We start from the raw sequence: 479,677 nt of genomic DNA, 5'->3' as shown, positions 1-479,677 counted from the left end.
TCCCCTGCCAGTGTATACTATGGTGCCTCATATTAACCCTCAAGCTTGTAGAAGTAATAATTGGACCCCCCTATATTAAGAATTTGTACAGCGTATATCCATAAAGGACTCCATAACTTTTTTTTTAGCACCGTTACACAACCCTCCTCCCTTACAAAACTTTGTAAACTTAAAACTTTTTATATACAGTTGGATGAAAGGACCGCAGTCACGTTATGTCTTCTGGATCTAGCCAAATCATCCAGTTGGGTAAATGAAGTGTGGCGAGAAATGAGTTTGGCTCCTGATTTGTTGGATGTGTCTCCAGCATGACAATGGAGCAGAAGCGTAACGTGCATGATAGAAATTGATCATTAGAATGGGCCGTATGTGGTTAAAATTGCTTCAATAATACTATAAATAAGGTAAGTAGTACAGTAGTCACAGCACAAACAGTAGGGATATCAATATTTAATACACTTAACAGGGCCAGGAAGTTCTAAATGTTTTATATAATCCTGCCATGATTTGTAGTGACTTTGTTAGCTAGTTGTCCGAGATATACAAGCCAAAAATATCAGCAGGTAATCCCAGGGGTGGCACCAGATTGTCTAAAATTATGGGATTTTTGGTTCCAGAAAGAGCACCAAGCACTTTCATAGGTTATGGTTCTGGTACTGCAGCTCAACTTTATTAATATTTTTATTTATTAATATTATTAATATTTATTAATATCCGTGGAATATAAAACTCAGTGGCCTATTCACTTGTGAGCGATGTAATTAACTAAATTGGTTCCCCCTTTCTGGTTGGTCCACTGAATTTTTCCTGAGGAACAGGAAGCAGTGCTTTTACACTGCCTTACAAAGATTCTTTTCATATGACACACGGCATCATCTCATCTTGTGACTGGATTTATGCTGTTGGATCTGAAGAAATCCAGCACCCCCTGTCACAGCACAACATTTGCTCTGTTTTCAGGATGTGCACACAGTTGCACCTTTTAGTTCTCGGTGCACTTTGCATCATTGCACAATTGTGGCGAAACACAGTAATAAATGTGGCTCAGACTCCAACTAAGCACTACCATGACCCTTTAGTATCAGACAAAGTGCAAGCACAAAACACCCTTTTTCTGGTACAAACTTAGACAATAAACCGGCGCACACACAATAATATACAGTATCTGTGCCATTGTGTCTCCATGGTAACAGACTACAAATTAAGTAGGTGTAGTCTGATCCTACTGAGAAATGAACCAACTTACTAGCAAATAATGCAGCCTAATGCAGGGTATTTGTTGTAATAGAGGGCATAGATCCATAGTCCAGCTGACAGCATAAAATATTACAATTTTATTTCACATAACTAAAATAAAGCAAAACATCCAGAAAAGCATACCTACACATTTTCTACTCACTTCAGATGCCAAGAGTATTTTTAGTTACAGCAATAGTCAGTTAGTCCCTTTCATGACAAAGGACACACCTCAGCATGTGTAATGTGTAGGTGGCTTGTTGCCATGTTTTGCTGTAGTGCTCTGTAGTATAATCATGCATTACTTCTTCCTTCTGTCACCACATTCCTGATACATTAGACTTCTTAACAGAAATGCGGAAAGTGAGTAAAATTCCGGAATTCGACTATACAGAATATACAGAATTTGTACTATAAGCATGTAGGATTTTTTTTTAAATCAAGATGTACAGGCAGTCCCCTACTTAAGAACACCCGAGTTACAGATGACCCCAAGTTACAAACGGACCTCTGGATGTTGGTAATTTATTGTACTTTAGCCTTAGGCTACAATGATCAGCTGTAACAGATGTCACAGGTGTCTTTAGTTAAGATTTATTGTTTATCCTGGTTCTTATGACAATCCAACATTTTAAAATTCCAATTGTCACAGAGACCAAAATAAAATGTGGTTGGGGTTAAAATGATAAAATATACAGTTCCGATTTACATACAAATTCAACTTAAGAACAAAACTACAGAACCGATCTTGTATGTAACCCGGGGACTTCCTGTATTACTGTGAAATACAAACATTGGATCTTATTATATAAAGGGAATACAGTAAAAAAAGATTGGAAAAATATAACATTAATCAAACTGCAGTCCTCCTTTTAGAGATATGATTTTAGAGAATGAGAGGACTGCTCTGTGTGCTTTATAGGGTAGCCACACAATGTTTAGCCTGCATTACTCTATATAGCTATATGCATTTTAATTGGACTTACATTATACATGTATTGAAAATTGGCTTTAAAAGCTCGAGAAGCTTAGGAATTCGGTTTCTTTCATAGTACATATATATGCACTATATACAACCTTACTGGATTTCCCCTGCAGTACATATATCATCTGACTTAGTAGCTGCAACTATTTGGCTGTCATCATTTAACTTGTTAGCAGCCACTCTCCTTGCCCTGATAAGAGGGTCAGGGAAACAGAGCAGCCCAACCTGTCAAGTGATACTATCACCGTCTCATAGCAGAGGAGGATAGAAAGGGTGTTCCAGGATTATGCGAGATCATCGCAAAGGGGAGGGAGTGGTTTAATGGGAGAGGATTTATTGGTTACATTGGGAGATTGCTGCAAGAGCAGAGCATGCCAATAACGCTACAGGATATAGTGGCTGCTACAGGAGTGTGGAAGGAAAGTAACAGGCTATATACTAGGAGCCAAGGAGAGACATGAAAGAAGAGAAGAAATGTCACCACAGATGAAGTAAAGTGCAAGGCAAGCAAAGCAGGAGGATGAACTACTTGAATGGATACTGAGGAATCTATCATAAACCCAGGGAGTGAAGGCTTTGGAAAATAGGTTTGCACTGACACTAAGGGGTGAGTATTATACCTAATACATTGGAATTTAAGGCACCTCTTAGCTTTGCACCAGTCTTAGTAATGGCCATCACTCCTTTGGATTGAATGCAAATAAATGACACATTAGTTCACTTTAAACATTTAAGGACATTACTTAAATGATGTTTTATACATTGTCTCCTTCCAATATACATGAATACAGACATTAGCCAACACTTAAAGTTCACAGTCTTATTTTATAATGAAAGCACCATGCTCCTTTTAGCCCTAGTTTTACATATGTCTTTATAATGCCATATTAATAAAGATTATTATTATTATTAATGCTGATCCCTCTGTCTTTATAGATTGCAAGAATACGATCCAAGTTGATATATGTGAACAGTATTTGTGAGACGAGGTGGGATCATCCTCCTGACATACACTTGTGTGGAGCAGCTTGGTCCTGATGTGCCTGGGCTTCTACTGGGAAGCTGTTCGAGGTCCTGAACTACCTGCACTTATTTGGGACTCTAGCTGCTGTTTGGAACTGCCTGAACTTGTTTTTGGAGTCTATCCTCGCTGTCTCAGTTCCTGATTGTCCTGCACTTCTAATTTCCTATCATTGTCCAAGTTGTTGATCTTCCTGCACTTGTATTGGGACAGTATATGATGTGCTGATCTTCATGCACTTGTTTTGGGACAGTATCTGATGTACTGATCTTCCTGCGCTTGTATTTAGGACGCTGTCGGAGGTGCTGATCTTCCTATACTTGTTATATTGGAACGCTGGCCAAGGTGCTGCGCGCTTGCACCAGGACGTAGTCGCGGTGCGAAAGTAGTCGGCGTTGTCGGAATTGCATTAGGAGGTAGTCGGCGGCGCTGAATTGCCTGCCCTCGCATCGGGACGCTGTCCATGGTGCTGGACGCTATCCAGATAACGCAGGCGCACTGTCTCCAGAGCCTGCAGGTCCAGAGCCCTGTGTGCAGCCCTGCCACAGTCTCAGCACCAGCAGCCCGAGGAGCGTTACCATGAACTGCTACACCCATCCCAAACCTACTCACCCGGACTCGGTCACCTCCAGCACCAGAAGCAGCACCGTGTCCCAGCCCAGGAGCTTCCCAAGCGCAGAATGCCGGGGGGAAAACGCGGCTTGGTGGCACCTCAGAACACGTTTTTGGAGAACATTGTCAGGCGTTCAAGTGGTGAGTGCCCCTCTTCTCCATCACTGGCTGCTGTGAACTACAACTCCCAGCATGTGGTCAGGCCATGCTGGGAGTTAAAGTTGCACTATGGTTGGATGCCACCTGTGTGTGTGTGTGTGTGAACACTTTTCTAAGGCTGTTCCTGTACCTGGCACGCAACTAACTTTAATAAGTGGCAAGTTTAAAGTAATACTAACCCTAATATCTGACCTTTCTTCATTTGCTGTGCATTCTGTTTCTTTCTTCATTGTGTTTAGGAGATAAGTAATTATTCACAGGAAGTCATAGAAAACATCTGGCCCCATGATTACTACTTTCTTCTACATCCCAGAAGCCCCTATGGCTACATGTGTTTCTTATAGTAAGAGTTTACTGTTATCATGTGGAGGTCGGCAAGGTCCTTTAATCAGTGATATTACATGTCAGGCGCTGAAGTTTGGCCTGACATTGCAGAGGAGGCTATCTAAGGGTTAGAGGGCTAGAGCTGAGCCTGACTATCACCCTGCCTAGGATTATTATCTCAGCTGGAGGATTGGATTTGGGTCATTGTGTTACTTGTTCAGCGGTAAAAGAGTAATTGGGGTCAATAGATAAAAATGGCTTTTGTTTATATAATATTTATGATTATAATGAATTGTAACTTTGGTGGTGATTATAATCTTTATTGTATATACTAATATATGTAATAATATTATATAGACTTACTATATATATATATATATATATATATATATATATATATATAAAATATATATTAATACAATGTATACAATATACATTCAACTAAGGAATCAAGAAATCTGAGACATATCTACATATCTAGAAGTCTAGAAGTGTTGCAGTGCTCAGGTATATCTGGGCAACTAAAGAAATATTCACATGATAGTATCTATTCAAATATCTATAGATCTATCTAACTATCTATCTATCTCGAACTGTGCTGCTCTGGATTTTCTCTATCTATCTATCTATCTATCTATCTATCTATCTGTCTATCTATCTATCTATCTATCTATCTATCTATCTCATATCTATATTCTATCTATCTATGTATCTATCTATGTATCTATGTATCTATCTATCTATGTATCTATCTATCTATCTATCTATCTATCTGTCTGTCTATCTATCTATCTATCTATCTATCTATCTATCTATCTATCTCATATCTATATTCTATCTATCTATGTATCTATCTATGTATCTATCTATGTATCTATGTATCTATCTGTCTGTCTGTCTGTCTGTCTATCTATCTATCTATCTATCTATCTATCTATTTATATCATCTATCTATCTATTTATCTATCTGGCATATTTATTTACTTTATTATCTATGTATCCATCTATAATCTAATTCTTTTTATATAATCATCTAACTGTCGTCTATCTATCATGTAATCTATATATGCACTTTCTATCTTTCTCTTTATTTATCTAGTCATCTATATTTTAACCATCTATTTGTCTATTCATTCTTCTATCTTTTTATCTGTCTGTGAATTGACAGCTTGAAAAAGGATCCTGAATAGGGTCTCTAAAGTTGCACTTGGGCTAATAAAGCTCCCATCCGTCTGTTCACATTCAATTTGAAGTGCAGTCTCTTTTCTTTTTTAATTATCTATCTATCTATCTATCTATCTATCTATCTATCTATCTATCTGTCTATCCATCCATTGATGGATAGTATGAAATATTTAATACTTGTATTCATCAAAATCAATAATCTTTTACAAAGTGTATATGGTACAGTTCCTATTGTTTCTTTAGAGTAACACTATACACTAATATTGGTCAAAATTCCTGGCCTCCTTTACTACTAGTAATGAAATGACTCTACAGCTTTTTATAGAAGCTTTTGATGCTAATATAAATGGTGTATTGCAAAGGACAAGAATAAATGTGCATTATATAACTCTGATGGGGGTTCAATATCTTATAAAACAATGGTAAGGAGAATACACTGAAGAGAAGCCACTAAAATATATATAAATAAATAGAAAACATTTTCTATCATGTCACCATTTAAAGTGTTTATCTGAATCAGTTGTTCCAGGGTGAGTTTGTCATTTATCAGGAAACATCTTGATATCAGTTTTTAAGGGATTTTGGGTAACATTTAGAAATGGCTTTATTACAAATGCAGCTACCAAATTCTACATCTCTATCTTGTTTTAATGTTTTATCTATAGATGTATACAGTTATTTCATATTCCCTTTGGTGATATGAAAGGGAATACCAGAAGGCTCAGGCTCTCCTCCAGTGACATAGTTTACCTTACTTTTCTCACTTACCACCAGAGGTCATCCTATGTGTTTCTATAAACCGAAGGCTCTTAAGTCAAACCCTCCTAAAATGTTCAGCTCACCTTACCATGATATAAGACAGAAGTATAAAGGTTACACACAGTGAGCACAGTTTACATGAACAGCAGAAGTCCTTTCCAAGTGCAAAGTCCCTCTCTCTCTCTCTCTCTCTCTCTATATATATATATATATATATATATATATATATATATACACACACATATAAATATATTTTTTAACTTATATATACATATATGTAGAAAGACAGATTGAGATTTCATAAGCTAATACAAATTATAAAGCCTCATTCACCCACGGCAAATATTGCGTTTGCAGCGCTAGCTCCGTGACTCAATATCCTTACTTGTTAGTAGTCTCTGACTCTTTAGTTACGCCCTTGCATTATTGATTTGCCCTCCTTTTAGGCTGCAATTAGTCTTTCTTGTTGACAAATAGTATGTCACAACATGATCTACATGTGACGTCATGTCACAGGACTGGGACAGCCAATCATAGTTAATGGCAGATATGGTTGGTCCATGCTGACATCATCCCATGTAAAGATTTACATAAAGTTTAGTTGGAAGTATTACATGATATTATAAATATGAGTAGTTTTGTCTACACCATACTAAAACTGATAATTAATTTAAGTGCCTGGTACATGTGATAAGTCTATGATGGCAAGAGGTCCAACCACTGGAAACACTATCTATAAGTGAATTGCAGTACCCAACCCCCATGCTTCGTAGAATTCTGGGTTTAGAAATGTATAACTTTTTGGACTTATTTGTCCACACATTTCCTTTTAGTGGTAGTTGTTTCAAATCTTTTTGTAACCAGGGACAAAAATTTGGTGCCTGAACAGCCCTGACCGCTCCTACCAGAAAAAAATCTGTGTGTCATGCCACTTAACCCATAACTAACCCCAACCCCTTGTGTGCCCACTTGACAAAATACTACAACATACAGACCCCCACACTAGAAAATGACTTCTGATAGTATACTGTCCCCTTTCCTGTAGCCCCCTTCTGATAATGCTCCCTTACCTGCAACACCCCTTACAATGTTCCCTATTCCTGTAGCCCTCTTCTTATAATGCTCCATTTCCCTCAGCTGCTCACTTTTAATGCCCTCTTTCATGTAACACCCCTTATAATGCCCCCTTTCCTGCAACACCCCTTATAATGCCTCCTTTTCCTGCAACACCCCTTATAATGGCCCCTTTTCCTGCAACACCCCTTATAATGGCCCCTTTTCCTGTAATGCCCCTTATAATGCCCCCTTTCCCTCAGTATCCCATTTTAATGCCACCTTTATGAGACACCACCCACCCTACTTGACTGTTTGCTCTTCTCTGCCATGTGAGAGAGCAGCAGAATGGCAGGTGCAATGTAATGACATCACTGCGCTTGATGGCTTCATAGATACACATAGCCACAGCAGATAAGAGAAGAAGGTGGCTGCAGTGAAAATGGTAAAGGTAAGTATCTGATTTTTTACAGAGGTATAACAGTAGTCCTCAACTTTTTGGTTGTAGACCATGCCCAGGTGTTCCACAGCTCAGCAGTTAGGAAAGCCTTTATTAAAGGGGACATGTCACCAGATTTTAACACATTAAACTACCATGATTCTGTAGTTTACAGAACCACAAGCCTGCAAGATGAGATTCTTGTCTTTAGTATGACACCAAAAGCATGATGCCTCTCTGCTCATTTTCATGGGAATTTGGAGACAAAATAAAAGAGTGAGATTTCAGATAAAGGTGGGGATTCTAAAAAATACTTTTAATACCCAACAAGGGGGGTCTAGTAGTTTAATGGGTAAAAAACAGGTGATAGGTTTCCTTTAAGGCTGCATTCACACTACCTCAAGGGGGACGTATATAAGGCCGACGTATATATGGCCGATATACGTCCCCCATAGACGGCAATGGCATACGGCGCCGTGCTCCATGTATCCCTATGGAGAGGGACGGGGGTGAGTGGCGCTCCCCCTCCTCCTCTCCCCGTGCGCTGCCGTGTGCCCGCCGTGCTACGGTACAGTGGGCACCGGTCGTGTGAATCCAGCCTAAGGCCTCAGTATGGAACCATGTAATCTCTAGAATCCACAGATCTTATATTGAAACATCATACAGATAGGTCATACTCTATATGAAGAAAATTCCTTTAATGGCACAGAATTTAAATAAGATGCATATTAATTTTATATGTGCATGGCAGTTCTATAATATCTACTCCCATTCTCCTGGGGAATCTATGGAGTTTCTCGCACTACTGATTTTTTTTCCAAACAGTTGATGTATCTAATTGTTTGTATATTTGTATCATATTAACCTACTGCATAGTTATAATATCAGTGTGATAAAGTACAAGCAAGAAATTATAGACCACAATGAACATCAGAATGTACTGGTTTTGTAGAACATGGTCTCCAAGGACGATATGTAGAGAGGTTTGCATTTCTGGCAACCATGTGGCAGTTTAATAATAAAATATTTAGAAATTCCTGTTTACTTATTATACTGCCTCATTGAGAAGTCATTATTCCCATTTTATTATATTTCCATGTATAGAAAGAATAGGATTTATGTTCAGCTATATGTAAAGAGATAGGCCACTTATTATTTTTAGAAGAGTTTTCCTTAAAGGGAACATGTTACTAGCTTTTACGCCACTAACCTAAAAGCTGCCTCAGTTATGAGCTGCCTAAGTTTCCAAGGTTATCTGGGAAAGGAATATGCAAATATGTTTTCCATGATGGGATAAGGAAAACTTTGCCTTCATGCTACCTTGTGAGGGAGTCCCCTTTACACCAAGCATGATATATAGGAAGACTGGTGACATTATATTGGATAATAGACAAACCAATATGACTATTCCAAAAGGAACAGACTCCCAACTGTGATCCTTAGTGGAGCATGTGTGACCTTAAAGCCTCTACACCTGCATAAGTGGTCTTTAACATTAACATCTTCTTAAGCAGTCTAGTTTCTTCCCTGACAGCTGATGTTTAAAATTTACTTTTTACATTTCACTCTCTTACCACCCTATTAAATCTCACCTGTTTACCTATAAAAAAAAAAAGTTAGAGGGCTCAAGACAGCATAGTTTGAAGTGGACAATGAAGCGATGCCCTCTCCCTTTCTAGATTCTCAGGGCGAATAATCTCAGGCGGGTTAAAAAAGCGATTCTTGTTGGCTTATTTGCATATTACTTTGGATTTGTTTTCTTGGTAAGTGAGTGAATGAGGTAAGTGTGTTTCAGGATATAAGAGGGAATTCTAGAAAGGATATTTCATCCCTACCTGGACTGTTGAAATGTATATTATGTATCATACGACATTGACTGGGCATAATCCATGTTATGTAATTCCATGTTATATAGTACTCTACTCATTTACTGAAAAATGCTCATATGACCATACAAAACTAAAAGCTGTATTTTAGAGAGGCCGCCTTCTCAAAGAAGATACTATATGGCAAAAATACAAATCTGTGACAAGTGATTTTATTGGAGAGGCTTCACGGCACAGTTCTCAGAGTACACGGTATATGCATTAAAGTGACCCTAAATCCTATTGCAGATCCTTAATAGAGCGTTTAGTAATGTATAGATCCATATTCTCATATGGTTGTAGTGTAGGAAATCTGTTCCATTGATAAGAATCTTGAATTCAACATTCCGACCAAACTTATGCTTAGTATAAATCATATAAATCTTATATAAATCATATGAAATCATATATTAATCATATAAAATCATATACAATCCCATAATTCGTAATTAATAGATTGCTAACCGCATGTTAGGGCTACAGATTGTGTGGCATTTCCAGTAACTGAGATCCCGGATGGTTATTAGGTAGAAAGGCTCCAAAGACTATCGCAGCCCGTTTGTTCCAGAAGTTGTGGTGATCTTAGACTGTGATATGTGGCAAAATCAATTTGGATGGATTTTCACTTTAAGTAATAGGAGTAGGATAAACAAAAAGTCCAGTAATTGGCAAGAATTTTCTCTGCAAGTAAAATGTGTAGTTGTACAGGAACCCTATTTTTTACCATATAGCGAGCCCTTCTTTTCATCACACAACATACGGTATTCCAGTCCAGCACCATTGACTTGAGCCTGAAGAAAATGAAACATTAAAATCAACTCACTTATAGGAGTTTTTCAGGAAAACCTACAATTTGGATAATTTTCCTGTGAATTTTCTTTAAATTCTTACATTATAAATCTAATGAAAGCCAATAATTAGGAATTAATAGATTGCATGTTAGGGCTACGGATTGTAGTTCTTTTATTAGAGCTTAGCAACAACCTGGGGACATCTAGTAACCATGGTATCATCACTGACCATTCTCATACTGATGGTTATTTTTAACCTTAACAGCGGGGGGTCATTTATCAGATAAAATGGAACAGAAAAGTTACGTATCATAGATTACAAGAGTTTTGGAACAGCATGAAAAGAATATTTTTACATCTTCTGGACAAGAAAATGCATTGTTTGTGGTGGATTTTGTTTGGACTAGTGATATTTTGTGGTACACAGCAATTGGTGTTTTTGTACAGTACATGATATGGTATTGTAAATGTGTAATACAGAATTGTGATAAGTTTAGTGCAAGGTGACCCAAAATTTAATACAATTCACTTTAGTCAATTGTCAAATCATTGATTATGTCCAACTTTCTCAAACGTTTCTGTACAATGTAGACCAGGAATATAAATCATACAAATCATTTATAAGTGTTATAATAGTGTATGTGTAATGTGAAAGATTAAAGTTTATTTTATTTTGCTTTTTCTTGAAATTTGTAAATTAAAAAACAATGCAAAAGAAGGAGCATAAGGATCCTGGTGCAAGACCAAGTGTGAGACATAAAGTTGTAGGGTAGATGTAATAAGCCATAGAAGAAATGGTGCAGACAAGCCACCGAATAAAATAAAGAAACTAAACTGACAGAAAGGAGGGATAGAGATGGAGGAATAGGAGATAAGGTGGGATACTCCAGTGCCGAACAGCCTGCTGATGGTACCTAGAGGGAGAGGGGAGAGGTTGTACCGCTGGAGGAGTGGATACAATCTTATACAGACCATAGAAACCAAATAAAATGTTTTAAACATGAACTTAAAAATGCTAGCAATGTATAGAGCAGGAGGAACAGAGCAGACTGTACAGAAACTCTTACCAACATGCAACATGTTGTAGTGCAGGAGTAGCTGAGCAGATTGGACATGAAGTCCTGCCAGCAGACAGTATTTTATAGAGCAGATGTAGCTCAGCAGATTGTATATGGTGTCCTTTCTGCAGACAATATTTTGTAGAACAGGTGTAGCTCAGCAGATTGTACATACTGTCCTATTTGTAGGCAGCATGTTATAGAGCAAGAGAAGCTGAGCAGATTGCGCGTAGTGTCCGATGTGCAGACAGTATGTTATAGAGCATGAGTAGCTCATCCGAATGTACGTAGTGTCCTATTTGCAGACAGCATGTTTTAGAGCAAGAGGCACTGCACAGACTGTTGTGTACTTTTGACGGAAAAGATTCAATGTAACTTAATAATAATGAATTAATTCAATGATATCTCTGCTCTTTCTGTAGACACCTAATGGGATGTCCCTTACAATGAATGACAGTCTTCCCTCTTTGACTGTTCTTACTGATATAGCTGTCAAGCACTGACAGGATCGCCTCCATGACTATCGCAGTATTCAAACATATCTTTAAAGGACAAATTTACTTGCTTTATAGAAATGATCTACAAAGTAAATAAGGGATACACTTATTAGACCAATAATATACTGCTGTTCTTAAACAATGTTAACAATATTTTTTTGTATGAAATATATTTTTTATAGGTAATTTTAGGTAAACACTGAAAACTCAGCTGTGTTCTGACTACCCCACCCCAGTAATTATTTTCTATGGATTTTAATTGTGATTCTACACTAAGTTGATGACCAAGAGTAGCGCTGTTATTGCAGTAGTGCACTTATGTTTAATTCATCTTCGATAGTATTAAAATATTTTATTTCAGTTTTATACACATCCTAAGGCTACATTCACATGATGTATGCCCACCGTACAGTAGTACGGCGGGCATACATCGGCGCCGGGGAGAGGAACAGGGGATGAGCGCCGGTCACCCCCGCCCCTCTCCATAGGAATACACAGCGCACAGCGCCGTATTCCGGAGAAAGATAGGACATGTCCTATCTTTCTACGGGCTATGGAACGGTACGGTGCCGCATGAGTGCTGCACCGTACCGCTCCTGTGCGGCCCCGCGAGGCCATAGAAGTGTATGGGGGACGTATATACGGTGTATATACGTTGGCCGTATATACGTCTCCCATACATTTGTGTGAATGTAGCCTAAATCAAAAAAGTTTATAATTTTTACTGACTGCTTCAAGCAGGTTCTCCAGCTCCAGTTACATAATATGAGTAGTTCTTCTTGTCATTCTAAAGTGGAGATTTTTGTATTAGCAGATAATTGTTGAATATTAGTAAAGTCGGATTGACCTTGTTTAGGGATTTAGGCCACTGGGTCTAAAATCTGTGGTGATCTGTATTGAATTGTATTTTATGTTTCCCCGGTATAAAGCGGAAAACAAAAGTTGTAATTTGCAGTAAAATATCACAATATTTTTTTGGGGGGGGGAGGGAATCTCAGACCAATGTTAATACTTTTACACTCAGAAAAGGATATGCAAAAATGTAAAGATCAAATATCCACAAAGTGCTAAGAAGCAAATAATGTGTAGAAGAATATATCATGCATTTATTTTGTTTAGTTCAAGATGTATGTTTAAACATTTAACTTTGTGTGGTCCTATAATCAGGTTCTTCCTTATAATCAGTATGCACTTGTCTACATGTAATGTGAAGGAAAAACATAATACCCAGAATGTACCCAAGTACTTAGGTAGTTGCAGAATTTTCTCCTGAGGGATTCAGAGAGATGCAAGTGGACAATGTAAGCAGTTAAATATGAAAACTTCTATCTCACCCCAAGTGCTTTATTTACTTACGTGAATACTTCTCTTAAATGTCCTGCATGACTGTATTAATAATATTAATAATAATAATAATAGCTTCAGGGAAATCTACCATCAAAATCCAGCATGATAAACCAGGGGCACTTGCTCATAGATCCAAGCGCCATGACCGTGGGAATCTTATTATATTTGTTATCCATGGCCTCCTTTCTTTTAAAATCAACTTTTACAATTATGCTAATGAGTCCCTCTGTGATCTGGCTTTGCAGGCCGTTACACTGTCTCACCCTCCCCCTTGCTTCACCATCACTTGTGCAGTGAGTTTTTATGTCTGGATTGGTAAAGCTTTGTGGGTCCTAACACTATAGTTGAGTATAAAATAATACATTAAATTTGATTAACAGAAAACATATTTTAGACTTGTATTTAAATTCTAAGTCTTGACTATTTTCCCCAAAGCTGCTTGTTTTCTGCTGCTGTAATTCAGACCTATATGCGTGTTACATGTGTATCTGTTCAACCCCCCTCCCCCCCCCCCAAATAATTATAGTAACTTGTTTTCCCTGTATATTTCCTTAATGAAGGCAGGTAGGATATTGGCTTAATTACCATTGTAACTCTGCTGGGGCCATAGTGTCCTAGTTCTAATATAACCCAATGTAATGAGTAGAACGCTATAAACACTGTGCAATATTTAGAAAGGAAGGAAGCCAATAAAATGTTGGAGCACACTTACATTATACAATCTCTTGCAGATTTGGCAGGAAGGTTTTTTTGTACAGTAGGTATGATAATATAGTGTAAATTTATGACTCTGCATTAAAGTGATTTGCATCGTGTATGGCCGGAGTCTTGCACCAGTTATTGGTTCTTTTAATATAGAGAATTCAAATGATATTTAAAGAGATATTGCCACCTTATATCTAATATATAGCGCTAAGTTTATGTGTATGTATATATGTATATGTATGTGTGTAATTTTCGACCCGCACTTTCCAAAATACACTTATTACCCACCATATACAGGAGCTATTTCTGCTTCTGTGGCAGTTAGAAGCTGAGCCGTGATTGGTTGCTGTTCTGCCACAGGTCATTAAAAGGAGCTCTGAGCTTTGATTGGTTACTACAGGCAATGAGCATAAGACAGCTTATGTGTGAGGTAAGACGGATAGGGATACAGAGATGGGGGAGATCTATCAAAAATGTTTGAGGTAACACTGTTCCAGTTGCCCATGGAACCCAATCAAAGATCAGCTGTAATTTTATAAACAGCTGTGCAAAAATGAAACTTGAGCTCTGATTGGTTGTCATGGCCAAGTAAAGCAGTTTTGCTCTCAGACACTTCTGAAAAATCTCCCCAGACAAAGTGACAGTCAGTGAAAGAGACGGTCCGAGACAGTCACTCCAACAGACAATCAGAGACAGTCACTGAAAAAGACAGTCAGAGACCGAGAATGTCAGAGACATAAACGGTCAGAGACAGTCACTGAAAGAGTTGGTCAGATACAGTCACTGAAAGAGACGGTCTGAGACTGTCACTGAAAGAGATGGTCAAAGACAGTCAGAGAGACACAGAGATAGTCAGAGAGAGAGGCAGTAAGTGAGAGAGAGATAAATACATATAAAATATCTTTTGTTAGCCCATTCTATTTTGTTATAGCTAAGAGCAGCTATTTCTTATCCCGTGCAATGCATGGATCTACACCTGGTATTTATATACAAACAGAAAAGCAGATGTGTATCAAAATAGGCAATAGATTTTATCGTATAACATAAATTCAGACTACAAAAATATGACACCACTAGTGCAGATTTAAAAACAGTTTAAAGGTAAATGAACTACCATGATAGGACAATATGGAGTGGTTGCATACAATATGCAAACTATCTCTATAACTGTCAACCTCTCATTGAAAAAAAGCCCAATAACAAATGCCCAATACCATACTGTAAATACTATGCAAACACATATATGGGAAAAAGACCCTAGCAAATTGTACATGTATATATGAATACAACTTGGATATCTAAGTAGGCAAAGACAACCATATAAATATAGCTGTCAATATAAATATAGCTATAAGTACAAAAGCTGCTGAATGTGCAGTAAACATATAAAAAGCACAATATACATATACCTACAAATGCTTCCAAGTTAAAAAATAGGGACTGAAAGATAAACGAGAGGCTGGCTGGCAAAGTCCCCACGCGTTTCGCCACAAAGAAGTGGCTTCCTCAGGAGTAACTAGTGTATGAAATGGACACCTTCAATTCCTATTATCTGGAAATGTCAATGGTAAGCACAAGATGGAGACCACACGCCAGCTCGTGTCCAGGTGTGACTGCACATGAGTAGAGATGAGCGAGTATACTCGTCCGAGCTTGATGCTCGTTCGAGTATTAAGGTACTCGAAACGGCTCGTTGCTCGGACGAGTATTTCCCCTGCTCGAGATCGAGCATTTAATTAAAAAAACACAGTGAAGAACAATGAAGAATAGAATAAAAACAGTGAACACAGTGAACACAGGATCATTTAAGTGAAAAACACAGTAAAGAACACAGTGAAGAATAGATTACAGATGTTCGGCACATCTGCTTACTTGTCGGAAGATACGCGTGGAACGGTGCGCACAAAATAGTATGTGAAGAACAATATATATATGTGAAGAACACATTGAAGAACACGGTGAGCAGGACAGACACACCGGGGAGCAGCACAGAGACACCGGGGAGCGGCACAGAGACACCGGGGAGCGGCACGGAGACATCGGGCAGTGGCACGGAGACATCGGGCAGCGGCACGGAGTGGCACGGAGACATAGGGGCACGGAGACATAGGGGCACGGAGACATAGGGGCACGGAGACATAGGGGCACGGAGACATCGGGGCACGGAGACATCGGGGCACGGAGACATCGGGGCACGGAGACATCGGGGCACCATGAGCAGGTACATATATACGTGATGACAATATATATATATATCGCAGTGCAGTATGGACCGGACCATCCGGTGATAACCTATAGGGGGAACGCACCATGGCAACACCGTGACGGTGACATCGGGGCACGGAGACATAGGGGCACGGAGACATCGGGGCACGGAGACATCGGGGCACGGAGACATCGGGGCACGGAGACATCGGGGCACGGTGACATCGGGGCACGGAGACATCGGGGAACGGAGACATCGGGGAACGGAGACATCGGGGCATGGAGACATAGGGACACGGAGACATAGGGGCACGGAGACATCGGGGCACGGAGACATCGGGGAGACTTCAGTGGAAGAAGAGCAGCGGATCCCGGGACAGCGTATCTCCCGACAAGTAAGCAGATGTGCCGAACATCTGCAATCTATTCTTCACTGTGTTTTTCACTTAAATGATCCTGTGTTCACTGTTTTTATTCTATTCTTCACTGTTCTTCACATCTGCTAACTTGTCGGGAGATAATATACGCGCGGAACAGTGAAGAATAGATTGCAGATGTTTGCATACATCTGCTAACTTATCAGAAGACATTCTTTTTCAATTAATTAACACATTTTATTCCCGAACCATGGTCCCTTTGAAAAATGCTCGAGTCTCCCATTGACTTCAATGGGGCTCGTTATTCGAGACGAGCACTCGAGCATCTGGAAAAGTTCGTCTCGAATAACGAGCACTCGAGCATTTTAGTGCTCGCTCATCTCTACACATGAGCAAACCCACAGCATTTGCAGTGCCATGCAGGGCAACAGTCATGGAAACCTAACAAGCCGGATTTATATATAAAGTGAATACTGCTGGTGTGAATTATAAGAATAGACTATACCTTGCCCAAAGTGTACATCTAAAGTGTAAGTGCGATATTTTTAGAAACAATACATCTTTCTACAGGATCGATCTATCTATCTATCTGTCTATCTATCTATTACTTTATATATTTATGATTTACCAACAGAACAAGTTATTAATGTCTGATAGCTGTGAGACCACTAGTGTGGGCCAACACCTATCTCCAAACTCCGGTCCTGGCTGTTGGCTATATGCTTGGTTGAGTTCACAATTTCTTTAAAATGACAGGGAATCCCTAAACTTACACCAGGGATCTGCATTTATCAGACATTAATGGCATATTCATTAGAACTACCATAAATGTCTCAAGGGGGAATGTCCATGCAAAGGCTTAATCCTGTTGTCTAACCCCGACTCTAATCCTTACAATAGGTCATCATGGGCAAGACACTTGGTTTGGATGTATTTCAGCCCTAAGTAATTTATGAAATACCTTAACTTCAAGATCAATATGGTTTATCTTGATATATAATTGGCATGTCCTGTATATGTAATAATGCACTAGGTAGAGGACATTATTCCCATATTTATGGCTGAATAAGCCCGGCCTTTTAGGATAATGTTTTTTTTCAAAGGGAATCTCAGTGCCGATCTTTGTAATTTTATATTTATTAATAAAGCATTGTGATTTTTTTAAATAAAAATTTTTCTCAGTTTAAATTTGTGGTAGTATTTGTAGTTTGTAGATCGGTGTGTGGTTACAGACTACAAAATGCTGTGTGGTCTAATCTCCTTAACCTTCCCCTTTCCCTCTACATAATATATGATTTCATAGGTAGCAAATTATATCTGGGGCAATGATTTGGTGTACTTGTAGCTTATCCTTATAGTTTACCTGACCTCATAGCCTATAGTCATAGCTTATTTGAAATCATTGTCTATTTACATAGCTTACTTGACCTTGTAGCCTATCCTTGTAGCTTACTTAACCTTGCAGCCTATACTTGTAGCTTACTTAACCTTGTAGCCTATCCTTGTAGCTCAGTTGACCTGGCAGCCTATCCTTGTAACTTACTTGACCTTGTAGCCTTTTCTCATAGCTTACTTGACCTCATACCTATCCTCATAGCTTACTTGACCTTGTAGCCTATCCTTGTAGTTTCTTGACCATGTAGCCTATCCTTGTAGCTCACTTGTCCTCATAACTTATCATCAAACCTTGGGTAATGTGTTTCCCTTCAATACTGTACCAACTTTTTCTACCACCAAGAAATCCTCAGTTCAATTCCCTAATGAAGTACTACAATACACCTAGTAGCTGCAGTTGTAGACACATATTTAGTAATAGATGGATGGATGGGGGAGTATCTTAGTTCATATTATTTTTCTTTTTATATAATTAAGCATTTTGATAGGTCTTTTTATACCTTGTGTATGTCCACATCTTTTTCCTTGTGATACATGTTTAGGTTTCCCTGTCCTGGCAGGTGCGACTTTCAGGGTTCTTTTGAGACATTTTGTTGCAAGCCATGTGAGGGGGAGGGGGAGTTATGTACAGGACCAGACAACTACTGTAAATTTTGGACATGGCATTAGGCATTTGAGGCCACGGCCAATAATTTTAAGCACTCTAACCATACCCGAGGGAGATGGCGACATATGAGGTTGCAGTCACACATGGCACAACCTCATTGCAGAAATACATGTATTTTACATGTTACCATGTATTTTGCTGTTTTAAAAGCATTTTTCATTAGAAGCAGCTGCTTTTGCTTCCCGAATGAGGAAAAACGCTTTCTAACCAGCCAAATGCATGGACTTCTGAAATGAGCATAAAAACGCGACACAAACTACAATTACAGCTCTGTTGGCTCTAAGTCGAGTAGTAGGATTGCAATAAAAGGAGGAGAAATGGCAATGATGTGACATTACAAGTGATGGTCATTGTGACTTGGGATGCAGCTCTATATGTTCTAAATGTTCCTGAAACTAGAAGACTGAGATTTGAAGACAAAGGGGGTCATTTACTAAGGGCCCGATTCACGTTTTCCCGACGTGTTACCCGAATATTTCCGATTTGCGCGGATTTCCCCTGAATTGCCCTGGGATTTTGGCGCACACGATCAGATTGTGGCGCATCGTCGCTGGCATGCACGCAACAGAAATCGGGGTGCGTGGCCGAACGAAAACACAACGGATTCGGAAAAGCCGCATTTTAAAAAAATCTGCCGCGGAGCTTGCACTTACCTTCACGCAGCAGCGCCACCTGGTGGACAGCAGAGGAACTACCTTAATGAATCCCGGCCGGACCCGAATCCAGCGCAGAGAATGCGCCGCTGGATTGCGAATGGACCGGGTAAGTAAATCTGTCCCAATGACTCCACAATGTTGCTGCATATTAGCCTCTGGAGCCGCTGTGATCTTTTTTAATTTTCACTGATGTTATGCCTTCTTAGTAGTTCAGCATACAGTAGCTGAAATATTGCAGTTATCATTTTGCTATGTGTTCTAAGGCAGTGATGGCGAACCTTTTGGAGACCGGGTGCCCAAACTACAACCAAAATCCACTTATTTACCGTGAAGTGCCAGCATGGCATTTGAAGCAGTAACTTATTGCTACCTGTTCTTCCACATCTTTCAATCATATCGGCCCCCTGAGACCACCAATACAGTTGAAAGAAGGAGAGCAAATTCAGACTCTCATTGTAGCTTCTCTGCAGGGTCTCTGTAGAGGAAGATAGTTGGGTCCAGCAGGAGGACCTCCAAAGGTATTGCAGTTCTGTCAGCACCATCTCACTTTTCCTGCAGTTCCAAACAGACAATGAATTGTCGCTTTAAAATAGTGCTGAGAGCAGCATCTCTTCCTGGGACTGCAGAAAGTTTTTTGGTTGATTTGGCCCTATTTGGTGAACTCTGTCCTGGGCAATGGTCTGAGTGCCCACAGAAATCGCTCTGAGTGCCACCTCTGGCACCCGTGCCATAGGTTCGCCACCACTGTTCTAAGGGATCCATGAATTGCACTCAACATGACACGTATTGTCTGTACTGTAGTTCAAAGAAGCTGAAAAAGCCGGATAATGTCCTGAAAAGTTGACTTTCTTATTGTTACATAGAACCTGACAATGCAGTTATTCTGTCATGGACAAAGGACATTACATTATCCAGATATAAGACTAATGGAGAACAAAAGGCTGACTGGCCCCAATGACAGCTGCTAATTGCAGCTAAGTTATAGGCAGTATCACTTATTACCAGAGCGTGAAACCTTTTTATGTTCTCCGGTCATAGGTCTTTAGGATTTTGTCCTACGATGGAAGAACCTAGAGGTGGTGTATGTGAAACATACCAAGGTTTTGCTGTTGAGTGAAGAGTAAAATATTGGAAGTAATATGAGCAGTTTGCAGTTTTCGGGGCTGGTGACTCCTCGATTGTTTCACGTGACTCATTGACTGATTTTTCCAAACTTGACTATATATCATAGTATAACGTAAGCGATCATAGGGTGAAAATTATGAAAGCCAACTAACATGCTAATTTCTGGTGTCTTCTTATATTAAAGAGGGCATCCCTTCTGGCATCACACTGTGGATCCAACTACTTTTCCATACCCCACATAGCAAGCTTCAACTAGGACATATAAAATTTAAAGAAAATTAGCATTTTAGTGTCAGAGTTGTCTCACATATAATTTTCCAGAGCTTGGTCTTTAAGTTTGGTCTCCTGATGTGCATGGCTGCCGCTGCTCTCCTTGTTCCTCTACATACTTGAGCAAGGACAGCGTGACAGGTCTCCTTTTCCTGCTGTTCACTCTGTCTTTCTTCAGAAGACATTGTTTTTTGCACTGATGAAATGATGCTTTCAGGAAAACGGTGGAAAAATTGGAGAAAGCGTGCAGAGGACAACAGGGGAGCTACCAGACACGTTGAATACCAGGACACAGGTAGGAAACGTGTGCTGGCCTTTATATCAGATGTACCTCTCACACTGGACTAACCTCTCCAAAATGGTTATGGTAAAATAATGCACTAAGACAATGTACTGTAAATAGAGTCTTACTAAATGAGTAGATGTATTATCCTAACCTATGCTGTCATATGTATTCATCATATAGTTGGTGTGCAGTGCATAAGACTACATGAATGGTGTTTCCTCCAATGGTTTTCAAACTTCTCATTGCTGATGATGGCATGCTTCCTAGTTATTATTTTCTGTAATTTTTTTCCCCTCTTTTTATTCATAGCAGTCTTAGCTTTGCTGGCCAGCAATGGGGCACCTAGATGCTTCCATGCCAGTACCCATTACATATATCCATGAACTCATTTCTAGCCATAACCTCAAAACAGAGATACAGTGGAATAAACCAGAAGAACCTAGTAGGAATTTTGATAATCCTTATATAATAAGGGAAACAGTGTAGACTTTAGTTTTAATAATACCTGCATTATGTTTAAATATCGGGTACAGCATGTACATTTTTTTTGCATTTACTCCGCTCTCCCAGGAGCTTAATAGACCATTGTCCAAGGAAAAAAGAGCCTTTGAAGGGTTTTGCCCACCAAACAAGTTAGGTCCTAAAAGTTATTGATATAGATGAAAACACACTTAAAAATACACACCATATGTGTGATACGCTAATCCACTGCTATATTCAGTGTTAACTCATTTTAGCTGCCTAAAGGAATGACTAATGTAAACATGGACATCATTTCAAAAGTGCAGATAAATTTGCCATCACAGTGAAATACATTCCCAATAATAACTAAATGATGAAAGATATAAACCAATATCACCACAGTCCACGTAGCTGGAAGAGTTCTGTATATCAAATGAAATGCTTAATATATACCAATCAGATGTCATCCCAGCATCGGGTCCAGCCCAGAGCCCAGAATCCGCCCCAAACCACAGGCCAGCCCGGTGCATGTGCAGTGAACATCACTACACCATTACTTTTTTCTATACATAATTCTTCTTCAGAACTGTGCTGGCTTGTTTAGATGTTCTTTGCAAAGTCCAATCTAGCTTTTTTATACTTGAGGCTTATGAGTAGCATATACAGGGCAGTGAGCCCTCAGTATTTTCATGGCTTCTATTCTTTATGGTAGATTTGGATGTTTATACATTGTCTCCTGGAGAGTTGTGTTCACTAGATTGGCTTTTATGAAGGGGTTTATTTTCATCATGGAAATTTTTCAGCGTTTATCCACCACTTTTGCCTTCCATGGTAGTTCAGGTCTTTTTGCATTGATGAGTTCAGTGCTTTCTTTTTCAGGATTTACCAAACTGTAGAGTTTGCCACTTCTAATATTGAAGCAATTTGTTGGATGTATTTTTTTTCTATTTTCACATCTTAAGATTGACTTGTCTCACCTGCATGTAGACCTGTTTTGACCGCAGCTTTTCCTCACAGTATAATCTTCCAAATGCAAACACCACACCTCAAATCCACTCCAGGCCTTTTATCTGCTTAATTGAAAATGACATAATGAAGGAATAGCCCACACCTGCCCATGAAGCAGCCTTGGAGTCAATTGTCCAATTACTTTTGGTCTCTTTAAAAACATATTGCACATGTTAATGAGATTTAAACTCCAAAACCCTTTATACAATTTTAATATGGATACCCTCAAATACAAGCTGGAAGTCTGGACTTTATGCCTATGTCCATTATAACAAAATATGTGCTAAAACACACCAGCTTGGCTTATACACTAGTGCAGTGATGGCGAACCTTTTAGAGACCGAGTGCCCAAACTACAACCAAAACCCACTCAATTATCGCAAAGTGCCAACACAGAAATTTATACTCCCTGCTCGGTCACAACTTTCATTGATACCAGCCCCCTGAGGACACCAATAAAGCAGAAAATAGTCCCAGGTAGAGCTGTCACTTTAAAATATCTCTGTGCACAGCAAGTCCTGGGCTGTCTGGGACTTCAGGAAGATACCTGGAGTCATCTCTGGTGATGGCCTGGGTGCCCACAGAGAGGACTCAGAGTGCCACCTCTGGCACCCGTGCCATAGGTTCGCCACCACTGCACTAGTGTATAAAAAAATAAACTTCCACACTCACCTTCTGGTGCTACCGAATGCTTGCCGCGGCTTCTCTTCCATTCAGCTCTTCATCTGTAACAAAGAGGCTGAGACGCATCCATGCACTCTGCCGGTGCACACTATGATGCCGTGGTGTCGCTGCTGCTGATGTCATAGAGTCGGTGGGCAAATTGCATGGACGAGTCACTGTCCGCTTTGTTACAGATGAAGAGCTAAAGGAAGAGGAGCCGTGGGGAGCATAGGACAGCGCCGGGAGGGGAGTACAGTAGTTTATTTTTTAAACTTTTGTCAATAGGGGGCATTTCATTTCATAAGTGGAGGACTGGCTGCAGGGCATTTTATAAGTGGGGGGGGGGGGGAGCTCGCTGCAGGGCATTTCAGAGGTGGGGAGGCTGGAAGCAGGGCATTTAATTACTAGGGGCTGCGCTGTAGGGCATTTCATTACTGGGGGAGGCCTCTTGGCATCTCAATACTCATCAGGGAGGCTGTGACCAATGCGTTTGCCACCCTAGGCTTATATAAGTTTTCCCAGTAATTTGTCGCAAAATTAGGGGCCTCGACTTATACTTGAGTATATACGATAACTATAACTTGAATATGTTTCAGTAAACTGGTAATAAAAAAAATTGCATCAGTGTCCAAATATTTCTGGACCGACCTGCACCTTAAGCTTTCTTCCAAGCATAATCAACGTGTCTTTGGTAGACCCTGTACATGCAAGGAGTTGTCTACGAATTATTGAAAATATGTTTAAATGTCGTGATCTTAAGAAAATTAATTATAGGGTGTATATATTTTATTCTTTAGATACTTAGTTAATATTTTTTTTACTAAATAATGTGAAACCATGTTACAAATATCCATTGATCCCTTTACAAACATTTCCTGAAGCAGTGATGAGGCAAAAATAACTTTGCAGTTGTAAAACATTCGATTGCATAATTTAGTATTAGCCACTAGGAAAAACACATTCATTATAAAATAATTAGACACCTAAAATTAGATTTGGGCTTGAAAACGTAATATTTCTTACAGCAGGCTGCAAAGGGGAAGTTAGGATAATTTATCTGCCGTAAATGAGTTGGTCCTGACTTACTATTGATAGTCTACCCACAGGATAAGTTGTCAGTACCTGGAAAAGATAGCCTCCAGGCCTTGGCAGAACTTCTGTCGCAACCAGAACAAGGTACCAGGCCATGCCATGAAGCTCTCCAGGAGGTCCAATAGGGCTTCCACCACCTCCCATTCCTGCCACAAACCCCAAACCTCTCTCAAGTTTTGCTCCGAGACAAAAACACTATTTTAAGTTGACCTCTAATGTTTATTTCGAAGTTTGACAACTACATGACCTAAATACATGTAACATACTATTAACTCTGGTGGCAAAACAGCTGACACTTCACTTTACAATGTGTGCAAGTTGAGAAGAGCACTAGTCAGGAGCACTTAAGACCTGTTACATGAGTAGCTGCCTTTTAAAGTCTTTATTGCTCAGCTAACACCTTAAGTAAAAAAAACAAACAAACAAATAATAGCTCCCTCATTAATATTGTATAACAGTGTGGGCCAAGATGTGAGAACATCCAGAACTTGTATATGGAGAATAGTGCATTCCATTAGGCCTCTTTAGAACAAGGTTTTGATAAGCCTATTGTTCTCATGGCTTGACATTTATAATGCCTATGTTATTACCCATCTAATTTACATTGAACTGTCCTCCTTAGCATTCTGTATGTACTTAGAGATGTTGACTTCAAGTAGCAAGCCTTCTTTTTATGTTCTATTCTTTGCATGACGCTGCTCTGGCGATTACAACACCAAATCAACAATCTTATTCTTTCAGGGTTTTGAAACTTTGGAATTTCCTGGTGAGACCACAGTCATCTACTGTGTGTGAAGGGGTTTGATACATGAGAATTCTAAAATATAAAACTTGACAGTAATTGATTTCTGTTATGGCTTTAATGAGGATGTTGACATCTACTGAGACAATTTATTGTCATTTTGCATCATAAATGTGCACCTGCTTGTCACCGGTCTGGTTTAGCTACATTGTTACACAACAAGATGGTTATAAAGAGAGTTGCTTTTGCTGGGAATATGACAAAAATACACAGGTGTGAGATGCAAAACACAATTTTCAGTCTTTTTACACCAAACCCAAATTTTTCAATTTAATAGGTTCATAGTTCAGAAGCCTGGAAGAGCTAAATTGAGAATTAAATTATACCTTTGGGTTCAAGGTAAACATACACTGGTTACAGGCTTCAGGATCTAGTATACCGGCCAGGTCCCGTATTATGGGCTGTAGGACATGGCATAGACAGGGGAGGTGAAACAGAACTAAGGAGCATTATCCCAGCAAAGATAATAAATTAATAAAGGCACAGAGGGGGGCTATTATCATTCAAGGGAACCGGTCATCAGAAATAGGCCTAATAAACCACTACCATTATGTGGTTAAGCAGCTGAACAGCTTATAGATCATGTTTGTTTCATGGTCCGGTGCGGTGACATGATCCAGAAAATCAACTTTGAAGTGAGATGTTAATTGGTTGTATAAAGTCAGGGAGGAGGAGAGTTTAACACTGAAGTCAAGCTCTCCTTGCCTCTAAACACCTCAACCTATGTGATTGACATCATGTCATGTGATGCCATAATTTGAATAAGCTGAACCATGGTTCTAGCTGCTAGATTTATAAAGGCATATAAAGTGACAGTCCCCTTCAGACTCTCTCCTCATCTCAGGCAAAAAATTAGAGCTTTCAGGCAATTTTTGTCACTTTTGAACTATTTTTTTTATAAGCAAAGATGCAATATTTCAAATATGAGAATTCTAGAAAGGGCCATACCATGCCATGCCCTACCTTAGGCTAGTTTAGTGACATATAAGCTGGTAACAGGCTCCCTTTATGTAAAATTGCAGTACATTCATTATCTATAGGGATAATAGAAACATCTGAATACAGTAATGGTAACTTATTCGAGTGGTTGGGTGAGTCTCAGGGGTGGAGCCTGCAGCGACCATCACTTATACTGTAAATGATACTGAGGACCTGGACCTGTGGTTTGTTTGAACTAAATTAGGATCCTTTTGAAGGCGCAAAAGTTTCTCCCTTCTTTGTTATAAATGTAATTTCCTAAGTTTGAATGTTATTGTTGCTATTGATTTTTACAAGTTAAGCTTTTATGAAAATGGACTAAACGGGGAATGCCATGATCGTGACTATTGGGATTTTTAATGAACAGACTGTTTTTCTTTACTCACCTTTCATAAATGTCAGCTTGTCTGCTAGATTCCCATGTAACCATAATGTAAGTAGGGGGTGATGTCACGGGGAGACTCATGAATATGCATTTGCATTCCGATAATGGGTAAGGACAATGATACATATCATAGAGCTTTGCTGATACTAATAGGAGTTGCAAATCAATCTTTCTAATTGCACTGCAATGCACTTTCTGCTGATTTTAAATCTGTGTTGGGAACGGAGCCTACCTTCTATTTCTTGGCAGGATATTTCATTTTCAGACTGAGTCTGTGCTGCAGTTGGGGAGAAGTATTAAACTTCAAAAGGAAATAAATAATTAATTTCAGGGTTTTTATAGTTCATTTAATGGTGTGTGTTGCTGTGGGAACCTCCAATACAGATTTTGGCTTTTAGGGATTACTAACAAATCATGCCCTATGCAGAAATATTCTCAAATGACTCTCATTTTAACATGCCAGCAAAGACATACTTTATATCTGGCGTATTTAAATAAAATAAAATGCTTTTTTTCCCATTGAAACTAATGCCAGTGTTAATTGGGTCATAACTACCACTATAATAGCCATAGCTGCTACTATGGGGCCCAAGGAGCCAGGGGGCCTAGCAGTTCAGACCAAATGGCATACATAAGTAATGAGTAAAGGTGCAGCATTGCTATATGCAGAGATTGAACAACTTCTTCCCACAATAAACAACAGCTACCAGCAGTTTTTAGTGCATAAAGAAACAGCATTTTTTCTGCTAAAAAACTTATTTAAAAAAATATGTAAATGAGCGGGAGGAGCTAAGGCTGACGTTACCTGAACACCTCTCAGCTTCGCTGGATTTTAATGTATGCCACTTAGTTACAATGTTACTTCTACATTGCTATGACAAATCTTTCTACAGGATTGAAGACAACCTTTCTCTCCTCTCTTCTCCTGTTGTTACACAGCTGTGAGTGTTAACCCTTCCTGTTCTCTCCCTGGCTGTAGTATGCTTTGAGCACTATATTCAAACATCAACATTAAAGTGTGGGGGGTTAATCCTCCCATCTCAGACCTGTTTAAGCACACACATTATGCCTGATACCGTATATAATTAAAATCCAAATGTAGATGTATAAAAAGGCTGCAATTTCAGAGCAATTTATGGCCAGTCCTGACCAGGCATAGGTAAAAGTTTAGTAAAAGGATTGCAGAAGAATTTTTCGACTTTAGGCAGAAGAATTTTTCGTCTTTAATGCGACTTTAATGCGAAAAAAGGCTCAAGAAGCAACATGCCTGATGTATCAGCCTCTTATATTAAATGGATTTTCCCACAAAATGAAAAGAGCCAATGTAATTGGAGAAAGAGACAGGTTGCTCTGAGAAGACATATTCCTAAATTTCTTATATTCACTTGTACGTTTGATTTATGCAAAGTTTGTTGAAAAGTTACTGATCGTTTAACATCTAATCAAGAAGGACAGTTTAAAGTGTCTTTGCCTTTTTAACAACATCTTTGTTAGAAGATTCAAGCAACATAAATAAGTAAGAACATAACTCCTAAATTCTTGACCCATTTGTGGCCTTTTGCTGATGCTATATCTCCTTTCTTCTAGGCACTGTTTATATGCCATATTATCTTGTTTACTGCATTTTATTAGGCTGACAATATTGCATCATGTCTCAGATCAATAATACTAATACAAAAACAGTTCTGTGCCTACAGTGGCTCATTAGGCTTTTACCACAGTGCAGATTGCTACTAAAGTTGAATCACAAGGGAATCTAACTATAAGTTAACCACTAAAAAAACTTTAATATAGTTTAACGCTTGCTACCAAAGGCAATGGATGGATTTAGAAATCAGGGTCAGGAAAGGAAAAAGTGAATCTTTCTTATGTTGTATTTGGAGTGTTATAGTTTTTATTAGTTTTATGATTGCATTGATCATTGTATCTGTATCCTTTAAATAACACTTTTTACCAGTGTCCCTACAATTTTAAGGGACAGCAGACTGTAATTTCTGTTTGTACGCTGCATCTGAAAGCAAGTGAAAACAGTAAGAAGGGATAAGCAGACCTGAGTTTGTCTGAATCCGAACTTGAAATTGTGGTCCAATTCTGCCAGCCAAATCTAAAGAAGAATGCAGAAATTGTAGCTAGGGGTAGGTAAATAATAAGGGGTAGAGTTAGAATACTATATATATGTTCTATATTTCAGTACAGTATATTTAACTTGCATTTGCATTTGGATTATTTTAATATTCTTGTGAGCTGTCTTAATGTTAAAGGGATCCAAAGAACTTCCATTAAAAGATCATAGTACAGGTGAAAAAGTTCCCACGCATTTTGAGCAGTGTGCTCTTAGTTATGGCATCAAGGGGATAGTGAGCTTTAATACTACTTTCTATATGCACTCACTTTATTAGGTACACCTGTCCAACTGCTCGTTAACACTTAATTTCTAATCAGCCAATCACATGGCAGCAACTCAGTGCATTTAGGCATGTAGACATGGTCAAGACAATCTTCTGCAGTTCAAACCGAGCATCAGTATGGGGAAGAAAGGTGATTTGAGTGCCTTTGAACGTGGCATGGTTGTTGGTGCCAGAAGGGCTGGTCTGAGTATTTCAGAAACTGCTGATCTACTAGGATTTTCACGCACAACCATCTCTAGGGTTTACAGAGAATGGTCCGAAAAAGAAAAAACATCCAGTGAGCGGCAGTTCTGTGTGCGGAAATGCCTTGTTGATGCCAGAGGTCAGAGGAGAATGGGCAGACTGGTTCGAGCTAATAGAAAGGCAACAGTGACTCAAATCGCCACCCGTTACAACCAAGGTAGGCAGAAGAGCATCTCTGAACGCACAGTACGTCGAACTTTGAGGCAGATGGGCTACAGCAGCAGAAGACCACACCGGGTGCCACTCCTTTCAGCTAAGAACAGGAAACTGGGGCTACAATTTGCACATGCTCATCGAAATTGGACAGTAGAAGATTGGAAAAACGTTGCCTGGTCTGATGAGTCTCAATTTCTGCTGTGACATTTGGATGGTGGGGTCAGAATTTGGCGTCAACAACATGAAAGCATGGATCCATCCTGCCTTGTATCAACGGTTCACGCTGGTGGTGGTGGTGTCATGGTGTGGGGAATATTTTCTTGGCACTCTTTGGGCCCCTTGGTAGTATACAAATGATAAAGAGAACATGTAACAACATTTTTACAAATACAGCTAGTGACAGCTTCCTATAGAGCCCTTTTAACTGACTGACACCCTTCTTTTAGCTAGAAATTGTTTCTCTTACATCCCCAAAAATCAATGTAATGTTATATTACCTGGCTTTAGAGGGGCCTGTCCTCCTAGGCCAGACCTTCTTTTCTACTCCTCCCCATTTCCCATGCCTCTTCTCAGCATACAGCACTTAATGTCATGTGACCAGAGTGATGTCATCTAAGGTCTTTTACTTAGTTATGGACTTCTATTCCTTCCCATGCTCCCTGGAGGCATACTGTAATTTCATGGGATTAGCTACATACACAAGGTAGATGTTTCAAATATAAACAGGTAAAGGTATCTTAGATGACATCACCCAGGTGACATGACATGAAGTGCCCAATGATGTAACAGAGCGCTTACTCAATGTTTCACTCATGGCCATGGTCAAAGTCATGCCAATACACAGGGTGCATTGGTCTTATTGTCTTCAATGGCACATTGCTTTATTTTGTAGACGGTTCTTGGCCACAAGGTAGATTCCTCTGAAAATGTTTGAAATTGTTCAGGTTTCATTATCCCTTGCGAGTGTCTCTTATTCAACCAGAAAACCTGACAAAACACAAGACTCTCAATTTTTCTTCCCATAATACTACTTTCTATGACTCAGAGGTTTGGTACTTGAGGGCTCTTCTTCAAAATGATCAAGGCAGCTTGGAGTGTCCTTTATGTTATGAACTTCATTTGAATCAATTGAAGAAAAAGCACTTACTGAAAACTGTAGTAATTCTGTCTCAGCCTCACTGACATTTATGAAATCCAGATTACTAATGTCTTTGGCATAACTGGCTACTTCAGATATGATTATAATTCATAGTGTGCTACATAATACAACCAGAACTTGTTTTGTGTTTTCCTATGTTCTAAGCCAAAAGAAAATCAATTATCTTGAACCTGAAAGGTTCAGGACAGGTTAGACCGACTCAACAAAGGATACCTAAGGGAACCTGACATAATATTAGGCCCCAAAGACTTACTTACCTCCAGGGCCTAATACACTTGGGACAATTAACAATTCTTTCTGGTGGGACAAACAAACAAGGCAGCAACTCTAATAAAGAAACTGTATTGGGGAAAGGGGGGTATGAGCATTTTCATAAAGAAATTTAGGGTCTTTATTTTCATTTCTACCATATGTAGTATTTTTTATGGTTCTAATAAAATATTTTTTGATAAGGTAAATTTTTTGAAGTGCATTGCCGCATCGTGTTCCAACCTCTCAGTATATCACAATCGTGCGGACAGATTATTCTAGACCAGGCTCTGCCTGGGATAGAATTGTGCTGTAACCCACACCAGGAATTGGAACAGGCTATAGCTAATGTGCCCACTTTTGAGCCTGACAGAGTTCAGTCCACACCCCTTCCCACAAACTTAGTATGGAGGTGGCTTTAGGGGAGGTAAAGTTGCTATTTTCACTGCACCAGGAACTGAGGGGTATTTCCACGAAGTCAAGTTTCTTAAATGTACGCAGGATAACAAAATATTACATTCTCTAATTCACCATTATTAACAAAAATACAGCAATACACAGTACAGCATTTCCCCCCACAGAGTCCAAACTGTTTCTATCAGTCCAGGTGTACACAATTTTGGTTGCCCAGACATGACCCTGTATCTTCTGACTTCTGATTGTGGCACACGCAACCCATTTTGTGGAGCAGCTGCACTGACTTCCATGCCACATAGATTAGGGGGCGTACCATCGGACAGTCCGACAGATTCAGACAGAGGACTGTATATAACTTTTAATTGTGTCACACACCCTATGTTAAAAATGCACCACAAAAAAGATGGTGAACTCTGCCAGACCTGAGTGGAAGCGACACATTTATGATTTCCAGTGCATGATCTTAGTGAATCGCTCACCTAGCATTATAAACGGACAATGCATTTTCAGTGAACTCCAGTGACCCTGTAAGTAAATGTGCCCCACTGAGTTGCTGCCAGCAACAGTGTAAGGAGAACTACAAGCTACAGACAAAAAAGTTGTATATCTTGGGAGGCACAGCAGGTCTAGCAGTGTGCTGTGGAATAGTAGAGATGCAGGAGAGCTAACTGTGTCATTGTGTACAATATGCATCTCATGGATCTCATCATCTCTGATCTGTCTCATCTCTCTTTCTATGTGTCAGATACTAGTAAAATGTTCAGAAGGTAAATGAAACTGTATGTAAACCTGTAACCTGATAATCTAACCACATTGTCAGCACACAGAACTAGATGGATAATAATGTGTCTGCTTAAATCACCCACACCCTGGAACATTACACCAACTATCACTGAGTGATAAGATTTAAAAGAGAAATAAAACTGAGTAAAATTATGAAATAAAAGTTTACAATTGATCTTCATTGAGTTAACATCACTGGAGGGGTTGAGGTTTATACATTTTCTTTCTTGGACAAACCCCTTTAATTAATCCCCATCAGTGTGTATTTTTTTATCAAAAAGGAGCAGAAAGGAGGGCCCATTAACCAGTTTAATGAGAGTTAGGAGCACAGTGTTGTGGGGCAATACAGTGGCTCTGGCATGACACACTCCTAATAGTTGGCTCAGAAGGCTAGCATTGAAAAAAGGTCAAAGTTGACCGAAACGTGCGCACCTCATGACCTACCATATTGAATTATACTTTGAATAACCTTGCTATTAAGAAAGTGCACTTTACTCTACAGCCTCATTCAGATGAACATGTGCTTCCCTGGACTGTAGCCTGAGTGAGCATACAGCTGCATGCTGGAGAGAGGAGGAGTGAGCACCGGCACCGTAACATGGAGAAATATAGGACACGTCTTATATTTCTCTGTGCATGGTCATGGTGAGGTGAGACAACAAGTGCTCACCACTCTGTGACTGGGTGCCATAGGCATTAATCGGGATCATTATCTGCCTGCAAATGGTGCGGCCAGATATCGGTCCCTATTAGGTTCATCTGAATGAGGCCTTAGAGTAACTGCATTACACTAAGGCCTTGTGAATACAAACAAATGTTCACCAGATGTACAGGAGAGACAGGATGTGCGCTCTTCACACCTTCCCTCTCCTTAGAAAGACTAGCGGCTGGAGCCAAACTACGCCATAACATTCATGTACATTAGGCCTAAGAGTCCAAGTGCCTTCCTGCTTTGCAGGCACCACCACATGGAGTGCCCTCCATATCACTGTAGCACCAACATATTCCATAGTGCTTTACTGATTGTCATCAGTCACATACATTTCTGTCTCCATGGAGGTTCAGTAAGATGATTTCAGATTTGAATCCCGAATACTGAAAGATATTAGTTCACCTCCAGCCACCATATAGGTACATGCAGTGTCAGACTATGGCCTCTAGGAAGTAGGCCCTAGTAACTTTCAAATAGATATTTTGTTATGCTGGACCTCTGGAACCCAATACTTTGTTAAAGCACAGGCCCACCTGTGGATTCTCCGATACTCTGCCATGTATGCTTCTTTTATACAGACTTAATTAATAGAGGAATTAACTGAAAATAATAATATTATACTTTTTATATCAGTGTAATTTAATTTGTGTTGTTTTTTGCTGTTTCTTTTAGACTTATTTTTAGTGGTTGATTAAATCCCAAATTCTTGGTCTATCACATTTTTTTTTTCTGTTTGAAACCAAATTAAAATACGTCCTTTTATGTTCTCCTATTATTCCGTTTGATGGGAACATGCTTTGATTTGTTTTGTTTCATGTTTTATAATGCTTCAGATTTAGAATTAATCATGCAGGATTTTACATGGAACAAAGGTATTGCTTGAAAAAGCAAAGTGTGTCTGCAAGTTTATGTGTATGTGAGTGTTTGTGTCATGTTAATCTGACAACTATATATCACTCACGTAGAAATAGCGAAAGTTATTTTTCTCTCTTTAACTATGTATAAATTCTAGTTATTGCTACTGATCCCAAGTGTACATAATTATCTAAATTATAGCTGTCTAAAATTTATCTATCTATCTATCTATCTATCTCATATCTATCTATCTATCTATCTATCTATCTAACATTTTATATGTTGTTCTCCCTTTAGAATCAAGCTTCTTACTGGGAAATGCACAGATTGTGGACTGGCCTGTAGTTTATAGTAATGACGGTTTCTGTAAACTTTCTGGATATCACCGAGCTGACATCATGCAGAAGAGTAGTACTTGCAGGTTTGTGTCATTTATTTACGTCTTTATCCTTATAATTGTAAACTGACAATTGTAGACCTCTGTGGACTGCAGACCATAGCCTGTTTTATCTCATGAATTCATTAGATTTTGCCCATGCTTGAATCAATTCATCAAAAATTGAATGAGCCCCAAAGATAATTATATTGTTCCATTTTAAAATGTAAAATGTGATTTTCTGTCTCTTTCTTTTATTATTTAGTCTTATGTTCTTCCAGGGGTGCAACTTTAGAGGTTGCCTCCCTTTCATTCCTGAGGGGGGCCTATATCGTGCCTCTTCCCCATACAAATTGGATTTGACTAAAAATTCTACATTTTCATTTGGGGTTCTGATCCAGATTCTACATTTTGCTTTACTTGGCAGGAGCTGAGTGCAGAGCTCTTCCATAAGAAGTTGAGACATGTATCTGCTATATGAATGGCAGTAGCTGAGTGTACTGATTATATATATGGATAGCAGGGGATTTGTGTAGGGAGTGAAGGATCACCTATTGTATGTTTAGGTTCTTACCTGCACTTTCATGTCTTCTGACTCCAAAGTCTCCTCCTCTATCCACAGTCTTCAACCACTAGTCCCTCTCCTCCTACCAAAGCTTGCAGTTCCAGGTTCCCGCACCATTACTACACAGCTAGCAGGCATCTACATTTACTTAACCTACCTACTGGCACTTTCTGCAAATTTATATTTTTGTTCACAGTTTAGACCCTGGGCATCTACTGAGTTTGCAAACCTGGAATTGATTTTGCTTCTGATTCTGTGGTTCTTCAGCCCAGCAGTGATTGATTATGGTCAACACAGTGACCAAGTAAAGAAAGACTAGTGCAGGACCGCAGAACTTTGGGCAAGGTTTTTCCATGACAGGTTTTCTTTAAGCTAAATGAAAAAAAAAAAAAATCTTGAGTGTTTCAAGTATCTGTAATTTCCAAATGGTCTACAGTTGCCAGACGTTTTTTTGTTACATAAATATATAATAGCATAATGTAAATCTGGCAATGTATACTGGAAGGAGATGATGCTCGGGACACTGTAAATCAATAGGAGTTATTGTCCTTTAGTGCCAAATTGTCATCTGTTCCATTTGGTTAACAGCCCTTAAGACTGCGACAAGAGGGTTAAAGAGGTTAAAGTTGTTGTCTGGGTTCAGAATAGGAAGTGTTACTTTTGTTTAGTTCTCTTCATCTATCCCTGCAGTTTCTGTTACATGTAGGGGATAGAAACCAATTGCTGCTGGATCTTCTGGTAAATTTGATCTTCATGCTTGAAATTGCTTTTTATGTTTTCAGTGGAGAATTCCATCAAACACAATTATTTTAGGAGCCGGCACAGTGTTTTATCCTATTTTTCTCCCTATGTGTTTACTGTTCCACAACAAGGATAACTTGCTTATAAGCGAGTGCAGCAATCAATAAATGGCCCTTGAGGACTTTTTAATATGTGAACTGCGGTAAAACAACACTAAAGACCAAGTGGACTTTCTTCAGATTGTGCTGTTTAAGTTGAAAGTGAACAGTTTCCCTGAGTCAGATAATACATATACGGTAAGTCAGGATAATACAGCACCTATAGGATTTTATTGGTTATCCTCCAGGAAAAATACAGTGTTGGACTGGGTTGCCTGAGTTTCAAAAGTGAAATTGATTCTAAGGGGCACATGTATCATAGTTTCAGCTAGCCAAATTGTCTAATTGTAGCGACTTTTGCCATTTTAACTCTGTTCTTTTTCAAGCACCTCTTGTCTGCACCTTTGTGCAGTGTTCCTTATGTATTTTTGTTTTCCAGATGTTCTGTGCGACTTTTCACTTATGTATCACTTTTTTAAGACTTTTTTAAGACTTTTTAGGCACAAATCTGCACCTGGTCCAGGGCAGGTGCAAAGGAAGTTTTTTTTTATTGACCCGATTTTTATCATGTTAATTGGAATTATTTCACATGCTTTAAATGTTTCACATTATGCACAGTAACCTGTTTTGTCAGAATACTTAAATGTTTGCATTTTTTTTATTGGTTACTTCTAAGGGTGAGGTCACATACAGCGGTTTAATTGTGTTTTTAATGCATTTTGAAACTAATTAGAACAGCTGAGGAGAGGTGATTTGCCTTATTACATTACTGTTAACATTTGTGTTTACAAAACGCATTTTAAACACAGCGTTAATGCACGTGTTAACATTGCATTTACTATGCGTTTTGTAAATTCAAATGTTAAGGCAAATCACCTCTCCTCAGCTGTTGTAATTAGTTTCAAAATGCATTAAAAATGAAACATGTTAAATCCCAAATTAAAGGAAACCTACCACTTGAAGTGGCAGGTTTCAGGTGGAAATACCAAGCACCAGCTCAGGGTGAGCTGGTGCCGGAGCTTATTTTTGTTAGTGTTTTAAACCGCTGTATTGCGGTTTAAAACACTTATTAAACTTTATAGCCGGCGCGCGACCGTGCGCACGGCTACATAGGAAGTGAAGGAGAGCCGCGCGCATGGTAAGCGCCGAGCGCGTACCTCCCTGCGCCGGCTATAAAGTTTAAAAAGTGTTTTAAACCGCAATACAGCGGTTTAAAACACTAACAAAAATAAGCTTTGGCACCAGCTCACCCTGAGCTGGTGCTCTGTATTTTCTTCTGAAACCTGCCACTTCAAGTGGTAGGTTTCCTTTAACAGTAGTGTCCTCTCCTGTATATAACCCCCCCTCACATGGCTTGTGTCCACTCCTGCATATAACCCCCTTACGTGGCTTGTGTCCTCTCCTGTATATAACCCCCCCTCACATGGCTTGTGTCCTCTCCTGTATATAACCCCTCACATGACTTGTATCCTCTCCTGTATATAACCCCTCACGTGGCTTGTGTCCACTCCTGTATATAACCCCCTCACATGGCTTGTGTCCACTCCTGTATATAACCCCCTCACGTGGCTTGTGTACACTCCTGTATATAACCCCTCACGTGGCTTGTGTCCACTCCTGTATATAACCCCCTCACATGGCTTGTGTCCACTCCTGCATATAACCCCCTTACGTGGCTTCTGTCCATGTGGATTTGAGACATTTGCAACAAAAAGTCTCAAAAAGAAGCCAAAATTTGCGCCTGCAAGGATAGGAAAAACTGAACATGTATCACAAGTAAAAAGACCTGATCATACATAAGGTGCAAAAAAGAGCTGCCAAATGTCTCCAAAATTCACCTCAGAGAGACCAAACTATGATACATGTGCCCCTAAGTGTTTACCCTAAATATTACCTAATTTTGTAATTTTTTGGTGAAGAATCCCGCTCAGGTCCGCTCAGGTTCACCTTCTTCTTCCTGGTGCATGTTAGTGCATTCGATTGCAGCACAATTTAAAAGTTAAATCCCGCGCTCAGTTCGAATCAGTCGGATTGTCTGATGGCACGCCCCCTAATATGTGACACAATCCCAGTGCAGACACCTGTTAAGGCCTGAGTAGGCCCCGCAATCCCTGAAAACGGTGCACAGTCTGACGAAAGACCGACGAAAGGTGTTATTTGAACTGAACAGGAAAAGATGTAAAAAAAAGTGCTTAAGAATATGGCATAACTGTTTTCATTGGTAATTCTACCACATTTGGAATTTTTTTCCAACTTCCCTGTAAACTGAACACAAAAAAACATTTTGCCATTAGAAAGTAAAATTTAATAATAAGCTCTTTTAAATCTCAGTAAATGTAAAAATAAAAAAAAATATGACTGGTGGAAAGAGGGGAGTAAAAAGCGGAAAAGCAAAAATGGAAAAGGGCCTGCTAAGGAAAGTTTTAAAAACTGTGGAATTTTATAAAACTTTACCAAAATATGCATGGCATGAATCCATCACCCTTTCTCAGATTTGACTATAAATGTTGAGGGTCTAGGTACCCCTACAAGCTGTCAGCTCTTCCTCCCTGCAGGTCCCTACTCCTTCTTTTCCATGCTGCCTTCAGCTGACAAGCTGGGAGGGGGGGGGGGGGCACTGTTCAAACAACTGTATAAAGCCATATGGCAGTTTTGAAAGGGTTAAATACAACTGGGTCCATTCTGGTGAATGTCACTTGAACGTTATTCAAATACCAGCAATTTTTTTTTCAGGTGGTTTAAAATACTTGTCATATATCTTTACTATTTCTGTGCCGTCTGGTCTCCCAGATTAACACGATGGACATACATAGCAAAATTTACAGTGGGCTTCCTTCCAGGTGCTTATTTCCCATTTGATCTCTTATTATCGTAGAAAATGAGAAATGGAATGGCACTCACCGCGTCAGCTCCTTAGAATGGCGTTTTTTATTGAAGCATACTCACAAAAAACACTGGAATGTGATGGCACATAGAGGGAGGGGAGGACGCAGGGACTCAACACATGGCAGAAAAGGACAGCTGTTTCGCGCTCTCGGCGCTTCGTCTAGCTTGTCTGCGTCTGTTAGCAGACAAGCTAGACGAAGCGCCGAGAGCGCGAAACAGCTGTCCTTTTCTGCCATGTGTTGAGTCCCTGCGTCCTCCCCTCCCTCTATGTGCCATCACATTCCAGTGTTTTTTGTGAGTATGCTTCAATAAAAAACGCCATTCTAAGGAGCTGACGCGGTGAGTGCCATTCCATTTCTCATTTTCTACGATTTTGATGTACTTACGCTAGGAATCCAGAGCACCACAACGCTCCTATCAACACTCCGTACACCATGGTTTACATTGTCTCCACAATTTACCTCTGATGGACTTTTCAGCAACGTATGTGACATACTAAGTAGTGCCACCTGTTTCCACCTTCTTTTGACACAATGATCTCTTATTATATGACAGTTCATGCTATAATAAATGGGTGATGTTCCCATGGTTCGCTTACAAGCTGCATTAGACTAACTTTGCGTCGTTAATTCATTTAGCTTCCCCATGGCACCCTGGTAATCGCAAATATCATGAAAGCATTTTTTTCACAAAACAATACCACTTGAAATGGTGGCCTTTTTTGTCTATTACTTTCATCTAATATGTAAAGCTGAGTGTATGTGTGTGCATGTATGTATGTCTGTATGTATGTATGTCTGTATGTGTGTATGTATGTCTGGTAAAGGAATATGTACCATCACATTTAGAATCATCACATTTGCACATCCACTCTGTGTGACTCAGGGAACGTCATAGACTCGGTTTTGAGATGAAATTTTCATTCTGCGCTTTCCAAAATCAAATTATTAACCTCCATATACAGGAACCATTGCCTGATGCTGCTCTGGCAGCAAGAAGCTGAGCTGTGATTGGTTGCTGTTTTGCCACAGGTTATTACTATGAGATCAGAGCTTTGATTGGTCACTACGTGCAATGCGTAAAAGACGCTTATGTGTGAGGTAATATAGCTAGGGCTACAGAGATAGGAGGAGATTTATCAGAAATGTCTGAGGTAAAACTGTTCCAGTTGCCCATGGAAACCAAAGATCAGATGTAATTTTATAAACAGCTGCGGGAAAATGAACTTCGAGCTCTGATTGGTTGCTATGGGCAACTAGAACAGTACTGGTCTTAGATTCTTCTGATAAATCCCCCCCATAGACAAAGTTACAGTCTACGACAAATACAGAGACAGACTGAGACAGTCAGAGAGAGAGACAGTCAGAGAAAGTCAGGGACAACCAGAGACAGTGAGAAACAGAGACCGTGAGAGATAAAGGCGGTCATAGACACAGACAGTCTGAGACAAAGACAGTCAGAGAAACCCAGAGACAGACAGAAACAGAGACCGTCGGAGACAGACAGACACAATCAAAGACACTCAGAGACAGAAGTGGTCAGAGACAGACACAGTCATTGAAAGACATAGTCAGAGACCATCGGAGACAGAGACAGACAGAGAAAATCAGAGACGGTCAGAGACAGTCAGTGACAGAGACGGTCAGTGCCAGTGACAGTTGGAGACAGTGACAGATAGAAAGAGACAGTCAGAGACACTCAGAGACAGAAACGTTCATAGACAAAGAGAGAGATTGAAACAAATAAAATATATTTTTTTAACCTATTCTATTTTGTTATAGGTAGGAGTAGTTATTTACTATTCCGGGCAACACCAGAAGCTAGTAGTAACTCATATACAGCAGTTTCATTGCTATCCTCTTCAGTTTAGCCATTTGGAACAGCAGTCCCAAATACGGTTACGGTTGAAAGAAAAAATATGAGAAAAAGAGAAAATCTGAAGAATGCAGAAATAACTGAAAACTAATAATTCTTGGGTCACAGCCTCCAAATATATTAAATGTTATGTTTTTGTTTCCCTGAGATTATTGCTGCATTTACCTTATAATTATGTTCTGTGCTTCAGGAAACTGTTTGCATAGAAACAGTTCCATTTTATTTCATGATATTAGTTTTGTGTTTCTTTATGTACTTTATTCTGTTTGTGGATTTTTTATAATATTTGTAGTGACAAGAAAATTACAGGTGGGAAAAAGTCCAGCTCAGAAATTAAATTTGTACTGTGTTGCTTGGTGTTTTACATATTTGGAAGATAAATGAGTCTTCAGTAGTGGCAGTTTATGGAAGTACGGTAAACTATGGGCCGATTCCAAATTTCGACCCCCTCCTTTCAGACTGGCATTTTGCCTTTGTGGTCCAACATCACATCATCAAAAAACAACATCAAAAAATGAAATTTTGTTTAAAAATGAAGCCTTTTTTTCTGCTTGTAGGAATAACTTTACAACTGTTCCAACCAAACTGTTGACGGATAAAGCGAAGAGCCATGATTTTTTAATTAGGGCGTCACACACAGCAATGGGTAAATTAGCCACTTGCTTTTATTGTATTATAGTACATACTCTAACTCAAGATCAGCACAGGGAACATAATGTAATTCATATAGAGTGGCTGCACCATAGTGAAATAGTGAGTGCATCTTTGAAGTATGGTATAGATTGTTATTCATGATAAAAATAAGCTTAATTGTCTAACATATTTACAGGGAGTACAATGGCAGAATAGTGTGTTAAGGAGTTTGAATAGACACACTCTAACTCAAGATAAGCATAGGATAAATGATCTTATAAATTCATGTAAAGAAAGCGCTTTCACACCTCGTCCTAGCACGTGCAGCTGATCCAGAGTGCAACTTTGGCCGCTGATATCCACATAGAAAACCTTGTATTCCGAAACCAGAAAAATCTACAAAGGCACCTCCTATAGAATAACAGAAAAAACTTTATTTCACATCCATAAAATAGATAAGTCATGTAAGCTCTACAGTCTACACGTTTCGTAAAAGTTCCTTACTCATGGCTAAGATCAAAGTGCTAGACAAATAGCCTATAGCTAATTTACCTGGAACAATTACACCATATCCTATGTGCGAATATTATTAAATACATCGTAAATACAAAAATAAATACATGTATGTATATATATATATAGATTGCTACTAAATTTTGACTTTTCTAAATTTAGTAGTGATCTGTATCTATGCACTTATGTATTTGTTTTTGTATTTACAATTTACATGTAGGATATGATTGTTTCAGGTGAATTGCTAAATTGTGTTTTAAGCACTTTGAACTTAGCCAGGAATAATGAATTTTTCTGAGTTTTTTTTGCCTACAGCTTACCTATTTTATTTGTTTTATAGATGTTAAATAAAGTTAAATAAATATTTTCTATTATTCTATCAGAAGTGCCTTGGCATATTTTTCTGGTTTCCGGAATGCAAGGTTTTTTAAATGATCTTATGTATATCCAGTGACTGCACCAGCAGAATGCTCAGTTCAGCTCTAGAGTATAATATAGTGTCAGACTCCAGGGAAAGGGAACCAATGGACCACGGTGGACGATGACGTAAGCCAACACTTGGGACCAGGTCTAAGTGGCACCCAGTTTTCACCAGAGCCCGCCGCAAAGCGAGTTGGACTTGCTGCAGCGTGGTTCCACCAGGTCGTTCCACAGGTGCGACTTTGTCCGCAGTGGCAGCTAAGGCGAGGTACACCGACGTCAGGCAGGAGATCAGGACGGGGAGCACAGGATCAGAGCCGCACAGGATCAGATGTAGCAACAGGTCAAGGCAGGCATAGTCAGGAACGGAATCGAGGTCACAACGGGAAATCACAAAACGCAAAGGACATGGGAACAAAGCTTTTTATAAGGCTGTGAGGCACAAAGATCCGGCAGGGAACATTGGAAGGGGCTGGGTATTTAACAGGAAGGGTATTTATGGGCCAATTATGGGCACGCTGGCCCTTTAAATTTAACAGAGCTGGCATGTGCGTGCTCAGGGCTGCGGGAACGCATGCAAGGAGCCGCAGAAGACGCCGCTGGATACCGGCGAGGTAAGTCGAGCGGCGAGCGCAGCGGGACACACGGAGGTACACGGGTGCATCTGTGACCCGAGACAAGGGTCGCAGGGGCACCCGTGACATATAGACTGGGAATCATGATCAAAATAGTCTTAGTTGTATAATATATTTACAGTGAAGAATCGTGAGTGCTGCTCTAGAGTATGATATAGAATTGTGACTCATGCTCAGAATAGGCTTAGTTATCTAACATATTTATGGCAACTGCACCAACTGAATAGTGAGTGCAGCTCTGGAGTATGATATACACTCCAGAATAGGAGATGTTGTTGTATCTATATATACTTGAAGCTTGAATGAAGCACTTTAATATAATATAGGTAGTAACGTGTGTTAGTATAGGATACATATTCTCATGTATTCACACTGTAACAGAATAGTGAAAGCTCTGGAGTTTAGTTGTAATGTAATGAACACAATCCCTACCTCAGCGGATACAGAGCTTTGCTCTGGAGTTTTATTTCAGAATTATTTTAAAACCTGCATCAGCTAAACTGCTAAACTTAATTCACTTTACCATCAAAATCCATCATGATAAACCAGGGACACTTAGGCCCCTTCCACACTGGCGTTTTTCACGCGCGAGTTCTGCGCGTGCATTTGACGCGCAGAACTTGCATTGCACTCTGTCCCATTGTATTCAATGGGTCTTTCCTCATTAGCGTTGGTTTTCACGCGCGTGCTTGCGTTCGTTTTCACGCGCGTCAAAATCGCAGCATGCTCTACTTTTGCGTGTCACGCGCGTTTTTCCCGCCCCATACAAGTCTATGGAGATGCATCAAGAACGCATTGCACTCGCAATCATTGCAAGTGCAATGCGAGTGCAATGCGTTTTAAACGTAAGGGTTGCTAGGTGACCAGAATAACAGTATTTCCCCTGCTCGCGATCGAGCATTTAATTAAAAAAACACAATGAAGAACAGTGAAGAATAGAATAAAAACATTGAACACAGTGAACACAGTGACCACAGGATCATTTAAGAGAAAAACACAGTGCAGAACACAGTGCAGAATAGATTACAGATGTTCGGCACATCTGCTTACTTGTCGGGAGATACGCGCGGAACGGTGCGCCCAAAATAGCATGTGAAGAACAATATATATGTGTGAAGAACACATTGCAGATGTATTTAAACATCTGCAATGTGTTCTTCACACACATATATATTGTTCTTCACATGCTATTTTGGGCGCACCGTTCCGTGCGCATCTCCCGACAAGTAAGCAGATGTGCCGAACATCTGTAATCTATTCTGCACTGTGTTCTGCACTGTGTTTTTCTCTTAAATGATCCTGTGGTCACTGTGTTCACTGTGTTGAATGTTTTTATTCTATTCTTCACTGTTCTTCACATCTGCTAACTTGTCGGGTGATAATATACACGGGGAACAGTGCAGAATAGATTGCAGATGTTTGCAACTTATCAGAAGACATTCTTTTTCAATTAAATAACACATTTTAATCCCAAACCATGGTCCCTTTGAAAAATGCTCGAGTCTCCCATTGACTCGCGCGTGAAAAGCGCGCCGAAAACGCAAAAAAACGCTAACAACACGCGCGTGAAAAACGCAAAAACGCTAATTACTCCAAGAAAAAATGGAACAAAAACGCAGCCAAAAACGTCAGTTTTTCACGCATTGCACCCTGACGTGAAATGCAACGCTAGTGTGGAAGAGGCCTTACTCATAGATCAAGGCACCGTGGCTGTGGTTATCTTCCTATATTTGTTATCTCTGGCCTACTTTCTTCTAAAATCAACTTTTACAATTATGCTAATGTTATAGAAACCTTCTATGCTCTGGCTCCACAGGCTGTTGTAACACTGTGCAGCAGCATCTCCCATATCCTATATTTCTGAGTGGCCACCAGCTTTTGAGTTTCTGAACACTAAATTAGAAGCTTTCCACTCACAGTAAGCAGAGATACGAAAGATTATCTTAAGGGACATCTACCTTTGTAGATGTAAACCAAGCACACTGACATACTGGTGAGTGCCCCATGGGACAGGATCCACTTTTCTTAAAGCTTCTGATACCCTTGTTTCAAGAATAAAAGGCTTTGAAATTATGCAAATGTATCTGAGGGGCTCCTGGCTCTATTAAAACCTAAAGGGTCCTTACTCATTGTGGTAGATGAGCTTTAAAGCATAAAGGATGCAAAAAAGATGCATCTCCTTTCCACACTACAGTACAAGGCTTCTACTTTATTCACTTCAGGGCATTTGGATCATGATTTGCCTACACACTGTGTAGTGGATATACATGTGGCGCTGTAGCATAAAATCAATATCAATTATGCATAAAAGACATCCATGAAAAACACTAAACATCATGTCCTACAGCACAAATGTGATGCCCAATTAACTTGTAAGATTGTAAGAGTTTCCCCAGTACCCAGCGATCAGGGCACCGGCATAATAAGTATATGTAAACAAGACTGGCAAGGGATTCATTAGGCAAACACATCATACATACACAACAAGTGTAATGTGAGTTCAGCATGAACAAAGCACGAATAGTAATCTTTCACCTTAGCGGCTGTGCCTAGAAGCAGGTGTTTGACTGTACAAACAAGGCTTAAAGGGATGATCAAATATTATTATATTGTCATATAGTAACAGTGACAGATGAAAGCTGTGATCAGATGCCATAGACAGCTGCATGAGTCTCCCTCTTAGTGTTGGGAGGGATTTTTGTGAAGTTTCCATAGTTTTGGTGTTGTTTATATTGATACGCTATCAATAATTAAAAGCCTTTAAAGGGAACCTGTCTGGATGATTTGGGACACCAAATCATCCACTGGTCCTTATAGACCAGTGGTTTAGAGTCCAAAACTGCTCAATAGATGGAGTTATAGAAACATTTATATAAAGGACATACACTGGTCCAGGGCTCTTGATGCCTGCACAGTGATGCAGTAAAGCTGCTGTAGTTGGCACAGCCTAAGCACAACGAGGCCGGTTTGTACTGCTCAGGCTTCATTGTGTAAGTGCCGGTAAAACCAGATAAGAATCCAATGTGCCTTTTGAGACTCATCTCTAGGTAAGTATAAATGCTTGTTTTTTATAGTGGCCATGGAAAGCGCTCTATCAATGTGATTTGGGGCACTAAACCACCAGTCCATAAGGAGCTGTAAGTGGTTTATTGTCCCAAATCACACTGACAGGTTCTCTTTAACTTTTTATGGCTCATATTGTACCTTTGTGTGTCTTATGGTTTATTCAGACAGGTGTTTCTCACATCCATATGCTATCAGGGATTTCATGGATACTATCTATTGGCTTATTAAGACATCTTTTTTTTCCAAAGACCACATAAGAAAAAAAGAGCATGTGTTTTTTCTTTACATACTCTACATAGAATGCAAACCTCCATAGAAGACAATAGAAATAGGTAACACACCCCTGTGCTGTCAGTTTTTTCCCAACTGTTGATTGGGTGCAAGGTTTGTACTCTTCCTGAGTACTGCTTGCCAGGGGACGGCTCACGGTTTTAGTAGGCCCCTGGGCGATTGAGCCCCAGTTGGCAGTTAGCTCATGTGGCAGCATTAAAAATTCCACACAGTCTCCTCTTCCCTAAAATATTCTTTAGTTTATCATACCAAACACCACCTTCATGGTTATCTTATAAACAGCCCCCACATGGTTATTTTATATAAGCACCCCCCTCACATCCAGTAGATTCATTAGATACAGCCCTCCTTTAACCACCTGGGTTTCTTACGTACAATCTTATGTGGCCCCCCCATCAGCTCTGGGTCCCGGCACATGCCCAGCTGTGCCCAATGCTGGTGCCGGCCCTGCTGCTGGCCCTGCTGACAATGCTGGAGAGGATTTCTGCTGTGACTTCATGCTGTGAAGAAGAAGGAGCTGCTTCATTGAGTGAAACTTGTCGTGCACTTAAAGGGGTTATCCGGGTGTTATAAAATACTGAGGGCCGGGCTGGGGTGGGCTAGTTAAACATAATAAACATGTACTTACCTCATCCGGCGCTGCCGATATCCCGTGCTGTGGTCAGTCTCTTCTGTGCGCTCGTTTGTATACAGGGGCACACAGGGAGCTTCCGGCCGGCCGGAAGCTCCCATCCAACACCATCTCCCAGCACTTACAACGCTGAGAGATAGGGACGGATGGGAGGAGCCGGCCACATCGCGGACCGGAAGCTCCCTGTGCGCGGCTTCTGTGCCGCTGTAAACAAATAGGGGAACGGATCGAAGGGACCGCGGCGCGGGACATCGGCGGCACCGGAGGAGCTAAGTACATGTTTATTATGTTTAACTAGCCCACCCCAGCCCGGCCCTCAGTAATTTTCAACAGCCGGATAACCCCTTTAATCTTTGGCGAAGGCTTCACAATCCAAAATGCTGCCAAATCAATTAAAACTGATGATTTATAGCTTGAGCAACGTACAACTCTGATCATCTTATAGGTTTGCACTTGAGAGTTAATTGACTCCGGCAGTGAGCGGTCAAAAATTTCGAAATTCTTTATTTTTCAATCCAAGATCATAAAACACAATCCATCCTCGATAAAACTTATCTTATAGGTTTGGACTGCTAAGATTACATATATAGTACAGTTTTCCGTTTGTCTATCCTGGTTGTTATTATTCTTCGGTAAAAATATTCAATATTAACTTGCAATTTGCAAATTCCCAGTTTCTGTGTTACCTCAATGCATGCAACTCTTCTTTTTCTCAGCTTCATGTATGGGGAACTGACAGATAAGAAGACCATTGAGAAAATCAGGCAGACTTTTGAGAACTACGAGTCAAATTGCTTTGAAGTCCTTCTGTATAAGAAAAGCAGTATGTATATCAGCTCATTGTGTTTTCTACATAGCTAAACCCCATCACTTGTCTCAAAAAATCAGTTGTAAATATGTTATTGTGCCAATATTCATGACCGAAACACAACCACCTTTTGTGCCCAAAGATGCCAGTCTAACCTAAAAAAAATGCATGTTCAGATTATGTGAGGGTCTTTGGCCATATGCAGTTGCCAAAAATAAGCTTAAAGCAGCATTTCACAAACATTTACTAATATTGACCCTCCCCAAGGATGCAAGGGGACAATATTTTTTTTTCTTTATATGCCTTGATTTCTAATTGTAAATTGTGTTTGGATTTTCCATTTTGTGACAGGCTTTGAATTGTGGTTCAGGAGCTTCAAGTGATGTGGGAATGGAATGGTATATTTGGGGTTCAATGCAGTAATATAGTATTATACCCTATGGACATGACCCTATGATGGCTCCTTGTTGTACTGAGTTATCGTATGAGTTCTTGTACACGCAGTCTCCTACTTAAGGATATCCAACTTACAGACACTAGTCACCAGTGAAGCTCTCTGGATGACCTCTGGTGAAGCTCTCTGGATGCTTTACATTAGGCCTAGACTGCAATGATCAGCTATAATGTCTGTAATGAAGCTTAATTGATAATGCTTGTTCCCATGACAGCAAAAAAAAAATTCTAAATCCAATTGTCACTGGGACAAACATTATAATTATGAAATATACCAGTTTCGACTTACATACAAATTCAACTTAAAAACCAACCTAAAGAACCTAACTTGTACGTAACCCGGAGACTGCCTGTATACATTTTGGTGGCTCTCTTCAACCTTCCTACCGATCTGTAGAAATGTTTGTGTGCTGCCTAAAAGCTGGATGTTTGGAAATCCCCATAATGCTACTTTAGATGTATCCATAAGGCACTGATGGACTTTGTTTCCATTGATCTTAGCTAAAGTTTCGCTCATTAGAATCAATATTCAGGTCCACTTGGGAATCCAGAGTGCGGAGTGAGATGGAGCAGGTTATTGGGCTGTTAATTTTCACATCAATAGTTATTAAAGTATTACTGTTAATTGATTTCATGAGATTTTCTTGCTGTATGCCTTCAGGTTTTAGCTCCTATGATTACAATGGCGGATGTAAGCCATGTGTTCATCAAGATTACCTACAATCCATATAAACATATGTGACATTACTTAGCAGTGCATTCACATGGATTGCTATAATGTGGTTTATTAAGTCTCAGCTGCTGTTAGATCCGAGCTCCAATAAACAATGTACAGACCAGTAACACAAGGGTGTTCGGAAAAAAATTCTTCATGTAGAAAACCATCAGACTAATAGAGCACATTTAAGATCATCAACACAGAACCTTAAATTCTAAATCAGACATGTTTCTATAAAAAAAATATATATATTTTCCGGGATAGGACATAGAAGTATCTTACTGAACCCCAGATGTAAGACCCTAGAAATCACAAGGAAATGTGCCCTCACATGAATAGATCATAAGTCCACCAGCATGACCACCACTCAGTCATCTCCTATGGAACCACTTCATTATTCAGACCCATAGAAATGAATAAAGCAGTGTGGATGTATGTGCACTACTATTTCAATCACACAGAAGAGTTGGGTTACTCTGTTTTTTTGTGATGCTATGGGTCCCAGCAGTCAGACCATTGTTCTGTAAGGTCTATATACGTATATCGGTAGAATGGGAGCTGAATACATTGGGGCAGATTTACTTACCCAGTCCCTTCCCGTTTCCGCGTTGCGTTGTCCGACGAGGATTCGGGCTCACTAACATCATGAGTCCGAGTTCCTGCATGTGACGCTGCTGCGCCGAAGTCCGCCGGAGCTCACCTGCTTCTTCCTGGTGCATGTAAGTGCTGATCTTGAGACACAAATCCTTTTTTAAATTCCTCGGTTTGTCCAAATCCGTCAGGTTGTCTGGCGGCCACGCCCCTCGATTTCTGTCACATGCAAGACGGCACCAAAGTGCCAAATTCCGATCGTGTGCGCCAAAATCCTGTGGCAATTCAGCGCAAAACGGAAATCATCGGGAAACCCGACAAAAGTGCGGCATTCGGACCTTTAGTAAATGAGCCTCATTGATTCACACCATTATTACTATTCCGAGATTTAGTGAAATTTAGTAAAAGTAACATTTTTTTTAAGCAGAGAATAAGTTTCCTAGAAATAACAGCTGATCATGAGGAGAAACAGATGGCGTCGGGAAGGAATGTGTTGAGCATTTATAAGACACCTGGGGGAATTTATTATCGACTTTCAAAAGGAAAACTGGTAGAAAATTCCCCCCCTTGTGCCTTATTTATAATGTGCCAGCCCCACAAACATGGTGGTTTTCCGAAACTCACCGTTTTTTTGGCCGCAAAAGTGTGTCGCCGCTTGTGAATCTGACACCTTTCTGATGTTTCTATTTTTCTGTCTGGTTTGTGGCACAAAAAATAGCAACAAAAAGCTGGTCCAGGGAGTTCTATTTCACCTTCATGAATGGGGAGACTTTCATAATCCGCAACAAACTTAAATCACACTGAAAATTATTGCACACTTCAATTGCCATACCCTGTACCCAAAAGTATCAATGCCCTTCTGATGTCTTGGGCAGTTTCAGTCCTAAAAGGAGTCCTGTTGTTAAGAAAGCAAATGCATTTCTTGAGGACCTATTCTTATGAGATCCATCGGGTCCAACACCTGGCACTCCCAATAATTAGTTGCTGAAAGGTGATGAGTGCCTTCAACTTCACATGCCTGGTCACTTATCCTTCCTAAAGCTCATTAAAGAGAATGTGGCTGAGATGCAATACTAAGCACAGGCACTATAAAATGTATGGTGCTGTTCATAAAAAGGAGTAAATAGGCTTCACTTCTCGTCCTAAACCTCCAAATACGGGTGACAAGTGTTAGACCCCCCAAAATCTCCTTCAATAATGGTGCCAAATTCTTCTATGTATCTGGTTTGAAGTCCACTCAAAAACTAGCAAGGGTGGAAACTACTCTTTAAAGGCAACTAGGATGTCTACCCAATCCTCCAAAAGATCTATTTACTGCATTACAACGTGTAGCTATAGTATGCATAGAAATAAGACTCTCTAATGACATATTATATTATTTGCCTTTCTTATCGTTCTTGTGTCATCGACTCATATGGTTTCTAATTCCGTCTTTACAGGGATGCCGGTTTGGTTTTATATGCAGATTGCTCCAATAAGTAATGAACACGACAAGGTTGTTTTATTCCTTTGTACTTTCAAAGACATTACGTTATTCAAGCAGCCGATTGAAGATGAGTCTACACGAGGTAATTGTTCTGTTACTCATTAGTCTTGTGTGTCTCAAGCAGCATCTGTATACTGCATGTGCGGCTGTTCACTCGTACCAAATCACTGTGTTCATATTTCATGGCAACTTATTTACTGACACCTTGGTGAAAAAGCAACATATAACACTAAATACCAGTGCATACATACAGGGTACGGAGACATAAGAAATAGATTACTGCAATTCTGACTGTGATGTCCTGGGCTGATGGGCTAAATTTCACATACTTTAGCCCCTTATGGATATGATGCTCGATTGTCATATTCCAGATAATTCACATGAGGATATGCAGATATGCTAAAAATATGTCTTTTTGTAAAGAGTCGCCCTGAGCATGTAATATATGCTCTATACAGATAGACTATGGCCATCCAATATCTTGTTATAGTAAGCTTGATGTAAAAAGGGATTAGAACCCCCCAAGGATCCAAAGAATGACCCAATCCAATCAATTGTGCAGTTGTAAATTAGTAAGATATCATCCTATCTCTATGTAATCCCTCTGCAGCTCTAGTGGTATATTTTGGCCTCTGATGCTTCTGGAGTCACATTTATTATGGGTGTGACCACCGAGGAACTTCCTGGTCTCAGTGGTCACCACCGAGGAACTTTCTGCTCTCAGTGGTCACCAAGAAACTTCCTGGTCTCAGTGGTCACCACCGAGGAACTTCCTGCTTTCAGAGTTCACCGAGAAACGTCCTGGTCTCAGTGGTCACAAGTGGTTCATCAGATGTGACCGCTGAAGCCGATACCTCCCTAGATTTTTAGCTAATTTTACCTCATATATGGAGCACACCCTCTGCTCTACTGTTACACAAACATGAATCAAAAAACTGAGTTGCCTTAAACTTTTCTACTGCATATTAGAACCCCCCAAGGATCCAAAGAATGACCCAATCCAATCAATTGTGCAGTTGTAAATTAGTAAGATATCATCCTATCTCTATGTAATCCCTCTGCAGCTCTAGTGGTATATTTTGGCCTCTGATGCTTCTGGAGTCACATTTATTATGGGTGTGACCACCGAGGAACTTCCTGGTCTCAGTGGTCACCACCGAGGAACTTTCTGCTCTCAGTGGTCACCACCGAGGAACTTTCTGCTCTCAGTGGTCACCAAGAAACTTCCTGGTCTCAGTGGTCACCACCGAGGAACTTCCTGGTCTCAGTGGTCACCACCGAGAAACTTCCTGCTTTCAGTGTTCACCGAGAAACGTCCTGGTCTCAGTGGTCACAAGTGGTTCATCAGATGTGACCGCTGAAGCCGATACCTCCCTAGATTTTTAGCTAATTTTACCTCATATATGGATCACACCCTCTGCTCTACTGTTACACGAACATGAATCAAAAAACTGAGTTGCCTTAAACTTTTCTACTGCATTTGGTTTATCTTAAAGGCTTATGGTGTAGAGCTGTGTGCTGTAAGATCACAAAGATGGGCATTCATTATTGGCTTCGCCCCATTTTTTGTCGCCGTGGGCTTTTTTGTGCCTTGCGACATTTGCACTGGATTTATGATGTGTCAGCACCACAATTTAGCTTCTTTTCCAACACTCACAGTTTTTTTGTCACTTAATGTGGTTGCACCCCTTCAATCCAGACACTTTTCTTGCACTTCTAGTTTCCTGAATTTTTTTTGGTACATTAATTAGACTAAGAAAAAGCAAGTCTACACCCTTCATGAATGTGGTTTCACATTTCTGATACTCATTTGTTCTTCTTGCAGTGTGCCCAATACATTAAGGCCATGCACCACATTATATACAAAACATGTCTAAAATTGACCACCAAAAATAATGAATGCCCCTCAAAGTCTGCTGACATATAACATATATTGCAATATAGTAGGCAGTCCAGTTGTCATATAGCTCACATTGAACAGCAGGTGAGCACAGCAGTAACAGTGCATAGTTGGCATTGAAATTTGTGTTTGGGCAGCTGGCAGAGGACCAGAAAATGAACTAAGAAGTAAGACGCATAGCTGGCACAGGCCTAACAGCAATCTCATAAGCAGGCAAATAATGGAGAAGAGGTGCCAGTACAGATGTCAGGCAACAACATAGTCAGTCAAACAGAGCAGTAACAGGTATGCTAGAAGCTGAGCAAGGAATTTCATAAGAACATTGTATGGAAGATTAAAAGTAGTGGTGACGGTAGTTATATTATTGCATCTCTCGAGAATCAGGATAAATTCAGTTTTCCATTTGCCTTCTTCTTTATTGCAATAAATTACCAACTGATCAATCAAGTACCTAATGACTACAATGGTAGAAAGCAATTTTATCCAAAAAAAGTCTACCAAACAAAGACCATGCTTGTGAAAGCTTGGCTAGAAATACTAGCTAAATATAACTGGGGCACAATAAATAATTGATAACCTTACATAGCACTGGGCCAGGACTTAGTAATTGGTTTCTTATTTTTATTGTTCACCTGTTCATTTACAGTGGAAATTAATAAAAAAAAAAAGTCTTAGCACAGGCTTACAGCTCTAATAGAGGGACCTAGTTAAAATTTAATGTTATTCCGGATGCGAGAACTACTTGCGAGATAATAACACGTAATGATCTGGAATGCTGTAATCAATAGGAATACAAGAGTGAATATATTTTGTACATAAGAAGCCTGGTGAAAAAATTATTGCTTAGACTCACACTTTTAGTTACAGAAGGTCCCTAGGTTTCATAGGTTTGTTCTTAAGTTGAATATAATTACCAGTGCTGTGCTGACCACCACGATCATCAGGTCTAAAGCCCTGAAACTTCATCAAGAAGTGATTCTCACTAAGATTGTCGTAATATGTTGCTTCCCCGCTCAGGTCCGACAGAGTAAACCATCTTTCTAGTGGTGCATGTAAGTGCATTCTCTTGTGACACTATTTGAAAGTTAAATTCTGCGCTAGTCGGATCGTCCGATGGAATGCCCCCACAATGCCAGCGCAGACACATGTTAAATACCTGTCAAAGCCGTGTAAATCCCAAAAAAGAAGGAAAGTTAGATGAAAGTGCATTCCGCGACCATTAGTAAAAGGGCCCCATTGTCTCCTGAAGGTAATTGCCAATATGCAGATCAGGCCCTATAATCCCAAGAGGTGGGATTATGTGACCTGGAAAGGCAGAGGATTATTGGACAACCATGTAATGCATGGCTGGGCTGGAGCCACTAGAGTACTAACCTTTCTTGACTCAAACTCTATGCTCCTTAGGCTTATGGATAGCTGTCTTATGAGTCGCTCACTGGTTTCAATGTATGTCAGTCCTGATGTTCCCATGAAAAAACTTAGCTTCCCGCACCAGGTGCAGATAAAACATTGTTTCAATTCATCTTTATTGATCCATCTTCTTTAAGAAAACATTTACAAGTCTTGCATGGTTACCGGACAAGAGAGGAAAGACCTACGCGTTTTGAACGTGCAATACATTTTTATTCATGGCTAAAATTCCTTCCCACTGTTGCATGATAAGTTGGATATACTAAGAGGCTTTGGCCTGTGTGCCTGTATATTATATATTTCAGCTACATCCTGTGCCAGGACCCAGGGGTGGGCTATGATAAATTTGCGCTTCACCTCACTCCTCCATTCCCACATTTCCAAAACAAAGGGAGTCATTTACTAAGGGCCCGATTTGCGCTTTCCCGACGTGTTACCCGAATATTTCCGATTTGCGCCAATTTTCCCTGAATTGCCCCGGGATTTTGGCGCACGCGATCGGATTGTGGCGCATCGGCGCCGGCATACACGCGACGGAAATCGGGGGGCGTGGCCGGACGAAAACCTGACGGATTCGGAAAAACCGCCACATTTAAAAAAAAAAAAAGTGTCGCGAAAATTGCACTTACCTTCACTCAGCCTGGCTCGGTGTATTCCAGTGCGTTCGGATGCTCTTCAGCGCAGCAGCGCCACCTGGTGGACGTTGGAGGAACTACCTTTAAAAATCCACCGAAGAGAACGCGCCGCTGGATCGCGAATGGGCCGGGTAAGTAAATCTGCCCCATTGAGTGGAATTGGTGAAAGGGGGAAATTATGCACTTTCCTTGCCATACACTAGGAAATGTTTACTTTTTCACACCTTGTACACTAGAAAACATATAAGGCTTGATAAATCCCACACCGAGGGAAGATAAAAAAGCTCTTTTAGAAGCAGCGTCTTATTAACACTTATTTATAGGTTATGCCTGGTATTGCGGCTCAGCTCCATCTACTTGACTCACATAGAAATCCTTTGATTCTGCAAGTTGTTCAACTGTTTCTTCAAAGTTATTAGAGAATTGAGCATATAATAGCTATTGGAACTGACCATTGATAAATTTTGTGTTATTTTATAGCAAGTCATATGTAATGACGACCTATATAGCATCCTCGGAAACCCTATGTAAATACCATATTCTGAAAGCCATTCATTAGTTCATCTTGGAGTGTGGAAAATAAGTATATTGTGCTGACTTTTACATGAATTGTCAGCTTTGTGCTGAGCATGCATTGTGCCACTGTCTTGTAGATAAGCTTAGGGTTGATCTGATGAGGCACATGGCAAGAAGCTGTAGAATAAAACAATAGAGAGGGCACGAGACGGCTGGTGTATTTGTTCTCTTTTTACTCATTATATTTGCTCGACATCTCCTGGGTTTGAGTGGTTCATGCTAATGGTTTTTTTTACCGTGATGACATAGCAAAATGTAAAATCAGGTTCCCTAGTTAAGGCAGAAAACAAGATGTGTGCAAACACAAAGAGAAACTCAGTCACAAAAATTTGTTAACCTGTTAGTAACCACCCAAACATCACTCTCACAGTGGTTACAAGTGGGCTGTCGAGGCATACAACTTTTTCAGTTTTTTTCCCGACTCAAACTGTGTACCCGTATTTTTTGGGCTATAAGGCGCACCGAATTATAAGGCGCACCATCAATAAATAACAACAATCAAATTACCCTTACTCACAAATGAATGGAGAGAACAGCGCAAGGAGGATACAGGTTAAAAGATCCAAAAAAAACCTATGTTTTTGCACCATCAATAAATGCCTACTAAAGCGTCTAGGTTCATATATAAGACGCACCCTATTATAAGGCGCACCTGATTATAAGGATGAATGACCAGCAGGTGGCAGACCTGTGCACAGTTCAAGGCAGCTGTTCTCTGTATGTACGGGTTCATATGTAAGGCGCACTGGACTATAAAGCACATCTTTGATTTCTGAGAAAATCGAAGGATTTTTTGTCTTAAAAATACAGTACTCAGCTTTGGGACACCATCTCTTAACATCCAGGACCACAAGTACTTAATCCCTTAGATGCTGATGTAAATTTTGACCATGGCATATACAGGGGCACTCCCACTATTGGCACAAAACCACGATCAGTGGTCTTTATTAAATGGAAACCAAGTGTCATTAGTGAATGTGTGGAAGAGGAAGAAGTTAGTTTGGTATCCAGCACGTGCACTCAGAATGATTCCTTGCCCTCCCATTAACCAGATGGTTTTACAAGGTAGAATGAATGAATGTGTGTTTTTGAGTCCTCAATATGGTTGTTCTATTTGTCCTCAACGAACCTTAATGCTTTTCACTTCAGACAACTTATTCTAGACTCATCATTGGAATCCACATATGGTAGACAAATTTATTGTATAAGTGTGACTTCATAAAGTTGAAACTTTAGGCATAATTAGACTCCAGTGGTGCAAGAAATACTTAGGAACTGGTCGCAACTTTTTGACTCCACTCCAATCCACTCCAAACATTCAGACATCTTAACCCACTTCACAAAATTGGAATAAGATATCTTAATGATAAATCTCCCCATCTCCTCACAGTGGTGGAGACAGGGCCAATCTGGATCTTGGTCATGAACGACTGAGATGAGAATAACCCTCTAATACATGAACGGATGAGGTCTCCTAGAGAACTCGGTTGAAGAACACTACTTGTTTATAAGTAGTCAATATATAGTCTTAAAGGGGTTTTCCCATAAAGGAAAGTTAGGCCCTATCCTTATGCTAATGGAGCTGATAGAGATCATTAAGCACGGCGCTCGGCAATTTCCGTCAGCTCCATTGAGATTAATGAAGCAGAACCGTAATGTACGGTCGTCTGCTCCATTAATTTGATGGAGCGACGAGGGGTCTGACGTTTTTGCGATCTGTGGGGGTATCAGCACTGAGACCCCAATGATCAGCATGTTAGGCCCCATCCCGTAGATAGGGCCTAACTTTCCTTCATGGGAAAACCCCTTTAAACAGTAAAATAAAATCTTATAATGTAAACAAATCTCATAAAATGTAACATAGACATTAATCAGTGTTATATAGTGTTGACCTTTCACCTGGGATTGTGGAAATAATAAGTGGCTGCTTGCTCTAGTATCTTACCATCTCCATCGTGAAGAATGTTTGTTATCTGAGAACGATGTCCATGGTGCAAGGCTATGACTATAACTGTTTGTTCATTTTTGTGACTCTTTTATTTTTTTGACCATTTTAATAAACAGAAAAAAACAAAATGGGAATTCTTTTTTCACACAGCTAACCTTGGATCAACTCATCTAAAAAACAGACAAAGTAAGTCTTAGTAGTTGCTCTAGTGGATTGTAGTCAATTTTAGATGCTCCTAGTACATAGTACTTAGACATTATAATCCCTGAATGTGTGTTCTTATGACCTCACAACTCACAGAAATTTGTGATTATGAGAGTTATTGTAGCAATGAACTGGAATTATTAAGATTTTTTTTTCTAGTAGACCATTTGTCAACACTATTGGGCAGTAACTCTTGTTATTCACTACTACATATTAAGATGGATATTAATGGAATTGAAATTGTACATTGAATTGCCAATTTTTTTTTTTGCCTTGTTTTTTCACAGAAAGAACTGGCCACAATTTCGAAAAGAAAAAGTGGCACAAAAAGTTTAAAATGTATTTATTTGACGATTGTCTTAAATGATGTATATTTTGGACACTGTAGAGGAGGAAATTACATTTGATTATCACAGGGGATCCTACATATGACAGCTCTCTATTCGTCCAATGGAAATCCATGGTCAGCTGTGTGGTATCTGCATATGTCAATGCACTTTATATTAAAATATTTCTATATATATCAGAATAGGCCCATAAGTGTCACTGAGTGACATATTATGGATCTATAACACTAAACCATATAAGAGTCATGAATTTGAGACCTTAGCCACTAAGTATATACAGTTATGAAACTCTCTAGCAACCAATCACTGCACAGCTTTAATTTTTTCTTAACTGGGCTATGATTGGCTGCTATGGAAGTTTTGCTCCTTGAAATTTTCCTTTGTTATGTGTTTAAGAGGATTTGTTTGAATTGTATGTTTAGTGTAATAGATAATATAAAATAAATACACACCTCTAGGTCCAGCTCTCCAGTGGTTCTGGTCCTGTCATATTACCCATTTTTTTCCAAACATAAGACAGGGTTTTATATTATTTTATTGGTCTGATAAATTGATTAGAGCTTATTTTACAGGATGTCTTATTATTTTCAACAAACAATAATCCACATTTATTCTTGAACAACCCCCCCCCCCAAATACAGTATTTACTAAAATATAATTATCTCATCATCTTTTGGACCATGATGATAACTCTTCAAATCCTGAATTCCACTGAGAATTTCTTGTGACTCTATTGCCTTTAGAGTTATAAGCTCGCATTTGACATGTCTAGAAAAGGCACTTTCCTAATATGAGCACCTCTTGCCTATGTATCTGCCTGTACTGCATTGCATCTGTCAACTCACTCCTTCTCCATGCTGACTTCAGCTGACAGGTTACACACCTGTCCCTAAGAATGTCATTTTCAGCTGGTGACAGGTTCCAATAGACTTTGCTATGCTAATTTAAAAAAAGACATCATTCTGAATCATTTCAGTACTAAAAGTTTGTCTTATATTACCCAGCTCCCTGCCAGCAGTGTGTGGTGAGTCCCGGGGAGGGCAGCTGCAGCCTGTGTGTGCCTGTGTTGGTCTCCTATCCTCCACACTCATGTAACTCCCTCCCCACTTCCTGTCATGTGTGTTAAGCAGGCAGGTGGATGGTGTGGAGCAGAAGAAGAATGCCTAAAGAGACATAGACACAGGGTCCGATTGGGGTACCTGGGCCCCCCCCCCCCCCCAGTGAAATAGATTTTGGGGGCCCACCCACTACTACATAGAAATATTCTGGGATAAGAGAATTTCTAATCACTAGTGGGGGCAGTGAAATAAAGGATAAGCCAAGCCCTTTCTCCCTCCCTCTCTGCTAGTGCTCGGCTCTTGGTTTGTGTACAGGGGCTGCAAGGGTGACGTTAACTCAGGGCATTAATGTAAGGGATAGTATAAGATTTACCCCTGGTTTCCCAGGCTTTCTGCTGCTGGCTGGGCTGTGGTTAGGGATGTAAGTGTTCACACTGTACACCAACCTTCCAATAAGGAAAACCTTTACACAAAACATTAACCCCACTATTGTGTCCCCGCACCACATAGACAAGTCACACCTGGCTCTCTGACCCTATAGATATAACAGTACATAAGCTGAGAGCTGTCTCACACTAGGAGGTTAGTCAGTGAATATAATAGTGATCTGACACAGGAAGAAGTAGGGTCTAGTACCTCACAAGTGACATGTCTTCTCCTTCAGGGCCAGAATCTTCGCAGAATTTTCTGGCAGATTTGTTCAGCTCTGGGAAGCAAATACCCCTCACTTCGCCCCTAAAAATACCACAGTTACTTACAGTATAATCTCACCTGGATAACACTGTACTTCTAAAGAATCTACATAAGAAACCCCTCTTTGCCCCCAGCATATAAAAATTACATTGTTACCCCCAAATATATTACTATACTACAGTCCCTGAATAAATAATACAGTACCAATTAATAAATAATACTATACTAGTACATTTCCACCTCCCACCAGATTCTATTAAGGCCCCCATACACATTGCCACCCCCACCATATTCTATTAAGCCCCCCCCCCCCCATACACATTGCCACCGCATCCTTCATTTTCTAGTTAGGCCCCCCCATACACATTCCCCCCTCCATATTCTAGTTATGACCCCCATACACATCTGCAACACCCCTGCCGCTGCAAGACAGAGGGGTTGTTGTGAATACGTCCCACCTTGTAGCTTGCAGCCTGTGTAGGGTCTGATCAGCCCCACAGCATGCCACTACATAACACAGGGCAACACTGCAGCGGTAGAGTCTGCCTGGTATGGCAGGAGTTAATTGTTAAATGTGATGTAATATGTGTAAGCTAATCACATGTGTTATACCTTGTATCTGTAAGCTGGGATGCGATTGGAGGAGGAACCACCACCTGACCAGTGGGAGTAATAAAAGTTCTAGAGAGAAACCCTTGTCTAGTTAGACAGGAAGACAGACCAGAGCAGTCAGAGCTCTGTTCACTGCCTGAGCAGCTTTGAGGAGCTAGTTAGTGACAGAAAGGGGTATCATCCTACCTTTAAGGGTGATATCTGAAGCAACCCAGGACAAGCTGAAGCATCCTACTAGGACACAGCTATCTCCCAGCCTGCCATTGCATCCAGGCTGATGATCCATTCCTGTGATTCCCTCTCCAACTGCAGTCCCAGCATTCTACCATTTGTCAAGGCACGTTGCTACTGTTCCTGTCGGTTCCAATAAAGAACTGTAAGTTATTTTTGTTCAACGTCTGCCTCCGTCTGGTCCCTGCTACAACGGCTGTCACCATCACGGGCACCCTATTCACCACACCGCAATAGCAGCCTCTCCCTCATCCTTTCTTGCACACACCACCTGCTGGAGACCTGCCAGGCTGTAGGACAGCCCTCCGGTCCCCATACCAAGCACCGTGACACTAGTGTGCCTAGGCCGCAATCGCCAGCCACTCCGGTACTCCGGGCCCCGGCTGTCTCCAGGCCCCAAGAAAAGGCTAGGCCCGGTGGGGGATGTTGCACATCCCTCTCTTCATATTCAATTTAGGCCTCCATACACATCCCCCCCTTCATATTCTAGTTAGGCCCCCCATACACATTCCCTACCCCTTCATATTCTAGTTAGGCCCCCATACGCATTTCCCCCACCCCTTCATATTATATTTAAGCCCCCCATACACATTTCCCCTCTTCATATTTTAGTGAGGCCCCCCCATACACATCCCTCCCTTCAAATACTAGTTAGGCCCCCCATACACATTCCCCCCCCTTCATATTCTAGTTAGGCCCCACCATATAAATCCCCCCTTCATATTCTAGCTAGCCCCCCCATATAAATCCCCCCCCTCTTCATATTCTAGTTAGGCCCCCCATACACATTCCCTAGCCCTTCATATTCTAGTTAGGCCCCCATACGCATTTCCCCCACCCCTTCATATTATATTTAAGCCCCCATACACATTCCCCCCCCCCTTCATATTCTAGTGAGGCCCCCCCATACACATCCCTCCTTTCAAATACTAGTTAGGCCCCCCATACACATTCCCCCCCTTCATATTCTAGTTAGGCCCCACCATATACATCCCCCCTTCATATTCTAGCTAGCCGCCCCCCATATAAATCCCCCCCCCCCTCTTCATATTCTAGTGAGGCCCCCATACACATTTCCACTCCCCTTCATATTCTACTTAGACCCCCCCATACACATCTCCCCCACCTTCATATTCTAGCCTATACACATTTCCACCCCCCTTCATATTCTAGTTAAGCCCCCATACACATTCCCCAACTTCATATTCTAGTTGGGCCCCTCCATACAACCCCCCTTCATATTCTAGTTAGGCCCCCCCATAAACTCCCCCCCCCCCTTCATATTCTAGTTAGGGCCCTCCCCATACACATTACCCCCCCCCCCTCTTTTGTCAATAGGAAAAAAAAAGGGGAGAGATGCGCGATGACGTCATGATATGGCCACGCGATGATGTCATAAAATGGCCGCGCATCTAAGTAACAGTGCACCAGAAAGCACCTGGCTGCGTCACACTTTGGCTGCAGTGATAGTACTCGAGCAGCCTTTCCGGCCGCGTCAAGTACTATTTCAGGCACTGGCAGGGGCGTCCCATGGATCCGAAAGGAGGCCCCCGCCATAGTACCTGGTGTCGAGGCCCACCGGGGATGGAACACCCCCCCCCCCCAACCCCGCACCCGGCCAGACACTCACAGGCTGCATCTGCCTTCCCTGGGACTTACCACATACTGCTGGCAGGGAGCCAGCTAATGTGAATTAAATTGATATAAACTACTGAAATGATTAAGAATGCTGAAAAATCTATTTTTAAAATCTGCATAACATTCCTGTTAACAGTTTTGTTTAAAGAAGAAAATATCCCCTTCGATTTTGCATAATTATTGCGCATCTAGGTACAACAAATCTGGAGTCCGTTACAGTCAGTAGTTGGAGCTGTATGTGAAAATGACACCCCAACTCTGACAAGATTTTTGTGTGATATTAAAATAGAAATTCTCCTCTTTAAAATGACACCAGAACTGTGTTTCTTCTAGCTATGGCTAAGAATTATATAGCCCTTTTTTAACTAGGGCTTATTATCAGGGTACTAATATTTCAGTTCTGAAAAGGATGAAAAATCATGCTAGGATTATTATCACCCTAGGGTTATTATTACAACTTATTTTCAGTGTAGGTCTTATTTTTGGAGACACTGGGGCAGATTTACTTACCCGGTCCGTTCGCAATCCAGCCACGCGTTCTCTGCTCTGGATTCGGGTCCGGCCGGGATTCATCAAGGCAGTTCCTCCGACGTCCACCAGGTGGCGCTGCTGCGCTGAAGTTCCCTGAAATGCACTGAAGTTCACGATCCTATCCTGGATGAAGGTGAGTGCAAGCTCCGCGACACAATTTCCTTTTTTAAATGCGGCGGTTTTTCCGAATCCGTCGGGTTTTTGTTCGGCCACGCCCCCCGATTTCCGTCGCGTGCATGCCGGTGCCAATGCGCCACAATACGATCGCGTGCGCCAAAATCCCGGGGCAATTCAGGTACAATCGGCGCAAATCGGAAATATTCGGGTAACACATCGGGAAAACGCGAATCGGGCCCTTAGTAAATGACCCCCACTGGGTAGGAGTGATGACATGAGTGCATTGTGCATGCGCCAGCTAAGTAATTTGCTGGCCTCCATGGACATGCCTCTCATTGAAATTGACACATAACCAGGATACCAGGACCAGAATCATGTGCCTTTGTAGAGGTAAAAATTATTTTTTTTTTCTAACCTTAGGCTATAGCTTGGCCACTTGAAATGTAAAAACTTTTATGAATGTATTCCTGCGCTGGTTCTATATGCTGGATTATTTACTTGTTAGCTTTGGATGCTGCATTTTACTGCAGTTTTTTTTGGTGCTAAAAACAAAGAACCTTTGTTGTACAGATTTAATGCAACAATCGATAGTGTAAAATACATAAAATATATCAATACATATCTGTCCATATGTCAGATAACTGTAATGGAAAAAGATGGCTGCATAAATTACCTATAACTCACAATTGTGTAAACTAAACTGTTATAAAGTAGGAGGAGTTGAGTAGATTGTACATCTGTGTGACATATGTTATAGAACAGCAGAACTGAGAAGATTGTACATAGAATTCTATCTTTAGGCAGCATTTAACATAAGAGGAGGAGTTGAATAGATTGTACATCGTGTCCTATCTGCTGGCAGCATCATGTTATTAAACAAGGAGGTTAGCAGATTGTGTCCTGTCTGCAGGCATTATGCCATTGAGCCAGAGGCGTAGCTAGGGGTTCAGCACAGGAGGGGCAAAACCCATCTGAGTTGGCCCCAACTGAGCAATACCTATATTACTACCATACAGTGATAACTATATTTCCCAAACCTTATTATATATATAATATATAGTATTTAAAAATACTAAAATGAATACGCCCCTGTGTGCTGCCCCCATTTAACTAGTGCTTCTTTCCATTGCCCATATATACATTGTTGCCCCCCCAATTGTCCTCCTAATGTAAATAACTACCCCTTATATCATTGATGGAGAACCTTTTAGAGGTTTTGGTGTCCAAACTACAACCAAATTCCACTTTACCATTTTAACACAATTTTCGCAGTAACTGTTACAGCTTTTAATTGTATCGGCATCCTGAGGACACCAATGGAGTGAAAAGTAGGAATTTTAAAGTAGGAAGAGAAATTCTGATTATTGTAACTTCAATCCAGAATCCTCAATAACAACATCTACTTGATCCTCCAGCATTGCCAAATAGTCTAGTGTGTGTCGCTTAGCTTTGAAATGGTGCGTCCTGAGCTGTCTGGGGCTGCAGGTTGAGGCATTCAAGCCTGTCTGACGAAATGTATCCAGGGGTGATGGCATGGATGCCCACAGAGAGGGTTCTGAGTGCCACCTGTGCCATAGGAATGCCCCCACTGCCTTATATAGTGACCTCATATATATATTATAATATTATGTTGCCCACTTATAATGCCACACACAGTACTGTACTGCATATACTGTCTTCCTGTGTTCCTTATATAATGCTGTATAATTGTTGGTTTGTTTTCAGTCCAGATAAGAAACTCCCTTGTTCTCCTTTCTCCTTTTTGTGTTTTCTTTGTACTTTTGGTAGTAAATGGAATCCCTTCTGTTTCCATCAGCTCCCTGATGCTACGTTCACATGAATCGTTTGAACGGCGCTTTGCAATGCAATTTAGAGGCTTTGGGTCTTGTCCTAATACGTTCCAATGATAAACACAATGGCCAAGATTTATTAATAGAAGGGCAAACTGCAAAAGTGCCGTTTTCCCTCCTGTCCAGCGGGGATGCGCCTGATGATGAATTGGAATGATGATGATGTATTGGAAACAATTCACAGTGCTGACTGCGCCAAAATAAGTTCACCATTTTATTTTTGGTGCACTCATTTTGACGGGCCTGTGCCACAATTATGTTGGACTTCCGAACGGTACACACTGTGCACTGGAACGCCCCTTCTGTCGGCACATTTTGTGCCGTGGTTGAAGTAGTGCAGTCACAACACAAAACTGTTGCAGAAATCTAATAAAATAGATGCAAAATAGGGTTGCACATTCTCTTTAGCTGGCGCAGTAAGCTTTATAAATCTGGGCCGTTTGTTTTGCAAGACCCATCTGCGATTAGCCAAAGCCCCACAGCCTCTGAATTGTGCTTCAAAATGCAGTTTAGGCCGGTGACACGCTTGGTGTTCTCAATCCATACACACTGCATTTGGAAATGCAATGCAAAGACTGCAGATGCAATCAGGCGGTCTACCAACACTGCGTTTACATCACGTTTACTGACCGCAATGTAAACATAGTGTAAACTGATAATCTGATTTGCATTGCATTTTGGAACTCAATGTGAACCCAGCCATACACTTTTTCTGCATGAAAGCTTCCATTATATATCTGAATTAGATTGTCCTTTGGAGATAAGAATGTTCCCTTAATTCTACATAGGCTTAAAATGTGTAAAAACCCTCCGGCATATATATATATATTGCACTACAAATCATACATCACAGATGGATATGTAATGCAAATATAGTTTTGGTGTAATACATTCATTTAGTTAAAGGAAATATACCATCAAAATCAAGTATCATAAACCAGGGACACTTACTCCTAAATCCAGACATTATGGGAGACATTTATCATACGCTTGCGCTCGTGCCCCGCCGCAGCATATTCGCAGCGGGATACATCAAGAGGCTTCCGCTTCTTGATCAGAGATGAGCGAGCACTAAAATGCTCGGGTACTCGTTATTCGAGACAAACTTTTCCCGATGCTCGAGTGCTCGTCTCGAATAACGAACCCCATTGAAGTCAATGGGAGACTCGAGCATTTTTCAAGGGGACCAAGGCTCTGCACAGGGAAGCTTGGCCAAACACCTGGGAACCTCAGAAAAGGATGGAAACACCACGGAAATGGACAGGAAACAGCAGGGGCAGCATGCATGGATGCCTCTGAGGCTGCTTAATCGCACCATTATGCCAAAATTATGGGTAACAGCATGGCCATGACAGAGTGACAGAATGAAGCTAGATAGCATCTAAAACATCCAATAATTGACCCTGACACTATAGGGGACGGCATGCAGAGGCAGCGGCAGCAGGCTAGAGAGTGGCATGGCGACATACCCTAAATGGACTCAGGCTTCAAACCAATGGGTGGCAGAGAGGAACCAAAGGAGGTGAGCAAGAAGCGCTCAAATAATATCGGTACATGATAAAAGTTTGCCAGTATATTTTGTGGATTACACAGCAGGGTGGCGACAAAGTTAACATGGAAGCCATGAAAACAACCCAAAATTCTGCCTGACACAGCTCGTTTGATAAGGGGACCATGTTTGGAGGCAGTGAACTAGTAGTAGATTAAAGGTGCTGCAGTTAAAACTATGTTAGTTGGATCTTGGTATGGAGCTGGCGCTCCGCTGCCAGGCGAGCTTTCGCCAATCCAAGCCCCTGTCTCTAGGCTACTCCCCAAACACCACTTCTAAGAACCTTTTGTATAAGATCAAGTGTAGTAGCGTTCTTATAAGTTTAGGATATGCCGGGTGAGGGGAATGTAAACAGATGCGCAAGAAGCGCTGAAATAATATTGGTAAATGATAAAAGTTTGCCAGTATATTTTGTGGATAACACAGCAGGGTGGCGACAAAGTTAACAACTTTGATGTGGAATGCCCTGTAATAGCTCTTGGGCGGTGTGCCTTTTATCGCCTAGGCTCAGCAGTTTGAGCACCGCCTGCTGTCGCTTAGCGACGGCACTGCTGCTGTGCCTAGAGCTACCGACTGATGGCTCCATGCCCACGGATGGTAATTTGGAGGAGGAGGAGGTGGAGGAGGGGTGGGAGGAGGTATAGTAGGCCTTTGAGACCTGGACCGAGGTAGGCCCCGCAATTCTCTGCGTCGGCAGTATATGACCAGCCCCAGGGTCAGACTCGGTCCCAGCCTGCACCAAGTTAAGTGTAGTAGCGTTCTTATAAGTTTGGGATATGGCGGGTGAGGGGAATGTAAACAGATGCGCAAGAAGCGCATGATGCGCATGGAGCTGGCGCTCCACTGCCAGGCGAGCTTTCGCCAATCCAAGCCCCTGTCTCTAGGCTACTCCCCAAACAGCACTTCTAAGAACCTTTTGTATAAGATCAAGTGTAGTAGCGTTCTTATAAGTTTAGGATATGCCGGGTGAGGGGAATGTAAACAGATGCGCAAGAAGCGCTGAAATAATATTGGTAAATGATAAAAGTTTGCCAGTATATTTTGTGGATAACACAGCAGGGTGGCGACAAAGTTAACAACTTTGATGTGGAATCCATGAAAACAACCCAAATTTCTGCCTGACACACCTCGTTTGATAAAGGGACGATGTATGGAGGCAGCTATATGGACGACTTTTGGAGGTAGCAATGGAGACAACGTGTGGAGGCTGCTATGGAGACAATTTAATTTGGATAGTGCCTGTATGTGGCAGTCCCAAAAATTTTTCAAACCAGAGGAGCAGGTAGGTGGCCCTCCAGTAAAATGGAATAGATTGAGTGCCTGTATGTGGCAGTCCAAAAAAGTTTTCAAACCAGAGGAGCAGGTAGGTGGCCCTCCAGAAAAATGGAATAGATTGAGTGCATGTATGTGGCACTCCCAAAAATTGTTTAAAACAGAGGACCGGGTAGGTGGCCCTCCAGAAAAATGGAATAGATTGAGTGCCTGTATGTGGCACTCCCAAAAATTGTTTAAAACAGAGGACCGGGTAGGTGGCCCTCCAGAAAAATGGAATAGATTGAGTGCCTGTATGTGGCACTCACAAAAATTGTTTCAAACAGAGGACCGGGTAGGTGGCCCTCCAGAAAAATTAAATGCATAAAGTACTATAGCAAGAGCCAGTGGGCCCTGTCAAAAAATAGCCAGTTTCCTCTGCTTTACTGTACAAAGAGGAGGAGAAGGAGGAAAATGAGGAGGAGGAGGAGTGGATCAATTATTCAGGTTGAGCTTCCTTCACCTGGTGGAGATTGGAAATTCTGAGAAATCCAGCCTTTATTCATTTTAATAAGCGTCAGCCTGTCAGCGCTGTCAGTCGACAGGCGTGTACGCTTATCGGTGATGATGCCACCAGCTGCACTGAAAACCCGCTCGGACAAGACGCTAGCGGCAGGGCAGGCAAGAACCTCCAAGGCGTACAGCGCCAGTTCGTGCCACATGTCCAGCTTTGAAACCCAGTAGTTGTAGGGAGCTGTGTGATCATTTAGGACGATGGTATGGTCAGCTACGTACTCCCTCACCATCTTTCTGTAAAGATCAGCCCTACTCTGCCGAGACTGGGGACAGGTGACAGTGTCTTGCTGGGGTGACATAAAGCTGGCAAAAGCCTTGTAAAGCGTACCCTTGCCAGTGCTGGACAAGCTGCCTGCTCGCCTACTCTCCCTCGCTACTTGTCCCGCAGAACTACGCACTCTGCCGCTAGCGCTGTCAGAAGGGAAATACTGTTTCAGCTTGTGCACCAGGGCCTGCTGGTATTCATGCATTCTCACACTCCTTTCCTCTGCAGGGATGAGAGTGGAAAGATTTTGCTTGTACCGTGGGTCCAGGAGAGTGAACACCCAGTAATCGGTGCTGGAATAAATTCTTTGAACGCGAGGGTCACGGGATAGGCAGCCTAGCATGAAATCTGCCATATGCACCAGAGTACCAACGCGTAAGAATTCACTCCCCTCACTGGCCTGACTGTCCATTTCCTCCTCCTCCAACTCCTCCAACTCCTCTTCTTCTGCCCATACACGCTGAACAGTGAAGGACTCAACAATGGTCCCCTCTTGTGTCTCGCCAACATTCTCCTCCTCTTCCTCCTCATCCTCCTCCACCTCCACCTCCTCCGATATGCGCTGAGAAACAGACCTGAGGGTGCTTTGGCTATCAACAAGGGAATCTTCTTCCCCCGTCTCTTGTGACGAGCGCAAAGCTTCCGACTTCATGCTGACCAGAGAGTTTTTCAACAGGCCAAGCAGCGGGATGGTGAGGCTGATGATGGCGGCATCGCCACTGACCATCTGTGTTGACTCCTCAAAGTTACTCAGCACCTGACAGATATCAGACATCCACGTCCACTCCTCATTGTAGACTTGAGGAAGCTGACTGACCTGACTACCAGTTCTGGTGGAAGTTGACATCTGGCAGTCTACAATCGCTCTGCGCTGCTGGTAAACTCTGGATAACATGGTCAGTGTTGAATTCCACCTCGTGGGCACGTCACACAACAGTCGGTGAGCGGGCAGTTGGAGGCGGCGCTGCGCTGCCCTGAGAGTGGCAGCATCTGTGCTGGACTTCCTGAAATGCGCACAGATGCGGCGCACCTTCGTGAGCAAATCTGACAGATTGGGGTATGTCTTGAGGAAACGCTGAACTATCAGATTTAACACATGGGCCAGGCATGGCACATGTGTCAGTCTGCCGAGTTGCAGAGCCGCCACAAGGTTACGGCCGTTGTCACACACAACCATGCCTGGCTTCAGGTTCAGCGGTGCCAGCCACAGATCAGTCTGCGCCGTGATGCCCTGTAATAGCTCTTGGGCGGTGTGCCTTTTGTCGCCTAGGCTCAGCAGTTTGAGCGCCGCCTGCTGTCGCTTAGCGACGGCACTGCTGCTGTGCCTAGAGCTACCGACTGATGGCGCCGTGCCCACGGATGGTAGTTCGGAGGAGGAGGTGGAGGAGGGGTGGGAGGAGGAGGAGGCATAGTAGGCCTGAAACACCTGGACCGAGGTAGGCCCCGCAATCCTCGGCGTCGGCAGTATATGACCAGCCCCAGGGTCAGACTCGGTCCCAGCCTCCACCAAGTTAACCCAATGTGCCGTCAGCGATATATAGTGGCCCTGCCCGGCAGCACTCGTCCACGTGTCCGTGGTCAGGTGGACCTTGTCAGAAACGGCGTTGGTCAGGGCACGGGTGATGTTGTCTGACACGTGCTGGTGCAGGGCTGGGACGGCACATCGGGAAAAGTAGTGGCGGCTGGGGACCGAATACCGAGGGGCGGCCGCCGCCATGAGGTTGCGAAAGGCCTCGGTCTCTACTAGCCTATAGGGCAGCATCTCCAGGCTAAGCAATCTGGAGATGTGCACATTAAGGGCTTGGGCGTGCGGGTGGGTTGCACTGTATTTGCGTTTCCGTTCCAGCGTCTGGGGTATGGAGAGCTGAACGCTGGTGGATGCTGTGGAGGATCGTGGAGGCGACGATGGGGTTTTTGTGGCAGGGTCCTGTGCAGGGGGCTGACTATCAGCTGGCACAGGGGAAGGAGCAGTGGTGTGCACGGCCGGAGGTGAACGGGCTTGTTGCCACTGAGTGGGGTGTTTAGCATTCATATGCCTGCGCATACTGGTGGTAGTTAAGCTAGTAGTGGTGGAACCCCTGCTGAGCCTGGTTTGGCAAATGTTGCACACCACAGTCCGTCGGTCATCCGGTGTTTCCTTAAAGAACCTCCACACTTCTGAAGATCTAGCCCTCGCCGCAAGAGCCCTCACCACGGGAGCTTCACTAGTTGACACATTTGGCGCTGATGCACCAGCTCTGGCCCTGCCTCTCCGTCTGGCCCCACCACTGCCTCTTCCAACCTGTTCTGGTCGAGGACTCTCCTCCGTCTCAGAAGCACTGTGTTCACCCGGCCTCTCAACCCAGCTTGGGTCTGTCACCTCATCATCCTCCGATCCCTCAGTCTGCTCCCCCCTCGGACTTCCTGCCCTGACAACAACTTCCCCATTGTCTGACAACCGTGTCTCCTCATCGTCGGACACCTCTTTACACACTTCCACTACGTCAAGAAGGTCATCATCATCACCCACAGACTGTGACTGGTGGAAAACCTGGGCATTGGAAAATTGCTCAGCAGCAACCGGACAAGTGGTTTGTGACTGTGGGAATGGTCCAGAAAACAGTTCCTCAGAGTATGCCGGTTCAAATGCCAAATTTTCCTGGGAGGGGGCAGACTGGGGGGGAGGAGGCTGAGGTGCAGGAGCTGGAGGAGTGCCGATTTTGGTGACATGGGTGGACTGCGTGGAAGACTGACTGGTGGACAAATTGCTCGAAGCATTGTCAGCAATCCACGACATCACCTGTTCGCACTGTTCTGGCCTCAACAGTGCTCTACCACGAGTCCCAGTAACTTCAGACATGAACCTAGGGAGTGTAGCTCTGCGGCGTTGCCCTGCTCCCTCATAAGCAGGTGGTGTCTCACCCCGCCCAGGACCACGGCCTCTGACCCCTGCAGTAGTTGGACGCCCACGTCCCCGCCCTCGTCCTCTACCCCTAGCCCTCGGGTTAAACATTTTTAAAATGAGAGTTATAACTTTAATTTTTTTTTAACTTTTTTTTGTGTTTTTTTTTTTTTTGTGTTTTTGAGTTTTTAAAACCAAACAATGCTATCCTATTGCTATGGCTATTTTCTAGCCAAGTATCAAAGCACACTACTATGCCAGATGAGATGACACTGAGTTATTAAACAAAATAAACGTAAAATAAAAAAGGACAAATGGCAGACTGTGCCTAATTGAAATCCAACCCCTACTAAATTTTCCCACTTCGGTCTTTGCTATGGATATGTGCGTCACTAAGCGCAAAACACAGCGGTCGCAATTCTCACTACAAATTGCTCAGAATTGGCTAGTACATGCACTGCAGCAAGTACAGCCACCAGCAGATCAACCAGAAATCAAATATATAGAACGCTACTGTAGGCGTAAGTAAGCTGTTTGGATTCTCCTATGGCTATTTTCTAGCCAAGTATCAAAGCACACTACTATGCCAGATGAGATGACACTGAGTTAGTGCCTAATTGAAATCCAACCCCTACTAAATTTTCCCACTTCGGTCTTTGCTATGGATATGTGCGTCACTAAGCGCAAAACACAGCGGTCGCAAGTCTCACTACAAATTGCTCAGAATTGGCTAGTACATGCACTGCAGCAAGTACAGCCACCAGCAGATCAACCAGAAATCAAATATATAGAACGCTACTGTAGGCGTAAGTAAGCTGTTTGGATTCTCCTATGGCTATTTTCTAGCCAAGTATCAAAGCACACTACTATGCCAGATGAGATGACACTGAGTTAGTGCCTAATTGAAATCCAACCCCTACTAAATTTTCCCACTTCGGTCTTTGCTATGGATATGTGCGTCACTAAGCGCAAAACACAGCGGTCGCAAGTCTCACTACAAATTGCTCAGAATTGGCTAGTACATGCACTGCAGCAAGTACAGCCACCAGCAGATCAACCAGAAATCAAATATATAGAACGCTACTGTAGGCGTAAGTAAGCTGTTTGGATTCTCCTATGGCTATTTTCTAGCCAAGTATCAAAGCACACTACTATGCCAGATGAGATGACACTGAGTTAGTGCCTAATTGAAATCCAACCCCTACTAAATTTTCCCACTTCGGTCTTTGCTATGGATATGTGCGTCACTAAGCGCAAAACACAGCGGTCGCAAGTCTCACTACAAATTGCTCAGAATTGGCTAGTACATGCACTGCAGCAAGTACAGCCACCAGCAGATCAACCAGAAATCAAATATATAGAACGCTACTGTAGGCGTAAGTAAGCTGTTTGGATTCTCCTATGGCTATTTTCTAGCCAAGTATCAAAGCACACTACTATGCCAGATGAGATGACACTGAGTTAGTGCCTAATTGAAATCCAACCCCTACTAAATTTTCCCACTTCGGTCTTTGCTATGGATATGTGCGTCACTAAGCGCAAAACACAGCGGTCGCAAGTCTCACTACAAATTGCTCAGAATTGGCTAGTACATGCACTGCAGCAAGTACAGCCACCAGCAGATCAACCAGAAATCAAATATATAGAACGCTACTGTAGGCGTAAGTAAGCTGTTTGGATTCTCCTATGGCTATTTTCTAGCCAAGTATCAAAGCACACTACTATGCCAGATGAGATGACACTGAGTTATTAAACAAAATAAACGTAAAATAAAAAGTAAATGGCAGACTGTGCCTAATTGAAATCAAACCCCTAATAAATTTTCCCACTTTGGTGTTTGAGGTGGATATGTGTGCCACTAAGAGCTAAACACAATGGTAGCAAGTCCCCCTGCTAATTCCTCACAAAATGGTACTAGATGCAAATAAAAAAAAAAAAAGTAGAACGTTATTGTAGCCCTAAGAAGGGCTGTTGGGTTCTTGGAGAATCACTCCTGCCTAACAGTAAGCTAATAGAACACCCTAACGCTTTCCCTGACCAGCAGCAGCTCTCTCCCTAGCGGCATCCAGACACAGAATGATCCGAGCAGCGCGGGCAGCGGCTAGTCTATCCCAGGGTCACCTGATCTGGCCAGCCAACCACTGCTATCGACGTGTAAGGGTACCACGTCATGCTGGGTGGAGTGCAGAGTCTCCTGGCTTGTGATTGGCTCTGTTTCTGGCCGCCAAAAAGCAAAACGGCGGGAGCTGCCATTTTCTCGAGCGGGCGAAGTATTCGTCCGAGCAACGAGCAGTTTCGAGTATGCTAATGCTCGACCAAGCATCAAGCTCGGACGAGCATGTTCGCTCATCTCTATTCTTGATGCATCAAGGCCGGAGGCTGCACAGACCTGCCTGGCATAGAAATAAACGCAGCCGGCTTAAAAGTCGCCGGTGGCAGCTCGGCCCGCTGGTGTGAAGGTAGCGAAGAGGGCAAAATAGTCACAAGTGCTAGCAATAAGTGCCTGCGTGGCGCAGAGGTCCTGATAAATATGCCCTGTGACTGCCGTAATCTTCTTATATTTATTATCCAAGCCTCCTTCCTTTTAACAAAATCTTTTGAATTATGCTAATGAGCCTAAAGGCCATGGCATGCTACAGAAGCCCTCGGTGTCCTGGCTTTACAGGCTGTTTTTACACTATGCAGCAGCACTTCTCAGTCTCACCCTGCTCCCTACAGTTCCTATCATCTCCGCATCAGTGTACATACAGTGTGATAATTTCTTCAAAGTGTAACAGCCTGCTTATCTGCAGCACGGAGGGGTTCTGGTGACATACCCATAGCTTCTCAGACTCATTAGCATGATTGTTAAAGTTGATTTTAGAAGGAAGGAGGCCATGGTTAGCAAATATAAGAAGATTACCACAGTGCTGGATTTTTATGGTAGATTTTCTATAAATTTTGACCAAATATGTCCTTTGGGTAATCTCACTCAATGATTGGCATTCATCTGATTCAAGTAGACACCACTATCTTTCATTCAGTAGAAACACCCACTGGATATTTCTCACTAAACCACAGTGAGAAAAAAATGTATACATTGAACTGGTGATGATTTATAACAGAATGAGTCCCATTATTATGACCACTCCTCAGCGCTGACATAAGGGAACTGAGAGATGAATAAACGCATGTGTAGTGTGTAAACTTTGTAGGTATAATGCATAAGGTAAGATGTCAGCAATTCGTTAGCCATTCGTTAGCATCAGCCATTGCTTTCATGAGATAATGGGTGGGATAGCAAGTCACCATGTAACGCCTAATTGTCTAAAGGAGCCAGGGTCCTCCAGATGTGTGTCCAAAGCGACAACAGTATGAATAAGTGACGACTGATGACTTCACCCATGACAATGAAGGTTTCAATATGCATAGCAGAACCAACACTGGACCTGCAATGTCTAGCTGACTGGCAAAAGGGTCGCCATTACCAATGAGTCATATTATGAACCCCACTGAATAGATGGATGTTTCATATGTGAAACCTTCCATAATTAACAACTGGTAAACATTGCTGAACATATAGCAGCAGTGGGTATCATCTGGGAAATGTTTTTCGTATTATGTCTGGGTCAATTGATACTTGGAAGCAACATCTGAAAGATGCCCTCAGGGGAGCAATGATACCAAGCAAAATGGCAGTGTGCAACAGCCACCTATGCCAGTGGCATTTAAAGGGTAAGATCCTCGACCGGTGCCAAAGGCATTACCGAAGGGGAAGAGCATTTCAGGTTCAGTATCTGAACCCAAACCCAAACCTTAACAGGTCCAGAATATAACTTTGATAAGTTTAGTTGGAAGTAACTATTCTGAGAGAAGATGTTTTGTACAAAAACAACAAACAGAACCATTCATTTGATAATCAAAGATTTTTTTTTTATTTTTTCAGCAAAAAGGTGAAAAGAAATACCCTCAATAAAAACATTTCACTGATCTACAGTGAAAATCCATCTCTAAAAAGCTTTAGTTTAATTCTATGTGTAAACCCGCCCATACCCATGTGACTGTTTCTGGGTGGCCGTCACCAAGCAGTCCACTATGAGGGAGCTTTAATGTCTGTACAATATAATGTACATTCTATTCATTTCCATGGAGATTAGTGGTACTTATTAAATATGTAAGAAAATCTATGGAAGTTGTTTTACTGCTATATTTAACATCTACTACCCATTAATTCAGATCTATGCAGTATGTGCTGATGGCACCATGTACTGTGTGTACTGTACTTTTATCTGAATGTCATCTATTCCTATTGTAGTGCATCTTGTTCTTTTTAAATTTTGAAATATTCATGCCTATAGGAAGCATTTATAGAACATTAAATGGAACCAGATTTTACCCCATGAAACTGCCAGCCCCCTTTGGTAGGGTATGAAATGTCCTTTCTAGAATTCCCTCTTTTATGTGAAACCTAGAATTCCCTCTTTTATGTGAAATCTCAGCCTATCTAATATATAAAGCTAAGTGTATGTGTGTATATGTTTATATTCACTATAGGGATCTGTACCGTCGCATTTACATTCACCACATTTGTACAGCCGCTCTTTGTGACTCAGGAAATGTCATATACTCCGTTTTGAGCCGTAATTTTCACCCCGCACTTTCAAAAATCCACTTATTACCCACCATATACAGGAGCCATTGTCTGCTGCTGCTGTGACAGTTAGAAGCTGAGCCGTTATTGGTTGCTATTTTGCCACAGGTCATTAATATGAGCTCTGAGCTTTGATTGGTTACTATAGACAATGAGTATAAGGTAACTTATGTGTGAGGTAAGATGGATAGGGATAGAGACAGAGAGACAGGCAGGGAGAGTGAGTGACAGAGAGACAGGCAGGGAGAGCCAGGCAGCAGGTAGGGAGAGTGAGAGATAGGCAGGGAGAGTGAGTGAGAGAGAGATAGGCAGGCAGGGAGAGTGAGTGAGAAACAGACAAGGAGAGTGACTGAGAGACAGGCAGAAAGAGTGAGTTGGAGACAGAGAGACAGACAAGGAGAGTGAATGAGAGACAGGCAGAGTGATTGAGAGAGAGATAAGCAGGGAGAGTGAGAGACAGTCAGGCAGGGAGAGTGAGAGAAGACACGTAGAGTGACGGAGAGACAGGCAGGTAGAGTGAGTAAGCAACATAGAGAGAGAGGGTAGAAAGTGAGCGACAGAGAGGAAGACAGGCAGAGTGCGTGAGTGAGTGAGTGATAGAGAGATAGGTAGATAGTGAGTGACTGAGAAACAAATTGGGAGAGATAGATACACAGATGACAGAGAGATAGGCAGAGAGAGTGAGTGAGAGACAGGCAGGGAGGGTGACTGAGAGACAGAGAGATAGGCAGGGAGAGTAAGTGAGAGACAGTCAGGGAGAGTGAGAGACAGGTAGGGAGAGTGAGTGAGAGACAGAGAGACAGACAGGTAGAGTGACTGAGAGACAAGCAGGGAGAATGAGTAAGCGACAGAGAGACAGGGTGGAACGTGAGTGAGCGACAGAGAGGAAGGCAGGCAGAGTGTGTGCATGAGTGACACAGACTTGCAGGGAGTGCGAGTGCGAGACAGAGAGACAGGTAAGGAGAGTGAGTAACAGAGTGAGTGAGGGACAGAGAAACATGGAGAGTGAGAGACAGACACGTAGAGTGATTAAGAGACAGGGTAGAAAGTGAGCGACAGAGAGGAAGGCAGGCAGAGTGCATGAGTGACAGAGACAGGCGGGGAGTGCGAGTATGAGACAGAGAGAAAGCCAAGGAGAGTGAGTGAGTGAGTGACAGAGAGATAGGTAGGGAGAGTGAGTAAGTGACAGAGAGAAAGTTAGGGAGAGTGAGTGAGAGACAGAGACATAGGTAGGGAGCCTGAGAGACAGAGACAGACAGGGGGAGTGACTGGGAGATAGGCAGGGGAAGTGAGTGAGTGACAGAGAAACAGGGAGAGTGAGAGACAGGCATAGTGAGTGACTGAGAAACAGATTGGGAGAGATAGACACACAGATGACAGAGAGATAGGCAGAGAGAATGAATGAGAGACAGGCAGGGAGGGTGACTGAGAGACAGAGAGATAGGCAGGGAGAGTAAGTGAGAGACAGTCAGGGAGAGTGAGAGACAGGTAGGGAGAGTGAGTAGAGACAGAGAGACAGGGTGGAAAATGAGTGAGCGACAGAGAGGAAGGCAGGCAGAGTGTGTGCGTGAGTGACACAGACATGCAGGGAGTGCGAGTGCGAGACAGAGAGGCAGGTAAGGAGAGTGAGTAACAGTGAGTGAGGGACAGAGAAACAGGGAGAGTGAGTGAGTGAGATACAGACTGGGAGAGATAGATACACAGATATAGCTAATTAACAAATAAAAAAATCACCTTCAAAGTCATATTTAACTGAGATGAGTTTAGATGCTGTAGAGGGGGAGAGGAGGACCCCCTCCATCTTTGGTTCTCTAGTACCTTCACACAAACTGGTGTTAAATTAAAGATAAGAATCTCATCTTTCTGATTGCATCAGTCTAGTCATTCTGCACGCTACAGAACCAGAGATACAGACAAATAACAAAAAGCTGGAATAGTTTTTTTTATCTACTGCTCACATTTCCAATTATGTCTTTTCTGTAGCTCACAAAACCACAATCCTAATATTTCCAATACAACACATACTTGATTGGGTATTAATATCAAATAAGCTAAACTTATGACCACCATGGATCATTTTCACAGATCTCTCTAGAGATTTATTTAAGGTCCAGTCTATAACTTTCAGTGAAATGTCTAGAGTTGTTCATGTTTCCATGCTCATAATTATCAATTGAACTATGGTCCATTTAAGTAACAAAAAAATGAGTATGAACGTTATTGGGGAACCAGGTTTTACAGACGGAAAAATAGATTTGTACATTTTCTCAAAAGGATATAAAACTTATCCTCAATCGTGTAAAATAAAATGGGAAAACTATAGTATTTTGGATTAACAAACCAGAAGCAGGGGGAAGTATCTACTGGGATCAAAACCTTTTTGGGGCTTCAATTTATTGTGCATTCCAATTTAGTTGCCTAGGTCATGGAGAACACATGAAAATAGTGTTTCCTTGGTATTTTAACCCTGGTTTACAATTAGGCGTAGTGAGGCAGGGACACCTTGGTCCAACACATTAACTATAATTTTCTAAAGAAAACTGGCACAGGTTTAATGTGAATCCAATTTTGGATTCTTGCATATGAGATACCAAAGATTATTCAGAGTCTTGAACCTCTTACACCAGGTATATATCAAGGATGTCAAATTCAAGTTCAGAGTGAGAATCTTGTAGCTGGAAAATAAGACAGGAAACTGCAGGAACCATACCGGTAAGTAGGCATAGTCGAGGACTACGTAGGATAGCTCTATACCAGACCATGTGACTATTGGTAGATGATCTTCAGATGATGTAGCACTGACGATCAGATGTGATCACTAGAAAGAAATGCGGGGTAATAGACATCAACCATATTGCATCCAGTTTGCATCCAACCCTGAGGTCATATGTGGCTGGAGGTGGTATGTGGGGTGGGGGCTGCTAAACATTTTATTTTGTTAGATTTTTTTTACATTTACTAGTGTTGAAAAATACTTTCTAAAACACGTAAAAGCCCTTGAAATATGTATATTCACTCATTTCATTATCATTAACTTACCTAACAAATGGGAAACTCAGCTCTTCCGGCTACTTCTGTATTTTCTAATATTTTGCTCATCTGTTGCCAATTAATCATAGATATTCCAGATTTTATTTATTTTGTTATGGAAGATCATTAGTAAGACAAGCTGTTTTACTGGCAAGAGATCTCCGTCTGTCATGTAACAGACAAGTTGTTGAGCCACAACATTGTAATAAACTGCAGAAATCACCACTTGGTTACTTACATGGATCGCTTTATAGCTATTTAATGGGAATAAATGGAGGAGCTGATATCTATCTATTTTTCCTAGAGTTTCTCTTCTTTGACCTAAAATACAAGCAAAAAAGTGTAACCTTTGCAGAACTAAGCCTGTGTAAGCTTGAATCCCAAGCAGATGTTAGTTATAAATCCTATGAAGTATTTTGTAACACGGGTCATTCAAGGCATTTGATCTCAGTTAGAGATGAGCGAACACTAAAATGCTCGGGTACTCGTTATTCGAGACGAACTTTTCCCGATGCTCGAGTGCTCGTCTCGAATAACGAACCCCATTGAAGTCAATGGGAGACTCGAGCATTTTTCAAGGGGACCAAGGCTCTGCACAGGGAAGCTTGGCCAAACACCTGGGAACCTCAGAAAAGGATGGAAACACCACGGAAATGGACAGGAAACAGCAGGGGCAGCATGCATGGATGCCTCTGAGGCTGCATAATCGCACCATTATGCCAAAATTATGGGCAACAGCATGGCCATGACAGAGTGACAGAATGAAGCTAGATAGCATCTAAAACATGCAATAATTGACCCTGACACTATAGGGGACGGCATGCAGAGGCAGCGGCAGCAGGCTAGAGAGTGTCATGGCGACATACCCTAAATGGACTCAGGCTTCAAACCAATGGGTGGCAGAGAGGAACCAAAGGAGGTGAGCAAGAAGCGCTCAAATAATATCAGTACATGATAAAAGTTTGCCAGTATATTTTGTGGATTACACAGCAGGGTGGCGACAAAGTTAACATGGAAGCCATGAAAACAACCCAAAATTCTGCCTGACACAGCTTGTTTGATAAGGGGACCATGTATGGAGGCAGTGAACTAGTAGTAGATTAAAGGTGCTGCAGTTAAAACTATGTTAGTTGGATCTTGGCATGGAGCTGGCGCTCCGCTGCCAGGCGAGCTTTCGCCAATCCAAGCCCCTGTCTCTAGGCTACTCCCCAAACAGCACTTCTAAGAACCTTTTGTATAAGATCAAGTGTAGTAGCATTCTTATAAGTTTAGGATATGCCGGGTGAGGGGAATGTAAACAGATGCGCAAGAAGCGCTGAAATAATATCGGTAAATGATAAAAGTTTGCAAGTATATTTTGTGGATTACACAGCAGGGTGGCGACAAAGTTAACAAGTTTGATGTGGAATGCCCTGTAATAGCTCTTGGGCGGTGTGCCTTTTATCGCCTAGGCTCAGCAGTTTGAGCACCGCCTGCTGTCGCTTAGCGACGGCACTGCTGCTGTGCCTAGAGCTACCGACTGATGGCGCCATGCCCACGGATGGTAATTCGGAGGAGGAGGAGGTGGAGGAGGGTTGGGAGGAGGTATAGTAGGCCTTTGAGACCTGGACCGAGGTAGGCCCCGCAATTCTCTGCGACGGCAGTATATGACCAGCCCCAGGGTCAGACTCGGTCCCAGCCTGCACCAAGTTAAGTGTAGTAGCGTTCTTACAAGTTTGGGATATGGCGGGTGAGGGGAATGTAAACAGATGCGCAAGAAGCGCATGATGCGCATGGAGCTGGCGCTCCGCTGCCAGGCGAGCTTTCGCCAATCCAAGCCCCTGTCTCTAGGCTACTCCCCAAACAGCACTTCTAAGAACCTTTTGTATAAGATCAAGTGTAGTAGCGTTCTTATAAGTTTAGGATATGCCGGGTGAGGGGAATGTAAACAGATGCGCAAGAAGCGCTGAAATAATATTGGTAAATGATAAAAGTTTGCCAGTATATTTTGTGGATAACACAGCAGGGTGGCGACAAAGTTAACAACTTTGATGTGGAATCCATGAAAACAACCCAAATTTCTGCCTGACACACCTCGTTTGATAAAGGGACGATGTATGGAGGCAGCTATATGGACGACTTTTGGAGGTAGCAATGGAGACAACGTGTGGAGGCTGCTATGGAGACAATTTAATTTGGATAGTGCCTGTATGTGGCAGTCCCAAAAATTTTTCAAACCAGAGGAGCAGGTAGGTGGCCCTCCAGTAAAATGGAATAGATTGAGTGCCTGTATGTGGCAGTCCAAAAAAATTTTCAAACCAGAGGAGCAGGTAGGTGGCCCTCCAGAAAAATTGAATAGATTGAGTGCCTGTATGTGGCACTCCCAAAAATTGTTTAAAACAGAGGACCGGGTAGGTGGCCCTCCAGAAAAATTGAATAGATTGAGTGCCTGTATGTGGCACTCCCAAAAATTGTTTAAAACAGAGGACCGGGTAGGTGGCCCTCCAGAAAAATTGAATAGATTGAGTGCCTGTATGTGGCACTCCCAAAAATTGTTTAAAACAGAGGACCGGGTAGGTGGCCCTCCAGAAAAATTAAATGCATAAAGTACTATAGCTAGAGCCAGTGGGCCCTGTCAAAAAATAGCCAGTTTCCTCTGCTTTACTGTACAAAGAGGAGGAGAAGGAGGAAAATGAGGAGGAGGAGGAGTGGATCAATTATTCAGGTTGAGCTTCCTTCACCTGGTGGAGATTGGAAATTATGAGAAATCCAGGCTTTATTCATCTTAATAAGCGTCAGCCTGTCAGCGCTGTCAGTCGACAGGCGTGTACACTTATCGGTGATGATGCCACCAGCTGCACTGAAAACCCGCTCGGACAAGACGCTAGCGGCAGGGCAGGCAAGAACCTCCAAGGCGTACAGCGCCAGTTCGTGCCACATGTCCAGCTTTGAAACCCAGTAGTTGTAGGGAGCTGTGTGATCATTTAGGACGATGGTATGGTCAGCTACGTACTCCCTCACCATCTTTCTGTAAAGATCAGCCCTACTCTGCCGAGACTGGGGACAGGTGACAGTGTCTTGCTGGGGTGACATAAAGCTGGCAAAAGCCTTGTAAAGCGTACCCTTGCCAGTGCTGGACAAGCTGCCTGCTCGCCTACTCTCCCTCGCTACTTGTCCCGCAGAACTACGCACTCTGCCGCTAGCGCTGTCAGAAGGGAAATACTGTTTCAGCTTGTGCACCAGGGCCTGCTGGTATTCATGCATTCTCACACTCCTTTCCTCTGCAGGGATGACAGTGGAAAGATTTTGCTTGTACCGTGGGTCCAGGAGAGTGAACACCCAGTAATCGGTGCTGGAATAAATTCTTTGAACGCGAGGGTCACGGGATAGGCAGCCTAGCATGAAATCTGCCATATGCGCCAGAGTACCAACGCGTAAGAATTCACTCCCCTCACTGGCCTGACTGTCCATTTCCTCCTCCTCCAACTCCTCCAACTCCTCTTCTTCTGCCCATACACGCTGAACAGTGAAGGACTCAACAATGGTCCCCTCTTGTGTCTCGCCAACATTCTCCTCCTCCTCATCCTCCTCCACCTCCACCTCCTCCGATATGCGCTGAGAAACAGACCTGAGGGTGCTTTGGCTATCAACAAGGGAATCTTCTTCCCCCGTCTCTTGTGACGAGCGCAAAGCTTCCGACTTCATGCTGATCAGAGAGTTTTTCAACAGGCCAAGCAGCGGGATGGTGAGGCTGATGATGGCGGCATCGCCACTGACCATCTGTGTTGACTCCTCAAAGTTACTCAGCACCTGACAGATATCAGACATCCACGTCCACTCCTCATTGTAGACTTGAGGAAGCTGACTGACCTGACTACCAGTTCTGGTGGAAGTTGACATCTGGCAGTCTACAATCGCTCGGCGCTGCTGGTAAACTCTGGATAACATGGTCAGTGTTGAATTCCACCTCGTGGGCACGTCGCACAACAGTCGGTGAGCGGGCAGTTGGAGGCGGCGCTGCGCTGCCCAGAGAGTGGCAGCATCTGTGCTGGACTTCCTGAAATGCGCACAGATGCGGCGCACCTTCGTGAGCAAATCAGACAGATTAGGGTATGTCTTGAGGAAACGCTGAACTATCAGATTTAACACATGGGCCAGGCATGGCACATGTGTCAGTCTGCCGAGTTGCAGAGCCGCCACCAGGTTACGGCCGTTGTCACACACAACCATGCCTGGCTTCAGGTTCAGCGGTGCCAGCCACAGATCAGTCTGCGCCGTGATGCCCTGTAATAGCTCTTGGGCGGTGTGCCTTTTATCGCCTAGGCTCAGCAGTTTGAGCACCGCCTGCTGTCGCTTAGCGACGGCACTGCTGCTGTGCCTAGAGCTACCGACTGATGGCGCCGTGCCCACGGATGGTAGTTCGGAGGAGGAGGTGGAGGAGGGGTGGGAGGAGGAGGAGGCATAGTAGGCCTGAAACACCTGGACCGAGGTAGGCCCCGCAATCCTCGGCGTCGGCAGTATATGACCAGCCGCAGGGTCAGACTCGCTCCCAGCCTCCACCAAGTTAACCCAATGTGCCGTCAGCGATATATAGTGGCCCTGCCCGGCAGCACTCGTCCATGTGTCCGTGGTCAGGTGGACCTTGTCAGAAACGGCGTTGGTCAGGGCACGGATGATGTTGTCTGACACGTGCTGGTGCAGGGCTGGGACGGCACATCGGGAAAAGTAGTGGCGGCTGGGGACCGAATACCGAGGGGCGGCCGCCGCCATGAGGTTGCGAAAGGCCTCGGTCTCTACTAGCCTATAGGGCAGCATCTCCAGGCTAAGCAATCTGGAGATGTGCACATTAAGGGCTTGGGCGTGCGGGTGGGTTGCACTATATTTGCGTTTCCGCTCCAGCGTCTGGGGTATGGAGAGCTGAACGCTGGTGGATGCTGTGGAGGATCGTGGAGGCGACGATGGGGTTTTTGTGGCAGGGTCCTGGGCAGGGGGCTGACTATCAGCTGACACAGGGGAAGGAGCAGTGGTGTGCACGGCCGGAGGTGAACGGGCTTGTTGCCACTGAGTGGGGTGTTTAGCATTCATATCCCTGCGCATACTGGTGGTAGTTAAGCTAGTAGTGGTGGAACCCCTGCTGAGCCTGGTTTGGCAAATGTTGCACACCACAGTCCGTCGGTCATCCGGTGTTTCCTTAAAGAACCTCCAGACTTCTGAAGATCTAGCCCTCGCCGCAAGAGCCCTCGCCACGGGAGCTTCACTAGTTGACACATTTGGCGCTGATGCACCAGCTCTGGCCCTGCCTCTCCGTCTGGCCCCACCACTGCCTCTTCCAACCTGTTCTGGTAGAGGACTCTCCTCCGTCTCAGAAGCACTGTGTTCACCCGGCCTCTCAACCCAGCTTGGGTCTGTCACCTCATCATCCTCCGATCCCTCAGTCTGCTCCCCCCTCGGACTTCCTGCCCTGACAACAACTTCCCCACTGTCTGACAACCGTGTCTCCTCATCGTCGAACACCTCTTTACACACTTCCACTACGTCAAGAAGGTCATCATCACCCACAGACTGTGACTGGTGGAAAACCTGGGCATCGGAAAATTGCTCAGCAGCAACCGGACAAGTGGTTTGTGACTGTGGGAAGGGTCCAGAAAACAGTTCCTCAGAGTATGCCGGTTCAAATGCCAAATTTTCCTGGGAGGGGGCAGACTGGGGGGGAGGAGGCTGAGGTGCAGGAGCTGGAGGAGTGGCGATTTCGGTGACATGGGTGGACTGCGTGGAAGACTGACTGGTGGACAAATTGCTCGAAGCATTGTCAGCAATCCACGACATCACCTGTTCGCACTGTTCTGGCCTCAACAGTGCTCTACCACGAGTCCCAGTAACTTCAGACATGAACCTAGGGAGTGTAGCTCTGCGGCGTTCCCCTGCTCCCTCATAAGCAGGTGGTGTCTCACCCCGCCCAGGACCACGGCCTCTGACCCCTGCAGTAGTTGGACGCCCACGTCCCCGCCCTCGTCCTCTACCCCTAGCCCTCGGGTTAAACATTTTTAAAATGAGAGTTATAACTTTAATTTTTTTTTTACTTTTTTTTGTGTTTTTTGTTTTTTTTTGTGTTTTTGAGTTTTTAAAACCAAACAATGCTATCCTATTGCTATGGCTATTTTCTAGCCAAGTATGAAAGCACACTACTATGCCAGATGAGATGACACTGAGTTATTAAACAAAATAAACGTAAAATAAAAAAAGAAAAATGGCAGACTGTGCCTAATTGAAATCCAACCCCTACTAAATTTTCCCACTTCGGTCTTTGCAATGGATATGTGCGTCACTAAGCGCAAAACACAGCGGTCGCAAGTCTGACTACAAATTGCTCACAATTGGCTAGTAGATGCACTGCAGCAAGTACAGCCACCAGCAGATCAACCAGAAATGAAATATATATAACGCTACTGTAGGCGTAAGTAAGCCGTTTGGATTCTCCTATGGCTATTTTCTAGCCAAGTATGAAAGCACACTACTATGCCAGATGAGATGACACTGAGTTATTAAACAAAATAAACGTAAAATAAAAAAGGAAAAATGGCAGACTGTGCCTAATTGAAATCCAACCCCTACTAAATTTTCCCACTTCGGTCTTTGCAATGGATATGTGCGTCACTAAGCGCAAAACACAGCGGTCGCAAGTCTGACTACAAATTGCTCACAATTGGCTAGTAGATGCACTGCAGCAAGTACAGCCACCAGCAGATCAACCAGAAATGAAATATATATAACGCTACTGTAGGCGTAAGTAAGCCGTTTGGATTCTCCTATGGCTATTTTCTAGCCAAGTATGAAAGCACACTACTATGCCAGATGAGATGACGCTGAGTTATTAAACAAAATAAACGTAAAATAAAAAAGGAAAAATGGCAGACTGTGCCTAATTGAAATCCAACCCCTACTAAATTTTCCCACTTCGGTCTTTGCAATGGATATGTGCGTCACTAAGCGCAAAACACAGCGGTCGCAAGTCTGACTACAAATTGCTCACAATTGGCTAGTAGATGCACTGCAGCAAGTACAGCCACCAGCAGATCAACCAGAAATGAAATATATATAACGCTACTGTAGGCGTAAGTAAGCCGTTTGGATTCTCCTATGGCTATTTTCTAGCCAAGTATGAAAGCACACTACTATGCCAGATGAGATGACACTGAGTTATTAAACAAAATAAACGTAAAATAAAAAAGGAAAAATGGCAGACTGTGCCTAATTGAAATCCAACCCCTAATAAATTTTCCCACTTTGGTGTTTGAGGTGGATATGTGTGCCACTAAGAGCTAAACACAACGGTAGCAAGTCCCCCTGCTAATTCCTCACAAAATGGTACTAGATGCAAATTAAAAAAAAAAAAAGTAGAACGTTATTGTAGCCCTAAGAAGGGCTGTTGGGTTCTTGGAGAATCACTCCTGCCTAACAGTAAGCTAATAGAACACCCTAACGCTTTCCCTGACCAGCAGCAGCTCTCTCCCTAGCGGCATCCAGACACAGAATGATCCGAGCAGCGCGGGCAGCGGCTAGTCTATCCCAGGGTCACCTGATCTGGCCAGCCAACCACTGCTATCGACGTGTAAGGGTACCACGTCATGCTGGGTGGAGTGCAGAGTCTCCTGGCTTGTGATTGGCTCTGTTTCTGGCCGCCAAAAAGCAAAACAGCGGGAGCTGCCATTTTCTCGAGCGGGCGAAGTATTCGTCCGAGCAACGAGCAGTTTCGAGTACGCTAATGCTCGAACGAGCATCAAGCTCGGACGAGCATGTTCGCTCATCTCTAATCTCAGTACATGGGTAGAAATTATTTTACATTACAATGTTAAATAATTAATGATCACTATATAGTCAATTGTGATCATACTTAAAATTCTACAGCAAATTTCTGGATATATTTCCAGTGATAACAGACATAGGATTGCACAAAATGGGATAAAGGAAATCTTTATAGGTAGGTCAGTGATGATAAACCTTTTAGAAACCCTGTGCCCAAACTACAGCTAAAACCTACTTATTTATCGTAAAATGCCAACATTGCAATTCAAGAAGTAACTTATTGCTTCCTGCTTTGTCATAGTTTTCAATCGTATTGGTGTCCAGTGGACACCAATAAAGTGCAAAGTAGAAAGAGAAATATTGGGGCACATTTACTTACCCGGTCCTGTCGCGATCCAGCGGCGTGTTCTCTCGGTCAAGGATTCAGGTCTTCCGGCGATTCACTAAGGTAGTGCACCCAATGTCCACCAGGTGTCGCTGCTCCGCTGAAGTCCGCCGGAGTTTACCATCCTATCCTGGGTGCAGGTAAGCGCGTGTCAAGCGACACAGGTTTTTTTTTAAAATACTGCATTTTTTCCGAATCCGTCGGGTGGCACAATCCGATCACATGCGCCAAAAACACGGGGCAATTTGGCGCAGTAATCTTCGGGAAACCCGACGAAAAAGAGCTATTCTGGCCCTTAGTAAATAACCCCCACTGACCCCCCAGGTTCCCCAGAAAAGGAAGAAATGTGGGGCCCAGAGAAGGAGCCCCAATGCAAATGCTCGTTCTGTTGTTCCAGGCAGCCAAGGATGTGTTGCTTTAAAATATCACTGAGCACACCACATCTTAGGCTTCATCATATTGAAGAAGGGTTGAGTCCTGTCTTATGAACTGTGCTGGGGTGGCATGAGTGTCCTTGGAGAGGGCTCTGAGCGCCACCTCTGGCACAGGTGCCATAGGTTCGCCATCACTGGGATATATCATCAATATTTGAGCCTGGAAAAAACTATTTGCAGGAAATCTGGAAAACTGCTTTCCAAATCCATCCTGATAAACCAGGGACACTTACTCATAGATCCAGGCACTGTGACTGTGGTAATCTACTTATATTTATTTCCTTCTAAAATCAACTTTTAAAAGTATTTGAATGATCCAGAAGGGCTTGGGGGAAGTGTCATACAAAGTCCCAACGTGCTGTAGTTTCACTGGCTGTTACACTATCTCCACCTCCTCTCCTGCTCCTTCAGCACTTCCAACTCCCCGTGCCTGATGTAATCTCACAGCAGTAGAGGAATTTTCAGTCCACAGTGGAAGGGGGGGCATGCTCCTTGCACAGTGTATTAGCCTGTGATGCTAAGACACAGAGGGGCTCTGGTAATACCCCCAGGATGCTTCATTAGCATATTTTTTTATGTTGATTTTAGAAGGAAAGAGGTCATGGATAATACATATAAGAAGATTACAGTGGCTGTCATTGGTTTATCATTCTTGACTTTGATGGCAGATTTCTTTTATTTTGATTTTTCCAGGGAAAGTTTTGCTGATAAATTAATTGTAAATGAAGAATTTTTAAAAGAAAATGAAGAACATAAAAATAATTTCATCTCTCACAGCCGCACTTGCATGAAGGTTGTAAAATGACAATTATAAATTTATTAAGGATGTGAAAAGGATGCATTAAGTTGTCTAAAATATATTTGGGATTAGTACTATCTTAAAGTGTTGATTAAAATAGTGGTATAATATATGATCTCTTTGAAGACCTTCTTTAATGAGTGGCTACAAACAACTATCACATTGGAGAATTTTCTTAACTGGTCCTTACAGCTAAATGCAATATACGAGGGATTGCTATAGTATGATTTCATGTATTATTGACTCACAGCTGAAGCATCTGATAAGTCCTAACTTATTTAACATATTTGCAGAATTGGTATTTACCAATGCTCAAAGATATTCATAAATTACCATTACTATTTTTGTTTTCTTTAAAGGATGGACAAAATTTGCCCGTTTAACCCGTGCATTGACGAACAGTCGCAGTGTTTTGCAGCAGTTGACTCCTATGAACAAAGCCGAGGTGGTCCACAAACATTCCAGATTAGCCGAAGTAAGAGTTTATTTGTTTCTTCTCCTATGTTGCTTCTTTGCGTTTAATGGTCAAGTACATTAGTTATAATACTTACGGTGGGTACCGAAAGTATTCAGACCCCTTTACATTTTTCATTCTTTGTTTGATTGCAGCCAATTGGTAAGATCAAAAAAGTAATTTTCTTTGTTCATTAATGTACACTCTGCATCCCATGTCAATATTTTTTCTAATTTATTAAACAAGAAAAACTCAAATATCACATGGTCATAAGTATTCATCCCCTTTTGTTCAGTATTGGGTAGAACCAGCTTTTGAGGAAGAATACTATGGGGGATATTTATCATACGCTGGCGCTCGTGCATTTGCATTTGCGATTATTTCAGGGCCTCTGCGCCACTGGCGGTGCGCAGGGGTCCTGATAAATATGCCCCTATGAGTCTTCTTCAGAATGACAAAGCAAGTTTGTCACACCTGGATTTGGGGATCCGCTGGTTCTTCTTTGCAGATCCTTCTCTAGTTCCCTAAGGTCGGATGGTAAATGTTGGTAGAAGAAATTTTCAAGTCTCTCCAGAGATGCTCAATTGGGTTTAGGTCAGTGCTCTGGCTGGGCCAGTCGGGAATGGTCACAGATTCTGAAGCCACTGCTTTATTTTAGCTGTGTGCTTATGGTCATTATCTTGTTGCAAGGTCAACCTTCAGCCCAGGCTAACCCAGCCCAGTCTAACCTTGGCTAGATATGTACCTTGCCCCATTTATGTCTCTGAGCTCTTTGGGCAGTTCCTTAGACCTCTTGTGTTCTCATGTGCTCTGACATGTGCCTTTCCTAATTAAGTCCAATCAGTTTATTCAAACATAGCTGGGCTCCAATGAAGGAGTAGATCTCAAGGAAGATCAGAAAGAAATGGACAGCATGTGAGTTAAATGTAAGTGTCACAGCAAAGGGTCTAAATAATTATGACCATGTTATTATTGTTCAATAAATTAACGAGCAAAAAAAAATTGGCTGCAATGAAACAAAGAGTGAAAAATTTCAAAGGGTCTAAACACTTTCCGAGCCCATTGTAGGCTGTACTTTTTGTAGTGAAAACTGCATAGAAGCAGGTGATATGTATGAAATGGATTAGGTTCTTCATAATGAAGTAAGCCACTTAGCATATAAATCCTAGTATCTGGACATTAATGAGTTCTGTACCATACTTCGCATGACTGATCAGTAGCACTGGAATTGATAATGTCAACACCTTGTGAGGATGAGACCTCACTCATAGAAACCAAGATGGCAGAGGCAGGCATTGAGAAACATTGCCTTTAAATGTAGATTTAATCCAATTAAAGGGTTTTCAGGTTAAAAGTATTACTCATTATAAGAATATCTCATCAATATCATATTGCAGGAGATCCAACACCTAGCACTTGACTTCATGGGGTGTTGATTTTATCTTTTACTGTCACCATTTCTGTTCTTTCTCTCAAACCACCAATTGTTTTTGATGGATCTCTATATTTGCATTTTGAAGGCCACTGTAAGGCCAGGTACTTAAAGAGACACTTCACAAAGTTCACAGCTTAATTACTTATTAAGTAGAGAAACTGAAGCACTGAAGTAGGTCAGTGGCCAGACAGATTCAGCAGATCCTCTGTGAAGGAAGTACTGCTCCACAACGTGTTTCTCCCATTATTTCTATGATAAAATCTGAATTGTATACTATCAGAATTCCAGTGTTTTAATAAAAGTATTCTATTAGCTAAAACAAAAAATAATTAATGGAATGTAACAGGTTGCAGAAACCACAATTGTTTTGTACTCTAATGATATGTTATTAATTATTATTTGAGGATTTCCAAGGAGAAATACCACAATTCCATTAGATAAGGCATCATATATGATTCCTTTGCTTGGGAATTTCCTTTGCCTAGAAATCAAAGCACAAAGAACCATCTATTGAGTTACCTAAATTTCTCTCTGACTCTAATAAAGACTGTGGATCTCCATGCTTAGATATTCCATACCATAGAAATGGCAACCAAGAGTCCAACATTATCATGTAAACTAGACTATAATTTAAAGAAATGAAACTTTAGGTTTTCATAATTTTCACGAAACGCTTCAGTAGTCTGATGAACTTTGTATGGTAGACACTTTTTGTTAGGTTTGCTGATTTGATCATAGTCATTGATAGCGTCTAGGACAAGTGCAACCTCATTCTACACAGTGTTGTAATGCACATGATTTATTACAGTAACTAATATTAGAAGACTTTAATCTGCCTTGTTTTTATATTACCTATGAGCTGAAGGAGTGACACAATTTTTCAATATCTTTTGCAGTTAGAGAGCTACTGGTTAGCCAATAAAAAGTATCAACATCTGAGAACACTCATATGGTATTGGTTTAATCACTTATTAAGGCTATGTTCCCATCATTCTGAAGCCCTCTGATGTAAGGATATGATAGGCTGATTCCCAATGTATGTATCCCAATATATGCTGATGAAAGTGGCAGGAGGAGTGAACATCAGTAGCAACTGGAGACATCCCTGGGCATACATTCAGTGGAGGGTGGTGGATGGATGCAACACTGTACATCCGTCCCACATAGGCTGTTATAGCCTCCGCTGCATGAACATGGTTGTCAGAAGGAAGAAGCAGTATGGAAAGACATAGCTTGCTGTGTCTTTATATTCTGTATTTTCTGAAGGATGGAAACTCTACTTTGTGTACAGAGGCATTAAGGATGCCTTCATCATGCCACTATATATCTAGGAATAAGTTCAGTGTAGCTCTCCTAGCATATAAATTTTAAATATCACAAATACATGATGTAAATTTAGCCTGACATGTTACAAAGAAACTTTCAGCTATTTCTGAATCTTGCACATACATATTGGAGCACATTGCCACATTTTAAACTATAGCCCCTTATGAAAGCCACCACCCTTTACCACTTGTTGGTCAAGGATCTGGTGTAGAATAGGTAGACCAGTATGGCACATATACTAGAACATTTACCTTAATATTTCTGCCCCAGTGAGTCCTGCTCCTGAAATATCCGCTGATCAATTGTAATATCCCCCTTCAGCACCACCACAGGGGAAATAAGGTATTGCATGGTTCCCATTAAAATAGGCTGCCCAAAAATACACCGATTCTGTAGGTCTTCTAAGGTGGGTTATACTCTTTACGTGAGTCTATAATCCTCAGCCATGAAAACTAATCCTTAGTGTTACATTTTTCTATGTGTTCATTGGTTATTTCAGCCTAAATACAATTGCAGAACAATTAATGCATTTGATATTTTTTTCTATTTATTATGAGAGGTTTCTAGTCCAATTCACTTCAAACACGTTTTCCCGGTAGTACAAAGGTTCTTTATTGCACGCCTGTGCCTAATTACAATAACAATAATTTTTGATTGCCTTTCTAAAATTAGTGTCTTTGTGAGGTATAAAAGCTTTAGTTTACATGCTATGACTCGGAGAGACACCTCGGTTTTCTTTGCCGCTTTCAGAAATAGTTTTTTTTAAGGTTATTTTGTAGATTTAACCTTCGCTTTCCTGACAACAGTTTTGTAACAGTTTAAGGCACATCAGATAATTTAGCACTTTCTCCAAATTCTTTGTGTTTGGTAGATTGATATGACATCCTTTTCTTTGCACATCTGTAATTAATCCCCCCTGGGGTAAGGTTACGCTTCGAGCCTGCCTTGCGCATAGTGTGTAATAGGACATGGACTGTCCTGTACTGCATGATTCATGCACTGATGAGATCCTTAGATTGCCCCAATTAATAATTCACTGCGTGTTGTTAGCCTTTGGAACCTAATCAAAATGTAAGATAAAAGTAGCTCTTTTTACTTAAAGGCAAGGGTGTCTGTCATCCACTTAGACGTGTTCGCAGCTCCATCCATAAATGTTAATATGTAACCGAGCAACCCAAATCCATATATTTGTTGATTTTTCTTCTCTAGATAAACAGTCCCTAAAATAGAAAGTTGTTTGATGTTCTTACTGAAGCACAGCCATCCCTGGGGGTAGCTACACTGAGATTCCTGTAGGCGTCTGTAGTGGGGGGGGGGGGGGGTGACTGTCTCCTGAGACTCTATAGTGAGAGATAAAATTCCAGGTAATGGTTGACATTTATTAAACTAACCTGATATAATCTCAGCATCAATTTGTATGGACATCTTTTTGTGTTGTATACAGGAAGGACTTATGTTGAGTGCCTAATGGTTAGATAGATAAATATACAGTAAAACCAAGAATAAGGGTTACAACTAGAGATGAGCGAGTATACTCGTCCGAGTATACTGCTTGGTCGAGTATTAGCATCGGGAGACACGCGCGCACACCTGCAATGTGAAGAATAGAATTAAAACATTAAAAACAGTGAACACAGGACCATTTAAGTGCAGAACACATTGAAAGAACACTATTCTTCACATTCCAGATGTTCGTGCACATCTCCTAACTTAGCGGGAGACACGCGCGAACACCTGCAAAGTGAAGAATAGTGTTATTTCAATGTGTTCTTACAAGTAAAACATCTGCAAACATCTGGAATTTTTTTTTTGCACTGTTCTTTTACTGTTCAGTTTTATTAAAAAAATGCTCGGGTCTCCCGTTGACTTCAATGGGGCTCGTTATTCGAGACGAGCACTCGAGCATCTGGAAAAGTTCGTCTCGAATAACGAGCACCCGAGCATTTTAGTGCTTGCTCATCTCTAGTTACAACATATACACAAAGTTAGTAAAGAAAAAAATAGTAAAGAAATATATAAATGTAGATTTGTTAATAGATTAGTGACAAATATATATTACATAGATATAGACATTTTAGCTACATGGATGGATAGATAGGAAGATACGTGATATAGATAAATAATTGATTTAATAAATGATAGATAGATAGATAGATAGATAGATAGATAGATAGATAGATAGATAGATAAAAAAAATGAGGCTGCCTCCAAGAGTTAAAGGGGTATTCCCATTTCGGCAAATAAATGTTATTGTTTGTATCAAAAAAAAGTTATACAATTTTCCAATACACTTTCTGTATCAATTCTTTGCAGTTTTCTAGATCTCTGCTTGCTGTCATTCTATAGAAAACTTCTATGTTTACTTCTAGTGGACAGAAATCTGACCGTGGTCACACAGGTGCGTGGCTCGTTAGTATCAGAGATTAATCAGAGCTGTGTGGTATAACGGGCCGTGCACCTGTGTGACCATGGTCAGATTTCTGTGCACTAGAAGTAAACATAGAAGCTTCCTATAGAATGACAGCAAGCAGAGATCTAGAAAACGGTGAGGAATTGATACAGAAAGTATATTGGAAAATTGTATAACTTTTTATCATACAAGCAATAACATTAATTTGCCGAAAATGGAACACCCCTTTACTTTAAAAATTGGTGGGTACTTTATTTCAGACCCTATTCAGGATCCTTTTTCATTTTGATTGTTTTTAGATAGATAAATAGATTTCTGTGTTTCCCTAAAAGTAAGACCTATTACAATTTTTTGTTCAAGCTTAGAAATATATGGTCACCCCTTGAAAATTAGAACTAGGGACAGCCAATGCTGCAGCTCCCCACACACCATACATTAGTATTAGTAGATCATGTAGATACTGCAAGAGGTTGTGACATGAGCAAAGAATTTATGGGATAAAATCACTGACTGTTGTGTTCCTTATGCGCTACGTGCAGCAAAGTGCTATTGCTGAATGCAAGAGATTGGGGTTGATGATTCTGATAGAAATGTAGTCGCAAGAAATTCAGCATGAAATTCAGGGTTTGGAGAGTTACAAGGATGTTAGAGAATTTATTGACATTATTAAAATGTTGTTTTTTGTTCATAAATACCAGGATTGGTTAATGTACCATACATTGTTGTACTTGGAAATAGAGTCACAAGAAATTCTTGATGGAATTCAGATGGTGATGGCATGACCACAATATATTAATGCATGTTGATTTTTTTGTTCAACTATAAATGTAATGTGAATTCTTGATAGATATATATATATATATATATATATATATATATATATATATATATATAAAAGATTCATGATAGATAGAAAGACAGAGCTTAATTTTCCATTTACTGTTATTCTACCGATGTGCACACTGTTTGGGCTTATTTTAGACTTACATCAAAGAGCGGAAACATCAAGCATGACTGCCTGAACAATGTGTGGTTTTTATCACTCTGAATAATCCATATAAACAAATCTTTATTTGCAATAATGGAAAACTGGTTCACTGGCACATGATAAAACATCTAATCTTCAAGAATCTAGAACTGTGGCAGTATTGTATTTCCTTTTTATGAGAACAGTAATAAACTGTCTCATGTCCCGTATGATGTTTACCAAGTTGTATAGATAAGACAGGTTTGCTGAGCAGAATAGTGTTTGATACTTCAGATATCTATTGTACTGTTGGATACCTCTGGATAGGGACCCTTGATGTCCTTATCAGAGAAGTCTCTAGACAAATGACACTTATCTACTGTGCATAGTTTTTAAGGATCGAGTGTCTAATTGCTGGGGGTCCATCTGTTGGGTGTGCAAGTGCCACAAATTAATACAAAATAGTGAGCCACTACTCTATTTACTTCTATGGGACTGATATATTTTGCCTACTGATAAGGGTTCTTAGTGGAAAAATGTAACAAGGGTGTATGGAAATTAGACAGACTGCATCAATGTATAAATTCAGGATAAATAAGCTATATAAATGGCTAAGGTAGTGAACCTATAGAGTACAGCCATCAGGTCCAGTAGTCCTGAAAATCTGAATTATTCAGAAACAAACAGAAATGTTATTTTACAAATGCTTCATATGGTTTCTTATCTCATGCAGGTTCTCCAGCTTGGATCAGACATCCTCCCTCAATACAAACAAGAAGCACCAAAAACACCACCACACATTATACTGCACTATTGTGCTTTCAAGACCACCTGGGACTGGGTGATCCTAATACTTACCTTCTACACGGCAATCATGGTTCCTTACAACGTCTCCTTCAAGACAAAGCAGAACAACATTGCCTGGCTGGTGCTGGACAGTGTGGTGGATGTTATTTTCCTTGTTGATATAGTTTTGAACTTTCATACAACTTTTGTTGGACCTGGAGGAGAAGTTATTTCTGATCCCAAACTTATAAGAATGAACTACTTGAAAACATGGTTTGTCATTGACTTATTGTCATGCTTACCATATGATATCATCAATGCCTTTGAAAACGTGGATGAGGTAAGCTTATGGAAACAAAGTGTTTGTAGAAATCTATGTCATAGGAATTCCAAAAAATCTTTAAAACCACCTTCGGGCAGAGACAGAGGTGACCCAAAATTAGAAAGTATAGCTCCCCTCTTCAGCTACTGGTTCCAGCATTCCCGTTCTCTTCCAGTCTCGGCACTGATAGCTCGGCCACATGTACCAGGGGTCACAGGGCCCACTTTGTGTCAACCATGGAGTGAAGTTTGGAAGGTTGAATATCACCAGAATGATGAAACTGGCAGCCAGAGCAGGGTACATGCACTTTTTATCTTTTTTAGTCACCCCCACCAGTAACACTAGGGATTTTTTAGGATTCCTGGAAAACCCCTTTAAGGAAGCCTAAATGTGTTTCACACGTTAAAATAATGCAACCACACAGTGACTAAATACCCTTTTTGTAATCAAATACCATCAAGTGGCTTGGCATTCTGAGGTTAATCATGATCATGCACACAATAGTCATAAAGGAATGATCAGATCACCCCCAACTGACATATATGACTCAGACTTATAGTAGCAGTCAAGAACCGAGTGGCTAGGTGTTAAATTTGACCCTTTACAATATTCCACTAGGATTTTCTAGGGCATGTTATTTGCATTTACTGGAAAGAGTGTGTCTTCAATTATACCCATAGGAAATGGATGTAGCTGTGACAGTGGCAGCAGTGGGGATTAGGCAGAAAGCCAGGAACATTTGTTCCCTGCAATTCAAAAGTCACTGTCAAAGGTTTACATTGTACAGTACATAGTCACTCACTTTCGTATATACCTGTAACTAGAAAAAGTGCATGAAAATGTATAGGAAAAGCCTTGCTAAAAATAGTTGACTTAAAAAGGCTGATTGGCAGGGTGATTGCTCATGGCAGGGTGATTGCTCATGACAAGATAAAGATCACATGACCCTCAATTTGCATTTATGTTATGGACAGGAATGTGTGGCTGATGAGGTAAAAGACAGGAGGCTTCACTTTACATATCAATAAAGGGGTGCAGAACATTTAATAGATGTATCTTGATAATTTAACTTATATCCTGCTCCCCACCATTACACACACTAGTTTTCTGTCATCAAAATGTCTCATAATTGTATGTGCTGTTTTGAGCAAAATTTGCAACTTTTTGCCAACTCACAGCATTTTTCACGTCTGACAACTTTATGTTGGTCAAGTGATTTCAAAGTTGATGGACAGACTTTTCAGAAAACCACCAATCCACTCCAGTTCCTTATTGGCATGGGCAAAACCCAAATTTGTGACTTTTTACTAAAAAGTCCCATTTACACTCCAGACATTAATATCTCATGTGCCACATTTGTGAAACTTTAATAATACTTTATACTTATTGATGTTATTATTAATATATCGATAGTAAGGAGTTCGAGAGCTGGAATATCTATTATTTATTAATGTTATTTTCTAATGATACATTCCATTTACCGCCCCTGTGGCATATTATAACACAAATATAGATAGAAAACATAAAAATAAAATTACTTATTAATATAGTGCATTGGCAACCTCCAGGGGATATCCTATCAGATAATGCTTTGTCAAATCCGTCCATTACTATTTTTGCTGTGGACCTGGAGATTGTTATGACTTTATTGCTGATAGTGAGGGAATAAGTCACAGATAATATACTTGCTCAGTATTGGTCAGCCATTTCAGAATCCCTGCTGGAGATAAACACACATTAATTGGAAGCAATTTACAATGATAACACTCTGGAGTATAAGATGATATAGTCACAAAGTAAACACTTGGCATCTGTGCTGTAGGCCAGGGCTATCTTGCACACACATCTCCGGAGCTGTCACTTGATGACCCACTTCAGTCTGACACCGGCTAAGATAAAGGCTTTTATTGGTATCCGGGGAACTGACAAAATGCAGCTTGCCTTATTTTACATATCACAGTATAGGAATCACAAATATATTAAAATCTACTGTTTATACCAAGTATTTTACCTGCTATCCCTGCCAGGTTGCTATTGAAAACTTTAATAACATTAAAATTGTATTCCAGGAATATAAATGTCTGATACAAAAAACCATAATGCTAAAAATAAATGAATGTAACAAAACTCAATGTCATTAGTCACAAAATGGAGCTTAAATAGTTTGATTTTATGATTCACAAAATATATCTTAAGGCTGCATCCACACTGCCGTATGGAGGAACTATATACGTCCAACGTATATACAGTCTATATACGTCCCCCATAGATGCCAACGGGCGCTCAGCGCCACTACGGGAGTGGTACGGTGCCGCGAAAGTACCGTTCCGTACCCCATGAAAAATATAGGACATGTGCTATCCTTTCTCGGAATACGGTGCTTTGCGCCATGTTCCTCTATGGAGAGGGGCAGGGGTGAGCGCTCACCCCCTCCTCCTCCCTCTGGTTCTGCCGTGTTCCCACCGTGCTATGGTTTGGCGGGCACACGTTAATGTGAATGCAGCCTAAGATTGGTGCATGCCATCCCTTTTTCTTCATATTATCTTGAATTGCAACTATTTTGGATACCTATACAAAGGATTAGAGTACCACATACAACATTGTCGCAGTTGAATGCCATATTGGACCTTTCTGTAGAAGTGTAAAAATAAGGAAGAATTCGGAATAAATGATTACAGCTATTTCTTATGTCCTATCTACATTGTGCCCCAACCCATTTTAGGCCAGCTACAATATGGTCACTGATTGCAAAGCTCTACTTTAACCCCTTACAAGCTCTCTTCTAAGGCACCAACTCACTCAATGTTCTCCAGTGAATAGATCCACACTTCCATACTCAATGGGGCACATTTACTTAGTCTGTCCATGTCGCGATCCCCGATCCGGAATGTCTGACGATCATGCATTGTGCCGCGATTCACGTAGATTGTGCGCCCGAGATCCTGCATGTGTCGCTCCCCACTCAGGTCCGCCGGAGTTCACCATCTTCTTTCCGGTGCATGTAAGTGAATTGTCTTGCAGCGCAATTGTAAACTTAAATCCTGCGCTTAGTCCGAATCAGTCGGATCGTCTGACGGACCGCCCCCCCCCCCCCCCCGATTTCTGTCACATGAAAGCCGACGCAATTGCGACAAAATCCGAACGCGTGCGACACGATCCCCTTTTAAATGCAGCGCAAATCAGAAAGCGTCAGAATATCCTTTGTTTGTGCGGTCCGCAGACCATTAGTAAATGAGCCCCGATGTCTCAGCTCTGCGGGTCTTTATTTTTCCACTATTTCCAAAAAGAAACCTCATTCTGTCTCACCCCCCAAAAATCCTAGAAAAGTTGCTTTGGTGATATTGACTTAAGATTAACTTTTTCGGGGAGACATATGATATAAACCCCGTCCCTCTGACACAGATAGATCAAGAGACTAAGACCTCCCTATGTATCTGTTGTTTTTTTGCAAAAACCATGCAAATAAGCCCCAATCCAGTCTTCACACCTCTTCCACGCCCACTTGGTGTGGAGATGGCATACAAGCCCTGATAAATGTCCCTCTATGAGTAAGTTTCAGAACCATGGACAAGGCACACAAAGGCAGGATTATAATAGAAGATTCCACTTCTATAGAAATCCCCTCATTGTGGGATAATTATCACATGCCGGCGCGCAAGCGTATGATCGCCCCAGCGCTGCTTTTTTACAGCATGATACATCAAGAGACTGACGCCTCTCGATGTATTGGGAGGGGCGCAGCCGGCATCTTATCACATGTGAAAAGTTGCCAGCTGCAGCAAGTACGCAGGCGCGGAGACAGTAATGCCCCACCCCAGCCCACTGCCGAACCTACCCTCCCCTCGGCTGGCTGCAAACCCCCTTTCACACTGGCGTGAAGGTGGCGGATTGGGCTAAATAATCACAAGGGCTAGCAATAAGATAGCATTTGCAATTATTTACTTCTACACCACGAGGCCCTGAGAAAATATGCCCCATTATGTCCATTACTGACAATAAATTATGTCACAGATTATCTACATCTCCCATCTTCACATAGCATAGAAAAAAGTCCATAGACTTAGAATGTCGGCTCCAGTCTATTGCTGCCTATGGTAATGGAATGGCAGCCCCCTTATTCATGGTAAAAAAAAAAATCTACAATAGTTTTTTTTTTTAGAAAATAGTGATACATTCGCATGTTTTCACCACCTTGTGCACTGTTCTTGGTACTGAACCTATACTCATGAGCTTTATCTTATATCCATCTCACCAAACTTTCTTTACAAAGTTTTCTTCACAAACTGTAAGTTATTTATATTGTGGCCCTAAATATTTTTAAAAAAAATAAATGCACAATTCTAAAAAATAATGTTTGCTTCCCTCCAAAACAACTTGACCATTGTTAACTTATTACCTGCTAATTGTGGCCTATGTTTCCATGAAGGTTATAGAGAAAAAAACAAGTAGACCACAGGTGATAGTTATCTTTGTTCCAAGCCAATTACTTCCTACACAAACCTGCACTTTTTAATGATTTCAAATAAATGTGCCATGGAATGTGATGGTTGTAGTAAGAAATGTTTGCTGTAATTGTGGAAAATCTCATGCTGGGAATGCAGTGGGAATGTTTTTCTACTGGAATCCCACAGTGTAAATGTACTAAGCATCACAGCACTTATCAACAACACAGGTCTATGTACAGTTCTGAAATGTGGTCATTATTGGTTTTGGGCCGCCACAGTTTTTCCATATTTGTTTAAGTAACATAAAAAATATAATGAAAGAATAGCAAATTATAAAATAGGATAAAATCTACTGTTTTGTTTTACTATATGTTAGCTCATCTATGTCTCCAGTGGGATGTCTGGTTTGCTGGTTTCATTTAGTCAACTCCATTCCATATTTTCTATTAGGGGAGCATCATCATAGAGTCTATTTGGAACCATCCACCATGAGAAGAAAAGCACAATAAAAATCTTAATAAAAAAATCAAAAAACTAAAATTTAATGTATAATGTGTAGTGATGAGCGAGTATACTCGTCCGAGCTTGATGCTCGGACGAGTATTAGCATACTCGGACCGGCTCGTTGCTCGGACGAGTATTTGCCCTGCTCGATAACGAGCATTTAATTTAAAAAAAAAAAGTGAAGAACAGTAAAAAGATACAATTAAAACATTTAATTTAATTGTTTAATTGAAGAAAACAGTGAAAGAACACAGTGCAGAACAGATTGCAGATGTTCGGGAACATCTGCAATCTGTTCCGGAGACACGCGTGCAGAACGGTGTTCTCCGCAATAGTATTTGAAGAACAATATGTGTGAAGAATAGAGATGAGCGAACATGCTCGTCCGAGCTTGATGCTCGTTCGAGCATTAGCGTACTCGAAACTGCTCGTTGCTCGGACGAATACTTCGCCCGCTCGAGAAAATGGCAGCTCCCGCCGTTTTGCTTTTTGGCGGCCAGAAACAGAGCCAATCACAAGCCAGGAGACTCTGCACTCCACCCAGCATGACGTGGTACCCTTACACGTCGATAGCAGTGGTTGGCTGGCCAGATCAGGTGACCCTGGGATAGACTAGCCGCTGCCCGTGCTGCTCGGATCATTCTGTGTCTGGATGCCGCTAGGGAGAGAGCTGCTGCTGGTCAGGGAAAGCGTTAGGGTGTTCTATTAGCTTACTGTTAGGCAGGAGTGATTCTCCAAGAACCCAACAGCCCTTCTTAGGGCTACAATAACGTTCTACTTTTTTTTTTTTTATTTGCATCTAGTACCATTTTGTGAGGAATTAGCAGGGGGACTTGCTACCGTTGTGTTTAGCTCTTAGTGGCACACATATCCACCTCAAACACCAAAGTGGGAAAATTTAGTAGGGGTTGGATTTCAATTAGGCACAGTCTGCCATTTTTCCTTTTTTATTTTACGTTTATTTTGTTTAATAACTCAGTGTCATCTCATCTGGCATAGTAGTGTGCTTTCATACTTGGCTAGAAAATAGCCATAGGAGAATCCAAACGGCTTACGCCTACAGTAGCGTTATATATTTGATTTCTGGTTGATCTGCTGGTGGCTGTACTTGCTGCAGTGCATCTACTAGCCAATTGTGAGCAATTTGTAGTGAGACTTGCGACCGCTGTGTTTTGCGCTTAGTGACGCACATATCCATTGCAAAGACCGAAGTGGGAAAATTTAGTAGGGGTTGGATTTCAATTAGGCACAGTCTGCCATTTGTCCTTTTTTATTTTACGTTTATTTTGTTTAATAACTCAGCGTCATCTCATCTGGCATAGTAGTGTGCTTTCATACTTGGCTAGAAAATAGCCATAGGAGAATCCAAACGGCTTACGCCTACAGTAGCGTTATATATTTGATTTCTGGTTGATCTGCTGGTGGCTGTACTTGCTGCAGTGCATCTACTAGCCAATTGTGAGCAATTTGTAGTGAGACTTGCGACCGCTGTGTTTTGCGCTTAGTGACGCACATATCCATTGCAAAGACCGAAGTGGGAAAATTTAGTAGGGGTTGGATTTCAATTAGGCACAGTCTGCCATTTGTCCTTTTTTATTTTACGTTTATTTTGTTTAATAACTCAGTGTCATCTCATCTGGCATAGTAGTGTGCTTTCATACTTGGCTAGAAAATAGCCATAGCAATAGGATAGCATTGTTTGGTTTTAAAAACTCAAAAACACAAAAAAAAAAAAAAACTATAACTCTCATTTTAAAAATGTTTAACCCGAGGGCTAGGGGTAGAGGACGAGGGCGGGGACGTGGGCGTCCAACTACTGCAGGGGTCAGAGGCCGTGGTCCTGGCCGGGGTGAGACACCACCTGCTTATGAGGGAGCAGGGGAACGCCGCAGAGCTACACTCCCTAGGTTCATGTCTGAAGTTACTGGGACTCGTGGTAGAGCACTGTTGAGGCCAGAACAGTGCGAACAGGTGATGTCGTGGATTGCTGACAATGCTTCGAGCAATTTGTCCACCAGTCAGTCTTCCACGCAGTCCACCCATGTCACCGAAATCGCCACTCCTCCAGCTCCTGCACCTCAGCCTCCTCCCCCCCAGTCTGCCCCCTCCCAGGAAAATTTGGCATTTGAACCGGCATACTCTGAGGAACTGTTTTCTGGACCCTTCCCACAGTCACAAACCACTTGTCCGGTTGCTGCTGAGCAATTTTCCGATGCCCAGGTTTTCCACCAGTCACAGTCTGTGGGTGATGATGACCTTCTTGACGTAGTGGAAGTGTGTAAAGAGGTGTCCGACGATGAGGAGACACGGTTGTCAGACAGTGGGGAAGTTGTTGTCAGGGCAGGAAGTCCGAGGGGGGAGCAGACTGAGGGATCGGAGGATGATGAGGTGACAGACCCAAGCTGGGTTGAGAGGCCGGGTGAACACAGTGCTTCTGAGACGGAGGAGAGTCCTCGACCAGAACAGGTTGGAAGAGGCAGTGGTGGGGCCAGACGGAGAGGCAGGGCCAGAGCTGGTGCATCAGCGCCAAATGTGTCAACTAGTGAAGCTCCCGTGGTGAGGGCTCTTGCGGCGAGGGCTAGATCTTCAGAAGTCTGGAGGTTCTTTAAGGAAACACCGGATGACCAACGGACTGTGGTGTGCAACATTTGCCAAACCAGGCTCAGCAGGGGTTCCACCACTACTAGCTTAACTACCACCAGTATGCGCAGGCATATGAATGCTAAACACCCCACTCAGTGGCAACAAGCCCGTTCACCTCCGGCCGTGCACACCACTGCTCCTTCCCCTGTGTCAGCTGATAGTCAGCCCCCTGCCCAGGACCCTGCCACAAAAACCCCATTGTCGCCTCCACGATCCTCCACAGCATCCACCAGCGTTCAGCTCTCCATACCCCAGACGCTGGAGCGGAAACGCAAATACAGTGCAACCCACCCGCACGCCCAAGCCCTTAATGTGCACATCTCCAGATTGCTTAGCCTGGAGATGCTGCCCTATAGGCTAGTAGAGACCGAGGCCTTTCGCAACCTCATGGCGGCGGCCGCCCCTCGGTATTCGGTCCCCAGCCGCCACTACTTTTCCCGATGTGCCGTCCCAGCCCTGCACCAGCATGTGTCAGACAACATAACCCGTTCCCTGACCAACGCCGTTTCTGACAAGGTCCACCTGACCACGGACACGTGGACGAGTGCTGCCGGGCAGGGCCACTATATATCGCTGACGGCACATTGGGTTAACTTGGTGGAGGCTGGGACCGAGTCTGACCCTGGGGCTGGTCATATACTGCCGACGCCGAGGATTGCGGGGCCTACCTCGGTCCAGGTGTTTCAGGCCTACTATGCCTCCTCCTCCTCCCACCCCTCCTCCACCTCCTCCTCCGAACTACCATCCGTGGGCACGGCGCCATCAGTCGGTAGCTCTAGGCACAGCAGCAGTGCCGTCGCTAAGCGACAGCAGGCGGTGCTCAAACTGCTGAGCCTAGGCGACAAAAGGCACACCGCCCAAGAGCTATTACAGGGCATCACGGCGCAGACTGATCTGTGGCTGGCACCGCTGAACCTGAAGCCAGGCATGGTTGTGTGTGACAACGGCCGTAACCTGGTGGCGGCTCTGCAACTCGGCAGACTGACACATGTGCCATGCCTGGCCCATGTGTTAAATCTGATAGTTCAGCGTTTCCTCAAGACATACCCCAATCTGTCTGATTTGCTCACGAAGGTGCGCCGCATCTGTGCGCATTTCAGGAAGTCCAGCCCAGATGCTGCCACTCTCAGGGCAGCGCAGCGCCGCCTCCAACTGCCCGCTCACCGACTGTTGTGCGACGTGCCCACGAGGTGGAATTCAACACTGACCATGTTATCCAGAGTTTACCAGCAGCGCAGAGCGATTGTAGACTGCCAGATGTCAACTTCCACCAGAAGTGGTAGTCAGGTCAGTCAGCTTCCTCAAGTCTACAATGAGGAGTGGACGTGGATGTCTGATATCTGTCAGGTGCTGAGTAACTTTGAGGAGTCAACACAGATGGTCAGTGGCGATGCCGCCATCATCAGCCTCACCATCCCGCTGCTTGGCCTGTTGAAAAACTCTCTGATCAGCATGAAGTCGGAAGCTTTGCGCTCGTCACAAGAGACGGGGGAAGAAGATTCCCTTGTTGATAGCCAAAGCACCCTCAGGTCTGTTTCTCAGCGCATATCGGAGGAGGTGGAGGTGGAGGAGGATGAGGAGGAAGAGGAGGAGAATGTTGGCGAGACACAAAAGGGGACCATTGTTGAGTCCTTCACTGTTCAGCGTGTATGGGCAGAAGAAGAGGAGTTGGAGGAGTTGGAGGAGGAGGAAATGGACAGTCAGGCCAGTGAGGGGAGTGGTTGGTACTCTGGCGCATATGGCAGATTTCATGCTAGGCTGCCTATCCCGTGACCCTCGCGTTCAAAGAATTTATTCCAGCACCGATTACTGGGTGTTCACTCTCCTGGACCCACGGTACAAGCAAAATCTTTCCACTCTCATCCCTGCAGAGGAAAGGAGTGTGAGAATGCATGAATACCAGCAGGCCCTGGTGCACAAGCTGAAACAGTATTTCCCTTCTGACAGCGCTAGCGGCAGAGTGCGTAGTTCTGCGGGACAAGTAGCGAGGGAGAGTAGGCGAGCAGGCAGCTTGTCCAGCACTGGCAAGGGTACGCTTTACAAGGCTTTTGCCAGCTTTATGTCACCCCAGCAAGACACTGTCACCTGTCCCCAGTCTCGGCAGAGTAGGGCTGATCTTTACAGAAAGATGGTGAGGGAGTACGTAGCTGACCATACCATCGTCCTAAATGATCACACAGCTCCCTACAACTACTGGGTTTCAAAGCTGGACATGTGGCACGAACTGGCGCTGTACGCCTTGGAGGTTCTTGCCTGCCCTGCCGCTAGCGTCTTGTCCGAGCGGGTTTTCAGTGCAGCTGGTGGCATCATCACAGATAAGCGTACACGCCTGTCGACTGACAGCGCTGACAGGCTGACGCTTATTAAAATGAATAAAGGCTGGATTTCTCAGAATTTCCAATCTCCACCAGGTGAAGGAAGCTCAACCTGAATAATTGATCCACTCCTCCTCCTCCTCATTTTCCTCCTTCTCCTCCTCTTTGTACAGTAAAGCAGAGGAAACTGGCTATTTTTTGACAGGGCCCACTGGCTCTTGCTATAGTACTTTATGCATTTAATTTTTCTGGAGGGCCACCTACCCGGTCCTCTGTTTGAAACAATTTTTGTGAGTGCCACATACAGGCACTCAATCTATTCCATTTTTCTGGAGGGCCACCTACCCGGTCCTCTGTTTTAAAAAATTTTTGGGACTGCCACATACAGGCACTCAATCTATTCCATTTTACTGGAGGGCCACCTACCTGCTCCTCTGGTTTGAAAAATTTTTGGGACTGCCACATACAGGCACTCAATCTATTCCATTTTTCTGGAGGGACACCTACCTGCTCCTCTGGTTTGAAAACTTTTTGGGACTGCCACATACAGGCACTCAATCTATTCCATTTTACTGGAGGGACACCTACCTGCTCCTCTGGTTTGAAACATTTTTGGGACTGCCACATACAGGCACTCAATCTATTCCATTTTTCTGGAGGGACACCTACCTGCTCCTCTGGTTTGAAAACTTTTTGGGACTGCCACATACAGGCACTCAATCTATTCCATTTTTCTGGAGGGCCACCTACCTGCTCCTCTGGTTTGAAAACTTTTTGGGACTGCCACATACATGCACTCAATCTATTCCATTTTTCTGGAGGGACACCTACCTGCTCCTCTGGTTTGAAAACTTTTTGGGACTGCCACATACAGGCACTATCCAAATTAAATTGTCTCCATAGCAGCCTCCACACGTTGTCTCCATTGCTACCTCCAAAAGTCGTCCATATAGCTGCCTCCATACATCCTCCCCTTATCAAACGAGGTGTGTCAGGCAGAAATTTGGGTTGTTTTCATGGATTCCACATCAAAGTTGTTAACTTTGTCGCCACCCTGCTGTGTTATCCACAAAATATACTGGCAAACTTTTATGATTAACCGATATTATTTCAGCGCTTCTTGCGCAGCTGTTTACATTCCCCTCACCCGCCATATCCTAAACTTATAAGAACGCTACTACACTTGATCTTATACAAAAGGTTCTTAGAAGTGCTGTTTGGGGAGTAGCCTATAGACAGGGGCTTGGATTGGCGAAAGCTCGCCTGGCAGAAGAGCGCCAGCTCCATGCCAAGATCCAACTAACATAGTTTTAACTGCAGCACCTTTAATCTACTACTAGTTCACTGCCTCCATACATGGTCCCCTTATCAAACGAGCTGTGTCAGGCAGAATTTTGGGTTGTTTTCATGGCTTCCATGTTAACTTTGTCGCCACCCTGCTGTGTAATCCACAAAATATACTGGCAAACTTTTATCATGTACCGATATTATTTGAGCGCTTCTTGCTCACCTCCTTTGGTTCCTCTCTGCCACCCATTGGTTTGAAGCCTGAGTCCATTTAGGGTATGTCGCCATGACACTCTCTAGCCTGCTGCCGCTGCCTCTGCATGCCGTCCCCTATAGTGTCAGGGTCAATTATTGGATGTTTTAGATGCTATCTAGCTTCATTCTGTCACTCTGTCATGGCCATGCTGTTGCCCATAATTTTGGCATAATGTTGCGATTATGCAGCCTCAGAGGCATCCATGCATGCTGCCCCTGCTGTTTCCTGTCCATTTCCGTGGTGTTTCCATCCTTTTCTGAGGTTCCCAGGTGTTTGGCCAAGCTTCCCTGTGCAGAGCCTTGGTCCCCTTGAAAAATGCTCGAGTCTCCCATTGACTTCAATGGGGTTCGTTATTCGAGACGAGCACTCGAGCATCGGGAAAAGTTCGTCTCGAATAACGAGTACCCGAGCATTTTAGTGTTCGCTCATCTCTAGTGAAGAACACATTGCAGATGTTTGGCAACATCTGCAAGTTGTTCTCTACACATATTGTTCTTCAAATACTATTGCGGAGAACACCGTTCTGCACGCGTGTCTCCGGAACAGATCGCAGATGTCCCGGAGACACGCGTGCAGAACGGTGTTCTCCGCAATAGTATTTGAAGAACAATATGTGTGAAGAACACATTGCAGATGTTTGGCAACATCTGCAAGTTGTTCTCTACACATATTGTTCTTCAAATACTATTGCGGAGAACACCGTTCTGCACGCGTGTCTCCGGAACAGATCGCAGATGTTCCCGAACATCTGCAATCTGTTCTGCACTGTGTTCTTTCACTGTGCTCGTTCAGTTTGTAATTTTACTGAAAAATGCTCGAGTCTCCCATTGATTTCAATGGGGCTCGTTACTCGAAACGAGCACTCGAGCATCTGGAAATGTTCGGCTCGAGTAACGAGCACCCGAGCATTTTAGTGCTCGTTCATCTCTAATAATGTGACCATGTAGTACCATGAACGAGTGCCAAGGAATACTACAGAGTATCGCCGAAATAAAGCTTCCCTTTATCACTAGTCATGGGATACAGATACAACAGAGTCCTTAGCTGAGCTAGCTATAAGCTTGAATTTTTTAACATAGTGTTGGGGAATGTTTTTCCTTGTTTTTTTCCATGCAATTCAAGCAGGGCTTTTCCTTTGTTGCACACTGGAGGCCACTGCCCTTGGTGACTGAATATGCTTAGAACAACATGGAAAGTTATGCAGTAATGATCTTCTTTTTGTATTTTTTAATACAATTTTCATAAACTTGTAAAGAATTAAAGGGAATCTGGCATGAGGTATTAGGTCCCCAAAGTACCATCAATTGGTAATCCAGACCAGAAGTAAGTTAACAGTGATGTCCATCTATATTCTTGCCGCTTTGAAATCATGCAATAAAAAGAGCTTTGAACTCCAGATCCTGTATACAGTCATATACTACTGTCCATACACTGTCCAAGCACTTAATTTATATGGAGAAACCTTGTGATGATGTACACAGCCTGTCGGACATCAATAAAGCCAGGAGGTAGACCAACGGTTAACAGTTTGAGGTCTTAATTCCTTTTAGCAGATTTTTGAAAGTTGATTGTTATCCCTTATCTACAGGATATAGAATAAGAATCTGAATTGTGGGGGTCAGCGCCTGGCATCTCACATTTATTGATGGATGCAGGTCAGGCATGCATCTTGGTGTAACCATAAATACTATGGAAGAACTGGTAATTACTAGAGATGAGCGAACATACTCGTCCGAGCTTGATGCTCGTTCGAGCATTAGCGTACTCGAAACTGCTCGTTGCTCGGACGAATACTTCGCCCGCTCGAGAAAATGGCATCTCCCGCCGTTTTGCTTTTTGGCGGCCAGAAACAGAGCCAGTCACAAGCCAAGAGACTCTGCACTCCACCCAGCATGACGTGGTACCCTTACACGTCGATAGCAGTGGTTGGCTGGCCAGATCAGGTGACCCTGGAATAGACTAGCCCCTGCCCGCGCTGCTCGGATCATTCTGTGTCTGGATGCTGTTAGGGAGAGAGCTGCTGCTGCTGCAGGGATAGCGTTAGGGTGTTATATTAGCTGACTGTTAGGCAGGAGTGATTCTCCAAGAACCCAACAGCCCTTCTTAGGGCTACAATAACGTTATACTTTTTTTTTTTTTATTTGCTTGTGGCTGGGCTTGCTGGCACTAGTAGTGCAGCTAGTACCATATTGTGAGGAATTTGCAGGGGGACTTGCTACCGTTGTGTTTAGCTCTTAGTGACACGCATATCCACCTCAAACACCGAAGTGGGACAATTTATTAGGGGTTTGAGTAGAATTAGGCACAGTCTGCTGATTTTTTTTTTTTTAGCTGTATTTCATTTTATAGCTCAAACTCATCTTGCAAAGCAGTGTGCTCTCATTGTAGGCTACAAAATAGCCATAGGAGAATCCCAACGGCTTACTTAGGCCTACAATAGCGTTATATTTTCCTCTTTTTTGTTTGCTTGTGGCTGGGCTTGCTGGCACTAGTAGTGCAGCTAGTACCATATTGTGAGGAATTTGCAGGGGGACTTGCGACCGTTGTGTTTAGCTCTTAGTGACACGCATATCCACCTCAAACACCGAAGTGGGACAATTTATTAGGGGTTTGAGTAGAATTAGGCAGAGTCTGCTGATTTTTTTTTTTTTTAGCTGTATTTCATTTGATAGCTCAAACTCATCTTGCAAAGCAGTGTGCTCTCATTGTGGGCAACAAAATAGCCATAGGAGAACCCCAACGGCTTACTTAGGCCTACAATAGCGTTATATTTTCCTTTTTTTTGTTTGCTTCTGGCTGGGCTTGCTGGCATTAGTAGTGCAGCTAGTACCATAATGTGAGGAATTTGCAGGGGGACTTGCGACCGTTGTGTTTAGCTCTTAGTGACACGCATATCCACCTCAAACACCGAAGTGGGACAATTTATTAGGGGTTTCAGTAGAATTAGGCAGAGTCTGCTGATTTTTTTTTTTTTTTTACCTTTATTTCATTTTATAGCTCAAACTCATCTTGCAAAGCACAAAATCCAGTTGTGTGCTGTCAGTGTAGGTTAGAAACTAGCCATAGCAATAGGATAGCATCGTTTTGTTAAAAAAAATAAAAAAATAAAAAAAATAAACACAAAATTTTTTTTTTTCAAGTTTACACTTTAATTTGGAAAATGTTTAACCCGAGGGCTAGGGGTAGAGGACGAGGGCGTGGACGTGGGCGTCCAACTACTGCAGGGGTCAGAGGCCGTGGTCCTGGGCGGGGTGAGACACCACCTGCTGATGGGGGAGCAGGGGAACGCCGCAGAGGTACACTCCCTAGGTTCATCATGTCTCAAGTTACTGGGACTCGTGGTAGAGAACAGTGCGAAGAGGTGATGTCGTGGATTGCGGACAATGCTTCTAGCCATTTGTCCACCAGTCAGTCTTCCACGCAGTCCACCCATGTCACCGAAATCGGCACTCCTCCAGCTCCTCCACCTCAGCCTCCTTCCCCCCAGTCTGCCCCCTCCCACCAAAATTTGGCATTTGAACCGGCATACTCTGAGGAACTGTTTTCTGGACCCTTCCCACAGTCACAAACCATTTCTCCTGCTGCTGAGCTATTTTCCGATGCCCAGGTTTTCCACCAGTCGCAGTCTGTGGGTGATGATGACATTATTCACGTAGTGGAAGAAGTGTGTAAAGAGGTGTCGGACGATGAGGAGACACGGTTGTCAGACAGTGGTGAAGTTGTTGTCAGGGCAGGAAGTCCGAGGGGGGAGCAGACTGAGGGATCGGAGGATGATGAGGTGACAGACCCAAGCTGGGTTGATAGGCCGGGTGAACACAGTGCTTCTGAGACGGAGGCGAGTCCTATAGCAGAACAGGTTGGAAGAGGCAGTGGTGGGGCCAGACGGAGAGGCAGGGCCAGAGCTGGTGCATCAGCGCCAAATGTTGCCCGTAGTCAAGCTCCCGTGGCGAGGGCTAGATTTTCAGAAGTCTGGAGGTTCTTTAAAGAAACACCGGATGACCGACGGACTGTGGTGGGCAACCTTTGCCAAACCAGGCTCAGCAGGGGTTCCACCACTACTAGCTTAACTACCACCAGTATGCGCAGGCATCTGAATGCTAAACACCCCACTCAATGGCACCAAGCCCGTTCACCTCCGGCCGGGCACACCACTGCTCCTTCCCCTGTGTCATCTGCTAGTCAGCCCCCTGCCCAGGACCCCGGCCCAAACACCTCCCGTGCGAAAACCCCATCTTCGCCTCCACGATCCTCCACAGCATCCACCAGCGTTCAGCTCTCCATACCCCAGACGCTGGAGCGCAAAAGGAGGTATAGCGCAACCCACCCACACGCCCAAGCCCTCAACGTCCACATCTCCAAGTTGCTTAGCCTGGAGATGCTGCCCTATAGGCTGGTAGAGACCGAGGCCTTTCGAAACCTCATGGCGGCGGCCGCCCCTCGGTATTCAGTCCCCAGCCGCCACTACTTTTCCCGATGTGCCATCCCAGCCCTGCACCAGCACGTGTCAGAGAACATCATCCGTGCCCTGACCAACGCCGTTTCTGACAAGGTCCACCTGACCACGGACACGTGGACGAGTGCTGCCGGGCAGGGCCACTATATATCGCTGACAGCACATTGGGTTAACTTGGTGGAGGCTGGGACCGAGTCTGACCCTGGGGCTGGTCATATACTGCCGACGCCGAGGATTGCGGGGCCTACCTCGGTCCAGGTCTCAAAGGCCTACTATGCCTCCTCCTCCTCCCACCCCTCCTCCACCTCCTCCTCTGAATTACCATCCGTGGGCATGGCGCCATCAGTCGGTAGCTCTAGGCACAGCAGCAGTGCCATCGCTAAGCGACAGCAGGCGGTGCTCAAACTGCTGAGCCTAGGCGATAAAAGGCACACCGCCCAAGAGTTATTACAGGGCATCACGGCGCAGACTGATCTGTGGCTGGCACCGCTGAACCTGAAGCCAGGCATGGTTGTGTGTGACAACGGCCGTAACCTGGTGGCAGCTCTGCAACTCGGCAGACTGACACATGTGCCATGCCTGGCCCATGTGTTAAATCTCATAGTTCAGCGTTTCCTCAAGACATACCCCAATCTGTCTGATTTGCTCACGAAGGTGCGCCGCATCTGTGCGCATTTCAGGAAGTCCAGCACAGATGCTGCCACTCTCAGGGCAGCGCAGCGCCGCCTCCAACTGCCCGCTCACCGACTGTTGTGCGACGTGCCCACGAGGTGGAATTCAACACTGACCATGTTATCCAGAGTTTACCAGCAGCGCAGAGCGATTGTAGACTGCCAGATGTCAACTTCCACCAGAACTGGTAGTCAGGTCATTCACCTTCCTCAAGTCTACAATGAGGAGTGGACGTGGATGTCTGATATCTGTCAGGTGCTGAGTAACTTTGAGGAGTCAACACAGATGGTCAGTGGTGATGCCGCCATCATCAGCCTCACCATCCCGCTGCTTGGCCTGTTGAAAAACTCTCTGGTCAGCATGAAGTCGGAAGCTTTGCGCTCGTCACAAGAGACGGGGGAAGAAGATTCCCTTGTTGATAGCCAAAGCACCCTTAGGTCTGTTTCTCAGCGCATATCGGAGGAGGTGGAGGAGGATGAGGAGGAAGAGGAGGGGAATGTTGGCGAGACAGAAGAGGGGACCATTGTTCAGTCCTTCACTGTTCAGCGTGTATGGGCAGAAGAAGAGGAGTTGGAGGAGGAGGAAATGGACAGTCAGGCCAGTGAGGGGAGTGAATTCTTGCGCGTTGGGACTCTGGCGCATATGGCAGATTTCATGCTAAGCTGCCTATCCCGTGACCCTCGCGTTCAAAGAATTTATTCCAGCACCGATTACTGGGTATTCACTCTCCTGGACCCACGGTACAAGCAAAATCTTTCCACTCTCATCCCTGGAGAGGAAAGGAGTGTGAGAATGCATGAATACCAGCAGGCCCTGGTGCACAAGCTGAAACAGTATTTCCCTTCTGACAGCGCTAGAGGGCGTACTTCTGCGGGACAAGTAGCGAGGGAGAGTAGGCGACCAGGCAGCTTGTCCAGCACTGGCAGGGGTACGCTTTACAAGGCCTTTGCCAGTTTTATGTCACCCCAGCAGGACACTGTCACCTGTCCCCAGTCTCGGCAGAGTAGGGCTGATCTTTACAGAAAGATGGTGAGGGAGTACGTAGCTGACCATACCATCGTCCTAAATGATCACACAGCTCCCTACAACTACTGGGTTTCAAAGCTGGACATGTGGCACGAACTGGCGCTGTTCGCCTTGGAGGTTCTTGCCTGCCCTGCCGCTAGCATCTTGTCCGAGCGGGTTTTCAGTGCAGCTGGTGGCATCATCACCGATAAGCGTACACGCCTGTCGACTGACAGCGCTGACAGGCTGACGCTTATCAAGATGAATAAAGCCTGGATTTCTCCGCATTTCCATTCTCCACCAGGTGAAAGAAGCTGATCCTGAATAATGTATGCACTCCTCCTCCTCATTGTCCTCCTTCTCCTCCTCTTTGTACACTAAAGCAGAGGAAACTGGCTATTTTTTTGCCAGGGCCAACTGGCTCTGGCTATAGTACTCTATGTATTTAATTTTTCTGGAGGGCCAACTACCCTGTCCTCTGTTTTAAACAATTTTTGGGAGTGCCACATACAGGCACTCAATCTATGTAATTTTTCTGGAGGACCAGCTACCTGCTCCTCTGGTTTGAAAACTTTTTTGGACTGCCACATACAGGCACTCAATTTATTTAATCTTTTTGGAGGACCAGCTACCTGCTCCTCTGCTTTGAAAACTTTTTTGGACTGCCACATACAGGCACTATCCAAATTAAATTGTCTCCATAGCAGCCTCCACACGTCGTCTTTTTAGCTGCCTTCACACGTTGTCTCCATTGCTACCTCCACACGTCATCGCCATAGCTGCCTCCAAAAGTAGTCCATATAGCTGCCTCCATACATGGTCCCCTTATCAAACGAGCTGTGTCAGGCAGAATTTTGGATTGTTTTCATGGCTTCCATGTTAACTTTGTCGCCACCCTGCTGTGTAATCCACAAAATATACTGGCAAACATTTATCATTTACCAATATTATTTCAGCGCTTCTTGCGCATCTGTTTACATTCCCCTCACCCGCCAGAACCCAAACTTATAAGAACGCTACTACAATTGATCTTATACAAAAGGTTCTTAGAAGTGCTGTTTGGGGAGTAGCCTAGAGACAGGGGCTTGGATTGGCGAAAGCTCGCCTGGCAGCGGAGCGCCAGCTCCATCCCAAGATCCAACTAACATAGTTTTAACTGAAGCACCTTTAATCTACTACTAGTTCACTGCCTCCATACATGGTCCCCTTATCAAACGAGCTGTGTCAGGCAGAATTTTGGGTTGTTTTCATGGCTTCCTCATCAAACTTGTTAACTTTGTCGCCACCCTGCTGTGTAATCCACAAAATATACTGGCAAACTTTTATCATTTACCGATATTATTTGAGCGTTTCTTGCTCACCTCCTTTGGTTCCTCTCTGCCACCCATTGGTTTTAAGCCTGAGTCCATTTGGGGTATGTTGCCAAGACACTCTCTAGCCTGCCGCTGCTGCCGCTGCCTCTGCATAGTCCCCTATAGTGTCAGGGTCAATTATTGGATGATTTAGATGCTATCTAGCCTCATTCGGTCACTCTGTCATTGCCATGCTGTTGCCCATACTTTTGGCATTATGGTGCGATTAAGCAGCCCCAGAGGCATCCATGCATGCTGCCCCTGCTGTTTCCTGTCCATTTCCGTGGTGTTTCCATCCTTTTCTGAGGTTTCCAGGTGCTTGGCCAAGCTTCCCTGTGCAGATCCTTGGTCCCCTTGAAAAATGCTCGAGTCTCCCATTGGCTTCAATGGGGCTCGTTATTCGAGACGAGCACTCGAGCGTCGGGAAAAGTTTGTCTCGAATAACGAGTACCCGAGCATTTTAGTGCTCGCTCATCTCTAGTAATTACCAAGCACAGCCCCAAAGTATATAAGAGATTCAGAAATTTCCAAATATTGAATGGAGTGGTAGGACCCATTTTTGACTTTCAATTTCACCCTTCCTGGATCGGTGGGGGTTAAGCTCTCACTCTCAGGGGATAACAATCAAACTTGGTACAATTCATTTTACCTGTCACCATGAATGTCTGGTTTAGCTGGTGACAGGTTCCAATAGACTATGCTATGCTGATTTAAAATATGCCTTTGTCAGCATTCTGAAGTATATCATTACTTTATAATAGTTTATTTTACATGACATGGTTCTCTGCCAGCAGTATGTGGTGAGTCTTGGGGAGGGGAAACCTGCAGCATGTATGTGCCTGTGTTATTCCCCTGGTAAGGGGGAGACCATGAATACATGAGGAGACACAGGCACACAAACATGCTGCACCTTCCTCCCCCAGTACTCATCACACACTGCTGGCATGGAGCCAGATCATTTAAAATAAACTATTATAAAGTGCTGAAATGCATTGGGACCTGTCACCAGCTAAAAATCACATTCCTGGTGACAGGTTCGCTTTAAGGTTTCTCTCTAGGAGTGATCACTGTTGGTTACACAATGTAGGGAAAACTAACTCATAAGAGAAGAGTTATGTGAAGGGCTTACTCGAGATACATTATTTCTGGATTCAATAATATAAGAGATATAAGTTTACTTGCACAGTGTTCTGGTATTAGTGAGGTACAATAATGTATTACAAAGTTGTTATAGCGAAGTGGTAGGTTCTGACATGGTAGTCGCTTGTGGGTCATTAACACAGTTACACATGCCCATGACTGAATGCAGGAGAAAAGAGACTTATTTATTATATTACGGTATATTATACTCATGCATGCTCAAGTATTATAATACCACATACTTAAGATAACTTTAATATGTCTTGATGTATTTCCCAGGGCATTAGCAGTCTTTTCAGCTCTCTGAAAGTGGTACGTCTCCTCAGACTGGGTCGCGTGGCCAGGAAATTGGACCATTATTTGGAATACGGTGCTGCAGTTCTGGTTCTCTTGGTCTGTGTATTTGGACTTGTTGCCCATTGGCTGGCTTGCATTTGGTATAGTATCGGGGACTATGAAGTTATTGATGAAGCAAACAACACAACCAAGAATGACAGCTGGCTTTATCAATTAGGAATAAGTATTGGCAGTCCTTATCGATATAATGCCTCTGGCACAGGACAGTGGGAAGGTGGACCCAGTAAGTACTCCTTGTACATATCATCCCTCTACTTTACCATGACAAGCCTTACAACTATTGGATTTGGAAACATTGCTCCAACAACAGACGGAGAGAAGATATTTTCTGTTGCAATGATGATGGTTGGCTGTAAGTAGATTATTTCGTTTCTAAAATAAATTTTATAAGTATTTTGATTCATTTAGATAGTGGTCATGGTATTGTCTTATTTATCACAGAAGTGAGGCAGCCTCGGACCTGCCTATATGGATATTGTGTGTGTATAGGTAGGTATGTAGTAGCACATGTATTATGAAAATGAAAATAATGCAGAATTGCAAGATTATTACATAATAGACATTTACCTTAATTGAATTTCTCATATAAGCATGCACATTTCTGTCTTCACATCATAACATGTAAATAACTAACAACATATCCATCCACTAGATGGGGCATTTCCAAAGGAACATGCTTTGTAATAAAACTGCTCCCCATGAGGATGAGCCTAGTACTGCAAGTACAATATGACACTTCCATTAAACTATCATAAGCCAATTGCACTTTATGATTGAAAGTTTTGCTGTGAGCACCCTTTACCCACCCTCATGGTCATTATATCCCTACTAGACAAACTCAAATGTTTTCATATTATATATAATGGCTACATTACATGTATATGTGGAACATATACACAGTTCCCCTATGGTAGAGTTTAGAGCACTTTCAATGTCATATTCTATGTTCCATGAATCTGTAGAGTTTCTATTCTTCTTAATTTACTTAGCAATGAATTCTTTTACTAATGCGCTAAATTCCGATCCAACCAGTTATTATGATAAATGATTTAATCAGATAAAATGTGCTACTAATGTTTTATTGATGTAAGAAGCGGTAGAAAATCCGGGGAGTAATTTTTCCAGCTTGATTTGAATTACTTGCATTTAACGTACATTCTGAAATGATTTATTATTATGTGTAATTGATCTTGATTGCCTTGATTGAAGCAGATGAGACTGAGAATGTACTGTCAGGTTATGAATCCAAACTTCATGCTTCTGCTGCTCAAACACAATGCATTGATTTGCTGGCACGCTAGTAAGGCATTCAGCACAGCACAATATTATGTATGCAAGCATACTGGAATACTATATGCATTTTCATTGTCCATTATTAGCAAAGTTGCTTAAATTTTTTTTTAAAAAGGGGAATCTATTATGATTCGTATATTGTGTGCCAGAGTCAATCATCTATGCCCTGGCACACAAAACAGAGGTGCGGCTAAATGAAATCTATGTCCAGTCCTGTCTAGTGTAAACTTTTGCTGTAACCTGCATCAATGTAGTGGCGCCGGATATAGTATATGTAATGGGACACATTTAATTAGAAAGTCGGAAACTGCACTAAAAGTGCTATTTCCATGTATAATGCTGGGTGCGGCAATTTACTAAGAACATGCACCAAAAATCATGAATCTGTCGCTTCCCTGCACTGGTCCCACAGAGTTCACCATCTTTTTTGTGGTGCACCTTTTACATAGGACTTGTAACACAATTTGCAAGTTAATTTCGGCGCTTGGTCCGAATCAGTCGGACCGACCGATGGCACGCACCCTAATTTGTGTTGCTTGGGGGCTAGCGCAGCTGCGCCACAGAAGGGATGCCTGTGACACAAAAGAGGTGCAGACACTTCTTAAATACCTGTGCAAGTTGATTTAGCCTAGAAGAACGTGCACAAATTGTGCTGCAAAGCCCTTGTAAATGTGCCCCAATGGGTCTGCCATTTGTCCCTCCTCATCATGCAAAAGTGTAAAAATTAATGGGACAAAAGTCACCCTTTTTTGAACATGTGCCACAAATTGTAACTTTTATAAAAACTTGCATACAAGCAGAGGCATATATATTAGTTCAGCATAATGGGGGTAAAACCCACCCAAGTGGGAAACCAACCCAGGTGTGGGTACAAAAAGTGCAGTGGGTATGAAGAGTATTTAGACCCTTTGAAATTTTTCACTTTTAGCCAATTGGTAAGATCAAAAAAATTAATTTTTTCCTTATAAATGTACACTCTGCACCCCATCTTGACAGAACAAAAACAGAAATGTAGATATTTTTGCTAATTTATCAAACAATAAAAACTGAAATATCACATGGTGATAAGTATGACCCTTTGCTGTGCCACTCATATTTCATCTATGCCCAGTCCTGTCTAGCATAGATTTTTGCTGTAGCCTATATCAGTGTAGTGGCGCCGTCTATAGTAAATATAATGGGGCATATTTACATAGAAAGTCGGAAGCTGCACTAAAAATGCTTGATGCAGCGATTCACTAAGATGGTGTGACAGAAACCATGAATCTGTTGCTTCCTAGCACAGGTCCGACAGAGTTCACCATCTTTTTTGTGGTGCACCTTTAACATAGGACATGCGACACAATTTGCAAGTTAAATACGGAGCTTGGTTAGAATCAGTTGGACCGTCAGACGGCACCCCCCTTATTTGGGTTGCATGGAGGCTAGCACAGCTGCATCATAAAAGGGTCTACATAAATGTATATATTTTTGCTAATTTATTAAACAATAAAAACTGAAATTTCATATGGTCATAAGTATTCAGACCCTTTGCCGTTACATTCATATTTAACTCACATGTCCATTTCCTTCTGATCTTTCTTGAGATGGTTCTAGTACATCATTGGAGCCCAGCTGTGTTTAAGTAAATTGATTGCACTTCACCTTTCTTGAGAATCACGAGGTCTAAGGAACTGCCCAAGGAGCTCAGACACAGAATTGTGGCAAGGTACAGATCTGGCGAAAGTTAAAAATATTATTTCTGCAGCTCTCAAAATTCCTAAGAGCACAAGGGCCTCCAAATGGAAAAAACTTGGGACGACCACAACTGTTTCTCAACCTCTCCCTCCAGCCAATCTAAGCAACTGTGGGAAAAGAGCCTTGGGAAGTAAGCTAAAGCAGAACGCCAATATCACTGTGACTGAGCTCCCCCGAGCAGTAGGGAGATGGGAGAAAGTCTACAAAGTCAACTAACACTGCAGCCCTCTACCAGTCATGGCTTTATGGCAGAGTGTGCCGACGGAAGGCTCTCCTCAGTGCCAAACATATGAAAGCCGCACACAGTATGCAAAGGAACATATGAAGGACTCCCAGTCTACGAGGAATAAGATTCTCTGGTCTGGTGAGAGAAAGGTTGAACTTTGTGTAGTTAATTCTAAGCCGTACGTGTGGAGAAAACCAGGCACTGCTCATCACCTGCCAAATACAATCCCAACACTGACACATGGTGGTGGCAGAATCATGCTTTGGGGGTGTTTTTCAGCTGCAGGGACAGGACAACTGGTTGCAATTGAAGAAAAGATTAAAGGGACCAAGTCCAGAGATATTCTGAATTAAAACTTTTTCAAGAGTGCTCTGGACCTCAGACTGGGCCAAAGGTTCAACTTCCAACAAGACAATGACCCTAAACACACCGCTAAAATAACAAAGCAGTGACTTCAGAACAACTCTGTGATGATTCTTTACTGGCCCAACCAGAGCCCTGACCTAAACCCAATTGAGCATCTCTGGAGAGATATGAAAATGGCTGTCCACCAAAATTCACCATCCAACCTGAGGGAACTGTAGAGGATCTGCAAGGAAGAGGCAGAGGTTCCCCAAATCCAGGTGTGAAAAATTTGTTTCATCATTCCCAAGAAGACTCATGGCTATACTAGCTCAGAAGGTGCTTCCACTCACTACTGAGCAAAGGCTGAAGAGTGAAAAATTCAAAGGGATCTGAATATTTTACGTACCCACTTTACCAGTATTCCACCATACAATGGCCATATAGTAGTAGTTACTGTATCTCCTCAGCCCTCCTTATTAATAATTACACGATATAACATGGTGACTTACAGGAGACATCTATGTACTCATTTCCTGTCTTTTCCATCTGACTTCTACCAGTGCCATCTCTGATTTGTTAAAGAGAATGTGTCAGGTGGATTTGGGGAACTAAGCCACCCACAGGTCCTTATTGGGTGTTTATGCACCAGATGTGAGTCCAATGAGAAGGGACGTAAGGGGCTTAGGTGGCCCAAAAGGTGTCACTTTCCCATATGAGAAAACTAGTACTTTAAACAATACTTTACAGTCCAGGGCCTGGCAAAGAATTTGCATTGGAGCTCATCGGCTTCAAGTTATGTCACAGCCGATGAGGCAAAGACTCAGGAGCTCTCAGCGCCTCCTCTCTCAAAGCTTCAATGAAACTGGATTAACACCCAAACTTCATAGTGCAGGCTGTGTACCTACAGGACTTGTGCAGTGAAGCCAGAATTTGTGAAAAGTATAACTTTTATGTTACAGTGCTGTGCATTGTTATATTAAAGGAAAAAATTTAATTTATATCCATTATATCCATTTATACACAATAGGAGCAGCAGCACTGATCTGTGATATAGGCACACCTCCCTATATATGAAGGATATGGATAGGAGTTACTGAATTGTGCCCAAATATACAGGATAGGAGTAGTAGTACTGATTTGTTCCCAGAAATACAGGATAAGGGTAGTAGTACTGATCTGTGCAAAGATATATAGGATAGGAGTAGTAGTGCTAATCTGTGCCCAGATATACAGGATAAAAGTAGTAGTACTGATTGGCGCCTAGATATACAGGAAAGGGATAGTAGTACTGATCTGTACCCATATATACAGAATAGGGGTAGTAGTACTGATCTGTACCCGTATATACAGGATAAGGGGTAGTAGTACTGATCTGTATCCATATACACTCACCGGCCACTTTATTAGGTACACCATGCTAGTAACGGGTTGGACCCCCTTTGCCTTCAGAACTGCCTCAATTCTTCGTGGCATAGATTCAACAAGGTGCTGGAAGCATTCCTTAGAGATTTTGGTCCATATTGACATGATGGCATCACACAGTTGCCGCAGATTTGTCGGCTGCACATCCAAAATGCGAATCTCCCGTTCCACCACAGCCCAAAGATGCTCTATTGGATTGAGATCTGGTGACTTTGGAGGCCATTTGAGTCCAGTGAACTCATTGTCATGTTCAAGAAACCAGTCTGAGATGATTCCAGCTTTATGACATGGCGCATTATCCTGCTGAAAGTAGCCATCAGATGTTGGGTACATTGTGGTCATAAAGGGATGGACATGGTCAGCAACAATACTCAGGTAGGCTGTGGCATTGCAACGATGCTCAATTGGTACCAAGGGGCCCAAAGAGTGCCAAGAAAATATTCCCCACACCATGACACCACCACCACCAGCCTGAACCGTTGATACAAGGCAGGATGGATCCATGCTTTGATGTTGTTGACGCCAAATTCTGACCCTACCATCCGAATGTCGCAGCAGAAATCGAGACTCATCAGACCAGGCAACGTTTTTTCCAATCTTCGATGAGCTTGTGCAAATTGTAGCCTCAGTTTCCTGTTCTTAGCTGAAAGGAGTGGCACCCGGTGTGGTCTTCTGCTGCTGTAGCCCATTTGCCTCAAAGTTCGACGTACTGTGCGTTCAGAGATGCTCTTCTGCCTACCTTGGTTGTAACGGGTGGCGATTTGAGTCACTGTTGCCTTTCTATCAGCTCGAACCAGTCTGCCCATTCTCCTCTGACCTCTGGTATCAACAAGGCATTTCCGCCCACAGAACTGCCGCTCACTGGATGTTTTTTCTTTTTCGGACCATTCACAGTAAACCCTAGAGATGGTTGTGCGTGAAAATCCCAGTAGATCAGCAGTTTCTGAAATACTCAGACCAGCCCTTCAGGCACCAACAACCATGCCACGTTCAAAGGCCTCAAATCCCCTTTCTTCCTCATACTGATGCTCGGTTTGAACTGCAGGAGATTTTCTTGACCATGTCTACATGCCTAAATGCACTGAGAGACCGCCATGTGATTGGCTGATTAGAAATTAAGTGTTAACGAGCAGTTGGACAGGTGTACCTAATAAAGTGGCCGGTGAGTGTATATAAAAAGGGGTAGTAGTACTGATCTGTACCCGTATATACAGGATAGGAGTAGTAGTACTAAGCTGTTCCCATAAATACCGGATAAGGGTAGTAGTACTAAGCTGAGAATATATATATACAGGATAAGGGTAGTAGTACTAAGCTGAGAATATATATATACAGGATAAAAGTAGTAGTACTGATTGGCGCCTAGATATACAGGATATGGGTAGTAGTACTGATCTGCATCCATATATACAGGATAGGGATAGTAGTACTGTTCTGTACCCATATATACTGGATAGGGGTAGTAGTACTGATCTGCGTCCATATATACAGGATAGGGATAGTAGTACTGATCTGTACCCATATATACAGAATAGGGGTAGTAGTACTGATCTGTACCCGTATATACAGGATAAGGGGTAGTAGTACTGATCTGCGTCCATATATACAGGATAGGGATAGTAGTACTGATCTGTACCCATATATACAGGATAGGGGTAGTAGTACTGATCTGTACCCGTATATACAGGATAAGGGGTAGTAGTACTGATCTGTATCCATATATATAGGATAGGGGTAGTAGTACTGATCTCCGTCCATATATACAGGATAGGGATAGTAGTACTGATCTGTACCCATATATACAGGATAGGGGTAGTAGTACTGATCTGTACCCGTATATACAGGATAAGGGGTAGTAGTACTGATCTGCGTCCATATATACAGGATAGGGATAGTAGTACTGATCTGTACCCATATATACAGAATAGGGGTAGTAGTACTGATCTGTACCCGTATATACAGGATAAGGGGTAGTAGTACTGATCTGTATCCATATATATAGGATAGGGGTAGTAGTACTGATCTGTACCCATATATACAGGATAGGAGTAGTAGTACTGATCTGTACCCGTATATACAGGATAAGGGGTAGTAGTACTGATCTGCGTCCATATATACAGAATAGGGATAGTAGTACTGATCTGTACCCATATATACAGGATAAGGGGTAGTAGTACTGATCTGCGTCCATATATACAGGATAGGGATAGTAGTACTGATCTGTACCCATATATACAGAATAGGGGTAGTAGTACTGATCTGTACCCGTATATACAGGATAAGGGGTAGTAGTACTGATCTGCGTCCATATATACAGGATAGGGATAGTAGTACTGATCTGTACCCATATATACAGAATAGGGGTAGTAGTACTGATCTGTACCCGTATATACAGGATAAGGGGTAGTAGTACTGATCTGTATCCATATATATAGGATAGGGGTAGTAGTACTGATCTGTACCCATATATACAGGGTAGGTGTAGTAGAACTAAGCTGTTCCCATAAATACAGGATAAGGGTAGTAGTACAAAGCTGAGAATGGATATATACAGGATAAGGGTAGTAGTACTAAGCTGTGCCTATTTATACAGGAAAGGGGTAATAGTACTAATCTGTACCGAAAGAGTGAACGGGTTACAAAGACATAGAGAGAAACAGCACACAGGCAGACACACACACACACACACACATAGAAACACATACCACTTACCTCACACATGTGCTCAGTCTCCCCTCAGCAGTGCTGCACAAACAGGACCTGTGGAGGACCCATCTCCCAGGTCCTCAAAGGTCAAGTGTGTTGGGAGCTGACACAAATGTATAACAATAGAGGGAAGGCCCGGGCTGCAGTAGTCCCTGCAAACAACTCTGTGTCCTTGGGACACAGACAATGCTGAAAGCTCCTCAGTTGGGCCCTGAAAGTCACTGGGCACTAGAGCCACCACTCCTCCTGCCCCACAGTAGCTATGTCTCTGCATTTGTCATACAAGGCATGACAAATGCCCCCCTCCCTAATGAGATAAATACTGCTTCAAAGTAATATCCTTGAGACCACTATGCTATAACATAGGTGCTAAAGCTGCTCACCCACTGTGTACCTTATGTCTACATCCCACGCAGTGTTTACCTGTATAGTTATAAAATATGTATTTTATTGTCATTTATCTCTCTCACCCCGAGGGAAACTGTATGCAGTCCAAGTCTTAGTGATGTTGCTGACAGTGTTGTCTATTATGGGAAATATGTCCCAAGCACCCGACTAAAACTGCTGATCATGTCACACTCTTCCCTTCTAAACCCTTCAGTCATACAAATAAGAAAGGGCCCTGCAGGGTCAAAGCTGATTTTCTTTTGCAAAATATAGTTTATCAGAAAGCCTCAAACTTCCAAGTGTACCATTTCCAGATGAGCCTGGGGAAGGAGAGCTGTTAAATAAAATATCCAGGCTAAATATAGCAAGAGTGACATTAAAGGCAGCTGACAGTATTTAGGAATACAGGGGAGACGTTCGGCTGTGCTGCACTGGAAAGCTTTACATTTTTAGTCCAAATGCTCTCAGAGGTACCAGAGCTGAATTTATAGTAACTCTTAAAGGAAAAAAACTTTATTGAACTTAATAAAATTAATAATAATGCAGCATAAACACAAGTTGGGGGAGATTTATCAGAAATGTCTGAGAGCAAAACTGTTCTAGTTTCCAATGGAAACCAATCAGAACTCAGCTTCCATATTCCCACAGCTGTTTGTAAAATTAAAGCTGAGCTTTGATTGGTTTCCATGGGCAACTGGAACAGTTTTACCTCAGACACTTCTAATACATCTTCCCACATAGAGGGAATATCTATGTGACACTTGAATGGGATGGAGGTGTAGTTACAGATACATCCACCTTGGTATATACTGTTCTATGTGCTTTGTTAAAGAGACCATGAAACTCTAGTCATTCGTTGCGCTTACTCGCTACTGAACCTCTGGAATCACAATCATAATGCTACTTATTAGCTTAGTCAATCACACACAAAGAAAAACCCCTCTCCATATTACAGCCATTCTCTCTATATGCCACTTTTTATCCTAGTCATGGGCACCAAAACACATGAGGTAAAGTAGCCAACCCTTTTAAGAACCTTTAGACATTCAATCTCCTAACCCTGTCAGCTATTTAAGGCCTCTTTTTCATAGAACGTGCCTTAGCAGGTTTCACCCGGGCATATCATATGTTCCACTGGAGAGGTAAAAGGGTGAGTTGTCCTCCCTCCTCCCCTCTCCATAGGAGAGCATGTTCTATCTTTTTTCTGGGTGACGGCATGGTATGGTGACACATGTGTAATCACTGTACTGTACCATACACAATGGACTTCTATGGCGGCCAGATGCTATCTGTCATTTGTACAGCTATGATAGAGCTGCCAAATACGAGTGTGCGAAAGGGGCCTAAGGGAGATTAGCAGGGTATCCCAAGAAGACCCAAAGATCATTTTGTTTAGCATTAAGCATATATTCCCTCCTACCCTTTTTTTAACTGGCCTGTTATACCACACAATTATAAATCCTTAAACACCAATATGTGACGAAGAGTTTGCAATATATAAAGGTAGCACTCAATCTATCTGTCATACTAAAACCCAGTTTCTAAATGCTTGAAAATATATGTAAATGCATAACGTATGTTGAAGTGTGTCCCAATCTACTAGGATGACCTGTCTAGCGTGTTGGTGCTTTCCCATGGGTAAAGTCTACTGTAGGCACCCTGATATTTAGCATTCTATGGGATTTTTCTTCTTCTGTACTACAGGAATATTTGGGGTTAAAATAGCATCTGTCTGCAATATACTGTGGAGTAATTCTGTTTTAGCTGCTTTTTTTCAATTTGTGTTTTATTTAAGAAACAGATGAAAATATTTTTTTGATTAATTAATTACCTAAAATATGAAGTGGACCTTAATGAAAAGCTAAGAAAGTAATATTGAAGACTAGTGTTGCTTTATCAGTACACACGTCTAGCGTTGCCTGTGTCTCCTCCGCTCTACGTAGTATAAGCTGAATACGTTCCAACCTCTGTATTAACCATCTGCTTCAGAGGCTAAACAGCCATCTGTCCCAGGGTTTATGGGATTGACTTGTATTAAGTACATCTCACTTCAAACTATCAAACATTACAGGCTTTCCGGTTACTTCTAAGCGTTTGATGCCCATTTTATTATATTAACTTACTGCAACAAGATTGTAATTATTTTATGAAGTACATATATATATAATCCATAGAAGACGACGTTTCGGCTCGTATACACGTGTATACGAGCTGAAACTTCGTCTTCTATGGATTAAAACCACCGTTTTTTCACCATATTTTTTGTGCTGCCTTTTTCATTATTTGCTAATTGGAGGGTCCTTTTCCTTGCCCGGACCCATTACGGCTTTGCACATAACTACATTTTGCGTCTTTTCTGGGATAACTGCCGTGCCGCTTGGACTTTCTTTCATTTTAAATATATATATATGTATATATATACATATATATATATATATATATATATATATATATATATATATATATTTATATAAAGTAAATATAGTATTCTGTGCAAAATGTTATACAAACCACCTGTATACTTGCATGTATACATATGCAGAATACATGCAGAACATATGCCATACATAAAGATGCAGAGAATAAGCTTTCCGACTACTTATATAAATATTGGGGGGCAATACTTTAGTTACTATTATATAAGTTTAGTTACTATTATATAAGTATAAAACTACATTTAGTTGTACACAGAGTTGGTTTGTTATAAGTACAGGATGTAACCACAAATAAAACCCTAAAAAGTTGTACCATACCTCTGGGACCTGTACCTATCTATAAGGGGTGCTGTCTGAAAATAACTCACCCATTGTTTACAGAAGCTCAAATTTTAAATAAACTTTACATAAAAAAGAGTGTTTTTGCTCCCACTAACTTGGTCTATTATCAATATGCCCTCCTTCCTTCCTGATCGGCTTTTTACTTTAAATTATCTTCTGAATTCCATGTTACTAGTAACAAGACAGAAGGTGTCACATTACAGTGCAGAAGGGAGGGGGAGAGGAGTGAGTCACAGCAGATGGGTAAACTATTAGAAAATTAAGATTACATGTGTCATAGTGTTTTATTCTTCATGTACATTCTTCATGTTTCTATGTTTTTGGTTTTATCTGATGACAAAATTGTTCACTTTTTGTCATGTAAATGATCAACCAAAACCTACCTGATATGTTAACTCTATGATGGTAAACATATCCTTCTCTCTCAGGAGAACTCTTCATTGTTCCAGTGAATATCAATCTGTCCTGTTCATGTGATGAACATGGTTTGTTAAAATACTGTATTCAGAAACATTAATTGAAATGATAAAGGTATCTATCACATGACCAAGACTGATTTTTTTATCCAGTGGAAGGTTCCTCTTGAATAACAGAAACAGAGATGTGAAAAATTATGATAACTGATAGGGTAAACCTGTTCTAATTGCCCCTGGAAACCAATCAGAGCTCAGCTTTAATTTTATAAACAGCAATGGGAAATTGCAAGCTGAGCTCTGATTGGTTTCCACGGGCAACTAGAACAGTTCTCTGCTCAGACACTTCTGATAACTTTCCCTCATAATATGTACTGTATTAGATATTTGTTTGACGCCAGCATTAACTAAAAGTGGAATTCTCCTTTTAGAATGTAGTTTCTACCTTAAATGAAGAGCAGAGACTGTTTGGCAGGTCTCCAGGCATCGTCAAAAGGCTCAACAGGATTAAGCTTTGATCCCTATGACAACACAGTATAATGCAGAGAAAGCTTGAAGAATTAACCAAAATCATGCAATTGACCAAATAAAACTACTCTGATCATAACCAACGTAGTGCAGATCTAGAGACAGAATCTATATACAGTACTTGTATATTTTCCTACTTATGCTTTTAGTTAGAAATGACAGAATAGTTAAAAATATTATCAAAGTTTTGTATCATTCTTTTTATTGAACAAAATGTGAAACAAGTACAGGTTTTGACATTGTAAAGTACAGAAATCATACAGACAACCCCTAGCGCACACAGGCGCGGGGGCTTGAAAATATTATCAGAGTTTAATTAATCTGTAGCATCTTAAATCCAGGGTAAACAAGAAAGGCAGAATTATACCAGGATTAACTCCTTAATGACTCTCACCATTTTGCTAGGCAATATAAAAGAAAACAATTTTAATATTAAATATGAAGACAGTTTAGACCAACTAAAATAAAGTCAAAAAGTAGAATTCGAGAGTATCCCATTCATCATCACAATCACAAATCTAGTGTTGCATAAAACAGCATTAAAATCAAATGCTGGTATCCTTATGGAGAGATCAGAGAAGCAGCAGTCATAGGGGCAGATTTACTTACCCGGTCCGTTCGTGATCCAGCGGCGCGTTCTCTGCGGTGGATTCGGGTCCGGCCGGGATTCATCAAGGTAGTTCCTCCGCCGTCCACCAGGTGGCGCTGCTGCGCTGAAAAGCATCCGGATGCCCTGAAATTCACCGACCGGGACCAAGTGAAGGTAAGCGCATCCCAAGCGACACATTTTCCGTTTTTAAATGCGGCGGTTTTTCCGAATACGTCGGGTTTTCGTTCGGCCATGCCCCCCGATTTCCGTTGCGCGCATGCCGGCGCCGATGCGCCACAATCCGATCGCGTGCGCCAAAATCCCAGGGCAATACAGGGGAAATCGGCGCAAATCGGAAATATTCGGGTAACACGTCGGGAAAACGCAAATCAGGCCCGTAGTAAATGACCCCCATAGAGTCTGCCTTGATTATGGTGAATGATTCAGTTTATTGGAATATAGACAAGTTGAGAGTAGTATGTATTCACTCCCCTATGTATTTACATCACATATGCAAACACACATACAATGGCATATGCACACATACAGCACACACACCCAATACCTCACATGCTGGGGCCCCCTGACACTGTGGACCCCATAGAAGCTGATATGGCTGTTAGCCCACTAGTTATGCCCCTGCTGGTGTGGTTATAGTGGCAGCCTCTGTTTTTTCTATTTTATATCTTAAATACACAGTAGAACTACTGAACCCATAATTTGTAATACGACTGCCTGTTTGCATAAGTAGTTGAGCTCGGATCAAAACACTGTGGATAAAAAACAAGTGTTGTCTAGCAAGTGATGATCAACCCTGTGAAACATTGGGGCAGATTTACTTACGCGGTCCTGTCGCGATCCCGTGGTGCGTTGTCCGACGAGGATTCGGGTCTGCCACGATTCACTAAGATCGTGCGTCCAATTTCCTGCATGTGTTTCTTCTGCGCTGAGATATGCTGGAGTTCACCTTCTTCTTCCTGGTGCATGTGAGTGCTTGATCTTGCGACACAATTTCATTTTTAAATTCTGCGGTTTGTCCGAATCCATCGGGTTGTCCAACGGCACGCCCCCCGATTTCTGTCGCATGCAAGCCAGCACCGATGCGCCACAATTCGATCGAGTGTGCCAAAAACCCGGGGCAATCCGGCGCAAAATGGAAATATTCAGAAAAGCCAACAGAATTGCGGTTCGTGGACCCTTAGTAAATGAGCCCCATTGAGTTTGTATGTTCTCTCCGTGTTTGTGTGGGTTTTCTCCGGGTCCTCTGGTTTCCTCCCACACTCCAAAACATACTGGTAGGTTGATTAGATTGTGAGCCACATTGGGGACAGGGAGTGATTTTGCAAAGGTCGGTGTAGCGCTGCGTAATCTGTGTGCACTATATAAATAAAGGAATTATTATCATTAGTGGTACAACATCATCCCTCCCCCCCATATTATCTTTTGCCCAAGTCAGGTTACTACAGTTAAAAGATAGCTACTATTCCTCATGGTGGTATAAGATGGAAGTGTTAAAATCTTTCCATAGGAACGCAGCCCTAAAAGCAAATTATCCCATGAAATGGCTATTTCATAGTAAGGCACATGTTGCCTTATAGAAGACAAAAACTTGTTGCAATAGGCGAGTCTGTCAGAGACTGCCATTACTAAAGAGTGTTTTCTCGCTAGCACTCACTGATAATACACTGCATTATAACAGCATCTTGTATTTTCCTGTGGCTTTCACATACCGTGATGTCCAGATGTAGACTTCCCAGAGAATGTAAATACTGTAATACTGTACTCAGAAGGAAATACTATAAGAAAAACCATGTAAAAATATCTAAAGCATATGCAGATACAGGGGCGTAACTAGGAGAGGCTGGGCCCCATAGCAGATTTCTGCATGGGGCCCCCTTCCCCTTAAAATATATATATATGGCAGGCACACGTCGGGCGCGCTGGAGAGGAGAGGTGAGCGCAGCTCACCCCTCCCCTCTCCATAGAGAATAGAGCCGCATGGCCATTCTTACGGCCATAGATGGAGCACGCTCTATCTCTTTTGCTCGAAACAGTGAGTACTCATTGTGCTCACCGTACCAAGCCCCGGCGTATAGAAGCTTATGGGGGAAGTATATCCGGCAGCAAATTTGCGGCCAGACATACGTCCCCCATATGTTCTTGGGAAGATACCCCTATACAGACATGTTTATACAATTACACACATTTATACACTGATATATACACACCTTTATATACACACATAAAGTTCTACACTTGTATACTCGCACCCATATACATACAAGCATAGACCTATGCACACACATTTATGCACTCATATACATTTATACACTAATACAGAGTGTATACAAACTCATACAGTATACACATTATATACATATAATACATATACAACACACACACACACATTTATATATATATATATATATATATATATATATATATATATATACAAACATACACACACACATACAGTATACACTGACCATTTATACACATACATGCAAGGTTAAAAATACCATATACACCCATGCTGCATATACATACAGAATATACACTCATACAGCACTCATACACATTCAGTATATACAGCATACATACTTACCACATACAAAAACACATATATATACACATATATTTAAATGTGCACATATATATGCTTATATAAATATATGCGTGTAAAAAGACAGTATTTGCTTCAATGCATTTATACACAGTATATACATATATACATTATATATACAGTATATACACAGTAGATGCATATATACACATATACATAGGATTTACATATACACAGTATATATACAATATATACACATATACACAGTATATATACAATATATACACATATACACAGTATATATACAATATATACACATATACACATATACACATAATATATACACATATACACATAATATATACACATATACACAGTATATATACAATATATACACATATACACAGAATATATACACATATGCACAGTATATATACAATATATACACATATACACAGTATATATATATACACAGTATATGCATATAAATACATATATACATACAGATAAATACATATATACATACAGATAAATACATCTGTATTTACTTACCTTTTAGGAAGTTTGGGGGCTGTATGGATGTTCAGGCAGGTGTTCAGGTTGGTGTCCAGTGGCATTCAGACGGCGGGTGAGGGGGCGGGGCGCGAGCGGGGGGGGGGGGCGAGCGGGGGGGGGCAGAGTGTCGATTGTGCGCGTCAGAGAGGTGGCTGGGGGGGGCGGGTCAGAGAGGTGGATGGGGGGGCGGGTCAGAGAGGTGGCTGGGGGGGCGGGTCAGAGAGGTGGCTGGGGGGGCGGGTCAGAGAGGTGGCTGGGGGGGCGGGTCAGAGAGGTGGCTGGGGGGGCGGGTCAGAGAGATGAGCAGGCAGGTGATCCCGGAAAGAGGTGGGTGGGCCAGGAGAGTTGTGTAGATGCACAGAGAGGGAGGGGCCCGGGGGCATGATCCGGCAGGCACCCGGCACAGCAGCCCCGGACCACTTACTCCAAGCGAGTGGCAAAGCACTGCAGGGAGCGTGCATCCCCGGGCCCCTGAACCTCACGGGCCCCGTAGCAACCGCTACGGCTGCTACGGCGGTAGTTACGCCACTGTGCAGATAGACATAATTATAGATACAAATATATATTGATAATGAAAAAAGTTAATAGCTCGGCAAAGGTGCAAAAAAAAAACATTTAAGGCAAATTTAAATTGAGACTGTTATCTAAAGTACACGACATACTGCACTTACCATATATTTAATTTTCAGACATTTTATGTTATTCTAAATTTGTTTTTTTACTTTTCAACAAACTACATCAATTAATAATACAAGTGACAAAAAAAATACTTCATGTATCTTATGGAAGAAAACTGCTTCTTTCTCCACCTACTTTGGCTCTTATTATTGTCGCTCCTTCCTCATTTTTCATCAAAATTTCTACCATCTAAAGAGGAAGAATTACATAGATGCTTTTTGGAGAGCAGAGGGATAGCATCTATGTCTCCACCCATCATCACAGAGCAGATCCTTAATTCACTTGGTGCACTTTGTGTTCTGACTGATGCTCCTTCTCCCCTCTCGCAGCATAAGTTTCATTACACCGAGACTGTATCTGAACCAATTTCCTGTTGTCTACTTACTGTTTTCCACTAGATTCTTTTTTTGGGGGGATTAAACTTCATATTTCAGGAAGAAGTTTCATTTCTCTAGCAAGTATAGGGAATTAGCAGGCATTAAACAAATGTTTGATGTGCCCCATGGAGTGTTGCTGTGATGTTGCTGTAATGCGAGGAGGTGAATAAGTGGCCACTCCACACACATAACTTAGCAATAATATAGTAATGTATTATGAAGTCTTTTAAAGAAATGTAATATATGTATTATAAAATTTTATATATTCGTACTAACAACTTACCATATAAAAAATTGTATCCAGAACTGTATTCTGGATGTTTCTTTTTTTTTTAATTGATTTGTATTAGACTCTATGGGGGTTATTTAGGGGCTTGATTAGGCTGGCTCCTTGTGACAGTTATATGTTTTTTGGAGCTTTGATGCCCATCAGATACATTAAATTGTATTTGGCCATTTAATAAATGCTTTATGCTGGCTTGTTGTCCGGGAGAAAGAAAATTGAAAACGTCACAAAGTGCACAAAAAGTAGTCACAAATCTGTAGTTTTATCTTTATGTCAGATTAATGAGGTGGTGTAAATAGTCCAGTGTGACTTTTTGCATCATTCAGTTTATTGAACAAGTTCCATAGTGATTATACACAGAAACAACTTTGGATAATCACATTGTGACCCGTAGCGCATGCAGGCGCGGGGTATTGATATTAACTTTACATCTTCAAAGAAAAAGGATATAATGCTTATGAAAACTAACTTTTCCTTTGCTATGTACTGAATAAGTATAGCCTGATAGGCATCTATAATCTTTTTGCAATCATCCCTGTAGAGCAGTCAATGTAGCACCAAACGTCAGTATCACATGTTCTTTGAACAGAGTACAAAACATTGTGGGGCATATTTACTTACCCGGTCCTGTCATGATCCCCATGGTGCGTTGTCCAACAAGGATGAAGTCCGACGCAATTCACTAAGATCGTACGCCCAATATCCTGCATATGTCGCTTCCCTGCTGAGGTCTTGTGACACAATTTGAATTTTAAATCCGAATCGGAATCCGAATCGGATCTGAAAATCTGATCCGAAAATCTGATCGCGTGCACCAAAAACCCCTGTTAAATGTGGCGCAAATTGGAAATAGTCGTGAAACCCGACGGAAATGCGGTGTGCGGACCCTTAGTAAATGTGCCCCTGTATATTTGCTGTTGGAGCCAGAGTTTTCCAAGGTGCTCAAAAGCGAAATGGAAGTATCTAAAGGGAAGAGGGGGAGGGGTAGAAAGGGTTTGGGTAGTTGTCCAGTGTTACTTTTTAACAGTTTTTTAGTTTTTTTAATGCTAAAAAAGCCCTACAAAACCGATGATATATAACTTCCTATAAGAGCATGCTTCACTGATAATTATCATGCACTATTAACATAAAAAAAGCAAAAATAAATACTGAATAGAAGAAATATGATATATAACATATTGTCGTCTTTCTGGCAATATATTTCAGTTTCAGATTCTGCCTTTAACATCTCATTAAAAAAGGAAGAATAAAATATTGAACTTTTGCATTACGAGAAAACCAATGATCATTTTTTTGTGAGGGAAATGCTGACTTGTAAAATAACAGAATATGCTGTTCTATAACTCAGAGCAGAGAAAATGATGTGAAACATTCATACCTTCTACTCAATGGGTAGGCAAATGTGTCACATTAAATATAGGCTTTCTCCATCCTGTTTTACAGCTCAGTGGCTGAAAATCTAGCTAAGAAAACACAACGCGTTTCACTGGTTTTGTGTTTTAACATCGCTAAATAGACACCATTGCGGCCAACCTCATTGCCTGCGCTGCCTATTTATGCAATCTGATTTTCAGTTCTATATAGGGAAATTTTTTTTTCATGCTTTTTCTAAACAAATGATTTGAAGGCAGAAGTAATTGCTTTCTGAACTATGCATCAATGCCATGGAACAAGATAAATGCATTTAGTCACCACAAAACCACTTTGTTTCACGAGCAGCTTATAATGCATCGGAGCGTACTGTCTTCATGCCTAAATATGCCCATATGATGCTTTTAAAAGGGGAAATGATATCTGCTGTAACTTTTAGAACAGCTGCCACTGTTGTGTCTATTGTTTGCACCTGGATAAATAGGTTATATAATATTGGAGGGCTGCGAGAAAGAAAAATATAATACAAAGGCAAACATCAAAGCAAGACCTTTTAGAGTCTTTTCTGAACTGTTTCCCATGGTCGATTTTACCGTGTTAAACCTGATCTGCATTGATTTACCAGGCTAAACCCCACTAAACTGAACTATGAGGAACTTCTTGGGAGCTGACTGGGGTGGCAAGAAAGCAAAACACTTATCCTGCCCCCACTCCCAACAACAACTTCCTATCTGCAGCTCCTGCACCTGACTAGAAGTGCCATAGGGCCAATGGACTCGTTGCAGCCAATTTGTGGCTTCCTAAGACCAAAGAACACCACTTCAGAGGTGGAGATGTACTACAATCCGATGACCCCCTGGTACTTCCATTTGGACACAGGAGCCAAAGACTGTACGTAACAGCACAAGGAAGGAACTGGGAGCCGGAGCAGGCTAAGTACACTTTGGGCTTCTTTTGCCACTCTCGACCCAACCCTCTTGACTGTGGCTGACACACAGTAAACTCATCCATAAAACATGGCCTTAAGGCTGCACTCCCACAAATATAGAATTTATCGAGTGTTAGCCCATGAACAAATGCTTTTCTATGTGGTCCCCCCCCATATGATTTCCAAAGTCCCATGTATGAGCTGACTGCTTGGGCCACACATTATAGAGCAGGTCCCTTTCCTGCCTATATTTATGGCTCGGGCAGTCTCTTCCACAGTCATCGGCGCAAGAGCAGACTTCACATGTCAATGACCCACAAGCTAAGGATCCATTGTTTTCAGACCAAGATTGCACATGTTAAGGGTGATTGCCCATATTCAGGAGTATCCACAGATCTTTCCATTTCCCTACAACTATGCTACTACTACTGACCTGAGGGAAACCATTTCCTATGCCCTATTCCTTATTGCTCCAGGGGAATTTGATTAGTCCCAATTGATAAATCTGGCTTTTATATGGCTATCCTTGCTTCAGGGGTATGAATGGTGTAAAAATCAACATTTAGGATCCATTCCAGAAAAAATGTGAGACACAGGAGACCAAGAACATTGTTTTCTGTATAGTACTGAGGTAATGAAGAACTTGCATGGTAAATGAAGCCTGTGTGTCCCGGCTGCTCAGCAAGTGAGCTGGCTTGTTGTCACCAGTCTGCTGATTGGCTGAGCAGCTGTGACACAACCTCCGCACATGTGCCCTGTCTTTAAGGATTTCTACAGGAGCCTTTAATCCTCACAGGACACCATTATCAAACAATAAACTTTTAGTGGAGTGGAATTATTTCATGGAGAAAATATCATAATAAATTCAGAGATGGAAAGCAAATGCCAAGCATATTGGCTTCTACTGGGCACTACTCTGTGTGGTCATAGGGGATCTTGATCACTCTGTATCAGATCTTCTTGATCAGACCTGGTTATGATGTGGCAGTTTAACCCCTTAGTTCCTGGAGTTGATAATAACTATGACTATGGCTAAGCAGACCAACTTAAAAATCCTGTTTCGGTACCAAAGTGGGACCAGGACCAGAGCTCACTGTGTGTTTTATAGGTGATTTAGCAGAGCTGGAGTGTGTCACTGTGTTTTATATCCATCTCATGGATCTTATCAGCTCTTATCTCTGATCCACCTCATCTGTTTTCTCTGTGTAACATACTAGTGAATGTTCAGAAGCATAATACAAGTGTACATAAACCCTGTACCCTGATAATCTAAGCACATTGTCAGCACACTGCATCTCATATCACGTAGTAATCATGAAGCGCCTGCTTAGAGAGTTTCTGTCCACACTCACTGACCATCACTGAGTAATAGGAGCTAAAACAGCAATAAAACTGTAAAATTGTACAGTATGGGGGTTAAAAATTACTTTACTGTGTACACATCACTAGGGGATTAAAATTTGAGAACTTCTGTTCATGGACAAACCCCTTAAATGCCTTTAAAGGAAATCTACAAACAAAATCAAGTATGATAAACCAGGGGCACTTACTGATAGATTCAGGAACTTTGACTGTGATAATCTTCTTATATTTGTTATCCATGGCCTCCTTCCTATTATAATCAACTCTTACAATTATTCTATTGAGCACTAAGGGCTCTGGGGTTGTTACCAGAGCCTGTCAGTGCTGCAGATTCACAGGTTGTTAGGAAGAGCAGAACAAGTCTTTTCCAACCCCATGCTCTCTCTGAAATCTAGTAGCAGCAGGAAGTGCAGGTGGAGGGGAGACCTGTTCTGCTCAAAGTAACAGCCTGTGATGCTACAGCACTAAGGGGCTCTGGAAACACCCCCCAGAGCCCGTTAGACTCATTAGTTTAATTTTAAATTTTGATTTTAGAAGGAAGGAGGCCGTGGATAATAAATAGAAGATTACCAGAGCCACGGTGCCTGTGTCTATGAGTAAGTGTCCCGGGATTATTCATACTTGATTTTTTTCATTCAAATAAAGGCATTGAATGGATTATTGTGCTACTTTCATCCATAGCGATGCCTCTGTTGGTCTGAGCTTATCCTTTGCCCTGTGGACGTTAATTGAGACAAAAATCTTCTGTATAATTAATCAGTAATTTTGAGTTAAATGCTCCATTTACCCAATCCCAGGAAGAAATCATTCAGAGCTTCTCTTATCTATTTTTAGCCATTAAAACCGATAAACCAACAACGCAGAAAGCAATAGTCAAACGCAATTATTTTGTCTGTTCTATACACTCCAGGCTACAACACAGACTTTAGTCAGTTTTGTTGTAACACAAATTATATTTCGCATAGAAGTAGTGGAACCCTTGAGGACCCTTTGGGTACAGAGATGACCTCTTTTCTGTAACATGAGAATAAACAATAATGATCATCTAATGGGTTTTATTCAAGATTTCACGGAAATAAGTTTAGGGAGAGAGAAAGTCGATGTTTCTGGGGCTCCAAGCAAAGTTATGTCTGGGGACCCCCCTAATTCTCTGCTTCTGATTGGCAGCACAGGGAGTTTATTACTCTTTTCACTTTCTTGGCTTTAACCCCTTATGGACCAGACCCTTTTCCGTTTTTGTGTTTCCAATTTTCACTCCCCACCTTCAAAAATCTATAACTTTTTTATTTTTCTATGTAAAGAGCTATGTGAGGGCTTGTTTTCTGCGTAACAAATTGTATATCATAGTAAACGTTTTAATATTCCAAGCCATGTACTGGGAAGTGGGAAAAAAATTCCAAATGCATCAAGGATACTAAATTTACATAGGTGTTATTATGTTATAATACATTTAAAAAAATTAAAACTTCTTGTACAAAAAAATCTTCATTTTTCTATCTTCTGGGGCAAATAACTTTTTCATATTTCATTGTAAGGAGGTGTGTGACATTGTATTACATTTTTTATGTGTTATTTTATGTGCTATTATATTTTGATAAATCGGACCTTTTGGGACTTGGAGATACCTCACATGTTTATGATTTCTACTGTGTATTTATTTTTATATCAGTTCTAGGGAAAGGGGAGTAATTAGAATTTTAATGTTTTTGTATTTAATTTCTTTTTTAACTATTTTTTAACTGTTTTTCAGACCCCCTAGGGTACTTAAACCCTAGTTTGTCTGATTGATCCTACCATGTACTGCCATATTACAGTATGGCAGTATACAGTATGAAGATTTTACACATCATCTATTACAATTAATGAGCCAAAAGAGCTATGTGGGGCATAACCAGAGGCACTCCGTGCTGTAGCTTCACAGGTTGTTACACTGTGCAAGAACACTTGCCCTACCACTATGTAGTATTACAGCAAGCAGAGGGTGAAAGGAAAGCAGACAGGAGGGGGATGGGGTGACATTGAAAAAAATCTGTATAGCTACAGCACAGAGGGGCTCTGGTAATGGTCCCCATAAATTTAAAAATGAGTTTTAGAAGGATTGAGGCTATGAATAAAAAATATAAGAATGATGGTACCTGGATCTATGAGTAAATGTCCATGTTTTATCAGGCTGTTTTATCAGGCTTGATTTTGATGGTAGATTTCCAGCTTCTGGACCACACTTGATAGGCACAAGTTATCTGGGACTGTCAAGTTTGGCTGTATCTGCAGTATGGTCATAATGTCACTGCTGAGCCTCTTTGCACATACAGAGGCTTGCGATGATGGGAGGCACAGCCCTGCAGTGGAGCAACAGAGAAAGGTAAGTATAATGTTTTCTTGGTTTTCACAGCTACTCATAGAAAAACAAGAAATTAGAGGCTAGGTAACCCCTTTAATATGTATTAAATTGAAGACCCTACAGGCTAGAACTGGACAAAATGGACAAAAGGAAGATTACGTTTTTGGTGGGGTGTGTTGTATTTTTTAATGGCACAATTTTAGGACTTTACATGTAATTTATGAATTATATTTTCTAACGTTTTTTTTCTAATGAGGAAGTGAATGCAAACTGGACTGGTGTCCACATAGATCCCCAAATCATAAAGAAGTCCCAATGAGCTTACTTGCATCTTCTTGTGCCGCTACCACTCAGAACTCAGATACACTTGAATTGAAAGAAGCGGAGCAACTTGGATTCACACTGAACTGTGTGTACACAACTTCGTACCCAGTGTGATCACAAGGGCCACATATACTTAAAGATGTAGGACAAAGCCCCAAACATTAAAACATATCAATAACCCAACTCTTTTAGGACATTCGCTTTAAATATTAGACTCACAGATTTTACAGTTGTTTAGGGGAGACTATAGGTTTTTCCAGCCAATTTGAATGACATTTTATAAAAGTCCAGATCAGCTCTACTCACTCCTTTGACACAGACCGGTGAGTTGCGAACACGGAAACGCCCAAGGCAAGGGCAAAGAGCAGTCCAATAAAAATTTCCAGCGCAAGACTCTTCTCCGGTTAAAAACTTGCTTTATTGGTGCAACAGTACATCGGGTATATTCACAGTGAAGACAAAACGATCGACGCGTTTCGGCTGTGGAGCCTTAGTCTTGATCTGAATTTGAATGACATTGTTTGATCTGCTGGCCTTTATTCTGAAGCCCTTACTCCAGCACTGAAGAGCTTCAGGAAAAATAATCTGTAATGGTTTTATGTATTCATTGAAATAATAAGCATTTGCTTCCTATTTGCCTGAACTGCTGAGCTTTTTATACTCGATGTCTTGGAGACATAGAATGTAAATGTGTTTTCATCTCTGGAGCTCAGTTCATTGAAGAATACTTGAGCTTGGTTCACTAGGAGCCGTTTCCAGCATCTTTAACCTGACATATGCTGTTGTCTCTCCTTTCCATGTCCCTCTACTAAATACTCAGATCTTGTTTGCTGTCGTTCTTACACAGATAATTTCCCCATAGTAGTCATTGTGAGAATGTATATCATCGATCAACTCAACCTATTCTCAGTTACTGAAAATTTCCCATTTTTGCCAGTGGGATCAATATAATTCTGTTAATGAAATATGAAAAATATCCTCATGAGCTTATATTATGATTTGATGAGTTTAGTGAAGCAAACCAAGGAGAGGAAGCTCATGAATCATGACATGGCGTGTTGCCTCTGTAGCAGATCTATAAACCCAGTGGCAGTCAACCTGCCATACCCTGGAGGGATATGTATCTTTACATGATCAATTCATGGCTAAGGCTCTCATCTGGCATTATTAGGAGCTTATGTTCCACTTTATATCAAAGTATCCAGGCAAACTAACGCTTTTATGTGTTAACTCATTGGGGATCATCTGCTAGCATTGTCATCTGTTATTTCAGGTGGGGCCAGATTAAGGGTTCCAGCAGTATGAAGTATCTCATTTAGGATGCCCACCTCCCCCCGCTTTCCTGCCAGTGCGGGGACCCCTCCCACAACAATATGTCTAAAAGATACCACATACATATTTACAGTTTCATATATACCAGTGATGGCAAACCTTTTAGACACAGAGTGCCCAACTCTAATCAAAACCACTGTAAAGTTCCAACATGCCAATTTAAGCAGTAGCTTAGTTTTTAACCTGCTCTGCCTTATCTTGAAATCAATTCACTGAGAACACCAATACATTGAAAGTCCAGGATGACAGGAGATATTGAGGTGCTCACAGTAGGCGCCCAATTGATAACTAGCCCTGTCCACACCTCCTTGCTCCTCCTGCCGCCTCAGGAAACCAAGAATGTGTTGTGGTTGGGAGTGCAGTAGGATACCATGAGTTCTGTCTGGTGCCCACAGAGAAGCCCTTTCCCAAAATAATCCAGATCGCCGGGCGCAGCACTGGTGCTCCAGTAGCAGCAATAATAATCCCACCCTGATTCCAGGGACTGGCACCGAATTTTCAATGTTCTGCTAATATTACAGAAAAGATTAATGCAGTTTAGCTGCCTTTCATTTGAATAGCTGCACTTACCCTGCACAGCCACTTCAAAGTCAATGGATCTTCTGGCTCCATTTTCTGTGTTGGTACAGTTCTTAAGTTAGCTAAACAGAACTATACTTATAACTTTGTCCCTTTGCTATTTCTGGTAGAGAAAGCTGCAGAAAAGCTGATCTATTATCTACTTTTCAGAAAGCTCCTAAATATACATTACCTGGAAACCCGTTTGAGGGTTAATTCTGTGCCGTTAAAGAGTGGACAGAAGCCTACAAGAGTAAAAGAGGCTGGACACTATAGGTAGGCCGATAGGATATAGGTCGTCATTTAAAGCTAACCAAGAATAGAATTAGTATATTTGTAGCCACCCACCTCCCCAGGGCTGCTCTATGTATGTTCTGTTACAGTCTACATACTAACCATCCATCATGTGAATCCCATTGAATACTCCTGTAAATCTTGCCATTACAGCAAAGGACTTTTGCTTTAAGTGCTACCACATCTTTGTTGAGCGGACACATTTTACCATGCAAATAATGAATCATTTATGAGTTCACAGGAAAAATGTTATCTCATGAAAGAGTAATTCGTTCACCATATGTTTCTTCATTTTCCCCCAGTACTTAAAGAAGGACAAAAACTGAGAATCTTAATTGAGACATAAGTCATATGGAGAAGTAGAACTGGGATAGAAAGTTCCTGGACAATTCAAGCTGATAAATTCTATATTGTATTTTGTCTTGTCCTCTTTTCTACAATTAAGTTTATTTATTAAGATCTAATGACAGTTTTCATGTATTTAGCTTTGTATGAATTTCAGTTTGGAATTATTTGGAATTTTTTGTATAAAAGAAATATATCTGATCATTGGTGGGACAAAGCTTTAGAGAATTTTAGACACCTTGTTGTTATTAGGTCTAACTGACAGTGATGAACCTAAACCATCTTCTGCCGGAGGCGAGCTGTAGAACAGCGCCCCCTCTGCCCCATCCAATAGTAATATACAGGTAGTCCCTAGGTGACGTACAAGATAGGTTCCTTGGGTTTGTACTTAACTTAAATTTGTATGTAAATCGGAATTGTATATTTTATAATTGTAGCTCCAAAAAACATTTTTGACAAGTGACAATTGGAGTTCCAAAATTTTTTGCTTTAATGTGACCAAGGATTATCAATAAAGCTTCATTATAGACACCTTACAGCTGATCATTGCAGCCTGGGACTAAATTAAACCACCCAAAGATCTTCATCAGAGATCACAGTGGGTAGAAGGGGTTGTCTGTAAGTGGGGTGTCCTTAAGTAGGAGATCAGGTTATTTTTTTAGACTTTAGATTTTTTCAAACGAAACACAAATTTTAAGAGTCAGATCCAGCTTTGTAACAGGTGATTTCACCCCTGTAGTTACTCCCCTATTTAACTGTAGGAGGGAATGAAGAGGTTTAACTCGTCTCATGACTAGTGCACCCCTGTGCTTTGAACACATCTATAGACATCTACTAGTATTTATAAAGGTTGGTACTGTAGGAGGGAATGAAGAGGTTTAACTCGTCTCATGACTAGTGCACCCCTGTGCTTTGAACACATCTATAGACATCTACTAGTATTTCTTGTCTGGCACAAAGTTACAAATCCCTTGCAGAGCTATATAATTAAATGGCTAAATTATGAATGGCTGCAACCACCTCGAGTTTAGGAGTCTTTGGCATTGCATAGGCTTGTGGTGGGCACATCTCAGTTCTACAAATTAACTGGAACATGTTCTAGGACAGTATTTACCTGGTATTAATTTCCATTCTGGTGCACAGGACCTCTAGAAAGGTGTTAGACTTGGAGCCTTATAATAATCCTGTTGTATCATATGAACCAGTGGTGTAAGATGTGCCTGGTTTGGTTTTAACCCTGCATCATGTCATGATCCCTTTTTGTAGGTCAGACTTGATACAAGGGAGCTGCCTTACAAGATAGCTAAAGGAAACGTGGTTTTCCTTATCCTGTCCTGGAAAACTTTGCATAATTTCCCAGAATCCCCCCAGTTGAGCATTCATGGCTATAAGACTCCACATGCCTATATGGTGGCCTTAATTGTCAGTCTCCATAAGAAGAACTCTTGCTCCTTGACCCCAGTATACTCAAGAAATGTAAAAAAACAAAACCTTGTCACAAGACAATCTCCTGGAGTAGGCAAACTACTTTAAAGACACAACCATAGTGTTTCAGGAATTGTATCAGTAACCTGAATCGGAAAAAAAATTGGAAAACTCCTCTAATAAAAAGAAAATGTTTGCCTATTACATCCAGAAACCAGGGGCGTGCCCATGACTTGATACAGGTTCTTTATGGACCTAATATTTGGCTCTAAAGGTGGACCATTTGGTGCTGAGCCTAAGGTACTGACCCTCTGCTCAAGGAACCAAATTCAAAACTTCTACTGTTATGCTACTATATATAAATGCTGTGTCTTACAGCAGATGATTTTGAAGTGAACTGAAAAGACATGGATCTCTGTCAATCCATTTTTTTTATATAGTCTTAAGGAAGTCAATGTGATGTTGAGTATGACATAAATTCTGTCTCCAAGTTGCCTTGATGGACACTTAAAACATATTTAAGACAGACTGACATAATACATTAAAAAGAAGTAACTTACCATTCACTTACCATTCACGCCCCTGACCTTATTCTAATGCATAAAGGGATCCCCCACCGCTCCCTCTTGTTAACCAATGCTTCCAACTCGCTAAGTGAGTATTTTCTGTGAGTTGACAGGAATCAGGAAGTAAAGACTGACCCATTAAGTGCTAGTATGGGAGTGTCAGGAATCTCTAAGGTATATAGAACTAAAATTGTGTTTAAACAAAATGATCTACTGTGATTCTATTTGGATTACTCCGAAATTAGGAAACATTTGCTTCATGGATACAACTCTCTTAAGAATCAAATCCCAATACAAAACTATTATATTTATTTCCGAAGCCCTATTAAACAAGTCCATCTGTTCCGGCAGTAAAATCAGATAAGTCTTTATAGATTCATTTATAAGACTATAATAGCTTCCAAGAGCCCCATAATACTAGTAATTACAGTCAATTAACCAAATTAGAATTACCTATTAGAAATGTTCCTTTCCATATTTTATTAAACACTGGATTTCAATTCTTTTACCACTTAATGTTTCTGAGCTCCAGGGCTCTTTGAAAAAAAAATATTTTCTTTTTTCCATTTTAAATTATTAATGTTTAAATGTGTCATCTGTTTAATTTTCAGAGGATGGAGAAGTGTTACTACTGCGGGCAAGGGAAGTGCTTATTTCATGTTGATTACTTAGGAAATAATAATGCTGAGTTCAAGGTTTTGGGACATGGTTCCTTACAAATTGTACAAATATAGAATAACTTAAAAGGATTTTACAGGATTCACAAACATGGCTGCTTTCTTTCAGTGGCACACCTAATGTCCTTTTTGTCTTGATCCCGGTGGTGGTCTTCTTAAAGCTTGACATGCCGGGATAACCTGAAAAATAGACTTATAAAATGCAGCCTGGAGCACCAGGATGTGATATCTGGCGCTCCAGGTTGCTAATTATTCACACCTGCTGTAGAGACAGATCACGTCACATCCTGACACTCCGGTGTGCTTTTTGTAAGTCATTTTTTAGGCATGTGTCAAGCTTGAAGAAGACCCCTGCCACAATCAAGATGAAGAGGACGTTAGGTGAGTATGTTAGGCTTAATTTTAGTGTATTATAGTGGTATTATATTTCTGTATATATGTTTAGTGGAGCTCAAGTGCTTCTTGTCTACACACTTTGGGTGATATTTAACACGCCTTTTCTGACAGTTTTCTGGTCGAATAGTTATGTAAAAAGCTCCATTTCCCAAATTTTTGTTGGTTTTCCCCCTGCACATCATTTTGGTCGTTACGGAACAGGAAGCAGGGCAGGCAGGGGCAGACTGGAGTGGGAACGGCATAACCCACCATAGACTACATATGAAATCTCTGCCAGTTCCAACATGGTGAGATTTCATTCACACCTCTGGATATACTAAGAGGCCAGAGCAGGTCTTAAGAAATTGAAGCCCTCTATATTTAATATATAGTAATTAGTCACTATATTTAATATTTACCCATGGGAACTCAGGTTCCTATTTGTTCTACATGATGTGGTCATAGAATACCATAGAATACATGATTTATGGAATTTATAGTGAAAGTAATAACAAAAGTACTAAGAAATCAATCTCAAACAAGGAATGTATTGATCACAATGCATAGCCCTCCCTTCAGACAGGGGGAAGGAGGGACATGCAGCTGCATGTTTAATTCTTTACCCTATTTGTGAGACATCTTGACGGATACACATAATACAGCTCTGACCATAGCCGTGGCTCTGTGTGTGTTTTCCTCTGTTGGCTGTATACCTCCTTTTTGTACTTCAATAAAGAAAATATCACGTTTTTATCTACAACCGGAGTGTCCGTGGAGCTGGATTATTTGCATTTTATACACATAATACAGCTGTTTCATGATATCGGGAAGAACCTGCCTGCATCAGGACATACCGGACAACTAATTTTCATTCCAGTTGTCCAAGTATGGAAAAGCCAAAAGACAAAAGAAATGAAAACCTGACTCAAAGTGGGCAGTTGTTCCTGATTTAGGATTTCCAGGGTTGGACTTGCATCTCCCTATTCCAGAAACTATAAAGTAGGAATCCATGTCAGAGGGAAGGAAGTAGAGCCAAAAGCAATGAACTGTAACACAAGTATTGTGCCCTCGTATGTCAGATTGACAGAGTTCTCCATATGCCCAGTCATAGGGACAATCCTGCTTCAGGGTGGTATTGCATTACAATAATTAACTGTGATTGCTCCAGACTATTACATTGTTAAACAGAAAAAGGCACTGCTGTCACTATACATGACAGAAAAAGCATGTTGTATAGGGAGAACAACATAATAGTTATGATGGGTACCCATTAAAGAAAATCTCAGCGATGACTAAGTCAGATAATAAAACTTTCTAATTACTATAACTATTTATAAAGAAAGGGGCAATATAATTTTGGATATAAAGCAACTTTTCTCTGTGCTTCAAAACAATATAAAAAACCATCAGTGTATACCTCTGCACATTCACTTTGCTTGCTCATGATTTTTTAAAGAAAGAATCCCCATTAATCATAAAACAGACAGAAACACTAGACCAATACATTTACGAAAGATGTTGTATAAAAGTAACACCATCCATTACCTCCTGGCTGCTAGAACAAACAAATATACTTCTTTTTCATGTTAATAAAGCTAAAGCTTAATAAAAGTTCAATGACTTCCTAAAATAAGTTTTACACTTTGAAACATTATAAAGACATTATATGCCAGCTGTTCTAAACGGCAGGAGGCATGATAACTCCATGCTCTGGATGGACTATACGACAGTGATGGTGAATCTATAGCACCGGTGCTAGAGGTGGGAGTCCTCTCTGTAGGCACCCAGGCTGTCACCCCAGAACAGAGTTCTCCAGACGGGACTCAAGGTCTCCTCCAGCAGTCTCAGGCAGTCCATGATGTGCTACATTTAGTGTATTCTGATGCATCCCCATCCTTGGCTACCTGAAACTGGAGAAGGAACAAGAAGGTGTGGATGGTGTTGGATTATCATGGAAGGTCCTGATGTTCAGAGGACCCTGGAGGGAAGCTACAATGATAATCTGAATTTCTCCTATGTACTGTATTGGTGTCCTCTGGACAGTGATACAATTGAGATTTGTCACAAAGCATGGAGCAGATTGCGAAAAATAATAGTTTTTTTTGTTTTTAGTTTGGACACTCCTTCTATAAAATGTTTTTCGTCATGTCTTAATATTTTGTTGTCATTCCACTACCTGGAAGCTGTGAACAGGTGTTCTCTATTGTGCATAAGAAGGATCTTCCATGGCCATATAGGTTGGGTTGGCAACACATGGTAGACTTTCTAGTTTTCCAGCAACCCCCAAGTAGTATTAGAATCCTCTTTAGCATTAGTTGGCGAGTATTCCCTATGATTGCCAAAAGTAACTCTCATCTACTCTATGTCCAGTTGTACATCGTATCAAGGTTCCAGTATTATGTCACATCAGTTATTGTACCTTTCCTATTTTGCTACAAAAGTAAAATCTTGTAGCAAGAAATTTTAATGCAGCAAGGCAGATTTATGAAACTGGCTATAGGAAATCTTAGCCAAAGCAACCAATCACAGTACAGCTCTCATTTCACTGCAGCGCTATGACAATAGTAGATGAGCTGATGGTTTTTCATTAGAAGGCTTCATAATGAATGCTGCAGCATTATATCATACCAGTTGTCCACCATTGCCCACTTATATAATTTGAGTAACGTTGTACATGTATTACATGACTTCTTTTGTTCTAAAACTGACTCATAACCTGTATTGTACTTTTTGAAATGTAAAAGCTGTTGTGGTGGTCCCTGACTAAGGGACAACCGTCTTACAAATGTCCCCTAGTTATGGATCTCTCTGCACACTGTGACCTCTGGTGAAGATCTCTGGAGGCTTTACTTTAGTCCCATGCTGCAATGATCAGCTGCAATGTCTGTAATAAAGTTCAATTGAGAATCCTGGTTCCTATGACAGCAAAAAATTTTGAAAAAGTCCAATTGTCACTAGGACAATTTTTTTTTTTTATAGAGCTGCAATTATTAAAGCATTTCAATTTCACGTGGAGCTCCAGTCTGGGCAATGGGAAGATAAGCTGCAGCCATGCTGGAATACTCCAGCTTTTTATACCTCTGTGACCTCACTACTGTTTTCCACTAGAATACCCATTTATGCTATCAACCTGAAACATGATCCAATTCTGCTGTGATATTTATATATTCACTGCTTCAGATTAAGTGAAAACATAGCACACGGGCTGCCAACAGCGGTATCAGGATAATATCATTCCGAAGCCTTGCCAATTACTAAAGGATGATTTCATGGTCTATCATTAGTGAGGAAATGGATAAAATATAGGCTGAAACATATTCCTTTGTAAAATAACCAAATGTTTCCACTAGTTATTTTTGGAAGGGCGCGTTGACTTGTTCTTTCCTAAAACATATGTTACCTTTTGCTTTAGTATTAATTAGTTTGCATTTTGAGCCTCGTAGCCTCAGATGTTTTGGAGCTGTATTATTGTGTGTTAACTCCTTGAATCTTTTTTTTTGGAGTTCTGGAATATAAATTGTACACAGAGGACATTAAATGGATAGATAGATAGACTGTAAATATTTTTGCTAAGTAATTTTTAGTTTTTTTACCTTTTACTGAGAGTTTGTAGAAACACACGATAGTACAGATATTACAGATAGTACAGATATTACAGATAGTACAGATATAGAACAGTTTATCTTTGAAAGGAAATCAATCACATGGATTTAGTGGTTTTAACCCAAGCATACTTACACCCTGAAACAGTATCCATTCTTCATTTAGCTACTAATGGCTTATTTTTCATGAAAAATGACTTTTAATCATATGCAAATGAGACTCAGGGGCTCCTATGTACATCACAGAAGACTCCTCTGGCTCTGTCATCTGCTAATTATTCACGCCTTCCTTTGGCATTTTCTGTCTGCCTCCTCCCATCTCCTGACAAAGAGCTGTTTTCCTACCCATCGCCGCCATCTTGCCGAGGATCGTCGCTCCCAGTGACGTCATCGGGGGGCAGCTATCCGTCGCCACAACAGCCTCGGGTCTTTGAAGACCCAAGGGTGACATGTATTAACCCTATAATTACAATATGCTATCAGCACATCGTAATGAATAGGGAGGAAAAGCCCCATATACTGCCATACTGTAGTATGGCATTATATGCTAGATTCGATCAGAAAAACTGGGGTTAATGTACCCTAGGGAGTCTGAAAAATAGTAAAAATAAAAATAAAATAAAGTTAAAAAAAATTATAATTAAAAAAAAATATATATAAATATTAATAAACAGTAAAAATCATAAACACATTAGGTATCGCCACATCCAAAAACGCCCAATCTATCAAAATATAATAACGGATTTTCACTGCGTTTAACCTCGGAACGGAAAATAGCGTCCAAAGTCAAAAAAGGCACTTTTGAGCCATTTTGAAAAATATAAAAAAGTCAATAAAAGTGATCAAAAGGTAGCACAGACCTAAAAATTATAGCATTAAAAACATCATCAAAAGTCACAAAAAATGACACCACATACAGCTCCTACACTAAAGTGTGAAAAAGTTATTAGCGCCAGAACATGGCAAAAAAAAAAAAAAAATTCTACAGGAGGTTTTAATTTTTATAAATGTATGAAACATTATAAAACCTATACAAATTTGGTATCGCACCAAGCCAAAGAATAAAGTAGACATGTCATTTGGGGCGCACAGTGAAAACCATAAAATCCAAGCCCACAAGAAAATGGTGCAAATGTCGTTTTTCACCATTTTCACTGCATTTGGAATTTTTTTCCCGCTTCCCAGTACACGACATGGAAAATTAAATACCATCACTATGAAGTTCAATTTTTTGCACAGAAAACAAGCCATCATAGAGCTCTTGGAAAAATAAAAACGTTATAGATTTTTGAAGGTGTGGAGTGAAATATGGAAGTGAAAAAACTAAAAAGGGCCTGGTCATTAAGGGGTTAAAAATCCCTAAATCCATGTGGTGGGTTTTCTTTAAATATACAGTTAAAAATAAGCTTAAAGGGGTTTCCAGTATTTTGCAATGATGGTTTGCAGTTACTGTAGATGGCCTCTATTCTGGTCACAAAGATGTCTTCTTCTTGCTTCATGCTATGGTTTATGCTGGGCTTCAACAACTGATCGGTGTAAGTGTTGGGTCCCCGTCCCCACATATGCTCGGATTTTGATGGCTTTTCCAAACATAAAGGAAAGAGAGAAAAAACTCCGCAGTTGTAAGACTAAAGCAATGTCATGGGATAAAGGATACAACACTAAAGTATCAAAACTTTTGCCTAACTCTGCACTTAGCAAAAATAAGCAATTCTCTAGTTTACTTTAATTAGGTATCTGCAGGTGTTTAGCAGTTAGCAGAGGCTTTACCTTGTTTCCCCAGGCTATTTTCCATTTGCCATGCTTCCTGGTAACCATGGCAAACCGTATAGAACATCTAGAGAGGATAGGAGGCTTATTGGGAGTCTAAATAGTAGAGGAGTGCAATAATATAGGACTCATCACATTCTTAATTTCGTCCAATTATAAACATGCTATCGTGATTCAAATGAGGCCTTAGTGTTCTGGCAAAGGACCTTCAGTGATGTCATATACATGTGACTTATCACATGCTTCACATCGGCCAATTACAACCTTCGGTTGCGGGAGAATGGAGAAGGCTCACGGGCTGAGCCCTCTCCATAGCTGGTAAGTGTTTGCTGCATATTGCAGAAAACACTTACTGGTAACACCCGCGATCGATGCTAGCACAGATCGCGGGTGTCAATTTGTCAATCGCCGGCGGCTTCAAAAAGATGGTGACATATTGGCGCTGCGAATATTGGTGAAGATCGCCGCTACCCGTGACGTCATCGGGGTGCGCTGATCGGTTTCGATGACATCCTCTGGTTTTTATTCAAAAATCTAAGACTTCAAATCACCCTGCTTTCCCTAGAAGTCAAATAAATATAAATGAACAATCAAGTTAGGTATCGCCGCATCATAAAATGCTCAATCTATCAAAATATAATAACTTTTTTTTTACGGAATTTAACCCTAAATACCACTTCTTTGCCATTTTCAAAAATTCAATTAAAAGGGACCAAAAGGGCTTACAGTCCTAAAAAAGGTACCATTAAAAAGTCATCAAAAGTCACAAAAAATTACACCACCCATAGCTCTATATACCGAAGTATGGAAAAGTTAAAAGTTAGCACCAAAAGAGTTTTTTTTTTTATGCAGGAGGTTTGAATTTTTTAAATGTATGAAAACATTGTAAAACCTGTACAAATTTGGTATCCCCGTGATTGCACCAACCCCAAGAATAGAGTAGAATGTCATTTGCAGTGAAAGCCGTAAAATCCAAGCCTACAAGAAAACGGCACAAAGCATTTTTTCACAAATTTCGCAGCATTTGTAATTTTTTTTCCTGCTTCCCAGTACACAGCATGGAATATTAAATACTGTCACTATGAAGTGTAATTTGTTACAGAAAACAAGCCTTCACAGAGCTCTTTACATGGAAAAAAAAAGTTATAGATTTTTGAAGGTGGGGAGTGAAAAATAGAAAAGCAAAAATGAAAAAGGGCCTTGGCGTTAAGGGGTTAAAGAGGGCGAAGAGAAAATACAGATGTGTCTTTTCTGATCTCTCCTCTTGGCTGGACATGCCCTCATATGTGCGGTAGTAGATAAACATTTTTTGGCACAATATAATTAAAATGTCCTGTGTTACAAAGTAACATCCAATATCTGCCCGTGTGTTGTGGCTTTAAGTGGCTGTGTTGTGAGATGCAGCAGGATTTCATTTGTATGTTATGATGTTTTAATGTATTAAATGGATTTTATGGGGGGACACTCCAATGCATGTTTTCGACACACTGTCTGTTCACTTTTTCCCTAACAATCTGTTATTCCAACAGCCGCGAGGTAGGCTAGGTTCACCTAACCAGTTAGGTTATTAGCATGTTATGCACTATAGTACTTTAAAATATGGTTTTATGGTGAACCATAAGTAACAGCAAACCTTGACAGCTGTATGATACTTCTGAAACCCTACCGGTGCTCTGCTCTTGCCTCCATGATATATCAGTCATCCTTGTTATGCATTGTTATGGTTGTTATTAGTGATTAATAAAGTAAGTGCTATAGCTTTTGCAAACAAATTGTCTAGCTTTTTGTTTTATATGTTGTGTATTATTACTTTTCCCTTTTATACTGAATATATTCCATGTCTGTTATCATAAAACAATAGTGCAGATGATAATAGAAAACTTGTAATATACTTTATTACAGACACCTGTTTCTGTGTCCTTCTTTTTCCCCTGCCTTTCTTCAGTATTTAAGCAGTTTTGTAAATCAGCTTTGTGTCTACAGTATACAAAAAGTATTTTCCAGGATTATTTATTGTAACAGATATGCAGAAGTAAAGGCAGGTCCTCTATAAATGTGATATAACTTTCTATTTACATTGTTCCATTTGTGCTTCTTCTCAAGCAGTTAAGTCAACCTGGAAAGAGATGCATTTGATTCCATCTGCTCAAATCATTTGTCCAAGATTAAAATCCAAATAATGCTATAAAATATTTATAGAAACATAACAGTAAATGAGCCAATACATTTTTAATAGACTGTTGTATTTCAAGTACAGTGCTCAGTAGTGCTGTGTTCTCTACTTCTAAGGCTGCCAGGTAGATAAGAGCTCGGACATCATATGGCTTTCTATTGTGTCGGAGAGTAGTGTAAAATTGCACAATTTCATAAATTTCTATATGTCACAGCTTGTTTTCTGCTGTAATTTTCTAGAAAATTAAAAGGAGCTTTCAGCTTTAACAGCAAGAAAGTACAAACCTTTACTTTACATCTTGGTTTGTGGTGGGTATTCAATAAAAGTGACTGTAGACTGACATCTCGCCTAATAAGGATAACTCCTCTCTATACAGAATGCCTTGTTAAAGGAAACCTGTTGTATTGATTGTGGTGTCAGATTTGCCGACATTGATAGAGCAGCAGATGATCAATGGTTTTGTGAGAAAAGCTTTAGTATAGCTGATCAAGTATTTATTATAACCTCAGCTGCCTCTATGCTTGGGATTCCAGTAGGGAGTCGTACATGAAGATTGCCAGGCTTTCCAGTATGAGTTTATATACGGAGATATTTTACCGGTGGTTCAGTATAGACACTACTCTGACACTATGGGGGTCATTTACTAAGGGCCCGAATCATGATTTTATGGCGATAAAAAAATGTTTCCGTTTTGCGCCGATTTTCCATGAATTGCCCCGGGTTTTTGGCGTACGCGATAGGATTGTGGCGTACGCCGGGGGGCGTGGATGAACGAAAACCCGACGGATTCGGAGAAACCGCCGCATTTTTTAAAAAAAAGTGTCGCTGGACATGCGCTTACCTGCACCCAGCAACGGATCGTGTACTCCGCCCCACTTCAGCGCAGCAGCTACACCTGGTGGACGTCGGAGGAACTGCCTTAGTGAATCGCCGGAAGACCCGAATCCACCGCAGAGAACGCGCCGCTGGATCGCGAATGGACCGGGTAAGTAAATCTGCCCCTATGTCTTATGTAGATACTTTTAAAATTTAATGTACAAATGATACACAGGCTCCAAAAATACTATTTATAATATTTATAAATCCACTTATAAATCTAGAGGCACTTTACACTGACTTGGAGCCTTTGGATTGCCAGCAAGACATAATAGTATAATACTAATACTAATTAAAATAAATCTAGCAGCTGACCATTTGATTTCTAAAAAAAAGTTAAAAACTATACTTTATTCATCTAAGATTAAAAATGGCAATAGGTGCCATAAAAAGAAGAATCCAGGAGATTGTTAATCGTTGTGGGCTCTCGGTATAAAACATGGAGATGCCTAATCCTTCAGTAAAGACTGTGTTATTTCTCTTAAAACACACTATACTACTGATTTATGAAACGTCTGATGAAAGTTTAGGCCTAAAAAGTTTATCCTAAAATTATATTTTTTAATCTTATAGCCAATCTATATTACTATTTATTTCAGTGATATGATATTTAAATAACAAAGTGAGAAGCAAACTTGTTTTTTCCTACAAAATGAAATCCTTATTTCTCCTTTAGCACTCCCAGAGGCTGGGGAGAAGATGGGTCGTCAACATGTTCTTATACTAATTGGTGAGCTCATTACGAGTAATGTCAGTTTCACTGGATGTAATTCCATGTCAGATTGTTCAACAACTCCTAAGCTGGGAATGTCTTATTTACATAAAAAACTGATCGGAGACTTCTTAGTAATGACTTTAACTCACACCCAAGCTCACCTTTGGATTATGTGTCTCATAAATCTTCCCTCTATAGACAGAATACTATTAGAATTAGAATGGTAGGACACGGCAGAGAAGGACATGGTAGAGAACTTGGCAAAATGAGTATGTCAAAGGAAAGTGAAAGCAATTTTATACGTACCGGTCAAGGTGTTCCATGTCGGAACATTTTATAATTTCAAATAAGAGCAATAAGCATGAAAGAAGGAATAAGTATGGACTTAGGAGGTCACCAGCTTTTAACAGCTAAATCAATGTTATTAACAAGGGAAAAGAAGTTAATAACCATCAAAATGTCTATTATACAAAATGTCATGATCCAACTTCTCATACATAAAAATGGAAACATACAAATATACACATGTAAAATTAAGATACACATATACAAGTAATAAAGCGAGTGCCAGAGTGATGGTCCTTGGGCTGACCACAGAAGATGATTCTGGGGTGCAGCCTCCATCTATACAGAGCTTTGTATAATTACTCACCTAGCATACATTATTATAACATCTATTATATTATTTGTGAATCCATTCATACAAAATATATTCTCAAATATAAACTCTTATTTTTATTGAGTATAAGCCGAGTTTTTCAGCACAAAAAATGTGCAGAAAAACCTCACCTCAGCTTATAGTCGAGTCAAGAAAAAACAAACAAACAGTGTACTCATCTTCCGACGCCAGCCCGGCAGGTCCTCTTCTATACAGCGGTGCTCCGGCATCGGCTCTGTGACCCCACGTGATCCGTCGCTGGATTGTGACGTCAGCCGCTCGCTGACATCAGTGTGTGAGACAATGCCGGTGCACATAGTAGAATGTCAGCGAGCGGCTGGCGTCGGGGATACAGAGCCGATAACGAAGCATCAATGTATAGGAAAGGATCTGCTGGGGGGCGTTGGAAGGTGAGTACACAGTTTGTTTTTTTCCTACAGGCATTATATTGGGGGCAGGGGCTGCAGGCTATATACTAGTGGGCTGGAAGGCTATATACTACAGGTGACTGGCAGGCTATACACTACAGGGGGCTGGCAGGCTACATACTACAGGGGGCTTATAGTCGAGTCAATAGGTTTTCACAGTTATTGGTGGTAAAATTAGGGGTCTCAGCTTAAACTCGGGTCGGCTTATACTCGAGTATATATACAGTACCCTTTTGTTCTAAATGGGTAATGTCCTTTACTAGTCCCTTACTGTCCTACTGGTTCACGTGATTATCCTCTGGTAGCCAATTACTGGGTATAGGGCATTCAGACATAGGTTCTTTTTCCATCCATAAACTTTGCATTTTCTGTGTATTGCAGTAAAGACCATTCCATTTTAAAGTTTTCATGCAAAACTATTGTGTTTTCACTACACTGAGCACTGCATGGGAAGGCTTCCAAAATCAAACACTTACCCACTTGAAATATTGCATTCTGCACAGGGTTTTTGCTAGCGATACATTACGTTTAAGTTATTGTGAAAAGTTAACATTCAGTTTTATGAAAACCTTTATACTGATATAGGTCTGGAAGCAATTGATTTGGTTGTCCATTTGATTCCAGGTTCCATCTATTATTCTGCTAATTGAAGCATTCCATCCTTATTACAGTAACCTTCCTGCAGTTCTCTCTCCATTTACAGTAACTTATAATGGTTTTTACTTCTTCTAAGATGTCTAAGTTGTACCATTACAGATCAGACATCTACTTAAGACCTTCATTGATCCTTCACCAAAGTTGTGATAAATTGTTGATGGGTTAAAATCAATACATAATAGTTCATCTCTTTGTTTGCCTGCAGGTCAGAATTTCCTTCATGTCATAATGCTACCAATATGTCTTTATTGTGCACCTTACATTTCCATCATAATGCAGATTTCCAGAAAGTAATTAACTAATATATTGTGCTATAATACACACAGGAACCTTTTAAAAAAATCTACCACTGGGATGAAGGATTGTAAATAGAGATGAGCGAACACTAAAATGCTCGGGTACTCGTTATTCGAGACAAACTTTTCCCGATGCTCGAGTGCTCGTCTCGAATAACGAACCCCATTGAAGTCAATGGGAGACTCGAGCATTTTTCAAGGGGACCAAGGCTCTGCACAGGGAAGCTTGGCCAAACACCTGGGAACCTCAGAAAAGGATGGAAACACCACGGAAATGGACAGGAAACAGCAGGGGCAGCATGCATGGATGCCTCTGAGGCTGCTTAATCGCACCATTATGCCAAAATTATGGGCAACAGCATGGCCATGACAGAGTGACAGAATGAAGCTAGATAGCATCTAAAACATCCAATAATTGACCCTGACACTATAGGGGACGGCATGCAGAGGCAGCGGCAGCAGGCTAGAGAGTGTCATGGCGACATACCCTAAATGGACTCAGGCTTCAAACCAATGGGTGGCAGAGAGGAACCAAAGGAGGTGAGCAAGAAGCGCTCAAATAATATCGGTACATGATAAAAGTTTGCCAGTATATTTTGTGGATTACACAGCAGGGTGGCGACAAAGTTAACATGGAAGCCATGAAAACAACCCAAAATTCTGCCTGACACAGCTCGTTTGATAAGGGGACCATGTATGGAGGCAGTGAACTAGTAGTAGATTAAAGGTGCTGCAGTTAAAACTATGTTAGTTGGATCTTGGCATGGAGCTGGCGCTCCGCTGCCAGGCGAGCTTTCGCCAATCCAAGCCCCTGTCTCTAGGCTACTCCCCAAACAGCACTTTTGTATAAGATCAAGTGTAGTAGCGTTCTTATAAGTTTAGGATATGCCGGGTGAGGGGAATGTAAACAGATGCGCAAGAAGCGCTGAAATAATATTGGTAAATGATAAAAGTTTGCCAGTATATTTTGTGGATAACACAGCAGGGTGGCGACAAAGTTAACAACTTTGATGTGGAATCCATGAAAACAACCCAAATTTCTGCCTGACACACCTCGTTTGATAAAGGGACGATGTATGGAGGCAGCTATATGGACGACTTTTGGAGGTAGCAATGGAGACAACGTTTGGAGGCTGCTATGGAGACAATTTAATTTGGATAGTGCCTGTATGTGGCAGTCCCAAAAATTTTTCAAACCAGAGGAGCAGGTAGGTGGCCCTCCAGTAAAATGGAATAGATTGAGTGCCTGTATGTGGCAGTCCAAAAAAATTTTCAAACCAGAGGAGCAGGTAGGTGGCCCTCCAGAAAAATTGAATAGATTGAGTGCCTGTATGTGGCACTCCCAAAAATTGTTTAAAACAGAGGACCGGGTAGGTGGCCCTCCAGAAAAATTGAATAGATTGAGTGCCTGTATGTGGCACTCCCAAAAATTGTTTAAAACAGAGGACCGGGTAGGTGGCCGTCCAGAAAAATTAAATGCATAAAGTACTATAGCTAGAGCCAGTGGGCCCTGTCAAAAAATAGCCAGTTTCCTCTGCTTTACTGTACAAAGAGGAGGAGAAGGAGGAAAATGAGGAGGAGGAGTGGATCAATTATTCAGGTTGAGCTTCCTTCACCTGGTGGAGATTGGAAATTATGAGAAATCCAGGCTTTATTCATCTTAATAAGCGTCAGCCTGTCAGCGCTGTCAGTCGACAGGCGTGTACGCTTATCGGTGATGATGCCACCAGCTGCACTGAAAACCCGCTCGGACAAGACGCTAGCGGCAGGGCAGGCAAGAACCTCCAAGGCGTACAGCGCCAGTTCGTGCCACATGTCCAGCTTTGAAACCCAGTAGTTGTAGGGAGCTGTGTGATCATTTAGGACGATGGTATGGTCAGCTACGTACTCCCTCACCATCTTTCTGTAAAGATCAGCCCTACTCTGCCGAGACTGGGGACAGGTGACAGTGTCTTGCTGGGGTGACATAAAGCTGGCAAAAGCCTTGTAAAGCGTACCCTTGCCAGTGCTGGACAAGCTGCCTGCTCGCCTACTCTCCCTCGCTACTTGTCCCGCAGAACTACGCACTCTGCCGCTAGCGCTGTCAGAAGGGAAATACTGTTTCAGCTTGTGCACCAGGGCCTGCTGGTATTCATGCATTCTCACACTCCTTTCCTCTGCAGGGATGAGAGTGGAAAGATTTTGCTTGTACCGTGGGTCCAGGAGAGTGAACACCCAGTAATCGGTGCTGGAATAAATTCTTTGAACGCGAGGGTCACGGGATAGGCAGCCTAGCATGAAATCTGCCATATGCTCCAGAGTACCAACGCGTAAGAATTCACTCCCCTCACTGGCCTGACTGTCCATTTCCTCCTCCTCCAACTCCTCCAACTCCTCTTCTTCTGCCCATACACGCTGAACAGTGAAGGACTCAACAATGGTCCCCTCTTGTGTCTCGCCAACATTCTCCTCCTCTTCCTCCTCATCCTCCTCCACCTCCACCTCCTCCGATATGCGCTGAGAAACAGACCTGAGGGTGCTTTGGCTATCAACAAGGGAATCTTCTTCCCCCGTCTCTTGTGACGAGCGCAAAGCTTCCGACTTCATGCTGATCAGAGAGTTTTTCAACAGGCCAAGCAGCGGGATGGTGAGGCTGATGATGGCGGCATCGCCACTGACCATCTGTGTTGACTCCTCAAAGTTACTCAGCACCTGACAGATATCAGACATCCACGTCCACTCCTCATTGTAGACTTGAGGAAGCTGACTGACCTGACTACCAGTTCTGGTGGAAGTTGACATCTGGCAGTCTACAATCGCTCGGCGCTGCTGGTAAACTCTGGATAACATGGTCAGTGTTGAATTCCACCTCGTGGGCACGTCGCACAACAGTCGGTGAGCGGGCAGTTGGAGGCGGCGCTGCGCTGCCCTGAGAGTGGCAGCATCTGTGCTGGACTTCCTGAAATGCGCACAGATGCGGCGCACCTTCGTGAGCAAATCAGACAGATTGGGGTATGTCTTGAGGAAACGCTGAACTATCAGATTTAACACATGGGCCAGGCATGGCACATGTGTCAGTCTGCCGAGTTGCAGAGCCGCCACCAGGTTACGGCCGTTGTCACACACAACCATGCCTGGCTTCAGGTTCAGCGGTGCCAGCCACAGATCAGTCTGCGCCGTGATGCCCTGTGATAGCTCTTGGGCGGTGTGTCTTTTATCGCCTAGGCTCAGCAGTTTGAGCACCGCCTGCTGTCGCTTAGCGACGGCACTGCTGCTGTGCCTAGAGCTACCGACTGATGGCGCCGTGCCCACGGATGGTAGTTCGGAGGAGGAGGTGGAGGAGGGGTGGGAGGAGGAGGAGGCATAGTAGGCCTGAAACACCTGGACCGAGGTAGGCCCCGCAATCCTCGGCGTCGGCAGTATATGACCAGCCGCAGGGTCAGACTCGCTCCCAGCCTCCACCAAGTTAACCCAATGTGCCGTCAGCGATATATAGTGGCCCTGCCCGGCAGCACTCGTCCACGTGTCCGTGGTCAGGTGGACCTTGTCAGAAACGGCGTTGGTCAGGGCACGGATGATGTTGTCTGACACGTGCTGGTGCAGGGCTGGGACGGCACATCGGGAAAAGTAGTGGCGGCTGGGGACCGAATACCGAGGGGCGGCCGCCGCCATGAGGTTGCGAAAGGCCTCGGTCTCTACTAGCCTATAGGGCAGCATCTCCAGGCTAAGCAATCTGGAGATGTGCACATTAAGGGCTTGGGCGTGCGGGTGGGTTGCACTATATTTGCGTTTCCGCTCCAGCGTCTGGGGTAGGGAGAGCTGAACGCTGGTGGATGCTGTGGAGGATCGTGGAGGCGACGATGGGGTTTTTGTGGCAGGGTCCTGGGCAGGGGGCTGACTATCAGCTGACACAGGGGAAGGAGCAGTGGTGTGCACGGCCGGAGGTGAACGGGCTTGTTGCCACTGAGTGGGGTGTTTAGCATTCATATGCCTGCGCATACTGGTGGTAGTTAAGCTAGTAGTGGTGGAACCCCTGCTGAGCCTGGTTTGGCAAATGTTGCACACCACAGTCCGTCGGTCATCCGGTGTTTCCTTAAAGAACCTCCAGACTTCTGAAGATCTAGCCCTCGCCGCAAGAGCCCTCGCCACGGGAGCTTCACTAGTTGACACATTTGGCGCTGATGCACCAGCTCTGGCCCTGCCTCTCCGTCTGGCCCCACCACTGCCTCTTCCAACCTGTTCTGGTCGAGGACTCTCCTCCGTCTCAGAAGCACTGCGTTCACCCGGCCTCTCAACCCAGCTTGGGTCTGTCACCTCATCATCCTCCGATCCCTCAGTCTGCTCCCCCCTCGGACTTCCTGCCCTGACAACAACTTCCCCACTGTCTGACAACCGTGTCTCCTCATCGTCGGACACCTCTTTACACACTTCCACTACGTCAAGAAGGTCATCATCACCCACAGACTGTGACTGGTGGAAAACCTGGGCATCGGAAAATTGCTCAGCAGCAACCGGACAAGTGGTTTGTGACTGTGGGAAGGGTCCAGAAAACAGTTCCTCAGAGTATGCCGGTTCAAATGCCAAATTTTCCTGGGAGGGGGCAGACTGGGAGGGAGGAGGCTGAGGTGCAGGAGCTGGAGGAGTGGCGATTTCGGTGACATGGGTGGACTGCGTGGAAGACTGACTGGTGGACAAATTGCTCGAAGCATTGTCAGCAATCCACGACATCACCTGTTCGCACTGTTCTGGCCTCAACAGTGCTCTACCACGAGTCCCAGTAACTTCAGACATGAACCTAGGGAGTGTAGCTCTGCGGCGTTCCCCTGCTCCCTCATAAGCAGGTGGTGTCTCACCCCGCCCAGGACCACGGCCTCTGACCCCTGCAGTAGTTGGACGCCCACGTCCCCGCCCTCGTCCTCTACCCCTAGCCCTCGGGTTAAACATTTTTAAAATGAGAGTTATAACTTTAATGTTTTTTTAACTTTTTTTTGTGTTTTTTGTTTTTTTTTGTGTTTTTGAGTTTTTAAAAACAAACAATGCTATCCTATAGCTATGGCTATTTTCTAGCCAAGTATGAAAGCACACTACTATGCCAGATGAGATGACACTGAGTTATTAAACAAAATAAACGTAAAATAAAAAAGGACAAATGGCAGACTGTGCCGAATTGAAATCCAACCCCTACAAAATTTTCCCACTTCGGTCTTTGCAATGGATATGTGCGTCACTAAGCGCAAAACACAGCGGTCGCAAGTCTCACTACAAATTGCTCACAATTGGCTAGTAGATGCACTGCAGCAAGTACAGCCACCAGCAGATCAACCAGAAATCAAATATATAACGCTACTGTAGGCGCAAGTAAGCCGTTTGGATTCTCCTATGGCTATTTTCTAGCCAAGTATGAAAGCACACTAATATGCCAGATGAGATGACACTGAGTTATTAAACAAAATAAACGTAAAATAAAAAAGGACAAATGGCAGACTGTGCCTAATTGAAATCCAACCCCTACTAAATTTTCCCACTTTGGTGTTTGAGGTGGATATGTGTGCCACTAAGAGCTAAACACAACGGTAGCAAGTCCCCCTGCTAATTCCTCACAAAATGGTACTAGATGCAAATAAAAAAAAAAAAAAGTAGAACGTTATTGTAGCCCTAAGAAGGGCTGTTGGGTTCTTGGAGAATCACTCCTGCCTAACACTATTCTAATAGAACAACCTAACGCATTCCCTGACCAGCAGCAGCTCTCTCCCTAGCGGCATCCAGACACAGAATGATCCGAGCAGCGCGGCCAGCGGCTAGTCTATCCCAGGGTCACCTGATCTGGCCAGCCAACCACTGCTATCGACGTGTAAGGGTACCACGTCATGCTGGGTGGAGTGCAGAGTCTCCTGGCTTGTGATTGGCTCTGTTTCTGGCCGCCAAAAAGCAAAACGGCGGGAGCTGCCATTTTCTCGAGCGGGGGCGAAGTATTCGTCCGAGCAACGAGCAGTTTCGAGTACGCTAATGCTCGACCGAGCATCAAGCTCGGACGAGCATGTTCGCTCATCTCTAATTGTAAACCAAGCACACTAACAATACATACAGGTGTGCCCCCCACTCTTATTTTAGCTTCTTGTTTTTACAAAAAATAGAAAGCTTTACAAATTATGAAAATGACCTTGAGGGACTCTGGGCTCAATAAACAGCTTCTTCAGCCCCTCAGGCTCATTTGCATACTTTTTAAAATAATTTTGTAAAGGTTTTAATGTGCTTAAATACATTGAAGAAAATTGAAACCTTTTGTACAGAAAAAAAAAATCTCCATTTCGCCATCTTTCGGCGCTAAAAACTTTTTCATACTTCGTTGTACGGAGCTGTGTGTGGTGTCAGTTATTGTGAGATGATAGGACATTATCATTGCTACCATTGGACTGCCTAATGATCACTTTTTATTACATTTTTATATGTTCTAAAATGCCAAGAAGTGGCATTTTGGACTTTTGGGAGCTATTTTCCATTATGGGCTTAAATGCTGTGAATAACTGTTATTTTAATTTGATATATTTATATCAGTTCTAGGGAAAGAGGGGGTAAGTTAAAATTTTACTTCAACCCTAGGTCGTCTCATTGATCCTACTATATATATACTGCCATAATTGTAACTTCAGACAAAAAGATTTTTTTTAGTCACAGTGACAACTGGATTTTCAAAAATTTGTGCTGTCATGGAAAGGATTACCAATAAAACTTCATAACAGACACCTTACAGCTGATCATTGCTGCCTGGGACTAAAGTAAAGCATCCAGAGCTTCACCAGAGGTCAGATTGGTCATAGAGGTCTATCTGTAACTAGGGGTCGTCTATAACTCGGGTGTCCTTAAGTTGGGAACTGCTTGTATAAATGTAGCCTTCTTTGATTTTTTTCAACAAAACATTAATCATCTGTCTGAGCAGATTGTAAGGCATCAGACTACTAGAAGTTTTTCATTGATGACCATACACCAGAAGACAGGGGCGGACTGGGAATTTAAAATGGTCCTGGAAAAAACTGTAAAAGCGCCCCCATTTTATGGGCGGAGTCAAGACAAGTGGGTGTGGTCAGACAATATGGGTGGGGTCATAACCGACAAATTGTTGGTATATATAGAATAACACATTTAATCCTGCCTTCTATATACAAAATAAAACTACTAAAATACGTTTTCCCATATACAAGCTAACTATCTATAATCCTGCCCCTATGTACAAGAATAGAACTACTATAATACTGCCCCCTGTGTACAAGAATAGAACTACTATAATACTGCCCCCTATGTACAGGAATATAACTACTATAATACTGCCCCCTATGTACAAGAATATAACTACTATAATACTGCCCCCTGTGTACAGGAATATAATTGCAAAAAAACTGCCTACTATGTACATGAGCACTTTACATAGAGGGGATGGCAGCAGTCCTGTGTAAGAAAACAAAGGTGGTCAGGCTGCAGCAGGCCATCGTAAAATATGGACCTATAGGGTGATATATAGGTGATGATCATCTCCATCAGGTATAAAAGTGCACTGATTCTCCAGGCCATCACTTGTCGATAAAGAATTCACGCTCACGTTTAGTTGCTTCCTTGCAGCTCCTCTGTGAGCCTAAAGACACTACAGTCACTTACACTATAGTGTCACCTGAATAACACTGTGCTCCTAAGTAATATAATATATACCCCTCACACCACAACTGACCACAATGTACCCCACATATATCATATATACCCCTCACACCACAACTGACCACACTGTACCCCCACATATATCATATATACCCCTCACACCACAACTGTACACACTCTGCCCCCCACATATATCATATATACCCCTCACACCACAACTGACCACACTGTACCCCCACATATATCATATATACCCCTCACACCACAACTGTACACACTCTGCCCCCCACATATATCATATATACCCCTCACACCATAACTGTACACACTGTGTCCCCACATATATATCATATATACCAGTGATGGCAAACCTTTTAGCCGCCGAGTGCCCAAACTACATCCAAAACCCACATATTTTTTGCAAAGTGCCGATGCGACAATTTAAGCAGTAACTTATTACTCCCTGCTCTGTCACATGTTTAAATTGTATAGGCACCTGAGGACACCAATACAGTAGAAATAAGGAGAAAAAGCTTTGGTTATCATTGTAGCTTCCTTCCAGGGTCCTGGGCTGCCTGGGACTGCAAGAGGTCTTGAGTTCTGTCTGGTGAACCCTGCCCTGGGGTGATGGCGAGGGTGCCCATGGAGAGGGCTCTGAGTGCCACCTCTGGCACCCGTTCCATAGGATTCGCCACCACTGATATATACCCTCACACCACAACTGACCACACTCTGCCCCACATATATCATATATTCCCCTCACACCACAACTGACCACACTGTGTCCCCACATATATCATATATACCCCTCACACCACAACTGTACACACTGTGTCCCCACATATATCATATATACCCCTCACACTACAACTGACCACACTGTGTCCCCACATATATCACATATACCCCTCACACCACAACTGTACACACTGTACCCCAACATATATCATATATACCCCTCACACCACAACTGACCACACTGTGCCCCCAAATGTATGAAATATAGCCCTCACACCACAACTGACCACACTGTGCACCCAAATATATCATATATACCCCTCACACCACAACTGACCACACTGTGCCCTCACATATATCATGTATACCACTCACATCACAACTGACCACACTGTGTCCCCACATATATCATATATACCCCTCACACCACAACTGACCACACTGTGCCCCCACATATATCATATATACCTCTCACACCATAACTGACCACACTCTGCCCCACATATATCATATATTCCCCTCACACCACAACTGTACACACTGTGTCCCCACATATACCATATATACCCCTCACACCACAACTGACCACACTGTACCCCCACATATATCATATGTACCCCTCACACCACAAATGACCACACTGTGCCCCCACATATATCATATATACCCCTAACATCACAACTGACCACACTGTACTCCACATATATCATATATACCCCTCACACCACAACTGTACACACTGTGTCCCACATATATCATATATACCCCTCACACCACAACTGACCACACTGTACCCCACATATATCATATATACCTCTCACACCACAACTGACCACACTGTACCCCACATATATCATATATACCTCTCAAACCATAACTGACCACACTCTGCCCCACATATATCATATATACCCCTCACACCACAACTGACCACACTGTACCCCCACATATATCATATGTACCCCTCACACCACAAATGACCACACTGTGCTCCCACATATATCATATATACCCCTAACATCACAACTGACCACACTGTACTCCACATATATCATATATACCCCTCACACCACAACTGTACACACTGTGTCCCACATATATCATATATACCCCTCACACCACAACTGACCACACTGTACCCCACATATATCATATATACCTCTCACACCACAACTGACCACACTGTGCCCCCACATATATCATATATACCCCTCACACAACAACTGACCACACTGTACCCTAGGATAAATTATGTGTGTACTAAAATAATAATATTTACATTGCCACTTATAATTTACTATAAAACATACAGCTCCCCACTACTTTAGAATAACTACAAATATATACTTTGAATACAGAAGTATATTCTGTTATATTTCCAAGACCTGTTACAATGTGCCAATGGTACATTGTAATAGATGATGTGTTAAATCCACATATACTGCCGTACTGTCGCATTGCAGTATATGGTAGGACCAATCCAATGGGTATGAAAAAGTAAAAAAAAAAAATTATAAAAAAGCTAAATATTTAAATCACCCACTTTCCCTAGAACTGATATAAAAATAAACAGTAAAAATCATAAACATGTAAGGTATCCCCGCAAAATGTCCTTTCTATCAAAATATAATAACGGTTATTCTCGGTGTTGAACCCAGTAATGCAAGTGATCAAAGGCCGTACAGATTTCAAAAAGGTAGCAAAGAAAACATCAGCTCATCCCGCAAAAATTCACATCTTTACACAGTCCCGTACACCCAGAGGTCGCACTAAGATATTTCTAGAAGGGTAATATTACTCCTCTTACTACTTTTGAGGAGTATATTTGGCGGGGGAGGAGTATGACATTTTCAGTAATACATATATATATAACTCATGGTGGTATAGAATGTTGATAGACGCTATTTATATAATCATGTGTCAGTGTCTTCTGTGTTTAAATTGAGGCAGTTGTAGTGATGTTACATTATGCATTGCCCAGACTGGAGCTGACGCTACCAACCCCCCCCCCCCCCCCCAACCAGACTGCGACTGCAGCCACCGAAACCTCCCACCACCAACCTGTGGCTGCAGCCACCTGAGCACCCGCCAGACATGCAGCCCCACGTAACACACACCTCATGCCACCTCGGCCCCTGCCAGACATGCAGCCCCACGTAACACACACCTCATGCCACCTCGGCCCCTGCCAGACATGCAGCCCCACGTAACACACACCTCATGCCACCTGAGCACCCGCCAGACATGCAGCCCCACGTAACACACACCTCATGCCACCTGAGCACCCGCCAGACATGCAGCCCCACGTAACACACACCTCATGCCACCTGAGCACCCGCCAGACATGCAGCCCCACGTAACACACACCTCATGCCACCTGAGCACCCGCCAGACATGCAGCCCCACGTAACACACACCTCATGCCACCTGAGCACCCGCCAGACATGCAGCCCCACGTAACACACACCTCATGCCACCTGAGCACCCGCCAGACATGCAGCCCCACGTAACACACACCTCATGCCACCTCGGCCCCTGCCAGACATGCAGCCCCACGTAACACACACCTCATGCCACCTCGGCCCCTGCCAGACATGCAGCCCCACGTAACACACACCTCATGCCACCTGAGCACCCGCCAGACATGCAGCCCCACGTAACACACACCTCATGCCACCTGAGCACCCGCCAGACATGCAGCCCCACGTAACACACACCTCATGCCACCTGAGCACCCGCCAGACATGCAGCCCCACGTAACACACACCTCATGCCACCTGAGCACCCGCCAGACATGCAGCCCCACGTAACACACACCTCATGCCACCTGAGCACCCGCCAGACATGCAGCCCCACGTAACACACACCTCATGCCACCTGAGCACCCGCCAGACATGCAGCCCCACGTAACACACACCTCATGCCACCTGAGCACCCGCCAGACATGCAGCCCCACGTAACACACACCTCATGCCACCTCGGCCCCTGCCAGACATGCAGCCCCACGTAACACACACCTCATGCCACCTCGGCCCCTGCCAGACATGCAGCCCCACGTAACACACACCTCATGCCACCTGAGCACCCGCCAGACATGCAGCCCCACGTAACACACACCTCATGCCACCTGAGCACCCGCCAGACATGCAGCCCCACGTAACACACACCTCATGCCACCTGAGCACCCGCCAGACATGCAGCCCCACGTAACACACACCTCATGCCACCTGAGCACCCGCCAGACATGCAGCCCCCACGTAACACACACCTCATGCCACCTCGGCCCCTGCCAGACATGCAGCCCCACGTAACACACACCTCATGCCACCTCGGCCCCTGCCAGACATGCAGCCCCACGTAACACACACCTCATGCCACCTGAGCACCCGCCAGACATGCAGCCCCACGTAACACACACCTCATGCCACCTGAGCACCCGCCAGACATGCAGCCCCACGTAACACACACCTCATGCCACCTGAGCACCCGCCAGACATGCAGCCCCACGTAACACACACCTCATGCCACCTGAGCACCCGCCAGACATGCAGCCCCACGTAAAACACACCTCATGCCACCTGAGCACCCGCCAGACATGCAGCCCCCACGTAACACACACCTCATGCCACCTGAGCACCAGCCAGACATGCAGCCCCACGTAACACACACCTCATGCCACCTGAGCACCTGCCAGACATGCAGCCCCACGTAACACACACCTCATGCCACCTGAGCACCCGCCAGACATGCAGCCCCACGTAACACACACCTCATGCCACCTCGGCCCCTGCCAGACATGCAGCCCCACGTAACACACACCTCATGCCACCTCGGCCCCTGCCAGACATGCAGCCCCACGTAACACACACCTCATGCCACCTCGGCCCCTGCCAGACATGCAGCCCCACGTAACACACACCTCATGCCACCTGAGCACCCGCCAGACATGCAGCCCCACGTAACACACACCTCATGCCACCTGAGCACCCGCCAGACATGCAGCCCCACGTAACACACACCTCATGCCACCTGAGCACCCGCCAGACATGCAGCCCCACGTAACACACACCTCATGCCACCTGAGCACCCGCCAGACATGCAGCCCCACGTAACACACACCTCATGCCACCTGAGCACCCGCCAGACATGCAGCCCCCACGTAACACACACCTCATGCCACCTGAGCACCAGCCAGACATGCAGCCCCACGTAACACACACCTCATGCCACCTGAGCACCCGCCAGACATGCAGCCCCACGTAACACACACCTCATGCCACCTGAGCACCCGCCAGACATGCAGCCCCACGTAACACACACCTCATGCCACCTAGGCCCCTGCCAGACATGCAGCCCCACGTAACACACACCTCATGCCACCTCGGCCCCTGCCAGACATGCAGCCCCACGTAACACACACCTCATGCCACCTCGGCCCCTGCCAGACATGCAGCCCCACGTAACACACACCTCATGCCACCTCGGCCCCTGCCAGACATGCAGCCCCACGTAACACACACCTCATGCCACCTGAGCACCCGCCAGACATGCAGCCCCACGTAACACACACCTCATGCCACCTGAGCACCCGACAGACATGCAGCCCCACATAACACACACCTCATGCCACCTGTGCACCCGCCAGACATGCAGCCCCACGTAACACACACCTCATGCCACCTGAGCACCCGCCAGACATGCAGCCCCACGTAACACACACCTCATGCCACCTGAGCACCCGCCAGACATGCAGCCCCACGTAACACACACCTCATGCCACCTGAGCACCCGCCAGACATGCAGCCCCCACGTAACACACACCTCATGCCACCTGAGCACCAGCCAGACATGCAGCCCCACGTAACACACACCTCATGCCACCTGAGCACCCGCCAGACATGCAGCCCCACGTAACACACACCTCATGCCACCTCGGCCCCTGCCAGACATGCAGCCCCACGTAACACACACCTCATGCCACCTCGGCCCCTGCCAGACATGCAGCCCCACGTAACACACACCTCATGCCACCTCGGCCCCTGCCAGACATGCAGCCCCACGTAACACACACCTCATGCCACCTCGGCCCCTGCCAGACATGCAGCCCCACGTAACACACACCTCATGCCACCTGAGCACCCGCCAGACATGCAGCCCCACGTAACACACACCTCATGCCACCTGAGCACCCGCCAGACATGCAGCCCCACGTAACACACACCTCATGCCACCTCGGCCCCTGCCAGACATGCAGCCCCACGTAACACACACCTCATGCCACCTCGGCCCCTGCCAGACATGCAGCCCCACGTAACACACACCTCATGCCACCTCGGCCCCTGCCAGACATGCAGCCCCACGTAACACACACCTCATGCCACCTCGTCCCCTGCCAGACATGCAGCCCCACGTAACACACACCTCATGCCACCTGAGCACCCGCCAGACATGCAGCCCCACGTAACACACACCTCATGCCACCTGAGCACCCGCCAGACATGCAGCCCCACGTAACACACACCTCATGCCACCTGAGCACCCGCCAGACATGCAGCCCCACGTAACACACACCTCATGCCACCTGAGCACCCGCCAGACATGCAGCCCCCACGTAACACACACCTCATGCCACCTGAGCACCCGCCAGACATGCAGCCCCCACGTAACACACACCTCATGCCACCTGAGCACCCGCCAGACATGCAGCCCCACGTAACACACACCTCATGCCACCTGAGCACCCGCCAGACATGCAGCCCCACGTAACACACCTCATGCCACCTGAGCACCCGCCAGACATGCAGCCCCACGTAACGCACACCTCATGCCACCTCGGCCCCTGCCAGACATGCAGCCCCACGTAACACACACCTCATGCCACCTGAGCACCCGCCAGACATGCAGCCCCACGTAACACACACCTCATGCCACCTCGGCCCCTGCCAGACATGCAGCCCCCACGTAACACACACCTCATGCCTCCTCAGCACCCGCCAGACATGCAGCCCCACGTAACACACACCTCATGCCACCTGAGCACCCGCCAGACATGCAGCCCCCACGTAACACACACCTCATGCCTCCTCAGCACCACGCCAGACATGCTTGCCCCACGTAACACACACCTCATGCCACCTGAGCACCCGCCAGACATGCAGCCCCACGTAACACACACCTCATGCCACCTGAGCACCCACCAGACATGCAGCCCCACGTAACACACACCTCATGCCACCTCGGCCCCTGCCAGACATGCAGCCCCCACGTAACACACACCTCATGCCACCTGATCACCCGCCAGACATGCAGCCCCACGTAACACACACCTCATGCCACCTGAGCACCCGCCAGACATGCAGCCCCACGTAACACACACCTCATGCCACCTGAGCACCCGCCAGACATGCAGCCCCCACGTAACACACACCTCATGCCACCTGAGCACCCGCCAGACATGCAGCCCCACGTAACACACACCTCATGCCACCTGAGCACCCGCCAGACATGCAGCCCCACGTAACACACACCTCATGCCACCTGAGCACCCGCCAGACATGCAGCCCCCACGTAACACACACCTCATGCCTCCTCAGCACCCGCCAGACATGCAGCCCCCACGTAACACACACCTCATGCCACCTCGGCCCCTGCCAGACATGCAGCCCCCACGTAACACACACCTCATGCCACCTCAGCACCCGCCAGACATGCAGCCCCACGTAACACACACCTCATGCCACCTGATCACCCGCCAGACATGCAGCCCCACGTAACACACACCTCATGCCACCTGAGCACCCGCCAGACATGCAGCCCCACGTAACACACACCTCATGCCTCCACAGCACCCGCCAGACATGCAGCCCCACGTAACACACACCTCATGCCACCTGAGCACCCGCCAGACATGCAGCCCCCACGTAACACACACCTCATGCCTCCTCAGCACCCGCCAGACATGCAGCCCCACATAACACACACCTCATGCCACCTGAGCACCTGCCAGACATGCAGTCCCACATAACACACACCTCATGCCTCGTCAGCACCCGCCAGACATGCTACCCCACGTAACACACACCTCATGCCACCTGAGCACCCGCCAGACATGCAGCCCCACGTAACACACACCTCATGCCTCCTCAGCACCCGCCAGACATGCAGCCCCACGTAACACACACCTCATGCCTCCTCAGCACCCGCCAGACATGCAGCCCCACGTAACACACACCTCATGCCACCTGAGCACCCGCCAGACATGCAGCCCCCACGTAACACACACCTCATGCCTCCTCAGCACCCGCCAGACATGCAGCCCCACGTAACACACACCTCATGCCTCCTCAGCACCCGCCAGACATGCAGCCCCACGTAACACACACCTCATGCCACCTGAGCACCCGCCAGACATGCAGCCCCCACGTAACACACACCTCATGCCTCCTCAGCACCCGCCAGACATGCAGCCCCACGTAACACACACCTCATGCCACCTGAGCACCCGCCAGACATGCAGCCCCACATAACACACACCTCATGCCACCTGAGCACCTGCCAGACATGCAGTCCCACATAACACACACCTCATGCCTCCTCAGCACCCGCCAGACATGCAGCCCCACGTAACACACACCTCATGCCACCTGAGCACCCGCCAGACACGCAGCCCCCACGTAACACACACCTCATGCCTCCTCAGCACCCGCCAGACATGCAGCCCCACGTAACACACACCTCATGCCACCTGAGCACCCGCCAGACATGCAGCCCCACATAACACACACCTCATGCCACCTGAGCACCTGCAAGACATGCAGTCCCACATAACACACACCTCATGCCACCTGAGCACCAGCCAGACATGCAGTCCCACGTAACACACACCTCATGCCTCCTCAGCACCCGCCAGACATGTAGCCCCACGTAACACACACCTCATGCCTCCTCAGCACCCGCCAGACATGCAGCCCCACGTAACACACACCTCATGCCACCTCAGCACCCGCCAGACATGCAGCCCCACGTAACACACACCTCATGCCTCCTCAGCACCCGCCAGACATGCAGCCCCACATAACACACACCTCATGCCACCTGAGCACCTGCCAGACATGCAGCCCCACGTAACACACACCTCATGCCACCTGAGCACCCGCCAGACATGCAGCCCCACGTAACACACACCTCATGCCTCCTCAGCACCCGCCAGACATGCAGCCCCACGTAACACACACCTCATGCCTCCTCAGCACCCGCCAGACATGCAGCCCCACGTAACACACACCTCATGCCACCTGAGCACCCGCCAGACATGCAGCCCCACGTAACACACACCTCATGCCACCTGAGCACCCGCCAGACATGCAGCCCCACGTAACACACACCTCATGCCTCCTCAGCACCCGCCAGACATGCAGCCCCACGTAACACACACCTCATGCCACCTGAGCACCCGCCAGACATGCAGTCCCACGTAACACACACCTCATGCCTTCTCGGCCCCTGCCAGACATGCAGCCCCCACGTAACACACAGCTCATGCCACCTGAGCACCCGCCAGACATGCAGCCCCACGTAACACACACCTCATGCCTCCTCAGCACCCGCCAGACATGCAGCCCCACGTAACACACACCTCATGCCACCTGAGCACCCGCCAGACATGCAGCCCCCACGTAACACACAGCTCATGCCACCTGAGCACCCGCCAGACATGCAGCCCCACGTAACACACACCTCATGCCACCTGAGCACCCGCCAGACATGCAGCCCCCACGTAACACACAGCTCATGCCACCTGAGCACCCGCCAGACATGCAGCCCCACGTAACACACACCTCATGCCTCCTCAGCACCCGCCAGACATGCAGCCCCACGTAACACACACCTCATGCCACCTCAGCACCCGCCAGACATGCAGCCCCACATAACACACACCTCATGCCACCTCAGCCCCTGCCAGACATGCAGTCCCATGTAAGATACAGGTGTTCCCTGACCTTACTACAGCCATCCTATCCCCTCCTGTGAAGCCCCTCACCTTCATACACATGTTTGCACACAGTCCCCCTACCAGTTCTTCTTGCAGGCAGCCATTACAGCTCCACTTCCTCCACTGTGAGGAGACTGTGTATAAAGCCACGCCCCTTTCCCGGAGGCTCCGCCCCCTATCGTGACATCACTGCTGCACGGAGCAACTCCAGTAAGATCTGGTATGAGCTGAGCGGTGCCGGCCTGCGCGCTGTACACCATACCTGTGCGCTCCGGACCCTCAGCTCACAGGCAGCAGCGCTTCACTGCCTCTGTGTGTCACTAGTACCCGCATCAGTTATAGGATGTGGGTACTATTGATTAAAGTTGTAGGAAGTCCAAGGAGGGGGAGAGGAGACCGGCCCCAGACAGAGGAGATCGGCCCTGTCCAGCCAGAAACCGACCGGCCCACCGAGTACAATGGCCAGTCCGCCCCTGCCAGAAGAAGGTGCCCAGTGATAATGAAAGCTGTTTGTCTCCGTGCAAACCTCGGGGTTTTGCTTTCTGTAGAAACAAATCTTTATTATTTGTAGAACGTCTCCGCACACTTAATTAAATTTTCTTCTTCAGGCATGTTCCAGGCTAATTTGTACAATAAATGAGGTGGGATTGGTAACTTATTTATTTATATAAGAAAGTATTGCGCTTGCCTTTAATTAGAAGAGATAACAGCATGTAAGACAATTAGCTGCGGATGTAAAAAGCTGTTGAGGTCATGGACAAGTTTGATAATTTGGCAGCAATTATTTAAATTGCAGTTACCTTTCTTTTTCTTGCTTTGAAGGAGCTAGAGTAAGAAAACCTGACCTATTAAATAGACAGTTAGATGCAAAAAAGATGCTAGAGATATCAAAACATTTACAGAATATCAAAAACTTGTGCTAATTCATTTTATGGGGAGCGTGTTTTAGAAATCAAAATTCTCTCATTTGCTTTAAAAAATGTAGATTTTCCTGTGGTTTTTACACCAGTTTTAAAAATGTTTTTTATAGTATTGTAATCACATTAGAAAAATGTTTCTAAGTACTATAGAAGTGAAGACATCAGAAGTGACCGCTCAACCCCCTTGTAGCCTCTAAGCTTTACTCATGCTATTTTCCTAGCCTGCTTCTACTCCTCCATTCCTGTGCCGTCCAAATTTCCTATTATTGTACCTGCTATGTTATGCAATAGTACCCAATAATAGTTCTACATAGACAGCACAGTTTAACACAACAGTTTTGAATAGCTCCCTCAAAAATAGTGACCGCTCCCAATTCAAATTCAATTCAATTCAAAGAAGCTTTATTGGCAGGACCAAATACAAGTTATCATTGCCAAAGCATTTATAAAATATTGGATTGTGAGGAATAAGGTGAGGTTCATGGAACAGGATCAAGGGGGACATAGGGTTTGGGGGTTATTATAGTCAATGGCTATGAATGTCTCTCAGTCTATGTCTCTCACCATATAATACCTTGGATGATTATTATGCAGAGATTCTGCAGCTGTGCCTACAAACACTAATAATCTGGGTGCCCCCTTCTATTCACTTTAGGCATTCACATGACAATGTGCCCGCTGTACCGTAGCAAGGCGGGCACTCAAGTCGGCAAGAAGGAGGGGGTGAGTGCTTCCCCTCTCCATAGTGATGTATAGTGCACGGCACCGCATTACGGAGTAAAAGATAGGACATGTCATATATTTGTGCTGCACCGTACCATTCCCGTACGGTGCTGTGCGCCCATTATTGTCTATGGGGATGTATATACAACGAATATATACATCAGCCCTATATACATCCTCCATATGGCCCTGTGAATATAGCCTAAATTAGTAATGATCCTGAGTGCCCCATTAAAGTTATAATGCTCCTTGTATGTATCCAGGAAAGTAAAATTACCCTAAAATGTAAAATGTTCTCTAACTTTGATAATCTCTTCTTTGTGTCCCATTTATAGTTCTCTCAATGGGTCCCTAGAAGGTTTTACTGTAGGATAAGAGGAAAAAGGAAATGGGAAGGAATGGCCACAGAGGGACCAGGAAAACACAACTGAGGAGTTTTTCTCTTAGTTCTATCTGTCCATTCAGTCTCTAATCGCTCCATTGTTCAGCCTAAATTGAATTTAAAAGATCAGTAAGTTGAAAGGCTAGCATTTTAAAGGAATAGAAAGTAAGCAGGAATATCGTCCTTCTCAATCCATCAATCACTGCTATAACCTATGGCATTCACATTAGTCTATGATGACCCGTGTTGACCTCTATCATTGTATGCGGATGATGATGGGAGCAATTGCTGCCCCTAGGCTTGTGATTTGTAAAACCAAGGTATAGGTAGAGTTACACACAGCCAAGTCTTTACAATTTCTTTCCAAGAGCACTCTATAGGTCAATTATAGGTTTGTGGTGGTGGATGAGACCTTGGAGAGTAGCAACTTTTCCTAATAGACTGGGCACATTAAGAAACTCACTATATCAGATGGGCCCCCTTATTATTATTATTATTATTATTATTATTATTATTATATGTACTTTAATAATTATTATTACTTTACATTTTCTATGGGAAGAATTAGCCTTAGTGTAGTTATGATGTACCCCGACACATTTAATTTTTTTGTAGATCAGCCCGCAGGGGGCCTTATAGATCCAATTTTGTGGTTTAATAAATCTTATGGAAAGATAATATAACTAGACAGTCATTATAACAATGTGCATCCCACCAACAGCAGGAGCAAAGTGGTGGGTACGGGTTGCAACCTCCCTTGCCCAAAGCATTACACGTCAAAGATATATTCATCCCTTGAACATATCCTACGAAGACTATGGGGCCACATTTCTGTTGGGTTTCCCGACTATTTAGGTTTTGCACCGCATTTAACAGGGGTTTTTGGCACACACAATCGGATTTTGGCGCAATCTCGCCGACTTTTATGCAACACAAATCAGAGGGCGACTGATTCGGATTAAGCACGGGATTCAAAATTCAAATTGTGTCGCAAGACATGCACTCACATACACTGGGAAGAAGAATGTGAACTCCGGCAGATCTGGGTGGGGAAGTGACACACGCAAGATCTCTGGTGCACCATCTTGTTGAAACGCGGCAGACTTCATCCTCGTCGGACAACGTACCTCGGGGATCGCGCAAGGACCGGGTAAGAAAATGTGCCCCCTATGGATCCAATTTTTTAGTTGCAATAAGGGTTTTAAGGACATTGATTTCAATAAATCAATACAATACAATGTTGTGACTTGTCAACTTAACCCTTGACTGGAAGCAAACCACAACCTCATACACACAATAAAAATATCATTGTTACTATAGTGATACACACATCTGGACATCTCCATAGAAGAGTAAAAGATAAAGTAGTACAATCAGTATGCACCTCCACATAAACCTATGAACAACCATAGTCCTATAAACCAGAGGGCTACAACACTAAATAAAAAGCTTAAAAATGTTTAAAAATTGTTACCTTAGCAATCCCTGTAGTTACCTCATTGCAAAAAACAGGTTTCATATCAATAGTTAATTCTCCAAATATAAGACAATTTGGGAAACCTGTTATATATAGCATATAGACAGCCGGTTTCGTTGGCTGTGCATTCGGTCTTCAGCACAGGGACTAATTATCTCAATGTGAAATTGAACCAAGCCGCAGTATGTTGCATAGCAGAGACAGGGCTAAAGACCTATTTGTCAGAGGGCTAATGTCAGCTTTACATCAAATCTGGAGGTTCTTAAGCATGACCACGTTTTATATAGTTTAACAACTATAAGGATAGACAAGAAAGCCCCTTACAGTTCAAGACTTTAAAGTATAATATATCACGATTCATAGGACAAGGTAACCTGATCTTTTTTCTATGTGTCAGTGCTGTACATGGAAAATAGGGCTCACAGTGAGTCATGTCGGCTACAGAGGTGTATAACTAAGGTTCCTCACTCGCCTAGAGCCGCTTGCATCCCTATTCCATATGGAAATGTTCCTCAGATTAATTAGTAAAATTCTGCAAGAATTTCCGGCTTTGGTATTTTATAGACAAAGCTTTATAGACATTGTATGGTATGCCAATTGGTATCCTTTATAAATGTATTATTTTGAGACTACGTATATACTCTTCCTTCCTCATTCTTTGCTGGACATGTCCAAATATGAAGAAAATAAAATACCCACAAAGAAATAGGTCTAATTGTTATGTACTTCACAGCTATACCGATTGCATATATAATATATAAGTACTACCTCCCTTGGCACTTATATAGGGACACTCTGTGTGGCTGGTCCCTATTGTCTCTCCTGGAATAACCTTTATGTATTTTAACAATATTTCTGTTTGATAAAGATAATTTATTTTTCACACTTTTTCAATATTTTCTTGGGTTTGTCTTTCCCATAATTTCTTTGTGGGTAGTTTTCTTTCTAACAGAGAGGTACAAATAGGTATTGTAGTTTGGTTACAGTGCATGTGTTGGTAACTTATCTGTATATGTTTGATTAGAGATATTTGTTTTATATGTCCAGATATGATGTCAGGTAATATGATATAATTATGCAATGTATTCATAAAAGGATATGCCATCGATCCTAGATGAACGTATTGGCCCACATTTACTAAAAACAGTGCAGTCAGTACTAGATGCAGTTTGCCTGTGTATAGTGCAGAGGGTGCCAGATTCATGATTTCTGGTGCCTGTTCTTCATGAATGTGGTGTCCTCTGCACTTCTCCGTCAAAGTGCATCACTTTTTTTCTGGTGCCCCTTTAACATGAGGCGTGAGACACAATTGTGTCTGTTTGAACTGAAAAGAATGTGCAAAGAAAACTGGCGCAAACACCTTAGTATATGTACGTATTGTGTTGTGAATTGTAGCCATTCAAGGATTTATTAGCATGACACAATATTGTATACAATTGGAGACCTGTTAACACTCCTGACATGTCTGTTTTAGTAAATTTGTGTTACCCTTGAAATAACCAATCTGTAGCACAATTTCTTTTAACTCTTTGTTGTTCAGTCCCTTTCATTTGAATAAATTGCCAACTGGGCATTGACAGTCGGGATTGTATCTGTCGCTGTAGTCTGTTCAGGGAATCCTTCTCAACTGGTGACGCAAAGTTGGCAGATTACACATAATAGAATAGAAAAACACATATGGGGTCATTTATCTTTAGTCTGGAAATTTGTGCTTGTTCTTTTTTTAGGAGGAGGCGGGCTTGTTTCATTATCTTAAAGGCTGATAAACTACCTTTTACTACCTTCGGCATATTTCACTAGAATGTTAGACTGTCTGTCAACAATTGTGATACATACTCTGAGTAATAAGGCTACATTCACATTGCTGTTGCCCACACGGCGCAGTATGCCAAAAAAAGATAGGACATGTCCTATCTTTTCACAGGGTACGGAGCGGTACGGTGCTACTACCATAGGGGGCTGTGCACCCATTGCCGTCTAAGGGGGGCGTATATAGGCTACCACACGGCTACCAATGAGACCCTTATAAGGAGACCCTTATAAGACTCAACTGATGGATTTCTACACCATCTCTACTCTCAGCCTCCCTGAGTAGATACTAAATCCCTTACGCTTATGATCCTGGGGGTCAGACCTGTCAAGCTAGCAGTCGGATCTTACACCAATGTGTGAAGGATACTCCCACTTTCATAAATGAAGCACAAATAGCAAATAAAGCTGCTATGAAAAGTTTTCCCAACCTTGCAGTCACCAAGTTTTAGCTAACCATCTGTTAGTTCCCCAAGAAGAGAAGAAACACTTCTTCTGTGTCGTCCACCCTGGCAATCATTGATGAGGAGCAGGGACTTTAAGATCTCAGTTAACTTCCAAGAAATGTTAGAGTAGCTCTACTCTTCCTTTGGTGATTCCGAGATACAACAGGAAAGCCCGATAACTGAAAACATGTAGTAGTAAAATGGTTCTAATGTTTATTACGGATAAATATATATGTAAAGAGAAAGCTTTTTGCTATAGCTTACAATCTGTCATCTCTAATACTTTTTTAGAATCTAACAAAAGAGTTGTACCATTTTCATAGAACATCAAAGCCCTTATGTAACTTCTTAAAAGCATATTTTATATACTGACTGTACTTGTTACAAGAACCAGGCAGTGATTGGGATCGGAGCTCTTTAAGCATGCAGGGGGGCAGATCTGAAGAGCTACTTGATATGTGGAGTAGCCCTGACCCCTCGAAGCCGAAAAAAGATAGGACATGTCCTATCTTTTCACAGGGTACGGAGCGGTACGGTGCCGCTACCATAGGGGGCTGTGCACCCATTGCCGTCTAAGGGGGACGTATATAGGCTATCACACGGCTACCAATGAGAACTGTAGGAGACCCTTATAAGACTCAACTGTTGGAAGAACAGGCACCAGAGAGAAGCCATTACAACTAATGAGAACGATGAGAAGCCATTACAACTAATTAGCATATACAAACCATAGTAAATGATCTATAGGGATGAGTTTGATTTGAGGAATCTACCACCTGGTTCTTAAAAGTAGTTTCCTGACAGTAGATTTCCTTTAAGACACAATCTCTATGTTACAATTAGAGAATCTCTCAGTTGTTGTATCTTTCTGCTTCTTATGTTTCCCACAAATAGAACAAGGTCTGCTGAATCCCATTGAGTTCTACATTTTAATCATAAACTGAATCTTTAGTTTAATGATGTATCTTTCCATAGACAGTAAAATTCTTAATGAGAATCGTTCAGTGCTGAGCATTCCATCCTATTACCACTTAACTGGACTGAAAGGAATGAATATTGTTTAGGGTCACAGGGTTATTGATTTCATCTCCAACAACTCCATTAAGGAAATTGAGACAGTATGAGGCATCCCATACACTCAGATGGTGAATACATGCAAGGAGAGGAGCAGGGAGTGCTTGACCTCTTCTATACACATAGGAAAAACTTTGAGAATCATGTAACTTTTCTTTCACTAAGTGATTGTTTGCCAAAGGATAGCAGACACAGAAAATTTTACATTTGTTCCATAACTGAAGAGCGGACATTTTGAAAAGTTAAACCGGTTTACAAAGTATTAACTCATTTTGCTCCAAAAAAAATTTGGCACAGACAGATGAAATTTCCAAGGTGCACCCTTGCACCTCACTTTCCCCCAACCCCTCTGTGGCAGGCTAGCTTACCTGTCTGTGTTCCTGCTCTTCTTCAATATGTTCAGTGACAGGCAGACACGCTCTGGCTTTCTAAATCTTAAAGGGCTAGCGCGCCGCTGATTGGCACTGGCCATACCAGCTTTTTATAAATTGCCAGCCTCTCCCTGTAAGCCCTGACAGATCTTTGTGCCTTCATGCGTTTAGAATAACCCCTGTGACCCCGGTTCTATTCCTGACTTTGCTCCTCTGCTGCCTGCCCTGACCATCTGCTCTGCCTTTGACTTTGATCCCGTGCTGCCTGTTTTGACCTCCTGCCTGTCCCCGACCATGATTCTGCATCATGACTCTGTACCTCGCCTTGGCCTTCACCGCGAGCAAAGTCTCGTGTCGGAAAGGTAAGTAAATGTGCCCCATTATCTTATTTCAGTTCCCAGACAATTGATAACAGTGTCCATTGGTGCCATGTTGGAGGCCGTCTTGTGCAGTGGATAATTACAACAAATCAGTCTTTAGCCACAATATTATTAATATATTGCCATGTGTCTTATTAGACATCACAATTTTTCTGCTACATGGCACAATTACATTGAAAAAGTATTGGAACCTCATTCATGATGAGGAAAAAAATAGCATCTGTCCGGAACTTCGAAGGGGAGATTTTTCGTGCAAAGCCTTTCAGATCTGTTTTGTACAATGTGGTATATATCATCTTTGGAGACTATCAGTCATGTCTATATTCTTAGTCCCAATGTTCCTGTATGGACTTTCAATTCATTATTATGTTTGACCATTTGTCTTCATTATCCAATGTCCGCTTCATCATCTCCTTGTAGTGTCAATTCATAGACTATTATAGAGTAAGGATGTCTCATTCACTGTATTTTATTAGGTTCGCTCACTTTATGGTTAAAGGGAACCTTTCATCAGGAAGATCATTTTGTCTTGGTTTCAGTTTCCAATAGCCTTTTGGCATGTTGATTTAAAAAAATGGAACCAGTGATTTTAATATTTTTTTTAACATTATCTGGCTCCCGGCTAGCAGTATGTGGTCAGTCCCAAGGGAAGGGAGGCTCGCAGTTCAATTGACAATTGCTTTTGACGGTAAGCTTACTTAAGTGGGGGAGGTAGCAGGTGAGATGCTGAGGGAGGAGGAGGGCAATGAGTGAAGAATGAATGTCAGAAAAATTAAGGAGAAAAAGACTTGTGTCTAATGAACTGCCCCCTAATATAAAGCACTGGAACTATTCTCTGCCACAAAGGCATTTTTTATATCAACATGCCAGAGGCTTCTGGAACCTGTTGTTCATGTGTGCTAGGTAAAATACAAAAACATCCTGCATCTTTTCCAGTCAGTATAATAATAGATACCCCAACATAAGCCCAATGGACCCCATTATAGACAAGAAACTCTTTAGTATACAGTTGGGTTTCCCTTTTTATATCTGAATATAGGCTTTCTAGGATTGTTCATGACTGAAAGATATTTCAGGGCACATTCTGGCCCAGTCTAAACTAGACAACTCAGCTAACTTTTATTGGTATTGATTGGCTAAAACAATATTTCATCCAACATATGATTACATATGGTTGGTTATATTACATATGACATTACATATACTATGGCTAAAATTATCCATTAACTTTAGCTAAAAGTACATTGACACTTCCAAACTTTTGCTTTATTTTGTGCAGAAAGTGGACGGTCAGCAAGCATTGTTCAAACGTACAGAGTTTAAAGGGAAGTCATCCGTGAACAAGCTTAATGATGCTTACTATTGCTGTGACTGGTATATGCCTCTGAATTTGATCCGTCTCTTACAAAGCCAGCAACTTTTCCCTCTTAAAGATGATACTTAAGGCGTCTTTGTTATCACTGTATAGTTTAAGAGGCCTGAACTTTTCCCTGGCTCCATTATCAAGTTTAGTTTTAAAGATAGCGTTCAATGAGAAGAATAAATGCAAATGTAACCAGCTTAGCACCTAAGTTATCTTGTAGGTGTTACTTACACAGGGTAGTCCGAGGCCAGGTAACTCATCCATGTTACTCCCTAGAGTGGCACTTAGTAGTACATAAAGTAAAGTCTAAGTCTCCCACCATGGATTTGTATGACATGTATCACTCACAAACATAGAACTTCATGTGAAGCCAGTTTTGTTCTAGTAGATATTTAAACAGATGGAAAAATATCCATATTTCCTTGGGGCAATATAAATGATTCATGTCGATATTGTTATAGAAAGACTTAGCATTAGTATAATGCAGCAATATAAACACTTATTCCCCAGGTTCTTAACGTGATGCTCCCAATTCATTTTTAGCAGTTCATATTTTTCTAGCTATACCTGTACAGTTTTATACAATGCTGTCTACAGTGCTTTATTGTATAATGCTGTGTGTGTGTAGGATCAGCCAGAATACGGACTTCTAGGCTGTTGGGAAAACCATATCACTAACTGTATAATAATGTCAGCGAGTCACACAGGAATCACATTGTTAGAAATCAATGGTAACTGTCAATATTTTATTGATGTTTGAATCCAAGCACAAACAAGGAAAAAGCACAAAAGAAAAGCATAAAATATGTATTACAAGATGTGTTGATATAAAACTAATTTGGGCATATGGTGGGCACTACAAACAATAACAGAATGTTCGAAAAGTGACATAACCAAGACAAGAGGGTAAGTAGTAACACAAAAAATTAGAGGATATTGATTAAAGAGAACCCGTCATGCAAAATATCCCCCCTAATCTAAATAGATTTTCATAAACTGCCATTAGAGAGCATTTCCTCTATCCCTTCATTGTCCCTCTACATGCCTGTAAACCTAAGAAATGAGGTCCTAAAGCTGTATGCAAATGACCTGTGAAATGTCCAATGAGTCATTAGCATATTCAAGCTGTCCACCTTATTCATGAGTGGGAGGTACAGCCACACCCCCAGTGCTTGACTGACAGCCTCTACAATGATGTGATGTATAATGATGTAATCTTTCCATGTGCTTGCTGCTGGCCACACCCCCTGCAGCCTTTGTGTGTATAGGAGAGATACAACAGCTCCAGGATGCAGCCATGTTATAGCAGAACATGTCAGGTACTTGTGTGACTGATGTCTGTGTCTCTGTATATTAGGAGGATGCAGCATGTCAGCAGATACAGCACACACACTAGCAATGCTTTACTATACATTACACCCAGACCTGAGCAGGGGGAGGAGAGGGGAGGGGTAACAGGGGTGACATCACTGCCTCTGACCATGTGACCAGCCATTTATCGTTTACATAATAAAGAAAATATGATTTTACAATGATTAATGTATGGATTGACTAGATAAAGACTGGGATGGGATCCTTGTGAGCTGCTCCAACAGGTAGTAGTGACAGGACTAGTGACACAGACCTGATGACAGGTGTCCTTTAAAGGGATTATTTGGAATCTTTACAATTTTTAATAATTGTTACTCACCTCTTCTGGCACTGCTGCTCAGCCAATGTGTCAGAGCCGTTTTTTGTTTGTTTACATAGATTAGGCACTGGAGGTGAACATAAGTGATTTGTTTTTATAGCCCCCAAAAGTCACTTATAAGATTTTTCAATCTGAACAACCTGTCACCAGGAGACCCATTTTTAGCACTCCACCAGTCCCCACAGAGCATAGTACATACACTGCCAAAGTGTTTTTGTATAAAAAATTGGTTTTACAGAAAAAAAGATATGTTATATTGTACCTTTCATTAGCATCTGCTGTGTGACTAGGCAGTTGCCAAATCGGAAGGTCTGGAAAGTGTATATAAACTGTAATTTTTTTTATGGCACTGTATGTGTATATGCTTTATGTGTGTGCATGAGTGTATAAGTGTCAGTGTTTATATGCTGTATATATGTGTGTGTATGTATGGTGTGTTTATACTGTATGTGTATATGCTATATGTACACTCCCCGGCCACTTTATTAGGTACACCATGCTAGTAACGGGTTGGACCCCCTTTTGCCTTCAGAAATGGAAGTGCATATGGAAGTGCATTGTTTACTCACCAGTAAAAATGGGAGGATCCTAAACCCAGAACTAAAATGAAAGTTCTGACATACATTTGGGGTAAATCCCTAAACAATTATATATAATTATATATATATATATATATATATATATATATATATATATATATATATTAGATCCAGTAGCAAAAACTGCAACTTTTTACCCCACAATAAATATCAGATTAGGATCACATATGAAAAGAGGTAAGAGAAGTTCTCTTGGTGCCCAAATAGAGGTCTTTGATCATGTATTGTTACAAATACAAATAAAATCCTCTTGGTTTACACTGATAGTATTACTTTTGCATTACCATATAGAGTTCAGTGACACCTAAAGGTCTATTCAGGGTACAGCACATCAGCAAATAACCCCTGCACAAACAAAAACATAACTTTTAGAAACACAATTGCTATAAGTTAGACCAATATTATTTTATTAGGTTTAGCCTCACTTACCGCTTGGTTTATTTTACCTTTTATATTAGACTATTTATAGCATTTTATGAAATCAATATTCAAGTAATATTCTGCGCACTTGCTAACTTTTTGTGAAAAACTGCAAACTTTAGATTTATACGTATTCAGAGTATACAGATTTTTTTGCCAAGTGCCATAGCAGATAGCTGAACATGTATTTTTTTTTGTATGCCACACAGATCTACAGTAAGGGTCAATTAGGAATAGTGGATTGTGTCTGCAATCCTTCATTCTTGGAGGCGAGAGCCGAGCACATTAATCTCCACAGTTATCCACAAATTGAACCTTATGAACAGAACCATATATCATGTCCTCTGCTACAGTAACCACCTCTCGTCACACATTTTATGCAGCTTCCCACCCTGACAGAGGTTCGCATCACATATTGAAGCGAAGGAGTTGAATATGAGTAATAACCCTCAATGTGATTTACTATATCTTTTCCTACAGTTGCCAATATGCGCCTAAATAAATGCTAAAGTCATGTTTTTCTTAGGGAAATTAATGTGCCAAGTTCAGCCATGCCGTTGGGTGCCTGAGATTCTGTCCGCGGAGACTCAGAATGAGACTCATATATTATGTATGTAGGGCTGACCTAGTAGGTGACATCTCACTCAGAAAGCGCCTCATAAATTCTGAGACCCATGGAACAAGTTTTATGTGTGAAATTCCAACAAACGATACTCACTAAAACAGTAAAAATGTTAAAATCAGAATAAAAAGTTTTCTGCATAGACATCACCTAAAAGCTGGGCTCGCTCAGCAACTTTACCTGCTTCATGGCAAAGTTTGGTTTGCTCTTTGTCTCTTATCAGCCTGGGTATTGTACAAAACCATTGAAACTTCAATATCTGTTGGTGGCAGAGTAAAGGTGTTGTCCATGCTTGTGAGTAGTATCCCCCATGGAGCAGTTTCAATCTCCTAGGGATGTATTGTAGGTTTTTTATTTTCAATCAGAACTACCAGAGAGAAAATTAAAGGACATTTATCACCAGGGTGAATGATTGTAAACCAAGCACACTGACATGCTGTTGTGTGTCCCCTCTGATAGAATTTGTTCTTCTATTAGCTTCTTGTGTCCTTCTGTTTACAAAACAAGGCTTAAAAATTATACAAATGAGCCTTAGGGGTTCAGGCTCCGTTGACAGCTACGGAACCCAGAGCACCTCTGGTTCATTTGTATAATTTTGAAAGCCTTTTTTTGTTAAAACAAGTCCATAAGAAGCTAAAAGAAGAGCAGATCCTATCAGAAGGGGGGACTACTTTCATGTAAGTGTGGTTGGTTTACAATCATATTGGTAGATGTCCTTTAAGTATTGCAAAGTCTCCATCCATGAGCCATCAGTGTGATGCACAACAAGGACAGGAAAAAGCAAAAAAAACTCTTTTAAACTGTTTTCCAATGTGGTCAAGATGTGACAATGAGCTTTCTGAACTGGTGAACTTGTATGTATACATTTTACTATAAAATATTAAAATCATTTAAAAGAGGTCTGCCACCTCCCCAGTTATTATAATCTGCTGGTAGCATGTTGTAGGGAAAAATGTGCTATGAATTCCAATAAATCTTACTGTTACTGCTCATTATGTAGTTTCTTAAAAATCTCAATTTCACCTCATATGCTAATAGGGGAAATGGACATTGTGTCCTCAGCACCTGAAGCACTGCTATTCCTGTCTGGACCACTTCCCTCTCCATAAGTCTGTCTTGTGATATGGTGTTACACTGGCAGAAGACACTGGAAGGCAGGAATAGTGCTCATGGTCCACATGCCTCATTAGCATCCAGATGAAACTAGGAATGATTTTTAGATTGCACAATGAGCAAAAATAAGAGAGGAATATTGGAAATGATTCTATATACAGATTTCCAGGCTTGTCCCTGTACTTGTTACCCGTGTCTTGATATCTAGAATGACCAGGTTTTATTGTGAAGAAGTAACCTGCTTCAAGAGATCTGTGAATCTGCCAGAAATTCAGCACAAACCATGTATGCAAAATTTGGGGAGTTGAGTGTCTGGTGGTTAAAACTTACATGTGCAGGTTATCAGTTGTTATCTGGCAGTAACTCTTTTTACTGTGTAAGAGACATAGAAAATGGTTTCTGAATTAAGCATTAATACCCCAAATTCCCATGAAGGAGGAGGACCACTTTCAGCAACCTTTTGAGGGGAATCCTCATTGACTCATTTAATTTTGCTTATATGTGTGGCTCTTGGAGTTCTGTTTCTACCACCTCACCCACGGACCACAAAAAGCATCTTGCTTTTTACGTCTTTCAGATATAATTGCAGTTTAGCTGATAATATAGTATGGTTTTGTTCTCTGTAGGATAGACAGTTAAGTGGTGCATCTAGGTTGTAACGTGGTCAGATAGGACAAGTGGGTTCTGTATTTTCTGAATCCATGCGACTTTTCTCAGATGCAAGATGAAAGGAAGGTTCTATATTCATTAAAAGGAAACAGTAAAGTGTTTGATCTTTCTGCAGCAGGGAAAGGTGACATTTTAGCAGTAGATCATGATCAAGGGAATCTGTAATGGTCATTATCAGGACATGACTGATGTAGCTTCAGATGAATACAACTGGTAGTAACATATTTTATAGAAGACATGTCAATATAAAGATGTTGTGTACTGGAACATCAATGTAGATCCATGTGCAGCAGCCATTAGTCTGTTTTTTCTTCTATATTTGGCTTCTTCTGGTTATATCTTCTATAACACAATTGGTGCACTCAGTGTTCAAGGGATTAGTCTTAGCGTGGTTTGATAAAAATCTGAAGATTTTTACCCATAAAATATGATATATAAAGTATTATCTATTTCTGGCCATATATGTAAAGGGAAAATCTTGGGGGGAGTTTATTATGTTTTCTAGACTAGTTTTTGTTTTGTTTTTGTACTTGTGCCAAATATTGCTTCTTCTTTATTTAAAGTGCATATTTGATAGTATATTTTTTTCTAAAATCAGTAGATATTTTGTAGTAGAACAACTTTTCCTATTACTTTCATTATCTATTTCCAGCAGTTTCTTTCCTTTTCAGTCTAGTCGGTTAGTTTAGAAGTAGCCGTCTCTTCTGGCTGTGCTGCTTTCCCCTGTAGAGGGTTTACACAAGAAACCGAACCGATTATAACTGCTGGAGGGAAGGGATTGATGCTCCCTGCTCACTCTGAAGGGAGGGGGAGGTAATGTGATGCAGTCTGAATGTTGCCGGCAGGAGAGCTGTGTCTGTGCAGATCTGTGGATGCAGAAGTTTCCCACAATTAATTATGAGGTAAAGATCTCCTCTATTCCCTATCGGTCTCTTTTCCCAGACTTTATCTGTCTAACATCTAGCTGTCTCCGCAACAACCATCCTCCAACTTCATCTCTCCGAACACTATCTGCACTGCAGAGAAGATGTTAACCATTAGTACAGCACAGACTATACAATTGTTACATGTAACAATTTCTCATCTGGTAAGGAAGATTTCTGACAAGCAGCTTCACAGCAGACAACGGGAAATAACGTATCACAATTTGATAAAATTTAGACAAACAGATTTAACATTTGTAACACTGTTGACGGGTTCAGAACCTGGATGTGTTCCCCATTACAAGGTTACTCATAGCTGCCTTGCTTGTCCATGTTCCAGTAAACCTCTGCTATATAGTATGCCATGTATCTCGTGGAGAGGGGTAGGGGCAAGCAGCACTCACCCCCTCCTCCTCTCCTATGCGCCGATGTGTGCCTGCCGAGCACATGTTATTGTGAATGTAGCCTTAAAGAAACAGTGTGTGCCCCACCTATCAGCGCTCACCTGGGGAGACATAGTTCTGCATGCCGTGCTCCCCAGCACCAGAGCAAAGGTGGCTATCTTGTCCAGTGCTGCTGTGTGATGATCATATTTCTACTGAATTCTTTTGTTTGACTTACGGCTTGTTCTGTCACTACATTCCTGATTTGTGTCCCTTCATGTATGACCTCATTCTGATTCTGGTGCTACCTGCCTCAGCCCCTTGCCTTTTTCCTGATATTGCTTGTACACTGCCTGCCTTGATTTCAGACTGACCTTGACCATTTAATTGCCTTATCCCTAAGTGTCATGAACCATCACCCTTGAAAGGGTGGATACCAGAGAGGTACCACTAAGGTAAAGCCATTAGTGTGTGTCCCAAAGTCAAACCAGTAGGTTAGGATGGTGGTTTCATAACTTGCTGCTTGTTACAAAATTATTTGTGCCAGAAAGCTAGTACAGGTAATGGCTCTAACCTACGCAAGTCTGGCTCATAGGTCAGCAGAAATGCAACATTATAAAGCGGTTGCTGAAGAAAATGGATACAGCACAATAATATACTACCTTGTAGAATATGTGGCTTTACATTTTTGATTTAATGTTAAAGGGTTTTATTACATTTTAAAATGGGGTCAGAATTGTATTGATAATATAAATTGTGCAACATAAGTTGTGCACCTGATTGCTGATTCTTTCACTCAATGATCATGTGTGAATGCTCGGCACGTGGCCAATAATTGGCTCAGTCGTCACTTTTGGAATTAATTCTATTTTGACATGGAGTGGAGCAGCAGAACTATAAATGAGAACCTTCTGAACAGTCAGTACAAGCTTTTTTTTAACCATAGACTGTCACCTGGCCCTTCAGAAAATCACTTTAGAACTACTGAAATACCAAATGATTAAACATTATTCTACTAATGGCATAAACTTTTCATTCTGAATAAAATGTATCTGTGTCATCTATAACTGACTTTGACCTTTTTTCCTTTTAGCTCTCCTTTATGCAACTATTTTTGGAAATGTGACCACCATTTTCCAGCAAATGTATGCCAACACTAACCGCTATCATGAGGTGCTGAATAATGTACGTGACTTCCTCAAACTCTATCAAGTTCCTAAAGGCCTTAGTGAAAGGGTCATGGATTACATTGTATCAACGTGGTCCATGTCAAAAGGCATTGATACAGAAAAGGTACGGGTCCATGAGGTAAACGTTCAAAAATTATGCATTTCAATTTTAAACTATTTACCATGTGCATGTCCATAACTAACCATAAACCCATAAACTAATTTGCATAACATTTCCATGCATGTGGTCACTTGGAAAGCAGATAGAATTATTCTCATGTGTGATCTATGTATGTATGGATCTCTATGACAAGCTCCAAATTGGTGGGAGCATAGTGTGGACTTGTAGCCAAAAACCATATGCAATTTATATATTTTGTACCATTCCAAGTGTGCCCTAAATAAAAAATTTTATATGCAACATCGCCCACTGGGACCTAGCCTTTCTCTGGTGGTTGTAGACAGCCGGGGCCCAGAATACTGGAGTGGCTGGCTTACGTAGCCTTGGGCATGTTGTGGTCACTGTGCTGGGTATTGGGACCGGATAATGGGCCTATAGCCTGGCAGGTCTCCCTCAGGTGGTGTGTGCAAGAAATATGGAGGGAGAGGCTTATATAGGAGTCGCTGAATGATGGAGGACAAGGAGCCCGTGATGGTGAAGCAGCCTGATCCAGGGATAACAAGAAGGCACAATGTGCAAATCAACTTCCAGTTCTTTATTCAGCAACAGATTCAGCAAGCTGGAGACCTGATGGAGATAGCTGATCTGCAGGATGGTTTGTCGCGATCCCGCGGTGCATTGTCTGACGTGGATTTGGGTCCTGTTAAATGCTACGTAAATCGGAAATAGTTGGAAATGCAGTCTGTGGACAGTTAGTAAATGTACCCCAATGTCTAAATTTTGATGCAACAACAAGTACTAAATAGATATAGGACACAGAACATGGCGGCTGGTACCAACAATAGCATGGAGCATAAATTGTCAAGTCTACCTAATGAGAATGGCAGTGAGGGTTGTAAAGTTATGGCCTGGGTCTACAGAGATGCAGTCTTTAGTGGGGATCTAGCACTGGACAGAGATGGGGAACAAACACATCCATAATATAATATTTTTTCAGAAATTCTCCTCTAACTCAAAATAATCAGGAGGGTTGAAGTAAATTTCAATTCCTCAGCTGTTGGCCTGAAGGCAACAACAAAATAATATATGTCACTCTCTGCTCTTTTGGCATAATGCTGAGAATGGCTGTTATAATGTGCTGATGGTGACTGCAATAGCCTATCTCCTACAGGGTAACAGGACTCAGTCTGAAATGTCTTACAAGTACACATATAGATGCTGCACTTATTACAATGAAGAGTTGCTTGTCAGAATATATTCTGTTGCACTTCAAGATCGAATTTTGCTTAATATTTAAGGATGTAGATATGTGTGCCTTTTCTACCACTTCTTTGGCTTAACATATCATCAGATTTAGGATGTGAAAATAACCATCTCCTTAAAAATAGCAATGTATTGTGATACTTTATCGCAAGAAGTCTATCCTATACTTTTCTACCCAGTGTCTGGCTACCCAGTGGTTGTCTTGTGGGTCGCAGACAATCAATTGTTATACTAGAATATTGTAATATTACGGTAATTCATCATTACTTAAACATGCAAACAAAGATCCACAGAGAGTTTGTATACAGCACTAAAGTAAGTAGCAAGACTGCTGAATCACTAGATAAACATTCAGGGATTATTATTAAGGAAGTTAAGGCACATGGGCAACTTTTGTAAAAGTGGCCAATCCCTTTAATGTTATTCAAGCTAAAGTGGTAGTTACTGTACTAATGCTTGTATCTTGTCTTCATTTATGAAAACCAAACTGATTCTATACGATGAGAGTTTTGTTGATCTTCTTATTATAGCATGCCTTGAAGAGATCTACCAGATGTTGAATGTTGTGGGGTTTCTATAAGTCTATATTTAAGCTTCTGAAAGAGCTTCCCTTGTCCTGCTCCAAAAAATAAAAACAGAAGCCTCACAAGTTAAAAATGATATAAACCAATGGAGCTCAAAAGGTGCAACTGACAAAGCATTAGTTGTCCCAATCCCCTTACTAACAGTGCAGTGCCCCTAGAGTTCTGAATAAATTGTCCCCACCCGGTAATAACCCAAATCGGGACCTTTCTCTCCAGGAGCCTTATAGCAACATATTTTTATGTATAAAAGAGTCTCTGAAATTACATGCAAAATAACTTAAGACCTGAAATAAATGTTCATTTGGAACAGAAACCTCCAGTGATTTCATCCATGCTTTTGTGAAATGTCCAGAGAAAATAAATTAAAGAATAACATCCATGCCCCTACAACAAAAGAATCTAAGTACTATTCAACACCAACAAAGGGGAATATTTGTCTTGTATATTTGATGAAGTCGCATGTCACTTGGGAAGATCATTTTTCACTAGCTTCCTGTGCTTCACTGAGTATTTCACTTTACGCTATTAATTACAATCCATTAATTTTGTTAACATTTTAACATCTAAAGAGGTTACCTGCCAACCCAGTATTGTCCTATGACAAGAAGGTTCTGATACACTGGGGTTAAAAATGATTCAAAACATCCATTATTCCACAATGCTCTAAAGAGCTCAATGGTGGAAGTCTCAAGGACAAATACCAGTCTATCATTACAGCATCACATTGAATGAAGATGAAGTGAGCCAGGATGGGGAAAACTTTAGAGTTTTGATTCTTTCTATTGATCCTGAGGGATGTGAAAACCCCATACGGCATGAGCAGGTCATCCTACACCTTGTAGTATCTTCTACTGTATATGCATTTCTGATATGCAGATCTTAAAGGGAGTCTCCTATGTCCCCCAAGCATTATCATCCGTTGCAGCATGCATTGCATGTTGACAGAAAAATATCTGTCATTACAGAGCTGAAGACTGGGTCCTGTAGTGTCCCTCACCCTTTGTTCACTTCCTACTTGCTAGTCTTGCACTAAGCCCCAAGTGATAACTAGGTGGTGGTCCCTACATTAGATACCCAATAGAAAGCAAAGGTTGAAAGACAGACAAACACAAGATAGAATTTGGGTCAGAACAAGCTGGGTCAAAAAAGGCAACAAAGTACAAAACGGTGAGGCAAAAGAATAGTCAAAAATCAGAGTAACCAGAAGTAATAGCAGAATGCATGCTTGTGAGCCTAGAAAGGCAATCGTAGGCAAGGAGTTAGATCACAGGCACTTGGGCACTATTTTGTGCAACGTGACACACACCCAGCCCAGAGAGTCTGTTCATGTGTCTGCAAAACCTTTCGTTTATAATTAACAAGAACTATAGTGATCAACGTTAGTTTGATCAGTGATTTCTGACAAATATCTTTATTATTTCCATTAACCTATTTCTGATAAGTCCCCATTTAAGTAATATGCTAAATCAGGGTGTTGGTGTACCCTTACCATACAGAGCACCACTACTCCTGCCTGGATCACTACTCCCTGCATCAGATAAGCAGGCAAGGGGGAGGGCACATTTACTAAGGGTTTTGTGGAAGTTTTCTGGGGGACTTTGCACATTCTTTTAGGTGCAAACTGCCTGCACAGGTATTTAAGAAATGTCTGTACCACATTTGTGTCTCTCGTGACCCTTCTGTGGTGCAGCTACACTAGGCATCATGCAGGGGCGTGGGGACAGTAACATCCCCCACCAACCCACTCCCTACCGCCTGCGCCTGGCCGGACCCACCACTTCACAGTTTAAGCTGGGAATATATTGGAAATGACACAATGGACAAAACAATAATTGTGTATTTCTTTAAAACCTGCTATTAGCAGATTACTGGAGGTGGTGAACTCTCCCTCAAGGGCTCTAGTCTAAAGAGCCAATCAGCAACCTACTTTCAGGACAACCAAAACAAAAAAAATCTGATCCCAGCCTAGGACCAGCTGGCTACTACTGAAAATTGGATTTTATGGAGTTTAAAGAGGACCTGTCACCCCGAATATGAGCCCCAACAAATGTGCCCCCATAATCCTCTCCCCAGCCCCTTTCTCCCCAGCCAGTTTAAAAAAAAATTATTTGTGCTAAGTTGATTTAAACTGATCCGACCTCTTACTAAATAAGAGGTTGGATTCTCGTATCTTGTGTCAGTGCAGTCGGCCTTATTCATTAGGGGGCCAGTCGACACACCCCCAGCATGCGCCTGTCAGCGGGGACCTGTATACACAGCGCGGTCACGGTATTCTTCATATACAGCACGGCCGCGGTATTCTTTATACACAGCGCGGCCGCCGTATTCTTCATATACAGAATACCTGTATATGAAGGCTGTATATGAGGAATCACAGCCACTGTCAATGCAGCGCGACCGTGCTGTGTATACAGGTCCCAGCGGACTTTCTTCTTCACAGCGCCAGGCTTACACAGGGGCATGCTGGCTGGGGAGAGGATTATGGGGTGGGCACATTTGTTGGGGCTCATTTTTGGGGTGACAGGTCCTCTTTAAGTAATTTGCATGCAAGGTCAGCTGATAATTGTATATACTGAAATGAACCCCCAAAATTTCTTGAGTCAGCTGGGTACACAGTAACACGCAAAGCAAAAAATAATGTGAGGTTCATGCCAATTACATCTATATTTGTGCAATATGGAGCCACTGGTATGGTATGTGCTGCCAGGGATATTCTGCTATGTTTATCCTATGAATTCCATGTAAGTAGAGATTAAAACTTGGTCTCAGGTAGCTTAGTCGTTCTGTTTTTTATCTGTGAAGCCCTCCATGTGGAATATTTGTGTAGAATGTCCACACAATCCATAGATGAAATAGTTAAACACGAGAAATCTATTTATGGCTACAAATAGATCTGGTTAATATTTCCTGCCTTCCTATCTTCAAAATCTCAGTTTTTATTGCCTGGTGGCTACAATGTTGACCTTGCTCTGTATGGGTTGCGCTATACAGTACGTGCTGAGAACAAAGAAAACTCCATTATGTAAATGGACTTAAAATGAATTTATAGTGTTTCGGGATACACACAGATTTCTTAGTGCAGTACACAGTACAAGCTAGTGAATAATTCAGTTGTAAGTATGTGTGTATTGGTCAGACCCAAAAGCTGGCCCTGGACAATATGCAAAACACCAGAAATTGTGATTTTTCCCCTTTCATGCCATCCACTTGGTGTGGAGGGGACATGAGAGGACCACTGCCAAGTGGGCTGGGGTGATGCCTTTCTGCACTACCTAGACCAGTGGTGGTGAACCTATGGCACTGCCGTCAGAGGTGGCACTCAGAGCAATCTCTGTGGCACCCAGGTTTGGTAGACATGACTCAAGGCCTCGTCCTGCAGTCTAAGGAAACCCAGGACATTCTGTGCACCGTTCTATTTTGAAACACGCATCCTGAACTTCCTGAGACTACTGGAGAAGAGAGAAGGTGTGGACACAGCTGGATGACCATTAGAGCTACGAATCCAGGCCCTGTATTTCTTATTGTTCAGGGAACCCTGGAGGAAAGCTACAATGACACACCATATTTTTCCAATTTCTTTTTATTGTATCAGTGTCATCAGGACACTGATACGATTGAAAGCTCTGACAGAGCTGGGAGCTATAAGTTACTGCTTAAATTGGCATGTTGGCACTTTGCAATAAATAAGTGGGTTCTCGTTGTCATTTGGGCACTTGGTCTCTAAAAGGTTCGCCATCAGTGACCTAGACCATGCTAATGTTAAAGGTTTTTGCATATATTTTTTGGCCACTGGTGCATCCTTCAGATTTTTCCGTGGCCGTGGCTTCCATCAAATGATAAATCTCCCCCTATGTACAATGAAAGTGCTCTTATAAGGGAGAACCAAGAACATTTAATTATTTTAAGGAGTGAAAAAATTAGCCTTATAATTTATCAAAAATCTATGTCTGGCTTATAGATGAAAAAACAAATTACTGCCAACTTATTGCACAAAAGACAACTAAAAACTTAACAGTTATGTATTTATATCTGCAATCTGCTCCTGTCTTGGTCACCTATCTCCAGCAATTTCTTTGTTATCTTCTTCAGTTTAGCCTAATCATGCAGTTGATGTATTCTCTGCCTGTGCTGATTATCTCTGTAAGCATGTAGTTTGTTTACATAAAGGATACGGATACAGTTACACAGAGGGAGGGGGGGTTGCTGGTCCTTACTTACAATGGAGGTAAGGTCATGTGATGTTTAGCTACCAGGAAATCTATGTCTGTGCAGATCTGTAGATGCAAACTAGTAAGGTAAAAGGTCTGTTCCCTTTTCCCTATCAGTCCCTCGATCTCTTCACCTCAATATACTACTATGCAGCACCCCTTCCCTACCTTCTCCTTTATATGTCTCACTGCTTTTTTCTACTACTTATGCATGCTCATTTCTGCTCCATGTGATGAAAGCTGGCAGGCAGGTCACTAAATAGTCCTGTATGTACACACAATGCAGAGCTGAGTGGATTTACTGAAGAACAGAAAATACCATAACTGTGGAAAGAAATGGCAAACAGCACAATGTGGGCATCATTTGTCTTGTAAGGGGAAATCACCTGTGTTAATTGTGGCACACCACTATTACTCGCACTGGAATTGAATTCTACACCAGTCCCCAAAATGTCATAATTTCAATATGGTGTGGTTTCTGGTGTTCAGGGCATGACACATCAGGCACATGATGTGCTGAGCAATTCTCTTTAACCCATACTTTTCCTGGGCCCCTGATTTTGTAGTAGTTCCCTAAATGCAGTGTACAGGTATGAAGTGGAGCTTGTCATAAAGGAAATTGTACACATATATTGAAGACTATAGTTAATGGAATCCTACCATCAGGAATCTACCTATTAAGGTAAATCCGATGCTAGGTTCCTTCTAATGTCCTAAGCCCTAAACTTTCTCTCCCTAATCCTTTTTTATATAACCTAGCCAGATCTAAACTTCCTCTTACTAATATGCAACTCTACGCCCCAGAAGGCTCTGATATTCTACCTCCTTGCGTCACCTCGACCAGCTCAAGCTATATGCACGCCCCCGGCTTCTTCAAGCTTTGTACATGTGCAGTAATCACTTCAGTGTTGGCGGCTGCCACAATACATGTGTGCACTGACCAGGAGCTACTGTGCAGGAATGCAACTTGTGCGCAATCAAAAGTCAGGAGTGTGCGGAGGACATGCAGTGTGATGGGAAAGCCAAGGCTACTGGGGCATAGAGTAGCCTTTGCTCCCACAGCCCCGAGGGGCTACTCCCCATCATAATAGCCTCTGCCAAAAAATTGCATATTAGTAAGATATAGTTTAGATCATATAAAAGAATTGCTTAAAGATAGTTTTGGGCTTAGGGGGGACCTACCATCGGATCTACTTTAATAGGCAGATTCCTGATGGTAAGTTTCCCTGGCCCATGCTCTGGTCTGGCCCAATCCTTGACCCAGCCTTCACATTGTGTAAGGGAGAGAAAAGTCGCAATTCCTAGCGCACAAAAAACTGGCGTAAAAGCCATGATAATTGGTCACTAAAGAGTTTTGAGGACCAAACATTAGAAGGATTAAGAGTTCAACTTTAGCTTAAAGTGCATAATGTTCCTATCTTTCCTTATACGGCAGTACAGCAGAGCAGCCATTGGTCATTACATTACTCTGCTGACCCAATTCCAGACTTCAAAATAAAGTTTCCGATGTGTATGCTCCACAGACCTAACTAGTTAGTATGAAAAACGCAAAATTTAAGGTTTTCTAATAATAGAAAATATAAAAAAAAAACATCAAATGTAAAAGAATTATAAAAAAAGTTTGATTTATGACATATATGTGTCATTTTCTGATGAGAATTTCCCTTACAATGATGACTTTAAGTAGGTTAGCTGTTTCTAATAAAGAACGTGTGCGAGAATTGCTCAAAATAGCAACCTGTCAAATAAAAGGGGGAACACACAATGGTAGAACAAAGTTCTGCACTCTAAATGAGCACTCAGGGTTCCTATGGTAATGTACAGCCGTCTTGATTGTTATAGCAACAGATCTTCTAAAAATAATACTTAAGGGAATGGTTGATATATAATTTCTGCACCAAGTGGAATGACTCTGGATGGAAACACTTTATGAGATCTAATGAATGAGATGTATCATGCTAAAAGTTACTTGTGATAGTTTAAAAAGTTGCTATTCTAATTCAGGATTTAGCAGAGGATAATCTGGCAGTCAACTATTATTGTGCACCTGGAGTTTTAAATAAACCTCTATGGGAAGCCATTCTTAAGCCAAGGTGACCTCATGACCTCATATGACCTTGTTATAATCAACTCATACAGCATATAGACAGTAGAGCTACCAAGAGCAAATGGTCCAGAGTGTGGGACATCCTTCAAGTGTCATTAATTTATAGTCAGTTTTCTGTCTTCAGTCTGTAATACGAATGAGAATTAAAGGGGTTTTAAAGCAGACCTGTCACCTATAAAAACGGCACTAGGAGCTAAAGTAATCAGCTCCTAGTGCAAAAACAGATGAAGCAGTGTTACACTGCTAGCGTTATCAGAAACCTCCGATAACGCTAGCAGACACTGCCGCGCTGTACACTAGAAATGGCGGACCGCTTTGAGAGAGGGGGCGGGTTTAAGGATGGTGACTGCTGCATGACGCGCTATGGAGTGGGTGGGACAGTTCGGGGAAGAGGCAGTGCCTCGGACCGCCACCTCATGAACAGTGTCTGCTAGCGTTATCAGAGGTTTCCGATGCATCTGTTTTAGCACTTTAGTAAGCAGCACCTAGTGCCCTTTCTATAGGTGACAGGTCCTCGTTGATGATTTCATAAAATGAGGTCTGTATGTACAGAACAGTGATAAAAAATGCTAACTGTTTACTACTATTTCTGAATGGTGCATTATAAGACGCCATCAGCTATGTCAGAGTAAAAGGGGCAAACAAAGTAGCTCAAAATAGTATCCCAACCTCCTATATTGTTTGTAATCTATGATGTGATGTAGACTGGAGTAGTTTGTTTTTTGTTTACAGACATTGGACAAGTTACAGAGAACTGTGTGCTGGGATTTATGGCTCTGAGAGAGGCAACTGACCTGTTTTATTTAGAATTTGTAAATATAATAGGGGCGGATTTATCAAAGGTATCTAAATGACGGTGAAAAGTTAGAAAGACAGTCTTAAACTATGCCAAATTTATCAAGGTGTCTAATGCTGGAAGCTTAACCATGTGTAGAATAAGACTTTTGCCTTTTTGTCTTAGTTTGCACATTCTATTACTTGAAAATTCTGGCTCATTTGAATTACTATTAGCGCCTTCTCCTTTTCAAGTGAAGCCACACCCCTTTTTTGAGGTCACTTGCGTTTTGTTGTACTAGTCATTAAAGTATCTCAATATTGCCTAAAACAATGGATAAATGTGGAGTAATTCAAACAATTTTTTGTATAAATAACAGAATTCAGTCATGATTATCTTCCCCAATTTGTCATAAATGAATAAAACCGAATTTATTAACACCAGAACTTATGCTGCCCTGTGTTGGGGCTGTTAAATATTTAGTTTCGTTAAAAAAAAACCCTTACAATTTTAGGAAGAAACAATGAAAATCCACAATCCTCATTCTTCTGACCTTGCTGGCATTTTCATGCCCTCGTGTTATTTTTGGATGCAGTCTCACAATGTAAACGTTACACTGTGACATTTCCAGGCGTGCACTAAATGAGGCCCCGTGTGTGTTAGAATCCATGTGTCCAAATAAGAAATTGCCAAAAAACCTGTCTCAGCGGTCGCCCCCTCTCAGCAACCCTATTTATAAGACAATGAATAATATTTGGCAGATTTATAAGAACTTACTGTACATGGGGGAGGTTTTTTTTTTACTCTTAAAAATGTCACTTCTGCTATTAAAAGGCGCTTGTCACTCATATTGATGGAGGAACATTTCTTTTTTTAATAAAGCTTACAGAATGTTACATTTTATACAGGACTCCAGAAAGCTGCACTGATAAAATTCTGTTTTTACATTATCCTCAGGAACAGAAAATGGCATTTACAATATTTTCTGGAACTACTTTTCGCCTGTAAATCGCAAATGCGCTGTGTAAAAGATTAGTGGAATACACACAAAGCTCCTATCTGTGAAAAATAGGACTCTCCTGACTTAGAAGAGATTACCAGGCTTTGAATGTATGTAAAGAAGGGAAAAAAGCTGCAATCTCTATAGAGCTGTTAGTTCCCTACGTTTTTCGGGTAACTTTAGTGGATAAACGCCGTGCCATCTAATTAACAAAGTTGCTTTTTTAGCATTGCTCGTTGTTTGATAACATAATTGGAATAATTGTAGAAAAGAGCACAGTAGGTGGATAATATTTAACAAATGCGGGGCTAGAAGTTGTTCATGAAAAAGCAATGACGTCTTTCATACTCTTTGCTTCGAATGTTAGAATAACTCATCTCTTTCCCACTATGTCAATTTTGTTTAGGGGAATCAATGTGTAATGTGAACTTTAAGGTGACCGAGAGCAGGAAAACCATTAGAAGCTTAGGACTGAATGGTATAAATAAAGTCATTACCATTAATGACACAAAATACCATTAATTAATAAAATCATTACCATAGAGGCTGGTTGGAGGCAATTGGCCTTTAGTGCTTTTGCTGGCATAGTGAGGTATTGGTTTTGTATACAACATACACCATGGCAGTGGGGGAACTTTTGGTGTTAGTGCACTTGTCCAAAGTCCCGTGGTCAGAGGAATCCCATAAATACTCTTTAACTTGTAGGAGAAGCAAGATGTAAGCCCTTAACTAATACCCAGGGCTGGTTTTTGACAATGTGGGGCCTTTGACAAAACTGAAAGTGGGGCCCAAAAATAAAACTATTTTATGAACAGTCACAGTCAGTAAGAGGCTCCTTTAGCCCTGCACAATAATAACACTATGTAGTTTACAAACAGTAGTATGGTAAGTATCTGTATTATGGGACTGTAGGGGAATTGTATAGGAGATAAACAGATGATAGGTAGATGGATGAAAGAAGATCAATATGAAAGATTATATAGATTTACAGATAGATGATAGATTTATAGATGCATAAATATAAAGTAGATTATAGTGAGATAGATGATAGAAGGTAGATAGATATGACAGATAAAAGATCAATTGATAGATGGATAGATGGAAGATAGATAGGTCAATAGAAGATCATAGAGAAAAAGTTAGATATATAAATGGTTAGTTTATAATGGCTAGATAGACAGATATATAGATATGAAATAGACAAATTATAGGAGATAGATAACTTGACAGATAGATGATAGACAGGAGATAGATGATAAGCATCTTCCCCTGGGCATTCAACCAATGAGAAATAAATCCTCTGCCCACAAAAGTCCACATGCAGGATGTCTGTTAAGGACAGAGGGCCCTGGGCAAATGCCCAGTTTACCACCCCCTGACGCCGCCGCTGCTAATACTTTATTCCTAAAGCTCCAAATCCAGCATAGACTTAGGGTTAACATATAAAATTCTGTTTATGTCCAGCTACCAAAGGAAAGATCTTACTGTATACTAGTTTATTCATGTAATTAATTCACTTTAGCATATAATAGTATGCTAGTATATGGTATATTGTAATATGGGGTAATATTATTTATAGTACATGTTATTAAATCATATTAGAACACTAATGAGCCACCTCAGGTAGAGGTTTAAGATGGCCTGAATGGAATATATGTAATACGTTTGATTAATCTTTGGACAACAAGTGTGTTCCACTTGTTCCATACACTAGTGGATTCATCAGTGACTTACCTGCCAGTGCCAGTGTAATGCAATAACTGAGAATGGACAGGTGACACTAAGATAGTGAGGCCTTAACTAAACCACCTTGATGCTACCCCTACCTATTTGCCTCACCTAGCCGAAGTGGTAGGGGACAACTAGGGGACATTTGCTTCCTACGGCAAAGTGGAAAACATGGAGACAAAGACAAGACAGTATAAATAGAGAAGAGTAGTCAACAGAACCAAGTCAGGACCAAGAGGACAAACAGTACAAAATCACAGGGCAGAAGCATAGTCTTAATACAATCAAAGGGTCAAAAGAAAACAGTATACAGAATAAAAGCATAATCAGGAGCTTACTAAGGATTAATATTATAGCACGCAAAGAATCTAGGGCGAGCAGACCTTTTCTGTGATGTCGGAGTCCTGGCCCCAAGAGGTAATTGGTTTAGAACTTTTAGATCCAGACAAGACAGAACAGCAATGGAGAAATGTGAGTGGAGGAAGATTCAATCAGTAACAACGATTTAACTATTGGTGAACCAGAGCAGAGCTGTAAGAGAGTAACAGGAGTGGTGCAATTCAACCAACACTGCCAGGGAAAGGAATAAACCAGTGTTCACACAAACCCAAAAAAACGCCATGAACAGACTAAAAAATCTATGCAAACCTCTGCCATACCTTACGCACAGAGGATTACAAAGGCACACATCTAACAGCAAATATTTCAGATGACATCTCATTAAATCTCATTCTCTTGCTGCAACAACAAAAAAACTGACCACCGTTGTGGTTTACATCTTGCAGTGTGTCAACTCAATCTAGAGGTCTACCCCATAGATTTTGAGCTGTTCACTGCAAGGGTTGAAAACATTGGGAGACTTGTTACATCAGACATGCTATTCCATTGCTGGTGTTTTTTTTGGATGCATTAAAATCCTCTGCTGAATCAGCTTAGCAGTCTCCCCATCTGGATATACCCTCAAGGAGTAAACTTAGTTTCTTCAATGATAAGGTTCAGAAATAACGTGAGTTTTTATGTGTGTCACTTAGTCTTCTTATTGGCTCCTGCTTTACCTTTGTTTACTTTGAATTCCCTTGTGTTTTGTTTTATTAAATCTTTGAGATGCCATTCTACTGATTTACCTTAATCTGCTCCGTACCTTATTACCCTTCTAATGAGGCTCTTTATAATCAATTTCCACAATTCATCACCCTTCTCTGCTTCATTTCTCTCTTCACCAGACATCTTCTATTTTTTCTATTTCTAAAAGTGACATTTCTTCACCACTCGGTCTGTTCTATATTTATGTTTATGCCCATAGACCCAGCTATTTGTATAGTTCAGGAAATGCTTGAATGTCTATTCAAATTTTAGTTAAGCAGAAGAATTTTCATTGATTTCTGGTCCTTTCAAATGGTATTTACTCTACAGTGCACATTTCATTAAAGGGGGGCTCTAAGGTGGCCATTTTATTATAGAGGGGCTCTACTGTGGACATTTCTTTAAAGGGGGGCTCTGCAGTGGACATTTCATTAAAGGGGGACTCTGAAGTGAATATTTAATTAAAGGGGGCTCTACTGTGGACATTTCTTTAAAGAGGGGCTCTGCGGTGAATTTTTCATTAAAGGAAAGCTCTGCTGTGGACATTTCATGAAAGGGGGGCTCTGCTTTGGACATTTCATTAATGGAGGGCTCTGCTGTGGACATCTCATTAAAAGGGGGCTCTGCTGTGGACATTTATGTAAAGTGGGATTCTGCTGTGGACATTTCATTAATGGGGGCCAGTATGGGCTGCTATGGTGTCGTCGGGTGGAGGAGATTAGGCCTCAGGGCACAAGGTTGGTTTGGACACTGGAGGAGCCCTAGTCGTATGAACAGCCCGGGGTCCATGGGGCACTTAATCCGCCACTGACGGTGAGGAGCAGAAGAGAAGAAGTAACCAGTTTTTCAGTTTTCAGTATGTTCATATGTTCATTGTTGGAATTTTGTGAGCTATAAAATATATGTCTTTCTGGTTATGTTGTCATGTGAGGGCTTATTTCTTGCAGGGTGAGATGCATTTTTCAGTAATACTATTTTGGGTTGGCTATGCCCTATCATGAAAATGTATTCCCCTTTTATACCCCTGGACCATTTCAGCATCTTTGTTTCTCCTACCAAAAATCTTCGGAGTGCAGCTCCTCGTAGCTGCGTGCTCCCGTCCAAGAATCCTGCCGTCTGCGCATGTGCAGAACAGCAGGCCCGCGGCTGCGAGGTCACTGCCACTGCGCATGCGCAGACGTCAGGATTCATGGACGAGGGCATGCAGCTTCTTTGGAGCTGCGCGCCGAAGATTTTTGGTAGGAGGAACAAAGAGGCTACTGGGGAGTGGAGCAGCCATGCCGTGTAGCCTCAGCTCCGGCTACTCCACGCCCCAGTAGCCGCTTTACAAAATTTACATATTTGCTGAATAAAAGTTGGCAAAGGATTACGGGGCCGTGAGGATTAGCCCTTAAAAGGGCTATCCGCACATCCTATAGATCCACCTACCCCCCGATCTACCTTTATAGGTAGATGTGTGGTGGTAGGTTCCCTTTAAAATTGCTAGGACACTAGAAACATATATTTTTCATGCAGTAACATTCTATTTTGTTTTTTCTTCTGTTGGTTTTTGCTTTTTTTAGTGGCAGAAATGTAGCCATTGCCTGGTAACTGAAGCATATGGATGTCAAAATGATCACCTTCCACATTCAGATCCGCTTGTCTAAATGTCAATCTGTCACCTAGTTGTCGCGTTCTCGAAATTAACATTAATAATTATAGTTTGCAGAAAGCAATCATCAGTCTGGCAAAACCAAATAACAAACACAATAGAGATTACATTTTTGTGTTTGCTCAATGCAGTCGCACAAGAGGTTCCTGCATCAGAACAGGAATATGTAAATGTGTCTGTATCTTTCAGCACCAACGAAAACAATCCCAGCTTTTTAATGCAGGTTTTCAAACCCTTTGTTATTTTAACATTCCCAAATTTCAGTATCATTTTATGAAACGAGTAACATTGGCAAATGTATGAGAGATAGTCTACTTTTTATTGCATTGAGCCAAAAACTGAATGATAAGGAACGGATGATTACTTATGTATTACTGCTGGCATATCAAAGTTTTTTCTTAGGTAAGTTTAAGGCCTTTTAATCAGAAGTGTTAGATTGCTTATTGTCCTGAAGCCCACATTGACCTTACATGGGAACAAGCCAGTCATGCTCTACTTGTTTATAAAAATATATCATCTAACACTTCTGTCTGTGGCCTGTATAAGGAGTCGATTTTCAACAAGGAATTCACTTTTGTATAAGCCTCAACATATTGAAGTCTTTGGATTGAGGTGTTCTTCTGGTGATACATCAATAGCAGTCTCAAAGTTAGTATTTTGGGAGCCCTCGCCCAATGCTAAACTCTGGTTCTCTTTTCCGGCTTGCACTTATGATTTCAGAAGAAATGAGGAGATAAAGAGCTGGAAGAGTTAGGGAGTTGTCAAAGCAAAGGGTGGACATGTAGGATTTGAGTCTATATCCTGCTTCTACCTGTTTCCCTGAAGGGACCCCCACCACTTCACTAATAATGCTGCCTCCCATCACCAGCAATGTCCGACAGTCAGCTCACAGCTGTGAGCTGAATGTCTCTGGAAATGATGCACAACCACACCACACGTGCGCCTGTCTCCAAGCCATGATTGTAACTCACTGGCTCTGTCAGTGAGAGCGTGCCTGCCCACTCGTACTCAATCGCATTCAATGTGCTTTTTTAGGAGCTGCGCTGCATACAGAGTGGCAACCCTTCCCCCCTTAGTACTAAACAGTGATTGTCTAAACTGGTTGCCAGCCAAGTCCTAGCCAATCATTGTTAGGTTTACTTACTGACAAACCCTCAGAGAACTCTCAGAGAAGCAGTGGTGCATGGGAATAGCATGTCAACTAGGCCAGCAGCTAGGCTAACACCACTGCCATTGTGCCAGCTTGGCCAGCAGCTAGGCTAACACTACTGCCACTGTGCCATCTAGGCCAGCAGCTAGGCTAACACCACTGCCATTGTGCCAGCTAGGCCAGCAGCTAGGCTAACACCACTGCCACTGTGCAAGCTAGGCCAGCAGCTAGGCTAACACCACTGCCACTGTGCCAGCTAGGCCAGCAGCTAGGTTAACACTACTGACACTGTGCCATCTAGGCTAGCAGCTAGGCTAACACCACTGCCATTGTGCCAGCTAGGCCAGCAGCTAGGCTAACACCACTGCCACTGTGCAAGCTAGGCCAGCAGCTAGGCTAACACCACTACCACTGTGCCAGCTAGGCCAGCAGCTAGGCTAATACCACTGCCACTGTGCCATCTACGGAAACAGCTAGGCTAACACCACTGCCACTGTGCCAGATAGACCAGCAGCTAGGCTAATACCACTGCCACTGGGCCAGCAAGGCCAGCAGCTGGGCTAACACTACTGCCACTGTGCCATCTACGGCAACAGCTAGGCTAACACCACTGCCACTGTGCCAGCTAGGCCAGCAGCTTGGCTAATGCCCCTGCCACTGTGCCAGCTAAGCCAGCAGCTAGGTTAACACTACTACCACTGTGCCAGCTAGGCCAGCAGCAAGGCTAACACCACTGCCACTGTGCCAGCTAGGCCAGCAGCTAGGCTAATACCACTGCCACTGTGCCAGCTAGACCAGCAGCTAGGCTAACACCACTGCCACTGTGCCAGCTAGGCCAGCCGTAGCTATACTAATACCACCATAGTAGATTCTTCATGGTAGGTTTCTTTTTAATTACAGTATTTTTCTTACTTATAGACTTCTGTAATCTCAAACTCAGTCTTTACTCATAGGTTACTATAGATGTAAACTTGGAATATTATATGAAATGTGAATAAGATTGGAGCTGTATGTTAGGAGAATTTTCTATTTCTTTCCATTGTTCTAGAGGGTGTAATAGTCTTCGAGTAGAAGTGACTCCTACGATATGCGATGACAATTTGTATCGTAGTCCTATTATCATTCATTGTGATGTTAGTTTATGTATTGATGTGGTGAAGTAGATGCAGCTGAAGTTGAAGCTGAGTTCTCATTCGCTTCCTCGTAAACACACACAACAAAACACCTACATAGATAGTGTCTGCAATTTACCTGAAATATATGGCATATTCTCCATAATGCCTGTCAGAATGAAGTATGGACACATAGAGGGGGAATACATATCAGATTTTATTCAGCATTGACTGACTGAGGACATATTATCGCTGGGTACAATAGCAGGTGGTCACCTCACAGAATTTATAAAAATAGAATTTCATCCGTTCTTTTGAACATGTCAGGTTGTATTTGCATTTCCGAAAACTGAACTTTTATGACAGTTTTACCCATTTTAATAGAAATCTGGAAAAACAGTGTGGGGGTGGTCCCTTAAGTGTGGCCCTGATCCAAATTGAATTTCTCTGCATTTCTCTCTATTCTGCCAGAACTTTAAACCGTATTGACATCCTGATGATGGAGATACAGTTGTAATCATGCAGTAAAGACACACATCAGCATTTTGCCTTTTCTTATTTTTTTTCAACAACCAATCTGGGAAAATCTCCCAGATCCCACCTATTTCATGGATTGCATTATGGGTAAAAATGAATCTGATGGGTATGATGTGCACCGGATTATAGTGCCGAGATATTCTCACAGAACAGAGACATATGATTACAAATGTCTCATTAAATTCTGTATATATAAAATGGAAGACATAGGAAATGGTTATTGGACAGCTTGATGACACAATATAGGGACATTGAATGAAGTCATAGTGAATGACTGGTGATTTCACAGTATGGAGATAAAGACAGTTAAAGGACATCTATTACCAGATTAATGCTGGTAGAGTGTCCTTATTAGACTGCTCTTTCGGTCTAGGGGATGGGGGACTGTTTTTAAGACATTTTCTTGCCTCTTTATTAACGAAATAGGAACTTTGTAAAAGTGCCGGAGCACCCAAGCGCCCGAGCACCTCTCGGCTTCTCCGGACTTTACTTTATGCATGCCCTCCGCTGCAAGCCACCTCCTGCCGCCGGCCGGGGAACTAGTAAACAGCACACGCCCCTCAAACTTCATGCTCAGGTGGAGGCTTGCAGCGGGGGTGTGCATAGATTAAAGTCCGGGGGAAGCCAAGAGCCGCCCGGATGGCGGCAGCTTGAGCTCCTTCGGCACTTTTACGAAGTGCATGTTTCGTTGATAAAGAGGTAAGAAAACGTCTTACAAACAGTCCCCCCATCAACCAGACCAATAAGCAGTCTGGTTAGGACACTCCATCTGGTGATAGCTGTCCTTTAAAATTGGATAAATAATGCTCACAGTAAAAAGGGCATCAGTGGCTTAGTGGTTAGCATTACAGCCTTACAGTGCTGGGGACCTGGGTTTAAGTCCCAGGGTCAGCATCTGCAAAGAGTTTGTATGTTCTCTCTGTGTTTGCGTGGGTTTCCTCCTGGTCCTCCGGTTTCTTCCCATACTCCAAAAACATACTGTTAGGTCGATTGGATTGGGGACAGGGATTGATTTTGCAAGCTCTGTGCAGCGCTACGTAATCTGTGTGCGCTATATAAATAAAGGAATTATTACTATTGATATGAGAAGTGTAAATGCTGTATCTCGTGGTGATGAATATCGTTCTGTTGTCTCAAAGGGTCATTAATCAGGCTTCCTTGATGATGAAACAGCCTGGACTGTACTTCACAGACTCTCCACATGTGTGAGCACAGTTACTACCATTGATTAGACAGGCTACTGTAATAATGTGGAAGATGACAGTGCAGCCTTCCTGCATCATACTTGCTCCCTCTATATGTAGGAGGATGTAGAGAAAATTATAGTCACACTGTCCTCCCAGCAGGCATGTATGGAACAGTATCTCACTGTCCATGTGATGCTATGTGAAGGAATCATGGGATCAATAAAATACAGTATAGAAATCTAACTGTCAAGATGCTGACTATAGGGAAGTATTTCCCACACATAGCACTTTTATAATAAGGGTTGCATCGATGGAAAGAAAATTTGCTAGAGAGCTTCTTTACGTATTGATGCCTTGCAAAATCATGTGACAGGAATTAAACAAAATTGCTTTTGAGATCCTTTGGGAATGAAATGTGCTAATAAATTGCCTTTTTTAATGATTCCTGAATAATTCATTTAACAGCTGTCTCATATTAAGCACAAGGATACAAAAATAAAACCATAAAAGAAGAAGCTGCTAAATAATCCCAGCATCCAGAGGGCCTTGTATTGGGGATGGTACATTCCTGAACTAGAATGAGAATTTTAGAAATGGGTGATTCATTTTACTGCTCTTTCAGTGCTTTCTCTATATACATTGCTCTCTCCTGGCGAGAACACAATGGAGCAGATTTACTTACCCGGTCCATTCACGATCCAGTGGCGCGTTCTCTGCGGTGGATTCGGGTCCGGCCGGGATTCACTAAGGCAGTTCCTCCAACGTCCACCAGGTGGCGCTGCTGCGCTGAAGTTCCCCGGAATGCACTGATCTTCACCAAGCCGGACCAAGTGAAGGTAAGCGCGAGTCCCGTTTTTTCTGAATCCGCCGGGTTTTTGTTCGGTCACGCCCCCCCCATTTCCGTCGTGTGCATGCCAGCGCCGATGCGCTGCAATCCGGCGCGTGCGCCAAAATCCCGGGCCAATTCATGGAAAATCGGCGCAAAATCGGAAATATTCAGGTAACGCGTCGGGAAAACGCGAATCGGGCCCTTAGTAAATGACCCCCAATATATCTTGTCAATGGCAGCAACTGCTCAGCTGCACATTGCAGAACCTTCTGCTCAGGAAAGACTGCTGGGTCTGTAGTTTGACTATACCTTAAGGGATTGGAACTACAGTGCACTACACTACTACTGGATATCACAGGAAGAAGCTGTAATATAACCTATGCAAAATCTGTAATAGACCCAAAACTACCATGTGCCATGTATGATGCTGTATATTTGTTAGGGACCCTGAGCCCCAACAGACTAGGCACAATGAGAACCTCTAGACACCATGGACACCTACATGAGCATATCATAATCTTACCCTTAAACAGTTTTTTTTATACATGTGAGCCATTTGCCAGGGTTAGAAAAATTATTAACACATAATCACATCCTGTGTTGTCTCTTGGTCTGAAGAGGTCACCTCATTGGATAAAGTTGGTCCTGTGACTGCCCAAATATTACTTCTTACCCCAGGCTCCTGTAAGTTTTCCAGATTCAAGGAAACCCCACTTAATGAGGTTATTTCTGAATAACTTCATGACAATTGGGACATAACTTCATTAAAGGAAACCTACAATGAGGAATCTACTACCATGAGTAGGCCTGATGGTATATTCCTCCTGCCTGTCTCTGCCCTAATCTGTAATGTAATAATCCCTGAATTTAACCTAAATTGGCTAATGGAGTGTGGAGTAGCCTTAGCTCCCGATGCCTGGCCAGATAGTACACAGGACCCAGTAGCCTCTGCAGTTAATTTACAGATTACTAAAATAAAGTTTCACTCTAGGTTCCAGGATCTACTTCTGATGGTAGATTTTTTCATGGTAGGTTTCCCTTAAAGGACTCGTACCACCAGGATGAAGGACTGTATGCAAATGAGCCCGAGGGGCTCCAGGCTCAAAAAATGTGCTGAAAAACTCGGCTTATACTCCAGTCAACAAAATAACGTGTACTCACCTTCTTTTGCTAAACTTTGCTGACTTTTCTTCTTACTTTTAAATGTGGTGATATAGAAAAAAGTCACAACTACATATGACAGGTTTACTTACTTCTAATTTTTTTTATACTTTATAAACTTACTTACCCGGTCCAATCGCGATCCAGCGGCGCGTTCTCTGCACTGGATTCGGGTCCGGCCGGGATTTATTAAGGCAGTTCCTTCGACGTCCACCAGGTGGCGCTGCTGCGCTGAAAAGCATCTGAACGCGCTCAAGTTCACCGGCCTATTCCTAGTGAAGGTAAGTGCAAGCTCCGCAACACAGTTTTTGTTTTAAATGCGGCGGTTTTTCCGAATCCGTCGGGTTTTCGTTCGGCCACGCCCCCCGATTTCCGTCGCGTGCATGCCAGCGCCGATGCACCACAATCCGATAGCGTGCGCCAAAATCCCGGGGCAATTCAGGGGAAATCCGCGCAAATTGGAATAATTCGGGTAACACCCCCATTGTGTTAAACAGCACAGTCACTCCATCCAGCCACACACATTCATGCATGTACATTTATTTGAAGTATTTAGGACTTGTCTTTTATTATCATTGTTCTTATTATTACTTTTTATTTCTTGTAGGTTCTTGCAATATGTCCCAAGGACATGAGAGCGGACATTTGTGTGCATCTGAATCGGAAAGTTTTTAATGAGCATCCAGCTTTCCGTCTTGCCAGTGATGGCTGTCTACGTGCTTTGGCAGTGGAGTTTCAAACAATTCATTGTGCTCCAGGTGACCTCATCTACCATGCTGGGGAAAGCGTGGATGCTCTCTGTTTTGTGGTGTCAGGATCATTGGAAGTCATCCAAGATGAAGAAGTGGTGGCCATACTAGGTAAAACAATCTTCAAACTGCATAATTACTTTCACAGCAGTGTCTAATTACAGAACATTGTGCATGTACATGAAAAAATAGATTTTTGAAAATTAGTCTTTGGGTTCCATTTATATTATCTTTTGCATCTTCAGAGGGTTATTCTCCTCCACACATTCACATTTAATTTTCTTCATCTGCCATATATAAACATTTCTTCAATTGCACAAAATAAAAAAAAATATATGTACCAGTGTCAAGATATTTTCCCATAGAAGATAATTTTGCCTTAGAAAAAAGAAATTGTTGTCCTTGGATACAACCACTGCTGCTAAAATGATTTCATTAAGAAACTAATGGGTTTTGCATATGAAATGTCCAGGAATTACTTAATGTCCCACAGTAGTCCTGTGGTAATGAGCACTGAATCCTGGTGGTCAGGTTGCTCAAACAGGGTCGGCTCCAGGTTTCAGTAGGCGACAGAGCCATGGTAGGCCCCTTTGCAGCAAACTTTTCAGAAACTAAAACAGTCTCTTGTTCCATTAAATATTCCCTAGTTTATCATCCTCCTCATGGTTATATACATCCCCCAGATTGGTATTTTATCTAAAGCCACTCTTATAGCCTAAGGATTCATTAGATACAGCACCCCTCAACCCCCTGGATCCCTTATGTAAAGCGTTATGTGGGCCCCCTAGCATCTCTGGGCCCCAGCACTTGCCCGGGTATATCCAGTGCTGACATCAGCCCTGTCCTCAAAAGTGCATTTCTAGGCACTGTTGGAGGAGTGTGGGGTTGGTCGTATCCAAGGACAACTATCTTATTTCTAAGGGACCATGGGGTTAAATTTATGGGAAATTATCTTCACGCAGGAACATTTTTCAATAACATACAATTGAAGAAATGTATGTACTGTATATGGCAGATGAATTAAATTAAATGTTAATGCCCAGGTTAAAATACTGAACTTAAGTCTCCATAGAAAATATTTGCTCTATTTTAAAAGGAAATGTTATAGAATCTGCGAAAGATCTGCTATAGTGGATAGCCCTTTACCAACACTGTGCTTTACTGTAACATAGAACGACATTAAGGGGTTCAAGGCGTCACGTTTCTATACTACCAATGATGTATAAATATTTGATAGGATATTAGGATGCCACACCTTATGCCAGGCCCGGCGCCAGCACCCGGCCAACCCGGGCAAGTGCTGGGGTACTGGAGGGGCCCACTCGGGCCCCCGGATCAATTGTACCAGTGTCGCTATAAGACACTGGTACAATTGATCACCATCGGGATCGATCACTTTTCTGCCTCTATGCTGCGCTGGTCGGGAGCGCAGCATAGAGGCAGAATCTACAACTCACCTGTCCCGGTTCCTACGATGCAGCGCTCCGCAGGGTATGCGACGGCTTTGAAGCCGGCGCACATGATGACGTCATCGGGTCACGTGTGCCGGCTTCAGAGCCGGCGCGTACGGGAAGCCCAGGCCGAAGACAGCTGCAGGCGCTGCTCCGGGGGAACCAGGAAAGGTAAATTTTTTATTTTTTCTTTTCCGGATGGGAGTCAGGGTGACCGCGGGGGTGGGGGGGGATGGTTAGTGTGTATACAGGGGGAGAGGAAGGGGGGTGTTAGTGTGTCAGCAGGGGGGGTCATTGTGTCCACAGGGGGAGGGGTTCAATGTGTATGGAGGGGGTCATTGTGTCCGCAGGGGAGGGGGGGGGGCTCAGTGTGTCCGCAGGGGGGGGGATCAGTGTGTCCCCGGGGGGGGGGGGGATTAGTGTGTCCCCAGGGTCAGTGTGTCCGCAGGGGGAGGGGGCACAGTGTGGCCACTGGAGGGCGGTCCAAGGAGGGGCCCACTAAGGCTCTGTCACCCAGGGGCCCACTAAAACCTGGAGCCGGCCCTGCCTTGTGCCCCAGCCAATCAGCAGAAAGCGTGGACATCTATACAATGGTTTAAGTATGAAGCAGGCAGCTCCGTCCATATGAGTATTCGCCTGCATGGATGGCAGCTTATACTTAATGGATGGAGTTGGGTATTTAAGGCTCTGACTATAGTTTATGAAGGCTGATCACTGGAGGTTCCAGATTTTGCACCACGGGTGCTCATATATGAGGAGTTTTTGTCAACAGCTGTCTAAATATATACAATGGGGGAATTTATCACGGCTTGTACGGCTTACTATTAGCATACAGGCCGTGATTTGGTGCAGAGACGGGAATTGTGACTCTTCTGCCTTCTTCGTAACTTGTGCGGGAAGGGGATGTGCTGGGATGTGGGGGTGGGCCGGTGTTGCGCCGGGGGCACAACATGCCTGTACATTACCTAGTTCCTGTGCCAGATTCAGCCGCAGGATTTAGTGCAGTTCTGGACCTCTCGTAGACCTGAGTCGGGCACACCATGCTCTGTGCAGCCTCAAGTTGAGAATAGCAGAGACATAACCAATCTTGCAGCTGAAATTTTGGACAGTTTGGTAATGATTGGTAATTCGGTTCAGTAAGGAGCAACAGAGCAAGTCATTATTCTTCATAGATTTTGGGAATCATTGGAGCAAATTGCACAGAAGAGAATAAAACTGTCTGGATGACTGATGTGTAGATGTGCCTTCAAGCCTCACTGCACCACAACTTGTTGTATTTTTCACTTTAATATAAACTTGGTTTTTTATTATTACTTGGCTGTTTGCCCCTCAAATTAATAGGATTGCCCAAGATAAGATGGAGTGTTTGATATTTGGGTTAGCAGTGCACATTTGTCTAATAAACATAATTATGTCAACAGTTGATGTATTGGGTCTCTGGATGGTGTGGGCTTGAAGACATGAGTGATAGACTGAGCCATGTGAGGCAATTTGTTACTAATGACACAGGCTATGGGGGTCCATGGGAATGCCTTTTTGAATAAATGTTGCAGAACGTCATGCTTTATTGGGTTCTCAAATATGAATTCTATTAAACAGGTTAGGCTATTTATAGACATAGTGTACCATAGTAATCTTAACTCAATAGCAACATAAATGACTATTATATGGTGTCGGAAAATGAGCTTATACAGCATAGGGAAAAAAATTGTGTCTGGAAACAGCACCCATTTTTGTCTATAGGCCATGTCTGGTATTGCAGGTTATCCCTTTAATACACTAGAGAAACACAGATTGTACTAAGGACTCTAATCATTGACGTTTTAGTGCACCCTATGCAGATGAATCAGGCTCCGAGTGTCCCAGATTAGTTGTTAACAAAAACCGCCAGTTTTGTCAACATCAAGATGGTGAATCCTCTCTATGATTTATCAGAAGTGTCTGAGATCAGCTTTCTTTTTCCTAAAGCTGTTTTTAAAATGAAAGCTGAGCTCTGATTAATTTCTGTGGACAACTAGAACAGTTTTACCTCACACATTTAATCCCCCCCTTTTTTGTTTTTTCAGCTATATTGGTATCCTTTGGATGCCAATACAGTTTACAAATATGGCACGGAAGGGAGCACCGGACTCCATGCTCTCCCATCTGTAGTTGAAACATTTATAGGGGACCCATTCATAATTTGCTTGCGGTACCAGGATTGCTAAATCTGTCCTTGTTCTTAATCCTAGATAACCAGTATAATAGAGACTATTATTATCATTGGCCTAATCTAAGAGTATATAAGAATTTTCATGGTATTGGTCAGAATTACAGCTACAAAACTATTAAGGAATGGGGAAGGGCTTCACTTGACTTGATGGGCATATTTATCAGAGCCTGCACAACCGCCTGCCCCGATACATCAAGAGGCAGAAGCCTCTTGATGTTTGCCACTGCGAAAAAGCAGCAGCGGGGCAATCGTACACCGGCACACAAGCAAAGCCTTGGTGCTTAGTAGGTACAAATGGCTTTGATGCAACGGGGAGCCCTCATGCTGCATAGCATAAAATTGTTGTAGGGAGTTTGTATCAAGAGTAGGAAGTTTTGTATTGAGGTGCCAAATCTCCATATCTAGAAGCTGTCGTCTGTAAAGACATTGACAAATGTTGTGGCTGGGGCGACATATGCTGAGCATAATCAGATTTTAGGTTTACAGTCTGCAAGTGAATAACACCATTAAAACAAAGAGCTCTTCAGCTGTTATACAGCCAGGAAGACTTTCTGATTATTTATGTTTCACTTAACCAACCACTGTCCCCCGCTGCCTCTCCTCACTGCAATCTGCCTCCCGCTGAACAAGGCTCCAAATCTCTCCGTAATTCATGCCGCGCTAAAATCTCCTTTGATAAAAATGCATCAGCAAGGATTTTGCATGAATGTAGAATGTAAGGAACACAAATACCTTTCACACAATCACAGTATTAAAAAACGATTGACACTTTATAACCTCAAAATAGACATATTTAGCCCGAACTGATTTTGTCATTGAGCTGATTGGCTATGGGTTAAAGTAGACAAATACTTCTTCGTGTAATGTTAAAAATGCTTTAATTTCACAAACATATTTACAGTTTCTGAAACTTTACCTAAGTCATATGGTTGGCTGATGTTTACTTGCTCTATTAGGAAAAAGCTTTAATTGTCCTTCATGCTTTATACAGCTACTCTACATGAATGGGTACAATAGGGTGGACTGTACATTTTCTGGCATAAAAGCCTTGATATAGTAGTAATTCCAGGCACACTGTCAGGAATTGTGACTATTTCCTACCATAGATCACATTGGGTTGCCTGGAGGCCGTGCCCGGTGGTGGAGTGGTGGAGTGGAGCAGTGCATTATTGAATTACCTTATATACTCGAGTATAAGCCTCGTTTTTCAGCACAAAAAATGTGCTGAAAAACCCAAACTCGGCTTATACTCGAGTCAAAAAAATAAATATATCTAAACTCACCTTTCCGGCGACCCCTGTATATCTTTTGTGCGATCTGTCCGGCAGTGGCGGCTGGCTATTTACACTGGGGCAGGGGCTGGCTGGCTATATACACTGGGGTGGCTGTGACCAATGCATTTCCCACCCTCGGCTTATACTCGAGTCAATAGGTTTTCCCAGTATTTTGTGGTAAAATTAGGGGCCTCGGCTTATACTCGAGTATATACGGTATTGCAAAATTCTACACCACGCAGGGGTTACTTTCATTGTAGCAATATAAACATTCTCTTAATTTCTGACAACAATGGGGCACATGTAGCAAAACCTTGACATATGTTTTTCTCCTTTATTAGTGACTTTTTATGGCACATGTACACATTTTTAACGCCAAAGACAGCTTTCCTTCAAAGTTCACCATGATCAAGTTTTCTGCATTGCTCCCTGAGTTTTCCAGATGTAAAAGCAGATTTTGGTGAATCACCTGCCCTCTACCAGGTGTGGGAAATAGCTTGGGGCTGTTTGTGACTTTTTGGTAAAAAACACCACATATATTAATGAGGGCAATACATATGACCATCATTATAAATACAAAGCAGATGCACAAAGCCAGACTTAAAGGGGTAATCCAATTTCATCATATAAATGTTATTGTTTATATAATGAAAAAACATACAATTTTCCAGTTTACTTTCTGTATCAATTCCTAACGGTTTTCCATATCTCTGCTTGCTGTCATTCTATTGAAAGCCTCTATGTTTCCTGCCAATGGATAGAAATCTTCCCATGGTCACACTGGTGCAGGACTCGTTAGCATCACAGAAAGTAATCAGAGCCGTGTGATATAACGAGCCGTGCAACTGTGTAACCATGAAAAGATTTCTATTAACTGTCAGGAAACATAGATGATTTCTATAGAATATCAGAGAGATAGAAACAGAATAACAGAAACGTAGCGATCTTTCACATTGGCGTTGATGTTCATCTTCAGTTGTGCATCCGTTGTATTTTGTCTCCGTAGTGTCTCCATTTTTCTTCCGTTTTGTCTCCGTAATGCATCTGTTTTGTTTCCATATCCGCAATAAAACCCCTGAAGTTTTAACATTGCTTTGAAAACATCACACCTGGCTTTTCAGCCTCATCAGTGTAAAAAAAACTAATGTTTCATCATTTTTTTTTTTGCGGACCCATAGACTTCTATGCCTTTGGTGATCCACATCCATGAAAAAATAGGACATGTTTCATCATTTTTTTTCCATGGACAATGGATCAGTGAAAATACAAGCCAATGTGAAAACACCCAATGGCTTTGTGAGGCATCTGTGGAAATCACTGAACCAAGGATGTGAAAAACAAAGCCAATGTAAAAAATCCCTTAGGATTGATCTTAAAAGTAAACTAGAAAGGGTCTTTTCATGGACTAGAGAGGGATAAATAATAAAAACCTGTAGAAATAGAGCAACAACAGAAGATTTGGTGAATCTTCAGACAAAGCAAATCTTGGATGATTAGCTCATCTCTAATCTTGAGGTCAAGGAGATTGCTTGTGAACGGTGGTCATACATTGAAATGTTGCCACATCCACTATAAACTTCACCTTTAAGTGATCTTTGGACTTTGGAGTGTTGCCTGCAATCTATGGTATATCACTTGGGGTCTTTTGCCGAACTCATGGGGGCACTGCACTCCTCCTTCTAAGGAGCCTGCCTTTACCAGGGTGCTGATCTGGACTTTCTACAGTAATCTTGAGGTCAGACATCACCCACTAGTTTATTCTAGTACATAATGGCTGATGGGGAGCAACAACATGCAGTCACTTACAAAACTCATGGAGATAAGGTTTGTTTCCTCTTTCTAAAATAAAAGATCCACAGGAATGTATCCATGTTGCTCCCATGTAAAATTTGTGGATATTTATGTTTTCCGTCTCTTCCGTCTACTGAGCTGCAATTTGCCAAACACTTCTGGAGCCGATATAAATGACATAATTACATGTTTCAGGAAGGATCCAATTTAGAAAACTCTTCAATCCGAAGCAGCTTGTCTGTAAATATACATAATAAATTGCACTTCTGCTGCATGAAATTCAGTAAAATAAGCGGCTCGTTTCCTAATTTTGATGTTTATTGATTGTCATCATTTAGATTCGTCACTTACAGATTTATACTCCAGGTGCTGTAGGTTTAGATACAGCAATGATGAAAAAAAATTCAGCTGTATGTCCAGTTCTACAAGACTACTTGTTTGTAGGTGCCCCAAGACCAGATGGTTCTCTCTTTGAGGTTTGCGTTTATGTTTTCACAGGAAAGGGGGATGTTTTTGGAGATGTCTTTTGGAAAGAGACTACACTTGCTCATGCCTGCGCCAATGTACGAGCCCTGACCTACTGTGATTTACACATCATCAAAAGGGAAGCTTTGCTAAAAGTCCTGGATTTCTACACGGCCTTCGCTAACTCATTCTCCAGGAACCTTACATTGACCTGTAACCTGAGGAAACGGGTAAGAACCTACTCTTATCTAGTCTACTTATTAAAATAGGCTTAAGATCACACTTAGCTTTTACTGATAGATTTACCACTTTAAATAAAGTACATACTTTGATCTTACAATTCCAACCACTATGTAGCAATATCTAAGCCAGTATTAGCACCATAGCCATTTTGTATCAAAAAAGTGACAGCAATAAGGAACAGAACAATTGAAAGGGTTTCCCATTAATCCTAAACTTTAACATGGTAAGACCCTAATAAGGTCAACCATATAGCACTTACCCTGCTATAGTTTGGAGTTCACCACCATGTGAAGTACTACCACCAGGTTAAGTACTATATGGGTGACTCAATACGAACCCTGTTAAAGTGACCTTATCAGGCAATGTTAAAGCGATATTGCCTTTGGACCCTAATGCAAACAGGGTGTCTACCAATGCTTAGCTGTGGCTCAATGCCAGGGGATCATTTGCTCCAAGCTTGCTAAAGGAGTTTGAGGCAGGAATGACAACACCGGGTAGCCGAATTCTACATAGAGAAATGTGTTAGGAGCTGAAGTCCCAAATCCAGACATCCAGGGTCAGCTTCAGGTTTTACTAGGCCCCTGGGAGACAGAGCTTGAATGAATGAGCTTTACAGTGAACTCACGTAAATGAAAAAGGTCTCCTGTTCCCGAAAGTATTGCCTAGTTAATTATACCAACAACCACCTCATGGTTATTTTATATAAGCCCCCCTCACTCGCATCGATTCCTTATGTACAGCTTTATGTGGGGCCCCCCCTAGCAGCTCCTGTACTTGCCCAGGTATTCTCAGTGCTGGTGCCGGCCCTGTAGACACCTTTTCCACCATTTTAGTCTGCAGCCAATCAAATATTCACTTTTCTCTTGTATACCCCCCTCCTCCCCAACCACAATACACAAGCACAAATTTCCTCTTCTCGTCCTCCCTGAGCCTAGGAAAATGAGTTTTATTGGTCTCCCAATCAGAAATTTTGTGGACCATTTTGGTAAGTTTAAACCCATATGGAATTTTCATGCAGCTGGTTGGACACCGGCAGAGTTGTGATCTAGCATGTAGTTTCAGCATTGTAAATTGGATTTGAGAACATCTCATCCACATATCCCAACTATGACACTTCATATGATCCACTCATATGGGGACTGAGAATTGCTCTGAACTCCTCGTAGCCACACCCCTGTGTGTGACCCCTTGCCGATTGGATTAGGAATATTAATTTAAAATATCTTTTACTTTTTCCTACTTATTATATTTGCCTTTAGCGCTTCAGGCTTTTGGAGGTTGGATTTCATTGTGAACTTAGTGATGCAAGACGTCAATTTCATTTAGCTGAATTCCCAAGACGGTACAACCGTTTTAGTTAAAAGCTGAAAACTCCTACTATATGCAGTACATCAATCTTTCACTCTTTCTCATTTCAGCGTGTGAAACTGATTAAAATCTTAAAACCAGCCTTTTCTTTGGCTTGGGAATAAGATCATTACATTTGCTTGGAGGGTAGAGGCAGTAGGAAGTGGGTTTAATTAATTCTCAGTTTCTAGATAGAAGTGATTGTGATGAAGTTGGAAGAAAATATTCCCCCATTGGAACTTGAGGCTCATTACCAGATATTCTATTGTATGTTACTTCTAGACAAACAGAATTGTAGATAAAGTAGTTGTTTATGTATATGCTGGAGATCATCTTACCATGGGATTTTAGGGTATAATCTGATTAGATTGTTCTGCTGCTGGGACTTCTTTAATTCATTGATTTACATTGATTCCATGTGCCTGTATCGCCACTGTAGGATAACTGAAGCATAATATAGTTTTCAATGAAATCAGTGGGCTGCCATAGTAATTTACAGAGCTCTTTCAGGCAAGTTTCTCTGCACTCTACAGTTCTACTCAGGACTGTGGTCATAATGAAGATGTTTATTCTGTGTCCAGAGACCATAAGATTTCTAGTGGATTGTTTAAGGGCAGTAAGAGTGCCAGGGGGGTTCACCTTAAAGGGATTCCCCCACTCTACCTCATGTGTTTCGTAATGTGAGTGTACGTGGAGGTGACAGGATATTAGGTAATTTACCAATATACATCTATTAATAGTTCTGTTCTACTTTCTTCATACGTAAAGTGAAGCATCCTGTCTTATAACTCATCAGTGAGACATTCCTGTCCATAAAATGGTCTCTATCTGTCCATGAACAATTGCCCTTATGATAAGATAAAATAAGATCCCCAATGGGAAAGTATTGCACCACAGCTCAAAACATAAAGAAAAAACATAAAACCATACAAAAACATTAGAACAGCAAACAATAAATACATCCCTACTACAGTATTCATGCATATAAGATCAAGGTCCTGGCAGGGTGATTGCTCATGGACAAATAACGATCACATGACCGTCCATCTGTGGCCATTTTATGGTCAGGAATGTCTGACTGATGAAGTAAAAGACAGGAGGCTTCACTTTACATATAAAGAAAGTCCAGAATGTTTAATAGATTTGGCTTTTTTTGGCTATTTTTTATTATTCTTTGGACTTCTAATTTAGACTTTTACTTATTCTTCTTGTTGTACATTTGGGCATGAACTTGGATGTTCTCTTGTCTAGCAGTTTTGATTTTCATGTATAATCCTGGACTTCAATGACTCCGGTAGTACTCCTCTCCTATTTAGCTTCACTTTCACTAAATTTGCAAAACTAGCCTGGTTCAGGACCATTGTTTAGGGCAGTCGTCAAGCAGGCAGGTCCTGTTTGGAGGAATTATTGTTAGGGTTTACAATCCCATTCAAATTCTGTCCTGACAAATACCCCTATTTAGGACTTCTGTGCTAGTCCAGATAAGCCTACCTCTACCTGTAATTTTTAGTTTCTCCTGTGGGGTTTCTCTTCAGATTACAGCTCATCATTAGGAGACTATCATTGGGGGTCCTTAACAAAAGAGATGGAAGTGAAGAACCCAATCAAAGTGAACCTTTCAACGGGAATTACATTTTTAGCTGGTGACAGGTTCCAATAGCCAATGCAATGGTGGGTTTAAAATATTTTGTCAGCAGTATAAATTGTTTCTGTAGTTTATAATTTACATTACCTGGCTCCCTGCCGGCAGCATGTGGGGAGTCCCAGGGGAGGGGAAGCTGCAGCCTGTGTGTGCCTGTGTCTCCTCATGCATTCTTGGTCTCCTTCACATCATCCCCCTCCCCTGCCTGCTCAATGCACATGGCAGGAAGGGGGTAAGGGGAGGGAGCTGCATGAGTGTGGAGGAGAGGAGACTAACACTGCCACACACAGGCTGCAGCTGCCCCCTCCCTGGGGACTCACCACTTGATACTGGCAGGGAGATGGGTAATATGAATTACACTTATATAAACTACTATAATGATTCAGAATGCTGACAAGGACATTTTCTAAATATGCAAAGCGAAGTCTAATGGAACCACCAGCTAAAAATTACATTCCTGGTGATAGGTTCACTTTAAGCAATGCTATTATTTTAACCAAAATCCTTGTTAGCAAATTGTTTGAGTATATTCCCTCTAGCTAAAATGCACATTATCCTGTAAAAGAAGGTCATAGCACCACAGGAGCTCACTTCAGTGGAAAAACTTTATGTAAAATGTAAATGATTGCACCTGTTAATGGACAGTTTTGTGCCAGTGGTAGAAACATGCGGCTTCCTACCAGTATAAAGCTTGTACTTATTTGATGGTCATTAACTGTTTTGTTGAACAAGGCAGAGTCTCCGATTTGACTCCTTTGGTGGACAAAGAAAAGTGACATTTTTGCAGAACTTGCACTCCCTGAAACCGTAATTGATTTTGCTTTCAATCCGAACCATTCATTAAGTTCACTGTTACACGACAATATCCCTCAATCTCTCTTACATAGCACTTTAAAAAGAGTCATAGGTTGGTCTTATATTAATGTCAAGGAGATATTAATTGTGAATGTATAAGATTGGTTTAACTATAGGATAATTACAAACTTTGTTTAAATATTTGGCATCTATTGAAGCGTCCAGGCAGCTTTTATGACATCCTGGAGCTTTAACAGCCTGATAAACTCTGACCTGCAGAATGTTCTCTGGTGACCTCAAAAGCCATTTGGTCACCTCTCCTCTGCACCTACCCCCAACCCTGCATCTAGGAATTTGGAAACAAAGAACTGTTTAAATATTCCTGGACTCTCCCCCCTCATTAACACTTTACCCAATCCTGAATGACCCTCTGGAATAATTAATGAATGGGAGGTTCTGAAATCTGAACCAAACTGTAAAGATATAAAACAATATGAAATCCAGGAATTGGGGTTCACATTTTGGGGGCTGCTTGACAAGCTGAGTGTGTTCCTTATTTCTCCCACCTCCAGTGATCAGGATTTACTTTAAGTTTGTAAGTTTCTGTTATTTTTCTCCCTTTTTATTTTATAACTGTTTTGCCGTGTTGTGTGTCCTTTTATTTTGTAATTCTTTTGTTTTTAATATCTTTTTATGCACTGATCAACTTTTTGTAATTAAAGCTTTTCACTTTAATTTTGGTCCCTGTATGCTCTGCGAACTCATAGCCTTGTGAAGTGTGGTTAGCTGTGTAACTGCTGGAGTGCTGAGTGTGCATGTGTAGTGGTGTGACAAAGTGACTGCTTGAGAGCAAGAGTTGATGTAGAGTGGGATACTTATTGGTCCCAGTATAAATGCAATAAGTGGTGGCAGCGGGTCTGGTTCTGGTGCTGGAGCTGTATGAGGTGTGATTTAGGCTCAATTTGTGTCCTGAGTGAAAGGTGAGCGCAAGTTTGAGCTGGCTAAATTAACCCGTACAGTTGCACCCCACGTCACGTGACGAGGCGGCGGCGTCCTCGCCGTGACAAATTGGTGGCAGCGGTGGGATAAATTCATTTTTGTCAGAGCATTAAGTGTTGGGATTAAGTAACTAACCCCTGCACTTAAGGACTAGTGGAATCCTTACGAGGAGTACCCTAGTTTTACACGGACCAAATCAGTGCTGTTCAAAGACACACGTGCAAACAGTTTCCCTTCCCCGTTTTTCTTTTCTATCTTTTATTTGGCAAAGGTTGCATTCAGTGATGGCAACCATCTACAAGAGACAGAGCAAGGAGGCTCTAGTCCACCTCTGTGAGCAGAGAGGTATCGACCCGGCTGACAAGTCCAAAGTCCTGGTTTGTGCTTTGATGGAGCAAGATGCAGAGCAAGGATCTGGCACGGCTCAAGGGAGCCAAGATATGGACATTAATCCTGGAAGAGTTTCCCCTGAGGCTACCCACAGCAGGAGCCCTCAGGTAGGCATGGATGTGTCTCTACAAATGGCCCTACAGCAGCTAGGTGAATGTGATCCTAGCCTGCGTCTGCAGCTTATCCTTCAGTTTAATCAGGCGGCTACAGAGCGAGAGAAGGAGAGAGCGGCCGCAGAGCAAGAGGAGAGAGTGGCCGCAGAGCGAGAGAAGGAGAGAGCGGCCGCAGAGCGAGAAAAGGACAGAGCGGCCGCAGAGCGAGAAAAGGAGAGAGCGGCCACAGAGCGAGAAAAGGAGAGAGCGGCCGCAGAGCGAGAGGAGAGAGCAGCCGCAGAGAGAGAGGAGAGAGCAGCTGCAGAGCGTGAGCGCCAGGCTGATAGAGAATTCAGGCTGGAAATGGCGCGTATTGAAAGGGGTATCAATTCTGTGCAACCCCAATCCCAGGATGTAGACCCCAAAAGACCTAGTCAAGAACGTTTTCCAGTACTGGACAAGGATGGGGACTTGGACATTTTTCTGCGGTCTTTTGAGAAGACCTGCAGACAATACCATCTGCCCCGTGAGCAATGGGCACAGTATTTAAGCCCAGGGTTAAGAGGCAAAGCCCTGGAAGTATTTGCTGACCTTCCTCTTGAGCTTGATGAGGACTATGATGCTATAAAAGCTGCTTTGATTAAAAAGTACAACTTAACTCCAGAGGTGTACCGCAAGAAATTCCGGAGCGTAAAGCGAGGACCAACTGACAGCTACGCTGATGCAGTAGGCAACTTACGGACTACCTTTCTACAGTGGACCCGAGGACTTTCTGTCAACAGCCGTGAGGATCTGGAGGATCTCATGATAAAAGATCAATTTCTGCACCTTTGTCCTGTGGATGTACGACAGTTTGTTTGTGACAGGGAGCCTAAAACTGCGGATGAAGCTGCGCAGATTGCAGACTCCTATACTGCCAACCGGATGCCTGAAGCCAAGAGGGAAACATCCCCCCAAAGGTCCACCAGCTGGAAGGAAAAACAAGCCAGGACAACATCACAGCCTTCTGTCTCCAAAGTGGGTGAGAACATTACACTGAGGGAGTCTATAAATCAGGGGGATATGCGCAAATGTTTTATTTGTAACAAAGTGGGTCATCTGAGGTCTGCGTGCCCAGAGAGAGGGGAAACTGTCTACTCTACAGTACCAGTAGTCATGCTGCTTTCTGGTGATATGGACAAGTTACAGCACCATATGCAGACTTTGATAGTGGGGGATAGAGTCACCCAGGGATTAAGAGACTCAGGGGCAAGTTATTCATTGGTTCGCCCTGAGGTTATAAACCCTAAGGACATCATTCCAGAAAAGACTTTGCCTGTGAAGGGGATAACCGGATGCCATCCAGGAGTGCCCGTTGCCAAGGTTTTTATGGACTGGGGTTCTGGTAGAGGTATCAGACAAGTGGGAGTGTCACAAGAATTGCCTGTGGATGTATTGTTGGGAAATGATTTGGGAAAAATGACAACTGTGTATGTGCCTGATGTACAACAATCATATGAGAAAATGGGCAGAAGCCCAAGGGGACTGGTCTGGGAAGGAGGACAGGATAGCAAGAGCAAGGCTATGCCTGCTCCAGAACCAGAGGTGTCCCAGTATGAGGAAGCTACGGGGGAGGGGGTGGTGAATGGGCCAACAGAGATAGCCCTGCAGTCAGCAGATATGGTGAAGGGTGTGAGAGGCTGCCAAGATGGAGTCTCTGAATCTGCACCTCAAAGCTCTAAGGTCCTGAGTGTGGATCTGGTGGAGGCCATTACTCAAGGAGAGGTGCTAGAGCAGACAAGAGGTGTCAAGATGAGTAAGGCTCAGAGCATGAGCCACAAAGATGCCTCTACTCAGACTGGGGAGATGCAGTGTGTCTATGAGCCAAAGACAGCGTGTACACTAGAACCAGTGCTGAGAGAGGAGACTGGGGAGATGCAGTGTGTCTATGAGCCAAAGACAGCGTGTACACTAGAACCAGTGCTGAGAGAGGAGACTGGGGAGATGCAGTGTGTCTATGAGCCAAAGACAGCGTGTACACTAGAACCAGTGCTGAGAGAGGAGACTGGGGAGATGCAGTGTGTCTATGAGCCAAAGACAGCGTGTACACTAGAACCAGTGCTGAGAGAGGAGACTGGGGTCCACGGTGAGGTCGGGTTCCCAGTGATGAGTGTTGCCAGTGCAGTTTTGGGGAGCGATCAGAAAGGGGAGCAGGGGCATAGGGACTCTCAGGAGAGTGTTCAGTCAGTGGTCCAACCTAAGCCCTGTAGTATAAATGATAAAGAGAGGGACTCCAATAGCTGTACAGCGGGAAAACCAAAACACAATGTAACTGGGTACAGTAGTCCTACACTTAACTCCATTGGCATTTCATCCAGCAGGGAGAGGGTTAACCATTTCATACTTGGGAGAGGGGACACAGAACTTAGTGTTTCTGCAGCACAAAGCCATAAAGTCAGCAGGGGGTCCCAGCACAGCAGTGTACAAGTGACCAGGGGTGATATTACTTGGCCTTATACACAGGACACAGGACCAGATGGTTGATGTGCCCAGGTAATCACATCTTATGGCAATGATTTTTATGGTACTGAACTTCTGCAATGTATTATTGGTAATTGGCTTGGGAAAATTTAAAATGGCGTGGGTCATTTCAAATTTGCCCAATCTTGAAAGGGGGAGGTGTCAAGGAGATATTAATTGTGAATGTATAAGATTGGTTTAACTATAGGGTAATTACAAACTTTGTTTAAATATTTGGCATCTATTGAAGCGTCCAGGCAGCTTTTATGACATCCTGGAGCTTTAACAGCCTGATAAACTCTGACCTGCAGAATGTTCTCTGGTGACCTCAAAAGCCATTTGGTCACCTCTCCTCTGCACCTACCCCCACCCCTGCATCTAGGAATTTGGAAACAAAGAACTGTTTAAATATTCCTGGACTCTCCCCCCTCATTAACACTTTACCCAATCCTGAATGACCCTCTGGAATAATTAATGAATGGGAGGTTCTGAAATCTGAACCAAACTGTAAAGATATAAAACAATATGAAATCCAGGAATTGGGGTTCACATTTTGGGGGCTGCTTGACAAGCTGAGTGTGTTCCTTATTTCTCCCACCTCCAGGGATCAGGATTTACTTTAAGTTTGTAAGTTTCTGTTATTTTTCTCCCTTTTTATTTTATAACTGTTTTGCCGTGTTGTGTGTCCTTTTATTTTGTAATTCTTTTGTTTTTAATATCTTTTTATGCACTGATCAACTTTTTGTAATTAAAGCTTTTCACTTTAATTTTGGTCCCTGTATGCTCTGCGAACTCATAGCCTTGTGAAGTGTGGTTAGCTGTGTAACTGCTGGAGTGCTGAGTGTGCATGTGTAGTGGTGTGACAAAGTGACTGCTTGAGAGCAAGAGTTGATGTAGAGTGGGATACTTATTGGTCCCAGTATAAATGCAATAAGTGGTGGCAGCGGGTCTGGTTCTGGTGCTGGAGCTGTATGAGGTGTGATTTAGGCTCAATTTGTGTCCTGAGTGAAAGGTGAGCGCAAGTTTGAGCAGGCTAAATTAACCCGTACAGTTGCACCCCACGTCACGTGACGAGGCGGCGGCGTCCTCGCCGTGACAATTAATAAGGACAAAGTCTCCCTTTTCTGTCTTGGCCCTAACCCAGGACAGGTAATTTAAAGGAAATGTACCATGGGGAATCTATTTTTATAGTATTCCCCATGGTAGATTCCACATCCGGACAGCCAGAGATGGGACGGTGTGGATAGAGGAGGTTCAGTAGTGGCTACTGTGTGTGTGGAGTAGCCTTCACCCCTAGCACTGTCTCAGGCAACTCCTTGCCCCCAGTAGCCTTAGAAACTAACGTGCATATTCTATTTCTGCAGCAGCTGTATCCCTTAATTAGTGAAAGAAAGGAAGCAGCTGCTGCAGAAATAAAGTTTAATGCTGGAATATGCACGTTAGTTTCTAAGGCTACTGAGGACGTGGGGTAGCCCTATATCTGTACCATGTGGAATATCTCAGAAAGTAGATTCCCCAAGGTATAATTCTTTTAGTGTCCTGGCCGCTAACCTCCCATATACATAAGATGAAAAATGTCAGAATCTCAGAATTTCAGCCGACCACCCTTTGTATATAGGACCTTACAACTGTCCTCCACCCAAATCAGGGAAGGTGATGGTCAAGGCAAGGTGTAATACAGTCAGGGGCATAACTACAGCGGTAAGAAATATAGCAGCTGCTATGGGGCCCGCAGTGTCAAAGGGCCTGAGAGACTAAAGAATAGTGGATGTGCACCATTACATATACATGTTATACTGCACATTATACATCATACTATGTATATAACAGTGCACATCAGGGGAGAGGGAGGGAACAGCAGAATGACAGATCTCTCGTCTCTATTTCCTGCCATGTACTTCCCCCATGTGGTCATCAGCTACCGGCAGATCTGCCTAAGTGTATAAATGTATATATCAGTGCATAAATATGTGTGCATAAGCATAGAAATGTATATATCATTATTAAATATGTGAGTATACAAATATGTATATTTAAGGGGTAGGGGGACCCATTCAGAAGTCTTCTATAGGGGCCCTGCCTTTTGTAGTTACACCCCTGAATACAATTGCTCTTTCCATTCACTACACATGTACACTTGTACTCCCATACACTTACACACATAGGTAATCATGTATGTCTATAAATGATCCGAGAAAGATAGTGGAAGGCTTTGGACTTGCTCCTAAAGACACTTGATCTTAGTATTTGGTAAAAGAAAAAAAATCAAACCTAAAGTCAGTGTACAATAAAATTTGCATTGCCCTCTCACCTATAATATAGAATAATAGAGCATAAATGGTTAGCAAGAAGTCTGAGAGTCAAAGCCGCCCATGGAAACCCACCAGTAGGAAGATTACATGGCTGCCAAAGCTTTTTGTTGTAACATCTGTCAGCTTTGGCAGAAATCTTATGAGATTGTCAGCAACAGCCACCATGAAGCACAATTATTTAGACTCCAGAATTCCCTTCCTGCAGAGACAGAGACATTTTCCAGACATTTTGAGCTCTTCTTACTCTTGTATTTTGATAGAATCAGTGACAACGGTGTCAATGTTTTATGACAGTAAGAAACTTCCCTGACTGATGGAAAGGAGGGCCAAAAGTTTAGATTTCTCTTATGCAGCATATCAAAGATTTTGCTCCCATATGTCAGACCATATTGGTATTACTAGTGCATATGGTAGATACATTTTTTGTACCATGTTTATGCAAGCTTTCCCCACTACTCAGGGCGGGCGTTAGGGGGCGACAAACTGGGCATTGGCCCAGGATCTGTTCTAAGGGGCCCCCTGCATGTGGACTTTTGTGGACAGAGGATGTATTGCTCTAGGTTGAATGCCCAGGTGAAGATGCTTATCATCTATCTCCTGTCTATATATCTATCATCTATCTGTCTAGTTATCTTTCTTCTATAATTTGTCTATTTAATATCGATACATCTGGCTATATGACCATTTATTTATCTAGGTTTTTTTCTATCTATATTTCTATATATCATCTAGTTACCTATATATCTCCTATCTTTTATCTTTCATTCAATTAATTAATTGATCTTCTATCTCTCTTCTACTGTATCTATCTATTTCCCTTTCCATTTATCTCTCATCAATCCATATATAATCAACTTTATATCTTTATATTTCTGCATCTCTAAATCTAACATCTATATAATCTTTCATATTCATATTCTATAATCAATCTACCTATTATCTATCTATCTCCTATAAAATTCTCCTACAACCCCATATTACAGATACTTACCATACTACTGTTTGTAAAATACAAAGTGTTATTATTGTGCAGGGCTAAAGGAGCCTCTTACTGACTGTGACTGTTCATAAAATAGTTTTATTTTAACACATATATATATTTATATATGAATTATGATCAACCCCTAATGATCCCGAATGAGCTCTCAATTATCAAACCCACAGCAATAGTCTCAAAATGGAACATGAAAATATGCTGCCGCACAGTCAGATCCGGTAGTTAGGCACATCGCTCGGTAAGAGCAGTTGCGCTCTGCCTGATCACAGAGAAAACTATGTGGATGTTATACAGCTGCATAGTTCTCCCTGTTTCTTGTCCTGCACATCTAGAAGCACTTACTTAGCTTCTAAGAGCAACAACATTTATACTCCTCCTCCAGGAGTTTAATATTTATCTGATAAGTGACCAAACCCAGAATCTATTTTCCAAAGTTTCCGTATTTTTTTTTATCTATAAACTTTTGTCCTGAAGGATTGTGAGGGAGTAATTGAGCACAGTTTTGCAGTATCCTCCTATAAATATGTCTAGTGAGAAGCACATTTTGATCTATTGAAGAATCCTTGGTGTACCTTGCTTATTCATTAACATCAGTTATCGTAAACCAATGACATTTGCCAAATTTATGAACGCCAAGAGGCTTCTTTTTTTATTAAAATAAAATAAATGATCAGCGGCAACGCTATGGATTCAGTAGGAGGGACGACACGAATGTGACATCACCTGTTAATTAACAAGTGCCAAGTAATTACACTTTACTCCTCCTAGAGATAGTTAGGATTATGCTTCAGTGGTTTAATAAAACTAAATTAACCACAATTTATGTATTGAAATACATAATATTTTTTTTCCTGTAGGAAAGCATTCTGGCATGACTCATACCTGCCAACACGCTGAATTTACTCTGTACATTTCAAGCTGACGTGGGTGGATAGGAAATTTAAAATGGGTCACATTATCGTCTTCATGGGTGGAGTAGAGTTGTTTAGGGATATGACCTACTTTGTCATTAATTTTAGTTTAACAAAAGATTTATTCCTTCAATATTATTAAACCAGAAAATCAGAAAGATTTTGATTACCAAGGAGCTGGCTAGGGAAAGTGAATTGAAATTTCTGCTAGACGTTCTTTACAATATTTCTAGTCTATGTTAAAAGCTTTTTCAGTGCTTTGCCACCAAATAATGTAGACAAGCATGGCAGATGAGATCCTGACTAGAGATGAGCGAACACTAAAATGCTCGGGTACTCGTTATTCGAGACGAACTTTTCCCGATGCTCGAGTGCTCGTCTCGAATAACGAACCCCATTGAAGTCAATGGGAGACTCGAGCATTTTTCAAGGGGACCAAGGCTCTGCACAGGGAAGCTTGGCCAAACACCTGGGAACCTCAGAAAAGGATGGAAACACCACGGAAATGGACAGGAAACAGCAGGGGCAGCATGCATGGATGCCTCTGAGGCTGCCTAATCGCACCATTATGCCAAAATTATGGGCAACAGCATGGCCATGACAGAGTGACAGAATGAAGCTAGATAGCATCTAAAACATCCAATAATTGACCCTGACACTATAGGGGACGGCATGCAGAGGCAGCGGCAGCAGCGGCAGGCTAGAGAGTGGCATGGCGACATACCCTAAATGGACTCAGGCTTCAAACCAATGGGTGGCAGAGAGGAACCAAAGGAGGTGAGCAAGAAGCGCTCAAATAATATCGCTACATGATAAAAGTTTGCCAGTATATTTTGTGGATTACACAGCAGGGTGGCGACAAAGTTAACATGGAAGCCATGAAAACAACCCCAAATTCTGCCTGACACAGCTCGTTTGATAAGGGGACCATGTATGCTTACAGTTCATGCCAGTCGCTGCACTTGCTGCCAGTCTCCTTTCGAATAGTTTAAAATAATAATAACCCTCATCCATAAAGCTCTGTATAATGCTGCACCCCCCTACCTCTCCTCTCTTATCTCAGTCTATCGCCCAACCCGTGCTCTTAGATCCGCCAGTGATCTTAGATTAACCTCTACCCTAGTGCGGACCTCCCACTCGCGTCTCCAAGACTTCTCTAGAGCTGCACCAATTCTATGGAATGCTCTGCCCCGGACTATCAGACTAATACCTAACCTCCAAAGTTTCAAACGTGCTCTTAAAACCCATTTCTTTAGGCAAGCCTATAACACTCATTAACTGCATGAAGTTTTAACTCTTCTACTAACCCGTCCTGTGTCGTCCTCCCATCTGTTATCCAGCAACCAACAGGCACCAGACTTCTCTGCAGTCCCATTCACCCTGGACCTGGTATATAAGATGACGGCTGAGTGTTTCAAGCGACAGCAATTCCATTTATTATATTTTTTTCTATTCCCTAAGAAGAATGGCTTGACCATTAAATATTCTTTTACCTCGTGTTACCCCATCATCTTCATAAACCGTAAGCTCTGGCGAGCAGGGACCTCACTCCTGTTGTTCCATACAAATGTTGTGCTCTGTTACATTACATTTGTATTTGTTTCCTATGATTTGTAAAGCGCTGCAGAATATGATGACGCTATATAAATAAAGATTATTATTATTATGGAGGCAGTGAACTAGTAGTAGATTAAAGGTGCTGCAACTATGTTAGTTGGATCTTGTGATGGAGCTGGCGCTCTGCAGCCAGGCGAGCTTTTGCCAATCCAAGCCCCTGTTTCTAGGCTACTCCCCAAACAGCACTTCTAAGAACCTTTTGTATAAGATCAAGTGTAGTAGCGTTCTTATAAGTTTAGGATATGCCGGGTGAGGGGAATGTAAACAGATGCGCAAGAAGCGCTGAAATAATATCCCTAAATGGTAAAAGTTTGCCAGTATATTTTGTGGATTACACAGCAGGGTGGCGACAAAGTTAACAACTTTGATGTGGAATGCCCTGTAATAGCTCTTGGGCGGTGTGCCTTTTATCGCCTAGGCTCAGCAGTTTCAGCACCGCCTGCTGTCGCTTAGCGACGGCACTGCTGCTGTGCCTAGAGCTACCGACTGATGGCGCCATGCCCACGGATGGTAATTCGGAGGAGGAGGAGGTGGAGGAGGGGTGGGAGGAGGTATAGTAGGCCTTTGAGACCTGGACCGAGGTAGGCCCCGCAATTCTCTGCGTCGCCAGTATATGAGCAGCCCCAGGGTCAGACTCGGTCCCAGCCTGCACCAAGTTAAGTGTAGTAGCGTTCTTATAAGTTTGGGATATGGCGGGTGAGGGGAATGTAAACAGATGCGCAAGAAGCGCATGATGCGCATGGAGCTGGCGCTCCGCTGCCAGGCGAGCTTTCGCCAATCCAAGCCCCTGTCTCTAGGCTACTCCCCAAACAGCACTTCTAAGAACCTTTTGTATAAGATCAAGTGTAGTAGCGTTCTTATAAGTTTAGGATATGCCGGGTGAGGGGAATGTAAACAGATGCGCAAGAAGCGCTGAAATAATATCCCTAAATGGTAAAAGTTTGCCAGTATATTTTGTGGATAACACAGCAGGGTGGCGACAAAGTTAACAACTTTGATGTGGAATCCATGAAAACAACCCAAATTTCTGCCTGACACACCTCGTTTGATAAAGGGACGATGTATGGAGGCAGCTATATGGACGACTTTTGGAGGTAGCAATGGAGACAACGTGTGGAGGCTGCTATGGAGACAATTTAATTTGGATAGTGCCTGTATGTGGCAGTCCCAAACATTTTTCAAACCAGAGGAGCAGGTAGGTGGCCCTCCAGTAAAATGGAATAGATTGAGTGCCTGTATGTGGCAGTCCCAAAAATGTTTCAAACCAGAGGAGCAGGTAGGTGGCCCTCCAGTAAAATGGAATAGATTGAGTGCCTGTATGTGGCAGTCCCAAAAATTCTTCAAACCAGAGGAGCAGGTAGGTGGCCCTCCAGTAAAATGGAATAGATTGAGTGCCTGTATGTGGCAGTCCCAAAAATTCTTCAAACCAGAGGAGCAGGTAGGTGGCCCTGCAGTAAAATGGAATAGATTGAGTGCCTGTATGTGGCAGTCCCAAAAATGTTTCAAACCAGAGGAGCAGGTAGGTGGCCCTCCAGTAAAATGGAATAGATTGAGTGCCTGTATGTGGCAGTCCCAAAAATTGTTCAAACCAGAGGAGCAGGTAGGTGGCCCTGCAGTAAAATGGAATAGATTGAGTGCCTGTATGTGGCAGTCCCAAAAATGTTTCAAACCAGAGGAGCAGGTAGGTGGCCCTCCAGTAAAATGGAATAGATTGAGTGCCTGTATGTGGCAGTCCCAAAAATTGTTCAAACCAGAGGAGCAGGTAGGTGGCCCTGCAGTAAAATGGAATAGATTGAGTGCCTGTATGTGGCAGTCCCAAAAATGTTTCAAACCAGAGGAGCAGGTAGGTGGCCCTCCAGTAAAATGGAATAGATTGAGTGCCTGTATGTGGCAGTCCCAAAAATTTTTTAAAACAGAGGACCGGGTAGGTGGCCCTCCAGAAAAATGGAATAGATTGAGTGCCTGTATGTGGCACTCACAAAAATTGTTTCAAACAGAGGACCGGGTAGGTGGCCCTCCAGAAAAATTAAATGCATGAAGTACTATAGCAAGAGCCAGTGGGCCCTGTCAAAAAATAGCCATTTTCCTCTGCTTTACTGTACAAAGAGGAGGAGAAGGAGGAAAATGAGGAGGAGGAGGAGGAGTGGATCAATTATTCAGGTTGAGCTTCCTTCACCTGGTGGAGATTGGAAATTCTGAGAAATCCAGCCTTTATTCATTTTAATAAGCGTCAGCCTGTCAGCGCTGTCAGTCGACAGGCGTGTACGCTTATCGGTGATGATGCCACCAGCTGCACTGAAAACCCGCTCGGACAAGACGCTAGCGGCAGGGCAGGCAAGAACCTCCAAGGCGTACAGCGCCAGTTCGTGCCACATGTCCAGCTTTGAAACCCAGTAGTTGTAGGGAGCTGTGTGATCATTTAGGACGATGGTATGGTCAGCTACGTACTCCCTCACCATCTTTCTGTAAAGATCAGCCCTACTCTGCCGAGACTGGGGACAGGTGACAGTGTCTTGCTGGGGTGACATAAAGCTGGCAAAAGCCTTGTAAAGCGTACCCTTGCCAGTGCTGGACAAGCTGCCTGCTCGCCTACTCTCCCTCGCTACTTGTCCCGCAGAACTACGCACTCTGCCGCTAGCGCTGTCAGAAGGGAAATACTGTTTCAGCTTGTGCACCAGGGCCTGCTGGTATTCATGCATTCTCACACTCCTTTCCTCTGCAGGGATGAGAGTGGAAAGATTTTGCTTGTACCGTGGGTCCAGGAGAGTGAACACCCAGTAATCGGTGCTGGAATAAATTCTTTGAACGCGAGGGTCACGGGATAGGCAGCCTAGCATGAAATCTGCCATATGCGCCAGAGTACCAACGCGTAAGAATTCACTCCCCTCACTGGCCTGACTGTCCATTTCCTCCTCCTCCAACTCCTCTTCTTCTGCCCATACACGCTGAACAGTGAAGGACTCAACAATGGTCCCCTCTTGTGTCTCGCCAACATTCTCCTCCTCTTCCTCCTCATCCTCCTCCACCTCCACCTCCTCCGATATGCGCTGAGAAACAGACCTCAGGGTGCTTTGGCTATCAACAAGGGAATATTCTTCCCCCGTCTCTTGTGACGAGCGCAAAGCTTCCGACTTCATGCTGACCAGAGAGTTTTTCAACAGGCCAAGCAGCGGGATGGTGAGGCTGATGATGGCGGCATCGCCACTGACCATCTGTGTTGACTCCTCAAAGTTACTCAGCACCTGACAGATATCAGACATCCACGTCCACTCCTCATTGTAGACTTGAGGAAGCTGACTGACCTGACTACCAGTTCTGGTGGAAGTTGACATCTGGCAGTCTACAATCGCTCTGCGCTGCTGGTAAACTCTGGATAACATGGTCAGTGTTGAATTCCACCTCGTGGGCACGTCGCACAACAGTCGGTGAGCGGGCAGTTGGAGGCGGCGCTGCGCTGCCCTGAGAGTGGCAGCATCTGGGCTGGACTTCCTGAAATGCGCACAGATGCGGCGCACCTTCGTGAGCAAATCAGACAGATTGGGGTATGTCTTGAGGAAACGCTGCACTATCAGATTTAACACATGGGCCAGGCATGGCACATGTGTCAGTCTGCCGAGTTGCAGAGCCGCCACCAGGTTACGGCCGTTGTCACACACAACCATTCCCGGCTTGAGGTTCAGCGGTGCCAGCCACAGATCAGTCTGCGCCGTGATGCCCTGTAATAGCTCTTGGGCGGTGTGCCTTTTGTCGCCTAGGCTCAGCAGTTTGAGCACCGCCTGCTGTCGCTTAGCGACGGCACTGCTGCTGTGCCTAGAGCTACCGATTGATGGCGCCGTGCCCACGGATGGTAGTTCGGAGGAGGAGGTGGAGGAGGGGTGGGAGGAGGAGGAGGCATAGTAGGCCTGAAACACCTGGACCGAGGTAGGCCCCGCAATCCTCGGCGTCGGCAGTATATGAGCAGCCCCAGGGTCAGACTCGGTCCCAGCCTCCACCAAGTTAACCCAATGTGCCGTCAGCGATATATAGTGGCCCTGCCCGGCAGCACTCGTCTACGTGTCCGTGGTCAGGTGGACCTTGTCAGAAACGGCGTTGGTCAGGGCACGGATGATGTTGTCTGACACGTGCTGGTGCAGGGCTGGGACGGCACATCGGGAAAAGTAGTGGCGGCTGGGGACCGAATACCGAGGGGCGGCCGCCGCCATGAGGTTGCGAAAGGCCTCGGTCTCTACTAGCCTATAGGGCAGCATCTCCAGGCTAAGCAATCTGGAGATGTGCACATTAAGGGCTTGGGCGTGCGGGTGGGTTGCACTATATTTGCGTTTCCGCTCCAGCGTCTGGGGTATGGAGAGCTGAACGCTGGTGGATGCTGTGGAGGATCGTGGAGGCGACGATGGGGTTTTTGTGCCAGGGTCCTGGGCAGGGGGCTGACTAGCAGCTGACACAGGGGAAGGAGCAGTGGTGTGCACGGCTTGTTGCCACTGAGTGGGGTGCTTAGCATTCATATGCCTGCGCATACTGGTGGTAGTTAAGCTAGTAGTGGTGGAACCCCTGCTGAGCCTGGTTTGGCAAATGTTGCACACCACAGTCCGTCGGTCATCCGGTGTTTCCTTAAAGAACCTCCACACTTCTGAAGATCTAGCCCTCGCCGCAAGAGCCCTCACCACGGGAGCTTCACTAGTTGACAGTGGCGCTGATGCACCAGCTCTGGCCCTGCCTCTCCGTCTGGCCCCACCACTGCCTCTTCCAACCTGTCGAGGACTCTCCTCCGTCTCAGAAGCACTGTGTTCACCCGGCCTCTCAACCCAGCTTGGGTCTGTCACCTCATCATCCTCCGATCCCTCAGTCTGCTCCCCCCTCGGACTTCCTGCCCTGACAACAACTTCCCCACTGTCTGACAACCGTGTCTCCTCATCGTCGGACACCTCTTTACACACTTCCACTACGTCAAGAAGGTCATCATCACCCACAGACTGTGACTGGTGGAAAACCTGGGCATCGGAAAATTGCTCAGCAGCAACCGGACAAGTGGTTTGTGACTGTGGGAAGGGTCCAGAAAACAGTTCCTCAGAGTATGCCGGTTCAAATGGCAAATTTTCCTGGGAGGGGGCAGACTGGGGGGGAGGAGGCTGAGGTGCAGGAGCTGGAGGAGTGGGGATTTCGGTGACATGGGTGGACTGCGTGGAAGACTGACTGGTGGTGGACAAATTGCTCGAAGCATTGTCAGCAATCCACGACATCACCTGTTCGCACTGTTCTGGCCTCAACAGTGCTCTACCACGAGTCCCAGTAACTTCAGACATGAACCTAGGGAGTGTAGCTCTGCGGCGTTCCCCTGCTCCCTCATCAGCAGGTGGTGTCTCACCCCGCCCAGGACCACGGCCTCTGACCCCTGCAGTAGTTGGACGCCCACGTCCCCGCCCTCGTCCTCTACCCCTAGCCCTCGGGTTAAACATTTTTAAAATGAGAGTTATAACTTTTTTTTTTTTTTTACTTCTTTTTGGTTTTTTTTGTGTTTTTTTGTGTTTTTTTTTTTTTTTTGTGTTTTTTGTTTTTTTTTGAGTTTTTAAAACCAAACAATCCTATCCTATTGCTATGGCTATTTTCTAGCCAAGTATCAAAGGAAGCACACTACTATGCCAGATGAGATGACACTGAGTTAGTGCCTAATAGAAATCCAACCCCTACTGAATTTTGCCACTTCGGCCTTTGCTATGGATATGTGCGCCACTAAGCGCAGAACACAGCGGTCGCAAGTCTCACTACAAATTGCTCAGAATTGGCAAGTACATGCACTGCAGAAACTACAGCCACCAGCAGATCAACCAGAAATCAAATATATAGAACGCTACTGTAGGCTTCAAGAAGCTGTTTGTATTCTCCTATGGCTATTTTCTAGCCAAGTATCAAAGGAAGCACACTACTATGCCAGATGAGATGACACTGAGTTATTGCCTAATAGAAATCCAACCCCTACTGAATTTTCCCACTTCGGCCTTTGCTATGGATATGTGCGCCACTAAGCGCAGAACACAGCGGTCGCAAGTCTCACTACAAATTGCTCAGAATTGGCAAGTACATGCACTGCAGAAACTACAGCCACCAGCAGATCAACCAGAAATCAAATATATAGAACGCTACTGTAGGCTTCAAGAAGCTGTTTGTATTCTCCTATGGCTATTTTCTAGCCAAGTATCAAAGGAAGCACACTACTATGCCAGATGAGATGACACTGAGTTATTGCCTAATAGAAATCCAACCCCTACTGAATTTTCCCACTTCGGCCTTTGCTATGGATATGTGCGCCACTAAGCGCAGAACACAGCGGTCGCAAGTCTCACTACAAATTGCTCAGAATTGGCAAGTACATGCACTGCAGAAACTACAGCCACCAGCAGATCAACCAGAAATCAAATATATAGAACGCTACTGTAGGCTTCAAGAAGCTGTTTGTATTCTCCTATGGCTATTTTCTAGCCAAGTATCAAAGGAAGCACACTACTATGCCAGATGAGATGACACTGAGTTATTGCCTAATAGAAATCCAACCCCTACTGAATTTTGCCACTTCGGCCTTTGCTATGGATATGTGCGCCACTAAGCGCAGAACACAGCGGTCGCAAGTCTCACTACAAATTGCTCAGAATTGGCAAGTACATGCACTGCAGAAACTACAGCCACCAGCAGATCAACCAGAAATCAAATATATAGAACGCTACTGTAGGCTTCAAGAAGCTGTTTGTATTCTCCTATGGCTATTTTCTAGCCAAGTATCAAAGGAAGCACACTACTATGCCAGATGAGATGACACTGAGTTATTGCCTAATAGAAATCCAACCCCTACTGAATTTTGCCACTTCGGCCTTTGCTATGGATATGTGCGCCACTAAGCGCAGAACACAGCGGTCGCAAGTCTCACTACAAATTGCTCAGAATTGGCAAGTACATGCACTGCAGAAACTACAGCCACCAGCAGATCAACCAGAAATCAAATATATAGAACGCTACTGTAGGCTTCAAGAAGCTGTTTGTATTCTCCTATGGCTATTTTCTAGCCAAGTATCAAAGGAAGCACACTACTATGCCAGATGAGATGACACTGAGTTATTGCCTAATAGAAATCCAACCCCTACTGAATTTTCCCACTTCGGCCTTTGCTATGGATATGTGCGCCACTAAGCGCAGAACACAGCGGTCGCAAGTCTCACTACAAATTGCTCAGAATTGGCAAGTACATGCACTGCAGAAACTACAGCCACCAGCAGATCAACCAGAAATCAAATATATAGAACGCTACTGTAGGCTTCAAGAAGCTGTTTGTATTCTCCTATGGCTATTTTCTAGCCAAGTATCAAAGGAAGCACACTACTATGCCAGATGAGATGACACTGAGTTATTGCCTAATAGAAATCCAACCCCTACTGAATTTTCCCACTTCGGCCTTTGCTATGGATATGTGCGCCACTAAGCGCAGAACACAGCGGTCGCAAGTCTCACTACAAATTGCTCAGAATTGGCAAGTACATGCACTGCAGAAACTACAGCCACCAGCAGATCAACCAGAAATCAAATATATAGAACGCTACTGTAGGCTTCAAGAAGCTGTTTGTATTCTCCTATGGCTATTTTCTAGCCAAGTATCAAAGGAAGCACACTACTATGCCAGATGAGATGACACTGAGTTATTGCCTAATAGAAATCCAACCCCTACTGAATTTTGCCACTTCGGCCTTTGCTATGGATATGTGCGCCACTAAGCGCAGAACACAGCGGTCGCAAGTCTCACTACAAATTGCTCAGAATTGGCAAGTACATGCACTGCAGAAACTACAGCCACCAGCAGATCAACCAGAAATCAAATATATAGAACGCTACTGTAGGCTTCAAGAAGCTGTTTGTATTCTCCTATGGCTATTTTCTAGCCAAGTATCAAAGGAAGCACACTACTATGCCAGATGAGATGACACTGAGTTATTGCCTAATAGAAATCCAACCCCTACTGAATTTTGCCACTTCGGCCTTTGCTATGGATATGTGCGCCACTAAGCGCAGAACACAGCGGTCGCAAGTCTCACTACAAATTGCTCAGAATTGGCAAGTACATGCACTGCAGAAACTACAGCCACCAGCAGATCAACCAGAAATCAAATATATAGAACGCTACTGTAGGCTTCAAGAAGCTGTTTGTATTCTCCTATGGCTATTTTCTAGCCAAGTATCAAAGGAAGCACACTACTATGCCAGATGAGATGACACTGAGTTATTGCCTAATAGAAATCCAACCCCTACTGAATTTTCCCACTTCGGCCTTTGCTATGGATATGTGCGCCACTAAGCGCAGAACACAGCGGTCGCAAGTCTCACTACAAATTGCTCAGAATTGGCAAGTACATGCACTGCAGAAACTACAGCCACCAGCAGATCAACCAGAAATCAAATATATAGAACGCTACTGTAGGCTTCAAGAAGCTGTTTGTATTCTCCTATGGCTATTTTCTAGCCAAGTATCAAAGGAAGCACACTACTATGCCAGATGAGATGACACTGAGTTATTGCCTAATAGAAATCCAACCCCTACTGAATTTTCCCACTTCGGCCTTTGCTATGGATATGTGCGCCACTAAGCGCAGAACACAGCGGTCGCAAGTCTCACTACAAATTGCTCAGAATTGGCAAGTACATGCACTGCAGAAACTACAGCCACCAGCAGATCAACCAGAAATCAAATATATAGAACGCTACTGTAGGCTTCAAGAAGCTGTTTGTATTCTCCTATGGCTATTTTCTAGCCAAGTATCAAAGGAAGCACACTACTATGCCAGATGAGATGACACTGAGTTATTGCCTAATAGAAATCCAACCCCTACTGAATTTTCCCACTTCGGTCTTTGCTATGGATATGTGTGCCACTAAGAGCTAAACACAACGGTAGCAAGTCCCCCTGCTAATTCCTCACAAAATGGTAATAGATGCAAATTAAAATAAAAAAAGTAGAACGTTATTGTAGCCCTAAGAAGGGCTGTTGGGTTCTTTGAGAATCACTCCTGCCTAACAGTAAGCTAATAGAACACCCTAACGCTTTCCCTGACCAGCAGCAGCTCTCTCCCTAGCGGCATCCAGAGACAGAATGATCCGAGCAGCGCGGCCAGCGGCTAGTCTATCCCAGGGTCACCTGATCTGGCCAGCCAACCACTGCTATCGACGTGTAAGGGTACCACGTCATGCTGGGTGGAGTGCAGAGTCTCCTGGCTTGTGATTGGCTCTGTTTCTGGCCGCCAAAAAGCAAAACGGCGGGAGCTGCCATTTTCTCGAGCGGGCGAAGTATTCGTCCGAGTAACGAGCAGTTTCGAGTACCCTAATGCTCGACCGAGCATCAAGCTCGGACGAGCATGTTCGCTCATCTCTAATCCTGACCATTCTCAATACTATTCATGCTCATTCTTATCACCGGTAGAGGTGTTATACTGTACAAGTGGTCCCCTACTTAAGGAAACCCAGCTTACAGACGACCCCCAGTTACAGACGGAACTCTCTGCCCAATGTGATCTCTTATATGCTTTACTTTAGTCCCAGGCTGCAATGATCAGCTGGTAGGTGTATGTAATGAAGTGTTATTGATAATCCTTATTCCCATGACAGCAAACAATTTTGAAAATCCAGTTGTCACTGGGCCAAAAAAAAAAAATTGACTGGAGCAAAAATTATAAAATATACAGCTCTGACTTATATACAAATTCAACTTAAGAACAAACCTAAAGAACCTATTTTGTACATAAACTGGGGACTCCCTGTATACTTATACAGATTATGGCGCCATGCACATAGTCATTGATCTTGACAGCGTGTGATACATAGAAAATAGTGCATGTACTGTTAGGACTAAAAAAAAGCAATCCATAGTTTCATGGGCCAATCAATCTATTAAAGCGACATGGTCACCAGATTTTACTGTATGAAACTACCAGATAAGAATATGAATTGTCCTTTCCGAAATTCCCTCTTTTGTTTAGTATCTCACCCATTTACTCATAAAAAATCTCCTCAAAGTCATAAGTCAAGTTTAGAGGCTGCAAGGGGAGTGTCACTTCAGACTCCCCTACCTAGAAAGGGCATTTCATACTACTAGAGCTAGTAGTTTAATGGGGTAATATCTGGTGGTTTCCTTTAAAATCAATGGGGGAAGGCTTCTGTACCAGTTTTGTAGCATACAAGCCTTGATGAAATCCAAAAGCATTATGAATCACAAGGAATTGCGATTATGTTCCTCCTTACACTGTACCCAATTGGGGTGGAGGGGCTTGAAGATGATCATGCCAGGCGGTGGAGTGGCCTGGAAACCTCTGCACCTGCACACTAGCTAAAACCTGTGTCTTTCATTTGAAACTTATAGCAGAATTCATTACCATGAAGACCTGGCATACAAATGTCCAGCAGCTTGCCCCTGAATATATCAGGAGACAGGAGCCGCCGGATATATCTGGTGTGGTGAAGGGGTGGGATCAGGAAAGGACCAGGCTGGTTCTTGGCACAGATGAGTAGCAGTTATGCTTTTCAGTAGTATATGGGCTTCCTTTTGGTTCCTCCAATTTGCTGCTTGTTTTGACAACCTGTCCGGGGAAAATGCTGCATCGCACCTCTGTGTGAGACCACCCTGATTTCCTGGATCCCAAAAATTTGCATGGGTTATGGGTAAATGTTCCCCTATGTTGCTGAGTTCTCATCAGAAAGTCAGTCAATGCCAGATTATGATAAGTATATTTTTGGGTGACATGCTGAAAATAATGGACTTTCCAAAGATTTATGTGGCTTAAATAAGTAGTCATATAGCACATATACACCATGCAGAATAGTGTGGCTACATAATAGTAAATTATATTGTTGTTGTCACAGTATCTGCCGCTAGAAGAAATGGAATATTATTGGAGTTGTTTAAAAAAAGACAAACTTTAGTAATGATACGTTCTGCACACAAATTTTTTTCAAGGTCATAAAATACAATTGCCTTTCATAAAACGATGAAATATAAATTCAAGATGCAGAAGAAATACATATAACTATGAATTTCTTTGGATTCTGGTAATAAATATTAGATGTAGGCAATTTACTGAGTTAAATAAAATCAATGAATTTATCATTACGTACATAACTGCACTTTTGCGTTAAGTTGATGTCATATTAATTGTGCTGTCGCAAGGTACAGTTACGTTGCATTATTTATCAGCCTATCAATTATTTATATGTGCAGTGCTCATAAACTGGGACATTAGTGTTCTACTTAATTAGCCAAAACCTGTTAGTCAGCAGCGAGCTCCTCGACCAAATAATGCTCTTGTTTTTTTTGTTTTGTTTTTTTTATATTTAATTTTAACTTGCGGGACTAAGTGTCCATAGTCCCGCAAAAAGCAAAAGGTTGATTGCACATTTTGTTTAATTTAATTGATTGCTAGTACATTTTATAAGGATATGATAGAAAGTCCCTTATGATATAAACTTAGAAGGGTTTTGTGCAGTTTAGTTCTTTTTAATACCATTTGCCCAAGGCGGTGTTAAACTAATAAAGAACTAAAATTGACCTCTGTCCCATCCAGTGTGGAGTATCCCATCAGAACCAGTCTCTGTCCCTGGCGTCGACAGCACACACCTGTACAGCCTAATACGTATGGTACGTGAGGCACATTGTCAACGTGACGTCAAAGCAGAGCCTCTGTGTAATGAAGGTTCTAGAAACAAACTCTGTACACAGAGAAAGACAGTGGACCATGACGCTACTTTGTGGACTTGGATCCAGCTACAGAAATTCAGACATCAATGCTTGAAAGTTGAAAACTCCATGTCTTTATTAACGGACCCTGGTCACAAATACAAAAAACTTTTCTTGGCGTAACAGTTTAAAATATATACATCAGCGACGCGTTTCAAACGCACTATGCGTCCTTTCTCATGGCTGTATAGTATACAAAAGACAAACTCACGAACTTAAAAAGGGGAAGTGGATTGCAATTGGATTATCATCACCTGTTGCATTGTTGCACCCTTTCCTCCCCGTGTGCTGTCAACATGCTTAAGATTAAAACACAAACAAATATAAATGTTTAAGAACAAGCATAGAAGCAAACTATATTATCTACTCGGTTACATTGCTAGAATTATAATATTCAAAAACTATATATACATGGGTTAATTACTCCACCAATGGAAAATACATTTGGTACTATATTTAAGTGTATAGAATAATAAACCACCTTCTATTTGTACAGCAAGTATGGTTATAATCCTAATAGATTTACATGGCATAATCGTATAGCAGACCGCTTGTTGTACTTATGGCATCATTCTTATGTGTGTACAGGGTTCTAACGAACTCAGCGTGTCCGTTCTGTGCGTCATAGGTATCTGACAATTTTCCTTTGCTGTCAGCTGGGAGCAAGACAGCGGCGCATGCGTGGTAATTTTTAGTATTAGGATAACCATTACTGTGCTTATTTGGATACCGTACCTGCCAATGGATATATGATGATTGGGGCTGCCGATGTCTAGCTGATTTTGTTTGATTTTTATCTTTGGTTTCCAAACAGGGTGCAGTCCGTTTGTTCGTATGTATTGCTAGATCTCGTGGAAAAGGATTACCACGCATGCGCCGCTGTCTTACTCCCAGCTGACAGCAAAGGAAAATTGTCAGATACCTATGACGCACAGAACAGACACGCTGAGTTCGTTAGAACCCTGTACACACATAAGAATGAAGCCAAGCGGTCTGCTATACGATTATGCCATGTAAATCTATTAGGATTATAACCATACTTGCTGTACAAATAGAAGGTGGTTTATTATTCTATACACTTAAATATAGTACCAAATGTATTTTCCATTGGTGGAGTAATTAACCCATGTATATATAGTTTTTGAATATTATAATTCTAGCAATGTAACCGAGTAGATAATATAGTTTGCTTCTATGCTTGTTTTTAAACATTTATATTTGTTTGTGTTTTAATCTTAAGCATGTTGACAGCACACGGGGAGGAAAGGGTGCAACAATGCAACAGGTGATGATAATCCAATTGCAATCCACTTCCCCTTTTTAAGTTCGTGAGTTTGTCTTTTGTATACTATACAGCCATGTGGAAGGATGCATAGTGCGTTTGAAACGCGTCGCTGATGTATATATTTTAAACTGTTACACCAAGAAAAGTTTTTTGTATTTGTGACCAAGGTCCGTTAATAAAGACATGGAGTTTTCAACTTTCAAGCATTGATGTCTGAATTCCTGTAGCTGGATCCAAGTCCACAAAGTAGCGTACAGCAAGATTCTCCGGTCCAGGAGCGGATCTTCAGCACGGAGGACACATCCACATGTAACATTCGGTGAACAGACTGTGTGTTTTTTACTATTTTTCCACAGTGGACCATGAGACTAGTCCCCTTCCCAGCTGCCCCTTCCTATTGTCTTGCCCACCCTAGGGAGTGGGTTGACAATAAGAAGACAATCCTTCCTGCAGTACGAAACACAGAGACAAAGACAGAATAGTACAAACAAATAATAATATTGAAAAGAGTCAGTTGTACAAAATCACAAAACCATAGAGTAGTCTGAAAAAGAGCCAAAGATCAGAATATCAGGAAAGCAATAAACAGAGTAATAAACAAAGTAAGAAGTTAACTAAGAAGAAATCTATAGTCAGCAAGCTAGGAGAGTGGGCAGGGCTCTTAGACCTCAGAACCCGAGCTTCTGTAGTGATTGGAACGGAACTCAAAGATCCAGCAGACACCGGGAACAGGTGACTAGTGTGAATAGTTGTCAATCACAACCGGTTAATTAACTGCAGGTAAAAGACCGATCCAAAAGGCATAGCCACCTAAACCTGGTTTCATGATAATAAAACCATCAACAGGCCACATCACAAAACCTGGATAGTCACATGAAGCAACATATAGAATATAGAAGAAGAATATCAAATCTTATTATTTTAGAAAGCTAATCATCTTCTGCCGCTAGGGACATATCAAGCCAAGACTAATAGTCAGGAAGAGTATTCTATAAATATATATTTTGTAGATATATATCAAAGATAGATAGATAGTTACTGTAAAATGAATGTGTATAGTATAATGGTGCTGAGTCAACATCCCACGGTTGAAATCTGAAGCAAATTGTGTGAACATAAAAGCCACATTGTCTTCAGCACAATACAGTACAATTAAAGTAGATTGGTTTATTGTCAGGGGACTGCAGCTTACAGCACACATCTCTGTGACAGTAAATTACATAACATTCATGCTAAGGCCTGTATGGCTCGGGATCCTCATTGTACCTTTACACCATATTTATTGAGCCATTGTGGTGAAAGAGACATTAATTAAAGAGATAGCGATTAGAGATGAGCGAACACTAAAATGCTCGGGTACTCGTTATTCGAGACGAACTTTTCCCGATGCTCGAGTGCTCGTCTCGAATAACGAACCCCATTGAAGTCAATGGGAGACTCGAGCATTTTTCAAGGGGACCAAGGCTCTGCACAGGGAAGCTTGGCCAAACACCTGGGAACCTCAGAAAAGGATGGAAACACCACGGAAATGGACAGGAAACAGCAGGGGCAGCATGCATGGATGCCTCTGAGGCTGCCTAATCGCACCATTATGCCAAAATTATGGGCAACAGCATGGCCATGACAGAGTGACAGAATGAAGCTAGATAGCATCTAAAACATCCAATAATTGACCCTGACACTATAGGGGACGGCATGCAGAGGCAGCGGCAGCAGCGGCAGGCTAGAGAGTGGCATGGCGACATACCCTAAATGGACTCAGGCTTCAAACCAATGGGTGGCAGAGAGGAACCAAAGGAGGTGAGCAAGAAGCGCTCAAATAATATCGCTACATGATAAAAGTTTGCCAGTATATTTTGTGGATTACACAGCAGGGTGGCGACAAAGTTAACATGGAAGCCATGAAAACAACCCCAAATTCTGCCTGACACAGCTCGTTTGATAAGGGGACCATGTATGCTTACAGTTCATGCCAGTCGCTGCACTTGCTGCCAGTCTCCTTTCGAATAGTTTAAAATAATAATAACCCTCATCCATAAAGCTCTGTATAATGCTGCACCCCCCTACCTCTCCTCTCTTATCTCAGTCTATCGCCCAACCCGTGCTCTTAGATCCGCCAGTGATCTTAGATTAACCTCTACCCTAGTGCGGACCTCCCACTCGCGTCTCCAAGACTTCTCTAGAGCTGCACCAATTCTATGGAATGCTCTGCCCCGGACTATCAGACTAATACCTAACCTCCAAAGTTTCAAACGTGCTCTTAAAACCCATTTCTTTAGGCAAGCCTATAACACTCATTAACTGCATGAAGTTTTAACTCTTCTACTAACCCGTCCTGTGTCGTCCTCCCATCTGTTATCCAGCAACCAACAGGCACCAGACTTCTCTGCAGTCCCATTCACCCTGGACCTGGTATATAAGATGACGGCTGAGTGTTTCAAGCGACAGCAATTCCATTTATTATATTTTTTTCTATTCCCTAAGAAGAATGGCTTGACCATTAAATATTCTTTTACCTCGTGTTACCCCATCATCTTCATAAACCGTAAGCTCTGGCGAGCAGGGACCTCACTCCTGTTGTTCCATACAAATGTTGTGCTCTGTTACATTACATTTGTATTTGTTTCCTATGATTTGTAAAGCGCTGCAGAATATGATGACGCTATATAAATAAAGATTATTATTATTATGGAGGCAGTGAACTAGTAGTAGATTAAAGGTGCTGCAACTATGTTAGTTGGATCTTGTGATGGAGCTGGCGCTCTGCAGCCAGGCGAGCTTTCGCCAATCCAAGCCCCTGTTTCTAGGCTACTCCCCAAACAGCACTTCTAAGAACCTTTTGTATAAGATCAAGTGTAGTAGCGTTCTTATAAGTTTAGGATATGCCGGGTGAGGGGAATGTAAACAGATGCGCAAGAAGCGCTGAAATAATATCCCTAAATGGTAAAAGTTTGCCAGTATATTTTGTGGATTACACAGCAGGGTGGCGACAAAGTTAACAACTTTGATGTGGAATGCCCTGTAATAGCTCTTGGGCGGTGTGCCTTTTATCGCCTAGGCTCAGCAGTTTCAGCACCGCCTGCTGTCGCTTAGCGACGGCACTGCTGCTGTGCCTAGAGCTACCGACTGATGGCGCCATGCCCACGGATGGTAATTCGGAGGAGGAGGAGGTGGAGGAGGGGTGGGAGGAGGTATAGTAGGCCTTTGAGACCTGGACCGAGGTAGGCCCCGCAATTCTCTGCGTCGCCAGTATATGAGCAGCCCCAGGGTCAGACTCGGTCCCAGCCTGCACCAAGTTAAGTGTAGTAGCGTTCTTATAAGTTTGGGATATGGCGGGTGAGGGGAATGTAAACAGATGCGCAAGAAGCGCATGATGCGCATGGAGCTGGCGCTCCGCTGCCAGGCGAGCTTTCGCCAATCCAAGCCCCTGTCTCTAGGCTACTCCCCAAACAGCACTTCTAAGAACCTTTTGTATAAGATCAAGTGTAGTAGCGTTCTTATAAGTTTAGGATATGCCGGGTGAGGGGAATGTAAACAGATGCGCAAGAAGCGCTGAAATAATATCCCTAAATGGTAAAAGTTTGCCAGTATATTTTGTGGATAACACAGCAGGGTGGCGACAAAGTTAACAACTTTGATGTGGAATCCATGAAAACAACCCAAATTTCTGCCTGACACACCTCGTTTGATAAAGGGACGATGTATGGAGGCAGCTATATGGACGACTTTTGGAGGTAGCAATGGAGACAACGTGTGGAGGCTGCTATGGAGACAATTTAATTTGGATAGTGCCTGTATGTGGCAGTCCCAAACATTTTTCAAACCAGAGGAGCAGGTAGGTGGCCCTCCAGTAAAATGGAATAGAATGAGTGCCTGTATGTGGCAGTCCCAAAAATGTTTCAAACCAGAGGAGCAGGTAGGTGGCCCTCCAGTAAAATGGAATAGATTGAGTGCCTGTATGTGGCAGTCCCAAAAATTCTTCAAACCAGAGGAGCAGGTAGGTGGCCCTCCAGTAAAATGGAATAGATTGAGTGCCTGTATGTGGCAGTCCCAAAAATTCTTCAAACCAGAGGAGCAGGTAGGTGGCCCTGCAGTAAAATGGAATAGATTGAGTGCCTGTATGTGGCAGTCCCAAAAATGTTTCAAACCAGAGGAGCAGGTAGGTGGCCCTCCAGTAAAATGGAATAGATTGAGTGCCTGTATGTGGCAGTCCCAAAAATTGTTCAAACCAGAGGAGCAGGTAGGTGGCCCTGCAGTAAAATGGAATAGATTGAGTGCCTGTATGTGGCAGTCCCAAAAATGTTTCAAACCAGAGGAGCAGGTAGGTGGCCCTCCAGTAAAATGGAATAGATTGAGTGCCTGTATGTGGCAGTCCCAAAAATTGTTCAAACCAGAGGAGCAGGTAGGTGGCCCTGCAGTAAAATGGAATAGATTGAGTGCCTGTATGTGGCAGTCCCAAAAATGTTTCAAACCAGAGGAGCAGGTAGGTGGCCCTCCAGTAAAATGGAATAGATTGAGTGCCTGTATGTGGCAGTCCCAAAAATTTTTTAAAACAGAGGACCGGGTAGGTGGCCCTCCAGAAAAATGGAATAGATTGAGTGCCTGTATGTGGCACTCACAAAAATTGTTTCAAACAGAGGACCGGGTAGGTGGCCCTCCAGAAAAATTAAATGCATGAAGTACTATAGCAAGAGCCAGTGGGCCCTGTCAAAAAATAGCCATTTTCCTCTGCTTTACTGTACAAAGAGGAGGAGAAGGAGGAAAATGAGGAGGAGGAGGAGGAGTGGATCAATTATTCAGGTTGAGCTTCCTTCACCTGGTGGAGATTGGAAATTCTGAGAAATCCAGCCTTTATTCATTTTAATAAGCGTCAGCCTGTCAGCGCTGTCAGTCGACAGGCGTGTACGCTTATCGGTGATGATGCCACCAGCTGCACTGAAAACCCGCTCGGACAAGACGCTAGCGGCAGGGCAGGCAAGAACCTCCAAGGCGTACAGCGCCAGTTCGTGCCACATGTCCAGCTTTGAAACCCAGTAGTTGTAGGGAGCTGTGTGATCATTTAGGACGATGGTATGGTCAGCTACGTACTCCCTCACCATCTTTCTGTAAAGATCAGCCCTACTCTGCCGAGACTGGGGACAGGTGACAGTGTCTTGCTGGGGTGACATAAAGCTGGCAAAAGCCTTGTAAAGCGTACCCTTGCCAGTGCTGGACAAGCTGCCTGCTCGCCTACTCTCCCTCGCTACTTGTCCCGCAGAACTACGCACTCTGCCGCTAGCGCTGTCAGAAGGGAAATACTGTTTCAGCTTGTGCACCAGGGCCTGCTGGTATTCATGCATTCTCACACTCCTTTCCTCTGCAGGGATGAGAGTGGAAAGATTTTGCTTGTACCGTGGGTCCAGGAGAGTGAACACCCAGTAATCGGTGCTGGAATAAATTCTTTGAACGCGAGGGTCACGGGATAGGCAGCCTAGCATGAAATCTGCCATATGCGCCAGAGTACCAACGCGTAAGAATTCACTCCCCTCACTGGCCTGACTGTCCATTTCCTCCTCCTCCAACTCCTCCAACTCCTCTTCTTCTGCCCATACACGCTGAACAGTGAAGGACTCAACAATGGTCCCCTCTTGTGTCTCGCCAACATTCTCCTCCTCTTCCTCCTCATCCTCCTCCACCTCCACCTCCTCCGATATGCGCTGAGAAACAGACCTCAGGGTGCTTTGGCTATCAACAAGGGAATATTCTTCCCCCGTCTCTTGTGACGAGCGCAAAGCTTCCGACTTCATGCTGACCAGAGAGTTTTTCAACAGGCCAAGCAGCGGGATGGTGAGGCTGATGATGGCGGCATCGCCACTGACCATCTGTGTTGACTCCTCAAAGTTACTCAGCACCTGACAGATATCAGACATCCACGTCCACTCCTCATTGTAGACTTGAGGAAGCTGACTGACCTGACTACCAGTTCTGGTGGAAGTTGACATCTGGCAGTCTACAATCGCTCTGCGCTGCTGGTAAACTCTGGATAACATGGTCAGTGTTGAATTCCACCTCGTGGGCACGTCGCACAACAGTCGGTGAGCGGGCAGTTGGAGGCGGCGCTGCGCTGCCCTGAGAGTGGCAGCATCTGGGCTGGACTTCCTGAAATGCGCACAGATGCGGCGCACCTTCGTGAGCAAATCAGACAGATTGGGGTATGTCTTGAGGAAACGCTGCACTATCAGATTTAACACATGGGCCAGGCATGGCACATGTGTCAGTCTGCCGAGTTGCAGAGCCGCCACCAGGTTACGGCCGTTGTCACACACAACCATTCCCGGCTTGAGGTTCAGCGGTGCCAGCCACAGATCAGTCTGCGCCGTGATGCCCTGTAATAGCTCTTGGGCGGTGTGCCTTTTGTCGCCTAGGCTCAGCAGTTTGAGCACCGCCTGCTGTCGCTTAGCGACGGCACTGCTGCTGTGCCTAGAGCTACCGACTGATGGCGCCGTGCCCACGGATGGTAGTTCGGAGGAGGAGGTGGAGGAGGGGTGGGAGGAGGAGGAGGCATAGTAGGCCTGAAACACCTGGACCGAGGTAGGCCCCGCAATCCTCGGCGTCGGCAGTATATGAGCAGCCCCAGGGTCAGACTCGGTCCCAGCCTCCACCAAGTTAACCCAATGTGCCGTCAGCGATATATAGTGGCCCTGCCCGGCAGCACTCGTCCACGTGTCCGTGGTCAGGTGGACCTTGTCAGAAACGGCGTTGGTCAGGGCACGGATGATGTTGTCTGACACGTGCTGGTGCAGGGCTGGGACGGCACATCGGGAAAAGTAGTGGCGGCTGGGGACCGAATACCGAGGGGCGGCCGCCGCCATGAGGTTGCGAAAGGCCTCGGTCTCTACTAGCCTATAGGGCAGCATCTCCAGGCTAAGCAATCTGGAGATGTGCACATTAAGGGCTTGGGCGTGCGGGTGGGTTGCACTATATTTGCGTTTCCGCTCCAGCGTCTGGGGTATGGAGAGCTGAACGCTGGTGGATGCTGTGGAGGATCGTGGAGGCGACGATGGGGTTTTTGTGCCAGGGTCCTGGGCAGGGGGCTGACTAGCAGCTGACACAGGGGAAGGAGCAGTGGTGTGCACGGCCGGAGGTGAACGGGCTTGTTGCCACTGAGTGGGGTGCTTAGCATTCATATGCCTGCGCATACTGGTGGTAGTTAAGCTAGTAGTGGTGGAACCCCTGCTGAGCCTGGTTTGGCAAATGTTGCACACCACAGTCCGTCGGTCATCCGGTGTTTCCTTAAAGAACCTCCACACTTCTGAAGATCTAGCCCTCGCCGCAAGAGCCCTCACCACGGGAGCTTCACTAGTTGACAGTGGCGCTGATGCACCAGCTCTGGCCCTGCCTCTCCGTCTGGCCCCACCACTGCCTCTTCCAACCTGTTCAGGTCGAGGACTCTCCTCCGTCTCAGAAGCACTGTGTTCACCCGGCCTCTCAACCCAGCTTGGGTCTGTCACCTCATCATCCTCCGATCCCTCAGTCTGCTCCCCCCTCGGACTTCCTGCCCTGACAACAACTTCCCCACTGTCTGACAACCGTGTCTCCTCATCGTCGGACACCTCTTTACACACTTCCACTACGTCAAGAAGGTCATCATCACCCACAGACTGTGACTGGTGGAAAACCTGGGCATCGGAAAATTGCTCAGCAGCAACCGGACAAGTGGTTTGTGACTGTGGGAAGGGTCCAGAAAACAGTTCCTCAGAGTATGCCGGTTCAAATGGCAAATTTTCCTGGGAGGGGGCAGACTGGGGGGGAGGAGGCTGAGGTGCAGGAGCTGGAGGAGTGGGGATTTCGGTGACATGGGTGGACTGCGTGGAAGACTGACTGGTGGTGGACAAATTGCTCGAAGCATTGTCAGCAATCCACGACATCACCTGTTCGCACTGTTCTGGCCTCAACAGTGCTCTACCACGAGTCCCAGTAACTTCAGACATGAACCTAGGGAGTGTAGCTCTGCGGCGTTCCCCTGCTCCCTCATCAGCAGGTGGTGTCTCACCCCGCCCAGGACCACGGCCTCTGACCCCTGCAGTAGTTGGACGCCCACGTCCCCGCCCTCGTCCTCTACCCCTAGCCCTCGGGTTAAACATTTTTAAAATGAGAGTTATAACTTTTTTTTTTTTTTTACTTCTTTTTGTTTTTTTTTGTGTTTTTTTGTGTTTTTTTTTTTTTTTTTTTTTTTGTGTTTTTTGTTTTTTTTTGAGTTTTTAAAACCAAACAATCCTATCCTATTGCTATGGCTATTTTCTAGCCAAGTATCAAAGGAAGCACACTACTATGCCAGATGAGATGACACTGAGTTAGTGCCTAATAGAAATCCAACCCCTACTGAATTTTGCCACTTCGGCCTTTGCTATGGATATGTGCGCCACTAAGCGCAGAACACAGCGGTCGCAAGTCTCACTACAAATTGCTCAGAATTGGCAAGTACATGCACTGCAGAAACTACAGCCACCAGCAGATCAACCAGAAATCAAATATATAGAACGCTACTGTAGGCTTCAAGAAGCTGTTTGTATTCTCCTATGGCTATTTTCTAGCCAAGTATCAAAGGAAGCACACTACTATGCCAGATGAGATGACACTGAGTTATTGCCTAATAGAAATCCAACCCCTACTGAATTTTCCCACTTCGGCCTTTGCTATGGATATGTGCGCCACTAAGCGCAGAACACAGCGGTCGCAAGTCTCACTACAAATTGCTCAGAATTGGCAAGTACATGCACTGCAGAAACTACAGCCACCAGCAGATCAACCAGAAATCAAATATATAGAACGCTACTGTAGGCTTCAAGAAGCTGTTTGTATTCTCCTATGGCTATTTTCTAGCCAAGTATCAAAGGAAGCACACTACTATGCCAGATGAGATGACACTGAGTTATTGCCTAATAGAAATCCAACCCCTACTGAATTTTGCCACTTCGGCCTTTGCTATGGATATGTGCGCCACTAAGCGCAGAACACAGCGGTCGCAAGTCTCACTACAAATTGCTCAGAATTGGCAAGTACATGCACTGCAGACACTACAGCCACCAGCAGATCAACCAGAAATCAAATATATAGAACGCTACTGTAGGCTTCAAGAAGCTGTTTGTATTCTCCTATGGCTATTTTCTAGCCAAGTATCAAAGGAAGCACACTACTATGCCAGATGAGATGACACTGAGTTATTGCCTAATAGAAATCCAACCCCTACTGAATTTTCCCACTTCGGCCTTTGCTATGGATATGTGCGCCACTAAGCGCAGAACACAGCGGTCGCAAGTCTCACTACAAATTGCTCAGAATTGGCAAGTACATGCACTGCAGAAACTACAGCCACCAGCAGATCAACCAGAAATCAAATATATAGAACGCTACTGTAGGCTTCAAGAAGCTGTTTGTATTCTCCTATGGCTATTTTCTAGCCAAGTATCAAAGGAAGCACACTACTATGCCAGATGAGATGACACTGAGTTATTGCCTAATAGAAATCCAACCCCTACTGAATTTTCCCACTTCGGCCTTTGCTATGGATATGTGCGCCACTAAGCGCAGAACACAGCGGTCGCAAGTCTCACTACAAATTGCTCAGAATTGGCAAGTACATGCACTGCAGAAACTACAGCCACCAGCAGATCAACCAGAAATCAAATATATAGAACGCTACTGTAGGCTTCAAGAAGCTGTTTGTATTCTCCTATGGCTATTTTCTAGCCAAGTATCAAAGGAAGCACACTACTATGCCAGATGAGATGACACTGAGTTATTGCCTAATAGAAATCCAACCCCTACTGAATTTTCCCACTTCGGTCTTTGCTATGGATATGTGTGCCACTAAGAGCTAAACACAACGGTAGCAAGTCCCCCTGCTAATTCCTCACAAAATGGTAATAGATGCAAATTAAAATAAAAAAAGTAGAACGTTATTGTAGCCCTAAGAAGGGCTGTTGGGTTCTTTGAGAATCACTCCTGCCTAACAGTAAGCTAATAGAACACCCTAACGCTTTCCCTGACCAGCAGCAGCTCTCTCCCTAGCGGCATCCAGAGACAGAATGATCCGAGCAGCGCGGCCAGCGGCTAGTCTATCCCAGGGTCACCTGATCTGGCCAGCCAACCACTGCTATCGACGTGTAAGGGTACCACGTCATGCTGGGTGGAGTGCAGAGTCTCCTGGCTTGTGATTGGCTCTGTTTCTGGCCGCCAAAAAGCAAAACGGCGGGAGCTGCCATTTTCTCGAGCGGGCGAAGTATTCGTCCGAGTAACGAGCAGTTTCGAGTACCCTAATGCTCGACCGAGCATCAAGCTCGGACGAGCATGTTCGCTCATCTCTAATAGCGATCTTCCCTGATACCTGCTCAAGTGGTACATACTATCCGCCAGGCTGTACGCAGCTCTAAAAAGAAAGCAGAAGCATGTACCATATATCTGATGACTAGATTAATTCCTTCACACCTTCTGGGGAATTTAGCAAGGCTTTGTAAAGAATAGATGCTGTAAGATGAAAGGGAGGCTACAGTTTAGAGTTTGCCCTTAGACATTAAAAGTTGTATAAAGTCTAAAAAGTCTAAAGTCTAACTCTTGCCCTATGCACTGCTATGCCTTTTCTATATTTTTAGGTAGTTATGACCACAAACTTCTAGTGATTTAAATCTTTTTAAAGGAAATCTACCGTCTGATTCATACATTCATATAAAGCAGTGTCACTAACTGAATCCACTCTTCACCCTGATGCCGGATATGACCTTATAATAGTTTTTTATGGTCTCCTTTTCCTAAAAAATATGTTTTCAAACTATGTAAAAGAGCCACAAGTGGTCGGAGCTTTGTCATCCGATACCCTCCGGGCACCTGCTGCACGGCCAATAACACTCCAACATGGAGCACCTGCAGCTCATTAGCATTCTGTAAATATCTTTTTAAGGAAAAGGGGACCATAAAAACTATCGCAAGGTCCGGTCCTGCATCTGGGGGCAAAGTGCATTTTGTCAGTGATGCTGTTTTATAGGGAATTAGATTTCCCAGACAGTAGATTTCCTTGAAGTACTTCACCACCATATAAAATTATCCAAACAACTTTATATCTTCTTCCTAATTGATAAAAAGAAATTCTGCTCTCCCCCAATGGTTAACATATTAAAACAATCCCAGTGTCATTTGTTGAGCTCATTAGGGAGATAATGAAGCGCAAAGTAAAACTTTAATAATGTAATGATAGCCCGTGCTTCTGGTAATTGAGCAGATAATATTGGAAGCTGTAACCCTTCCTTTACACAATCTTCATTACTAAGTTTTCAGCTTTGCAATTTTGGGTAGAATATTGGCCACTTGTTAAATTAAACGCTAGTCTTTGGGGTATTATTAATGAGAACAAAACCTGATGATGTCTTTTGTCAAGTTATGAATTATCAGAATAAGTATCAGTATTAGGGGAATTAAGAAACCATGTCCAGGATTTGTCATTCAACTGACACCATCGGTGCATAATAGACCCAATAAAATAATGTACACTAGGGTCCTATCACCTGGACAGAAGGAAGCTCTGTTTTTATATGTACAATATGTTGAAATGTCTCCAATCCAACCTAACAAACTTCTAAATATATACTTTAATTTAAAATCAGTGACTTACAGTGTCTGACCAAAATGCCTATGATCCACCACTAAAATCTTTTCATGGGGGCCACCACTGTACACAGGGCGGGATTATAGGGATGGCTTCAGGGGTGTGCGCCCTGGGGCCCCCACCACTTTACTCATAAGGTGGGCCCCGACAGCAATGTCCAACAGTCAACTCACCACTCTAGGAGTGATGCTCAGCAATGGTGCCACCGCGCCTTCCTCCAATCTGTGACAGTGTCTCACTGGCTCGGTCTGTAAGAGTGTGCCTGCCCAGCCTTTCCATACTCACTCTTATTCTGCATGGAGCGTGATTTACATACAGACTGACATCCTAGTACCTAACACTGGTTGACAGCCAGCAGTGTTAAGTTTACTTCCTCACAGATCATTCACCCCACTCTATGATAGGAGGAAAGAGAACACTCAGGAAAGCAGCGGCGTATGGGACTGGCATGGTGACTAGTAGTCAGTACTACTAACACTGCCACTGTGCCAGCTAGGCCAGTAACATGTAGGTAGACAAACTTTTAGAATATAAATATTAATTTAGAATAGTAATGTGTACCACTGTCTGGGCTAAATTCAGTGGAGACCCTCACCAGATTTTGTGCCCATAGGCTTCAACCTATATTAAACCGGCCCTCACTGTACAGGTTGCTTGCAACTTACCTAAGAGCCCTGTCAGTAACCTGTTGACTTATCTTTGCCTTTAATTTAAGCTCTTTTTGCTTTTTGAGCCAATAATACATGCCCATAAAGTAGCAGGCAGTAGAAAGATGATTTGAAAGGCCAAGGGAGGAAGGATACTGGTTGGCTATATATTATATTTATACAATATCTAAAAATAAAATAGAGTGGTTTAAATTCTGTATGGTGAGTAATATCTGTATGACATACTGTGAGGGTGCTTTGAGGGTTCTGCAAAACTCATACAAGAACTGTGGGCTCACCAAGCGCAGGGCCCACAAATGGATTTATCAGATGGATTCATCTGTTCACTTCTGGGACACTCATAACCAGGTGACCAATTGTTAACAGTTAATAGGGGGACTATAGAGAAAACAGTGGTACAGCAACATAGTGGGGCTAGGTTTAGACCGAGTGTATACACCAGAAAAGCTTCCGATATATGTATAAGGGAAAAACATAGCAAGGTGCCTCTTTCCATTCTGCTGCCTCCTGCTGAGCTTTATGTATGCCCAGCAGAGGCCAGTGAAGTCTATAGAGGAAGGATGCAGTAGTAAAACATCAACCTCGCCCTCCACTGAACGCATACATTTCTCAGCAGAAGGGTGGACCCCAGTGATGTCATTGTCCATAAAAAAACAATGACATAACTGGGAAAAGACCCCAAACATCACTAGCTGCTGACAATGTTCACTGCTCCCTGACATTCAGAGGCCAGGAGGAGGCACCGTGTGACATAGCCCATTGTATACCATATAGTGGTATACGTCTGTGCCATATGTTATAAGGACACATCGCGAATCGTCTCAATTTATCCTTCTAACATATGAAAGAAAACTTAATCTGAACCCAGCTTTTCGTGTATTAACATAAAGACACTGGGGAATGAAGCGGTAGAGACCCTAGTATCATGTGGACAATTCACTGCTGGGTTCTGGAGAGGTGAATAATCCTTTATTTTGTTTAAAAAAAAAAGGGCAGTTTGCCATTTCTGGGTCTACAAAACCCCTTTAAAGAGAGCATGGCCCTTTAACCATCCATTACATATTGATATATTACCCTAAGGACAGACAGTCAATACAAATGAGATGGAGTGAATAACCTTTCATGAACTGTAGCAATAGTGGGGGATTCAAAGAAATTCATTTATTTGCTCTTTAAGGTTCATAGAAATGTTTTTCCTTGTTTTATCTTGAGATAGAGGTTATACTTCTCAGGCCTCGTGGAGGGAGAAGGAGAGAACTATAATAAAACAGGATTGTATTTTCCTCCAAATACTTATTACAACATTTCAGTCTCCTGCCTCGGAGCAATGCATTTATACATAAAAAAAGAAATTGCTGTGTATAAGGTTTCCTGGCCAAGCATGTCTTATTTCTCCCAGTGAAACCCAACTTTATTTTTAATGCTTTTGTTTCTTTTCATTCTATCAGATTGTATTCCGCAAAATCAGTGATGTAAAGAAAGAAGAGGAAGAACGACAGCGGCAGAAGAATGAGGTGACCCTTACCATCCCTGTAGACCACCCGGTACGGAAGCTTTTTCAGAAATTCAAACAGCAGAAAGAGTTACGAAACCAAGGCTCAGCGCACAGTGACCTGGAGAGGAACCAAATCCAAGTGGAGAATCGTTCCGTGCACAATGGAGCTGTTATTACTGGCACCAGTGTGGTAACAGTGTCCCAGATAACACCCATTCAGACATCTCTTTCCTATGTCAGAACCAGCGAGTCTTTGAAGCAGAACAACAGGGATGTCATAGAACTAAAGCCAAATGGCAACAGCGACCCAAAATGTCTTAAAGTGACCAGTCCCATACCCATGAAGAACGCTAATGCCAAGGGTTGGCTGAGATTAAAGAACAACATGCAGGCTCACGAGGAGAAGAAAGAGGATTGGAACAATGTCACAAAAGCAGAGTCCATGGGTTTGCTTTCAGATGACCCCAAGTGTCTAGACCCAGAAAGTGGGGTGTCTAAAAATCCTTTGAGAAAAACCGACTCTTGTGACAGTGGTATCACAAAAAGTGACCTTCGATTAGACAAAGCTGGAGAAACTCGTAGCCCACTTGAACATAGCCCAATCCAAGCGGATGCAAAGCACCCTTTTTACCCTATCCCTGAACAGGCCTTACAGACCACGCTGCAAGAGGTTAAACATGAGCTCAAGGACGACATTCAGTCTCTAAGTTGTCGCATGACCACACTCGAGCAGCAGGTGGCGGAAATCCTAAAACTTTTGTCAGAGCAGAAAGCACCCCCAACACCCCCAAAAACCCCTTCCAGCCCCCTCCAAATACCGTGTCAGGATATTTTTAGTGTTTCAAGGCCGGTGACCCCGGATTCAGAAAAGGAAGAAATTCATGTATAACATATGCTGTACATGTGTGTGAATGGGGCGTATGGGTGCATATATGCAGCTATGAAGTAGCAGTACATATGGATATATGCAGTCATACTGATATAATCTCAAGTCTTCAATGCAGTGTTCCCTCTAAGTAGAGCAATCTGGAAATGGCAGAGTTCCTTTAAGACCGAACAGTTTACCCAAGGTGAAGCATCCGACTTGACTCCGATTTAACTCTTTCATTTCCAGAGTGTATAGCTTCGAGGTGACATTGCGAGTGTGTAACTTGAATATCCTATAATTTTATGAAATTTTTGACGTGTAAATATTGCATGTCCAGCTGGATTCTGGCCTGCCAAAGAAACAATCCTTAATATAGATATTGCTTGTAAAATATGCAGTTGACTGCATGCGTTCTTTACAGTCATTTATAATCTTCATTACACAAATTATTTGTATTATAAAGGCAATGCTATATATAGAAATATCAGGGTCCAACCTGCCAATATTGCTAGAAGCTGTAGACCTCAGGCTTGTAATATAAGGCATCTTTCTTCAAAGCTTTCCAGTAATAAGATAAGTAAAACAGTCCACAGTGTAGTATCAGCTATCATGTATACCCCAGGTGGTATATATTGGTTCATTCAGGTTTAATAGAAGTAATAAGGTGTTGTATGCATTTATCAGCACTTTCCCCTGAGGGTACATTAAAGAGGACCTTTGACCACCTTTACCAACTACAACTTTTTAGTGCGCCAGTATTTGATGTAATCTCCGCCCCTCCCGCTTTGCTGGATATATCTAGAGGCTCCAGCCTCCTGATATATATATCCGATGGCTGGCGTGCAGACAGTTCTATGCCAAGCCCTGTCTGGCATAGAATTGCCCTTTAACCTACGCCAGGAACTGGCACTAACTATAGCTAGAATGCCCTGTACCAGCCTATGCCCCTGCCGGGCAATAGTTACAATTCCTGGCCAGGAATTGCAACTATTTCATGGTGTGTACACCAGAAAACCATACAAGCTTCTAAATCCCCCTCCTCTTTGTGTCATTTATATGGTGCCCCCCTCAACTTCCATCACAGTTTCACCAGAATAACTGGAGCACCAGGATAAAAGGATAATGGATAAAAGTGAAGTTGGGTACCCTTTTATAACTCCTATTCATGTGATTAATAAGATACTTATTTCCATATATAAGGTATTGCTGTTGTATAAAACTATGCATAAACAAACAATGCTCTCTTCACCACCAACAGGCTAAAAGAGGTATAACATCATAATACAAACCATCTTTTTACTTCTGAAATATGTCTTCATATGATTCTTTATATCTATACATATACATAAAAATATCTCATCCTAAGTGCTATCTTCATATATTATGTAGATAACACGGCTATTACTGCTGTCCATGAAGTCATCAATAACGAAATTATATTTCTACATTTAGTAAAGAATAGGAATGTTATCGCAATTAAAGTAATAATTAAAAACTATGCATTTTTGCTAAGGGGATGAATAGTAAAAAACGTTTTGGTTGTTATTTTTATGCTACAGACTGAGAGACATTTTATATTGTAATAGACCTTGCTTAGTGTTCAAAGCTGTTATTTTGGGATGTGTTCAAATGGAGAACGTTTTGCAGAGCTTGGATAACTTTCCTGGGTTGGTCATAAAAATTATTGCTTGTTCTGACCCTGGGGAACAACCAAGTTTTATAATTATTATTATTAATTACTCTGAATGTCCTTTACATAGTGTAATGTAAAGAAGTGCCCCCCCTTCAGCCATGATGTTGGTGGTCAGCACTCCAAATCCAGATTGTAACCTTGAGTTTTATTCTGCTATGATGTAACTGTAGACAGGAACGATACTGAAAATCATTACCTCTTGTAGGCATGTATATACAGATACTTCATGTTCTCTTCTCCTGCACTCTATAGGTTCTATAAGGGGTCTTCTATGTTATTGATAGAGATGACCTATCACCATGAGCTGGGGATCAGCACCCAAAACCCCTACGGCTCAACTGTTGCATTGAAACTAAGGCCCGTTCCAAACTTGCGAGTGTGATGCGATGAACTCGCATCACACTTGCAACGCATGCTGCCGGGATCGCACAGCCCAAACGCTGCACACCCGGAGTGTACTGACATGCTGAGTTCACTCCCGGTGTGCAGCGTTCGGGTCGTGCGATCCCGGCAGCATCGCATCACACTCGCAAGTGTGGAACAGGTCTTACACAGAGAATAAAGCCAGAAGCACAGCTCTGTTTTATGTGTAGTGGTCAGGACAGGTAACTGCAGCTCCGTTCCCATTTCAGGATATCAAAAACAGAGAGAACCCTTTTAGATGGAAATGTTCACATGTCAACTACAGATTTTATTTTATTTTGTTGGAAAGCACAGATAAGATATTGTCTTCCAAATCATCAGTAGTTCGGCCAGTGATTTATTGAACTGATCTCAAATCTTGATTAAACTGTAGTTCACAATTCAGGGCTATAGCACTGATACCTCTCACCGATACTAATGCCAGTCTGGTTCTGAGGCTGGCTAAGTAACCAAGGCCGGGCAAGACTGATATAGTATGTTATGGTGACCGATAGGTTTAGTTGAATATATTTTTGAATAGATAGAAATCACTATAAGGCTACATTCACACTAACGTATGGAGGACATATATACGGCCGATATACGTCCTCCATAGACGTCAATGGGCGCACGGCGCCCTACGGGAGCGGTACGGTGCAGCACACATGCGGCACCGTACCGCTCCATACCCGGAAAAAGATAGGACCTGTCCTATCTTTTCCCGTAATATGGCGCCGTGTGCCATTACTTCCTATGGAGAGGGGCAGGGGTGAGCTGCGCTCATCTCCTCCTCCTCTCCCCGTACACTGCCGTTGCCCGCTACGGTACGGTACGGGCGGGCAACGGCAGTGTAAATATAGCCTAAGTCAGTCAAGTATAGTCATAGTATGCAATAGCCTCCACGTTATAGATGTACCACCAGGAATATAGATACACAGTGAGCCGAGTTTTATTAAGAAGACCTGATGGGGTTAGGCTTGCATTTATACCAGTGTAATATAAAAAAAATTGATTTTAATGAAATATATGATAAATCTAATTCTTCCAGGTAACAATGAATGTATTCTATAAGAAAGGTGGTCTGGATTTACAACGTTTGCTCTAGCCATTTTTTAATGAACACAGTAAATATAACAAAACATTAGACTATATAAAAATGGGCTTATGGATTGTGAGGAGGAACGGCTGCTGTGGCACATATTGTTTAATATTTATATATTTCCTCCATAAAAAAGATATTCTATTTGTCATGTAATGGTAATTCCAGTGGCAAATTATCAAAACGTTAAAGGAGGTTTGGGTCATAAGCAGCATTTCTCTTCCTCCAAAAACGGAAGGTTGAGTTAATGATAAAGAGTTAAATTTTTGTCTCATCTGACCCCAGCACATTATCCTAATAACATAATCATCCAGGAGTTCTTGGCAAACTTCAGGGGGACCTTATGTGCAATGCAGGATTTTAAACCATTAGGGGATAATGTCTTACCAATGGGTTTTCTCGTGACTGTGGTCCCAGTTGACTTGAGGTCATTAACAAGTTCCACCGTGTAGTTTTAGAATGATCTTTCCCATTCCTCATAATCAAAGATACCCAACAAGGTGAGATTTTGCATGGTGCCCCAGATAGTATTTCCTCCACAATCAACAGTTGTCTCCATCTCATCAAGTGTCTTACTTATATTTTTGTAGCCCATTCCAGCCGTGTGGCGGTTTATGATCTCATCCCTGGTCTAGTCTTGCCCATGTTGTAGCGGTGAGGTTTGAGTGATTGAGTCTGTGGACAGGAGTCTTTCATACGGGTGACGTATAAGACACTGGCGCACATTTGCTAAGGGCTTTGCGCAAATTTTTTGACAGACTTTGCACGTTCTTTTAGGTGCAAACTGCTATCATAGATATTTAAGAAGTGTCTGCACCACAAATGTATCGCTCGCAACCATTTTGTGGCGCAGCTGCACTAGTCAGGAGATACAAATAAGGGGGCCTTCCAGTGCTTAGTCGGACCAAGCGCCGTATTTAACATGCAAAATCTGTCGCACACCCTATGTTAAAGGTGCACCACAAAATAGTTGGAGAACTCTGTCGGGCCAGTACAGGGAAGCGCCACATTCATGATTTCTGGCGCGCGTTCTTAATGAATTTGGCACACTGAGCATTATACACAGGAAGAGCACTTATAATGCAGTTTCCTATATTCTTAGTAAATGTGCCCCACTGTCTGTAATCCAGGTAAGGAGGTGTTTAAGAGCTAATAATTGGTCTGTAGGAGCCACAACTCTTGATGGTTGATAGAGGATCGAATACTTATGTCTTTCAACAATGTGCAAACAAATTTATATAATTTATATAAATTTTATATTTTTCACTGTATGTAACCCAATAAAGTGTCAGAATGGTCACCACTGAGTCAGGAACATACAAGGAGCAGACAAGAGTTTTATGGAATCAATGGGCTCGAGGACATGAGGCAACAATATATTCAACTCTTGCCTGATATAAGCTTGTAATTACCTACGTTCACTCTATACATGGAGTGTATATTTCAATATAGGGCAAAAGGATCTCTAGCCCAGCAGCAGAGATATCCTCTTCTTTGTAACTGCAACATTAATGCATAGAGAACACCCTTTGAGATAATGCAATAATTCAGTAGGTTTGCACTTTATTAAACCGCCGATAATCCAGGATATCGCAAGGAATTTCGTCAAGGGACTGTCTCAGCTCCGCTACATCTGTTACATATCTGTTTATCAGATTAAAAATAAATTACGTTTCTTAGAGCATATGCTTTCTAGGATGGAATGGGGATAAAGATGGAAATCCTCCCGGGCACACATACTGTAGTATCCTTATCCATACCATACGCTTTATGTCAACCTCACATACTGCAATGAGCAATGAATCTAATGTTAGGATTATTAAGTGTCCCCAAAGGGGTATTGGGATTTGCCCTGTGAAAAGGATTTTATACAAGGCCCACATTATATTATAAATTATATTTCTGAACATTTCCACAGGGAGGTGCAGATAAAGAGAATGTACTCAGGGTAGTCACATTTTATAGGTGTAAATAGTCGAAAGGTGAAATAAATTTATAGAAAATATATTCTCACTCTCAAATGATACCAAAAGAATATGGTGGTTAAAAAGTAACAAGTGGTGACATGTTTGTCATTGTTATATATGACATTACAGGTAATAAAAGATTCCCCCAGCTAAACTATCACCATAGCTGTAGAAGGGATGGTTAAATGCCAGCCCAGATCTTTCCTCCAATGTGTGTCCCGGGATAACAGTTTAAGTAAACAGATGGATACAGGTAATGGGGTAATGAGGAGGTTTGAAACCATAACCCCGGGATAACACTATACCATATACTATACCATAACGGAACTGATCACTGATAGCTTTACTATATAGAAATTCTATACAAAGGATAGTAGTAGCAAAAGCACATGGGTCTTATACTTTTCTTCTCTGTGAGAAAAACTGTACGATCATGTGCCAGAAATTATTATTGTTCATGAAAGGGAACCTATCACCAGGGACCTCATTTTCACTAAAGACAGGTTACAGTAGCCCATTACAGCTGCATTGCAAATCTGCCTTTCAGCTTTTTTTTTAGTATTTGCATTACAATATAATTGTGTGTTATAATTTACCTTGCACCCTGACAGGATCCTCTATGTAGTCCTAGAGGCTGGGCTTTGGTTTGGATGCATTTCAAAGACCAACACGTGACTTGTCTTGTGCTCCTGTACAGCTTCCTCTCTCCTGCTCCTTCACAAAGGTCACAGCCTGGTGACCTCACATCAGTGGGGGAGGGAGGAGCTGTACAGGAGCACACAAGTGGTGACTGAGAACTGAGCAGTCTGAAGCGCAGACAAGTCACATGTTGGTTTTTGAAATGTATCTAAACCAAAGCCCAACCCCTAGGACTACAAAGAGGATTCCATCAGGGTGCAAGGTAAGTTCCCTTTGAAATAAAAAAAAGTGTATACAGGGTCATCTTATCATATCATGCCAAAATATAAGAATGTAAATAATGTATGACCAAACTTAGCTAGAGGAACCAATGAAACAGATCTTTCCTAGTCCTATATAGCCTGAAATAATAAGAATATGTTGACTTATGTAAAGTTGATTTATCTGAGTATAACTTAATCATAAGGTTGCCCCATATAACATCTTAAAAGAGAAGTGGCAGTGGTACCAGAAAAGTGTCATGCTACTTTGGCTTATTATAGTCAGTCAAAAGATATTGGGAAGACCCAACAAGAGGATAAATGGCACGTTTCTACGCTGTTTTCATATTTTCATTGTTGAGGTTTACATTGTTCAGACTCCAAATTTTAAATATTAATATAAAGTTAGGGAAATGTGGGCAGCATAAAATAGATTGTTCAGTTGTGCCCAGCCTTAACTTAGTTTGAATATGGAGAAAGAGGACCTTCTCCATGTCCACCAACTCCAACCCTTCACATCTTTAAACACATCACAGTTGAAATTTCAGTCTGGCCCTCACCAGACCAGAAATAGTTGCCATATGTTTCTAATGCTAATTAGACCACACCACCAGGTGGGTGGTCCTGGGCTGGAGAGAACTGCCTTGAAACATCCACCTGGCAAAATTGTGGAGGTAGAAAAAAAATCCCAACTACACTGGAGTGGCACTTTTTCTGCAAAGAGTTAAATTTTAAAAGGATAGATATGTTTTTTTTTTGGGGGGGGGGTCGGCTTAGTAAAACAATAAAAATCCAATAATTGCCTCTTTTGATGCTCCCATTCAGGCTGGCAGTGCCATTGTATTCCCTGCCACGCGTCTGCTACATCCTGAAACTAATGCAGGATCGGGAGTGTGGCGGTGGTCGGGATAGCACTGACAGCCCAGCAGTGACACACAGTGCTGCGGGTGAATAGGAGCACCAGAGGAGGTGAGTATAAGGTGTTTATTCTTTTCATAGCCATGTATATTTTTGTTTATTCCAGACAATCCCTTTACAGTATTGTCTTGAAACATTGTTCATCTCACGCATAACAAGTCATTGGCATATTGAGCCAAAAAGAAAGGTAACGATAGGTATACAGGTATTACAGATTTCAAAAAATATTTCAAAGTTTTAAAAATATAAGGTTCAGAATACATCCAGGACTTTAATAAGTTTACAGGAGGAATGTAAAGCTGAAGGGTGGGGTGTTTATTCAAATTAAATTGTTATATAAGAGCAACTGGTTCTAAGTATAAACAGTAGGAACAATTTTAGGAAGTGGTCTGCAATATGTGACTTTCTGGCTCTTTCAAAACTACTGATAGTGGGGTACTTGAAGTTATAGTTCCAAAACAACTAAGGGATCAAAACTTTAGGGCCAACATATCAATCATCAAACTGTAAAGGAATAAAAAAAACTCCGTAATGCAATAAGATAGAGTTATTTGAATGTATTTAGAGTGTAGTTTACATAGATTATGAAAGTGAACTGGAAACATTGTAGGTATAGGCAAACCCTCAATCACCTAGCTACAGACCACTTTATATAAACGTACATTCCCGGGTCAATTGTTATACTTTGTTGGGTCTACTGTGTAACCTGGGTAGAGCATAACACTAGAAGGTTGTGAAATCTTTATGTCATTTACCATGGCATGTCTGTTTTGGTTGGAGTATTCCTTCAAGAACCTATAGTATGCATCTAAGGTAATGCCATAGACCTATTCTACGGATTTGTGGGAGCCTTGGGTACCCCTATTAATCATATAACGTTAGAAGTTCTGCTAATTTACCCTTGGAACCAAAGTCAACCTGCTTTCTGCGGGGCAAATTGTGTAAGTCATTCGCCTTCATAGATATAGAAAGAAACAAAGGCAAGGGATATCCAAGAGACACCATTTGGCTTCTTTCCTTTGATGGTAAAAGCACCAAGGCTGTAGTTAAAGTCTCCCATTTCTCACTGAACTCCAAAGATCTCTGTCGGTAGAATGGCCAAAAAAATTGTTGCTATTGAAGAATTAATGGGGCACCCTGGTTTATTATTCCTAATGCAGGGCCTAAAGGGGTAATCCAAGATGAGGGATATAAAGAACACCAAAGGGAAAATCCCCCTCTAGCCCTGTGCATAGTATAACATATTGAAACATATACGAGGACTGTTCCTTTAATTTATTTAAATAATAGAAAACTATTATCAGAGGAATTTTATATATACACAACATGATTTATATTTTATTTTAAGCATACCATTGTGTTTTTTTTCTATCCTTACCGAGTTAAGTTGTCCCTGTATTTTTGGGGTAATTTTCTGAAGTGGATGTTGAGGTGTATGATAGGTTTCTCGATGTAATATATTGTATTTAAATAGAGTTGTACAGCTTTAAGGGTAAAGTACTTTGACAATATGATATACAAAGTAATATACAATTATGTTCTAAATATATATATATATACATTTATAATATATAAGTTGATCGTTTTTCTAAATGGAGAAATAATAAAAAAACATTTTAATTTATCAATTTTATACTTTCTTTGAAAACAAAAAAGTCATCTTTCTAATTTGGCTGGATAGTGAAGTGTATATGTTGCTTATACAACATATAGGAGAATAAAATGAAATCTCATAGCTTTAGTCACCAATAGTGATAAGCGGGTCCGGCATTTAGGCTTCAGATGTGGCTACGTGAACCGGACACATTGACGGCCAAACACTTCTGGCTAATCATAGCCATGGCTAGTTGCGAGAGGCGTCAATTTCCCGGTTTGGCTGTCCTGCCACCAATATGTCCGGATTACGTGGCCGAAACAGGAACATTGGGTCCAGTAATCTGTAGTCATGAATTGTGCCCCATTAACACCTCTATTGATGTTACATTTTGCTTCAGCCATTGCTTTCTCAGATAGTTTAACTCAACAAAAACACATGAGTTAAAGGGTTAATCAGTGAATCTATCTTTTGGTTAGAATGGATGGGACAAATGTGAAGCCATTGACATGTAGTAAAAAAAAAAGAAAATCCTTAACCCGAAGGATTCTGGGTATCAGCACAATTAAACGTAACTCATCAGGGAATGTATTGTTTTGCCACACAAGACTCCTTACCAGTGTGGATATTTTTTCATTGATACGAAAATAAAAGTTGCATTTTATTGAAAGTGGTTTGGAGTTTTTCTTTGAACAAAGAGCAGTCAGTGGGCCACATATATGAAAGAATTTGCGCCAGTTTTCTGCCTGACTTTGAAACACTGAAAAGACCATGCAAACTGCTTGCGCATGTATTTATAAAGTCTCTGCGCTAGTTTTCTGTCGGGGCTGCACTGTGTCTGCCGCATCACAAACTTCTGCACATAAAGGGTGTTCTGGTACATGCGCCACATTTATTACTGCTACTCTACAGAATTGTGTCACATGCACTATGTTAAAGGTGCACCAGAAAACACTTCGTGGACACTTTCCGATCAGCACAGGGGACACCAGATTAATGAAGACCATGTGCCACTTTTGTGAGACGCACCCTGCACACTCCACAGGCAACATGCACCTAGTACAGACTGCACTGCTTTCGATAAATCTGACCCATTGGGCCAATATCATTAACTGGCACGCTCTAGTTTTCTGGTGTACTCAAGCTTCTTGCACATATACCGTATATTCCGGCGTATAAGACGACCTGGTGTATAAGACGACCCCCCTACTTTCCTGTTAAAATATAGATTTTAAGATATATTCGCCGTATAAGACTACCCCTTTTCCAACGCATACAAAACACCGGTAAAAATTAAAATTATGCCCCCTCCCAGGAGCCATAATTAATGTCCTGCCCCCCCTCAGTAGCTATAATTAATGTCCTTCCCCCCCCCAGTAGCAATAATTAATGTCCTGCCCCCCAGTAGCTATAATTAATGTCCTGCCCCCCAGTAGCTATAATTAATGTCCTGCTCCCCAGTAGCTATAATTACTGTCCTGCCCCCCCCAGTAGCTATAATTAATGTCCTGCCCCCCAGTAGCTATAATTAATCCCCCCCCCAAGTAGCTATAATTACTGTCCTGCACCCCCAGTAGCCATAAATAATGTCCCCCACCACCAAACAGGGCCCTATATATTTAAGCTAAATAAAAAACTTAATTCTTACCTTATCCCGCTCCTCTTCGTGCTGCCTCTAATCAGAGGATCCGGCGCAGGCGACGGCTGATGACACTTTGACTGCCTACAGGGTGCACCAGATTCAAGAAGACAAAATCTAGAGCATGCTCACTAGAAATAAATGTGGGACATTTTTTTTTTTTAAGATGCTTCAAAAGTTGTATCAATCATATCAGTATCACCACATTGAATCATTTTGTAGGCCAGATAGGGCTTTGGTTATAATGGGGGAGTTGAATCAATCTGTCTACACCAGAATACTGGAGTCATAATCCCCTGAAATGCCCCGCCACATATTTATTTAGGGATTTAGACCATTTTTCTAACTCCTCCGAAAATGAGCGTGGCCTATGTAAAAGGAGGTGTGATCTCTCCAGAAAATAGCACCAATATTGTGGTGCAGAGAACTAGGCCAAATAATTTAAGGTGCAAAGTACGGGTTACCAGTCTTATACTGCACCAGATTAATCATCCAGCACCAGACACAGGGATTAATCTGGCGCAGCAGAGAACTGTCCACTTCTACTCTGCACTGGTATAAAGACCCACCCTTCCACAATATAGAAGAAAATTTGGGCATTCTGCACCAGATGAAGGTTAAAGACGTTGAGCCAGATTTATCAAGCTGTCAAAAAGTAAGAATGTTCTTAATTGCCCATGGCAACCAATTACAGCACCCCTTTAAAATATTCATGAGCACTGGTAAAAGCTAAGTTGTAATTGGTTGCCAAGGGCAATTAAGCACATTCTTACTCTTAGGCAGCTTGATAAATCTTCAAATACAGGCAGTCCCTGGGTTACATACAAGATAGGGTCTATGGGGGATATTTATCAGGACCTCTGCGCACCGCCAGTGGCGCAGAGGCCCTGAAATAATCGCAAATGCTAGCTTATTGCTAGCTTTTGCAATTATTTTCCCCAATCCGCCACCTTCACGCCAGTGGGGCGTGAAGGGTCGTGAAGGGGGGGGTGCGGACGGACGGGAGTGGGCCGGCGCGGGGCGTTACTGTCCCCGCGCCTGCGCACTCGCTGCTGCCGGCGACTTTTCATACGTGAAAAGTCGCCGGCTGCGTTTTTTTCTACGCCAGGCCCTGCCTGGCGTAGGATAAGCGCTGCTCAACTGGCAGAAGCCTCTTCATGTATCGGGCTGCGAATTTGCAGCGGCGGGGCTATCATACGCTGGAACACGAGCGCCAGCGTATGATAAATATCCCCCTATAGGTTTGTTCTTAAGTCGGAACTGTATATTTTATCATTGTAATCCCAGACAGAACTTTTTTGGTATCTGTGACAATTGGATTTTAAAAATGTTGGGTTGTCATAAGAACCAGGATTAACAATAAAGCTTCACAACTTGGACTAAAGTACAGCAGATTACCAAAATCCAGAGGTCCGTTTGTAAATAGGGTTCGTATGTAAGTCGAGTACATTTTTAAAAGTGCACATAGCATAAAAGTCCATAAGGACGCCAAACACCGCTCATACAGTTGTAAAATTTTCTCCTATAACACCCTCTTTTCTGCTCATATTGTAATCACTTATGTATATCATTAGATTCACACATTCACACATCAAGTTTCCGTTTTTTTCCTCATGAATCCATCTTAGTGCATTATTTTCATCAATGGGGGTTATCTATCAAGGATCCTAGTGTACAATCCCTGAATAATCGCAATTCCTAGTGCAACACCAGAAATTAAAATTATTTCCCTCTTAACACCACAGAAGTGAAGCGAGGTCAGAGTGGGTCGAATATAATGTGCCCCTGGAGCCTCCTGATATATCCAGCGCCAGTGTATGATATAGAACCCCCAATAACAATATGTGAACAACTACAACATTGAAGAGTCTTTTTGTCACCCCATCTTGTAGATGTTATTTTACAATCCTGTCTCTAGGGTGGTAAAAGTGCAGAGTTTCAGTGCAGAATAGTGCAGCCAAATGTGTTGCGGACACTTCTTAAATACATGTGCAAACAGTAATGTCCTAACACGGCGCTCAGTAATGTCCTCACAGTCCCTAGTAATGTCCTCACAGTCCCTAGTAATTTCCCAACACAGCCTCCAGTAATGTCCTCATAGTTCCCAGTAATGTCCTCAGAGCCCCCAGTAATCTATCAACACAGCCCCCAGTAATTTCCCCATACTGCCCCCAGTAATGTCCCCACACAGCCTTCACCCAGCTTCCAGTAATGTCCTCACACAGCCCCCAGTAATATCCTCACACAGCTACCCAGCAATGCCCTTACAGCGTCTCAGCCCCCAGTAATATCTCCACACAGTCCCCAGTAATGTCCTCACACAACCTCTAGTAACCTCCTCACAGGTGCCCAGTAATGTCTTCACACAGCCCCCAGTAATGTCCCCACAGCCCCCAGTAATTTCCCCTCAAAGCCCCCTCCGTAATGTCCTCACACAGCCCCCCCCCCACGTAACGTCCCCACAACGCCTAGTAATTTCCCTAGACAGCTCCCAGTAATGTTCTCATACCCCCCAGTAATGCTCTCACACAGCCCCCCTCAGTAATGTCCCAACACAGCCCCCAATAATGTCCCAACACAGCCCCCAATATTGTCACCCACAGTATAGTCCACATAGCCCCCAGTAATGTCCTAACAACACCCAGTAATCTCCCCCATACAACCCCTAGTAATGTCACCCACACAGCCCCCAATAATGTTCCCTTACAGTCCCCACACAATCTCCAGTAATGTCCTCACACGGCCCCCCTGTTATGTCCTCTCAGCCCCCAGCAATGTCCTAATAGCTCCCAGTAATGTCCTCACAGCCCCCAGTGTAGTCCACACAGCCCCCAGTAATGTCCTCACACAGCCCCCCTGTAATGTCCTCTCAGCCCCCCTGTAATGTCCTCACAGCCCCCCTGTAATGTCCTCACAGCCCCCCTGTAATGTCCTCACAGCCACCCTGTAATGTCCTCACAGCCCCCTGTAATGTCCTCACAGCCCCCTGTAATGTCCTCACAGCCCCCTGCAATGTCCTCACAACCCCCAGTAATGTCCGCACAGCCCCCCTGTAATGTCCTCACAGCCACCCTGTAATGTCCTCACAGCCCCCTGTAATGTCCTCACAGCCCCCTGTAATGTCCTCACAGCCCCCTGCAATGTCCTCACAACCCCCAGTAATGTCCGCACAGCCCCCAGTGTAGTCCACACAGCCCCAGTAATGTCCAAACAGCACCCAGTAATTTCCCCCACACAGCCCCCAATAATGTCCACACAGTCCCCAGTAATATCCCCACACAGCCCCCAGTAATATCCCCACACAGCCCCCAGTAATATGCCCACAGCCCTCAGGCTACAGGTCCTGTAGGGTAAAGCAGTGTGCCTAATGCATGCTTTTCCATCACTATCTATGTCCTGAAGACATAAATAGTGATGACAGTGGGGCAAAATGCCTGGACAGCGTTATAAATGTCCTACTGACTGAGGGAGACTCGGGGCTCCGGCCAAGCGATCAGGGACATGAGCCGCAGATCTTTTGACATAGTGATGCCCTTGTCTGCCTCTGTTGTGACTGGTATCTTTGGGTTGCAAAGTTGCCAAATAGTGATGCGGTTCAGGTGTGGGTTCGCTGAGTTCAGCTGAACCTTGAAGAAAAGATTCTGTGCTTATCAGAACTAGTGCAATCTGTACTATGTGCAGTTTGCCTGTGTACTGTGCAGGGTGCGCCAGATACATAAAACCTGGTGCATGGTCTTCATGAATCTGGTGCCCCCTGCACTGCACGGGAATTGTGAACACTTTTTTTGGTGCACTTTGCTTATGCACGTCAGTAATAAATATGCCGCAAAATCTGACTAAGCTCTAACAGCCCCTTTAGGTGCACATTTTTCCGGCTTGTTGGACACAGTGCAGTCGCAGATACTTTATAAATACATGTACAGTACAAGCAGTTTTCACGTTCTTTCTAGTGCAAAGTCAGACAGAAAATTGGTACAAAAAAATTTAAAAATGTGTCCCAATGTCTGTAATGAGGATATGTAATGATATATTTCTGTCTTACAGGGTAAACTTGAAATACAATTCTGCAGCAGAAAATTCTCCGGTTGTCAATTTGCCAACATTTTTACAGCTTTCCTAAGCCTAATTGAAAGTCTAAACATAATAAAATGTTACCCTACTGTATTGCCAGTACTGCAGTTTTATCATTATGCACAACCCTGTCTGGGATTTCCCCTCAAAACATTTGTCAAGTAGCATAATATGTGTAATGTCTGAAATTGCTAAATCATTGTTTTTCTCATTTAATAAGATCACAGTGTACTGACAGAATGGAAATTCATGGAGATTAATAGAAGATGGACAAATACAGGTGCCAGGACCTCAAATCAATGCTCTGACACGATCTGCTCTTCTTTTCTATTCTCATGTCCTTGCTTTAAAAAAAATGTTTTAATAATTATGCAAATGAGCCTGAGGGGCTTTGGCAGCATAATTCAGCCCAAAGCCCCTCAGGCTCATTTGTATATTTTTTAAAGCTTTTAAAGGGGTTTTTCCATTAACATAAGATAGGCCCTATCCGTAGGACTTGCTGATCATTGGCAGTCTCAGTGATGAGACCCCCACAGATCACGAAAACAAGGGGTCTGATGGGGTCCCACGTACCTCCGTCAGACCCCTAGTCACTCCGTCGGCCACGCATGAACGTTCTACTCCATTAATCTCTATGGAGCTGCCGGAAATTGACGAGCACCGCGCTCACCGATCTCCATCAGCTCCATAAAAATGAATGGAGCAGAACGGTCATGTACGGCCATCTGCTCAATTAGTCTAATGGAGTGTTAAGGAGTCTGACAGTGGTACATGGGACACCAACGGACCCCTCATCTTCGTCATCACTGAGACCCCCACCAATCAGCATGTTAGGCCCTATCCTGTGGAAAACCCCTTTAAAAAAATTTTTTATAAAGGGCATAAGAAGCTAAAAGAAGAGTAGAACCATCCTTAGGTGGCACACACCTGCATGTAAGTGTGCTTGCTTAACAATCCTTGTTTCTGGTGGTTCATCTCTGAAATACATTTTCCAGATTTTCACATGTTTAAAATTTTATAAAACTTCTAAAGAAAACATTTCACTTGGGAGGACCAATTGACAAATAACCCACAAATATTTTCCCTGGCTTTTCTCTAGAAAAGCACAAATAGATGTCAAGGGATCCAGTACCAGGGCCAGTTCACAAGAGTCTTTTTACCACTATAAAGCTCAGTACAGAATATATTAAAAATTGTATCACAGTTTACAGTTCCTATTTTCACATGATATTTCACAGCTCTCACGGCGGAATAATCATTTTATGGATTTGGCCCTAGTCGACACCAGCAATGCAGTGTAGGATACCAGCATCACTTCTTCTAATGAGTCCAGGGAAATACACCTGAAATGACTTTGTAGTGGGTGTATGTTTTACCAATGAAATCATATTTCAAATGTTTCCCGAAGAAAATTCATACCATCAGATTCTACTAGAAATGATTTGTTGCTATGGCAGCTATTTAAACACAATGTATTTCCGAGAAATGTATATAAAAAGATCCATGTGAGCAGATGAGCGTTAATTATTGTAAGGCTAAGAATATATCATATAAAAATACATATATATAAATTTATTTACAAAAAAAATATTACAGATGCTAAAACACAGTTTTACTATCTAATAACAAATATATAGTTGTTCTGCCAATTATTGGTTACTTGAAGAAAACAAGATTAAGAAGCAACTAAAAAAACAAATTCATAAATTTGCTGCAAAGTCCAATCAGTATTTTGAGAAAATATGGAACTAATCATCTTTTGTCTATACACATAGGGGCACATTTACTTACCCGGTCCCTGCACGATCCCCGATCTGGACTGTCCGATCCCGCGCTTAGTCCGAATCCGTCGGATCGTCTGACGGCCCTCCCCGATTTCTGTTGCATGAAAGCCGACACTGACTTGCCAAATTCCGGTCGCATGTGACACAATCCCGTCACGATCTCCGAAAGGTCGGAAAACCCAACAAAAATGCGTCCGCGGGACCCTTAGAAAATAAGCCCCATAATATATTGCAGGATAAATAAACTCTGTTCTAATGTCATAAGGCAATGTATAGTAGTGTAGAGGTATATTAAGAACATACCAGGATACCATGAGTATTATAATATATCACATATTTTTTGGACTATAAGACACTCCTCTTTGACATGAATTAAAAATTTTCTGGTGGTCACACACACAAGCACAGTACTGCTGCAAACACATACAGTACACACAGCTCTGATACATTCATTCACTCATACATACAGTTTTGCTTCATCCATCCTTTCACTGACACAGCCCTGCTACATCCACTCAATCACACAAACAGTCTGCTATAGCCATCCATGCACACAACTCGTATACAGAGTCAGTATTAAGAAAACGTTCCTCCCATCCCCTGGCTGTGTACCAACCTTCAGCATAAAAGGGTTTAGGAGCCTTACAGTGATGAAGCATTTGATCAGTGATTTATGCTTCTGACATCACTCTAAGGGTCCGAAGGTATTATTCATGTCAGGCCAAGCAAAGAAAGGAAAAGAATCTCTCGTGGATTGGGTAAAACACTCTGTCACTCTGTCCTGGGACACACCACAGGACTGGCAGGAAGCCAGGTGAGTTATAACACACAATTATATTGTAATGTAAATGCTCAAAGCCAGAAAAATATTTTAGCAATGCAGGTGCAACCTGTGTATAGTGAAAATGAGGTCCCTGGTGACTAGTCTTTAGGTATTTCAAAATGGCCTATGTGCACAGCAGCTTTTTACTGGGAAGAATATGATTTCAAATTCACTTCCTATTGATTTGAAAAAAAAAAAAAAAAAAAAAAATATATATATATATATATATATATATATACATACATATGTATATTAAAAGGGTTGTCCAAGACTTCTTAAAAAACAAAAGGTGGCCGGAAGGGGGCTGCTTAATAAAATGAAGATGTCCTTACCTTCCAGCACTCTCCGGGTGTCCCGCGCTGCTGTCTCTTCGGTCCACACACCAGGAAAACAAACATGGCCGCGGGAGCAGAGCTGGGTTCAGCTTCCGAATGGGCCCGACAACCATCTGTTCCGCATATACCATGCTGTGCATAGGGACGGATGGGCGTGGCTGGCCACGGCCGGCCGGAAGCTGAGTCCAGCACTGCATCCACAGCCATGTTTGTTTACATGGCGCGGACCGGATCAAAAGCAGAGCGGGACACTCAGAGAGAGCCGGAAGGTAAGTACATCTTTATTTTTTCAAGCAGGCCCCTCCCAGCCACCTTTTGTTTCTTAATAAGTCACAACTCCTTTAAGCCCTGGAATTTTGCATTGTTGAATCCCCCCCAAAAAAAAAAAAATCGCAATACGTATAAAAAGAAAGTATCCTGATGCAGGAAAAAATTTTTTCTAAGTTTGCAAATGTATATATCAGTTTTTTTCTCTACTTTTGTGTCATGGTTGCACTTTGTCTGACACTTTTGAAAACTGTGCACATAAGGGGGCGTGGTAATGTATGTTCTTAGTTTGCACCACATTTATTACTGTATGCATGATGCAAAGTGCACCATAAAAAAGGGGGCAACTGTGTGCACATCCTGAAAACAGACAAGAAAAAACAAAATCTACCATTTGATTTCATGCATTATGGTCCAAACATACCTTGAGAATAATGTAGCTACACTGATGCACAAACATATCTTGTTTAATCCCTGAGTGGTTTTGCTGAAAGAAAAATTATAAAATTCAGGACTTTAGGAAAGCTGGATCCACATTACATTCATGAATTCTACAGAGCTTTCTAAACAGCCAAGACAGGGCTAATCAATCTGAGCTGGATAGACAGCAGTTGGGGAATGGCGCAGCAATTGATTATTATGCCTGGCATGAAGAAAACTGTGATTGCATCATCCTCTGGTACAGTAAAAAACTAATGTAAAAGTAAAAGCGCCGAGCACAGACATAGAAGTGACAGCACTTAATTATGATAATTTTATAATAGTTTTTTCAGCAAAACCATTCAACTCAGGGATTAAACATGATATGATTCTGCATCAGTCTAGCTACAGCATCATATGTTTGGTTCATAATGCATCAAATCAAATGGTAGGTTTTCAGAGAAGGATAAACATAGTGTTACATTTAATTGTAAACAGTGTAAACATTAACCCTCCTTTCATAGGCAGATTACATTTCAGCTGCAATACCACTTATAGTGATCAGATAGCATAAGATAGGGGGTTAGTGATTAGGCCAAATATGCCTGGTTTTGCTTAATAGAGTTGATCAGACTTTATTAGCTCATTAGGAGGGGAACATAGAGGTGGTTACAGCCAAACTTGAGACCACTGCAATATTTCTTTGGGCAAACCTGCCTTCATTTGCATTGTTCTTCAATGAGCGTTTTTCTCATAGAGTGTTTTCAGCAGAGTGTTTTTTTTTTAATTTTACTTGAATCATACGGTTGTAAGCTTTTCTGTTTTAGTAGAAAGACCCTCATATGCCATGCTGTTGACAGTCATGTGCTCCTATAACTCCAAGGTATCTGTTGTAATCTTTGTCTGAATTTACCAGAAATAATTCCATCACAGTAGTGATTAACATTATAAACATAGACTATTGTCATCTATGTAATGTTCTTTGTGTTCCTCCAGTGCTCCTCTAAATGCCGCAATTCTAGGTTATAGATGTGTTCCTAATTTGAGGATCCTCTATATTTATAGAATATTTGTATTGAGTTTACTTAAACAAAGAACTTGTGAAATACATGTAGATCCCTAGATTTACATCTACTGTAATAATAATGATTGATTGTGTTTTTACCATATATTTTCCTATTAATAAAGTTACATAATTATTCATCTTCTCGCCAGTATACATTGAGTGATTGTGAGGAGCATTCCCTGTCCATGCTGATCAGCTCCATAATTCTCGAAATGTCTGAGCCTGTCACATGTCTTCAACTTGCTTGCGGTCAGGATATACTTTGTGTCAAGTTGAGGTGACCCCAGGCTGTTTCTTACTGTTACAGTATTTCTTTTTGACTATTCGACTCCAGGGCGGCCTTTCCACTTAATAACTTTTTATTTTCATTTTCACTTATAAAAAACCTGTGATCAGATTATTTGATCACCCAGTTACTTGATAGGGACCTATGATTTGTAATGTGCTTTGGAATTTGATGGCGCTATATAAATAAAGATTATTATTATCATTATTATTATTATTATTATTATTATTATTATTAGGGACACTCCAACTAAATTAGAAAAAGGTTTAGCATGGACACATTGGGGCAGATTTACTTACCCGGTCCTGTCGCGATCCCGTGGTGCGTTGTCCGACGATATCTGTTGCATGCAAGCAGCCGCCGATGTGCCACAATCCGATCGCGTGCACCAAAAACCAAGGGCAATTCGGCGCAAACCGGAATTATTCAGGAAACCTGACGAAAGTGCGGCGTTCAGACCCTTAGTAAATGAGCCCCATTGAGATGTTAAGGTTATTTATTCATGGGAATTGAGTACCCACACACTTATTGGACAACATGAGAAGCAATCTAAACTTTCCACATTGCTTTTAATATAGCTTCCAATAGCTTTTTAGTCTACTGAAATTCTACAAAAGCTTATGAGATCTGTGGACACAGCTCATAAAGTATGACGTCATCATCTGTGAATGATAAGATTGTTAGCCTAAATTCATGTTTAACAGATTTGTTGCTCACATTTCAGTTATCAGAATCAGTTATCCTAGTCTGAAATGTTCTGTATTTGGCACAAGTACATGGATTTCTACAAGCCCTTCCAGACCTTTCTTTTGCCATTTCCATATGTAAGATTTTTCTCAAGCTGCAGCAATTCTCTGGAATGAAGTCCCCAAGACAATCTGTTTATAACCAAACATCCACAGTTTCCAATATGTTCTAAAAGCAAATCTTTTAGGTAGATCTACTGCATATTTCCTAAAGTCTCTGAAATGTTGGCATTTATATACTTCTAGTGAGATTTCTTGGTTGTGTACCCACCGATGTTATTGCGTTTCACTCTGATATTACTAGTGTTTATGCTTGCTACCATGAATGATTTTACACCACACCCATCAGTCTCCTGCAGCTAAGTTTAGGGTTATTAGAAGATAACCCACAGAAATTGACAGAATTCTCCAAACACCTTCCAGAACGGGGCTATGATTTTCATATAAGTTCTCTCTTGTCAGTATTCTGACCACTCTTTAGACCCAGTTGTAGTAATCTCTTGGTATCTTCATGTCTTATCTTCATCTCTGTGTTTTGTACTTTGGCACAGGAAAGAAATGTTGATTAATTGTCCCTTACCGCTTAGGGTAAGTGAGGCGAGTAGGCAGGGACAGCTGGGAAGGGGGTTTAGTCTCAGCACCCACTGTCTCTGTGTCATCAGTCTGTTCCCAGAGCCTGTGTTATAACAACATTTTCAACAAATAATGGGGTACATTTACTAACAGCAGTGCAGTCTGTACTAAATGCATTTTGCCTGTGTAGTGTGCAGGGTGCACCACATTCAGGATTTCCGGCGCACGTTCTGCATGAAACTCCCAGCTCAGGTATCCAGTAAAGATATGGCCGGTAGTGTCTCATTCATTTTCTTTATTAAAAAGTGTCTCTAGCCAACAGCACACAATGAAACACCCCAGTCTGTCAAGTGCTAATTTTAGAGTTTTTCCTTGTGAATCCAGAAGAAGACAGGAAACATAACAAGATGGGAATCCAATTCAGCTTTGCAACATGGTAACTCCATCTATCATCGCCTGTTTCGGGATATAGAATCCTACAGTATGACATGTCTCATATTAGTACATAGATGACAGGATGGAATATAGGTAGATGACATAGACTGAATCATGCAGGGTGATTATTTCGCTACGCTGCATGTATTGCAGGGGTTAAAATAGACAGGATAAGCGTAAGCCTTGGAATGAGTGTGGAGGCAGCGTGTTAACCTGTGTTGGTGTGAGAAATGGTTCATTTACATCACTTTTCTTCCAAGGCATTAGATTGGTGACAGTTGTGCTGCCTCTGCTACATGGCTCTGACAGGTAATTAGTCTCTGGGGGATATAATGTGGGAATCGCTGGTTTCTATAGTAATGCATCAAATATATGGGAGGTAGATGAGTTTCTCCTGGACTTTCCCTGGTTCATATTGTGGCTCACTTGCTCTAAGGTTACAAAATTAAACAATTAATTTAGTTATGACATGAAATCTATAGATGAACCTATGGCTAACTATAGCCACATGCAATAAGAAGAGACTATATATTAGTGGTTCTCAATCTTCATAACCCTTTTATTCAGTTCCCAACCAGAAAATTATTTTCATTGTTAAATTCATATTATGATTTGTAATTGTAGTCACACAGATGCCCCCAGTAGACAGTTGTCACTGTGACCCCCCCAAGTAGTTATAGAGCCTGCCCCCAATAGCCAGGAGACCCAGTCACAGTGCAACCAGTAGACGGTAGTCACATTGTCTGCCCTCAGTAGCCAGTAGTCACAGTGATGCCCCAGCAGTCACAGGGACATCCCAGTACCCAGTAGTCACACTGATGCCCCAGTATCCAGCAATCACAGTAATGCCGCTAGTAACTAGTAGTCACAGTAATGTCTCCAGTAGCCAGCTGTCACAGTGATACTGCACAGAAGACAGTAGTTCCAGGAATGCCCCCAGTAGCTAGCTGCTACAATAATGTCCCCAGTAGCCAACAGTCACAGTGATGCTTCCAAAAGCCAGAAGTCACAGTAATTCCCCCAGTAGCCAGCAGTAACAGTAATGCCCCCTGTAGCCAGCAGTTACAGTGATGCTGCACAGTAGCCAGTTGTTTCAGGAATGTGTCTAGTGGCCAGCAGTCACAGTACTGCCCTCAGTTGCCAGCAGTCACAGTGATGCCCCCAGAATCCAGCAGTCACTGAAATGCCCCAGTATCCAGCAATCACAATGATGCCCCCAGTAGTCACAGTGATGCCCCTAGAAGCCAGAAGTCACAGTGATGTCCCCAGTAGTCACAGTGATGCCCACATTAACCATCAGTCACACTGATATCCCCCAGTAGTTATAGTGATACCTCCAGTAGCCAGCAGTCATAGTGATCCCCCCAGTAGCCAGCAGTCACATTGATTCCCCCAGTAGTTATAGTGATACCTCCAGTAGCCAGCAGTCATAGTGATCCCCACCAGTAGCCAGCAGCCACAGTGATGCCCCCAGTATCCAGCAGTCCCATTGATGCTCCCAGGAGTCAAAATGATTCTCCCAGTAGTCACAGTGTTACCCCCAGTAGCCAGCAGTCACCTTAATACCCTAGAGTAGGCCGTCACTAGAATGCCCCCAGTAGCATATTACATTTTTTTTCCCTGTGTTCCATTCAGTGGCTTTTTTTTGCACTTATTTCCTTCCTCAATTTGATGCCAGTCCATAATGGTAGGTGGGAGTCGGGGGTCTCCCCTATGGTATCTCAGTTTCTAAGACCATCGGAAAACACATATTTCCAATGGTCTTAGGCGACCCATGTGAAAGGAACATTCGACCCCCAAAGGGTTTGTGACCCACAAATTGAGAACCGCTTCTCTATATAACAGTATGGACAAACTAAAGATCTAGGCTGTCCTTACACTAAGTAATGGTTTCATCTCTGTTTTTTTTCATAGCAGTATACAGCTCCATTCATACTTCTTACCTAACAAAACTACAAAATCTATAAGCAAAAGGTAACTAGAATATTCATATAACACATACACTCACCGGCCACTTTATTAGGTACACCTGTCCAACTGCTCGTTAACACTTAATTTCTAATCAGCCAATCACATGGCGGCAACTCAGTGCATTTAGGCATGTAGACATGGTCAAGACAATCTCCTGCAGTTCAAACCGAGCATCAGTATAGGGAAGAAAGGTGATTTGAGTGCCTTTGAAAGTGGCATGGTTGTTGGTGCCAGAAGGGCTGGTCTGAGTATTTCAGAAACTGCTGATCTACTGGGATTTTCACGCACAACCATCTCTAGGGTTTACAGAGAATGGTCCGAAAAAGAAAAAACATCCAGTGAGCGGCGGAAATGCCTTGTTGATGCCAGAGGTCAGAGGAGAATGGGCAAGACTGGTTCGAGCTGATAGAAAGGCAACAGTGACTCAAATCGCCACCCGTTACAACCAAGGTAGGCAGAAGAGCATCTCTGAACGCAAAGTACGTCGAATTTTGAGGCAGATGGGCTACAGCAGCAGAAGACCACACCGGGTGCCACTCCTTTCAGCTAAGAACAGGAAACTGAGGCTACAATTTGCACAAGCTCATCGAAATTGGACAGTAGAAGATTGGAAAAACGTTGCCTGGTCTGATGAGTCTCGATTTCTGCTGCGACATTCGAATGGTAGGGTCAGAATTTGGTGTCAACAACATGAAAGCATGGATCCATCCTGCCTTGTATCAACAGTTCAGGCTGGTGGTGGTGGTGTCATGGTGTGGGGAATATTTTCTTGGCACTCTTTGGGCCCATTGGTACCAATTGAGCATCGTTGCAAGGCCACAGCCTACCTGAGTATTGTTGCTGACCATGTCCATCCCTTTATGACCACAATGTACCCAACATCTGATGGCTACTTTCAGCAGGATAATGCGCCATGTCATAAAGCTGGAATCATCTCAGACTGGTTTCTTGAACATGACAATGAGTTCACTGTACTCAAATGGCCTCCACAGTCACCAGATCTCAATCCAATAGAGCATCTTTGGGATGTGGTGGAACGGGAGATTCGCATCATGGATGTGCAGCCGACAAATCTGCGGCAACTGTGTGATGCCATCAAGTCAATATGGACCAAAATCTCTGAGGAATGCTTCCAGCACCTTGTTGAATCTATGCCACAAAGAATTGAGGCAGTTCTGAAGGCAAAAGGGGGTCCAACCCGTTACTAGCATGATGTACCTAATAAAGTGGCCGGTGAGTGTATATAGATGAACTACTGTCCTTACATATAGTATGTTGAGTAGTAGAGATGTGTGAATCTATATGTTAGGCTACATTCACACTACCGTATGGAGGACGTATATACGGCCGACGTATATACGGTCGATATACGTCCTCCATAGACGGCAATGGGCGCATGGCGCCCTACGGGAGCGGTACGGTGCAGCACACATGCGGCACCGTACCGCTCCGTACACGGGAAAAAGATAGGACCTGTCCTATTTTTCCCCGTTATACGGCGCCGTGCGCCATGTATCTCTATGGAGCTCACCTCCTCCTCCTCTCCCCGTGCACTGCCATTGCCCGCTATGGTACGGGCGGACAACGGCAGTGTGAATGTAGCCTAAGTCTGTAGAATTGCTACAAATCTGTAATTTCTCGGGGCAACAAAACAAATAGAAATCTTTTCTGATTCGCTTTGGTTGAATCTTTCAAAATAGGGGGCTAACTAATACTATCATTCAATAAAGAACTTTGGGAGTGGGGGCTAGAGAGGGGAAATTGCAAAAAAAAAAAAAAAAACACTAGCTAAGACCATTTTTATGATAAGTGTTTAAAGGAAATCTACCATGAAAAACAATCATCATAAACCAGGGACACTTACTAAGGCACTGTGACTGGTAATCTTCTTGTATGTGTTATTCATGACCTCCTTCTATATTCAACTTTTATAATTACACTAATGAGCCCAAATGGCTCCACGGTGTGTTACCATAGCCCCTCCGTGCTGCAGCCTCACAGGCTTTTACACTGTGCAGGAGCAATTCCCCCAATTGATCTGCAGAAAAATCAGAGAACACACAGTAGATTTTTCCTCAAATCTTGCTATGCCACCAAACTGGGCAGGGAAGTAATAAGATTAGAAATTCATAAGTTTTTGTTTTGTAAAAATGGTGACTTACGGAAGTAAAAAAAAGGAGAAGCAAATACTGTACAATACGGACTGCGCACACGTCCAGATTTTTTGCGGACGCGCAATGTACACTCCTGCCTGAAAGAGACCATAAAAGCTACCGTTAATTAACAAACTTCTACATACCTCTATACACCCCTCCTGTCCGGCGTAGCGCCTCTATCAGGACTGCGCCATCGGCGATGTCATTGCTGGTGCCTGTGAAAGTCTGTAGTGTCTGAGCGCTGTGATGTCACCTGTATAACAATAAAGTACAGAGCTTAGTAAAAGTTGTTGGTTTTTTTAACATCCACTATAGGTACAATATTTTTTTATTCTGGACAACTCTTTCCAGAGCTGAATTATAAAGTGAATGTATATACAACTACTGATCTGACATCTCTTCTCCGAAAGGATAATTTGCTGCAATATTCTATTTTGACATATTTGTCTACTTTTATTTGTCTCATTTTCATACCAAAGGTTAATATGAAATATGCTTTATACAGCAATCAATAAAATCAGCGTTAATTCAGACAATTGGAACGGAAAATCCAGAATCAGGAGATGTTATTTTAAACTCTGTCACATATTGACTACATAGAACTTGCTGATTATCAGAATAAATAATGGCACAATGATGACCCCAGCAAACCCAATGGACCACCAGAGTAATGTGCACTGACATATACAAATCTGTACAGACTCCAGCATTAAATAAGCTGACACACAGTGACATCCTGTGTCACATCAACAGAAGAGGGACATGGGAAGCCAACACAGGGGAATCACTGTATAAAAGTGGGTCTGAAAGGAATTCATTCTCCTTATGAAGATCACCATTGCACCACCTTTTCAAGCGCACCGAGTCTTAAAGGCCATGCATGCAGGTATTCAGAGTAAGGATTATGGAAATTTGTTTTCCAGGGAAGAAGAAAACTATGCCTCATTAATATTTTAAATAAGGTAGCTACATCAACATTAATGAATGACTTTAAAAAAAAGATATGACCTGGAATATCACTCAAACCAGAACTGTTTCCATGTTATTACATGTCATCAGTACTGTGTAGGGAACTGGTTTGTCTAGGTAAGAAGCCAAGCACCTAGGCAAGGAAAGAATTAATTCCCTTTGTGCAGACCTTTTCAAGAGTACAGAGGCTCAAAAGGTAATATTGGAGGCATACATTTTCTTTTCCTTTTTGCATATTCCTTACATGAAATGGGTCTATAAGATTGAAATAATGTCCTATGTAAGAGCAACATGTTACAGTCACAGGTCTGCAATAACAGTATCTAAAATGAAACATAAAATGGTGTGATTTAACTTAAAGGGGTATTTACACAAAAACAAGAATAGTAATTCTACTGCTGCAATCTACCTTCTGCCCCATCCACCTCATTACAAGACCAGCTGAGACACAGGCACTTCCTGCAGGCAAGAAGCGTGCAGAGACTTACATCAGAAGCTACAGACAGATAAGGACTTTATAGCAGAGCTGACTATGTGTCTTATTGATTAGCTGAGGGAGCAGAGCTGAGAATGTCATTGTGTGGTACATCCATCTCATGGATCTCTTCATCTCTGATCTGCCTCATCTCTTTTTCTTTGTGTCAGATATTAGTAGAATGTTCAGAAGCTAAATAAAAGTGTAGATAAATGTCACTGGTGCTCCTGTGATCCATGTCCGGGGGCCTCTCTGTGTCCCAGTGTTCCCCCAGACTCACTCACCTGTCCGTGCTCCCTTTCTGTTTCTGGCGGTCCAGTGCATGCGCTGGCTCCTGAAGATTTAAAGGGCCAGTGCACCTTTAATTGGTTGGCCACTCCCGGGCTTCTAATAAAGCCTGACCTCTCCCTTCACACCCCACTGGGTCTTTGTGCTCTATGCCTTTGAGAATGCATTACCTGTCTGCTTGTGTGATTCCAATTGTGACCTCTTGCTACGTTCCTGACTTTGACCCTTTGCTGCCAGCGCTCACTTATCGCTACATCCTCACTCTGATCCTGTCCTGCTTGTCCCCGACCACGAGATTGCCTTATCATTCTGTACTTCACCTCGGCCGCCAAAGTCACGCCTGTTGAACGACCTGGTGGTACCAAGCCGCAACAAGTTTAACCTGCTTTGCGACGGGCTCTGGTGAAAACCAGGTACCACTTAGGTTCTGGTCCCGGGTGTCTGCTTACGTCATTGTCTGCAGTGGCCTAGTGGGTCCACTACCCCTAGTGCCTGACAATAAACCCCAGATCCCGATAATCTAAGCACTTTGTCAGCACACAGCATCTCATAGCATAGAAGGATCAAGAAGTGTCTGTTTAGAGAGTTCCCGCCCACACCCTAGATTCTTACACGGACCATTACTAAGTGATAGGAGCTAAAACAGCAATAAAGCTGAGTAAAATTGTAAAGGGGGTTAAAAATGATCTATACTGTGTAAGGGATTAAAGTTGGGCAAACCCTTTGAAGGACTGAAAGAATATACCATATTTAGTCATTCAAAAAAGGAAAAATGTATTTGACAATAATTAAAAATTCCCTTTTGGTCACACACAAGCATAACACTCTTAGCTCTGCTACATCTATACATTCACACACAACTCTGCTACATCTATTCACCCGCGCATGGTTCTGCTAGGTCCTCACACTCACAAACAGCTCTGCTACATTTATACTCTAACACAGAGCTCTAATATATCCATACTCTCACACATTTGGCTGCGGGATGGCAGGAAGAAAAGAGTGGTCCAGAGGCTCTTCTATTTGGAAATGGGGGGAAATGCTATGTTAGGGCAGCAGAGACTGCACTGTCCAGCAGGGCTGGATCCTCCTTCAGACTATAAGATGCAGGCACATTTTAGGGAAGATTATCACTTGCTACAAAGTGTGTCTTATAGCTGAAAAATATGGTACCATAAACATAGTTTATGAGTCCTGTGTATTCATGAGGACATAAGGAATTTCTTACATCACTTTCTAAAAAGTAACATGCAGAATGTAAATAGAATTTTAAGATACAGTTACCTACAGCAGCCACTCGCATAATACTGTATGAGCAGTATTCAGGTCCTAGATCCCCCGGGTGGCTGCTGTAGTTAACAAAGTTAGCAAAGTTAACAGAGCATTCAGAGAAAAGTAAAATGAATCTCTGACTTATCGAGAAATCATACTCCACAATATGTCTTTTGGTTTTTGAGGCTATATATGTTTTAGTGCCCAGAGTATGTACCCTTTATTTTGCATTTTTGATTATAAAAAGTTGCAAAATAAATTTTCGACCATTGTGTGTCCAGTACATGACCAGTACAGCAATGCGCCTTGTTATTACCCATGGCATTTCCTCGTCTGACTTCGAGTGACCTGTTGCAGAGAGGGTCTGATTCTATGAACTATATTAACTATCCTCTATTCTTGTATTCCTGCTGATACTTTTGTTGGGGTCAGTGAAGCACTGCTCAGTATTGAATTCTTCCATTTCCTACTTCTCCAATTCCATTTATTTCCTGTGTACAATATTGACTTGTATAATCATTTCACACTTTTCTGGCAGCAGTGGAAACATTTCTGTAACATCCTCTGTCTGTGCAGTGCAGCTGATGTTGTCTTTGTGTTTTACTCTGACACTTATAGTGTGAACAGTGTGTTACATTTCTTGGCTGTATTGATTGACATGCAACACACCCATTACTCTGCAGCTCTGCTCAGGTTCATCAATAGTTAATCTGCTGTGACTGACAGAGCCCTGTTCCATTTATTCCTGGGGTCGGGACTCTGCTTCACACCAATCATCCACCTACATTTAGTTTAGTGCTTGCTATAGACTTATAGGTTTCTCTGTGTTATGGGATGCCGACCTTCTGCCTGTATTCAGACTACTCTTCTGCCTTGTGATTACCCTCTTTGTTGTGGTTCTGGAGAAGACACTTCCGTGTTTGCATTGTCTTGTCTGTGTCTCAACAGGGAACACCAACAAGTTGTCCCTTACCATTTAGGGTAATGGAGGCAATCAGGCAGGGACTGCTGGGAACAGGATTTTCTCAGGACCAACTGCCTTTGCCTGTATCACTTGTGTGTTGCAAGACCTTGCGTTATGAAAAGAGTTGATACTGTATGTCTCCTGGTCCCCAACTTTAGCACTAGACTTCATACAACCAGTTTATGTATCTGACCGGAGCTCCCAATTCTCTTGTCTCCGTGTATCCTTCTCTTCCAATATGTCACTCACAAAATAGAGCACAAAAGAGAAATAAAAATGTGCATATAAAACTCCAATATGGGACACCAGCTACACATTCTTGCCCAACCCTGGGTTTCGCCCTGTATGGCGTTGCTAGAATCCAGTCCAGCTCCGGTCAGAACTTATTTTCTATGTTTTACAATTTGGGTTTACTGGATCAACCCTTGACTGTTTGTAGCTCCATGAGAGAGGTGTGCAGCACGTAGCTGTTATTGCTGTAATTTTTGGCAGTTTATGTATCACTTCGAAGCTGAAATTAAGGATGATACCACAAGCCTTGGCCATGATAGAAACATGATCTGGAAGGTGTTAAGGTGCTTCATAATAAAATTAGTAAAGGTTTATTAGGTGAATTTCTGATTTTATTTGCATACTTTGATAATCTCTACAGTATACTTTATTATAACCTATAACTTTATACAAACTAATTGACAAAACTTAAATATTAGGAACTGTATGCAACTGACTTTCCAAAAAGTTTCCTAATTTCCTGCCGATACTTCTTTTCCCATGTAAAATTTTCACAGCTGAGTTGCTCATGAAACAAAAGAATTGATGAGCCAGACATTTCATTTCTGCCCCCATCATATGTTTAACAGGCAAGTAATCACATCATTTACCTAATGAGGATGTTAATGAATTGTCTGCAAATCTTTGGAACCTATGAAAGATGAATGGCCAAAATTAGATTGCTAGCCCTTCCGATGTTACAGTCTGCCTGTCTTACCCCAGTACATACCATGGGAAGCAATTACTGAAGCTTTGCCATAGAAATTTAAATTTAAAGGGTAATGAATAGAGATGAGCGAGCACTAAAATGCTCGGGTGCTCGTTACTCGAGCCGAACATTTCCAGATGCTCGAGTGCTCGTTTCGAGTAACGAGCCCCATTGAAGTCAATGGGAGACCCGAGCATTTTTCAAAGGGACCATGGTTCGGGAATAAAATGTGTTATTTAATTGAAAAAGAATGTCTTCTGATAATTTGCAAACATCTGCGATCTATTCTTCACTGTTCCGCGCGTATATTATCTCCCGACAATTTAGCAGATGTGAAGAACAGTGAAGAATAGAATAAAATCATTGTACACAGTGAACACAGTGAACACAGGATCATTTAAGATAAAAACACAGTGCAGAACACAGTGCAGAATAGATTACAGATGTTCGGCACATCTGCTTACTTGTCGGGAGATACGCGCGGAACGGCGCGAACAAAATAGCATGTGAAGAACAATATATATGTGTGTGAAGAACACATTGCAGATGTTTAAATACATCTGCAATGTGTTCTTCACACATATATATTGTTCTTCACATGCTATTTTGTTCGCGCCGTTCCGCGCGTATCTCCCGACAAGTAAGCAGATGTGCCGAACATCTGTAATCTATTCTGCACTGTGTTCTGCACTGTGTTTTTATCTTAAATGATCCTGTGTTCACTGTTTTTATTCTATTCTTCATTGTTCTTCACTGTGTTTTTTTAATTAAATGCTCGATCTCGAGCAGGGGAAATACTCGTCCGAGCAACGAGCCGTCTCGAGTACCCTAATGCTCGACCGAGCATCAAGCTCGGACGAGCATGTTCGCTCATCTCTAGTAATGAATACATTTATAAAGGTTTTAACTTGTCACTTTCTGCCATAAGCCTTTCTAGAGTTTTTTGGGAGGGGGTATTTTAAAGTTGAAACTTGTTTTACTTTTTGTTTTTGTCTATCCAAATCATGTTGATGCTTGAGTTTGCTTAACCCCTTATCACCAACACTTGTTTTCAGGCTCAAATTTCGGAAAAATAATTCATTTTCAAAGTTTTAAATGTTCTGCTTTCTAGACAGATAGTTAAACTACGCAAAAAGCTTGATAACTAACATTTCTGGAATTTCTGATTGATGTTGGAATTATATTTTATGTGTCCTCTCATTTTTCAAGGATGTTATAAGGCTTAGAACTTAGGCCTTAGAACTTAGGTGCCATTTTTCTAATTTTCATGAAAATCGCCAAAACTCATATTTTGAGGGACAACCCAGCTTTGAAGACTTTGAAAGGCCTAAATAATAGTAAAACCCCATAATTTACCCCACTATAGAAACTTCACCCCTTAACGTATGTAAAACATTTTCTATTAAGTCTATTAACCCTTTAAGTGTTTCACATGGGTTAAAACAATGTAGAAGTGCGATTTAGAAACTTTTGAATTCTTTTGGAAAATACATTCATTTAGGCCAAAAATTACACTTTCATAATGAATAAAATGAGTAAATGTCCTGCAAAGTTTGATGCCCAATTTCTCCCTTGTGTACTAATACTCCATATTTTGTGGTAAACTGCTGGGCATAGAAGGGAAGGAGCGACATTCACAGCAGATTTGCATTGTCACATTGTACAAGCTATAAAATTTGTATTTTTTTGGTAATGCAAATGTATGAGGGCTTGTTATTTGCGGGGTGAGATACAATAGATAATTAAATTTGGGGGTCTATAGCTTATTCATGACATTTTATTAACTATTTCAAAGGGGACACAGGCACTTTTTTTTCTTGCTTGCCATAATATAAAAATAATATTTTATCTTTATTCTCTGATTACGATGATACCTATATACTTTATATAGTTATTTTTTGCTCAGTTTTAATGAGCAAAACCAATATTGGAGAAAATCACGTTTTTCAGGGGCATCACTTCTGTATTTTTCAGTTGACAAATCAGGTTTAGGGCTTATTTTTTTGTGAAAAGAGTTGTTCTTTTCAGTCGTATCATATTAGGGCACCTAACTTTTTTTGATCACTTTTTAGAACATTTTTTGTGAGGGTATTTGATGAAAAATTGTATATTAAGCGAAGTTGTTCGTGTTTTTTTTTTAACGTCGTTCACCGAGCGGGTTCACTATTGATTTAGATTTATTGTTCAGATTAATACGGATGTGGTGATACCAAATATATACATTTTTTGTTTTATATACTTCGTTTGAATTTTATATGTAACTATGGTTGTCACGGGTACTCCTGCGACCCACTTCCCGGGTCGTGGGTGCACCGTGCCCCTCTCTGCTCCCCGGACCCCCACTGCTGGTCTTACCTTCCTTAGATCCAGGATGGCTCCGGCGGTTCAGTGCGTGCAACCCTGCCTCCTAGGTAGTGTGCGTGCCGACTTCTGGAGATTTAAAGAACCAGGGCGCCAATAATTGGCTCTGGTCAGCTGCCAATTCTGTTAAATATCCAGCCCCTTCCTGTGTCCCCTCCCAGATATTTGTGCCACACAGCCTTAAAGAAAGCTTTGTCTGATGCCCTGTGCTTGTATTCTGTATCCTGTTCTGTTATTGACTTCAATCCTGTGCTGCCTGTCCTGACCTACTGCTACATCCCTGGCTCCGATCCTATGCTCTCTGTCTCAACCTCCTGCCTGTCCCCGACCATGATCTTGCCTTTCGACTTTGCCTGTGGAGCGATCTGGTGGCACCTCACCGCAGCGAGTCCAACCCACTTCGCGTCGGGTCATGCTGGACTGCGGTGTGTCAGGGTTTAAGCATCAGGGATCTGAGTTTTTCTGATCCCGGGGTGTTAGTGCCAGTTCTGGGCTGTGATGACACAGCTTACCCTCGGCACCAGCAGGACCCGATCTTCTCCTGACATGCCAACGTAGAAAGGCGGCGCGTCAGAAGAAATACCCTTAATGGCCACCATAAAAACACGATACAGCGGTCATTGAAGGGTTAAAAATGTGTGTAGCATTTCTTTTAGGGAACTATGTTATAAAAACAAGACATGGGCATGCAACAAGACAATAATCAGACCTATGACAGAATGGCTGATAAAGGAAAGAATCAAGGTGTTGCAATGACCCAATCAAACTTCAGACCTCAATGTAATTGGAATGTTGCATCAGTAACTTACAGGAGCTGAACAACAATGAGTACCCACAAACCCACATGAATTGAAGAAACATTGTAAGAACAGTAAGTAAAATGTAAGAAACTACAGTCAAGAGCACTGATAAACTGGTAAAAAACAGCTGTATAGATTTAATCACTATATTTCCAATGTAAACAGCACCACGTTTGCCCATGGGTTGTCTCTGGTACTGACACTCTGTCCTCTTGTAGCTAAAATGGATGAGCTACAATTTCAGCAGTGTAAGGTTAGTTGCCCTGAACCGAGCCTCTAATCATAAGACTTTGGTCTGACTTCAGCCCCAGTGCTATTCAACCATCTGTTTTTGCAGTCATCCAAATTGGATCCGATTTTCACATCCTAATTTCACAGCCTTGAGCCACTTCCTGGGAACATGTGCATAAAAAACTGACCCTAGTAGGGTGGCATCTGAGTGCCATCATTTATTTTTCATGCACCATTGACTTCAATAGGCAAGGTTTCACGCAACTCAGATCAGAATAGTGCATGCTGAGATTTTCGCTGCTATGATTGGATAGGATCAAAGGCCTTTGAAAAACATCTGATGGGTGTGTAGAACAATGGGCAGGCAATGAGTCAAAGCTGTGGCCAAATGCTGTCCGATGTAGACTCAAACAGCAACTGTAGGAGATCATCGGAAAGGAACCACCATCAGATGTGTCATTTCTAAAAAAAACAACAGATTCCTACCTCTAACCTCACACAACCCTTTTAGGTTTTCAATAAAAATCATTTTTAGAGATATGTAACATTTTGCATAAAGTAACCATGTTGAGGCTAATGATCTCTGCACCTAGGTAATGTATGAATATATTAGTACACTAAGACTATTACTAAGACGTCTAACATTAAAAACATTAATATTTCATGCTGGAGGCTTGAGAATTTTTAGCTGTGTCTTGGTTTTTCTACAGCTATGGAAATAAACTGAAAATTAATGATTGAGCCTTGGTATATAATCATGTACAAACAACTGGAAGGAAATACTGGAAGTCGGTATTATATTATTTACCTGCCACCACTGACTACTGGACTTCAGTCTCTGGATTCTCATACACTTTTTAACTCCTCGAGGACAAAGCCAATTTTAATGTTTATGTTTCCATATTTTGCACTATGCCTTCAAAGAGCCATCAGTTTTTTATTTTTAGTTTATAAAGCAGTATGAGGGCTTGATTTTTGTGAGATAACCTGTTCTTTCTAGCGGAACCATTTAATATTCCGTGCAATGTGCTGATGAACTGGAGACAAAGTCATCATAATTTTCTTACAGGTTTTTCTTTCACAGTTTGACTTCTATGTGACACGTCCCTTTTATTCTGTGAATAATAGAACTAGCTTACTAACTAAATTACTAACTGTAGTAAAAATTTGTAAAACTAGTAAAGTTAACTAGTAATATTTCTAATGGTAACAGTGCTTTTTTCTCTATTTACTTTTGGCATCCTTCACTTCTGGACTCTTTATTGAATTCTGTCTTGCTAGCAGGACAGACAGAAAGTCAATACGTTGTCATAGTACATAGCACATAGCTTTGTGCAGAGGGGAAAGGCAGCATTGAGTCACAAGTAGAGATGAGCGAACATACTCGTCCGAGCTTGATGCTCGTTCGAGCATTAGCGTACTCGAAACTGCTCGTTGCTCGGACGAATACTTCGCCCGCTCGAGAAAATGGCAGCTCCCGCCGTTTTGCTTTTTGGCGGCCAGAAACAGAGCCAATCACAAGCCAGGAGACTCTGCACTCCACCCAGCATGACGTGGTACCCTTACACGTCAATAGCAGTGGTTGGCTGGCCAGATCAGGTGACCCTGGGATAGACTAGCCGCTGCCCGCGCTGCTCGGATCATTCTGTGTCTGGATGCCGCTAGGGAGAGAGCTGCTGCTGGTCAGGGAAAGCGTTAGGATGTTCTATTAGAATAGTGTTAGGCAGGAGTGATTCAACAAGAACCCAACAGCCCTTCTTAGGGCTACAATAACGTTATACTTTTTTTTTTTTTGTTTGCTTGTGGCTGGGCTTGCTGGCACTAGTAGTGCAGCTAGTACCATATTGTGAGGAATTTGCAGGGGGACTTGCTACCGTTGTGTTTAGCTCTTAGTGACACACATATCCACCTCAAACACCAAAGTGGGAAAATTTATTAGGGGTTTGATTTCAATTAGGCACAGTCTGCCAGTTTCTTTTTATTTTACGTTTATTTTTTCATAACTCAGCGTCATCTCATCAGTGTGCTTTCATCCTTGGCTAGAAAATAGCCAAAGGAGAATCCAAACGGCTTACTTACGCCTACAATAGCGTTATATATATTTTATTTCTGGTTGATCTGCTGGTGGCTGTCCTTGCTGCAGCCATATACTAGCCATATACTAGCCAATTGTGAGGAATTTGGAGTGAGACTTGCGACCGCTGTGTTTAGCGCTTAGTGACGCACATATCCATCGCAAAGACCGAAGTGGGAAAATTTATTAGGGGTTGGATTTCAATTAGGCACAGTCTGCCATTTCCTTTTTATTTTACGTTTATTTTTTCATAACTCAGCGTCATCTCATCAGTGTGCTTTCATACTTGGCTAGAAAATAGCCAAAGGAGAATCCAAACGGCTTACTTACGCCTACAATAGCGTTATATATATTTTATTTCTGGTTGATCTGCTGGTGGCTGTCCTTGCTGCAGCCATATACTAGCCATATACTAGCCAATTGTGAGGAATTTGGAGTGAGACTTGCGACCGCTGTGTTTAGCGCTTAGTGACGCACATATCCATCGCAAAGACCGAAGTGGGAAAATTTATTAGGGGTTGGATTTCAATTAGGCACAGTCTGCCATTTCCTTTTTATTTTACGTTTATTTTTTCATAACTCAGCGTCATCTCATCAGTGTGCTTTCATACTTGGCTAGAAAATAGCCAAAGGAGAATCCAAACGGCTTACTTACGCCTACAATAGCGTTATATATATTTTATTTCTGGTTGATCTGCTGGTGGCTGTCCTTGCTGCAGTGCATATACTAGCCAATTGTGAGGAATTTGGAGTGAGCCTTGCGACCGCTGTGTTTAGGGCTTAGTGACGCACATATCCATCACAAAGACCGAAGTGGGATAATTTATTAGGGGTTGGATTTCAATAAGGCACAGTCTGGCAGTTTCTTTTTATTTTATGTTTATTTTGTCATAACTCAGCGTCATCTCATCAGTGTGCTTTCATACTTGGCTAGAAAATCGCCAAAGGAGAATCCAAACGGCTTACTTACGCCTACAATAGCGTTATATATATTTTATTTCTGGTTGATCTGCTGGTGGCTGTCCTTGCTGCAGTGCATATACTAGCCAATTGTGAGGAATTTGGAGTGAGACTTGCGACCGCTGTGTTTAGCGCTTAGTGACGCACATATCCATCGCATATCCAAACGGCTTACTTACGCCTACAATAGCGTTATATATATTTTATTTCTGGTTGATCTGCTGGTGGCTTTCCTTGCTGCAGTGCATATACTAGCCAATTGTGAGGAATTTGGAGTGAGACTTGCGACCGCTGTGTTTAGCGCTTAGTGACGCACATATCCATTGCAAAGACCGAAGTGGGATAATTTATTAGGGGTTGGATTTCAATTAGGCACAGTCTGGCAGTTTCTTTTTATTTTACGTTTATTTTTTCATAACTCAGCGTCATCTCATCAGTGTGCTTTCATACTTGGTTAGAAAATAGCCAAAGGAGAATCCAAACGGCTTACTTACGCCTACAATAGCGTTATATATATTTTATTTCTGGTTGATCTGCTGGTGGCTGTCGTTGCTGCAGTGCATATACTAGCCAATTGTGAGGAATTTGGAGTGAGACTTGCGACCGCTGTGTTTAGCGCTTAGTGACGCACATATCCATCGCAAAGACCGAAGTGGGATAATTTATTAGGGGTTGGATTTCAATTAGGCACAGTCTGGCAGTTTCTTTTTATTTTACGTTTATTTTTTCATAACTCAGCGTCATCTCATCAGTGTGCTTTCATACTTGGTTAGAAAATAGCCAAAGGAGAATCCAAACGGCTTACTTACGCCTACAATAGCGTTATATATATTTTATTTCTGGTTGATCTGCTGGTGGCTGTCGTTGCTGCAGTGCATATACTAGCCAATTGTGAGGAATTTGGAGTGAGACTTGCGACCGCTGTGTTTAGCGCTTAGTGACGCACATATCCATCGCAAAGACCGAAGTGGGATAATTTATTAGGGGTTGGATTTCAATCAGGCACAGTCTGGCAGTTTCTTTTTATTTTCCGTTTATTTTTTCATAACTCAGTGTCATCTCATCTGGCATAGCAGTGTGCTTTCATACTTGGCTAGAAAATAGCCATAGCAATAGGATAGCATTGTTTGGTTTTAAAAACTAAAAAACACAAAAAAAAAACTAAAAAATACAAAGAAACAAAAAAAAAATTAAAAAAAAAATTAAAGTTATATAACTTTCATTTTCAAAATGTTTAACCCGAGGGCTAGGGGTAGAGGACGAGGGCGGGGACGTGGGCGTCCATCTACTGCAGGGGTCAGAGGCCGTGGTCCTGGGTGGGGTGAGACACCACCTGCTGATGAGGGAGCAGGGGAACGCCGCAGAGCTACACTCCCTAGGTTCATCATGTCTCAAGTTACTGGGACTCGTGGTAGAGCACTGTTGAGGCCAGAACAGTGCGAACAGGTGATGTCGTGGATTGCCGACAATGCTTCGAGCAATTTGTCCACCAGTCAGTCTTCCACGCAGTCCACCCATGTCACCGAAATCGGCACTCCTCCAGCTCCTGCACCTCAGCCTCCTCCCCCCCAGTCTGCCCCCTCCCAGGAAAATTTGGCATTTGAACCGGCATACTCTGAGGAACTGTTTTCTGGACCCTTCCCACAGTCACAAACCACTTGTCCGGTTGCTGCTGAGCAATTTTCCGATGCCCAGGTTTTCCACCAGTCGCAGTCTGTGGGTGATGATGACCTTCTTGACGTAGTGGAAGAAGTGTGTAAAGAGGTGTCCGACGATGAGGAGACACGGTTGTCAGACAGTGGTGAAGTTGTTGTCAGGGCAGGAAGTCCGAGGGGGGAGCAGACTGAGGGATCGGAGGATGATGAGGTGACAGACCCAAGCTGGGTTGAGAGGCCGGGTGAACACAGTGCTTCTGAGACGGAGGAGAGTCCTTTAGCAGAACAGGTTGGAAGAGGCAGTGGTGGGGCCAGACGGAGAGGCAGGGCCAGAGCTGGTGCATCAGCGCCAAATGTGTCACGTAGTGAAGCTCCCGTGGCGAAGGCTCCCGCGGCGAGGGCTAGATTTTCAGAAGTCTGGAGGTTCTTTAAGGAAACACCGGATGACCGACGGACTGTGGTGTGCAACCTTTGCCAAACCAGGATCAGCAGGGGTTCCACCACTACTAGCTTAACTACCACCAGTATGAGCAGGCATATGAATGCTAAACACCCGAATCAGTGGCACCAAGCCCGTTCACCTCCGGCCGTGCACACCACTGCTCCTTCCCCTGTGTCAGCTGATAGTCAGCCCCCTGCCCAGGACCCTGGCCCAAAAACCCCATCGTCGCCTCCACGATCCTCCACAGCATCCACCAGCGTTCAGCTCTCCATACCCCAGATGCTGGAGTGGAAAAGAAAATATAGTGCAACCCACCCGCACGTCCAAGCCCTTAATGTCCACATCTCCAGATTGCTTAGCCTGGAGATGCTGCCCTATAGGCTAGTAGAGACCGAGGCCTTTCGCAACCTCATGGCGGCGGCCGCCCCTCGGTATTCGGTCCCCAGCCGCCACTACTTTTCCCGATGTGCCGTCCCAGCCCTGCACCAGCACGTGTCAGACAACATCATCCGTGCCCTGACCAACGCCGTTTCTGACAAGGTCCACCTGACCACGGACACGTGGACGAGTGCTGCCGGGCAGGGCCACTATATATCGCTGACGGCACATTGGGTTAACTTGGTGGAGGCTGGGACCGAGTCTGACCCTGGGGCTGGTCATATACTGCCGACGCCGAGGATTGCGGGGCCTACCTCGGTCCAGGTCTCAAAGGCCTACTATGCCTCCTCCTCCTCCCACCCCTCCTCCACCTCCTCCTCCGAACTACCATCCGTGGGCATGGCGCCATCAGTCGCTAGCTCTAGGCACAGCAGCAGTGCCGTCGCTAAGCGACAGCAGGCGGTGCTCAAACTGCTGAGCCTAGGCGATAAAAGGCACACCGCCCAAGAACTATTACAGGGCATCACGGCGCAGACTGATCTGTGGCTGGCACCGCTGAACCTGAAGCCAGGCATGGTTGCGTGTGACAACGGCCGTAACCTGGTGGCGGCTCTGCAACTCGGCAGACTGACACATGTGCCATGCCTGGCCCATGTGTTAAATCTGATAGTTCAGCGTTTCCTCAAGACATACCCCAATCTGTCAGATTTGCTCACGAAGGTGCGCCGCATCTGTGCGCATTTCAGGAAGTCCAGCACAGATGCTGCCACTCTCAGGGCAGCGCAGCGCCGCCCCCAACTGCCCGCTCACCGACTGTTGTGCGACGTGCCCACGAGGTGGAATTCAACATTAACCATGTTATCCAGAGTTTACCAGCAGCGCAGAGCGATTGTAGACTGCCAGATGTCAACTTCCACCAGAACTGGTAGTCAGGTCAGTCAGCTTCCTCAAGTCTACAATGAGGAGTGGACGTGGATGTCTGATATCTGTCAGGTGCTGAGTAACTTTGAGGAGTCAACACAGATGGTCAGTGGCGATGCCGCCATCATCAGCCTCACCATCCCGCTGCTTGGCCTGTTGAAAAACTCTCTGATCAGCATGAAGTCGGAAGCTTTGCGCTCGTCACAAGAGACGGGGGAAGAAGATTCCCTTGTTGATAGCCAAAGCACCCTCAGGTCTGTTTCTCAGCGCATATCGGAGGAGGTGGAGGAGGATGAGGAGGAAGAGGAGGAGAATGTTGGCGAGACACAAGAGGGGAGCATTGCTCAGACCTTCACTGTTCAGCGTGTATGGGCAGAAGAAGAGGAGTTGGAGGAGTTGGAGGAGGAGGAAATGGACAGTCAGGCCAGTGAGGGGAGTGAATTCTTGCGCGTTGGGACTCTGGCGCATATGGCAGATTTCATGCTAGGCTGCCTATCCCGTGACCCTCGCGTTCAAAGAATTTATTCCAGCACCGATTACTGGGTATTCACTCTCCTGGACCCACGGTACAAGCAAAATCTTTCCACTCTCATCCCTGGAGAGGAAAGGAGTGAGAGAATGCATGAATACCAGCAGGCCCTGGTGCACAAGCTGAAACAGTATTTCCCTTCTGACAGCGCTAGCGGCAGAGTGCGTAGTTCTGCGGGACAAGTAGCGAGGGAGAGTAGGCGAGCAGGCAGCTTGTCCAGCACTGGCAAGGGTACGCTTTACAAGGCTTTTGCCAGCTTTATGTCACCCCAGCAAGACACTGTCACCTGTCCCCAGTCTCGGCAGAGTAGGGCTGATCTTTACAGAAAGATGGTGAGGGAGTACGTAGCTGACCATACCATCGTCCTAAATGATCACACAGCTCCCTACAACTACTGGGTTTCAAAGCTGGACATGTGGCATGAACTGGCGCTGTACGCCTTGGAGGTTCTTGCCTGCCCTGCCGCTAGCGTCTTGTCCGAGCGGGTTTTCAGTGCAGCTGGTGGCATCATCACCGATAAGCGTACACGCCTGTCGACTGACAGCGCTGACAGGCTGACGCTTATTAAGATGAATAAAGGCTGGATTTCTCATAATTTCCAATCTCCACCAGGTGAAGGAAGCTCAACCTGAATAATTTATGCACTCCTCCTCCTCCTCATTTTCCTCCTTCTCCTCCTCTTTGTACACTAAAGCAGAGGAAACTGGCTATTTTCTGACAGGGCCCACTGGCTCTAGCTATAGTACTTTATGCATTTAATTTTTCTGGAGGGCCACCTACCCGGTCCTCTGTTTTAAACAATTTTTGGGAGTGCCACATACAGGCACTCAATCTATTCAATTTTTCTGGAGGGCCACCTACCTGCTCCTCTGGTTTGAAAACTTTTTTGGACTGCCACATACAGGCACTCAATCTATTTCATTTTTCTGCAGGGCCACCTACCTGCTCCTCTGGTTTGAAAACTTTTTTGGACTGCCACATACAGGCACTCAATCTATTCCATTTTTCTGGAGGGCCACCTACCTGCTCCTCTGGTTTGAAAACTTTTTTGGACTGCCACATACAGGCACTATCCAAATTAAATTGTCTCCATAGCAGCCTCCACACGTTGTCTCCATTGCTACCTCCAAAAGTCGTCCATATAGCTGCCTCCATACATCGTCCCCTTATCAAACGAGGTGTGTCAGGCACAAATTTGGGTTGTTTTCATGGATTCCACATCAAAGTTGTTAACTTTGTCGCCACCCTGCTGTGTTATCCACAAAATATACTGGCAAACTTTTACCATTTAGGGATATTATTTCAGCACTTCTTGCGCATCTGTTTACATTCCCCTCATCCGCCATATCCCAAACTTATAAGAACGCTACTACACTTAACTTGGTGCAGGCTGGGACCGAGTCTGACCCTGGGGCTGGTCATATATTGCCGACGCCGAGGATTGCGGGGCCTACCTCGGTCCAGGTCTCAAAGGCCTACTATACCTCCTCCTCCTCCCACCCCTCCTCCACCTCCTCCTCCTCCGAATTACCATCCGTGGCCATGGCGCCATCAGTCGGTAGCTCTAGGCACAGCAGCAGTGCCGTCGCTAAGCGACAGCAGGCGGTGCTCAAACTGCTGAGCCTAGGCGATAAAAGGCACACCGCCCAAGAGCTATTACAGGGCATTCCACATCAAACTTGTTAACTTTGTCGCCACCCTGCTGTGTAATCCACAAAATATACTTGCAAACTTTTATCATTTACCGATATTATTTCAGCGCTTCTTGCGCATCTGTTTACATTCCCCTCACCCGCCATATCCCAAACTTATAAGAACGCTACTACACTTGATCTTATACAAAAGGTTCTTAGAAGTGCTGTTTGGGGAGTAGCCTAGAGACAGGGGCTTGGATTGGCGAAAGCTCGCCTGGCAGCGGAGCGCCAGCTCCATGCCAAGATCCAACTAACATAGTTTTAACTGCAGCACCTTTAATCTACTACTAGTTCACTGCCTCCATACATGGTCCCCTTATCAAACGAGCTGTGTCAGGCAGAATTTTGGGTTGTTTTCATGGCTTCCATGTTAACTTTGTCGCCACCCTGCTGTGTAATCCACAAAATATACTGGCAAACTTTTATCATGTACCGATATTATTTGAGCGCTTCTTGCTCACCTCCTTTGATTCCTCTCTGCCACCCATTGGTTTGAAGCCTGAGTCCATTTAGGGTATGTCGCCATGCCACTCTCTAGCCTGCTGCCGCTGCCTCTGCATGCCGTCCCCTATAGTGTCAGGGTCAATTATTGGATGTTTTAGATGCTATCTAGCCTCATTCGGTCACTCTGTCATGGCCATGCTGTTGCCCATAATTTTGGCATAATGGTGCGATTAAGCAGCCTCAGAGGCATCCATGCATGCTGCCCCTGCTGTTTCCTGTCCATTTCCGTGGTGTTTCCATCCTTTTCTGAGGTTCCCAGGTGTTTGGCCAAGCTTCCCTGTGCAGAGCCTTGGTCCCCTTGAAAAATGCTCGAGTCTCCCATTGACTTCAATGGGGCTCGTTATTCGAGACGAGCACTCGAGCATCGGGAAAAGTTCGTCTCGAATAACGAGTACCCGAGCATTTTAGTGCTCGCTCATCTCTAGTCACAAGAGCTCAATCTTCTCTCATAAATGGGGCATATTTACTAGGGGGTGTGCGCCAGTTTTCTGTCAGATTTTGCACGTTCTTTTTAGTGCAAACTGCTTGCACAGGTAATAAAGAAGTGCCCGCGCCACATTTGTGTTGCACGCACCCCTTTTGTAGCGCAAATCAGGGGGCGTTCTAGTGCTCAGTCGGACCCTTCGCCCAGATTTAACATGCAAGTCCGACAGAGATGTGTTGCACGGCTCATGTTAAAGGTGCATCAAAAAAAAGTGGTGCACTCTTTTGTGGCAGTGCAGAGGGCGCCAAAAATCCTAAATCTGGTGCCCCCTACACTGTACACAGGCAAATTGCACATAGTACAGACTGCACTCAGTATATGTGCCTCAATGGACCAGATATAATTATTGTGTCTGCGGCAGTTTTCTGTCTCAGAAAAGATCCAATGCTCTACTCCTTATTGAAGAGAAACAGCTCCAAGTTGAATATCATTCTCACCACTCCACCATAGTCAGGAATAGAGAACCCTTAAACGATCCATTCAAACTGCTCTCCCTCACATACGGTCCACCCAGCTTTTATATAATAATTTGAGGAATGTATGATATTATGTGAATATATTATATTATTAGGTGAAGTGGTAAAAGAAATGTGATTTTCCGTACAGTTGCATATATTACTTTTAATGTAAAAAAAATTGTAATCTTTACATTGTGAGATAAGTTTTCCTCCAATGGAGTTGTGCAAAGGCTTATTATTTTTATGAGTTACTTCATGTTTAGGGTACATACAGGCGGTCCCCTTTCTTAATATCACCAGACTTACAGACAACCCCCAGTTTCAACGGACCTCTAGATATTGGTAATTTACTGTACTTTATGCTTAGGCTACAATAAACAGCTGTAACAATTAACAGAGGTGTCTGTTATTAAGATTTATTATTAATCCTGGGTCTTATAACAATCCAACATTTTTAAAATCCAATAGTCACAGAGACCAAAGAAATTTCGGCTGGGGTTACACTTACAAAATGTACAATTCCGACTTGCATACAAATTCAACTTAAGAACAAACTCCCTGTATTAATTTTTTATTGCTTTTTACCACACTCTTTAACAAACAGAATATTTTGGCCGTGAAAAAATGTTTATTGGAACATTAAACTATTTTACATTTTTTTCAATAGAACAATGAGTTTTTATTTATTTCAAATCTTTGTAACTACTGCATTTTTTAACATTTTCAAACTTTTTTTGAAGTTTCATGTGATTGTCATCTGTGAGTTTTTGTAACTTAACATCGCAAAGCAACCATGATAACCACTGAGTCACAGCGCTGCCAATAACCCTATTGATTCTATCTGGATGCATTGTTATGAAGAAGATATTCATTTATGCTTCTGTTTGTTGTGATATGTGTTCAGACATACATAATAATGGAAGGTTAAGAAAACGCATTCCATAAAGGTCACAGACATCGCTCTTAGTAGTGGAGTTGCCTGTAAGTTTGGCCAATAAATATGTGCATGACGCCAGAACTCATATTTCGCAAACACTCAGACATACATTTAAGTTATTATACTTGTAAATGTGTTGTATTTATATGGAGAAAGGTTCAAGGGGTTGCCCCATGCTTAACCGTTATCCTTTATACATAGGGAAGGGGATTCCAGTCATTCACATGCTACTCCATCAAATGGAGGCATTTTTGTGATTATGGAGGTTCAGACTGTACATGGAGGGAATAAATATTCACTTACCCCTATGAACCCAGACTCACATCCGCAGTTATTTATTCCATTGTTCTGCTCTGTTTTTAGAGCAGAATTGAAAAGTAATTGGCTGTTTAAACTGACTTTAGCAGGGGCATAGTTCTTATACTTGGGGATGCAACAGTTTGGTCATTTTTGCATGTGGGGTGTGCTCTTTTGACAAATTAGATGGTACTAATGAGGTATGAACCGAGCCGATCCGTACTAAGTGTAGCCTAATTTCAAAAGATGACTGTACACTTTATAGGGACTCTGTCATCAGATATTACCCTACTAGAGCCCACAGGTATTATGTGTCCTTACTAAAAAGTCCCTATTTTATGTGAAAAAGTCATGTGCAAATGAGCTGAGAATAGTCATATTTGCCTGAGATGAGTCAAGTTTAGAGGCTGGAAGGGGAGTTCTATAGTACGGGTTTCTGGTGTCATCCAGAATCTCATATTTCAGATCAGAACATGTGTGGAACTCTGTCATCTACAGCAACAGATATACAGGCAGTTAAATCATTGTTGGGAATTCAAGCTGCAGATATAGATCCATTTCCCACCTATTTCTTTAACTTCCTGTATCTCTGGCTTGCAGAACCACAAGTTGATGTGAACTGAAAGATGAGATTATTATATGTAATATCACACCAGTAGCAAGGATCTAGGCACTATAGAACCAAAATAAGCCTAAAATAAGGCACCCATTACAGAGCCTTTAAACTTGACACAAATCAGGAAAAATATGACTCATCTGCACAGTTTAACAAGACTTTGGAGGAAATTATTTTATAGGTAAAGAGGTAAAAGTTCACATAAAAGAAGGAATTCTCATGCCCTACCCGAGGGGCTTCTTGTTTAATGGGGTAAAATCAGGTGACGGTGTCCCTTTAAGATTATATGTGCAAAACTATGATTAAATATGATCAGTGATTAAAACCAAATAGTGATACATTTCCCATAAAATTCTTTCATAATTCTATCATAAAAAGGTGTTACATTTTAGGAATCTTTTTGCATAATGTATTCTCCCTTGTTTCCCTATATGCGTGTTGGGAAATAATTTGAAGAATACAGGATCAGGAGATAGATGGAGATGATAGAGATAGGTGATCTCTATTTATCAATGTTATCCTTATTAGTGGGGGCTCTAGTGCTCAGGTAGATATTGTTCTGCAGTGTATCACACATGTGGTTATGTATACGTAATTAGTATGAGGTTCTGGAGGAATCTCTAATTGTTTGAGATGCTGTAAGAGTATGAAAGTGATCTGCCATAGACCAGTGAGCAGCCGAGACAGGGGTCATACATTAAAATCCACCAATGTTATTGCCTTATGCCGACAAAATAGCACTAATAGAGAAAGTTGTTGATCACGTTCTTTAACCCTCTCGCGCCTTCAATCTGTAGATTTGTGTCCTAATGAACTGAGCCTTATGCAGCAAAACCTGCACAGGACTACCTTTAGCATCCAAGAGCTTAAGGTGGAAAATTATTACCCCGAGTCTACTACTCCTATGGTCTAAGCAACTTAAACCTACCATTTAATTTGATGCATTATGAAGCGAACATACCTTGAGACTGCTGTAGCTACACTGATGTAGAAACATATCTTGGTTAATCCCTGTGCTGAGTGGTTTTGCTGATAAAACAGATATCACATTATGATAATGAAGCTCTGTCCCTTCTAAGGCTGGTTCAGGACTTGCTTCCATGCTTCACCTAGCAGGTGAGTTTTTCTCTGCAGGAGAGGATGATGCAATCACTGTTCTCCCTGCCACACAGAATAATCCATTGCTGCACCATCCTCCAGATGCTGTGTATGAGTCATCCAGCGCAGGTTGATTAGTCATGCCTGACTAACCTCCATTTGAAATTACAAGCGCCGTGTTGATCGAGGCAGCCATGCTGACCCAGCTTTCCCAAGGTCCTGAATGTTATAATTGTTTTTCAGCAAAACCACTCAGCTCAGGGTTTAAAGAAGATAAGATCCTGCATCAGTGTAGCTACAGCATTCTCAAAGTATGTTTGATTCATAATGCATCAGATAATATGGTAGATTTCCTTTAAACGATCAGCTATTTATCAAAATATATTCCCTATAGTGATGTCAATACTAGTCAATGTAAAATTAACCACAGAGATCAATTCTTCTTAGGCATTATTGCTACTGACTTAAGGACACCTGACTTACAGATGATTCCTAGTTACAGACTCTCTCCACTGTGACATCTGTCAAAACTTTATAGATGCTTTACTGTAGTCCCAGGCTGCAATGGTCAGGTGTATGGTGTCTATAATGAAGCGTTATTGATAATCATTGTTCCCATTACAGTACAAAATATTGAAAATCCAATTGTCACAAGGGCCTAAAACATTTTTTGTCTGGAGTTACAATTATAAATGATACCAGTTCTGACTTATATGCAAATTCAACTTAAGAACAAAGCTAAAGAAGTAAGGGGATTATGCTCAGCTAGAAAAAAATAATTATAGATAATTATAATAATTAAAAATAATCATTATGAAATATGAAAGGAAAACTTTTCCTGAAAAATGAAAATTCTTCAAATAAAAACCTAAAAAATATTATTCTAACTTTATTTAGATACCAAAATATAGCCTTACCTGAGCTGCAAAAAAAAGGCAACCCCCCTCCCCCCCAAAAAATATTTAATGTCTCACCAAAAGGTGGTTTTTTTCCTGTGTTCATTCAGACATCAGAAGACCTTGGTGCTGAATAAATGACTTTGTTTGGATTTTTCTTTGTGCTATTGTTACATTACAGTTCAGTAATAAAATGCTGCAACAATTTCCTTAGTCCAGGATCTGCCCCATGGCACTGCCAGCATATTATTCATTCACCATAGGGCAAAAACTTGAAATGTGATCTAATTTCTCCAGTTTGCGCCTCTAATTTATGTGTCATCATATTAGGGCCGGTGTCCCACAGTTCTGCAATTGTAAAAGGTGTGATCAATTCAGACCATCCATGTATGTATTGACCCATGTATGGACTAGAGCACAAAGAGGTCCATAAACCAGAAGACACAGGAGCAACATGGCATGTAGCATGGGGAACACAGTCCATGAACAACAGATTTGTGAGATTTAATGCTTATTGGGGCACGTTTACTTACCCGGTCCTGTCGCGATCCCCGATCCAGACCGTCCGACAGAGATGAAGTCCGGCGCTATTCACCAACATTGTGCACCCGAGATCCTGCAGGTGTCGCTTCCCTGCTCAGGTCAGCAGGAGTTTACCTTCTTCTTCCTGGTGTATGTGAGTGCATGTCTTGCGACACAATTTGCGATGTTAAATCCTGTGCGTTGTACATATCCGTCGGCCCGCCCCCCCAATTTATGTCGCGTGAAAGCCGGCGCCGATCTGCCAAAATCTGATCACGTGCACTAAAAACCCTTGTTAAGTGCACCGCAACACGGAAATCGTTTGGAAGCCCGATGAAAATGTGGTCCGCGGACCCTTAGTACATGAGTCCCATTGTTTTAGATCCCCATAAAAAAAAACTCAATAAGTGGATTAAGTAATTCTATCTATTACGAGAGGATTAAACTAGATAATATTCAGCACTACATAGGCTGGACAGCTCCCTTCAGACAACATTATTAGAACCATAGTGTTGTACATGCAGAGAAACCAGTCTGGCCTTGTAGCCATATACCAATATACAGCGTTTCTCAACCTTTCCATATCTAGTAAAAACAATTTCAGTCCAGTACCCCCAAAGATATATAGAATAATACCTTGAAGAAGATGATCTTTAGTTCCATCAATGTTTTACTGTGATCATGTAATGCCACTAAACAAAGTAAAAAGAATGCAACATGCACTGCTCTGCTCCCTCACCTCGTGCTATATATCCTCACATATAGATTGGGGTCCCTCACAAGCAGGACCTCCTTCCATTTCTTCTAGTTCAATATGGTTTTGTACTCCCATTTGTTCTCTGCTTAATCTAATGAATGTGAACCCCTTGTTGAACATGCAGCACCATATAATTAATGGTGCTCTATAAATAATAAATAATAATAATAATTCTACCATACGGTCCAGTCACAGGGGGCACCTTTCCTTAGCCCTGTCACCAATTATGAATTATCATAAAGGATCGATTGAATCTGCTTCTGACTGATGAAATTAACCCCTTTGCACAGCAATGTTGTGCTGCTGCAGGGGTGTTCGGAGGGAGAACATGCAGCACCGATCAAAGCAGTTACAGCGAGATGAGAATGAGAATTTCGGCAAAATGCCATTTTTAAAATTGTACAAAAGATTTTATATTTTAACACTACGAAAACATAATAAAACCTATATAAATTTGGTGTCCCTTTGACTATACCAACCCAAAGAATAAAGGGTGGGGATCTGTCTAGAAAATGGTATATGGTTACACTAAACATCTCTGTAAATGGGAAATAAAAAAGTTATGGCTTTTGGAATGGGGAGTAAAAACAGAAACACAAAAAAATGATATATCATTTTTGTTTTAAGAAGCCCAGAAAATACATAAAGCTGATCAATTTTAACCAGTTGGGGAATGCAAATGTAAATTTGCATTTTGCAGCAGTGATACCACAGGGCAAATGAAGAATTAAATACAAGTGCTTCTCAATAAATTAGTAAAAAGGGTTTTTTCAGTAACTCATATATTATATGGGGTCATTACAAACAGACTAATTTCAGGTGTTAATTTATGTTAATGTTGATGATTATGGCTTACAGCCCAGGAAAACCCAAACATCGTTATATCAGAAAATTTAAATAATTATCCAAAAACACCTAACAAGGCTTCCCAGTTTTAAATGGTTTCTTAGTCTGGTTCAGTAGGCAACACAATCATGGGGAAGACTACTGACTTGACAGATGTCCGGAAGGCAGTCATTGACACAACCCCCAGGTGCTTTACCAAGACATATTTATTCAAAGTTAAGTGGAAGTTAAAAGGTGCACAAGCAACCGGGCTAACTGCAGCCTTGATAGGATTGTTACAAAAAGGCCATTCAAAAATTTGGGGAAGATTGACAAGGAGTGGACTGCTGCTGTAGTCAGTGTTTCAAGAGCCACACGCACAGATGTATCCAGGACATGGGCTACAAGTATCACATTCCATGTGCCAAGCCCCTCCTGACCAATAGACAACACCAGAAGCGTCTTACCTGGGCCAGGGAGAAAAAGAACTGTCCTGTTGCTCAGGGGTCCAAGGTCTTGTTTTCAGTTAAAAGTACATTTTGCATTTCATTTGGAAATCAAGGTCCCAGAATTTTGAGGAAGAATAGAGAGTCACAATCAAAGCTGCTTGAGCTTTAGTGTGCATACTGCATGATAAATGTGGCGCACCGTCTGACTGTGCACACGAATGCCTGTTTTAGTGTAGAATTTTGTTGTCGTGTTGAGTGTAGTACAGATGCACAACACAAATAAATTGTGTTCAGACACTACTTAAATACATGTTCAAGCCAATGGAAACTGGAAAGAATGTGCAAAGTGTGACAGAAAACTGGCGCAAGGGCTTTGGTAAATGTGGCTCATTGGGGCACATTTACTAAGGGTCAGCAGACCACATATTCGTTGGGTTTACCAGCGATTTCCACCGCATTTAACTGGGGGTGCGACACAAATTGGGGGTTGTGGTCATCAGATAACCCCACTTATTTGGACTAGGCGCGGGATTTAACGTTCAAAATTGTGTCGCAAGCCATGTACTTACATGCACCGGGAAGAAGAAGGTGAACTCCGGCCGACATCAGCGGGGAAGCGACACATGCAGGAAATTGGATGCACGATCTTAGTGAATCGTGGCAGCTCTGAATCCTCGTCAGACAACGCACCTCGGGGATCGCAATGGGACGGGTAAGTAAATTTGCCCCAATGTCTTTTTGGTTTTCCTTGACTGCAAGCCGGAATCATCAACATTGACATAAACACTTGCAAAAGTTCACTGTGTGTAATGACTACATATAATATACAAGTTTCACTTTTTGAATTGAATTACTGAAAAAAAAATAACTTCTTTCTGATATTCTAATGCAGTGATGGCAAAACTTTTATAGACTGAGTGCCCAAACTACAACCAAAACCCACTTATTTATAGCAAAGTGCCAACATGGCAATTTAAGCAGTAAACTTAATGCTCCCTTCTCTGTCATAGCTTTCAACCGTATCAGTATCCTGAGAACACCAATACAGTAGAAAGAATGAGGACAAATTCAGGTTCCCCTGAACAGGAAGAATTGTCAGGGCTGAAGCTACAATGATAATGCAGATCTGTGCACCCCTTCCAATTTCTCCTGTAGTATCCAGCAGCGTTGTTGCTTCAAGATAGCACTGGGCACGGCAAGTCCTGGGCTGTCTGGGAATCCATGAAGTTACCTTGCGTCCTCTTTGGTGATGGCCTGGGTGCCCACAGAGAGGGCTCTGAGTGCCACCTTTGACACCCGTGCCATAGGTTCGCCACCACTGTCCTAATGCATTGAGAAGTTCTTCCTGAAAACAATATTTCTATATAATAGTGAGATGTGTTGGGTCCTTCAGAGAGTAAGAGATGCTCTTAGTAGCTGCTTTCCATCTCCAATTGATGAATGTTCCAAATATGGGAAGCGCTAAGTGTATTTCTTAAAATATGTTATTTTTGAGCTGTTTGACCTTAATTGTTATTATTCTTATACTTTATCCACATTATGTTTTTGTCCATGGACACATATTGTAGGCACATATTTTTTAGGTTTTGTATTTCTCGAAAATGCTGCTCCCTCCTTCCAGCAGATTCTTCAGATGCTCAGATAGCCTTAGGCTCTTTCCACTTACGGCTGTAACCTGTATTGAATGGTATGGCCTCATTAGATAGAGGTCTCCTAGGTTTGCTGGATCAGCAGATTGTGACTGTATAGCTGCTGAATGTAAACCAGGAATGAGTCTTACAGGAGCCGAGACATGGCTGACACTTCTATGTCCTGATGCAGTAAGCAGCCACAGGAACCTATACAATAAAACAATCGCCATATTACAAAATGCTATGTTATTTTTAGTATTGGATTCTTTTTTTTCTTTATTAGATGTTCTCCTATTCCATTTTTCATGTTCTTGCCCTTTCTTTGTATTCAATCACAGGGCAGATATTGAGTTGACATATTGACTGCTTTCCTCTATGCTTCTGCCTAAGCAATTAAATATTTCAATGTGTTTCCACCATAAAAAATCCTTAAAGTGTATTATGTTGAATTCCTATAGCATAGTATTAGAACTTTATTAGTTTTGCTTTTCAAAGTCAAGTGTAGTGTTACAGGTAAGGATTGTAAACGTTTAAACTATTGCTGAATGGATTAATTTCATTTTTATAAAGACATAATAAGAATTATGCTGCCCCTGGGGCACAAATCTAACTTACCGTCCCCGCATGTGTCCCGTGCCAAGGAAAGCCAAAAGGTACCTACAGTATTCTGCATAAAAGGAGACCAGTATATTAAAGGTGTTTAACCATGAAAGTGAACATTCTCAAATTTCAATCCCCTAGTGATGATAATTTTTAACCACTTACTTTACAATTCTACTCAGTTTTATTGCTATTTTAGCTCCTATCACTCATTGTCAGTGTAAGATTCCAGAGTGTGGGCGGTGACTCTCTAAGCAGACACTTCATGATCCATTTAGTTCTGTGAATTGACAATGGGGTTAGATTATCAGGGTACAGGTTTATATACACTTTAATTTATATTCTGAACATTGTACTAGTAAAAGATACATAAGACAGATGAGAGATGATGCGATCCATGAGATGGATATAACACCAAATAACACTCTCAGCTCTGCTAACTCACCTATAACACACATAGTTCTGCTGTATACCTCCTTCCCACTACTCTGATATAAAGATCTTAACTGTCTGTAGCTTAACTCTCCTCTCCTGTGTTGATGTGTTGTTTTCCAGCAGGAAGTCACTGGGGCACATTTACTTACCCGGTCCAGTCGCGATCCAGCGGCGGGTTCTCCGACGCTGATTCGGGTTCTGCCGGGATTCACTAAAGTCCGTGCGCCGATATTCACCAGGTGTCGCTGCTGCGCCGAGGTCCGCTGGAGTTCACCTGCTTTTTTCTGGTGTATGTGAGTGCTTGATCTTGCGACACAAATGGCTTTTTAAATTCTGCGGTTTTTTTCCGAATCCTTCGGGTTGTCCGGTGGCCACGCCCCCCGATTTCTGTCGCGCGAAAGTCGGCGCGATTGCGCCAAAAATCGATCGCGTGCGCCACAATCCCGTGAAATACAGCGCAAAGAGGAAATATTTGGGAAAAACCCGACGGATTCGCGGCTGAGGACCCTTAGTAAATGTGCCCCACTGTGTGTGTGAGCTCTTCCTGGAATGCAAGGGTGGGGGCTGGAGGCCGAGAACAGCTCAGTGCAGGAACAGACACAAAAGCAAGCTGCCTGCCGACCATAAACTCAGAAGATCCAGGGTCGGGTCTTGGGGCAACCAAAATTGTGTACACAAGGACTGATAGAGACAGGCTGGAATTATATCTGTGAATTTTTTTTTTTTTTTATTAATAACAGTGAATTAGAGAATGTGTTAATTTGTTATTCTGAGTATATTTAAGAAACATGTCCACATGTAAGACTGCTGGTCACATGACACTGCTGAGGAAAAGATGGGGTCGGATAACTCAACAGCACAGTCATGCATAATATATGATGGGGTTCAAATCTATTCAATGCAGACTAATAATGTCCAGGAAATTAGTAAATAGCCCCTTTAGTCCTCTAAAAGAGTTTTCTTTTATAAAAAGTTCCATACATTTTTTTTTACTAATTTCAAAATTAGCAGTTTTCACTTAAGCAACAATAATAAAGCCTAATGGACATGGACATTTTAATAGATAACTTAAACGCCTGCTATTATCATATACAGGATGTAACAAAAAGGTTGGGCAGTGGAAAATCTCCTGAAATTTGGTAATTTTTGAAAAATTTTAGACACATATATTTTTAGTTTTTCAATTCGATGTGCATTTCAGCATATATTGCACCGTCCACACCTTTTTTTGTTAAACCCTGCATACAGTGGCTATAGAAAATATTGAGACCCCTTTAGATTTTTCACTCTTAGTTTCATTGCAGCCAATTGGTAAGATCAAAAAAAGTAATTTATTAGCTCATTAATGTACAATCTGCACCTCACCTTGACAGAAAAAAAACAGAAATGTAGATATTTTTGCTCATTTATTAAACGCCAAAAAGTTCAAACTTTCTCTCACCAGGCCAGAGAATCTTCTTTCTCATGGTTTGGGAGTCCTTTGTGTTTTTTGCACACAGTATGCAAAATCATTAGCATCATTTTAAAAGTTGATGCAGAAGAAAGGAGGCAATGAATAACAAATATACCGTAATAAGGTTGCCTGAATATGAGAAAATGTCTCTGGTTTATCATACTTAATTTTAATTTACTTCAATTAAATTACATTTTCCTATTTACTGTACAAGGCAAAAACAAGATATGCCGCCTCTTGCTTTTAAAGTGTTAATGGACTGAAGAACTGCAAGGTTGCACATAGACTACACAAATTGGTCAAGTAGATTTATACCGCCATCCACTTGCTATGAGCCATGGAATTAAGTAATGATTTTCTTCTTTGCATGTTGGGAATGAATACATAACACTGTTCCCAGCACTTGTAATGTATTGCACAATCAGGATTTAATCTCACCATTATTTAATATACCAGTCAATAGTGGTCCGCAGAACACGAGGCTTCTATATCAAGTTCATTATTTGCAGTGCTGTGTACAGAAAATATCTGGATGCAGTAATATGTAATTAGGATACCCCTAGAACAAAGCCGACAGGTCTACTGCTTACTCTCACAGTACTGTACACTGCAGTCATCAAATACTTTGTGTCTCAAAGAGCAACATGAATGCAATACATATACAGATACTAAGATCAAGGGGATATATTGGGTCATATTTACTACTAAATATAGTATAAACAATGTACACACTTGACACCTCTTTTCTGAATTGTTTTGGACACAGTTTAAATGGAACCTGTCACCGGGTATTTACCCCACTAAACTAGCAGCCCCCTCAGGTAGAGAATAAAATGTCCCCTAGAATTCCCTTTCTTGGGATGCAATCTCACCCTTATACCTATAATGAAAGATCTCCTCCAAAGTCATGTGAAGATGAGCCGAGAAGAGTCATATTTTGCTTGAGATCAGTCAGGTTTAGGGGCTGCCAGAGGAAAGCATCAATTTCTATGGCCCTATCTTTAGTTCTATATTGACTAGAAACATAATTTTAGCATATAATTAAAGATAGGAATCTATTATTTCAGATCGTAGTTCTGGCTTGTGGTTCTATGATAGAGAACCAGAGATACAGGCAGTTAAAAAAAGGCAGGAATTGTATATTCAACTATAACTGAAAACTATTTAACTGCCTTTATCTCCAGTTCTGTTGATTGAAGAACAACAACCCGATGAGATGTGAAAGATGGGATTCTGATCTGTAATATGACAATGCAAGGCTGTTTCTAGGTACTATAGAACCTCTAAACTTGACTCACCTTGGGAAAAATGACTCTTCTCTGCTCATTTTCACATGACTTTGGAAATGAATGAGACAGAAGCAGTGCAGGTACCTCTATAGTCTTCTCTTATTCCTTTGAACCTGTGTTGATTTTCCAAGTACACATAAACCTGATGACACGTCTAGAATACCCATAAGATTGCAGTATTTATTGCCCATAGTCCTGTAGCTTAGTAAATAAAGGGTTCTTCTGTACTGTACATACATTTTCCAGCCTCCCAGTTTTGAAATAAAATGTTGCATCTGGAATTTGTTCCATAGAACGACCCCCTCATATGGCACTATAAATCAAAAGGGGGGAGAAAGGGGAGTAAAATTGGGAAAGTGTTGCAGTGGGAAGCATATTATGTTGTATAAAAGCTTCTAAAACAACTACAGTTTGTTAAAAAGAACAACACCAAAATACACAAAAAATTAACCTTTTCAAAATCATCATAGGTGGCATTGCTGTTGATCAAAATTGGGGAATTTGCAAGCGTTCCAGGGAGCCTCTCCTGCCTAGGATCATCTCAGATTACAAGTGGGATGCATCAAAACATGAATTGAAGCTTAACCTAGAGATGTATTGAAGCATAACCTAGGTCTGAAAGACGGATATGCACGTGGGCAGAATCAAACATTTGGAGGGAATCAGGAGAAAGGAACAATAAAATCCATAATATTGATCCAGGAATGAACTGAAGGTCAAGTTCAAGAAGTCACATTAAGACTTACACAATGGAAAGCATCTCACATCACATCACAAATCCAGGAAAGCCCTGAATATCAGTCAACAGGCAGGACATGAGTAAGGAAGACTGGGACTGAGGAGGACTGGGACTGAGGAAGACAAACAGGACAGTGGGCTTTAAGCTAGGCCTCCCAAAGCTGTCACCTGCCTACTCCCTCAGCGAGTCCTAATGATCCGGGACAACTGAAAGACAATCCCTCCCTAGGTCTCTATATAGACACTAAACAAGATAAACAAATAAAGAAACACAATAAAGAGGAGTAGACAAACCAAATCAGCAATTGTTGGATCAAACAAGGTCAAAATGGAGATCCAAGGAGAAGAAGAGGTTCAAGCCAAAGGTCAACTACCAGGAGATAATCAGAATAAACAAACAGAGCGAGTGTGAATGGAGCCAAACCTATATAGTAAATGGTGAATACATATAGAGAGGATTGGCCCTGCCCCAGGTGAAAGGAGCAGGCAATCACAGGCACACAGCGTTAACCCTTGCAAGACAAAGGCAGAGTGCATAGAGAGACGGCGTGGCAGATATCAGATCAGCCACTAGAGCCCGGTTCACACTGCCGAACAAGTTAATGTCATAAAAAGTCAAGTCTCTTCATCCAACTAGTGCAGATGAAGGAGAACGCTGGCACAGACAAGGCAGGGTGCTTGCTGGAATCCCTTCTAACTAATCTGCTTGATGATATCATCTGGAGGTTTTTCTGAATATGCAAGAACTAAAAGTATGGAACCTGTGAACTGGAACCTTGAAGCTACAATCATTTGCTAAAAAGACAATGAAGAAGAAGAAACATGTTTCTAACTTCATGATCAACTACTTTATATCAAGTCTTGAAGGACAAAGGGATAAGAAGATGCGTGCATTCCCCATTTCTATACCCAATGGGGCGGGAGACATGCTGTGATTACAGCCCTAAATTGTGTCCACCAGAGAACGATTGATTTAGACACAGTGAAAGTAGGAGGAAGGCAAACCGAGCTAAAAATACAGAAATGAATACAAAAGATTACAATTGTTCAAGCTGCTTACAGAGAGTCGACCAAAGTTGTCTTAAAGTCCAGCTTTTCAATGAGAATTGTATTGATTCAGTTATTTTCAGCTTCTTAATACATAGTTTTCAGTTTACGTTCGTCACTGACATTTAATCTAAACAATATTCAATTTGTTTACTTTTTGTTCTCGGGGGACGTTCTCCTCCACCTCCTACTCGCACAGCTGGCAGTCGGACATATTTGTGTGGCATAATTATTATGCCGTACACCGCAGGACTGCAGCACTTTACTTCATTCAAGTTGAACGCACAAAGATTATTAACAGGGAGTCTGGTGAACATGTAACAAATACACTGCTTACTAGGTTTGCCGAAAATTAAAGGGGTGATTAAGCAAATGAGGGATCGTATACTTAAACGCTGGGTGTGGGAAATAGAAGTCTCACTGTCTGGGCTAATGAGTGTTTGTTTAATTGTGTTCTAAGGAACAATTGGACGCATTATAGCAACTTATAGGGGTCACAAATAAAGTTTAGTTTATTCAGCACAGGTTTTGGTACTTATATATTTGCTATATACATGTCCATTATTCTTATTTATCCCAGTGGTTATGTAGCACCACATACAGTAGCACTTAGGAGCTTATCGGTAACCACATAAGTCTGTTTCCTTAATGGAGAAGGAGGTGCAATGTCTCTACTACACTGTTACACGATAATACAAATACTTCTCCTCTGCCCATTCCCATACACACTCAGATCAGGGAACCAGTCCTCTCTTCCACTGATGGCCTGTCTCCTTTTGAACGAAAGACTTGTGCATCTAATACTTAGAACAATAGTAACCGCACACCGTATGATGGGGTGGTGCTCAATGTGGGATTTTCAGTCAGCCTTACAGAGAATATGGCACACAATGGAGTAATTTTTATGATTTAATTTTAGTGAATATATCACATAGCATAGCCTTCACTGAGATATATGAACACAAGAAATATACAGATGATCTGGTGGCATATTGTCACGGGTGACCCCGCGATCCATGTTTCAGATTTTGGGGGCACACGTGTCCCGCTGTGCTGCCGAGGTCCCCACTCCCCGAGGTCCATACTCACCTCACCTGGCTCCGGATTCCATGACGATCCCATCCAGGTCCCACGCCTTCTTCCTCCGACGCCGTGCTCCTGCTTCCTGCCAAGGCCGCGCGCTCCCGATGCTAGGGCGCGCTCGCCGGCTCTTCAGGAATTTAAAGGGCCAACGTCCTCCTTATTGGTGCTGCATCAAGGCTCTGCTATATAGCCTGCCGATTCCCAGCATTCCCTGCCAGATCTTCATGTCCTGTTACTGAAGAGAAAGCCCTCCGTGTTCCCGAGCGTTTCCAGACGCCTCCGTGGATTCTGTGATTCCCATGATCCGTGGTGTTCCCATGTTCTGTGGTGTTCCATGGTGTTCCTTGCTGTTCCCGTGTTCCTGTGGCGGTCCTGGTATCCTGTGGCCGTCCTGGTATCCTGTGGCGGTCGGGTAATCCAGTAGCCATCCAAGATCCTGCCAGCCATCCGAGGTCCTGCCAGCCATCCGAGGTCCTGCTTGCCATCCCTGGTCCTGCCTGCCATCCGTGGTCCTGCCTTCCCGTGGTCCCCGCTGCAGCCCTGGTCGCACCCTAGTTTGCGAAGACCAGGAGTTCACTTAGACTCCGCTCCCGGGTTGCGGCTAAGGTTGTTATCCCCCGCGGTTGTCCAGGGAGTCCACTGACTATTCCCCTGAAATTGTGACACATATGATAGAGTGTAAGGGTATGGTGAGGCTGCCTCACCATACCCTTACACTCTATCATCTTTATAACTTGAAAGTTTCCCAAATCTGCTTGACTTTGGGCAAATTTGTGGCAGAAATAATCCAAGGATTCTGTGCTTCTGATTTTTTTTCACAAAAACAGACTGACATGGGCACTTCACTCAAATCGATGATTGAAATGATGCATTTTCTTAATTCAGAATGATCACAACAGTTAAAAATGAATAAAACTACTATGGAAAACAGTCTTTAACAAATTGAGAAGCATCATCCCCTACCCTATCCCCTGGGACCCCGGTATTGCTTTATTATCCCTTGGCCTGGAAGACATACCTCTATCCCATCTAACAATTATTTCCCACATTCTTAACACAACTAGAAATGTAATTGCAAAAAACTGGAAGTCACCCGTGTTACCCACCATTAACGAGATATTACACAACACAAACAGGAATTTTAAGATGGAATCTTTATTAGCAAGCAACAGAGGTACAAGGAAAACATTTGAAAAAAATGGACTGATTGGATTAAATTTCTCTCAGCCCATCCATTAAGATTCTTACATTACTACAACCATAAAACATAAAGGAACGCAGAGGCACTGTTATTAGTTCTACTTGTTTTAGCAATTTTTTTTAGTATGACTATACTTATACAATACAATTGGTTCATAATTGGTTCTCTATGGCTACAATTAACTCTAGAAATATAAGGTCGCACAAATTCTACTGTTATCTTTTCTTCTGACATAAAAATGAATCAAAAATCAAAATAAGCAAACAGTTTGCGATAGAAAGGGTCTCCTAGAGCTGGAACTTCCCACGGTGCAGCCAGTTGTTAAATTGCACTAAATTCCGGCAGATGCACCCACTGGCTCTCACTGCAGATTATAGCTACAAGCAGCTGAAAAAGCAGGTGGTTTCATAGATTCAATATGAAAAAAATAGGGTTAAAAAAATTACAGCTGTGAGAAAATGAAGCAATTCTCTACAGGCCACTTGCTTTGTGCGTTGATAGAGTGTTACCTGGATACAAGTCCTTCTGCTGTTCATTAGTTAGTTTGGAAGAGAAAATTAGATCTGTTTAGATTATATTGTATATTCCAAGCAGCTAAAGATAGCTCTTCTATGAGAAATGTATTTCTTTGTTTCATGCTATTGCAATTTACTCGAATGGAAGAAGGAAACAGAACTGCAGTACTGGGCAGTACCTTTACAAACCTTAACAGTGCTCTTTGTATACACATGAGGGGTGGGCCGATCCATCAGACTGATATTGAATACTTAACCTCGGGCCATGTTCACATGTTGCATTCTGATGCTCTGATTGCTGGTTCAAGTCCAATACACTGCTCTGCAATACAAATTCATTGTAGAACAGTGTAAGCTGTCTGCCGCTGCTCACGCATGCGCAGACAGTTTACAGTCAGACCTGGAAGGGTAGTATCTTCCAGCGGGGACGTGCTATTTTGCCCTGGTGCACTTAGGAGTTAACTTCTCTCACTGGAGGTAAGTAGACCATCATGTGTCCATTCCTAAGGTAGATGGTCTATTTATTCAATTTTATTATGATAGTTTAGATTCACCGGGGAATATGTACCTCATTATTTTCTTTGGTGTATGATTGAGACATTTGGAAGGTCTTTTTGCGCTTTATGTATGGTCATGACTTTTTTCTTGTGACACATGTTTAGTTTTTTCTATCTTGGCAGGTGCAACTTTTGGCTTTGTTTTGAGACTTTTCGTTTTAAATGTCTCAAACCACCATGGGCATAAGCTATGTGAGGGAAGGTTATATACAGGAGGGGACACTGTTGTAAATTTTAGATTTGAGGCCGTAGCATGCATTTTTGAAGGCGTTGGACACTATTTAACATAAATTTCCTATGTGCCTTTACTGCCTTAATAATAATCCCTGAATCCTCACCAATTCATTCATCATCCTTAATGCTTCCTTTATTGCTGTGTGCAGACTCTCTGTGCACTCTGCATAGACATATAAACAAAGATCCTCCAACGGTAAATAGGAGCGACCTATTTAGGAGTGACCGTGTTTTTTTCACGTCCGTGATTTTTCACTGAACCCATTTTGGCTTATGGACACATACAGATTGGTTTTCTCTTCCTGGCTTCAGTGATTTGTTACTGATGCCTTACTGACCAATTCTTTTCAATGGACTTTTCCACATTGCAGTTTTCAGTTTTTTTCACTGATCTGTGGTCGGTTTAGATTCTGTTCTTTTTGAGTTCACTGGCAGCAGAGAATTCATTTTGCTGATAAAGGGTCAATGTAGAAAATAATTCTAAAGTATATATTACAGTTTCACTTTAAAGTAATTTGTATTCAAGAAGTCATAACAAAATGTAGGTAAAGTGTCGCTATCGCTCCCTTTATATTGCCATAATCACAATATATCAGCTATGAAATTTAAATAAAATCATTTTTTTAAGTTATTTTGTATCTTTCTGTCAATACAAATCTGGTTACCCGAAAGTCAATTACTTTAGATATACATAAAGGTCAAGCATCTGGCAGATGGATCCTTCAGCATTCTAGGATTTCAGCCGTATAATAGAGAATTATAGATCGCTCTGTATGTACAGTGGATACAAAGCCACTGGGCCACATGCTTATTTTGCTTCTTACACATCAAGACAAAAGCCTTTCTCTGCTCTAGGAAGCTCGACAAAAACTCGTGCCAGTGTATTCCTGTGGGGAAACTCTGCCACTTCGAAAAGAAAGAGTCGGTTCAGGGCAATTTATACTAGAAATGAGTATTATCATATAGCAAGAAAAGACTCAGATTAAAGATATAAAGACAAAGCAGAAGCTGGAAGGTTTGTAATGGTACGCATGTGTCTACACGTTAGTGACAATAGCAACAATGCAATCCCATTTTAATAAACTGGGTCTGTTTGTAGCTCACCACATAGGTGTCAACAATTTAAGAACCTGACTATGTCACTTACACAGCAGTACGTATGGTCCCATAAAATAGACCGAAAGAGTGTAATTGTTTTTTTTTTAACACGTTTTGAATTTTTATGCTGCTTCCCAGTACATTGCACCGAATGTTAAATGGTGCCATTAGAAAATGCAATTTGTCCCACGGAAAACAAGTCCTCCTATGGGCTATGGCTTTGTGACTGAGCACAAAAACAAAAATGGTAAATGGCTGCCACGTTAAAGGCGTGGCCCAGCTTCAGAGAATAAAGTTATACAATTTTCCAAAATACTTTCTGTATCAATTCCTCACAGCTTTCTAGATCTCTGCCTGCTAACATTATATAGGAAACGTCATTGTTTACTTCCTGTGGTCATGTGATGTCATGATCTGTGGATATAGGATGGACCCTCCCCTAATTTTAAGAAAAACTTAGACAAGAGAGAACACGATGGAAAAAATACAAAACCACATAACTTGATGGGTCAAAATGGCCACAGCTTTATTTAAATCACTGGAATAAAACAAACAGAGGAGGAGTCAGGTGACATGCTATGGGTGGAATTCACCAAATACCCCAATCCACAGCTGCCTGACACACAGCACCCAGCCAGACAGCAATAAAGGGGGGCTGCACGCTCTGGCTGCCATTCTAGCAGATCCAATACACTTTAAGGGCACCAATGACCCTAGTGAAGATCATCCCTTGTGTGCTTCACCAACGTGCCCGCCCCTGGCTGCTTTTACCATTACCAGAGCCTTGAGGCTGGCCACTTCCAAAGCTCAGGCTGTTCACCACCATGAGCTTTTACATCCTCTAGTTAAATTTAAATCAAAAAGTTAAATTAGTCCACCAATAACTTGCCTGCACCTTCCACCTGACTCCTCCACCACAAAATAAAAGCTGCGACAGATAAGAAAATGCCAAACCTTATGGCCTAATATTGACTCCCATTCTATTTCCTATATATATGTATATTTCTTTTTTATATGTTTTTCAATGTACATAATTTTTTGTTTAATTATATATTTAATTTTTTAACCAAAGCCATGAACATATCATTGAGAAGTTTTAATGTCCAGGCAGAAAATTTAAATATGGGCAACCTCCGACTCACATAGAGTCATCCCACAGCGCTCAGGAGAGGAAAAACCCCCTGTGGAGGAAACCTCTAGGGAACCATGGCTGAAGGATTGCCCTTCCCCTGGGCTTAGGAGGAAAGCCCAACCTCATCTCATCAACAGTCAATAATTTTATTTTTTTTAACATGGTACAAGATAAACAGTAATGATAAACAGAGTCAAAGTACAACAAATAAAAGTTACAATCAGTTTCATAACATTATAAATGTAATAGTTAAAATAACCAGTTGTAGAATAGTGATAGAACAGGGCGGGTGGGAGGGACATGTTTCTTTCTGTTCTTCTAGGGAGAGAAAGAGATAAAGAGATATAGGACAGGAAGTGACATCTACTCCCTTCTTACATCACTACACTATACACCACTTACCCTGTTCTTTTAACAAGGAGACCATCTTACCTCAATACTAATACATAAAATTCAGATGTTATAGGTCCCCCCTTTACCACCGTGTTATAACGAGGCATGTCACATGACCAGGGAAAGATTTCTATCCCCTGGGAGCAAACAGAGAAGCTTCATATAGAAGGACAGCAAGCGGAGATCTAGAAAACCATAAGGAACTGATACAGAAAGTGTATTGAAAAATTGTGTGACTTTTCATTATACAAATAAAAACAATTACTTGAATAAATGATAACCTCACCATCTATTAATGTTAATAAAGGCTTGTGAGTTGTAACCTATAGTAAAAGAGGCTGTGGAAGAACAACATACAACCATTAACAGGATTCATTAGTCATTGCTATTATATGTACATCATATAAAGAAATTTGAGCCGTAGTTTGTTATCTTTGCATAACAGGTTAGCATTCAGCCAGTTGTATTACCCGGCACTAAACACAATTCATCCAATCAGCTTGTGACCGCTTGCGTATATACTGAAATTAGTCTTTATTGTTGCCATCTTAATATTTGACAGTTACTTCAAAATCCCACACATGTCCTTTACAATGTAATGTAATGACGAGTGGGAGGTGTGGAAAGGTTCCTGGCATTCAAAATTTACAACTTTACTCAAACACATATTCCATTGATAAAGGCAAAGGTGAAATGGTGTTACTTTGTAAGACAAGTTTCATCTAATTTGCATTGTGCACCTCAGTAGTTTTACAGCTAGCCCTACACATTGCCCAGCTAGCCCCTCAAAGTCTATCACTCCACTTGGCTCTTGTTGCGCTGGCAGTCAATGACCGCAGTATTGATTCTCATCTTGAAGTCTAAATGCTATTTTCTGTCTTCAGCCTGCCCAGTGTGTGACAGAGGACAGAACATTTTAAACACAGGTGAAGCTCAATAATATGCTTCCCTGTTGTATACAAGGTATGAACTACTGATTTGATTTATTTTCTAACAACATGAATCACTTACTACATATAAAACTCTGCAGAGATTTTATGCAGTATGTACATGTGAATGAGTTCATGGCCAGATTATGGGTAAGGCTCCCAGGATGCATGCCCCAGGGCCCCCACCAGCAGTAATGTCAAGTGAAACATGGTGGCAGCTTACAGATGACTGTCTCTGGGAGCAATGCGCAGCAGTACCATATTATCCAACAACTTCAATGATGAGCTGATTTCGGTATGTAATTGTTGAGATGTAGGTTCTTCTAGCCCTTAAAAACACAAAACATATTCAAGAACAAAATGCTCAAAATTCAGGGGTCAGGTTGCAGCTACCTTGGAACAAGCAGCTCCCCCATGGTCAGCTCAGACACTAGAACTAGAGCAACTCTGTGTACACACCAATGTCATTAAATACCCGGCTATTCCCAGACTCCTAGGGGGCATTTATAATCGCCTTTCCAACAGAAAACTGGCAGATTTTTTTTTGCCTTACTGCACCTCTTACGCCTTATTTATGAAGTTTTGGTGCCATAATTTTGGTGGTTTCCTGACACTCATGACTTGTCCTTATTTTCGCAAAATTGTGGCACCGCTGGTGAATCTGTTTTTTTTTTTTCTGGCACTTTTGTTTCAACTCGTTTTGTCGCACAGTTTTAGGTGCAAAATAAGAGCAGCTAAAAGCTGGTCTTGGGAGTTCTATTTCACCTTCTTAAATGTGGAGGCAGTTATTAACCTTTTGGTTCGTGTTCCAAATCATTAACCATCAAACTTCCATTCAAGTGAAAAATGAAGGACGATGGGGCACCCTGGGGCACATTTACTTACTCGTCCCATTGCGTCCGCCGATTCGGAATATCCGACGGGGATTCGTAACTGCTGCTATTCACTTACAGCGGGCGCCCAATTTCTTGAATGTGTCGCTTCCCAGCTGAGGTCCGGCGGAGTTCACCTTCTTTTTCCCGATGTATGTGAGTGCTGATCTTGCGACACAATTTGAATTTTAAATTCTGCGGTTTGTCCGAATCAGTCGGGTTGTCCGACGGCCACACCCCCCGATTTGCGTCGCATGCGAGATGGTGCAATCCCCTGTGCAATTCCCTGTGCAATTCAGCGCAGAACAGAAATAGTCGGGAAACCCAACAGAATTGCGGTCCGCGGACCCTTAATAAATGTGCCCCACTGTGTCCAAATTCAACACCTTTGGGTTGCAATTTTCAAAACAAATACCACACATAACATCTGGAGCGAGGTGATGGCATTGCGCTCCTACGTCAACCACATGAAGCTGCGAAGATGATATCAGAGAAGAAGGTATCGGAGAAGATGCAGGAGGTGAGTACATTTTGTTATTTTTTTATGCTTATTAGGTATTAAAATTAGATTACTAATTAAGGTGGCATCATGCCTATTGCATAAAATACTGACTTTGGGGGCACCATTACATAGATAACAAACTAAGGGTGCACCCTGCCTATTAAACAGATTACAGACTAAGGGGGCTCTCCTACTATTACATGTATTGCTGACTAAGGAGGGACCAAACACAGTAAAGCCTCTGGCTGGCTGAAGACAGGAGCAACTTTAAAGGTTTTTTAAAAATGTTTTTATATTAAATATTCACTGCGATGGCACTTACTTGTTAGATCAATCCCTGGAAATGACTCTAGGAAAGTTCTCATTAATGCATTCGGATGATACCATCCTATGATATGCATCTCTCCATGTTCAGTATCAAAGTAAATATAAAATCATAATACAAATAAAATAGAATTTAGCTAAAAAAATAAAAGCTTAAAAAAATGGTTAATGAGATTCATAAGAAAACGTTACAAAGGTAAAGAAGTGACAAAGGTAAAATAGAGTTCTTACACAGCAACATCCCCTTGGACTCTATGGAGCAAGTACAACTCTGAAACCATATAAATTACTAACATGTTGACAAGCAACTTAATTTAAAAGGAATAAGACATGATCGCTGGTCTGTTATGTCTTACAGAGGTATGTTACTATTCAGATTGATCTTGGTACTTCTCTCTATTACCCGGTTCAATACCCCTGGCTCCCTGGCATAGCAACAACTCCAAATGTAACATCAATCCTTCTATTTGTGGACTGTGGAGTTCCATCAAAAACTGACGCAGCCCATATTATTAAATTCTTAATGTTTCCAAAGGGAAACATATTTCTTTTGCTAGTTTGCCGTATACGGACATACCCTTTAATCAGCTACCACAGACCTATCAGGAAATAACCCAGCTGGTTCTACATCATCTTGAAGAATCTCAAGAAAAGAAAATGTATTTTTTTCTTACTTACAATAGGTCATTTTGTTTGTGGGTCGTAAAGTAAAACCCATGTTAGGCCGCATTCACACGACCGTCACAAACATATATTCGGGTAAAAGTCCCCATAGACGGCTATGGCAACATCTTTCCCTGTGTGCACGGCTGTGTTTTCTATGGAGAAGGGAGGGGTGAGCAGCGCTCCTCCTCTCCATCGTGCCGCTGTGTGCTTGTCTGGCATACGTGAATGTGGATGTAGCCTTAAAGTGATTGTTTCTGCAATATTAAGAATCCATTAGCATTGTGTTTGCTAATAAATTTTCTTTTTTTCTTCATATACTTTAGGATCTCCTTCCCCCATCTAATATATAAAGCTGAGTGCATGTATGTATATACTTATGTCCGCCAAATAAATCTGCTTTGTTGAATTTTCCATCACCAAATTTTCACTCTCTGTGACTCAGGGAACGTCATAGACCAAGTTTTGACCCCAAATTTTCACTGCACGCTTTCCAAAATCCACTTATTACTTAGTGAGAGTGCCCAAGATAGATAGTCACTGGAATGAGAGTGACCGAGACTGATATTCACAGGAATGAGAGAGCCCGAGACAGACAGTCACTGGAATGAGAGTGCCTGAATCAGACAGTCACTGGAATGAGAGTGCCAGAGACATACGGTCACTGGAAAGAGTCTGCCAGAGACAGTCACTGATAAAGACTGCCAGAGACAGACAGTAACTGAAAGAGACAGCCAGAGACAGTCACTGAAAGTGACAGAGAAGGTCAGTGACAAAGACTGTCAGATAAAATGCTCAAATTCTTTCTGATACATTCCATCTTCCTAGCAGGTCAGACAGAAAGTAATTGATGGGAAGATAATATAAAAGCAGAGGAGATTGGAGCAGCAAGCCACAGCAACTAGGTCTTAATCCACCAGGTCAGTACTTACAGATACAGACTGCAAGGAAAAAGTGCTGTAACATTAGGTTTACAAGTCACATAATGCCTAGAAACTGGCTTTTTCATTATGCACACAAAAATAATATTGGGGATTATACAAAGAAGGTGCACATCTATTATAAACAATGACACCTTTTATCAATTTAATAAAATACAAGAATGTAATAGGAGGAACAGAGAAAAAATATGAAATCAGACTCCTCCTTTCCCACAACTGACACAGTCCTAATTTTATGGGATAAAGCTGGACCTGGCTGAGGCTGTGGATGTTGTATATTACATGTAGAAATGAGGCTTCAAAGGGGGAAACTACTACTATGCTATGTTTCATATAAGAGAAATGTATATTATATGGCACATATGGCAAATCACTCTGAAAAGTTAACTAAAAAGTTACTTTTAGTATAAGCATTTATTAAGGGCCTCCTATGGGCACAAGCCCCATCACTTACATATTGGAAGTCTTTTCTAATGATGTTTCTTTTAAAAAAAAAAAACTCTGATCACAGAACGGATTGAATACTTTACCGTTTAGGATTTCCACAAGCTATGGAAGTTGCTTCTGAAGGTAACTAAACTTCTTCCCAAAGCTATTAGTCATCCTCAAGGACATGTCTTATTTGTGTTAGAAGAGGACTTGAAAGGATTACCTTCTAGATAAAATGGATAAACAAAGAACATTGGTCCTTACCGTCCTTCTCTTGGAAGCTGCTTTTATCTAATAAGAGTTAGAAGGAACATCAGCCCTCTAGTCTAAACACAGCTGCAGATCTTATTGTGATACCTGGGGATGCTGTTCTGTAACTACTTGTAGAAATTACCTTCTGCAAAATAAGGGGGTTTTCACTTTCAGCAAATTAATGTTATGGGATGGGTCATTCTTTTATAAATGGTATATATCTCAGGACAGTTGATTGGGATTAGGTGCAAAGTTTACAGGACCATTTCAGGATATTAGTTTTAAAAAAGGCTTATTTTGTTGTGTGCCCTAAAATCCTCAACATGTCAATTTTCTGCTGCAGAATTAAAGGGAACCTGTCAACACATTTTTCACAAATACAGCTAGTGGCAGGTTCCTGCTAGTAACTATCTGACCCCCTTCTTTTAGCTAAAAATTGTTTCGCTGAGATCCCCACAAAATCAGAGTTATAATCTTGCCTGGTATCTATGCATTTTTGTAGCGAGTCGAGGGGCGTGGTATAATGTCATGTGACCAGGGTGACAACATAATTGGTCCTTTAACTACTTAACATTATCAAACTGTCCCCATGTACATATCTGACCACATAAAACAATCACAGCAGCTTCCATGGACTTCTACTCCTCTCCATGCATGCTGCTGTGGTTTCATGTGATATGTGCTTTGTGTACAGTTTTATAATGCTAAAACTCTAAAGGACCTGCGATGATGTCACCCTGGTCACATGACATTACAGCTGCATACAGAGATAGGGTGGAGAGGAGCTGCTGGATTCAGCCCGAGGAGGCCAAGCCCACCTCGACTCGCTATAGCCATGCTTAGATACCAGGTGAAACTATAAAGCTGAATATATGAGAATCTCAGGGGCACAATTTTTAGCTAAAAGAAAGGTGTCAGTTAGTTATTGGGCTCTTTGGGAACCTGTCACTACCTGTATTTGTGAAAAAATGTGGGGACAGGTTTGGATTTCAAATAAAATTCTCAAGCATGGATTTTGTGTATTTACTCTTGCCCAATCCATTGTTGCCTTGGCTGTATGCTTTGGAACGTTATCTTGCTGGAAGATAACAACGACCCAGCAACAACCCATTTTTAATACTTTTAATATTTTTTTTAACAAAGGGAAGGAGTATTTTACAGTACATTGCTCCATCTATTCTCCCATCGATGAGGTGGAGTAGTCTTGTGCCCTTTGCAGAGACACCCCCAAAACATTATGTTTCCACCTACAAGGGAAGGAAACAGGCAGCATTTCTCTTCCTTCAAACATGGTGAGTTGAGTTAATGCCAAAGAGCTTAATTTTTATCTCATCTGACCACAGCACCTTCTCCCAATCACCTACAGAATCATCCAGGTGTTATTGGCAAACTTCAGACAGTCCTGCATATGTGTCGTCATGAGCAGGGTGACCTTGCAGGTAGTGCAGAACGTGCGGGTACGTCAGAATGTCTTATCAATAATTTTCTGGGAGACTGTGGTGCCAGGTGTCCTGGGATCATTAACAACCTATTTAACCCTATCAGCAAAAGTGAGGTAGGAGATATCCCAATGTGTTTCATGCACAAATCATAGTGCAATCATCAGGGGAAAAAATGTCCTTTATTTTGCAGAACTTTGCATCCCCTGATGATTGCACGATGACTGGTGCATGAAACGCGTTGGAATTTAAACTGCTTCACTTTTGCTGATAGGGTTTAATAGGTTCATACCAGGGAGAGTAATGTGACCTACCTTGTAAGGACGGGGAGCTTTACGTGGGGTTAGGGTCTCTTTGGAAAGGATAGGTTGTCACAGGTGTCTGATTGCCCTGGTCATATATTGGTGAGACCCATCCTTTGTCACTTATTATTGATATCCTGTTATCGCCTATTTGAAGGGGCCTATACATGTAGCTATCATGTTTGCTCAGAAATGAATTGAGCACATACTAGAGCTAAGTGCCATAAACAATATTGTACCTTTCATTAGCATCTGCTGTGTGACTAGGCAGTTGCCAATTGGGAGGGGCTGGAAAGGAGCAGCCCCCCCCCACCCTTGGGAAACATGTGATATTTTAAAATATATGAAAACACCCATCACTGGGCTTAGCGACGCCCCCTGCTCCTCTACAGCCAATCCCGAGTGTTGGGAGTTATTCATATATTAGAAAAGGACACATGTTTCCCAAGGGTGGAGGGGGAACTGCTCCTTTCCAGCCCCTCCCAATTGGCAACTGCCTAGTCACACAGCAATATAACATATCTTTTTTTCTGTAAAACCTATTTTTAATACAAAAACACTTTGGCAGTGTATGTAATATGCTCTGTGGGGACTGGGGGAGTGCTAAAAATGGCTCTCCTGGTGACAATTTCCGGCACAACAACAATAAATCACAACCCTGAATGGCTATAAGACCCCTTTCACTAGCCTCAGTGAAACCAAATCTTATCAAACCAAATAAGCTGCAACCAGTTCTCCTTTAATATAAACTTGGTCCATAACGGGATTATATAGGGTGAGGAACCAAGCCTGTAGCATGTATATAACCGAGAGATCTTAAGATCTTCCTAAAGATCTTCCTCTGCACTTGATGGTAAAATGGGTTCCCAGACAAAAGACAATGGGGATTCAGAGGTGTCTGATTATATTAGGTACAGACACACCTCTGCCCACCCCCAGGATAGGTCATGGGTCCCTCCTACCTGTTATTAAGTCCAGAACCATGGAGAAGTCATAGCTTCTCAAGGGGGAGTCATAGGTTCAGGGTTCTTTTATCATTGGATCCGGGTGAATCCCTGGATCGCATTCATACCAAACCTGACCCATTCTCTATGTATATATCCAGAGATATTTATATCTCTGGTCCCAAGGATGCTAGAGCCCCGAGAATTGGGCCACTGTGATTTCCTGACGATAAGAAATCCAAAGATGTAATTGCCCTTGGGCTGAGATAGACTATAACTTCATAACTGTCCCTAATCAATGTATTGATTTAATAGTTTTTATAACTCTTTGTCTCCTGTTTGAAAATGGGGGGGATCCATGGAGACGATTCGGCTGCAGAGATCCTTTGAAGCTACCCCTCCTGGAGTGATCATAAACAACCTAGCTCAATAAGGCCAATTAAGTTGAAGCTGGGGGGAGGTGAGAGATATGGGTGGCTTCCTTATACCCCTTATACCTTTATGTTCATCACAATAAGTATTTAAGGGTTTATGAATAATATGCAACTCTAGGATGGTGATTTAAATACAAGAATCTGCCTACTTATTCTGTTTATGGTCTAAAAAATAGAATGGAAGAGAAAATAACCATACAAAAGAGGACAAAAGGGTAGAAGAGAGAGAAGAGTAAAGGGAGGCAGAGTCCTGCATAGATGTGCTCAGTAAGGTGAATGAATCTACAAACTGTCAGCATGGTGGCTTCAACCAGAAAATAAAGTGAGATGTAAATTGGTTGTCTAAAGTTACAGAGGCAGAGAGATCAGTGCTGAAGTCAAGCTTTCACTTCCTCTCCCTTCCTCTGCCTCTTTGACTTTTTATAACCAATTTACATCTCACATCATAGATAATTTTCTGGATAATGGGGCAGATTTACTTACCCAGTCCATTCGCGATCGAGCGGCGCGTTCTCTACGCTGGATTCGGGTCCGGCCGGGATTTATTAAGACAGTTCCCCGGAACGCTGCGCTGAAGTTCCCCGGAACGCACTGGAATACACCGAGCCGGGCTGAGTGAAGGTAAGTGCAAGCTCCGCGACATTTTTTTTTTTTAATGCGGCGGTTTTTCCGAATCCGTCGGGTTTTCGTTCGGCCACGCCCCCACGCGTGCATGCCAGCGCCGATGCGCCACAATCCGATCGCGTGCGCCAAAATCCCGGGGCAATTCAGGGGAAATCGGCGCAAATCGGAAATATATGGGTAACACGTCGGGGAAACGCGAAGCGGGCCCTTAGTAAATGACCCCCAATGTCTCCACACTGGGCCATGAAAGAAACATGACCTGAAGGTGTTAAATTGCTTGATAACTTACTGATTGTGCTTTATTAGGTCAATTCCTTCTGAAAGGTTTCCTTTAAGATGAAAGTAAGTTTTTAGTTTGTCGTACACAGATTGGGAGTATTTTTAACCCATTCAGAGCCATGGAAACAATTTTTCTCCCAGGAATCCCATTTAAACTAAAACATTGCTTCTTTTCAGTAGTAACTAAACAGTGTCTAAACCCCTTTGGCACTGCTCAGTAATTTCTCATCCAATCTGCCACAATATAGTTTTGAACGGAATTCAGTATGCTATTCATTTTTTTTTTAACAAAAACAAACAAAAAAGTAGCAAGTTGTGGAATTTGATGAATGATATCTCAGTGTCATTTGCACATGACATTCATCAAATGTTCCTAACAATGTTTATAGAGTTTGTAATTGGATTGGTGGACTCTGTTAGCGGGCATTGGTTCATGTACTGTTAAATTTGAGATTTCTATAGACTTACACATATTTCTAAGAACAGCGTATTCCTTAGAGACATCCTCTCCTTACTATTGTAGCAGTGGTCCATGTATTATTAATATCTGTTGTATATTTATAGCAATTACATATCTAGCAATGTACAGATTATTTTTATTATTTGCTTGTCTGCTGAGGAGGCTCATTGTTCAAGTAAATACTACAAATGTTCAGCTAAGTAAGCAGCAGATATTTCACGTTTCAAAAAAATCATGGTTAAAGGAAACTTAGCATCAGGAATTTTACTATTATGGTAGATCTGATGATAGATTGCTCTTTGGAATCTTTCTGTCATCCTTTCACACTTCCTAACCAGATTTAAATTTTATTTGAAAAATATGCAAATTATCGGCAGAGGCTACTGGGATGTGGAGGAGCCTCTACTGGCTGTGGGAGCAAAGGATACTCCACACCCCAGTAGCCTCTGCTGTCCCTACTAGGTGAACATCCTATTTCTGCTACTGATTTAAACTGCTGGCACTGGAGCAGGAGGCACTGCACATGAGCGGAGCTCCGGTGGCATGAATACAGCTTGTGCTCAAGCAGCGGTTGAAAGCAGTGGAAAGGGAAATCCATAAGTTCCAAACCTATAGTAAAGTTATATGTGCCCATAACGTTACATCAAAAATTAAAGGGAACCTGTCATCAGGAAACCTAGCTCCCCCATGTCCCCATAGAGTATAGTGTACACATTGCCAAAGAGGTTTATAGTAAAACTGGCTTTTAAGTAAGATCAAAGTTTACCTTTCAGTATGCAGAGCTGTGTCCCTAGTCCCATGGGGGTGGCCAGTGAGGAGTGGTTTCCCCCCATCCTTGGGAAACCGCTCCGTCATGCATCAATTTCAAATTTTAACAAGCCTCCCATGTCCCCATATCTCCTCCACCCGTCCCTTCGCCCCTCAGGATGTGAAACATGTCTACCCCACTCCTTACTAGCCACTCCCACAGAAAGCTACACTTTCATCTAACTTATTTTTTGGGGGGGAAAAAAGCCAATTTTACTATAAAAACTCTTAGGGAATTTGTACACTATAGAGAAATGGGAGAGCCAGAAATAGAGCTCCTGACAGGTTCCCTTTAAAAGAAATGTGTATGTTCACAAATGTCAGAAGTGCTTCAGACTAAATGGTGGAGCTAAAGGTCCTGGCAGTGGAGGAGCACATTTGGTGTAGCAGAGATATGGTTAGATGCATCAAGATTAGAGATGAGCGAACATGCTCGTCCGAGCTTGATGCTCGGTCGAGCATTAGGGTACTCGAAACTGCTCGTTGCTCGGACGAATACTTCGCCCGCTCGAGAAAATGGCAGCTCCCGCCGTTTTGCTTTTTGGCGGCCAGAAACAGAGCCAATCACAAGCCAGGAGACTCTGCACTCCACCCAGCATGACGTGGTACCCTTACACGTCGATAGCAGTGGTTGGCTGGCCAGATCAGGTGACCCTGGGATAGACTAGCCGCTGCCCGCGCTGCTCGGATCATTCTGTGTCTGGATGCCGCTAGGGAGAGAGCTGCTGCTGGTCAGGGAAAGCGTTAGGGTGTTCTATTAGCTTACTGTTAGGCAGGAGTGATTCTCAAAGAACCCAACAGCCCTTCTTAGGGCTACAATAACGTTCTACTTTTTTTATTTTAATTTGCATCTAGTACCATTTTGTGAGGAATTAGCAGGGGGACTTGCTACCGTTGTGTTTAGCTCTTAGTGGCACACATATCCATAGCAAAGACCGAAGTGGGAAAATTTAGTAGGGGTTGGATTTCAATTAGGCACTAACTCAGTGTCATCTCATCTGGCATATTAGTGTGCTTTGATACTTGGCTAGAAAATAGCCATAGGAGAATACAAACAGCTTACTTACGCCTACAGTAGCGTTCTATATATTTGATTTCTGGTTGATCTGCTGGTGGCTGTACTTTCTGCAGTGCATGTACTAGCCAATTCTGAGCAATTTGTAGTGAGACTTGCGACCGCTGTGTTCTGCGCTTAGTGACGCACATATCCATAGCAAAGACCGAAGTGGGAAAATTTAGTAGGGGTTGGATTTCAATTAGGCACTAACTCAGTGTCATCTCATCTGGCATAGTATTGTGCTTTGATACTTGGCTAGAAAATAGCCATAGGAGAATACAAACAGCTTACTTACGCCTACAGTAGCGTTCTATATATTTGATTTCTGGTTGATCTGCTGGTGGCTGTACTTTCTGCAGTGCATGTACTAGCCAATTCTGAGCAATTTGTAGTGAGACTTGCGACCGCTGTGTTCTGCGCTTAGTGACGCACATATCCATAGCAAAGACCGAAGTGGGAAAATTTAGTAGGGGTTGGATTTCAATTAGGCACTAACTCAGTGTCATCTCATCTGGCATAGTAGTGTGCTTTGATACTTGGCTAGAAAATAGCCATAGGAGAATACAAACAGCTTACTTACGCCTACAGTAGCGTTCTATATATTTGATTTCTGGTTGATCTGCTGGTGGCTGTACTTTCTGCAGTGCATGTACTAGCCAATTCTGAGCAATTTGTAGTGAGACTTGCGACCGCTGTGTTCTGCGCTTAGTGACGCACATATCCATAGCAAAGACCGAAGTGGGAAAATTTAGTAGGGGTTGGATTTCTATTAGGCACTAACTCAGTGTCATCTCATCTGGCATAGTAGTGTGCTTTGATACTTGGCTAGAAAATAGCCATAGGAGAATACAAACAGCTTACTTACGCCTACAGTAGCGTTCTATATATTTGATTTCTGGTTGATCTGCTGGTGGCTGTACTTTCTGCAGTGCATGTACTAGCCAATTCTGAGCAATTTGTAGTGAGACTTGCGACCGCTGTGTTCTGCGCTTAGTGACGCACATATCCATAGCAAAGACCGAAGTGGGAAAATTTAGTAGGGGTTGGATTTCAATTAGGCACTAACTCAGTGTCATCTCATCTGGCATAGTAGTGTGCTTTGATACTTGGCTAGAAAATAGCCATAGGAGAATACAAACAGCTTACTTACGCCTACAGTAGCGTTCTATATATTTGATTTCTGGTTGATCTGCTGGTGGCTGTACTTTCTGCAGTGCATGTACTAGCCAATTCTGAGCAATTTGTAGTGAGACTTGCGACCGCTGTGTTCTGCGCTTAGTGACGCACATATCCATAGCAAAGACCGAAGTGGGAAAATTTAGTAGGGGTTGGATTTCAATTAGGCACTAACTCAGTGTCATCTCATCTGGCATAGTAGTGTGCTTTGATACTTGGCTAGAAAATAGCCATAGCAATAGGATAGCATTGTTTGGTTTTAAAAACTCAAAAAAAAACAAAAAACACAAAAAAAAACAAAAAACACAAAAAAAAACAAAAAAAAGTTAAAAAAAAATAAAGTTATAACTCTCATTTTAAAAATGTTTAACCCGAGGGCTAGGGGTAGAGGACGAGGGCGGGGACGTGGGCGTCCAACTACTGCAGGGGTCAGAGGCCGTGGTCCTGGGCGGGGTGAGACACCACCTGCTGATGAGGGAGCAGGGGAACGCCGCAGAGCTACACTCCCTAGGTTCATGTCTGAAGTTACTGGGACTCGTGGTAGAGCACTGTTGAGGCCAGAACAGTGCGAACAGGTGATGTCGTGGATTGCTGACAATGCTTCGAGCAATTTGTCCACCACCAGTCAGTCTTCCACGCAGTCCACCCATGTCACCGAAATCGCCACTCCTCCAGCTCCTGCAACTCAGCCTCCTCCCCCCCAGTCTGCCCCCTCCCAGGAAAATTTGGCATTTGAACCGGCATACTCTGAGGAACTGTTTTCTGGACCCTTCCCACAGTCACAAACCACTTGTCCGGTTGCTGCTGAGCAATTTTCCGATGCCCAGGTTTTCCACCAGTCACAGTCTGTGGGTGATGATGACCTTCTTGACGTAGTGGAAGTGTGTAAAGAGGTGTCCGACGATGAGGAGACACGGTTGTCAGACAGTGGGGAAGTTGTTGTCAGGGCAGGAAGTCCGAGGGGGGAGCAGACTGAGGGATCGGAGGATGATGAGGTGACAGACCCAAGCTGGGTTGAGAGGCCGGGTGAACACAGTGCTTCTGAGACGGAGGAGAGTCCTTTAGCAGAACAGGTTGGAAGAGGCAGTGGTGGGGCCAGACGGAGAGGCAGGGCCAGAGCTGGTGCATCAGCGCCAAATGTGTCAACTAGTGAAGCTCCCGTGGCGAGGGCTCTTGCGGCGAGGGCTAGATCTTCAGAAGTCTGGAGGTTCTTTAAGGAAACACCGGATGACCGACGGACTGTGGTGTGCAACATTTGCCAAACCAGGCTCAGCAGGGGTTCCACCACTACTAGCTTAACTACCACCAGTATGCGCAGGCATATGAATGCTAAACACCCCACTCAGTGGCAACAAGCCCGTTCACCTCCGGCCGTGCACACCACTGCTCCTTCCCCTGTGTCAGCTGATAGTCAGCCCCCTGCCCAGGACCCTGCCACAAAAACCCCATCGTCGCCTCCACGATCCTCCACAGCATCCACCAGTGTTCAGCTCTTCATACCCCAGACGCTGGAGCGGAAACGCAAATATAGTGCAACCCACCCGCACGCCCAAGCCCTTAATGTGCACATCTCCAGATTGCTTAGCCTGGAGATGCTGCCCTATAGGCTAGTAGAGACCGAGGCCTTTCGCAACCTCATGGCGGCGGCCGCCCCTCGGTATTCGGTCCCCAGCCGCCACTACTTTTCCCGATGTGCCGTCCCAGCCCTGCACCAGCACGTGTCAGACAACATCATCCGTGCCCTGACCAACGCCGTTTCTGACAAGGTCCACCTGACCACGGACACGTGGACGAGTGCTGCCGGGCAGGGCCACTATATATCGCTGACGGCACATTGGGTTAACTTGGTGGAGGCTGGGACCGAGTCTGACCCTGGGGCTGCTCATATACTGCCGACGCCGAGGATTGCGGGGCCTACCTCGGTCCAGGTGTTTCAGGCCTACTATGCCTCCTCCTCCTCCCACCCCTCCTCCACCTCCTCCTCCGAACTACCATCCGTGGGCACGGCGCCATCAGTCGGTAGCTCTAGGCACAGCAGCAGTGCCGTCGCTAAGCGACAGCAGGCGGTGCTCAAACTGCTGAGCCTAGGCGACAAAAGGCACACCGCCCAAGAGCTATTACAGGGCATTCCACATCAAAGTTGTTAACTTTGTCGCCACCCTGCTGTGTAATCCACAAAATATACTTGCAAACTTTTACCATTTAGGGATATTATTTCAGCGCTTCTTGCGCATCTGTTTACATTCCCCTCACTTGCCATATCCTAAACTTATAAGAACGCTACTACACTTGATCTTATACAAAAGGTTCTTAGAAGTGCTGTTTGGGGAGTAGCCTAGAGACAGGGACTTGGATTGGCGAAAGCTCGCCTGGCAGCGGAGCGCCAGCTCCATGCGCATCATGCGCTTCTTGCGCATCTGTTTACATTCCCCTCACCCGCCATATCCCAAACTTATAAGAACGCTACTACACTTAACTTGGTGCAGGCTGGGACCGAGTCTGACCCTGGGGCTGGTCATATACTGCCGACGCAGAGAATTGCGGGGCCTACCTCGGTCCAGGTCTCAAAGGCCTACTATACCTCCTCCCACCCCTCCTCCACCTCCTCCTCCTCCGAATTACCATCCGTGGGCATGGCGCCATCAGTCGGTAGCTCTAGGCACAGCAGCAGTGCCGTCGCTAAGCGACAGCAGGCGGTGCTGAAACTGCTGAGCCTAGGCGATAAAAGGCACACCGCCCAAGAGCTATTACAGGGCATTCCACATCAAAGTTGTTAACTTTGTCGCCACCCTGCTGTGTAATCCACAAAATATACTTGCAAACTTTTACCATTTAGGGATATTATTTCAGCGCTTCTTGCGCATCTGTTTACATTCCCCTCACCCGCCATATCCTAAACTTATAAGAACGCTACTACACTTGATCTTATACAAAAGGTTCTTAGAAGTGCTGTTTGGGGAGTAGCCTAGAGACAGGGGCTTGGATTGGCGAAAGCTCGCCTGGCTGCAGAGCGCCAGCTCCATCCCAAGATCCAACTAACATAGTTGCAGCACCTTTAATCTACTACTAGTTCACTGCCTCCATAATAATAATAATAATAATCTTTATTTATATAGCGTCATCATATTCTGTAGCGCTTTACAAATCATAGGAAACAAATACAAATGTAATGTAACAGAGCACAACATTTGTATGGAACAACAGGAGTGAGGTCCCTGCTCGCCAGAGCTTACGGTTTATGAAGATGATGGGGTAACACGAGGTAAAAGAATATTTAATGGTCAAGCCATTCTTCTTAGGGAATAGAAAAAAATATAATAAATGGAATTGCTGTCGCTTGAACCACTCAGCCGTCATCTTATATACCAGGTCCAGGGTGAATGGGACTGCAGAGAAGTCTGGTGCCTGTTGGTTGCTGGATAACAGATGGGAGGACGACACAGGACGGGTTAGTAGAAGAGTTAAAACTTCATGCAGTTAATGAGTGTTATAGGCTTGCCTAAAGAAATGGGTTTTAAGAGCACGTTTGAAACTTTGGAGGTTAGGTATTAGTCTGATAGTCTGGGGCAGAGCATTCCATAGAATTGGTGCAGCTCTAGAGAAGTCTTGGAGACGCGAGTGGGAGGTCCGCACTAGGGTAGAGGTTAATCTAAGATCACTGGCGGATCTAAGAGCACGGGTTGGGCGATAGACTGAGATAAGAGAGGAGAGGTAGGGGGGTGCAGCATTATACAGAGCTTTATGGATGAGGGTTATTATTATTTTAAACTGTATTCGAAAGGAGACTGGCAGCCAGTGCAGCGACTGGCATGAACTGTAAGCATACATGGTCCCCTTATCAAACGAGCTGTGTCAGGCAGAATTTTGGGTTGTTTTCATGGCTTCCATGTTAACTTTGTCGCCACCCTGCTGTGTAATCCACAAAATATACTGGCAAACTTTTATCATGTACCGATATTATTTGAGCGCTTCTTGCTCACCTCCTTTGGTTCCTCTCTGACACCCATTGGTTTGAAGCCTGAGTCCAATTAGGGTATGTCGCCATGCCACTCTCTAGCCTGCTGCCGCTGCCTCTGCATGCCGTCCCCTATAGTGTCAGGGTCAATTATTGGATGTTTTAGATGCTATCTAGCTTCATTCTGTCACTCTGTCATGGCCATGCTGTTGCCCATAATTTTGGCATAATGGTGCGATTAGGCAGCCTCAGAGGCATCCATGCATGCTGCCCCTGCTGTTTCCTGTCCATTTCCGTGGTGTTTCCATCCTTTTCTGAGGTTCCCAGGTGTTTGGCCAAGCTTCCCTGTGCAGAGCCTTGGTCCCCTTGAAAAATGCTCGAGTCTCCCATTGACTTCAATGGGGTTCGTTATTCGAGACGAGCACTCGAGCATCGGGAAAAGTTCGTCTCGAATAACGAGTACCCGAGCATTTTAGTGTTCGCTCATCTCTAATCAAGATCAACCAAATAAACAGATGGAGCAGGCTGCAAGAGAGGACAATACTGACCATGGGAGATACAACTTCCCAGAATATAAAATGCACCTTACTATAAGACACAACGCAGATTATGTCATAAATATTTTAAAGGAAACCTACCACTTGAAGTGGCAGGTTTCAGATGGAAATACTGAGCACCAGCTCAGGGTGAGCTGGTGCCGGAGCTTATTTTTGTTAGTGTTTTAAACCGCTGTATCGCGGTTTAAAACACTTTTTAAACTTTATAGCCGGCGCAGGGAGGTACGCGCTCGGCGCTTACCATGCGCGCGACCATGCCCGCGGCTTTCCTTCACTTCCTATGTAGCCGCGCGCATGGTAAGCGCCGAGCGCGCACCTCCCCGCGCCGGCTATAAAGTTTAAAAAGTGTTTTAAACCGCGATACAGCGGTTTAAAACACTAACAAAAAATAAGCTCCGGCACCAGCTCACCCTGATCTGGTGCTCGGTATTTCCATCTGAAACCTGCCACTTCAAGTGGTAGGTTTCCTTTAACGCTAATTAAAATTCCCTGTTGGTCACATACAAGCAAAGCACACACAGCTCTGCTACATTGCTACATTCATACATTCACATACTTCAACTCACACGCAGACTGCTCTGCTACATACATTTACTCACGTACACATCTCTACTGCATCCGTTCACTTGCACATGTATTGCTACATTGACTCACTCAGGTCAGCGAAATACATGTACTCACATGAACACACTCATCATTGCCACATCCTTTCACTCTCACTCATACAGTTCTTTTTCATGCCCAGTCCCAGCTGAAACTTCTTCTCTGGCTTCATCCCCTGAAAGCATGAAAGGGCTCAAGGACCTTGCAGTGATCCAGGAAGCATGTGATGCGTCACATGCTTCTGACATCACTCTGGATCCTGTGCTAATAATCCTGTTGGGAGGGATAGAGATTCTCCTGATCTCCAGGACAACAGTTAGGAGGGTCTGGCAGTGGAATGACTTGCCTGAATCATTGAGCCTGCAGAGAGATAGATAATCTTTACAGCCTCTTTCTATTGGCCAAGAGAAGAGAATACTCAAAAGGCAACCCCCTAAACTCAGTATTTTCTAATGGCATATTCCTAAATAGACAACTATTTAAGTCTGGACACAAATTCAGTTTCTGCAGATCAATAAGCTGAAAGCAAACTTGTCACCAGTAAAGTGATTTTTAGCTGGTAACAGGTTCCAATAACCTTTGCTATGGGGATTTTAAAAATGAATTTTTCAGTATTCTGAATCATTTCAGTAGTTTATATAAGTTTAATTCACACTACCTGGTTCCCTGCCAGTAGCATGCGGTAAGTTCCCTGGGAGGGGGGCAGCTGCAACCTGTGTGTGCCTGTATCAGTCTCCTCCACACTCATGCGGCTCCCCACTTCCTGTCATATGCATTGAGCAGGCATGGGAGGGGGATGGTGTGGAGGAGAGGAAGAAAGCATGAGGAGACTGAGACACAGACAGACACAGGCTGCAGGTGCTCTCTTTCCCCGGCAATTCACCACACGCTGATTCAGAATGCTGACTCAAATAAGCATAGCATAGGCTATTGGAACCTGACACAGGGGCACTTTAAGGCATATTTAGACAAATACATAAAAGTGGATAGTGCATGGCAAGTCCTGAGCTTGTAACACATAAATTGATTTTATATCCAATGTTTAATTACCGTATATACTCGAGTATAAGCCGAGTTTTTCAGCACAAAAAATGTGCTGAAATACACAAACTCGGCTTATACTCGAGTCAAAAAGCTCGACCAAAAAAGAAAATCCAAACTCACCATTCCAGCGGCCGCTCGAGTCTTCTATGCGATCCCTCTGGCTGCGGCACCAGGTCAGTGCGATGTCACAGTCGCTGACTTCATCCGCCGGCGCGATCGTATTGTGTGTGCCGGCAGGTATCCAGAAGGATCGCATAGAAGACTCGTGAAGCCGCCGGAAAGGTGAGTTTAGATTTTTTATTTTTTTTAATTAACTGTCCGGCTCCATAACGGGCCGGGGATACGCCTCCATAACGGGCCGGGGATGCGCCTCCATAACGGGCCGGGGATCCGCCTCCATAACGGGCCGGGGATCCGGCTCCATAACCGGCCGGGGATCCGGCTCTTTAAGAGGGCACAGGGGCTGGTGGCTAAATAGTTCGGCAGGGGCTGACAGGCTACAAATTGGGGCAGGGACTGACAGGCTACAAATTGGGGCAGGGTCTGACAGGCTACATATTGGGGCAGGGGCTGACAGGCTACAATTGGGGCAGGGGCTGACAGGCTACATATTGGGGCATGGGCTGACAGGCTATATATTGGGGCAGGGGCTGACAGGCTACAACTGGGGAAGGGGCTGACAGGCTACATATTGGGGCATGGGCTGACAGGCTATATATTGGGGCAGGGGCTGACAGGCTATATATTGGGGCAGAGGCTGACAGGCTATATATTGGGGCAGAGGCTGACAGGCTATATATTGGGGCAGGGGCTGACAGACTATGTACTGGGGCATCGGCTGGCAGACTATACTGGGGCAGCGGCTGGCAGGCTATGTACTATTGGGGGCAGCGGCTGGCAGGCTATGTACTACTGGGGGCTGGCTGGCAGCTATATACTACAGGGGGCTGCTGGCTATATACTACTGGGGGCTTGGTGGCTATATACTTGGGGGGTCTGTGACCAATGCATTTCCCACCCTCGGCTTATACTCGAGTCAATAGGTTTTCCCAGTTTTTTGTGGTAAAATTAGGGACCTCGGCTTATACTCGGGTCGGCTTATACTCGAGTATATATCGGTGCAGTATTTAGAAACAAGGCAGCCATGGAACATCTATTATGGGAGTTCAATGCAAAATGAACTCAATCAGTAGTCACTGAAATTTATAGGCAGGAAAATGGCCCATGGACGTGATGTAATAAACTTTTATGTCTCTATAAAAAAAATAAAAAAAAAGATAAACAGAGAGATGTACAATATTCAGCTTATTTTAAAATGGATAACATCTATCATAGATCTCATTCTCTATGATTAGAGGCAGAGTCGGACTGGCCCACCGGAGGACCGGAGAATCCTCCGGTGGGCCCCCGATACCTTCACTACGGCAGGGGCCTCCGTCCCCACAGTGGACCCCGGGATGGAGGCCCCTGCCACTGAGTGATAGCTCTGGCACTCCATGCGGCCGTACGCGGCCACTCGAGTACCAGTAATATACGGCCGTTGCTGTGAATGTGCGACGCGGCCATTTTTTTTGCCGGCACGCGTCGCACTGTGACCCCTGATGCGCGGCAGCGTGATGATGCACTCACGCTGCCTCGCTGCTCTGCGCCTTGTTCCCGGTCGACAGGAGAAGAGACGCTGAGGACGCGGAGGACGCGGGAGCGCTGCGACAGGTAAGTGAAATTTATTATTTTTTTTTTCTAAACTAAATATATCATAGGGGGTCACAGTGGTAAGGGAAAACACATAATAAGGGACTCCAAGGGGGCACTAGAAAACTATATACAATAATGGGACTGGTTACAGGAATATAAAAGGCCAATATATAGGGGAAATATATAGTATAGTAAGTGGGCACAATATGTAATAGAGGGTGGGGGGTGGGGTATTGCACATATACATATACAGGATAGGAGTAGTAGTACTGTGCTGTGTCCATACATACAGGATAGGAGTAGTAGTACTGTGCTGTGCCCATATATACAGGATAGGAGTAGTAGTACTGTGCTGTGTCCATATATACAGGATAGGAGTAGTAGTACTGTGCTGTGCCCATATATACAGGATAGGAGTAGTAGTACTGTGCTGTGCCCATATATACAGGATAGGAGTAGTAGTACTGTGCTGTGCCCATATATACAGGATAGGAGTAGTAGTACTGTGCTGTACCCATATATACAGGATAGGAGTAGCAGTACTGTGCTGTGCTCATATATACAGGATAGGAGTAGTAGTACTGTGCTGTACCCATATATACAGGATAGGAGTAGTAGTACTGTGCCGATATATACAGGATAGGAGTAGTAGTACTGTACTGTGTCCATATATACAGGATAGGAGTAGTAGTACTGTGCTGTGTCCATATATACAGGATAGGAGTAGTAGTACTGTGCTGTGTCCATATATACAGGATAGGAGTAGTAGTACTGTGCTGTGTCCATATATACAGGATAGGAGTAGTAGTACTGTGCTGTGTCCATATATACAGGATAGGAGGAGTAGTACTGTGCTGTGCCCATATATACAGGATAGGAGGAGTAGTACTGTGCTGTGCCCATATATACAGGATAGGAGTAGTAGTACTGTGCTGTGCCCATATATACAGGATAGGAGTAGTAGTACTGTGCTGTCTCCATATATTCAGGATAGGAATAGTAGTACTGTGCTGTGCCCATATATACAGGATAGGAGTAGTAGTACTGTGCTGTGCCCACATATACAGGATAGGAGTAGTAGTACTGTGCTGTACCCATATATACAGGATAGGAGTAGTAGTACTGTGCTGTGCCCACATATACAGGATAGGAATAGTAGTACTGTGCTGTACCCATATATACAGGATAGGAGTAGTAGTACTGTGCTGTACCCATATATACAGGATAGGAGTAGTAGTATTGTGCTGTGCCCACATATACAGGATAGGAGTAGTAGTACTGTGCTGTGCCTATATATATACAGGATAGGAGTAGTAGTACTGTGCTGTGCCCACATATACAGGATAGGAGTAGTAGTACTGTGCTGTGCCTATATATATACAGGATAGGAGTATTTATTAGGACTGTTATATAAAATATTTGATAAGAGGAGCACTAAACAGTAGAAGAATAACTAAGGAGAGCATTAAATAAAACATAATAAATAAGTAGGAGCACTGTAAGACTGTATAGATGAAATGATTAATTGGAAATGATATATTATGTAATTAAAGGGAATTATGTCAAATTTAATTTATTAGGTGTATCATATTATTTACTCAGGGGTGTGTATTGTAATATACTGAGGAGTTGCAATGCAATATTTGATTTATGGAGAGGGGGCAGTAGGGTTTTTGATATGGGGGTATATTTGATATTTGTGTGGAGCACAGTGGGGTCAGTTGTGTTGTGAGTGGTAAATATTATTTAGGAGCACAGAGTAGGACATTGTTATACAAGTGACAATATGCTGTAGTGACGGTGATATTTTTAGTTGCACAGTGTGGAGATGTGCCTCACAGAGATGAAGGTATCTGGTGGAAAATTCTTCATTGTTCAGAAAAAAAGGGAGAAATTGTCCTGCAGTTCAGTACCCAAAGGAGAAGACGTGTGACATGCGAGGTACTGAATCCCACTGAGTCTGGTAACTGTAATTGCTAACTATCTAGACTATTTCTATAATGTCAGTACCTAGTTCTTATGTGGTGCAGAAAACATACGGAGGAGGTGAAGGGTTATAGTTCGTTATTCTTATTGGTAAGGTAGTGCTAAGTACAATGCAGCGGTAGCGGTGTGGTGGGCCCCTAGAATCAATTTCTCTGGTGGGCCCCAGGCACCCCAGTCCGACCCTGATTAGAGGGGTTGGTCCACGTCTTAATGCTTGAAGAACGTTTATCAATTACTGTTTTATATATTTCAAAATTCTTGTTTTAATACGCGGTTCCACATAATACCATTTTTAACGCTGCCCTGTGGAAAAGTATAATATGTTGATCAGAGGACATCAGTGACTAGGACAATGGGCCACATTTATCACTTTTGTGCGCCTAAGTGTAGTAGTTGCGCCTAAATTCTGGCACACTGTTTTGCCAGAATTATCACAAGCTACAACAATCTGTGATAAGTTAATTTCCTGCCTCTTGTTAATCACTTTACTTTAACACAGTTTAGGCGCAATTTTGGCGCAGTTAAGGTGCAATGTTAGATTTGGGTAGTTACATGTGATCCTCCTACGAGCTCCTCTCTGCTTCTCCCACATCCTAGAATGCAGATAACACAGCAGCACCCAGGTGTGTGACACCCAGCACCCAGTGACCTCCTCAGCTGTGGCTTCTCCTGGCAGGGACCCCCCAGCGCTGATCTCCTGTGCACCCCTGTATTTCTGCACAGTATCCCCCTCAGACACACTGGTGATACTGTGCAGAATTACAAGGGTGACACTTGTCTGTACTCTCTGCAACATTCTGCAAAGTTCTCAGCTCTTGCTCATAGCTCAGGATTTTGCAGAATGTTTTGTAAATAGAAGGTGATGAACTGTAAATAGAGCCTGCAGGTCCCGTCTGCAGAGTATCAAATGTCTGTATTAAATTTTTCAGTGTCTGGCTGAGCTTTGCTGCTAGAAATGAGCTGCTCTGCAAAGGGTCTCAGTGTCACTTCTCAGTTTACGCCACCTTCGGGCTGGAGTGTTTTTGCGCCCAAATGAAAAAGTTGCAAGTGATAAATATCATTAGGCGCAGCAAAACATCTGGATTGGTAAGATAGATGAGGGAAACATGGTTATTTTTGCTGCGCGGTTAGTTTGGCGCAAAAACAGTGCGCCGGTATGAAAAGGCGCAAAAATAACAGAAATAACGAGTGATACATGTGGCCCAATATCTGGTAAAAAGTCAGATAATTGACCATTATCGATAAAAAGGTCTAAATACCAAAGATGCACCATTTAAAGGGAACCTGCCATCAGGAGCGGTTTTCTGCCACGTTCAGGTAGCCGCTCCATCATGTGTTTATTTCATTTAGGAGGAATATGGGAGGTTTTTTTAGTTTAAAATAGATGCATGACGAGGGTGGGGGGAATGGCTTCTCACTGGCCACTCCCACCTAAAACTTTCATCTAACATTTATTGATATTTTTAAAAAAAACATTGTTATTATAAAACACTTTAGCAATGTGCACACTATTCTCTACGGGGGCACAGGGGAGCCAGAAAAAGGGTTTCTGATGACAGGTTCTCTTTAAACATTTTTATTTATGAAGGTGTCAAAAAGGCACCCAATCAACTAGATTATTTAAAAGGGATAATTGCTGGAATATGCATAGCGCATTGCTGGCTGCAAGTATGACCACTATTTACTTAAAATTCTTCATTGGGAGCTCTACACCTGTGTACATATTCCTTCTATATTGTCTCGGAAACTGCATGGTGATTTGTAACATTCAAACCTCAATATGTTCCAAGCAAAATTTGTATGTTGTTTTTTTTTACTTTTGTTTATTGAAAATCAAATAAAATGTTTAAAAAAAAATCTTCCAGGTATAGTCATGTAGTTGAAGGAAATATGGGGGGTTGGGCTTTCATGTTCTAGAGATCATGGTGGTTCAAGCCCACATCAGTCTGGAATATATCACTAATTTAGTGGTTAGGTAATAAATGTTCAAGGGTGGAAAGCCCCTGTAGGAAAAAAATCGGTATTTATCAGTTGTCCAGCTCCTGTAACATATATTTACTGAGTTTCGTCAGTTATCATGCGCAGCTACTTTTCGATTTGGCTTGAAAATGGAGGCCTGGGTAGGTGACCTCTTATCGCTTCCATAAGTCCTACTAGTGCAGTGGTGGCGAACCTATGGCACGCGTGCCAAAGGTGGCACTCAGAGTCATTTTTGTGGGCACTCAGGTTGTCACCACAGGACAGAGTTCACCAGACAGGAACAAATCCACCAAATTGTACTTCAGTCCCAGGCAACTTAAAAGATGTTGTGAGGTGTGCACAGGGCTTCATTATCTTTGGAGGTACTCCTGCTGGACCCTTCATTCTTCCTCTATAGAGAGACCCTGGAGAGAAGCTACAATGATAGTCTGTATTTGCTCTCCTTTCAACTGTATTGGTGGCCTCAGGGGGCTGATTCGATTTAAAGATGTGGAAGAACAGGTAGCAATTCGTTACTGCTTAAAATGCCATGTTGGCACTTCATGGTAAATAAGTGGATTTTGGTTGTAACTTGGGCACTCGGTCTCAAAAAGGTTCGCCATCACTGTACTAGGGGTTGACTTTCTGACATATCTGCTCTGACATAATGGGTGCTCCATTGATGTTCACAAGCAGCTTTACCTTTGTCAAAAAATTAAACAATATTTTATTGATTTTTTAAAATGATGATCAGATGAAAGATCTTCAGATATAGGGGCTCATTTACTAAGGGTCCGAATGCCACACTTTCGTAGGGTTTCCCGAATATTTCTGATTTGCGCAAATTGCCCCGGGATTTTGGCCCATGTGATCAGATTGTGTTCTTTCACGCGACAGAAATTGCACTTACATGCACCAGGAAGAAGATGAACTCCGGGGGACCTCAGCGCGGCAGCGACACCTGCTGGATATAGGGCGCACGACCTTAGTGAATCTCGGCAGACCCGAATCAGCGTCGGACAATACACCGCGTGATCGCGACTGGACCGGGTAAGTAAATGTGCCCCATAATCTTCATGAAGGCCCAGAGAGATAAAGTATGAGATTGCAGTCATTACTACCCTAGCAGCAGTTTATTTAGTGATCAGGACAATAGACATGAGTGATCCCTTATTGAGCAGAGCAGCTCCACTATGTATGAAATTCATAGGAACAGCCCAACATTTTTTTAAAGTACAAAAATCAGGCAGGACACAGCTGAGTGATTGTAATCCAAAGACTTAAACATGACATTTTAATTCCCGAATAGAGATCAATAATTTCACCTGCGGCACAAAAACCTATATCCTGCAATCCAGGGAAATCCTTTTTTGTAGGATAGAATTTGCCTAATTAATAACAGCGGGAGAGGAAAGAAATGCCATGCGAAGATTCAGGAGGGATTGTTTATAATCCACTATTTGTATACAGAAAAAGTCATGTCTCAGAGATGAAAATATTCTAAATGGGTTTTTCTCAAATGAGAATTTTGATGGCCTTCTGTAAAGGCTTTTTTTCACAGTATAGGGAAGAGGTTAGAGATCACAGGTATTCTTGTAAATTGGAAGAAAGACATGGAGCACTGGTGAGAAAGTATGGCCAGTGCTCCATTCATCGCTAGAAAAGTAATGGGAATCACATAGATGTGTATGGAGCAAACTGGTCTTCTACTCACAGAGGGACAATCAGATCTTATATTTTCTGGTTTCTAACTCATCCCATATACTAAGGAGCACCAGTTGGCAATGATTGTGCAGGACTCTATTCACTTCTATGTCACTGCCCACACTTTAGCGATGAATGCAATTATATGCACCAGTGATCCATGCACAGAGGGACCTTCACAAATTCTGAGGGGTGCAAAGGATTAATGAATTGATGCATGGACTAAAAGGTGTACAACTCCCTAAACCAGCTTTTAGCTGCTCTCTTTTTGTGCAACAAATTACGCCAAACAATGTATCAGGTAAATTAGAATCGCCAGAAAACTGGTCATTCACAAGCAGCGGCAACTTTTTGTGCACTAAAATAGAGAGTCTCGAAAAACACCAATATCATAAATTCAGGTGTAAGAGGCGCAGAAAGGGAAAAAAAGCACCATGGGGGTCATTTATCATTATTATTCTTCCTGTTTTTCTGTCTTTTTTTAGACATTTCTTGGCGCATTGCATTGTTTTTCGTCAGTAAGACACATTTATCTTCTATTCCAGATGTGCTAAATATCGCAAATGACAAAATCGTCTCAAATTTGCATCATTTTTTTGCACAAAAAACTCCACACTAAGCCAAACTTAAGGAAAACATAGAAAATGGAAAGAAATTACTTGAGACATCTGTGAGACATTTTTGCGACATTTGTAAGAAATGTCTCAAAAAATGATCTTTAAAAGATCTCCCATTTAACACAAGGAAAAAGTGAGATTGATAAATTACCAAAGAAGCAGACTAAAAAACCATAGGCAAAAACCAGCCAAAACAATAAGATAAATGATAAGATAAATGACCCCCCATACGTTTTCTGTTTAAAAGGCCATAATAAATGACCCCCCTTTCTCTCAATCCATAGAGGCCCCAGTGGTTGTTACCTTGTTAGGGCAACTCCTTGAAGTGAAGGAGTAATTATACCGTTCTTTAACCATTTATCACTGGTTTTCCTAGGCTTCTTTGGCTTAAAAAAGTCTGTAAAAAGGTGTATTGAAGTTTTTTGGGACTTTTCATTGCTAAAAAGTCTCACAGGACTATTTCCACCACTTCATTTATCTGGTGTAAACATAGAACTATTACTAGTACATCACTGTGCAAAGCCAGATCCATGACTTTGCAAAAAGTCCCATAAAAAGTCTCATAGTTAATTCAGTCCCCTGTTGCTGGGACTTTTTTTTGCATTTTGAGACTTTTTGAAAAGAAAATTGACAGAAAGTAGAACTTTTACTAAAGGGCCAAAATCACTTTAATAGAACTGTCCCAAGGAGCCACCTTATAATAAATAACCCCCAGCCCTTCCATTTATCTAAAGCTGGGAGTTCTTGGAGTTGAACCCCACCAAACAAATATTAACTAGCGACTATTAATACATTTTAGATTGTTTCATGTTGATGCAGTTGTGGTCCCTTCTTGTGCCATTTTCTCATTTTGACAGTTCCATCTTGTTCTATGCATTTGATTCAACAGCAGATAAAGTTGGTGAAAAATAGCGTACAAGCTCCAAATCTAGGTCATATCATGAGAGAAACTTCCTCCGTAAATACAATGTACTACTGTTTTAGTTGCACTTTTGGAAAGAAAAATGCCAAAACAAATAAAAAGTGTATTCCATCACAAGTAGCACTTCTCCGGGTCTGTTCTTACTGATTTCAATCAGCTTTCGGCATTAAGAACTAGACATTAGTAATAACAGAGACATAAAGATACATCAGATATTACTCTAAACTATTCTCCCCTATCAGTGTGTAATGTAGATTAAAAGTGTGCATGCTGCATATAAATGCTCTGAATATAATCACTCTAACCCAAGAGACACTTAGATATAAAGCATAAAAGGAACTGAATATGTCTATTATATAATAATATTATGCGCGGCCTGAGGAAGCTGAGCATGTCCTCTGATCTTCTGTTATGACTGGTGACTTGGTAGCTATAATTGGCTACACATGTGGGGGACCCCTATTCTAGAGCTACTCCACAATATCCACATGTCCATGAGATGAGACCCCACACTCTCAGATTACTGTACATTGAGTGTGATCCAGGGGCATAACTGCAATGATAGCAGCCATAGCATCTGCGGTATTGGGTTTGTATGTGCATGTTGTGTGTGTGTATATATACTGTATGTGTGTGTATATGGTGTATGTCTTTCTATGGTATTCTATGTATTTGTGTATTTGCTGTATGTGTTGTATATATACTCTATATGTGTGTGCATTTGTGATGTGTATAAACTGTGTGTCTGTGTATATTATGCATGAGTGTATATGGTACTGTATGTATGTGTGTATATGCTGCATATATGTAGGTATATATGTTGTGTATATACTGTCTGCAATTGTAACTGACATGTGTGTAATTTTTAATGGAGACCCCATTCCAAAGTCTGCTATGGGGGGCTTGCCTCACCTTGTTATACCCCTGGTAAGATCCTTGCATTAAAACAATGATTTAATGTGTAAAAACCTACTGTCAGGGTGCTACCGGATCAAAAATATAACTGTGTAGCAAATACAGGAATTTGTCCATTAGTATGTAGCCATGGACCAGTAAGCTGTTGTCCACAGGATAGGGGATACCTTGCTGATCGTGGGGGGGGGGGGGGGGGGGGATCATGAGAACAACCCCTTTAACATGGCAATATCCATGATGCCAGTGTATAAAAGGTTCAAAATGATAACTGGGGCCCCCGCTCATCAGCAAGTTATCCTCTATCTTGTTGATAGGGATAACTTATTGTGACTGGACAACCCTTTGAGCCTATGATGTACAATCTATGCCAAAAAGGTCTTTCACTGCCACCAGGACTTGGGTAAGTAAGAGAAGATGGGGATGCAAGGTAGCTGCCTTGATAAGTAACCCCCTGAATCCCAAAATTGATCTAAATTGATCTAAAAACTTTCACGCAAGAAAACTGGCATGAAAGCACCAGTACTCCTCTACTGGAGTCAACTATAGAAAGACCAGCCAGAGTCAGAAGCCCAATTTATCGAACGGGCTGCATCTCATCATAAATTAGGCACAAGCTGCGTCGGCATAAAAAGGCATCAAGACTGGCATGAAAAACACAGATCTTGATCACCCCCCGCCCCCAATGTGTGAACCTGGGACCACAGTTATACCACGTCTTTGCTGTGGACATTTCATTTACGGGTGAGGGCTTTGCTGTGGACATTTCATGAAAAGGGGGCTCTGCTGTGGCCATTTCATTAAAGTGGGGCTCTGCTGTGGTAATTTCATTAAAGGGGGGCCTGTATGGGCTGCGGTGGCGTCATCAGGAAAAGGAGATTAGGCCTCGGGGCACAAGGTTGGTTTGGACACTGAGGGGGCCCTGGTCATGTGTACAGCGCATGGGATACTTAATCCCCCACTGAATGTATGGTCTACTAAATACATTAAACTAAATAAGGAATTTGCTAGACAGGGTCCACAACCTCCCAGAGGTAGGACATTCACCTAAAAACCAACAGGGGTATATCCTGCTTAGTTTTTGTGATCACACTCTTTGTCCACAATTTAATAATATAATATTAATCTTCATTTATATAGCACTATTAAATCCCATAGTGCTTTACAAATCATGAGGGACATATACAAATATAATATTACATTACATAGTAATAACATTCATATGAAACAATAGGAGTGAGGGCCCTGCTCCCAAGAGCTTACAGTCTATGAGGATGAAGGAGGTGACACAAGAGCTTACAGTCTATGAGGATGAAGGAGGTGACACAAGAGGTATAAGATTGTATAATGGTCATGCCATTCATTTTAAGGGAACAGTATAAAATAATTTAATAAATAAAAATTCTGCTGCTTGTACCAGCCATCAGCCGCCATCTTGTATACAAGGTCCAAGCTGAAAGTGACTGCAGAGTAGCCTGGAACCTGTATATAGCTGGTGTATGCCGGATAAAAGACAGGAGGAGGACATAGGATGGATTAGTAAAGAGAGAGTTAACATTTCATGCAGTTAGTGAGTGTGATAGGCTTGCCTAAAGAAATGGGTTTTAAGAGCACGTTTGAAACTTTGGAGGGTGGGTATTAGTCTGAGAGTCCAGGGAAGGGCATTCCAGAGAATTGCTGTAACTGAGGAGAAGACCTGGAGACGTGTATGAGGGGTTCCAATTAAGGAAGAGATTAATCTAATATAACTGACAGATCGAAGAGCACAGGTAAAATGCGGCACAAATCGGAAATAGTCGGGAAGCCTGACGTAAATGCGGTGTGCGGACTGTTAGTAAATGTGCCCCATTATGTCTAGTACATAAGACAGATAATAGCTTAAACATAATAGCTTATTACCATTCACACAACCAATGTAGGAGAGTAGCTCACATATGAATGTAAAAACTCCTTTACAAAAGTTGTGAACACATAGCATATCCCATAGTACCGCTGTGAAATTAGCGATGCTTCAATTAAATTACATCATCCATATATTACAATACATTACTACTTGCTGTTAATTTTGCTTTGTCAGGTTTAACTTTAAAGGCTTATTTGCATTTTTCATTGTTAGTTAAAAATTAGTTAACTCTTTCATTGCCATTAAGTGAAGCTTTTCTGTATCAACTCTACAAACCGTGTGTGTATATTGGCAGGGGTTAATTAATCCTTCGGATGCCAAGGAAAACATCCTGACTCTTGAAGTTACATGACTGGGGCAGGACAAGGGTCAGTGCAGCCAATGTAATTGATTTCTCATCATGAATCAGATAGATAATCACATTGTAGCTCCTAATTGTATCATTACAGGACAACATGATAAACAACCGGCGGCTGAAGATTACTCCACTTTTTGACACTTTATTTCTCAAGACTGCAACGTCTCTTCTCAACAAATGTCAAGTGATATAATTTAATTTCAAGGCTGGGAGGAATGTGCTGATGTTGTGACCTGAACCAAAGGATGCATAATGAGTAATCCAACACTTAACAACTCCCAGTGTTTACTAGAACATCAGCGACAAATGAATTGTTCTGACATTAGACAAATACAAAGGCGGCAGAATGGAGAGCTGGCAGCCGATATCTGCCCATGGAAGGAGGCCGCTGTGCTCAGATATATCAAGCTATAGTTATGTAATATGTAAAATGCTTTATAAAGACAAAGAAAGAGGATCGGCACTAGCAAAGTAACATGAATGTCCCAACACACTACAAAAAATTTATGTGTAAAGAAAGAAGCAGACATTATTTTTATTAAATAATCAATAACAGGCTACAAATGTGCATGACCGCACCAGTAAATATTAAAAACAATTAAAAGGTAAAAAATTATTTTTCCAAAATGAAATCATAGAGAATGGTTGCATAGGGTAGAGCAACCTTTCAATTTGTTAAAATTCTTTTTTACCTTTTAATTGTTTTTAATATGTACTGGTGCGGTCATACACCGTTGTGGCTTGTCATTGATTATATAATGAAAATAAATTCCCTGGTTTTTACAAAAAAGGCTTTTAAAATTATACAAATGAGCCTAAGGGGCTCTGGGCTCCATAGGTGTTAATGGAGTCTGGAGCCTCTCAGACACATTTCCATAACGTTAAGCCTTTTTTCTTAAAAACAAGGGCATAAGGATCTTAAAGAAGTGTATCCTGCCAGAGGGGCACACACCAGTATATCAGTATGCTTGGTTTACAATCTTTCATCCTTCTGGTAGATGTCCTTTAAAGGCATGCAACCAATTGGCTTTACCACCCACATTTCCTTGATTTGGAACAAATAATGATATTTCCCCCTCCAGTTTGTTTTACAAACATATGAGAAAAACTTTTTCTAGAGTTGTCAGCCAGATCCCATTTTTTTTTCACATTTCTCTTCATTATAACATCCAGGAATGGGAAAGCACCTTTAAAAATAGATATATAGATTTTTGCAGAATGAAGAGAAAAATAACATTCAGGGAGCCGCTATAAACACATTGTGCCATAAATAACTGAATATTGTAAGAAGTCAATAGATACAGATCTTTCTGCTGTGTCTGCAATGGAGCCATTTCATGTAAATTGACCCCAAGAGATTTGTGCAAATAGGAAGAAATGACATTGTTTGTATTGGAATTGAAGCAGTTGTTCAACTCATTCTGAAAAGTAATTTCCATGCAAAGATGTATTCTAATATAAACGACTTGATCTTTAGAAGCGTCTTCTACTTTGCAGCTAATGTTGCACATATCACTTAAGGAGAGAGATTGTGGTGTGACTATTGCACAGAGCTCAGAAAATCATTCCATACTTTTCATCTTATTTACCAATTCATACGTGAGCTCAGTATATTAGGGACATAAAGAGTCAGGACACGGCGCTGCTGCCCATCCCTTACAAACAGGCATTGTGGACCTAAAGGTGGCCCTGAAATTTTCATGGCAAACAGCATATATTTCTGAAATCACAGTCACAGATCAGACATTGATAATCTATCAGCTATCTTTATCTTTCAGCAGTTTAATTCATCTCTGTGCAGCGTGATGACTTATCGGTTAGCACTGTTGTCTTGCCGAGACAACTCCTGCATGAAGTTTGTATGTTGTAACTTGACTTCATATCACAATAGTCACATCAGGTCCGCCGGAGCTCGCCATCTTCTTCCCGGTGCATGTAAATGCATGGCCTGCGACACAATTTAAATGTTAAATACTGTGCTTAGTTCGAATCAGTCAGTTGGCCCGCCCGCCTGATTTGTGTTGCATGAAAGCCGGCGCGATGTGCCAAAATCCGATCAAGTGCGCCAAAAATCCCTGCTAGATGCAGCGCAAATCAGAAATCGTCGGAATATCCGGCAATAGTGCGGTCCGGGAACCCTTAGTAAATGAGCCCCAAACAGTCTGTAGCACCAAATATTCTTCTTTATTTCATATCAGCCATTTGAAAGGGAGGTGAATGACAAGCACACAGTTACAGCAAGCAATCTATCACTCAGTGATGGTCGGTGTAAGATTCCAGAGTGTGGGCAGGGACTCTAAGCAGACACTTCGTGATTCCTCTAGTGCTATGAGATGCTGTGTGCTGACAATGTGCTTAGATTATCAAGGTCAAGGATTTATCTGCACTTTCATTTATCTTCTAAACATTCTACCAGTAGCTGACACATAGAAAAAGAGAGATGAGATAGATCAGGGTCATGAGAGATCATGAGATTCATGAGATGCATGAGATGCATGTAACACACAATGACACACTGCAGCTCTTCTACATTTACACTATAACAAACACTGTCAGCCCAGCTATAACTCCTTTCCTTGTAATTAAAGGAAACCTGCCACCATAGATCAACCCATTAAGGTAGATCTGTTGGCAGGTTCCTCTAATCCTCTTTTTAGGGGTTATCTTTTAAAGGTTACTGGGGCATGGAGTAGCTGGAGCTGAGGCTACACGTTGCGGCTACTCCATGCCCCAGTAGCCTCTTGCCATCTACCTACCAATAAATCTTCAGCACACAGCTACAAGGAGCTGCGCACACTCGTCTGCGAAGCCGAGTTCTGTGCATGCACAGTAGCCTCTTTAGTAAATTTGCATGTAAGTGCCATTAAAAATTCGAAAAGATTTAGGGGTCAAAAAGATTAGCCCTGCTTCAGATTAGAGGAACCTGCCACCGGATCTACCTTACTAGGTAGATCTGTAGTGGTAGGTTTCCTTTAAGATCTCATCTTATCAGTAGTTTGTAGATTTAGTCTCCTCGCGATGCTGCTTGCTGGCAGGAAATGTCTGTGTCTGAGCTCGCTGGAACGCAGAGGGAGGGGGCCAAAGCAGAGACACACTACAGCAAGCAGACAGGAGAAAATAATCATAAGAAGAATCTGCCATGCCCTACCCTAAGTCAAAAAATCTACAGTGGGATCCCAGAGCAACCCATACACCAGGACTGATAGAGACAGGTTGGAATTATATCTGTGAAATGCTTTACTTTTGTTAATAAGAGTGAATTAAATTATGTGTTATTCTGTTATCCTGAGTATATTTAAGAAACTTGTCTTTGTGGCAATACCCCTTTAAGATGTTCTGACCTCTTAGTGATTCTGCCACAACCCTTGCATGACCTCACTGAAATCTATGCCAGTCTTATCTAAGACTTGAGCTATAACCATTGCAGGTTAAAGTAAATTTGGCAGAGCAAGGCATCTGTGCTCTGGCCAGCCTTGTTCCCTCCTCACCATGCCTGTTTGAAAAAATGGTCTGCATATAACAAAAGGACAACTAAAAATTTCAATTTCAATGGTGTGTCAGAAAATTAGACTTTTTCATGCATTACGCACCAACAGCCTTATAAAATCCATAAATCCTTTTTTCTCCTGCCTGTGTATCTGTATCAGTGTTCCGAGTGTTCTCTTTTCCATGTACTGTATATACTTGAGTATAAACCAAATTTTGGTTATAGTCGAGTCAAGAAAAAAGAACAAAAAGTGTACTCACCTTTTGACATCCCCCGCAGCTGCGATGGATTCTGGGGGGCGTCGGAAGGTAAGTACACTTTGCTTTTTTCCATACATACAGGGGCTGGCAGGCTGTATACTCGAGGGGGCTGACAGGCTCAATACTCAAGGGGGCTGGCAAGCTATATACTCCAGGGGGTTGAAAGGCTTTACTCCAGAGATTGGCTGGCTAAATACTACAGGGGGCTGTCTATATACTACAAGGGGCTGGCTTGCAATATACTATAGTGGACTGGCAGGCTATATACTACAGGGGACTTGCTGGCTATGTACTGGGGGGGGGGGCTGTGACCAATGCATTTCCCACCCTCGGCTTATACTCGAGTCAATAGGTTTTTCCAGTTTTTTGTGTCAAAATTAGGGGTCTCAGCTTATACTCGGGTTGGTTTATACTCGAGTATATACAGTACTTATCTGAAGAACTTAGGACCATGTGGAACACAATCTAAAAATTGTCTGAAGTTTTACTTTTTGTGTTTTTCTTTTTTTGCTAAACAATTTGGCAGCGTTAAACAAATCTTCCTGCTTGTTCCTCTGTTTCATGCCTTGTGTTCTGGAAATGATTGATGTTCTTGATATTAACTTAATTTTACATTAGGTTACTGCTGTCGTTCTACATAATCTCGGAAAAATTTAGAATAATTTTGTGCTGACTTCCACTCCTTCATTTCGGTTACAGGCGCATCTGTAGGAAATTATGCATTATCACAGCTTCTTTTTAATGTACGGAATTCTTTTTTTTTTCTCAATTGTTGCTTAGCAACAAGTTCTTTGTTCTATCAGCATTATAAACTTCAGGAGAAAAGAAAGTAGAACATTCGTTATTAACATAATACGTCAACCTGAGGGTTCTCTCTAACATAAAAAAATTATCTTGCATATGTTGAGTTTAAATATCTAATTTTTTTATGTTCCATATTTTTCCAGGTCAGCAGTTTGAACAAGTTACTTATTTTCTAGTGGATAATTTTCAAACTTTTGTGAATTTTTAATAAGGGTTTATTTAAATTTGGAGAGACATTTTATGCAGTATTAGTCTATTGTCCCCAGGCAATATCTACAGAGACTGACAGGGATCATTTACAAGCTTAGGGAACTTATCACGTCTTGCTCATAGTTGCTTTGTCATGATCCCTGGCTTTGAGACATCAGTCACGATTTGGGATCAGGAATCGGCGCCAATCTTTTCAGGAGGCTGTACCTGGCATTGCAGCTTATCCTCATTTGAATCAATAATGTTGGGTTCTAACATCAGGCTCTGTAAAAGGAGTTGCAGGCTGACAATATATTTAAATATTTCTTGAAAAATAGATGTTTAACCCACAAACTACTTTCAAGAGTTTTATTTACAGATCACACAACTTTAATAAGTTAAAATGTGAACGACTAGACAAGCAAAAGTCATCTCACCTGGATACAGAGGGCAGGGATGGCAATGATTAGCCTCCGCCAAAGGATTCAAATATGCTCCAAGAACACAATTTGATCCAGCTTCTGATGCAACAATCCAATAAAAACTGCAATGTTTATTGAAAAAATCATTAAAAATATACAGAATAGAACAATAACATGGAAGAGATGTGCAAAGGCCTACGCTTTCAACAAAATATCTTATTCATGGCCATTATAACATTGGAAACAGTTCATATTTGAATGAGAAGGAACTCAATGGGGGGGACACATTGGAAGGACCCAGTGGTCATGGTATACAATGGCACCAATGACAATGTTAGAGGTAGATGAAAGGTCCTTAGGGATTATAAACCTGTCCAAAATGCATAAACCTATGTATAACATGTATTTTGCACTTCCAGGATAAGGATTATACTTTCACAAGAAATCTTCAGAACTCGAGCTATTCTACTATTTTCCCAATTGTCCTTAGGGAGACTTTCCACCTTTTGTAAATATAATGAAGGTTAAAAAAAAAGTGGCTCAAGACCTGATGTAGAAGGGGTTTGGGTTCTTGGAGAATTGGTCCATTTTTGGTCCATCAGCTCCTCGGTCTACAGTATGGATGTGTGCACCTCAATGTGGTGGGTAAAACTAAGAGTTATGCACTTAGTATATATGAGAGGGAGGTGGTGTAACTAGCAAACTTAAGAACTTTAATTTGCTACATAATGTAATGCCATCTCTGCCATTCATCTTCGACGTTGTATATTAGATGGCGGCTGATGGCTGGTTCAAGTAGCAGCATTTTTATTTACTAAGTTATTTTTATTCTGTTCCCTTATAAAGAATGGCTGGGCCATTATACAAGCTCTTATACCTCTGGTGTCACCCCCTCATCCTCATAGACTGTAAGCTCTTGAGAGCAGGGAACTCACTCCTATTGCTCCATATGAGTGTTTGTACTCTATAATGTAGTATTTTATTTGTACATGTTCCTTTGAGTTGTAATGCGCTATGGAACATGATGGTGCTATATAAATAAAGATTATTGTAATGGATAATGTAGTGTGAGTTAAGTAAGAATGTGGTGGCATTTTCCCTCTGAGCGTCGCTCCCTGATGAAGTCACAGCTTTGCAGGCAGCATTTAAAGTGTTAACACCTGTGATTGATGCCAGCCCCAATCGTGGGTGTTACTGGTGTGAATGAGCCCAAACTCCAAACTAAGACTTTTGACTAAAATCCGGATTCGAAGAACAGATCCTGCAATGTTTTGGCATGCTTATTCCTACTTACTAACAAACTTAAGGAATTATACAATATCTACAAAATGTCACCTCACATCTTCGCACCTTGATGACATCTTGAAAGGTCCTTAAAACCCAAAGGAAAATAACTTCCTGGTGAAGAAGTTTCACTATTTTCCCTATAATTTTCCCTAGTTTATCAACCCAAAAAGCCCCCTCTTAGTTTAATTATATACAGCCCCCTCATGGGTTATATTATATACAGCCATATACATGGTTCTATTATATACAGCCCACACATGCTTCTTTTATATAAAGCTCCCTTAAAACTTTAATTATATTATATTATAACTAATTATATACAGCCTCCTCATAGATTCATTATATAAAGGCCCACATGGTTATATTATACAAAGAGATTCGCTGTGGGTCCCCAGCACTTGCCCATGTATGCCTATTGCTGACGCCGGCCATGAAGGAAGAAACATAGGGGAAAGTATTTCGCTTTTGTAACGTATACTAAAGAGTTTACTGTTATTAATTTTTTTCTGAAATATTTATTATTTATTTCTTAAAAATAAAATTTAGAAAAAATATTTGGTTACACTATTATAGACATTGCCTATCCTAATCACTGTCCATCTTGCATTCAGAGGTTAAAGAGGTATACAGTTTTGACACGGAGATCTGTTAACTATACATTTCTGTGTCTTGTATGTAGCTGCAAGACATTTAGATTCCAGGTTTTTGCTGGACTTGGAACCCATTGGTGAACTGGCGTGTACCTCCCCTGAGCAACACCTGTTGCAATCAAATAGAGGCTGTTACAGCAGGGGGAGGAGCTGTGCTCAGTGAAGAGCTCTCCACCAGAGTACTTTGAATCCAGCTGCAATCCTGGAATATAAATACATTTAAGTCCTATACAGCTGGACTTCTGCCTAATATTCCTATTAAAGTGTGAATACAAAGGAATCCCTAAGCAATGCAGTGGATCCATATTATTTTCAGTAATCCCTTTGCTCACACAGACCTTGTAGTCTGTGAACGTAGAGGCACGGATGTTTCTACATAGAAACTGTAGACAATCATAATAGCAAATTTTTAATTAAGACTATTACTAAAGTTGCATCATTCCTGATTTTTCTGGGAACCAGTTCCACAGTGTGAAGTTATTTTTAGACTTCTCTGAATGGTTATTTAGGAGGGCTTAAGTGTGTGCACATTATAAAGAAATTCTAGAAGTAATGAATTACATATGACAGGGCAAGACCTCGCCATCCTTCCATTATTAAGATAATGCATCACCACCAACACATTAATGTCTCCTTGTGCTTACAGCTCTGTAGGAGTGATGCTGAACTGCTTGCTACTGCGAGTAAAAAGAAGAAGCTCAGTTCTTTAAGACAGGATGATATTACGTCTGCATCCCTGAGCACAGAGATATTGATAATGGATAGATAGTAGATCCTGTTTATAGAGCTATCGGCCACATATATAAAGGGACAGATGAAAGCTTAATGGGGCAGATTTACTTACCCGGCCCATTCGCGATCCAGCGGCGCGTTCTCTGTGGTGGATTCGGGTCATCCGGCGATTCCCTAAGGCAGTTCCTCCGACGTCCACCAGGTGTTGCTGCTGCGCGGAAGTCCGCCGAGGCCCGCCGGAGTTCACGATCCTATACTTGGTGAAGGTAAGTCCGTGTCCCACAACACTTTTTTTTAAAAATGCAGCAGTTTCTCTGAATCTGTCAGGTTTTCGTTCAGCCACGCCCCCCGATTTCCATCGCGTGCATGCCGGCGCCGATGCGCCACAATCCGATCACGTGCGCCAAAAACCCGGGCCAATTCAGGGAAAATCGGCGCAAATGGGAAATATTCGGGTAACAGCGAATCTGGCCCTTAGTAAATGACCCCCAATATTTTGATTACTTGGAGACAACTAGCTTGTTAGTTGCATGTCCCGTGGATATTCCATCAGCATAAAAAATGCATAAGGTAGCAGCCCAGAAAAGCAGGGTAACTATACCTTTGTGTGTGTAGTGAAGTTGTATACCAGCCAGTAGCGTAACTAAGAAAGACAGAGCCACATAGCAAACTTCTGAACAGGGTCCCACTTACCCCTTAAAAAAACATACACACCATATATTCATACATACAGCATATACACACATACATACAATACCATAAACACCCATGCATCATATACACATCACATATGCAAACATATAGCATATTCACATCCAATACCCGATATGTCGAGGCCCCCAGATGGTGTGGGCCCCATATTAGCTGCTACAGCTGCTACCCCTGTAGTTACGTCACTGATTCCAGCTCTTCAACTTTTGCCAAAGGCATGGGTGGCTCTATTGGCCTGAAGAGCTTTCTGCTCTTAGCACTATGCTGCTCCACTGCCCCCTGCCCCCTGCTACGAGTAGGAGCTATATTAGGATTTTGGTTTGATATTCACAGCGGAGTCCTGGGTCTTGCAATACACTTTCTATCATATACAGCATAAGGGAGGTGCTACTTTGCCTTTTCCAAATACTTCATCAAGGATAAATGAAGTGGTAGAGTGCAGTATCCATATCCTGCATAACGGAAGTCATATTGTAACAAATAAAGCAAGTGTAGTGGTACTAAGACCACATACAGAAGATGTGGTACTGTCCAGGCGCCCAATGTAACAGTAGTGGTTCTGTGAAAGGCTTCATAGTGGGCTGTACATTGTAGAAGATATGATATGCCGGTACTTTGTAGACAATTTAAGAGAACTAGTATTGTGTACTCTTTATATTATATATACAGGATAAGAGAAGTGTTACTGTACATTTTTATTATGCAGTGTCTATAGTAAGAGAAGTGGTACCGTATACCAGGGGCATCGCTAGGCCAAAAGATCTAAGGCCCGTGTCCCACATCTTTTGGTCTGTGCCCAGGATCTGCGGGACACTTGTCCCACTGTCCATACATCATCCCTCCCCCCACACACACACACACACTCTCTCCCCACTCTCACCTCTATCCATGTCCTTTCCGGACACAGATAAAAGTGAGTACTGTGATGAAGAGCGGAGATGTCATTACCCTGCGCCTCCTACTCCAAGCCGCTTGCTTCAGTGCTTTTAGCCGTAGACATGGTATAATGACATCTCTGCGTCTCGTTTTGACAAATAGAGGAGAAGCAGGAAAGATGGCAGGTGAGTATTAGTTTTTTCTTCTTTAGTCAGTGTAGGGCTTTTGGGGGACATTAATTGCTCAGGATGGGATCATTTGCTATGTGGAGCATAAATTTCTGGGGAGACATCAATTGATAGGGGACATGAATTTCAGGGAATCTGGGGGAGCATTAATTTCTGGGGGCTGTGGGGCACATCCATTGCTTGTAGTGGGGCTGTGAGGGACTTCCATTTCGGGCTGCCTGTGCAGGACATCATTTGCTGGGAGGAGCTAGGGGAGACATTACCATTGATGGTAGATGTCCATCACTTACCCACCCAAGTGGGACTGTTTTTAGTGCATAAAGAGACGCCACACTTACAAATAAAAAGCGCCTCTTGGCATCGACAGCTTTTAATTTATTCCGCCCCACAATGTAATTGTATCTCCTGCTCCTGCCCTACGTCATGACTGATGTCCGAGAGTTGGGGCTTGATGAGAGCGGGCTGGAGTGCTCCCCTAGCTACTCGGGCAGGTGCAATTACATTGCAGGGTGGAATAAATTAAAAGCTGGCGATGCCAAGAGGCGTTCTGGTGACGTCAACCTGAGCGCCTCCATCTAATTTACATATTTTTTACAAAATTTTTCTTTGTAAGCATGTTGTTTCTTTATGCACTAAAACAATTCCACTTTTTGCATAAAGAAATTGATGGTAGATGGTATATGTCCTTTAACAGTGGTCTGTGGGGAACATTATATACTGGAGGCTGTAGGGGACATTGCTGGGGACTATGGGGGACATTATATACTGGAGGCTGTAGGGGACATTATATACTGTGGTCTGTGGGAGACATATACTGGGGGTTGTGGGGGATATTACATAGAAGGGTCTGTGGGGAACATTATATACAGAGGGCTGAGGGAGCATTACATACTAGAGTCTATAGGGAACATTATATACTGGGGCTGTAAGGACATTACTGGGGGCTGAGGGGGACATTACCTACTAGGGCTGTGTGGGACAATATATACCGGGGGCTGTGGGGACTTACTGGTGAGACTTATTCAGTGGGGGGCATTATTTAGTTTGGGTATTATTAGGTGGCTCCCTTCACTGCATATGATCAGAAAGGAGACACAATCATGAGGCATTAAGTGTAGGGGCATTGAGTGAAGGGTCACATTGAAGGGGCATTAGCAGAGGCCACAGGTTTTAAGTGCTTTATTACATGTTAGGCCACATTTCTGTGTAGTCGTATTACAGTATTTGGGGGACAGTGTTAGGGGACAAGATGTAGACAAAGAAGAACATAAGCTGTCTGTGTGGTGAACTCCACAGGAAGGACATGTGGCTGAAGAGAAGACATGGTGATGCATTGGGATCCATGCCTAGGTCATGGGGTCCATGACCCTAGCAACGCCCATGCTGTACACAATTTACAGGGTAAGTGGTACTGTGCTGTCTATACAGGTGGTGCCGTGAAAAAGAGACACATACACAAATACATGTAGCCTAAAGCAGGAGCAAGGTCCTGGGTCCAGGGCTGGAGGTCCCTTTCCTTACTAAATGTCTAGACATTAATGTTGGAGGGGATTAAGCCAGACAAAGGTTCACACGATCAGCATTGAGCACAAACTACTCATATTATAACCTGACACAACAAAGCCTTATACTGACTTCAATCAAATGTGTTTCTATGTGATCCATGGCAAGTCCACATCCCCATTATATTCAGAATACAATATAAGTAATGGAGGAAAATACATCTAAACAAGCAGCTTAACGCCACAGTAAATGGGGAACTGCTGCCAAAATGTGAATATTTCAAATTGCTCAGTAATACGCTGAATACTAAGGTCAAGGGGAATATTTTACCACTTGGTAAGTAGAAAATGCTATAATTAATAGCTGCCATCATAAAATCAATAGTAGTTGGCAGTCAATTAAAAAGTGTTATGAAATAATAAATTAGGATTAATCCATCATTCACCATCTACGTATTCGTTATAATTAACGAGCAGTGAAAATATTACATATGGATATTACACTTATTTGTACAAGACTGTCTTGAAAATTTGTTAATTTTTTGTAAACTCTAGTGGATAGTCCAAATAAGATAACAAAAATGTGTCTGATTTCTTAAAAAAAAAAAAAAGCAGAACACATGTCCACAGGTTGTTTGTGATATTGCACTTCAGCTACATTCACTTCAATACAGAACAGAAAGTAGCCATGCATAAAAACCCCTTTAACGACCTGGCCCATTTTTGTTTTTTCATTTCCATTTTTCCCTCCCCACCTTCAAAAATCTCTTACTTTTTTATTTTTCCATGTAAAGAGCTCTGTGTTGGCTTGTATTCTGCGGCGTAACAAATTACACTTCATAGTGATGATGTGTATTATTCCATGCCATGTACTGTGAAGCGATAAAAAAATTTCAAATGCAGTGAAAATGGTGAAAAAACACATTTGTGCCGTTTTCTTGTGGGCTTGGATTTTACAGCTTTCACAGTGCGCCTGAAATGACAGGTCTACTTTATTCTTTGGGTCGGTGCGATCACGGGGATAACAAATTTTATAATGTTTTCATACATTTACAAAAATGAAAACCTTCTATCTCACTTGTTTTTTGATTTTGCCATCTACTGGTGCCAATAACTTTTTCACAGAGCTGTATATGGTGTCATTTTGTGCAACTTTTCATGATGTTTTCAATGCTACCATTTTTAGGACTGTATGACCTTTCAATCACTTTTAATTGAATTTTGTATTTTTAAAAATGGCCGTTTATAAGAAAGTGCCATTTTCGACTTTCGGCGCTATTTTATGTTACGAGGTTAAACGCAGTGAAAAACTGTTATTATATTTTGAAAGTTCGGGCATTTTTGGACACCGTGATGCCTAATGTGTTTATGATTTTCACAGTTTATTTATTTTTATATCAGTTCAAAGGTTTTTTCATTATATATTTATATTTTTATTTTTATTTTAACTTTTTTTATTTTTACTATTTTTCAGACTCCCTTGGTTGTCTGATCGATCCTATCATATACTGCCACAGTACAGTATGGCAGTATATGGGGATTTTCTACCTCATTCATTAAAATGTGCAAATCGCACTTTGTAATGAATGGGTTAAAACGAGGCCGCCTCAGGTCTTTGGAAGACCCAAGGCTGTCATGGCGACCGATCGCCTTCTTGAAGCCACCGGCAGCTTTGCAAAGCATAGACTTACTGGCTTTGGAGAGCCCTCTCCATATAGCGGTACCCAACGTGTGCGCATCAGGAAGGGGATAAAGGACATCTACCACCAATTTACTGGTGGTAAAGTGTCCTAATTAGACTGCCCATTCAGTCCATGAGATGGGGGGAGCGTTGTTAATATGTTTTCGGGCATCTTTATTCAAGAAATAAGAACTTTGTAAAACTTTGATGTAACCTGAGCGCCTCTTGGCTTCCCCGACTTTAAAATTTGTGCACGACCCCACTGCATTAGAAGCCGGGGAAGCCACGGAAGCCGAGAGTGGCTCAGGCAACGTCCAGGTGTTTTACAAAGTTATTACTTCATTAATAAAGATGTTAACAATGGTCCCCCATCCCCTAGACATACCGAGCAGCCTATTTAGGACACTTTACCATCAGTAAACTGGTGGTAGGCCTTTAAAGCAAATCTGTGACCATACTAAGCTGTAGACACTGGTAAGCGTTATCACTGGACACCTGTGTACCTTTGTATATGTTGCTTTAAGGCTAAATTCACACTGCCGTTAGCCCGCCGCACCGTAGCACGGCGGACACACGGCAGCGTGGGGAGAGGAGGAGGAGGTGAGCGCAGCTCACCCCCGCCCCTCTCCATAGGAAGTAATGGCGCACGGCGCTGTAATACAGAAGAAGATAGGACATGTCCTATCTTTTCCCGGGCTACGGAGCGGTACGGTGCCACACGTGTGCTGCACCGTACCGCTCCCATAGGGCGCCGTGAGCCCATAGAAGTGTATGGGGGACGTATATCGGCCGCATATACGTCGGCCGTATATACGCCCCCCATACTGTAGCGTGAATGTAGCCTAAGTGACAGGGCTGTGAAAAGTGAAGTTTCAATCCAGCTCTGCAGCTCTTGCAAGGGATCTGGGTGGGTCTTTCATCCTAAAGAGCTTTCTGCACTGTGCTGCTCCACTGCCCCTCCATTCTGCTATAAGTAGAACCTTATCAAGATTTTAGTTGGATGCTTGCAGCAGTCACTCAGATTAGATGGGAGATGCTGTGAAACTGTTCATTGCAAGGAGCAGAAAGCTCCTCAGGTGGAAAGACCCTCCCTTTAGCACTTGCATGAGTTGCAAAACTGTTTTACAATTTTACTTTTCACAGTCCTGCTGCTACTTGCTACAAGTTACATAGCTCTCCAGTGCCGATACCTTGTTTATTATGGTCAAAACTAGAGATGAGCGAACACACTCGTTCGATCTTGATGCTTGTTCGAGCATTAGCGTACTCGTAACTGCTCGTTGCTCGGACGAATACTTCGCCAGCTCGAGAAAATGGCATCTCCCGCCGTTTTGATTTTTGAAGGCCAGAAACAGAGCCAATCACAAGCCAGGAAACTCTGCACTCCACAAGCATGACGTGGTACCCTTACACGTCGATAGCAGTAGTTGGCTGGCCTGATCAGGTGACCCTGGATTAGACTAGTCCCTGCCCGCGCTGCTCGCATGATTCTCTGTCTGGATGCCGTTAGGGAGAGAGCTGCTGCTGCTGCTGCAGGAATAGCGTTAGGCTGTTATATTAGCTTACTGTTAGGCAGGAGTGAGTCTACAAGAACCCAACAGCCCTTGTTAGGGCTAGAATAGCGTTAAATTTTTGTTGTTGTTGTTGTTTGCTTGTGGCTGGCCTTGCTGGCACTAGTAGTGCAGCTAGTACCATATTGTGAGGAATTTGCAGGGAGACTTGCGAACGTTATATTTTAGGTTTGATTGAATTAGGCACAGTCTGATGATTTTTTTTTTTCTAAACTTAAAGTGACTTAAAATCCAGTTGTGTGCTGTCAGTGTAGGTTAGAAACTAGGCATACAAGAACACAACCGGCTTTCTTAGGGCTACAATAGTGTTATATATATATTTTGTTGATTTGCTTGTGGCTGGCCTTGCTGGCACTAGTAGTGCAACTAGTACCATATTGTGACGAATTTGCAGGGAGACTTGCAAATGTTCTGTTTAGCTCTTAGTGACACACATATCCATCTCAAACACCTAAGTGGGACAATTTATTACGGGTTTGATTGAATTAGGCACAGTCTGCTTTTTCTTTTTTTTTTTACTTTTCTTTTTTTTTATAACTCAAAGTCATCAGGCACAGCATAAAATCCAGTTGTGTGCTGTCAGTGTAGGCTAGAAACTAGCCATAGCAATAGGATAGCTTCGTTTTGTTAAAAAAACAAAAACACAAAAAAACACCAAAAAAACTCAAAAAAAATTTACAGTTTACACTTTAATTTTGAAAATGTTGAAACCGAGGGCTAGGGGTAGAGGACGGGGGCGTGGGAGTGGGCGTCCAACTACAGCAGGGGTCAGAGGCCGTGGTCCTGGGTGGGGTGAGACACCACCTGCTGATGAGGGAGCAGGGGAACGCCACAGAGCTACACTCCCTAGGCTCATGTCTCAAGTAACTGGGACTCGTGGTAGAGCACTGTTGAGGCCAGAACAGTGCGAACAGGTGATGTCGTGGATTGCGGACAATGCTTCTAGCCATTTGTCCACCAGTCAATCTTCCACGCAGTCCACCCATGTCACCGAAATCAGCACTCCTCCAGCTCCTCCACCTCAGCCTCCTTTCCCCCAGTCTGCCCCCTCCCAGGAAAATTTGGCATTTGAACCGGCATACTCTGAGGAATTGTTTTCTGGACCCTTCCCACAGTCACAAACCACTTGTCCGGTTGCTGCTGAGCTCTATTCCGATGCCCAGGTTTTCCACCGGTTGCAGTCTGTGGGTGACGATGACATTGTTGACGTAGTGGAAGAAGTGTGTAAAGAGGTGTTGGACGATGAGGAGACAAGGTTGTCAGACAGTGGTGAAGTTGTTGTTAGGGCAGGAAGTCCAAGGGGGGGAGCAGACTGAGGGATCGGAGGTTGATGAGGTGACAGACCCAAGCTGGGTTGATAGGCCGGGTGAACACAGTGCTTCTGAGACGGAGGTGAGTCCTCGACGAGAACAGATTGGAAGAGGCAGTGGTGGGGCCAGACGGAGAGGCAGGGCTAGAGCTGGTGCTTCAGTGCCAAATGTTTCACGTAGTCAAGCTCCCGTGGCGAGGGCTAGATTTTCGGAAGTCTAGAGGTTCTTTAAAGAAACACCGGATGACCGACGGACTGTGGTGTGCAACCTGTGCCACACCAGGATAAGCAGGGGTTCCACCACTACCAGCTTAACCACCACCAGTATGCGCAGGCATATGAATGCTAAACACCCCACTCAATGGAACCAAGGCCATTCACCTCCGGCCAGGCACACCACTGCTCCTTCCCCTGTGTCACCTGCTGCCTCTTCTAGTCAGCCCCCTGCCCAAGACCACAGCCCAAACACCTCCCGTGCGAAAACCACACCTTCACCTCCACGATCCTCCACAGCATCCACCAATGTCTCCATGCGCAGTGTTCAGCTCTCCATATCCCAGACGCTGGAGCGCAAGAGGAAGTACAGTGCAACCCACCCACACGCCCAAGCCCTCAACGTCCACATCTCCAAACTGCTTAGCCTGGAGATGTTGCCCTATAGGCTGGTCGAGACCGAGGCCTTTCGCAACCTCATGGCGGTGGCCGCCCCTCGGTATTCGGTCCCCAGCCGCCACTACTTTTCCAGATGTGCCGACCCAGCCCTGCACCAGCACGTGTCAGACAACATCATCCGTGCCCTGACCAACACCGTTTTTTGACAAGGTCCACCTGACCACGGACACGTGCTGCCGAGTGCTGGACGTGTGCTGCCGGGCAGGGTCACTATATATCGCTGACGGCACATTGGGTTAACTTGGTGGAGGCTGGGACCGAGTCTCACCCTGGGGCTGGTCATATACTGCCGACGACGATTGCGGGGCCTACCTCAGTCCAGGTCTCTCAGGCCTACTATGCCTCCTCCCACCCCTCCTCCACCTCCGAATTACCATCCGTGGGCATGGCGCCATCAGTCGGTAGCTCTAGGCACAGCAGCAGTGCCATCGCTAAGCGACAACAGGGGGTGCTTAAACTGCTGAGCCTAGGCGATAAAAGGCACACCGCCCAAGAGCTATTACAGGGCATCACGGTGCAGACTGATCTGTGGCTGGCACCGATGAACCTGAAGCCAGGCATGGTTGTGTGTGACAACGGCCGTAACCTGGTGGCGGCTCTGCAACTCGGCAGACTGACACATGTGCCATGCCTGGCCCATGTGTTAAATCTCATAGTTCAGCAGTTCCTCAAGACATACGCCAATCTGTCTGATTTGCATCTGTGCACATTTCAGGAAGTCCAGCACAGATGCTGCCACTCTCTGGGCAGCGCAGCGCCGCCTCCAACTGCCCGCTCACTGACTGTTGTGCGACGTGCCCACGAGGTGGAATTCAACATTAACCATGTTATCCAGAGTTTACCAGCAGCGCAGAGCGATTGTAGACTGCCAGATGTCAACTTCCACCAGAACTGGTAGTCAGGTCAGTCAGCTTCCTCAAGTCTACAATGCAGAGTGGACGTGGATGTCTGATATCTGTCAGGTGGTGAGTAACTTTGAGGAGTCAACACAGATGGTCAGTGGCGATGCCGCCATCATCAGCCTCACCATCCCGCTGCTTGGCCTGTTGAAAAACTCTCTGGTCAGCATGAAGTCGGAAGCTTTGTGCTCGTCACAAGAGACGGGGAAGAAGATTCCATTGTTGATAGCCAAAGCACCCTCAGGTCTGTTTCTCAGCGCATATCGGAGGAGGTGGAGGAGGATGAGGAGGAAGAGGAAGAGAATGTTGGCGAGACAGAAGAGGGGAGCATTGCTCAGTCCTTCACTGTTCAGCGTGTATGGGCAGAAGAAGAGGAGTTGGAGGAGGAGGAAAGGGACAGTCAGGCCAGTGAGGGGAGTGAACTCTGGCGCATATGGCAGATTTCATGCTAGGCTGCCTATCCCGTGACCCTCGCGTTCAAAGAATTTATTCCAGCACCGATTACTGGGTATTCACTCTCCTGGACCCATGGTACAAGCAAAATCTTTCCACTCTCATCCCTGGAAAGGAAAGGAGTGTGAGAATGCATGAATACCAGCAGGCCCCGGTGCACAAGCTGAAACAGTATTTCCCTTCTGACAGCACTAGCGGCAGAGGGCGTACTTCTGCGGGACAAGTAGCGAGGGAGAGTAGGCGAGCAGGCAGCTTGTCCAACACTGGCAGGGGTACGCTTTACAAGGCCTTTGCCAGTTTTATGTCACCCCAGCAAGACACTGTCACCTGTCCCCAGTCTCGGCAGAGTAGGGCTGATCTTTTCAGAAAGATGGTGAGGGAGTACGTAGCTGACCATACCATCGTCCTAAATGATCACACAGCTTCCTACAACTACTGGGTTTCAAAGCTGGACATGTGGCACGAACTGGCACTGTACGTCTTGGAGGTTCTTGCCTGCCCTGCCGCTAGCGCGTTGTCTGAGCGGGTTTTCAGTGCAGCTGGTGGCATCATCACCGATAAGCGTACACGCCTGTCGACTGACAGGCTGACGCTTATCAAGATGAATAAAGCCTGGATTTCTCAGGATTTCCATTCTCCACCAGGTGAAAGAAGCTCAACCTGAATAATGTATGCACTCCTCCTCCTCATTTTCCTCCTTCTCCTCCTCTTTGTACACTAAAGCAGAGGAAACTGGCTATTTTTTGCCAGGGCCAACTGGCTCTAGGTATAGTACTCTATGTTTTTATTTTTTCTGGAGGGCCACCTACCTGGTTCTCTGTTTTAAACAATTTTTGGGAGTGCCATATACAGGTACTCTATGTATTTAATTTTTCTGGAGGGCCACCCACCCGGTCCTCTGGTTTGAAAACTTTTTTGGACTGCCACATACAGGCACTATCCAAATGTAATTGTCTCCATAGCAGCCTCCACACGTCGTCTTTATAGCTGCCTCCACACTTTGTCTCCATTGCTACCTCCACACATCATCTCCATAGCTGCCTCCCAAAGTCGTCCATATAGCTGCCTCGATACATCATCCCCTTAGCAAACGAGCCGTGTCAGGCAGAATTTTGGGTTGTTTTCATGGCTTCCACATCAAACTTGTTAACTTTGTCGCCACCCTGCTGTGTAATCCACAAAATATACTGGCAAACTTTTATCATTTACCAATATTATTTCAGCGCTTCTTGCGCATCTGTTTACATTCCCCATAACCAAAACTTATAAGAACAGTACTACACTTGATCTTATCCAAAAGGATCTTAGAAGTGCTGTTTGTAGCCCACGCCTGCTTTGAAAATGATACTTTTTTCAAAGGAAACGCTTCTGGCCCCCAGGCCCATTTTGGGTGGAGAGGAGCCGAGAGACAGGGGCTTGGACAGGCTAAAGTACCAGATACATAATGGAACTCGGCGCATCTGTCGCCGCCATGCTGGAGACCTGAAGTTTCAATCATAGCAGCGCAATATGGATGCCCCATACTGTCACTCTTAATCATGGAAGTCGTCTCCATGGCTGCCTCCACATGTCGTCCATTTATCAAACGAGCTGTGTCAGGCTCATTTTTCGGGTGTTTCACCAGATACGTTATGGAACTTGGTCACTATGTCGCCACCATGCTGTGTTATCGACTAAATATACCGTCAACCTTTTGTTGACATAGGAAATCATTTCAGCGCTTCTTGCTCACCTCCTTTGGTTCCTCTCTGCCACCCATTGGTTTGAAGCCTGAGTCCATTTAGGGTATGTCGCCATGACACTCTCTAGACTGCCGCTGCTGCTGCCTCTGCATGCCGTCCCCTATAGTGTCAGGGTCAATTATTGGATGTTTTAGATGCTATCTAGCCTCATTCGGTCACTCTGTCATCGCCATGCTGTTGCCCATAATTTTGGCATAATGGTGTGATTAAGCAGCCTCAGAGGCATCCATGCATGCTGCCCCTGCTGTTTCCTGTCCATTTCCGTGGTGTTTCCATCCTTTTCTGAGGTTCCCAGGTGTTTGGCCAAGCTTCCCTGTGCAGACCCTTGGTCCCCTTGAAAAATGATCGAGTCTCCCATTGACTTCAATGGGGTTCGTTATTCGAGACGAGCACTCAAGCATCGGGAAAAGTTTGTCTCGAGCACCCGAGCATTTTAGTGCTCGCTCATCTCTAGTCAAAACCGATTACAGATTCTCTTTAAGTTCTTGGAAAAGGAAAACTATTAAAGTAAATCTATAATCAACGAGCACCCGAGCATTTTAGTGCTCGCTCATCTCTAGTCAAAACCGATTACAGATTCTCTTTAAGTTCTTGGAAAAGGAAAACTATTAAAGGAAATCTATAATCAAAACCCATAATGATAAATGAGGGGCACTTACTCATAGATCCAGGCACAGTGACTGTGGTAATCTTCTTATATTTGTTATCCATGGCTTCCTTCTTTATAAAATCTACTTTTAATATTAAGGGCCCTGGGGTTGTTACAAGAGCCTCTTTGTGGTGTAGCTTCACATGATGTTACACTGTCTCCCCCTCCTCCACTCTCTGCCTGATGTAATCTCACACAGTGGGAAGGGGAAGAGCTCCTGCTCTCTATAATAGCCAGTGATTATACAGTACAGAGGGGCTCTGGTAACGCCCTCCAGCACACTTCTGGCTTATTAGCATAATTTTTAAAGTTAATTTTAGAATGGAGGAGGCCATGGATAACAAATATAAGAGGTTACAACAGTCACGGTGCTTGGGTCTATAAATAGCTGTCCCTGGTTTATCATACAGGCTTTTGATTGTAGGTTCCTTTATGAATATATTGACGATATCACATATTGTGAATCATTATTGGTAGCATAGTTATGGGGGTATTTTTCTCACAAATACTATGAATTCTTCTGTACATCCTATATGGTTGCTTTAGCTTCTGGACAGAATTTTAACAGCATAGCAGAATGGTTAAGGTCAATTTAGTCAGGATGTAAAATATTATATATTCACAATTAGTACGGGGAATACATAATTCGACAATACTGCTCACCGTGTTGATTTATATTCTGGAATAGTACGAGACTAAACTTCCACATTTACATTTTTGCACTATGCAATGCAGATATCTTGTTTGTCAGTAATTTTTAGTCAAGTCAGTGCTTAGATTACGTTAGACTCTTTTATACATCACTACAGTCCCAGGGCTGTATTTGACATGGTATAGCACAGAGAAGGGTAAATAGTTACTCCAACTGATCCAAAAACCCAGGTATAAAAATAGTATCCGCATTTAGTGACTACATAGTTGTATATACTGGTTCTACACAGTACTCTATGGATAATAGATGTCACTACAGTATAGGTGTAGCCACGGGTGGTAATGTCCTAGGCCGGGGGTCACCGTAACCTTGTATCTGTAAAATTACAAAGAAAATTTTTTGCCATTTTTTACATTTTTTAAGAAATAAACTAACATGAAGTACAACATATGATGAAAAACGATCTCAAAATCACTTTAATCAGTTAAAATGTTCAAAAGTTATAACCATATATCAATGTCAGATTACAAAAATTGGGGAAGAGTCTTAAAGAGGTTGTTCAACAGTTTTTAAAAGTATGCAGGCGGGAGGGGCTTTTAAAAAAAACAAATCTGTACTCGCCTCCTCCGTCGCTTCCAGTGTCCCACGTTGACGTGTCTCCAGGCCGCACCACTGTTTGTTTGCAGGGGCACAGGAGCTGGGCGGAGTTCAGCTTCCAGCCGTCCCGGGCACCCAAACCTGCCCCCAATTCCAGCGTTGTATCAGGCCCTGAGATATGGGGACATCGGGAGTGATGGAGGAGGTAAGTACAGCTTTGTTTTTTAAAAAATCCCTCTCCAACCTGCCTGCAGAATTTTAAAAACAGTCGTACAACCGTTTTAGCTATAAACTGACTGCGTCCTAAAGGGGTTAAAGAGCAACATGGTGTAAAGTAAAAGTATTGGATGGCTCTGACAAGACCTATAAGGACAGCTCAAAAATTCAATAAGAACAGGGTTCCAGTACAAGCAATGTTAAAAGAAAAATTCCACTTCTGATTATCAATACAGGTGGAAACAGAATATTAGATTGCTACCTAAATATACATATAGGTTATTAAACAAATTATTAATTGTATAACATAATTGCACTTAAGTAAGTGCTGTATATATGTATAAATAGGACAAGATTGAAAGATTAAATAGCTGGTTTCTATACAGATACCAAGAGAAAAAGAACCGAGAAAAAGAGCCGGCTTATATAGTGAAATGATGCAATCTTCTAAATATATATATACACCCCACTTACAGATGACCCCTAGTTACAAACGGACCTTTGGATGGATATTTTACAATGTGAAAATCCAATTGTCACAGAGGCCAGAAAAATTTGTCTGGGGTTACAATTATAAAATATACAATTCCGACTTACATACAAATTCAACTTAAGAACAAACCTACAGAACCTATCTCGTAGAAAACCTGGGACTGCCTATATATATAGGCATAATATCGCATATATATATATATATATATATATATATATATATATATATATATACATAATATCGCATAATATTCCTTCTACTTATAGAAAGAATATATGAAAAGTAAACATTCATACTGTTTATATGCAGGGTTACTATTATGCTGATTTGTTTGCTTTGTTTGCTGGATATATTACATTTACCAGATATTTGGAGACTACATTATGTAAACTATAATTCCAACTTTTCACTTGCTATTCAGTTTATTCATAGAACAATTTGTTTCCACCATGAACTTTCCTTTACAATATTTACAGACTTTCAAATTAGGGAGAATGTTTTTTTTATTTCTCATCATTGTAGATGACTGTAGGAATATATGACTTTTTCTAGAATTACATTTTTATTTTGTACATTTATGAACCTGTGTATGAGAGCAATAGCTAAATGCCAAAATATAATCACAATTAAACATTTGTGGGGTTAAAGATAAAAGGGCTGTCCAGTGACAAAGGGTATTAGCCACATTTGTACCAAAAAGATCCCCACAGCATGTACTATGTCTTATTTATAACAATGGTGTCTTATGTGGCAGTGACATTTTATATGCGGAAAATGGAACTAATGGAATACCTTTAGATATTCAGGCAAAGAAAGAGAAGCCATAGGTGTAATAACGCCAAATATGTTATGTTCATCTGATCACATTGTGCTAATGATATAAGAGTAATGACTAAGACGCTGTCGCGTTGAAACACGTAGTTCTTTGTATTGTCAATTCCTATGTGTGCGATTATTTCAAATAAAGAAGAATTTTAATGAAGTCAATACGTGGAGGTGTATGAAGTGCTGCCAATTCCTGTCTTTGAAAGCATTTTTGACCCGGAGGTCGAGGGTCTTAAAGAGCGTGCACCACTCCCACACAATTACCGAAAGTAGGTCTTATGTGATTGGGTGAGCAGACAGCTTTTTTTCTATTAATGACAGATTGTGGTCAAGCCTTCTCCTATCCCGATTTATGATGGCACCATCATCATCAATATGTTGACTATGCGAGGAGTCTGCAGTACTGAGAGATGTCAAAATCAGTCCAAACATTGGGCCCTACAATGTTTGCAAGAATAGAGGTTCCTTTAATGCATCAATGTTCACTATTTAAACTCTATGGGACCGTATTCTCATAATTTTTGAAGTTGATTAGAAAATTATTTAGGACAGGACAGTCGCTCCATTCACCGGGGCGAAGCCCCTTGCATAGCCCCTTGCAGGGCCGGATTAAGGGTGGGGGGGGCCCCTGGGCGCAAAATCTGGTGGAGGCCCCCACTGAGTGCAGCGTGCATACTCGTCCTCCTGCTCACTATCCACTATCCCCGCAGTAACACCGCTACATACAGCCGCCTCATCCCTAGTAACACAGCTACATACAGCCGCCTCGCCCCCAGTAACACAGCTACATACAGCCGCCTGGCCCCCAGTAACACAGCTACATACAGCCGCCTGGCCCCCAGTAACACAGCTACATACAGCCGCCTCATCCCTAGTAACACAGCTACATACAGCCGCCTCATCCCCAGTAACACAGCTACATACAGCCGCCTCGCCCCAAGTAAAACAGCTACATACAGCTGCCTCGCCCCCAGTAACACAGCTACATACAGCCGCCTCGCCCCCAGTAACACAGCTACATACAGCCGCCTCATCCCCAGTAACACAGCTACATACAGCCGCTTCATCCCCAGTAACACAGCTACATACAGCCGCCTCGCCCCCAGTAACACAGCTACATACAGCCGCCTCATCCCCAGTAACACAGCTACATACAGCTGCCTCATCCCCAGTAACACAGCTACATACAGCCGCCTGGCCCCCAGTAACACAGCTACATACAGCCGCCTGGCCCCCAGTAACACAGCTACATACAGCCACCTCTCCAGTAACACAGCTACATACAGCCGCCTCATCCCCTGTAACACAGCTACATACAGCCGCCTCATCCCCTGTAACACAGCTACATACAGCCGCCTCATCCCCTGTAACACAGCTACATACAGCCGCCTCATCCCTGTAACACAGCTACATACAGCCGCCTCATCCCCTGTAACACAGCTACATACACCCCTACCAGATATGCAGTCCCATTTAACATACACCTCAGCCCGCACCAGACACCCAGTCCTGCAGTTTATACAATTACACACATTTATACACTGATATATCCACACCTTTATATACACACATAAAGTTCTACACTGGTATGCTTGCACCCATATATATACAAGTATACACACACATTTATGTATCCATATACATTTATACACTAATACACAGAGTATACTCAAACTCATAAAGTATATACACACATACGGTATATATACATCACACACATATACACTGACCATATATACACATACATGCAGTATAAAAACACCATATACACACATACAGCAAATACACACACATTCAGTATATACAGCATTTTCACACACATACAGGAAATACACACACACACATTCAGTACACAGAGCATATACATACATACCACATACACAGCATATAAACATAATCATATATATTTAAATGTGCACATATATATGCTTATACAAATATATGCGTGTATAAATACAGTATATGCAACTATACACAGTATATACATATAAATACAGTATATACACATTATATACACAGTAGATGCATGTATACACATTTACACAGTATATATACAGTAGATGCATGTATACACATATACACAGTAGATGCATGTATACACATTTACACAGTATATACACATTATATACACAGTAGATGCATATATACACATATACACAGTATATACACATTATATATACAGTAGATGCATGTATACACATATACACAGTATATACACATTATATACACAGTAGATGCATGTATACACATATACACAGTATATACACATTATATGCACAGTAGATGCATGTATACACATATACACAGTATATACACATTACATGCACAGTAGATGCATGTATACACATATACACAGTATATACACATTATATACACAGTAGATGCATATATACACATATACACAGTATATACACATTATATACACAGTAGATGCATATATACACATATACACAGTATATACACATTATATACACAGTAGATGCATATATACACATATACACAGTATATACACATTATATACACAGTAGATGCATATATACACATATACACAGTATATACACATTATATACACAGTAGATGCATATATACACATATACACAGTATATACACATTATATACACAGTATATACACATTATATACACAGTAGATGCATATATACACATATACACAGTATATAAACATTATATACACAGTAGATGCATAAATGCACAGTATATACACAATTACACATATATACAGTATATACACAGTATATACACAGTTACACATATATACAGTATATACACAATATACACAGTATATACACACAGTATATATACTGTATATACATATATAAACACAATATACACCATATATACACAGATAAATACATATTGTATTTAATGTATATACTTACCCTTTTATGTTGACCGGCTGTGGCGTCAGGCTGGTGTTGGGGGGGGGGGGGGTCTGGGGGTCTGTCGGTTGCTTGTTCCGACAGGAGGGGGGGTTGTACGGGCAGGGGGGGGGGTTCGGTCGGAGGACGGCTGTCTCTTCGCGCGCGCGGGGGGGGATCGCGGAGGACACCTGCTTCTTCGGGGGGGGGGGGGGGTTTATCGCGGAGGACACCTGCTTCTTCGGGCGGGGGGGGGGATCGCGGAGGACAGCTGCTACTTCGGGCGGGGGGGGGATCGCGGAGGACAGCTGATTCTTCGGGCGGGGGGGGGGGGGGATCGCGGAGGACAGCTGATTCTTCGGGCGGGGAGAGAGCGGAGGACAGCTGCTTCTTCGGGCGGGGGGGGGGGAGCGGAGGACGGCTGTTTCTTCGGGCGGGGGGGGGGGGACGGCTGTTTCTTCGGGCGGGGGGAGCGGGGACGGCTGTTTCTTCGGGCGGGTGGAGCGGGGACGGCCGTTTCTTCCGGCGGGGGGAGCGGGGACGGCTGTTTCTTCGGGCGGGGGGAGCGGGACGGCTGTTTCTTCGGGCGGCGAGGGGGATGGAGCGGAGGACAGCTGCTTGTTCGGCGCGGGGGGGGGGTAGCGGAGAACGGCTGCTTCTTCGGGCCGCGAAGGGGATGGAGCAGAGCGCAGCTTCTTGTTCGGGCGTGGGGGGGGGGCAGCGGAGGACGTCTGCTTGTTCGGGCGTGGGGGGGGGCAGCGGAGGACGTCTGCTTGTTCGAGGAGGGAGCGCGAGCGTGGGAGGAGGGAGCGCGAACGGGGTTGGAGCGGGTGGGTAGGCCGGGCCATGCAGCAGGATGGGAGGGCGGGGAGGCGGGTACCTGTGCCAGGGGGCGGACGGCTCGGCCATGCAGCTGAAGGGCGGGCGGGGAGGCGGTAACTTGTGCCGGGGTCGGGCGGACGGCTCAGGCAGGTGGCGGCTGAGGAGGAAGGGCCCGGGAGGCGCGATCTGGTGGGGGCCCCCTGGGGGGCAAGATGGTGGGAGCCCCGCCTATAATCCGGCCCTGGCCCCTTGCATAGCAGCTGCACAGATTTTTTTATCAGCAGGTGCACCGAGGCACCCATAATTCTCAGTGCTGTGACTTCCAGCTCCTGCGCTCCACCTTCACCCAAGTACTGAGGTCCCTGGTAGCCTCCTGCGTGTGCGCTCTGCTCACTCCCCTGCAATCAGGGGGGGTTCAAGAGGCTGTATGTAGTGTATTAGAGCAGATGAGCAGTCCTGAGGTGAGAAACTTTGTTGGAAAGGGACCATGGCCAAAACTGAGGGCCCCCATGTCCATACGTGGTCCAGGCCATTGGCATACTGCCTTCTAGAGGCATACATGGGGCAGATACAGCAGGATCAGGGGATACCCATGCATATATGAGTAGCAGCAGCTAGTCTACTGGCAGAGTTTACTGCACCTTGATACTGAAAAACTGGCATTTCCGCCTTAACCGTCCCTTTGCCATCTCCTCTTCACACAGGGAGTAGCAGTGAGGACAGGAGATAGAAGAGGCGGATCACTGCTAGCAGTGTAAAGAAAGAGAAGTTGCTGTTTTTCACAGATTCCCTTAATGGAAGTAGTGCTGATTTAAAAAATGCCTTTGTCGGCATTCTAAATACTTCCACTGCTTTATAAAACTTTATTTTGCATTACCTGGCTACCTGCCAGCAGTGTGTTTTGAATCACTGGGGTGGAGGGTTACTGAGGGAACTGCAGCAGGTCGCTATAAGTAATGTCATTAAAGGGATATTCCCATTTCAGCAAATAAATGTTATTGTTTGAATAATGAAAAGTTATACAATTTTCCAATATACTTTCTGTATCAATTCCTCACAGTTTTCTAGATTGCTGCTTGCTGCCCTGCTATGGAAAGCTTCTATGTTTATTTCCAGTGGACCGATATCTAACCATGGTCACACAGGTGCACGGCTCGTTATATAACACAGCTCTGATTACTCCTATGACACTAACGAGCTGTGCACCTGTGTGACCATGGTCAGATTTCGGTCCACTGGAAATATACATAGAAGCTTCCTAAGAAATGACAACAAACAGAGATCTATAAAACTGTTGATACAGAACATATAATGGAATACTGTATAGTTTTTTATAATACAAACAATCACATTAATTTACCGAAATGGGAATACCCCTTTAGCTTATGTGGGGGCTGGGAGCCATTGCCTTTTCTGTATAGGGCACCAAAATGCCTTGTCCCAGAACTACGTAGATCTTAAATGTATCGCCTTATTACAGGAATTTACATAAATTGCCCTTTAAAGAAATAAAATGCTATTGCATTGACAGCCCTGACATGTACCCCATTGTGACATGGACAAGGGTTTTTTTTGGTATCTGGTACCATTGAATGGCAAGTTAGATCCTTCCAATTTTTCCTACTTATAACAAATCAAGTGATTGTTCCCATGCTGACTACTTTATAAAGCACCAAATATGGTGTTAGTTAATGTTAGTTACTTCACCTTGTTTGAAGACATTACCCGATGGGTACAAAACCCTGCCCACATGCAGTCAATAATGTACACATGACCGTCACAATATTATGGCCATTCGTGGCGTTTTAATAAATGTACAATAGTCCTTCAGAAATTAATTTGAATTCTATATATCACTGCCTGAAAATCTCAATTTCTAATCCACTGATGATCTATCAAAAGTACTAAAATAGTAAAGTACTTTTTCCTTAGATGAAACGTTGAGTTCATTGAAAACATTGTCAATGTACTGTGTCATGGCTCATCTATCCTGCCCTTCTTTAACCAGGTTTAATATAGAATCCCACGTTCCATCAGCATTATCCAACTATGTGGGAAATTTATGACATGTCAGAATATCATTTGTGAGCTGTATCTCAAAGAATACAGGAACCTCAACCACTGCTCCGTATTAATCAAAATACTGAGCTCCTTATTATTTCATGCTGCCGGATGCCTTCAATCCATCCAAGTCAATCAAAGCTGGAAAACTTTTTTTTGTATCTATGAACGTTAACTGTGCAAGAAGAGCAATGAGGACTTTCCATTGCTGTGTTCCCAGGCAGTCATGGGAGCCGTTCATTCTCATCAGCCCTGCCAAGCGCTGTTACCCAGAACATTTACTGCTGATATAAAATCCTCTCTGTGAATTACAATAACCATATAGTCTATATGGAACACATTTTCTCTTTAGGGAGAAACAATATTGCCCATACATCTGTGACACCACGACACTACGAGCTTCAGAGCTAATCCAATCTATCAGAAGTGTCGCTTCTTTAAGTTTCCAACACCAAATGCAATTTTACAGCCTAAGACCCAAGTACAAATGTTTCATAAAAACAGCATCAATGTCACTTTATGGATATTGTTTAGTGAGTTATTGTACATGTAGAATCTACAACAAACGCTTTAGGATTATAAATGAAAACATTTTCAAATTGCACTGAAACACAGATGTGTCTACACTTTCCTTAAAGGGAACCTACCACCCCGATTCTACCTCCGAGGTAGAAGGGATGGTAGGTGGATGGATGGGACGTGAGGATAGCCCTTTTTTGGGCTAATCCTCACGTCCCGGGCGTCTTTTACAAAACTTTATTACATCTTTATGCAAATTTTTTATACGGCTACTGGGGCGTGGAGTAGCCGGACATGAGGCTACTAGTCGCGGCTACTCCACGCCCCAGTAGCCGCGTTACTCCGCCTACCAGATAATCTTCGGCGCGCAGCTCCTGGTAGCTGTGCGCCCTCGTCCAAGTCCCCCGGCTACTGCGCATGCACAGTAGTTCCGGCCCAGGAGCCGCGGCCGCGCAGCCGAAGGCCTGAGTTCTGCGCATGCATGCGCAGAACGCACGGGACCCGGACGAGGGCGCGCAGCTACCAGGAGCTGCGCGACGAAGATTATCTGGTAGGCAGAGTAACGCGGCTACTGGGGTGTGGAGTAGCCGCGACTAGTAGCCTCATGTCCGGCTACTCCACGCCCCAGTAGCCGCATAAAAAAATTTGCATATAGATGTAATAAAGTTTTGTAAAAGACGCCCGGGAAGTGAGGATTAGCCAAAAAAAGGGCTATCCTCACGTCCCATTCATCCACCTACCACCCCTTCTACCTTTATAGGTAGAATCGAGGTGGTAGGTGCCCTTTAAAGGAAATCTACCATCAAAGTCCAGCATGATAAATCAGAGACACTTAGACATAGATCCAGGCACCATGAGTGTGGTAATATTCTTATATTTGTTATCCATGGCCTCCTTCCATCTAAAGTAAACTTTTAAAATAATACCAGTGCCCTCCCTCCATGCTGCAGCTTCACAGACTGTTACACTGTCTTACCCTCCCCCTCTGCTCCCTCAACACTCCACCCCTGCCTGATGTAATCTTACGTCAGCAGAAATTGAAGAAGAAAGTGCTTCTGTACGATTTGGCACCATGGAGGGCCTCTAGTTTATTTGAGAAGCAAGGAGGCCATGGATAACAAATATTTGAAGATTTCCATAGTCACATTGCCTGGATGTATGAGTAAGTGTCCCTGGTTTATAATGATAGATTTTGGTGGTAGATTTATTTTAACTCAACTTTATTAATGGACTACAATTTGTATATGATCTTCAGGTTCTGTTGACATACTTTTGATGTGTGTCCACCCTTACATTAGATGACATCAGGTTCTGCTGCCTTACACTTGACGTCTATGGCCAGACTCACATTAGATGAGCACAGTCAGCTGATATACATGTAAATTTGATGTATATGGTCATCCTTACCCTCATGTACTGCTGACGTACTGTACATGTACTGTGTGTGGCCATCCTTACATGAGATGATAGTCAAGCTCTGCGGATATACATGTGTAAGGCCAGACTCATGTTACATGATCAGGATGATATCTATATGACCTAAAGTGACTTCAGAGGCCGCACATCCACAAAATATTACTGACCCGAAAGCCAAGAGAAAATGGCTCAATAATGAAATACTTATTCATTACAAAAATACAAATATAACTTTATTGAGATAACAAAGCATTCAAGTATGAATTCATGTTCCCAGGTTTGGGCTAAGCTAGTGTAGCCCAAACCTGGCCTAAAACAAGTGAATGCTTGCAATGACGTAGCTATGTGGACCCAATACAAGCCAAAAACTGGGGTAAAAGCTATAAAGATCCCCCAGAGACCACAGTAGATCAAATGTCACAGTAACACTAAGGGTCAAACATCACTGAATACAAATACATAAAAGGAATGTCACCAGGTATGAAGGAAAAGGGGCTTGCTGCCCAGTGGCGTAACTAGAGTCCTCTGGGCCCAGAGCAAAATTCAGGCCCCCCCCCCCCCCCCCCCGTGCTATGCATAAAAACATTGAATCCTATTCCTGCATTTCAGCAGCGAATGAGGACCTGCTCTATGATTTGTCAGCCAATAGAAAGTTAGGCCCCTTCCACACTTTCGTTGCAGATCATGTCAGAGTCTGATCAGGCTGCGATCATAGTTTTTCATCAGAGTTCAGTCAGAGTTTGTTCAGTGTCTCAGTTTTTCACGTGCGTTTTTAATGCATTTTCAATGCAATTTCAGTGCGTTTTTCACGCCCATATAACGCGCATGAAAAGGACTCAGGACTGAGCTCTTTCTTTTCTATGGCAATCGATCAGTGAAAAACGCATTGCACTTGCATGTGTCTCAGAGTGCAATGCGTTTTTGGTGCGTCTCCATAGACATCGCACATAGCGGTCTAGGGTGTCAGCTGAAAAATCCTGAAAATAAAGTAAAACTTTACTTTTCCTTGTTTGTTTCTTCCAAGTGTTATATAAATAAAAGATAAGTTTAGTGACTGCGGAAAATTTTATATACTCAGAAACATATTTTCTTGTCAGGTAAAGAAGATTTTCTTGTCAACTATAAAATTTTGTGCAGAGAGCAAATCTCATATTCAGGTTTTATAACACTTTCTTTTCTGCCAAGTACATCAGTAAGAGGGACCAGTAAAGACACAGTGAGATCTCATGGTGCACAGTGATTTGCATCGTTGTGGATATTTCACAACATGTTTATATTATATTCAATTAACCTATGCAGAAACGGCGACCAAACATATGTCTGGCCACCAGAACGATCCCATGGGGTTTACATTTGCTGAGCCCATTTAAATCCCTGCTGCCATAAATATTTCCTTTATGAATATAATATACAAAGGCAAAGTCCATATTTCCTCCTCCACTGAGGGGTAGATTCATCAAGCTGTCCGATTGTCTGTGTTTGTGGCTCCGGCTCAGTTCTTTCTTCAATGTCATTGGCACGTGAGCAGAACATCACATGATCGCGTGCAGATAGTCTAAGAGTTAATTCACATTTATCAGCTATGTCTGTCCAGCAGTTATAAACATCTTATGACATTTTGCTGTAACAGATGCACAAATCCTGGATCCATATACAGAGCATTGCAAAATCAAAAAATACTAGTGGTAAAGAAAATCATAGAATCCTGTGTGGCAACAGTTTCTCTCCGGAATTTCTGCACCTTGTTGAAGAAAGCGGAAATGGATACTGTATGTATGTTTATGAGCAGGTGAATAACTACAGGGGTAGCCGCTGTAGTAGCTGCTATCGGGCCCGCAGTGTCAGAGGGCCCTGGCATCAGATTTGACACACTAATGGATGATGTGCACCATATATATATACAGGCAGTCCCCAGGTTACATATAAGATAGGGTCCAGAGGTTTGTTCTAAAGTTCTTAAGTTGAATTCGTATGTAAGTCGAAACTGTATATTTTATAATTGAAGTTCTAGACAAATTTTTTATCTTTTGTCCCAGTGACAATTGGAGTTTCAAAATTTTTGCTGTAATTGGACCAAGGATTATCAATAAAGCTTCATTACAGACACCTTATAGCTGAAAATTGCAGTTTGGGACAATAATAAAGCTTCCAGAGAGCTTTCCCAGAGGTCACAGTGGGCAGAGGGGTCCGTCTGTAACTATGGGTTGTCTGTAAGTCGGGTGTCCTTAAGTAGGGGACCGCCTGTAAATATAATTCTGCATATTGTATACATTTTTTCCCTTGACCAACAGTTATTATATACATATTCGAATATATTAGCTCCACTTAGCCCGGTGTTAGATCGCCATTTTCCGTCTCTGTGTTCGTACCACCCGGTACTATACTGCATCCTGTGGATATCCTCTATGGTGAGGCCACAGTTATTGATTTCATGGTTTTTTAATTGTGTTATGTACCTTGCATGAATAAAAGTTTTTTCTATTTTATCATTACATTCTGCATCAGTGCCCTTTCTTTCCCTCCTTTTGGAGGGTATATTTGGTTCTTACATTTTCCACAGTACACAGCCTGAAATGTTGAGTGAGATAGAGGGGACGGCATAACGAAAGGACTAAGGATCTCTTATGTCTAATTCCTGCTCTTTACTTCTTCCATGTGGTCAGCTGCTACTGGGACAGATATGTGTTCGGGTATAAATGTATGTCAATGCATAAATGTGTGTACATAAGTGTATAAATGTGTGTGCATAAGTATATAAATGTGTGAGTATACAGTATTTTTTCTGAGGGGGTTGGGGGGCCCCATTTTGAAGTCTGCTATGGGGCCCTGCCTCTCCTAGTTATACCCCTGTTTATGAGAGACAAAGACTGGGTGTCGGATGTAAGGGTTGTGAAATATTATCAAGTCTACTTTGTCAGTGGTAGTATCTTAGTAGTAATGTTCTGTGTAACTAATTCATCCACGCAGGTCAGAGAATAGAAACTAGCACGTCAGTAGAAGCATCAGTATGATGACAAATTTGTAATCAATAACAAAATGTCTTATATTAATCCATATTACATTGCACGTTCAAATGTTCCGAAAGAAAAGTCAGTTTTTGCCACCGCAAAGTTGTTAGACAATTACCTGAAAGTGAACAGACACGGCAGAATGAAGAAATAGCAGATGGTGTGACTCACTATTCAGTGGTGACCTTTTAACGTTAGAGGATCAGCCACAGGTAGAAGTAATTTGATATAGTTAGTTAACCAAGCGTCGTGACATGTTAGCATAAAATGCGTCAGGACAACTGATCATCATTAAAGAGAATGTGTCATTTCAGAGATATGGCTACATCATTTCTTGTTTATTAAAGTTTGAGAGAAAGAAAGATTTCTTCAAAAATGCTCAAAGTTGGCTCATGAGTCAATATCCGGAAAATGTTACAAGAAAATGTTGAGGTTTCTAGACCTAATAGAAAATATAGCTCTATACAGTATGGGAACTGTTACCTATTTCACCAAATTGGAATTCAACTTTAATCAGAGTAATATGCAAATTTTCCAAAGAGGCTACTGGGGCGTGGAGTAGACAGAGCTGAGGCTACACGTCTCGGCTACTCCATGCCCCAGTAGCCTTCAGCGCACAGCTACAAGGAGCATGCGCAGAACTCCGGCTTCGCGTAGCTGCACGCTGAAGATGTCTGGGTAGGAGGATCAAAGAGGCTACTGGGGTGTGGAGTAGCAGCACCGTATAGCCTCAGCTCCGGCTTCTCCCAGTAGCCTCTTTAGAAAATGTGCATATTACTCTGATTAAAGATTAGAAAAGATAGAGGGGAGCAAAGGATTAGCCCTAAAAAGTGCTATGCTTAGATGCACCTACCACCGGATCTACCTTAATAGGTAGATCTGTAGTGGTAGGTTTCCTTTAAGTAAGCCCACACAAAAGCTATAAGTCACTGCAATGTATATGTGCTGAGTTGTCCACCCTACTTTAGCGTGTTGGTGATTGTACGTGTCTGCTGGCACTCTGCACTGGACTGATGTCAGTACATAGCGCATGCGTAACCTCTTACCATGTCCGCTTGTATTCGAATGATCATATTTTACATATTTACCATGCCCAATAGTGCCAGTCTCTTTTATACTTATATTTAATTCCTTTCCTGCAGCTTAGGGGCAGCTACCATTTGCCTGCAGCACAGTGCACATTGGTCAATAGTTGGGGTATATCTGTGCAAGAGTGCCTTCCTTCTCCCCTATTGCTATTAACAAGTCCACATTCATGCCCGAGACTCACCTTCATCGCTTCCTTCTAGTAAAGCACAATGGTCCTTGTTTTGGAGTTAAGTAGTAAACAAAGGCTAATTGAACTAGCCATACTCTTCAAGAAGACCTATCATGTCATGTCAAAATGGAATTCTAAGCCAACTACAGGTCTTTGTGGACCTGTGATTTAGGTCAGAAATCGACCTTTTTGAAGTCTGTACATGGAGAAAACTGAAAAATATATACTTCTATACTTACCTAGATGTGAGTCCAATGAGACACATCAGACTCACATTAGAAGATCCCGCACCGGCGCCTCATCTCAAAATGTGGCAAGTCAGGGAGGAAGTCACTTGTTTTTTTGTTTTTTTTTACAAACTAAGCAGAATTTGTTAATGTAGTATATTTTAAAAATCTTCACCACTTCCCAACACACAGTATATAAAATTATCTCAAATGACGGCTACACTTTAAACTCATAAGACATAAGCATGACATTCTTTCTGGAAAAGAGACTTTCAATACTGTAAAGGGAACTTGCCATGAGGCTTGGGCCTACTAAGTTATCAGCATGTCTGTCCTCATTCTGCAGGGGTTAAGGTCTCCAAACCAGCTGGCCCTTGTCATGTCAGTTACTGTACTTTACATATAATGAAACTTATAGCCCCTGGGAGTTGTCAGAAAAGAATCACGATCCATGACTCATATGTGAATAAAAGTTTAAAAACTTTTAAACAATTATTGTCAAATTCTCTAATGGGCAGGACTATGGTCACTAAACTATGTAAGATGTTCCCTGTAACAAACAGAAAACATTTCAAAGGAGATAATCATACTTAAAGCTGTTTTCTAATATCTACAACCTAGTACCCCCTTACAAATAATATATGCTATGGTATACACTGCACAGGTTGAGAACCTAGGCCATAAAGCTTATCATTTGTACAAAGTCTACTTTATGTTTTAGAATATTAGTTTGTACGTTATAACATTTGTCACCTAGTGCTACCATATGACTATTTCTATAAATGTAATTGTCTTGGTTCCTCCGACTTTTAGTCTCTCTCAGTCTTAAAGCTATTGGCAAACAAAATACTGTCATATTATGCCCCAAGGCCTTTGGCAGAGCTCATTATAATATTACATGATAAATGTTTAATAAAGGAGAAAAAATATTGTGACATTTATGCTGTATTCAGCTAATCCGGGTAATGCTGCACAAGAATACTTTTTGGACAGACTTTTACATTTGAAATTACCTATTCTCTCAATCATTTGATTGTTTATAATTTGTATAAAAGTGATTGTCAAACTGTCTTCATTACATCTTCAAAATATATGACCTTTGATAATAAGTTGAGCACAGAAGCCACAAAAGTTGCCTTCACATCTAAAAAAAATCAGTTGCAGTAATAGTAAGATAAAATGGGTTGTCTGGGATAAGGGTTTTGTAATATAGGATTGCGCTGGGGATTGTGTCGTGCGCGAAAATTTTTTGTCGCAATCACACTGGCTTTCACACGACACAAATCGGGGGCATGCCGTCGGGCGTTCCGTCGGATTCGGACTATGCGCGGGATTTAACATTTACATTTTTTGGCGCAAGCCAGGCACTTACATGCATTGGGAAGAAGAAGGTAAACTCTGGCAGACCTGATCGGGGAAGCGACACATGCACAATCTTCATGAATCGTGGCAGAGTTCATCCTCGTCAGACAGTCCAGATGGTAAATGTGCCCTATTGTGACCAGGGATACTCATTAGATTATTCATGGTTACTCTTCAGATTCTTCATAATTCTGAATCATGATCCAACCTGACCCTTAGCTGGTGTGACTACCCTTAAAACTACAGTGTGGTACTTTATCCTAATCCTACTTGTGTGTTTTTGCTTTCACAGAATCTTATCCTGATCCTGTCTGGTCTTTTTTTGACCTTTGGTTTGCTTGATTATTCTTGCATTTATTTTAGGCTTCCTTGTACATGAACTAGGCGCACAAATTGCATACCATGTGGGGTATTAATCCATGTTGGTACGGGGTCCTTGTCTTTGGCTCACAATTTGTGCAATAATTTTCACTGGGATGTTAGATTACGCCGCAAGCGGTTGCTGAAGTGACACAGGTCCAAAAATGCTTAGAACTCTTTCCACATTTATGAAGGTGAAATAGAATACTGTAGACCCACTTTTGCTGCTCTAAGTGTGCGCCAAAAAAAGTGTCTGAAAAGTAGATGCACAACAAAAGGTTTGGATTCCTAAGTGGCGCCCAAATTGTACTCCCAAAAAAGGAACAATTTGTGAGTGTCGGACACATAATCAACGTTACCTGTGCAGGTATTTGGTTTCCCAACTAGTGCCAACCATAACTGTCCATTCTACAGTGTTAGTGACTTGCTGGATATAATTCTTGAAGTAATTGTAGCGGAATTGATATCCTTTGCATTGTTCAGGTTACCGATGCACTCGAGAACATACATATTGAAGCATGGTGTTTTATGCAAGTGGACATAGGTTTCAAACCCGTATCCAATAAATCACATGTTTATTTACTAAAAATAGCAGCGCTGAACATGATAGATATAGGCAGATTAAGGGCAATAAAATGTAGGGATTTTTTTTGGACAAGTTGGCAAGAATCACAGACTGGACTAAGACCAGCTGACAACCTTTGCCAAACTAACCTCTAATAGGTTAGCCATTCAGTGGATTCTAGTGATGTAAAAGTAGTCCAAACTGGTTGCTTGTGGTTGTCTAATGAGTGAGTCATTCAATTCTTCTAGGTATAAAAAAAACCTGATCATTACACTAAATATTGGCCCAAAAAATAACTTTATGCAATTTTTGAGCATTGAAAACACTTTTCCGATCTCTGTTTAGAAGAGTTAGAAAGAAAACTCAATTTCTGAATATACTTAATGCAATTCTACCACAGCAAACTTGATCCAAGTTATGATGAAATAGGCGCTTTGAACCCTGAATGAAGCGTCGCTCGCCTAGCAATGATTTATTATTCTGGGTGATGTGTCATAACGGTACAGAGACGATCATGTAGCCGCTAACATAGCGCAAGAAAACAGATGCCTGCCATCATGTGTGAAACAAATACGCCACATGGATTTCTGTTAATGAGGTAACCTGTCAGGAATTTGTGGAGCATAACAATAGCATAAAATTCCAAACTAGAGTTCAACTGATGAAATCCAATAAGAACAAGGAAGGTACCAACCAATTTATGTGTTCGGTGAAATGGTTTTACTAATGTACATCTACCGTATATCTGTATAAATGAAACTTAATTGTGATAACAGTCTTATTTCTAAGGTCAAAAATAAAAATACATTTAAATTTTTTTTTTTTTTTAAATGGAAAGATCTGAGTAATATGTAATAGGGAATTATGTACATTTTATGTAAATGAAGAATCATTTATGCAATTGCTATTTTGCCAAGAAAATCAATGTTGTTAGCGGAGACATTGACAACCTCCACGGTGTTTGAAGCATAAGCGCCTGTACAATTACTAAAGGGAAAGCAATTGGTGTGGCAGCCTATATCTATTTATTCTTAGAGTTACAGAAGGTAAGCACATTGTTCTCTATGGATATAATGAGCTGGTGTTATTGCACAGTCCTCAGTATGGGGTAAAACCAAAGGTACAAATTGGTTGACATGTTGCAACATGAAGGGTGAAAGTAACTGGATGTCTACCTGACATCTACCTATGGAGAGATGGTTTGCATTTGCTCTTTGATTATGTGTTATTCTCAAACATAAATATAGACATAAATATATAAAGTAATAAAAAACATTCTTTCCATTGAAATAAAAATTACAATGTCTGGTTTGCAACCATTGAGGATTTTAACCCATGTTAAATGGAAAATAAAGCGATCTTCCTAGTAGTCTTTGTAAAATGGTTTATATTTCTGTGTTCAACTCCTATATAGGCTCATGTGTCTCCTTTGCTACAGATGGGGTCGGAACGGGGTCCTAGAGTCCACCATTTAAATTGATTCTGGGGGCCCACCTACTGCTACACAGAAATATTACTTGTACATTTTTAGGACGCATTCACACAATGCATTTTCATTCCGTTTTGAAACAGCCTGCAAATGCATCAGGTAAAAAGGAATCCCAAAAAATATCAGTATTTATGATGGTAAAAACACATTTTTTTTTTAGCTGAATTTTCCTGTTGTGTTTGCAATGTGTTATTAAATGCAATGCAAACAGTGTAAACACAGCCTCAGATAACATAGATGTGAACATAGCTAAATGCTGGTGTCTGGTAAGTAGCAACATGGATTTTACCATTTAAAAAAAAAAAACATGTGTGCTTGAAATGCATTTTAATACGCAATTCAATTGCATTGTGTGAATATGGACATAGTGCATTTGCTCCAGATTGGGGTTGCTCCAGCACTTTGTCAACAAATCTGTGCACCAAAAGGGCCTTAGTGCTTATTCGGAGTTTGCGCCACATTTATGTTAGAAATGCGACACAGTTCTGGCACACAGTCTACAATGTAAGTGCACCAAAAATAAAAAGGTGCAACTGTGTTCACACTTGCCATAGCAGGGAAGAGTGCACCAGATAATTGAACACCATGCGCCACTATTGAATTATCTGCTGCAACCTGCACTCCAGTGAAATAAACTGCACAAAGACAGTTTGCACCAGTTTTTATAAAATCGGGCCTACCTGTGTAGTCTGAACCTACATTTATTCATCTTTTTATATTCTTGCTAACCTACCATATAGTTCAGCAAGAAGGGCACTTTGATTTCTTCCTTTATGTAACCTTTTTGGCACAGAAAATTGTGGTCACTTGGTGCTATTCCTTTAAACTTAAAAACCAACTTCTCTTACAATATATACTCCAACATTAAAATTGTAACACCAAGAAGTGAAATTCATGGAATTATTTCAACCACAGGATCAACAGAGATATAATATGTAAAGGATAAAAAAATGGAAAAGCCCAATTTTACTCGCAGCACAGAATATGTTCTCCATTTTTCTAAAGAGAACACATAGCCAGGGACCTCATTTTTACTGAAAACAGGTTGCAGAAGCCCATTACACCTGCATTGCACATCTGCCTTACTGCTTTCTCTAAGCATTTGCTTTACAATATTATTGTGTGTTATAACTTACCTTGCACCCTGACAGAATCCTCTGTGTAGTCCCAGGGCTTGGGCTTTGGTTTGGATGCATGTACAGCATGAGGAATCTTTCATAGGAAGTGGATCTGATGGTAGATTCCTCCTCCCTGCCTCTGTCCTAATCCGTAATTTAATAATCCTGGAACCTAACCTAACTTGATAAAAACTTTATTTTTATTTTCTACTCGGGCGTGTAGTACCCGTAGCTCCCAGTGCCCGGCCAGGCTAGTACACATCCCTGTAGCCTCTGCAGTTAATTCACATATTACTAAAATAAAGTTTTTAACAAGTTGCTTCCAAGATTATTCAATTACAAATTAGGGCAGAGGCGTAGAGGAGGAATCTACCATCAGATTCTTCTGATGATAGATTCCTCATGGTAGTGTTACTTTAAAGTCTCAGCTACTGATGGTGGTCATTGTAAATCAGACCATTTTTTTAAACCTTCCTCTGCCTTTTGAACATTCAAAAGACATTAAAAAAAACATATAAAACACGTTAACATTGACATCACTGGGGCCTTGTGCTAAAGGACAGTAGGTTGCCATCTATAAACTTCATAAGTAAGGGAAACTATGAGTTAGTAGTTGCACAGGTTGCATTTTTGGAATTCACACCACTAGCAAAACATACACAGTTATAGAAAAAAACCTTAGATGTCATGAGTGATGTGTCCCATCAAGATGTATAAGGGAATCTTAGTTGTGACAATGTCTATGGTCTATTTTTATTGTGTCCTTGTACTGTGGATGGCAGGAAATGTCTCGCACAAGCGGGTTTCATCTTTCCTGGCTCCGTCACACAGACGTACACTTGTTTTTCCCATTCTTCTACATCTCATACCTAACATTGGATCAGTGAAGGATCCCTGCTGATTGCCACGTGGAGTGAGCACCACAATTCCAGGTGTCTTGCGGGCGAACAAAGCACAATGCTCAGTATGTGTGGGAGGCAATGAAACATCTCATTAGAGATAGCCAGCCTGATGAAGTCTAAAAAGGGCTAGAAATGGAAACTTATTCTGACAACATTAAATATGGTGTTTCAGATCACAATATTACTTCAAACATCAAACAGTTGTCTTATGGGGTTTTGTCAATTTCTCAAATTCTAGCTTACTAATAGTGTCAATAATTTCTTAGATATGCCCCACGGCGTGCACCACCATTATGTACTGTATATAGCTCAGGGAATAAGTTGTAAGTGCTTTGAGTCATAAAACATAACTTTTATTGTCTATCATAAAAATGTCTTTTTAAGACTAAGGCATCTGTTCATTAAAACATAAGGTGACATCTTAAGCATTGATGTAACCTTTAATTGTTAGATACAACTGCTATATCTGTAGCTTGCAGGTCCTCTAAGGAGGGATCCCTCATATAACGTATTTCTTATATATTACCATCTGCAGTGCAATACGGAGCATGTGCAGGTGGCAGACTGGGTTTTATGGTACTGTAAGATCTGACCTCTGTTTGCTTGTCTGTGGGTCCCGATGCCAAATTGCTCTTGGAGTATCGGAAACCCAGTCTGCTTAACATACGTTATATGAGGGATCTAATGTATCTATATATTATATATAAATACATTATATGAAGGATCTCTCCTCCGAGGACCTGCAAGCTACAGATATAGCAGTTGTATCTAACAAATAATACATAAGATGTCACCTTAAGTTTTAATGAACAGATGCCTTAGTCTTAAAAAGTCATTTTTATGAGAGACAATAAAAGTTATGTTTTATGAGTTAAAGCACTCACAACTTGTTCCCTGCCCCTCAATCTTTTTCCTGAGCTATGTATCAAATTCTAGCTTGTCTGATTTTATTCTATCTATAGAATAAAGCTTTGGTCATTGAAAAAATAGTTTCTACTGAGCTCCGGTCATTGAAAAAATTGTATCTATAGAACCAGTGGCAAGTAGTAATTTACTGTTGGTGATCTGCCCCTTGGCTTACAGAATGACATGGCATCCTCTCCGGGCCATGCTTTATCACTCCTGTTTTTGATGGATGCCCTATTTAGGTGAGGCATATTCTTAGTGATAAGACAAGCAACGGTCCCCCAACCACTAGGTCAGGTTTAGAGCATGTGAGGTCATATGAAGGATGTAAAGTTGCATGTTAATACAACTACTCAAAGTAACATTTTTCAACAATTTAAAAATTCTAAATGTCCGCCCTTACAGTACTGAACTGTGCTACTAATAGCAATATAATATAACTGTTTTCTTATATCATGAGATAAGAAAGTCTTTTGTTATAAAAAGAAAAAACAAGAAATTTATTGGTAAAAAGTACACAGATTCTTTATCCCTTAGCGGTCAAGTGAAAACTCACCCCATGCGGCGTACAGAATCTTCCCTACAGCTGCAATTTACTTTTAAATGCTACCATCTGGAATTTTTGTTCTCCATTCTGAAAATAGAGTGGTTCTCACCATACAGATGTACCTCGTACATTTTGTATAGTGATCCATTAGATTGGAAAAACCACAGGTCTAAAATAGCAGTAGACTAGAATAATTATATAGTGTGTTTACGAAACTGTGCATGAATTGCGGGAACGCTCTTGTGGAGCTCCCAGAGCACAGAAGTACAAGAAGTCTAAATTAAAGTTCTGACAAAGTACCTAAATAAGCACTCCCCAACCTTCAGTCTTTAAACGCAGTGGGTACAATTAGTCTTTTGATCAACAGAAACATATTAATTGAAAGAAAAAACAAATCTTAACAACTTCCATTAAAATAGTAAAGGGATCCTCCATTGTTTTTGATATTAGAGTCATTTACAAAAAGTGTGAATATGGTTGTCACGCACGGGGGTTTGGGAGAGTCTATTGAGGCTAAAGTCAGTGGACTCCCGGGATCACCGCAGGGAAAGATATTAGTAGGCACAACCCGGGAACAGAGTCTAAGTGGCCCCTGGTCTTCACCAGAGCCCGCCGCAAAGCAGGACAGTCTTGCTGCAGCGGGGAGCCACCAGGTCGCTCCACCGATGCGACTAGGCATGCAGTGGCAGCCAAGGTAGAGACACAGGGCAGGCAGGACCTCAGGAAGCAGGACCTTGGGAAGGCAGGACCTTGGGATGGCAGGACCTCAGGATGGCAGGACCTCGGGATGGCAGGACCTCAGGATGGCAGGACCTCAGGATGGCCACCGGAGTACAGGACAGCCACAGGAACACAGGACCGCCACAAGAAAACAGGAATTCCACAAGAACACAGGAATGCCACAGGAACACAGGAATGCCACAGGACCACAGGAATACCACAGGAACACAGGAAACACAGAGACATCTGGAAATGCCCAGGAACATGGAGGTGTCTGGAAAAGCTCAGGAAACACGGAGGGCTTTCACTTCAGTGGAAGGACTTGAAGATCCGGCCCGTCTGAAGTCGGGAGTCTGTAGCGTCTGGGGAGCAGGACCTGGTCTCAGCACCACCAGTGACAGTTGGGGGCTTTCCTCTGTAACTAGGGCTCTTATAGATGCCCCAGTTAAAGAAGAAAACTTGTAAAAGAAAAAAATGAAAATGTCCCCCAGGGGTCTATTATGACCTCATGGGGGACATATAAAGTAAAAATACACATACACAAAAAATATTCATAAATATTCATAAAAATACTTTTCCCCATATAATTTAAAAAAATCCCCCCCCCCCCTACACTACAGAAAACATTGTCATAGTTTCCCACGTTTGCCATAGACTGTACATATTGGGGCACATTTACTTACCCAGTCCAGTCGTGATCCCGCGGCGCGTTGTCCGATGACGATTGGGGTCTGCCGGGATTCACTAAAGTCGTGTGCCCGATATCCAGCCGGTGTCGCTGCTGCGCTGAGGTCCGCCGGAGTTCACCTTCTTCTTCCTGGTGCATGGGAGTGCTTAATTGTTTATGATATTAGGGTCGTTTGCAAAAAGTGTGAATATGGTGGTATGAAAAGCTAAGAGCACCATATATGTTTTGTACCTTATTGAGCAACTTTTAGAGAATTCTTGTAAGGTAGTTTTAACAAACTATATTTTTAAGTGCTTCTATCTAAAAGAAGATGAATCAGTAGTGTTTTCAAATACATTGGAGGGGATGTATCAATGTATTAACTTCAGTTTTTTTGTCTTCAAAATGACTGCACAAGAATCTGTAGATTGTCCCAATTTTTTTTAGCCATTCACAGTCTGAATTTAGTTTGATAACAGAACGGTAGTGATTGTCAGACCAGTACCCGGATACAGTATTTGAATCCGAGTGGTGCTTGCACTGATTGCGGCAGTTAACCATCGCCTGTAGCATGTAAAAGGCAATGCCATTTTGGCAGCAATTTGGTCACTCCCTGTGACGCCATGACAAGTGATGATCCTTGGGAAAATGGTGGAGCACATTGTGGTTCGGCAGGGGCCAATTAAGAATGCCAAGGGCCCAGAGCTGTATGAATATTATAGCCTCTACAAGTCTAAAATTCACATCCTACATATGGTACTAGAATCAAGCTGCATGGGGAATGGAAGATGAGTCCCTTCTGCCTACTTTCAATCAGCGGTTTCAAGACCTTTGGACCTTCAAAGGTCCTGAAATGGCTCCTGTGTAGATGTGTATTTAGAAATATTAAAAATAGGAATGGTGGGAAAAGAAGTTGATTTTTCCTTCGGAGCAAGGAGAGGAACGTGAGGAGTTTGAGATGAGTTAACATTTTAAGTATGGAATAGGGAGTTAGGAACCCACAGGTAGGTATTGAAAGGTTGGCTATGTTGAACACAGGTAGGTATAGAAAGGTTCACTGTGCTGCGTGCACTCTTTTTAGTGTAGTTAGAGGCTACACAGTGATAGATTGAATAGCAAGTCTTGACCACATTTGCATCAGGGTGAATATCGACTATTAGGAGTGTAAATCCACACTCTCAGACTACCCTCTCACTTTGGGGTGCTTTTTCCATATAATTTCCCAGGCTGCAGTCACTTGCTATGTGTGCGCAATGTTTTTAACCATACGTGATTACATGCGATGACCTCAAGGTGAATCTGTGCTAAACACTAGCTTTCTGTTTGTAGACACACATTGAGTTCGCTCCCTTGGGTGTTTTTCCAGTTAGTCATTCATTCAAAAACTCAGTCACGCTCAAATTTCTCCTAATATTGCTACTATTCAATGCCTCGATTTTCAAGTGACTGCAGCCTGGGAAATTATATGGAAAAAGCACCCCAAAGTGAGAGGGTAGTCTGAGAGTGTGGATTTACACTCCTAATAGGCCATATTCACCCTGATGCAAATGTGGTCAAGACTTGCTATTCAATCTATCACTGTGTAGCTGTGTAACTACACTAAAAAGAGTGCACGCAGCACAGTGAACCTTTCTATACCTACCTGTGTTCAACATAGCGAACCCTTCAATACCTACCTGTGGGTTCCTAACTCCCTATTCCATACTTAAAACGTTAACTCACCTCAAACTCCTCACGTTCCTCTCCTTGCTCCGAAGGAAAAATCAACTTCTTTTCCCACCATTCCTATTTTTAATATTTCTTTTGTTTGTTTCTACACACTGGGAAAATATTCCTTATGGTTTAAATAAATGATTAATAAAAGTTACATTTTAACAGAATCCTCATTAACATAGGTCGAAGGACCTCCTTGTTTGCAGAAATGCAAAGTTTGTAAATTGATAGTAACACTATAGGTCCAGACCAGGCATGTGGCCCTAAGTATATCTAATCCCTTTGATGTGTATTGAGAGCACAAACAGATGAACAAGGAATTCATGGGTGAAATTTGGTGGGTGGTTTGGGTGGACTAGAAGGCTTGGGCCCTGGGCTACCCTCCAAACCGCCTGTATTATAATACATTAATGGATTCAGCTCTGCTCATAACTACAGAACATCAACAATAATTGTGTGAAATTTCTGTCTAATGACAAATGTCTGCATTTATACTGAAAGCATACTTTATTAAGTAATACTTTATTTAAACCAAATTTCACAAGTTTTGCAACTACATTACATTACTGAATTGATTTCAAAGACCTGTTGTACCATAGTGTGTGTTAGGATTCGGTTCCAGGTTCGAGACGAATACTGATGGGTCGTCATACTTTTTACCCTTTTAGAAAATAAATTTAGAGAACAAAAGTTTCCATTAATTTTATAAGCAGCAAGAAAAACTAAGCTGTAAAGCCCAACCTTCTATCATTGTGCTACCATACAGAATCCTGGCATCTAGCATAAGCACTAAGAAACAATAAGAGCGCTATACTAAACAGTCACACTAGTTACTTGAATAGCATGGAGCAATTATACTTGGTGAGAGCTAGGCACGTACAATAGATTTCCCATTCACACTGACAGTACCAATGGCTGCATTTTATATTTACAATACAGAAGCTTAACACAGGTATCATTTACACCATAAATGCTGTTTTCTATTATCCTGTGCACAAAAAAAATCCCTTAAGTATGTAGCTTGTATAATGGCAAATAAATGTTTCTTCTTTCCCTCTTTTTGCATGACAATAATAATGGCTGTTACTGTATGGAAATACATAGAAAGACTCCAGTGCAAGCCAATGTTCTGCATACATCACTAGGAACAGAAGACTGTCTTTAGAGTACATTTGTAGCAAGCCTGACAAAAATGATTAATTGCTAAGCTGGAGTCCTGGTATTCAGTATTTGCCAAAAAAGGCAAAAATCAAAGGAAGGGGTGATGACAGTCATTGAACAGCCAGATGACTGTTTCTTTGTGATTAAAGAACAAACCGTATTAACAAGAACATCTAATAAAAAATTCACCTATTGTTCACGTTCTTTAAGATTTATTTGTATTTATTTTCTGGGGGTTGTTACATATGCGTACATTTAATTAGAATTGTTGTTGTAGGTTTGAATTTAAGATAATCTGCCAGCAGTTATCGCCATACAAAGCAGTGTTAGGCATTGGCCCTGGAGATGTGAGTAAGTACAGCATACCTTTTTACAATGGGAGTAAGAAATGCAGAACACTTGACCACGCTGGAGTAGAAACGTGCTTTCTTCTTATTTTATTTCAGTAAAACAAACACTGATATACTGTAAAAACAGGTACTTTTTAATCATCTGGATCGAAGTGTTTCGACATATAAATGTCTTAATCATGATCTGTTTTCAACAAACAAACATTTCTATTTAAACTTGTTGGAAACAGATCATGAGTAAGACATTTATATGTCGAAACACGTCGATCCAGATGATGAAGTATCAGCCTTTATACTACAGCGTGGTCAAGTGTTGTGAATTTCTTACTCCCATTGCCACAAGTTGTGGTCCGTGGACTTTGGATGATCTCTTGTGCACTTGCCGTTACCTAGATATAGTATCCATGAGGAAAGGGTGAGCTTGCTTATTCCAAAGAATTTTCTTGATTTTACAGTACAGCATACCCTCCTGTGTGTTGTTAGCAGCAGCAGTACTGTGACAAATGCATTTATATTCCTGGATTGTAGATGGACTTAGTGTCTAAGACATCTGTATTCTAAGATCTCTGCATTCATACTGCTCCTCATCTGCTGTAATATATAACCAGAAGCCTGTCTGCATCTTTGTATGGTCAAAACTGATTGTAGGGAACTACACTATTTACCTTAGAGAATGCACATGGGTTGATCTCTTAGCACCAGTTGTGAAATATCTCCTGTGATACATTCATATTCAACTCACATTTGCATCCAGCTTGAACAGCATGTTACACAGATGATTTCTTTACCATAGAGAAAGGAGATATCTGCTGACATTAACCCCCTCCATACAACATGGGGTTTATGCTCATAAGCTGAGCCCATTCCATACAGGGAAGGTGGCTGCTGTATTATAAAGTATGCCCTACCCAGCTTTGTATGCAGAATTGTGAAAAGTGACATAGGTAAAAATGACAATACAGAACCTCTATTTTTTAAGGCAGACAAAAAAATTGATAAAAGTCTCTACTTCATCCAAAATTATTGGTGAAGTCCATGCTTCAGGAGTGTGCGCCAGCTTCTGACCAATTGGTAATCCAGAAATATGCAAGAAAAGGCTGTAGTACATCCATAGTAAAATCCAAAATGTCTTTATAAATCCATTAAAACTTCATATTGCAAGAAGGGTAGAGACTACAAGATCTCCCAGAGCCTTACTAAGGGTTTAAGGCTTTGTGGAGCTGAAATGGAATAATAAATGGAAAAATAAAAAAGTCATTCTGAAATGCAGAAAGTTAAAAAACGAAAATGCTAAAAGCAAAAAAATCTGCATGTTATAGGGTTTAAAATACTAGTAGTACAAAATATTATTCTGCTCAGGATTCATTGACGATGTCTTGTTCAGTCTTTGGATACTCCACACAAACCCTACCATGGACTTCTGTTTGAAGCCCTCAGTGATGCCAGGACCCAGCCAGTGACCTGGGGAAAAGGTTCTACATCACCTACCCATATGTACTGGATGTTCCAACCCTTTCTAGAAATGGAATGTAAATCATTATGTACATGGTGAGGAAGGTGCCAGTCAAGGTAAGTCCCGGTAAATAATGTAACCACTAATATTTTGTTATACATTTCCATTTATTTGCATTTTTGTTCATTGAATGAAAAATCTGATTAACAGGAAACCAAACTCAGAGAGATAAATGGCTTTAGTTTTAGTTTCGATAGGTTTGAGCTATGGGATCCGCTGTAAAGCTTTTATATGCACAGCAGGGGAATCGGGCAACATCCAAAACCGATTATAAACTCATTGAAGCTTGGCCGACACCTCACTCTATGACAAACTGATGGAAGACGCTCCACTTGTGTTTTTTTTTCTTCAGATATTGTGAAGTAAACAGCATAACTATTGTCATTGAATCTATATCTGGAGAAATACATTGTATATCTAGCTCTATCTTTTGGCTAAGGTTATATGCAGAATGGTATATTTAATGTGTGCCTTTAACACCCTGAGCCACTCCAGGAACAAACTTAAAGGGATTTTCTGTTTTATACGGAAAACTCCAGGACATTGTTCACCCAAATGATGAATGAACATAAAAATATACGTATCCCTGCCGTCAATTCCCTGGTGTTTCCGTTGCCAATTGACTGTCCATGATATTGTTACTTTCATTCCACACATAACATTTAAGCTAATCCCTGGCCTCAAACATTAAGGTGTTCAGGGTGATGTACTGCTGTAAAAGAGTCAGATCATGGTGCTGCCCCGGTGCTGGAACTTTCAGGCATTTGCAGAAGCCTTAACTGGCTTGTAACAAATTCTAATATACTTAAAGGACAGCTGTCAGCAAATTAAACCAAACAAGGTTCGTCAACCGAATCCCTCCAATTGACAGACCTATCCTTCAGCGGTCCGGTGTATTCATGAGGGGGTAGTCTGCGGCCTTCTAAGAAGGCGGTGACTACAGCTTCGAATAAGGCAGTCAACGCTGGCATCTGGTGTGGGAGTTGAGGTTCAGGGGAGAAGCTAAAGAGAGAGAGGAGTGCCTGGAACGCCCCCTAACGCATACTTCGGACCCCCGGAAGATGGGTCAGTTGATCGGACTGCTACGTGCCACATTGTGGCTGAGCTTTAGGGTATGTTCCGATATAGATAGGCTTTCCACAGTACCATAATTGGAAGAAGGCTAGGGATCTGTTTTAATAAGTATGTGCAGCTCGTTCGGTTTAATTTGCTGACAGGTGTCCTTTAACTGGTACTGGCTGGTAATTTTCATTGTTCTGTCTCTCTTTTTTCTTGCTGTCCAGTTAGTCACAGAAGTGGGAGCCTCTTCTGAATGAGTTACAAAGACATAGTTAGAAACACATACCACTTACCTCACACATGTGCTCAGTCTCCCCTCAGCAGTGCTGCACGAACAGGACCTGTCTAACAGGTCCTGAAAGGTTAATAGTAATACATGTGTGTAACAAACATGTATTACCATAGAAAGCAAAGCAGGGCAACACTAGTCCCTGCAATTGACTCAGAGCTGAAAGCTACTCAGTGGGCCCCTGAAAGTCCCTGGGCCCAACGTCTCACCTCCCTTGAGGTTTTCTATAAATAATAAAATTCTGTCTGCCTACAACTATTTAAGGGGTTGGCCACTTCAGCTCATGTTTTCTGTAAAGTGTAAGTGTCAGGGGCAGGATATTAGGTAATTTACCAATATACACCTATAAGAAGTTCTTCACTGCTTTCTTTATATGTAAAGTGAAGTATCCTGTCTTTTACCTCATCATCCAGAGATTCCTGTCCATAAAATGGCTGCAGATGGAGGATCATGTTATCTCTAACTGTCCATGAACAATCACCCTGCCAGGACCTTGATGTTATATTCATGAATACTATCATATGGTCCTGGCAGGGCGATTGCTTATGGAACGATAGGGATCACATGATCCTCCATCTGTAGCCATTTGATGGACAGGATTTACTGACCGATGAGGTAAAAGGCTTCTCTTTGCAGAACTATTAATGGGTGTTTATTGGTAAATTACTTTGGTGTTATTCGGTGCTATTTTTATTATTGCAATTGCAGCAATATAGAGTTATAAAAATTATGCTAATCAGTTTCGGGCACTCCAGCTTCGTCCTGGAGCGCATCAGACAGACCTTGTGTTATAATTTATTAATCCCTACCCACCCCACTATACAAGCCTCTCTTGGTCCCAAGATTTATATCATACGGAGTAGTAAATAAATTATAATACGAGGTGCTCCGGTGACATAGATGGACCACCCCAGACGGATTTGCATAATCTTTACAACTCTATATTGCTGCTATTGTCATGTATGGAGTTATTATAAAAGAAATCCTGAGAAGCACATCTAGTTTGTATACTTTAACAGGGGTTTTTCATTTGTTTAATGTGTAAATTTTTTTTTAATTTGGGGAATCAAAACCAACAGCACCTTAAAAAACTGTCCACAGAGTCCAAAGAGTGAAGTATTGCTGCACTAAGGTTCATGTAACATCTGGCGCCAAGCAGGTGGCCTGCTATGACAAGGCTTGCTCTGATAGCTAAAAATCCCCCTGCTCCTCTAGCATATTGCTTTGTACTCATCTGGTGTGAAATTTTCTTGGATCAGAGAGTCTACATCATCACAAACCCAGCGAGCATCTGGTTCCCAATGACACAAATTTGCTTATTCAAAACTGTGCATGGGAAAGATATAGGATGGAGTTAAGCTGATCTTATGAGTTTCAATTAATTTTTCAAGCAACTAAAGTTCTAGCTTTATTACACTGCTGAGCCTTATTTCTATGTCTGCCGAGGACACAGCCATTGATTTCTACTGTTATCTTTCTTTATTCTGTATTTCTCCATTACCTTTCACCATTGTGAAAAGACTATTGTTTTCACAAGTTCATCATCCTAAGAAGCAATTTTGCAGAAAGATAGTGAGTTTCACACCATCATTCCTTTCATCCCTACATTAGAAAGTCATACTTGTTATTTTTCCGTTGATCTATATATACCTTATATACTCGAGTATAAGCCTAGTTTTTCAGCACAAAAAATGTGCTGGAAAACCCAAACTCGGCTTATACTCGAGTCAAAAAAATAAATCAAAACTCACCTTTCCGGTGGCCCCCTTAGATCTTCTGTGTGATCCATCCGCTACAATGGTATTGTTGTGCTGCACAACGGGGGGGGTTATATACACTGGGGCAGGGCCTATCAGGCTATATACACTGGGGCAGGGGCTGGCAGGCTATATACACTGGGGCAGGGGCTGGCAGGCTATATACTGGGGAGGCTGTGACCAATGCATTTCCCACCCCCGGCTTATACTCGAGTCAATAGATTTTCCCATTTTTTGTGGTAAAATTAGGGGCCTCGGCTTATACTCGGGTCGGCTTATACTCGAGTATATACGGTATGTGTGGGCTTGTGTTTTTGTGGGATATGTTGTATCCTTGTTGTATTCTTGTCACAGGTGTCGCGGGTCGCGGCCTCACCCATAACCCTCGCTCCCAGCAGGCGCATCGCGAGCGCCACATACCTCTCCCGCTCTCGAGTCCCGGCTCGTTCCGTTCCTGTACCCCGGCCTTAGCTGCCACTGCAGTCACGCCTGTGGAACGACCTGGTGGTACCACGCCGCAGCTTGTCTAGCGGCTCTCGTGAAAACCGGGTGCCACTTAGACTCCGGTCCACAGGTAGTGGCTTGTGTTATCGTCCGCAGTGGTTCAGAGGATCCACAACCTCTAAGCCTGACAATTCTTCAGTGACATCACATAGAGATACATAAAATGCATTAGTTAACTTGTGTTACCTCTTTCTGTGGGGGGTTGAAAACAATATATATATATATATATATATATATATATATATGTACATATATATATATATATATATTTTAATTTTACGCCTTGTACCAAGAAGGTAAAATTAGGCAGTCACTTTGTAGCTTAGCTTGTTAGGGATGTGGCAATACATTTAGGAGCCAGATTTGGGATTTCTTGTGTACGTTCTTCATGAATCTGGTGCTCCCTGCACTGCCTCAACAGGGTGCACCAACTTTTTATGGTGCACCTTTAACATAGGATGTTTAACATACCTTTATCGGACTTTGCATGTAAAACATGGCGCACGATTCAACTGTGCACTGGAACCCCCATTTCAATGTCAAAATTCGTGTGAAGAATAGTGCACCCACAACACACAAAAGGGTGATGTGCCCCACAAATGTGTGTCTTGGACACTTGCAAACTCCTGTTCTCATATTCTTGGTGGTCCTTATGGTCAAACTACCAGCAATCATACATTAATGCCCTATATAGAAGCAATACCCCTAATGAAGACAGGATATAAACTGTACCTCTGTACATATAAAGATGTAAATTATAACACACCTTTGGTTCTTATTCTCCACAGCCATAAAGATCTATAGTCCTAAAGAAAATCACCTGTGGTTTTGCAGCACTTGTGGTTAACAGTGATTATTCTTGAGTCACAGCATATATTATATCTTCTGCGGCTCTACCTGTTAATAAGAAGAATTTGGGAATTCAGCTGAAATAATCCTGGAACATTATAAAGTCAACTATCTGGTCCCATCGGTGAGCCCTAAATGTAGGAGGTCGATGAGCTGATGAGGTCGCTGACCTGGTGCACATGATCCTAGCTGACTGTAAGAGACCGTAAGAATACCAAGCGCAACCCTTCCATCTAAGTAATTATCTGGGGCTGAGGCGCTGCTGTGGATGGGAAAGGTGAAATACTTTTACTCATTAAAAATCATCTTCAAGCTGTTGTAAGATCAGCTTTCACAGACATAAGGATGGCTCTGTAAAAAAGAATATGCACAGCCAACAAATGAGCGACCTTCTCCCATACTGCTGAATACTTATCTCAGCATACAACATGACGCTGAGCTGGGAGATTCTTGACATTAGATCTGTTCTTTGCAGATGAATTTGGATAAGTAAAAAAAAATCTGTGTATAATACACTTGCAGTTAGCGTATTGTGCAGAATAAGCTTGGCGCTGGAAATGAGGAACCTCAAGAGATATGTAAAGCTCAGCGCAAATAATGAAGTTGTGACTTTGATTTCAACTAGGCTAGAATGGTACCGCGATATCCACAATCTTAGGAAGTAAAAAGTTGAGTCAATATGGGAGATTTATCAAGGCTTCTGTGCCTGAAAACTGGCACCTGGCGGCCAAAGAACTGGCGACAGGTGGTGAAGTGGGCAGGTACCTACCTAGACCTAGCAGCTGGCATCATTTTGGTGGCTGGCAGAGACAGGGCTTCAGCCATACACTGGCACATGAGTGCTGGTGCATGAGATTTATCAGGGCTTATATGCCAATTTTCTGCAATAAGGAATTGAGATAATTTATCCCCCCCCCCCAAGTGGGCGTGGAAAGGGGGGTTAAGTGCTATGAAAAATCCCCCCCCCCCCCCCCAAAAAAAAAGAATTAAAATGGTGCTAAAAGGATTCTAGGAAGTTATGGCTCATAGCCCCTAAAATCTGTTTTATTAGGCCCCTGATTAGAGGTTCCTGCAAAAAGTATAAGAACTGGAGTGCCAGGTCTGAATTGGTGTGCAGGGTACCAGAGAGTTCAGTCAACTAAGCGGAGAAGGTTGTGATTGTTGCTCTACCTGAGGCTGAGGCACATTTACTAAGAACAGTTCAGTTTGCCTGTGTAGTGTGCGGGGGGGGGGGGCAGATTCAGGATTTTTGGCGCACATTCTTCATGAAACTGCACTGCCCCAACAGAGTGCACCAACTTTTGTTTGGTGCACCTTTAACATAGGGCATGCAACACAATTCTGTTGGACTTTGCATGTTAAATCCCCTTCAGTGCAGGAATTTGTGGTGCAGACTAGAGATGAGCGAGCACTAAAATGCTCGGGTACTCGTTATTCGAGACAAACTTTTCCCGATGCTCGAGTGCTCGTCTCGAATAACGAGCCCCATTGAAGTCAATGGGAGACTCGAGCATTTTTCAAGGGGACCAAGGCTCTGCACAGGGAAGCTTGGCCAAACACCTGGGAACCTCAGAAAAGGATGGAAACACCACGGAAATGGACAGGAAACAGCAGGGGCAGCATGCATGGATGCCTCTGAGGCTGCTTAATCGTACCATTATGCAAAAATTATGGGCAACAGCATGGCCATGACAGAGTGACCGAATGAGGCTAGATAGCATCTAAAACATCCAATAATTGACCCTGACACTATAGGGGACGGCATGCAGAGGCAGCGGCAGCAGTGGCAGGCTAGAGAGTCTCATGGCGACATACCCTAAATGGACTCAGGTTTCACCAAAGGAGGTGAAATGATTTCCTATGTGAACAAAAGGTTGACGGTATATTTAGTCGATAACACAGCATGGTGGCGACATAGTGACCAAGTTCCATAACGTATCTGGTGAAACACCCGAAAAATTAGCCTGACACAGCTCTTTTGATAAGGGGACAACATGTGGAGGCAGCCATGGAGACGACTTCCATGATTAAGAGCGACAGTATGGGGCATTCATATTGCGCTGCTATGATTGCAACTTCAGGTCTCCAGCATGGCGGCGACAGATGGGCCGAGTTCCACTATGTATCTGGTGAAACACCTGAAAATTCTGCCTGACACAGATCGTTTGATAAGGGGATGATGTGCTGCATATCCTATCGTGCTCCAGCGTCTGGGGTATAGAGAGTTGAAATGAGACATTGGTGGATGCTGTGGAGGATCGTGGAGGCAAAATGGACAGGAAACAGCAGGGGCAGCATGCATGGATGCCTCTGAGGCTGCCTAATCTTGGGATGGAGCTGGCGGTCCACTGCCAGGCGAGCTTTCGCCTGTCCAAGCCCCTGTCTCCTCCCCACCCAAAATGGGCCTGGGGGCCAGAAGCGTTTACTTTGAAAAAATTATAATTTTCAAAGCAGGCCGGGTCGTTTGAATATTTCACCTAGGAATAATGGAATAGCATAGTGGTTCTATTTTTAATTGTTTTTACGGAAATGGTTCCATGATTAAGAGCGACAGTATGGGGCATCCATATTGCACTGCTATGATTGCAACTTCAGGTCTTCAGCATGGCGGCGACAGATGGGCCGTGTTCCACTATGTATCTGGTGAAACACCTGAAAATCCTGCCTGACACAGCTCGTTTGATAAGGGGACGATGTATGGAGGCAGTGAACTAGTAGTAGATTAAAGGTGCTGCAGTTAAAACTATGTTAGTTGGATCTTGGGATGGAGCTGGCGCTCCGCTGCCAGACGAGCTTTCGCCTATCCAAGCCCCTGTCTCTCGGCTACTCCCCAAACAGCACTTCTAAGAACCTTTTGTATAAGATCAAGTGTAGTAGCGTTCTTATAAGTTTGGGTTATGGCGGGTGAGGGGAATGTAAACAGATGCGCAAGAAGCGCTGAAATAATATCGGTAAATGATAAAAGTTTGCCAGTATATTTTGTGGATTACACAGCAGGGTGGCGACAAAGTTAACAAGTTTGATGTGGAATCCATGAAAACAACCCAAAATTCTGCCTGACACAGCTCATTTGATAAGGGGACCATGTATGGAGGCAGTGAACTAGTAGTAGATTAAAGGTACTGCAGTTAAAACTATGTGAGTTGGATCTTGGGATGGAGCTGGCGCTCCGCTGCCAGGCGAGCTTTCGCCAATCCAAGCCCCTGTCTCTAGGCTACTCCCCAAACAGCACTTCTAAGAACCTTTTGTATAAGATCAAGTGTAGTAGCGTTCTAATAAGTTTGGGATATGGCGGGTGAGGGGAATGTAAACAGATGCGCAAGAAGCGCTGAAATAATATCGGTAAATGATAAAAGTTTGCCAGTATATTTTGTGGATTACACAGCAGGGTGGCGACAAAGTTAACAAGTTTGATGTGGAATCCATGAAAACAACCCAAAATTCTGCCTGACACAGCTCGTTTGATAAGGGGACCATGTATGGAGGCAGTGAACTAGTAGTAGATTAAAGGTACTGCAGTTAAAACTATGTTAGTTGGATCTTGAGATGGAGCTGGCGCTCCGCTGCCAGGCGAGCTTTCGCCAATCCAAGCCCCTGTCTCTAGGCTACTCCCCAAACAGCACTTCTAAGAACCTTTTGTATAAGATCAAGTGTAGTAGCATTCTTATAAGTTTGGGATATGGCGGGTGAGGGGAATGTAAACAGATGCGCAAGAAGCGCTGAAATAATATCGGTAAATGATAAAAGTTTGCCAGTATATTTTGTGGATTACACAGCAGGGTGGCGACAAAGTTAACAAGTTTGATGTGGAATCCATGAAAACAACCCAAAATTCTGCCTGACACAGTTCGTTTGATAAGGAGACAATGTATGGAGGCAGCTATATGGACGACTTTTGGAGGCAGCTATGGCGATGACGTGTGGAGGTAGCAATGGAAACAACGTGTGGAGCCAGCTAAAAAGACGACATGTGGAGGCTGTTATGGAGACAATTTAATTTGGATAGTGCCTGTATGTGGCAGTCCAAAAAAGTTTTCAAACCAAAGGAGCAGGTAGGTGTTCCTCCAGAAAAATTAAATAAATTGAGTGCCTGTATGAGGCAGTCAAAAAAAGTTTTCAAACCAGAGGAGCAGGTAGGTGGTCCTCCAGAAAAATTAAATAGATTGAGTGCCTGTATGTGGCAGTCCCAAAAATTGCTTAAAACAGAGAACTGGGTAGGTGGCCCTCCGGAAAAATTAAATACATAGAGTACTATAGCTAGAGCCAGTTGGCCCTGGCAAAAAATAGCCAGTTTCCTCTGCTTTAGTGTACAAAGAGGAGGAGAAGGAGGACAATGAGGAGGAGGAGTGCATACATTATTCAGGTTGAGCTTCTTTCACCTGGTGGAAAATGAAAATCCGGAGAAATCCAGGCTTTATTCATCTTGATAAGCGTCAGCCTGTCAGTCGACAGGCGTGTACGCTTATCGGTGATGATGCCACCAGCTGCACTGAAAACCCGCTCGGACAACACGCTAGCGGCAGGGCAGGCAAGAACCTCCAAGGCGTACAGCGTAAGTTCGTGCCACATGTCCAGCTTTGAAACCCAGTAGTTGTAGGGAGCTGTGTGATCATTTAGGACGATGGTATGGTCAGCTACGTACTCCCTCACCATCTTTCTGTAAAGATCAGCCCTACTCTGCCGAGACTGGGGACAGGTGACAGTGTCTTGCTGGGGTGACATAAAACTGGCAAAGGCCTTGTAAAGCGTACCCGTGCCAGTGCTGGACAAGCTGCCTGCTCGCCTACTCTCCCTCGCTACTTGTCCCGCAGAAGTACGCCCTCTGCCGCTAGCGCTGTCAGAAGGGAAATACTGTTTCAGCTTGTGCACCGGGCCTGCTGGTATTCATGCATTCTCACACTCCTTTCCTCTCCAGGGATGAGAGTGGAAAGATTTTGCTTGTACCGTGGGTCCAGGAGAGTGAATACCCAGTAATCGGTGCTGGAATAAATTCTTTGAACGCGAGGGTCACGGGATAGGCAGCCTAGCATGAAATCTGCCATATGCGCCAGAGTCCCAACGCGCAAGAATTCACTCCCCTCACTGGCCTGACTGCCCATTTCCTCCTCCTCCAACTCCTCCAACTCCTCTTCTTCTGCCCATACACGCTGAACAGTGAAGGACTGAACAATGGTCCCCTCTTCTGTCTCGCCAACATTCTCCTCCTCTTCCTCCTCATCCTCCTCCACCTCCTCCGATATGCGCTGAGAAACAGACCTAAGGGTGCTTTGGCTATCAACAAGGGAATCTTCTTCCCCCGTCTCTTGTGACGAGCGCAAAGCTTCCGACTTCATGCTGACCAGAGAGTTTTTCAACAGGCCAAGCAGCCTGTTTGACTCCTCCAAGTTACTCAGCACCTGACAGATATCAGACATCCACGTCCACTCCTCATTGTAGACTTGAGGAAGCTGACTGACCTGACTACCAGTTCTGGTGGAAGTTGACATCTGGCAGTCTACAATCGCTCTGCGCTGCTGGTAAACTCTGGATAACATGGTTAATGTTGAATTCCACCTCGTGGGCACGTCGCACAACAGTCGGTGAGCGGGCAGTTGGAGGCGGCGCTGCGCTGCACTGAGAGTGGCAGCATCTGTGCTGGACTTCCTGAAATGCGAACAGATGCAGCACACCTTCGTGAGCAAATCAGACAGATTGGGGTATGTCTTGAGGAAACGCTGAACTATCAGATTTAACACATGGGCCAGGCATGGCACATGTGTCAGTCTGCCGAGTTGCAGAGCCGCCACCAGGTTACGGCTGTTGTCACACACAACCATGCCTGGCTTCAGGTTCAGCGGTGCCAGCCACAGATCGGTCTGCGCCGTGATGCCCTGTAATAGCTCTTGGGCGGTGTGCCTTTTATCGCCTAGGCTCAGCAGTTTGAGCGCCGCCTGCTGTCGCTTAGCGACGGCACTGCTGCTGTGCCTAGAGCTACCGACTGATGGCGCCATGCCCACGGATGGTAATTCAGAGGAGGAGGTGGAGGAGGGGTGGGAGGAGGAGGAGGCATAGTAGGCCTTTGAGACCTGGACCGAGGTAGGCCCCGCAATCCTCGGCGTCGGCAGTATATGACCAGCCCCAGGGTCAGACTCGGTCCCAGCCTCCACCAAGTTAACCCAATGTGCTGTCAGCGATATATAGTGGCCCTGCCCGGCAGCACTCGTCCACGTGTCCGTGGTCAGGTAGACCTTGTCAGAAACGGCGTTGGTCAGGGCACGGATGATGTTCTCTGACACATGCTTGTGCAGGGCTGGGACGGCACATCGGGAAAAGTAGTGGCGGCTGGGGACCGAATACCGAGGGGCGGCCGCCGCCATGATGTTTCGAAAGGCCTCGGTCTCTACCAGCCTATAGGGCAGCATCTCCAGGCTAAGCAACTTGGAGATGTGGACGTTGAGGGCTTGGGCGTGTGGGTGGGTTGCGCTATACTTCCTTTTGCGCTCCAGCGTCTGGGGTATGGAGAGCTGAACGCTGGTGGATGCTGTGGAGGATCGTGGAGGCGAAGATGGGGTTTTCGCACGGAAGGTGTTTGGGCCATGGTCCTGGGCAGGGGGCTGGGACGGCACATCGGGAAAAGTAGTGGCGGCTGGGGACCGAATACCGAGGGGCGGCCTCCGCCATGAGGTTTCGAAAGGCCTCGGTCTCTACCAGCCTATAGGGCAGCATCTCCAGGCTAAGCAACTTGGAGATGTGGACGTTGAGGGCTTGGGCGTGTGGGTGGGTTGCGCTATACTTCCTTTTGCGCTCCAGCGTCTGGGGTATGGAGAGCTGAACGCTGGTGGATGCTGTGGAGGATCGTGGAGGCGAAGATGAGGTTTTCGCACGGGAGGTGTTTGGGCCGTGGTCCTGGGCAGGGGGCTGACTAGCAGATGACACAGGGGAAGAGCAGTGGTGTGCCTGGCCGGAGGTGAATGGGCTTGGTGCCATTGAATGGGGTGTTTAGCATTCATATGCCTGCGCATACTGGTGGTAGTTAAGCTAGTAGTGGTGGAACCCCTGCTGATCCTGGTTTGGCAAAGGTTGCACACCACAGTCCGTCGGTCATCCGGTGTTTCTTTAAAGAACCTCCAGACTTCTGAAAATCTAGCCCTCGCCACGGGAGCTTGACTACGGGCAACATTTGGCGCTGATGCACCAGCTCTGGCCCTGCCTCTCCGTCTGGCCCCACCACTGCCTCTTCCAACCTGTTCTGCTATAGGACTCGCCTCCGTCTCAGAAGCACTGTGTTCACCCGGCCTATCAACCCAGCTTGGGTCTGTCACCTCATCATCCTCCGATCCCTCAGTCTGCTCCCCCCTCGGACTTCCTGCCCTGACAACAACTTCACCACTGTCTGACAACCGTGTCTCCTCATCGTCCGACACCTCTTTACACACTTCTTCCACTACGTCAATAATGTCATCATCAACCACAGACTGCGACCGGTGGAAAACCTGGGCATCGGAAAATTGCTCAGCAGCAACCGGACAAGTGGCTTGTGAATGTGGGAAGGGTCCAGAAAACAGTTCCTCAGAGTATGCCGGCTCAAATGCCAAATTTTGCTGGGAGGGGGCAGACTGGGGGGAAGGAGGCTGAGGTGGAGGAGCTGGAGGAGTGCTGATTTCGGTGACATGGGTGGACTGCGTGGAAGACTGACTGGTGGACAAATGGCTAGAAGCATTGTCCGCAATCCACGACATCACCTCTTCGCACTGTTCTGGCCTCAACAGTGCTCTACCACGAGTCCCAGTAACTTGAGACATGATGAACCTAGGGAGTGTAGCTCTGCGGCGTTCCCCTGCTCCCTCATCAGCAGGTGGTGTCTCACCCCGCCCAGGACCACGGCCTCTGACCCCTGCAGTAGTTGGACGCCCACGTCCACGCCCTCGTCCTCTACCCCTAGCCCTCGGGTTAAACATTTTCAAAATTAAAGTGTAAACTTTTTTAAACAAAACAATGCTATCCTATTGCTATGGCTAGTTTCTAACCTACACTGACAGCACACAACTGGATTTTGTGCTGTGCCAGATGACTTTGAGTTATAAGAGAAATAAACGTAAAAAAATAAATAAATCAGCAGACTGTGCCTAATTCAAATCAAACCCCTAATAAATTGTCCCACTTCGGTGTTTGAGGTGGATATGTGTGTCACTAAGAGCTAAACACAACGGTCGCAAGTCTCCCAGCAAATTCCTCACAATATGGTACTAGCTGCACTAGTAATGCCAGCAAGCCCAGCCACAAGCAAACAAAAAAAAGGAAAATATAACGCTATTGTAGGCCTAAGTAAGCCGTTGGGGTTCTCCTATGGCTATTTTCTAGCCTACACTCAAAGCACACTGCTTTGGCAGATTACTGTGAGTTCTAAAAAGAAATAAACGTAAAAAAAAATAAATCAGCAGACTCGGCGTAATTCAAATCAAACCCCTAATAAATTGTCCCACTTCGGTGTTTGAGGTGGATATGTGTGTCACTAAGAGCTAAACACAAGTCTTCCTGCAAATTCCTCACAATATGGTACTAGTTGCACTACTAATGCCAGCAAGCCAAGCCACAAGCAAACCCCCAAAAAAAGGAAAATATAACGCTATTGTAGGCCTAAATAAGCCGTTGGGGTTCTCCTATGGCTATTTTCTAGCCCACACTCAAAGCACACTGCTTTGGCAGATTACTGTGAGTTCTAAAAAGAAATAAACGTAAAAAAAAAAAGTCAGCAGACTCTGCCTAATTCAAATGAAACCCCTAATAAATTGTCCCACTTCGGTGTTTGAGGTGGATATGTGTGTCACTAAGAGCTAAACACAAGTCTCACTGCAAATTACTCACAATATGGTACTAGCTGCACTACTAATAGCAGCAAGCCCAGCCACAAGCAAACCAAAAAAAAGGAAAATAAAACGTTATTGTAGCCCTAAGAAGGGCTGTTGGGTTCTTGTAGAATCACTCCTGCCTAACACTATTCTAATAGAACACCCTAACGCTTTCCCTGACCAGCAGCAGCTCTCTCCCTAGCGGCATCCAGGCACAGAATGATCCGAGCATCGCAGGCAGCGGCTAGTCTATCCCAGGGTCACCTGATCTGGCCAGCCAACCACTGCTATCGACGTGTAAGGGTACCACGTCATGCTGGGTGGAGTGCAGAGTCTCCTGGCTTGTGATTGGCTCTGTTTCTGGCCGCCAAAAAGCAAAACGGCGGGAGCTGCCATTTTCTCGAGCTGGCGAAATACTCGTCCGAGCAACGAGCAGTTTCGAGTACGCTAATGCTCGAACGAGCATCAAGCTCGGGCGAGTATGTTCGCTCATCTCTAGTGCAGACACTTCTTAAATATCTGTGCAGGCAGTTTGCACCTAAAAGAACAGAGTCAGACAGAATTCTTCAACTTTGTTTTAGTGCACTCTAAACACGGGGCGTGCAACACATTTCTGTCAGACTTTGTATAACAAATGTGGTGCACGGTCTGAATGAGCGCCCATTTTGATTATGAAATTTTTGTCATGACACAAAAGGTTTGCGAGCCACATATCTGACACGGACACTTCTTAAATACATGTGCAAGCAGTTTGCACTAGAAAGAGTCATCAACTCTTTGTGTACTGGAAAACATGATTATACATAATGGTAAAAGTGAGCCACAAGATGAAGGTGTACAATGACATACTGGTGTGTGCCCTCTCTGGCAGGATCTGCTCACCTTTTAGCTTCGTATGCCCTTTTTAAAATTATGCAAATGAGCCTGAATGGCTTCAGGTTCTATAGGTGTTAATGGAGACTGGAGCCCCTCAGGTTCATTTGCATAAATTTTAATAAAACTTTTTTCTTAAAAACCAAGGCATAAAAAGCTTAAAGAAGAGCCGATCCTGCCAATGGGAGCCCAAACTAGTATGTCAGTGTGCTTGGTTTACAATCCTTCATCCTGATGGCAGATGTTCTTTAAGGATTTGAAACATGCAGGACCTGGTGAAACCCAGCACATGAGTTTTAGATTAAGCATTGTCAGCATTTTTGATGAAAACCTTATCTGGACAATTCTGACTATTTCCAGGTGGCTGGGGGCAACAGAACAATTCACCGCAGAATCACTTTGGACAATAATTTACACCAATGCAATTAGAGCTGAAAGAGTTTGTTCTTATAAATTTGGCCCAACTGTAATCAAGAATTGAGTTGATGTTGTTACACTTCCAAATGACTTGGCACCACTCCTCCTGGAGACGGAGCAAAACTGATTGGATCCTAGAATATCAGATGTGTCTTCCTGGACACCAGAGGCTTCTGGATATGCACTGGCAGCAAATTATTCCTGGACAGCATTTAGTAGATGAAACAGCTGGTATTATTCTCTAAGTAAATTCTACCTAAATATATTTACATAACCAGCCTGCAGATAACCCCTCTAGAGTAGGTAACATATATAGACAACAGATATTCTCGTAGAACCCATTATTTGCTGTAGGGACATCCACACTAGGACTAGCCAGAAGTGAAATATGTGAAGCACCATCTTGCAAGTATTGTTAGAGCTTGTCCAAATTAGAAAGATAGGGTAAAGGACCACTGTTGTCTATGGACTGCTTCCAGAATTGCAGCTTAGTCATATTTATTTGTGAAGATGAGAAACAAGACTTTAAAGGGAAACTGTCAGCAAATTTTACAACCTTCCTTTAGCTAAAAATTGTTTCCCTCACATCCCCATAAAATCAACTTTGGTATCTTACCAACCTGGCATACAGCTGTGAGTTGGAGGGGAAGTATCCTGCTCAGCCAAGTCCAGTGGCTCCTCCCCTTATCCCATGGCTCCTTCACATTATTTAGCACTTCATTTTATGTGACCAGGTCCTTTACCCATTAAAATTAGCAAAAAGTACCCCATGTATGTATCTGATCACATGAAATCAAACCATGCGAGTTATATTAGCTAAAACAGCAGTAAAACTGAGTACAATTGTGTTTATTGTGTAAACAAAATAACCCTTTAAGAACACCCATCTTACATACGACCACTAGTTACAAATGGACCTCTCTACCCACTGTGACCTTTGGTGAAGATTTCTGGATGCTGATAATTTACTTAACTTTAGCCCCCCACAGTTCAATAGTCAAAAAAGGAGTTATCGAAGTAGTCTGCAATGAGGCCTTATTGTTAATCCTATCCTACGATAGCAAAAAAGCTCAGCCAGTTCTCATCTGGTCTACAAGTCAGAACTGGCGGAGTTTGGGCCCATATACCCTAAGAGGCTAGAGTGAATATGGTTGCCAGGCCACAGGTGTGGGGAATTTTAACACTGGCGTTCAAAACGCCACTGGTAATGAATTATCCCCTATGTACCGGTCCTACCTCAGCACATCACAACTGATAGGGGTACAATGCATACCTTTAACATGAAGACTACCTCAAGATAATTGAGAGAATGTAAAGACTGTAAAAATCTGCAATCAAAGCAAAAAATCAAGAATATATAACTTATACTGGATTGTAAAACACTTTTTGCATAAATATTTTACCAAATGTGTTTCTTAATAGTTTCTATCCTTTAATCTGAATCTACAATACAGAAAAAATATATAACCATAGACCATGTAATGAAATGGGATGTCCACATTTTCTCTGGTGCAATGTAAAAATAAAAAAGGTAAATATACTTTGTGTTAATACACAGCAACCAATCCAAGCAGGGCCGGCGTCAGTGCCGGAGTACCCGGGCAAGTGTCAGGGGCCCACACAGCAATCTCAGTGTATAATATAACCATGTGGGTCTGTATATAATGAATCTATGAGGGGGCTGTATATAATGTAACTTTTCAGGGAGCTTTATATAAAAGAACCGTGTGTGGGCTATATATAATAGAACCATGTATATGGCTGTATATAATATAACCCATGAGGGGGCTGTACTATGAGGGGGCCTTTTTGGATAATAAACTAAGGGGAAATTAAAAGGGAACAGGGAACTATTTTAGTTTGTGTAGGTTTAATGCTGCCATGTGAGTTCACTGCAAAGGGGCCTACTGAGACTCTGTTGCCCAGGGGCCTACTGAAACCTGGAGCCGTCCCTGAATCCAAGGCGGTAGAGCAAAAGGGTGAACCAATGATAAAAGAGGAGGCGTGTCTCAGACTCTCACAGACTTGCAGATATTGTGGCGGACATATAGTCACAAATCACATGGACTTGATATAAACAGCAGATAAGCACCAAGATCTGAGGAAAACTTGCATCAGGTAATAATCACTGTTAGGTACTATCTCATATGTTATTATTTCAGCTGTCACAGGATTATTCCAATAGTCACAGGATGTACATTACTGCAGTATAATTCTATATTGCACTCTAGTCCCTCATTCATATGATGTGGATTATTCTCCTCCAGAGGTGTCCATTCAGTTTCTAAGTGTTTCATATTTACTTTTCTTCATGGATCAGGTCCATGTTTCCCGGGAATGGTGTCTCCGTCCTTCAGTGTAGCAGTACATGACAGTAATGCATGTCCTTTTTTAAATTCCACGGCTTGTCCGAATCAGTTGGGTTGTCCGTCGGCCCACCCCCGGATTTCTGTCGTGTGCAAGCCGGTGCCGATGTGCCGCAATCAGATCGCGTGCGCCAATCCCGGGGGAATTCATCGCAAAACGGAAATTGTGAGGAAACCTGACGAAAATGCGTCCGACGGACCCTTACTAAATGAGCCCCATTGTGTCTGTAGTTGTGCATGTTCACAGCCTTGGGCTCTATGCATATACAGAGAGATCTATACATACTCTTCCAAAAGGGATCAATAAATATTAAAATAATACCCCCATTGCAGATAGATCTATATATACTGTACTTTTACCTCTTAGTATACAATAAACAGCTATAACAGTTATCAAAAGTGTCTGCAATGAAGCTTTATTGTTACTCCTGGTCCTTTTTAAAATCCAATTTTTACAGAGACCAAAAAAATTTGGCTGCAGTTACAATTATAAAATATACAGTTCTGACTTACATACCAATTCAACTTAAGAACAAACGTACAGAACCTGTCCTAATTTGTGTTGCATGAAACCTAGTGCGGCAGTGCCACAAAAGGGTCGCATGTGACACAAATGTGGGGCGGACTCTTCTTAAATAACTGAGCAAGCAGTTTCCACTATTAGAAAGGTGCAAAGTCTGGTGCATGGCCCTTAGTAAATGTGCCCCATTGTGCAAAATTAGAGAACACTTTCAGTTTCCTACAAGAGATTGGGGTTAATCTGCCACCTGCTAAGTCCCTTACTTATATGACAAACCCTCTGTAACTGACAGCCCTACTTTCCAGGTTGGTGTGCCATTATAAAGTCACTGAAACCCTGCGTCAGCAAGTTGTCCAGATGAAGGCCAAAGGGTGACCCTATCGGCTGTAGCAAAAGCAGGTGATTTCTTGAATATTGCATCTTTACAGCATCACAAACTCATTCAAGTCCACAAAAAGGCTGGTCGCCCTCGAAACACAAATGCAAGAGAGGACAGGATAATGCAGAAAATCTACATGGGTAATCGCTTTTGCACCGTAGCTGGAATTTCTCGACAATTCAGCAAGAATACAGCGTCCGGTTAAGAGCATTTGGACCGAAAGCCCACCATGCATTGACCCAGTCACACAGCAAAACGGCAATGCAGATCCTTCAAAAAGGAAACACTGAAATAATGAAATGGCCAGCCCAGAGTCCTGATCTAAACCCTTGGGAAATTCTTGATGACAAAGTTATAGGCAAGAATCCCATAACAATTAGAGATGAGCGAGCACTAAAATGCTCGGGTGCTCGTTATTCGAGACGAACTTTTCCAGATGCTCGAGTGCTCGTCTCGAATAACGAGCCCCATTGAAGTCAATGGGAGACCCGAGCATTTTTCAAAGGGACCATGGTTCAGGAATAAAATGTGTTATTTAATTGAAAAAGAATGTCTTCTGATAAGTTAGCAGATGTATGCAAACATCTGCAATCTATTCTTCACTGTTCCGCGCGTATATTATCTCCCGACAAGTTAGCAGATGTGAAGAACAGTGAAGAATAGAATAAAAACAGTGAACACAGGATCATTTAAGTGAAAAACGCAGTGAAAAACACAGTGAAGAATAGATTAGAGATGTTCGGCACATCTGCTTACTTGTCGGGGTGATACGCTGTCCCGGGATCCGCTCCTCTTCTTCCACTGAAGTCTCCCCGTGCTGCCCAATGCCTCCCCGTGCTGCCCGATGTCTCCCCCGTGCTGCCCGATGTCTCCCCCGTGCTGCCCGATGTCTCCCCGTGCTGCCCGATGTCTCCCCTGTGCTGGCCGATGTCTCCCCCGTGCTGCCCGATGTCTCCCCGTGCTGGCCGATGTCTCCCCCGTGCTGCCCGATGTCTCCCCGTGCTGCCCGATGTCTCCCCCGTGCTGCCCGATGTCTCCCCCGTGCTGCCCGATGTCTCCCCGTGCTGCCCGATGTCTCCCCCGTGCTGCCCGATGTCTCCCCCGTGCTGCCCGATGTCTCCCCCGTGCTGCCCGATGTCTCCCCCGTGCTGCCCGATGTCTGCCCCGTGCTGCCCGATGTCTCCCCGTGCTGCCCGATGTCTCCCCCGTGCTGCCCGATGTCTCCCCGTGCTGCCCGATGTCTCCCCCGTGCTGGCCGATGTCTCCCCCGTGCTGCCCGATGTCTCCCCCGTGCTGCCCGATGTCTCCCCCGTGCTGCCCGATGTCTCCCCCGTGCTGCCCGATGTCTCCCCCCTTTCTTGCCCGATGTCTCCCCCGTGCTGCCCGATGTCTCCCCCTTGCTGCCCGATGTCTGCCCCGTGCTGCCCGATGTCTCCCCGTGCTGCCCGATGTCTCCCCCGTGCTGCCCGATGTCTCCCCGCTGCCCGATGTCTCCCCGCTGCCCGATGTCTCCCCCGTGCTGCCCGATGTCTCCCCCGTGCTGCCCGATGTCTCCCCGTGCTGCTTGATGTCTCCCTGCTGCTTGATGTCTCCCTGCTGCCGTTCCGCGCGTATCTTCCGACAAGTAAGCAGATGTGCCGAACATCTGTAATCTATTCTTCACTGTGTTCTTCACTGTCTTTTTCACTTAAATGATCCTGTAATCACTGTGTTCACTGTTTTTATTCTATTCTTCATTGTTCTTCACTGTGTTTTTTTAATTAAATGCTCGATCTCGAGCAGGGGAAATACTCGTCCGAGCAACGAGCCGTTTCGAGTACCTTAATACTCGAACGAGCATCAAGCTCGGACGAGTATACTCGCTCATCTCTAATAACAATCAAAGAAGTGTGAAAAAGACAGGAAGAAGACAGGACCAAAATAATAAGAGGCTAGTGATGTCCTGTGGTCAGTGCTGCAGTCATTCACAGCAGAGTCCTGTGCACTTCCTACTGACGGGGGACTGGTGTAACCCTAAGAAAATGAAATGATAATCTTTCCCTGTATACTTTGGTCATTTTGTAAAACACTGTTCTAGTGACATTGTGTGGTTCGTGTTTTCAATAGAGTAAGTCACCCTGCACTACCCCCTTGAGGATACTCTCCCCTGTGTGTCCTCTCCAGTCAGGAAGTTAGGCTGCACTATGGTGGTGCTCGACTGAGATAGCTAAAGAGGCAGTACCACTATAATGAAGAAAGTAAAAGGACGGCACTCACCAAGTTCGTGCAGGAGATTTATTGAAGTGTGCAGAGTACAGACGTGGACATCTTGCAGACCGCGGCAAGCGACGGGCCGTTTCGCGCCTGTGTGGCGCTTTCTCAAGCCGATGTCTCCCCGGCTTGAGAAAGCGCCACACAGGCGCGAAACGGCCCGTCGCTTGCCGCGGTCTGCAAGATGTCCACGTCTGTACTCTGCACACTTCAATAAATCTCCTGCACGAACTTGGTGAGTGCCGTCCTTTTACTTTCTTCATTATAGTTCTAGTGACATTGTGTACCCCTTCAAAACTCCATCAAATGTTGATCAATAGAGATTACATTATTTTAGCAAAAAATCCACCCATCTTACATTGTTCTCTAATTTTGAACTCCAGTTTATATACAGGGCCCCTTGACATATTGGGGCTCATTTACTTACCCGGTCCTGTCGCGACCCCACCGCGCGTTGTCCGACGTGGATTCGGGTTCTGCCGGGATTCACTAAGGTCGTGTGCCCGATATCCAGTAGGTGTCGTTGCTGCGCCGAGGTTCGTCGGAGTTCACCTTCTTCTCCCTAATGCATGTAAGTGCTTGATCTTATTATTTAAATTCTGCGGTTTTTCCGAATCCGTCGGGTTGCCCGACGGCTGCGCCCCCCAATTTTTGTCGCATGAAAGCCGGTGCGACTACACCAAAATCCCGGAGGAATTCACCGCAAAAAATTTGGGAAACTCAACGAAAGTGCGGCCGCGGAGCCCTTAGTAAATGAGCTTCATTGTTCTTCTTTCTAAACACTTTACGCTCTGCGCCATATATGTACGGTGCAGAGGTGCGGAGGCTGTATGAAGATGGCTTACGGCCTGAGCCCTCTTGGACGAACAGCTGAAAAACCAATATATGTCTGGATAGCAGAGGATAAATATCCATATAGTATAATTATCATTATACAGACAGTCCCTGGGTTACGTACAAGATAGGTTTCATAGGTTTGTTCTTAAGCTGAAACTGTATATTTTATTATTGTAGATCCAGACAAAAACATTTTTTTGCCCTGGTGACAATTGGAGTTTCAACATTTTTTGCTGTGATTGGACCAAATATTATCAATAAAACTTCATTACAGACACCATACAGCTGATCATTGTAGTCTGGGACTAAAGAAATAGCATTCAGAAAACTTTACCACAGGTCACAGGGGGCAGAGGGGTCCATCTGTAACTAGGGGTCATCTGTAAGTTGGGTGTCCTTAAGTAGGGGACCGACTTTAAATGGTATCCAAGATTTCTAACCTTTCCCATGTATGAGACTAAAAGAATAAAACTCAAACTATACAGATAAAAAATCTTCAGTCCTCTAATACATATGGTAAAATTGTCTAGTTTGAGTCAATTGTGACATTCATTATCTTAGACTCTATATTTAGCTTTGGCTGTTGCTTCGTTGGAGAAATGTGCTAACAGTGGACTTACATAAGTGAAGGTTAAAGACAGTTCCTTATTAAAGCAATAAATATCTGTAAAGGATACTGTGGAAACCTTCATACGTCACAGATGATGAGTAAAGTGCTGTGTTTTATTAAGTCTTCAAAGTTTGGAAAAAGTCATCATTCCTTATTTCAAAAGGAAACCCACAGTGCCCCCTAGTGGTGAGAGTCAGTCATTACCCCATGGAAAAAGCAGCAGCGAATTGTACAAAGCAGGTACAGGCAGTCCCGGGTTACATACAAGATAGGGTCTGTAGGTTTGTTCTGAAGTTGAATTTGTATGCAAGTCGGAACTGTATACTTTATCATTGTAACCCAAGTCAAATTTTTTTTGGTCTCTGTGACAATTGGATTTTAAAAATGTTGGATTGTCATTAGAACCAGGATTAACAATAAATCTTCATTGTAGATACCAGTGATAACTGTTATAGCTCTTTATTGTAGCCTAAGGATAAAGTACAGTAAACTGCCAACATCCAGAGGTCCGTTTGTAACTAGGGGTCGTATGTAAGTCAGGTGTTCTTAAGTAGGGGACCGCCTATATTGCAATAATGAGTACCTTATATACTCGAGTATAAGCCTAGTTTTTCAGCACAAAATTTGTGCTCAAAAACCCTAACTCAGCTTATACTCGAGTCAACTAAAAAAATAAAGACAAAACTCTCCTTTCTAACGTCACCCGTAGGTCCTCTTCTGTCTGAGACAGAAGAGGACCTATGGGGGACGTCGGAAAGATGAGTACCGTGTTATTTTTTTTCCTACTACAGGGGCTGGGCAGGCTGTATGCTACAGGGGCTGGGCAGGCTGTATGCTACAGGGGCTGACTATATACTGGGAGGCTGTAACCAATGCATTTCCCACCCTCGGCTTATACTCGAGTCAATAGGTTTTCCCAGTTTTTTTGTTGAAATTAGGGGTCTCGGCTTATACTCGGGTCGGCTTATACTCGAGTATATACGGTATATACTACATCATTCAGGTGAAATATATGTATATTGTTTGGTTTATAACATTGTCAGTATTTTTTAAAATTATTTTTCTTGTAATTCAGAATTGTGGGCACGTGGAACAGCTGGTAAGAATGCAACGTAAAGTGGTCTCTTTAGGGGCGCTTTCACACTGGCGTTTTCATGTTCGTGATTTGCACAGGTGCCTTACTGAGCCATTGTATTCTATGGGTGTTTTCTCATTTCATTTGTTTTTAACTGATCCATGAAAAAGTTGTAGAGCATGTCTATTTTTTTTCACGGATGTAACCACGGAAGTCAATTGAAGTTTATGACTTCCGTGATGACAGGTCCGTTTTTTTCACTGATATGGCTGAGAAAACAGTTGTTATGTTATCTAACCAATGTTAAAGCCTTTAGGCTTTACTTTTTTGTGGAAAAAAAGGAACAAAGGTAACATAATGGAAATAATGCAGGCAAAAAGGAAAGCAAAATTCCTTGCCAGTGGCTAAGCTTCTCCTGGATGTGGGGTAGTCCTCAAAAACTGGTGTAGAAGCACTGATAAATCTCCACTAGAGATGAGCGAGCACTAAAATGCTCGGGTACTCGTTATTCGAGACGAACTTTTCCCGATGCTCGAGTGCTCCTCTCGAATAACGAGCACCATTGGAGTCAATGGGAGACTCGAGCATTTTTCAAGGGGACCAAGGCTCTGCACAGGGAAGCTTGGCCAAACACCTGGGAACCTCAGAAAAGGATGGAAACACCACGGAAATGGACAGGAAACAGCAGGGGCAGCATGCATGGATGCCTCTGAGCAGGGCCGGCTCCAGGTTTCAGTGGGCCCCTGGGCGATAGAGCCTCAGTGGGCCCCTTAACAGTGAACTTATGTAGCGACATTAAAAAAACAGAAATTTAAAATACCAAAACACATCCGCACAGCTATACAGCATATATACACACACATCCAGTATATACAACACATCCGCACAGATATACAGCATATATACACACACATCCAGTATATACAGCACATCCGCACAGATATACAGCATATATACACACACATCCAGTATATACAGCACAGATATACAGCATATATACACACACATCCAGTATATACAGCACATACGCACAGATATACAGCATATATACACACACATCCAGTATATACAGCACAAACGCACAGATATACAGCATATATACACACACATCCAGTATATACAACACATACACACTGGTATACAGCATATATACACCATACACACACATCCAGTATATACAGCATACATAAACACACATATACATGCATTTACATATGTATCAATTCTACTCACCCCAGCTGGATGTCACTCGGTCGGGACTTGGTGGCAGGAGAAGTGGACCGGGTAGGAGAGGGCGATCCGATGGGACATCAGGCGTGCAGGCCGGGCCGGACGCGAGGCGCTCTGCCAGGCCGGCATGAGGCGGCAGACGGGGCTGGATGCGAGGTCAGGTCAGATGGAAGGCGCGCGGGACGGGCCGCATGTGAAGCGGGCGGAACGCATGAGAAGCGGGCGGGCCGGGTAGCGCAGGGCGGGCCAGGGAGCGCAGGGCGAGCCGGCAATATGCGAGGTGGGCAGGACGGGGCGGGGCTGCTAAGTTCCTTTAGCAGCAGTCAAGGGAGTTAAAGGGACGTCCCGTCCCACTACCTCCCCGCCCACCTCCTGCAGTCAGCTGCGAACCTGTGCCCCGTAATATGGCGCCACATCCTCGTCGTGGGCCCCCTTGGAGCTCTGGGGCCCCGGCACTTGCCCGGGTCAGCCGGGTGCTGACGCCGGGCCTGCCTCTGAGGATGCTCAATCGCACCGTTATGCCAAAATTATGGGCAACAGCATGGCCATGACAGAGTGACTGAATGAGGCTAGATAGCATCTAAAGCATGCAATAATTGACCCTGACACTATAGGGGACGGCATGCAGAGGCAGCGGCAGCAGTGGCAGGCTAGAGAGTGTCATGGCGACATACCCTAAATGGACTCAGGTTTCACCAAAGGAGGTGAAATGATTTCCTATGTGAACAAAAGGTTGACGGTATATTTAGTCGATAACACAGCATGGTGGCGACATAGTGACCAAGTTCCATAACGTATCTGGTGAAACACCCGAAAAAATGAGCCTGACACAGCTCTTTTGATAAGGGGACGACATGTGGAGGCAGCCATGGAGACGACTTCCATGATTAAGAGCGACAGTATGGGGCATTCATATTGCGCTGCTATGATTGCAACTTCAGGTCTCCAGCATGGCGGCGACAGATGGGCCGAGTTCCACTATGTATCTGGTGAAACACCTGAAAATTCTGCCTGACACAGCTCATTTGATAAGGGGATGATGTGCTGCATATCCTCTCGTGCTCCAGCGTCTGGGGTATAGAGAGTTGAAATGAGACATTGGTGGACGCTGTGGAGGATCGTGGAGGCAAAATGGACAGGAAACAGCAGGGGCAGAATGCATGGATGCCTCTGAGGCTGCCTAATCTTGGGATGGAGCTGGCGGTCCACTGCCAGGCGAGCTTTCGCCTGTCCAAGCCCCTGTCTCTCGGCTCCTCCCCACCCAAAATGGGCCTGGGGGCCAGAAGCGTTTACTTTGAAAAAATTATAATTTTCAAAGCAGGCCGGGTCGTTTGAATATTTCACCTAGGAATAATGGAATAGCATAGTGGATCTATTTTTAATTGTTTTTACGGAAATGGTTCCATGATTAAGAGCGACAGTATGGGGCATCCATATTGCGCTGCTATGATTGCAACTTCAGGTCTCCAGCATGGCGGCGACAGATGGGCCGAGTTCCACTATGTATCTGGTGAAACACCTGAAAATTCTGCCTGACACAGCTCGTTTGATAAGGGGACGATGTATGGAGGCAGTGAACTAGTAGTAGATTAAAGGTGCTGCAGTTAAAACTATGTTAGTTGGATCTTGAGATGGAGCTGGCGCTCCGCTGCCAGGCGAGCTTTCGCCAATCCAAGCCCCTGTCTCTAGGCTACTCCCCAAACAGCACTTCTAAGAACCTTTTGTATAAGATCAAGTGTAGTAGCGTTCTTATAAGTTTGGGATATGGCGGGTGAGGGGAATGTAAACAGATGCGCAAGAAGCGCTGAAATAATATCGGTAAATGATAAAAGTTTGCCAGTATATTTTGTGGATTTCACAGCAGGGTGGCGACAAAGTTAACAAGTTTGATGTGGAATCCATGAAAACAACCCAAAATTCTGCCTGACACAGCTCGTTTGATAAGGGGACCATGTATGGAGGCAGTGAACTAGTAGTAGATTAAAGGTACTGCAGTTAAAACTATGTTAGTTGGATCTTGAGATGGAGCTGGCGCTCCGCTGCCAGGCGAGCTTTCGCCAATCCAAGCCCCTGTCTCTAGGCTACTCCCCAAACAGCACTTCTAAGAACCTTTTGTATAAGATCAAGTGTAGTAGCGTTCTTATAGGTTTAGGATATGGCGGGTGAGGGGAATGTAAACATATGCGAAAGAAGCGTTGAAATAATATCGGTAAATGATAAAAGTTTGCCAGTATATTTTGTGGATTACACAGCAGAGTGGCAACAAAGTTAACAAGTTTGATGTGGAATCCATGAAAACAACCCAAAATTCTGCCTGACACAGTTCGTTTGATAAGGAGACCATGTATGGAGGCAGCTATATGGACGACTTTTGGAGGCAGCTATGGCGATGACGTGTGGAGGCTGCTATGGAGACAATTTAATTTGGATAGTGCCTGTATGTGGCAGTCCAAAAAAGTTTTCAAACCAGAGGAGCAGGTAGGTGGCCCTCCAGAAAAATTAAATAGATTGAGTGCCTGTATGTGGCACTCCCAAAAATTGCTTAAAACAGAGGACCGGGTAGGTGGCCCTCCAGAAAAATTAAATACATAGAGTACTATAGCTAGAGCCAGTTGGCCCTGGCAAAAAATAGCCAGTTTCCTATGCTTTAGTGTACAAAGAGGAGGAGAAGGAGGACAATGAGGAGGAGGAGTGCATACATTATTCAGGTTGAGCTTCTTTCACCTGGTGGAGAATGAAAATCCGGAGAAATCCAGGCTTTATTCATCTTGATAAGCGTCAGCCTGTCAGTCGACAGGCGTGTACGCTAATCGGTGATGATGCCACCAGCTGCACTGAAAACCCGCTCGGACAACATGCTAGCGGCAGGGCAGGCAAGAACCTCCAAGGCGTACAGCGCCAGTTCGTGCCACATGTCCAGCTTTGAAACCCAGTAGTTGTAGGGAGCTGTGTGATCATTTAGGACGATGGTATGGTCAGCTACGTACTCCCTCACCATCTTTCTGTAAAGATCAGCCCTACTCTGCCGAGACTGGGGACAGGTGACAGTGTCTTGCTGGGGTGACATAAAACTGGCAAAGACCTTGTAAAGCGTACCCCTGCCAGTGCTGGAAAAGCTGCCTGCTCGCCTACTCTCCCTCGCTACTTGTCCCGCAGAACTACGCACTCTGCCGCTAGCGCTGTCAGAAGGGAAATACTGTTTCAGCTTGTGCACCAGGGCCTGCTGGTATTCATGCATTCTCACACTCCATTCCTCTCCAGGGATGAGAGTGGAAAGATTTTGCTTGTACCGTGGGTCCAGGAGAGTGAATACCCAGTAATCGGTGCTGGAATAAATTCTTTGAACGCGAGGGTCACGGGATAGGCAGCCTAGCATGAAATCTGCCATATGTGCCAGACTCCCAACACGCAAGAATTCACTCCCCTCACTGGCCTGACAGCCCATTTCCTCCTCCTCCAACTCCTCCAACTCCTCTTCTTCTGCCCATACACGCTGAACAGTGAAGGACTGAACAATGGTCCCCTCTTCTGTCTCGCCAACATTCTCCTCCTCTTCCTCCTCATCCTCCTCCACCTCCTCCGATATGCGCTGAGAAACAGACCTAAGGGTGCTTTGGCTATCAACAAGGGAATCTTCTTCCCCCGTCTCTTGTGACGAGCGCAAAGCTTCCGACTTCATGCTGACCAGAGAGTTTTTCAACAGGCCAAGCAGCGGGATGGTGAGGCTGATGATGGCGGCATCACCACTGACCATCTGTGTTGACTCCTCAAAGTTACTCAGCACCTGACAGATATCAGACATCCACGTCCACTCCTCATTGTAGACTTGAGGAAGCTGACTGACCTAACTACCAGTTCTGGTGGAAGTTGACATCTGGCAGTCTACAATCGCTCTGCGCTGCTGGTAAACTCTGGATAACATGGTTAATGTTGAATTCCACCTCGTGGGCACGTCGCACAACAGTTGGTGAGCGGGCAGTTGGAGGCGGCGCTGCGCTGCCCTGAGAGTGGCAGCATCTGTGCTGGACTTCCTGAAATGCGCACAGATGCGGCGCACCTTCGTGAGCAAATCAGACAGATTGGGGTATGTCTTGAGGAAATGCTGAACTATCAGATTTAACACATGGGCCAGGCATGGCACATGTGTCAGTCTGCCGAGTTGCAGAGCCGCCACCAGGTTACGGCCGTTGTCACACACAACCATGCCTGGCTTCAGGTTCAGCGGTGCCAGCCACAGATCAGTCTGCGCCGTGATGCCCTGTAATAGCTCTTGGGCGGTGTGCCTTTTATCGCCTAGGCTCAGCAGTTTGAGCACCGCCTGCTGTCGCTTAGCGATGGCACTGCTGCTGTGCCTAGAGCTACCGACTGATGGCGACATGCCCACGGATGGTAATTCGGAGGAGGTGGAGGAGGGGTGGGAGAAGGAGGAGGCATAGTAGGCCTTTGAGACCTGGACCGAGGTAGGCCCCGCAATCCTCGGCGTCGGCAGTATATGAGCAGCCCCAGGGTCAGACTCGGTCCCAGCCTCCACCAAGTTAACCCAATGTGCCGTCAGCGATATATAGTGGCCCTGCCCGGTAGCACTCATCCACGTGTCCGTGGTCAGGTGGACCTTGTCAGAAACAGCGTTGGTCAGGGCACGGATGATGTTCTCTGACACATGCTTGTGCAGGGGTGGGACGGCACATCGGGAAAAGTAGTGGCGGCTGGGGACCGAACACCGAGGGGCGGCCGCCGCCATGAGGTTTCGAAAGGCCTCGGTCTCTACCAGCCTATAGGGCAGCATCTCCAGGCTAAGCAACTTGGAGATGTGGACGTTGAGGGCTTGGGCGTGTGGGTGGGTTGCGCTATACTTCCTTTTGCGCTCCAGCGTCTGGGGTATGGAGAGCTGAACGCTGGTGGATGCTGTGGAGGATCGTGGAGGCGAAGATGGGGTTTTCGCACGGGAGGTGTTTGGGCCGTGGTCCTGGGCAGGGGGCTGACTAGCAGATGACACAGGGGAAGAGCAGTGGTGTGCCCGGCCGGAGGTGAATGGGCTTGGTGCCATTGAGTGGGGTGTTTAGCATTCGTATGCCTGCGCATACTGGTGGTAGTTAAGCTAGTAGTGGTGGAACCCTGCTGATCCTGGTTTGGCAAAGGTTGCACACCACAGTCCGTCGGTCATCCGGTGTTTCTCCAGACTTCTGAAAATCTAGCCCTCGCCACAGGAGCTTGACTACGGGCAACATTTGGCGCTGATGCACCAGCTCTGGCCCTGCCTCTCCATCTGGCCCCACCACTGCCTCTTCCAACCTGTTCTGCTATAGGACTCGCCTCCGTCTCAGAAGCACTGTGTTCACCCGGCCTATCAACCCAGCTTGGGTCTGTCACCTCATCAACCTCCGATGCCTCAGTCTGCTCCCCCCTCGGACTTCCTGCCCTGACAACAACTTCACCACTGTCTGACAACCGTGTCTCCTCATCGTCCGACACCTCTTTACACACTTCTTCCACTACGTCAAGAAGGTCATCATCACCCACAGACTGCGACTGGTGGAAAACCTGGGCATCGGAAAATTGCTCAGCAGCAACCAGACAAGTGGTTTGTGACTGTGGGAAGGGTCCAGAAAACAGTTCCTCAGAGTATGCCGGCTCAAATGCCAAATTTTGCTGGGAGGGGGCAGAATGGGGGGAAGGAGGCTGAGGTGGAGGAGCTGGAGGAGTGCTGATTTCAGTGACATGGGTGGACTGCGTGGAAGACTGACTGTTGGACAAATGGCTAGAAGCATTGTCCGCAATCCACGACATCACCTCTTTGCACTGTTCTGGCCTCAACAGTGCTCTACCACGAGTCCCAGTAACTTGAGACATGATGAACCTAGGGAGTGTAGCTCTGCGGCGTTCCCCTGCTCCCTCATCAGCAGGTGGTGTCTCACCCCGCCCAGGACCACGGCCTCTGACCCCTGCAGTAGTTGGACGCCCACGTCCACGCCCTCGTCCTCTATCCCTAGCCCTCGGGTTAAACATTTTCCAAATTAAAGTGTAAACTTTTTATTTTATTTTTTTTTTAACAAAATGATGCTATCCTATTGCTATGGCTAGTTTCTAACCTACACTGACAGCACACAACTGGATTTTGTGCTGTGCCTGATGACTTTGAGCTATAAAATGAAATAAAGGTAAAAAAATAAATAAATCAGCAGACTCTGCCTAATTCTAATCAAACCCCTAATAAATTGTCCCACTTCGGTGTTTGAGGTGGATATGCGTGTCACTAAGAGCTAAACACAACGGTCGCAGGTCTCCCAGCAAATTCCTCACAATATGGTACTAGCTGCACTACTAATGCCAGCAAGCCCAGCCACAAGCAAACAAAAAAAAGGAAAATATAACGCTATTGTAGGCCTAAGTAAGCCGTTGGGGTTCTCCTATGGCCATTTTGTAGCCTACACTGAAAGCACACTGCTTTGCAAGATGAGTTTGAGCTATAAAATGAAATAAAGGTAAAAAAATAAATAAATCAGCAGACTCTGCCTAATTCTAATCAAACCCCTAATAAATTGTCCCACTTCGGTGTTTGAGGTGGATATGCGTGTCACTAAGAGCTAAACACAACGGTAGCAGGTCTCCCAGCAAATTCCTCACAATATGGTACTAGCTGCACTACTAATGCCAGCAAGCCCAGCCACAAGCAAACAAAAAAAAGGAAAATATAACGCTATTGTAGGCCTAAGTAAGCCGTTGGGGTTCTCCTATGGCTATTTTGTAGCCTACACTGAAAGCACACTGCTTTGCAAGATGAGTTTGAGCTATAAAATGAAATAAAGGTTAAAAAAAAAAAAATCAGCAGACTCTGCCTAATTCTACTCAAACCCCTAATAAATTGTCCCACTTTGGTGTTTGAGGTGGATATGTGTGTCACTAAGAGCTAAACACAAGTCTCCCTGCAAATTCCTCACAATATGGTACTAGCTGCACTACTAGTGCCAGCAAGCCCAGCCACAAGCAAATTAAAAAAAAAAAGTATAACGTTATTGTAGCCCTAAGAAGGGCTGTTGGGTTCTTGTTGAATCACTCCTGCCTAACACTATTCTAATAGAACACCCTAACGCTTTCCCTGCAGCAGCAGCTCTCTCCCTAGCGGCATCCAGACACAGAATGATCCGAGCAGCGCGGGCAGCGGCTAGTCTATCCCAGGGTCACCTGATCTGGCCAGCCAACCACTGCTATCGACGTGTAAGGGTACCACGTCATGCTGGGTGGAGTGCAGAGTCTCCTGGCTTGTGATTGGCTCTGTTTCTGGCCGCCAAAAAGCAAAACGGCGGGAGATGCCATTTTCTCGAGCGGGCGAAGTATTCGTCCGAGCAACGAGCAGTTTCGAGTACGCTAATGCTCGAACGAGCATCAAGCTCGGACGAGTATGTTCGCTCATCTCTAATCTCCACCTATATTTTTATAGACTTGCTCTGTCTAGACACTCTGCGTTGTCAGCCAATCAGAACGCATGGAATCTGGCAGGGAGATACTTTTAGTATAAACAGAACTTTAACCCTTGAAGAAAGCATCAACAGGACAATTGTAGGGCCTGCAGTCAGTGCACTGATTCTATATCAAATACCTTCCATGGCTCTCATTCTGCACCCCACTATTCCTACTTCTATTCTGGACACTTCTATACTCCAATTCATGTTATTCTTATACTCTCCGCTGAAACCCACACACCACAGATTTTGCTCCCATGGACCCAGACTGCTGCAAATAATATACCAAGCAAGGCAAAGCAACACCACTGTACATGTATCTGAGGCCACAACACTAAGGGCATCAACAAGCGGCCCAGCCAATCAGGACACCAAATTTCCGGCCATCTCTGCTACATGCATGCAATACACTGCCAGCCCTGCTACATGCATGTAACACACAACCAGCTCTGCTAAAAGCATGCAATACACTGCCAGCTCTGCCACATGCATGCAATACACTGCCAGCCCTGCTACATGCATGTAACACACAACCAGCCCTGCTACATGCATGCAATACACTGCCAGCCCTGCTACATGCATGTAACACACAACCAGCTCTGCTAAAAGCATGCAATACACTGCCAGCTCTGCCACATGCATGCAATACACTGCCAGTTCTGCTACATGCATGCAATAATACACTGCCAGCCCTGCTGCATGCATGCAATAATACACTGTCAGCCCTGCTGCATGCATGCAACACACTGCCAGCCCTGCTGCATGCATGCAATACACTGCCAGCTCTGCTACATGCATGTAACACACAGCCAGCCCTGCTACATGCATGCAATACTCTGCTAGCTCGGCTACATGCATGCAATACACAGCCAGCTCAGCTACATGCATGCAATACACTGCCAGTTGCTACAAGCATGCAATACACTGCCAGCTCAGCTACATGCATGCAATACACTGCCAGCTCTGCTACATGCATACAATACACAGCTAGCTCTGCTACATCCATGCATTTGAACACACAGGCAGCTCTGCTACATGCATGCAATACACAGCCAGCTCAGCTACATGCATGCAATACACTGCCAGTTGCTACATGCATGCAATACACAGCCAGCTCAGCTACATGCATGCAATACACTGCCAGCTCTGCTACATGCATACAATACACAGCTAGCTCTGCTAAATGCATGCAATACTCTGCCAGCTCGGCTACATGCATGCAATACACTGCCAGCTCTGCTACATCCATGCATGTGAACACACAGCCAGCTCTGCTACATGCATGCAATACACTGCCAGCTCTGCTACATGCATGCAATACACTGCCAGCCCTGCTACATGCATGTAACACACAACCAGCTCTGCAACATGCATGCAATAATACACTGCCAGCTCTGCTACATGCATGCAACACACTGCCAGCCCTGCTGCATGCATGCAATACACTGCCAGCTCTTCTACATACATGTAACACAGCCAGCTCTGCTACATGCATGCAATACACTGCCAGCCCTGCTGCATGCATGGAATACACTGCCAGCTCTTCTACATACATGTAACACAGCCAGCTCTGCTACATGCATGCAATACACAGCCAGCTCAGCTACATGCATACAATACACAGCTAGCTCTGCTAAATGCATGCAATATACTGCCAGCTCTGCTACATGCATGCAATACACTGCCAGCCCTGCTACATGCATGCAATACACAGCCAGCTCTGCTACATGCATGCAATACACTGCCAGCTCGGCTACATACATGCAATACACTGCCAGCTCGGCTACATACATGCAATACACTGCCAGTTCTGCTACATGCATACAATACACAGCTAGCTCTGCTAAATGCATGCAATATACTGCCAGCTCTGCTAAATGCATGCAATATACTGCCAGCTCTGCTACATTCATGTAACACACTGCCAGCTCTGCTACATGCATGCAATACACTGCCAGCTCTGCTACATGCATGCAATACAATGCCAGCTCTGCTACATGCATGCAATACACAGCCAGCTCTGCTACATGCATGCAATACACTGCCAGCTCTGCTACATGCAGGCAATACACTGCCAGCACTGCTACATGCATGCAATACACTGCCAGCTCTGCTACATGCATGTAACACACTGCCCGCTCTGCTTCATGCATGCAATACACTGGCAGCTCTGCTACATGCATGCAATACACTGCCAGCACGGCTACATGCATGTAACACACAGCCAGCTCTGCTACATGCATGCAATATACTGCCAGCTCTGCTACATGCATGTAATACACTGCCAGCACGGCTACATGCATGCAATACACTGCCAGCTCTGCTACATGCATGTAACACACAGCCAGCTCTGCTACATGCATGCAATATACTGCCAGCTCTGCTACATGCATGCAATACACTGCCAGCTCTGCTAAATGCATGCAATATACTGCCAGCTCTGTTACATGCATGTAACACACTGCCTGCTCTGCTACATCCATGCAATACACTGGCAGCTCTGCTACATGCATGCAATACACTGCCAGCACGGCTACATGCATGTAACACACAGCCAGCTCTGCTACATGCATGCAATATACTGACAGCTCTGCTACATGCATGTAATACACAGCCAGCTCTGCTACATGCATGCAATTCAGCGCATGTGAATACAGCAGCGCATATATTGTGCAATCGCTGACGGCTCTCTGCGAATAAGCCCCTATGCGGCCGTATTGCAGAGAGCCTGCAGCGATTGCGGGGGGTGTCGACCAGCCCCCTCATGAATACGGCCGACTGTTGCTCACAAGATACAAGGATCCGACCTCTTATTTGGTAAGAGTTTGGATCGTTTTAAACAAACTTTCGCAACATAAATTTTTTAATAAATGCTATAAATTGAAAGCTGCTGGGGAGAGGATTATGGGGGCATATTTGGTGGGAGTCTTTTTGGGGGCTGACATGTCCTCTAGAAGCATGTGACATGGTTGTGACATCAATCACGGTCTTGGAGATTTTTTCTTGCTGCAGATATGCTAATGAGAGTCAGTTCCAGAATTGCTTATTTTAGCTTAGTGCAGAGTTAGGCAAACATTGTTAGAATTTGCAGTTGTTCTTTAAGGTCCTGTTACAACTTCTTTTAAACATCTATAGGACATCCTGCAAGGGGAATATAATTTATGAATGAATATTGAATGTTCTCCATCTTGTTCTCTTTTGCAAGGGTTTTAGGAGGACTGTGAAAAAACTAAACCTATACTTACCTTCCTCAGTGCTCCCACACCGCCCGTTTGTTTACAGGAGCTCTGCTCTGACATTGCTGCCTGCCTGGCACGCCCACCCGTCCCCCCATTAACCCCAAGCATGACTTTCAAGAAGCTTAAAGACATGAAATGGAATGTAACCAAAGCAGTATATCTATTGTAGAACAGATTCCCAACTGTAGGCAGCGCTGTTTCAGTGTGGTTGTGTCTTTTCAGTACAGTGTAGGAAACTGCCTTTCCAGGTAGCAAAAAGAGGCATTGTTTTTCTTGTCCGATCCTGGATAATTTATTTGCACATTTCCCATGGGAAACGCATATGTATTTTGGCAAAACATCCTCCCACTTGTGTTTTGGATATGTTTAAAAACACAACAAAAACGCCACATGGGAATCCAACCAAAGGGTTTCAGGTGTAGCAAAACAGAAACAGACAGTAGTAGCAGCCCTGATTATCCATTTATCGAGTGCCTGGATGTCACCCTAGCAGCTTACAGGCCCTATATCACTCAATCACCAGCTGAGACCTACACTGAGCTTATAAAAAAACTTTCCAGGAAACAGATACTGCAAGGCAGCTGCCAATAAGCTTCCAGCGAGGCAGCCCTGTGTGTGGCTCACAAGCTCTGAACTAGCCCCGGATCTTTTGGTAGGTCCCTTGCATGTCCCGGCTCAGCATGGCTCTTGACCCGCTGTTTGTGCTGCACTTACAAACTCTCACCTCTATATGTATCCTCTGGATGCAGATGGAGGTGAGTACTGTAGAGAATTACAGGGTTGTGAGCTCTGCAAAAGATACAATGATGTCATTACACCACATCTCCAGCTTCAACTGACTGAGCAGGAGGCGCGATATGATGATGTCACCATCTTTCGTCCCGCACATCGGTAAGAAGAGGAGAAGCAGGAACAAAAAGCAGGTGAGTATTATTTTTGTTATTAAACAAAGTGAGGGGGAAGCACATTAGAGGGGATGTGGTGGACATTAGTGGGGGGCTGTGGGGACATTAGTGGGGCTATGAGGACATTACAGGGTGCTATGAGGACATTATGGCGGGCTGTATAGACACTATTGGGGACTGTGGAGGACATGTGGTGTGGGATACATTACTGGGGGACTGTGGGGACATTACTGGGGCTATGAGAACAGTACTAGGAGGCTGTGGAGAGCATTACTTGGGGATGTGAGGACATTTGTGGGGGACTGTAGGGACATTACTGGCGGCTGTGAGGACATTACTGGGGGCCGAGAGGACACAACTTACTCGGGCATATCACTTACTGGGGCTGTGTTGATGACATTATTTAGTGGGGGCTGTGTTAGAGATTTTATATTTCTCTCCAGATGCCATTTTGTTCACCCAGACACCATCTCATCTTGTTTGGCCACAAGCCATATTGTCCACTGTCATCCATTTCATGATTCAGCCATCTTGTGTAATTTGCCTGTTTGTCCTTGACCTCTGTTAGAGATAGTTGTTCTTCAGTCTGTTTCTTCTGCTTATCTTATTTTGACAACTAAAGAGCCTTCTCAGTACATTTTGTAGCTGGGGTAGTGAAAACATTTTGTTTCCCTCAAGTCTAGTTTTTCCAGAAGAAATTATACATAAAGTTAATGTGGAAAATAGCTTAAAGGGGAGGTTCTCGTATATTCAAGCTAACTTATTGCATTTCAGTATTTTATCACATTTTCATGCCCTCTTTTAGTGCAGCTTATGGCTAGGTTTCTGTGTCATTTTCTGTGCTATGTATCTCAGAGCTGGGAACAAAGACCTATAAATTTGGAGATCACCTTACAAACTTAGATGGTTGTTTGGAGCCCTGGATAAAAATCCTGTGAGGAACATTACTTACTGGGTGATATGGGGACATTATATACTAGCAGGGGGGCATTATCTAGTGTGGGTATTATTAGGTGAGGGCATGTGAGGGGGGTTATGTACAGGAGTGGACACTAATGAAAATTTGGTACATATGAACTGAGGTCCGTGCCCTGAATCTTTAACGACCTAAGGAACGCCCATGTCTGAACTCCATTCAGAGGACGGTGTACAAAGGATCAAATTTTCATTGACTAAAAATAAATGATCATTCAATATTTGACAAGTGTCAAATTTTTTAGCAACTGTGCCCTCTAATTGTTCTGGGTGGGAGGGGTTAATAACAAGAACATAAGTTTACATTAACCCTCCTCACAGATGTAGATAATATTTTGTATACCTCCATGCTGTAGATGCTCCCTCTCTGCAGTCCCCTCCTTCTCCTCCCTGCTGTCGGCTGGCTAAACATATATAGTGCACTAGGATAAGTTACACATACCTCCAAACATTCCGATTCCCAGAGGAACATTCCCAGATTTTGGCTTCTATCATGCCTTTATAGGACACCTGTCATGAGGTCTCTGTCACTATTTCTGTCACCACTACCTGTTGGAGCAGCTCACAAGGACTCCACTGCAGCCTTGATCTAGTCAATTCATACATTAATCATTGTAAAATCATCTATTCTTTATTATGTAAATGAGGCTGGTCACATGGAGAGAGAAAGAGATGTCATACCTGTTCCCCCTCCCCTTTCCTCCCCCTGCTCATGTCTGTGTGTAATGTATAGTAAAGCATTGCTAGTGTCTGTGTTTTATCTGCTGCCATGCTGTGTCCTGCTATACACATGTGTGATACACAGACATCAGCTACACAAGTACCTGACATGTTCTGCTATACACATGTGAGAGGCACAGACATCAACTACACTGTGCTCTGCTATACACATGTGAGAGACATAAGCAACACCCCTGCCAATGCATGGGCAGAGGAGTGTTGCGAATGAGGCCCTTTATCTGTATCTTCCCAGCAGGTGAGCCTGCGCAACTCGCCTTAGAGATAGTACAGTCATTGTACTTCAGCAGTTGTAGATACTGCCTGTACAGGCAAGGGTTAAGAGATGTGTGATACCTGATCCAATTGTATTCCTTTATGTGAACTGGAGTGTGATAGGAGAGTGAGCCACCACCTGACCAGGAGTCAACAAAACCCCTGGACAGGAAGGGGCATGGTCTCTTACCAGCCACCTCTTACCAGAGAGGTGAGGTCTCTTAGGCCTGAGCCTTGCTTCTGAGCACATGCTCTCACCACATGAGCATCTCTTAGGCCCCAGCTCTCACACAAGAGCACACCTACTACACCTTCTAGAACACACTGAGTGACTAGAGACGGCGTTGATGCAACACTAGCAAAGACACACAGCTAACCCCAGGACAAGCTGCAGCATCCACATCTGGACACAGCTCCATCCCAGCCTGTATCTACTACCAGGCTGGTGAATCTACTCCTGAGGATCACTTTCCATGACCACTCCAGTAATCCGGAATCCCCAACAATCCGGCATATGTTCTGAGATCGTTTTGGTCTGTTGCCTGCAGTTGTTCCAATAAAGAACCGTGAGTTATTTTGCACAACGTTGCCTCCATCTGTTCCCTGGATACGGCTGTATCACGGGCTCCCGATCCATTACCCAGGGACATATCTTACAGACCCAAAGGGGTTACCCCAGGGAGAATGAGTACCTTAGCCTCTCCCTCCATATTTCTTGCACACACCACCTGCTGGAAACCTGCCAGGCTGTAGGACAGCCCTCCAGTCCCCATACCAAGCACCGTGCATCAGCATCAGCGTGCCTTAGGCCACAACCGCCAGCCACTCCGGTAATCTGGGCCCCAGCTTCCTCCAGGCCCCTAGAAAAGGCTAGGCCCCAGTGAGGGATGTTGCACACAGACATCAGCTACACAAGTGTCTGACATGCTGTGTTCTCCTACACACATGTGAGAGATACAGACATCGGCTACACAAGTATCTGACATGTTCTGCTCAGAGCCGGATTAAAGGGGGGGAGCACTGGGCGCGTGCCCTGGGGCCCCCATCACTTTGTCCCCTAAAACAGGCCCCCACCAAGTGTGGCAATTCGGACGGTCACATTGCCCGCAATTGCCCACTATGTGCTCCGTTATTTATCCAGTTTGCCGCGCCGCCCTAGCGGTAGCGGCGGCTGGCAGTACATTTGTGTCTATGGCAGCTGCCATAAAACACAGCGCACGGGATGTCGGCTTCGTTGTGCATGTGGCGCGAAATGTGACTTCACACTCCGGCAGGAGGATGCCGATATCCTGTGTTCTGTGTTTTATGGGGACTGCCATAGACACAAATGTACTGGCGGCATCCCAAAAGAGGAGCAGGAGGTTGCTGCGCATCGTGGGAATGGGAGGTGAGTTCAGATTTATTATTTTACTGGGGACTTGTTATGAATTATGGGGGGCTGTATACACACCTGGGGGTGCTGTATGTATAACTGGTATACATTCATGTGAGGCTACTTTATATTCATGGGGGGCTATATGTATAACTGGGGGGTCTGTATATTCAAGGGGGGTTGCTGTTTATTATTGGGGGGCTGCTGTATAGTCATGGGTGGCTACTGTATTTTCATAGGGGGCTGCTGTATATTATTTGGGGGCTGTATGTATAACTGGGGGGCTGTATATTCATGGGAAGCTACTGTATATTCATAGGGGGCTGCTGTATATTATTCGGGGCTGTATGTATAACTGGGGGGCTGTTTATTCATGGGGGGCTGCCGTAAATTATTGGGGGTTTATCTATAACTGGGGGGCTCTATATTTATGGGGGACTGCTGTATATTACTGGGGGGCTGTAGGTATAACAGGGGGCTGTATATTCATAGGGAGCAGCTGTATACTATTGGGGGGCTCTATTCATAGCTATGGGGGCTGTATATTCATGGGGGGATGCTGTATATTCATGGGAGGCTGCTGTATATAATTGGGGGGTGTATGTATAAATGGGGGACTGTATATTCATGGGGGGCTGCTCTGTATTACTGGGGAGCTGTATATACATCTGGGGGATGTGTATGTATAACTGGGGATCTGTATAAATAAATTGGGGGCTGTATATATAACTGGGTGGCTGTAATTATAACTGTGGGGCTTTATATATCAACAGAGGGCTGTACAAATAACAGTGGGCTATATATATAACTGGGGGCTGCATGTAAAACTGGGGGACTGTATATATTAATTACTGAGGGATGTACGTTTATGAATTACTCTGGGTTGTATCTATTAATTACTGGGGGCTTTATATCTTTTACTGGGGGATGTATATATTATTACTGGGGACTGTATATCTATTAATTATTGGGGGAATGTATATAATAATTACTATGGAATGTACATTTATGAATTACGAATGGGCGCTGTAAATGTATGAATTACTGGGGGCTGTAGACATCTATGTCAAATTGTGCGATCATGGTCCCATTTACATTTTTGTGCATGATGCCTAAGGGGGAAACCTGTCTTACATGGATTACTGACTATGGGGGGACCCTACCTATTATATGGATGCTAGATGTGTACCCTGTCTGGGCTACATTCTGTAGAGGGACCCCCACCAATCTTAATCCGGCCCTGGTTCTGCTATACACATGTGAGAGACAAAGACATCAGCTACACAACTACCTGACATGTTCTGCTATACACATCTGTGAGACACAGTCATCAGCTACACAAGTACTTGACATGTTCTGCTATACACATGTGAGAGACACAGACATCAGCTACACAAGTACCTGACATGTTCTGCTATACACATGTGAGAGACACAGACATCAACTACACAAGTACCTGGCTTGCTGTGCTCTGCTATACACAAGTGAAAGACACAGACATCAGCTACACAAGTGCCTGACATGTTCTGTTATATACATGTGAGAGACACAGACATCAGCTACACAAGTGCCTGACATGTTCTGTTATATACATGTGAGAGACACAGACATCAGCTACACAAGTACCTGGCATGTTCTGCAATACACATGTGAAAGACACAGACATCAGCTACACAACGACCTGGCATGTTCTGCTATACACATGTGAGACACACACATCAGCTACAAAAGTACCTGACATGTTCTGTTATATACATGTGAGAGACACAGACATCAGCTACAAAAATGCCTGGCAAGTTCTGCTATAACATGCTTGCATCCTAGAGCAGTTGTCTCACACACACACAGGCTGCAGGGGGCGCCAGCACCAGGAAGTATAGAGAGGAGCCAGCACCAGAAGTGTCACATCATTATACAGGCTGTCAGTAATGTGTATAGGAGTATCTTACACACACACATAGACTGCAGGGGGCGCCAGCACCAGGAAGTATAGAGAGGAGCCAGCACCAGAAGTGTCACATCATTATACAGGCTGTCAGTAATGTGTATAGGAGTATCTTACACACACACAGGCTGCAGGGGGCGCCAGCACCAGGAAGTATAGAGAGGAGCCAGCACCAGAAGTGTCACATCATTATACAGGCTGTCAGTAATGTGTATAGGAGTATCTTACACACACATAGACTGCAGGGGGCGCCAGCAGCAGGAAGCACATAGAGACAGCCAGCAGCAGGAGTGTTACATCATTATACAGGCTGTCAGTAATGTGTATAGGAGTATCTTACACACACATAGACTGCAGGGGGCGCCAGCAGCAGGAAGCACATAGAGACAGCCAGCAGCAGGAGTGTTACATCATTATACAGGCTGTCAGTCAAGCACTAGGGGATGTGGATGGTGCCTCCCACTCATAAATAGGCTGGACTGTTAAATATGATAATGATTCACTGGACCTCTTTTGGGTGCATACAGCTTTAGTACCCATTTGTTTAAGGTCACAGGCATGTAAAGGGACAATGAAGGGACAAAAACAATGCTTTCTAATGGCAGTTTATAAAAATATATATAGTCTGGGGGGTTAATTTCCCTGACGGGTTCTCTTCAACTTTATGTGCATCAGATAGAGTTGAATACCACAGGGATATGGGAAGGAAAGAGCTGGGATGGGGCATACTGTAGGGAGGAAGTGAGGGCGGCAATGTATGTGCAACATACCCCTGCCAACGTATAGGCAAGGGGGTAGTTGCGAATAAGGCCGTCTACCTGTCAGGATCCATACAGTGAGTCTGATCAAATCATCAAAGGGATAATGCAGCGCCTCCGCCTGGACAGGCAATAGTTAAGTGGGTGTTAGTTATTGGCCATTGAGTTGGCTGTATTGTAAACTGGACTGTGATTGGAGAGGTGCTACCACCTGACCAGGCGAGAACATAAAACCCCTTTGCAGTGTGAGCACAGGCCTATTTCCCACCACCTCTCTTGGAGAGTATATGCATTACCATCAGGACTCTCAGCACATGGACTGAGTGAAGAGAGAGACAGTGTTCAGTACACCTTCAGTGCTGACACTTAACCAAATCCCAGGACCAGAGTCAGGAGACTCAAATCCAGAGCTGCAGCTTCAACAGTTTGGACACAGCTCCATCCCAGCCTGCATCTACTACCAGGCTGGTGCACTATTCCTGAGAACCCTCTCCACGACACCTCCAGTACCAGAATCTGCTCTTAACCATTTAGGTCTGTTGCCTGCAACATGTTCAATAAAGCACCGTGGGTTAATTTGCACAACGTTGTCTGATACCTGGATACGGCTGTCTACCACCACGGGTTCCCCATCCATTATCCAGGGACCTATCTTACAGACACTAAGGGGTTGCTCCAGGGAGAACCAATACATCAGCCTCTCCCTCCTTATTTCTTGCACACACCACCCGCTGGAGACTTGCCAAGTTGTAGATCAGCCCTCCCCCACACCAAGCATCGTGACAACAGCACACCCTAGGTCGCAATCGCCAGCCACTCTGGTATTCTAGGCCCTGGCTGCTTCCAAGATGTAAAGGCATGTCCCTTTACTTTTGATCCCCCACTAAACGAGAGGGGAGATAAGAGGAGGCCCACAATCTGAGGGGAAGATGAGCGGTCCACAATAAAATGAGTAAGGATTGAAATCTAGTGAACAAATTGGCAGCTGCTGATCAATCCATACTGCAGGTTAGCTCCGCACAGATAGTATCATAGTAAATAAGGTTAGAAAAGGACATCAGTTCATCAAGTCCAACCTATTAAATTATATAGCATTGATCCGGAAGAAGGCAAAAATTCTGCAAGGCTGATACCAATTTGCACAGAGCAGGGAAAAATTCCTTCCTGACCCCTAATATGGTGGTCAGAATAACTCCTTGGATCAACAGAAACTACTTTGAGGTACTGACCATTCAGGTATTTATACACTATAATGAGGTATCCCATTCTTTTTTCAACAACCAATGTTAAACTCACAGGTCTACATTTTCCAGGATCACTTTACCTTTTTTTAAATATTGGCACCACCTTTGCATTGTGCCAGTCCTGTGGATGGAACTGTGAGTAGGAAACTGCGGTAGGAAATCTATCACTACTATACAGTGGCTATGAGCAGCTGGGACCACTGCTGTGGTAAGTAAAGAAGAACCCCAAGATCACTGTGGTTGATGCAACATCCCCCACTGGGGGATGGTGACAGCCGGGACCCAGAATACCGTAGTGGCTGGCGATTGTGGCCTAGGGCGTGCTGATGTCACGGTGCTTGGTATGGGGACCGGAGGGGTGTCCCACAGCCTGCTAGGTGGTGTGTGCAAGAAATATGCAGGGAGAGGCTGATGTACCGGTTCTCCCAGGGGCAACCCCTGAGTGTCTGATTCCAGGGATCAGACGGAGGCAACATTGTGCAAATGAACTCAGGGTTCTTTATTGAACAACAGGTAGCAGGCAACGGGCCAAAATGGACAAACAGCAGATTCAGATTACTGGTACTGGAGTGGTTATGGAGAGGGGTCCACAGGATAAGGCCTGGTTGTAGATGCAGGCTGGGATAATTGAGATGGAGCTGTGTCCAAACTGTGGAAGCTGCAGCTCTGGATTAGAGTTTCCTTACTCAATTCCTAAGAATGGTTTCTGAGGCAGCACTAAAGCTGTGCTACACACTGGATCTCTGTTCACTATGTCCATGTGCTCAAAAAAACATGTGCTCCCCCTGCAAAGGGGTTTTATACTCCCCCTGGTCAGTTGGTGGCACCTCTCCAATCACACTCTTATTTACAATACAGCCACATAATTGGATAACATCTTACACCCATTTAACTATTGCCTTTCCAGGCGGAGGTTACAACTGCTATTACATAATATCTAAGTGCTAGAAACTCAGTAGAGGGTTCATGACTCCGTCTGACAGCTCCTAACCTGGAGAGGGTGCTATTCGCAACTACCAGCCTGCCTATGTATTGGCAGGGGTGTGGCACTGAGCTCCTGTGATGCATTAGGGAGATGTCCAGAAAGTTTCACAACAGCAACTATCACTGCAGCTCCATTAGTGAGGGCTTTATGGCAGAGAGTGCTGACTGAAGCCTCTCCTTAGTGCAAGACATATAAAAGCCGCAGTTTGCAAAAAAACACATGGCGGACCCCAAGACTATGAGAAATAATATTCTCTGGTCTGCTGAAAAGAAGATTGAAATTTTGTTATCAATTCTAAGCGGTATGTGTGGAGCAAACCAGGACTCAAGACCTCTTGCAGTCCCAGGCAGCCCAGGACCCTAGAAGGAAGCTACAATGATAATCCAAATTTCTTCTCCTTCTTTCTACTGTATTGGTGGCCTCAGGTGCCTATTCAATTTAAACCTCTGAAAGAGCAGGGAGTAATAAGTTACTGCTTAATTTCTCGCATTGGCACCTTGCAAAAAAAATATGTGGGTTTTGGTTGTAGTTTGGGCACTCGGTGTGTAAAAGGTTTGTCATCACTGCTACAGGGGCAGGGACAGGACCACTGGTTGTAATTGAAGGAAAGATGAACACAGCCAAGTACAGAGATATCTACAATGAAAACCTCTTCCAGAGTGCTCTGGACCTTAGACTGGGCAGAAGGTTCTCCTTCCAACAAGACAATGACCCTAAGCACACAGCTAAAATAACAAAGCAGTAGCTTCACAACAAATATGTGACCATTCCGGACTGGCCCGGACAGAGCCCGGACCTAAACCCAGGTGTGAAAAACTTGCTCCATCTTCCCAAGAAGACTTCTGGCTGTACCAGCTAAAAAGCTGCTTCTACTCAATACTGAGCAAAGGGTCTGAATACTTATGACCATGTGATTTCAGTTTTTCATGTTTAATAAGTTAGCAAAAATATCTACATTTCTGTCAAGATGGGTGCAGTGTGTACATTAATGAACCAAAAAAAATACTTTTTACCAATTGGCTGCAATAAAACAAAGAGTGGAAATTTTAAAGGAGTCAAAATACTTTCCGTACCCACTGTGTCACTATCATATCAAAAGCATATTATACTGTACACATAAACTCAGAGCTCTTTTTTTGTCTGCAGTTTGCAAATAACGCCACTAGAGGTCCTCACTAGCACATAAATAGGAAAAATCAGTAAGAGTTCTTCTTACAGAGACTGCCAATTAAGGCCGACTTGCAAGAATGTGGAGACTTACAGTATGTCCACATTTTGGGACATACACACATACATTTTCCAGAATGGGACATGAAAAACATTGCCTCTTTTGCTACATTGTAAGGCAGCCCCTTACCATCAAGCATAACATTCAGGAACATTCCAAACCAGTATATCTATTTCAAAAGGAACAGATTCCCACCTGTAGATGGCACTGGTTGTGTCTGTTCAGTACAGTGCAGGGAACTGGTTTAGCTGAGTGAGAGGCTTTAGATGAGGCTTGAAGGCAAATAAAAAGAAAAACATCTCAAAAAGCCTTGGATACTCAAAAAGGGGTCTTTTACAAATTCTACACCAGTGACCAAACAGACACCATAAAAGTCAGTGAGGGGGGGGGGGGGATTTATCATTGTTTTTTTTGTCTATGTTTGCCATTGTTTTGGCGCAGTTGTAGTATCTGTTTTGTGACTTTCCATTGTGCCAAAAGAACATGGGATAGTGCGAAATCCCTTTAAAATAGACCCTGTTCGAACCAAATTCATTATTTGCTTAGACTAGTTTTACAATACTGAGCTAAATTCACGATTTGCTATTTGGGCAAATTGTCGTTTAGGCGCACGTTTTGGTGCAAAATGTTTCCAGTCACACCATGGCGTAGAAATAGGACAAAAACCACTCCAGAATTTATCAAGACCAATTGCTACTTAGGCCAGCGGCACACGTGGTGCTTTGAACCCGTATTTGGGCTGTTTTTAAGCGGTCCGTTAAAAAACGCATGCGTTTTTTGAAAACGCATACATTTTTTGAAAATGCATCTGTTTTTTACCCTTTTTAATTAAGATTATTGGTAAAACCTGTCAAAAACCGATGCGTTTTTTTAACAGACTGCTTAAAAACGGCCCAAAAATGGGTTCAAAACGCCACATGTGCCACCGGCCTTAGAGGGACATGTGCACCAAAATAAAGAACATTTTGCAACAAAAAACAAAACGAATATTATGAGACAAACCAAAAAAAAATACAACTACATACATAGGGGCTCATTTACTCACCCGTCCGGGGGAGTTCACCTAAAGTGCATTGTCCGACGATAAGACTGGCGCCCAATATCCTGCATGTGCCGCTTCCCCGCTCAGGTTCGCCAGAGTTCACCTTTTACTTCCTGGTGTATATAAGTGCGACACAATTTGAAAGTTAATTCCCAATCCGAACCGATCCAAATCGGATCGTCCGACGCCCCCCCATCTCTGTTGCATGAAAGCCGGTACAACTGTACCAAAAGCCGAACGCGTGCTACACAATGAAAGTGAGCAGTGCAACCCTTAGTAAATGAGCCCCAATGTGTGACTAAGCACTTTGACCGGGGTTACATGTTCCGCTTGTAATGTGTTTTGAAATGCAATGCAACTGGAATGGGGAGTGGCTTGTGCTGATCGCATCTGCATTTCCACTGAATCAGGGCAAACCATGTGGTACTTGTTACCCATCTGATAGGCACAAGCCCCACCCTGTTACATTGCAAACTACAAACTTTACCAGTGTTCACACAAATGTATGGGGGACGTATAAATGGCCTATATATGGCAATAGCCTCTCGCCACCGTACGGGAGAAGTGCGGATCAGCACACGTGCGGCACCGTACCGTTCTGCAGCCTGTTGAAATATAGGACAGCCTGTATGTTAAAATATGGAGAGGGGCGGGGGTGAGCGACGCTCTCCCCCTCCTCATCTCCCCAGCGCCAATGTTTGCTTGCAGTACTACGGTACGGCGGGCAACATTGTGTGTATGAAGTGTAAGTAGGGTCGGCTCCAGGTTTCAGTAGCCACCGGGGCCAAAGAGCCGTTGTAGGCCCCTTTGCAGTGAACTCACGTGGCGGCATTAAAAATTCAGAAACTTAAATAGTTAGGGAAGTTTTGTTCACTAAAATATTCCTAGTTTATCATCCCAAATAGCCCCTCAATGGTTATTTTATGTACAGTACCCTCATGGTTATTTTATATAAAGCCCCCCTCTCCCCCAATGGATTAATTATAAATAGCCCCACTCACCCCCATGGGTTTCTTATGCACAGCCTTAAGTGGGCCCCCCCCCCAGCAGCCCTGGGCCCTGTGGCTCTGTGGGTAAGTATAATATGAGTAATCTTTTAAGGGTCACCATTAAAGGGGCCAACCCTTTTAATATTTTATCATTTCTAAAATTCAACATTCATCATAAAAGCATCAGAATTCAAAGAAAAGTCACACACACCCAAAGAGCCTCCAAACAAAAATATATTTTAGTCTTACAACATGAAAATAGATGAACTATAAAGCTACACAGAAACTGTCCTCTCCAATACAGATTCCGCTTAAATGTTGGCAGTGCGCTCCGAAACCAAGTGATGGCAAAGTGTCCCTGCATTGCCTTGTTAAAGAACTTTTACCATTGAACATTAAAAAAAATTACTTGAAATAGGAGACCTTGTGCTGTCTTCATCTGAATCCTAAGAAAGAGAAATGTTGTGTAGGCTTTATAGGGTGAAATTGTCAGGATCTCGTAGGTACTTTCCCATTTAGCCTATGCATGTTAGCTACCATCAGCCACCGGTAGGGGGAGCTTCAGAGCTAATTGCATACTGCATTATAAATGCAGTATGCAATGCTTGATAAAGATTCATTGCGAATCGAAACGTCGCGCTTATCATGTTTGGATGCACATGTAAATAAATCTTTTGGAATTTAATCCTTGGTGCTGTGGCTTCCTCCATGAAGATTGCATACTGCATTAAGCATTGACTTTGTGGTATAACAGAAGTATTCTTTATTACATACATGTTTTAGCATTTGGACCAAAGACTCATTGGGTCTTGTAAAATTAATTGACACGGGTTCCTGACCACAGTACCATGTGTACTGCCCTGATGGACAGCCTTATAAAAGCCGTCACAGAGATACGTTCGTAGGTAGCACCTACCTGCAGCTTACCTAGAAACAGAAGCAGACAACTCAAGGAGACCTATATTCTTTGCATGGTTGCTTAAATTCCAGATATGTCTTTGGTATTAAAATGTTGTTTTTTTCCTCCTTTGGCAATTACTACTTCCAATTTAGGCCCATGATTTATGTTATAGGGTATTTATGGGACATTATGGGAACCTGTCACCACATTTATTCCCTAAATGACAGGTTTCCCTAAAACCCTATTAACTAACTGACAGCCTTCTTTTAGCATAAAAATAGTTTCATTCAGATCATTTTGTCTCCTACCATTAGAAATCTGTACCCCATGCACATATCTAATCACATCACAGCAGTCTCCATGGACTTCTACTGCTACCCATCTTCCATAGAGGCGGCTTCAATTTCATGTCATCAGATATATGCATGGGTTACAGTTTGCTAATGTTATAAGGCTAAAGGATGATGTCACTCTGATCACATGACATTACTTGCCAATGCTGAGAAGGCATGTGGAGGAGCTACTGGATTCAGCCTGAGGAGCCCACGCCGCTTTTGACCGACATTAAATGTGGCTATATGCAAGGCAAGGTTATAAAATTGATTTTATGGGGATCCGAGGGAAACAATTTGTAGCTAAAAGAAGAGTTAGTTAATAGGGCTCTATGGAAACCTGTAATTAGCTGTATTTGTGAAAAAATATGGTGATAGGTTCCCTTTGAAGGGTTTTTCCACTTTCAGTAATATCAGATCTGATTGGATAAACTCAACAATACAGAGCTGTACGTGCATAGACACATTCTGTGTAGTGGTTGAGTTATGTCACTGCATCTCATCTCCCTTTCAGCTTAGCTGCAATTACAAGGACCAGCCACTACACAGAGAATGGAGCTGTTCTTCCGACCACATTCTCTATTTTCTCTGTGTTACTCGGCTGATGAACAGAGCAGAGACCCAATTGATCTAATATTGATAATCTACCCAAATGAGAGCTCAATAATATGTAAAAGTGGAAAACTCCTTTAAAAACAGTAGGGGCATTTCTTATAGGAAATAAATAATAACATTAGTACAGTGCTGTCAAGCTATATTAAAAATCCATCACATATACAAGATATCAATGGGGATCAACCCTCAAAACACATTATTTCTTGAAATAATTACTCTTTTTACAAAAATAACTGCTTCTCTTTTGAAGAAAGGAAAATAGAGGCATATTATACTATACATAATCACGTCAGACATGATTTACCTCAAAGTAAGGCCTTGTTCACACTTCCATTAGAACGTAGTACGGTATACCTGGGGTACCTTGCACACCCCAAATAGTGTGCCTCATTCACAGGGGTGGGGATGTATGTATTCCCATCTGGGCATACACATTTAAATGAATTAATCTGCCATATATAAACATTTCTACAATTACATGTTATTTAAAAAATGTACCTATGTGAAGGCACCCTAACAGTGGTGGCCAGACATGCGCTATTGAGTCCTGCCCGACCACCTGGTTTCAGCTATCATTACCACAATGTAGTCGGCTGACATGTAGTAACTCCCAAACATTTCATATACAATTAGTTTTTTTCTGCTAACCCTCCAACAGTGGTGGTCGTATCCAAGGATAACTATCTCGTTTCTAAGGGACAACGTGGCTACATTCATGGGAAATTATCTTATCACATTCCAATTGAAGCAATATATCCATATTGCAGATGAATTTAATGCCATTGCCCAGAAGAGAATAGCCCTTCCAGCATTCTAAAGGAACAAATCCTCTGAAACTGATACATTTTAACTCAGGCTATGCATTAATGCAGTTTTCCCCAAGGGGCCAGGGCAGGGTGTCAGGGAAAAACAAACTGTACGAACCCAGCTCTGTATCCAGTTACCCTTGTCACTTTGGCACTACCAGTTTCCCGCGGGGGGTGGGATGGCTGTAATAGGACCGACTTTGGTTAAGCAATGGCCTCCTCAGACCACGGGAGGCCACTTGTGCAGTGATTGGCCACAGGGACCCCTGTGAACCCCCAGCACTTCCAGCAGGGTGGAGATTGGAAAAGCCGAATTAACACAGGAACTGAACCCGCAATAGAACAAGTGGACTTTCTTTTATTTTTTGCCACCCCTACCCCATCCACCTCAGGGTTCTCCAGTTTACTTGCAAAAACCTGTTTAGGCATAAGGCTTCATGCACAATGTATAGAATGTATGCTACGTCCAGCTAAGCCCTTCCATTGGGAGACGTGCAGCTGTGCCATATTTGGAGCAAATTTTTTTGGGTGACAGCACGATACAGTGACACAAGTTTGTGCTCACCGTACCATGTGATAATACATATCCAATTGGCAGCAACCATGCCAAGTACCACACAGTATACCGCACAGTATTCTACTGCAAGTGTGAATTCCACCTAACATCCTCATAAACTATCAACCTGAAAAATATCAGCTTATAAAGACTTCAATAGCATTAAAAACACTGCCCGGTGACAAAACTCTATTCAAATGCTAAGAATAAAGCTGAAACTCATCTGTAAGTGTTCGGTGGAGTCTAAAAGTAAATATCCAAAAATATCTAAAACTGCAATGATCTCTCATACAATATCTAGCGTCATCAGTGATAAGACACGTGTGTCGTATGCATACGGTTCAGAAAAAAGCAATGCAATTTTGTACAATCACAAAGGATAACAAACTGCTTTGCGTTAGCTAATTTTACCGATCGCTTTTGATCTGCTATGTCTTTTCTCGCAAGCTGTCCTGTAAATTATGGCATTTTCCACTTCAGGACACCATTGACCTTGAAGAGACAAGTCGGAGGTCACTCTTTCATCCTGTATATCAGCAGAGGAGAGTTCTGTGTCAGGTGACTGCTTGAATAGCCAATCGGATACATAATATTTTCAGCAGCATAAGGCACAATATGATATGAACACAACTCCTCATAGTGGAGAGATTGGGAACAACAACCTTTCACCATGAGTTTCACCCGTTTTCTAGCATCTGTATATGGGTTCCTGCTGCTAGGGCTTCCCCTGTAATAGTCATAATTTTCTTTATCTGTTTCCAGGTGGATCTTCCTGAGTAAGTTATTGATCAACACTGATCTCCGTAAGTAGATCTCTGGGTCTTCAAGGAAGCGAAGCTTTTCTAGAGACAGCTTGAGGATACAGGTCCGGTCTTCTGGTATTATCAAGTGCTGGAAAAAGATATATTACATCAATGTGAGTGTTCTCTAATACATGAGAAGGGAATATTTTATCATCAGTGAGGTATTAAAGGGCATCTACCACCAGGATGAAGGACTATATTCAAATGAGCCTGAGGGCCTCCAGGCTCCTAAAGTGTTAATGGAGCCCCTCAGCTTCATTTGCATACAGTTCTTCATCCTGGTGGTAGATGTCCTTTAAAGATGTCCTCAACCAAAACTGGGTTAATATGGCCATACAGGAAGGTAGGTATTGCCGATAGCAATATAGCAGGTCAGAGTATACCCCCAACCCATACTATACCCAGGGTTAAATTAGCCTAGATCAGATTATATCCCAAGGTACAAAGTAGACTGGACCATTTTATACCCCCATCAGTAATATGTAATATACACAAGAGGTACACAAGTTTACATTATTTAATATAGAATTCGTAGGGTTTGCCCATGAAAGAAAGTTCTCAAATTTTAATCCCCTAGTGACGTTTACACAATAAAGATAATTTTTAACCCCTTACTTTACAGTTGAACTCAGTTTTATTGCTGTTTTAGTTCCTATAACTCAGTGGTGGTCAGTGTAAGATTCCAGAGTGTGGGCGGGGACTCTCTAAGCAGACACTTCCTGATTCCTCTGTGCTATGAGATGTTGTGTGGTGACAATGTGCTAAGATTATCAGGGTACAGGGTTTAGCTACACTTTCCTTTAGCTTGTGCACATTCTACTTATATCTGACACATAGAAAGAGAGATGAGACAGATCTGATATAGGAGATGATTAGTTTTTGTACGCTAATTGCCGGCAGGAAGTGCCTGTGTCTGAGCTGGTCTTGTAATGCAGGGTGGAGTGGCAGGAGGAAGGCTTCTTCCAGGGCAATGGAAGAATGATGCCCCGGAAGAAGTCTGAAGAGGCAAAACCTGGTTAGGCGAGGTGTCTGGTGTTCTTTTATTATGCAAATTTTTAACTTCCTTTGTGAGTATATTAATAAAAAAAAAGGACCTACTCCAAACTTGTGTGATCTTCAGTATATACTTGCCCCCAAATGTATAGGTTCCAAGACAAGCTACGACCATCGAGCTTATTGTTCACAACAGACAACTCACGCAGGGACGACTAGTGCATGAAATGCATGAAACACCACAAGGAAATTATCCATCCTTGACCATACCGGTGTGGTGAGAGTGACGTTCAATTAATTTTACTGCTGATTTTAAAGGAGTGGAGCATTGTCCGTTTTTATTACAGGGTTATTCTGGCCTGCTACACCCGTTGCCGGTTTTCACTGCCCCTTTAATCACTCTTAGGCCTATTGTTCACAAGCAAGTTTGATACGTCCAACTTGCATCAAACTTGCATCGTGTGCTTGCTCGAATGTCCGGCCTAAAGATCAGCAACCAGAACTGAACTGACATGCTAAGCATTCGGGCCGGACGTTCCAGCAATCACACGATGGGAGTTTGATGTGAGTTGGATGTATCAAACTTGCTCATGGGCAGCCAATTCTCCCATCCTACTAAAGATACAATAACTGACAATGACAATGGCAAACCTGTGGCTGTTAGGCATTTTTTATCATATCATGGAGGTATAACATTTAGAATTCTGGCATTATATGTTTTGGAGATGTTTGGGAGCAAATTTGTATTTTTAAACAATATTTTATATTTTTCACTCCTCACTTCTTTTGAAAAATCTGATTAAAATCTGAGGCATAGAAGGTGATTCTTCCTGGCTGATGTATACAATTTCCTACAGTTCACTATTGAGTGTCAATAATGCATATCTGGAGAAGCTTAAGAAGTCTTATTTGTGGTACTTAGTTTCCAAATAGTTGCATGTTTCTCTGTACAATGTTCTCCATCCCGTAAGCCAAACATAAAAAGCCATAATAACACAACAGATGAGGCAGTGACATGTCCATTTTCTGGATAATAAAGACTATTATTTGTTTCTCACTGACAAGTCTCTATGGAACAATAGCTCATTAGAGTTAACTACAAATGAGACTGAGTCGATGGATTGTAGAGAAATGAAAGCATAGTCGTTGTGGTGCTATGATGTGGAGGTCTTAAAGGGATACTCCAGTCATAACAATGGAATTTCCATTGCGATCAATTACGGTATTTCACATGTCACGCTCTTACCTCTTGCTTTTTTTTTATTGCCAATTTTTTGATAGTCAGAGTGTTTTGAGGGTTCCTGTCCTTCTACTTAAAGATCATTATGCTCTATTTGTTCCTACTGAGTGGTATCGTGATTACCCTGTGACAGATCCTCTGCTGTTATCTGTTTTGACTAGCCAATAACTAGTATATGGATTAGGGATTTTTAAATCTACCACCAGGATTAAGGATTGTAAACCAAGCACACTTACATGCAGATGTGAGCTGCCACTGGTAGCATCTGCTCTTCTTTTACCTTCTGATGCCCTTGTTTTTACAGTATATGCAAATTAGCTTGAGGGGCCCTGGGCTTCATAACTGTTAACTGAGCCCATAGCCCCTCAGGCTTATTTCCATATTTTTTTGCAAAATAAAAGTATAAGAAGTTAAAAGAAGAGGCACACAATATTATGTAAGTGCGCTTGTGTCACGGGTGGTCCCGCGACCCACATCGCGGGTCGCGGGCTCACCCGTGCCGCCCTGCCCCCGCCAGCGCGCCGCCAGCGCAACTCACCCGTCCCGGCTCCTGGCTCGCTCCCCTCCGCTGTGCGCGCGCGTCCCCGACTGCTAGGGCGCGCGCGCGGCACCTTCTCCAAATTTAAAGGACCAGCACGCCATTAATTGGCACTGGCCATATTGCCCAATTCTTCATAAGCCTGCCTCTTCCTGTTACCCTTGCCGGATCTTTGTGCCTCATAGCCTTAGAGAAAGCTTACAAGCGATTATTCCTGCGTTCCTGTGTATGCCTGCGTTCCCGTGTATTCCTGTGTGTTCCCGCTCCTGTGTCCTGTGTTACCTGAGTTCCTCCGTGTTGCTGTGTTCCGTGTGCCTGTGTTCCCGTTCCCACCTGCCTGGACCTCCTGTTGCTGACCCCGGACTTGGACCTGACGTTGCATCTCTGCCGCCTGCCCTGACCCTGTGCCTGGACCTGTCTACGAGATTGTCATCCGCTAAGGTACCTCGACCTCGGCTGCCACCATGGGCTAGTCACACCTGGGAACAACCTAGTGGTATCCTGCCGCAGCAAGTCCAACCCGCTTTGCGGCGGGCTCTGGTGAATACCAGGTGCCGCTAGGCTCCGGTTCCGGGTGTTGGCTAGTTACATCTCCCGCGGTGGTCCAGAGGATCCACTGATCCTAACAGCTTGGTTTATAATCCTGGTGGAAAATGTCCATTGAAGAGGTTATCAAATATGGAGAATCCCTATTGGGTATCTTCATGATACGCTGATCAGAAGGTGTCCTGCTACATCACCAGCAATTATCTTTAATGTATGGGGGAACCCAAGAGGAGCCACTTTTAAAATAATGTGTGGTGCATGTAAACTAGTAGTCAATGCTGCAGTTCAAGATTGGTGTGAGAAGTAAACCCTTCCTTGGAAATACAATATAAATTTTTCTGAAAAACTTACTTTTGGAAAACACCCCTGGTAACCCTGATGTAAATTTTCTTCTTCTGCATATTTCCTCTTGAAGTAGGCTACTTTCGACGTTGTTGAAATGGATTTGTCTTTCTAGAGATTTGCCTGTCATAGACACAAAAACACTCTCAGCCCAAAAATATTTTATATACATAAAATGGAATATTTTTATTTCATTATACATCAAGCACTCATTCCATGACTTAAAGCAATGATCTTTTGGTTAGTGGTGTACAAAATGGATGCCCCAGGGCAAGGACCTGCCTATAACCCAATGACAACCTGTATTTTAAAGAATTTATTTGCAAATATTGGTTGAAAATAACAAGCAAGATCTCTGGCTCTCAAACACCTGTAACTTCTTCTTTAAGAGGCTCCTCTGTCCTCCGCTCATTACCTGTAGTAATGGATCCTGCTTGTACTTGTTATCAGTATATAAGACACCTGTCCATAACCTCAAACAGTCTTACTCCAAACTCCACGATGGCAAACAAAATTGTTGCACCAGGCTGGGAAGACTGAATTTGTAATAGTCAAGCAGCTTGGTGTGAAGAAATCAAGTGTGGGAACAATAATTAGAAAATGGGAGACATACAAGACATACAAGATAATCTCCCTTGATAAGGGGCTCACACCTTGTGATCAAAATGATCACAAGAACAGTGATCGAAAAATCCCAGAAACACATGGGGGACCTAGTGAATTACCTGTGAAAGCTGGGACCAACATAACAAAGGCTACCATCAGTAAAACACTACGCCTGCAGTGTCAGACGTGTCCCCCTGTATAAGCCAGTACATACATGGGCCTGTCTGAAGTTTAGAGAATTGTGATGTTCCAGAAGAGTATTGGGAGAATGTGTTATGGTCAGATGAAACCAAAGTAGAACTGTTTGGTAGAAACACAATGCATCATGTTTGGAAGAGAGTGAACGCTGAGCTGCATCCGAATAACACCAAACCAACTATGAAGCATGGGGATGGCAATATCATGACAAGGGCCTGTTACTCTGCAAAGGGACCAAGACCACTGATCCGTGTACATGAGAGAATGAATGGGGCCATGTTTTGTGGGATTTTAAGTGCAAACCTCCTTCCATCAGCAAGGGCACTAAATATGAAACATGGCTGGATCTTTCAGCATGACAATGATCCCAAGCCAATCACCTGGGTAATAAAGAAGTGGCTTCCTAAGAAGCATTCAAGGTCCTGGAGTGACCTAGCCAGTCATCAGATCTCAACCCCATAGAAAACCTACGTTGAGTTGAAAGTCTGTGTTGCCAAGCGACAGCCCCAAAACATCACTTCACTGGAGAAGATCTTCATGGAGGAATGGGCCAATATACCAGCAACAGTGTGTGCCAACCTTGTGAAGACTTGAAAATACTTGACCTCTGTAGTGGCCAACAAAGGATATAACAAAGTATTGAGATGATCTTTTGTTGTTGACCAAATACTTATTTTCCACCATAATTAGCAAATAAATTCTTTACAAATCAGACAATTTAAATTCTAGGATTTGTTCTCACTTTTTGTCTCATAGTTGAGGTTCTACCTATGATGTCAATTACAGGCCTCTCTCAACTTTTTCCCCACCATAGATGTGTCTTTCCACATCATATCCAGTTATCTGAATTTAGCACATGTAGATGACTAGTAAAAGTGAAGAAACATCTTGAAGAGAGACTGAAGGCTGCCATAACACAATGCTTCTACTGTGTAACAGGTATGAATAATTATCTCATTGCAGCATTTTAGTTTTTCCTTATCAATGATTTCTAATATTAGAAATATTACCTTGTCATTATGGGGTATTGAGTACAGATTGATGGTACGGTAGTTAATTATTGTACAAGATTGAAATTTTAAAAAAGCTGAAAACTTTTACATGCAAAAAGGTTTCACTATATCTGAAACCCCCATTTATTGCAGTCTTCCAATAAAACCACTAGAGGTCCACCTTAGCCCACTGAAAGAAACTGCATTAAACTATCAGATAAGAAGTTGATAAAAAAAAATGTCAGAACAATAGATTTTTCTAAATAAGAACAGTAGTATAAAGCAATCCATTACAATCTGCCTACAATAATAACAAAGCAACCAGGTATCAATCAAATCTTCAATTGGGTACTTTTATCTTCCTACAGAGTGACATTGCTGGCCTATACCCAGGGGTGAAACTAAAGATTCACAGACCCCAGGGCACAGGTTTTGCTTGGGACCTTATCCAACTTTTTTTCATCAGTACTTTTCAGTAACTGACATGACCCATGTATACAGTTCTTGGAGCCAGGCTTATGCCCTCCCTATTCCCCAACATTATATACTAAGGGATAGAAATACCGATTTTATTTTTGAAGATCATACATACATATGCAACACCCTCGCCGATGCAAGGCAGAGTGGTTGTTGCGAATACGACCCACCATGTAGCTTGCAGCCTGTGAAGGGTCTGATCAACCCCACAGCATGTCACTACATAACAACTACATCACACAGATGAGCACTGCAGTGGTAGAACCTGCCTGGTAAGGCAGGAGTTAATTGTTTTCTGTGATGTAATTCCAGCAACCAATCACAGGTGTTATACTTTGTTTCTGTGAGCTGAGATGTAATTGGAGGAGTAGCCACCACCTGACCAGTGGGAGTAACAAAACCCCAGAAGAAGCAGTCAGTCAGACCTAGGAGTCTGAACAGATCAGATTAGAGACTCTGAGGAGTCTGTGCAGCCAGCACACCAGACCAGAGCAGGTGAGCCCAGCTCCCTGCCTGAAGAGTGGAGCTAAGAGCTAGCTAGTGAGAGGAAAGGGATGTCATCCTACCTTCAAAGGTGATACCTGAAGCAATCCAGGACAAGCTTAAGCATCCTACTAGGACACAGCTATCTCCCAGCCTGCCCTTTGCATCCAGGCTGATGATCCATCCTGTGGCTCCCTCCAACTACATCTCCAGCATTCCACCATTCTGTTAAGGCACATTGCTACTGTTCCTGTCGGTTCCAATAAAGAACTGTTAGTTACTTTTGTACAACGTCTGCCTCTGTCTGGTCCCTGCTACTACGGCTGTCACCATCACGGGCACCCTATCCACTACACTGGGATTCATACTCCAGACCCCAAAGGGTTGCCCCAGGGAGAACTGCTATAGCAGCCTCTTCCTCATCATTTCTTGCCAACACCACCCTGCTGGAGACTTGCCAGGCTGTAGGACAGCCCTCCAGTTCCCCATACCAAGCACCGTGACACTAGCGTGCCTAGGCCGCAACCGCCAGCCACTCAGGTACTGCGGGCCCCGGCTGACTCCAGGCCCCAAGAAAAGGCTAGGCCCCGGTGGGGGATGTTGCACATACATACATACATGTCACTGACTGGAGGACCACCTTAGAGTCCACAGAGAGACTATAGACTGGCCCCTGTACCTGAAGAAACTACCGGACCCCAGAGACCGCTAGATCCTGAGCCGCCACAAACTGAGTGCCCACAACCTGTTTATGGAGTCCGGGCGGCACAGACAGAGGTACGTGCCCAGGGAGAGCAGACTTCAGGAGACTCTCAAATCTCCTCCCGGGCTTCAGCTCCATGGAGGAGTAAGAGAAGATCTCCATCCTGCTGGGGGAAGAGAAGACCACAATGGCCATAGCCACACAATTTGTAACTGTCTGCCATAGGCTGAGAGAACCAGGGACTGAGACATATGATACCATGCACTATAAAAACCCCTCTCCCCATGTCCCCCTTCATCCTGTTCCCCATGACCCTGTTCCCCATCTTATTCTCCAAAATCCCATATTTTATAAATGCTCTGGCAATGCTACCTTGTATTTAGTCCTGCCAATAAAACTTCTTTGATTTGAATTTGAGATAGATGTTAGATAGATAGATAGATAGATAGATAGATATGAATAAAATAGAGATAAATGATAGATTAGATAGATGATAGAGACAGATAGATGCCAGTGGCTGGGAATAACTGTCCTTGCTCCCCCAGCCTTGTCTGCTTACACTTCAGCTCCCTTTGGCAATCAGTAAACGCGTTATATGCCGTGTCATCTAACTTTACTGTAGCTGCACTACACCTTTGGCTCCATGAGTTGCAATGTCAATCTGGAAAAGAGAAATTATATAGTTTGTGGTATAGAGTACATAGGACAACCAGAAGGATGTGAAGTGGGAAATCGCGGGCACTGCTGAGCAAGCAGACTCCGCAATGCCTATCCCTGACCCAGGCCATACGTGTCGATAATCAGATGTAAGGGGACAATACAGTGCCTGGCACATGAATCACTGGAATATAAAGGTGGCACATATAATCGTGGGCACTGTGAAATAAGCCGTCTCCGCGAGTTCAATGACCAAACCATCACCCATATGCAGGGCATCTATACGCTGGTATCTAGATGTACGGGCACTTTTAATCCCCATCGCGGGCTTTGTAACACCTGAAATTTGTACTCTCTGTCTGCAAAAAAAACTCCAGCATCCAGTGGATATATTTCACACTGAAATAGGAGCAGGGTACCAGCAACTTGAGAGGGCAATCGTGGGCGCTGCTGAACCAGCAGGCTCAGCGACGCATATCTCCAACCCGACATATCAGTCTGACCCATAGCAAAGTGTCATGGCTGACACGCTTTCAGAGGATTGGCTGCCGAGGGAGGCTCGCCGACTATGGCGAATCCACAATTTGATTTAAAAGGGGATAGATGCGGTGCGCGCCACGGCTAGCACTATGCCCGACCTGCATACCGCACAGACCTAACACAACATAGAAAAGTGTGCCATCCTTTACAGATCCCTGATGAGTTTTGGCAAAATGAAACGCGTTGGGTCCTAGGGTCAATTGAGTGTTGATGGGAACAGATACAGCCAATACAGATTGCTAATGCTACATCAGTTTATTTAGCCAGGAGTAAAATGTGTGAATGGTGATACAAGGAATGCAGTAGATAAGTCTAACATTACTGTGCAAATGTGAAAGTACTAGGGCAGTAACGCTAATACCCCTAGCCAGTCCACATTAGCACTAGCAAGTACAGTCATAGCCAGCCTGGAATAAAAAGGAAACCATCTAGTAACTCCAACTGGTGCATCAGTGCAGAAGTAGCAGATCTAAGATTGCTGTTAGCCATCCTGCCCAATTACTGAGTGGTGGTGAGCAGGGGCGTAACTACAGTGGGCCCGAATTGTCAGGGGGCCCCGGCATCTGACTTGGCACAATAAAGAATGGCAAATGTGCACCATTTAATACATATAATGCTGCAAATTGTACGTAATAAAATGTATATAACAGTGAAATCTTCTACAGTACACAGTCGGGAACTCAGATAAGAATTGAAATCTCTCATCTCTAGCTTCCTGCCATCTACTTCCCGCATGTGGTCTACAGTTACTTGAGTGCCCTCACCCTGGGATAATAAGACTGCCTAGCCTAGGGGGAAGGGGCCTCATTCAGAAGTCTGCTATGGGGCAAAATCTTTCCTAGTTACGCCCCTGGTGGTGAGAACACTATATCCACACCACCGCACTGCTTAGAAACTATTTTAATGCTTTGTTGTTCCAAGCATTGCAAACAACAATGCAATAATTGGAGTAGGATGCAACTATGCATTACCTTTACATCCACTATGAACAAAAATAAACCAAGCATTCATGTCACAATTGTGTTCACTTATTTTTTTTACATGTGAAATAAAAGCTACGTTATAATTTCTAAGAAAAATATCTCCAGTCACAGTGGGGCAGATTTACTTACTCGGTCCAGTCGCGATCCAGCACCGCGTTCTCCGACGATGATTCGGGTTCTGCCCGGACTCACTAAGGTCGTGCGCCCGATGTCCACTAGGTGTTGCTGCTGCGCTGAAGTCAGCCGGAATTCACCTCCTCTGTCTCGGTGTATGTGAGTGCTATTTTTGCGACACAAACTTTTTTTTTAATTCCGCGGGTTTTCCAAATCCGTCGGGTTTACCGACGGCCAGGCCCCCCGATTTCTGTCTGAAAGCCGGCGACGATGCGCCACAATCCGATCGCGTGCACCAATATCCTGGGTCAATTTGGCGCAAATCGGAAAAATTCGGTAAACCCAGCAGAAAAACGCGTTTGGACCCTTAGTAAATGTGCCCCAATGAATACAATACAATCTAAGGAGGTATTGGCCGAATGATACACCAAAACTTTTTTCAGTGAAAATACATCGTACAACCCCTCGTCAAATGCAGATGCACATTAGCTTCTAGATTTCACACATTTACCCTGCCAAAAAAATCATATTGACGTGGTGGCCATTCAAATAAAGATGTGACTATATAATAAGGAATTCTAATAGGTCCTTAAGAGCAGAAGACCTTTGAGATCTTGCAGTGTATGGGGGCCCATAGAAATACAAGAAATTCATGGATACTACAAGGTAGAACACTGAGAATGCATCTAAGATCCTCCAGAAAATGTTTCTGCCTGGAAAATCAATCTGTTCATTTTGGCTGTGGAATGAATATGGGTTAAGGAGAGTAGACTCTGTGTATCAGTATGGAAGCAAATCATGGAAGCGTATACAGAGTAACAGCACACAGGACCATCTGTTTTGTGGCGCTCTATCGCTTATATTACTATTAATATTACTATGGGGGAGGGGTGGTGACATCAGCTTTTCTTGTATACCTATCCGATTATTTATGCTTTAATAGCACAGCTTGCCTCTAAGGGAATAGTAGCTCGCATTAGCAGAGGAAAACATGCTGTGTGTATAGGTGGGGGGGCTCACTGGAACCCCATTTATAGGGATATTCCTAATTGTATTAATATTGTATTGGTTTGGTGAAAGTAATATATAACCTCGGGGTCTTGGATTACTCTTCAGAATGACAACCCTGTCCTGCAGTATTATAAAATGTATCAAGGTGATGCCAGTTGTATTGAACAGGGCAGATTATGGGTAGATGTGCTGCTGCTTGTACACATCATAGCAGTTATTTCAGTCCTATTTGGTAACTATGTGAATTTAGACACTGTATGGTGTTATTTAGTGTGCACTGAACTCTACTTTCTGAAGGACTTTTGTTAATCCTACACAACAATAAAACGTGTTCACCTTTTGCACATAGCTTTACCTTTTATGCAGCGTTCTTAACTCAACCCATGAAAGTAGAGAAGAGTAATTAGTCAAGACCTTTCTACATATAGAAATACAGGGAAAGGTCTGACTGGGGGTAGTACATCCAGGGTACAGGTGCAGCACTAGAGAAGTCTGGCATCTGTTAAAAAGAACACACAAACTTTTTTTCTGAATCCACATAGACACGTAGGGGGTTATTTATCAAACGAGGTTACTCGTGCACTGGAATATGATAGCTCTGCCGCCGCTTTAGCACAGCCAGATACATCAAAAGGGCTTCGGCCTCTTCATGTATCCGTCAGCCGCCTGTGCAGCGTTTATTTCCATGCCAGGTCTTGCCAGGAACGCTCTCTGGCCGAGCACACTCCCCCTTCATGCCCCTCCATGCCCCCCTGGCATGAAGGATGGCAGAAAGGGGAAAATAAATCGCAAGCGTTAGCAATAAGTTAGCATTTGCGATTGTTTCAGGGCTCCCGCTACTGGCGTGGTGCATAGGCCACAATAAATACCCCCATATTCTTAGCTATAAGAATGATAGTATAGAAAAATAAAGTGTACAGAAGGTAAATTATTCTAAAATGGAGACTTCAGATGATTTTCCTTGTTCCATGTTCTGCCATAAGTAACATTGGCAACAATTGTATTTTTCAATAAAAATTTGATTTTGTTTAAAGGGGACTTAAACTTCTACTGCTGAAACATTCACTTCACCTTTCACCTGTTTTTCTCCTCACTTTAGAATTGCAGTTTCACATAAAATAACAATAACAACAGGACTCCAGACTGCGACATAAAACCCCTTTCTGTCAAATTCACTCTTCTTTCTCGCAGTGGGACTGCAGGGGTATTATAATGGCGTTTAAACCTTGCAGATTAATTCAGAACACATTTCTAAACTGAAAGTTGGTTGCTCTAAGGGGTCCCTTATTGCTTGAGCTAAAGGCTCCGTAATGCTTGAGGCAAGGGCTCCATAGTGCTTGAGCAAAGGGTTCCGTAGAGCATGACCCAAGAGTTACGTAGTGCTTGAGTTAAGGGCTCCATAGTGCTTGGGCTGAGGGCTCCGTAGAGCTTGAGCTAAGGGCTTCGTAGTGCTTGAGCTAAGGGTTCAGTAGTGCTTGGGCTAAGGGCCCCATAGTGCTTAAGCTAAGTGCTCCGTAGTGCTTGCACTAAGGGTTCCGTAGTGCTTGAAATAAGAGTTCCGTAGTGCTTGAGCTAAGGGTCCCTTAGTGCTTGAGTTAAGGGCTCCATAGTGCTTGAGCTAAGGGTTCCGTAGTGCTTGAGCTAAGGGTTCCGTAGTGCTTGAGCTAAGGGTTCCGTAGTGCCTGAGCTAAGGGTTTCGTAGTGCTTGAGCTAAGGGTTCCGTAGTGCTTGAGCTAAGGGCTCGGTAGTGCTTCAGCTAAGGGCTCGGTAGTGCTTCAGCTAAGGGCTCCTTAGTGCTTAAGCAAAGGGCTCCGTAGTGCTTGAGCTAAGGGTTCTGTAGTGCTTGAGCTAAGGGTTCCGTAGTGCTTGCACTAAGGGTTGCTAGTTTATATGAAGTTGTGCTTATAACTTATTATCTGTGCTCATGGGCCTCATTTACATTGGATTAAATCAAATGTACCTGCTCTGACATAATTTCTTCAAGTGGACATTTCTAAGGCTGTTTTTTTTAATGCTGCTGATGTCAATCTACTTGAACCGGTTAAGTTATCAATTAAGATAGATTACTCATAGAGGTAACACCTTGATGTCTTCCCCACAGCCAAGTTCAGATCCCTGCGGAGAGGCAAGACAACCACTTATTCATTAACCCTAGGTGTAAGTCCAAGTCACATTTGTTCAGTGACACCATGGTGACACCTCTTACATTGCACACAGATAGATACAGGAACCAGGGCCAGGTGTGACTGCCACCTCTGCACCCAATACCCCTATGTCTTTATACAATCTTAAAATAGGCTAGAAAAGTGAAAATGAATTTGGAGTCTGACATGTTTCACAGATGACGAACCATGAAAATAGATAAAATAGTAACCCACCTGAAAGTCACAGTTCAGTCTGCAATACGACTCGCGCAGAAGTCATCAATGATCCCTCTTAGCCATTTGCATAGCCAAGTAAACATTTCTTTAAAAGCTCGCCTGCTGAGAATAAAAATGAGGTAACTGTAGAGGCTATAATAAACCATATAGGAAAATGGTGATGCAACAAGCCCCATGTGACAGCAGAATAACAGTAATGAGCTGTGAAACTGATTTCTACCTGTGAACTGGTGTAGGTAATGACTGCTCAGTCACATGTGCCTGATGTGAGTTATCACTGTGAAAACAACAATTTCATTGTAATGACTATTATCTTCTTATGTAGATTGTCTCCTCACAATATCTTTGCATCTCCCTGAATACATAGTTATTATAGCAGGATTGTAGCGGAAAAAAAAAATCAAAGGGCTCCACAACTGTCTACTACAAAGCTCTTTCTTATAGTACAGTAGTGAACGTATGGCCAACTCCTATTTACCTCCAACCATGAGGAAAGTAGATAAGGTCTACTCTCAGAGCCATCTCTCTACTATGACGTTCTCTATAGGGTCCAGTCTTGATTCTAGTCCTTGTCTGCCCCAACTCTCTATAACCAAATAACATTCTAACATTATTATGTTATAATATAGAATTATATTCCCTTACATCCCTTCCCTAGCCTTCATTGCTTGTGCTAAGATGTATTTTTTTTTACTGTTAGGGTGGTCCTAAATGGACCAAACTGTATATGTGATGAAAGTCAAATTAGATGATCTTGAACATTTATCAGGCAGCACGGTGGCTGAGTGGGTAGCACTTCTGCCTTGCAGCACTGGAGTCATGGGTTCTAGTCCCACCCAGGTCAACATCTGCAAAGAGTTTGTATGTTCTCTCCGTGTTTGCTTGGGTTTCCTCCCACACTCCAAAAACATACTGGTAGGTTGTTTAGATTGGGAGCCCCATGGGGACAGGGACCGATTTGTTAAGCGCTGCGTAATCTGTGTGCTATATAAATAAAGAATTATTATATAACAACCAGAGTCAATATGAATCTGGGAGAAGAGCATATTCTATTGTAGACATCTCCTTTTATACACTAACCATGTAACTATGTAGCCCAGGGTGCATTTATCATAGACATTGCACATGGGACAAGGGGAGGGGGAACATATTCCAGGTTTGTCTTGGGACCTTTGTAATAATTGTAGACAATTTGATCTCATAAGGTGGCTTACCGATGCCCTTAATACTATGTCTGATTCCTTTGCAGGTTGGCAGGTTGGTTCCAAAAAGGGGATCACACAAAAAAACAAAACAAAATGAGGCCTTTCTTTCTAAATACTAACTCAATGGCCAATAAGTAATAACCATTTATTTACCTAATAAAAATGAATAAATGCTCTAAAGGCTCTTTTGCAATTTCTCTCCTTATATCCTTATATATATTATTTGATGTATTATGTCTTCCATCAGTAACAAGAGTAAATACATTTCCTATAAATAAAGCAACTCCTGTCTGTGCTGTGTAGTTCCTAGTAAAAGACAGTGTCACCAATACCAGATACAAAGCTGTACGGTAGAGCAAGCATCATAGATAGCACATCACATACATGCACTTGTGTAAGTGACCTGTGAGTGTATTTATAGAAGGGTTTTATTACATAGCGAGGTTTGCTGAGGTTTTATCCATCCCATAACTTAGCAACCCTGGTGTGAACTGAATCTACCAGCAGCTGTGCAAATGATTGTATCTAGATAAAGCAACCAATAGTGCAATGATAAAGGCCCAGAGAATGGTAAAATGTGACGGAAAATTAACCCTACCTCCAGTGCACAGTTATGAAAACATATTCTTATATATCACATATACATAGATTATATATAGAGAGTATATAGAAATATATATGTGTGTGTCGTGGAAATAATGTAAATATATGAATTTACGCGAAATAATTCACATGCATACAGGAGTGTTATGATTATATAAAACAATATATTACATCTTCCATTTTGCTTTGTGTATCACATTTTTATCATTTCTTAAATTTCTGCTGTGTGTTATTGGATAGGAATCTCTTTGGTTTACTTTTAGTAAAAAGCTGTGCTGAGCATGTAATAGATACACAGGTGCAGGGCCTGCTCATAGACATGCCATACCATGCATCTGTGTGATCATCACATGGCCAGCGGCAACTACTAACTTAGGATCTTGGAAACAGTGAGGGAGTGATATAACACATATATTAAGTTTTATTATGTACAAGGAATAGGATTTGTTTGGACAGCAATAAAATGATCTATCTACATCTGGAGGAGTCTCCCAATGAGGCTGGTTATGAATGTGGCAATGGTCAACTATCAATAAAAGTGTGGTCTTCCGCTGCCACACAGCTCCACTAGTATGAAACCAGTATGGACTAGTATGAAATATCTAAGATTGACCTAATAATTGTTAAATTATAATAGATGAAACAAAGGGGCAGATGTTTTTAAGCCGAGAGTTTTGAAGCCGAGAGTCTTTTATTACTGAAGAGGTTCATTCAAGAGGTTTTGCAGCAGCTGCTTTAGAATGAATATGTATAACTGTGGTCAACAAATTTCTCACCTGCCCATTAAATAGTTAAAACTGACCTTATTTCTAATTGAATTATAGAAAAATCACAGCGAAACAGAGGGCAAATTTAGCAGGTCAAATCTATTCTATTGGTCAGAAATGAGAATTAGATACTAAGGGAAACATAATAGAGAAAATCACACACATACTAAATACATTGGTATATTGTATGTATTATTTTCTATAAACAGCAGCAACACAACTGGAAAAAATGATCACATACTATAAATATTTAAATTAACAAACAAAACAGAACTATATATCATCAAGAAGCAGCTGTATCAGTGATAAAGGAAATATAACATATACATTATCTGTGGTTTGGCAAATATATATGATACCAGAGGAAATCCTAACAAAATTACCAGTTTATGAAAATTATACTGAATCAGTTAATACAATCAAGAAGTTCTGCAGCAGCAGATTAGTGCTGAACAGATGAATGCAGCCTAAATGCAAATGAACAGTTACATACACTATAATGATGGCCATTATTCAGTTTTGGTATTACATGTACCTGTCATATGTGGTATAAAAATGACCCTTAGCTGCTGCAGAACTTCTTAAAATTCACTAAGTTAGTCTAAGTTAGACAAATAGTCTAAATGTAGATTGAAAGTTGAATTTACTGTACAGATGGGTATTATTTAAACTGAGTATTACATATGTGTGACATCAATTGGTATTCTGTCCAAGGCACAAGCTCTCTAGCTTATAAAAATTATCGTAAATAAATGAAGACTGAAGAGGTTCTGCAGCAGCTAAGATAATGCCTTGCTCGGTAAATAAATAGAACCTAAATGTAGATTGACTGTTATATTTACTATACATATGGACATTGCTAAATCAAAGAATTGCATACATGTGATATCACAGAATATCCTACCCAAACCACTAGCTATCCAGTTTCTGAAAACCCCCCAAAGAAATGGAGACTCTCAAGAAGTTCTGCAGCAGCTAAGTTAGTGCTTTGCTAAGTAGCCAAATTGTGCCCTAATGCAGGTGTACCGTTACATTCACTATACAGATGGACAATTGGGCATTACATATATGTGATATGACATAGTCCAAACCACCAGCTTTCCAGTTTATGAAAAAACCCTGAATAAAGTGAGAAATTTGAAGAAGTTCTGCAGCAGCTAAATTAGTGCTTTGCTCATCAGAAAAACAGAATCTAAATACAGATGTGCTGTTACATTTACTATAGATGGACTACAGGGCAAAACATATATGTGATATCACATGATGTCCTGCCCATACCACCTGTTCTCTAGTTTATGAAAATCACAATCAATAAATGAAGTCTTTCAAGAGGTCCTGCAGCAGCTAAGTTACTTATTGAGCAGATGAATGAAGCACTGTGACAAGCTCAGGGTTACATTTACTATAAAGATGGACATTACATATATGTGATATCATATGATATTCTGACCCTTCTGCCAGCTCTTCATTTTATAAAACAAGACCCTGAATACAGAGATAAATTCCAAGAAGTTCTGCAGCATCTACATCAGTGCTTTGCCAGACCACCAGCTCTCTAGCTTAATGAATGAAGACTTTCATAGTGAGCAGGTGAATGAAGCATAATGGCAGGGTGAGGGTTACTGATGGACATGTGGGCATTACATATATGTGATATCACATGATATCCTGCCCAAACCACCAGCTCTCCTGTCTATGAGCATCCCCATCAATAAATTAAGTCTCTCAAGAAGTTCTGCAGCAGCTCAGTGCCTTACATGAAGCATAGTGGCAGCATCAGGGTTACATTTACTATAAAGATGGACATGTGGACATTACATATATGTGAAATCATATGATATTCTGACCCTTCTGCCAGCTCTTCATTTTATAAAAATAGACCCTGAATACAGAGATAAATTCCAAGAAGTTCTGCAGCATCTACATCAGTGCTTTACCAGACCACCAGCTCTCTAGCTTAATGAATGAAGATAATGAATAAATGAAGACTTTCATAGTGAGCAGGTGAATGAAGCATAATGGCAGGGTGAGGGTTACTGATGAACATGTGGGCATTACATATATGTGATATCACATGATATCCTGCCCAAACCACCAGCTCTCCTGTCTATGAGCATCCCCATCAATAAATAAAGTCTCTCAAGAAGTTCTGCAGCAGCTCAGTGCCTTACATGAAGCATAGTGGCAGCCTCAGGGTTACATTTACTATAAAAATGGACATGTGGGCATTACATATATGTGATATCACATGATATCCTGCCTAAACCACCAGCTCTAATGTCTATGAACATCCCCATCAATAAGTGAAGTCTCTCAAGAAGTTCTGCAGCAGCTCAGTGTCTTACATGAATCACAGTGGTAGCCTCAGGGTTACATTTACTCTATAGATGTACATAAGTCATGAGAAGTGGCAGAGGTGGGCACAGGGCATACCTGGTAGTGTGTCAGCTCCTGGGAGACCCGTCCTGTCATTGCTCGCACGTGTCCGCCCGGCTCTGGCTGCCTCCTGCTCTCTGCCCGCTCTCTGGCAGCTGATTGGCCCAGGGGGCGGGGCTGCGGTTACTATGTTGCTAAGCTGCGTTCTATCCGATGCGTTTCTTAGCGATGGTGACGCTGAGCGCATCCCAGGAGCATCTTGAGGAGCTGCTGCTAGTGACACACACCCGGGATGAGAGCGGAGGAGGTGTTTTCCCCCAAGGCTTCAAGCGCTTTTATATTCTCACAAGATATTCCCAGGTTTTGCCAAGTTTAACTCGGGCGCAGCCTTCACATCTGCTCAGTAATGGCTGCGGCACCGCACACAGTCTGAGTCATGTATTTATACACGAGCTGGACATCTCCTCATAGACTGTCAGCTCTTGGGAGCAGGACCCTCCCTGCTATTGTTACATATGACTCTATAATGTAGTATTTTACTTATATATGATTTGCACTGCGCTACAGAATATGATGGAGCTATATAAATAAAGATTATTATACTTAGTCACATGCAGGTGGCCAGCGGTCTGTAGTGACTATGGTGTGCCTGAGGGCTATGTTACAAGGCGGGCATGACCCATCCTTGACCCATTTTCCTAGGAACAAAGCACATTGCACATTGCACATTGCAATTTCGTCAGACTTTAACCGTTTTCAGGATTTGCGCGGCTTTGACAGGTATTAACAGGTTTCTGCGCTGGGATTGTGTCGCATGCAATCGTTTTTGGCTCAGCTGCGCTGGCTTCATACAGAAATCGGGGGTGGGGGGGAGCTGGTGTCGCCAGACGATCCAACTGATTCGGACAGAGCGCGGGATTTAACTTTCAAATTGTGTTGCAAGACAATGCACTTACATGAACCACTAAAAAGATGGTGAACTCTGTCGGACCTGAGCGGGGAAGCGACACATGCAGGATATCAGGAGCATGGTATTAGTGAGTCGTGGCAGAGTGCATTCTCGTCGGACAATGCACAATGCGGTGAGCGCAGTAGACGGGTAAGTCTAAGCAGAGTGCAAACTGCACTAAATGCAGTTTGCCTGTGTAGTGTGCAGGGGGCGCCAGATTCAGGATAATTGCTGAACTGAAACTTATGGCAGTGGAGTTCCTGTGTCCCTCATTTAAATACATGGTCGTTGGCTGTGTTCTCCATTAAACGGAAATCTACCATCAAAATCAAGCATAATAAACCAGGGGCAATGGATCATAAATCCAGACACTGTGAGCCTGGTAACCTTCTTATAAATGTTATCCATCAACTTTCAAGATTATGTTAATGGTCTAAAAGAGCTCCTGTGGTTATTACCTGCTGCAGCTTCACAGGCTGCTTCCCTGTCTCTCCCCCTGCTCCCTCAGCACTCCCCCTCCCTCTGCTTGCTGTAATTTCATTGCAACAGAGGATGTTCCAGCACACAGTGGGAGTGGGGAAGTGCTCCTCATACTGTAACAGCCTTTGAAGCTGCATTACACATGGGTTCTGGTAATGCCCTTCTGGCTAACTAGAATCATTTTAAAAGTTGATTTTTAAAGATTTAATTTTTATAGCAAAAATAAGAAGCAGAAGGATACGCAGCTATAATTCTATAGTATTGTATAGAATTATCTGCAGGCTGTGCCTGGTGCTGCAGCTCTTTCATAACTTGACAAGATGTGGACAGGAGCAATGTCTGAGAAGAAAAACTTCCATACATAACATATATGACTCCTTGATTAGTCGCTTTCATGATGCCACATGTCAATCCAAAGAGATTATTAGCCCTTATTCAAATGCCGGATGAATAAAGAAAAGTTACATCCAGAGCAAAATGGGATTTGTATCCAGACCATATGTCCACAGGTCCAAGTCATCTGCAACTACTGGATCAACTTGAAGACCATCAAGTTGTGTATCATGCAGAGAAACGGGTTAGAGCATAGCGGTATGCCAATGCTGGGGGTCCATGTGTAGATTGTTGTAGATATGGAACACGCACTGGCCACAAATATGTATGCAGCTTAGGGAGAACCTGTCAGTGTGATTTGGGACACTAAACCATCTACAGGACCGTATGCACGTGTGGTTTAGGGTTCCACATCCCCTTTAGCTAGTCTGCTATTAAAAGAATAAACAATACTTATCTGGTTTCGGTGCTCCCCGCGCCTGCGCAGTCAAGAAGTGTAGTCAGCGCACTGCACCCTGACTTCACTGTGCATGTTCTGTGGTTACAGCGCTGGCACAATGAAGCCGCAAACGCAGCCAAAACACAATGCGGGACAGCGCCCCTATACTTACCGACAGATGGGTCCAATGATGTGATAATGGAGGGAATTGCTAGAGAGGCAATTTGGGACACTAAACCACTGGTCCACAACTTGTGGGTGGTTTAGTGTCCCAAATCGCCCTGAAAGTTACTGAATCAAGTCACTGGGTCACTATTGTGATTATTATCCCCTTTTCACCACCTCCATGGCTGAGGGGTATGGTGGGTAATGACTGGGGTGTAGCTGGCCCCGGAATGGGCCGGCGCGGGGCATTAATGCTTTCAAGTTTAAGGGCTGGTGGTTATTAGCCTGAATCTACACGAGGCAGGGCCCGGCATAGGGGTGTAGTGTGGCTCCAGAGGATCGGGGTTTCATCAATATGCCAGCTGTAATAAGGACCAAGGAGAAAACACTGTTTATACCATCATATCATTACGTGTTCCCTTGGTTCTGTAAGGAAAACTCAAACATCTCATTCAGTAACCATGGAAACCACAGTAAAAATGGCTCAGAAGAGAACATGACTGTCTGCGGATTAGTCTCTATCTTATGACTCATATAAACCCAATGCCCTTCCATGTTACACCTAATCCATGTATTTATTTATCAAAGTAGTATTAAAGGGGTTATCCGGGTTTAAAAATTTTTTTATGTCCGGGCTGGGAAGGGCTATTTAAACATAATAAACATGTACTTACCTCCTCCGGTGCTGCCGATGTCCCGCGCCGCAGCCCTTCTTCTCGGTGTGCCGGTTTCATTACACCGGCGCACAGGGAGCTTCCGGCCGGCCGGATGCTCCCATGTGCACCATCTCCCAGCGCTTACAACGCTGAGAGATAGGGACGGATGGGAGGAGCCGTCCACAACGCGGACTGGAAGCTCCCTGTGTGCGGCTTCCGTGCCCCTGTTTGTTTACAGGGGCACGGATCGAAGTGACCGCGGCGCAGGACATCGGCGGCGCCGGAGGAGGTAAGTCCATGTTTATTATGTTTAACTAGCCCTCCCCAGCCCGGCCATAAAAAATGTTTTAAACCCGGATAACCCCTTTAAAGGTGAGGTTACACTGCGTGATAATGTCATCACATCCCTTCCAGCCATTGCTTTCTGCTGGTGACTCTCGCATGTTGTAATGTGTAGGGATCATGGTTCCCCATAGCAGATGTAAGCATGTTTATGAGCTAGAGGAGAAACCAGCTATGTGACTAGATGACTATGACTTGAGATTATATCACCCTCTGAATTTGGAAGGAGTAGGTGCATGGTTCACCAGCAAAGTATGGAATACATTTGGTATGGCCGGTGTTATGGTGAGACATCATCTCAGTGTGGCTGAGGTTATGTGCAGTTACATCACGGCCAAATAGAATATCAGCATAAGGTATTTTTTTTTCAGTAATTCAATTAAAAAAGTAAAAGTCAAAGAAAGATCCAAGGAAAACCCAAAAAGTAATTGGGGGGTTATTTATCAGGGCTTTTGCATCCCACTCTGAAACAATCGCAAATGCTGGATTATTGCGTGAAGGGCGGGCGGCCAGCCTGAGGGTGGGCCAGGTGGGAGGTGAGTGGGCCAGCGCATGGCGTTCCTGCACCTGCACAGTCGCTGTAGTCAGCAAATTTTCATAAGTGAAAATTCACAGACTGAATTTATTTCTATGCCAGGTAGGGTCTAGCGCAGGCCCCCATTAAATAGATCAAAAGGCCGGAGTGCTCCTCCTTGTGGAGTGTCAATGGCTGCCTTCTGGACAACTGGCAAGTCAGCCGTCTTCCCCATGATTGTGTCGCCTACTGAACCAGACTAAGGGACATTTTAAAATGCAGGTGCTTTGGGTTACTTATTCTAATTTTCAGAGATAATGACTTTTGGATTTTTCTGGGCTGTTATCCATAATCATCATTAACATAAATACATACTTGAAAAAGTTCACCCTGTTTGTAATGACTCTATATAAGATATGAGTTTCACTTTTTAAATTGTATTATCAAAAAAAAGATTACTATTTGCTGATATTCTAATTAAATGAGCAGCACTTTTTCTCAGGAACAGTGCAAGCTAGGGAAATATTCCATCTGTCCCGGAATCAGTGGAGATGCACCCATTAAAGTATAATTTCCAAGTTATCTGACCAGAAATACTTTTAGCAATTTGGGAGAGAGCCTTTGCCATCAATTTCAATGATACCTATATCATGCTTCTGGCTTCTTCCTTGTACTGTATATCTTTAAACCCCCAGTAATGAATATATATAGTCCTGTAATGAATATATACAGCCCCCCAGTAATGAATATATACAGCCACATTTAATTAATATATACAGCCCCCAGTAATAAATATATAGATCCACCTGTGATTAATATATACAGCCCCAGGCATGAATATATACAGCCCCCCACTAATTAATATATACAGCCAGGGCCGCATATGCCATGAGGCGAGATGAAAATCTCGCCTCAGGCGGCAGAATGCAGAGCCCTTTAAAGGGCGGCGAAATTTGCCACTCTAATGTGGGCGATTCGGGCGCCTGTTGTCGCCCGAATCGGCCACTAGATAAATGAATCGCACCTGTCTCTTTAAGAAACAGGTGCGATTTACATGCGGAGCGTCGCAGCGCCTTTTCCGGCTGCTGGCGTCGCTCCGTACAGTGCAGCGTTACAGGCGGCGGCGGGAAGATTAAGCTGCCTGGAGCCCTGGGGGTGTAACACACTGGATCCTCACCAGCCGCTCTCCACGTCCTCTCCTAAGCTGTTTGAGCCGCCGGGGACCATGGAGCTAGAGACCCGGAGAGACCAGCAGAGAGGAGACCCAGAGGCTCCAGGAGGACCAGCGCTACTCTCGGTCTGTCAGGAGAGCGATCTACTGTTGCGGCCCGGAGAGAAGATGGAGGTCAGAGCAGCTCTATAGGGCATATACACGTGTGCCCAGCGTCTGTATGTACCCCCGCCCCCTCGGCGTCTGTATGTGCCCCCCCAGTGCCTATATGTGCCCAGTGTCTGTATGTGCCCCCCCAGTGCCTATACGTGCCCAGTGTCTGTATGTGCCCCCCCCCAGTGCCTATATGTGCCCAGTGTCTGTATGTGCCCCCCCCAGTGCCTATATGTGCCCAGTGTCTGTATGTGCCCTCCCAGTGCCTATATGTGCCCAGTGTCTGTATGTGCCCAGTGTCTGTATGTGCCCCCCCAGTGCCTATATGTGCCCAGTGTCTGTATGTGCCCCCCCAGTGCCTATATGTGCCCAGTGTCTGTATGTGCCCCCTCCAGTGTCTGTATGTGCCCCCCTCCAGTGTCTGTATGTGCCCCCCTCCAGTGTCTGTATGTGCCCCCCCAGTGCCTATATGTGCCCAGTGTCTGTATGTGCCCCCCCAGTGCCTATATGTGCCCCCCCCCCCCAGTGCCTGTATGTGCCCCCCTCCAGTGTCTGTATGTGCCCCCCCCCCCAGTGCCTATATGTGTCCCCCCAGTGTCCAGTCTGTCAAGTTTAATAAAACTGGTTTGGGGCAATTAATATTTTGGGGCCTGGTAGTAATTGAACTTTGGGGCACTATATGGGAGGCTGTATATAATTTAACTGAGGGGATGGGCTATATATTGGGACCAGAAAGTAATTCAACAGGCTGGTGGACTATATTCAGGAACTGGATTTTAATAAAACTAGTGGTCAGCTGTATTTGGGCTGCAGTATATAACTAACCTGGGAGGGCTGTGTATGTGGGGCCAGATTTTATATAAGATGGAGGAGATCTGTATTTGTGAGCTGTGTATAATTTAAAAGAGGGGGTGTTGTATATTCAAGCCTTTAAATACATTAAAGGGGGGCTGTTTAGAGAAAATTATGGGAAATATTTATTAAGGGGTGCTGTATATATTGATTGGTCAGGGGGACACTATAAAATGATTAGGGACCTGGGACAGGATGGGATACAATAGTTTGAACCACACTAAGGGGTTCTATATATATGTTATTGGGGTGCTGTGCATATTATAATTCCATTACTATTTATATATATTTACAGTATATAATGAAGGGATGTTTTATATGTGTGGAGCGTGCGGTCAGTTGTGTTGTGAGGGGTATATAATATTTAGGAGCACAGTGTTGTTATCCAGGAGACTTCATACTGTAAGTGACTGTGGTATTTTTAGGGACGCCGGGTGGGGATGCTGCACGGAGCTGAAGATATCTGCCCGTGAATTCCCCTGTGATACGTCATGGATTGGAGAACCCGGAATAAAGTCCTTTCCATATGGAAGAGATTGTCATCTATAAGGTACTAGATGCAGCCAACACCTCTGTCAGTCAAAGAGTAATTGTGATCCCTGCCTGTTGGAAATGTTAGTAAAGTTTTAAACATCCTGAACAGGATATGGAAACGTTTAAAAGATTTGTCAGACTTGTTCCTGTTCCCCTGCCACATATATAGCAGGGGAATGGAGGTAGGCTACTGAAAGATTAAGGTTTTTATTTTATTTTTTTTTGGGGGGGGGGGGCAGCATTTTAATTTTCGCCTCAAGCAGCAAATGTGCTAGAATCGGCCCTGTATACAGCCCCCAGTAATAAATGTATACAGCCCCCAGTAATGAATATATGCAGCCCCTGTAATAAATACATACAGCTGCCATAATGAACATAAATATATAAAGCCTCCGTAATTAATACATTCAGCCACCTGTAAGTAAAATATACAGCCCCAGTGATAAATATATACAACCCCCAGTAATAAATATATACAGCCTCCTGTATTGAATATATACAACCCCTTTAGTAATGAATATATATAGCCCACAGTAATAGATATATACAGTCCCCCAGTAAATAATATATACTGCCCCCTGTAATAAATATATACAGCTCCCAGTAATAAATATATACAGCCCCCAGTAATAAATATGTACAGCCCCCCAGTGATAAATAAATACAACACCATGTAATGAATATGTACAACCCCTTTAGTAATGAATACATACAGCCTCTAATAATGAATATATACAGCCCCCAAATAAAATTAAAAAAAACAATAAAACTGTATTCACCTTCTCCTGTTCCCCCAGTTCCTAGCTGCCTCCTCTTCTAGTAGTCAGACATTCCCTAGTAGTTCCCTCTCTCTGCCATAAACACACATATGTGGGGTTCCGGGTGTCCCTCTGGAATGCACCGGCCTAGAATCAATCCCTGCACATCTAGTGGGAGATTTGGGATGGAATTGCCCACAGTGTAATCAGCCATTGGTTAGTGTGGGCCCCATTAGGAGCAAATTGATGGGGCCATGGTCACATACCCCAGGAGCCAGGGCCGATTCTAGCACATTTGCTGCCTGAGGCGAAAATTAAAATGCTGCCCCCCCCCCAAAAAAAAAATAAAAACCTTAATCTTTCAGTAGCCTACCTCCATTCCCCTGCTATATATGTGGCAGGGGAACAGGAACAAATCTTTTAAACGTTTCCATATCCTGTTCAGGATGTTTAAAACTATACTAACATTTCCAACAAGCAGGGATCACAGATACTCTTTGACTGACAGAGGTGTTGGCTGCATCTAGTACCTTATAGATGACAATCTCTTCCATATGGAAAGGACTTTATTCCGGGTTCTCCAATCCATGACGTATCACGGCTGAATTCACTGGCAGATATCTTCAGCTCTGTGCAGCATCTCCACCCGGCGTCCCTAAAAATACCACAGTCACTTACAGTATAAAGTCTCCTAGATAACAACACTGTATCCCATCCTGTCCCAGGTCCCTAATCATTTTATAGTGTCCCCCTGACCAATCAATATATACAGCACCCCTTAATAAATATTTCCCATAATTTTCTCTAAACAGCCCCCCTTTAATGTATTTAAAGGCTTGAATATACAACACCCCCTCTATTAAATTATACACAGCTCACAAATACAGATCTCCTCCATCTTACATAAAATCTGGCCCCACATACACAGCCCTCCCAGGTTAGTTATATACTGCAGCCCAAATACAGCTGACCACTAGTTTTATTAAAATCCAGTTCCTGAATATAGTCCACCAGCCTGTTGAATTACTTTCTGGTCCCAATATATAGCCCATCCCCTCAGTTAAATTATATACAGCCTCCCATATAGTGCCCCAAAGTTCAATTACTACCAGGCCTCAAAATATTAATTGCCCCAAATCAGTTTTATTAAACTTGACAGACTGGACACTGGGGGGGGGGCACATACAGACACTGGAGGGGGGCACATACAGACATTGGGCACATATAGGCACTGGGGGGGGGCACATATAGGCACGGGGGGGGCACATACAGACACTGGGCACATATAGGCACTGGCGGGCACATACAGACACTGGAGGGGGGCACATACAGACACTGGAGGGGGGCACATACAGACACTGGAGGGGGGCACATACAGACACTGGCGGGGGGCACATACAGACACTGGGCACATATAGGCACTGGGGGGGCACATACAGACACTGGACACATATAGGCACTGGGGGGGCACATACAGACACTGGGCACATATAGGCACTTGGGGGGCACATACAGACACTGGGCACATATAGGCACTGGGGGGCACATATAGGCACTGGGGGGGGCACATACAGACACTGGGCACATATAGGCACTGGGGGGGCACATACAGACACTGGGCACATATAGGCACTGGGGGGCACATACAGA

At 43.0% G+C, this 479,677-nt stretch overlaps 1 protein-coding gene and 1 long non-coding RNA gene across 6 annotated transcripts; one reads left to right on the top strand and one right to left on the bottom strand.

The window, feature by feature from the left end:
• Positions 1–2,451: 2,451 nt before the first annotated feature.
• Positions 2,452–262,213, top strand: KCNH5 (potassium voltage-gated channel subfamily H member 5). Of its 5 annotated transcripts, none has more exons than XM_072115834.1 (13): positions 2,452–2,828; positions 3,158–3,995; positions 33,687–33,810; positions 46,836–46,942; positions 50,129–50,257; positions 56,795–56,830; positions 87,867–87,982; positions 94,833–95,225; positions 115,559–115,988; positions 189,405–189,604; positions 210,584–210,836; positions 217,952–218,148; positions 258,560–262,213. In XM_072115834.1, the coding sequence occupies exons 2-13, from the start codon at positions 3,923–3,925 to the stop codon at positions 259,493–259,495; spliced, it is 2,994 nt and encodes a 997-aa protein (XP_071971935.1). In that variant the 5' UTR covers positions 2,452–2,828; positions 3,158–3,922; the 3' UTR covers positions 259,496–262,213. The 5 variants fall into 5 exon arrangements, with proteins under 5 accessions (XP_071971935.1, XP_071971934.1, XP_071971937.1 ...); XM_072115833.1 differs by having other exon boundaries at positions 189,405–189,619; XM_072115836.1 differs by lacking the exon at positions 56,795–56,830.
• Positions 262,214–449,129: 186,916 nt separating this feature from the next.
• On the bottom strand, positions 449,130–471,049 carry LOC140069760 (uncharacterized). The gene is made up of 4 exons (XR_011848849.1): positions 470,739–471,049; positions 465,728–465,832; positions 456,595–456,708; positions 449,130–453,014 (listed from the first exon to the last, which is right to left on the bottom strand). It is a non-coding gene; the product is annotated as an uncharacterized lncRNA (long non-coding RNA).
• Between the last annotated feature and the right edge of the window lie 8,628 nt (positions 471,050–479,677).

This window comes from Engystomops pustulosus, chromosome 7, assembly GCF_040894005.1.
Source record: "Engystomops pustulosus chromosome 7, aEngPut4.maternal, whole genome shotgun sequence".
Lineage (NCBI taxonomy): Eukaryota > Metazoa > Chordata > Amphibia > Anura > Leptodactylidae > Engystomops > Engystomops pustulosus.
The sequence above is the reverse complement of the archived record's forward strand: the minus strand, read 5'-3'. Positions and strand labels throughout refer to the sequence as shown.

What these genes read in the sequence shown, in the direction of transcription:
- KCNH5 (XM_072115833.1), top strand. Translation starts at nt 3,923, where the DNA reads ATGCCGGGGGGAAAACGCGGCTTGGTGGCACCTCAGAACACGTTTTTG. An exon ending in TGCAATGATGATGGTTGGCT is followed by an intron (nt 115,989 to 189,404) that starts GTAAGTAGATTA and finishes TTTTCCTTTTAG; the next exon opens with CTCTCCTTTATGCAACTATT. An exon ending in CCTGTAACCTGAGGAAACGG is followed by an intron (nt 218,149 to 258,559) that starts GTAAGAACCTAC and finishes TCATTCTATCAG; the next exon opens with ATTGTATTCCGCAAAATCAG.